Source organism: Rana temporaria, chromosome 8, assembly GCF_905171775.1.
Source record: "Rana temporaria chromosome 8, aRanTem1.1, whole genome shotgun sequence".
Taxonomy (NCBI): Eukaryota; Metazoa; Chordata; class Amphibia; order Anura; family Ranidae; genus Rana; species Rana temporaria.
The window spans coordinates 19,136,728-19,584,983 of NC_053496.1; the positions used below are offsets into that span (position 1 = coordinate 19,136,728).

The 448,256-nt window shown below is 45.1% G+C and overlaps 2 protein-coding genes across 2 annotated transcripts; one reads left to right on the forward strand and one right to left on the reverse strand.

Moving 5' to 3' along the window:
• Positions 1-11,247: 11,247 nt before the first annotated feature.
• On the reverse strand, positions 11,248-77,610 carry LRRC27 (leucine rich repeat containing 27). Its single transcript, XM_040361362.1, is given in 11 exon segments — positions 11,248-11,403; positions 16,365-16,491; positions 23,124-23,266; positions 28,041-28,134; positions 30,699-30,788; positions 39,274-39,484; positions 41,417-41,569; positions 63,274-63,332; positions 69,164-69,294; positions 69,972-70,173; positions 77,477-77,610. Coding segments are annotated over 10 exon segments (1,344 nt in total). The 5' UTR covers positions 70,161-70,173; positions 77,477-77,610; the 3' UTR covers positions 11,248-11,256.
• Positions 77,611-123,394: 45,784 nt separating this feature from the next.
• On the forward strand, positions 123,395-417,287 carry STK32C (serine/threonine kinase 32C). Its single transcript, XM_040361363.1, has 12 exons — positions 123,395-123,796; positions 273,538-273,593; positions 372,206-372,357; positions 377,870-378,043; positions 382,363-382,400; positions 383,246-383,335; positions 388,318-388,421; positions 390,699-390,815; positions 401,362-401,487; positions 403,369-403,500; positions 406,017-406,081; positions 416,103-417,287. The coding sequence occupies exons 1-12, from the start codon at positions 123,715-123,717 to the stop codon at positions 416,260-416,262; spliced, it is 1,296 nt and encodes a 431-aa protein (XP_040217297.1). The 5' UTR covers positions 123,395-123,714; the 3' UTR covers positions 416,263-417,287.
• The last annotated feature ends 30,969 nt before the right edge of the window (positions 417,288-448,256 follow it).

The window sequence follows — 448,256 nt, forward strand, 5'->3', positions numbered from 1 at the left end:
CCCATACTCTGCCATCCCTCCCTGCGCAATACTCTGCCATACCCCATACTCTGCCATCCCTCCCTGCGCACTACTCTGCCATACCCCATACTCTGCCATCCCTCCCTGCGCAATACTCTGCCATACCCCATACTCTGCCATCCCTCCCTGCGCAATACTCTGCCATACCCCATACTCTGCCATCCCTCCCTGCGCAATACTCTGCCATACCCCATACTCTGCCATCCCTCCCTGCGCAATACTCTGCCATACCCCATACTCTGCCATACCCCATACTCTGCCATACCCCGTTACTCTGCCATACCCCGTTACTCTGCCATACCCCGTTACTCTGCCATACCCCGATACTCTGCCATACCCCGATACTCTGCCATACCCCGATACTCTGCCATACCCCGATACTCTGCAATACCCCGATACTCTGCAATACCCCCGATACTCTGCAATACCCCGATACTCTGCAATACCCCGATACTCTGCAATACCCCGATACTCTGCAATACCCCGATACTCTGCAATACCCCATACTCTGCAATACCCCGATACTCTGAAATACCCCGATACTCTGCAATACCCCAATACCCTGCGCAATACTCTGCAATACCCCAATACCCTGCGCGATACTCTGCAATACCCCAATACTCTGCAATACCCCCAATACCCAAATACTCCGCAATACCCCAATACTCTGCAATACCCCCAATACCCCAATACTCTGCAATACCCAAATACTCCGCAATACCCCAATACTCCGCATATATAATGTTTTGGGGTTCTATGTAATTTTCTAGCAAATAAATTGTGATTTTTCCATGTAGGAGAGAAATGTCAGAATTGGCCTGGGTGCTCCAGAACGCCTGATGGCGCTCCCTGCATGTTGGGCCTCTGTATGTGGCCACGCTGTGTAAAAGTTGCACACATGGGGTATCGCCATACTCGGGAGGAATAGCAGAATGTGTTTTGGGGTGTCATTCGTGGTATGCATATGCTGTGTGTGAGAAATAACCTGCGAATATGACAGAAACAAGTTATTTTTTTTTTTTTTTACAGAATTTTCGGTCGTTTTTCTTTTATAGCGCAAAAAATAAAAAACCCAGAGGTGATCTAATACCACCAAAAGAAAGCTCTATTTGTGTGAAAAAAAGGACAAAAATTTCAAATGGGTACAATGTTGTATGACGGAGTAATTGTCATTCAAATTGTGAGAGCACCGAAAGCTGAAAATTGGTCTGGTCAGGAAGGGGGTTTAAGTGCCCAGTGGTCAAGAGGTTAAGGTCTGCACACCTACCGGAAGTCTTTTATCATGTGGATTGCAAAAATCCTGAAGAAAAAAAAGATTAAGGTCTGCACACCTATCGGAAGTCTTAGCGTGTGGATTGCGAAAATCCTGAAGAAAAGAAGATTAGGGTCTGCACATTTACCGGAAGACTTTAATGTGGATTGCGAAAATCCTGAAGAAAAGCAGATTAAGGTCTGCACACCTACCGGGAGACTTATCATGTGGATTGCGAAAATCCTGAAGATTAAGGTCTGCACACCTACCGGAAGTCTTTTATCATGTGGATTGCGAAAATCCTGAAGAAAAAAAAGATTAAGGTCTGCACACCTATCGGAAGTCTTATCATGTGGATTGCGAAAATCCAGAAGAAAAGCAGATTAAGGTCTGCACACCTACCAGGAGACTTATCATGTGGATTGCGAAAATCCTGAAGAAAAGCAGATTAAGGTCTGCACACCTACCGGAAGTCTTATCATGTGGATTGCGAAAATCCTGAAGAAAAGCAGATTAAGGTCTGCACACCTACCAGGAGACTTATCATGTGGATTGCGAAAATCCTGAAGAAAAGCAGATTAAGGTCTGCACACCTACCGGAAGTCTTATCATGTGGATTGCGAAAATCCTGAAGAAAAGCAGATTAAGGTCTGCACACCTACCGGAAGTCTTATCATGTGGATTGCGGAAATCCCGAAGAAAAGCAGATTAAGGTCTGCACACCTACATGAAGTCTTATCATGTGGATTGCGAAAATCCTGAAGAAAAGCAGATTAAGGTCTGCACACCTACCGGAAGTCTTATCATGTGGATTGCGAAAATCCTGACGAAAAGAAGATTAAGTGCTGCACACCTACCGGAAGTCTTATCATGTGGATTGCGAAAATCCTGAAGAAAAGCAGATTAAGGTCTGCACACCTACCGGAAGTGTTATCATGTGGATTGCGAAAATCCTGAAGAAAAGAAGATTAAGGTCTGCACACCTACCGGAAGTCTTATCATGTGGATTGCGAAAATCCTGAAGAAAAGCAGATTAAGGTCTGCACACCTACCGGAAGTGTTATCATGTGGATTGCGAAAATCCTGAAGAAAAGAAGATTAAGGTCTGCACACCTACCGGGAGACTTATCATGTGGATTGCGAAAATCCTGAAGAAAAGCAGATTAAGGTCTGCACACCTACCGGAAGTCTTATCATGTGGATTGCGGAAATCCCGAAGAAAAGCAGATTAAGGTCTGCACACCTACATGAAGTCTTATCATGTGGATTGCGAAAATCCTGAAGAAAAGCAGATTAGGGTCTGCACACCTACCGGAAGTCTTATCATGTGGATTGCGAAAATCCTGAAGAAAAAAAAGATTAGGGTCTGCACACCTACCGGGAGACTTATCATGTGGATAGCAAAAATCCAGAATTACCGGAAGATTAGGGTCTGCACACTTACCGGAAGTCTTATCATGTGGATTGCGAAAATCCTGAAGAAAAGCAGATTAAGGTCTGCACACCTACCGGGAGACTTATCATGTGGATTGCGAAAATCCTGAAGATTAAGGTCTGCACACCTACCGGAAGTCTTTTATCATGTGGATTGCGAAAATCCTGAAGAAAAAAAAAAGATTAAGGTCTGCACACCTACATGATTAAGGTCTGCACACCCCTATGATAAAATCCCGAAGAAAAGCAGATTAAGGTCTGCACACCTACCGGAAGTCTTATCATGTGGATTGCGAAAATCCTGAAGAAAAGCAGATTAAGGTCTGCACACCTACCGGAAGTCTCTTGTCATGTGGACTACGATAGTCCTGAAGAAGATTATGTACATTATATGCGCTCTTAAGGTGTTTCAGTGGAGTCTTATGGAGGAATAGACTGTCACAGTTACAGCAGAGGAATCAACTAAAGACTTGGTGTTCATACATTGTTAGACCAAGGCATAATATTTTTATATTTTTAGATATTTTTGGTATTTTTGTATTTTTTAGCCTTGACAAAGCAAAATGGGATTTTTTTCTGCAGAAGTAAATTTGGTACATAAATTAGGAAAAATATGAACTAGAGGGGGGGGGGAGAGGGGGAACTTATGTTGTGGGGGGGGAAAGAGGGGGAACTGGTGTGTGTGTGGGGGGAGGCAGATAAGCGGGGGGGGGACTGAGGGGTAACTGGTGTGTGTGTGTGTGTGTGTGGGGGGGGGGGGCAGAGGGGGAACTTATGTTGTGGGGGGGGGAGAGGGGGAACTGGTGTGTGTGTGGGGGAGGCAGATAAGCGGGGGGGGGGGGTACTGAGGGGTAACTGGTGTGTGTGTGGAGGGGGAACTGATTTGTGTGTGTGTGTGGGGGGGGGACTGGTGTGTGTGTGTGTGGGGGGGCAGACGTGCGTGGGGGGCAGAGGGGGAACTGATGTGTGTGTATGGGGGCAGATGTGCAGGGGGTACATATAGGAACTGATATGTGTGTGTGGTGGGGTTTTTCGGGAAACAAAGGTGGGGGGGGGGGTACAGAGGGGAACATTCAGGATGATACAGTGATAGGGTGATCTGAGATGTGAAGGTGGAACAATTGTGGTAATCTGAGACCTGAAAATACAGGAATTAGGGTGATCTGAGGTGTGGAGGTTCAAATCCACTTTTGGAAAATAGATAAATAAATGCAGATCTTTTTGCAGGTCAAAAAACATGCATTATTGTTTTTACTAGGAGCCTATAAAGCATTGTCAGTGTATCTGTCTGCTTGTACAGGCAGTCAGCTACACAGTTAGCCTCTCTGTATACTGCTCTAGCCTGTGGACCACAGCTGGCATGAGGAAGTGAGCCGGTGCCATCCTCTAGTTGTCTTTGGGCCAGGTCCAGGGGCACAGGTGCAGGCATATAGACCACTTCAGTATAGGTGAAGAGTCGCCACAAAAATCTCAGTGAGGGGAGGAGCGAATGTGGGGGGCGTCAAAATGAGGCTTCGCCTAGGGTGTCAAAAATCCTTGCACCAGCCCTGGCTGCCTTGCAGCGCAACATCCTGATGTACTGACAGCCTATATTCTTGAGGCCCTGAAATGCCAGGAAAATACAAATACCTCCCAAATGACCACTTTTTTGTCTGAGGTATTTAGTAAGAGGCATGGCAAGTTTTTTGTCATAACAACAAGTTATTTCTCACACACAGCATATGCATACTTCCAATTAAACCATAAAATACATTCTTTTACACAGTCTGGCCACATAGAGAGGTCCAACATGCAGGGAGCACCAACGCTGTATCTTGGCCTAGGCCAACAAGGCCCAGGCTTGGGCAGCACTTTGCAGGGGGGCAGCATGAAAAGAGTCCCCGTCGGCCTGCGCTACACTTTTAGTGTAGCGCCAGTCTTATTGGGAAGACTGGGCCGCAAGACAAATCGGTCTGGTGCCCCCATAAAACGGCCGTACTACTGCCGGTATAATGGTGCAGACACAAGGGACACTGACATGGTCACCTATACCTGGCAGGTAGGTAGTAGAACTCTCCTTCAATCCTTTGCTTGTGTCAGTTGTACACATTAAGGATTCTTAATTTTATATTTTTCTATTGATTAATGATGAACGTTTTTTTACTGACACACTGGACTGGCATGCACTGACCTACACTAACAGAGGACATCCAGATGTACATAAACTGACCGCTCCATGCTTTAGAGAGATGCACACAGACAGACAACCAAATTAGGAGAGAGTAGATCGCACACACAGATTATAGGATGAGGCCTACTACAAACATACACCCAACATTAGAAAAAGGATGACTAGCATCCAGTAGGGTAGCTTAGTGTAGTTAGTGTAGGTCCTGCCCTAGAAGAGTCTACCTTGCCGTGGTGGGCAGGCTTGGAATCTCTTGGTCAAAAGTGTATCAGCGAATGGGCGAGAGGATCACTAGATCTTCACTTCTGGCCAATTGATTTTACCAAAGGACTCTTGGTTTATTCATAGTAGAGTATATATAGTTGGAAAAGGAAAAAATGTGTATAGATCCATAATTATACTTTCATAAAACACACAATAAAAAATTGGTATATTTACATTTGAATTGCTTCCTCTTTTATTCAATCCTTTCATGACCGGGGGTCATTAGCACTTGGATGCACAGGCCACATTTGTAAGGCTGGAAGGGACTCTATGGCTACTTCTTCCACTTGTGGTGTGTGTAGGGATGTGTAATAGGTGTTTATGTATTAACATGTGTCCTAACCATGTATATATGTATGTACTGACAAGTCCCTTATGTGACAGTAGTGACAACAAGGTCCTCTCAATGGAGACATCAGGGGTCTTCTAGCTTCACCCCTCAGGGAATGTTATATACATTTTTAATAAATGTTATATTCCTACACATTCTCCTCACAAAATATATAGGGAATTCTTTCCTGTTATCCAGCCGCACGAAGGAGAAAAACTAAGCACACAGCAGGCAGCGAACACCCGGGGCCCCCGCACGGAGGGTCCCTCCCGCACATGGCAGCCCCAGGAGAGCGTACCCCGCAGCGCAACCCCCCCCGCTAGCAGATGGAGCCCCAAAGGCGGATCCCCGGTCAGACGCAGCCAGCCTAGCACCCAGAGCATAGGGAGGAGGGAAGGATGAGAGAGAGGAAAGGAAGGGTGGAAACCCCCCTATCGACCTCCCCGGGAATGCCCAGCTGTGCCATCCTGCCGGAGCAGGGGGACTGCTACTTACCCATCCTGCGTGGACTCACTGGAAGCATTTCTCTCTTGCCCACCGAACAGATTTTTTCCCTCCAGCCTTCAGCTTCCTCTGATTCGTCGGGAAGCCCTGTTGGTGCAGTTCAGGATCTACTGGTGCGCGGAGTGATCGTACATGTACCACTGCAGGAACAATTTTAGGGTTTTAACTTAAATCTGTTTGTGGTCTTGAAGAAGGACGGGGTCCGTCCAATCCTGGATCTCAATTGCTTTGTAAAAGGTACAAAAGTTCAGGATGAAATCAGTTCACTCTGCGGTCGCTGCTCTCCATCTGGGGGATTTTCTGGCATCCTTTGATATCAAGGACGCATACCTACATCTGATGCTCCAGGCATCAGAGATTTCTGCCCTTTGCGGTCGGGGAAGACCACTATCAGTTTGTGGCTTTCCCCTTCGGCCAGGCATCGGCGCCGAGGGTGTTCACCAAGGTGCTCGTCCTGATTCTGGCCTTGCTGAGACAGCGTGGAATCGCTATCATGGGCTATCTGGACGATCTTCTGAGAGCCACTTCAAGCTCAGAATTAGAGGAGGGCGTGTTTATAGCCTGTCAGACCCTCCGAGACTTTGGTTGGGTCCTGAACACTCAGAATTTGGTGTTGGTACCGACTCAACGCCTAGAATACCTGGGGTTGGTTCTGGATTCCTCAGAGGCGAGAGTTCTTCTCCCTGTGGAAAAATTGCAGACTCTGCGGGCTGCAGTGCAGCTGTTGACGTCCCAGAGATGGTCATCGCTCCGTTTTTGCATGCGAGTCCTGGGTCTTACGGTAGCCTCCTTCGAGGCGGTTCCTTATGCTCAATTCCACACTCAAGTGTTGCAGAGGAAAATTCTGTCAAGTTGGGACAAATGCCCTTTGTCCCTGGATTGTCAAATCCGGGTGAGCCACCGGGTCAAGGCCTCCCTGGTTTGGTGGCTGACAACCCAGACTCTTTGGTCCGGGAAGTTATTCCTTCCTTTCCACTGGACGGTGATCACGAAGGACGCCAGCCTTACCGGTTGGGGGGGGGGGGGGAGTCTGGGGGGTTCAGTTGGCCCAGGGTCACTGGACTCAGGAAGAATCCCGCCTGCCTATCAATGTTCTGGAACTTCGGGCGATCAGGCTGTACCTCTCTACGTAGTCTCAGAGGCTACAAGGGCGTCCAGTCAGGATCCAGTCGAACACATATGTCAAGCATCAGGGAGGGACAAGAAGCTTGGCTGCAGTGTCAGAGGTCGGCCTGAGGTGGGCAGAATGGAGCGTGCCAGCTCTATTGGCCGTATACATGCCAGGTGTAGAAAACTAGCAAGCAGACTACCTAAGTCGCCAGGCGCTGGACCAAGGAGAAGGTTTGCTACACCTGCAGGTGTTTCAACTCCTGTGCCTGAGATGGGGCACACCAGACGTGGACCTACTGGCCTCATGACTCAATCGAAAGGTATTGAGATTTGTGGCCAGGTCAAAAGACCCATGGGTGAATGCGACAGAAGCATTGGTGGCACCGTGGGGTCAGTATCGGCTAATTTATGCCTTTCCCCCTCTATAGCTTCTTCATCTGCTTCGCAGAGTGGAGGCCGAAGGGATTCCAATGATCCTAATTGCTCCAGATTGGCCTCGGCGGCCCTGCTACGCCGACCTAGTGCGTCTGGTAGCAGATGTTCCTTAGCATGTGCCGATGTGAGAGGACCTTCTGTCGCAAGGTCCCATACTTCATCCTGCTTTACAGTTACTAGCTTTAACGGCAGGGCTGTTGAAAGCCAGGTACTAAGGGACCAAGGCATGTTGGATTCTGTGATATCTACCATGCTGAGGGCACGGAAGTCATCCTTTTTAGAAGATTTACCATCGCACGTGGAAGGCCTACAGCTCTATGTGTAAGGAGATGAAGTGGCGTCTGCGTGCATATTCGGTTTCCAGGATACCGTTTCTACAGCGTGGGGTGGACCAAAAACTTGCCTTAAGTACAGTTATGGGGCAGATTTCAGCCTTGGCTGTCTTCTTTCAACAACCCTTGGCCTTGGCTGCATGAATCTGTGTAATGTTGATTGACGGGGGCAGGAGAGAGGGGGCGGCGCTCCTTTGCGCCCCTAACCCACGGACATTTAAATCCCCTTATGGTACATTTTAGGATGTATCACTCTCTCTTTGTTCTCCTTTCTTTCCCTTTTATCTCTCTATCCTAATTTCTTGGCCCCTCCCCCATCCCTCTCTCTAACCATCTTTCTTGTTCTTTCTCTTATTCGTTCTCCTCCTTTTTCTCTCCCTTCCATGCATTTTCTATTTTTATTCCTTCTCTTACTCTTCGGTGGATGCGTGGCCGTGCTAATGGGGGGGGGGGGGGTGGGTGGGGGGTGGGTTGCGTGGCAGTACTGGGGGGAGTTCTGATCAGCCAACTTGGGTTCTCCTGATCAAGGTCATCTGTTGATCTAAGAACTGTAGTGGGGTTTTTTAATGGCATCTATAAATCACAGGTAGTGTAACTCACTGCGTCTCTGACTTTGTGGTGTCTCGCAGCAGTGACACCTATGCCAAAAATCAGGAAATAGGGTCTCCTTCAGCCCCTCCCACAACACATTCCTCATCAATCAGCTAGCATCTAGTCTCTGCCCCCCCAGTCATGCCATGAATTGAATGTGCGGCTGCAAAAAGGCTGAGTGGGCGGCCGCAGGCTCCAGGAACAGCCCTGCTGGGAGGCCCAGTCCCTCCTCCTGACCTTTACGTCCCGCAATTGGACCGGTGTCCATCATAGGAGCTGCATAGAACAGGGGGAAATAGAGGTGGGACTTTGTATGAGGCAATGAGGGGTAGATTCATGTGCCTCCATCCGAATGGCATTTCCATGGTTCCTCCAGCCGTCAATATTACTATATGTATCATTATATGGTTGGGAAATGTTTTGTTCCCCCCCCCCTACTAATTATTCCCCCCTGTCCCATCCATGAAGGTATTTTGCACTTACTCTTATTATTATGTTTTATCATAGATAATTTTGCTTTTAACCGCTCCTGATGATTGGGAAAACCCATGAAACGAGTAGAGCTACTCAATTACTGTTACACGGTACAACATTGCAAAATTATGTCCGAGATTCAATTGTTTACTGTATCTATGGCAATATATGGTTATATGTATTTATTTACAATCTCTATTTATGTTGGAATATATGTGTATACATATGAACTATTAAATTGTTACCCAATGCTATTATTATTATAGTTATTACTATTATACAACTATGTACTTGAACGTGATGGACTTTTTTCAACCTGACTAACTATGTAACTATATATCAGGAATCAATAAACATAAGTGCATTTTTAATTTTAGCAGTGTGCTTCATTTAAAGTCCCACCAATCTCCCCCCTTGTCCATCATAGGAGCTGGACAAGGGACGGGACTGGGCTGGACCCGAAGACATAGGACATCCAGCTCTGTGTATCTCAGCGGCGCTAAAATTTAAAAACCCATCATGCTGCAGATGGACACTGGGCAAGGCTGCAGATGAACACTGGGCAAGGCTGCAGATGAACACTGGGCAAGGCTGCAGATGAACACTGGGCAAGGCTGCAGATGGACACTGGGCAAGGCTGCAGATGGACACTGGGCAAGGCTGCAGATGGACACTAGGCATGGACACTGGGCAAGGCTGCAGATGGACACTGGGCAAGGCTGCAGATGGACACTGGGCAAGGCTGCAGATGGACACTGGGCAAGGCTGCAGATGGACACTGGGCAAGGCTGCAGATGGAGACACTGATAAGGCTGCATTGATGGGCATTTAAAATTTAAGTTTTTTCCTTAAACTTCCCTCCTAAACTTGGGGTGCATGTTATAGGCCAATACATACGGTACTTCCTTACAGCTTTAGTTACATCACTTATCTGTAATACATTTATTTTTTTTACCTAAAAAAACAGTTTTATTTTTATTTCACCAGCACAACTAGGGCCCCGTACACACGACCGAACATGTCTGCTGAAACTGGTCCGACGGACCAGTTTCAGCAGACATGTTCGATCGTGTGTACGGCCGACCGGACAATTGTCCGGCGGATCGGACAGTTTCCAGCGGACAAATGTTTCTTAGCATGCTAAGAAAGATGTCCGCTGGAAGCCTGTCCGTCGGACATGTTCGGTCGTCTGTACAGACTCACCGGACATGTCCAATCGGCCGAAAGCCCTCGCTTGCGTCGAAGTGATTTGACGCATGCATGGAAGCATTGACCTTCCAGGGGCACGCACGTCGTCACCGCGTATCGTGTCCACGCGGATTTCTGTCTGATGGTGTGTACAACCATCAGACAGAAATCCGGCAGCGGACATGTCCGGCGGACCGTTTTCAGCGGACAGATCCGCTGGTGTGTACGAGGCCTTAGTCAACAAAGCCCCTGAATAGTTCCTCGATTTACCGTTTCATTAACAACATTTTTACTTATTTCTTTGTATCATTTACATATAAAAAAAGACAAAAACAGACAGAAAGTAAAAGACTAATTTTTCTGTAATTTTAAATTAACACAAATAAATTTCACAATGTGGTAGAGCTGCACGATTCTGGGAAAAATGAGAATCGCGATTCTTTTGCATAGAATGAAGATCACGATTCTCAAAAATTTATTTAACGTTATTTTCAATACAAAACGAAGCTTATGTGGTTAAATACAGTATATGTAAATCTGATGGACTGTTTACATGTTACATTTAAAAAGCTGCAGCAAACCTGCTGACCTTACATGCTTGCTAATGCGAAAGAACAGCTCTGATTTTCACATTTAACTAAATGCGAAAATCAGATGTGTTCTGTCACATTAGCAAGCATGTAAGGTTTGCTGCTACTTTTAAAAATTTAACATGTAAACAGTCTGTCAGATTTACATATACTGTATGCACATAAGCTCCGTTTTGTGTTGAAAATAACTGTGCAATCTAAAACTCTGTTGGGTGTCCGCTTGCCCCCTTCTCACCAACATTACTGTGCAGGAGTGTGGGGTGGAGCAAGATGGTGGCGACGGAACGTCACTTCCTGACGAGACAGCCGCCGCCGGGTGTACCAAGATGGCCGCCGCTCCGGAGCTAGGCCGAAGACGGGGACTTTCCTATGGCCGTACCCGAAGATCGCGGGTCATCCAGCCTGGAGATCGCGCGGGGGGCGGTGAATCGAGATTGCGATCTTTTCGCGATTAATCGCGCATCTCTACAATGTGGTGTGGAATTCAATAACATAATTAAAGAACTAAGCATGCAACATACATAACTTGTTGCTTAAACCCTATTAAAAAATCCTTTTTTTTTTTAATTTGTCATTGCAAAGATGTTTGGAGGTTTTCCTCTTGGAGAGGTGGTGGAGGAAATTTCCCCTGTGAAGGCAGTAAAACGGTATTCTAGAGGTGTATCTTGTTCTTTTTTTCTCTGTAATATTTCTGCTTGAAGCAAGGTGGCCTGGAAATACACAAAATAAACCGCAACACATTTTTTTTTTTTTAGCTTTTTTCCCCCGATTTAAAGCAACCAAAATAAAATGTTTTGTATATGTTAAAATGTAAAAACAGTATCCAAGGAAATCATGATACAGATGGAACCAATTAATCCCACAGGCCTGAATAATCATGGAGGTTATTTTGGTTTTAAAGAAAATGTACAGTGTTTTTTTTCATTTTATTTATATTTTATTATTTTGCAAACTTAAAAAGTAAACGTTTTGCACTTTATAAAAAATGGCCCGGATTCACAAAGCACTTACGCCGACGTATCTCGAGATACGCTGCGTAAGTGTAACTATGCGCCGTCGTATCTGTGCGCCGTGCCCACAGAACTAGATACGCCTAAAAATAGGCTTCATCCGACCGACGTAACTTTCCTATGCCGGCGTATCGTGGACGCATATTTACGCTGGCCGCCTCATTGCAAATATGCAAATGAGGAAGATACGTCGATTCACGAACGTAGTTGCGCCCGGCGCATAATATACGCGGTTTGCGTAAGGCTTACGTCCGGTGTATAGTTATTCCCCATCTATGAGGCGCAACTCATGCAAAGGTATGGACCAGGGAACTGCCGTCGTATTTTACGTTGTTTATGTAGTAGTATGTGAATAGGGCTGGGCGTAGGTTACATTCATGTCGCAGGCAGTGATCCGTCGTATCTTAGGGAGTAGTTTCGACATGATTCTGAGCATGCGCACTGGGATACGTCCATGGGACGGCGCATGCGCCGTTAGTTTTTAGTACTTCTATGACACTTGGCCCATCATTTGCATGGGGTCACGCCTCATTAGCATGGCTCACGCCCACTACCTCCTACGCTGGCTTACGCCGAGGAAACCCAGCGTATCTTTAACAGCGAGAGGGGGCGAGTGCTTTGTGAATCCAGTGCTTGCCGCTCTGCGCTATGCCGGCGCAGCCTAAAAAAGATACGCTACGCCGGCATAACTATGCGCCGATGTATGTGAATCCCAGCCATTGTATTCAAGTAAATATGTAGACTGTATGCAACAGGAGAGAGGCACCAGACATTTTCTATTGTGACCTAAACAGAAGGACATCTGATTTTATATACACAGAAGTGGGTAAATCCCTACTTTGTCTAGATTTTCTATTTAAAAAAAAAAAAACAATTAAATACAATAGATTAAAAAAATCTACACACCCCTGTTAAAATATCAGGTTTCTATGTTGTAAGAAAAATGAGAAAAAAATAAATCATTCAGAACTTTTTCCACCTTTAACCACTTCCCGACCTCCTCATGTACATATACGTCAGCAGAATGGCACGGACAGGCACATGTACGTACCTGTACGTCCTCTGCTAGACGTGGGTGGGGGGTCCGATCGGGACCCCCCCCGGTACATGCGGAGGTCGGGTCCGCTGGGGGAGCGATCCGGGACGACGGCGCGGCTATTTGTTTTTAGCCGCGCCGTCGCGATCGCTCCCCGGAGCTGAAGAACGGGGAGAGCCGCGTGTACACGCGGCTTCCGCGTGCTTCACTGTGTCGGCGCATCGATCGCGTCATTCCTTTTATAGGGAAGACACGATCGATGACATCAGACCTACAGCCACACCCCCCTACACTAGTAAACACACACAAAGTAAACCCTAACTCCTACAGCGCCCCCTGTGGTTAACTCCCAAACTGCAACTGTCATTTTCACAATAAAGAATGCAATTTAAATGCATTTTTTGCTGTGAAAATGACAATTGTCCCAAAAATGTGTCAAAATTGTCCGAAGTGTCCGCCATAATGTCGCAGTCACGAAAAAAATCGATGATCGCCGCCATTAGTAGTAAAAATAAAAATGCAAAAAAAAATGCAAAAAAACTATCCCCTATTTTGTAAACGCTATAAATTTTGCGCAAACCAACCGATAAACGATTATTGCGATTTTTTTTACCAAAAATAGGTAGAAGAATACGTATCGGCCTAAACTGAGAAAATTTTTTTTTTTTATATATGTTTTTGGGGGATATTTATTACAGCAAAAAGTAAAAAATATTGAATTTTTTTCAAAATTGTCGCTCTATTTTTGTTTATAGCGCAAAAAATAAAAACCGCAGAGGTGATCAAATACCACCAAAAGAAAGCTCTATTTGTGGGGAAAAAAGGACGCCAATTTTGTTTGGGAGCCATGTCGCACGACCGCGCAATTGTCTGTTAAAGCGACGCAGTCCCGAACTGTAAAAACCCCTTGGGTCTTTAGGCAGCAATATGGTCCGGGGCTTAAGTGGTTAATGTGATCTATAAACTGTACAACTCAATTAAAAACCAAACTGAAATCTTTTAGGTGGGGCGTGAAAGTAAAAATACAAAACTAAAATAATGTGGTTGCATAAGTGTGCACACCCTCTTATAACTGGTGGTGTCGCTGTGTTCAGAATAAAGCAATCACATTCAAACTAATGTTAAATAGGAGTCAGTACACACCCTCCATCATGTAAAGTGCCTCTGATTAACCCCAAATAAAGTTCAGCTGTTCTAGTAGGTCTTTCCTGACATTTTCTTAGTCACAACCTACAGCAAAAGCAGAGAGCTTTCAAAGCATCAGAGGGATCTCATTGTTAAAAGGCATCAGTCAGGAGAAGGGTACAAAATAATTTCCACGGCATTTGATATACCATGGAACACAGCGAAGACAGTCATCGAGTGGAGAAAATATGGCACAACAGTGACATTATCAAGAACTGGACGTCCCACCAAAATTGATGAAAAGACGAGAAGAAAGCTGGTCTGGGAGACTGCCAAGAGTCCTACAGCAACATTAAAGCGGAGTTCCACCCAAAATGGAACTTCCGCTTATTCCACTCCTCACCCCCTTACATGCCACATTTGGCATGTAATTTTTTTGGGGGGGGAGTGGGGGCTTCAGGAGGAGTGGAACTTCCTGTCCCACTTCCTCCTTCCGCCGAGGGGGTGGTAAGGCGATTAAGCTTAATCGCCTTACTGCAGCCCCTCCCCTAGGCGATCGTCTAGGACACGTGACAGGTCCTAGGCGATCGCCTGTCCAATCGGACGGCGCAGCGCCGGGCCTCGCGCGCATGCACAATGCCGCTCGCGCATGCGCAGTGGGTGCCCGGCCGTGAAGCCGAAAGCTGTCACGGCCGGGCGCCCACAGTGACAATGAAGACGCCGGCCGGGGAGGGGGGAAGAGGAGCAGAGCCCCGGCCGGTGCGTTGCTGGAACGCTGGAGCAGGTAAGTGTCTGTTTATTAAAAGCCAGCAGCTACACTTTTTGTAGCTGCTGACTTTTAATAAACATAAATATTGGCTGGAACACCCCTTTAAAGGAGCTTCAGGAATGTCTGGCAAGTACTGGCTATGTGGTACATGTGACTACAATCTCCTGTATTCTTCATATGTCTGGGCTATGAGGTAGAGTGGCAAGACTGAAGCCTTTTCTTACTAAGAAAAACATCCAAGCCCAGATACATTTTGCAAAAACACATCTGAAGTCTCCCAAAAGCATGTAGGAAAATGTGTTAGGACCCGTACATACGACCGGATCTGTCCGCTGATATTTGTCCGCGGACCAGTTTCAGCAGACAAGTTCAGTCGTGTGTACGGCCTATCGGACAGTTTTCCGGCGGACATTTGTCCAGCCGACCGTTTTCCAGCGGACAAAAATTTCTTAGCATGCTAAGAAACCTGTCCGCTGGAAACCTGTCCGTCGGACATATCCGGTCGTCTGTACAGACTCACCGGACATGTCCGATCGACCGCCATCCCTCGCATGCGTCGAAGTGATTCATCGGACAATCCGTCCGTGTGTACGAGGCCTTATGGTCTGATGAAACCAAGGTTGAACTTTTTGCCCATAATTCCAAAATATATGTGTGGTGCAAAAACAACACTGCACATCACCAAAAGAACACCATACCCACCGTGAAGCATGGTGGTGGCAGCATCATATTTTGGGGCTGTTTTTCTTCAGCTGGAACAGAGCGTTAGTCAAGGTAGAGGGAATTATAAACAGTTCCAAATACCAGTCAATATTGGCATAAAACCTTCAGGCTTCTGCTAGAAAGCTGAACATGAAGAGGGACTTCCTCTTTCAGAATGACAACGACCCAAAGCATACATCCAAATCAACAAAGGAATGGCTTCACCAGAAGATTAAAGTTTTGGAATGGCCCAGCCAGATCCCAGACCTGAATCCCATTGAAAATCTGTAGGATGATCTGAAGAGGGCTGTGCACAGAAGATGCCCCTCGCAATCTGAAAGATTTGAAGTGTTTTTGCAAAGAAGAGTGGGCAAATATTGCCAAGTCAAGATGTGCCATGCTAATAGACTCATACCCAAAAACACTGAGTGCTGTAATAAAATCAAAAGGTGCTTCAACAAAGTATTCGTTTATACTTGTGCAACCACATTATTTTTTTTATTTTTATTTTACTTGCCTCCATCTAAAAGATTTAAGTTTGTTGTTCAACTGAGTTGTACAGTTTATAGGTTACATTAAAAAGGTGGAAAAAGTTCTGAAACGATTTATCTTTGTCTCATTTCTTTACAGAAGCCTGACATTTTACCAGGGGTGTGTAGACTTTTTATATCCACTGTATAAGCAACCATTTTAACGGAATAAAACAGATGCATTCAATGTGTATCATTGCGATTAGCTATGATTGGCCATAGCTAATCACATGGTACAGATGAATCACAGCTAGCAACACAATTGTACACGATAAATGGCATGAAAGGAAGTCATGTGATCTGTTGTGATTTGTCACAGCGATCACATGGTACTGGCAGCGGGCTGATCAGTCATCAGCTGTGCCTGGTAGACGGGGTATCAAACACAGCTCAACTGCAACTAAAATTGAATGTGGATGGGCTGCCCTTTAATCTCCTTTAACCAGTAGAAGTACAGTAAATTGTGTCACCTTTTCTAGTGAAATGAAAAGTAACTTACCATCTCTAATTCCTTCCTGGCTGCCTCCATCTCTCCCTGTGCGGAACTCTTGGGGTTTCTCTTCCTCTCCTGCATTGCCTGGATATGCTCTCTGATGCGTTGTTCCAGTCGGAGGTCTCTGGACACTCTATGTATAAGAAATAAGAACGTTTTACAACACAAAGATTCTCTTGTCTCTGCTAAAAGACGTTGACCTGATTTTTAAGGGTTGGATGCCAAGGTGGCAGTTTATCAGTAAAACCTCAATTAGGATGTGGATTTGCCTATTATATATACTTGGTGCTTTTGGAACTATTGGGATCATTTTGAACGAATAAGGGAGGGGAACATTATAAACCAGGGGTCTCCAAAATATCTAAGCAAAGGGCAGGTTTACTGTCCTTCAGGGTGTAGGGGGGCCAGACTGTGGTCAGCGAAAAAATACCCCAACATCAGTGCCCGATCATTGGTTTTAATGGGAGAAATAGTGACCCATTGTTGGTATCAATGGAAGAATAGTGATGGTGTCAGTAATGTTCAAGAGGAAAAGAATGCAGCTCCAAATCAGTGCAAACCGGACGCGCTGGGTGCTAGCCACGGCTTGCCACTGAAGACAATAGGAAAAGAAGGAAAGGCTGCACACCAACGAAAACGTGATTTATTCAATCCAATATGAGTTACACATGACAGCCACCAAGACAAAGACACGGAACCCAGGAGGTGACGCATTTCACAATGTCAATAGTGCTTCTTCAGACCTCAGTAGGCATAACAGTGCCCCATCATTGGTGTCAGTTGGTGAAATAGTGCCCCAAGGACCAAATAAAAACATGCAAAGGGCCACAACTGACCCCTGGGCCGCAGTTTGGAAACCACTGTTCTAGACCAATGTACTATTACTGAAAAAAAAATCTCCATACATGCGATTTCTATGGATTATGTTCTGTTAAGCTACCCATATAAGTTACATTCTGTTTGTACAGACTCTGTGCAGTCTTCGTTAGACTTGCTAACACCAATACAGCATGAGGCCCCGTCTAAACCATCAGTTCAATCTGCATCCAATTGGGTAGGTCCTTGTGCTATACAGTCATTAGTATTACCGTATATACTCGAGCATAAGCCAAGTTTTTTAACACATTTTTTGGTGGTGAAAATGCCCTCTCGGCTTATACTCGAGTCACCTTTTTGTGCCTGATCTTTGGGGACCTGGAACCGGCCGGCCGTAGGTCCCTAAAGTTTATTGTCTGTGGGACCTACGGCCAGGGAGCACCGATTTTTCAAAGTCGGGCACCCCTTCCTTAGACTCCCATGTTAAACGTCCATTTCTCCGGTAACTTTGCAGACCCTGCACCAGCCACCCCTGGACCTGAAACATGGCACATATAGCCCCAGTTCTCCTCTACAAGTGTGCAAAGTTTTCTGTCTGGGGGACCTACGGCCGGGGAGCACCGATTTTTCAAAGTCGGGCACCCCTTCCATAGACTCCCATGTTAAATGTCCATTTCTCCGGTAACTTCGCGGACCCTGCACCGGCTGACCGTAGGTCCCCTGGATCTGAAACATAGCACACATGTAGCCCCAGTTCTCCTCTACAAGTGTGCAACGTTTTCTGTCTGGGGGACCTACGGCCGGGGAGCACCGATTTTTCAAAGCCGGGCACCCCTTCTATACACTCCCATGTTAAACATGAGGCATGGGCACAGTGAGGCAGGGACACCGTGAGGCATGGACACCGTGAGGCATGGACACAGTGAGGCATGGACACAGTGAGGCATGGACACAGTGAGGCATGGACACAGTGAGGCATGGACACAGTGAGGCATGGACACAGTGAGGCATGGACACAGTGAGGCATGGACACAGTGAGGCATGGACACAGTGAGGCATGGACACAGTGAGGCATGGACACAGTGAGGCATGGACACAGTGAGGCATGCAGATGAACACGCTATGCTTATACTCAAGTCAATACGTTTTCCCATTTTTTGGTGGTAAAATTAGGTGCTTCGGCTTATATTCGGGTTGGCTTATACTCGAGTATATACGGTATAGTGTATGCTCAGATTTAGAGTCTGACATAAAACTAGTTGATCTGTAAGATAATACATTACGATAATAAGGGGGATATAGACATATCCAGCTATACAGTTGGTCAAAGACAGGAAGGAGGAAAGGAAAACGTCTAAGGGGAAAGGTTTTAGCAAATTTACCAACATGATGGTCAATTATAGAAAATCCCTGTGTGGACAAAGAAACTGACAGGAAAACAAAAATGGCACAAACTGCCACCATTCACAATATAAGGAAAATTGCAAGAGACCCGCAGCCAGGGTCGATCCGCCCTATAGGCTCACTATGCAAGCCGCTTAGGGCCCCGCAAAGCTGCGGAGGGCCCCCAATTACTAGAGGCCCCGCCTTTTGAGAAGTAATTTTCAGCCCCTCACTCTGCTTCCCAACTCGCTGGCTGCATGAGAGAAGGTAAGAGGTCAGCACCCCCCGCTTCTCACTTTAATGTAAGATGTCATTTACGACAGCTGGACACCCCCTTCCCCCGCTTCTCAACTTTAATGTGACATGTCATTTTGCTTAGGGCCCCAGGGAGGCCAGGATCGACACTGCCCACAGCCCTGATACTTCTAGCCAGCAAACTCTACACTCCGTCACAGCTTTGATTTTAGTTCAAATTAGAGAACAAAGGGTGGGACTTTGAGCGAAGGTGATGACTAGGCCTCACTTAGGAACGTCCTGGGAGAATTTCAGCCAGGCTTCCTAAGGTATGTAAATGGCCTACACCTATAGCAAGGGTATTATTCATCTTTGGGCAGAGCTGCGTGATTTTGTTTTAATCTAACTTGATCCCCCGAGAGGCAATCAGATTTTCCCTGGATCAACATTTCCTATAAATGTCAGTACCCAGTTATATTCTGTACATTTAGGAAAGTATCCAGGCCTTTCTTAAAGCAATCTACTGAGCTGGCCAGAACCACCTCTGGAGGGAGTCTGTTCCACATTTTCAAAGCTTTTATTGTGAAGAAATCTTTCCGTATTTGGAGATGAAATCTCTTTTCCTCTAGATGTAAAGAGTGCCCCCTTTGTCCTCTGATGACTGTAAAGTGAATAACTCAACACCAAGTTCACTATATGGACCCCTTATATATTTGTACAGGTGGATCATATCCCCCCTAATTCTCCTCTTCTCCAGAGGGAAAAAATTCAGTTCCTCTAGTCTTTCCTCATAGCTGAGCTCCTCCATGCCTCTTATCAGTTTGGTTGCCCTTCTCTACACTTTCTCCAATTCCCTGATATCCTTTTTGAGAACTGCTGCCCAAAACTGAACTGCATATTCCAGATGAGGTCTTACTAATGATTTGTACAGGGGCAACATTATATCTCTGTCTCTGGAGTCCATACCTCTCTTATACAAAAAAAAAGAGATTAAACGGGAAAAAGGGAACGAAGAAATCAAAAGAAAGAGGGGAGAAGAATGGCCAGGTGGGAGGGGTGGAGGTCAAGATTATAACTGAAATGTAGGGGAAGATTATAGAATTGTTTCTGTAAAAAAGGTACCCATACATTCATTCTCTTAAAGGAGATGTACGGGGTATTTAAAAAACCAACAACATCTCACCTCTATGTGCTGCAGCAGCGCTCTGTCTCTCGTCAGCACTGAGGGATCACATGACCTTCAATTGCTCAGTTCTCAGTCTCCTCGGAGTGGACAGCAGTGACTGTCAGTCACCTCTCTCCACTTTGCCTCTCCAACGCTCGCTGGAGCACTTGGGCTGGAGAGGGGGGAAGGTGCAGGGCTTCAGCTTAGAGCTGGAGCCAGCTGTCAATCAACCAGCTGGGTGAATCCCGACAATATAGTTGGGATCCTTCCAGAGCCTGGTGTGGCTCTGTGAGGTCAGCCGACAGTGGGTTTAGCTCGCTATGAGCTGACTCTGGGTCAAAGGAGAGCGAAAATAAGTACACTCCTGTGACCCAGAAGAGAAGTATAACCATACTTCTCTGAAAGTTTCCCGTTTAACCTACACAGCCATTTATATAGCCATTTGAGGCTGGCAAGGCTGACTGTATTATTATACCTTGATATTAATCCCTTCACTGGCTTCCCCTACCCCACCGTGTAAAACTCAAAATGCTAACCATAACATACAAGACCATTTACAAAATTGCCCCCATCTACATCACCAACCTCATTTGCAGATATCGCCCAAATCGTCCCCTCCGCTCCTCTCAGGACCTCCTGCTCTCTAGCTCCCTTGTTACCTCCTCACATGCTCGCCTTCAGAACTTCTCCAGAGGCTCTCCCATCCTCTGGATCTCCCTGCCCCAGTATGTCCAATCAGCCCCTACCCTGTCCTCCTTTAGGAGATCCCTGAAAACTAATTTATTCAGGGAAGTCTATCCCACACCCACCTAACAATTGTCCCAGAGCCACCCCCATCAAATCATTCTATGCAGCCATTACCTTTCGTATCACCCCCCCCCCCCCTTTAGAATGTAAGCTCTACGAGCAGGGCCCTCCTGTACCTTTTGTATTGAACTGTACTGTAATTGTGTTGTCCCCCCCTTGTGTATTATAATAATAATATTATTTCACAGTGTGACGAACCCAGGACTATGTCTGCCATCAATGCTTCCTCTGGCCAGAACCAGCACTATCCAAGACTCTTTAGCCCCCCCCCCCCCCAGTAACCAGGCATACTTCAGGGTAGGGTAAAAACCAGCAGACTACTTTATTCGAGCACATGTTACACAGATATCTCACTTCAAAATACTTCCCCCCACCCTTGGAAAACAGGGCGGGTTAAACTGTCCAATGACCATAGACACACAGGTCAGGTGTGTTCAAACTTCTCTTCAGTAAACAGTCTTATTAGCAGTGGGCTGCTGGAGGAATCCCCCCTCCCTCTTTCCTCACAGCAAGACACTTACACATCCCATAATAGTTGAGGCAGACAACCACAATAGAACAATAGAATACGACTCGCACCCCAAACCATCACAGCAAATAGTACACAACAGCATGGGACAACACACAATATATACAAGTTTGAGTCTGACTAGGACAGATCATAGTGGTGTTCTCATTTACCCTGTGCCCCTATTAGAGACACAGGGTGATTTACACATAAGAAGGCCTGGGGAAGCTGGACAAGGAGCCTCCAGAGCTCTCCAAGGCAAGCTGAGTTGCACAAACCCTCCACCCAAAGTGACCCGTCACACACAGGTAGTCCGTAGTGCAGGGGTGCCCAATCAGTGGCCCGGGGGCCACATGTGGCCCACGGAGCCCTCTGATGTGGCCTGCGACCTCCTGCTCTGGGATGGAAAAGAATAGAATAGAATACTGTTATTAAAGGACAATTTATTAATAAAAACACAGTGTATATATGAGCATATTTGTTCTGCAGTGGTTACTGGCCTGCTTTCAAACTGATCCGCAGGTGTAGTGCACATGGTCGTTTTTTGTCTTGTAAAAAACGTTCATTTTAAAAAACGACGTTGCCTACACACCATTGTTTTTTCAAAATGCTCTAGCAAAACGCGGTTACGTACAACACGTACGACGGCACTCTGTTCCATTTAAAGAGGGGGTTCACCCTATACATGTTTTTTTTTCCTAGCATTAAATTAAGCATAGTAGCGCGAGCTACAGTATGCCTTTATTTATTTTTTTAGCCCCGTACTCACTGTGCAATCCTATGGTGAAGATTCCAACTCCCCGCGGGGAATGGGCATTCCTATCCAGAGGGAAGATGATTGACGGCCGGCTCTGGCACGTCACGCTTCTCCAGAAATAGCCGAAATAGGACTTGGCTCTTCATGGCGCCTGCGCCGTATAGCGCCGTGAAGAGCCGAGACCTACTCCGGCTATCTTCGGGGAGCGTGACGTGCCATAGCCGGCCGTCAATCATCTAGAATGTTGGTGATGAGGGTGAACCACCGCTTTAAGCTTGCGTCATAACTTGCTTCTGAGCATGCGCAGGTTTAAAAACTTTGTTTTAGCCCACACACGATCATTTTTTATGACACAAAAAACGACATTTTGAAAAACGACATAAAAAATTGAAGCATGTTCGAATTTTTTTTTTGGTCGTTTTTTAGAAGACAAAAAAACGATCATTTTAAATGACGTTTTTTAAAACATCGTTTTATTTCATCACAAAAAACGACCGTGTGTACGCGGCATCAGGGTTACCTGCACTGAGCCATAGGCCCCTTTCACACAGTCAGTCCGACCCAATTGGACCCTCCATTTACCTCTAAGGAGCAGCAGATGTAAATAGACTTGTGTCCTTTTACAAACGCCTACCTCCAATCCGATCCGCAAATAAAGAGTGGGCTTTATGGAGTAGAGTGGGCTGTCATGCACCTGCTCCACGCATTGTGGCCCGCGACAGGTTACCAAGTCGCTTAGGTGGCCCTCTCTCTTTAAAAGGTTGGGCACCCTGCCGTAGTACATAGCAAAGTATCACCCCTCCCGTTAAGAGTACAAATTATTTTGCTCAGGAACTCAAACTTTCAAAAATATTGATGTAAATTAAAATTGAAAGTTCTATATATATATATATATATATGCCCGTTTGGAGGGAAAAAAATATATATATATATACGGGTCTTTTACATAAACAAGCCATTTGCATTTAATTAATTAGCTATTTGTGACTTTGATAATGAGCCAGGCCGGGCGTGTGTTTGGGTGTACCACAGGGCATCTAATGACACAGTTTGCATTCTATCACAGTGAATATGGCCACTGTTTATAAGACAAACCTTGCTTTCTCCATTTCCTTCAATGATTTCACTGACATGATTCTTGGCATCATCTCCGGCGCTTCAACTCCAAAAGGCTTTTGCTTATCCCAGTTTTGGGAAGGCTCCAGATCTGTGGCATACGGAGGAACAGCAACGGGCACCTAGGCATGTAAAATGACACAAGGACTAGTAAAAAGAGCCACTGTGTGTGTGGAAAGGGCATACAGTACTTACAGTCACCACACTATACCAGGCCTATCAGAGGGCATATTGGATGAAAAACTAAATCCTGCCATAAATCACAAGCAATAACTTTTATATATTTGTCTTTACACCATCAAAGTGTGCCGGCAAATGGTGAGGGAAGCCAAAATGTTGCTTCAATTACTAGATATTACATGTTTATAGCATATTCCACAGCAGTCTACACTAGGGAAGGGTTTTAGAAACCTATTATGAAATCTTATGAACAGTGCATGTCTAAGGCTCCATTCACACCTAGGCGTAGGGCGTACAGGCGTTTTTACAGGCGATTTTTACCGACGTTTTTGTCGCGCGTATATGCGCGTTTGTGCGTGTATGCGCGCGTTTTCGCACAGTGGCGTTCGACGTTTTTGTACTTTGTCTTTTTCCATATTAGCCAATAAGAAAAATGATCATCCCTGACATCACTTGTTGCTCTCCTAGGAATTTTTTATTCCTCTTCCTGGGTGAATATACCTCTTCCGGATTTCAGCAACACAGGCGTCAAAACGCTTGTACAAGCACTTGTTTACGCGCAATACGCGCGTATCAGGCGTTTTACATTGACTTCAATGTAAAAAAAAACGCTCAAATACGCGCATATCGCGCGCTAGGAGCGAAAAAAAGGGTCCGGAACTTTTTTGAGCTACAGGCTACAGGCTACAGGCGTTTAGGCGTTCAGATGTGAACCATCCCCATTGCCTTTCATTACTTTTCGTCCCTCTGGCATTTGTGCGCGTCGCGCTACAGGCGTAAAAACGCCTAGGTGTGAATGGAGCCTTAAGGATAAACAGACAAGCAAAAGTGTATCAACACACAAAAAAAAATGTTCAATAGAACTTAAAGTGATTGTAAAGTCTTGTTTTTTTCTTTTAGGTAAAAGAAATAAAAATGTTATACTTACCTGCCCTGTGTAGTTGGTTTTGCACAGAGCAGCCCGGATCCTCCTCTTCTCAGGTCCCTCATTGGTGCTCCTGGCCACTCCCTCCTGTGGAGTGCCCCCACATCAAGCAGCTTGCTATGGGGGCACCTGAGTCACAGCTCCGTGTCCATTCAGACACAGGGCCCTGCCCCCTTTCCTTCCCCATTGGCTGAGTGTCTTTGATTGACAGCAGCGGGAGGCAATAGTGCCACACTGCTGTCTCAATCAATGAGGAGGAGCACTCCGGTCAGCCGAGTGTCTAGTGCAACATCGCTGGATCTAGAGGGAGCTCAGGTAAGTATTAGGGGGGCTGCTGCACACAGAAGGCTTTCTATCTTAATGCATAGAATGCATTAAGATAAAAAAAATTCGGCCTTCACAACCACTTTAAATGAGTTGTAAACCCTCGCAATTTTTCACCTTAATGCATTCTATGCATTAACCGCTTAACCACTTCCCGACCGCCGCATGTATATGTACGTCCACAGAATGGCACGTACAGGCAAATGGGCGTACATGTACGTCCTTGCCTTCTAGCTACATGCGGCGGTCGGGTTCCCTCGGGGAGCAATCCGGGACGACGGCGCGGCTATTTGTTTATAGTCGCTCCGTCGCGATCGCTCCCCGGAGCTGAAGAACGGGGAGAGCCGTATGTAAACACGGCTTCCCCGTGCTTCACTGTGGCGGCGTATCGATCGAGTGATCCCTTATATAAGGGAGACTCGATCGATGACGTCAGTCCTACAGCCACACCCCCCTACAGTTGTAAACACACACTAGGTGAAACATAACTCCTACAGCGCCCCCTGTGGTTAACTCCCAAACTGCAACTGTCATTTTCACAATAAACATTGCAATTTAAATGCATTTTTTGCTGTGAAAATGATAATGGTCCCAAAAATGTGTCAAAATTGTCCAAAGTGTCCGCCATAATGTCGCAGTCACGAAAAAAATCGCTGATCGCCGCCATTAGCAGTAAAAATATTTTTTTTATAAAAATGCAATAAAACTATCCCCTATTTTGTAAACGCTATAGATTTTGCGCAAACCAATCGATAAACGCTTATTGCAATTTTTTTTTACCAAAAATAGGTAGAAGAATACGCATCGGCCTAAACTGAGGAAAAAAAATGTTTTATATGTTTTTGGGGGATATTTACTGTATTATAGCAAAAAGTAAAAAATATTGATTTTTTTTTTCAAAATTGTCGCTCTATTTTTGTTTATAGCGCAAAAAATAAAAAACGCAGAGGTGATCAAATACCACCAAAAGAAAACTCTATTTGTGGGGAAAAAAGGATGCCAATTTTGTTTGGGAGCCACTTTGCACGACCGCGCAATTGTCAGTTAAAGCGACGCAGTGCCGAATCGCAAAAACTGGCCAGGTCCTTTAGCTGCCTAAAGGTCCGGGTCTTAAGTGGTTAAAGGAGTTGTAAACCCTCGCAATTTTTCACCTTAATGCATTCTATGCATTAAGGTGAAAAACCTCCTGTGCTGCAGCAGCGCCCCCGAGCCCCCGTTATACTTACCTGAGCCCCATAATTCCCATGACGGGACCGAGCACACCAGCTCCGGCCAGTATCTTGTATCCTGATTGGATAGATTGATAGCAGCGCAGCCATTGGCTCCCGCTGCTGTCAATCAAATCCAATGACGCGGGCGCCGGGGGGTGAGGCCGAGTCCTGCTTACTGTGTCAATAGACGCAGAAGCAGGACATCAGAGTGCGTCTGCATGGGTGATCCTACAGGAGAGCGCTTCTCTGATGGGGCACTCGAGAAGAGGAAGAGCCAGGAGCGCCGCTGAGGGACCCCAGAAGAGGAGGATCAGGGCCACTCTGTGCAAAACCAACTGCACAGAGAAAGTAAGTATGACATGTTTTTTTTTTTTTTAAAACCCTGAACCTTTACAACCACTTTAAATCAGAGCTGCCCCAATCCATTCCTTCTTGGTTCCCCTATCTTCATCAGGTGCCCTCCACGGAAAGACGTTCTCCATGGGGGCACTAATTCGCTCCCGAATCCCGATGTCTGGGTTAATGGACTCGGCCTCGCCCCCCCACTACCATGTCACAGCTTTTGATCGATGGAGCAGCCCGGAGCCTATGGCTCCTGCTGCTATCAATCTGTCCAATGAGGAGAGCAACAGTGGCTGGAGCCGCTGCGCTCGTGCACTTTGCTGGATCAAATCGGGCTCAGGTAAAAAAAAAAAAAAAGGGTCTGGGGGAGGTGGGGAGTTTGAGCTGCAGAACAGAATGTTTTTCAATTGAATGCATAGAATGCATTAATGTGAAAAACCTTAAGGCTTTAAAGTCACCCCCCCCGGCGGACACATCATTTCAAAATCGATAACTTTTTTATGGGATGCATACATGCTACAAATCAAAGCTATGTAGCAAAGTCAGGAGTCAGAATGACATCCCTGGAGCCTATAGCTTTTAAAGGGGAACCCGAGAGATTAATGGAAGCTGCCACTCAACATGGCGGCGGAGGCAGCACTGAGGGCCCATTGAAAACTTGGCTCGGGTGAAGACACCACTGGATTCGTGGACAGGTAAGTGTCCCAATATTAAAAGTCAGCAGCTACAGTATTTGTAGGTGCTGACTTTTGTTCCGCTTAGTATACAGGAGACCAACGGGTCTACAAAGTTTATTAAAGAAAATACAGATTGTAGATATGTGCGGTTTGTTTCATTCCGAAATTAAAATTCAGGCAGATTTTCAGCATTCGGATATATCAGAATACCCGAATTATAATATAAATACATTTTATATTCATGTCCGAATAACGAAACAAAATTTGTCGATGACAGCGCCACAGTGAAGAACGGGGAAGCTGTGTTTACACACAGCTGTCCCCGTTCTTCAGCTCCGGGGACCGATCGCGGGACTCCAGCGAGTCCCGCGATCCACGGAGCTTGCGCCCACGACCCACTGCTGGGCTTTACGCAATCACGTACAGGTACATGATTGTGCCCAGCGATGCCATTCTGCCGATGTATATCGGCGTTAGGCGGTCCTTAAGTGGTTAATGAAGATTTTTCTTTTGTGTATGTTCACTTTGCCACATTGGAATCGAAAAAATAAAACGTTTTCGATTCGACCGTTTCGAAATGTATCAATTCAAACGTTTAAAAAAAAAAAAAACAACAACGGTGAATTCAAAGAAAATTCAAAAAATTCTAAATACGAATCCCCAATACAAATTGAATGAATTAACCAAATCTAACAAAACAAAATAACTAATCGAAACTAAACAAAACACATTTTTTTTTTTCTCATGCACATACCTAACAGATTGTAATAATAAAAACAAAATGCAAAAAAATACATTTGAAAAAGTGATCAAAGAAGATCGAAATTTCATATTTTATCAGGGAAATTAAACAAATCAGCTGTTTACTGTTATCCAATTCCTACGTTTACTACTTTCCCCCCCCAAGCTTGTTGTTTTTTTTTTTTTATTAAATGCCCACATAGCTACTGTACATTTTAGATGGCATTAGACTGCATAGCATTTGGGTTCTTAATTTTTTTTTTTATAAGATTTGATTTAATAAATTTATATATTAATATTTACTATATGCATAAATATTTTTTTTTTTTTTTTTTTTTAAGATATGTTTTAAGATTTGGGTTCTTAAAACATATAATACAAATAAGTATTTTCTAATAATGATCTTCGACCTCCAGCAGCAATACATGTGATACCATGATGCCCTCTGCTGGGCATCCAATAGCACAGAAATTTGTAATAGGAAAGTCTTACATACCTCTTGTTGGACGTCATTTCTCTTCCTGTTTTTTGCTTTTTGACTTTGCATGATTTGTGTCTGTTTTTGCCATTCTTTCAGAATTTCTTGTTTCCTTCAAGGAATTACAAAGTAAGTTTATTACAAATCCACTGGAGAGAAGTTTTTCAACTTCAGTGGAAACATAACTAATTACCAATTGCTTCTAATGATCAATAATAGTGTGTGTGTGTGTGTGTGTGTGTGTAGGTATCCTATGTCATCACATAGCAGTAAAAAGTTTACAGGTTAATTATGAATGTATCTTTTAGAGTTAAAGCCCAACTCTGGGAATATTTCATTTATCCTATGCGGGGTGCGTTAATAGCGTTTTGTCCAGAGGAGAGATTGTACTTACCCGATCCTCCGCTATGGTGCTCCCTCACCTTTCCTTCAGTGTTATAAAGTTAGAACCCTAGACTGCTGGAGTACGGGGGGGGGGGGGAGCTGTAGAACATGGGCTAGCTGTAGGGAGGGATGGAGAAATAAATCTTCAATGTTCGCTAAGACCAAAATGCAAGGGGTAATTTTTTAGTTGGGTTTCAAACTCGCACTGGATTCGCACAAAAAAGGTGCAGGAACCTATTTTTTCCCCCGCAATGGAACCCATACAATCCGATTCCTGTCCGAGTCCAAAGTTCGCTCTGCAATCTGCAAACCGATCTGGGGGTGTCATTAACTCTGAAACCTGCCGCGGTCCGTCTTGCCATACATACCGTTATTTTCCCCCGGCTTCCGATTCCCGTGGGACTGGGCGTTCCTATCCCTGGGTTAGATGATTGACGTCTGGTGAAAAACTTCCCATGGCGCGTCACGAGTTTTCCGTAAATAGCCGACCTGCGAGTCGGCTCTATATGGCGCCTGCGCAGTCAGCTCTACATGGCGGGCCGTATATCGCCGACTCGGCTATTTACGTAAAACTGGTGACGCGCCTTATGCGCCATGGGAAGTTTTTCACCAGACGTCAATCATCTAACCCAGGGATAGGAACGCCCACTCCCACGGAAATCAGAACCCGGAAGCCGGGGGGAAAACAATATAAGGGTATGTACGGCGGAAAAAAAAAAAAATACCTGCATACTGTACATGTCGTTAGTATGCTGGATGTAATGTTAGATAATTGTTTTAGGGTGAACCTCCGCTTTAAACAGCAGTAAAGCACCGATAAAACAAATGACACTTTACCACGAACACAGTATGGGTCATCCACCCCCCCCCCCCATCTTGTGGTCGGTCATCCAGCCCCGCACTTACTCCATCTAGGTTGCGGACGGGCAGCTCCTCCTCCTTTGCATCACAGCGGCTTCCGCCATGCGTTTCCTCCCTCCTCCTAGGCGTCCAATAGTATTGCCTGTCCTTTCAGCCTTCTCAGGACCCACTTCCTGGTTGGTCGGGAGGAAGATCAGTGTGGCAATAGCAAATGCAACTGGGTGGGCACGGAGTGCAGATCTCTGTGCCCCAAGCCAGTGGCGTAGCGTGGGTTGTCAGCACCTGGGGCGAGGCAAGTATTTTGAGCCCCCCCTGACCCATGGACTTACCTATTTTCAGCTAGCTCCAGTCTGGTCACATGATCCACGGTGTAAAGCCTAGAGTGGTGACATCAGGCATATGTTCCTATGTCCCATCTGTTGTTGGCGCTCCCTCCTCTCCACACTCATGACAGCGCCCCTCAAAATGTTGCACCGGGGCGGTGGCCCCCTGGCACCCCCCACGCTACGCCACTGCCCCAAGCCCACCCATGATTTAAAAAAAAAACGTCCCCCATTGGAATCCATTGAAATCCTTGCGTCCAGCACCCTGCATGTAGATTAATGGAACAAACACATTGGATGGGGGGAGTGGAGATGACACCCGTAAAAGACGGCCACCACTGGTAGATTCTTGCCGGCGGTTGAAAATGTTGCCTACACACACCGTGTGAGAGCAGCTGCAACTATCAGATTTGTGCTTTATATAAGTCAATGACCGGCAACGCCGCTGTTTGCACGTAACCCATCCTCTGAATGGCTGCATGCAAAAATAGCCTCCTACCCTGGATGTAGCCGGTGTGCGTCCAGAGTCATCGCTTCTGTGGAGTTCTGGCCACAGCTAGCCGACAAGTTTGTACGCAGCCATAGAAGTGTTGCTGCATCCAGAGACGGCATTTAGACCCCCCTGAACTCCGCAAACTATCTGCTGCTGATCGGCCATCTGAATGTAGCCTAAAGCCTCGTACACACGATCGGATTTTCATCGGACAGCGCGTAGGACTTTTGTCCGAAGGGCGTTGACCAGGAACTTGTCTTACACACAAACGGCAAAGAATTGTCTGCCAACAAACACAAAACTACATGGTTTTTCAGCTCTTTAGCGCCACCCTTTGGGCAACTTCTGCTAATGTTGTGTTATGGTTAGCATTGCTTCTGAGCATGCGTGTTTGTACTTTGGAGTTTTGTTGACAACAATTGTCTGATGGAGCGTACAAACGGTCAGATTTTCCGACAACATCCTACCATTCCCGTTGGATAATCCGATCGTGTGTACGAGGCTTTAGAGACAAATCTAAAATGACCAACATAAAACACGACTACCAATTCATATAACGAATAGCATTGCATCAATCTGCTTAGCTACACTGCAAACAAGGAAAAAAAAACGTACTTCATTTTTTAATGAACCACGGCGAGTCGCTCCTTCTCTTCGGCATGTTTATTGGTTTTTGGTTTTCTTCTCTCTGCCAGTGCGGCTTGTCTGTGTCAAGAAAACGACGTTTAGATAAATTAAAGTGGAACTTCAGTCATTGTTTTCATCTTTCCATTAAATCTTCTGCCCTTGTTGTTGTTTTAACTTTGCATAGTAAAAAAAAAATTCTGCCAGTAAATCCCTTATACAGCCCACTTCCTGTTTCTCGTCTGGTTATTACCCTAGGCTTATGACATCATGCACAGCGCTCTCTCTTCTTCTGTTCTATAGCACTATGTTTTTAACCCAATATGTTAACCACTTCAATACCGGGCATTTTCACCCTCTTCCTGCCCAGACCAATTTTTAGTTTTCAGCGCAGTCGCACTTTGAATGACAATTGCGTGGTCGTGGGACGTGGCTCCCAAACAAAATTGATGCGCTTTTTTTTTTTTGCCACAAATAGAGCTTTCATTTGGTGGTATTTGATCACCTCTGCAGTTTTTATTTTTTGCGCTATAAACAAAAAAAGAGCGACAATTTTGAAAAAAACACAATGGCCCGGGTTCAGATAGCCATTACGTTGGCGTATCTATTGATACGCCGCGTAAGTTCTACGAAGCGCCGGCGTATCTTTTTTCTGTATTCAGAAAGCAAGATACATCAGAGTCTCTTACACCGTCGTATCTTAGGCTGCATATTTACGCTGGCCGCTAGGTGGCACTTCCGTAGATTTCCGCGTCGAATATGCAAATTAGGTAGATACGCCGATTCAGAAACGTACGTCCGCCAGGCGCATTTTTTTACGTTACGTGACTTACCCCTCATAAAGCAGGGGTAAGTCATGTTAGGTATGGACGTCTGAAACGTACGAACAGCGTTGGATTTTACGTTGTTTGCGTAAGTCGTCTAGGAATTGAGCGGGTGTAATTTAATTTGAAAATTCGACGTGATACTAAGCATGCGCGCGAATGCGCCGTTCGAAAAAAGCGTCATTTACGTGGGGTCATGATAGTTTAACATAAAATACGCCCACTACCAGCCACATTTGAATTAGGCGGGCTTACGCCGACACATTTACACTACGCCGCCGTAACTTAGGGCGCAAGTTCTTTCTGAATACGGAACTTGCGCCCTAAGTTACGGCGGTGTAGTGTATCTGAGATACGCTACGCCCGCCGATAGATACGAAAATGTATCTGAATATCTTTTACTTTTTTATTTAATAAATATCATAATTTTTTTTGAAAAACTTTAAATTTTTCCTCAGTTTAGGCCGATATGTATTCTTCTACATATTTTTTTGTAAAATAAATAAATAAATAAATAAAAAAAATCGCAATAAGCATATTTGATCAGTTTGCGCACAAGTTCTAGCATCTACAAAATAGGGAATAGAATTATGGCATTTTTTTTTTTTTTACCTGCGTTTTTTTTTATTGTGACCGTGACATTGCGGCGGACATATCGGACACTTTTGACACATTTTTGAGACCATTCACATTTATACAGCGATTAGTGCTATAAAACTGCACTGATTACTGTGTAAATGTGACTGGCAGGGAAGGGGTTAACACTAGGGCGCGCTGAAGCGGTTAAATATGTTCCCTAAGATGTGTTCTAACTGTAGGGGGGAGGGGACTCACAAGGGGAGGAGACCGATGTGTGTTCCTCTGTACTGGGAACACACATCGGTCTCCTCACCGCTGACAGGACATGGATCTGCGCGTTTACACACACAAATCCATGGTCCTGCCGTGATTGCGGGCAATCGCGGGCACGCGCACCAGGTCCCGAGCAATGCGGTCCCGGAGAAAGGGAGGGTTCCCACCGACGTCATTTTACAATGACTCGGTAGGGAAAGGGTTAAATAAATACTTTTGTTACACTTTTACATACTTCTTAATACTTCTTAGTAATGCCTTTAAAGTCCACTTAGAGGTACTGTATATTCAGTAAATAATGCTTGTTATACTCACTGTGAGGGATTAATCCTCTGCCTTGTGTAAAAAGCACTTGGAGGCACTCTGCACATGCTCAGTTTGCTAGAGATTTTTTTTCCCTTTTTGTGGGAGGGTGCATGTGATCAGCACAGGGTCAATCAGCAGTGTCCAGACAGAATGTCAGGGGTTAAGCAGCCTCATAGGAATGAAAACTTGTGCTAGTGCTTGGCCGGACACTGATAGAAGTCACAAGACTGCTATATACGGATGATGAGAAAAAGGTATTTAGCAGTTTGTTCTGTGTACTGTGGGAGACTAGATATCGTAAATGCAGGGTCCTGGGCTTAGTAACAATTTAACCACTTCAATACCACACATAGAAAAAAGAGAATAATTGCGCTAAACCAATAATGATTGATTCATATAAGAAACAAACATGTGTGGGCATCAGCCCAAATAGTGTATCATATGTGACCTTGATGACACTCAAACCAGTATTTAACAGGTGTAGTGATATCTCAGATCAATGAGGCCAAAACCACCCAAGTCTGCGTGGGTGTGGCGTCAATGAGCCCGGAGTAATACTAAATAATAAAAATAGTGATTGCTCACAACACCATATAAAATTCTCATAACAATATAAATTGTGAACATGAAAAAAGATGCAAATCTAAAGTGGTTCAGACATAAACGACCAAAGTCCATATATAAGTCTGGATAGGTATAGTAGTCCGTGAAAAATTCAGATGAAAAGAGACACCCGTGCACAATCCAAATAACTGGTCCTGATCACCATTTGTGAATCCACCACCGAATATGAATCTGCTTACCAGAAACAAAGGTCCTACAGGACCACACTCAGCATGTCGCTCCACTATGGGGGCTAGATAATGTTGTATCAACACCACTGGGACTGGAGATTGATGTATCCACGGCAAGATATAGGTTCACACAGGGCTCAACAGCGGGGTATATAAAAGAAAAAATGCTCCACATAGCATAAAACCAGAGATGATTTATTTAAGAACTAGGTAAAGCAGGTAAAACACTCACATTTGAGTAGACATAAAAAGCATTTCAGCCTGTAACGCCGGCCGGACGTTTCCAGGAAAGCCACTCGTGTTGAGAGTACAGCGATGAGGGGGATGACGTCAGCACGTCGCTCGCTCCGCCCGATGCGTTTCCTGATAGGTCACTTCGTCACGAAACGCGTCGGAGGAGCGAGCGACGTGCTGACGTCATCCCCCTCACTATTTGGGCTGATGCACACACGTTTGTTTCTTATATGAATCAATCATTATTGGTTTAGCGCAATTATTCTCTTTTTTCTATATTGTTTGTTTTTATACACCTAATTGCTGCTTATCAATCCAACCTTAGCAATTCAACTTAGCGCAGTTGTCCCCAAACCCTTTTTAATACCACACATAGACATATGACGTCCACAAAGGGGATCTCCCATCCCGGGTGGACGTCATATGACGTCCTGTACTTTGTGCTGTGATATCTGAATGATGCCTGCAGCTAGAGTCATCATTCAGATATCATTGTGTTCCGGCAGCGATCCTGCGCACCATAAGAACAGCCGTTTTTAAAACTTTTTTTTGCATTGATACATTTCCCCTGGGACAGGACCCAGGTCCCCAAGCACTTTTTAGGACAATAAATTGCATATTAGCCTTTAAAATTAGCACTTTAGATTTCTCCCATAGACTTTAACAGGGTGTTCTGCGGCTTTTCGAATTTGCCGCGAACACCCTTGTTCGTTGTTCGCCGAACAGGCGAACAGGCAATGTTCGAGTCGAACTCGTAGCTCATCCTTAGAGGTGGGTATAAAAGCCCTGAATTGAAGGGGTTAAAGGGTGTATGCACAGCTGTCAAAATTTTACTGGCATACAGTACTAAAAATGTATTGTTAAATAAGCGGAGAATTAATAAATACATTCAACGCATGTCATCATTAAATTGTGGTTTCAGTACTCTGTTGTCCAGATGACAATGACAAGATAAAAGCGACTAATAAAGTGTAACTTCGCTTGAAGCAAACATAACGAGGTCTCATTAATTGTAACTTTAATTGTAATCTTCTTTCTTATTTCTGCTATGAAAAGCCAATTTATGTCACAATCTCAAAGTATTTATGAACAGAGGGCTTCTAATTATGTTAATTTTCTGCTCTACAATCATTTTCTTTAATGATTAACATAGGCTAGTGTAATAATTAAGATAGGTTTGCCTAGCACTGTGTCAATTCACCTGAATGCAGCCAGCAATAAGATGCTATAGGATCCCCACCAAAAGTTAAAGTGGTATTGAACCCAAAAATAAAAATGTAATATATTGCAGCTTACCATTTTTTAAATGTGGTGGCTGCCTTACTTTTCTCCCTTTTTCTTTATATTCAACGGATGTGTTATATGCCTTTTACTGCCATTGCCATTAACATATGTCAAATGTCATCAGCAGCAGGGGGTTTTATCACAAGTTGACTGTCAGCTTATTGATGAAAGTGAATTGAAAGCTGCACAGGTACCAGATCGATTTCACAGACCCCAGAACCTACAACCCCCTGCCTTGCTTCCAGGGTCCACTATCCCCACCTGCAGGTCCGGGACCTTATGACAGCTGTCTCCAGGTGTAGAGGAGAGAGATCAGCGTTTTATTTATTTTACCTTTTATTTTTAATTGTAACACTGTTCTTTAAAAAAAAAATAATAATAATTGGGCCACTTTTATTCCTATTACAAGGAATGTAAACATCCCTTGTAATAGAAAAAAGCATGACAGGTCCTCTTAAATATGAGATCTGGGGTCAAAAAGACCTTGGGCCAGATCCACAGACGAAGTACGCCGGCGTATCTACTGATACGCCGGCGTACTTTCAAATTTCCCGTGTCGTATCGTTGTTTTGAATCCTCAAAACAAGATACGACGGCATCTGGGTTAGATCCGACAGGTGTACGTCTTCGTACGCCTTTGGATCTAAGATGCAATTCTTCGGCGTCCGCTGGGTGGCATTTTCCGCGTCGGGTATGCAAATTAGCAATTTACGACGATCCACGAACGTACGCGCGGCCGTCGCATTTTCTAACGTCGTCTGTAGTCGGCTTTTTCCGGCGTATAGTTAAAGCTGGTATTTTTCGGCGTATACATAGAATTGCCATGTTAAGTATGGCTGTCGTTCCCGCATCGAAATTTGAATTTTTTTTTTTTCTTGCGCAAGTCGTCCGTGAATAGGGATGGACGTAAGTCACGTCTAAGTTCAAAAAATGACGTTGTTGCGACGTAATTTAGCGCAATGCACGGCGGGAAATTTAGGAACGATGCATGCGCATTTCATTCGGCGCGGGGACGCGCTTCATTTAAATTAAACCCGCCACCAACCCGCCCAATTTGAAATCCGCCGCCAGAAATACACTACGCCGCCGTAACTTACGGCGCAAAATCGCTGAGGATTAGAAAATGCGCCAGGTAAGGTACGGCGGCGTAGTGTATCTCTGATACGCTTCGCCATTCTACATGTATGTGGATCTGGCCCCTTGGATCTCATTTAGACTAAAATGCAATACAAAAATAAAAATACATTTAATGTCATTTAAAAAAAAAAAAAAAAGTCCCTTTAGGAGCTATGGACGGAAGTGATGTTTTGACTTCGCTTCCGCCCTGCAATGATATGGAGACGGGTGGGGGCCATCTTACCCTCACTCATCTCCATGTCACACAAGGGAGCAGACACGATCGCCTCCGCCGGCTCCGGTAATCGGCGGAGGGAGGGGGCACCGGAGAGCGACAGGAGGGGGATGGGAGGGCCCATCTCCCACTTGCGGCGAATCCGATACAGATACCACTTTTATCTTAAAGCCAACTGGCTGCTTTTGAAGAGGATACCGGGGTTAAGGCAGCTAGCTGCTACCATAACGGTATTCCTCTTCAAAGTAGCGTCGTACAACGACAGCAGGCGGTTAAAGATAACCTGTCACTATAAATATGCAATCACATAAGGGGCTACTTGTACAAAAATGTTGACTGCACTACACGTTACTTATCACCGCACACGGAGTGAAAGCAACAATTATAGGGCCATCATTCACGGCCAACTCCAAACTCATGACCTGTAGGGGCTTTTTAAGAATCGCCTATGAACAATTTTAGGTACCAAAAATATTCACGGGCATGCACAATTTTATGGCGTGACATGTTGGGTATCTGATTACTCAGCTCAGCCTCACCTTTTATCTCTCATTGATAAATGGTTAATATACAGTAGTGAATTGTTATACATTAAACTTATACTTTTTTTACTGAAAATTTGTGCTTGATAAACTGTTGCCAGGGGCGGACTGACCATTGAGTCACTCGGGCACTGCCCGAGGGCCCCATGCCACTAGGGGGCCCCATCAGAAATGCCAGGCTCAGTAAAACCAGGGACAATATGTAAAAACCTATGCTTTTTATTTACATCTGTCCCTGATATGTCCGAAACCGACATGCTTTTGATGTGAAAATCCCGAGATTTTAGCTGCCCCTCCTCTGCACTGCCTCCTGGCGTGGTGGCCATCTGTAAGTCCAGGGGCCCCATAATCTTCTATTGCCTAGGGGCCCCATGAGTTGTCAGTCCACCCCTGACTGTGGCTTTAATATCATGTGACATAAACAATTAGAACTAGCAGAATCTTATTTTCTGGGATTGATGCTTTCAGAAAATTAATATGGTTTGGGGGTTTTACCCAATTCATTAGGCCTGAAATTATTATTTGTATTGGTGCAAAAACCTGGCAACAGATACCGTGTTTTCCCGAAAATAAACCCCGGGTCTTATATTAATTTTGGCAACAAAAGACATTGTAGGGCTTATTTTTGGGGTAGGGCTTGTAATGTGCTGTCTTCTCTCCCCATCTCCCTCCCTGCCTGTCAGGAATCCCCAGTGAAACCGAGTAACAGTGCTTCTAAAATCCTAAAATGCACTGTATTCAATTATTATATAATGTAAACTATGCATGCTTCTGTTATCAATGTGATAAATGCCTTCTTATAGCGACGCTTGGCACTTCCATGACCCGCCTGATCAGTCTTCCCCACATCAGGCACTGCAAGAAGGAGTGGGGGGGGGGGGGGAAGGTATTTATCACAAATAGATTACAGAAACACACACAGTTTACATTATATAGTACTTTAATACAGAGCATTCTAGGATTTTACAGCCACTTTAAACTAGGGCTTATTTTTGGGGTAGGGCTTATTTTGCAGCCCTGCTCGAAAATCACAGTAGGACTTATTTTCAGGGAAACATGGTACAAAATGAGTGTGTTAACCTATTGTATATAACTGGTGATCCTGGGTCGAGTGGTTCTTAGGTTTATCTTGTGGATTATTTTTAAGGAGCGCAGAGCCTCAACTCTCCCCCTTCCCCCCCTTCTTTCTTACCCCATTGTTTCCTTTCTTGTCATTCCCCAACGGGAATGAATCCCCTTTTTTTTCTTTTTTGTTGTTTTTGCTTTACTACCTCCTTTTTACATATCTGAAGTGTTGTTTAATAGCGTCTAATTTGCCAATTGTATGATGTGGTTTTTCATATGATATGGGAGGTTGAAACCCCAATAGGCATTGGCACTTTGTGATGTTAAACAGATTGTCAAATCGTTACTTATGGAAAGAAGTTACGATGGTATGTATTTCTTTTTGTTTGTGAAGAAAATTAATAAACACTATTGAAAGATAACCTATTGTATAATACAGTGTCATTTATTCTCATCCTGGATACTGTGGGCCAGATTCACAGAGCAGATACGACGGCGTATCTCCTGATACGCCGTCGTATCTGTTGTTCTATCTATGCGACTGATTCATAGAATCAGTTACACATAGATATCCCTAAGATCTGACAGGTGTAATTGTTTTACACTGTCGGATCTTAAGATGCAATACCGCGGCCGCCGCTGGGGGGAGTTTGCGTCTTAAACCAGCGTCGGGTATGCAAATTAGGAGTTACGGCGATTCCCGACGGTTTTTCGCGTTCGCTACGTCGCCGCTAGTCTAGTTTCCCGTCGCAAAGTTAGTCGGTTTTTTTAGTGCCTTAACTTTACACAGCAATCATATTGCTGTATAAAGTATGGCCGTCGTTCCCGCGTCGAAATTTAAAAAACAACGTCGTTTGCGTAAGCCGCCCGGGAATACGGAATTACGCTACACGCGTCGCCGTTCGAAAAAATTACGTCACAGCGCGCAAAGCACGGCGGGAGTTCGGAAACGAAGTATGCGCGGGAGGTCCGGCGCAGGAGCGCGCCTAATTTAAATGGCACACGCCCATTTAAATTGGCCAGCCTTGCGCCGGAGGCCGCCGGCGTAGGTTTTCATCGCAAGTGCTTGGTGAATCAGGCACTTGCGATGAAAAATTGCGGCGGTGTAACGTATCTACGATACGTTACGCCGCCGCTCATCTACGTGAATCTGGCCCAGTGTGTATAATTATATATATATATATATATATATATATATATATATATTAGTATTTTCCTGGATACTATATATACTATACTATATATACTGGTGGTTGACCATATAAAGAAATCCAATATGGACAGATGATACAACTGCTACAATAGCAACTTTACCTTGACTCGGTTAGAAACTTCCAGCCATTTGGGCCTTCCACTCCTTGGGGTCTCTTCTGAACATACATGGAGTCAATCTGAACCATCTCCTCCATCTCTCTTGCTTCCAATTTGCTTTTTAACAACTCAAACTTCTTCTTTTCTTTTTCATCTGAGAGGTCCATGCTAGACTTCAGTTCTTTAAGATCCAATTTCTCTACAGGAGGTAGTTCTATAAAAAAGGGAGGCATAAGGCAATAGTGTTTCTTTGTGTATCAAATGTTGCAAAAGGATAGGGGGCTTTATAACAGCAGACGCTGTACTCAGAATCTAAGCAGCTGCACAAACACACATGGATTTAAAGTGGAACTTTAATGACAAAAATAAAAATTGCCGAACAGGATTTTTTTAAAATGTAGAAGAGGCATACCATGTCATTTCTGCATTAAAGTGTTTTACCTGCCTGTCTGCCACTGTATATAGAATTAAGACCTGTCCATTAGGGGCGCCGGACCCTCTATCCACGGTCGCCACCCCCATGCTCTATCCACGGCTACTATTTTGCAGGACACCACCTCCCCCTATTCATGCGTCCGGCCTCTTTCAGGACGCCAGGCGCCTGAATTTCAGCGGCAGGGGTGTTTTTTTGAAGCACCTGATTAGATCCAGAGACTCCTATAGGCTTCAAAATAGGTTGGCCTTGTGGTGCAGAGCACTGCACCAGGAGCCCACCCAGGTGTTACAACAGCAAATTAATGTTCGCTATTAAAACACTGATCCTCAATCCGGTCAACCAGAAGCAGGTTTGAGACACGTTTTCTGATTGGCTGAAAAGAGTCCCAATTGGCCGCTGAGAAGGAGGGAGGAAATGGAAGCTGCCACGTTGCCCGTGGAGAGCAGGGGAAGGGAAAGCTGTTGCCGCTGAGGAAGGAAAGCCACCAATGAAGTCCGGGAAAAGCGCTGCCCACTATAGATGGGGTAAGTGCACCAGACACACCCAACCATCCGCCGACCGGGGGGTGGTACTGTTTGCCACCCCCCAAAAAAAATTACCACCAGCCGCCACTGCAGCTCCATATAGAATTTCGGCAATGCTGAGCTAACGGCACTCCTGTGCATGGGCAGGAGTGAAGCAAGCTCGGCGTGGCCAATTAAAACGTCTGGGTATTGATACCTGGAAACCGCAAGGCGGAAATTGTCAGGGGCCGGCGTGGAGCTCCAGGACATCGCAGCACTGGAGTATAGGCGAGTATAGTTCCACTTTAAAGGAAATATGTCATCAAAAAAACTGGAGGCCTTGCCTGGTTGTCTTTATAACCCTCTGTTATACCTGATGTAAGGTAGGCCTCTAATGCCTCGTACACACGATAGGTTAACCAGAGGACAACGTTCTGAAGGACCGTTTTCATTGGTCAAAACCGATCGTGTGGGGGCCCCATAGGTTATTTAACCATAGGTTAAAAAAAAAAACAACTTGCTCTAAAATTAACCTATGGATTGCTAACCGATAGGTCAAAACCGATCGTTAGTAGGCACAACCATCTTTTAAAAACTCGCGCATGCTCAGAATCAAATTCACGCATGCTTGGAAGCATTGAACTTTGTTTTTTTCAGCACGTCGTTGTGTTTTACGTCACCGCGTTCTGACACGATCGGTTATTTAACCTATGGTGTGTAGGCGTGTCCTTCAGACCGTTGTCCTCTGGTTAACCTATCGTGTGTACGGCTTAATGGAAGGGCAGACTCTGTTGTGGAGTGAGATATAAGGGGTCCTCTGGTGAGGGACCATGATTTAAGGGGGTTCCTGATCTAATGAAGGGATTCTGATGGGAACCCTTACAAAAAGGGTGAATCTGATAAAGATTCTGAAGCAAAAAGATGCATACAAAATCTATTTTTGTTCAATCTTTATTAGAAGCTCAAGTTTTACAGAATTTATTTGATTTGTTTTGCTGAAGTTCTCTCTCATTTGTCCTTATAATACTGGATTATAAAAGAACAAAATCTCCAATTAAAACATAATAATTCATTCAAATTATGTGCATTCATTCATAAAACGGTTATGGGGGCAGCATACATTTGTAAAATATACAGTGTGTCCTCATATTGAAAAGTTTAAAGACCCCTATTTAACATTATAATTCCAGTTACAGATATTGTATACCTGGTTCATCAGGATCAGAAGACATGAGATCTGTTTGGTTGGAGTTTCTGAGAAAAGCTAAAATAGATTCAAGTCCTTTACACACAACATCTTCTGGAGGAAATTCAAGCGGACAGTTCCGAAGATTTAAAGCCTTTAGTGTAGTCACATCACCTGCACAGAGAAAAAAATGCTAAATCAAGATTTATGCTTTACTACCACCAGAAGTACACATTTACTGTATTTATCGGCGTATACCGCGCAATTTTTGCCCTGAAAATCAGGGCAAAATCGTGGGTGCGTGATATACGCTGATACCCGCGCTGAGTTTGAACCACTGCGCCGGCATATCACTTGCCCGTGTGTACGCGGCCTTACAGAGAAAAACCTTAGTGCGTTCCGCCCCCTTGCTGTGAGTGACAAGTTATTTACATATCTCATGCACTAGCCTGGAGACAGGCATTGTTTTTTTATTCCCACCCCCACTCCTTTTCTGAAGTCATGTAGTTACTTTTCTGGATTTTGACTGGATGTTGGTGATCATAGCAGATTTTAGTGTAAGGAATACACAGGACAAAATGCATGTTGACAAGGGGAGTGTAGAGGAGGGCGGGGAGTCTACTAACATCACGACTCCACCCACCGAGCTCCAGACAACAGATCCACCCACAGAATTTGCAGTTTTTCAGGTCTGATAACAGACAGAGGGGAGACATTTGACAGGTAAGGATACATGCACTGCATTATAGATCAGCACTATGGCAGCAGTTTTAAAAGGATGAGAGTGGGTTAATAAACGCTCTATAAAATTGTGCATATTTGTTAAAAAAAAAAAACTCCTGAAGAAGCAATGTTCCCTTCTGCGAAACATATCGAGCAATTAATATACAGATGGTACATTCTCCAGTGTCCCCCACAACCATTTAGAGCCATTGCATTGTTCCAGCTCTCTCTCTTTTTTTTATTTTTTTATTCATGTACAGTAAAACCTTGGATTGCGAGCATAATTACCGTATTTATCAGGTAAAGCGCGCACAGCCGTATAGCGCGCACCCCCAACCTAGAGGGGAAATTTCAGAGAAAAAATAAAAAATACTTACAGTTTGAATGCCCCTCGTCGGTGTCTTGCCCGGCGTCCATCGGCGGCCTTGTCGCTCGTCTGCGGCCTTGGTGGTGTCCTCCCCGCTTCTCCCGCGCTGTTTCTGAGCCGATCCCCGCTTCCTGCGCTGTGTTTGAACGCCACCGCCGACATATACCGAGCGCAGTACACTCAGGCACGCTCGGCTCCTCTCGCATGAAGGCTAGGAGGCGGCACAGGGCGTGACCGCGAGTGGAGCCGAGCCTGGCCAAGTGTACCCAAGTTACTGCGCTCGGTATATGTCGGGGGCGGCGTTCAAACACAGCGCGGGAAGCAGGTATCGGCGTATATCCCGCACCCACGATTTCCCCTCATTTTAAGGGGAAAAAGTGCGCGGTATACGACGATAAATACGGTAGTTCCAGAAACATGCTTGTAATACAAAGCACTTATATCAGAGCAAATATCCCCATAAGAAATAATGGAAACTCAAATGATTTGTTCCACAACCATTTATTCATAAGTCCTTCAGTTTATAGTCCATATTAGCAATGTGGTAAGTTGTGTAACCATAAAATGTCCATCCACAAATGGAAGCCTCCACAAGGGGATTAGAAGCAAAATCCAGCAGGAGCTCCAGAGTATAAAACAGAAGAGAGGCACCTCTAAAGCCTTGTACACACGATCGGTCCATCCGATGAGAACGGTCTGAAGGACCGTTGTCATAGGTTAACCGATGAAGCTGACTGATGGTCCGTCGCGCCCACACACCATCGGTTAAATAACCGATTGTGTCAGAACGCGGTGACGTAAAACACAACGACGTGCTGAAAAAAAGGAAGTTCAATGCTTCCAAGCATGCGTCGACTTGTTTCTTTAATCATGCGTGGATTTTTAACCGATGATCGTGCCTACTAACGATCGGATTTGACTTACCGGTTAGGAATCCATCGGTTAAATTTATAATAAGTTGGCTTTTTTTTAACCGATGGTTAAATAACCTATGGGGCCCACACACGATCGGTTTTGAGCGATGAAAACGGTCCATCAGACCGTTGTCCTCTGGTTAACCTATCGTGTCTACGAGGCCTAGGTGTAACAATATGTTGCTAAATGTTGTACCTTCTCTAAGTGTAGCAATATGGTTCCATTTAATGGAGCTTCTCTTCTCTTTTATACTGAGTTGTGACATTACGCTACTCTTAGATCAAGACATCGCTTGTATAGCAAGTCAAAATGTATTAAAAAATGTTGCTTGGCTTGCAAAACGCTCTTAAACCAAGTTACTCTCAAATCAAAGTTTTACTGGCCCAGATTCAAGAAGCACTTGCGCCCGCGCAACCATAGGTTGCGCGGCGCAAGTGCTTACTTGCTCCGGTGTAACGAGTGCTCCTGATTCAGGAACCTCGTTACACCGACTGCAGCCTAGGATGTGACAGACATAAGCCTCCTTATGCCTTCATATCCCAGGCTGCATTCTTGCGTTGGCCGCTAGGGGGCGCGGCCATTGTGATCGGCGTATAGTATGCAAATTGCATACTACCACCGATTCACAAAAGTTGCGCGGGCCCTGCGCACGCAAGGTACGGAGTTTCCGTACGGCAACTTTAGCGCAAGGTTGCTCCTGCTAATAGCAGGGGCAACCAATGCTAAAGTATAGCTGCGCTTCCCGCTCGTGAAATTTAAATTTCACGTCGTTTACGTAAGTGATTCGTGAATGGCGCTGGACGCCATTCACGTTCACTTAGAAGCAAATGACGTCCTTGCGACGTCATTTGCCGCAATGCACGTCGGGAAAGTTTCCCGACGGAGCATGCGCTGTTCGTTTGGCACGGGAGCGCGCCTAATTTAAATGATTCCCGCCCCCGGCGGGATCATTTACATTAGGCGCCCTTACGCAGGGCTAATTAGCATAGCGCCCACGCAATTTACGGAGCTACTGCTCCGTGAATCGTGGGCAAATCGAAATATTTGCGTGGGCGCAGAGAAAACTCTTTGCCCACGCAAATATTGCTCCGATCTACCTGAATCTGGGCCACTGTATCTTAAATTGTGATAAAAATTATATTTTTTATACTTATATTCTGTATCCCAAGGCACCTCCCTAAAATCCTTCCCTCTTTCTTAGGGACAAGGGTACCCCTTTTTATACACGGTGACCTTGTATATAAGGGTGTCGGAATGAGTTACATCTTCAATCTGACATCCTGCAATGCCATCATTTTGATTGATATACTCAAACATGCATAAGTATGCATTATTTAAATTATATTTTGTCCTCATGAAGAAGTAATTGTTGCAGATTCTATTCAGCTAACAAAAGCTGACCGGGGAAGTGGGACTTTGAATGAAGCACATAGATACTAATAAATATTAAAATCTTTTATTAGTATCTATTAGGGTTGTCCCGATACCACTTTTTTAGGACCGAGTACAAGTACCGATACTTTTTTTTCAAGTACTCGCCGATACCGAATACCGATACTTTTTTTTAAATGTGTCCCCAAATGCAGCCATGTCCCCCACGAATGCAGCCATGTCCCCCACATATGCAGCCATGTCCCCCATATATGCAGCCATGTCCCCCACATATGCAGTCATGTCCCCCACATATGCAGCCATGTCCCCCACATATGCAGCCAAGTCCCCCCACATATGCAGCCATGTCCCCCCATATATGCAGCCATGTCCCCCACATATGCAGCCAAGTCCCCCCACATATGCAGCCATGTCCCCCCATATATGCAGCCATGTCCCCCCACATATGCAGCCATGTCCCCCCACATATGCAGCCATGTCCCCCACATATGCAGCCAAGTCCCCCCACATATGCAGCCATGTCCCCCCACATATGCAGCCATGTCCCCCCACATATGCAGCCATGTCCCCCCACATACGCAGCCATGTCCCCCCACATACGCAGCCATGTCCCCCCACATACGCAGCCATGTCCCCCCACATACGCAGCCATGTCCCCCCACATATGCAGCCATGTCTCCCCATACCTAGATGCCGCCGCCTAGTTAATCAGCGTGCGGGGAACATTACAGCTTTCATTTGAATAGCTGTGTGTTCCCCGCCGCTCCGCGTATAGACACTCCCCCTTGCTCGGGCAATCCCGAGCAAGGGGGAGTGTCTATACACGGCGCGGCGGGAACACACAGCTATTCAAATTAAAGCTGTAATGTTCCCCGCACGCTGATTAAATAGGCGGCAGGGGCGTTGCGGTATGCGGCGGCATTGCGGCGACGGTGGCGCGGGGGGGGGGGGGGGGGTTGGCTAGTATCGGATCTGGCATCGGGGGCATTTGCGGGAGTACTCCCGCAAATGCTCAGTCCCGATACCGATACTAGTATCGGTATCGGGACAACCCTAGTATCTATGTGCTTCATTCAAAGTCCCACTTCCCTGTCCCCGCTTTCTCATTAGATAGGGATGGAGGCAACGGACCTTACCAGGTCACCTCCTTATTGCTGAATGGACAGGAGCCTCTGTCTCCTGTCCATTCATCTTCAGTGCAGCTGAGGCTGCAGAAAAAAGGACTGGAGAATGTGTGTCCTCAGTCCATTTCCCGGTCTCAAAGGGGAGATGTCAGGGGTCTGTTTAGACCCCTGATATCTCACCAAAGCCCCCAAAACAAAAAAGAAAGAAAGGAAAAAAAGAAAAGAAAAAGAAAAAAGGGAAAGGGAAAGGGAAAAAATAATATATTTAACCACTTAAGCCCCAGACCATTATACAGGTAAAAGGACCTGGACCCTTTTTGTGATTCGGCACTGCGTTGCTTTAACTGAGAATTGCGCGGTCGTGTGACGTGGCTCCCAAACAAAATTGGCGTCCTTTTTTCCCCACAAACAGAGCTTTCTTTTGGTGGTATTTGGTCACCTCTTCGGTTTTTCTTTTTTGCGCTATAAACAAAAATAGAGCGCCAATTTTTTAAAAGATTCAATATTTTTTATGTTTTTCTATAATAAATATCCCACAAAAATATATAAAAAAAAAAAAATTTTCCTCAGTTTAGGCCGATACGTATTCTTCTACATATTTTTGTTAAAAAAATATAATAATCGCAATAAGCGTTTATTGATTGGTTTGCGCCAAATTTATAGCATTTACAAAATAGGGGATAGTTTTATGGCATTTTTATTAATATTTTTTTTTTTACTACTAATGGCGGCGATCAGCGATTTTTTTCGTGATTGCGACATTATGGCGGATACATCGGCCACTTGACACATTTTTGGGACCATTGTCATTTATACAGCGAAAAGTGCTATAAAAATGCATTGTTTACTGTGAAAATGACAATTGCAGTTTAGGAGTTAACCACTAGGAGGCACTGTAGGAGTTAAGTGTAACCTCATATGTGTTTCTAACTGTAGGGGGCGGGGCTGGACGTGTGACGTCATTGATCATCTTTCCCTATATCAGGGAAGGGATCACTGACACTGCCACAATGAAGAACGGGGAAGGTGTGTTTACACACACCTCTCCCCGTTCTTCAGCTCCGGTGACCGATCGCGGGACACTGGCGGTGATGGGGTCCGCGGGTCCCGTGGTCACGGAGCTTTGGACCGGGTCGCAAGCGTGGCTAGGCTTAAAGAGACACGTACAGGTACGTGATTGTGCCCAGCCGTGCCATTCTGCCAACGTATATCGGCGTGAAGGGGTCCTTAAGTGGTTAAGCAGGGGTGCCCAACCTTTTGAAGAGCAAGGGTCACTTAAGCAACATGGTAACCAGTCGAGGGCCACAATGAGCAGAGTGGGCAGATGACAGGTCACGGCTACGCTATGGCCCTCCGATCCACCCAGACGAAAGGGTACCGGCGCTGTAGAGGAAGCATCGGCTTATGGGGCTCTGCTCCACAGCCGCTTTCTTCCTCTACCACCAGCTTCATTCACAACACTGATGCTGTGGTATGGTGGGTCAGCAACCTGCGATCTGGGCTTGCCAACCCACCATTACAGAGCAGGAGGTCGCGGGCCATATCAGAGGGCTCCGCGGGCCACATGTCGCCCCCGGGCCACTGGTTGGCCACCCCTGGGTTAAAGGCTAAAAATTGTAACAATAATAAAAAAAACAAAAAAACAAACACTGACACTGTCCACCCGTCCTCAGCAAGGACTTAAAAAAAAAAAAAGTATCTGTACTTGGTCTTAAAAAACCTAGTGAACATCCCTCCCTCACATTTTCATTCCGTTTTCGTTATTTGACGAAAATATGGGGTGATTTTCGCTTATATGTCTCCGACGAAAATCATGATGAAAACACCGCCAGGCCCACTCCAAAAAACAAACAACTCTGATATTCCAGGGCTGAAAACTACACATCCTGGGCCAGATTCTCTTACTTTTGCGGCGGGCGTAGCGTAAGCCATTTACACTACGCCGCCACAACTTACTGGAGCAAGTGCCGTATTCTTCAAGCACTTTCTCCGTAGTTTGCGGCGGCGTAGTGTAAAAGGTCCGGCGTATCCCCGCGTAATTCAAAGGGGGCGGCTTGTATTTAAATTAAGCGCGCCCCCGTGCCGATCGAACTGCGCATGCGCCGGGCTTAAAATAGCCCAGTGCGCATGCTCCAGTTCTCGACGGAAAACGTCAATGACGCCGACGTGTGCGTCATTGACGTAAAGTCGTATTCAAGAACGACTTAGGAAAACTACGTACCCGACGGGAAGAGACGACGCGGACCCGACGCCATACTTAACATGGCATACGGCGGACTGGCGTAAGGTTACCCCTCATATAGCAGGGGTAATGTTACGCTTACGCAAACGACGTAAGCGACGCAAATTCGTTCGGGAAACGGCGTATCAGGCTCATTTGCATAAACAAATGAGACCTGAACGTAAACGCCACATTGTGGCCGGCGGCGAATTACATTTAAGATCCGACAGTGTAAGTCACTTACACCTGTCGGATTTTGGCCGTATCTATTTCGAAAATGATTCTAGGAATCACTCGCATAGATACGCGGGTCAAAAACAGAGATACGACGGAGTTTCCTGAGATACTCCCTCGTAACTCTGCTGGGAATCTGGCCCTCTGTCTCGTATGTTAATGCAAAGTCCAATTAGCTAAAATTGTTTTTTGTTTTTTTTGTTTCTACAGTTGTAGAAATTTGTGTTTAACACCTTTCATTTCAAGTAGTTTATTTGGATGTTAGATGCATTAACTACTTGGGACCCGCTAGCCGTCAATTGACGGCTACAGCGCGGATCCCAAAATCCAAGTGGACGTCAATTGACGTCCGCCCCTTTGGGCGGTCCCCGCGCGCGCTCCAGAGCACGCAGCAGGGAAAATCTGTGTTGGCCGTGTCCCTTGGACACAGCCAATTACAGATCGCCGCGAACGGCCAATCAGAGTGGCCGTTTGCGATGCGATCTGTGCGGCCAATGAGAGATGATCTCATATGTAAACATATGAGATCATCTCTCATTGCCATTTTACACAGAGACAGCGGTGCTGTCTCTGGAGAGGAGACCGATCTGTGTCTCTTGTACATAGAGACACAGATCGGTCACCCCCCCCAGTCACCCCCCCTCCCCCTACAGTTAGAACACTTTATAGGAAACATATTTAACCCCTTCCTCACCCCCTAGTGTTAACCCCTTCAATGCCATTCACATTTATACTGTAATTAGTGCATATTTATAGCACTGATCGCAGTATAAATGTGAATGGCGCCAAAAATGTGTCCGATGTGTATGCCATAACGTCGCAGTCCCAATAAAAATCGCAGATTGCCGCCATTTCTAGTAAAAAAATAAAATAATAAAAAATAATAATTCTGTCCCCTATTTTGTAAGCGCTATAACTTTTGCGCAAACCAGTCGCTTATTGCGATTTTTTTTTTTTTTTTACCAAAAATATGTAGAATACGCATCGGCCTAAACTGAGAAAAAAAATGTGTTTTTTTTTTTAAATTGGGATATTTATTATAGCAAGAAGTAAAAAATATTGTATTTTTTTCAGAATTGTCGCACTTTTTTGTTTATAGCGCAAAAAATAAAAACCGCACAGGCGATCAAATACCACCAAAAGAAAGCTCTACTTGTGGGGAAAAAAGGACGTCAATTTTGTTTGGGAGCCACGTCGCACGACCGCGCAATTGTTAGTTAAAGCGATGCAGTGCCGAAAGCTGAAATTTCACCTGGGCAGGAGGGGGGTATATGTGCCCAGTAAGCAAGTGGTTAAAAACAGCAAAAAAACAATATCACTTTGTCACAGTATGAAATACATTTGGGGAAGGGTCTATTTAAGCGCAGTTCTGCAGGGTAAAATACAATTCCAGAGTGCATTAGCAAACAGTCATGCTCAGCAGCACAGAAAATGGCAGCAATTAATCTTAACCGCTACAAGGTACGGAAAAGAGGGAAAAAATGCAGTCATCTGAAATCACGTCTCCACAAATGGATTTGCCAAAGCTCTATGAATAGCTTTATTGAAATTTAGATTACATTGGCAGTATCAAAACAAACCCGGTTATGTTAAACTACAGAGGTTGCACACGGCCATCTTTTGCTGCAATGGAGAGAAAGTGAAGAACTCTCCGTGAGGAGAGGGGAATAGCAAATAGGCAAGTTAGGAAATCTTTTAAAAACGACCGCAGTTTTCCCCTAATGAAGTGGTGGTGAGAGTGTCTGGAGCAGTTTTCCTCTACCGTGATTGGCAGGTGAAACACAAATGCTTGTCCAATGCAACGCTCCTGCTTAACCACTTCCCGCCCCCGCTCAATGGACAATTGACGTCCGGGAAGTGGTTGTGAAATCCTGACTGGACGTCTATTGACGTCCTGCAGGATTTCATGCCGGCGCGCGCCGATCGGTGATGCGGCGTGTCAGTCTGACACCCTGCATCTCCGATCTCGGTAAAGAGCCTCTGGCGGAGGCTCTTTACCATGTGATCAGCCGTGTCCAATCACGGCTGATCACGATGTAAACAGGAAGAGCCGTTGATGGCTCTTCCTCACTCGCGTCTGACAGACGCGAATAGATTGTTTATGAGCGCAGCCCCCCCCCCCCCCCCTCGGATGCCCACACTGGACCACCAGGAAAGCCCACACTGGACCACCAGGGAAGTGCAGTAAATAAAAAGAAAAAGAGAATAGATGCCAATCAGTGCCCATGGGGCACTGACTGGCAACATGGGACAACATGGGACTGGCACTGGGATAAACAAGTGATGCCCAGCAATGCCATCAGTGCCACCCCTCAGTGTCCATCAGTGCCACCCCTCAGTGTCCATCAGTGCCACCCCTCAGTGTCCATCAGTGCCACCCCTCAGTGCCCACCTATCAGTGCCCATCTGTGCCACCCATTAGAGCCACCCATGAGTGCCCATCAGTGTCGCCTATGAGTGCCCAGTGCTGTATATGAGTGCCCATCAGTGCCACCTATGAGTGCCCATCAGTGCCATCTATGACTGCCCATCAGTGCCGCATACCAGTGCCGCCTATCAGTGTCCAACAGTGCCGCCTCATCGGTGCCCATCAGTGCCGCCTTACCGGTTCCCATCAGTGCCACCTCATCGGTGCCCATAATCAAAGTAGAAAACATACTTATTTACCCCAAAATTTCACAGAAAATAATAATACTCAAATAATAAAAATCGCAGAGGTGATCAAATACTACCAAAAGAAAGCTCTATTTGTTGGAACAAAATGATAAAAAAATTGTTTGGGTACAGTGTAGCATGACCGCGCAATTGTCATTCAAAGTGCGGCAGCGCTGAAAGCTGAAAATTGGCTTGGGCAGGAAGGTGCGTAAGTGCCTGGTATGGAAGTGGTTAAAGGGATTCTGCCGTCACTCAAGTAATAAGCCAAAGCAGCTCCCTGCAAAAGAAGAGATAGTAACACTTACTTCCATCCTACCCAGTTTCCCCAAAAATAAGCCCTACCCTGAAAATAAGACCTAGAGTTATTTTTGGGGATTGGCTGCAATATAAGCCCCACCCCAAAAATAAGCCCAATAAAGTCCTTGTAAAAACATGCAATCCGTTTTGTAAAAAGATGATATAATGCGCAGTGTGTCTCCTTTTGTAACTTTATTGTGGAAAATACCTTATTTACAGCACCGCTGGGCACTTACGTGACCCGCCAAAGCTCTTCTCTCCTCCCAGCTGATGTCAGCAGCCCCTGCAGTGATCGGCCCGGGATAGAAGAGCTTGGGCGGGTCACATAAGCGCTCAGCGGCACTGTAAATAACGTATTTTTCAGGAGACACACTGCACATTAAATTTTTACAAAACTGATTGCAGTTATAATGCGACAGAATGGCTCTCTTGGGCGAAATCCCGAATATATATATATATATATATATACATACATACATATACATATAAATATATATGGCTTTGCCCAGGAGAGCCACCAGAGGGCACGCGAGCACCGCCGGAGGAACACGCACGCCCACTGCACAGCGGGGGACCGTTGCACGTGGCCGGCGGGCGTGATAACCTACCGGCCACGTGAGATCGCATGCACGAGAGCCAGCACGGGGATTTGTGTGTGTAAACACAAAAATCCCTGTGCTGTCAGAAGAGGAGACAGATTGTGTGTTCATACAAATTAGGAACAAAGATCTGTCATCTCTCCTAGTCAACAGTTAGAACAAAGTGAGGGAACACACATTTAACCCCTTGATCGCCCCCTAGTGTTAACCCCTTCCCTGCCAGTGACATGTATACAGTAATCAGTGCATATTTATAGCACTGATTGCTTTACAAATGTCTATGGTCTCAAAAATGTGTCAAAACTGTCCGATCTGTCCACCGCAATACCGCTAAAATTCGCAGATCACCACCATTACTAGTAAAAAAAAACAAAAAAAAAAACATAAATCTTTCCCAGTTTATAGACGCTATAACTTTTGCGCAAACCAATCAATATACGCTTATTGCGATTTTTTTACCAATGAAATATTTTTTTTAAATTGTCGCTCTATTTTTGTTTATAGCGCAAAAAATAAAAGCCGCAGAGGTGATCAAATACCACTAAAAGAAAGCTCTATTTGTGAGAAAAAAAGGGCGAAAATTTTGTTTGGGTACAGCATTGCATGACTGCGCAATTATCAGTTAAAGCGACGCAGGGCCAAAATTGTAAAAAGTGCTCTGGTCAGGAAGGGGATAAAATCTTCTGGGGCTGAAGTGGTTAGCCAGGGTTTATTTTTGGAATTACAGAATGTCATAATGCTGACTCCTGAGCTGACAAGGGGAGAGAAGATAGGGGATACAGGAACTTTTTAAAAAACATTTTATTGTTTTATTCCAGGTTTTTAGAGAGGGGTAAATGGCACAGCACAAGCACTGTGCTGTCTATCATGCTTTAAAGCAGGGGTCTCCAAACTGCGGCCCCAGGGCCAGACATGGCCCTTTGCTAGCCTTTATCCGGCCCTTGGGGCACTATTCCTTCAACTGACACCAACAATGGGGCACTATTCCTCACACTGACACCAATGATGGGATACTATTTCTTCTACTGATAGAGGACTACTCCTCCTCCTCCTATTGACCACCAATCCTGAGGCCATATTTATTCTCACTCATGTCAGACCCGGACATTTTCTTCCCCCTGCTGGCCACACTCCGGCCCTCCTAAAAGTCTGAAGGACAATAAACTGGCTCTTTGTTTGAAAACTTTGGAGACCCCTGCTTTAACCACTTAAGACCCGGACCTTTATGCAGGTAAAGGACCCGGCCAGTTTTTGCGATTCGGCACTGCGTCGCTTTAACTGACAATTGCGCGGTCGTGCGACGTGGCTCCCAAACAAAATTGGCGTCCTTTTTTCCCACAAATAGAGCTTTCTTTTGGTGGTATTTGATCACCTCTGCGGTTTTTATTTTTTGCGCTATAAACAAAAATAGAGCGACAATTTTGAAAAAAAAACAATATTTTTTACTTTTTGCTATAATAAATATCCCCCAAAAAGATATAAAAAAAAACTTTTTTTTCCTCAGTTTAGGCCGAATCGTATTCTTCTACCTATTTTTGGTAAAAAAAAAATCGCAATAAGCGTTTATCGATTGGTTTGCGCAACATTTATAGCGTTTACAAAATAGGAGATAGTTTAATTGCATTTTTATAAAAAAACATTTTTTTTACTACTAATGGCGGCGATCAGCGATTTTTTTCGTGACTGCGACATTATGGCGGACACTTCGGACAATTTTGACACATTTTTAGAACCATTGTCATTTTCACAGCAAAAAATGCATTTAAAATGCATTGTTTACTGTGAAAATTACAATGGCAGTTTAGGAGTTAACCCCTAGGGGGCGCTGTAGGGGCTATGTGTTACCTCATATTTTTTTCTAACTGTAGGGGGGTGGGGCGGGGCTGGACGTGTGACGTCATTGATCGTGTCTCCCTATATCAGGGAACACACGATCAATGAAGCTGCCACTGTGAAGAACGGGGAAGCTGTGTTTACACACAGCTCTCCCCGTTCTTCAGCTCCGGGGACCGATCACCGGACTTCGGCGGCGATCGGGTCTGCGGGTCCGGCTTTTGCGGTCACGGAGCTTCGGACCGGGTCACGTGCACGCGCCGGCGGCGGCGCGTGCAACCCCACGGCTGGGCTTAAAAGGCCACGTACAGATACGTGGATGTGCCCAGGTGTGCCATTCTGCCAACGTATATCGGCGTGAAGGGGTCCTTAAGTGGTTAAAGGATCATGATATTTAAATTTTTTTGGGTTACAACCACTTTTAGATCGTCATCATGACATGATTGTATTTGAATAAATGTAGATTATTGTACATATAGTAAATAGATAAGACATCCCCTAAAAATAAGCCCTAGTGTGTTTTTTTGTAGCCAAAATTAATATAAGACCCGGTCTTATTTTCGGAAAAACACGGCATGTCCTTTCTTCTATTCATGTCCAAGGTCAGGCTCTTCAGCATGAATACCAAGGTACGGACCTTCAGATACAAAGCTGGAGACTTGTGCTTCGTTGAGAGTTACTGTCCCTGTGATGTGGGACCCGCACATCAGTGTGGACTACAAATTTTACACGATCAGTGGTTTGTGGGTGGGGGGGCAGTGAACTTTGACCACTTTTCATGTTATAACCTAAATATGGGTTAAGAAATGCAGGAAACATGATCAAAAAATGTGGAATAATATTAACCACTTAAGGACCGCCTAACGCCGATATACGTCGGCAGAATATCACGGCTGGGCACAATCACGTACCTGTACGTGATTGTTAAATGCCCAGCCGTGGGTCGCGGGCGCGCCCCCTCCACCCGGTCCGAAGCTCCGTGGCCGCGGGACACGATCGTCGCTGGAGTCCCGTGATCGGTCCCCGGAGCTGAAGAACGGGGAGAGCTGTGTGTAAACACAGCTTCCCTGTTCTTCACTGTGGCGCCGTCATCGATCGTGTGTTCCCTAATATAGGGAACCTCAATCAATGACGTCACACCTACAGCCACACCCCCCTACAGTTGTAAACACAAATGAGGTCACACTTAACCCCTTCAGCGCCCCCTTGTGGTTAACTCCCAAACTGCAATTGTCAATTTCACAGTAAACAATGCATTTTTAATGCATTTTTTGCTGTGAAAATGACAATGGTCCCAAAAATGTGTCAAAATTGTCCGAAGTGTCCGCCATAATGTCGCAGTTATGAAAAAAATCGCTCATCGCCGCCATTAGTAGTAAAAAAATAATAATTAATAAAAATGCAATAAAACTATCCCCTATTTTGTAAACGCTATAAATTTTGCGCAAACCAATCGATAAACGCTTATTGCGATTTTTTTTACCAAAAATATGTAGAAGAATACGTATCGGCCTAAACTGAGGAAAAAAGTAGTTTTTTTTATATATTTTTGGGGGATATTTATTATAGCAACAAGTAAAAAATATTGCATTTTTTTCAACATTGTCACTTATTTTTGTTTATAGCGCAAAAACTAAAAACCGCAGAGGCGATCAAATACCACCAAATGAAAGCTCTATTTGTGGGAAAAAAAGGACGCCAATTTTGTTTGAGAGCCACGTCGCACGACCGTGCAATTGTCAGTTAAAGCGACGCAGTGCCGAATCGCAAAAAGGGGCCTGGTCCTTTACCTGCATTTTGGTCCGGGTCTTAAGTGGTTAAATGTGAACTCCAGAAGACCCCATATCATGCTCCAGCACCTCCAGTTCACAGTTGTACTTAGAGTGGAACCTTTGATTACAAGCATAATCTGTTCCAGGAGAATGCTCGTAATCCAAAGCACTCGCATATCAAAGTGAGTTTCACCATAGAAGTCAATGGAAACGAAAATAATTTGTTCTTTATTGACTTCAAATGGCATGCAATACCGCATGTGGCCAGAGGTGGGGGGTGCCGGAGAGCCTCGGAAATGTTCAAGGACAGCTCGGCTGACCTCGGAAACACCCGGGAACGGAGTATTTTTTGTGTGATTCTGAGTATTTCCAAACGGCTCCGAACCATTCCGAACAGTTGCGAGTGTCACCAGCGCCCCCGCACCTCTGGCCAAATGTGGTACTGCACACCCCATTAGCTTGAATTATGCTTGTCTTGCGAGACAAAATCAGAAGTCAGAATTTAAAAAAAGTTGCTCGTTATTCAAAATGCTCGTTAACCGCGTTACTCGTAAACCAAGGTTCCACTGTTATAAGCGTTATAGAATCTGGATGGATCTACCTTTGGTCTATTGGGGTTAATATCTAAACTGTATACTGACAAATAACACTTACGCAGGTTCCACCAGTTCTATGCCTGACCATCAAAAGAACAGGAAATCCCTACAATAAAGAAAGTACTAACTGATTCCACAAGGTTGCCAAGCAGTTGACACAACAAATCTAGGCTCTTTATTTAACAAATGCAGATAGCAATGTGTAAAATACGGTTACCCATAGCGATTAATCATAAATAATCCCGGTTATTCTGACTGCTATTGGAAAGGAAATTTGACTGATTTCTATAGGTTATTATGCACACCTGCTCCTAGTAATCAGCCCCAAATTAAAAGGGTTTTAGCTCTGAATTTTCACCCACATTATATTCCTGAAAAGGACATGCTTTGCCATGTACAAAAGAATTGTGGATGGGAGGGCCAGGCTGAGCGTAAACTGGGCTTGGGTGGTCTTCAGATGTCACTGTGCACCAACACTACCTATAATAGATGTACTGCCTATACCAGGGCTCAAAATTTCAAGTCCTGAGCCACTAGCCAGGCCTTAAGAGTTACTCGCCACCGGTTGCCACCCCCCCCAACCCCTCCCCTGTTCCACCCCTAAGTCCGCCCCTAAACACGCACTTGTAAATTATCTCATGAAATGACACTGTTAAAGGAGTTGTAAATGAAAAAAAAATCACCTTAACCCCCCTGGCGGTATTCCCGGGTCTGGCTCGGGGTGAGATTTTTATACCAAAAGCGGTATCCCCGAGCCAGACTCGGGCTCGCCACGCTGCAGCCAGAGACAAAGTTACTTACCTTGTCCCTGGATCCAGCGATGCCATCGCGCTGTGTGAGCGAGCGGGACCTCGCTCGATTCACACAGTGTCCTCCTGTGACGCCGATCTCCGTTCCCTGCGACGTTGCGACGCACAGGAGCGGAGAACGGCGCCAAATTCAAAAAGGTAAACAAACACATTACATACAGTATACTGTAATCTTATAGATTATAGTACTGTATGTAAAAAATACACACCCCCCACCCCCCCCTTGTCCCTAGTGGTCTGCCCAGTGCCCTACATGTACTTTTATATAATAAAAACCTTTCTTTCTCCCTGCAAACTGTAGATTGTCCATAGCAACCAAAAGTGTCCCTTTATGTCAAAAATGGTTTTAGAGCAGCTAGAAAACAGCGATAATAAATTATAATCACTTGCAGAATTGAGCGATAGCGATTTGTGGGGAAATTCGTCATAAAAAAAAAATAATAATGACAGCGACAATTCTGCAACTGAGCAAATTTCAGTGATTTTGAGTTGATTACATTATTGAATAATTTTTATTATAATAATATTATTATTTGTTATAATTATATTTTATATTATAATTTATAATTTTGTTTTAAAAAAAAAATTCATACCCGAGATGTCTACTAGACTCTTGTTTGGACAGATTTAAGTGAGTTATTCCTAAGAATTACAGGCCTACAATGTAAAACGCCAAATTTCCTTGCAAAATAATGGTACCGCTTTCAGCACCTTTTTTCTGAAATAATCATACCACCAGGGAGGTTAATGCAATCTATGCATTAAGGTGAAAAAACATCTGGTGTTGCCGCCCCCCCCCCCCCCCCCCCCGAGCCCCCGTTTTACTTACCTGACCCGTCGAAAGTCCCGTGCGGTCCCAATATCCTCTTCACCGCTCAGCCTGGCCGCTGATTGGCTAGAGCAGATGGATTGAGAGCAGCGCAGCCATTGGCTGGCGCTGCTGTCAATCATATCCAGTGACGCGGCACGGCCGAGGGGCGGGTCAGAGTGATACAGTGAGCGGCTATGGCCGCTCGCTGTATCACGGGAGTGCGCCCACAATTACTGACCACCATGCAAGCTTTCGCATTACTGTGGTCAGTACTTGCGGGGAGGACCAGAGACAGCCGCCGAGGGACCCCAGAAGACGTGGATCGGGGCTACTCTGTGCAAAACAAACTGCACAGTGGAGGTAAGTATAACATGTTTGTTATTTTAAAGGAAAAATCATTTTTCCTTTAGTGACCCTTTAAATGTTTTAAGCAGAATTAAGTTCCAAAAATAAATATTAACAACAACTTTAACAATATTAACAAAAATCATATCACACACATTATAAATACCCCTTTTCCTTTTTTACAAGTGATCACATTCCCTCTGTTCTCAGCTGCATAAGAGCTGGGGGAGGATAAGCAGCAGTTCAGCTTGCCAGTGAATGGCTGTGCAGCAGGGGGGTGTCAGGACAGGTCTGATCATTGAAGGCGAGTACATAGAGTTCCCAGCACAGCTAGAGAACTGGGCATGCTGTGCTCTCCTGCTTAGTGTGGTCAGTTTTTTTTAAATAGAAAAGCAGAGGGACTGGCAGGAACACTGGGGATTTCACACAAAGGAAGCAATACAAAGAGAACAGGAGACTCTCATACAAGTACATATCAGGAATATGAAGTGTTGGGGATGGAGCTTTTCCATTATTCCTGCCCTCCCTCAAACCAGTAGGATGACATTATCAGCCAATAAAGGGGGCTTTCCAAATACACCGATGAGAAGGATTGCTAGTTATAAAGGTTCTTGCGGGAACTTTTCTTGCCAGCTGTTAATTTACAACGTTTGTTATGAAATTAATAGGGGGAGTACGCTTTAAGAATTTACATCACTTCAGTAATGTCGGAAATATTCTCCAGTTCTCAATTATGCAAATTAGTAATCAAAAATTCGATACCAAAGTCTCATTAGTCTGAAACAATCAAATCCGCACCAACGTTACTTCCTAATGAAACAATGATGAGAGGTTCAACAGCGACAACATTTTGCCAACATGATTTTCTTCTAATGGTGAATTGATACAAAGAATGCCAACTCAAAATAAAACCAAACATTTCCGTATCATTTATTTTTATAATTTGACTATCCATCCAAACAGACTACTGTATGTAAATGAGGAACGTTTAACCACTTCCCCCCTCCAGCCGCCTATAAGAACGATCAAGCGGCGGAACCGCCGCTATGATCGTTCTTATGGTGCGCAGGATCGCCGGCGGCACAAAACGATATCTGAATGATGCCTCTAGGTGCAGGCATCATTCAGATATCACCGCACAAAGTACAGGACGTCATATGACGGTGTGAAGCATAAAGATGACTGGTGACCAGATGGTCACCAGTCATCTCTATGACCGTCGGAGGCCCGGGCGCGATGTGATGACGTCACGCCTGGGTACCCGTAAGTAAATAAACCGCAGTTGCGGCTAGTAAGAATGAGATCTGTGAATTTTTTCCCCCAATCTCATTCTTTCCAGCCTGGAGGAGAGATGTGGGGTCTTATTGACCCCGCATCTCTCCTTAAAGAGGACCTGTCACACACATTCCTATTACAAGGGATGGTAAAAAGATAATTTTCGCGCCAAAAAAGGATATTGTGGGTGAAAACGTAAAATAAGGTAGAAAAATAAGAGCTGCTCCCCTGGAAATGGAGTGGTAAGCTCCTATTTAATGGATGATAGGTGATAGGGGGCGCTAGTGAAACTAAAGGGGAAGTGGGGATCACTAGGCAGTGTCCGTGGTGAATACAATTAAGTATAAATAAATACAAAACACTTGGCAGTGTCCGTGATAAATACAATTACAAATATATATAAAATTTGCATCTGATGTAAGGAGGCACTCTGACGGGGATGCCTGATGTAAAGGGGCACTGTGATGGGGACACCTGATGTAAAGGGGCACTGTGATGGGGACACCTGATGTAAAGGGGCACTGTGATGGGGACACCTGATGTAAAGGGGCACTGTGATGGGGACACCTAATTTAAGGTGCGCTGTGATGGGGACACCTGATGTAAAGTGCCACTCTGATGGGCACACCTAATGTAAAGGAACACTCCTGATGTAAATGGGCACTCTGATGATGGTACAGACTGTAAGGGAACACTCTAAAGGGGACAAACTGATTGGAGACACCAGATGTAGGGGAGCTGTGTGATGAAGAAACCTGATGGAAATACCGGATATAAGGGGGTACCCTGACGGTAACAACTGATTTATGGGGGTGTTCTGATGGGGACACCCAATGTAATGAATTACTCTGGTAGGGGTACTTGATGTAAGGGGAAACACTATTGGGGACATTTACATTCACAGAGTATTACCAGAGCGTGTGGAGGAAACCGTAGGAAAAGCACCAGAGAGTGTGCGGCTTGCGCCAAAAAAGGGAAGAAAGGCGCGTACAATCGTTAATGGCATAGACTTGTGATTCGGACCTTGGCTGTAAAAAAAAAAAATTTAGTGACCGGACCTCCTTGAATTTTAATACACTACCCCTGATGTATAATCTCAACAGTACATCACTCAAACTGAAATGCACAGCATACATGTTTCATCCTGTATACGTAACAGCATATATACGGAAAAAAAAAAATCCCACACCCGCTCATCCCATAACATAGCATATAAGGAGTCAGACCTAGCTCGGGTATCCATTGATCGATTATCCGCTCACATCCTAATAATCCAATCCCAGTATCACATCCACTACATCCCATTTTTTTGGGGCAACCTCTAGCAGTGTAGGTCAGTTTGTACATTGGCACCACCTGGTTCACTAGGTCTATCCAATACCGCAGCGAAGGAGGGGCCGGGTCCAGGGGAGGGCTGGCAGCCTTAGGCCTGGAGGGGGGGCAAGTCCAGTCGAGTGGCCCATAGAGCGTGGAAAAGTGATGGATCGAGGAAAACAGTCTAAGATTTTTCATGATCACAAGAGTCCGCACAGAGGCTCCCCTTACATCAGAGTCCGCACAGAGCCCCCTTACATCAGAGTCCACACAAAGGGCCCCCTTACATCAGAGTCTGAACAGAGGCCCCCCTTACATCAGAGTCCGCACAGAGCCCCCTTACATCAGAGTCCGCACATAGGCCCCCCTTACATCAGAGTCCGCACAGAGGCCCCCCTTACATCAGAGTCCCGCACAGAGGCCCCCCTTACATCAGAGTCCGCACAGAGGCCCCCCTTACATCAGAGTCCGCACAGAGCCTCCCCTTACATCAGAGTCCGCACAGAGCCTCCCCTTACATCAGAGTCCGCACAGACCCCATATACATCAGAGTCCAAACAGACCCCATATACATCAGAGTCCAAACAGACCCCATATACATCTGAGTCCGCACAGACCCCATATACATCAGAGTCCGCACAGACCCCATATACATCAGAGTCCGCACAGACCCCATATACATCAGAGTCCGCACAGACCCCATATACATCAGAGTCCGCACAGACCCCATATACATCAGAGTCCGCACAGACCCCATATACATCAGAGTCCGCACAGACCCCATATACATCAGAGTCCGCACAGACCCCATATACATCAGAGTCCGCACTTCCTGTCCAGTGCTCACACATGCCCGGGGAGTGTGGGCAGGGCAGACTCAGAAGGAGGAGGAGCAGATGAGCTCTATCTCTGCTCGTGTCTGTGCAGAGATAGAAGGGGATGTCAGCGCTGGTGTGCGCTGAGGCTGAGCTATGTGTGAGACGAGACATAGCTCAGCTCTGCAGCCATCTACCTTGGAGCTGACACAGACATGGCTGCACAGTGGGAGGTGAGCAGCGGTCGTGACCTGTGTTAACAGAGCTCCAGCAAGCATATTCCTGCCCTGCAAAAACAGCATTTGGTAGTGGCAGCTGGAGGCTGTGCATAGTGTCACCAGCCCCGGGGGAGATTTCCACCCTGCCCCCCCTGCCAGTCCTCCCCTGGCCGGGTCCCTCCATCTGAGAGCTATTGCCTTTTTGGCATAACAGAACAGTATTCTGAGCAGCGTCTTCCTTGAATCAGACAACCCTTCTTCCTCCAGATCCCCCAACAACTTTTTGATATCTTTGATGAAGAGTGGAGACTGATTATAGCAGCCAGCACCCAAATTGTTCACATATGCTAAGAGGAGCAAGTCCATCGATATTGAATGCTTAAAAAGGAGAAGTTCACATTTAAGGGAATTTTTTTTTTAAATGAATGCACATATTTTTGCAGAATAATTGCATTAAATATTTTTTCCTTCAGCAGCCTGCAAAGCATTGCTAATGCAATCAGTCGGTTGTGGGTGCAATGTCAGGCTCCTGTAGACATCTTCTCCAGCTGTCTGCCCATACCTCCAGGTTTTCTGATTAAAAGCTGGAGGAAGTGTGAATGGACTACTAGGGCGATCATCGCAGTCCATTGAGAACTACACGTTGTCTGCCATGGTGGCAGATGGGACTTGTATTTTCTTCATTCACAATGTAATTTACAATATACTGTGAATTAATGTTGCGGCTGTGCAGGCAGGCAGATTTTCAATGTGACAGCGTGTGCAGGGGAGAGGAACCCCTGCCTGCTGTCACAAACTTTCCTTATTACCACCCACTGGTGTGAGGTCAGTGTTGATGTATGGTGTCTGGACACTAGACTGGTGGCTTCTACTTTCCAAGTCTCATTCAATATACTGCAAAAAAAAAATATTTTGGATGTCAGTTTCTCATCAAATGGAATAAAGAAACCAGTACTGCACCATGAAGTCTTCTTTCTTCCTTCTATAAATACGCCTCATAAGTAAGGGTCCCACAAAGTATACCGCAGCACTTGGAACTGTCGGTGGAGGAGAGGATCCGGAGATCGGATTAATGTGTGAATACACCGTCCCTGCCTGAGTGATCCCTCCTGTGTGTGCTTATACGATCTCCACAATTAGAGATCCAACAGATCTGGTAAGAGGCCCTCTGGTCTTTTTTTATTCCCTGGCTGTTTCTGTGGAAATGATTGGTGAATAGAGCAATCGTTCTTTCTGCTGAAGGGCTCAGCTTCTACGGATTCAAATGATAGGACACCTGTTATGGACTTTTTATTTTAATTTAAACCCATTGTGGCATGTTTGCTCCTAACACAAGCTGGTTTCACATACACATCTGTTTGTATACATTTTGTTTGCGCATTTTATTTTTTTACAAACAATACAAAAAAGCATTGCCCTTTGAAAACCTAAAGAAAACTTTTTGTTCATACCCGAGCTTCCCTTACCCAGGTATAGAAGACCATTCAGCTCTGGTCCACAAATGATGTAATCTATAGGATAAATATGTACAGTAAATATATGTACTAATTATTACACACTTACCAAGCTGTACAGGAAGGGCCTGTATTGGGTTTCCTTCTAAAAGAAGATACTTCAGTAGCCTGTAGGAGGGAATATAAAGCATTTATCTCTTGTACAACATAAAAGAGGGACACACCTAACAGAAAACATCCAGAGACATCCGTTACAGGGAGCAAAAACAAGGCTATCTGTGTAACCAAGCACCGATAACTAAAATACTGCGGCCATTGCAGGTAATGCAACGGTAATTGGTCCCAATAGCAGCTGTGTGCTCCAGGACATCCAGTATGCTGACTCTATATCAGTGGTTCTCAACTTCTGTCCTCGGGACCCACTAACAGGCCAGGTTTTCAAGATAACTGAAATACATCACAGGTTATATAATTTGCTGCTTAGACCCCTTTCACACTGGAGCGGTTTGCAGGCGCTATTGTGCTAAAATTAGCGCCTGCAAACCGACCCTAAACAGCCGCTGCTGTGTCTCCAGTGTGAAAGCCCGAGGATTTTCACACTGGAGCGGTGGAGCTAGCAGGACGGTAAAAAAAGTCCTGATAGCCGCATGTTTGGAGCGGTGTGTATACCATTCCTCCACCGCTCCTGCCCATTGAAATCAATGGGACACCGCGGCTATCCCGCCGGCAATGCGCCTCTGCAGAGGTGATTTGCGGCGGTTTTTAACCCTTTCTCGGGTAAAACCATCCCCGCTAGCGGCAGAATAGCACTGTGAAATTGGCGGTAAAGCGCCGCTAAAAATAGCGGCGCTCTGACGCCGCCCCCGCCCCAGTGTGAAAGGGGCCTTAGTGATTGCAGTATTCTAGTCTGCATCTCCCCAATGTAATACATAAATCCTGGCCTGTCAGTGGGTCCTGAGGACCGGAGTTGAGAACCAATGCTCTATATGAAGCAAGGCAAGCATGGAAAACAGCAGCATATATTACACTGCTACCTGGGTACAGGTTTCTATCTATTTCTCTTTTAATCACATTAATTATTTTGCAACCGTTTCAATAATGGAAAGGTCCTCCTTAAATTATGCATCATGCAGAGTAAATAATTCACATGTGCCCATTTTAAAACCTTCTGAGTTTCTTAGTTAGTTTTGCTCAATTGATGTATGAAAAGTCAAATTTTGATGCTCATTGTGTATGTTTGGGGATCCCAATAACACAAACAATTTGGAAATCTGATAACTGATGGGTTCTGACATTTGTTTTTTGTTTTTCTGAAAAAGTATACACCATGCAACAAACACATTACATACTAATAGGTAGATTCAGTAAGAGTTAGGCCGACTTATCAGTAGATAAGCCGACCTAACTCAGAATCTACGCCGACTTATGTTTAAGCGTATGCTCAAACAGAGATACGCTTAAACATATCTAAGATACGACGGCTTGCGCCGTCCTATCTTAGATTGCAATGTTTTGGATGGCCGCTAGGTGGCGCTTCCATTGCGGTCTGCGTAGAATATGTAAATGAGGAGATATGCCGATTCACGAACGTACGCCTGGCAGACGCAGTACTTTTACGCCGTTTACGTAAGAGATAGGCCGCGTAAAATTAGAGCTAGGCCCTATTGGAATAGTAATGTTAAGTATGGCCGCCGTTCCCGCGTCGAAATTCGAATTTTTTACGTTGTTTGCGTAAGTCGTCCACGTCAAAATCAATAGGCCCGTGCGGCGTACTTAGCCGCAATGCACACTGGGAAATGTAGGCGCCCGGCGCATGCGCAGTAAGAAGAAACGTAAAAACGTGAGGTCAAGCGCCATTAACGTAAAACACGCCCCCCTCAAACACATTTGAATTAGGCGCCCTTACGCCCACTGATTTAGGCTACGCCGACGTAACTTAGCAGGCAAGTACATTGTGAATCATGTACTTGCCTCGCTAACTTACGGTGGCGTAGCTTAAATTCCTTAAGCTACGCCGCCACAAAGTTACGCCAACGTACCTGAATCTACCTATTAGTTCAACCAACTCAATTTAATAAAAGACCTACTAGACAAAATGCTATTATAGCTGATCCACGGTTAAAAATAAAAAAATAAATAAAAGAGATGTCCGCTGTGCAAAATGAAGGACAGTAAATCAACCTCATCGAGTCTATCTCTGGATTTTTATTTAAATTTTCCTTAAGAGCCGGTTCACGATGGGGCGACTCGTCAGGCGGCTCAGCCGCCTGACGAGTCGCGCCCCATTCTATGCAATAGAACCGTTCTAATAGGAGTGACGCAAGTCGCTCCGACTTAGAAAAAGGTTCTTGTACGACTTCGGGGGCGGCTCGGGGTGACCTGGATTGACTTCTATACAGAGGTCATTTTGCAGGTCGCCTCTGAAGCCTTGCGGAGTCGCCCCCGAAGTCGTGCCGCCTAAGTGTGAACCGGCTCTTACTGTTATTGTAAAATATCATATTGGAAATGTTCATTGCTTTAGTAAAGTGCAGAAGTCTGCTAGATTTAACCAATAGAATACTTCTGAAGAACAAGGCATGCCCCCCAAAAAAACAGTTCAAATACCATGGACGTACCACCTGCTCTATTTCTTAGGATCCGACAGTGCCTTCTGTGTGAATGAAGTCTGCAAATGTATGCAGGCTTTGTTCAAATACACTAACAATATTGTTACAATAAATGTTGATATTTTTTTTTTTTGCCACAAATCAGTGCCCTAGAGCTGTACAATTAATCGTTAAAAAATTGTGATCTTGATTCAACTCCCTCACAATCTCTATTGCCTAGTTTCCCGATTCTTTTGTGTAACAAGTGTAGAGCGTTCTCTGCTCACTTTTGCAGTCTGCCAAGTTTTTAACAACATGGGGGTAGATCCACAGAGCAAGTAGATACGCCGGCGTACTTTCAAATTACCCACGTCGTATCTTTAGTTTGAATCCTCAAACCAAGATATGACGGCATCTGGGTTCGATCCGACAGGCGTACGGCTTCGTACGCCTTCGGATCTAAGGCCCCATACACACGAGAGGATTTATCCGCAGATACGGTCCAGCGGACCGTATCCGCGGATAAATCCTCTCGAGGATTTCAGAGGATTTCTATGCGATGGCGTGTACACACCATCGCATTGAAATCCGCGCTGAAATCCTCTGGCGATGACGTGTCGCGCCGTCGCCGCTATTATGACGCGGCGACGGGCGCGACGCTGTCATAAAAGGAATTCCACGCATGCGTCAAATCATTACGACGCGTGCGGGGAATCCCTTTGGACGGATGGATCCGGTAAGTCTGTACAGACGAGCGGATCCATCCGTTGGAATGGATTTCAGCAGATGGATTTGTTGTGCAGCACAGCATATATTCGATCTGCTGAAATCCATCCCAGAGGAGATTTCTCCGCGGAAACAGATCCGCTGGCGTGTACACACCATAGAATCTATCCGCAGAAACCCATTTGCTGGGATTTATCTGCGGATGGATTCTATCGTGTGTATGGGGCCTTAGATGCAATACTTCGGCGTCCGCTGGGTGGTGTTCTCGTCGTTTTCCTCGTCAGGTATGCAAATAGCTATTTCCGACGATCCACAAACGTACGCGCGGCCGACGCATTCTCTTACGTCGTCTCTAGTCGGCTTTTTCCGGCGAATAGTTAAAGCTGGTATTTTGCAGCGTATAGATAGACTTGCCATGTTAAGTATGGCCGTCGTTCCCGCGTCGATATTTTTTTTTTTGCGTAAGTCGTCCGTGAATCGGGATGGACGTAACTCACGTCTAAGTTAAAAAAATGACGTTCTCGCGGCGTAATTTAGCGCAATGCACGGCGGGAAATTTCGGGACGACGCATGCGCAGTTCATTCGGCGCGGGGACGCGCTTCATTTAAATGAAACCCGCCCCCTAATCGCCGATTTGAATTCCGCCGCCAGAAATACACTACGCCGCCGTAACTTACGGCACAAAATCATTGAGGATTCAAAATTCCGCCAGATAAGGTACGGCGGCGTAGCGTATCTCTGATACGCTACGTGGATCTAATTCTCTGTGGATCTGGCCCATTGTCTGTGCTAGTAGATAAGGAGAAACATTGCAACTCTTTGTATTTGGATCAAAAGAGAATAACTTCTGTGTGTAAATGCAGGAAGTTTAACCATTTAATCCTTTAGTTTCTTACAAAGTTAAAATCAGTATTTCTTGCTAGAAAAATTACCCTCAAACATATATATATATTTTAGCAGAGAATCTAGGGAATAAAATGGCGATTGTTGCAATATTTTATGTCACATTGTATTTGCACAGTGGTCTTTCAAATGCAATTTTTTGGGGGAAAAACACACTTCAATGAATAATAAAAAAAAAAACATTAAAGTTAGCCCAATTTGTTTGTTTAATGTGAAAGATGATTTTGCGCTACGAGAATCGTGATCTATCTTCAAGCAAAAAAAATTGATTCTCATTTTAGCCAGAATCGTGCAGCTCTACAGTGCCCTTTATTTTATCAACTGCATCAGGCTCTCAAAAAAAAAAAAAAAAAATGTACTATATAAAATTTTATAAATTAGTAGCTCTTTACTATTCTTCTTTAACTTTTTAACAATTTTCAAGTTTTTTTTTTTTTTTTTGCACGGGGTAAAAATTACACAAAATAGACACACCTCTTTTTTATATGCAAATAGCTTTGCCATGGTGGCTAGTCCCAGTAATATATTTCAGAGTCCTTATAAAGAAGAAAGAAAAAGGAATACATCTATGGTAACTTTTTGAGGAAATTGGTAATGTGATCCAGAGAGGATTTTATTGATGCATATATATTTTGCTCAATGTGTATTGTACTTTTTTTTTTTTTTTTAGAAAAAATACAAAACAAAAACACAGTACAGAGATTACTGGGGAAAAAAACTGGTCATTCTTAAAAAAAAAAAAATACAAAAAACAACATTGTTTTTTGGAATATATAGAAAAAATAAATAAAACATTATATATATATATATATATATATATATATATATATATATATATATACATACACACTTTTTTAGACAATAACCTAAAAAAAAAAGCCTTGTTTCTTTGGCACAATAGGGGGCCCATTCAGACATGTGGCTACTGGAGAAGAAACTACCTCTATGCACACCCTGGCCCAGATCCATAAAGACTTACAACGGCGTATCTCCAGATACGCCGTCGTAAGTCCGAATGGCCGTCGGCATATCTATGCGCCTGATTCATAGAATCAGTTACGCATAGATTTGGCCAAGATACGAGCGGCTCAAGTCTCCTACGCCGTCGTATCTTGGGTTCCAATAATTACGCTGGCCGCTAGGTGGCGCTTCCTTGATTTCCGCGTTGAATATGTAAATGAGCAAGATAGGCCGATTCACGAACGTACGTACGCCCGTCGCAATTAGTTACGCCGTTTACGTAAGACATACGCCGGCTTAAAGATAAAGCATGTCTCTAGGTGGCGCAGCCCATGCAAAGTATGGACGTCGGAACAAGCGTATCTTTTTACGTCGTTTGCGTAAGTCGTACGCGAATAGGGCTGTGCGAAAGTTACGTTCACGTCACAGGCATTGAGCCGACGTATCTTTGGGCGTAAATACGACGTGATACTGCGCATGCGCGCGCATGCGCCGTTCGTTCTGCCATGCATCTACATGGGGTCAAGCCTCATTTAAATACAACACGCCCCCTACCAGCCTACTTTGAATTACGCACGCTTACGCCGGCCCATTTACGCTACGCCGCCGTAACTTAGGACGCAAGTGCTTTGTGAATACAGCACTTGCCTCTCTAAGTTGAGGTGGCGTAGCGTAAATAAGATACGCTATGCCCGCGCAACGTAGAGCGGCCGTACGTGAATCTAGGCCCCCTATGTGTGAACAACTGCGTCCAGCAGTGGCATGGTCAAATTTGCACCTTTACAAATCAACCTACATTTATTTGCTTTCTAATAAACATTTACCTTTGCTTCCCAATTGTACTGGGCAGACTTGTGATGTTATTGTTGCGAAGATCCAACCAGACAAGGTTTGACAGATACAGAAAAAGACTCTCAGGAAGGGAGGTAAGGGCATTCCCTCCAAGGTGCAGATTCTGGAAACAAAATAAAAACATGACATTAAAATTGATCAGACCGCTTTTTGATCCCTCAAACCCAATACACTGTATCTAAAAGTCAAAACATTTTTCTTCAGTTTTAGTTCGGTGGCTGGAACCCATTTTTGCTGCCATCTTTGTCCCCACTGGGCCTAATAATAAAGGAAACAAAACTACATTTTGAGTTGTCACCATAACAGGAATAGAGAAGAAATCACCACCATATTCTGCAAGTGCTATTATTATTTCATGAGTTAAGAAATATGCCAAAGTTTTCGAGTCTTGGCTGCTAACCAGTCTAGTAGAAAAGTATATCCGCCATTCAGCTGAGCTATTTATTTATTTATTTTTATAAATTTTTGATTCAAGCCTCTGCGGTTTGTAGTACCACATTTGGCCAGAGGTGGGGGGGCGCCAGTGACGTTCGGAAATACTCAGAAAAACTCAAAAATACACCGTTCCCGAGTGTTTCTGAGTGCAGCCGAACGGTCTCCGAGTATTTCCGAGTCTTTCTGGAGCACCACCCACCTCTGGCCACATGCGGTATTGCATGCCATAGAAGTCAATGCCATTGGGAAACTCGCTTTGATATGCGAGTGCTTTGGATTACAAGCATTCTCCTGGAAAGGTTCCACTGTAGATATATGAAGCAGGATCACAAGTGTACAATGTACCTTAACACAAGGACTGTCCCTGTACAGATCTTCACCGAGACTACAGAGCTTTTTCTTGCTGAGGTCCAAAGTGTCAGAAGTGGAAGGTGGTTTGGGTCGGTGTTGTTGGTCCGCTGCTTCAACACAAGACTTCACAATGGCATAGTCAGCAGCATTGCTGTGACCATCTCCGGAGGATTCCTTATCCATTGGTTACCAAGATCTGTAAATACAAAAAAGAAAAAATATGCAAACAATAAATAAAATAAAATGTACTTTTAGTTACAATGTTGGCAAAAATAAAAAAAGATATATGGGTCGCAGTGCATGCACACTGAATTACAATGAGTTTTTTCTACTAAAGGCAAATATACCTTTCACTTGGCAAGGGAATGATATAAATAAAAAAAAAAGGATTTTTGCTTGCACATGATTGGATAGTATTGTAGATGTTTGCATGGCTTTGCCTTATTCACCAAGTTTGCGAGTAACGCAGTATACAAGCATTTCGCAAATTGAGCTATATATATATATATATATACTGTATTTATCGCGGTATAACGCGCTCCCGCGTATACCGTGCACCCCTAAAGTTGCCCCCAATCCTGTGGAAAAAAAGTATTTTTTGTACTTACAGTTTTGGTGTCTTGCGCGGCGTCCATCGGCGGCCTCGTCGGGTCCGGCGTTCGTCTGCGGCTTCGGGTGTCCTCTTCTCCGGGTCCGGCGTCCTCGCGTCCTCGTGTATTGTCGGCAATGCTCGGCTACCCGCGCTGACGTCCTGTACGTCCAGGACGTGAGCGCAGAAGGAGCCGAGACTGCCCGACTATACCCGAGTGTACTGCGCTCGGTATATGTCGGCGCATTATTCAAAACTCGGCGCGGGAAAGCGGGTATCGGCGTATACCGCGCACCCACGATTTTGCCCTGATTTTCAGGGCAAAAAAGTGCACGGTATACGCCGATAAATACGGTATATTTTTTTAATCTTGACTTGATTTGCGAGCGCTGTCTCACAAGACGAGCTGGACTCAAGACGCTGGGGTATGTATGTGGCCCGAGGTCCGGGAGCGCTGGAGAACTCGGAAACACTCAGAGCTGGGTGGGGCGGATGCAACGTGCGTCTGGCCACATACAGTACTGCATACACCAGTGCTCCCCCCCTCTGCACCTCTGACCACATACAGTACTGCACACACCAGTAGTGGTTGTGGAACAAATCATCTGAGTTTCCATTATTCCTTATGGGGAAACTCGCTTTGATATACAATGGCTTTGGATTACAAGCATGCTTCCAGAACGAATTATGCTCGAAATCCAAGGTATTACTGTATAGGCATTTAGAGGCAAGGTAAGATAGTTTGGAGGACCGATGTGCCTAAACGCTAAGGGCTAGATTCAGGTAGGCGGACGTAAATTTGTGCGGGCGTAGCGTTTGTTATTTACGCTACGCTGACGCAATTTAGAGAAGCAAGTGCTGTATTCACAAAGCACTTGCTCCGTAAGTTGCGGCGGCGTATCGTAAATCTGCCGGCGTAAGCGCACCAAATTCAAATTGTCAAGAGGTGGGCGTGTTTTATGTAAATAAAACATGACTCCACGTAAATGACGTTTCTCACGAACGGCGCATGCGCCGGCCGTGAACGTATCCCAGTGCGCATGCTCCTAAACACGTTGCAAATAGTCAATGCTTTCGACGTGAACGTAATTTACGCAAAGCCCCATTAGCGAACGACTTACGCAAACAACGTAACATTTTCAAAATTCGACGCGGGAACGACGTCCATACTTAACATTGGCTATGCCTCATATAGCAGGAGTAACGTTACGCCGAAAAAAGCCGAATGCAAACGACGTAAAAAATCCGCCGGGCGCACGTACGTTTCTGAATCGGCGTATCCAGCTCATTTGCATATTCTACGCTGAAATTGACAGAAGCGCCACCTAGCGGCCAGCGTAAATATGCACCCTAAGATATGACGGCGTAAGAGACTTACGCCAGTCGGATCTTAGCCTAATTACGGCGTATCTTGCTTTCTGGATACAGAAAGAAGATACGCCGGCGCAGCTTTGAATTTACACGGCGTATCTTTAGATACGCCGACGTAAATTCTTTCTGAATCTAGCCCTAAGTGTGCTTAGTGCTTGAGTGTTCCTTAGATTCCAATTGCCAGAATAAATTCTAGTTAATGGGAAGAATTAACCCCGAACACTTGATGCGTCGAAATGCACCCAAACGTGTTTCCAAAACACGTTTAGGCGCGTTTTTAAACACTTCTTTTCTCCTGCCAGGAAAAAAAAAAGGCATTTAAAAGAGCTAGGGAAGTGCCTACTGTGTATAAGTCATGGAGGTAATGTATCTCTAAATGCAAAAACAACAACGTAACATATTGCATGTACCATTTTTTCTATGTGATGGCTGCATTAGTTATCTTTTGTTCAGGTATGTTCAAATACATTTTCTGCAAGAAAAATACATGTTGATCCTGCCAAAAATCAAGTACCCGTGTAACTTCCTGTGCACTGAACTGAAATATCAAGCACCTATCACCTTTCGCCACCTAGCTTTTGTGAACTACATAATCACTCTTCCCTATGTTATAGAGAAGAGGACAGCGGGCTGTACAGCGACTGACCACTGTGGCAGCCAATCAAAAGCCGGTCCTCCCCTATTCCAATTGTTAGTACAAGCCCCGGTGCTGTCAGTGACATTTTGGTCTCCATGCTGGAAAGGTGCAGTATATGTACGCCCATCTGTGACCCCACAAAAGAAGACCCACTTCACTTGGGGCCGCATATGTGCGTATGCTCAGTGACAGGGTAAAGCCCTGTCTGTCCTGAAAACAAAAGACAATGGGGGTTATTTACGAAAGGCAAATCCACTTTGCACTACAAGTGCAAAGTGCAGTTGAAATTGCACTTGGAAGTGCAGTCTCTGTAGATCCGAGGGGGACATGCAAGGAAAATAAAATCAGCAGAGCTTCCCCTCATTTCAGATTTACAGCGACTGCACTTCCAAGTGCACTTGTAGTGCAAAGTGGATTTGCCTTTTCGTAAAAATAACCCCCAATGTATATGTTAGGGTAGATTACAAAGGTATAGGGGGAGATTCAGAAAGAGATACGACGGCGTATCTCCTGATACGACCGACGCAACTCAGAGATACGACGGCGTATCTATGCGCCTGACTTACACCGTCGGATCTTAGGCTGCAATTCCAGGCCGGCTGCTAGGTGGCGTTTTGGTTTTTGTACGCAACGAATATGCAAATGAGGAGTTATGCCGATTCAGAAACGAACGACCGCCCGGCGCTTTTTTTTTACGTCGTTTGCGTTCGGCTTTTTCCGGCGTATAGTTACCCCTGCTATATGAGGGGTAGCTAATGTTAAGTATGGCCGTCGTTCCCGCCTCGCATTTTGAATTTTTTACGTTGTTTGCGTAAGTCGTTCGCGAATACGGATGGACGTAATTTACGTTCACGTCGAAAGCAATGACGTCCTTGCGGCGGAATTTCGAGCATGCGCACTGGGATATTTTACGGACGGCGCATGCGCCGTTCAAGTAAAACGTCAAAAAAGCGGGGTCAAGGGAAATTTAAATAAAACACGCCCCCTACATCCCCATTTGAATTATGCGGCCTTACGCCGCAACACATACGCTACGCCGCTCTAACTAAGGGCGCAAGTTCTTTGTGAATAAAGAACTCGCGCCCAAAGTTAGAGCGGCGTAACGTATCGGAGATACGTTATGCGGGCCAGACAGATACGCCAATGTATTTGAATCCGGCGCATAATGTGTGGATATACCAACGCTTGAGACTCAGGACTCACGTGGGGCGGTCTGGAAGCGGTTAATGAAAGCACATCAAAAACGCATGGAAAATGCATGTACAGGCATGTTGTGTTTAACTCCTTCCCACCCCCGACTACACACAAATACAGCATCACAGAAGTGGGATTTTTTTCCCCCCATGTTCCTCACCCGTATGCTAGGTTCACATATGCCCAGATCGGGAACATGTGCATAATTACGTGTTCCTGACCCGTATAGAGACGGGCTGCTCTTTATCAGACACGCAACTTTGCCATTCATTCTTAACCGCACCACCTCCCTCCGCGGGCACCAAGACACATGATGCTGCACCAACATGCGGTTCGTTGCGGCACAATTTCGCAAAAAGGACTGGGACTTCTTTTGCGCATATTGAAACCAATGGGCTGCTCTACATGCAATGTGTGCAGTGCCCGAGAGCCCGATGAGCCAGTCCGTCCCCCCCAGTGCTATGCAATTTTGCAAAAAGGTCAGAGACTTATTTTGCGCAAATTGAAACCAATGAGCTGCCCTACATGCAATGTGTATAAACGTGTGTGTGCGTCATCGCACCCGCATGGCATAAACGGAGCCTCACATTTTTTGGCATGTTCCTCACCCGTAGACTAGGTGCCATCTGGACATATACCCAAATCAGGAAAGTGTGCATAATCACGTGTTCCTGACCTGTACAGAGACGGGCTGCTCTGTAGCAGATACGCAACTGTGCCATTAATTCTTAAAGGGGTTGTACACCTTCATGTTTTTTCACCTTAACCACTTAAAGCGGGGGTTCACCCTTAGAGGGCACTTTTTCCCCTTAGCTTCATGCTCGTTATTACTAGGGGAATCGGCTATTTATTTTAAAATATGTGCAGTACTTACCCGTTTACGAGATGCATCCTCTCCGTCGCTTCCGGGTATGGGCTTCGGGAATGGGCGTTCCTTCTTGATTGACAGGTTTCCGAGAGGCTTCCGACGGTCGCATCCATCGCGTCACGATTTTCCGAAAGAAGCCGAACGTCGGTGCGCAGGCGCAGTATAGAGCCGCACCGACGTTCGGCTTCTTTCGGCTACGAGTGACGCGATGGATGCGACCGTCGGAAGCCTCTCGGAAGAATGTCAATCAAGAAGGAACGCCCGCTCCCGAAGACCCATACCCGGAAGCGACGGAAGAAGATGCATCTCGAAAACGGGTAAGTACTGCACATATTTTAATATAAATAGCCGATTCCCCTAGACCGAACGAGCAGGAAGCTAAGGGGAGATTTTTTTTTTTTTTTAAATGGGTGAACTCCCGCTTTAAGGACCGCCTCTTGCACATATACGTTGGCAGAATGGCACGGCTGGGCACGTACAGGTACGTCCTCGTTAAATGCCCAGCCGTGGGTCGTGGGCGCACGCCCACGGCGCGTGCCCGCAACCCGGTCCGAAGCTGCGGGACCCGATGAAGTCCCGCGATCGGTCCCCGGAGCTGAAGAACAGGGAGAGCTGTGTGTAAACACAGCTTGCCCGTTCTTCACTGTGGCGCCGTCATTGATCGTGTGTTCCCTTTTGTAGGGAAACACAATCAATGACATCACACCTACAGCCACACCCCCCTACAGTTAGAAACACAAATGAGGTCACACTTAACCCCTTCAGCGCCCCCTTGTGGTTAACTCCCAAACTGCAATTGTCATTTTCACAGTAAACAATGCATTTTTAAAGGAGTTCTCTGACCTAAAACTTTTAACCCCCGCTGTGCCCGGGCTGTAAAACTATACAAAATAAACTTTCACTTACCTGCCTACGATCCCCCGTTGTTCCGATATCGCCGTCCCGTTCTCCGGTCCCGGTCTCTTCCGCTTCCTGTGTGTCGGTGACTCATAGTGCGCTCAGCCTATCAGCGGCCGCGACGGGACATTGCTGCGGCCGCTGATGGTGACTCATAGTGCGCTCAGCCTATCAGCGGCCGCAGCAATGTCCCGTCGCGGCCGCTGATAGGCTGAGCGCACTATGAGTCACCGACACACAGGAAGCGGAAGAGACCGGGACGGCGATATCGGAACAACGGGGGATCGTAGGCAGGTAAGTGAAAGTTTATTTTGTATAGTTTTACAGCCCGGGCACAGCGGGGGTTAAAAGTTTTAGGTCAGAGAACTCCTTTAATGTATTTTTTGCTGTGAAAATTACAATGGTCCCAAAAATGTGTCAAAATTGTCCGCCATAATGTCGCAGTCACGAAAAAAAATTGCTGATCGCCGCCATTAGTAGTAAAAAAAAATAGTAAAAGTAATAAAAATGCAATAAAACTATCCCCTATTTTGTAAACGCTATAAATTTTGCGCAAACCAATCGATAAACGCTTATTGCGATCTTTTTTACCAAAACATGGTAGAAGAATACATATCGGCCTAAACTGAGGAATTTTTTTTTAGATATTTTGGGGGATATTTATTACAGCAAAAAGTAAAAAATATTGAATTTTTTCAAAATTGTCGCTCTATTTTTGTTTATAGCGCAAAAAATAAAAACCGCAGAGGTGATCAAATACCACCAAAAGAAAGCTCTATTTGTGGGAAAAAAAGGATGCCAATTTTGTTTGGCAGCCACGTCGCACGACCGCGCAATTGTCAGTTAAAGCGACGCAGTGCCGAATCGCAAAAACTGGCCAGGTCCTTTAGCTGCCTAAAGGTCCGGGTCTTAAAGGAACACTAAAGGCAGAATTTTTTTTTTTTTAAATAACAAACATGTTATACTTACCTCCGCTGTGCAGTTCGTTTTGCACGGAGTGGCCCCGAATCCGGTCTTCTGGGGTCCCTCGGCGGCTGTCTCGGCTCCTCCTCACAAAAGCTTTCCACGTTCATGCGAGCTCACTCGCATGGTGGAAAGCTTTTGCGAGCGCGCTCCCGTGATACAGCGGCGGGCATAGCCACCGACTCCGCGTCATCCGCTGTGATTGACAGCAGCGCCAGCCAATAGCTGCGCTGCTATCAATTCGCCCAGCCTAGCCAATCAACGGCCAGGCTGGGAACCGAACAAGATGACAAGCACGCGCCCGGGACTTTCGAACGGTGAGGTAAGTAAAACGGGGGCTCGGGGGGGGCGGTGCTGTCAGACCTTTTACCTTTACAACCCCTTTAAGTGGTTAATGGCACCCCTTCCCTCCATGGGCACCAAGACATATGACGCTGCACCACCGTGTGGCTCACTGCGGCAGTTTTTTGCGCTTTTCCTGAGCACAGTGCAGCCTATTGAAACAAATGGACTGCCCTACAAGCGACGTGTGGGAAAGCGCGCTCCTTTACGCCTGCGTGGTGTGAACGGAGCCTTACAGAGCTAAAAGTCCGGGGACTGAAGTGGGTAAAACTCCCACAGATGGCGAGAATCCATGTGCGCGTGTCCTGATCCGTGGCGTGCAGGGGATGAGGACTGTGGGGTTTATTTACTAAAGCTAGAGAGCGCAAAATTAGTCCCACTTCTGCAGAGAAACCAATCAGCTTCTAACCTCAGATTGTTCAATGAAAGCTTTAGCAATAAAATCTGGAAGCTGATTGGTCAGAAATGTGACTGATTTGTGTAGCTTTAGTAAATAAACCCCGACCTGTATCAGAGCAGACGATCACACACGTTCAGATCTTCAGCAGTAATTCAGTACCAAGGACAGCTAGTGGGCTAGTAGTGGCTGAGCATGCTGGGAGTTGTAGTGTCACTTCCAGGAGGTGTCACCTACTTACCTGCCCGGGCACTGCTGTGTGCGGCACATGCACTCTCTCCTGCAGTGTGGAAGCGCCGGTAGGTATCTATTCCGCCAGCACGTGCACGGCGCTAGGTCACCTGACACACAACAACAACAATAACGCGTTGCCGGGGCAACCGAGGCCAGGCTACAGCCGCCTGGTGGGGCCAAAAGTGTTCAACGCGGATCTGGCGTGTTATTAGAAGTGCAGGGAGAGGTGATCACCAATAAACTCCATAATATGTTATTTATATTTATATATATTATGCTGACTTGTCTGGAGGATGAGATCTGCAGAAAAGAAGAGTCCTTATACAGAACTTGTCTAGTACTTGCACAAAGCTGCCTGTTATGTGTCACAGATGGCAGAATGTGATGAAGAGGTGACATTTCAGACCCCATTCACACACACAGAGGGGTGATTTGTAGCTTTGAAGAAAAATTCTATTCATTTCAATGTCCCCTGTTCACACCTGAGCGTTTTGTCGCCTGTAGCGAAACGCCAGACGCTCAAAAAACGTACACAAGCTTCTATTGGTCCCAGTTCACAACTTGTGTAGCAGGAACGCACGTTTTTACTTGTGATTTTTTATTTTTTTTGCACATGTTGCGCATACAGCAGTCTATTCACTTAGGCCCAGATTCTGAAAGGACTTACGACGGCGCAGCGCCATGTACGCCGTCGTAAGTCCTAATTTGAGCCGTCGTATCTATGCGCCTGATTCTTAGAATCAGTTACGCATAGATATCCATTAGATCCGACAGGCGTAAGTCTCTTATGCCGTCGGATCGTAACTGCATTTTTCCGCTGGCCGCTAGGGGCGTGTAAGCTGATTTCCTCGTCGAAATATGTAAATCAGCTAGATTTGCGAATTCCTGAACGTACGCGCAGCCGACGCAGTAAAGTTACAACGTTTACGTTAGGCTTTTCCCGGCGTATAGTTGCCCCTTCTATATGAGGCATAAGTGCGGCGTAGCAATGTTAAGTATGGCCGTCGTTCCCGCGTCGAAATTGGAAAAAGTTACGTCGTTTGCGTAAGTCGTCCGTGAATGGGGCTGGACGTCATTTATGTTCACGTCGAAACCAATGACGTCCTTGCGGCGTACTTTGGAGCAATGCACACTGGAAAATTCCACGGACGGCGCATTTGCCGTTCGGTATAAACGTCAATCACGTCGTGTCACAGTAGATTTACATAAAACACGCCCCCCTGATCCAAATTTGAATTAGGCGGCCTTACGCCGGCCGATTTACGCTGCGCCGCCGCAACTTACGGAGCAAGTGCTTTGAGAATACAGCACTTGCCCGTCTAAGTTGCAGCGGCGTAGCGTAAAACGGATACGTTACGCCGCAGCAGAGATACGCCGCTGGACGAGAATCTGGCCCTTAAAGCGGAGTTCCACCCAAAATTGGAACTTCTGCTTAAACCACTCCTCACCCCCTTACATGCCACATTTGGCATGTAATTTTTTTTGGGGGGGGGAGTGGGGGCTTCAATCGGAGTGGGACTTCCTGTCCCACTTTCTCCTTCCGCCCAGGGACCCCTTAGGCGATACGTCATATCGCCTACGGCGGCCCCTCCCAGTAGGCGATCGCCTGGGACACGTGACAGGTCCCAGGCGATCGTCTGACCACTCAAGGAGCGCAAGCGCCGTTCGCGCATGCGTAGTGAGTGCCCGGCCGTGAAGCCGAAAGCTGTCACGGCCGGGTGCCCACAGTTAGAATGGAGGCGCCGGCAGAGAGGGGGGGGAGCGGAGCTCCAGGCGGCGCGCCGCTGGACAGTGTAGCAGGTAAGTGTATGTTTAATAAAAGCCAGCAGCTATGCTTTTTGTAGCTGCTGACTTTTAATAAACATAAAAAAAGTCTGGAACTCCCATTTAACTGCTTAAAGTGGAGTTCCACTCAAAACCCGGCCATCATTCCGAGAGAAGCAGAACAACGGTCTGCCTATGTAAACAAGGCAGATCGCCATTCTAACAATAAGGAAGAAAGAGAGATTGTGTTCCTGCTAAGTAGGAACATGGATCTCTGTCTTCCTACAGATAAACCATCCCCCCACACAGAAAGAAATCACTCCCAGGGAACACATTTAATCCTTTGATCGTCCCTGATGTTAACCCGGGGGTGTCCAAACTTTTTTCAAAGAGGGCCAGATTTGATGAAGTAAACATGCGTGAGGGCCGACCAATTTTGCCTGACATTCTTTGAACCATTAAATTCGGTTCTTCGAGCGCTAATACACTGCCCAGCAAGAATTATATTGCCTTTGTGGCTGTGTGTGAGTAAATAGATGAGCTTGGGCGTATTATTTGGATATACAGGGCCAGATTCACAAAGAGTTAGGCCGGCGTATCAGTAGATACGCCGACGTAACTCCGAATCTAAGCCCGTCGTATGTTTAAGTGTATTCTCAAACTGAGATACACTTAAACATGCCTAAGATACGATGGCCTGCGCCGTCGTATCTTAGGGTGCAATATTTACGCTGGCCGCTAGGTGGCGCTTCCATTGCGGCGTAGAATATGCAAATGAGTCGTTAACGCCGATTCACGAACATACGCTTGCCCGTTGCAGTAAATTTACACCATTTCCGTAAGAGATACGCGGCATAAAGATAAACATGCCCCCTAGGTGGCGTATCCAATGTTAAGTATGGCCGTCATTCCCGCGTCGCAATTTGAAAATTTTACGTCGTTTGCGTAAGTCGTCCGTGAATGGCGCTGGACGCCATTTACGCTCACGTCGAAACCAATGATGTCCTTGCGCCGCCGCGATACGATACGTTGCACGTCGGGAAATTTTAGGGACGGCGCATGCGCAGTACGTTCGGCGCGGGAACGCGCCTAATTTAAATGATCCACGCCCCCCTACCCGGATCATTTGAATTAGGCGGGCTTGCGCCGGAGGATTTACGTTACGCCGCCGCAACTTTACAGGCAAGTGCTTTGTGAATCAAGCACTTGCCTGTAAAACTTGCGGCGGCGTAACGTAAATGCGATACGTTACGCCGCCACAGATCTACGTGAATCTGCCCCACAGTATTTATTGGCATATAGCGCTCACCTTCATTTTAAGAGGGAAGTTTCAGGATTTTTTTTAATTAAAAAAAAAAAAGGACTGTGAAGCAAAATAAGGGTCAGTGACAATCTGCAGACCCACCATTGCCATGAATGTAGCCTCACCATTGCTAGAAATGCAGCAACCACCATTGCCAGGAATGCAGCACCCACCACTGCCAGGAATGCACTCACAAGCGCCAAATATTACCTACAGTAGAATCTCCTGTTTACACGGCGGCTTCTTTGATAGAAAGTTCAGCCTCCTTTGATGGACAGAACAGTCGTCCAATGGCAGCGCCTATTACAGAGGCCTCCTGTAAACAGGAAATTCTCTTATGTGTGTACGGCCCGTCCCGGCTCCTCTCTGTCCCCTCCAAGGCATATACATTTTTGTGGCCCCAGTGCTGGGAGATCATCGGGGGCCACAAAAGATATATATGTCCAAATACCCAGGCGGGCCAATCAAAATTGAAACGCGGGCCGCAATTGACCCGCGGGCCGGACTTTGGACATGCCTGTGTTAACCCCTTCCATGCCTGTGTCATTAGTACAATGGCAGTGCTTCTTTTTTTTTTTTTAGCACTGATCACTGTATTGGTTTCACTGGTCCCCAAAAAGTGTCAGTTAGGTGTCCGATCTGCCACAATGTCGCAGTCCCACTGAAAATCACTGCTCGCTGCCATTGCTAGTAAAAAAAATAAAAAGTCCATACATACATCCCATAGTTATACATACATACATACATACATACATACATCCCATAGTTTGTAGCGCTATAACTTTTGCGCAAATGAATATGAGTTTATTGAAATTTTTTTAACAAAAAGATTAGCGGAATACATATTGGCCTAAATGGATGAAGACATTTTTTTTTTTTTACATTATTTTATTAGATATGTTTTATAGCAGAACATTGTTGTTCTTTTTTTGTTTATAGCACAAAAAAATAAAAACCGCAGAGGTGGTCAAATACCACCAAAAGAAAGCTCTATTTTTTTTTTTGGAGTACAGCGTTGTACGACCGCAAAATTGTCAGTTAAATTAACACAGTGCATTATCGCAAAAAATGAACCATCCCCAGCCATTGCGTCCTTCTAAATTCATTCTTCATAGCCAATAATTTCTCAGACAAATCAGAGTAATTGGCCACCTTATCAACATCGACATCCCAAACAGCAGGTTGACTAAATGTAATAAATATTCTGGGCATTAAAACAAATCTGTCTCTCATGCCACAGGCATATATCAGCTTTCAGGAGGATCTCATTACAGATAGTGTGCCAATGCAATGGAGGCGGAAAAAGTAAAAATAAAAAATGTAACAATATTGTTATGGAAATGCCGACACAAATTGATGACGGTGCTCTGAACCATTTGCAGGGCAGTTTTGGATTTTCTCTAGCTGGAGGTACTTAACCACTTAAGCCCCGGACCTTTAGGCAGCTTAATGCCCAGGCCAGGTTTTGCGATTCGGCACTGCGTCGCTTTAACAGACAATTGCGCGGTCGTGCGACGTGGCTCCCAAACAAAATTGGCGTCCCTTTTTCCCCACAAATAGAGCTTTCTTTTGGTGGTATTTGATCACATCTGCAGTTTTTATTTTTCGCGCTATAAACAAAAATAGAGCGACAATTTTGAAAAAAATTCAATATTTTTTACTTTTTGCTATAATAAATATCCCCCAAAAACATATATAAAAATGTTTTTTTTCCTCAGTTTAGGCCGATACGTATTCTTCTACCTATTTTTGGAAAAAAAAAAAAGCAATAGGCGTTTATCGATTGGTTTGCGCAAAATTTATAGCGTTTAATAAAAATGCAATAAAACTATCCCCTTTTTTGTAATTATTTTTTTTTTTACTACTAATGGCGGCGATCAGCGATTTTTTTCGTGACTGCGACATTATGGCGGACACTTCGGACAATTTTGACACATTTTTGGGACCATTGTCATTTTCACAGCAAAAAATGCATTTAAATTGCATTGTTTATTGTGAAAATGACAGTTGCAGGGGGCGCTGTAGGAGTTAGTGTTCACTTAGTGTGTGTTTACAACTGTAGGGGGGTGTGGCTGTAGGTCTGACGTCATCGATCGAGTCTCCATATATAAGGGATCACTCGATCGATGCAGCGCCATAGTGAAGCACGGGGAAGCCGTGTTTACATACGGCTCTCCCCGTTCTTCAGCTCCGGGGAGCGATCGCGACGGAGCGGCTATAAATGAATAGCCGCGCCGTCGTCCCGGATCGCTCCCCGCGGGAATCCGACCGCCGCATGTAGGGGGGGGGTCACGATCGGACCCCCCACCCGCTAGAAGGCAAGGGCATGTACGCCCATGTGCCTGTACGTGCCATTCTGTGGACGTACATTTACATGCGGCGGTCGGGAAGTGGTTAAAGCGGACCTTCAGTCATTTTTTCATCTTTACATCTATTAAATCTTCTACCCTTGTCATTGTTTTAACTTGATAGTAAAAAAAAAAAATCTGCCAGTAAATACCTTATACAGCCCACTTCCTGTTTCTTGTCTGGTCTTTAGTCTAGCTCTCTCTCTCACTCTATTGAGAGTTTGCCAGGAAGGGAGGAGGGATGAGTCATAGGGGGGGCCAATGAGAGCAGCAGAGCTGGAGGTGTGCCTCTGTGTGTCTGTCTAAATCTAGGAAGTGAACAGGCAGCAGCTTCAGCTGCCCACAGTTAAAATGGCTGCAGCCAGACTCAGTGGAGGGAGATTTCTGCAGCATATTTGGCAAGTACAGAATCACAGTATATATGAAATAATATGCAAAGTGGTTAGAGGGCAGCGTTGCCAACCGCCATTTTTTTACTGGCAGCCAGTAAAAAATGGGTACTTTTCTCCTGCCAGTAAAAAATATGGCTTTGACGCTTGGCTGAGACCATATGAGTGCCTGCTACAGGGGGTTCGGAGTGTTCCGGCAGTGTGTCACATGAAGCAATCAGAGAAGAGACAGATCCTACTAATCAGGAACAGCGATATGTCTCCTCCTCCAGTCTGTCCCCTCCCCCACAGTTAGAAACACACACACACACGAGAAAACATTTAACCCCTTCATCGCCCTCTAGTGTTAACCCCTTCCCTGACAGTGACATTTATACAGTAATCAAATGGCTATTTTTTAGCTCTGTTTAGCACTATATAAATGTCAATAGTCCAAAAAAGTGTCTGATCTGTCCACTGCAATGTCACAGTCCCGCTAAAAATCGCAGATCGCCGCCATTTCTAGTAAAAAAGAAATAAATAATAAAAATGTCATAAATCTATCCCTTATTTTGTAGACACTATGGGCCAGATTCACGTAGGAGAGCGTATCTTTATGCGGGCGTAGCGTATCCTATTTACGCTACGCCTCCACAACTTAGACAGGCAAGTGCAGTATTCACAAAGTACTTGCCCCGTAAGTTGCGGCGGCGTAGCGTAAATGGGCCGGCGTAAGCCCGCGTTATTCAAATTTGGAAGAGGTGGGCGTGTTGCATTCAAATGAGCCGTGACCCCATGTAAATGATGCGCCGATCGTACGGCGCATGCGCGCGCATGCTCAGTATCACGTCGAATTTACTCCCTAAGATACGCCGGCTCAATGCCTGTGACGTGAACGTAACCTATGCATATCCCTATTTACGTAGGACTTACGTAAACGACGTAAAAATATACGCTTGTTCCGACGTCCATACTTTGCATTGGCTGCGCCTCATATAGCAGGGGTAACTTTACGCTGGACGTCAGCCTAACGTAAACGGCGTAGCGGGCGCAAGTACATTTGTGAATTGGCGTATCTAACTAATTTACATATTCGACGCGTAAATCTATGAAAGCGCCCCTTGCGGCCAGCGTAAATATGCACCCAAGATACGACGGTGTAGGAGATTTACGCCGCTCGTATCTTGGCCAAATTCATGTGTAACTGATTCTAAGAATCAGGCGCATAGATACGACGGCTCGCATTCGGACTTACGACGGCGTACGTGGAGATAGTCCGTCGTAAGTCCTTTGAGAATCTGGCCCTATAACTTTTGCGCAAACCGAACAATATATATATTCCCGAACACAAAGGCACCTACCAACACTCCAACCAGCCGAAGAAGAAACCCATACGAATAATTCTCCCCCAAATACGAGAAGAAGCTCCATGTTGAAGGTCAAACAGGAATAAATATCTTTATTGAAAGACTACAGGTTTATATACAGTAAAAGAGGAGGTGCATACATATCCTGCTCATATTACTCTGAAAATACACCTGTGACCAGACCTAATTAACATGAGCTAATTAACTAATTACTTTAAGCCAGGGCTCGACAAATCCCGGGCGCCAGGTCGCCATGGCGACTAGAAATGGTGTCCTGGCGACTTGGCTTGGAAGGTGGGCAAAAAGCTGTGAGCTGGCGCCATCTGGTGGTGAGCCGTTGGTATTACAAGTTATTACCACCAGATGTGTGAGCTGGCGCCATCTGGTGGTGGCCGTTACAAGTTAAGCATTACAAGTTAAACAGCAATTCTAATGACATTTTCACTATTTTCACTGCCATCTTCTTCCCTCTAATTAGAACCCCCAAACATTATATATATTTTTTATCCTAACACCCTAGAGAATAAAATGGCGATCGTTGCAATACTTTCTGTCACGCCGTATTTGCGCAGCGGTCTTACAAGCGCACTTTTTTGGGAAAAAATTACACTTTTTTTAATTAAAAAAATAAGACAACAGTAAAGTTATCCCCATTTTTTTTAATATTATGAAAGATAATGTTACGCCGAGTAAATTCATACCCAACATGTCACGCTTCAAAATTGCGTCCGCTCGTGGAATGCCGACAAACTTTACCCTTTAAAATCTTCATAGGCGACGTTTAAAAAAATCTACAGGTTGCATGTTTTGAGTTACAGAGGAGGTCTAGAGCTAGAATTATTGCTCTCGTTCTACCAATCGCGGCGATACCTCACATGTGTGGTTTGAACACCGTTTACATATGCGGGCGCTGCTCACGTATGTGTTCGCTTCTGCGCGCAAGCTCGTCGGGACAGGGCGCGTTTTCTGGCTCCTAACTTTTTTAGCTGGCTCCTAGATTCCAAGCAAATTTGTCAAACCCTGCTTTAAGCAGCCAAGATGACTCAGAGGCATGACCTTTAGGCTAGACTTGCCGTCTTGTAGCTCAGAAGACACAATCAACATTATCACCAATCGACACAGAACTCCTTCACACAATTACAGGGTCAATTAGCACAAGACACAATGAAAGACCCTTAGACGTTTTCCTAGACTCATTTACATAACAGACAGACAGGTGGCTGGAGGTGATGACATTAGCATCTTCTTACAGTATATGTCCCAACAGTATGAATGAGTCACTCTTTCTAATATGGCATATATCCTGGGAGATATTGTGGATAAATATTACTGTCCCATTTTAAGTAATCCAAGACATATTCTTAACGCCCATTATTTTCTTGCTCACCCTGTGCCCCAGGTAGGTGGATGACACAGGTAGGTGGATTCAGAGTGAGTTACGCCGGCGTATCAGTAGATACGCCGTCGTAACTCTGAATCTACGCCGGCGTTAATTTAAGCATATTCTGGAAACCATATACGCTTAAATTAGGCTAAGATACGAGCGGCGTAAGTCTCCTACGCCGTCGTATCTTAAAGTGTAATTTTTAGGCTGGCCGCTAGGTGACGCTTCCGTTGAGTTTGGCGTAGAATATGTAAATGACTAGATAGGCCGATTCACGAATGTACGCTTGCCCGTCGCAGTAAAAATTTGCCGTTTCCGTAAGAGATACGCTGCGTAAAGATAAAGCTGCCCCTAGGAGGCGTAGTCAATGTTAAGTATGGCCGTCGTTCCCGCGTCGAAATTTGCAAATTTTAGTAAGTCGTCCGTGAATGGGGCTGGACGTAATTTACGTTTACGTCGAAACTAATACGTCCTTGCGGCGTACTTTGGAGCAATGCACACTGGGATATGTTCACGGACGGCGCATGCGCCGTTCGTAAAAAAACGTCAATCACGTCGGGTCACGAGTAATTAACATAAAACACGCCACCCCATCCTCATTTGAATTAGGCGCGCTTACACCGGCCGCATTTACGCTACGCCGCCGTAAGTTAGGAGGCAAGTACTTTGTGAATACATTACTTGCCTCTCTGACTTAAGGCGGTGTAGCGTAAATACGATACGCTACTCTGTCTAAGGCTGCATTCACATCTATGCGACAGCGGCGTACGCGGCGTATTTTGCCGCGAGTGTGTATCTTTTTTTTTTTTTTTTAGATTCTTCCCATTGCTGTCAATGGGCGAACGCCAATGTCGCCTGAAAAAAAGGGTCCGGGACTTTTTTTCAGGTGACAGGCTTTCGGCGTCTATGAGATGTGAACCATCTCCATAGACAGCAATGGGAATTCTCCCCTCTAGCGGCAGAAGCGTCCGGCGTCGGGCGTTTTGTCGCATATATGTGAATGGAGCCTTAAAGTTGCGGCGCTCTATATGAATCTAGCTAAGGGTGATTTAGAGATGCATGGGGAGCTGAAGCAAGGGTATCTCATACTTTCTAAGGGATTCTGAGTTCCACGGGCCCTCCCGTTACAGCCTAAACTGAGGAATATTTTTTTTTTTTTTTTTAAATTGGATTTTTATTATAGCAAAAAGTTAAAAATATATATTTTTTTTTTTCCCAAATTGTCGCTCTTTTTTTTGTTCATAGCACAAAAAAAAAATCGCAGAGGTCATCAAATACCACCAAAAAAAAGCTCTATTTGTGGGGAAAAAAGGATGTCAATTTTGTTCAGGTACAACGCCGCACGGCCGCGCAATTGTCAGTTAAAGCGAAGCAGTGCCGTATTGCAAAAATAATGGCCTGGTCATTAAGGGGGAAAATCCTTCCGGGGCTGAAGTGGTTAAACAGAGATACCGGAGGACAAAGACAGAATCGAATATAACAGATATATTGGCACGGTGGATGGCACAAACTGAAGCCAACCCAGATATAAAACCTATTATAACGCAGATCGGCCTGACACATTGATGGTACATTTAATAGTAGAGGCGCAGCATTTCATTACTGGGTTGAAGGCTTTACTGATGTCCACAGCCTCCTAGTTGCACAGCGCGTCTCTGTAATTTTCTAAAAGCTGTCTTTTTTATTTCCTATCAACGTGTTACTCAGATCTTTTATTTTTATTTTTGTAAGAACTACACACTGTATTCTTAACTGACATTTAAAGCAAAACAAAGGCATTGGTTACGTAACCATAAATACATTCAATAAGTGCACCTTTGTGATAAAAAAACAATAAAAACAACCTTTTATGTTGTAAGGAGTGTGATAATGAGACTTTAGTTGGCTACAGTAGAAAATAATGGTATTAATTGCAAGTAAAACTTTAGCATCAGCCCAGTCTATCCAACTTTTGAACTTCAGAATGAGGGAGGAAGTGACCAACGGCGCGCTACGTGCACTGCGCAAAAGTGGGTGTGGTGCGGAGTGACAGTAGGACACTGAGCATCATTGCAGCCTCGCTGTGTCCACCAAATGCAGCTTTACTGTGCCTGAGAATGCGGCCTCTTTGTGCCCATGAATGCGGCCTCTTTGTGCCCGTGAATGCGGCCTCTTTGTGCCCGTGAATGCAGCCTTGCTGTGCCCATGAATGCAGCCTCACTGTGCCCATGAATGAGGCCCCTACTGTGCCCATCAATGCAGCCTCACTGCCCATCACTGCGGCCTCACTGCCCATCACTGCGGCCTCACTGCCCATGAATGCAGTCTCACTGTGCCCAAAAAATGCAGCCTCACTGTGCCCATCAATGCAGCTTCACTGCCCATCAATGCAGACTCACTGCCCATCAATGCGGCTTCAGTGCCCATGAATGCAGCCTCACTGTGCCCATAAATGCAGCCTCACTGTGCCCGTGAATGCAGCCTTACTGTGCCCGTGAATGCAGCCTTACTGTGCCCGTGAATGCAGCCTTACTGTGCCTGTGAATGCGGCCTCACAGTGCCCATCAATGCAGCTTCACTGCCCATCAATGCAGACTCACTGCCCATCAATGCGGCTTCACTAGCCATGAATGCAGCCACACTGCCCATGAATGCAGCCTCACCGTGCCCGTGAATGCAGCCTCACCGTGCAGCCTTACACTGTGCCTGTGAATGCAGCCTTACTGTGCCTGTGAATGCGGCCTCACTGTGCCCATGAATGCAGCCTCACTGTGCCCATGAATGCAGCCTCACTGTACCCATGAATGCAGCCTCACTGTGCCCATGAATGCGGCTCTTACTGTGCCCATGAATGCGGCTCTTACTGTGCCCATGAATGCAGCCTCACTGCCCATCAATGCGGACTCACTGCCCATGAATGCAGCCTCACTGTGCCCATGAATGCAGCCTCACTGTGCCCGTGAATGCAGCCTCACTGTGCCCATGAATGCAGCCTCACTGTGCACGTGAATGCGGCACTTACTGTGCCCATCAATGCAGACTCACTGCCCATCAATGCAGACTCACTGCTTATCAATGCGACTTCACTGCCCATCAATGCGGCCTCACTGCCCATGAATGCAGCCTCACTGTGCCCATGAATGCAGCCTCACTGTGCCCATGAATGCGGCCTCACTGCCCATCAATTCAGACAGTGGCTTTACTGCCCATCAATGTTACAAGTTATCTCCAATTGTGGATAATGGCTCCCCCCGTAGTTCGCTGGAGTTCCAAAGCCTTAAGCCGTGTACACACAAACCGTTTTCTCGTCAGGAAAACTGTCATGTTTTCTCTTGGACGAGAAAACCGGCCGTGTGTAGGCTCTCCAGCAGTTTTCCCGACGAGAAAACCGCAGAGAATCACGACGGGAAAATTTAGAACATGTTTTAAATTTTCTCGTCGCAAATCGCATCGTTTTTTTCCATTGCAGTTTTCCCATAGGGAAACACTGCGGTGGAGCCTACACAAGGCCAGTTTTCTCGACCAAGAGAAAACATGCCAGTCCTCGGTTCTCCCGTCGGGTTTCTCGGCGATGTTTTCACCGCAGAGAAACCCGATCGTGTGTATGCGGCATTAGAAATGGCTTTGAAACCCATGTAGACCAATACATGTACATTACTTTGTTTCTAATCCATTCTTTTTTAGAGTGTGGCATGGTGTGTGGCTTTTTGTGATCTGCTAGCCTGCTTCACTTTGTCAGACAGCTTCTATTTATGTGATTTCTTGATTCAACAGGTCTGGCAGTAATCAGGCCTGGGTGTGGCAAGTGAAATTTAGCTTTCCCAAAAAAATTGTGGTTAATCACAGTTCATTCATGATTCAGCATGGGAGGGGGCAATTACTTTTTCACATCGGGCCAGGCCGGTTTGAACAGCTTTTTTCCCTTAATAAATGAAATAATAATTTAAAAACTGCATCTTGGATTTTCTCGGGTTATCTTTGTGTAATCTTAAAATTAGTTTGATGATCTGAATCATTTAAGTGTGACAAATATGCAAAAAAAAAAATCAGAAAGGGGGCAAATATTTTTTCACAGCACTGTATATCCCTATTGGGAATTTGTTTTCTCTGGCGATAAGGTGTCTTTAACCACTTAAGGACCGCCTAACGCCGATATACGTCGGCAGAATGGCATGTCTGGGCACAATCACGTACCTGTACGTCTTCTTTAAGTGCCCAGCCGTGGCTTGGGCCCGCGACCTGATCCGAAGCTCCGTGACCGCGGCCGCGGGACCCGATCGCCGCCGGAGTCCTGCGATCGGTCACAGGAGCTGAAGAACGGGGAGAGCTGTGTGTAAACACACCTTCCCCGTTCTTCACAGTGGCAGTGTCATTGATCGTCTGTTCCCTGATATAGGGAAAGACGATCAGTGACGTCACAAGTCCAGCCCCGCCCCCTACAGTTAGAAACACATATGAGGTCACACGTAACCCTACAGCACCCCCTTGTGGTTAACTCCTAAACTGCAATTGTCATTTTCACAGTAATCAATGCATTTTTATAGCACTTTTTGCTGTGAAAATGACAATGGTCCCAAAAACGTGTCAAAATTGTCCGAAGTGTCCGCCATAATGTCGCAGTCACGAAAAAAAAATCGCTGATCGCTGTCATTAGTAGTAAAAAAAAAATATTAATAAAAATGCCATAAAACTATCCCCTATTTTGTAAACGCTATAAATTTTGCGCAAATCAATCATTAAACGCTTATTGCGATTTTTTTTTTTTTTACCAAAAAATAGGTAGAAGAATACGCATCGGCCTAAACTGAGGAAAAAAAACGTTTTTTTTTGTATCTTTTTTGGTTATATTTATTATAGCAAAAAGTAAATAAATATTGAATTTTTTTCAAAAATGTCACTCTATTTTTGTTTAAAGCGCAAAAAATAAAAACCGCAGAGGTGATCAAATACCACCAAAAGAAAGCTCTATCTGTGGGGAAAAAAGGACGCCAATTTTGTTTGGGATCCACATCGCACGACCACGCAATTGTCAGTTAAAGCGACGCAGTGCCGAATCGCAAAAAGTGGCCTGGTCCTTTACCTGCACATTGGTCCGGGTCTTAAGTGGTTAAGCACTTGGCAATAATGAGGTCTGACACATGTGCAGGACAAAGACCATAATGGTCCTCTTCTGACCACAGTCTTCCTGTATAATTGCTTCTCTGATTTAGGAGCAGTATCCTGTATAACAGTGAATCCGTCTGGTTATATATTCTGTATTACAGTGAGCATGGAAATACTTTAGCAATGCCCAACAGACAGTTGAGAATTCATTATATTTATGGTCTTATTAAAATAGAATCTGGAAATAGTGTATTGTGCCTTGCAGTAATACACCGTATTTAATGGAAAATTATTTGTAATATGGAATTGCACATGCTTGTATCTTGCCATTTTAATACTGTTGATGTTTTTTTTTCCCCACACATGGAATGCTTCCCTCGGGATGTAGTTTGTTTATTAATTCTATACATTATTGATTTGGCATAATCATTAGCATTTTTAATGCAGCTCCAATGCGGCACTTGCTGAATAGGGAAAGCTAAGCTGTAAGCCTGGAAGTCCAAATGTACAGAAACCTGTAAGATTCACATATACACTATGACATAATATTTGGATAGTTTACTTATCTAGTCAATGTTGGATAAAAGTGCCTAGCACCAGTTTATATCGTAAAGGAATATGGAAAAATAGTGCTGGATCTATAAGGTTATCTTATTGGTGTTGCCAGGGCTTTTTCTTCTCAGGCCCCGTACACACGACCGAACATGTCTGCTGAAACTGGTCCGCGGACCAGTTTCAGCAGACATGTTTGGCCGTGTGTAGGCCCCAGCGGACCATTTTCGGGCGGATCGGACAGGTTTCCAGCGGACAACTGTTTCCTGGACTTGCTTTAAAACAGTCCGCTGGAAACCTGTCCGCCCGGACATGTACGGTCGTCTGTACAGACCTACCGTACATGTCCGGCCGCCCGCCATCCCTCGCATGCGTCGAATGACTTTGACGCATGCGTGGAAGCATTTAAAAGGCAGGCCCGCCCACGTCGCCGCGTCATCGCTGCGGCGACGGCGCGTACACGCCCCGCGTATTGTTTACGCGCGGACTTCTGTTCGATGCTGTGTACAGCCATCGAACAGAAGTCCCCGGGCAGACATGTCCGATAAACGGTCCGCGGACCGGTTTCATCGGACATGTCTGCTCGTGAGTACAAGGCCTCAGAGAATAGGTGCAGGAACCCACCCTCTACAGATGACTCCATGCCCCCAACCCCATCCTGTGCTACCCCCCAACACTGCCCACAACCCCACCCTGTCTCGCCCCCACTCCTGACATTTCTTGGGAAAGAGAAGTAAATTGATGCCAAATAATGGGTGTAATTAAGGCTCACCTTCTCCCCATCCGTAGCTAACCCTCTCACCCCCCCCCCATCCACAGCTCATCCCCTGAAACTCTGTGCACAGATCATCCTCTTCCCCTCATCCACAGCTCACCCTCTTCCCCCTGTCCACAGCTTACCCCATCCACAGACCCACTTCACAGCTCATTCTCTCCCTCCCATCCACAGCTTACCTTCTCCTCTCTGTCCATAGCTCACCCTCTGCCCTCCTCACATCCTCAACTCGCCCATTCCTCCCCATCCACAGCTCACCCCCATCTACAACTTACCCTCCCCCATCCACAGCTCACCCTCTCCCCCATCCAAAACGTACCCTCTCCCCCCTATATCCACAGCTCACCCCACCCGGTCCACAGCTCATCTACCCCCCATTCACAGCTCACCCTCTCCCCCTTCTCCACAACTTACCCTCTCCCCCCATATCCGCAGCTCATCCTCCCCCCATCCACAACTCACCCTCTCCCCCTGTCCACAGCTCACCCTCCCCTTATCCACAGCTCACCCTCTCCCCCCTGTCCACGGCTCACCCCCTGATTCACAGCTCACCCTCTCCCCCCTGTATACAGCTCACCCCCTGATCCACAGCTCACCCTCTTCCCTCCCATTCATAGCTCACCATCTCCCCTACCATCCACAACTTACCCTCTCCCCCCATATCCGCAGCTCATCCTCCCCCCCATCCACGGCTCACCCTCTCCCTTTGCCCACAGCTCACCGTCCCCCTTATCCACAGCTCACCCTCTCCCCCCTGTCCACAGCTCACACCCTCCCCCCTGTCCACAGCTTACCCCCCAATCCACAGCTCACCCTCTCCCCCCATTCACAGCTCACCATCTCCCCTACCATCCACAACTTACCCTCCCCCCCCATATCCACAGCTCACCCTTCCCCCATCCACAGATTACCCTCTCCCCCTGTCCACAATTCACCTACCCCACATCCACAGCTCCCCCTCTCCGCCCAATCACAGCTCACCCTCTCCTACCTGTCTACAGCTCACCTCCCCCCAAACCACAGCTCATCTTCTTCCCCCCATCCACAGCTCACCCTCCCCCCTGTTCACAGCTCACCCCCCCGATACACAGCTCACCCTCTCCCCCCTGTCCACAGCTCACCTCCCCTGTCCACAGCTTATATGCTCACATTCTCTCCCCTCCATCCGCAGCTCACCCTATCCCCCCTCTACAGGTCACCTTATTTCGCCTGTCCATAACATGCACTCCCCCATCCACAACTCACCTTTTTACCATCTGTAAATATGTAACTGCCCGGTCCCAACTACCCATCTTTCACCTCTGCACCCCCAACATCTCTCTTAACTCTGCCCGAATCCCTTCCCCACAACTCTCACTTTGAACAATCTACCCCCCCTCTAACTAAAAGGTCTGCAGAACATCCACCGCTTCTCCACAGCTGTCTTTCTGCACACCAACCCCCCTTCCCTCCCTTTTTTTCTCAGCCTACTGCACTCTCATGTCTGCAGTAGAGAAATTTCAGAGTGATTCACTCGGCTTGGTAATACAGAGATCTGATATGCAGCGGGCGGGGACCGAAGCTGCCTCCTCCATTAACAAAAAGGCGACTGGTGCAGCGTTTGGAACCAGGGCACCCATCAACAGATGTGGGGCAGGTGCCCTGCGTGCCGACGCTAGCCAGTGGAGGAAGTGAGTAGTATAGAAGATTTCCTCTACTGGCTTGTGTGTTAAGTGACAGTCTGGAGAGGAGTGGGCTGCCTGAAAAAAAAAGCCCTGGGTGTTGCTATCTTAAAGTGGTTATAAACCCTTTACAACCACTTTAACCTACAGGTAAGCCTAGATTAAGGCTTACCTGTAGGTGCTTAAATTTATCTCCCAGACCTGCACAGCGATTTCTTCTGCGCATGCGCCAAGGTTGGAAAGGGCTTGATGTGCCTTTTCCATCTCGGGTCATGCCGTTAAAGGCGACTCCCGCGCGCATGCACGGGAGTGACGTCACGCGTCATCACGGGACTGGTGCAGCGTTTGGAACCGGGGCACCCATCCACAGATGCGGGGCAGGTGCCCTGCGTGCCGACGCTAGCCAGTGGAGGAAGTGAGTAGTATTGAAGATTTCCTCTACTGGCTTGTGTGTTAAGTGACAGTCTGGAGAGGAGTGGGCTGCCTGAAAAAAAAACCCTGGGTGTTGCTATCTTAAAGTGGTTATAAACCCTTTACAACCACGTAAACCTACAGGTAAGCATGGATTAAGGCTTACCTGTAGGTGCTTAAATTTATCTCCCAGACCTGCACGGCGATTTCTTCTGCGCATGTGCCGAGGTTGGAAAGGGCTTGCTGTGCCTTTTCTATCTCGGGTTATGCCGTTAAAGGCGACTCCCGCGCGCGTGCGCGGGAGTGACGTCACGCGACGTCACGGGACTCCGGACAGTCATAGAGCTGGAGTTCGCAGCCCCAGAAGGAAGAGGGGTGAAGAATGGACGCTCGCTAGTAGCGAGGAAGACGGGGACGTCGCGGGCTTCTCCTGCAGGTAAGTGTCACATAATGGACTAGTATGCAATGCATAGTAGCCCATTATGCTTTACCGTTGCAGGGAAATAAAGAGGAAGTAACACCCATCAGGGTTTACTTCCTCTTTAACGTATTGATGTTGATGTAGATGATCTGGTTCCTGGGCAGGCAACTTCTACAACCCAGAGATCTCCTTGGCTTGTAGTGTAATGTAACAAAAATGTAAATGGAAGTGCCACACAACTGCTAAAAGGTCCAGATATTACTTTATTCATATACAGGTTAGGGAACAATCCAAAGAGTAGCCAACTTGTTTTGGGGGGTCCAAAACCACCCCATTTATTAGGGCTTGAGACTGAAAACAAAACAAATGGACTTGTCCACTAGTTGGACATGTAAAGTGATCGTAACGTTTATTTTTTATTTTTTTTTAAAGAACAAATATGTTATATTTACCTGATCTGTGCAAAACGATTACACAAAGCAGGGCTGATCCACCTATTCACTTCTTATTTCTGTGCCACCATAGGAAGCCACTTTCTATGGTGGCACACATGTGGGCTTGGTCCTGAGCCATGCTGTGTGTGTCTGTTGACTTTGTCTTGCAGGTGTTAGTTTTTAAACTTTTTTCCAAATGTGGGTTTACAACCAATTTAATTATATAAGCTGCAGTTATACACAATATCGTGGCCTGCATTTTGCAGCCCATTCATAAAATGCAGGTTGTGGTATTAGGCCAGTGATACTTCACTAGGTTATCTCTGCTTAGCATGACACTAAAGCCTCGTACACACGATAGGTAAACCAGAGGACAACGGTCTGAAGGACCGTTTTCATCGGTCAAAACCGATCGTGTGTGGGCCCCATAGGTTGTTTAACCTTAGGTTAAAAAAAAGCCAACTTGCTTTAAAATTTAACCGATGGATTGATAACCGATAAGTCAAAACCGATCGTTAGTATGCAAAACCATCGGTTAAAAACCAGCGCATGCTCAGAATCAAGTCGACGCATGCTTAGAAGCATTGAACTTCGTTTTTTTCAGCACGTCGTTGTGTTTTACGTCACCGCGTTCTGACACGATCGGTTATTTAACCTATGGTGTGTAGGCGTGACGGACCATCAGTCAGCTTCATCGGTTAACCTAAGACAATGGTCCTTCAGACCGTTGTCCTCTGGTTAACCTATCGTGTGTACGAGGCCTAACAGGCCAAGTGATTGGGCTCTGGGCTCTCCTGCTTTTTTTGGACTTCTGAAGCCAAGAGAGAATCATCTGTGGACTCATGCCGCGTACACACGACCGTTTTTCGGGTTCTAAAAAATAAAGTTTTTTTTAATGTCATTAAAAACGATCGTGTGTAGGCTCCAGAGCATTTTTCACGATCTAAAAAATGGGACCTAAAAATTTCGAACATGCTCTATTTTTTCACAACGTTTTTAAGGTTGTAAAAAATGGTCGCGTGTGGGCTTTAACGACATGAAAAAAACGTGCATGCTTAGAAGCAAGTTATGAGACAGAAGCGCTCGTTCTGATAAAACTACCGTTCGTAATGGAGTAAGCACATTCATCACGCTGTAACAGACAGAAAAGCGCGAATCGTCTTTTACTAACACAAAATCAGCTAAAGCAGCCCCAAGGGTGGCGCCATCCGCATGAAATTTCCCCTTTGTACATGTTGTACATCACCGCGCTTTGCTAGAGCATTTTTTTTTTCACGATCGTGTGTAGGCAAGGCCGTTTTAATGATCGGGTTGAAAAAAAACTATGAAGGAAATGGTAGTACTCTTGCGCTATCTGTACTGGACACCGGGGGGCACTGCTGCAATCACCTTAGAGTCTGCCTTACACAGAAAAAATTCAAATATGGAAAGTGATGGTGAAGCGCTGTGAACTAAAAATAGAAGGGGATCTCAATACCTAACAGGTAGGTAACCCTAAAGTGAAATACATAAATAAATAAATAGATACTAGGTGACTATTACAGGGAAAGAAAGGTGAATAAACAACATATAATGTGAACATAAAGTGACACGAATGTACCAAGCTGGATGAACCAGAGACACAGTGGTAAAGGTGCACGGATGTGAACCAAACAGTAGCTTACACAAACTAAAATAACTGTGTACAGAAACAATGTATAACAGAAATACGTGAAAAATGGTCTATTTAAAAAAGTGACATCCCAGAAGACAGTCCGGTGTGGCACGAATGTACCAGGCTGGATAAACTAGAGACACAGTGGTGAAGGTGCACGGATGTGAACCAAAATAACTGTGTACAAAAACAATGTATAGCAAAAATGCGGAAAAAAAAGTCTATTTAAAATAGTGACGTCCCAGAAGACAGTCCAGTGTAAAAGTAGGCAAACTTCGGTGCGCACACCTCTTGTGGTACTAGATGCTCACCTCAGAGCCATAGCACGGATGGCTCAAAGTACCAAACAATGTCTCCCTAGGGGGTGCAGTCACACGGATTGAGGTTGAGATGAAGGGGGCTCCTCATCAAATATTCATACAAACATGGAAGCAAAAATCAATGGATAATAGCATAATCCTGTGGGAAACCTTGCAAATGATATATAACGTATACATGCACTCACATTGAGGCTGTGAATAGTGGACCTATCTCCACGAACACCGCGTTCGTATCCGGAACTGGTATGCTGGAGGATCACTGACAGACAAAACAACTCTCACTTCCACCTTCTCTGTATCTTCCACCTCCTGTCCGTAGTATCAGCCAGTGCTCAGGGGGTACAAGATGGAAGAAAAGAGAGGAAGGCCCATGGTGCAGTATCTTGTGAAATTTATTAGAGTACAAGTAGCAGCAAAGTAAAAACTCACATTTAAAATTGGGGCAGAAGCAAAACACCTACGAGCGGTGAGCTCGTCTCATCGCCGTCGGTCTGTGTCGGCTCTGTAACTCCTATTCCCTTACGCGTATTCGTCACATCACATGACTTCTTCAGGGGAACTGAACTATGTTTTTTCTAGACCCTTAAAAACATAATTTTTTTAAAACACGAAAAGCGGTCGTGTGTACGCGGCATAAGAGCTCATAAAGGACTGATAAGGACTTCTAACTTCTCACCACTTTATCCAAAGTACAATGTTGGCTTTGGTTGCACGGAATTGTTGCAGCACTACCACAGCACCATTAGCAGTTTTGGAAATGTCTTTTCTTGTGTTCTGAAATTGCTCTTCTTTTCAACTGCACAAAGACGCCACAGTCAGCACCACTCATTGATCCTTTTTATAATGTACACAATATCTTGGCATGGAGCTTGTTATGGAACATCATCATCTACATTCATTTACAGTGTGGTTGCACTGCCATTTATTCACACGGAATGTAATTTAAAGGGCCAGATACTCATACATTTACGTTGCTCCTGGGCAGCGTAACGTATGTGATTTACGTTACACCGCCGCAGGTCTACAGGTTTACATCCTGATTCTCAGAACACTTACCTGTAAACTTGCGGCGGTGTATCGTTAAATCGCTCGGCGCAAGCCCACCCAATTCAAATGGGGCGGGCACCATTTAAATAAGGCGCGCTCCCACGCCGAGCGTACTGCGCATGCTCCGTCGGGTAAATTACCCGACGTGCATTGCGCTAAATGACGTCGCCCCGACGTCATTTGCTTAGACGTTTACGTAAATGGTGTCCAGCGCCATTCACGGACGTCTTACGCAAACAACGTAATTTTTTTTAAATTTGACGCGGGAACAACGGCCATACTTAACATTGGTTGCCCCTCATAATAGCAGGGGCAACCTTGCGCGTCGCGTACGCTACGGAAACGACGTAAATTCTCAGCGTCGACCGCGCGTATGTTCGGGAATCTCGCGTACTTACCTCATTTGCATAGACGACGGGGAAAACGACAATGCGACACCTAGCGGCGGGAAAAAAAATTGCTTTTAAGATCTGACAGCGTAAGAGCCTTACGCCTGTCAGATCTAATGGGTATCTATGCGTAACTGATTCTAAGAATCAGTCGCATAGATACCCGGGGCCAGATGAGGAGTTACGACGAGTTACGAGAATCTGGGCCAAAGTGTTTTTAAGGGTTAAAAACACTATATTGATCAAGTTGATTAATATGCCATGCTGCAATTAGCATAATCCTTTAAAAAAACAATCCCATTTGCTTTTATTTATTTAACAGTAACAATTCCTGGGTCGAAATCTCACAAAAGCTTTTATCCACTTGGAAACCAGAAAGTCAACAAATTGGAGGGGTTGCCATCCGGGGCCCTGGGAACCTCTGGGCCCTTTAATAAAAACAAAAAAAAATATATATATATATATATAAAAAAATTAATTAAAATTTAGTTTTTATAAAAAATAAATTAAAATTCAGGGGGGTTGCAATCCAGGGCCCTGGGGACCTCTGGGCCCTTTAATAAAAAGAAAAAAGAAACAAAACAAATATATAAAAAAATATATAAAAAAAGGGGGGTTGCCATCCGGGGTCCTGGGGACCTCCGGGCCCCTGGGGACCTCTGGGCCCTTTAATAAAAAATATATATATAGAAAAAAAGTATTTTTTTTTTATAAAAAATAAATAAAAAAAGGGGGGTTTCCATCCGGGGCCCTGGGGACCTCCGGGCCCCTTACAATAAAAAAAAAAAGGGGGTTGCCAACCCGGGCCCCTGGGGACCTCCGGGCCCCTTACAGTGTACTGCCTGTACCCCCCTGATGGTGGCCCTGTCAACAAAGTTGAAATTCTAAGTGCTCTTCAGTGTATGAAATGCTAAATTGCAGGTTAGGGGGCTTGCTTAATCCTGCAAGGGGCCCAGACAAATTACTTTAGCAATAGTACCTGTGATGCCTCGTACACACGATCGCGATTTCCAACAAGAAAACCACATTTTTTCAACAGGAAAACGTCTGAAAAATGTCTTGCATACACACGGTCACTCAAATCTTGGCTGAAATTCCCAGCGTCAAGAACACAGTGACATACAACATGTACGACAAGCCGAGATCAATGAAGTTCAATAGGCAGTTTGGTTCTTCTGCTTGATTCTGAGCATGAACGTTTTTTTTTGCGCGTCGTAATTGCATACAGACGAACGCGATTCGCGGGAATTTTTCCTGTCACGAAAATTCTTAATCTTTTCTTGGCAGGAAAACTGACAGAAAAAGTGTGATGGAGCATACACACGGTCGGTTCTCCTGCCAAAAACCTCACATTGCACTTTTCTTGTCAGCAAAACCGATCGTGTGTACGAGGCATGACAGTGTGATGCCCTGCCAATTTGAAAATGTAGGAGAAAATGTCACAGACTATTGATTCTGAGCGGAGAAAGACGTTTTTGTATTTGTCCAGATTCGGATCAGGGCCTGGAGTTTGAATTTTCAAAGTGTATTGGAAGAAGAAGAAGAAAGAAGAAAGAAGAAAGAAGAAAGAAGAAAGAAGAAAGAAGAAGAAGGAAGAAGAAGGAAGAAGAAGGAAGAAGAAGGAAGAAGAAGGAAGGAAGGAAGGAAGGAAGGAAGGAAGGAAGGAGAAGAAGAAAGAAGTAGAAGAAAGAAGAAGTAAGAAGAAAGAAGGAAGAAAGGAGAAGGAAGGAGAAGAAGAAGGAAGGAAGAAAGGAAGAAGAAAGAAGGAAGAAGGAGAAAAAAGAAGAAAGAAGGAGGAAGAAGGAAGAAGAAGGAAGAAGAAGAAAGGAGAAGGAGAAGGAAGAAGAAGAAGAAGGAAGAAGAAGGAAGGAAGGAAGGAAGGAAGGAAGGAAGGAAGGAAGGAGAAGAAAGAAGTAGAAGAAAGAAGAAGCAAGAAGCAAGAAGAAAGAAGGAAGAAAGGAGAAGGAGAAGGAAGGAGAAGAAGAAGGAAGAAGAAGGAAGGAAGGAAGAAGAAAGAAGGAAGGAAGAAGGAGAAAAAAGAAGAAAGAAGGAAGAAAGGAGAAGGAGAAGGAGAAAGAAGAAGAAGAAGAAAGAAGGAAGAAAGGAGAAGGAGAATGAAGGAGAAGAAGAAGGAAGAAGGAGAAAAAAGAAGGAAGAAGGAGAAAGAAGAAGAAAGAAGGAAGAAAGGAGAAGGAGAAAGATGAAGGAAGAAAGGAGAAGGAGAAGGAAGGAGAAGAAGAAGGAAGAAGAAGGAAGGAAGGAACGAAGGAAGGAAGGAAGGAAGAAAGAAAGAAGGAAGACGGAGAAAGAAAGAAGAAGAAGAAGAAAGAAGAAGGAAGAAGAAGAAGGAAGAAGAAGAAGGAAGAAGGAAGCAGAAGAAGCAGAAGAAGAATTTATTGATGGTTATTAGACTTGAGGGGGTAACAATAAGGCCGCGTACACACGGTCGATCCACCTGATGACAATGGTCTGATGGACCGTTTTCATCGGTTCACCGTACACACCATCAGTTCAAAACCTGATCGGGTCAGAACGCTGTGACGTAAAACACACGACGTGCTGAAAAAAACGAAGTTCAATGCTTCCAAGCATGCGTCGACTTGATTCTGAGCATGCGCGGGTTTTGAACCGATGCTTTTGTGTACTAACCATCGGTTTTCAGCCGTCCATCGGTTCGATTTTAAAGCAAGTTCTAAAACTTTGGTCTGAAGGACAAAAGTCAGATGGGCCTAACACGCGGTCGGTTTGGACCGATGAAACTGGACTTCGGTCCGTTTTCATCGGTTTGGACCGGTTGTGTGTACGCGGCCTAAGATCAAATGCCCCGAACACACGAGCGGTTTTCCCGTCCAAAAAAAAACAATGATTTTGCCAAAGAAATTCCTCTCAAGCCTGCCTTGCATACACACGGTCACACAAAAGTCTGTGAACTTTTGACTGCCAAGAACGTGGTGACGTAAAAGACTACGACGAGCAGACAAAATTAAGTTCTATGCTTCCGATCATTCGTCGAATTGTTTCCGAGCATGCATGTTTTTTTCACGTCGGAAAAGCATACAGACAAACGGTTTTCCCGCTAGGATTTTTCCTGACGGGAAAAAAGAGATCCTGCTCTCTTTTTTTTTTCTGGCAGTTTTCCCGTCCGGAAAACCGGTCGTGTGTACGAGGCATAAGAGTATTTTGGGTTGACCTAGCAGAAACTCCCTCCTAGTGTACTAGTATTTCAGGGGGGACGATTCAAGCTGGCAGCCAGTCTTGTCATTCTCCATGAAGTAGAGGGCCACAGGTCTAGATAGTCTAAGGACCAATGGGATTCTGAAGGCTACTGTTCGTTGTCATATTTACTCTGTTGGATTTTGTCATCTGCTGCAAGTATCTTATGGACTGTGTTCTGTGTTGGATTGCCTGAACGGGATCCATACGTGGGAAAGGGCCCCTAAGACCTCTTGCACACTGGGGCCCGGATTCACAGACAACGGCGCACATTTATGCCGCCGTAGCGTATCACCTTTACGCTACGCCGACGCAGCGCAGAGAGGCAAGCATGGAATTCACAAAGCACTTCCTCCCAAAACTGCGCTGGGTTTCCTAGGCGTAAGCCGGCGTAGGTGCAAGTGGGCGTGAGCCATGCAAATGAGGCGTGACCCCATGGAAATGATGGGCCGAGCGCCAGACATATACGTATAACGAACGGCGCATGCGCCGACCCGTGGACGTATCTCAGTGCGCATGCTCACAATCACGTCGGAACAACTGCCTAAGATACGCCGGATCACTGCCTACGGCGTGAACGTAACCTACGCCTAGTCATATTCACGTCCAACGTAAACTACGTAAAATACACGGGCTTGAGTTCCCTGGTGCAGACCTTTCCATGTCTGCTGCCGAGTTACCCCAGCTTTATGGGGCTTAACTTTATCCTGGACGTACAACTAAGGCCCCGTACACACGACCGAACATGTCTGCTGAAACTGGTCCGCGGACCAGTTTCAGCAGACATGTTCGGTCGTGTGTACGGCCGATCGGACAGGATTCCAGCGTACATTTGCCCGCCAGACCGTTTTCGAGCGGGCAAATGTTTCTAAACTTGCTTAGAAACATGCCCGCTGGAATCCTGCCTGTCGGACATGTTCGGTCGTCTGTACAAACATACTGTACATGTCCGAGCGGCCACCATCCCTCGCATGCGTCGAATGACTTTGACGCATGCGTGGAAGCATTGAACTTCCAGGGACGCGCATGCCGCCGCGTCATCGTCGCGGCAACGGCGCGGCCTCGTCACCGCGTATCGTGTACGCGCGGATTTCTGTATGATGGTGTGTACAGCCATCATATAGAAATCTCCGGGCGGGCATGTATGCTGAAAACGGTCCGGCGGACCGTTTTCATCGTACATGTTTGCCCGTGTGTACGAGGCATAACGTGCACCAGTCGTAGCCTGCGTCGGACGCATGTACAATCGTGAATCGGCGTATCTCCCTCATTTGCATATTTGAATAGAAAATCCATGGGAGCGCCACATGCGTCCAGCGTAAATATGCGCCCACTCTACGCCGGCGTAGGCAAGTTACGTCGGTAGAATGAAGCCTGTTTTTAGGCGTATCTTAGTATTGTGGGCCCGGCGCACAGATACGACGGCGCATATTTGCACTTATCTCGAGATACGTCGGCGCAAGTGCTTTGTGAATCCGGGCCTGGGTGTTTAGGATCTTGTGTTCAGGGACTAATCGCACATGAGGTCTTAATGATTGTCTTCTGCTTTTGTGCACCAGCATTATCCTTTAATCTATAAATGCATGCAAAACAAGTAAAGAAAAGCAGAAAGGTTGAGATATTCAAAGGCTTCATTGCTCATCTTTATTAAACGAGTGACTCACCGCTGAAATGTCAGTTATTTTGCTGTTATTATGTATTGTCTAGCACATCGAGTGTGTGGGGACGTGTATGTGTGTCACAGTCCAATATTGTATATGACACAAGCATTCAGGTGAGAAAGGTTAGAAGACTTCAAACAAATAGAGATATTAATAGCAAAGTCCATTATTGTTGAGGGAGTATACTGTATGTGCCAGAAGCCTCCACATTAAAATTTAACATAAAAGAGTATAATATAAATATTGTTTGTGCTGAACCAAGCTGTCAGGCTTTTTCAGTAATGCCTCGTTCAATGGGCTCACTTAAGCCTCATACACACGATCGGATCTTCATCAGGCAAAGCGTAGGACTTTTGTCTGAAGGGCGTGACGGTCAGGGGAGGGCTGGGCCGGGGGGCAGGGTGGCAATAGCCTCCCAGGCCACCCTAACTTATGTTCAAAATGCCCGCTACCATTTATTTTTTTTATTCTGGTCTTGGAAGTCGGGCTGACCACTAACTGTTGCATTCCAGGAGTTGTAGTCCACGCTCAAGCTCCCGGTGGGTGGAAAACAGAGCAGCGCAGAGGAAACTACAACTCCCTGGGAGTGGATTCTTGGAAGCAGGCAGAGGCAGGGCATGCCAGGGAGTCGGGACGCAGGGCTGCAGGGCTGGGCACTGACTGCAACTTGACCCCAGGACCAGGAGCATTACCCCCCCAGGAGGCCGTGGCGTGCAAGGACCTGCTGAGCTGAGATCACTGAGGTGAGAGACCCTGACACCCATAGCTGACCCCCCATCTCCCCCCCATACACCCCATGTTACCTGTCCCAGTGATCATGCTGCATTGATGGGCACTGGAGTTGGCTGCACTGATAGGCACTGGTGAAGCTGCATTGAAAAACCAGGTGGGCCATGGATGGTGAGCTGATTCGGCGGTTCAATGGGCTACTTGACTGGACTTGCCCCCCAGGCCTAAGGCTTCCAGCCCTTCTCTGGTGGCGGTTAACTTGTCTTGCATACAAATGCCAAAGAATTGTCATCCAACAAACACGAAACTATACGTTTTTTTCAGTTCTTGAGCACCACCCTTTGGGCAACTTCTGCTAATGTTGTGTTATGTTACCCCCGACGTGTCCATTTACAATCGTACGTGCCTATATGTGGGAGTGGGGGGCTTCAAAACTTTTTTTTTTGCTTTTTTTTTTTCATCATACAGTGGAACCTTGGATTACAAGCATAATCCATTCAGGAGAATGCTCATAATCCAAAGCACTCGCATGGTTTCCCCATAGAAGTCAATGGAAATAAAAATATTTTTTTTGCATTGACTTCTATGGCATGCAATACCGCATGTGACCATGGTGACAGGTTCTCTTTCTAAAAGACACTGCATGTCTCCCCTGGCCTCCATTGAATGTATTGCAATGCAGATGACATTGCAATACAATGCAATACAACATCAAACGCAGCCACTGTGCCATTAATGGTCGCCACTGTGCCATCAATTGTCGCCACTCTGCCATCAAACGCAGCCACTGTGCCATCAATTGTCACCACTGTGCCATCAAACACAGCCACTGTGCCATCAATTGCCGCCAGTTTGCCACCCTGGCTCTGATAGAACTTTTTGTCCCCTATGTGAAGCAAAAAAAAAACATTTTGGGGGGTTGTGTTATGTGGAAGTAATCAGGCCGCAGCACAGCTGACATAGGCATGAGGATAGGGTGTGCCAGGGCGCACCCTAATCACCTTGTGCAGTGCAGATTGCCCCTACGGCTCCTTCCCTTTGTGAATGAACACAGTAAGTGATCGGTACCATGTGTTTGAGCTTTGGAGTGCACATCCTAATCACATTGTGCAGTGCAGATTGCCCCTACTGGCCTGGCTCATTCCTGCCCCCCCCCCTCCCCTCAGCAGCACCAACAGCTTCCTTCCTCTTCTCTCCCAAAGGCTGCTACTGCTGGCACACACACATGGGACGCTTTAACAGGAGTGGGGGAAGGGGCTGGTAAATATATAATTTACTGGCCCCTTCCCTTTTCTGATTGAACACAGTAAGTGATCGTCACCATGTGTTTGAGCGTTGGAGGGCACACCCTAATGCAATAAGCTGTGCACACCTATGACAGCTGACCTGACAGGCTGGAGTCTGCCTGTCAGTTTTACACACAATCCCGGTGGCTGCAGCCAGTAGATTGTGTGTGAGGCCCCCCGCTGTCAGGTTCTGACACGGACCTGGTAGCGAAAGGATTAAAAAAAAAAACGATTACTGACAGGCGCCGCTTTAGGAGGGGCCAGGGCTGGACTGGGACAAAAATTTGGTCCTGGACTTCATCCAGACTGGCCCACTTTGACAGGTCTCTCCCACAGCGGCCGGACAACTCCCGCACCCCCCCGGCCTCCCAAGCCACCTCTCCCCCTTCACTAGCCACTACTTTATTAGAGTAGAACGGCTGGTACTGGTACTCTTATAGGCAGTACCAGTGGGGAAGCTAGACATTATTTCACCCGGGGCAAAGAATCAGTTCGGTGCCCCCCCCTTATGGGACAAGATTAGGCAGAAGTGAGAAACTCCCAGGCCATAGCTGTTGAGTCAGCTGTCTGTCCCCTCCCCCCATGCTCCTCTGGTCCCCCCCTGCTTCTTTGTTCCCCCCAGGTGAGCGCTGCAGGGAGGGAGAGACAGAGGAGCGGAGGGAGGCGGCGGTCCACTGTCACTGAAGCCGGCCCACTGAGCCATCGGCCCACCGGGAAACTCCCTGTAGTCCCAATGGCCAGTCCATCCATGGGAGGGGCACCTGTAGGCACGTGCCTATAGTGCCTAGTGGAAATCCGGCCCTGAGCCCATGTGAAAGGGTGCCGTACATTTTGCACCTTGGGGAGAACCCCCACCTACCTCCGGTGACACAGATGGTTCCTTTCTCACCATAACATGCTATTAAAATTGGTCAGTACTATTGAAATAATTGGTCAGATGGTAATAAGCACAAAACTTTGCACGCCTGTCCCCCTGTGTCATTATGCAGGTGCCGCCTCATCTCATTTCAAGGTTATCATTTTTTATATAATCCCCATTACCAGTGAATGTTTTTTTTTGTTTTATCACGTTAGCTTTTTATTCTCTTTGTTTGGTTGATCAAATATTACTTCACAGAACAAAAGGTCTCTTTATAGATATTGTATCAGAGACTAAAACTAACATCACTTATGTTGTATTTTTCAAAATATATGAGAAAGAGATACTAAAATTACAAAACGTATTACTGCATGCAGCTGTTTCATCTCTGTGAATTTAATTTCGGCTGATGGCTTTTTCATGGTATAATGAGATGAATGACTCTTGCATCTGTATTTTCAAAGGAACACCTGTACCCGGTAGAGTTCAGCAAATGTAATGTTTGATGGAGACATAAAAAATGTTTTAAATATGGTTTAATTTTTCTTAAAGTGAAACTGCAACATGCCGATTTGTTCTGCTTCTTCTAGTTCTCCTTCCACAACTGCATCAACAAACAAATACTTGGAACAGAAGTCTTCTCCAAGGCACCCACCATCCATTGCATCACCTAACACCATTCCGATCAGATTCAGGCTTCGTGTCTGGACTATTTCCTCTTCCCAATCACTATGACGGACTTCAGATGCTGATCTAAATGTCCCAGTGGACCATTTACTGTGTGTGACCGGATGGGGAGCAGCAATATCTCTGGAACTGGTGAGCTACTGCAGGGATTTATTCTCTGCTGCTATAGAAAGAGACTGAACCCTTTAAGAACTGTCCATACAGCCATCCAGTAGCCTTATTGCTGCTTGCAAGATTGATTGGGGCTATTCTCATAATATGCACCAACGATACAAATGGGCACCAATGCTAACCGGCTGAAGAGTCAAGATTAAAGACTGTTCCTTTACGACTGCTACACAGAGACCTTCACCTATTGCTTTATGCTAAGGGTTGCCTTTCAGGGGACATTGCACCATATTCTAGCTAATAAATACTGCATTTATCGGCGTATAACACGCACAGGCGTATAACACGCACAGGCGTATAACACGCACAGGCGTATAACACGCACCCTAATTTTAAGAGGGAAGTTTCAGGAAAAAAACATATATTTCTTTATCGTTACATCACGGGACACAGAGCGGCATTCATTACTATATGGGTTATATGGAGTACCTTCAGGTGATGGACACTGGCAATCTCAAACAGGAAATGCCCCTCCCTATATAACCCCCTCCCATAGGAGGAGTACCTCCGTTTTTACGCCAGTGTCTTAGGTGTTGGTCATGGTTTAGCTTGCCTCCGCATCCTTGGGATTAGGTGAGCTAACCGGTTCTGTCCAAAGGCTTCAGTGCTAAAGTGGTCAGTAACCGGACCCCAAACCCTTGGGGTATAGCCCATAATGCTTTTCTTTTTAGAGAGCTGGACCCTGGGCCCAGAACTTAGAAACCTTTGGGGGCCTAATGTTTCTGTTGCCAGAGTGCTATATGGGCCCAGGACAGTGGATCCTTCATAGGAACCCAGGGCCTGAAGGTCTAGACAGCCCCACGGAGATGGGGGAAGATTGGGCCTCTTGCTTGGCAAAGTCCTGCGGCATGGAGCAGGTAAGTGAGGGGAAAACTTGCGGAACTTGGTTCTTAGCAGGTTTTTTCTGGGGGGTCACAGGGGACATGCCTAAAGTTATGCGCTGCATCTGGCAAAACTAGTCACATATCTTAACGATAGGATGGCTCTATGTGTATTATTCCCCATAAGAAGTGACCTCCCTGGTAGTGTTGGAAAAGCATTGAGTGGGGCCTGTGTGTATGTGTGTGTGTGTGTTCAGAGAGCTGTGCTTACCTGCAAGCCTCCAGGCGATGCTGCATCGGTTCTTCCTCCTCAGAGCCTGCAAGGCAGGCAAACGCTGACCTCCTCGTGGAGAGGCTCCCTTCCCCCCAACCCCCCCCCCCTGTCGGCGGGCGCGCGCGCGTCCCCGTGTTATAGGCGCAATTCGCGCCGTTAAGCTGAGGGGGGAAGGGCGGGTCAGTTGCTTAAGGAAGGGGCGGCCCTTCCTTTTTCGTTCCATCAGCTCATTCTACGATTGGAACTGAGGAGGAAAAGACCAGAGCGGCAGCACGGGGCGCCGAGGACACACAGTGGCCAGAAAAGATATTACATCCATCTCAATAGTTTTTTCTTGGCAATACTACTAAGGGGGACAGAATGCTTTTTCTTTCTTGGATTTGAAAAAAAAAAAATATTAAAAATCCATCAAGGGGAGAGGAGGCATTTTTTATCCCCCAAACAGGTGTTTGGGCAATTAACTATTTATAGTTCCAAGTACCGATAAGTTAGCAGGCGTACCTCGGTATTGTACCATGGAAACATCCGGGTCAGAGGGTACAAGAGGTGGGGATTCCCCCAGAGAGTCTGAGGTCTCGGACAAGGTTATGCCGTTGCTTTCCCCAAAGGGAGCCTTGGGGCCATCGGGATCTGGGGCTGGAGCTGGCGCGGGTCAGTCCAACCCTAAGATGGTCACGGACGAGGTATTACTCACCTCTTTAAAAGAGATGGAGAAAAGAATGGGAAAAATGATAGCCACAGCTATGCGGGGCAGTAAACGGATTAGATCTCCGTCGCCCGAGCGTGGACCCTCAGAAGAGGAGGTCCTTTCCTCAGGGGAATTGGACGACCTCTTGGACAAGGACCAAGTAGGTTCGGGGATCGAGGACCCGGATACAGAGGAGTCTGGAGCAGTCTCCCAAGGGGAAAGCTGGTGGATTCAAGCCTTAACGGACTTGGTCCATAGTGCATTCAACTTGCCAGTACCAGATCTCCAAGTATCGACGGTTTCAGCTTTGGGCTCACTAAGGGCGCCTCAAAGCAATGCAGTGTTTCCGATCCATCCTCTGCTAGAGGAAGTTTTGTTCCAAGATTGGAGCAAGCCAGATAAGATCTTTTTACCACCTAAAAGATTCTCTGCCCTATATCCTATGGAAGATAAATTTTCCAAGAGATGGGCTACTCCTGCGGTGGACGCAGCCATCTCATGTGTTAACAAATCGTTAACATGCCCTGTAGAAAACATACAGGTGTTCAAGGATCCAGTTGATAAACGCTTGGAAGCACTACTCAAGAACTCCTTCACTACTGCAGGGGCAGTAGTGCAGCCAGCTGTGGCTGCGATTGGGGTTGCTCAAGCATTATCGGATCAAACTAAGCAGATGCTTAAACTTATTCCTTCCCAGCAGGCAGAAGAGTTTTCGGATGTCCCTAGGGCCATATGCTTTACGGTAGACGCGATTAGGGATTCTATCCAGCAAGCGTCACGTTTATCGTTATCCCTTATCCATATGAGAAGACTCTTATGGTTAAAGAGCTGGGAGGCCGAGCCCCCATGCAAGAAGCTCCTGGTAGGGTTTCCCTTCCATGGAGGACGACTCTTCGGAGAAGACCTGGATAAATACATTCAGACCATTTCAAACGGCAAAAGCACTCTTTTGCCAACTAAAAGGAGGTTTCAGGGGCCTGCGTTTAAACGACAGTACTCCCCTGGGCAGGGGCCCTCTAATGCCAAAGAGTATCGACGGCCTTCTGCGAAAGCAAACTTCAGCTTCAACAGCAAATCGCAGGGACAGGCTGCTAGAGGCAGAAAGCAGTGGTTTCGCAAACCAGCAAAACCAGCCCCCAAGCCGACCTTATGAAGGGGCGCCCCCACCCACGAAGGTGGGGGGAAGGCTGCGTCTCTTTTCAGAGGTTTGGGAAGCCAGCATTCCCGACAAGTGGGTACGGTCTTCCGTGGCCACGGGCTACAAATTAGATTTCCTAAGGTTTCCTCCTCCTCATTTCCAGGAGTCGAGGATTCCAAACGATCCGGAGAAGGGAGCCGCATTAATGTCGGCATTAAATCATCTACTCTCCCAGGAAGTAATAGTAGAGGTACCAATTCTGGAACAGGGGCTGGGTTTCTACTCCAACCTATTCATCATCCCAAAGTCCAATGGAGATGTCAGGCCAATTTTGGACCTAAAGATGGTAAATGCATACCTAATGCCCCATACAGACGGTCATTTTTTGTGATGAAAAAAAAATGACGTTTGAAGTGATGAAAAAAAACGACATTTTTGAAACTTCATTTTCAAAAACGATGTAGCATACACACCATCATTTTGAAAAATGATGAACAAAGTGACGGCACTCTAAAGGGGAAGTTCTATTCGCCTTGAGGCTGCTTTTAGCTGGTTACTTGTTAGTAAAAGATGATTCGTGCTTTTTTGTCTGTTACAGCGTGATGAATGTGCTTACTCCATTACGAATGGTAGTTTTACCTCCCGTCTCAAAACTTGCTTCTGGGCATGTGCGGGTTTAAAAACGTCGTTTTGCCCACACACTATCATTTTCATTGACACAAAAAATGACATTTTGAAAAACGACACAAAAAATTCGAGCATGTTCGAATTTTTTTTTTGTCATTTTTCAGAAGACATAAAATGACATTTTGCCCACACACGATCATTTTAATTGACATTTTTAAAAATGTCATTTTATTTCATCACAAAAAATGACCGTCTGTACGCGGCATAAGGGTCCGCTCATTTCGGATGGAATCCGTGCAGTCAGCAGCTGCCACACTCCAAAAGGACGACTTCATGGCGTCCATAGACATAAAGGATGCCTACCTTCATGTTCCAATTTATCAGCCACATCAAAGATATCTACGCTTTATGGTGGCTTCGCGTCATTTCCAATTCGTGGCGCTTCCCTTCGGGTTGGCTACGGCCCCCCGGGTGTTCACGAAGGTCCTAGCTCCAATCCTAGCCAAACTAAGGATCCAAGGGGTCACGATCCTAGCATACCTGGACGACCTCCTAGTCATAGATCACTCGTCTCCCGGCTTGGAGCGAGCAGTGGCCCTCACGGTCCAATACCTCGAGAGGTTCGGCTGGGTCCTAAATCGAGAAAAGTCAGCATTCCAGCCCACAAGGCAGTTGGAATATCTCGGCATGAGATTAGACACAGAACAACAAAGGGTGTTTCTACCTCTGATGAAGGTCAAAGCCATCAAGGAATTAATCCTACTGGTTCTAAGCAAGAAGGAACCGACTATTCGCCTGTGTATGAGGTTACTAGGCAAGATGGTGGCCACATTCGAGGCGGTACCGTACGCCCAGAGCCACACTCGCATCCTGCAGGCAGCCATCCTGTCAGCATGGAGTAGAAGGCCACAGGCCTTGGATATCCCGTTGCCGCTCTCATCAAGAGTCCGACAAAGTCTGTGTTGGTGGTTAGACCCTCAGAATCTACTGAAGGGGAAATCTTTCAGCCCAGTGGCCTGGAAGATAGTGACCACAGACGCCAGCCTGACGGGCTGGGGAGCAATTTTGGATGGTTGCACTCGCCAAGGTACTTGGGCAAAGCCAGAGAGGCAGTTGCCCATCAACATCTTGGAGCTCAGAGCTGCTCGACTAGCCCTCAGGGCTTGGACGTCCAAATTACAGGGGTTCCCGGTGAGAATTCAATCAGACAATGCCACGGCCGTGGCATACATAAATCACCAAGGGGGAACCAGGAGTCAAGCCGCTCAGAGAGAGGTGAGCTTGATTCTCCTATCGGCAGAGGCTCATGTGCCCTGCATATCGGCAATATTTATTCCAGGAGTAGACAACTTTCAGGCGGACTTCTTAAGCCGCCAGACTCTATTGCCGGGGGAATGGTCTCTGCATCCACAAATCTTTCAAGCACTCTGCCAAAGATGGGGAGTGCCGGACGTGGATGTCATGGCATCGAGACTCAACAAGAAGCTAGACAGGTTCATATCCCGCTCAAGGGATCCGATGGCCTGCGGAACCGATGCGCTGGTGTGCCCTTGGCATCAGTTCAAACTTCTTTATGCTTTTCCCCCGCTCCAGTTACTACCCCGCCTGCTGCGCAGGATCAGGGTGGAGCACATACCAGTTATCCTGGTAGCTCCAGCATGGCCCAGAAGGGCATGGTACTCACTAATCCTAAAGATGGTAGTGGGAGACCCTTGGACTCTTCCTCTACGGCCAGACCTGCTATCGCAAGGTCCGATCCTCCACCCTGCCTTACGGCATCTAAATTTGACGGCCTGGAGGCTGAATCCCTGATTCTCAGGGGTAGAGGTCTGTCTCAGAAGGTAATCTCTACCCTAATCAGAGCCAGGAAACCGGTCTCTAGGGTGATTTATTACAGGGTCTGGAAGGCCTATGTAGGCTGGTGTGAGTCCAAGCTATGGCTTTCTCGCAAGTTTACCATCGATAGAGTTTTAAGTTTTCTCCAGCTAGGAGTGGATAAGGGATTGGCATTAAGCACAATCAAAGGACAGATTTCAGCTCTGTCAGCGTGGTTTCAGCGGCCGCTGGCCACCCACTCGCTGGTTAAGACCTTCCTTCAAGGGGTCTTACGTATTAAACCTCCAGTTAAATCCCCGCTTTGTCCGTGGGATTTAAATCTTGTTCTGTCAAGTTTACAGAAACAACCGTTTGAGCCGTTGGCTGAAATTCCTTTGGTTTTACTGACAAGGAAGTTAGTATTTTTGGTCGCCATAGTTTCCGCAAGAAGAGTATCGGAACTGGCGGCCTTATCCTGTAAGGAACCATATCTTATTTTTCATAAGGACAAGGTCGTTCTCCGCCCTCATCCTTCCTTCCTGCCGAAGGTTATATCCAGTTTTCATCTAAACCAGGATTTGGTATTACCATCCTTCTTCCCTAAACCTACTTCCAGAAAGGAAGGGTTGCTGCATACCTTGGATATTGTCAGGGCCATGAAGGCCTATCTTAAAGCTACAGAGAAGATCCGGAAAACGGATGTGTTGTTCATTTTACCGGACGGGCCCAAGAAGGGGCAGGCAGCTGCAAAGTCCACCATCTCTAGGTGGATTAAGCAGTTAATCACTCAGGCCTACGGCTTGAAAGGGTTGCCTCCTCCAGTATCATTAAAGGCTCATTCTACTAGGGCCATGGGCGCCTCCTGGGCAGCACATCACCAGATCTCTATGGCTCAAGTTTGCAAGGCGGCAACCTGGTCTTCTGTCCACACGTTTACAAAATTCTACCAGTTGGACGTAAGAAGGAATACTGATACAGCCTTTGGGCAGGCAGTGCTGCAGGCTGCAGTTTGAGACCCTCGGATTCCGGGGGCTCCCTTTTGAGTTAAATTTAAAAATTATTTTTCTCAACTAAGTTGGATTTATTATGATTTGAGTATATCTCTAAATTAAATCCTTTTGTCTTGGAGATGTTCTCCCTCCCCTCATTGTAAGCATTGCTTTGGGACATCCCATATAGTAATGAATGCCGCTCTGTGTCCCGTGATGTAACGATAAAGAAAAAGAGATTTTTAATACAGCTTACCTGTAAAATCTTTTTCTTGGAGTACATCACGGGACACAGAGCTCCCACCCCTCTTTTGGGGACCATTTTGGGAGGCATACTGCTTGCTACAAAACTGAGTTACTCCTCCTATGGGAGGGGGTTATATAGGGAGGGGCATTTCCTGTTTGAGATTGCCAGTGTCCATCACCTGAAGGTACTCCATATAACCCATATAGTAATGAATGCCGCTCTGTGTCCCGTGATGTACTCCAAGAAAAAGATTTTACAGGTAAGCTGTATTAAAAATCTCTTTTTTAACCGCCTTAGTACCGCACGCCGTCAAATGACGGCGGGCGGTATCCCCTGTTGTTCTGACAGGACGTCATATGACGTCCTGTCATTAGAAGCTGCTAGGGGGCACGCGCGCACCCGTCGCGTTACTGGGAACACTGTGCGCGTGTCCGGCAGCCGCGATGGCCGCCGGGCACCCGCGATTGCCCGGTAACTGAGCGGGGACATGGAGCTCTGTGTGTGTAAACACAGGGCCACGTCCTGTCAGGGAGAGAGGAGACCGAGAAAAAAAAAAAAAAAAAAGATCGGTCACCTCCCCCAGTCACCCCCCTTCCCCCACAGTTAAAACACTGATCAGGCTACACATTTAACCCCTTCCCCGGCCCCTAGTGGTTAACCCCTTCCCTGCCAGTCACATTTATACAGTAATCAATGCATATTTATAGCACTGTTCACTGTATAAATGTGAATGGTCCCAAAAATGTGTCACAAAATGTCTGATGTGTCCGCTATAATGTCGCAGTCCCGAAAAAAATCGCAGATCGTCGCCATTCCTAGTACAAAATAAATAAAAAAAAAATCATAATTATGTCCCCCTATTTTGTAGGCAATATAACAAACCAGTCACTATACGGTTAATGCGATTTTTTTTTTTTTAACAAAAATATGTAGAAGAATACGTATCGGCCTAAACGGAGATAAAAAAAAAAAATGGGATATTTATTATAGCAAAAAGTAAAAAATATTGTGTTTTTTTTTTCAAAATTGTCGCTCTTTTTTTGTTTATAGCGCAAAAACTAAAAACCGCACAGGCGATCAAATACCACCAAAATAAAGCTCTATTTGTGGGAAAAAAAGGACGTCAATTTTGTTTGGGAGCCACGTCGCACGACTGCGCAATTGTCAGTTAAAGTGACGCAGTGCCGGAAGCTAAAATTTAGTCTGGGCAGGAGGGGGGTGTATGTGCACAGTTGGTTAAATAAACAACTTTGAAGAAAATTAAGGGTCAGTGCCCATGAATGTCCATCTGCAGCCTGATCAATTCTCACCTGCAGCCTGATCAATGTCCTCAATGCAGCCTGATCAATGTCCTCAATGCAGCCTGATCAATGTTCTCAATGCAGCCTAATCAATGTATCAATGCAGCCTGATTAATGCAGTTTTTGTTTACCTTATCTGCAGCCTCACCATCTGTCATCAAAGCAACCTGAAATCACTGAGCCGCACAGGGGAAAAAAGTGCGTGTTATACGCCGATAAAAACTTTATATATAAAGGTAGTTGCGCGCTGTCACTCAATAGAACTAAGCTAAAAAAGTGCTGCTGCTGCTGTCGCCTATGTGTTCCCACAAGAAAAAGGACAACACTGCATCAACGCTAAAAAACAAATTATGAACAAACTATTACAAAATAAAATATAATGAAAGTGCTCAAATGACAAAGTCCATTTGTGACATATAAATAATGGATCTTCTGCTAAAGAAGAGGTGCAAAGAGGTTAGAATTTTTTCCACGTGCTTCACTGAACTTCCACAACAACAGTGCTCCCACCACTGTGTGCAATGTTTGCTTACCTCCTTGTAAGACCATGCAGGTGGTCAAATACACCTTGCACACAGTGCAACTCTACTTTAGGCCCCTTTCACAGTGAGGAGTTTTTCAGGCGGTACAGCGCTAAAAATAGCGCCTAAATACCGCCTGAAAAAAATCTCCTGCAAGCAGCATCTTTGAAGCGGTGAGAGGAGCCGTGTGTATACCGCTCCTTCCCATTTAAAACAATGGGAAACCGCAGTAATACCACCCACAATGCGCCTCTGCAGAGGCGCATTATGGGCGGTATTAACCCTTTTCTGGCCGCTAGCGGGGGTTAATACCGCACCGCTAGCGGCCGAATCCCGCAGCAATTCCGACGGTATAGCGCCGCTATTTTTAGTGGCGCTATACCGCCACCACACCTCCACTGCCCCGTGTGAAAGGGGCCTTAAGGAATGTTCCACACTGGTCCTTGACAATTCCTATTAGGCTCTCAAGGGACACAAAACACTAAACAGCAGTTGCAGTATCTGTAAGGGCTGGGCTCAGCCCTTCCTTCTCTGAGCTGGCCACTCAGCTGTTGGCTAATTGCCAGCTCCTATCTCTCCACAGTGACTCACCTGTTTATGATATCCTGCTCGTCAGTCCTGCCTACTTAAGTCGTCCAGCTCAGATGCTCTCTGCCTTCGCCTTGGTCAACATCACAGAGACTATCTCCTGAGTTCTTGTTAAAGACTTGTTTGGGTGACATGCCTTCTGGCTCCTGATCTTGCTTGCTGTTCTACTACGTTCCCTGACTTTTGGCCTATCTGGTTCCTTAAAGCGGAGTTCCACCCAAATTTGGAACTTCCGCTTATCCCACTCCTCACCCCCTTACATGCCACATTTGGCATGTAATTTTTTGGGGGGGGGGAGTGGGGGCTTGAGGAGGAGTGGGACTTCCTGTCCCACTTCCTCCTTCCGGGTAGACGATTAAGCCTAATCGCCTAGGCGATTAAGCTTAATCACCTACAGGAAGGGGCTGCTGTAGGTGATCGCCCAGAACACGTGACAGGTCCTCGGCGATCGCCTGTCCAATCAGATGGCACCGCGCCGCTCGCGCATGCGCAGTGGGTGCCCGGCCGTGAAGCCGAAAGCTGTCACTGCCGGGTGCCCACACTGAGCATGAAGACGCCGGACGGCGAGGGGGGGCGAGGAGCGGAGCCCCGTCCGGCGCGTCACTGGAGCCGTGGAGCAGGTAAGTGTCGGTTTATTAAAAGCCAGCAGCTACACTTTTTGTAGCTGCTGACTTTTAATAAACTTAAAAAATGGGTGGAAAACCCCTTTAACTCTGGCTATGTTTTGACTATGTTTACTCTGTTTATCTTTTTATTATTATTATTAAACAAGTGTGATTTAACTGTACTTCTGTCTTGGTCTGATTCATGGTTCCTGACAGTATCCTCCCAAAATGTTGCTTTCCACATTGTTTCCCGGTAGCTCCACAGTAACATAAAAGAAACAAAAGTGCCTCCAATACTGTAGTATCCAGGGGATTAAACAGAGCCTCACCTCCACCTCTACTAGTTACGCCACCTACCTTGTGGCTTCATCTGGAGTCATTCCTCCAGATGAAGCCATGAGGTAGGTGGCGTAACTGCGTAAACACACAGCTCCCTGTCCTGTCAGGGGGAGAAATGCCTGATTGTCTGTTCATACAATGTATGAACAGCGATCAGTCATTTCCCCAAGTCAGTCCCACCCCCCCTTCAGTTAGTACACACACCCAGGGAACATACTTAACACCTTCCTTGCCCCTTAGTGTTAACCTTTTCCCTGCCAGTGGCATTTTTATAGTAATCAATGCATTTTTATAGCACTGATTTCTATAAAAATGCCAATGGTCCCAAAAATGTGTCAAAACTGTCCGAAGTGTCCGCCATAATGTCGCAGTACCGATAAAAAATCGCTGATCGCCGTCATTACTAGTAAAAAGAAAACATTAATAAAAATGCCATAAAACTATCCCCTATTTTGTAAACGCTATATCTTTTGCGCAAACCAATCAATAAACGCTTATTGCGGTTTTTTTTTAATGAAAAATAGGTAGAAGAATACGTATCGACCTAAACTGAGGAAAAAAATGTTTTTTTATATATTTTTGGGGGATATTTATTATAGCAAAAAGTAAAAAATATCTTTTTTTTTTTTAAATTGTTGCTCTATTTTTGTTTATAGCGCAAAAACTAAAAACCGCAGAGGTGATCAAATACCACCAAAAGAAAGCTCTATTTGTGGGAAAAAAAGGACGTCAATTTTGTTTGGGAGCCACGACGCACGACCGCGCAATTGTCAGTGGCCTGGTCTTTGACCAGCAATATGGTCCGGGGCTTAAGTGGTTAAACTGAAAAACAAAACATTTAATCTTTGTGACACTGAAATAGATTTCGCAATAATAATTTAGAACAGGGTGTAAGCCCTGATGTGTTTTACTTCCTCTTTATGTCCCTGCAAAGCTAAAGCATATATGCATCACATAGTAGCCCATTATATGTCACTTACCTGAAACCGAAGCCTGTGATGTCCCCGCTGGCTGGAAGCGTCCATCTTTAGCTCCCTTCCTTCTGGGGCCTGCCCGGAGTCGCGTGACATGCACGCAGGAGCCGCCAGACACGGCATGACCCACTCTAGAAACGGCAAAGTGTGCCCTTTCTAAAGTGCGCATGCGCCAAATACATTGGCGCATGCGCAGAAGACGATAGCGTTTGAGGACATTGTAGATATCTCCTAAACTGTGTAGGTTTAGGAGATATTTCCGGCACCTACAGGTAAACCTTAATATAGGCTTACCTGTAGGTGCAAGTAGTTGTTATGCACTGCTTTGTTTTTTTTATGGTGAACTTTATCCACTTGAAAGCCACGCTATAGACGAAAGACGTCCACAGCGCGGCTCTCAACTGCCCTTTTATGTGCATTCCCCGCGCACGCCGCTGGGGGCGTGCAACGGGGAAACACTGTGCTCGCCGCATCGCTGAGATGCCGATGCGCGTGTCCCTGGCGGCCGCGATGTCCGCCAGGTACCCGCGATCGGCGGTGACGGCAGGGACGTGGAGCTCTGTGTGTGTAAACACAGAGCTCCACGTCCTGTCAGGGAGAGAGGAGAGCGATCTGTGTCCCTTGTACATAGGGACACAGCATCGGTCACCTCCCCCAGTCAGTCCCCTCCCCCCACACAGAACACACCCAGGGAATACATTTAACCCCTTCCTCGCCCCTAGTGTTAACCCCTTCCCTGCCAGTCACATTTACACAGTAATTAGTGCATGTTTTTAGCATTTTCTGATTGCTGTATAAATGTGAATGGTCCCAAAATTGTGTCAGAAGTGTCCGATATGTCCGCCGCAATATCGCAGGCCTGACAAAAAAAAAATCGCAGATCACCGCCATTACTAGTAAAAAAAAAAAAAAAATCATAAATCTATCCCCTATTTTGTAGGCGCTATAAATTTTGCGCAAACCAATCAATATACGCTTATTGTGATTTTTTTTAACAAAAATATGTTGAAGAATGCGTATCGGCCTAAACCGAGGGAAAATTTTTTTTTTTTTAAATTGGGATATTATTATAACAAAAAATATTGTGTTTTTTTTTTTTGAATTTTCGATCTTTTTTGGTTTATAGCGCAAAAAATTTAAATCGCAGAGATGATCAAATACCACCAAAAGAAAGCTCTATTTGTGGGAAAAAAATGAAAAAAATATAATTTGGGTACAGTGTTGTATGACCGCGCAATTGTCATTCAAAATGTGTCAGCGCTGAAAGCTGAAAATTGATCTGGGCAGGAAGGGGGTTTAAGTGCCCAGTAATGAAGTGGTTAAACACTGAGATCTCATCCACCAGCACCAGGGTTGCCAACCGCCACAAAATTTACTGACAGTTTGTAAAAATCTGTGATTTTTTTACAACTGCCTGTAAATATCAGGGGCTGATATTTTCCGACTGTGTTGACTTTTTAAGTCTAAATCAAGCAAATTACTTTGTTATAAGTATTGTCAGTGTTTCCACATCATGTTTATACTGTTCAAATATTCACTGTGTTCGTTTTCAATAGGAGTTCTGTAATTTCTCAGGTTGGCAATAAAAAATGTGCTCCGCCAGTAAATTTTCCATGTTTTGTCCGTAAAAAATGCTGCAGGAGGTTGGCAACCCTGGTGGTTGGCAAGTAGTTAACCAGTTGCCTACCGTGTCACGCAGATATACTGCAGCACAATGGCACTGGTGGGCGAAATCCTGTACGGTTACGTCCTACCTGTTTTAGGCCACCTGAGGGCGCGCGCCCACTGCACGGCGGGGGGGGGGACAGATGCACGTGGCCGGCGGGCACGATCACCGCTGGCCACACGAGGATGTGTAAACACACAAATCCCTGTGCTGTCAGAGGAGAGGAGCCCTATCATTTCTTCCTATGAAGTAGGAAAAACGATATGGCTTCTCTCCTAGTCACCCCCATCCTCACACAGTTGGAACATGCAGAGGGAACACATATTTAACCCCTTGATCGCCCCCTGGTGTTAACCCCTTCCGTGCCTGTGACATTTACACAGTAATCGGTGCATTTTTATAGCACTGATCGTTGTAGGGCTGTAGAGAAGTGGCGCCTCCTCTCGCCAATGGTCCCAAAAAAGTGTCAAAAGTCTCCGATCTGTCCGTCTCATTGTCGCAGTACTGCTAAAAATTGCACTAGTTACTAGTAAAAAAAATAAATAATAATAAAAATGCCATAATTCTATCCCCTATTTTGAAGCCGCTATAACTTGTGCGCAAACCAATTAATATATGCTTATTGCGATTTTTTTTTTAACCAAAAATATATAGAATACATATCAGCCTAAACGGAGGAAATTTTTTTTTTTTTTTTAAACAATCAGTATATTTATTATGGCAAAAAGTAAAAGATATTGGGGGTTATTTAGGAAAGGCAAATCCACTTTGCACTACAAGTGCACTTGGAAGTGCAGTCACTGTAGATCCGAGGGAGACATGCAAGGAAAATAAAAAACAGCATTTTAGCTTGCATCTGATTGGATGATAAAATCAGCAGAGCTTCCCCTCATTTCAGATCTACACCTCAGATTTACAGCGACTGCACTTCCAAGTGCACTTGTAGTGCAACGTGGATTTGCCTTTCGTAAAAAAAAACATTGGGCCGAATTCAGATACCTGAGCGTATCTGTCCGGCCGGCGTAACGTATCCTAGATACGTTACGCCGCTGTAACTTTGGGCGCAAGTTCCGTATTCAGAAAGAACTTGCTCCCTAAGTTACGGCGGTGTAACGTATGTGGGCCGGCGTAAGCCCGCCTAATTCAAATGGAGATGTTGGGGGCGTGTTTTATTAAAATTTGGCTTGACCCCGCGTATTTTACGTTTTTTTTGAACGGCGCATGCGCCGTTCGTGAAAACATCCCAGTGCGCATGCTCGAAAATCCGCTGCAAAACGCCATTGCTTTCGATGTGAACGTAAATTACGTCCAGCCGTATTCGCGAACGACTTATGCAAACAACGTAAAAATGTCAAAACTCGGCGCGGGAACGACGGCCATACTTAACATAGGATACGCCACACATACCCCTCATATAGCAGGGGTAACTTTACGCCGGAAAAAGCTGAACGCAAACGACGTAAAAAAAAAGCGCCGGGCGGTCGTTCGTTTCTGAATTGAAGTAAATAGTAATTTGCATATTCCTCGCGTAAACAAACGGAAGCGCCACCTAGCGGCCAGCCTGATAATGCAGCCTAAGATCCGACGGTGTAAGACACTTACACCTGTCGGATCTTAGGGATATCTATGCGTAACCTGATTTCCCTGAATCAGTCGCATAGATACGACCGAGCGCACTCAGAGATACGACGGCGTATCAGGAGATACACCGTCGTATCTCTTTCTGAATCTGGCCCATTGTGTTTTTTTCAAAATTGTCGCTGTTCTTTTGTTTATAGCGCAAAAAATTAAAATCCGCAGAGGTGATCAAATACCACCAAAAGAACGCTCTATTTGTGGGGGAAAAAAGGACACAAATTTTGTTTGGGTACAACGTCGCACGACCGCGCAATTGTCAGTTAAAGTGACGCAGTGCCGAATTGTAAAAAGTGCTCTGGTCAGGAAGGGGGTAAAACCTTCCGTGGCTGATGCGGTTAAAGATCGTGCCGCCATAAAACCAACACACAACAAAATATTACAGCGCACACATGCAAAAATGACATTTAACTCCTGCAAGGCTATTTAAAAAAACCTGAACATGTTCAGTTAAATGTCATTTTTGCATGTGTGCGCCGTAACATTTTGTTATTTTCTCCATATAAAATTGCGACACCCAACATTTTATTTTTTAGGGCCTCTGCTTTAACTACTTGCCGACCAGCCGCTGTCATTTTACGGCGGCAGGTCGGCTCCCCTGCGCGAGAGCCCGTAACGTAACTATACATCGGCTCTCGCGCAGGTCACTAGGGGCGCGTGCGCGCCCCTCGCTCGCCCCCGACTCCCGTGCGAGTGCCCGGCGGGCGCGATCCCTGCCGAGCACACGCGATCGCTCGTTACAGAGCGGGGCCCGGGAGCTGTGTGTGTAAACACAGCTCCCGGTCCTGTCAGGGAGAGAAATGCTGATCTTCTGTTCATTCAATGTATGAACAGCGATCAGTCATTTCCCCTAGTGAGGCCACCCCCCCCTTACAGTTAGAACACACCCAGGGAACATACTTAACCCCTTCCCCGCCCCCTAGTGTTAACCCCTTCACTGCCAGTGTCATTTTTATAGTAATCCAATGCATTTTTATAGCACTGATCGCTATAAAGATGCCAATGGTCCCAAAAATGTGTCAAAAGTGTTCGAAGTGTCCACCATAATGTCGCAGTACCGAAAAAAAAAATCGCTGATCGCCGCCATTACTAGTAAAAAAAAAAATATTACTAAAAATGCCATAAAAACACCCCCTATTTTGTAAACGCAAATCAATCAATAAACGCTTATTGCGATTTTTTTTACGAAAAATATGTAGAAGAATACGTATCGGCCTAAACTGAGGGGAAAAAACTTTTTTTTATATATTTTTGGGGGATATTTATTATAGCAAAAAGTAAAAAATATTAATTGTTTTCAAAATTGACGCTCTATTTTTGTTTATAGCGCAAAAAATAAAAACTGCAGAGGTGATCTAATACCACCAAAAGAAATCTCTATTTGTGGGGAAAAAAGGACGTAAATTTTGTTTGGGAGCCACGTCGCACGACCGCACAATTGTCAGTTAAAGCAACGCAGTGCCGAAAGCTGAAATTTCACCTGGGCAGGAGGGGGGTTTATGTGCCCAGTAAGCAAGTGGTTTAAAAATTAATATCATTTTGGGGGTTCTAAGTAATTTTCTTTGAAAAAAAAATGCTGATTTTTACAAATATGAGGGAAATATCAGAACTGGTCTGGAAAATGTTTTACATGAAATATGAGATGTTTAAACCTTGAATTTATTCCTATATACTGATCAGGATAGCTGAAGTAAAAAATAAATAAAAGACGATCTCGGCCAAATCCTCTTTGATTTCCTGCACGTTTCAGTGCCTGTGCAATTCTCAGATCCGCCATGCGGTGGCGCCCATTCGCCTGATGTCGGATGCGATCGCTGGTAAAGCCCAGTAGCCGCGTGCAGGCGGCATGGACGAGCAGCGCTCCTCCAGGTGAAGGGAAGAAGCGGCGAGTTGTATTAGCGGAGCGGGTTGGTCAGCAGAGCAGCGCGTCCCCTCCACCTCTCACCTCTCACCTCCACCTCTCACCATGGTCCTGAAGGCGATGTGAGTGATCAGAGCACGGCCGGCAATCACTAGGAGCCCCGGGGATGGAGCGCTGGTGAGGAGTAGTGTGCTGCACGCTCGGGGTTGGGTTCCCGGCATCTTCTTCTTCTATATCCAGGAGGTAGGGAATGCTATCTCCACCTCTGCATCAATGTTTCACTGGAACAAGTGGAAGAAGAGGATGGGGGCCAACATCTCCTCCAAAAGACCCGTGTTTGATGAGAAGGAGGACGGTGAGTAGGAAATCTCTAGGGTTGTTTTTTATGATATTTCTCACTTCATGTGTCAGGAGGAAGGATCCATCCCAGAGATCCCACCTCAGTCTGGGGTACCGGAGATCCCACCGGAGTCTGGGGTACCGGAGATCCCGCCTGAGTCTGGGGTACCGGAGATCCCGCCTGAGTCTGGGGTACCGGAGATCCCGCCTGAGTCTGGGGTACCGGAGATCCCGCCTGAGTCTGGGGTACCGGAGATCCCGCCTGAGTCTGGGGTACCGGAGATCCCGCCTGAGTCTGGGGTACCGGAGATCCCGCCTGAGTCTGGGGTACCGGAGATCCCCCCCTGAGTCTGGGGTACCGGAGATCCCCCCCTGAGTCTGGGGTACCGGAGATCCCCCCCTGAGTCTGGGGTACCGGACATCCCCACCTGAGTCTGGGGTACCGGACATCCCCACCTGAGTCTGGGGTACCGGAGATCCCCACCTGAGTCTGGGGTACCGGAGATCCCCACCTGAGTCTGGGGTACCGGAGATCCCCACCTGAGTCTGGGGTACCGGAGATCCCCACCTGAGTCTGGGGTACCGGAGATCCCCACCTGAGTCTGGGGTACCGGAGATCCCCACCTGAGTCTGGGGTACCAGAGATCCCCACCTGAGTCTGGGGTACCGGAGATCCCCACCTGAGTCTGGGGTACCAGAGATCCCACCTGAGTCTGGGGTACCACAATAAGTCACCTTACCCATCATCCTCCAATGGTCACATGGGTGGCAATTCCTTCCTAAACCTTTTTCACAAAGTTGGTATTTTGTTGTAGTTGGTAGAATTTCATTCTATAGAAATGTTTCTCAACCCTTTTACACATGGAGGAACCCTTAAAATAACCTTTAGCTCTCAGGGAACCCCTGCCAGGCGTTACCCCTAGAAACCTCTGGAGGAACTCCAGCGTACCATGACTGTCTATATTATACCCGAGCCTGTCTATATATTGCCCTAGCCCACCCCTATACTACCTTAGCCCGTTATATACTACCCTAGCCTGTCTATATTTTACCCCAACATGTCTATAGGTTGCCCTAGCCCGCCCCTATAGTACCCCAGCCTGCCCATATACTACACCATCCTGTACATATACTACCCTAGCCCGCCTATACTCTACCCTAGCCTGTCTGTATATTGCCCTAGCCCACCCCTATACTACCCTAGCCTGCCCATATACTCTATACTGTCCCTATACTACCCTAGCCTGCCCATATACTCTATACTGTCCATATACTACCCTAGCCTGCCCATATACTCTATACTGTCCATATACTACCCTAGCCTGACCATATACTACCCTAGCCTGACCATATACTACCCTAGCCTGCCCCTATACTACCCTAGCCTGTCCATATACTACGCTAGCCTGTCTATATTCTATGCTAGCCTGCCTATATTCTACCCTAGCACACCCCTCTACTACTTTAGCCTGTCTGTATATTGCCCTAGCCCACCCCTATACTACCCTAGCCTGCCCATATGCTACACTATACTGTCCATATACTACCCTAGCCTGACCATATGCTACCCTAGCCTGCCTATATACTGCCCTAGCCTGCCCCTATACTACCCAAGCCTGTCCATATACTACGCTAGCCTGTCCATATACTACCCTAGCCTGCCTATATTCTACCCTAGAACACCCCCATACTACTTTAGCCTGTCTATATACTGCCCTAGCCCGCAACTATACTACCCTAACCTGTCTATATACTACCCTAGCCTATTTATATTCTACCCTAGCCTACCTAGTTACTGCCCTAGACCACCCCTATACTACCCTAGACTGTCTATATACTATCCAAGGCTCGCCATATACTACCCTAGACTGTTGATATACTAACCTAGCCTGTCTATATATTACCCTAGCCAGCCTCTATACTACTCTTGCCGTAATACTACCCTAGCCTGTTTATATTCTACCCTAGCCTGTCTATATACTGCCCTAGTCCACCCCTATACTACCCTAGCCTGTTTATATACTTCCCTAGCCTATCTATATACTACACTAGCCTGTTCATATACTACCCTAGCCCATCTATATTCTACCCTAGCCTGTCTATATACTGCCCTAGTCCACCCCTATACTACCCTAGCCTGTTTATATACTTCCCTAGCCTGTCTATATACTACACTAGCCTGTTCATATACTACCCTAGCCCATCTATATTCTACCATAGCCTGTCTATATGCTGCCCTAGCCCACCCCTATACTACCCTAACCTGTTTATATACTTCCCTAGCCGGCCCCTATACTACCCTAGCCTTTTTATATACTGCCCAAGCCAGCCCCTATACTGCCCTAGCCAGCCCCTATACTGCCCTAGCCCGCCCCTCTACAGCCCTATTCCAGTGGCATATCACTGGGGTAGGGGGAGGGGGCCACTGTGCTGACACACACCATACCCATGGTTCTTCAAGGGTGCCAAGATGGGGGAGTGGTTACATGGTGATATGTCATATAAGTTTGCATATAAACAAGGTGTTGTTGCATGTAAATCTGACTTTCTGATAAATGTAATTTTAGTTTTAATTTTTAATGAAATAAAGCAATCAATGTGGGGGCATTTTGGTGGGCGTAAGAATTTTTTGGGAGGGGGCAGCATTTTGTTCTTGGACCCAGGCAGCCCAAAGTCTTGGGCCAGCCCTGCACGGAACCCTGGTTGAGGTTAGCTGTTCTATAGTATTCCCCACCTGTATGTTATAACTGCTCTGATTTTAATACTTTTTTTTTTTTTATCTTTATTTTGTTTTCAATGTACAAGAGATACAAAAATCACAATAAAGACATAAACATTCCCGAGAAAAATAAACTGTCAAAATAGTCCACTATAGGACTTCAATAGGGTTCTGCAAACATGCTGTGAGTAAACACCATCAAACCTATAGCGGAAGACGATGCGGGAAACCCTACATTACAAGGCTAGGGTGTTATGGGGAGCGGTAAAAGTGGGCGGGGGGGGGGGGGGGGGGGGGGGGTAAGTGGGAAAAACATCAAAAGAAAATAAACATAATATGTGGCAACCAAAAATGTGGCAGGATGTTGGAGAGGAGGGGAAAACACCCCATCCAACTCCCAGATAATAAACTAGATAACGAAGACAACAAAAACAACTAGTACAACTCAAATTTTTCTGGTCAGAAAGTCTTAGATGGAAACGTAATCATCAAAACATGGCACTGCAGTACTCCATAATTATAGAATGAGTTGTTTATACCAGTCAGAGGGGCTGATTTTGATATTAAAGCAGGGCTCGACAAATCCCGGGCGCCAGGTCGCCATGGCGACTAGAAATAGGGTCCTGGCGACTTGGCTTAGAAGGGGGCTTGTGAGCTGGCGCCATCTGGTGGTGAGCCGTTGGTATTACAAGTTATTACCACCAGATGTGTAAGCTGGCGCCATCTGGTGGTGGCCGTTGGTATTACAAGTTAAACATTACAAGTTAAGCAGCAATTCTAATGTAATTTTTCACTATTTTCACTGCCATCTTCTTCCCTCTAATTAGAACCCCCAAACATTATATATATTTTTTATCCTAACACCCTAGAGAATAAAATGGCGATCGTTGCAATATTTTCTGTCACGCCGTATTTGCGCAGCGGTCTTACAAGCGCACTTTTTTGGGAAAAAATTACACTTTTTTTAATTAAAAAATAAGATAACAGTAAAGTTATCCCCATTTTTTTTATATTATGAAAGATAATGTTACGCGAAGTAAATTGATACCCAACATGTCACGCTTCAAAATTGCGTCCGCTCGTGGAATGCCGACAAACTTTTACCCTTTAAAATCTTCATAGGCGACGTTTAAAAAAATCTACAGGTTGCATGTTTTGAGTTACAGAGGAGGTCTAGGGCTAGAATTATTGCTCTCGCTCTACCAATCGCGGCGATACCTCACATGTGTGGTTTGAACACCGTTTACATATACGGGCGCTGCTCACGTATGTGTTCGCTTCTGCGCGCAAGCTCGTCGGGACGGGGTGCGTTTTCTGGCTCCTAACTTTTTTTAGCTGGCTCCTAGATTCCAAGCAAATTTGTCAAGCCCTGCTTTACATAATACATCAAAATATGTAATCATTGAACATATATGATAGTTTATTTATAAAACAAATTACTAAATCCTAAATATTTCTACATGGATCATTAGTGATTATATTTTTGTAGCTGTTTTCTATGACAAGTTTACAAATAGATACACTGTATCATGTTCCTTGTTGTATCAATTCTGTTTCTTTGCTGCTATAATACAATTCCCTGCTAAATATTAGAAGCTGTTCCTATTGTAATTAAATATAGATGTTGGATTATTGATTTCAGTTCATGTCAATGTAACCGGAGGGTTTTCTGTTCAATGCTGAGAACCGATGCGTGATAAAGCTGATGTGCCAAGTCTGAGCCGAGTCATTTTTTTTGGGAATAAACGAACAAATCTTAGCGGTCAAACTTTCCCTTTGGTTTATTCCGGCAGAGATCTGTTGATCTTCAATGTCATATGACTTAATTTATCCCTCCAGATTTTTGTAAGACACGGAAATAGGAAACTAAAGCTAGCTCTTAATTAAGACGGCAAGACTTGTAATTAGGCAAAGATCATGCTGGGAGCTTTCTGTCTAAAGGAATCAGATGCATTGCCAATGATGCCTAAAATATATTATATAAAACGCTCTTTTAACACCCGTGGGATTGGATGTGCCGCAAATGCTTAGTGAGCAGAATTCACCATAAGAAAACATAAAAGGGCATTTTTGAGCACATATATACAGTGCCTTAAAAAAGTATTCATACCCTTTGAAATTTTCCACATTTTGTCTATTTACTACCAAAAAACGTAAATGTATTTTATTTATATATGTGATAGACCAACACAAAGTGGCACATTATTGTGAAGTGGAAGGAAAATGATAAAATGCTTTTAATTTTTATTTTTTTATTTTTTACAAATAAATATGTGAAAAGTGTGGTGTACATTTGTATTCATCCTCCTTAAGGCTCCATTCACATCTATGCGACAAAACGCCCGACGCCGGATGCTTCTGCCGCTAGAGGGGAGAATTCCCATTGCTGTCTATGGAGATGGTTCACATCTCATAGACGCCGAACGCCTGTCGCCTGAAAAAAAGTCCCGGACCCTTTTTTTCAGGCGACATTGGCGTTCGCCCATTGACAGCAATGGGAAGATTCTGAAAAAAAAAAAAAGATACACACTCGCGGCAAAATACGCCGCGTACGCCGTACGCCGCTGTCGCATAGATGTGAATGCAGCCTTAGGCTAGGTTCACACTGCTACGCAGGCCGACTCTGTACTCTGATTAAAGGGGTTGTAAAGGTACAATTTTTTTCTTCCTAAATAGCTTCCTTTACCTTAGTGCAGTCCTCCTTCACTTACCTCATCCTTCCATTTTTCTTTTAACCACTTGACCACTGGACACGTAAACCCCCTTAATAACCAGACCAATTTTCAGCTTTCGGTGCTCTCACAATTTGAATGACAATTACTCAGTCATACAACACTGTACCCAAATGAAATTTCCGTCCTTTTTTTCACACAAATAGAGCTTTCTTTTGGTGGTATTTAATCACCGTTGGGTTTTTTATTTTTTGCGCTATAAGAGAAAAAAGACTGAAAATTCTGTAAAAAAAAATAATTTTTCTTTGTTTCTGTTATAAAATTTTGCAAATTTAGTATTTTTTCTTCATTCTTTTGCATAAATGTGAAAGATGAAGTTACGCCGAGTAAATAGATACCCAACATGTCACCCTTCAAAATTGCACACGCTCGTGGAATGGCGCCAAACTTCGCTACTTAAAAATCCCCATAGACGACGTTGCAGGGTATTGTGGGGTATTGCGGAGTATTGTGGGGTATTGCGGAGTATTGTGGGGTATTGCGGAGTATTGTGGGGTATTGCAGGGTATTGCGGAGTATTGCGGGGTATTGCGGGGTATTGTGGGGTATTGCGGGGTATTGCGGGGTATTGCGGGGTATTGCGGGGTATTGTGGAGTATTGCGGGGTATTGCGGGGCATTGCGGAGTATGGGGGCATTGCAGAGTATTTTGGGGCATTGCAGAGTATTTTGGGGCATTGCAGAGTATGGGGGCATTGCAGAGTATGGCAGAGTATGGGGGCATTGCAGAGTATGGGGGCATTGCAGAGTATGGGGGCATTGCGGAGTATGGGGGCATTGCGGAGTATGGGGGCATTGCGGAGTATGGGGGCATTGCGGAGTATGGGGGCATTGCGGAGTATGGGGGCATTGCGGAGTATGGGGGCATTGCGGAGTATGGGGGCATTGCGGAGTATGGGGGCATTGAGGAGTATGGGGGCATTGAGGTGTATGGGGGCATTGAGGTGTATGGGGGCATTGAGGTGTATGGGGGCATTGAGGTGTATGGGGGCATTGAGGTGTATGGGGGCATTGCAGAGTATGGGGGCATTGCAGAGTATTGCACAGGGAGGGATGGATGGCTGGATCTGTGACTGCATGTGTCACAGATCCAGCCCGCAGCAGCAGCAGCTGCTTCCGCTCTCTCCCCTCTCCTCTCTCACACTGTACCGTTCACATGACGCCGGTTTGTTTACTAGTGATCGCTCCGTCATTGGACGGAGCGATCACGTGGCTATCAGCGGCGATTTACCGTGATCCGTGATCAGCCGGGTCCGGAGGACCCGGCGGTCACGGAGACTCCCGTGTGCGCGCCCCACAGGGCGCGCGGGAGCGCTATTCTGGGAGGACGTACATTGACGCCCTCCCAGAGTTAAGCAACCGCCTTGTAGACGTATTTCGTCTATAGGGCGGTTGCTAACTGGTTAAATGTCCTTATTTCTTCTGAGAAATCCTCACTTCCTGTTCTTCTGTCTGTAACTCCACACAGTAATGCAAGGCTTTCTCCCTGGTGTGGAGTGTCGTGCTCGTCCCCTCCCTTGGACTACAGGAGAGTTGGGATGCTCTCTACGTTGCAGATAAATGTGTGTTAGTGGGTGTCCTGACTCTCCTGTAGTCCAAGGGAGGGGGCGAGCACGACACTCCACACCAGGGAGAAAGCCTTGCATTACTGTGTGGAGTTACAGACAGAAGAACAGGACGTGAGGATTTCTCAGAAGAAATAAGGACATTTAAAAGAAAAATGGAAGGATGAGGTAAGTGAAGGAGGACTGCACTAAGGTAAAGGAAGCTATTTAGGGATTTTTTTTTTACCTTTACAACCCCTTTAAGAACAATGCATCCACCTCCTTTTCACCACGGTGTTATGCCGTGGTTGGAGGGAGGTGGATGCATAGTTCCCAAACAAAGTGGAGAATCACATGCTCCTATACCTTGGGTCCTTGTAGCCGGATAGTGGCTGTCCCCCCCGTTCTCTCTCCGCCACCCTCTGATTTACCCCATTTTTCCATCTGGGTTCACCACGTCCATCCACGTTCTGTGGGAACACTGATCACCAAATCCCTAATTGATTGTATCAACGACAATCTTAATATCCATGACCCAATATGACATAAGCCTCTGGAGAAGGACTACTCGGTCCGAAACATGTCAGGCGTCATTGTCAGTATATGTACATGCTAGCCCATACCTGTTTCAGGGCAGCTTATCTCCATACCAATATTTATTTCGGGACCTCGTATTTTGATACTATTCATTTATTTTATACCTTGATATTATTTATCAATTTTATATGCATTTCTTTTGTGCTCATGCAATTTTACTGTATGTTTACAAATAAAACATATAATACTTTTTTACTATATCACCTGGTCTGCCTTTAAAATTCCAGAAGGGTTACACTGTGCCTTGAGCACTAGGGCCCGTATTCAGATACAATTGTGTATCTTTTGGCGGGCTTAACGTATCTTAGGGCGCAAGTTCCGTATTCAGAAAGAACTTGCGCCCTAAGTTAAGGCAGCGTAGCGTATGTGGTGTGGCGTAAGCCCGCGAAATCCAAATTCTCAATGCAGTGGGCGTGTTGTATGGTAATGATGGCTGACCCCACGTAAATGATGTTTTTGGCTAACGGCGCATGCGCCGTCCGTGAACGTATCCCAGTGCGCATGCTCCAAATTAACCCGCAAAAAGCCAATACTTTCGACATGAACGTAAATTGCGCGCAGCCCTATTCGCGAACGACTTACGCAAGCGATGTTATCGGCGGAAAATTTGACGCTGGCTCGACGTCCATACTTAACATAGGATACCCCTCATATAGCGGTGGTAACTTTATGCCGAAAAAAGCCTAACGTAAACGACGTAAAAAAAATGCGCCGGGCAGACGTATTTTTCTGAATCGGCGTATCGACCTAATTTGCATATTCCACGCGTAAATCTACGGAAGCGCCACCTAGCGGCCAGCGTAAATATGCAGCCTAAGATACGACGGTGTAAGAGACTTACGCCGGTCGGATCTTAGGGAAATCTATGTGTAACTGATTCTACGAATCAGGCGCATAGATACGACCCCGCACACTCAGAGTTACGGCGGCGTATCCGGAGATACGCTGTCGTAACTCCTATCTGAATCCGGGCCTAGGTCTCTTTTTGCTGTCTATTTCATTGGATTAGACAGGCCAGGTAATCATACACATCACCAATTCCTATATATTCATTTCTGTATAAATCTCTGTGCTGTTTACCAACACAGAGCTCTACGCTGTGGTTGTACACAGTCAATCAGCAGGTCCCGGCCATGAATCTTTGGCCAGGACTTGCTGACAGGCTTTGGTTGTGTACAATCACAGCTGGAGCTGGGTGGGGGGCACACATGCACACACACTAAACAGTAGTAAATAGTTACATAGTAGGCGAGGTTGAAGAAAGACACAAGTCCATCAAGTCCAACCTATGTGTGTGATTATATGTCAGTATTACATTGTATATCCCTGTATGTTGTAGTCGTTCAGGTGCTTTCCCTGTTTCCCCCGAAAATAAGACAGTGTCTTATATTAATTTTTGCTCCCAAAGATGCGCTAGGTCTTATTTTCAGGGGATGTCTTTTTTTTCCATGATTCCCCCCTCTGATCCTCCTGTGTCATTTTAAGTTATCCCCCTCCGCCAGTGGACACCTTCACCAGACATCCTCCCCATCCCTTTATCAGACGTTTCCCCCCTACCTCAGTCACCCCTGTGTGTCCACACAATGTGCCCGACTCCTGCTCCGCACTACTCACTGTCTAATTGTGAGTCGGCCAGACTCCGTCAGGGCAGAGCGAGCAGCAGGCGGCAGCTTGTCCTGGCGGCGGCGCGGGCTCTCTGATAAAAAGAGACCACGCACTTCCTGTCTGCTCCATCTGCGCTACGGCCAACAGTGAGCTGCGCAGCGGCGCCCGCCGCTACGGTCCAGGGTGCAGAGTTACGGCAGCTTCGGGGGGCCTTATTATCGGGATGCCTTATTTTCGGGGGAGGCCCTATTATCGGGGAGGTCTTATTTCGGGGGGGGGGGGGGTGCCTTATATTTCAGCGAGAGGCAAAACTGTAAGTAGGTCTTATTTTCGGGGGATGTCTTACTTTCGGGGAAACACGGTATCTAATAGTTTTTGAAATTATTGATGCTCCCAGCTGAGACCACCGCCTGTGGATGGCAATCTCACATCCTTGCCGCTCTTACAGTAAAGAGCCCTCTACGTAGTTTACGGTTAAACCTCTTTTCTTCCAATTTAGTGAATTACATTAAGGGTTAAAAGAGATTGTACAATCAGATTGTATCATTTTTGATCACCTTTACTCTTATACAGAAGTAAGGACCATTGCATTACTTATCCTATCACCATCGTGGGAACGTGTGACATCACAGCTGTAGTGATTATCTCTAAGTGATTTCATGGGTTGAATATTGTTGCAGTCCACAGATCTGTAAATGACAGGTACACTTTATTATACAAATGATGGACTTGTGTGGTTCTTTTGCACCATCCATTAGACTCTATCACCACGTGGAGCTCCCAGTGGGAGAACAAGAAATATAAAAATATAAATCTCAAGTGGATTTCTCTGGGCTTAAATGTAGCTGAAGGAAACCCTTAATGCTGTAATAAGTAATTGGATTAGTCATTTATATGCGCAGTACTAATGGATTAGGTAAAATCTTACATGTGCACTCTACATCATTAACCAGGAAATGTAGTGTGTAATATCCAGCATGCCTGGACCTCCAATCATGGCTTCTCTCATTACAGATTCCTCTTACTTCTTACAAATGTAGTAAACCCGACATTGTATTCTCAAAAAGTATATTTTATGGCAAATAGTTTTTATTTTAACGGAATGGGGAAGAGTTGGGCCCTCTGTTGGGTTCTTATTGCTGTCTGTGCCCAGGGCTGGACTGGGACAAAAATTTGGCCCTGGACTTCATCCAAACTGACTTTAATTTTGCCAACACGCACAAAAACAGTATATAAACTAGACATGGTACAGGAGATGGTCAGAGACTGCAGAGATACTACGGGAGATGGTCAGAGACTGCAGACATACTACAGGAGATGGTCAGAGACTGCAGACATACTTCGGGAGATGGTCAGAGACTGCAGACATACTACAGGAGATGGTCAGAGCCTGCAGACATACTACAGGAGATGGCCAGCGACTGCAGACATACTACAGGAGATGGTCAGAGACTGCAGACATACGGTCAGAGACTGCAGACATATTACAGGAGATGGTCAGAGACTGCAGACATACTACGGGAGATGGTCAGAGACTGCAGACATACTACGGGAGATGGTCAGAGACTGCAGACATACTTCGGGAGATGGTCAGAGACTGCAGACATACGGTCAGAGACTGCAGACATACGGTCAGAGACTGCAGACATATTACAGGAGATGGTCAGAGACTGCAGACATACTACGGGAGATGGTCAGAGACTGCAGACATACTACGGGAGATGGTCAGAGACTGCAGACATACTACAGGAGATGGTCAGAGCCTGCAGACATACTACGGGAGATGGTCAGAGACTGCAGACATACTACAGGAGATGGTCAGAGACTGCAGACATACTACAGGAGATGGTCAGAGCCTGCAGACATACTACGGGAGATGGTCAGAGACTGCAGACATACTACAGGAGATGGTCAGAGACTGCAGACATACTACAGGAGATGGTCAGAGACTGCAAACATACTACAGGAGATGTTCAGAGACTGCAGACATACTACAGGTGATGGTCAGAGACGGCAGACATACCACAGGAGATGGTCAGAGACTGCAGACATACTACAGGAGATGGTCAGAGACTTCAGACATACTACAGGAGATGGCCAGAGACTTCAGACATACTTCAGGAGATGGCCAGATACTTCGGACATACTACAGGAGATGGTCAGATACTGCAGACATACTACAGGAGATGATCAGAGACTCGGGGCTGTCACTGAAAATCAGCTCACTGAGGGATCGGCCCACCGGGAATCTCCCGGTAGTCCCGATGGCCAGTCCATCCCTGTTTGTGCCCCCCTCTGGGGTTTTTGTGAAGAAGTGAGAGCTGTGGGGGGGGGGGGTTTGTGAAGAAGTGACAGCTGTGGGGGGGGGGGGGGGGGTTGTGAAGAGGTGAGAGCTGTAGGGGGGTTTGTGAAGAAGTGAGAGATGTGTGTGGGGGGGGGGGTGTTGTGAAGAGGTGAGAGCTGTGGGGGGGGGGGGGTGTGAAGAAGTGAGAGCTGTGGGGGGGTTTGTGAAGAAGTGACAGCTGTGGGGGGGGGGGGGTTGTGAAGAGGTGAGAGCTGTAGGGGGGTTTGTGAAGAAGTGAGAGATGTGTGTGGGGGGGGGGGTGTTGTGAAGAGGTGAGAGCTGTGGGGGGGGGGGGTGTGAAGAAGTGAGAGCTGTGGGGGGGTTTGTGAAGAAGTGAGAGCTGTGGGGGGGGAGGTTGTGAAGAGGTGAGAGCTGTAGGGGGGTTTGTGAAGAAGTGAGAGACTCTTTACCTAGATCGGTGTTGCGGGGTGTCAGACTGACACTCCACAACAACGATCGCCGGAATGCGTGCCCCCGGGGGGCGCACAGCGGCTCAATATCCTGAGGAAGTAATATGACGTCCAGTCAGGGTATTGAAACCACTTCACCGACGTCTTTTTGCAATAGGGCGGGCGGCAAGTGGTTAAAGCTTTGTGAATTGATCCTAATGGCCTTTATACATTACACTAGTCCGGGAATACATGTATATTAGGAAATGTCTATAGCATTGCCCTCTGCGTTTTCCACCCACCAAAGAGACACAAGAGCGGAGGCTAGAGGAGGACTGTGACCCGCTGTGCCACGTGCTCTAATGGTCCGTGTGTAACCTCATTGATGTAGAACTAATGAGAGCTCTGGAGAGAATTGACTTCATTGTGTCAAATGTGACTTCAGCTCTCTGTGCAACATCATTATATCACCTTCTCTGCTTCAGAGAAAATGATTGGTAAATGGCGGGCTCATCTCTGAAGGAGAATGTGTTTTCTTCAAGGAGCCGTAATCTGGATGGTGCGGGTTACCGCTACGCCACTCGTAATTATAGCTCTTTACAATGTGGATGGGCTTATGCAAGAATCTGAAAAATTGGTCCTAAATAATTTTCATTTAGCTTTGCTTAGTTTATATAAGGATGGTTGTAGGAGCTGACAGGGGCGGACTGACCATTCGGGCACTGCCAGAGGGCCCCATGCCACTAGGGGGCCCCATCAGGGTTGCAAACCTTAGTAAAACCAGGGACAGTATGTAAAAATCTGTGTTTTTTTTTAATTCCCAAGATTATAGCTGCCCCGCCTCTCCAGTACCTTTTCAGTGTGTGTCTGTATGTATATTCTGTGTGTATGTATACTGTGGGCCAGATTCTCGTACGATCGCGTATCTTTGTGCGGGCGTAACGTATCTGATTTACGTAACGCCTCCGCAACTTAGACGGGCAAGTGCTGTATTCTCAAAGCACTTGCTCCGTAAGTTGCGGCGGCGTAGCGTAAATCGGCCGGCGTAAGCCCGCCTAATTCAAATTTGGATCAGGGGGGCGTGTTTTATGTAAATCTTCTGTGACCCAACGTGATTGAAGTTTTTCCAGAACGGCGCATGCGCCGTCCGTGGAATTTCCCAGTGTGCATTGCTCCAAAGTACGCCGCAAGGACGTCATTGGTTTCGACGTGAACGGAAATGACGTCCAGCCCCATTCACGGACGACTTACGCAAACGACGTAACTTTTTCAAATTTCGACGCGGGAACGATGGCCATACTTAACATTGTTACGCCGCACTTATGCCTCCATATAGCAGGGGTAACTATACGCCGGGAAAAGCCTAACATAAACGGCGTAACTTTACTGCGTCGGCCGGGCGTACGTTCGGGAATTTGCGTATCTAGCTGATTTACATATTTCGACGCGTAAATCAGCTTACACGCCCCTAGCGGCCAGCGTAAATATGCACTTAAGCTCCGACGGCGTAAGACACTTACACCGGTCGGATAGAATAGAAATCTATGCGTAACTGATTCTAAGAATCAGGCGCATAGATACAACGGCTTGGATTAGGATTTACGACGGCGTACATGGCGCTACGCCGTCGTAAGTCCTCTGAGAATCCGGGCCTGTGTGTGTATATTGTGCGTCTGTGTGTGTATACTGTGTATGTATACTGTATGTGTTTGTGTGTTACAGGGGCGGACTGACAATTAATGGGGCCCTCGGGCAATAGGAGATTATGGGACCCTGGGCAATAGATTATGGGGCCCCCGGGCAATAGGAGATTATGGGCCCCCCCAGGCAATAGATTTTGGGGCCACACAGTACACACACACACAGACAGTATACATACACAGTATACACACACAGAAAACACATACACACACTGAAAAGGTCCTGAAGAGGCGGGGCAGCTATATTCTTGTTATTTTTTTAAAAACACAGGGGTAGATTCAGGTAGGGCTGCGCACTCTTACGGAGGCGCAGCGTTCCGTTTTTACGATACGCCTCCGTAAATTACTTGCGCTACGCTTCATTCACGAAGCAGTAGCTCCGTAATTTGCAGGGGGCGTTCCGTAAAAGTGGCCGGCGTAAGCACGCGCAATTTAAATGATCCCGTAGGGGGCGTGGATCATTTAAATTAGGCGCGTTCCCGCGACGAACGTAGTGCGCATGCTGCGTCGGGAAACTTTCCCGACGTGCATTGCGGTAAATGACGTCGCAAGGACGTCATTTGCTTCAACGTGAACGTAAATGGCGTCCAGCGCCATTCACGATTCACTTACGCAAACGACGTAATTTTCAAAAATCGTGACGCGGGAACAACGGGTATACTTAGCATTGGCTGCGCCTGCTAATAGCAGGCGCAGCCTTACGCAGAAACCGACGAACGCAAACAACGTAAAATTCGAACGCCGGGCGCGCGTACGGTTGTGAATCGGCGTGAGTATGCAATTTGCATACTCTACGCTGACCACTACGGGAACGCCACCTAGCGGCCAGCGTAAGAATGCAGCCTAAGATACGACGGCATAAGAGCCTTATGCCAGTCATATCTTAGGCTGCAGTCGGCGTAACGAGCTTTCTGAATACAGAAAGTCGATACGCCGGCGCTACTTAGCAATTACGCTACGTAGCTATGGATACGCAGGCGTAATTGCTTCCTGAATCTACCCCACAGATTTTTATATACTGTCTCTGGTTTTACTGAGGCTGGCAACCCTGATGGGGCTCCCTAGTGGCATGGGACCCTCGGGCAGTGCCTAAAGATTTTGCATTTTGTCTTTAAACCCTAAACCCCCAAAATCCAGAAAATCTATAAAAACACTATACATTGCCTTTAACAGACATTCTAACACATAGGGCTGCAGAGATTACACGCCATGAGATGATAGGAATTGAAACTGACAGATATTATTATACTTGCCACTCCATTGAATTTTTTACTGTTAGATTTGGGTGAAGCTGTGCCCTAAAGTGAAGAAGATAAAATCAACGTAAAAGAAAAAAACTGCTCTAGTTCTAAGTGATGGGCTCATTTTAAAGACGTTTTTGTTTTTTTAAGCTATTAGAAAAATTGTCCTATGGAATTTGCTGCAATTAATTACTGCCTGGAGGCTTGTAATATTAGGCTGCATTCACATCTAGACGGAAGAAATCGCGGCGTTTTGTCACCGCAAATCGCGGTAAAAATAGCGGCGTTTTGTACCGCGATTTGCGGCGACAAAACGCGGGTATTGTCCGCCTAGATGTGCCCCAAGATGACCCCCTCTATGGAGATGATTGCCATCTCCTAGCCGAACGCTCGAAGACGCCTGAAAAAAAGGTCCGGGACCTTTTTTCACGCCGCAGGCGACAGGCGTCCGGCGTTCGGCGTGGAGATGTGAACCATCTCCATAGAGGGACATGTATTTCCAGCCCTCTGGCGGCAGAGGCGTAGCGCTACAGGCGTAAAAACGCCTAGATGTGAATGGGGTCTTAAACTCCGGATTCAGCCAACATGCAACAATTCTGATGTCATTTATATGTTAAAATGTCCTTGAAGGAACAAAAATGGGATACGCGTTACCTGAAATACTGCCGGCCGCTCATCTGTCTTATGGTTCCAGCTTACTGAGCCCGTTCATTCAGATACTTTTTTTTATATTGCATGTTTAAATTTTTGATGTTAACCACTTCCATACCAGGCACTTACGCACCTTCCTGCCCAAGCCAATTTTCAGCTTTCAGCGCTGTCGCAATTTGAATGACAATTGCGCGGTCATGCTACACTGTACCCAAATGAAATTTTTATTAATTTGTTCCCACAAATAGAGCTTTCTTTTGATGGTATTTGATCACCTCTGCGATTTTTATTTTTTGCGCAACAACTAAAAAAATAAGTACGTTTTCTTCTTCAGTTATGGGCACTGATATGGTGGCACTGATGGGCACCGATGGGCACCAATGAGGTGGCACTGATGAGCACAGATAGGCGGCACTGATGGAACTGATAGGCGGCACTGGTATGCTGCACTGATGGGCATTCATAGGCGGCACTGATGGGCACTCATAGGCGGCACTGTTGGGCACTCTTTGGCGGCACTGATGGGCACTCATGGGTGGTACTTATGGATGGCACAGATGGGCACTGATAGGTGGGCACTGGGCATAGATGGGCACTAAGAGGTGGCACTGATGGACACTGAGGGGTGGCACTGATGGCATTGCTGGGCATCATTTCAGTCAGTGCCCATGTTGCCAGTCAGTGCCCATTTGTGGGCACTGATTGGTATCGATTGTGTTATTTTTTATTATTGGTGTTTTGTTTTTTTGCTCTATTGAGCACCGGGGGGCACTCCCTGGTGATCCAGTGTTGGCATCCGAGGGGGGCTGCACTGATAAACAATCAGCGTGAAACCCCCCCCTGTCAGGAGAGCGGCCGATCGGCTCTCCTCTACTCGCGTCTACTCGTGTATCTGGAGATACGCCATCGTAAGTCCTTTCTGAATCCCGTCCTATAACTTTTGCACAAACCAATCAATATACGCTTATTGGGCCAGATTCACATAGAGATACGACGGTGTATCTCCTGATACACCTTCGTATCTCTGAGTTCTGCCGGTCGTATCTATGCGCCTGATTCATAGAATCAGTTACGCATAGATATGCCTAAGATCCGACAGGTGTAATTGTGTTACACCGTCGGATCTTAACTGCAATTTAAAAATGGCCGCTGGGGGCGTTCTCGCTGATTTACGCTGAGAAATATGTAAATCAGCGAGATACGCCAATTCACGAACGTACGCGGGCCTGACGCAGTGTTGTTACGACGTTTACGTAAGGGTTTACGCTCACGCCGAAACCAAAGACGTCCTAGCGACGTCATTGGGAGCAATGCACGCCGGGAAAATTCGCAGACGGCGCATGTGCATTTAAATCGGCGCGGGGAATTCCACTGGGGGATTTACGATCCGCCGCCGCAAGTTTGGAGGTAAGTGTTTTGTGAATTACCCCACTTGCCTCTCAAACTTGCGGCGGCGGATCTTAAATTACATAGGTCACGCGGATCTAAAGATCCGCTGATCTATGTAAATCTAGCCCATTGATTTTTTTTTTACCAAACATATGTAGAAGAATGCATATTGGCCTAAACTGATGAAGAAATTATTATTATTATTTTTTATATTTATTATGGCAAAAAGTTAAAACATTTTTTTTTTTTTCAAAATTGTCTGTCTTTTTTTTTTTATAGCGCAAAATTTAAACCCCAGAGGTGATCATATATCCCTAAATTTGTGGGGAAAAAAGACACACATTTTGTTTGGGAACAACGTCGCACGACCACGCAATTATCATTTAAAACAACGCAGTGCCGTATTGCAAAAAATTGACTAATCATTAACCACTTGACGACCGCCGCATGTATATGTACGTCCACAGAATGGCACGTACAGGCATATGGGCGTACAGGTACGTCCTCGCCTTTCCGCGGGTCGGGGGTCCGATCGGGACCCTCTCGCGCTACATGCGGCGGTCGGATTCCCGCGGGGAGCGATCCGGGACGACGGCGCGGCTATTCGTTAATAGCCGCCCCGTCGCGATCGCTCCCTGGAGCTGAAGAACGGGGAGAGCCGTGTGTAAACATGGCTTCCCCGTGCTTCACTGTGGCGCTGCATCGATCGAGTGATCCCTTTTATAGGGAGACTCGATCGATGACGTCAGACCTACAGCCACACCCCCCTACAGTTGTAAACACACACTAGGTGAACCCTAACTCCTACAGCGCCCCCCTGTGGTTAACTCCCAAACTGCAACTGTCATTTTCACAATAAACAATGCAATTTAAATGCATTTTGTGCTGTGAAAATGACAATGGTCCCAAAAATGTGTCAAAATTGTCCGAAGTGTCCGCCATAATGTCGCAGTCACGAAAAAAATCGCTGATCGCCGCCATTAGTAGTAAAAAAAAAAAATTTGCGCAAACCAATCGATAAACGCTTATTGAGATTTTTTTTTACCTAAAATATGTAGAAGAATACGTATCGGCCTAAACTGAGGAAAAAAAATGTATATATGTTTTTGGGGGATATTTATTATAGCAAAAAGTAAAAAATATTGAATTTTTTTCAAAATTGTCGCTCTATTTTTGTTTATAGCGCAAAAAATTAAAACCACAGAGGTGATCAAATACCACCAAAAGAAAGCTCTATTTGTGGGGAAAAAAAGGACATCAATTTTGTTTGGGAGCCACGTCGCACGACCGCGCAATTGTCTGTTAAAGCGACGCAGTGCTGAATTGTAAAAACGCCATTGGGCATTTAGCAGCATATTGGTCCGGGGCTTAAGTGGTTAAGGGGGCAAATATAATAATAAAATAAATAAAAAATTTCAGTGGGAAATGGCCATTTTGATTTACATAAAGTCTCTCCTGTTTTTCTTGGACGACTATCAAGATTGTGTTTTCTGTTGATGTGATTCAGACACTTTGCAAAGCCAGCACTCTGTCTGATTGTATCATTTCCTAAAGGACAAGCCGTGCCGAGCTTTGTATGGAAGACACTGGCGCTTTGTTTGGGTATGATGGCGCTAATGCTCTGCCTCCCATCGGTTCACTTGGGAGCTGAAATGTCAAGTTGTGAGTTCCCGCTGCCAAGCGTGAGATGGAACGCGATGACGGCTGTTTTCTCTAACACTTCACATAAAAGGACAGTTTAATGATGCCGGTCAGTGAATGCTTCTCCTGGGGGAAATTGGTGTATTTTGTGTACATGCCGTTCTAAAGGAACTGCAGTAAGAAACAAGCTCAATTTAAAGTGCACCATCACTATTTATATAGCTAGATTCAGAAAGAGTTAGGCTGGCGCCAGCCCCAAGTCTGAATCTGCGTTGACGCAAATTTAAGCGTATTCTGGTAACCAGATACGCTTAAATTAGGCTCAGATACGAGCGGCGTAAGTGTCTTACACCGTTGTATCCTAAAGTAATTTTTAGGCTGACCGCTAAGTGGCGCTTCCATTGCGGTCGGCGTAGAATATGTAAATCACTAGATACGCCTATTCACAGACGTACGCCTGGCCGGCGCAGTACAGATACGCCGTTTACGTAACGCATTATCAGGCCTAAAGTTATTCCATCAAATAGCTGGAATAGTAATGTTAAGTATGGCCGTCGTTCCCGCGTTGAAATTCGAAAATTTTACGTCGTTTGCGTAAGTCGTCTGTGAATAGGGATTTACGTCATTTACGTCCACGTCGAAACCAATAGGACCGTGCGGCGTACTTTGCCGCAATGCACACTGGGATATGTAGGCGGACGTAAAATACGTCAATCACATAAGGTCACCCCCCATTACCATAAAACATGCCCCCTTAGCTAAATTTGAATTGGGCGCCATTACGCCCGCCCGATTTACGCTACGCCGCCGTAACTTAGCAGGCAAGTACTTTGTGAATCATGTACTTGCCTCGCTAACTTACGGCGGCGTAGTGTAAATGCCATACGCTACGCCGCCGCAACTATGCGCCCGCCATCCTGAATCCAGCTAATAGTCTTCTTATTGATATAGGCCGTTTAACCCCTTTGAGATGAGAGATCATTGAAGCCTCGATGCTCAGATCAAAATTGGTAGTGTCAGTATGCATCATTTAAATTCTTATTTTTTTTTAAGCACTTTCAGCAGTTGATTATGCAGGTTATTTATTTACTAATAGAGTTGGGCGAACTGTTCAAGCCGAGCAAAAAAGTTTGGCGGCGTGCTTTCGGCCTGGAGCGCACGCGGCTCTCGGCGACAGGAAGTGACGTCACTACGAGCCCCTGTATGACGTCACTTCCTATCGCCGAGAGCCGTGTGCGCTCCAGGCCGAAAGCACGCCGCCGAACAGGTACTTACGGGATTCGCTGTTCCCGCAGTGCTCTGCCTCGCTTCTTTCCTGGACAGCAACCAACAATATCTTCACCAGAGAAGCCACCATCATTGGCTGACGATCTACAGTGACTACACTTCTCCTTTTTATGAGCGCATTTTGTACTACTTTTTAGTGAGTAGCCAGTTGGCTGTTTTAATGAATTAATAAATTCTATATTATCAGACATACTGCCAGGGCCGATCCGCCCTATAGGCTCACTATGCAAGCAGGGCCGGATTTTCTCTCCCTGCCGCCCCAAGGATAGGTTTCACAATGCACCCCCTCCCTGCCAACCGAACCCCCCCCCCCCAAATCGACGGAGAATGTGCGGCGCGGTTAGATCAAATATGTTTTGTTTGTTTTTTTACCACTTTTTTTTTTTTATTTATTTGTAGCTTGTCGCTTACTTTCTTAAATTTTTGTATAATTTTCTTATTATTTTTCTTATTCTTTACTTTTTTATTTTATTAATTTAATTATTATTTCTTATTATTAATTTTTTATCAATTTTTTTTCACTTAACTTTTTTGCTATCACACAGGAGAAAACAATTTCCTGTGTGATAGCAATTGGAGGTGACATGTTCTCTTTATTGACCCTGTCACCTCCAAAACAGGAGTCCTAGCACTGTGCTAGAACTCCTGTCACAGCTGAGATGGGAAGAGCACAGCTCACCCCCTCACTGTATACAGGGACAGGAGACAGACTCGGTGGCCGGGGGGAGGACGGAGTCCCGAAGACAAAGCCAGCAGAGAGAGGTATGTGGGGTGGGGGGGAGAGGGGAGGACTGACGGGAGCACATATTTTACAAGTGATTTCGGCGACATCGCCGCAATCACTTGTTAATTCCCCCATAACTCACCGCCCTTAACTGTATCTTCCGGGTGTCGGGGGACTCCATGCCACTGCCGCCCCTTGGAGCCCTGCCCTCCCAAGGCCTGGCCTGAGTGGCCTTGTGGGAAATCCGGGCCTGTATGCAAGGCGCTTAGGGCACCGCCAAGCTGCGAAGGGCCATGTGCCATGTCATTTTGCTTAGGGCCCCAGGGAGGTCAGGATCGGCACTGCATACTGCACTTAGTAGGGGCATTTTTATTTTTATTTTTTTTGAGTCTTGCTTCACTCTCCAAAGTGCTGCCACGGTGTATATGTCATTTTAAACTGTTTATATACGAACTTTAAATATTGGGACTTTCATTACCATCCTTTTTATTATCCAGTTACTGGTCTTTTTGTTTCCCTTCCTCCCCTTCCCTTTTTATAACAATTTATTTATCAACTTTTTGTGGTATTGTGGTTCAAATCTCCCTCTTTTGCGCCGTCATTGTGTTTGTTTTTTTATTGCAAGTTGTGACTATTGCAAATATTGGGCCAGATTCACATAGAATTGCCTAGGCGCAGCGTATCAGCGATACGCTACGCCGCCGTACCTTACCTGGCGTATTTTGAAATCCTCAAAGATTTTGCCCCGTAAGTTACGGCAGCGTAGTGTATTTCTCGCCGCGTATTTCAAATTGGGCGGGTAGGGGGCGTGATTCATTTAAATAAAGCGCGTCCGCGCACCGATTGAACTGCGCATGCTCCGTTTTGAAAATTCCCGCCGTGCTTTGCGCGAAATCACGTCACACCGACGTCATGTTTTGAACTTCGACGTGAGTTACGTCCTTTCCTATTCACGGACGACTTGCGCAAAAAAAAAATGTTTTTAAATTTGACGCGGGAACGACGGCCATACTTTAACATGGCAAGTCTATCTATACGCCACATAATAGCAGCTTTAACTATACGCCGGTAAAAGCCGACTAGCGACGACGTAAGAGAATGCGACGGCCGCGAGTATGTTCGTGGATCGCCGGAAAAAGCTAATTTGCATACCCGACACGGAAAACGATGCAAACTCCACCCAGCGGGCGCCGAAGTATTGGACCTTTGATCCGAAGGCGTACGAAGCCGTACACCTGTCGGATCGAAGCCAAAAGCCGTCGTATCTTGTTTTGAGGATTTAAACTAAAGATACGACGCAGCAAATTTGAAAGTACACCGGTGTATCAGTAGATACGCCTGCGTACTTGCACTGTGAATCTGGCCCATTATATTTATTTCCCCTAACTGTCGTCCATTTTGGATTGGATTCATTTTATTGAAATTGCGATTAATAACAGGACAAATTTCTTCATTATTGCAAAGAACCTATGTGTATTATTGTGTATGTCCTTTGAGCGCTGGATTTTAGTGTTTGAACGTTGTAAAATTGGTACTTCCGGGTACGAATTATATCCTGCTGCTCTAGACTCACATCCTCCTTTTGATTTATTTTTTTATTCTTGACAATTTTGAGTATATTCATATACATCCATCGATTTGAGCGCTGGTGATTTTGCTTTTTTTTGCTCTCTTCTGAACCAAGGGCCTCTTCCCGACAACCCTGGACGGTGGTTGTGGAGGTCTGTGGGCAGTGGGCTTATTGGAATCTGGAAGCCCCCTTTAACAAGGGCCCCAGATCCCACCCCCCCTCCATGTGAATGAGTGTGGGGTACATTGTACCCCTACCCATTCACTAAAAGAAAGTGTCAAAAATAAACTAAGACAGGAGGCAGTTTTTAGAAAAAAAGGTGGGTTGGATCCACGCTATGGAGAACAGAAGTACACAGGAAATAAAAAAAATGAACTGCTGCCCCTACTAATTTACTACCACCTAGGTGGAGTAACATAATGAAAGAAAAAAGAGGGGGGTGTAGGTTGGCGCTGTTCTGATAAGAGAGAGGTAACTGCAAGGTAGCCTTAAACTGGTTGTGTACTCGAAAATAATGAAGTGTAAATGTGAAATGTGTGCCACACAATGAATAAATAAAGAAAACTTGGAAGATTTTGGAAAAAACCTTTGAGAACAATTTTTGAGTGGACGAGTGTTACACCCTCGGCCGGGTGTTTGCTAGTATTCACATGTATATAAATGAAAATGACAGACAATAACCTTTACCAAAAGAGTGTAAAAATTAATAATAGTGGTGGATTAAAAAACTTGAAGATAAATAAATATGTGTACGTCCGTCCTTCCAAGTGTTTGACCCTCGGCCGGGTATTGGTGGAACGTGAATGTTGGTGAAAAAACACCCTGTATCACATTAGAAGACAAAAATTCCAAAATATAAAAACAAAAGAAAAAGAAAAATTATATATATGAAAAAAGTGCTGCCAGGAGGCAGTTTTTGCCAATTTCTTTATTAAAAAATCAATGTTCCCCGATGTAGAGCCATCGTCAATCATGACGCCCGCCACACACCTGGACCCTTAAAAATGAATAAACATTTATAATGAATAAAAAATGCTCTGCACGCTATGAAGGCTAACGCCGAATGCCCACTCTGCCATTTGACAGTTCTTAAATAGGTAAAGGCCAGTTTTGCTGCAGAAAGTTCTATACATGGTACAGATGTGCCACTTTACAGGGAGACTACCATGCATAGAACTTGTTATACTTTAATTCCAAACAAGATCAAGGTCCTGTTTTCAAAGATATCATCCAAAGGCAAAGCGATGTTGAACTGGAAAATGTAACTCCACGCGCCCACAAACTAGAGTTCACGAGCCGACGTACAATGACGCCGATTCACGGGGAACGAGCCAACCTGCTGCAGTACAATGACGGCGGCTGGTCAGCAAGTGGTTAAAACTAGGGTTGTCCTGATACCGATACCAGTATCGGTATCGGGACCGATACCGAGTATTTGCGGGAGTACTTGTACTCCCGCAAATACCCCCGATGCCTGAATAGAATACTTGACCCCCCCCCCGCCGCCGCCGTCGTATATCGCAAAGCCGCCGCCGCGTTAATCACCGCGCGGGGAACATTAGAGTCAGCTTTTGTTTGAATAGCTGTTTTCCCCGCCGCGCATAGACACTCCCCCTTGCTCGGGATTGGACGGATCTGTCCAATCGCGAGCAAGGGGGAGTGTCTCTATACACAGCGCGGCAGGGAAAACAGCTTATTCAAACGAAAGCTGACTGTAATGTTCCCCGCGCGGTGATTAACGCGGCCGCGGCATCATTTAGGTACGGGGGACATGGCTGCATGTGGGGGGACATGGCTGGATATGTGGGGGACATGGCTGCAATATGTTTGGGGACATGGCTGCGTATATGGGGGACATGGCTGCGTATATGGGGGACATGGCTGCAATGTGTTTGGGGACATGGCTGCAATATGTTTGGGGACATGGCTGCATATGTTTGGGGACATGGCTGCTTATGTAGGGGACATGGCTGCATATGTGGGGGACATGGCTGCATATATGGGGGACATGGCTGCAATATGTTTGGGGACATGGCTGCAATATGTTTGGGGACATGGCTGCAATATGTTTGGGGACATGGCTGCAATATGTTTGGGGACATGGCTGCAATATGTTTGGGGACATGGCTGCATATGTTTGGGGACATGGCTGCATATGTGGGGGACATGGCTGCATATGTGGGGGACATGGCTGCATATGTGGGGGGACATGGCTGCATATGTGGGGGGACATGGCTGCATTTGGGGACACATTTAAAAAAAAGTATCGGTATTCGGTATCGGCGAGTACATAATAGAAAGTATCGGTACTTGTACTCAGTCCTAAAAAAGTGGTATCGGGACAACCCTAGTTAAAACTATGGGCAAAATAATACAATGACATATATGATGCAGTCTACTACTAGAATTAACACTGCAGATGTATTTGCAGCCCCGGCTGAGTTTGTACTCTTGCTGTCCTTGCTAACCCTCCTCTGCTAATGTCTTTGTAAGCAACAAGTGCATTTAAAGTGTTTGCACTATACTAGTACGGTGTTTCTTAATGCATCATTTAGAATGTATATCTTTTCCATATTATTGCATGTGGGGGAAACGTACAAGCTTAGCAGCATGTGGTTTTCTCCGCTAAGCCTGCAGGCGAGGGACTAATGACAATTTAGTGTTTAATATAACCAGAGAAAAGCTCCCCCTCTTTGTACGCTGAAATGGAAAAAAAAAAAAACTCTTCAAACAAGAATATTGTATTATAGCGCATAATACTGAGCACAGAACAGCTGCTCACACAAAATAAGTATATTTTATTATTACTTTTTTTTTTCTGTTATTGGAAGTGGGACCTTAAGCTACTTCCTAAAGGTGCCATAGAATTTATATATCTAATCAACATATACCATGTAACTGCCGTAATTAGTTTTGTAAAAGGTATTAACTGCCTACTGGGATTTTAATAAATTTTCTATTCCGCGGCTTATTGCGTTTAATTGCTAATGAATGCGAGACGCAATAGACACAGGTTTTTATATTAATGCCGGAAATAAGTCAGCTTGTATAGTAAAAATATGACGAAGGATAATAATAACATGCAACGTTTTCAGAATCCGTCAGTAATGTTTTAAGAATTAAAATGTAAATCGTAGTTGTAACGGGAGTCACTTTTGGGCACAGATTGAGCCAGAAAATAATAGACATGCAGAATATGGGCCAGATTCAGGTAGATCAGCGGATCTTTAGATCCGCGTAATCTATCTGATTTAAGATACCCTGCCGCAAGTTTGAGAGGCAAGTGGGTAATTCACAAACCACTTACCTCCAAACTTGCGGCGGCGTCTCGCAAATCCCCCGGCGGAATTCAAATTCCGCGGCTAGGGGGAGTGTACTATTTAAATCAGGCGCGTTCCCGCGCCGATTTAAATGAGCATGCGCCGTCCGCGAAATTTCCCGGCGTGCATTGCTCCCACTGACGTCACTAGGACGTCAGTGGTTTCGACGTGAGCGTAACTTGCGATGTGCGGGTTTCTGAATCGGCGTACGCAAACGACGTCCAAAAATTCAAAATCGACGCGGGAACGACGGCTATACTTAACATTGGCTGCGCCTCATAGAAGCAGGGGTAAGTATACGCCGGGAAAACCGCTACGGAAACATCGTAAGAAACTGTGTCGGGTCCGCGTACGTTCGTGAATTCGCGTATCTCGCTGATTTACATATTATTCAGTGTAAATCAGCGGGAACGCCCCCCGCGCCATTTTCAAATTGAAAATAAGATCCGACGGTGTAACACAGTTACACCTGTCGGATCTTAGCCATATCTATGCGTAACTGATTCTATGAATCAGGCGCATAGATAAGACCAATGTAAGTCAGAGATACGACGGTGTATCAGGAGATACACCGTCGTATCTCTTTGTGAATCTGGCCCCACGTCTTGGACTGCAGCCCACCTGTCTGTCTGTTGGGATGTAAATGAATCCAGACTAACTTCTAAGGATCTTTCATTGTGGCTTGTGCTGATTGACCCTGTATTGTGTGAAGGTCTATTGATGGTAATGTTTATTGTAAGTTAGCAGACAACCTAAAGGTCAGGTGTATGAATCATCAGCTGTAGTTAATTAGCTAATGTAAATTATGTCAGGAGCCGGAGTCAGGATGTCTACTAAAGGATGTGTTTTGGGGCTCGTTAGGAACCATTGTGTGATGTTGTGGGTGGAGTTGGGTCATTGTTCATTTGTTACTGCAGTATTCTTTTTGTGTATATAAGAACCTGCCTTTTCAATAAAGATTGTCTATTCCTGTTGAACCTCAAACAGAGCTGTGTGTCTCGTTAATGGGGGAATTCATATGGGTCGTTTTCGCCGGATTGTGGGGTGTCGATAGCTGCCTTATGTTCGGGAATGGAATATCCTAAACGGCTTTAACCCCTGTCTCATTTGGGGTTCCGTTACAGTAGTTGAATCTATCATAGATCTGCTAATGCTGTTAAGGAAACAGTACAGCTGTTCTAAAGTTATATACTGGATTTATCGGCGAATAACACACACCTTAATTTTAAGAGGAAAGTTTCAGGAAAAAAAATACATTTTAAATAAAGAATTTTGATGCAAAATAAGGATCAGTGCCCATGAATGCAGCCTTATCAGTGCCCATCTGCAGCCTTGCCCATCAATGCAGCCTTGCCCTTCATTTCAGCCTGATCGGTGCCCATCTGCAGCCTTGCCCACCATTGCAGCACGATCAGTGCCCATCTGCAGCCTTGCCCATCACTGCAGCCTGATCAGTGCCCATCTGCAGCCTTGCCCTTCATTGCAGCCTGATCAGTGCCCATCTGTAGCCTTGCCCATCATTGCAGCCTGATCAGTGCCCATCTGTAGCCTTGCCCATCATTGCAGCCTGATCACTGCCCATCTGCAGCCTTGTCCATCATTGCAGCCTGATCAGTGCCCATCTGCAGCCCTGCCCATCACTGCTGCTCGATCAGTGCCCATCTGCAAGAGAGTAGTCAAGCAAGCCAGGTATTTCAGGAGCAAGTTCAATCCGATAACAGGCAGCAGGAACGCAGGTACTAGCTGAAGACAATTCAGCACTGACACTAGGCAGGTCCCACACCTAAATAGGGTGCTGTGCTCAGGGATTCGTGGAGGCGCGTGCATGCGCGCGCTCGTGCGGGTGCGCTACTGCGCATGCCCGCTCTGAGTCCCATTCGTATCAGTCTAGGAGCTTGCGCATTAGCGCTAGCGGACTGGGAAATTGCGGCTGATGCCTGGGAATGGGTGCATACTGCATGAGTTCTGACACCTTCACTGGAACTAAGGGGCCAAGCCCAACCCCTGAAAAACGACCCCACACCATAATCTCCCCTCCACCAAATGATTTGGACCAGTGTATAAAGCAAGGTCCATAAAGACATGGATGAGGGAGTTTGGGGTGGAGGAACTTGACTGGCTTACACAGAGTCCTGACCTCAACTCGACGCAACACCTTTGGAATGAATTAGAGCGGAGACTATGAGCCAGGACTTCTCGTCCAACATCAGTGCCTGACCTCACAAGTACTCTTCTGGAAGAATGGTCAAACATTCACATAGACACACTCCTAAACCTTGTGGACGGCCTTCCCAGAAGAGTTGAAGCCATTCTCTGATTCCTACTGTATTAAAGTGTATTGTATTTGTACTGTCTACCCTCAAGTTGTAAAGCGCTGCGTAAACTGTTGGCGCTATATAAATCCTGTATAATAATAATTATAGCTGCAAAGGGCGGGCCAACTCAATAATGAACCCTACAAACTAAGACTGGGATGCCTTTAAAGCTCATGTGCGCATAAAGGCAAGCGTCCCAATACTTTTGGCAACATAGTGCTGGACTGGATTACACATTTATTAAACTTTAAAGTACTTATTTGTTGGGAAGTTCCATTAGGTAGTTGATTTATGAACTCCAGAGCTCTTGCCCATAGCAGCATGCCAGAATTCATCTTTCATTTAGGCACTTTAACAGTTAAGAGATTTAGCTGCCGATGCTCCATTGTTTTATTAGTTTTCAAGAACTGGCTTTGGTTACTATAATCTGTGTGCAAATATATATTTTAAATTTTATTCCGGACAGCAGAGATGAATGCATTTGAGTTTTGAGTGTGACGGTCCTCGTATGTCACTGTCTCCAATGTGGTACTAAGTGGCAGTACCTATTAATCTGCTGGTCAATTATTTATGAGAGGTGTGAATGGCGGAGCTGAAATATCTTTCTCACTTTTTAATATTTATATCTCACTGAGTAAGGAAAGAAACGGCTTATTAAGCCACTGATAGTTTCAAGTAGGGATGTCCCGATACCGATAGTACCGATACCGAGCATTTCCTCCGGGGACTTGTACTCGAGGAAATGCTTCGATGCTTCACCCGATACCTGGGCAGTCAGGGTGATCGGTGCGGCAGGGGAGTTGCAAGCACTGATCTGCCCCCTTTTCAGCTGCTTTAGTTAAAGTTATACAGTGTGATCGGTGCTTGTAACTCCCCCCAAAGCCGCACTGATCACCGCTGACTGTCCCTGTATCCTCCTCCGTGCTGCTCTCCCCCTCCGTGCTGTGTGTCCCCCTCCGGGTCCTTGTCCCCCTCTTTGCTGCAGTCCATGCTCCGTGCTGTCCCCCTCTGTGCTCCGTTCTGTCCCCCTCCGTGCTGTCCCCCTCTGTGCTCCGTGCTGTCCCCCTCCGTGCTGTCCCCCTCTGTGCTCTGTGTTGTCCCCCTCCGTGCTCTGTGTTGTCCCCCTCTGTGCTCCGTGCTGTCCCCCTTCTTGCTGTCTCCCTCCGTGCTCCGTGCGGTCCCCCTCTGTGCTCCGTGCTGTCCCCCTCCATGCTCCGTGCTGTCCCCCTCCGTGCTCCGTGTTGTCCCCCTCCGTGCTGTCCCCCTCCGTGCTGTCCCCCTCTGTGCTCTGTGTTGTCCCCCTCCGTGCTCTGTGTTGTCCCCCCTCTGTGCTCCGTGCTGTCCCCCTTCTTGCTGTCTCCCTCCGTGCTCCGTGCGGTCCCCCTCTGTGCTCCGTGCTGTCCCCCTCCATGCTCCGTGCTGTCCCCCTCCGTGCTCCGTGTTGTCCCCCTCCATGCTGTCCTCCTCCGTGCTGTCCCCCTCTGTGCTCTGTGCTGTTCCCCTCTGTGCTCCGTGTTGTCCCCCTCTGTGTTCCGTGCTGTCCCCCTCCGTGCTGTCCCCCTCTGTGCTCCGTGTTGTCCCCCTCCGTGCTTCATGCTGTCCCCCTCCGTGCTGTCCCCCTCTGTGCTCCGTGCTGTCCCCCTCTGTGCTCCGTGCTGTCCCCCTCTGTGCTCCGTGCTGTCCCCCTCCGTGCTGTCCCCCTCTGTGCTGTCCCCCTCCGTGCTCTGTGTTGTCCCCCTCTGTGCTCCGTGCTGTCCCCCTTCTTGCTGTCTCCCTCCGTGCTCCGTGCGGTCCCCCTCTGTGCTCCGTGCTGTCCCCCTCCATGCTCCGTGCTGTCCCCCTCCGTGCTCCGTGTTGTCCCCCTCTGTGCTGTCCTCCTCCGTGCTGTCCCCCTCTGTGCTCTGTGCTGTTCCCCTCTGTGCTCCGTGTTGTCCCCCTCTGTGTTCCGTGCTGTCCCCCTCCGTGCTGTCCCCCTCTGTGCTCCGTGTTGTCCCCCTCTGTGCTCCGTGTTGTCCCCCTCCATGCTCCGTGCTGTCCCCCTCCGTGCTCCGTGCTGTCCCCCTCCGTGCTTCGCGTTGTCCCCCTCCGTGCTGTCCCCCTCTGTGCTCCGTGCTGTCCCCCTCTGTGCTCCGTGCTGTCCCCCTCTGTGCTCCGTGTTGTCCCCCTCTGTGTTCCGTGCTGTCCCCCTCCATGCTGTCCCCCTCTGTGCTCCGTGTTGTCCCCCTCCGTGCTCTGTGTTGTCCCCCTCCGTGCTGTCCCCCTTCTTGCTGTCTCCCTCCATGCTCCATGCTGTCCCCCTCCGTGGATTTTTTTCCGACTGAATTTTAGCTCAAACTTGTGTTGCATACACACGCTCACACAAAATTCCGACCTGTCAAGAATGCGGTGACACACAACACTACGACGATCCGAGAAAAATTAAGTTCACTGCTTCCGAGCATGCGTTGACTTGATTCCGAGCATGCATGTTTTTTTGCTCGTCGGAATTGCATACAGACAATCGGAATTTCGGACAAGAACTTTTCCCGTCGGAAAATTTGAGAACCAGCTATCAAATTTTTCTTGCAAGAAATTCCGAAAGAAAAATTCCGATGGAGCCTACATACGGTCAGAATTTCTGACCAAAAGCTCACATCGGACTTTTCTTGCCGGAATTTCCGATCGTGTGTACGGGGCATAAGAGTAGAGTTATGCAGCTTTATCATGTGTAGCACACATTGCTATTCTATGGCGTTGCCCAAGTAACCGAGAAGCTGCATTTTTTATTGTGTCTTTGTTGATACACGGTTAAAAAAAAGGAAGTAAAACTAATTGAAAAGAAGAAATAAAACTAATTAAAACAAAGAATAGATGTGATTCCAAACAATCCAATAAACATTTTGTAATACTTAAAGGGAATTTCAAATTGTTACAATCTACTATTACAAGGTTTATAAACAAGATATGTTAAGTGTTGGCTCGGGATTTTGATAGGTATTTAAAGCGGAGTTCCAGGCTTTTTTTTGTTTATTAAAAGTCAGCAGCTACAAAAAGTTTAGCTGCTGACTTTTAATAAACACTTACCTGCCCCACGGTCCAATGATCCGGCCGCCCGGAGCGTCGCTCCTCTCCCTCTCCTCTCCGCCGGCACCGTCATAGCCACTGTGGGCACCCGGCCGTGACAGCTTTCGGCTTCATGGCTGGGCACACACTGTGTGTTCCCAGTGGACAGGCAATCTTCTGGCACCTATCAAGTGTCCCAGAAGATTGCAGAGAGGGAGGGGCCGCCGAGGAGGAGAGGAGGAGTCGCCTAGGCCAGTGGTCATCAACCCTGTCCTGCAGGGCCCACTAACAGGCCAGGTTTGCAAGATAACTGAAATACATCACAGCTGATATCATTTGCTCCTCAGTGATTGCAGTATTCTAGACTGCATCTCCCCAAGGTAATACATAAAACCTGACCTGTTAGTGGGCCCTGCAGGACAGGGTTGATGACCACTGGCCTAGACGGCCCATGGGAGGAAGGAGGTAGTGGGACAGGAAGTCCCCTTCAAAAGTACCCACCAACTCCCCCCCCCCCCCCCCAAAAAAAATTGCATGCCAAATGTGGCATGTAAGGGGGCGAGCAGTACTTAAAGTGGAAGTTCCACTTTTGGGTGGAAATCCGCTTTAAGTCTGAGTGAGTGAAAAACGTATATAGCGCAACACATGCGAACTGAATCGCCTCTGGGCGCTGTCTATTGTTATTTTAGTTAAAAGGCTGCTCTCTAAGATCCGATGGATCTAAATAGGGCCCCTGCCCCTGGCTCCGAGCGGCTGCAACTACCTGGCTCTGATGCTTCATTATACGTCGGCATAGATCTACACCAGCTCCCCGGACTTCACTTGTGTTATACTATGTAAGTGCTGGATAATCTTTATTTTATACATTAAATACAGCTTACTCAGAGGCGCTTTTCTCCTTGTTTTCCTTCATTAATAAGAGAAGCAGCCAAGAGGCCCATGGTAACTCTGGAGGAGCTGCAGAGACCCACAGCTCAGGGGGGAGAATCTGTCCACAGGACAACTATTAGTCGTCTCTCCACAAATCTGCCCTTTATGGAAGAGTGGCAAGAAGAAAGACATTGGTGAAAGAAAGACATAAGAAGTCCCGTTTGCAGTTTGTGAGAAGCCATGTGGGGGACACAGCAAACATGTGGAAGAAGAAGGTGCTCTGGTCAGATGAGACCAAAATGTAACTTTTTGGCATAAAAGTAAAATGCTATGTGTGGCGAGGGAGTGGTGGACATTGCTTGACAGAGATGGGGCTAAGGTAAGTATTAGAGGGTGCTGGGGAGGCTTCTATACACAGAGGCCTCTGGGCTGTCCGGTTCTCTCCTCCTGATTGGCTGAGACACAGCAACAGCGCCAAAAGTCAGTTAGCCAATTAGGAGAGAGAGGGAGCAGGGCCAAATGGCAGCTCCGTTAATGGACACGGAGTTGCAGCTCGGCTCGGGTGACCCCATAGCAAGCTGCTTGCTGTGGGGGCATTTGACAGGAGGGAGGGGCCAGGAGCAGCGAAGAGGGACCAGAGAAGAGGAGGATCCAGGCTACCCTGTGCAAATCCACTGCACAAAAGAGGTAAGTATAACATGTTTGTTATTAAAAAAACAAAACAAAAAAAAAACAAGACTTTACAATAACCAAGTTGGGTGCAGTCAGAGCTGGATATTGACAAGTTGACGATGATCCTCTAAGGCCCCGTACAGACGAGCGGACAGTCTGATGAAAACGGTCCGCCGGACCGTTTAAATCGGACATGTCCGCTCGGAGATTTCTGTCTGATGGTTGTACACACCATCAAACAGAAATCTGCGCGGACAGGATATGCGGTGACGTGGCCGCGCCGTCGCCGCGACGATGACGCGGCGACGTGCGCGACCCTGGAAGGTCAATGCTTCCACGCATGCGTCAAATCACTTCGGGGAGGGCTTTCGGCCGAGCAGACATGTCCGGTGAGTCGTACAGACGACCGAACATGTCCGACGAACAGGTTTCCAGCGGACATGTTTCTTAGCATGCTAAGAATTTTTTGTCCGCTGGAAAACGGTCGGCTGGACAAATGTCTGCTGGAAAACGGTCCAATAGGCCGTACACACGACCGAACATGTCCGCTGAAACTGGTCTGCAGACCAGTTTCAGCGGACATGTTCGGTCGTGTGTACGAGGCCTAAGGGGACCTGTGCTTTGCCTAGTACAACCACAACTCCAAAAAGTTGAGATTCTGTGTAAAATCTACATAAAAACAGAATGCAATGATTTTCAAATCTCGTAAAAACCCATATTTTATTCACATAACAAAATAGAAAACATATCAATGTTTAGAGTGAGAAACATTTACCATTTTAAGAAAAAAATAAGATCATTGTGAAATTGATGGCAGCAACCTGTCTCAAAAAAGTTTTGCCTGACATTGGCTCTGACAGCTCAGTATCCCTGGAGGTAAGTACATTGGGGACATTAGGGGAAGGTGGGGAGTGTGTACAGTGTTCAAATGTTTTTTTTTTTTTTTTCTGTAAGGTTCAACTAGCACTTTAAAAAGTAAAATCTTTTTTTAAATTCATTCAGTCTGCTCATCAACTACACAGTTTTGTTTCACATGCCACACACTAACTTTAAAATTGACCTAACTTTAAATAATATTGGGTAGATTCACGTACAATTGCCTAACTTTAGGACGGCCTAGCCTAGTCTTTTTAGGCTACACCGCCGTAAATTAGTTAGGCTATTAGTGATTCTCAAACCACTTACCTTAAAATTTTCGGCGGCGTAGCCGAAAACGAGCGGGTGTAAGGGCGCCTAATTCAAATGACTGGGAGGGGGGCGTGTAGTATGGAAATGAGGCTTGACCTCACATTTTTTGATGTTTTTTTTACACTGCGCATGCGCCGGGCGACTACATTTCCCAGTGCGCATTGCGGCTAAGTAGGCCGTACGGGCCTATCGATTTTGACGCGGACGTAAACGACGTAGCTCCCGATTCGCGGACGACTTACGCAAACGACGTTAACATGTCGAAATTTGCGTCGGGAACGGCGCCCATACTTAACATTGGCTAGGCCACTGGAGCATAGCTCTAACCTTAGGCGGCCTATCCCTTATGGAAACGACGTAATTTGACGGCGTAGGCCTGGCGTACGTTTGCGTTCGGTCGTGAATCCGCGTATCCCCTCATTTAAATAATCTACGCCGGCCGCAATGGAAGCGCCATCTAGCGGCCAAAAGAAACATTGCAATCTAAGATAGAACGGCGCAAGCCGTCCCATCTTTGATATGTTTAAGTGTATCTCTGTTAGAGAATACACTTAAACATAGGTCGGCTTAGATTCAGAGTTAGGTCGGCTTATCTGTAGATAAGCCGGCCTAACTCTTTGTGAATCTACCTATGGATGTTGGAAGGTTTATACTGTAGATGCAGCAACACCAAGACTTGTTTTGTGATAGGGTGATATATCCCTGCTTCGGAATCTCAGCGCTGACTTTTTTGGAACCAGACGGAGCATAATTAACTTTGTCCATCAATTATAACCTGTGCCTAGTTCCATGCAAGGAAAGCCTCAGACAATAGGGAGCTATCTCACAGATGAAATAGGTTAGGCTGATATCCCTGCAGATGTTTAAGCCCTGGTTCACACTGGGTACGATTTGGAACGATTTGAGATGCGATTTGACATGTCAAAACGCATCTCAAATCGGCGGCAATTGTCGGCAATGGCACTGTCCTAATCAGTGCGACACCGCATCTGCGATTTCAAAAAGTAGTTCCTGTACTACTTTTTGCGATTTCGGGCCGCGATTTACATTAAATTGCGGCCGAAATCGCGGCAAAATCGCGGCCGCGAAATCGCAGCAGTGTGAACCTAGGCTAAATGTAAAAGTCGAATCCCATTGGCGATCCATGATTGCCATTTATAAAAGTCAGAACTCAGAGTATGTGCGTCTTGTTAATGCTTTTGCAGTTTGTAACCGCTTGCCAGTGACTGATTAGCAGAAGAACAAGAGGCAGCCAGCAGGAGATTGGAAAGAGAAGGGAAATAGCATTATAATGAGATTGCTTTAATAGTATTTGTGAGCAAGCATAGCAGATCATTCCTTCATAATATATCCAATATCCCCTGTTGTAGGCCGCGGAAAACATTGTCCCGGCCTAAAAGCTAAACTCCAGGGCCCGGATCCACAAAGAACTGCCTATCTTTAAGGCAGGTGTAGCATATCTCAGATACACTACGCCGCCGTAACTTACAGCGTATTTCCGTATCCACAAAGAATTTGCGCCGTAAGTTACGGCGGCGTAGTGTAAATGTGTCGGCGCGGAATTCAAATGACTGAGATGTGGGCGTGTTTTATGTTAATTCAACTTGACCCCACGTAAATTACGTTTTTTTTGAACGGCGTATGCGCCGTCCGTGGGGGTATCCCAGTGCGCATGCTCGAAATCACGTCACAAATAGTCAATGCTTTCGACGTGAACGTAATTTACGCAAAGCCCTATTCGCGAATGTTTTACGCAAATGAAGTAAACGACGGAAAATTCGACGCTGGCCCGATGTCCATACTTAACATTGCGTACGCCCCACAGAGCTGGGGGTAACGTTACGCCGAAAAAAGCCTTACGTAAACGACGTAAAAAAATGCCCCGGGGCGGACGTACGTTTGTGGATCACCGTATCTAGCTCATTTGCATACTCTACGCGGAAATCAACGGAAGCGCCACCTAGCGGCCAGCGTAAATATGCACCTAAGATCCGACGGCGTACTAAGACGTACGTCAGTCGGATCTAGCCCACATTCAGGCGTATCTTGTTTTGTGGATACAAAACAAAGATACAACGGGGCATCGTAGAAATTACGCGGCGTATCAATAGATACGCCAGCGTAATTTCTTTGTGGATCTGGGCCCAGGAATGATTTTTATTGCATACCTACGTTGGCCAAGCCTGGGCCAATGTAAATATGCATACAGCGGAGCCTTGGTTTCCGAGTAATGCGGTTAACGAGCATTTTGAATAACAAGCAACTTTTTTTTTTTTATTCTGACTCGGTTTGCGAGTGTAGTCGCGCAAAAGGAGCAGAATTCAAGCTAATAGGGTGTGTAGTACCGCATTTGGCCAGAGGTGTGGGGGGGGGGGCCTGTGACACTCAGAACGGTTTGGAGCCATTCCGAGCCGTTCGGAAATACTCGGTTCCCTAGTGTTTCCAAACCTTTCCGAGAACAGCCAAGCTGTCCCTGAGTGTTTATGAAGCCTCGTACACATGACCGAGGAACTCGACGGGCGAAACACATCGTTTTCCTCGTCAAGTTCCTTGTTAGGCTGTCGAGGAAATAGAGAACTTGCTCTCTTTTTGGCTCGTCGAGTTGCTCGAAAGTTTCCTCGACGAAAATGTACACACGACCGGTTTCCTCGGCAAAAAAATATCTCCCAGCAAGTTTCTTGCTGGTTTTAGCCAAGAAACTCAGTCGTGTGTACGAGGTCTGAGGCTCTCTGGTCCCCCCACCTCTGGCCACATGCGGTATTGCATGTCAAATCAATGTGAAACAAATTATTTTCGTTTCCATTGACTTCTATGGGGAAACGCGATTTGATATGCAAGTGCTTTGGATTACAAGCATTCTCCTGGAACGGATTATGCTCATAATCCAACATTCAACTGTATCTTATATCTGAGGGACCGCTATGGAAGCATACAATCACTGTAGTAGTTGGCACTACACAGAAGATTGCCGCTATCACTGTAGTAGTGCCAACTACTGAATATTGACCACAGGTGAGCACTGCCACCATTCACAGAAGCCTTGTATTTTTTTAAAGGCATTTTCAGATTGGCTGAGATGAAAAGGAGGGCTGGTGATAATGGTTAATTGAAATACCGTGTTTCCCCGAAAATAAGCCCAGGTCTTATATTAATTTTGGCAACAAAAGACACAGTAGGGCTTATTTTCGGGGTAGGTTTTACCATGTAATGTGCTGTCTTCTCTTCCCCTCTCCCTCCCTGCCTGTCAGGAATCCCCAGTGTGAACTGAGTTAAAATGCATGTAAAATCCTTTAATCCACTCTATTACAGTAGTATATCTGGATCAACTGTGGGTATAGAATTGGGTATATGGGATTGTATGATATTATTATTATTATTATTATTTTTTATTTATTTTTTGGTTGAACTGAATGGACTTGTGTCTTTTTTCAACCTGACTCACTATGTAACTATATAATGTACAATGTGTGTTTTTTTGTAATATAATTGTGCCAAATATGTTCGTTTTAGCGCCGCTCTGCGTTTCTGTGACCTGCCAGTGCTCTCTTCCCCGGATTTATATAACAGAAACAACCACATTGTACAATATAAACTACTGTAATCGAGTGGATTCTAGGATTTTGCAATAATTTTCAACTAGGTCTTATTTTCAGGGTAGGTCTTACTTTCGGGAAAACAGGGTAAGTACAAGATGTGAAAGCAGGGTGATAAGGTGCCTAGTCTTTCTAAGTTAGCATTATATTTGAACATTATCAACAGGTAAGCTCGAAGCTGACATTCAAAGCACAAATAAACCCACAGCCTTGGACCCTACCAATCTTAAAGCGGGAGTTCACCCATTTATTAATTTTTTTTTTTTTCTCCCCTTAGATTCCTGCTCGTTCGGTCTAGGGGAATCGGCTATTTGTATTAAAATATGAGCAGTACTTACCCGTTTTCGAGATGCATCTTCTTCCGTCGCTTCCGGGTATGGGTCTTCGGGAGCGGGCGTTCCTTCTTGATTGACAGTCTTCCGAGAGGCTTCCGACGGTCGCATCCATCGCGTCACTCGTAGCCGAAAGAAGCCGAACGTCGGTGCGGCTCTATACTGCGCCTGCGCACCGACGTTCGGCTTCTTTCGGAAAATCGTGACGCGATGGATGCGACCGTCGGAAGCCTCTCGGAAGACTGTCAATCAAGAAGGAACGCCCATTCCTGCAGCCCATACCCGGAAGCGACGGAGAGGATGCATCTCATAAACGGGTAAGTACAGCTCATATTTTAAAACAAATAGCCGATTCCCCTAGAGAAAACGAGCAGGAATCTAAGGGGGAAAAGTGCCCTCTAAGGGTGAACCCCCGCTTTAACAACCTGCACCCCATGTCCTTGCTCCCCTTTTCTTTTCCTCCAAACTCCTTGAATGCTTGGCCTACAACCGAGTGACCATCTCGTTGAGAATAACCTTCTTGATCCCCTTTGTAACGAGAGTCACATTGGGTGGGGGGCTTGTGGAACCCAGCTTACCTTGGAGAGCACTGGAAGCTCCTGGTCCAGATCCCATGGCCCCTGCTATGTGTAAGTTACCCTGTGTCCATTCGGGGCACAGGGTGACCGAGAACCCCAGTCTTATCTATACTAATCAGACTCACTGTACAACCACACTGGAATATTGTGTGTGTGTATATATATATATATATATATATATATATAATGTATACCCAGGGCTTTTTTTCAGCGGGAACACGGGGGAACGCAGTTTCCGGCACCTCCTGGACTGACTGGGCCAGATTCACAGAAGAAATACGCCGGAGTATCAGTATTTGCCGCGTCGTATCTTAATTTGTGATTCACAAACAAGATACAATGGCATTTGGCTAAAATCCGTCAGGCTTACCGCTTCGTACGCCTTCGGATCTTAGGCTGCAATATTTCGGCCGCCGCTGGGTGGAGTTTGCGTCGTTTTCCAGCGTCGGGTATGCAAACGAGCTTTTACGGCGATCCACGAAGGTTTTCGCGTTCGTTACGTCGTCGCTAGTCGTTTTTTCCCGTCGCAAAGTTACGGCTGCTTTAACATGGCTTAAATTTAGACGAGCCATGTTAAAGTATGGCCGTCGTTCCCGCGTCGAATTTCAAATTTTTTTTTTGCGTAAGACGTCCGGGAATACGAAAGTACATTACGCACGTCGCCGTTCAAAAAAATTACGTCACTTCGCGCAAAGCACGGCAGGAATTTCAAAACGGAGCATGCGCAGTACGTCCGGCGCGGGAGCGCGCCTAATTTAAGTGGTACACGCCCCATTTGAATTAGGCGGGCTTGCGCCGGACGCCTTTACGTTACACCGCTGTAAGTTTACACGCAAGTGCTTGGTGAATCAGGCACTTGCGCTGAAAACTTGCGGCGGTGTAACGTATAGACGATACGTTACGCCGCCGCAGTTATATGTGAATCTGGCCCACTGTATGTAATGGCAAGGGGTGCTGGGGTGTGCTGCAGGGTATTGATGCTCACTGCTGGGGGATTTATTCTAACTGGAGAGGATCTATTTTTTCAGTGGGGTCTATTGTTGCTGAGGAGGTCTATTGTTGCTGGTGGGGGATATACTGGTGTTGGGGGTGGGTCTTCTGTTGCTGGGGGGGATCAGTTCTTGCTGCAAGAGATCTACTGTTGGAGGAGAGGTCTATTGTTGATGGCTGCCAGAGAGTATTAATGCTGGCTGTGCGGAGATCTGTTGATGCTGCCAGGAGTCGATTGTTGCTGGGGGGGGGGGGGGGTTTGTTGTTGCTGCTCCATTGTTGTTAGAGGGATCTATTGTTGCTGGCTGCAGGGGATCTATTTTACTGATTTTCTTGATATCATTACCAAATTCCATACGAATTTCTTAGCACCACAAAATGATGCTTGGTTCTGTATTGTCTAAAAGGGGCGGTACTGGGAGGTGGGTATAGGATGGAACCAATAGACGGTGCTCGGAGGTGGGTATAGGATGGAACCAATAGACGGTGCTCGGAGGTGGGTATAGGATGGAACCAATAGACGGTGCTCGGAGGTGGGTATAGGATGGAACCAATAGACGGTGCTCGGAGGTGGGTATAGGATGGAACCAATAGACGGTGCTCGGAGGTGGGTATAGGATGGAACCAATAGACGGTGCTCGGAGGTGGGTATAGGATGGAACCAATAGACGGTGCTCGGAGGTGGGTATAGGATGGAACCAATAGACGGTGCTCGGAGGTGGGTATAGGATGGAACCAATAGACGGTGCTCGGAGGTGGGTATAGGATGGAACCAATAGACGGTGCTCGGAGGTGGGTATAGGATGGAACCAATAGACGGTGCTCGGAGGTGGGTATAGGATGGAACCAATAGACGGTGCTCGGAGGTGGGTAGGGGCAAGGAAGAGGGGTGACTCAGAAAGGGGGAGTTCCTGCACCTATTGTCTGAGAAAAAAAGCTCTGTGTATACCTATAGTACTGCTACAATCTGCGTAATGTCTTTTTTCCTTTCTAATTTTCATATTGGCACAAGGCTCAAAGTATTTTTTAATTCCATTTTCTTTTGTGCTACGTGGGCAGAATGCTCTAACACCCCTTATTATCATTTTGTTCTTGGCTATGTTTACCACCTTCAGTCTTATCTGGTTTTACCATCCAAGAAACTGTGCTAATCGGCATTGATAGGACAAAAAAAAAAAACCTACAGGAATGCCGTTTATCTCAAGGCATCTTTAACCACTTAAGACCCGGACCATTATGCAGCTTAAAGACCGGGCCACTTTTTGCGATTCGGCACTGTGTCGATTTAACTGACAATTGCGCGGTCGTGCGACGTGGCTCCCAAACAAAATTGGCGTCCTTTTTTTCCCCACAAATAGAGCTTTCTTTTGGTGGTATTTGATCACCTCTGCGGTTTTTATTTTTTGCGCTATAAACAAAAATAAAGCAACATTTTTGAAAAAAAAATCAATATTTTTTACTTTTTGCTATAATAAATCTAACCAACAAATATCTAAAAAAAATATTTTTTCCTCAGTTTAGGCCGATACGTATTCTTCTACCTATTTTTGGTAAACATTTTTTTGCAATGAGCATTTATTAATTGGTTTGCGCAAAATTTATAGCATCTACCAAATAGGGGATAGTTTTATTGCATTTTTATTAATATTTTTTTTTCTAGTAATGGTGGCGATCAGCGATTTTTTTCGTGACTGCGACATTATGGCGGACACTTCGGACACTTTTGACACTATTTTGGGACCATTGTTATTTTTACAGTGAACAGTGCTATAAAAATGCACGGATTACTGTAAAAATGACACTGGCAGTGAAGGGGTTAACTAGGGGGCGCTCTAGGTGTTAAGTGTTCCCCAATATGTGATTTTTACTGTGGGGGGCGTGGCTTGACGTGCAGCGTCACTGATCGTCGTTCCCTATGACAGGGAACAGACGATCAGTGACAGACTCACTAGGAAGCACGGGTAAAGGTTTGTTTACACTTACCTCTCCCGTTCTCCCTCTCTGTGACCCGATCGCGAGACACCGGCGGCGATCGGGTTCGCTGTTCCCGCGGGGACGGTCACGGAGAAGAGGACCGGGTCGCGAGCGCGCCGCCGGCAGCGCGCTTGTGACCCAAGGCTGGGATCCTAAAGGGGGCGCACATGTACGCCCTTGTGCCCTGCCGTGCCAGAAGGCCGCAAAGCCGCGGCCTCAATTACCGGCCGGCGAGGCCTGATGTGATCGCGCCGTGGGGGAGCACGGAGACACAGGATACCCCAGCTATGCCGTCCCAGGCGCCAGGTCGCTAATTCTAGTCGCAATTGCTACCTAGCGCCCAGGGTTTGTCGAAACCTGTCTTCTATGTTCCTTCAGTCCATGTTGGTAATTTGCAGAGACAGCGCTTAGGAAAAGTCATTGTCTTCTTCCACTTCAAAAGACTAGAAACACTTCTGAAGAGTTAAGCTGCGTGTGGATGGTGCCAAGTCAGCAGGTGACCATGCTGTTCAGACAGATTGGGTCTAAGAACGGTATGCCAATCCACAAAAGCGGCATTTAAAACAAAACATTCAGAATGTGTAAATAGTTTTCCATCCATTGTCTGACCACAGGTACACTTTAATCTAAAAATCCTCATTTGCATTCCCTGGCATTTGCTCTCATTTCTCTCACGTTGTCAGTTGGCATTTAGAGACCCGCATCTTATTAGGTGTTGGGTTCAATACACACAATTACTTTTTAATTTTAGTATCTAATTAGGCTGAGGACTGTAACATTCAACAAAGATTTACAAAGCCTTTCAAAAAGCAGTCAGCGGTTTTCTTGAAGCCCTCACAGCAATTTTTTTCACTACTTAGGAAATGCTGACTACAAATCTTAAAGGAGAAGTCCAGCCTGAGCTCGTTTGGTTGTACTTGGATTAGAGGAGTGCAGTTTGTTTTGCACTCCTGCAACCCGTTTTCAGCTGACAGCGAGCTGAAATCCGCTCCACCCGATCCACCAAATCCCTGGACTGACACACGGCTCAGCCTATTAGTGAGCCGCTGAGAGCCTGAGCCGGCTGCTCCCACCCCCTCCACAGCCCAGCGCCATGGGCGTCCGCTCCATAGGGCAGGGGGGGCAATTGCCCCCCCCTTGAATCGAGAAGGTGTTGAAGAGTGAAAACACCCCTCTGCAACTGAAGCAGTGACAGCGCAGCGGTGACAGGCAGGTTAGAACAGGGAGAGAGAGGCGAGTTGCTGGCCGTGGCGTTGCAAGGGGGGGGCGGGGTGTGGTTTGGTGCAGAGTGACCAACCATCCCCTTCTCTCGTTGCCTTGGGCTGTTTGAGCAGTCCCAGGCCGGATGTCACACAGGCACACAGAGCAGAGTGAAGCCGCCTCCCCCTCCAGTGTTTGTGTACACAGGGGGAGGGAACCTACTGTGCTGTGCTGATCTGAGGTACTGAATGGGATGGGGGAGGGGGGTCCGTCTTTGCTGAATGGTGGGTTTGTGCTGAATGGGGGTCCACCTGTGCTGAAGGGGGGGTCTGTGCTTAAAGGGGGTCTGTAACAGGAGTGACTTTTGGGCACAGATTGAGCCATTGTCCATTGTGTAAAGATGTTAATCCAGGTCTGCTCCCAGACCTCTAATTATGTATGCTAAATACTGTTTTGTGTGTGTAATGTACTTGTCAACCTGTCTATCGGAGACAGAACGTCTGCCTAACGATGTGGATTGAAGAGATCATTGTGTGATGGTGTTTTGTTTGAGTTCTGTTAATGAAGGAATGTGCAGTGATTAGATCATGATAATTATAGGCCGGCGCCGACAGGTCTAGAATGATTAGTAATTAGCTCAAAGAATGTGATTGAAGCCCCCCAAGGTGTGATGTGTGGGTGGGGAGTTGATTGTTCCTTTCATGCCTTGTACTGTATATAAGACTGGAAGTTACCATTAAAAGTTGTCTTCATTTTTGGAACCAGTACAGAGCTGTGTGTCTCGTCTTGATTCTGGGAAAATGGGATGGATCGGGTCCTGTTGGTTGGAGTGTCGATAAGCTGTCTTGGATGTGATGGAAGGTCGTAAACGGTGGTGACCTTTACAGGGTCCATCTGTGCTGAAGGGGGTCTGTGCTAAATGGAGGGCTCTGTGTGGAATGGGAGGGTCTGTGCTAAAGGGGGGGTCCATTTGTGCTGAATAGAGGGGTCTGTGCTGAAGGGGGATCCATCTGTGCTAAATGGAGGGGTCTGTGCAGAATGGGGAGGTCCATCTGTGCTGAAGGAGGGTCCACATGTGCTGAAGGGGGGTCTGTACATTCTCTTGGCTATATTTATATGGGCATGGAGTGAAGCTGAATTATCTCAAGAGCTATTTCACACTGCCAGCTGGCCGCGTTATCGGTAAAGCACCGCTAAAAATCTGAGCTTTACCATCGTTTTAGGTGCGTTATTTGGCCGCTAGCAGGGCGCCTTTAACCCCCGCTAGCATTTGAAGAAAGGGTTAAATGCGACTGTGTATAGCCACTGCCAAAGCCCCCCCCCCCCCCTGAAAAAATTTCAGCGGACGCCCATGCCCAGCGCTCCAATGAGCGAGGAGGGGGCAGAGCAGAGAGCCGGGGACTGACAGTCAGCAGCTCTCTGCTCATGGAGCTGTGAGAACCGAGTCATCAGCGGTGTTTGATTGCTCAGTTCTCAGTGTAGAGCAGGGATATGCAATTAGCGGACCTCCAGCTGTTGCAAAACTACAAGTCCCATCATGCCTCTGACTCTGGGTGTTATGCTTGTGGCTGTCAGAGTCTTGCTATGCTTAATGGGAATCGTAGTTCTGCAACAGCTGGAGGTCCGCTAATTGCATATCCCTGGTGTAGAGGCACAGGGGGACAGATGCAGCATGGAACCGATGCTTCATCCACCTAGGTAGGTATAAATAAAAACAAAAAACATACTTCTCTTTTAACCACTTAAATTCCGGACACTTTCACCCCTTTCCTGCCCATGCCAATTTTCCGTTTTCGGCGCTGTCACACTTTGAATGACAATTGCGTGGTCATGCAACGCTACACCCAAAATCATTTTTTATAATTTTCTTCCCACAAACTGAGCTTTCTTTCAGTGGTATTTGATTTCCACTGGGGTTTTTAATTTTTGCTAATCAAATAAAAAAAATGACATTTTTGAAAAAGAAAAAAAGGTTTTCTGTGTTTCTTTTATAAAGTTTTGTTTTTTCCTTCACTGACGGGTACTGATGAGGTGGCACTGATGGGCACCGATGAGGTGGCACTGATGAGGAGGCACTAATATGCAGCACTAAAAGGAGGCACTGATATGTAGCACTGACTGATGGGTGCTGATAGGCAGCACTGAGATGCAGCACTGATGGCAACTGATAGATGGCACTGATGGGCACTGATAGGCGGCAATGATAGGCACTGATAGGTGGCATTGATGGGCACTTATAGGTGGCACTGCTCGGCTACGAGCATCGTCTCTAGGGTCGTGCCTGTAGCCCTTATAGCAGCCGCCATACAGCTATGGGGATTCGCGGAGGGGAGCCAATCTGCCGCCGTATAACGACGGCGGCTGGCCAGCAACTAGTTAAATACTAGTGACCTAACCTCCTTTCCCAGTCGATGCCTAATACGGAGAAACACTTCGGGTGGAGCTGTAAGATCTGACGTCACCACGCACCAGCTGGCTGGCTTAAGCCGCGGCTGTGTCTTTTTACATTGAGAACCGTTTTAACTTGGATGTCAGTATTTTAATATCTTGGAAATAAAGCACCCTGGTTTTAGTACTGAAGTCTCCTTTCTACCTTTCATAACACACTTTACGAGTGAACTTGCCCTGGTAGGGGCTTAACGGAGCATACCGCAGCAGTGAAAAGATCAGCTGTGGAAAGAAGGACCTGGATATCGGATGAACCTGTGGACATACCGGGCCAGATTCATATAGGTTAGCGGATCTTTAGATCCGCTAACCTATCTGATTTACGATCCGCCGCCGCAAGTTTTTGAGGCGAGTGCTTAATTCACAAAGCACTTACCTCAAAACTTGCGGCGGCGTATTGTAAATCCCCTGGCGGAATTCAAATTCCGCGGCTAGGGGGAGTGTACTATTCAAATCAGGCGCGTCCCCGCGCCGATCGAACAGCGCATGCGCCGTCCAGAAATTTTCCCAGCGTGCATTGCTCCAAATGACGTCGCAAAGGACATCATTGGTTTCGACGTTTACGCAAATTATGTCCATCCGTATTCGCGAATGACTTACGCAAACGACGTAAAATTTTTTAATTTTGTCTCGGGAACGACGGCCATACTTAACATTGGCTGTGCCTCATAGACCCAGGGGTAACTATACGCCGGAAAAAGCCGAACGCAAACGACGTAAAAAAAAAAAGCGCTGGGCGGTCGTTCGTTTCTGAATCGGCGTAAATGCTCATTAGCATATTCGACGCGTAAAAGACACGGAAGCGCCACCTAGCGGCCGGCCTGGAATTGCAGCCTAAGATCCGACGGTGTAAGTCACTTACACCTGTCGGATCTTAGGCATATTTATGCGTAACTGATTCTATGAATCAGGCGCATAGATACGACCGACGGAACTCAGAGATACGACAGCGTATCCGGAGATACACCGTCGTATCTCTTTGTGAATCTGGCCCACCGTCTCAGTGATTCCTCCTGTTTGTGCCCATAAGATCTCTATAATTTGAGACCCATCTCATCTAGTAAGCGGCTTTCTGTTTATTGCCTTTTCTTGGATGTTTTTTGGTGAACATGATAATCTTATGACCATTGGAAGAGTTCCGGTTTTCATGGATTTGCACGAACTTAAGCACTTATAAGGACTTTCATTTATTTACATTGGGAAATATACTCATTTATGCACATGTTGGTTTGCATATAATTTATCACAGTTCATGTTTTTGCATATATTTTATCACAGTTTATGATTTTTTTATTTTTTTCACTTTATTAGTTTGTGTGGGTTGCACATCTATTTTTTTGTACAAATACCACCAAAAGAAAGCTCTATTTGTGTGAATTTTTTTTATAAAAATGTCTTATGTGTACAGCGTAGCATGACCGCGCAATTGTCCTCCAAAGTGTGACAGCGTTGAAAGCTGAAAATTGGCCTGGGCAGGAAGGGGGGAAAAGTGGCAGGTACTGAAGTGGTTAAAAAGACTTAGGGAAGAAGATGCTAGAGATTGAGGTTTAGGTCATTGGGGGCTCTATGTAAAATAAATATACATACAGGCAGGTACTTCTTGAAGGCCAATTTTTATCTCTGGTTTCGGCTTTTACTGTTTACTTCTAGCACAGGGTTACTTGTGGTTTGTTACTCTGAAATAATTAGACATGTGCGTTCCCATTCGTAACGAATGGATTTTCGTACGAATTTGTTAATTTTCGTACATTCGTATCAATTCGAACATACGAAAAGCTGAAAGACCCAAAATACGAAAATTACGAATAAGCAAAATAACGAACAAGTGAAAATACGAACGTATGATTGGACAATCTTACTAAAATACGAAACACCGAAACAGCAAAAGAACGAAAATGACATCTATAACGAACGATTTGCATTCCGTATTTTAAATCCTTTGTCTGTTCGTATTTTCATTCGTATGTTCGTATTTTCATTTGTGTGTTTTGTAAATCCGTTTCTTTGTCTGTTCGTAAATTTGTGTACTTGTATCGTTCTTTCGAATGGGTACTGGGCAGTGTAGTTAGTAAATGATTACTTAAAGTGGAGGTTCACCCCGAAAAGTAAATTTTTAACCTTAGATTGAGGCTCATTTTGTCTAGGGGAATCGGGTAGTTTTTTTAAAATCGAAGCAGTACTTACCGTTTTAGAGAGCGATCTTCTCCGCCGCTTCCGGGTATGGGCTGCGGGACTGGGCGTTCCTATTTGAATGACAGGCTTCCGACAGGCTTCCGACGGTCGCATACATCGCGTCACGATTTTCCGAAAGTAGCCAAACATTGGTGCGCAGGCGCAGTATAGCGCAGCACCGTCGTTCGACTTCTTTCGGCTACCTGTGACGCGATGTATGCGACCGTCGGAAGCCTGTCAATCAAATAGGAACTCCCAGTCCCGAAGACCATACCCGGAAGCGGCGGAGAAGATCGCTCTCTAAAACGGTAAGTACTGCTTCGATTTTAAAAAAACTACCCGATTCCCCTTGACAAAATGAGCATCAATCTAAGGTTAAAAAAATGTTTCGGGTGAACTCCCGCTTTAATATCTTAGCCAATCAGCTTATCTCTTTTGTGCTGAGTCACATTGTACAGTGTAAAGCCTCGTACACACCATCGGACTTCAAACAAACGTTTCCGTTGATTTTTGTCTGAAGGGAGTTGGCCGGACTTTTGAAACCCCAAAAGTTTGTCCGATAGAGCGTACACACGGTCGGATGTTTTGGAAAACGCTCATTTTGACGTTTGTTGGCAAAAAGTCTGAGCGTGTGTACGGGGCTTAAGAGAAAGTCTATCTTAATATGGATTAGCCGCGTGTTGCGATGTATTTACGAAAGTAAAAAATTACAAATCCATTAAACAAAAATTATTATCTAACAAAATTACAAATTTCGAATCAACGAAAATAAATTAGACAGAATTACGAATCATTCAGTATAAACCAAAATAAAACTGTTACGAAAATATGAAACGGGTCCGAATAGGAAAACTTGCGTCTTACGAAATACGAATCTTTACGAATCTACGGAACGAGACGAAACGGAACAAAAAAATACGACATTTTTGTTGTGCACATGTCTAGAAATAATAAAAAGCAAAACGGAATGCTATATCAATTTTCTTTTTTTTACACAAGGTAGACAAACGACACTTTCAGTCGAGTCAGTGCTAAGCAAAGCGTTTCTTCAGCTGCCAAGCCTAAATCACATATTCGGTTCAATGCAGCATACATAATTAAAGCACATTATGAAACCTTCATCGCTGCAGGTAAATAATGCATCAGGAGGGTACAAAGAGGTGAGCAAACACTCAGAAAATAGTGCTGGACGCTGTGATTTACGTAGAGTTTACCCAGTAATGGGCCATTCGTCATAATGTAATGAGTTAATGGTGCTCTTGGCCACACTCAGAGAATCTTACTGGCACATTCGTTTTTTCACTGTGTTCGCGATTTAATATTTTGCCAGCATGTGAGAGTCAGATTTGTGTGAATGACCCTTTCATGACTAAGCCTATTTCTGACATTTGGTGTTTACAAGTTAAAATCCGTATTTTTTTGCTAGAAACTTAGAACCTCCAAACATTTTATATTATATATATATTTTTTAGCAGAGAATCTAGAGAATAAAATGGCGATTGTTGCAATATTTTATGTCACACGATATTTGTGCAGTGGTGTTTTAAACGCAACTTTTTGGGGAAAAATGTACTTTCATAAATTTTTAAATAAATGAAAAGGTAGTTAGCCCAATTTCTTTGTGAAAGATGATGTTACGCCGAGTAAATAGATACCAAACATATCACGCTTTATATTTGCACGCACTCGTGGAATGGCGACAAACTACGGTACCTAAAAATCTCCATAGGCCACGCTTTAACCACTAAAGGACCCCTCTACTGACGATATACGTCGGCAGAATGGCACGGCTGGGCACAATCACGTACCTGTACGTGTCTCTTTAGGGCCCAGCTGTGCGGTCGCGAGCACGCCACCGGCGACGCGCTCGCGACTGGGTCCGAAGCGCTGTGATCGAGCCCGCGGGACCCACGGACTCGATCGCCGGCGGTGTCCCGCGAACGATCACAGGAGCTGAAGAACGGGGAGAGGTGTGTGTAAACACACCTTCCCCGTTCTTCACAGTGGCAGTGTCAGTGATCGTCTGTTCCCTGATATTGGGAAAGACGATCACTGACGTCACACGTCCAGCCCCACCCCCCTACAGTAAGAAACACATATTAGGTCACACTTAACCCCTAAAGCGCCCCTAGTGGTTAACTCCTAATCTGCAATTGTCATTTTCACAGTAATCAGTGCATTTTTTAGCACTTTTTGCTGTGAAAATTACAATGGTCCCAAAAATGTGTCAAAATTGTCCGATGTGTCCGCCATAATGTCGCAGTCATGAAAAAAAAAACACTGATCGCCGCCATTAATAGTAACAAAAAAATGCAATACAATTATCCCCTATTTTGTAAATGCTATGAATAAAAAATATTGCATTTTTTTAAAAAATTTCACTCTATTTTTGTTTATAACGCAAAAAATAAAAACCGCAGAGGTGATCAAATACCACCAAAAGAAAGCTCTATTTGTGGGGAAATAAAGGATGACAATTTTGTTTGGGAGCCACTTTGCACGACCGCGCAATTGTCAGTTAAAGCGACGCAGTGTCAAAAAGGGGCAAGGTCCTTAACCTGCATAATGGTCTGGGTCTTAAGTGGTTAAACTTTTTTTACGGTTACCAGGTTTGAGTTACAGAGAGGGCGAGAATTCTTTTAGTGTGACCGTGTGTATGCAAGACAGCTTGAGCAGAATTCCGTCGGAAAAAACGTCTGACTTTATTCCGACGGGAAAACCGGTTGTGTGTACAGGGCATAATAGAGTGGATTATAGGATTTTACAAGCATTTTAACTCAGTTCACACTGGGGATTCCTGACAGGCAGGGAGGGAGAGGGGGAGAGAAGACATCACATTACATGGTAAGACCTACCCCGAAAATAAGCCCTACTGTGTCTTTTGCTGCCAAAATGAATATAAGACCCGGCTAATTTTCGGGGAAACACGGTAGGTGGTGAAACCTCCTCCTAGAATTATGATTCTTACAATGTGATTTTTTAGGGATAGTTAGGCTGCTTTTTGTTTCATAGTTTTATAAATATTCCAGGCAAACATAATTTATGAAGGGTAAACCATTGTACCTTCACAAAGATCTGTATGGCCAATAGTAGAACAAAATAAAAATCAGTATATAAAAAAAGAGACAATAAAATATTGGGACTTCATAGGTGCTGGGACTCTTAGAATGACGAATCTTACAACATTATATTTAAAATTAAATTGTATTTCCTCTATAGACAAATGTGTATGCAGTGATTGATGACCATGGCAACCAATATTTCCCATATATGAGGAGAAGCACAAACCAACGCGTTTCGCCTTGTCGGCTTCTTCTGGGGTTTTCCTATATCAGGGAACACACGATCAATGACAGCGCCACAGTGAAGAACGGGGAAGCTGTGTTTACACACAGCTCTCCTCGTTCTTCGGCTCCGGGGACTGATCGCGGGACTCCAGCGGCGATCGAGTCCGTGGGTCCCGCGGCCGGATTATGTTTGTAATCCAAGGTTCCGATGTATTATTATTATTATTTGAATGCAGATTAAAAATAGAGAATCCTATAAGGGAAGACAATTCTTTGGAACACTGAGGCTGACTGTGAGCACATTATTATGCCAAGTTTAGAAACATTTTGTGCCCAGCATGGTGCCATCAGCACAGTTGGACCACCAACCCATTAAGACATTAGTTGGCTCACATCCACAGGCAGGTATTTTCTTGCCTGTGGAGGTGAAAGGGTTATTTTTTAATGATAGTGGGTAACCTCCAGATCCTTGTCATGCCCTATTCCCAGAGCTTGCAGCCTGACGTTGCTCTGTTCTACAACCTGCCCTTGGTTCCAGCATTGAAGATATTTTTAGCCTATTATGCCTTGAACTGCTGGGAAGATGAATGAACACTACGGTTTAGCTTCCAAGCACCATACAAAATTAAACAAAATAAAGATTGTTAACACACTTCCATCAGGCTATTTCATGTTCTGTTTGGTGGCTTTTCCTGCTTTTGACAAAGGTCGCACAGCATGTGAATTGACTACTAGGTGTTTTATTCAGCTTTTATGTTTATAGTATCAATGCCACATTTTTTTTAGCGTGCATTTAAAAAAAAAAATGGAGTTAAACCTTAACTTCAGGCACAAAAGCTCCATACAGTCCTCAATAGCCATAAAGGATATAAAGCTACCGTATTTATCGGCATATACCGCGCGCCAGCGTATATCGCGCACCCCAAGCCGAGAAGGGAAGTTTAGGGAAAAAACGTACATTTTGGATGTCTTGCCCGGCGTCCATCGGCGGCCTAGTCCGGCGTCTGTCTGCGGCCCTGCGCGGGGTCCGTCCAGCCTTCTCGGTGTCCGTCTGCTGTCTTGCCCGGTGTCCATCGGGCGGCCTTGTCCGGCTTCTGTCTGCGGCATTGTGCGGGTCCGTCGAGTGTTGTGAGTGTCCATCCGCACCTTGCCCGGGGTTGCGTTCCGTTGTGTGTTTGAATTTGGCGCGCTTTGCAGACCCGGATTTCCTGCGCTCTTGGCTCCTCTCGCGTGGCTGCGGGCGGACCTGAGCGTGGCCGAGCCTAGCCGAGTGCGCAGTACTCGGCTCGGACAATGCCGGAGACAGCGGGGATCGGCGTATATCGCGCACCCGCGATTTTCCCCTGATTTTAAGGGGAAAAAAGTGCGCGTATACGCCGATAAATACGGTAATTGTTGTGCCCAAATGGATTTGCAGACCCTATTATTACTTTTGTAGCGGATGGTTGCTACTAGTTACTATCATCCACCATATCACCCTACTGCCAGACCTCCATATTTCACTCTCAGAGACACCCCCCCCCCCCTCAAAAAATATTGAACTTTTTTAAATTGTCTCTCTATTTTTGTCTATAGCGCAAAAAATAAAAACCGCAGAGGTGATCAAATACCACCAAAAGAAAGCTCTATTTGTGGGGAAAAAAGGACGTCAATTTTGTTTGGGAGCCACGACTGCGCAATTGTCAGTTAAAGCGACGCAGTGCCGAATCGCAAAAAGTGGCCCGGTCATTTGGCTGAAAAATGGTCCGGGGCTTAAGTGGTTAAGGAGATTCACTCTCTCTATTTGTCCTGTTTACAGTTATCATTTAAGTCAAAGTAAAAGAAAATCCAACATTTTGGGCTGTCCCCAGAAAAATAATAAAGGGGGGCACTAGATCTGGTGATCTGGGGGTCCCCAAGGAATTACCTTAACCGCAACCGCTTGCTGACCAGCCGCCGTCATTTTACTGAGGCAGGCTGGTACGGCTGCCAAAATCGCCATAGCTGGGCATTTTAAGAGCTTTAGGGGGTGCAAATGCAACCCATGATCGCTCCTCAGGGAGCCAGGAAGGGGATTACTAGGTACAGCAGATCTGTCTCTCCTCCCCTGACAGAACGGGGATCTGTTTGTTTACATTGACAGATCCCCGTTCTGACTTTCTCAGGAGCGATTGCGGGTGACCAGCGTACATCGCGGCCACGTGCATCAACTCTGGCGTCGCATTGCGACCCTATAGGTCTTAAAGCGGTCGACGTAAAATGATGGCGATTAGCCCAGGAGAGCCAACTTGCCGCAGAACTGCGGCGGCTGGTCTTTAAGTGGTTAAAAGAGAAGTACAGTGACAGTTCATTTGGCTGTACTTCTGTGGATCACAGAAGTGCAGTTCTACTGTTGGCTGACATCACAGAGCCAGTCCAGGCTCAGGAAAGTTTGCGATCATGTGGGTGGGATCCGCCCACATGCCTGGACAGGCACCCGGCTTAGCCTCACAGCGAGGCGCTGAGAGGCTGAGTAAGCCGTTCCCTCCCTCTTCACAGCCCAGCGCTCCACTGAGCATATGGGAGGGGGTAGGAGCACTCAGAACCGAGCGATTGGCTATGTTTGATTGCTCGGTTCTCAGTCTTAGAGCTAGTAGATGCCTTGAAGCATCTATTATTACTCTGTACATGATATCGATTTTCTGTATTAATCCAGATGATGTTTCTTAGTATAGCATAACGATAAATGACATGCATACTACAAGGTCATGTAAATATATATCTGGTTTGAAAAACAAATGTGAAGATCAAATTTCTAACAGAACTAAGATTGCATATGAAGAAATAAGTAATCTGGATGGCCGCACTCCAACGAAAATATCTTTATTAATGACAGTCCATATAGCAAAGGAATAAAAGAGATCGCTGGCGTGTTTCACACTATAACTACTGGTGCTTAGAGTAAGCACCAGTAGTTACGGTGTGAAACGCGTCAGTTTCTGCTTTATTTCTTTGCTTTATGGACTGTCATTAATAAAGATATTTTTGTTGGAGTGCGGCCATCCAGATTACTTATTTTTTCATACGCTATTTGCCTACTGAGCCGGCACTCGTACCTGACGGGGGAGGAGATACTGTGGACTAAGATAGTATTTGTAATATAATCTGAAAGCTATCTTAACGGAAACAACAGGAAGAACCGTTTGGGGACTGAACTCATATTTATTTTCTGCAATGACATTATTCAAACTTACTATTATATTAAAGTCAGCCCTCAAAAAATCCACTCGCCTGCTCGCATTTTGTGAGTGGATTTTGAGGTCTGGCGTGGAAGGGCTGCCTGGGAGCCGGGGAGGGGGGGGGGCGAGCACCGCCGGCAGCCTGTGTGTAATGGGAGTCCTTTTCCCAGTGACCGTGGACAGTGACAGTTTTTATTTTACTTGCCGTGTTCTCATCCATTTCACGTTGTATGTCTATCTCTAGCTGGAAAGTTTCCTGCTCTCTCTCCATCTCCACAACACGCTCATTGTAAATCTGTCCACAGGCTGCATGGTGGACACGGGCTGCATTTGGTGAAAGCTGGCTGCATTGGATGGACACTGGCTGCATTTGGTGGACACGGGCTGCATTTGGTGGATGCTGGCTGCATTTGGTGAACACGGGCTGCATTTGGTGAACACTGGCTGCATTTGGTGGACACTGGCTGCATTGGATGGACACGGGCTGCATTTGGTGAAAGCTGGCTGCATTGGATGGACACTGGCTGCATTTGGTGGACACGGGCTGCATTTGGTGGATGCTGGCTGCATTTGGTGAACACGGGCTGCATTTGGTGAACACTGGCTGCATTTGGTGGACACTGGCTGCATTGGATGGACACTGGCTGCATTTGGTGGACGCTGGCTGCATTTGGTGGTCGCTGGCTGCATTTGGTGGTCGCTGGCTGCATTTGGTGTACGCTGGCTGCATTTGGTGGACGCTGGCTGCATTTGGTGGTCGCTGGCTGCATTTGGTAGACTCTGGCTGCATTTGGTGGACGCTGGCTGCATTTGGTGGACGCTGGCTGCATTTGGTGGACGCTGGCTGCATTTGGTGGACGCTGGCTGCATTTGGTGGACGCTGGCTGCATTTGGTGGACACGGGCTGCATTTGGTGGACGCTGGCTGCATTTGGTGGACGCTGGCTGCATTTGGTGAACACGGGCTGCATTTGGTGGATGCTGGCTGCATTTGGTGAACACTGGCTGCATTTGGTGGACACTGGCTGCATTGGATGGACACAGGCTGCATTTGGTGGACGCTGGCTGCATTTGGTGGTCGCTGGCTGCATTTGATGGACGCGGGCTGCATTTGGTGGTCGCTGGCTGCATTTGGTGGTCGCTGGCTGCATTTGGTGGACACGTGCTGCATTTGGTGGACACGTGCTGCATTTGGTGGACGCGGGCTGCATTTGGTGGACGCGGGCTGCATTTGGTGGACGCTGGCTGCATTTGGTGGACGCTGGCTGCATTTGGTGGACGCTGGCTGCATTTGGTGGATGCTGGCTGCATTTGGTGGACACAAGGCTGCATTGGTGGGCACGGATACAGTTGTTGTTAATATTTATTTGTATAACTTAATTCTGCATAAAACATTTAAGTGTCATTTCATGAGATTTATGAGGGCGTGTTTAGGGGCGAAATTAGAGGCGGGGCGGGCTGGGTGGGGCAACTGGTGGCGAGTAACCCTTGAGGCCTGGCTAGTAGCTCAGGACTTGAAATGTTGAGCCCTGTTAAAGCGGTTGTAAACCCAATATAAAAAAACCTGCAAGCCAAAGGCATAACATACTAGCATAGCATAGCATTTTTTTATTCGGACGAATAACGCATTAACCTTACGATTTATCGTTCGGCCGTCAAAATTTTTCCAAACTTGCCGTTCGTTTTTTTCCCCACAAAAACGTCACAAACGATTAACGATTTGTGCCCATTAACTTACCGAAAAACGAACAAAGTCTCTCCACGAGCGATTTTCGGCCGATTTTTCGTCTAGTGTACGGCCAGCATTAGTCTTTTGTTTTTGCATATTGTAGGTACTCTGGTGGTAAGAAATTTGACCTAAACAAGTCATTCGGTCCTCGAGTTCTGTGCCTGGGTGATATTTCTGCATTCTCCTGTGTTATGCAACTTTCACTGCGTTGTATTATGCAACATCCACTGTCTTTCTACAGCGTGACTCATAAGTACATTGGAACAAAGCTCACTCATTCACTTCTATAGCAACCAAGGATGCTTGATGTTCGAAAACTTCTCATCGCCTTTGAGCTCAGTGTGTACCAAATACCACATTGTAAACCTTTTGTTCCGCACTAGGCAAGGTTTTCAAGAGTTTCACAAGGTTTCCCCGAGTTTGGATTGTTTTTTGTTCAATTGAACCTTATTACTTATTTTTAAACATTGAGGGCCAGATTCACAACCAGCGGGCGCAACGTAACTTTTGGGATTTAAGTTACACCGCCGCAAATTACACAAGTTAGTGCCCGATCCACAAAGCACTTACCTGGAAATTTGCGGCGGTGTATCCTAAATCAGTCCGGCGCAAGGCGGGCCAATTCAAATGGGGCGAGTCCCATTTAAATTAGGCGCGCTCCCGCGCCGGACGTACTGCGCATGCTCCCGACGCTATTTTCCCGACGTGCTTTGCGCGAAGTTAAGTTGCGCCAGGGTTTTGTGAATCGCGACGGGTAAAAAAGAGATGCGGCGGGAAAAAAAAATGTTAAAAAAAAATTTGACAGCGACGCGGGAAAGACAGGTATACTTTTACATGGTGTACTAACTTTACACTTTGTAAAAGTAGCCCTATCTTTGCGACGGCAAACTAACACTTACGGCGACTTAACGAAGGGAAAAACCTTTGTGGATCTCCGTAAGTGCTAATTTGCATACCCGACGCGGGATTTCGACGAGAAATGCCCCCAGCAGCGGCCTCGGTACTGCATCCTAAGATCCAACAGTGTAAGTCCATTACACCTGTCGGATCTTAGGACTAGCTATGCGTAACTGATTCTATGAATCAGCCGCATAGTTAGAAACAGAGATACGACGGCGTATCAGCAGATACGCCGTCGTAACCAGTTTGTGAATCTGGCCCTAAATTCCTTTTAGTATAGTCAGGTTGGGGAATGGGTTATTTACATTTTATTACATAATACACATCCTTGGACATTCTGGGCCAGATTCACAAACTGGTTACGACGGCGTATCTGCTGATATGCCGTCTTATCCCTGTTTCTAACTATGCGGCTGATTCATAGAATCAGTTACGCATAGCTAGTCCTAAGATCCGACAGGTGTAATGGACTTACACTGTCGGATCTTAGGATGCAGTACCGCGGCCGCAGCTGGGGGCATTTCTCGTCGAAATCCCGCGTCGGGTATGCAAATTAGCACTTACGGAGATCCACAAAGGTTTTTCCCTTCGTTAAGTCGCCGTAAGTGTTAGTTTGCCGTCGCAAAGATAGGGCTACTTTTACAAAGTGTAAAGTTAGTACACCATGTAAAAGTATACCTGTCTTTCCCGCGTCACTGTCAAATTTTTTTTAAGATACATTTTTGCGCGCCGCATCTCTTTTTTACCCGTCGTGATTCACAATTTTTTTTTTCTTCAAATAACTAAATCTAGGCAGTTTCTTTGCTGTAGATGTTAAATGTTTTAGTAAATATTAAAGTTCCAAAATAATGAAAAAGTATGTTATTATTATAACTTAACCACTTCCCACCTGACCTATAGCAGAATGACGGCCGGGCGGTGGTTGCGTTATCCTGACTGGACGTCACATGACGTCCAGCAGGATAAGCCACCAATCACAGCTGTTCACAGCGTGTAACCAGGAAGTAACAGTAAATGGCTTTCCTCGGTTCGCGCTGACAGGGAGAGCTCTCCTGTCAGAAGGGGGGGTCTGTGCTGACATTTAGCACATTGATTATCAACTCAGCCCCCATCAGAGGTGCTCAACACATCTGCCAATCACTGCCCGTCAGCTGCCAGTCAGTGCCCACCCAAGTGCAAATCAGTGCCCTTTACAGATACCAATCAGTGCCCATCAGTAAAGGCTGTCATTACCATCAGTGCTGCCCATCAGTGCCATCTATTAGTGCCCATCAGTTATATCTATCAGTGCCCATCAGTAAAGGCTGTCAGTACCATCATTTTCTGACGGTTCTGACCTACCTCAGCTCAGCAGCAGGCAGTCATCCTGTCAGAGAGCCGAGGAGCCTTAAGGAGAGGAGAGGAGAGCCGCCCACAGCCCGCCCCATCGCCAAACAGGGATGTGGCACCAGCGCGGCGGGCCGTATTGTAATTCCTGCCTTCTGGAACCAGTGCAGTGCCTATGATGGATGTCACACGTCCCACGGTCGTGGCATTGGACCAGTGGGACGTCCATCATAAGGCGGTGCGCAGGCTCCAGAAGGCGGGACCTGCTATGGGACTCGGCCACACTCGGCTGCATTCGGAGGCACTTGGGATCAGATCGATCCCGGCGCTCGCCACTCGCTCAATGGCTCGGGGCTAATAATGCAGTCCTGCCACCGCGAGACTCTGGGCTTTACAGGGTCACATTCGGGGCTTCAGCCACGGCTAGCCACCCCTCCCGACGCCCCTGATGTGAACACAACCTGAGCTTAGGCAGATCATCCACGGTGCCAGGGTTGCCAACCTCCCGCAGCATTTTTTACTGGCAGAGCACATTTTTTACTGGCAATCTGAGAAATTACAGAACTCCTATTGAAAACTAACACAGTGAATATTTAAACAGTACAAACTTTTTTCAGGTACATTTGCGCGATATTAACCTATGGTTACACAGGCGCAATTGCTTCTTGAATCTGGGCCACTGACAATACTTATAACAAAGTCGTTTGCTTGATTTAGACTTAAAAGTCAACACAGCATGAAGTTATCAGCCCCTGATATTTACTGGCAGTTGTAAAAAAAACACTGAACGGTTGCAAGAAAGAAATTTGCGCGATTCCCCCATCAACACAGTCAGTGCTGGCAGGGGAATTTTTATATGGTCTCTTAATTTTTTGTTATTTTTGACTCAAGTTCTGATGTAACTCTAAAAAGCAGGTGGCAAAGTAGAAACAAACATGGGCATATGGCCACACCTCTGGCCATATGCCGTATTGCATGCCATAGAAGTCAAAGCGGAACAAATTATTTTTGTTTCCATTGACTTCTATGGGGAAGCTCGCTTTGATATGCTATGCGAGTGCTTTGGATTACGAGCATTCTCCTGGAACGGATTATGCTCGTAATCCGAGGTTCCACTGTATATCTAACTTGAAGGGCGTTTTGGAGGACCCATGGCACTAAGGCTGAGGCATTACATTGTAATGTAGTTTCATTAACCACTTCCGGACCGCCGCATGTACATTTACGTCGGCAGAATGGCACGGACAGGCACATTGGTGTACCTGTACGTCCCTGCCTAGACGTGGGTCGGGGGTCCAATCGGGACCCCCCCCCGGTACATGCGGCGGTTCCCGTGGCTTCAGGAGCGATCCGGGACGAGGGCGCAGCTATTCGTTTCTAGCCGCCCCCTCGCGATCGCTCCCCGGAGCTGAAGAACGGGGAGGGCCGTATGTAAACACGGCTTCCCCTTGCTTCACTGTGGCGGCTGCATCAATCGAGTGATCCCTTTTATAGGGAGACTCGATCGATGACGTCAGACCTACAGCCACACCCCCCTACAGTTGTAAACACACACTAGGTGAACCCTAACTCCTACAGCGCCCCCTGTGGTTAACTCCCAAACTGCAACTGTCATTTTCACAATAAAGAATGCAATTTAAATGCATTTTTTGCTGTGAAAATGACAATGGTCCCAAAAATGTGTCAAAATTGTCCGAAGTGTCCGCCATAATGTCGCAGTCACGAAAAAAATCGCTGATCTCCGCCATTAGTAGTAAAAAATAAAAAGAATAAAAACTATCCCCTATTTTGTAAACGCTATAAATTTTGCGCAAACCAATCGATAAACGCTTATTGCGATTTTTTTTTAACAAAAATAGGTAGAAGAATACGTATCGGCCTAAACTGAGGAAAAACATTTTTTTTATATGTTTTTGGGGGATATTTATTATAGCAAAAAGTAAAAAATATTGCATTTTTTTCAAAATTGTCCCTCTATTATTGTTTATAGCGCAAAAAATAAAAACCGCAGAGGTGATCAAATACCACCAAAAGAAAGCTCTATTTGTGGGGAAAAAAAGGACACCAATTTTGTTTGGGAGCCACGTCGCACGACCACGCAATTGTCTGTTAAAGCGACGCAGTGCCGAATTGTAAAAACCCCTTGGGTCATTTAGCAGCATATTGGTCCGGTCCTTAAGTGGTTAACAGAAGTTTATTTGATGGCCATCAACATTTAGGCTAGGTTCCCATTAATGCGGTGTGGGCACGTTTCCTGCACCTCATTCAAACAGCACTGTCCTTAGGCCCCATACACACGAGAGGATTTATCCGCGGATACGGTCCAGCGGACCGTATCCGCGGATAAATCCTCTCGAGGATTTCAGCAGATTTCTATGCGATGGCGTGTACACACCATCGCATTGAAATCCACGCCGAAATCCTCTGGCGATGACGTGTCGCGCCGTCGCCGCGATTATGACGCGGCGACGGGCGCGACGCTGTCATATAAGGAATTCCACGCATGCGTCAAATCATTAGGACGCGTGCGGGGAATCCCTTTGGACGGATGGATCCGGTGAGTCTGTACAGACGAGCGGATCCATCCGTGGGATCCGATTCCAGCGGATAGATATTCTGTGCATGTCGACAAATATTTATCTGCTGGAATTCGGAAATATCCGCGGATAAATATCCGCCGGAGTGTACACACCATAGAATCTATCCGCTGAAACCCATTCGATGGGATTTATCTGCGGATAGATTCTATGGTGTGTACGGGGCCTTACAGTCTGCAGCAGGTGTCAGTGCAATCCTAACACCCCAAAACGCAGGTTGCCAAGGCGGTGTGTTTGCCAGCATCGGATTGCACTTGATCGTATGGTACGAAAGTGCCATGCATTCTAGTCGCAGTGCGGTTCCAAAGTTGATGCACGCACGACATTGATGTGATGCGATGCTATTACAGCCCATTCAATGAATTACATGTGAATTGAACAGGAATGCGGTGCGGTTCCTGTGCGATTCACATGCAGTGTAGTGTGAGTGCGAGCTAAAGCCTCGTACACACGATCGGATTTCCATCGGACAAAGAGTAGGACTTTTGTCCGAAGGCCGTCGGCCATGAACTTGTATTGTATACAAACGGCAAAGAATTGTCATCCAACAAACACGCTTTTTTAAGCTCTTTAGCGCCACCCTTTGGGAAACTGCTGCTAATGTTGTGTTATGGTGAGCATTGCTTCTGAGCATGCGTGTTTGTACTTTGGTTTTTTTTTTTGTTTTTACACACGATCGGATAATGCGACATCACACATTTGTTGTCGGAAAATTTTACACATTTGTTGGCGGAAATTCTGACAATTGTCCGATGGAGCATACAAATGGTCGGATTATCCGACAACATCCTTCCATCACACAATTCCCGTTGGAAAATCCGATCTTGTGTACGAGGCTTTACAGTCACAACAATATAGATGAGCTCATCAGAATGTATTTTTTTTCTCTAAAATCTGTGCTTTTGATGGTATGGATTGACAGAAAATTTGCTATTAAAAGTACCTTTCAGAGGGAGAGATGGCAGCTATTCTCAGACTGTGTGTAAATGTGTCTCTTTATAGCTTTTTATCCTTGTATTTAAAACATGTTTTGTGTGAGTATAGTGTGACAGCATGCTGTTCCATTTATAATACAACAATTTATGTAAATCAATGAGCTAGTCCCAAGAGTTCCACTGGCTGAAGTTCTTGCTGAGCCAAGCACATCCTACCTACCAACTTTCTGAGATAGAAGAACAAGAGGCACCATTCTACACCTCATCGGATGCTTCTATCAATTGTGATACAAAAAGTGGAAAAAATACATTAATAAAAAACATGCACAATTTTTTTTAATTGAGGCTAAAGGTTTATTTTTTCCAAAATACTAAACAGAATGGGCCAGATTCACGTAGAATCGCGGCGGCGTAACGTATCGTATATACGTTACACCGCCGCAAGTTTTCCTCCTTGATTCACAAAGCACTTGAGTATAAACTTGCGGCGGAGTAACGTAAAGACGTCCGGCGCAAGCCCGCCTAATTCAAATGGGGCGTGTACCATTTAAATTAGGCGCGTTCCCGCGCCGAATGTTCTGCGCATGCTCCGTTAGGAAATTTCCCGACGTGCATTGCGTGAAATTACGGCACCCGACGTGTTTTTTGAATGGCGACGTGCATAACGTACTTTCGTATTCCCGGACGTCTTACGCCAAAAAAAATATTTGAAATTCGACCCGGGAACGACGGCCATACTTTAACATGGCTCGACTAAAGTTAAGCCATGAAAAAGCAGGCCTAACTTTGCGACGGGAAAAACCGACTAGCGACGACGTAACGAACGCGCGTACCTTCGTGGATCGCCGTAAAAGCTAATTTGCATACCCGACGCTGGAAAACGACGCGAACTCCACCCAGCGGCGACCGAAGTATTGCATCCTAAGATCCGACGGTGTAAGTCAATTACACCTGTCGGATCTTAGGCCCCGTACACACGTCCGAGAAACTCGACGGGCAAAACACATCGTTTTGCTCGTCGAGTTCCTTGTGAAGCCGCCGAGGATCTCAGCGAGCCAAGTTTCCTCATTGACTAACGAGGAAATAGAGAACATGTTCTCTATTTGGCCCGACGAGATCCTCGTCGGTTTCCTCGGCCAAAAGTGTACACATGACCGGTTTCCTCGGCAGAATACGGCTCTGATCGAGTTTCTGGCTGAATTCTGCCGAGAAACTTAGTCGTGTGTACGGGGCCTGAGGGCTATCTATGCGTAACTGATTCTATGAATCAGCCGCATAGATACGCTCAGAGATACGACGGCGTATCAGGAGATACGCCGTCGTATCTCTTTTGTGAATCTGGCCCATTATACTTACCCGTATAAGCCGACCCGAATATAAGCCGAGGCACATAGTTTTCCCACAAAAAACTGGGAAAATGTATTGACTTGAGTATAAGCCTAGGGTGTCCATCTGCATGCCTCACTGTGCCTCACTTTGCCTTACTGTGTCCATGTGCATGCCTCACTGTGTCCATGCCTCACTGTGCCCATGACTAGACTGATATTTAACATGGGAGTCTATGGAAGGGGTGCCTGGCTTTGAAAAATAGGTGCTCCCCAGCCGTAGGTCCCCCAGACACACTTGTAGAGGAGAAATTGGGCTACATGTGTGCCAAGTTCCGGGTCCAGGGGACCTACAACCGGCCGGTACCGGGTCCCCAAAGTCACAGGAGAAATTACCGTTTAACATGGGAGTCTATGGAAGGGGTGCCCGGCTTTGAAAAATCGGTGCTCCCCGGCTGTAGGTCCCCCGGACAACAAACTTTGCACACTTGTAGAGGAAGAGGGCTACATGTGTGCTATGTTTGGGGTCTAGGGGCCCTCGGCCGGCCAGTACTGGGTCCCCAAAGTACGGGAGATCAAGCGCAAAAAGGTGACTCGAGTATAAGCCGAGGGGGGCATTTTCAGCACAGAAAAATGTGCTGAAAAACTCGGCTTATACTCGAGTATATACGGTACACGCTCTGTGTAATGGTTTTGAACAGAACAGCCCGATCCTCTTTTTCTGGGGCCCCCTGCTGGCAGTCTTGGCTCCTCCTCTTTTGGTCCATTTTAGGTCCGAATTCAGCCCAAAATTCAGACTGAAATCGTATCTGAAACGGACCAAAAGACGCTCAGGGCTCCATAGAGAGCCGGTCAAAATCTCCTGCTATTGCGAATTGGATGTGGTGATTACGCATCCAATTTACAATAGTGTGAGCCCGGCCTAAACGTTGGGTGTATGTCTGCATTAAAACGATACCAACTTTCAATAGTTTAAGTAGAAGTCTACTTTTACTACATTCACATATGTCCCAACACATAGGATTTCAATTATTACCAGTTTTGAAATGTCTACCCTTTATACACTTATAGATATTAGTATTATTTTTCCTATTTTTCAAATGAGAAAGATTACATGTGATTTGTGTTTTTTCCCCTCTAAATTTACCTTTGTATAGGTGTGCCTGTTTTCCTAACCACATGATTTGGGGTTGCCTGTGTTCACAGGAGACACCAATCAGCAATTTGTTAATTGGACTTTCAATCATTGCCCCCTGGCCATGTGACCTGTGGGAAAGAGTATATATTTGATATCCATTTTTATGTGTGTTAGCTATGATTAAGCACTAAAGTTTGGTGTGAAACGTGTCAGCTTGTACCCTGTTTGCTGTGGCATGTATCCTGTGTTTTTTATTTTACAATAAAAGCAACAAGTTTTGGAGTGCGGCTGTCCAGAAACCCTTCCTTCATTTTGCTCTAACCAAACCTTGCTTTAGTCTTGGATGGAATAAGGATTAGAACATCTGTCTACAATGTATTGCTGTATATAGTGTGACAGGAAGTCAGGTAAATCTGTGGGTGTTGTCACAGATGGGAGATACATTTCTGCCTTTAGACAATACACCAATTGTTATTAGGCGTCGGCTGCAGAAGCAGCCAGAAAAGGTTTAAGGGCGTTGGAAGACTTCAGTTGTTCAGAATCAGGCAATTAAGGCCTCTATAAGTAATCCAGAGGATTACCACTGATTTGCTGCATCCTAAGGCTTTGTGAGTAAGGAGAGCAGTATCTGAAAGTCTTCTGAGGAGGTGAGGTGGTCATTGATTTTTCTGTGTGATAAAAATCAAAAAGAGACTATTGTTTTTCTGCTGTATGACCAGCAGTGTCTGCCCAGCACTAGGCTGTGCCAGACTCCCTAGATAGGTTCCTGTGTGGAAGGTAGACGCCCAAAGTGGCCAGGGTTTATTTTATGTTTGATTTTGTTTATGCTGTTTGGATGCTTGCACTTGTTTCCAGCAAGATGGAAGAATAAACCCAAATCTTTGTTTTCAACCGTCTTCGACTGCCCTTCTGTATAAATTCAGTGTGTAGTGAACCCATCCAGGGGGTCACACACCCCGCTACCGAGCTAACCCCTTACAATAGCTATGTTCAGATTTTTCTTGTTCTGGTGAGGGGTGCCGCCTCCCAGATAGCAAGCAATTGTGCTGCAGGTTTTAAAATGACTTGCTAAGCTATTGCTAGACTTGCCAGGCTTCACAAGTTTGTTGCACATTTGCAGTAGACATGTGCACAGAAACATTTTTCGTTTTTTTTTTTGTTCCGTTTCGTATCGTTCCGTAGGTTCGTTCCCGTTTGTTTTTCGTAAGACGCCCGTTTTCCTGTTCGTTCCCGTTCGTTTTTCGTACGATGCGATTTTTTCGTATTCCGATCGTTTCGTATTTTGGTTACCGTTTTATTTTCGTACATGCGGGATGGTTCGTTATTCTGTTTAATTCATGTTCGTTACTTGTTAGACAATAATTTTCGTGAATTTTCGTCATTTTGTACTTTTGTAAATATATCGCAGGATTCGCGGCGCTTTCAACACGCGGCTCATCCATATTAACTATTGTTAAGCCCCATACACTTGGTCAGACTTTTTTAACAACAAACATAAAAACGATCGTTTTACCGAACGTTCGTTCGTTTTTAAACTCCATCAGAAAACCATTTTTGGGTTCAAAAGTCTGGCCAACTGATCTCCCTTCAGACGAAAATCCACAGAAAAGTTTATTTGGCTTTACTGTACTACTGTACTCAGCACAAAAGAGAAGCTGCTTCACTAACTACACTCACTGCCCATTCAAAAAAACGAAAATTACATCTTATAACAAAAGATTTGCATTCTGTATTTTGAAACCAAATTACGAACAGAAAAAAGGAATTCAGAACACAGAATACAAATCTTTTGTTATAAGATGTCATATGAACATACAAACAGAAAAAGGAATCAAACAAAATACAGAATGAAAATCTTTTGTTAGATGTCATATGAACAATGAACATACGACTGAAAATCAAAATACGAACAGAAGAAGGATTCAAACAAAATACAGAATGCAAGTCTTTTGTTATAGATGTCATATTCGTTCTTTTGCCGTTTTTGTTTTGTCGTATTTTCGTCGGATCGTTCGTTCGTATTTGCGGTTGTTCGTTATGCGACTCATTCGTAATCCGGTCGTTTTCGTATTTTGGTGCTTAAATTTTTTCGTATGTACACATTATTCTGCGGGTACGAAAATGAACATTTTCGTACGAAAATAACAGGAATGCACATATCTAATTTGCAGCAAGTCCGCATTGCATGACTCCAGATCAACTGTCTTTGCAAACATTCTGCAAGTCTGCTGCAAGTTCTGGTTCAGTTATGTTGTGCAATAGTCATCCCACCACAGGGGGTCACTGTGGCTTAATTTTCATGCTGTAGACTCGCAGAGCTCTTGCTGTAGACTCACCACTGCAACTTTGCTCTTGCTAGGGACTTGCCACGCAAATTTGTTACAAATAGGAAAGGTGTCAACTAGAACTTGTGCTTCAGGTGCTCTGCAAGTGTACAACTTGCCAGGGAAAATGTGCAGCAAGTTAACAGACTTACAATTCAACACTGCCACATATTTGTGGCGAATTATCCTTGCTATCTGGGCTAGAGTTGAAAGTTAAAGGTTCCGCCTAGCCAAACCTTTTTTTATTTTTCGTTCTGGGTGGAATGGGGAAGAGTTGGTGCGATGTTAACCACTTCCATATTGCAGAGTAAATATGCCAATCGCGTCTAAATGGAAGGCCAAATATTGATAAACACAAATCTGGAAGTTTGACAAGGCATTGTGTCCCAGGCCATGGTGTCAGTGCCTGCCATACAAAGTAGAGTGCGCTGACTTGCAGGTTATTCACAATTACCTTGGGTTTCCATGGCAACTGCAACTGAAAAGCAAACTGGTACAGAAAGAAAATAATGGCAGCTACTAAATATGATGAAAACTGGAGGGAACAGGCAGGCAGAACATTTGCGCATTCTTTGTTTCCAGGACTTTTAATAAGTAACTGGGTAAAAACAATGCTTTGTATTATGTACTGGGAACATTTTTTTCTTCACCCTCAGATCCCCAACTATTACTAAAATATCAACATACATGGCATTAAAGATTGCACACTTTAAAACACAACAGTTACTTAAATATGTCAAGGTAAATCAAAAACATACAACCCTGCAGATACAACTCATTCCTTTTTCTGCCTCTGTCCATTAAAAGCTGCACTGGGGTCTTCAACAGTCCTGACAGTTCAAGATTTTCGTTTCTTGATAGATGTGCCAACAATAGACATGTGCAATTCGTTTTCGTTCTGATTTTTTTTTTTTTTACGAATTTCGACAAATTTGGAAATATCCGAATTAATGAAAACCCGTTTAACACATTTTTACGAAGATTCGTAAATTCGAAAATTCATAAATTCTAATATTCAGTAGTTGTTGTTTCAGTTGTAGTTGTTTCAGCTGTTGTATTCAGTTGTTGTTGTTGTTGTTTCAGTTGTAGATGTTGTTGTTTTAGTAGTTGTTTTTAGTTGTTTCAGTTATTGTTGTTTCAGTAGTTGTTGTTTCAGTTGATGTTGTTTCAGATGTAGTTTTTGTTTCAGCTGTTTTGGTATTCAGTTGTAGATATTGGCCCAGATTCACGTCCAACGACGTATCTCTGCGGCGGCGTAACGTATCCGATTTACGTTACGCCGCCGCAACTTAGACGGGCAAGTGCTGTATTCTCAAAGCACTTGCTCCGTAAGTTGCGGTGGCGTAGCGTAAATCGGCCGGTGTAAGCCCGTCTAATTCAAATTTGTATCAGGGGGGCGTGTTTTATGTAAAACTACTATGACCCGACGACGTGATTGACGTTTTTGCGGAACGGCGCATGCGCCGTCCGTGGAATTTCCCAGTGTGCATTGTTCCAAAGTATGCCGCAAGGACGTCATTGGTTTCGACGTGAACGTAAATGACGTCCAGCCCCATTCACAGACGACTTACGCAAACGGCGTAACTTTTTCAAATTTTGACGCGGGAACGACGCCCATACTTAACATTGGCTGCGCCTCATATAGCAGGGGCAACTTTACGCCGGGAAAAGCCTAATGTAAACGTTGTAACTTTACTGCGTCGGTCGCGCGTACGTTCGGGAATTCACGTATCTAGCTAATTTGCATACTCGACGGAAGCGCCACCTAGCGGTCAAAAAAAAAATGCAGTTAGGATCCGACGGCGTAAGAGACTTACGCCTGTCGGATCTAATGGATATCTATGCGTAACCGATTCTAAGAATCAGGCACATAGATACAACGGGTCGGATTCGGACTTACGACGGCGTACATGGCGCTACGCTGGCGTAAGTCCTCTGAGAATCCGGGCCATTGTTTTCAGTTGTTGTTTTCAGTTGTTGTTGTTGTTGTTTCAGTTGTTGTTGTTGTTTTCAGTTGTTGTTGTTTATGTTGTTGTTTCTGTTTCAGTAGTTGTTGTTTCTGTTGTTGTAGTTGTTTTCAGTTGTTGTTGTTTCAGTTGTTATTGTTGTTTCTGTTGTTGTTTCAGTAGTTGTTGTTTCTGTTGTTGTTTCAGTAGTTGTTTTCAGTTGAGTGGAGTGGTACAACAGCGCTACTACTCAATGCTAAACAAGAAAAAACACACAACACAAATAACCAAATGGCAAAAGCTGCATACAGAAGGTGTACAAAACCAATTACAGTGAAAGAAATGATAATAATAATGCGCCAATACCAACATTTGTTGCCGTGAGTACAATATACAATATGTGCCAAAGGATACCAAAATACATCCAAAGGATAAAAGGTATCAATCAAAGTGCAAATTGAAGAAAAACATATTGTGAGACAAAATAATAATAGTATATGGACAAGAGAGCATAAAAATGGACATTTTTATGCTCTCTTGTCCATATACTATTATTATTTTTGGCACATGTTGTATATTGTACTCACGGCAACAAATGTTGGTATTAGCGCATTATTATTATTATCCCTTCTTTTAGTTGTTTTCAGTTGTTGTTTGTTTCAGTCATAACTTAACTATTACTATTACTAACTATTAAATTATAGGTATTGAAATTTCCTTTTAAAATTTGGCTGTTAGAGAAGTTACAAATTATCCGAAATAACGAACGCTGCATCTAAACGAATGGAATGTAACAAATTAATAATACTAAATAATAATAATAAAAGCGTATTATCATTAATTTATTCCATTTAATTTGTTTCGATGCTGCATTCGTTATTTGGGATAATTCGCAACTTTGGATAAATTCGTATTTGTTACGAACTAGCAGCCAAATTGTAAAGGAAATTCCAATACCTATAAATTAATATTTAGTTGTTATTAGTTATTCAGTTATTATTTCAAATTTATTATTTATTATTTCCGGATTTATGAATTTTCAAATTTCCGAATTTACAAATTTTCGAGGATAAGGAATGACCCGAAAAACAAAAAAAACCCAAACAAATGAAACGAAAAAAAAAAAAAAAAAAATTTCAGCAGTGCACATGTCTAGCCCACAGACATGGGCAGTAGACTGAGCTCAGGTATGTATAAGAAAGCCTGCTTAGAATCACTTTTGATATACAGTATTGGGGGCAGATCCACAAAAGAATTACGCCGGCGTATCTATTGAAAGTTCCCGCGTCGTAGATACAACGGCATCTGGGATCGATCCGACAGGCGTACGTCTTAGTACGCCGTCGGATCTTAGGTGCATTTTTTCCGCCGGCCGCTAGGTGGCGTTTCTGTCGAATTCCGCGTCGAGTATGCAAATTATCTAGTTACGGCGATCCACGAACGTACGGCCGGCGCATTTTTTTACGTTGTTTGCGTTTGGCTTTTTCCGGCGTATAGTTACCCCTGCTATTATGAGGCGTACTCAATGTTAAGTATGGCCGTTGTTCCCGCGTTGAATTTTGAATTTTTTACGTTGTTTGCGTAAGTCGTTCGCGAATAGGGATTTGCGTAGAATGACGTCACCGTCGGAAGCATTGGCTTGTTCCGGTTTAATTTAGAGCATGCGCACTGGGATACCCCCACGGACGGCGCATGCGCCGTTAAAAAAAAACGTAGTTTACGTCGGGTCACAACGTATTTACATAAAACACGCCCCCATCACAGCCATTTGAATTCCGCGCCCTTACACCGCCAAAGATACAATACGCCGTCGTAACTTACGGTGCAAATTCTTTGAGGATTTGAAAAAAAAAATAAGTTACGGCGGCGTAGTGTATCTTAGATACGCTACGCCCAGCGGAGAGAAGCGCCGATCTACGTGGATCTGCCCTATGTCTTTTAACCTAGCTCACAACTGGCTGGCAGGGATTGGCAAATAAGCATGCGCATTTAACCAGTTCCCGACCACCGCATGTACATATACGTCCACAATATGGCACGTACAGGCACATGGGCGTATAGGTACGTCCCCGCCTTACCTCGGTTCGGGGGTCCGATCGGGACCCCCTCCGGTACATGCGGCGGCCGGGAACGGTGTACGGGAGGTCCGGGAGGAGGGGGCGGCTACTGGTTTCCAGCCGTCCCCTCTCGATCTCCCTCGGCGAATCGGATTGCAGCAGAGCCCTCCCTGCCTGTGTAACTGTAAACACAGGCAGGGAGGAAGTGACGTTTTCTCCCCTCTGGCGGTCTTTTCGTTTGATTCCAGAGGAGAGAAGACGTCAGTACTGTGAGTTGCACCAACAGCACACTGACACAGCACACATAGGCACATAACCCCCCCCGATCACCCCCCCAGCACCCCCAGATCACCCCCTGTCACAGTGTCACTGATTGCAGTGATCATTTATTTTCTGATCACTGCTTTTAGTGTCAGTGTGACAGAAAAAAGTGTCAGGGCAGTTAGGTTTAGGCCCCTTTAGGTCCAGGGTAGCCCCCTACCCCCCCCCCAATAAAGGTTTAACCCCTGATTGCCCCTAAAGTTAACCCTTTCACCCCTATTGCCAGTGTCACTAAGCGATCGGTTTCTGATCGCTGCATTAGTGTCACTGTTGCCGCTAGGCAGTTAGTTTTTTTTGAGGTTCGCCGCCAGGTTTATATAGCGTTAGGTACCCCCATAAATAAAGGTTTTAACCCCTGATTGCCCCTAGAGTTAACCCTTTCACCCCTATTGCCAGTGTCACTAAGCGATCGGTTTCTGATCGCTGTATTAGTGTCACTGTTGCCGCTAGGCAGTTAGTTTTTTTTTAGGTTCGCCGCCAGGTTTATATAGCGTTAGGTACCCCCATAAATAAAGGTTTTAACCCCTGATTGCCCCTAGAGTTAACCCTTTCACCCCTATTGCCAGTGTCACTAAGCGATCGGTTTCTGATCGCTGTATTAGTGTCACTGTTGCCGCTAGGCAGTTAGTTTTTTTTGAGGTTCGCCGCCAGGTTTATATAGCGTTAGGTACCCCCATAAATAAAGGTTTTAACCCCTGATTGCCCCTAGAGTTAACCCTTTCACCACTGATCACTGTATAAGTGTCACTGGTGACGTGGTTAGCCAGTTAGTTATTTAGTTATTTTAGGTTCGCCACCAGGTTTTTAGAAAGCGTTAGGTACCCCCATATATTACCGAATAAAGGTTTTAACCCCCTGATTGCCCCCTAGTTAACCCTTTCACCAGTGATCACCGTATAAGTGTTACGGTTGACGCTGGTTGGTTAGTTTGCTGTTTATAGCATCAGAGCACCCGCCGTATATAACCCAATAGGTTTAACCCCCTGATCACCCGGCGGGTGATATAAATTTAATTTTAGCGCCAGTCAGGGTCTGCGTCACCCCAGGCAGCGTTAGGTTAGAGCCAGTACCGCTTACACCCACTCGCTAAGCATACACCCCCCTTAGTGGTATAGGATCTGAACGGATCGATACCTGATCTGATCAGATCTATACTAGCGTACCCAGCAGTTTAGGGTACCCAAAAACGCATTGTTAGCGGAATCAGCCCAGATACCCGCTAGCACCTGCGTTTTCCCCCTCTGCCCAGCCCAACCCACCCAAGTGCAGTATCGATCGATCACTGTCACTTACAAAACACAAGACACATAACTGCAGCGTTCGCAGAGACAGGCCTGATCCCTGCGATCGCTTACAGTTTTTTTTGAAGCGTTTTCTACATTTGCTTTTCTATAGTCAGGTGCTTTTTTTACCTGTGAATCCTTACCATTGTACCACTAAATTTAGAGTCCAAAATGGCAAACCGAAGGTACAATGATAAGCAGGCCTTGGAGTTCATGTGCATGTCAGATAGTGAAGAGGAGGAGGTCACGCATCTGACAGATTCTGGCTCAGAATATGAACCCATTTACGACAGCGGCTCCATGTCAGATAGCTCGCACGACGAAGTTGAGGTCCCTGCTAAGGCCAGGCGTACCCGATCCCATTCTGATGTTGTTGAGCAGCAAGAACCGCAGGACCCTCGTATGGAGCAGAGATCCAGTACTAGCGCCGCTATTCCTTCTGGTGAATTGGCAAGCACCAGCGGCCTAGTACACCCTGGTCGTTTATCCAGCACTGCAGTAACACTTGGTGACGTGGCGAGTCCCATAAGTGCAGTTGAAGCTGGCGATGTGGCAAGCACAAGTAGTGTCCCGCTGCCACCAAGAAAAAGACAGAGACAGGCCCGTCGTGCCCATAGTGCCCTTCCTGTAGAATTTGCCTATCCTGATTGGGTCCCCACCACTTCTACAGCACCTGTACTTCCCCCATTCCCTGGCCAACCCGGTATTCAGGTGGATACAGCGAACTTTATGTCACTTGATTTTTATTCGCTGTATTTCACGGAAGATCTCTATAGATCTATTGTGGACCAGACCAATTTATATGCTGGTACTTACATCGCCGCTAACCCCCAGTCTCGCCTTGCCAAAGAATGGAAACCTCTCGAGGTTTCCGAATTTAAGACCTTTCTGGGCCTTACCCTCAACATGGGCATACACAAATTTCCGTCATTGCGGATGTATTGGTCCACACATCCCATTGACCATATGTACATTTTCTCTGCTCACATGGCCAGGAGACGATACGAGGCGATCCTGCGGTTCCTGCATTTCAGTGACAATGCACTTTGTCGTCCACGTGGAGACCCTGAATTTGACCGGCTCTACAAAATTCGGCCCCTCGTAAACCATTTCAACGAACGTTTTGCAGCCTTGTTTAATCCCCAGCAGGTTGTATGCGTTGATGAGTCCCTGATTAAATTTGCTGGCCGCTTGTCTTTCAAACAGTTCCTTCCCAGCAAGCGTGCCAGATACGGGGTCAAGCTCTATAAGCTCTGTGACAGGGCCACAGGCTACACATGGAGCTTTAGGGTTTACGAGGGAAAAGATAGTCAGGTAGAGCCGGAAGGATGCCCAGATTACATGGGGAGCGCTGGCAAGATTGTTTGGGACTTGGTGTCACCCTTATTCGGAAAGGGGTACCATTTGTATGTGGACAATTTTTACAGCAGCGTGCCACTTTTTAGCCACTTATTTGATCAACAGATTGGAGCATGTGGCACCGTGCGACCTAATCGCCGGGGCTTCCCCCAGCGGCTTGTAGATGCCCGTGTTAGGCCGGGGGCGAGAGCCTGCTGCAGATGTAAAAATTTGCTCGCTGTGAAGTGGCGGGACAATAGGAATGTTTTCGTTCTTACCACCCTTCACGCAGACACGACAGTCCAAATTCGTACGGCGACTGGTGTTGTGGAGAAACCCCTCTGTGTCCACGAATATAACCTTAATATGGGAGGGGTGGACCTCAACGACCAGTTGATGGCGCCGTATCATATTGCCCGTAAGACGAGACGCTGGTACAAAAAAGTGTCTCTACATTTATTTCAATTGGCTCTACTGAATGCTCATGTCGTATACAGAGCTTCAGGACGGAATGAATCCTTCCTTCAATTCCAGAGGGATATCATCACAGAACTCCTGTATCCAGGCGGTATTGTACCTCACCATCTCCTACCAAATGCAGTAAGCCGACTGCATGAGAGGCATTTTTCTTATGTCCTCCCGAGTACCCCTACCCAACGAGCCCCCCAAAGAAAATGTCGTGTCTGTACCAAGCGCGGATTTAGGCGTGACACCCGTTATTTTTGTCCCAAATGTCCTGGCAATCCTGGTCTTTGTATTGGTGAATGTTTTGAACGCTTCCACACACACGTTAATTATTAGTGTAGGGTGAAACATTTCACAGGCTAGGCACACTCACACAGGGTCTCCCAAGATGCCATCGCATTTTGAGAGACCCAAACCTGGAACCGAAAAGTTGAAGTTACAGTTCACAGTTACAAAAAAAAGTGTTAAAAAAAAAAAAAAAAAAGTAAAAAATAAAAACACACAAAAAAATATAAAATAAAAAAACCAAAAATAGTTGTCGTTTTATTGTTCTCTCCCTCTCTATTCTCTCTCTATTGTTCTGCTCTTTTTTACTGTATTCTATTCTGCAAAGTTTTATTGTTGTTATGTTTTTTCATGCTTGCTTTTCAGGTATGTAATTTATTTTACTGTTTTCAGGTACGCCATTCAGCTGTTGCGCGGACTTATTTATCTTGACAGCAACAGCGTTTGCTCCCACGATATATAAAGCCACGACTCCAGTGCTGTAGGAGGTGATTTCACCACCACAGTTAAAAAAAAGAGCATATATGCCGAAGCATGCGGGCAGCAGGGGCGGAGGAGCGATTTTGCTCCTAATGCCGCGTACATACGGTTGACATTCCTACGGAGGCTTTCCCGTGGAAAAGTCTGACCATGTGTACACGGCATAGAAAAGTCCGACCGTGTGTACGCGGCATAGAAAAGTCCGACCGTACGTGGCATAACTTTTTTGCGGGAGGATGCCCCCATGCTTTGGCATATATATATATTTTAGGCACAGGTTGCGTTAAAAAATGTTTTATTTTTTACTATGTTTTTTTATAGGTATTTGCTTTGCAGGTATGGTATGATCTTACTGTTATACTGGAATGTTACTTTGTTTTAATGTTAACCATCATTTGCTTAGCAGGTACGCCATTCAGTTGCAGTGCGGATTTATTTAGCGTGACAGCAACAGCGTTTGCTCCCACGATATATAAAGCCGCGACTCCAATGCTGTAGGAGGTGATTTCACCACTACAGTTCAAAAAAGAGCATATATGCCGGAGCATGGGGGCATTAGGGGCGGAGGAGCGATTTTGCTCCTAATGCCGCGTACATACGGTTGACATTCCTACGGAGGCTTTCCTGTGGAAAAGTCTGACCATGTGTACACGGCATAGAAAAGTCCGACCGTGTGTACGCGGCATAGAAAAGTCCGACCGTACGCGGCATAACTTTTTTGCGGGAGGATGCCCCCATGCTTCGGCATATATAAATGGTGCATGTATGCCCATCATTAGAAGTGGGTGGATGAAGGGAGGTATTCTAATGGTGGGCATACCCACCGATCAATCTTTTTTTTGTTCAGCCAACAGACTGCATGAAAAAAAAAAAGATTACAATACATGTCCAACAAGAACCATCAACGTACTGGTATGTTGCAGGACTTTGAATGGTTATACCAGAATGATGCCTGCGGGTTTAGGCATCATCTTGGTATCATTCTTTTCAGCCAGCGGTCGGCTTTCATGTAAAAGCAGTCCTAGCGGCTAATTAGCCTCTAGACTGCTTTTACATTCAGTGGGAGGGAATGTCCCCCCCCCCAGATATAAACGGCGCCATTGAGAATATGGGAAAGCATTTTATCACACCGATCTTGGTGTGGTCAGATGCTTTGAGGACAGAGGAAAGATCTAGGGTCTAATAGACCCCATTTAAAAAAAAAAAAGAGTACCTGTCACTAACTATTGCTATCATAAGGGATATTTACATTCCCTGAGATAACAATAAAAATGGTAAAAAAATAAATAAATGGAAGGAACAGTTAACAAATAAAATAAAAAAAGCGAAATAAATATATAAAAAAATAAAAAAATAAAAAAAAGCATCCCTGTCCCCCCCTGCTCTTGCGCAAAGACGAACGCAAGCGTCGGTCTGGAGTCATATGTAAACAGCAATTGCACCATGCATGTGAGGTATCACCGCGAAGGGCAGATCGAGGGCAGTCATTTTAGCAGTAGACCTACTCTGTAAATCTAATGTGGTAACCTGTAAAGGCTTTTAAAGGCTTTTAAAAATGTATGTAGTTTGTCGCCACTGCGCGTTTGTGCGCAATTTTAAAGTATGTCGTGTTTGGTATCCATGTACTCGGCCTAAGATCATAATTTTTATTTCATCAATAATTTGGGCAATATAGTGTGTTTTAGTGCTTTAAAATAAAAAAAAGTGTATTTTTTCCCCAAAAAATGCGTTTGAAAAAACGCTGCGCAAATACTGTGTGGAAATTTTTTTTGCAACACCTACCATTTTAATCTGTAGGGCCTTTGCTTTAAAAAAATATATAATGTTTGGGGGTTCAACTTTACTTTCTTGCAAAAAAATAATATGTTTTTATGTAAACAAACAGTGTCAGAAAGGGCTTTTTCTTCAAGTGGTTAGAAGAGTGGGTGATGTGTGACATAAGCTTCTAATTGTTGTGCATAAAATGCCAGGACAATTGAAAACCCCCCCAAATGACCCCATTTTGGAAAGTAGACACCCCAAGCTATTTGCTGAGAGGCATCTTAAGTCCATGGAATATTTTAGATTTTGACCCAAGTTGCGGGAAATATAAATATATATATATATATATATTTTTTTTGCGCAAAGTTGTCACTAAATGATATATTGCTCAAACATGCCATGGGCATATGTGGAATTACACCCCAAAATGCATTCTGCTGCTTCTCCTGAGTACGGGGATACCACATGTGTGAGACTTTTTGGGAGCCTAGCCGCGTACGGGACCCCAAAAACCAATCACCGCCTTCAGGCTTTCTAAGGGTGTAAATTTTTGATTTCACTCCTCACTACCTATCACAGTTTCGAAGGCCATAAAATGCCAAAATAGCACAAAAAAAACCCAAATGACCCCATTTTGGAAAGAAGACACCCCAAGGAAACTGCTGAGAGGCATGTTGAGTCCATTGATTTTTTTTTTTTTTGTCCAAAGTGATTGAATAATGAGAAAAAAAAAAAAAAAAAAGAAAAATGTGTCACTAAATGATATATTGCTCACACATGCCATGGTTATATGTGGAGTTGCACCCTAAAATACATTCTGCTGCTTCTCCTGAGTACGGGGATACCACATGTTTGGGACTTTTTGGGAGCCTAGCCGCGTACGGGACCCCGAAAACCAAGCACCGCCTTCAGCATTTCTAAGGGCGCAAATTTTTGATTTCACTCCTCACTACCTATCACAGTTTCGAAGGCCATAAAATGCCAAAATAGCACAAAAAACCCCCAAATGACCCCATTTTGGAAAGTAGACACCCCAAGCTATTTGCTGAGAGGCATGTTGAGTCCATGGAATATTTAATTTTTTTGCCCCAAGTGATTGAATCATGACCAAAAAAAATTAAAATAAAAAAATGTACAAAACATTGTCACTAAATGATATATTTCTCACACATGCCATGGTTATATGTGGAATTGCACCCCAAAATACATTCTGCTACTTCTCCTGAGTACGGGGATACCACATGTGTGGGACTTTTTGGGAGCCTAGCCGCGTATGAGACCCCGAAAACCAAGCACCGCCTTCAAGATTTCTAAGGACATAAATTTTTGATTTCACTCACACAAATCTTGAAGGCAGTGCTTGGTTTTCGGGGCCCCGTACGCGGCTAGGCTCCCAAAAAGTCCCACACATGTGGTATCCCCGTACTCAGGAGAAGCAGCAGAATGTATTTTGGGGTGCAATTCCACATATAACCGTGGCATGTGTGAGAAATATATCATTTAGTGACAACGTTTTGTATTTTTTTTTTTTTGGTCATTATTCAGTGACTTGGGGCAAAAAAATTAAATATTCCATGGACTCAACATGCCTCTCAGCAAATAGCTTGGGGTGTCTACTTTCCAAAATGGGGTCATTTGGGGGGGTTTTGTGCTGTTTTGGCATTTTATTGCCTTCGAAACTGTGATAGGTAGTGAGGAGTGAAATCAAAAATTTATGCCCTTAGAAATCCTGAAGGCGGTGATTGGTTTTCGGGGTCCCGTACGCGGCTAGGCTCCCAAAAAGTCCCACACATGTGGTATCCCCGTACTCAGGAGAAGCAGCAGAATGTATTTTGGGGTGCAATTCCACATATAACTATGGCATGTGTGAGCAATATATCATTTAGTGACAACTTTGTGCAAAAAAAAATCAGTTTGTCATATTCCCGCAACTTGTGTCAAAATATAAAATATTCCATGGACTCGACATGCCTCTCAGCAAATAGCTTAGGGTGTCTACTTTCCAAAATGGGGTCATTTGGTTTTTTTTTTTGCTATTTTGGCATTTTATGGCCTTCGAAACCTTGATAGGTAGTGAGGAGTGAAATCAAAAATTTGTGCCCTTAGAAATGCTGAAGGCGGTGCTTGGGTTTTGGGGCCCCGTATGCGGCTAGGCTCCCAAAAAGTCCCACACATGTGGTATCCCCGTACTCAGGAGAAGCAGCAGAATGTATTTTGGGGTGCAATTCCACATATAACCATGGCATGTGTGAGAAATATATCATTTAGTGACAACTTTTTGTAAACATTTTTTTTTTTTTCGTCATTATTCAATCACTTGGGACAAAAAAATTAAATATTCAATGGACTCAACATGCCTCTCAGCAGTTTCCTTGGGGTGTCTACTTTCCAAAATGGGGTCATTTGGGGGGGTTTTGTACTGCCTTGCCATTTTAGCACCTCAAGAAATGAGATAGGCAGTCATAAAATAAAAGCTGTGTAAATTCCAGAAAATGTACCCTAGTTTGTAGACGCTATAACTTTTGCGAAAACCAATAAATATACGCTTATTGCGATTTTTTTTACTAAAGACATGTGGCTGAATACATTTTGGCCTAAATGTTTGACTAAAATTTAGTTTATTCGATTTTTTTTACTTTTTGTTATAAGAAAAATCATTTTTTTTCAAAATTTACGGTCTTTTTGCGTTTATATCGCAAAAAATAAAAATCGCAGAGGCGATCAAATACCATCAAAATAAAGCTCTATTTGTGGGAAGAAAAGGACGCAAGTTTCGTTTCGGTACAACATTGCATGACCGCGCAATTACCAGTTAAAGCAGCGCATTGCCAAATTGTAAAAACACCTCTGGTCTTTAGACAGCGTATTGGTCCGGAGCTTAAGTGGTTAAAGTGATGCTGGAGTTGGCTTGGAGAAGACCACAAATGAGGTTGGCTGAATAATGTTGGAGACAATAGTAGAAAAAAGTTTTTAAAACGTAAATGAAATTCCAACTGTATACAGGGGGTCCCCGACTTACGAACGCCCGACTTACGAACAACTCCTACTTACGAATGGGACGTATCTGCTGTTCTGCGTATGCGCGTCCATTTTCGGCCAATTTTAACGGCAGGCACATTAGATGGAACATCGGAAAACAACGTATCTCCTGTTCTGCGCATGCGCGGCCATACGATGGAACATCAGAAAACATCGGAAAATTACGTAATTGCCGCTCTGCGCATGCGGTTTCCGACTTACGAACATTTTTGACTTAAGAACAAACCTAAAGTCCCTAACTTGTTCGCAAGTCGGGGACCCCCTGTATAGGCACACTTGATACTTATCTCAGACGGTTCTGTATGTGGTCAGTCGGAATCAAATCATCCACCGGCCACATATACTTTGGGTTCTCGCGTAGTCTGCACCTTAGTTCCCAGGTCTTCCTATCTGCTGTGAACATGTTGAAAGCAGTGGCGGCTGGTGGGTTTTTCTTTTGGGGGGCAGCAAACCACTACCACCCCCTGGGTGGCTGGCGTCGAGGCACTACCAACCTCCCCAGGCAGCCGACGGGGGGTCTGGGAGGTCGCCCAGATGACTGACGTCTATTCCCCCCAGGCGGTTAAGGCCCCGCCCCCCGTATTGCATAGGCGCGCACGAGTTGCGGGCTTTCGGAAAGAAGCCGATCATGCAGAGATGTGAGTCGGCTCTATACAGCGCCTGCGCTCTCCATGTTCGGCTTCTTTCGGAAACCCGGTAACTCGTGCGTGCCTGCGCAATATGGGGGGGCGGGGCCTTAACCGCCGGGGGGAACAGACGATTTCCCAGATGACAATCCCCCTAGGCATAGAAATGCCTACTCCCGCGGGGAGAAGTAGATTGAAAAGGTGGATTACAAGGTACGTAAGGCATAAAAAATTGTGGACTATACTTGTTACAAATGTAAGGAAGTTGGTCAGATATACATGTTATTAGGGTGAACCTCCGCTTTAACTGAGCCTTATTTCGATCCAACAATGTGCAGAAGAGCAGTGGCTCTCCTGGGTCCCGCCCTGACAGAGCGGTGGCTTGGGTGCCCTCATAGCAAGCTGCTTACTATGGGGGCAGGAGGGAGGGACCAGGAGCACAGAAGAGGGACCCGAGAAGAGGAGGATGAGGGCTGCTCTGTGCAAAACCATTACACAGAACAGGTAATTACAACATGCTTGTTATTAAAAAAAAAAAAGCCTTTAATATCATTTAAAAAAAACTAACACCTTTTTACAAGTACATGTTTCCTTTAGAAAATATCATCATGTATAAAGCCTTTGTTCTAGAAGGTCTTGCTCCTGTTTTTAGACTCTGCCTTAGTTTAAAGGGTCACTAAAGGAAACATTTTTTTTTGCTGAAATGACTGTTTACAGGGTATAGAGACATAAAAGTTAACTGATTCCTTTTAAAAATGATTACAAATAGATAAAAAATCAATCATATAATGTGCCTGTAGGTTAGTTTCACTTTTAAACTGGTTTCATGTTCCTGTGAACTAGACACACAGAACAAAAACAAACAAATCCAGGGCAGTGTTTTGTTTTTAAAATGAATCTGATTGGTTCTGTTAAGTTTTAGACACACAGTAATGACAGCTTAGACCACCGTGAAAATCTCCCAGTACTGTGGTTATAAGGAAACAGACGAGCAGGAAGTGTGGAGATCACAGCAGAATTACAGCAACTTCAAAGCAAAAACGAACAATGAGGACATGAAACCAGTACTGCAGTAAGGTAAAGGAAGCTATTTAGCTAAAAAAAAAAATTCCTTTAGTGATCCTTTAATTTAGATATTTTTTTCTCCATAGCCAGGTATTCATGAATTTTTTTTTTTTTAGGAAGCTATAAATTCGAAAAGCCTGTGCATAGTTGACAAAATATGCTGAGCTTAGATTAATATTTAACTAACAGTCTTTGAAGTGTAACGGATCTATTTAAAACAGAATGTTAGACCCTATTTGTTTATTGCACCTAAAGCTACACCTTGATCTTGTTAAATGCATTTTTAATGAACCTCGAGATTTTTCTCTCCGTGTTTAGATTCAAATAAAAGCTAAAGATTTAAAATGAATCTAACTGTGAAGTTTCCCAGGCATTAAAGCGGAGCCAGCAGCTACTAATACTGCAGGTGCTGACTTTTAATATTAGGACACTTACCTGTCCTGGGAACCAGGGAACAGACGATCAGTGACATTGCCACTGTGAAGAACATGGAAGGTGTGTTTACACTAGGGTTGCCACCTTTTCTTCAAGCCAAACCCGAACACTTTAGCTGTCTGGGACACCTTTGGGTTCCCCAAGGAGAGTAGTAATGAGGTGCGCATAGCGTGCCGCAGCGAATGGTGGGTGTGGCCAGATTACTCTTCCCGACATCATCATCCTGCCCTCCAGTGATGCCAAACCTGCCACCAGACGGCCGCTGAAGCTCTCGGACAGCAACATATTTGTGTGTGACTATCTTAGTTACTTGGGGAGCCACAGCCTGGTCTGAATTCAATAATGTGTCCGGGTTTCAGTCCGCCCGAAACCTGGACACATGATTCAAAACCCGAACTGTCCGGGTGAATCCCGTAAAGGTGGCAACCCTAGTTTACACACACCTCTCCCCGTTCTTCAGCTCCTGTGACCGATCGCAGAACAGTGGTGCATAGAAGTGAATTGCTGTACGTGTCCATGCTCAGAAATTCTGGTATCTGGGGAATATGCCATACACACATGCACCAGGTTTATGCCAATGCACTAAAGTCATCACCAACTGCCAACATACCCATCCTTTCTCTCACCATTTTTTCCTCACCAGTCTACCACCCCTCCTGCTCCCAATGCTCTGCCACCTCCCTCTCACATCAAGCCACCCAGGGGCTCTTTCTTGACAATACGCCCACTGTCCCTATCACCACCAGACCTTGTCCCCTTTGTTCACCACTGCAAACCCATCGCTCTTACCACCCTGCCTCGTTTCCTCAGCACTCTGCATCCACCCCTTTCTCTCTGCACTTTGTTGTCACCCCTCTTGCCTCGCTGTCACCACACTTCTCTGCCCCACTCACAACTCTTTAGCCCCAACAGTCTCACCATTCTGAAGACCCCACACACTCACCATTCTACTAGCATCTATCTTCCCCCCCACCCCCAACGCTGTATCCTGGCCTAGGCCTAGGGCAGCACTTTGCAGGGGGGCAGCACGGAAAGAGTCCCCACCGGCTTGCGCTACACTGTCACTGTCTTATGGGGCGGATTGGGCTGAGAGGCAAATTAGTCTAGCGCCACCATAAAGCAGCCGCACTGCTTCCGGCATTCCGCAACTGTGGTGGAGGGGGGGGGGGGGGGGGGGGGGGGGGCGGCTGTTTTGACTTTCCTATCATCCTGGACCACAAACCTTCCTCACTGTGCTATATGTTTTCTGCTGCACCATTGGCATGGTTATATCTTCTTAGTCCTCTCTAAAAAATTATCAGAAATTTGTGCTTAACCACTTCCCGACCGCCGCATGTAAATGTACGTCCACAGAATGGCACGTACAGGCAAATGGGCGTACATGTAGGTCCTTGCCTTTGCGCGGGTCGGGGGTCCGATCGGGACCCCCCCCCACTACATGGCGCTGCATCGATCGTGTCATCCCCTTTATAGGGAGACACAATCGATGACGTCAGTCCTACAGCCACACCCCCCTACAGTTGTAAACACACACTAGGTGAACCCTAACTCCTACAGCGCCACCTGTGGTTAACTCCCAAACTGCAACTGTCATTTTCACAATAAACAATGCAATTTAAATGCATTTTTTGCTGTGAAAATGACAATGGTCCCAAAAATGTGTCAAAATTGTCCGAAGTGTCCGCCATAATGTCGCAGTCACGAAAAAAAAATCGCTGATCGCCGCCATTAGTAGTAAAAAAAAAAATAATTAATAAAAATGCAATAAAACTATCCCCTATTTTGTAAACGCTATAAATTTTGCGCAAACTAATCGATAAACGCTTATTGCGATTTTTTTTTTACCAAAAATAGGTAGAAGAATACGTATCGGCCTAAACTGAGGAAAAAAAAATATATGTTTTTGGGGGATATTTATTATAGCAAAAAGTAAAAAATGTTGAATTTTTTTCAAAATTGTCGCTCTATTTTTGTTTATAGCACAACAAATAAAAACCGCAGAGGTGATCAAATACCACCAAAAGAAAGCTCTATTTGTGGGGAAAAAAGGACGCCAATTTTGTTTGGGAGCCACGTCGCACGACCGCGCAATTGTCTGTTAAAGCGACGCAGTGCCGAATCGCAAAACCTGGCCTGGGCATTTGGCTGCCTAAAGGTCCGGGGCTTAAGTGGTTAAAGTAGAACTGTAGGCAACACTTTTTTTTTTCATTTTGGATAGAGTATGGGAGGGTTATAGCCTCTGTCAGTTTATTTTTTACCGTCCCTGTCCCATTGCAGAAATTTTCCTTCACTTCCTGCCCCATAGCCAAACAGGAAGTGAGAGGAAATCTATGCAAATTAAGGGAATCCATTGCCCCCCCAGGCCCTCAGAACTAGTGTCCCCACTCGAAAATTTCAAGGCGGGTCTTAAACAGACAGGGGTGTGGCCTTGACCGAAAGGGGTGTGTCATATTTAAATTTGGGGGTGCATGAGTTTAGTCAGGCCTAGGGCAGCACAAAACCGAAAAACACTAATGCCCCCCCCCCCATACCTAGCTTCCCTCTCTACCACAGATGCCCCAATTCCAAACCTTGCCTGCTTTGGAATGGGCACACTTTTTTGCCAGTTTCTGTATAAAATAATTATTTATGATACATGAGTCCCAATGAGGTGTATGGGAATTTCCCTTTAAGGCGCTTGTGTTTCTTCAGCTGCGTATTGCACATTGGCTGAAACCGCGAGCTTTCTTCTTGGTGTCTAAAAGCAGATAATGGCGTTCGTGATTTGAGTATTTACCGGGAGCTAATTCTATAAATAACTAGCAGCTTAATGAAATGATCAATATCAAGAGTTTCTTGTCTAGTCTGTTAATAAACAAGTCTGTAATCGGTGCAAGTCATCTAAGCCTTGTCTTGAATATAAAAGGAATAGATTTTCGATGAGTCTACGCACATATCTTGTACAGCTAGCGGTCTACCGTATTTGGATTTACAAATGATTTGGCTTTCTGAGGTTTTATGCTACAGACATCTAGGACACCAATAGATACCCAAAGGTGATTGGATGTGAAAACACGATCCATTTGGCACTCGGTACCAAGGCAGGTTCTCGGACAGGGATGGATTATCCTTTTTGAAGACTTCAGTGCTGTTGCAGCTCATTATAAGAGTGAGAAGAAGGTTCAATCAATATGACCTTTTGTATGCCAACTGCTGATTTTTTATCTGAGTATGAGTTCTTCAAAGGTGAATAACACATTAAATTAATGGCAAAACTTTTTTTTAACCACTTCAGCCCCGGGAAGAATTTACACCCTTCCTGACCAGAGCACTTTTTACAATTTTGCTCTGCGTCGCTTTAACTGACAATTGCGCGGTCGTGCAACGTTATACCCAAACAAAATTGATGTATTTTTTCCCCACAAATAGAGCTTTCTTTTGGTGGCATTTGATCACCTCTGCGGTTTTTATTTTTTGCGCTACAAACAAAAAAAGCGAAATTTCGGGAAAAAAAGCAATATTTTTTACTTTTTGTTATAATAAATATCCCCCAAAAATATAAAAAATAAAAAAATTCTCAGTTTAGGCCTACAGTATATGTGTTCTTCTACATATTTTTGGTAAAACAAAAAAAAAAAATCGCAATAAGCGTATATTGATTGGTTTGCGCAAAAGTTAGAGGCCCGGATTCACAAAGCACTTGCGCCGACGTATCTTCAGATACGCCGCGTAAGTGCAAATATGCGCCGTCGTATCTGTGCGCCGGGCACCAAAACTAAGATACGCCTAAAAACAGGCTTCATCCGACCAACGTAACTTGCCGGCGTAGAGTGGGCACATATTTAAGCTGGATGCATTTGGCGCTCCCATTGATTTTTTATTCACATATGCAAATGAGGGAGATACGGCGATTCACAAACGTACGTGCGTCCGACGCAGTGCGCGTAAAGTCATACGTCCGGCGTAAAGTTAAAGGAGGTGTAACTCAGCAGCATCCATGCAAAGGGCTGCACCAGGAAACACAAGTTTACGTAGGACGTGAATATGACTAGGCGTAAGTTACGATCCGGCGTATCTTAGGGAGTAGTTCCGACGTGATTCTGAGCATGCGCACTGGGATGCGTCCACGGGACGGCGCATGCGCCGTTCATTATTCGTATCTGTCTGGCGCTCAGGCCATCATTCGCATGGCGTCACGCCTCATTAGCATGGCTCACGCCCACTTCCACCTACGCCGGATTACGCAGAGGAAACCAGTGCAGTTTGGGAGGCAAGTGCTTTGTGAATTCTGTGCTTGCCTCTCTGCGCTGCGTCGGCGTAGCGTATATTAGATACGCTACGGCGGCATAAATATGCGCCAATGTATGTGAATCCGGGCCATAGAATCTAAAATAGGCAAGGAAGCGGGGGAGATGCGCGTCCACGTGAGGACGTGATGACGCGAGGCGTTCACAGGCGGGGGAGCGAAGAACGATGGGACCGCTAGGAGGAAGGACGGACCGGACCTGAGTGAGAGAGGGAGATAGCAGCTCCCTTACGCTGCCGCTGCACACGCTGCTCATCGGCTACATTGATCCATCAGACCCGCTCGGTGCTGGCGGTGTGGAGGGCTGCGAGCGGCGATGTATTGGGGCCGCGTAGTGGCACTGGGAAACGGATACAGGATGCGGGGTAAGTAGCGGGAGGACGGGACCCGCCAACCGCAGGGGCTCTAGCCGGGACCTTAGCCCACACTGAGGTGAGTGTCTCGAGACAGCGTGCACGCTGAACCTAGAGGGATACCATCCGCACTCCCCCTCTCAGCTGATCCAGACCCAGAGGTACATTCGCTGCTAAATAAACAATTTCTGCAAAACAATGTTTAAAAACAGCAACTTAATGCAGATCTATGGAGAAGAGAGAGGTATTTTTCTATTGTGAGAAGTTTTATTAGAACCTGCATCAGAACTGCATTACATGGTTATGACATAGAACATTTTAATACATCTTGATCACATGTGAATAAAAGATCAACAAGGGAATAAGAGAAGCTAACGGGAACCCAGAGACAACCAGCTGTATAAATTATGTGAACTTGTATAAAGAGGTGGATATGATGTGGCTCTATAAATGATTGATCGCTGTAGCACTTTTCCTATACTACTTGATTTGAGGAGACTATTTAAGCTGGATATGAAAAGCCTAAAATAGGTAAAAGCTGGCATATACATTCGGTATCTAAAAACTATATCTGCATGCTTTGCTTGGAGCCCGGCCACTTGTATTTTTATTAATTATTTATTTATTTGGCTTGGTTTTCTTTCCTTTGAGGGGGGAACCTATATGCTCCCTTGCCCTTGGGGAACCCCTAGGCGCCCCTGGTTTTGGACCCTTGGTCCTTTTGGGTATCTTTTAATAAAGGGGACCCGGGGCTAAAACCTACCCACAAAGGTATGATATGATCTGTGCAATCCAAAGCGGGGACACTGGAATCAATATTGAATTTATCTCTCTGAATTGAGGAGACCATATACTTAGGAAGTCCTCTGGTACCCCCTTGGCTCCGAAAAGGGGTTATAGCCTACGCGCACCCCGAGAGCATTTTTTTTATCCAGGGCTTTAAATACCTAGACACTCAGACGATCAGAAGAACCGACTGTCTATATGACTCCCCTGGACTGAAAAGAGAGGGAAATAGAGGATTAAGAGGAGATAGAACTCGGGGTAAATCGGAAGCTCAGATCTTGTTTTTCCCTGACGCCTCCTTAGATAGGGGAGCATAGGGAGACCCTCTTATCCTCTCTTATCCTCTCTACTTTATTCCTGCCCTTTGTGCACGCAAATACTGGATATACTGGTATACCTATAAGCGTTTAAATTATCAGAACAGTCGAAATAATATTAGTCGGGTAGGAGCCAAAAAGGGAGTAGAGGGGGAGAAAATAAAACAAAAATAGTAAATCCCTTTAAAAAAAAAAAAAAAACCCCTGGCCCAACCCAGTTTAGTACTTGTTATCGGCTGATCCCTTAATATATTGACTTCTTTATCAACTGGGGAAACAAGAGGTCAAGCTGGGGAAGAGAATCAGAAAGAGGGAGACTAACATGAGTAGAATGACGAGTAGATCAACAAAAAGGGGACCCCCAACTACTCCAAGTAACACAACAGCAACAAGCTCAATAAGACCATTTGTAACTAGAGGGGAAAGTCCGCGTGTTTCTGGAGCCCAGGGAGCAACAAAGCAACAACAAGGGAATAAAGCAAAAAAGGTTGAAAATAAGAAACCCCAAAGTGATAATTCCAGAGAAACATCTATAGAACTAAGAGAGGAGGGGCCTACTGGAAACGTATTAGAAAGCAGCAGTATGGATGAACGAAGCTCGGACACTCGGTCCCCCTCAAAGGGAGAAATGGCGGAGATGCTCTTGAGATTGGAAAATGTGATAAAAAGTGAAATACAGAACCTAAGGACCGACCTCGGCCATATGCTCTCCAGATTAGAAACAGTAGAGGAACAAGTAGAGAAACAAGAGAAGGAATCAAATACACTAAAAACCCAGATGGATCAGATTCAACTGCAACAGAGACATATTCTCTACAAATTAGAGGATCAGGAAAACAGAAGCCGGAGACAAAACTTAAGGATAAGGTCCATACCGGAGAAGAGGGGCGAGGACCTCAGGACAATAACACAGATGATATTTAATCCACTACTGGAAAGAACAATAGACAACCCAATTAGGATTGAAAGGGTACATCGAGTGGGAAATTCGAAAAGAGTGACCACCGAGCGAACAAGAGATGTCATAATAAGGTTCGGATTCTACGAAGACAAAGAAGCAATTTGGAAGAAGCTGAGGGGACAACCCCCGATAGAGTTCGAAGGGTCGGAGCTGCAGATATTCACCGACGTGGCCCCAGAAACCCTGGCAAGGAGATGGTTGTTAAAACCACTCTTAAAACAGATGATAGACCTGAATATTAAGTATAACTGGGGTTTTCCTGCCTGCCTAATTGGAACAAAAGAGGGGAGATCTGCGACACTAAGATTCCCCGAAGACCTAAATGAATTCTGTAGGAAATTGGACATTCAGGTCCCAGACCTACCAGGCTGGGGGTAGGAGGGAGGGTGGAGGTGGGAGGAGGAGGAGGGGAGAAAATGGAAACTCCCCCCCCCATCCTCACATCCTCAGCCCTCTCTCTCTCTGGTTTCACCTCTTCTTTTTTCCTTCTTTTTTCTCTTTTTGTGTTTTTCCCCTCGGGCTAGGTTTGAGATTCTCTTTTGTGTCTCTCCTCTAAATTCGGGCTTGGTTCCCTCCTCCCCCCCCCCCCGGCTGAAAAACCGGTGGGGGGGAGGTGGTCCCAGACCCCACCTGGAATGATCTGAACCATGATATGGAAGATGGTTCAGAGGTCTTTAATAGACCAGATAGGGGGGGAAGGAGGGGGGAGGGAGGGAAGGGGGGAGGATTGGGTGGGTTGGGGGGAGGGGACGGGAAGGAGGGGGGAGAGTTGGGGGGGTTGGGGGGAGGGCCCCGTCTCACCCAGACAATCAGAAGAAAGTGTAACTAGTAGAAAAGAAAATTGTAGACTCAGTTCTTGGGACATTGGAAGGAGATATTATAACCCACGAAGATGCCAGTAATAAAATGCCTCTCATACAATGTTAAAGGTCTAAATAACCCGTCCAAGAGACATAAAGTGTTAAAGGAGTTAAAATACTATAGGACAGATATTGCTTTCCTACAAGAAACCCATCTTACTTTGGGATCTAATGTAAGAATATACTCACCTGACTTCCCCATCTGGTTTTATGGAGATACCATATCCAAGAGGGCTAGAGGAGTAGCAATCGGGCTGGCTAAAGGAACTAGATTCGTACCAACAGATAGACTAACAGATCCGGATGGGAGATTCCTCTTCTTGAGGGGGAAGTTGGAGGAGGAAGAGTATACCCTCGCAAACGTTTATGCGCCTAACACTTCCCCGCTGAAATACTTTTTGGGAATATTGGAGAAATTAAAAGATTTCAGTAGGGGAAAGATAATATTAGGAGGAGACCTAAATTTCGGCATGGATCCGAAAGTCGATAAGTCACATATAACATTAGAAACGCAGGGTACACAATTAAGAAAAGTTAAAGAAAGCCTACATAGAAGTCAGTTAGTAGACACATGGAGGATCTTCAATCCAAGCCAGCGAGACTACACCTTTTTTTCCCAGGTACATGGCAGCTACTCCCGAATCGACCACATCTTGGTTGAACACAGAATGCTAGAGGATGTGGTCGAGACGAGAATAGAACCCTTGACGATCTCTGACCACGCGCCTATTAGTATATCAATAAACATAGCATGCAATCATAGGTCCTACCAAAACTGGAGATTAAATGAAGATCTGCTGATGGAAGAGAAAAGTATAACTAGGGTTAAAAAAGAACTTGAAGAATATTTTAAGATAAATGAGACAGAAGAAATCTCGGCAGCAACCCTATGGGATGCCCACAAGGCAGTGATCAGAGGGATTTTGATTTCGGAAGGAGCAAGGAGAAAAAAGGAAGCGATTAGTAAAAAAATAAAACTAATAGACGAGATCTTTAACTTAGAGCAGAAACATAAGAAAGATGGAAAGCAACAAGACCTATACCTACGCCTGGTCAATAAACGAAACGAACTTAAAGATCTCATAGATCAAGAAACAAGAAAGGAATTCAATTTAATAGCAAGGGAGAGATACAGATGGGGAAATAAAACGAGCAAACATCTGGCTCGGATGGTAAAAAAAAAAAAATCAAGGAACTATATTGACAAAATTAAAAATAATAAAGGGGAGGTACTATATACAACAAAAGATATTGCCGAAACATTTAGACTATATTACGAAAAACTATACTCAGTAAAACAAAAGAACTGGCAGAAAGGAGAGAAAGAAAAAAAGATTGAAACTTTTTTAAAAGAGGCAAAACTTCCAAAAATTAGTCAATTAGAGGCCGAGGAGATAGATAGACCAATCACAGAAAACGAAATTAAAAGAGCATTGACAAGCTCAGCCTCAGGCAAAAGCCCAGGCCCAGATGGCTTTACAATAATGTATTACAAAAAATGTAAGGAGATATTATTACCAAGGATATGCCAGTACTTTAATGGCCTAGGGAAAAAATACAAACTAAGTAAGGAGGCCTCTGAGGCAACTATCACTGTGATTCCAAAAGAAGGCAAGGACATTGAGAGCTGCTCGGGCTACCGACCGATATCCTTGCTTAATACGGACATAAAATTGTTCGCAAGGGTATTGGCCGGGAGAGTCAGGGAGGTAACGACTAAACTGGTACACCCAGATCAGACGGGTTTTGTTCAAGGGCGAGAGGGGAGAGACAACGGAGTAAGAACACTTTTGATAATCCGGAGACTGAGAGAAATGAGATCCCCAGGTCTACTCCTGTCGATAGACGCAGAGAAAGCGTTCGACAGGGTAGACTGGGGATTTATGCTAGCTACCCTAAAGGACATGGGGTTTGGCCAGGAGATGAGAAATTGGGTGGATACCCTATATCAGTCCCCTAGGGCCAAAATAAAAATAAACGGTAGCCTTTCGCAAGCATTCCAAATGAGAAATGGAACGAGGCAGGGTTGTCCCTTGTCACCACTACTGTTCGTGATTTCAATGGAACCATTTCTAGCTAAGGTCCGAAATTGCCAAAAAATAAAAGGGACTAAAATAGGAGCGGAGGAACATAAGCTCGCAGCCTTCGCGGACGATGTCCTCTTCTATCTAACTGAACCCAAAACATCAATCCCTAACCTATTAAATCTATGCAATGAATACGGGGAACTCTCTAATTTTAAATTAAATATCACTAAAACAGAGATCATGAGTATAAACATAAGTAAGACAGAAGAAAAACTCTTGAAAGAGAACTATCGCTTTGCTTGGGTAAGGAAACTGAAGTATCTAGGGATTCTACTAGCTAAATCAATTAAAAAAACCTATGCGATAAACTTTATCCCATTGTTAAATGAAGTTAAGAAAGAAACAAAAAGGGTGGAAAACAGAGCAATATCGTGGATAGGACGAATTAATTACTGTAAAATGGTTATCATGCCCAAGATCTTATACAAATTTCAGATGATCCCTATAGCCCTACCAAGAACGCTGCTGTCAGCCCTCAACAAATTAATTATGAATTATATATGGAAAAATAGGAAACATAGGATATCACTTCAGACATTAAGACAACCAAAAAAAAAGGGAGGGCTTGCTGTTCCGGATGTTAGGAGATACTACGAGGCGGTTATGTTAACAAGAGTGGTGGAGTGGGCCAGAGTCAACACAGAAAAGAGGTGGGTAAGCTTAGAAAACGAAATAACACAGGTAAGGTTGGATAAGATTATATGGAACCCTCCCCAATTTAGGACACTAGATATTAATGCACATGAGATAACAAAAAATGCACTCAAAATATGGGATATAGTTTATAAAAAAACGGCGAAGGAATATAATTCACCCCTTTTAGCACTGAAAGATAACGATTACTTCGCACCGCGTAAGACACAAATAGGGGGGCACTGGATCAAAAAAGACACGGCACAATTAAGGGATATAATGAATGGGGATCACATTAAAACACTGCAGGAGTTAAAATTCAATAAAAATTTAATGGAAATTAATGAATGGAGGTATCAGCAGCTAAACCATTTCATTCAGGATCTCCCACATCCTTTGAGATCAGAGGATCAGTTGTCGGAATTGGAAAAAATTTGCACGATAGAAAGAACCAAAGGAACCATTTCTACACTATACAAGATCCTACTGAAAATAGGAGAGCGGAGTATACCCCCTTTCATTGAAAAGTGGGAAAGGGAATTAGGCTCACAGAGAGATAAGGCCACAATAGAGAGAATGTTGACCCTGACACACTCCTCCGCGGTAGATAGCCGTACAGCTGAAATGAGCTTTAAATGTATCGCCGGGTGGTACATGACACCAGACAAATTAAAAAAATTTGACGAAGAGCAGACAGGGGAATGCTGGAGGGGGTGTGGATCACCAGGAAATATGGCTCACCTTTGGTGGGAATGCCCAAAGATAAAAAAGTACTGGGAAAACATACTGGGTTGTGTGGAAGAGATTACAATGAAAAAGATTAAGATAGACCCATGGGTGGTCCTATTCCATGGGGGAGATGAAGGCATAAAAAGGTATAGGGAAACACTTACACCGCATCTCTTAAACGCCGCCAAGAGATTAATCCCAAGGAGATGGCAAGATACAGAGTGCCCCCAAACCTGGGAATGGATCGATGCGGTCGAAGAAACATACAAAATGGAAGAACTGAAAGAAAGCTTAGAGGGAAATAACATACTAAAAAGTATAAAATGGGATAACTGGAGGACCTTTAAGAGATCATGGAGTTACGCAGAAAAGTTAAGGGAAGAAGCCTAAAAGATTTTCTAGAAGAAATCAGAAAGAATTAGAGGTTTTCGAGTACGTCTGGGGTGAGACGGGGGGGGAGGGGGGGGGGGAGGGGAAGGGGGGGGTAAAAACTGAGAAGGATATACTTTGCGAGGTCTTCCTTAGTCTGTTATGCGTAAGCAGATAGTGGAAACATACCCGTATATATTTACACTTATATATATATATAAAAAAAAAAAAAAAAAAAAAAAAAAAAAAACACATGTAGAAAAGTGACACTGATGATGCAAAACCAAATTAGAGATGCAATGGGCTGGCACGCAGATCATGAGCATTAAAAAAGCACTCTATGAGGTAGAGTCTGAAGTGGAAAGAAAAAAAAAAAAAAAGAATCTAAAATAGGGGAGAGTTTTATGGCATTTTTATTGTACATTTATTTTTTTACTAATAATGGCAGCGGTCTGCGATTTTTATCATGACTGCGACATTATGGCAGACACATCGGACACTTTTAATTTTGGGACCATCATCATTTATATAGCGATCAGTGCTATAAAAATGCGCCGATTACTGTGTAAATGACACTAGCAGGGAAGGGGTTAACCACTAGGGGGGTAGGAAGGGGTTAAGTGTGTCCTAGGGAGTGATTCTAACTGTGGGGGGCCTGGGCTACAAGTGACATGACACTGATCACTGCGTCCAATGACAGGGAGCAGTAGATCAGTGTTCTTTCACTAGGAAGAACAGGGAAATGCCTTGTTTACATCGGCATCTCCCCGTTCTGCAGCTCCGTGACACGATCGCGGGACACTGGCGGACATCGAGTCCGCAAGTCCCACAGGCACGGTCATGGAGTTCGCGGCGGCATACGCCCACACGGCAGGATTTTCAAAGCAACATACAGGTACGTTGCTTTGCCCACAGGAGCCATTCTGCCGACGTATATGTTCGTTAGGCGGTCGGCAAGTGGTTAATTATTTTATAGTAAGGGAAGGTTACAATGTTATAACCTTTGTGAGGTTTTTTTTTGTGTCCCATAGGGAAAAGTTACCTTTACTTTTGTCCCATGGCCAAAACAGGTCACCAAAACTAGTGCCATGAAAAACAAAGGTGCCAATTCGCTGGATCAGTAAAAAGTGTCAGACTTTATTGTACAATATCCAAACATTTCGGCAAAACGGGGGGCAGCACCGAGGTGGAGGGTGGAAATCCATAGCACAGCAACACAGACCAAGAGAGGGATCGTGAGCTGGATGATGGTGAGCCAGGACCCCCAGAATCGACCCACAAACAGCATCTGCACCGGCCTCCCTCTAAAACTCAAAACAGCAACCAATATCAACCCAGATAGCAAGCAATTGAGCTGCAAGTTTGAAAATGACTTGCTAAGCTATTTCTAGACTTGCCGGGCTTCACAAGTTTGTTGCACATTTGCAGCAAGTCCGCATTGCATGACTCCAGATCAACTTTTGTTGCAAACATTCTGCACGTCTACTGCAATGTCTGGTTCAGTTATGTTGTGCAATAGTCATCCCACCACAGGGGGTCACTGTGGCTGAATTTTCATGCTGTAGACTTGCAAAGCTCTTGCTGTAGTCTCACCACTGCAACTTTGCTCTTGCTAGAGACTTGCCACGCAAATTTGCTACAAATTGAAAAAGTTTCAACTAGAACTTGTGCTTCAAGTGCTCTGCAAGTGTACAACTTGTCAGTGAAAATGTGCAGCAAGTTAAAAGACTTACAATTCAACACTGCCACAAATGTGTGGAAAGTTATCCTCGCTATCTGGGAGAGAGGAAGTGGTCTGGCTTACGCGTTTTGGGTTTTCGGCCCTTTTTCAAAGACAGCCCAGTGTATGCCATTTCGGTTTTCGGCCAAGTTACATATTAGTCGGGTTGAAAAAAGACACAAGTCCATCCAGTTCAACTACAAAAAAATAAACAAACAAAAAAAAAAACATATTACAACTCCATACCCACAGTTGATCCAGAGGAAGGCAAAAAAAAACAGCAGAGCATGATCCAATTTGCTACAGCAGGGGAAAAAATTCCTTCCTGATCCCCCGAGAGGCAACCGGATTTTCCCCGGATTAACTTTACCTACAAATCTTAGTACTCAGTTATATTCTGTACATTTAGGAAAGTATCCAGGCCTTTCTTAAAGCAATCTACTGAGCTGGCCAGAACCACCTCTGGAGGGAGTCTGTTCCACATTCTCACAGCTCTTACTGTGAAAAAACCTTTCCGTATTTGGAGGTGAAATCTCTTTTCCTCTAGACGTAAAGAGTGCCCCCTTGTCCTCAGTGTTGACCGTAAAGTGAATAACTCAACACCAAGTTTACTATATGGACCCCTTATATATTTGTACATGTTGATCACATCCCCCCGTATTCTCCTCTTCTCCAGAGGGAAAAAATTCAGTTCCTCTAATCTTTCCTCATAGCTGAGCTCCTCCATTCCTCTTATCAGTTTGGTTGCCCTTCTCTGCACTTTCTCTAGTTCCCTGATATCCTTTTTTGAGAACTGGGGCCCAAAACTGAACTGCATATTCCAGATGATGTTTTACTAATGATTTGTACAGGGGGGGGGGCAAAATTATCTCTCTCTCTCTCTGAGGCCATACCTCTCTTAACCACTTGCTTACCGGGCACATATACCCCCCTCCTGCCCAGGTGAAATTTCAGCTTCCGGCACTGCGTCTCTTTAACTGACAATTGCGCGGTCAGGCGACGTGGCTCCCAAACAAAATTGACGCCCTTTTTTTCCCCACAAATAGAGCTTTCTTTTGGTGGTATTTGATCACCTCTGCGGTTTTTATTTTTTGCGCTATAAACAAAAAAAAGCAAACATTTAAAAATTCAATATTTTTTATTTGTTGCTATAATAAATAGCCCCATTTTTTTCCCCATAATAAAACATATTTTTTTCTCCGTTTAGGTCGATACGTATTCTTCTACATATTTTTGGTAAAAAAAAAAAAAAAAAAAATCGCTTACAAAATATGGGGCAGAATTATTATTATTATTATATATATATTTTTTTTACTAGTAATGGCGGCGATCTGCGATTTTTTTTTTATTGGGACTGCGACATTATGGCGGACACATCGGACACTTTTGACACATTTTTGGCGCCATTCACATTTATACAGCGATCAGTGCTATAAATATGCACTAATTACTGTATAAATGTGACTGGCATTGAAGGGGTTAACACTAGGGGGAGAGGAAGGGGTTAAATGTATACCTGTATTGTGTTCTAACTGTGGGGGGAGGGGGGGTGACTGGGGGAGGTGACCGATGCTGTGTCCCTATGTACAAGAGACACAGATCCGTCTCCTCTCTCCCCTGACAGGACGTGGAGCTCTGTGTTTACACACAGAGCTCCACGTCCCTGCTCTGTCATTACCGATCGCGGGTACCTGGCGGATATCGCGACCGCCAGGCACGCGCATCGGCATCTCGGGGACGCGCCGAGCGCGCGCCGCCGTCGGCGCGCTCGCGCGCCCCCCAGTGGCCGGAGGAATCCAGGACGTCAATAGACGTCCTGTTGGATTTTCAGAGCCACCGTGAAGCCGTCATTTTACAATGACCCGGGGCTCAAGTGGTTAATACAAGAAAGGACTTTGCTCGCTTTGGAAACCACAGCTTGGCATTGCATGTTATTATTGAGCTTATGATCAACTAAAACCCCCAGATCCTTCTCCACTATGGATCCCCCCAGTTGTACTCCCCCTAGTATGTATGATGCATGCAAGTGCATCCTGAATTTTTGGTTTTAGTCCAGAAATGTAATTCCTGTGCACCACTATAAAAAAAAAGGAGTCCAGTGTCAAGAAGGTGAGATCTTCAGGATGATGTGTGTGGTTGTGCAGATTCGCATTGTGGAAAAGTGTTGTGATATGTGGGGGAACTCATACTGTAATGCAGCCCACCATAGGTGTGTGCAGCCTATTGCATTAGGGTGTGCACCCCAAAGCTCAAACATATTTTGTATATACAGTATACTGATGGTGTTATATACAGTATACTGATGGTGTTTTTAGGAGCCCCATTAGGGAGCTTTGGTGAAATATTGGGGGTATATTTCTGTGCATTACTGCATGTTTAACGCACTAAATTTCAGTGTGTTACTGCACGTTTAATGCAGCATATTTCTGTGCATTAGTGCATGTTTAAAGTAGTATATTTTGGTGTGTTATGTGCCGTTTAATGCTGTATTTTTCTGTGCGTTAGTGCCAGTTTAATGTAGTATTTTTCGGTACAATGTGCACCACACAGGGTGATTAGGGTGTGCCCAGGCACACCTGGCACACCCTATGCGCACGCCTATGCAGCCCACCAAAAACTGAAATATGGGAGCTGGATTGAGTGTTCATTTGAAATAATGTTCAGAAAATTAAATCTTTTGCACCATTTAGCAAAGTTTTTTTTTTAATTACACTATTTTAGTTCTAATTACAGTGGTTCCCCAGAGTACTGTGATTTGAAAAAAAAAAAAACTGACGTTTCCATTTTTCCAGATAAGATTGCACACAATAAAGCCCAAATATCAAACTGCTTACCGTTCTTATCGCTTGTGCCGAGAAACATTGCATTGAGCTGATTTTTGTTCCTTCTCTTTATCTTTTTGTAGCAGTTTGTCGGAGCAAAATTCATAATTATTCGGGGTTAATCCCTTTGTGTAAATACAAAACAGACTGTTTACTAACCTGATTTTGAATATTTCAAGTTGAAATAAATAGGTCAACAAAATAATAAGAGTAGAAATAGAAGTTAAATTGCACTACTGTTTATTGGAAATTCAGCTACAAATTTCTTCCACCAATCCCGTACCAATTTATTAACCACTTAAGCCCCGGACCATATTGCTGCCTAAAGACCCAAGGGGTTTTTACAGTTCGGGACTGCGTCGCTTTAACAGACAATTGCGCGGTCGTGCGACGTGGCTCCCAAACAAAATTGGCGTCCTTTTTTCCCCACAAATAGAGCTTTCTTTTGGTGGTATTTGATCACCTCTGCGGTTTTTATTTTTTGCGCTATAAACAAAAATAGAGCGACAATTTTGAAAAAAATGCAATATTTTTTACTTTTTGCTGTAATAAATATCCCCCAAAAACATATATAAAAATTTTTTTTTTCCTCAGTTTAGGCCGATACGTATTCTTCTACCTATTTTTGGTAAAAAAAATCGCAATAATCGTTTATCGGTTGGTTTGCGCAAAATTTATAGCGTTTACAAAATAGGGGATAGTTTTTTTGCATTTTTATTTTTTTTTTTTTTTTTACTACTAATGGCGGCGATCAGCGATTTTTTTCGTGACTGCGACATTATGGCGGACACTTCGGACAATTTTGACACATTTTTGGGACAATTGTCATTTTCACAGCAAAAAATGCATTTAAATTGCATTGTTTATTGTGAAAATGACAGTTGCAGTTTGGGAGTTAACCACAGGGGGCGCTGTAGGAGTTAGGGTTTACTTTGTGTGTGTTTACTAGTGTAGGGGGGTGTGGCTGTAGGAATGACGTCATCGATCGTGTCTTCCCTATAAAGGGAATGACGCGATCGATGCGCCGACACAGTGAAGCACGGGGAAGCCGTGTTTACACACGGCTTTCCCCGTTCTTCAGCTCCGGGGAGCGATCGCGACGGAGCGGCTATAAACAAATAGCCGCGCCGTGGTCCCGGATCGCTCCCCGAGCGGACCCGACCTCCGCATGTACCGGGGGGGGGGTCCCGATCGGACCCCCCACCCACGTCTAGCAGAGGACGTACAGGTACGTACATGTGCCTGTCCGTGCCATTCTGCTGACGTATATGTACATGAGGAGGTCGGGAAGTGGTTAAAGAGGACCTGCATTGTTGAAGCTGCATCCGAAAAACGCAAGCAGAAATCTAATCACCAGTATAGTCTACATCTAGCTAATCTTTTCATTATTACTCTTCAAATAAGACAAAATCTGGGCTTTCGTCTACCAAACCAAGCAGCACCACTTAACCACTTCAGCCCCGGACCATTTTGCTGGTCAATGACATGGCCACTTTTTGTGATTCGGCACTGCGTCGATTTAACTGACGATTGCACGGTCGTGCGACGTGGCTCCCAAACAAAATTGGCGTACTTTTCCCCCCACAAATAGAGCTTTCTTTTGGTGGTATTTGATCACCTCTGCGGTTTTTATTTTTTGCGCTATAAACCAAAATAGAGCGACAATTTTGAAAAAAAATGAATATTTTTTAATTTTTGCTATAATAAATAACCCCCAAAAACATATACAGTGCCTTGCGAAAGTATTCGGCCCCCTTGAACTTTGCGACCTTTTGCCACATTTCAGGCTTCAAACATAAAGAAACATGAAGAATCAACAAGTGGGACACAATCATGAAGTGGAACGGAATTTATTGGATATTTCAAACTTTTTTAACAAATAAAAAAATTGCAAAATTATTCAGCCCCTTTACTTTCAGTGCAGCAAACTGTCTCCAGAAGTTCAGTGAGGATCTCTGAATGATCCAATGTTGACCTAAATGACTAATGATGATAAGTAGAATCCACCTGTGTGTAATCAAGTCTCCGTATAAATGCACCTGCACTGTGATAGTCTCAGAGGTCTGTTTAAAGCGCAGAGAGCATCATGAAGGACAAGGAACACACTAGGTTTTCTGTGGGGACGGGGAGTGTTGTGCTGTGCAGGAGTCCTAGGGTTGCCACCTCATCCCTTTAAAAAGGAACACATATTAATTACACAGGTTCTGTGGCTAATTAAGGAGGTAATTAGACTCATTTGGTGCCTTTCCTGCATTAAATTAACCTCAGAACCTGTGTAATTCATATGTGTTCCTTTTTAAAGGGATGAGGTGGCAACTCTATGCAGGACAGGACAGGGGTTTACTATTGAGAGGATTGTGATGGGGGGGGGGGGGTCTGTCTGCGATGGGGGGTCTGTAATTGTAGGGAGGGGGTTGTTCAATCTGTGATGGGGGGGTCTGTGAATTTGGGGGGTCCGTCTGATTGGTGGGTCAGTCTGTGATAGGGGGTCTGATTTGGGGGGGGTCAGTCTGTGATAGGGAGATCTGTGATTGTGGGGGGTTCAGTCTAAGATGGGGTGTTCTGTGATTGTGGGTGGGGGGGTTCAGTTTGTAATGGGGGGGGGAGTTAAGTCTGATTTGGGGGGTCAGTCTGTGATAGGAGGTCTGTGATTTGGGGGGTCAGTCTGTGATTGGTGGGTCAGTCTGTGATAGGGGGGGATCTGTGATTGTGGGGGGGTTCAGTCTGTGATGGGGGGTCTGTAATTGTAGGGAGGGGGTTGTTCAGTCTGTGATGGGGGGGTCTGTGAATTTGGGGAGTCCGTCTGATTGGTGGGTCAGTCTGTGATAGGGGGTCTGATTTGGGGGGGTCAGTCTGTGATAGGGAGATCTGTGATTGTGGGGGGTTCAGTCTAAGATGGGGTGTTCTGTGATTGTGGGTGGGGGGGTTCAGTTTGTAATTGGGGGGGGGGGGGAGTTAAGTCTGATTTGGGGGGTCAGTCTGTGATAGGTCTGTGATTTGGGGGGTCAGTCTGTGATTGGTGGATCAGTCTGTGATAGGGGGGGATCTGTGATTGTGGGGGGGTTCAGTCTGTGATGGGGTGGTCTGTAATTGGGGAGGTCTGTGATTGTGGGGGGGGTTCAGTCTGTGATTGTGGGGGATCAGTCTGATAGTGGGGTCTGTGATTGGGGGGGTTCAGTCTGTGATTGGGGGGGGGGTCAGTCTGTGATGGGGTGGTCTGTGAATTTGGGGGGTCAGTCTGTTATAGGGGGTTTGATTTGGGGGGTCAGTCTGTGATGGGGGGATCTGTGTTTGTGGGGGGTTCAGTCTGTGATGGGGTGTTCTGTGATTGTGGGGGGTTCAGTTTGTAATTGGGGGGGGATCAGTCTGATGTGGGGTCTGATTTGGGGGGGGTTGTGATTGTGGGGGGTTCAGTCTGTGATGGGGTGGTCTGTGATTGTGGGGGGTCCATCTGTGATTGGGGGGGTCCATCTGTGATTGGGGGATCAGTCTGTGATAGGGGGTCTGTGATTTGGGGGATCTGATTTGGGGGGTCAGCCTGTGATAGGGGGATCTGTGATTGTGGGGGTTCAGTCTGTGATTGGGGGGTCCATCTGTGATTGTGGGGAATCAGTCTGTGCTGGGGGTGTCCATCTGTGATTGGGGGGGATTGGTATGTGATGGGGGTCTGTGATTTGGGGGGTCAGTCTGGGATGGGGGATGTGTGATTTGGGGGGGTCAGTCTGTAATGGGGGGTTTGTGATGAGGCAGGGGGATGTGATGTAAGGGGGGGGGGGGGGGGGAGGACACTGATGTAAAAGGGTTCTATGATTTCTGCACTGGCAAAACACAGGTCTCTATTTTCTATGTGTCCTGTTCACATTGAAACAGCGCCCCTGCGTGCTGAGCAGTGTGGTACAAAATGCATTCTGTTTCTATGCACCGCAACTGATCCGTGCTGCCTAAAAATGAAAGAAATGTATTTTGAGATTTTTATGTCGATTTCGATGGTGTGTGGGTCTTAAAGGTGTGTGCATGTGTGTGGTGGGGGGGGCGCTGTGAAGTGGAGGATATCATGTGGCGTCAAAGCACCAATATGACATTCGGACCTCCGCTGGAAGAATTTTTTTCCGACCGGACCCCCGTGAATTTTAATTCACTACCCCTGCTCTAAACTTTCAGCTCATACAAGGAGAAGACTGATCAGAGATGCAGACAAGAGGCCCATGATCACTCTGGATGAACTGCAGAGATCTACAGCTGAGGTGGGAGACTCTGTCCATAGGACAACAATCAGTCCCTGTATACTGCACAAATCTGGCCTTTATGGAAGAGTGGCAAGAAGAAAGCCATTTCTTAAAGATATCCATAAAAAGTGTTGTTTAAAGTTTCCCACAAGCCACCTGGGAGACACACCAAACATGTGGAAGAAGGTGCTCTGGTCAGATGAAACCAAAATTGAACTTTTTGGCAACAATGCAAAACGTTATGTTTGGCGTAAAAGCAACACAGCTCATCACCCTGAACACACCATCCCCACTGTGAAACATGGTGGTGGCAGCTTTATGGTTTGGGCCTGCTTTTCTTCAGCAGGGACAGGGAAGATGGTTAAAATTGATGGGAAGATGGATGGAGCCAAATACAGGACCATTCTGGAAGAAAACCTGATGGAGTTTGCAAAAGACCTGAGACTGGGACGGAGATTTGTCTTCCAACATGACAATGATCCAAAACAAAGCAAAATCTACAATGGAATGGTTCACAAATAAACATATCCAGGTATTAGAATGGCCAAGTCAAAGTCCAGACCTGAATCCAATCGAGAATCTGTGGAAAGAACTGAAAACTGCTGTTCACAAACGCTCTCCATCCAACCTCACTGAGCTCGAGCGGTTTTGCAAGGAGGAATGGGCAAAAATTTCAGTCTCTCGATGTGCAAAACTGATAGACATACCCCAAGCGACTTACAGCTGTAATCGCAGCAAAAGGTGGCGCTACAAAGTATTAACTTAAGGGGGCTGAACAATTTTGCACACCCAATTTTTCATTTTTTTATTTGTTAAAGTTTGAAATATCCAATAAATTTTGTTCCACTTCATGATTGTGTCCCACTTGTTGATTCTTAAAAAAAAAATTACAGTTTTATATCTTTATGTTTGAAGCCTGAAATGTGGCAAAAGGTCGCAAAGTTCAAGGGGGCCGAATACTTTCGCAGGGCACTGTATGTGTGTATATATATATATATATATATATATATATATATATATATATATATATATATATATATATATATATATATATATATTATATAAAAATCCTCAGTTTAGGCCAATACGTATTCTTCTACATATTTTTAGTAAATAGTGGATAGTTTTATGGCATTTTTATTAATTTTTTTTTTTACTAGTAATGGCAATGATCTGCAATTTTTATCGGTACTGCGACATTATGGCGGACACTTCGGACACTTTTGACACATTTTTGGGACCATTGGCATTTTTATAGCGATCAGTGCTATAAAAATGGCCCTGATTACTGTAAAAATTTCAGTGGCAGGGAAGGGGTTAACACTAGGGGGCTATCAAGGGGTTAATTATGTTCCGTCATTGTGTTCTAACTGAAGGGGGGGTGGGACTGACTAGGGGAAATGACAGATCGATGTTCATACATTGTATGATCAGTCATTTCTCATACATTGTATGATCAGTCATTTCTCCTCCTGAAAGAACCGGGAGCTATGCGTTTCCACACACAGCTCCCGGTTCTTGCTCTGTAATGAGCGATCGCGGGTGCCCGGCTTTGATCGCGCCCGCAGGGCACTCGCATCGGTACCAGGGGCGTGCGCCTCTAGTGGCCGCAATGCAAAATCATGTTATATTCCGTGATTTTGCGCAGCCGAGCCGACCTGCCGCCGTAAAACTACGGTGGTTAGTGGGCCAAGCTGTTAAAGCGGTGTTCTGGCCGAAATTATACTTTTTAAATAAAAATACCCATAGAATGCACAAGCTTAATATATTAAGTAAAGTTAGTCTGTAAACTAAGGTCCGTTTTGTTAGTTTATAGCAGTAGTTTGTTATTTTATAAACTTACAGCAGGCCGTGGCCATCTTAAGTGTGGGCATCTGAAGCCAGACTGTATTTCTTCCTGGATCTCATCCTTGAAGATCTCGCACATGCTCATTGAGCACAAGCAGTGTAATAGGTTTCAGGTCAGGTCTCCATAGCAACGGCAGTGTCAGAGGAAGTTGTCGCCCCTTTCCAGAATGCATTGCAAACAGGAAATAATGCGATGGGCCACGGCCAGGGAGGAGGAAGTGAAAAATGAATACAGCAGATATACAGTAGATGCTGAGAATTTTTTTTTTTAAATATCCAATTTGTTTACAGTGCACATTTTAGTGAGGGATGCTGAAGAGTTGAAAAAGTGGGTGGAACTCCACTTTAACCACTTAAGCCCCGGACCTTTAGGCAGCTTAATGCCCAGGCCAGGTTTTGCGATTCGGCACTGCGTCGCTTTAACAGACAATTGCGCGGTCGTGCGACGTGGCTCCCAAACAAAATTGGCGTCCTTTTTTCCCCACAAATAGAGCTTTCTTTTGGTGGTATTTGATCACCTCTGCGGTTTTTATTTTTTGCGCTATAAACAAAAATAGAGCGACAATTTTGAAAAAAATGCAATATTTTTTACTTTTTGTTATAATAAATATCCCCCAAAAACATATATAACATTTTTTTCCCCTCAGTTTAGGCCGATACGTATTCTTCTACCTATTTTTAGTAAAAAAAAATGCAATAAGCGTTTATCGATTGGTTTGCGCAAAATTTATAGCGTTTACAAAATAGGGGATAGTTTTATTGCATTTTTATTAATTATTTTTTTTTACTACTAATGGCGGCGATCAGCGATTTTTTTTCATGACTGCGACATTATGGTGGACACTTCGGACAATTTTGCCACATTTTTGGGACCATTGTCCTTTTCGAATTGACCGATTCGATTTTTTTCGTGACTGGGACATTATGGCGGACACTTCGGACAATTTTGACACATTTTTGGGACCATTGTCATTTTCACAGCAAAAAATGCATTTAAATTGCATTGTTTACTGTGAAAATGACAGTTGCAGTTTGGGAGTTAACCACAGGGGGCGCTGTAGGAGTTAGGGTACACCTAGTGTGTGTTTACAACTGTAGGGGGGTGTGGCTGTAGGACTGACGTCATCGATCGAGTCTCCCTTTATATAAGGAATCACTCGATCGATATGCCGCCACAGTGAAGCACGGGGAAGCCGTGTTTACACATGGCTCTCCCCGTTCTTCAGCTCTGGGGAGCGATCGCGACGGAGCGGCTATAAACAAATAGCCGCGCCGTCGTCCCGGATCGCTCCCCGAGGGAACCCGACCGCCGCATGTAGCGGGGGGGGGTCCCGATCGGACCCCCGACCCGCGGAAAGGCAAGGACGTACATGTACGCCCATTTGCCTGTACGTGCCATTCTGTGGACGTACATATACATGCGGCCGTTGGGAAGTGGTTAACAGCATCATTTTTTTATTTCTAATGAGCGATGTTCAGAACAATTCATAAGAGTTCTATGGATTCATCCAAGTGGGGGAAAAAAAATCTTTCAACCTTCCTCCTGAGATATCTTGGAATTCCATCACACTGAAGCCTCGTACACACGACTGAGTTTCTCGGCAAAAACCAGCAAGAACCTTGCTGGGAGATATTTTTTTGCCGAGGAAACCGGTCGTGTGTACATTTTCGTCGAGGAAACTGTCGAGAAACTCGACGAGCCAAAAAGAGAGCATGTTCTCTATTTCCTCGACGGGAGTCTCAAATTGGCTCGTTGAGTTCCTGGTCGGGCTGGTTTCAGACGAGAAACTCGAGCGTGTGTATGCTAAGAAACCCACGCTCCATCAGAGCGTTCTCATCGAATGGACCGATCGTTTGTACGCGGCATTAAACTCAATGGACTAATCCACGAAACCAAACTGACATTCTAGTATTACAGCAAAGCGATAGATAATGAAAATACAGTACTTACATGTATAGAAAATCCTAACTTTGTAAAATGACAAACGGAAAAATCCTGAAAGACAGATGTTAGCCATATGAATTATTAATAGGATTAAACTCCAATTTATGTGTTAACAAACTGTCAAGAATTCTCATGCACTGATAATGTCACAAATGGAAGAGGAACATTCGGTACTTTCTGTATGGTATGCATATTCTGTATTATAAATCTGTATTATAGGAGCTCAGTGCAGATAATAGTGAAATAAATTAAATCTGCAGCTCCTTTGTGGTTTTGGATGTGTTGCTGGATCCAGGGTGAAGGCACCACTAACACCCAAAGGCAGGGTTGGACTGGGACAAAAATTTGGCCCTGGACTTCATCCAGACCGGCCCACTTTAATTCAATAAAATGCTGTCCCCACCCCCCCCGAAAAATCACGCCCACTAAAAGGCCCCTACATCCATTATTGTATATCATGAGAGGGTGAGAGAGAGGGGAAGGAGAGAGAGATGGAGGGTTGAGGGAAAGGGGGTGAGAGGGGGTGGGTGAGAGAGGGGGGTGAGTGTAAGAAAAAGAGAGTGAGTGTAAAAGAGAGGGGGTGAGTGTAGGACCCCTTTTTACACTGAGACGTTTTTTAGGCGCTTTTGGGCTAAAAATAGCGCCTGTAAAGCGACTGAAAAACGCTTCCGCTGCAGTCCCAGTGTGAAAGCCTGAGGGCTTTCACACTGGGGCGCTGCCAGGGCGTTAGAAAAAGTCATCCAAGCAGCATCTCTGTTTTAAAAAACGGCCCACTGAGCCATCGGCCCACCGGGAAGGGAAACTCCCTGTAGTCCCTATGGCCAGTCCATCCCTGATGGGCCAATTTTTCGGCAACTGTTTGACCGGACATCTAATTAAAATTTTGTACAGCAAGGCCAATTCTTGCTTTCATTGAGAGTACCTCTATAGTGTTATTGTGTGAAGGCACCATCAACACCCAAAGCCCACATTTTCCGCACCTGTTACTTCTATCCAAAGTCTGCAAAAGAGACACCAGACTTTATCTAAAAAAAATGTTAATCTTGGCCTGAGTGTACTATAAGGCCCCGTACACATGACCGAACATGTCTGCTGAAACTGGTCCAACTGGTCGTGTGTATGGCCGACCGGACAATTGTCCGGCGGATCGGACAGTTTCCAGCGGACAAATGTTTCTTAGCATGCGTCCGCTGGAAGCCTGTCCATCGGACATGTTCGGTCGTCTCACCGACTCACCGGACATGTCCACTCGGCCCAAAGCCCTCGCATGCGTCAAAGTGATTTGACGCATGCGTGGAAGCATTGACCTTCCAGGGACGCGCACATTGCCGCGTCGACGGCGCGGCACGTCACCGCGTATCCTGTCCGAGGGGATTTCTGTTTGATGGTGTGTACAACCATCAGACAGAAATCTCCGAGCGGACATGTCCGCTGAAAACGGTCCGGCGGACCGTTTTCAGCGGATTGTCTGCTCGTCTGTACAGGGCCTAACTTTGCTTCTTCACAGAAGGCTTGCTCACTGTGGTGCACAGCTTTGGTATTTCCATCCAAAGCCTGCCAAAGAGACACCAGAATTTATCTCAAAAATCTCTAATCTTGGTCCGAGTGCACTAAAATTGTGGCCTCATCATACAGACTGGCTCCCCCAGCTTAAAAGCTTACAAGGAAAATCCATTTAATGTAATTTTCATTACTTTATGAATATTGGCTTTGCTGCAGCAGGTACAGATGCGCCACTTTACCGGCAGACTAAGGGGACCCCACAGGCGCTATATTTAAAGGATTTTCTTTTTGAATGTTTCACTGTAAGCATCATTAAACTCACTGCTCCTTTAAAAATGATCTTTAAAAAAAAAACGATTTTTGCATTGGTGCATGTTTTATAGCAGAAAGTAAAAAAAAATAAAAATTCAAAACTGTCGGTCATTTTTTTTAGACTCCTTTAGCGGCGGTAAAGCGCAGCCAAAGCCCTGGTGTCCTCTTCATCAGCCGGCGGTCCGGCTTTCGATAATAGTGGTCTCTGCGGTGCATTCGCCGCAGGATCACATTTTTATCGGCTTACTGGAGCCACCGGCAGCAGTGGAGGCGATCGGGTCTTCTTGTTGGTTGGATATGGAGACGAGTGAGGGGGAAGATGGCCCCCACCCATCTCCATACTATAGCACGACGGAAGCGGCGTCAAAACGTCACTTCCGCCCATTGCTCTTAAAGGAGCATTTAAAAATAAATACATTTCAAATGAAAAATGAGATCTGAGGTCTTTTTGACTCCAGATCTCATATTTAAGAGGACCTGTCATGCTTTTTTTCTATTACAAGGGATGTTTACATTCCTTATAATAGGAATAAAAGTGACACATTTTCTTTTTTTAGAAGAACAGTGTAAAAAGTAAAAATAAAAAGGTAAAATATATAAGAAAAAAAATTTAAACGCGCCCCGTCCCGCCGATCTCGCATGCAGAAGCGAACGTTTCTGCATTTTATATGCGAGTAGCGCCCACATATGAAAACGGTGTTCAAACCACACATGTGAGGTATCGCCGTGATCAGTAGAGCGAGAGCAATAATTCTAGCTCTAGACCTCCTCTGTAACTTAAAACATGCAAACTGTAGCATTTTTTAAACGTCGGCTATGGAGATTTTTCAAGGTAAAAGTTTGTCGCCATTCCACGAGCGGGCGCAATTTTGAAGCGTGACATGTTGGGTATCAATTTACTCGGTGTAACATCAGCTTTCACAATATATAAAAATAAAATTGGGCTAACTTTGTTGTCTTATTTTTTTATTCAAAAAAAGTAATTTCTTTCTAAAAAAAAAAAAAAAAGTGCACTTTTAAGACTGCTGCTCAAATACGGTTGGACATAAATAGGTAGATTCAGAGAGAAGTGCCTACAGTTACGGCGGCGTAGCTTAGTGTGTTTAGGCTACGCCGCCGTAAGTTAGCTAGGCAAGTACATGATTCACAATGTACTTACCTGCTAAGTTACAGCGGCGTAGCCTAAATCGGCGGGCGTAAGGGCGCCTAATTCAAATGTGTTTGAGGGGGGCGTGTTTTATGTTAATGGGGCTTGACCTTACGTTTTTCACGTCTATTTCAACTGCGCATGCGCCGGGCGCCTACATTTCCCAGTGTGCATTGCGGCTAAGTACGCCGTACGGGCCTATTGATTTTGACGTGGACGTAAACTACGTAAATCCCGATTCACGGACGACTTACGCAAACAACGTAAAAATTTTGAATTTCGACGCGGGAACGGCGGCCATACTTGACATTACTATTCCAACTAGTGCCTAGCTCTAACTTTACGCGGCCTATCTCTTATGTAAACGGCGTAAAAGTACTGCGTCGGCGGGGCGTACGTTCGTGAATCGGCGTATCTCCTCATTTACATATTCTACGCCGACCGCAATGGAAGCGCCACCTAGCGGCCATCCAAAATATTGCAATCTAAGATAGGACGGCACAAGCCGTCGTATCTTAGATATGTTTAAGCGTATCTCTGTTTGAGCATACACTTAAACATAAGTCGGCGTAGATTCTGAGTTAGGTCGGCTTATCTACTGATAAGCCGGCCTAACTCTTTCTAAATCTACCTAAAAGTATTGCAACAACCGCCATTTTATTTTCTAGGGCAGGGATATGCAATTAGCGGACCTCCAGCTGTTGCAGAACTACAAGTCCCATGAGGCATAGCAAGACTCATGGCACCCAGAGGCAGAGGCATGATGGGACTTGTAGTTTTACAACAGCTGGAGGTCCGCTAATCGCATATCCCTGCTCTAGGGTGTTAGAAAAAAAAATGTATAATATTTGGGGGTTCTAAGTAATTTTTTAGTAAAAAAAATGTTTTTAACTTGTAAACGATAAGTGTCAGAAAGAGGCTCGGTCCTTAAGTGGTTAATGATTCTGAACCAGATATACAAGTGTCTGTGATTAGATTTTTAGTGTCAGGTCTGATAACTTTTCTGTTATTTTTGTATGTGTTTGTTTTATGTGAGTATTTGAACATGTACAGTTATTCTATATATTTACTTGTTTGTTTTGTAAGGAAAGCAATGTACTAATTTGCTGCCAGTTTTCATGATTTCATTTCAGTTGAGTCATTTCTTGAATATATAAAATCTTTTCCCCCGGCTTCATTTTTCAAGTCTTATCTGATCAATATTGCATTAAGCAGAGAGACGAGCCGGGTCACTTGTGGAAAATGATGACGTAGGCTGAGGGTGAAGTATTGGCCCCTATAATCCTGCCACCCTCTCCTCCCATTATATACCACATGTGTAATAATAACCCTTTACATACCACGATTGTACTTTATTTTCATGTTTTATTAAATTATGTATCTCTGACGTTCCGCTGTGATATACAGAACATTTAGGGAACTTACGCACTATGGGCCAGATTCACGTAGAAGTGCGGCGGCGTAACGTATCGTAGATACGTTACACCGCCGCAAGTTTTCATCGCAAGTGCCTGATTCACAAAGCACTTGCAATGAAAACCTACGCCGGCGGCCTCCGGCGTAAGCCCGCGTAATTCAAAGGGGCGTGAGCCATTTAAATAAGGCGCGCTCCCGCGCCGGACCTATTGCACATGCTCCGTTTCGAAAATTCCCGCCGTGCTTTGCGCGAAGTGACGTCATTTTTCCGAATGGCGACGTGCGTAGCGTACTTCCGTATTCCCGGACGTCTTACGCAAGAAAAAACATTTTTGAATTTCGACGCGGGAACGACGGCCATTCTTTAACATGGGCTGTGTAAAGTTAGGGCAGCTAAAACGACGACTAACTTTGCGACTGGAAACTAGACTACCAGCGACGTAGCGAACACGAAAAACCGTCGTGGATCGCCGTAACTCCTAATTTGCATACCCGACGCTGGTTTACGACGCAAACTCCCCCCAGCAGCGGCCGCGGTACTGCATCCTAAGATCCGACAGTGTAAAACAATTACACCTGTCGGATCTTAGGGCTATCTATGCGTAACTGATTCTATAAATCAGTCGCATAGATACTCTGAGAGATACGACGGCGTATCTCCTTTGTGAATCTGGCCCCCAGGCACTATTAGCTAGATTCAGAGACGTTTACGCCGGCGTATCAGTAGATACGCCGTCGTAAGTCTGAATCTACGCCGTCATAAATTTAAGCGTATTCTGGAAACCAGATACACTTAAATTAGGCTAAGATACAAGCGGCGTAAGTCTCTTTGGTGTAGAATATGCAAATGAGCTAGATACGCCGATTCAGAAACGTACGTACGCACGGCGCATTTTTTTACATCGTTTACGTAAGGCTTTTTCCGGCGTAAAGTTAGTCGAACAAAAAGCTGGCCTAGCCAATGTTAAGTATGGACGTCGTTCCCGCGTGGAATTTTGACATTTTTACTGCGTTCGCGTAAGTCGTCCGTGAATGGGGCTGGACGTAATTTACGTTCACGTCGAAACCAATACGTCCTTGCGGCGTACTTTGGAGCAATGCACACTGGGATATTCCACGGACGGCGCATGCGCCGTTCGTTAATGTCAATCACGTCGGGTCACTAGTCATTAACATAAAACAGGCCCCCCTGTTCATCATTTGAATTAGGCGCGCTTACGCTGGCCCATTTACGCTACGCCGCCATAACTTAGGAGGCAAGTGCTTTGTGAATACAGCACTTGCCTCTCTGACTTACGGCGGAGTAGCGTATATGCGATACGCTACGCCGCCTCAAAATTAAGCCAGTCTATCTGAATCTGGCTATATGTTACACACTGTTATCACGCATGAACGTCAAACATTTCTGGCAGAAAAAAAAATGTGTATTTCACTTCCATGTATTTGTGCATACATGTACACACGCTTAACCACTTCAGCCCCTGGAGGGTTTTACCCCCTTAATGACCAGAACATTTTTTGCGATTCGCCACTGCATCGTTTTATCGTTTTGTGCGGTCGTGCGACGTTGTACCCAAACAAAAGTGACGTCCTTTTTTTCCCACAAATAGATCTTTCTTTTGGTGGTATTTGATCACCTCTGCGGTTTTTATTTTTTGCGCTATAAAAAAAAAAAGCGTAAATTTTGAAAAAAAAAAACAATTTTTTTTTTGCGCAAAACCAATCAATATCCGCTAACTTGTGATTTTTTTTTTTTACCAAAAATATGTTCAAGAATATACATCGGCTTAAACTGATTTTTTTTTTATTTATTTTTTTTTAAAAATAAATGTGGAATATTTACTATAGCGATAGTAAATATCCCACATTTATTTTTTGAAAACAAATTTTGAAAAAACAGTTTAAGCCGATGTATATTCTTGAACATATTTTTGTTAAAAAAAAAAATCGCAATAAGCGGATATTGATTGGTTTGCGGAAAAAAATATAGGCCCCGGATTCACAGACAGCGGCGCACATTTATGCCGCCGTAGCGTATCTCCTTTACGCTACGCCGACGCAGAGCAGAGAGGCAAGCATGGAAATTCACAAAGCACTTCCTCCCAAAACTGCGCTGGGTTTCCTAGGCGTAAGCCGGCATAGGTGGAAGTGGGCGTGAGCCATGCAATTGAGGCGTGACCCCATGCAAATGATGGGCCGAGCGCCAGACAGATACGTATAACGAACGGCGCATGCGCCGTCCCGTGGACGCATCTCAGTGCGCATGCTCACAATCACGTCGGAACAACTGCCTAAGATACGCCGGATCACTGCCTACGGCGTGAACGTAACCTACGCCTAGTCATATTCACGTACAACGTAAACTACGTAAAATACGTCGGCTTGTGTTCCCTGGTGCAGCCCTTTGCATGGATGCTGCTGAGTTACACCTCCTTTATGGGGCACAACTTTACGTACAACTTACGCGCACCAGCCGTAGCCTGCGTCGGGCGCATGTACGATCGTGAATCGGCGTATCTCCCTCATTTGCATATTTGAATAGAAAATCAATGGGAGCGTCACATGCGTCCAGCGTAAATATGCGCCCACTCTACGCCGGCGTAGGCAAGTTACGTCGGTGGAATGAAGCCTGTTTTTAGGCGTATCTTAGTTTTGTGGGCTCGGCGCACAGATACGACGGCGCATATTTGCACTTATGCGGCGTATCTCGAGATACGTCGGCCCAAGTGCTTTGTGAATCCGGGCCATAGAGTCTACAAAATAGGGAATACATGTATGGCATTTTTATTATTTTTTTTTTTTTTTACTAGTGATCTGCGATTTTGGGACTGCTTTGGACAGATTTGACACTTTTGGGACCATTGACATTTATACAGCGAACAGGTAGCCACTGATTACCGTATAAATGTCATTGGCAGGGAATAGCTTAACACTAGGGGGCGAGCAAGGGGACTGAGGAAATTCCTTGTTTACATAGGCATTTACCTGTTCTGCCTGTGTACAAGTGAATAGCGGGCCGCCGAAAGACATCAAATCCTCCCACCCCGTGGGCACGATTCCGCCCGCAACTGAGCCTGCGCTAGTCGCCGTACAGCAACAACGTTTTGCGCAGGAGAGCCAAACTATGGTGGTTGGTCTTAAAGCGGTTAAAGGGTAACTTCACTTTCGTAGGGAAAAAAAAAATAGCAAATAAAGAACAAATAATATAGCACATATAATAGCGACACTAATCATATTGTAATTAAATGTTCTTAAAAATTACCTTTTCTTTCTAAACTGCATGCGCCGTTCGTGAAAAACGTCAATCACGTCGGGTCACATAGCATTAACATAAAACACGCCCCCCCTGTCCCACATTTGAATTAGGCGGGCTTACGCAGGCGGATTTACGCCTTTTACTAACACAAAATCAGCTAAAGCAGCCCAAAGGGTGGCGCCATCCGCATGGAACTTCCCCTTTATAGTGCCGTTGTACGTGTTGTACGTCACCGCGCTCTGCTAGAGCATTTTTTTTCACGATCGTTTTAATGATCGGGTTGAAAAAAACTTTGGGCCAGATTCACAAAGAGATACGACGGTCGGATCTATGCGACTGATTCATAAGAATCAGTTACGCATAGATCTCCCTTAGATCCGACAGGTGTAAGTAACTTACACCATCGGATCTTAGGCTGCAATCTTCCGCTGTCCGCTAGGTGGCGTTTTGTGTTTTACTCGCGACGAATATGCAAATGAGGAGATACGCCGATTCAGAAACGAACACCCGCCCGTCGCTTTTTTTTTACGTTGTTTGCGTTCGGCTTTTTCCGGCGGATAGTTACCCCTGCTATATGAGGGGTAGCTAATGTTAAGTATGGCCGTCGTTCCCACGCAGAGTTTCGAATTTTTACGTCGTTTGCGTAAGTCGATCGCGAATACGGATGGCCGTAATTGACGTTAACGCCGAAAACAATGACGTCCTAGCGATGTCATTTGGAGCATGCGCACTGGGAAACTTCGCCGGCGGCGCATGCGCAGTAAATTGTACACTCCCCCTAGCCACGGACTTTGAATTCCCCCGGGGGAGTTACGATCCGCCGGCTCAAGTTTGGAGGTAAGTGCTTTGTGAATACTGCACTAGCCTCGCAAAATTGCGCCGGCGGATCGTAAATCACATAGATTATGCGGATCTAAGGATCCGCTAATCTATGTGAATCTAGCCCTTTGTTTTTTCTAGACCCTTAAAAACTTTGTTTTTTACAACCCAAAAAATGATGGTGTGTACGCGGCATAAGGTCAATTGAAAGCTCAGAGTTGCAGATTCCTGGAGGTGCCCTTTAATGAATGGTCATATAAACTATTAGAGGTTACTCCAGAATATAAATTATACATTGTTCCGTTATCTGATGTTTGGATCAAAGAGGTTTGATTTTTACAGGTCTCTAGATTTTCCTTCCTTGCCCTTTGCCTATTGATTTTTTTTTTTTTTTTTTTTTTTTACATCAAATGCATTTACGGTTTTCAAAACTAAAATACAACCACTTTTCAAAGAAAAGATTTTGGACACATACCCGGCGTTTAGATTCATACAGTCATATTCAATTCTTAGCGATTTAATGGGCCAGCTCTCTGGTCACCTTGTCTGATATGTTTGAAAGCCTTTTCCACAGAATTATCTTGGAGAACTTTTTTATTATGTTGGTTGTCAGGTCTCTCTGACAAGTATGATCACACTAATTAGAGCATATGCGCAGAGTTCAGAGGTCAGGAGTAATTAATGCACGGAGAGTAGAATTTAGGGGTAAGTAACATACAAAGTGCAGGGAATCAGGAGGGCCTAACAGTGGTGGCCTGTCCTTTAGGGGCACCCGAGCGCTGCCCCCTCTACCTACAGCTGCCACCCCCTTCACCTTCTAGAGATGTACATATATATATATATATATATATATATATATATATATATATATATATATATATATATATATATATATATATATATATATATATATATATATACAGGGTGGGCCATTTATATGGATACACCAAAAACAAAAGTTGGATTCAAAATGGCCGACTTCAAAATGGCCGCCATGGTCACCACCCATCTTGAAAAGTTTCCCCCCTTACATATACTAATGTGCCACAAACAGGAAGTTAATATCACCAACCATTCCTATTTTATTAAGGTGTATCCATATAAATGGCCCACCCTATATATATATATATATATATATATATATATATATATATATATATATACACACACGGCTTTTTTTCTCAAACAATAGGTGCTGGAACTTAACCACGACCCCACAAAACCCCTCCCCCTACACACACCCTCCAAATCACATTGAATAGTGGGTGTGGTCAGTCAAATTGCAGAGTTCAGTGGGGGGGGGGGGGGGGTTTCACACAGAGTGCAGAGCTGTCATTTGTAAACACAGAAACCGGACTTACACCGTTTACAAGTGATTTTGGTGAGCAGGCACCAAAGGGTCTGAACCAGAGGTGGCGGAACTGAAAAAAAAAGCCCTGTGTATATACAGTGTGTGTATATATATAAATATATTATATATATATATATATATATATATATATATATATATATATATATATATATATATATATATATATATATATATATAAACAACTTTCATAAGACAAATTTAAGTGGATGTAAAGTCAGAAGGTTTTTTATATTAATGCATTCTGTGCATTAGGATAAAAAAACCTTCTGTGTGAAGCAGACCCCCTCAGCCCCCCAATACTTACCTGAGCCGCATCTCTGTCCATGAGTGTCTCGGCCATCTGAGACTCTCCCTTCTGATTGGCTAAGACACAGCAGCGGTTGCCATTGGCTCCCGCTGCTATCAAAGTCAGTTAGCCAACCAGGAGAGAGAGGGTGGTGAGGTTGGGGATGCGGCTCCGTGTCTGAATGGATACAGGGGGCTGTGACTCGGCTTGGGTGCCCCCATAGCAAGTTCAACAGGAGGCAGGGGCCAGGATCACAGAAGAGGGACCCGAGAAGAGGAGGATCCAGGCTGCTCTGTGCAAATCCACTGCAACAGAAGAGGTACCGTATTTATCGCGGTATAACGCGCTCCCATGTATACCGCGCACCCCTAAAGTGGCCCCCAATCCTGTGGGAAAAAAAGTTTTTCCGTTTTTTTGTACTTACAGTTTTGGTGTCTTGCGCGGCGGCCTCGTCGGGTCCGGCGTCCTTCTGCGGCTTCGGGTGTCCTCTTCAATGGGTCAGGCGTCCGTCTTCGGCGGGTCGGGGGTCCTCTTCGGCGGGTCGGGGGTCCTCTTCGGCGGGTCCGGCGTCCTTCTGCGGCGTCCTCCCCGCTCGTTTCCCGCCACGAGTTTGAATACTGCACCGGCATATACCGAACGCAGTACACTCGTGAATCTTCGGGCAGGCTCGGCAACTGTCGCGCTGACGTCCTGTACGCTCAGGACGTCAGTGCGAGAGGCGCCGAGACTGCCCGAAGATTCACGAGTGTACTGCGCTCGGTATATGCCGGTGCAGTATTCAAACTCGTGGCGGGAAAGCGGGTATCGGCGTATATCGCGCACCCACGATTTTGCCCTGATTTTCAGGGCAAAATAGTGCGCGGTATACGCCGATAAATACGGTAAGTATAACATGTTTATTATTTTTATAGAAAAAAAACAAGACTTTACAATCACTTTGAGCAGTGTGTTCTTTCAATGTGATTTTAATAAAACCGTTAGATCATAAAGAGATATTGATTACCGTACATTGAAAATGTCTTGTTTTTTTTTTGTATAAAAATAATAAACATGTTATACTTTTTTTTTTAAAGATATTTTTATTAGGTTAAAGACAAACCAACAAACAGAAAAACATACAAAAAAAAACCCACCAGACAACCTGGTCATAAACGTTAGTCAATACACTCAAACATAGAAAAATAAACTGACATCAGTGCAAAATATAAAGTAGGCACAGTGGTAAAAGGCTCAGGTATAATACCGGGATATAGCAAAAGCCAAGGTCCAGACATTAGAGGTCCGTGAGGCACGGCCCATCAATGGTCAAGCAAGAGTAGTACAATCAGTGCTGGGAGAGGGTTAGCGGACTAGCCAACCATCTACCCCAAATTTTGTGGAAGGTTTTGTTCCGTTTCCGGAGTTCCAAAGTAAGTTTATACAGTGGGATAGCGTCATTAATAAGTTTTAACCAGAGGGATTTCAGAGAGGTCTGTGCGCCCTTCCCGGACAGTAAAATAGCTTTTTTAACATCGAAGAAGTGTATACGGAGCAGTCTCTTGGCATGTGATGATAGGTGTAATTCGCCAAAAATGCCTAAACATGTTATACTTACCTCCTCTGTGCAGTGGTTTTGCATGGAGCAAACCGGATCCTCCTCTTCTCAGGTCCCTCTTCTGTGATCCTGGTCCATTCCTCCTGTTGAGTGCCCCCACAGCAAGAAGCTTGCTATGGGGCACCTGAGCAGAGTCACAGCTCCGTGTGTCCATTCAGACAGGGCGCCCTGACCCGGCCCCATCCCCTTTCTCTTCAGAATGGTTAAATGACTTTGATTGACTGCTCTGTGTCAGCCAATCAGAAGGGAGATTCTCGGACGGCTAAGATACTCATGGGCAGACATAAGATGGGGCTCAGGTGATTGCTAGAGGGACTGTGGTGGCTTCATTTGTTTTATTTTTTTTAATGCTGCGGAGAGTAGAAGTCAGGAGTAAATAACATACAGAGTGCAGGGGTAAGAAGTAGTGTAGAGTGCAGGGGTCAGGAGTGATGTAAGGTCAAGATTGTGCTATGCATAGAATGCAGGGCTCAGGTGTAAGGCCGCATACACACGGACGGTCCATCCGAACGCGGTGGCGTAAAACACAACGACGTGCTGAAAAAAACGAAGTTCAATGCTTCCAAGCATGCGTCGACTTGATTCTGAGCATGCGTGGATTTTTAACCGATGCTTTTGCATACTAACCGTGGGTTTTGACCTATCGGTTAGGCGTCCATCGGTTCAATTTTAAAGCAAGTTCTTCATTTTTTGCTGGAAGGATAACTGACCGATGGGGCCCACACATGATCGGTTTGGTCCGATGAAAAGGTCCTTCAGTCCGTTTTCATCGGTTTTGACCGACCGTGTGTACGCGGCCTCAGTAATGAACATAATGCAGGGATCAGGAGTGTGTAACACGGCACACACGGCTCATGTGTAAGGTAAGGTCTACAGGATTGGATATATCAGTTTGTAAATGGATAGAAAACTGGCTGAAAGACGGAATTCAGAGAGTCGTGGTTAATGATTCTTACTCTGAATGGTCCAATGTTATCAGTGGTGTACCCCAAGGTTCAGTGCTGGGACCCTTACTTTTCAATATATTTATAAATGATATAGGGTCTGAGATCAAAAGTAACATTTCTGTCTTTGCAGATGACACCAAGCTATGCAGTGGAATAACGTCCTCACAGGATGTCTCCAATTTACAAGCCGACCTCAATGCTCTGTCTGATTGGGCGACTAAGTGGCAGATGAGGTTTAATGTTGATAAATGTAAAGTTATGCACTTGGGGGCTAAGAATATGCATCATACATACTAGGGGGAGTACAACTGGGGGGATCTGTAGTGGAGAAGGATCTGGGGGTTTTAGTTGATCATAAGCTCAATAATGGCATGCAATGCCAAGCTGCGGTTTCCAAAGTGAGCAAAGTCCTTTCTTGTATTAGGAGAGGTATGGACTCCAGAGACAGAGATATAATTTTTCCCCTGTACAAATCATTGGTAAGACCTCATCTGGAATATGCAGTTCAGTTTTGGGCTCCAGTTCTCAAAAAGGATATCAGGGAACTGGAGAAAGTGCAGAGAAGAGCAACCAAACTGATAAGAGGCATGGAGGAGCTCAGCTATGAGGAAAGATTAGAAGAACTAAATCTATTCACTCTTGAGAAGAGGAGAATAAGGGGGGATATGATCAACATGTACAAATATATAAGAGGTCCATACAGTGAACTTGGTGTTGAGTTATTCACTTTACGGTCAACACTGAGGACAAGGGGGCACTCTTTACGTCTAGAGGAAAAGAGATTTCACCTCCAAATACGGAAAGGTTTTTTCACAGTAAGAGCTGTGAGAATGTGGAACAGACTCCCTCCAGAGGTGGTTCTGGCCAGCTCAGTAGATTGCTTTAAGAAAGGCCTGGATACTTTCCTAAATGTACAGAATATAACTGAGTACTAAGATTTGTAGGTAAAGTTGATCCGGGGTAAATCCGATTGCCTCTCGCGGGATCAGGAAGGAATTTTTTCCCCTGCTGTAGCAAATTGGATCATGCTCTGCTGGGGTTTTTTGCCTTCCTCTGGATCAACTGTGGGTATGGAGTTGGGTGTATAGGATTTTACTGTGTTTTTTATTTTGTTTTTTTGTTTTTTGTGGTTGAACTGGATGGACTTGTGTCTTTTTTCAACCTGACTAACTATGTAACTATGTAACTATGTAACATGCTGAGTGCAAAGCTCAAACATAAGTAATGCACAGAGTTCAAAGGTCAGGAGTGTGTAACGGACAGAGGTCAGGAGTGTGTAACGGACAGAGGTCAGGAGTGTGTAACGGACAGAGGTCAGGAGTGTGTAACGGACAGAGGTCAGGAGTGTGTAACGGACAGAGGTCAGGAGTGTGTAACGGACAGAGGTCAGGAGTGTGTAACGGACAGAGGTCAGGAGTGTGTAACGGACAGAGGTCAGGAGTGTGTAACGGACAGAGGTCAGGAGTGTGTAACGGACAGAGGTCAGGAGTGTGTAACGGACAGAGGTCAGGAACAAAAGTCAGAGGTAAATAATGCATAAAGCGCCTCAGCACAGTACTAATATCAGTTCCTCTGCAGCTTCCCTACATGAAGACTTTATGTTATGATTATATTAAAAGTCTTTAACTATAAGATATGATATTAATATAACTGCATGCCCTTGGGCAAACTGAGCTGTTATGTCTGTCCAGCCTGGGGGGCATCTGGGTCATTCACCTATGTCTAACTGCACTTGGAGACGTCTAGATGGCTTCGGACAGCAAGAACAGAATTGACTAAGGCCCCTTTCACATTGAGGCGTTTTTCCTGCGGTACAGCGCTAAAAATAGCGCTGCTATACCGCATGAAAAATCATGCCCTGTAGTGTTCAATGTGAAAGCTTGAAGGCTTTCACACTGAAGCGGTGCGCTAGCAGGAGCGCTCCAAAAGTCCTGCTAGCCGCATCTTTACTGCGGTATAGGAGGGTGTGTTCACCGCTCCTATACCGCGCCTTCCCATTGAAATCAATGGGAAACAACGCGGGTGGTATTAACCCTTTTTCGGCCGCTAGCGGGGGTTAAAACCTCACCGCTAGCGCCCGAATATCGCTGTAAATACGACGGTATAGCGGCGCTACAAATAGCGCGGCTATACCGTCACCGCGGCTCCACGCCTCAATGTGAAAGAGGTCTTAAAGTGGATGTAAAGCCACTCTCATCCTTTCTAAACTACTGCCATAGTGATTATCTTTTTTGTAAAAAAGTGATTAAATACATAGTTACATAGAAGGTGAGGTTGAAAAAAGACACAAGTCCATCAAGTCCAACCTATGTGTGTGATTATATGTCAGTAATACATTCTATATCCCTGTATGTTGTGGTCGTTCAGGTGGTTATCTAATAGTTTCTTGAAACAATCGATACCCCCTGCTGAGACCACCGCCTGTGGAAGGGATTTCCACATCCTTGCCGCTCTTACAGTAAAGAACCCTCTACGTGGTTTAAGGTTAAAGCTCTTTTCTTCAAATTTTTAATGAGTGGCCACGTGTCTTATTAAACTTGTTTTGACTTCAATGGAAACATTTGCTTTGATATGTGAGTACTTTGGATTACGAGCATACTCCTGGAATGGATTATGCTTGTAATCCGAGGTTCAACTGTATTCCCCATTTATCACCACCTAAAGAAATATCTGTTTGTGTGAAGAAAATGATTAACAATTAATTTGGGTACAGCGTTGCATGACCGTACAATTGTCATTAAAAACGTGACAGCGCTGAAAGCTGAAAAATGGCCTGGGCAGGAAAGGGGTGAAAGTGCCCTGTACTGAGGTGGTTAACCACTTAAGGACCGCCTAACGCCGATATACGTCGGCAGAATGGCACGGCTGGGCACAATCACGTACCTGTACGTGATTGTTAAATGCCCAGCCGTGGCACGCTCCCGCGACCCGGTCCAAAGCTCCGTGACCGCGGCCGCGGGACTCGCGGACCCGATCGCCGCTGGAGTCCCGCCATCGGTCCCCAGAGCTGAAGAACGGGGAGAGGTGTGTGTAAACACAGCTTCCCCGTTCTTCACTGTGGCGCCGTCATCGATCGTGTGTTCCCTAATATAGGGAATCACAATCAATGATGTCAGACCTACAGCCACACCCCCCTACATTCAGAAACACACACGAGGTCACACTTAACCCCTTCAGTGCCCCCTTGTGGTTAACTCCCAAACTGCAATTGTAATTTTCACAGTAAACAATGCATTTTTTTATGCATTTTTTGCTGTGAAAATGACAATGGTTCCAAAAATTTGTCAAAATTGTCCGATGTGTCCGCCATAATGTCACAGTCACGAAAAAAATCGCTGATCGCCGCCATTATTAATAAAAATGCAATAAAACTATCCCCTATTTTGTAAACGCTATAAATGTTGCGCAAACCAATTGATAAACGCTTATTGCGATTTTACCAAAAAAGCTAGAAGAATACGTATCGGCCTAAACTGAGGAAATTTTTTTTTTTTTTGATATTTTTGGGGGATATTTATTATAGCAAAAAGGAAAAAATATTGCATTTTTTTTCAAAATTGTCGCTCTATTTTTGTTTATGGTGCAAAAAATAAAAACTGCAGAGGTGATCAAATACCACCAAAAGAAAGCTCTATTTGTGGGAAAAAAAGGACGCCAATTTTGTTTGGGAGCCACGTCGCACGACCGCGCAATTGTCAGTTAAAGCGACGCAGTGCCGAATTGCAAAAACTGTCCGGGTCCTTTACCTGCATTTTGGTCCGGGGCTTAAAGGGGTGGTTCCCCCTTAAAACAAATTTCTAACAATACATTTGGAAGACTGCTTACACTGCGGGTAGGCTGGCTTTTTTTTTTTTTCGTACATACCTCGATATCGCCGTTTCATCCCTCGGCTTCCGGGTATGATTCTTGTGGGGCTGGGCGTTCCTAGTTGATTGACGTTCCTCCGATCGACGCATACTTGACGTCACGACTTTCCGAAAGAAGCCGAACGTCGCTTCGCAGGCGCCGTATAGAGCCGACTCTATACGGCGCCTGCGCAATGACGTTCTGCTTCTGTCGGAAAGTCGTGACGCGCAGTATGCGCCGGTCGGAGGAACGTCAATCAACTAAGTCCAGCAAGACTCATACCCGGAAGCCGAGGGATGAAACGGCGATATGCGATATGATCGAGGTATGTACGAAAAAAAAAAAAAAGCCAGCCTACCCGCAGTGTAAGCAGTCTTCCGAATGTATTGTTAGAAATTTGTTTTAGGGGGAACCTCCACTTTAAGTGGTTAACTGGTAAACCAGAGCAAGTGCATACTCATCGGCATAGGACTTACAGTACAGGCGCAATATAATGTATACTGCATTCATGCAAATATGTGGTTGTGAAACCATCACAATTGTTCCTGCACTGTCTGCCTATGCTAAATGTCTATATGGGAAATATAAAACATTCCCAATGCATGTTTTAAAATGATTGGCTCATTTTTTCTCTCTCTCTCGTTGTTTTCCAGTCTTGTATTAGTTTGGCAATGGAAACGAGAGTTCTCTTGCTAATTAGGGCCCTGATTGCACATTAGAAGCATTAGATACCAGAATCATGAATCAGGCGACAATAAATGTAATTGCCTTGGTTGATTGCTGTGATCTGCATCTGGATTACACATTTACCAGTGTACTTTCTCTTCAGGGCAGGAACAAACTGTGTTATGGTAAATTAGTTGAGGTCATGACGCGGCTTTGTTAAAGGAACGGGTACAGCGTCGCAAACTTCGTTTTCAAGCAAAGAAATGTCCAGACTGTAAACAAAACCAATTTGAAAGCCGCCGTGATAAAGGTTTTCGCGCATTGACGTGTCAGGGTAAATATGTACGCGGGTCCTGTGTGCCTCCATCCTGCTTGTATGTTACCATGGAAACACTGAAATAAGATGCTATAGATCTAAATTGGAACACCAGCCAAAGCGCTAAATACCCATTTCAATGCCCATACATGCCCATCGTCTTAGGCCTCGTACACACGATAGGTTAACCAGGTTAACGGTCTGATGGACCGTTTTCATCGGTCAAAACCGATCGTGTGTGGGCCCCATAGGTTATTTAACCATCGGTTAAAAAAAAAGCCCACTTGCTTTAAATTTAATCGATGGATTCCTAACCGATAGGTCAAAACCGATCATTAGTAGGCACGACCATCGGTTAAAAATCCAGGCATGCTCAGAATCAAGTCGACGCATGCTTGGAAGCATTGAACTTCGTTTTTTTCAGCACGTCGTTGTGTTTTACGTCACCGCGTTCTGACACGATCGGTTATTTAACCGATGGTGTGTGGGCGCGACGGACCATCAGTCAGCTTCATCGGTTAACCAATGACAACGGTCCTTCAGACCGTTCTCATCGGATGGACTGATCGTGTGTACGAGGCTTTAGGGCTTGTTTACAAACCTCTTGTTGACCTCTGAAAAGTGATTAAGGGGGTGCTTTTGGACTTCCAAAATGTGTTGGCCCTTGATTTTATTTTAGAAAAGAAAAAGTTGTATCTAGACCCCTTAGCGCTGGTGTGGCACTGCTATTTCCACTTTTGTTACATTACAATACAAAAAAAATACAAAAAGGTACGGCGCTAAATATAAATGATCACCAAAAAGAATTGAATAATTAGTAAAAAATTAGGACAAAAAAAAACCAATAAAGGTCCATAAGAGGACTTAAAGATTCAGTATGAGTCCATATAAATGAGTAAACAGTGATATTTGAGAGTAGAAATCCTCCACCGTAGAAGACACCCGATAAAAATAAAGTTGTAGTCTCCTTACCAGATGGTAAGACCGATATTGCAGCGGTCTTAATTGGGCCCAGGGATATTTAAAAGTCCTCCGAAAAAAGACTGACTTGAATGCTGGAATAACTCTCATGTGCTGGGTGCATACCACCAAATGTAGTCCCTTCAGGCTCCCATGTAATATGAAGCAATAAAGAGCCACATAGTGTGAATCCGTATGACAAAGGGTTTAATAAGGTAAAAGGTGTGCACTTACAGTTAGAAGAGCATCAACCAGCATATAAAAAGGGTGTGTTTGTATGGAGTGGCGTCTCCTCTGTGTTTTTCCTCCGTCTCGCTCAGCACTCCGTCGCCGTGTGTCTCCGGGTGGTGCGTGATGACGTCACAAGCTAGGCCACGCCTACGCGTTTCGTCTCATACAGGACGTCGTCGGGGATTGGCTGCTCAATTAAATATCCCTGGGCCCAATTAAGACCGCTGCAATATCGGTCTTACCATCTGGTAAGGAGACTACAACTTTATTTTTATCGGGTGTCTTCTACGGTGGAGGATTTCTACTCTCAAATATCACTGTTTACTCATTTATATGGACTCATACTGAATCTTTAAGTCCTCTTATGGACCTTTATTGGGTTTTTTTTGTCCTAATTTTTTACTAATTATTCAATTCTTTTTGGTGATCATTTATATTTAGCGCCGTACCTTTTTGTATTTTTTTATGTTCTTTTACTTTGGTTATAGGTAATAGGTACTGGCTGCTTCCTACACTCACGTGTTTTTTCACTTTTTATTATTTGTCAGCGCAGTGTTTTTTTTTTCTACCATTAGTGGTTTGAAAATATATATTTTTTTACATTACAATACAAGCCAAGGAGACTGTGGAGGTCCTCTGGGGTGGAGAAGCTGCCTGCCTGGGAACCAGATCACTTACACCAGGCGTGTCCAAAGTTCGGCCCGCGGGCCAATTGCAGCAAGGACGTATTGGTTTTGACGTGAACGTAAATTACGTCCAGCCCCATTCACGGACGAGTTACGCAAACGACGTAAAATTTTCACATTTTACGTCGGGAACGACGGCCATACTTAACATTGGTACGCCGCACTTACCCCACCATATAGCAGGGGTAACTTTATGCCGGGAAAAGCCTAATGTAAACGACGCAACTGTACTGCGTTGGCCGGGCGTACGTTCGTGAATTCGCGTATCTAGCTGATTTACATATTTAGACGCGTAAATCAGCGTACACGCCCCTAGCAGCCAGCGTAAATATGCAGTTATGATCCGACGGCGTAAGAGACTTACGCCTGTCGGATTTAAGGGAAATCTATGCGTAACTGATTCTAAGAATCAGGCGCATAGATACGACGGCGCAACTCAGAGATACGACGGCGTATCTGGAGATACAACGGCGTATCTGGAGATACGCCGTCGTATCTCTTTTGAAAATCTGGCCCGTATATCTTTTGTGGGCCCCCAACCAATACCAATGCCTATAATTTAAACCTCCCTCCACCAAGTCTGGCTGCAACCATTTTAACTGTGGGCAGCTGAAGCTGCTGCCTGTTCACTTCCTGAACTTCCTGTGCCTTTTCGACAGACTGCAAGGCACAACAGTCCTCCTCTTATCTCTGCAGCGATCAGGGCTTTCCTCCTAGAGTGTGACTCTCATAACCCAGCCCCCCCTTTTTTTTATAATACAGAACAGATAGGCTGGGCCCAAAAAGCCCGGGAACAGAGGACATAACATTAACCCCTTCCCCAGCCTGGGTCTAATTAATAAACTGTAGACAACCGACCTACAAGCAGTTTCACTACTACTGCAGAGCCCAAGTAATCATAAAGTACATTTAGAAGCCTCCTCTTCTTCTTTTTTATTAATTTATAGCTAGATTCAGGTAGATTGCCTTAACTTTAAGGCAGTGTAGCGTAGCGTATTTACGCTACACCGCCTTAAGTCAGAGAGGCAAGTACTGTATTCTCAAAGTACTTGCCTCCTAACTTACGGCGGCGTAGCGTAAATGCGGCGGGCGCAAGCGTGCCTAATTCAAATTCGGCTGAGGGGGTGTGTTTTATGTTAATATGCTTTGACCTGACGTGATTGACGTTTTTTTTTTAACTGCGCATGCGCCGTGCGCCTACATTTCCCAGTGTGCATTGCGGCTAAGTCCGCCGCACGGGCCTATTGATTTCGACGTGGACGTAAACGACGTAAATCCCTATTCACGGACGACTTACGCAAACGACGTAAAATTTTCGAATTTCGAAGCGGGAACGGTGGCCATACTTTAACATTACTATTCCATCTATAAGATGGAATAACTTTAGGCCTGATAAAGCGCTACGTAAACGGCGTATCTGTACTGCGTCGGCCGGGAGTACGTTCGTGAATAGGCGTATCTAGTGATTTACATATTCTACGCCGACCGCAATGGAAGCGCCACCCAGCGGCCAGCCAAAATATTGCAACCTAAGATAGGACGACGCAAGCCGTTGTATCTTAGATATGTTTAAGTGTATCTCTGAGAATACACTTAAACCTAGATCGGCGCAGATTCTGAGTTAGGTCGGCGTATCTACTGATACACCGACCTAACTCTTACTGAATCTAGCTATTAGTTTTTTTTTTTATTTAACTGCATATGATACTGACCTTTTTTTTGGTGTAATTCCTAAGCTAATCATCAATAGATGGTCAGAAGAACTTTCGTTGATCGTTTTGCAGAGTAGTTCTTATAATAAACTTACATGATTGTTTCAGCCCAGTGTGCATATTCATGTGTGAGCAGGCGGCCAGACTTAAACAGATGGGTGGGGGTGCAGAGAACAGTCAAGGCTGATAAAAAGGGAGAAGGATAGTGGGTTTGGCAACAGAAGACAATTAGGTTGTCATGAGCAGACGACAGAAAGAATAAATCTTGCCTTGGCAGGATGACAGGGGTTTCTGAATCACGGGACTCACTGAGCAGACTTACAAGTTTTGTCAGGTAAAACAGTTTACCAATACGGGTTTTAAATCTGTACTTAGTTGTTTGCCGAGAATATGGCTCTGAAGTGAACCTGGAGTCTGGTTTTGGACATTCAAGTATTTATATATTCTTAACAAGCAGTAAATGAGCTTCGAAACCAAACCCCTACTGACCTCGTTAACTGCAGGTAGTGCGGAGAACTTCATCCTCAAATTCATAACAAAGGCACACTGGCTGTTTGGACGCTTAGAATCCATTTTCCACTGTTCTTTCTTTGAGTTGTCATCCAGCGGATGCTATGTGCTCACATTAGAAGGCTTCCAAGCATTGACATCCGTAGGTAGGGGCAAGAGGGGGCAAGTGCCCCCCCCTGGCATCAGGGATCGGATCGGGGTTCCCCACTCGGTCCTTATCCTAGCACTGGCCCTGCTCGCACCTATACACAGTTTAGCAGGGACAGCTGGTGCGAGGAGGGGGACAGCAAAGTCCTCAAGGGGTGTGCAGGATGACATCACCCGGTCTAGGAGACAGAGGCCACGGGAAAGGAGAGCAGCAAGATGCCAGGAACAGCAGGCACACCGTCCCTGGTGCCTCCCAGAGCCTGGAACCCCTTGACTCCTTAAACCTCCTCACTGCTCCCATGCCTGAAGGACAGACTGACCGGGTTTCACTGAACAAGGACGGGCAGGAAATGCAAACAGCCAGGGACCGCTCCATGTCACATCATAGATTCGATGGAAGGAACAGAGCACCTTCTGTCCTCATCCAGAATGAATATGGGTCTTGCCAGCTGTCGCTCTCTCTCTCTGACCCCCTCTCTCTCTAATTCCCATCACCCCTCTCTGTCACCCCCTCTTTCTCTCTCTGTCACCCCTTCTCTCTCTGTATGTGGGGGTGACACTTACAGTCACTTACAGTCTCTTGAGTCATGTATGCAGTCCCTGACCGTCTCCTGTACCATGTCCGCAGTCTCTGACCATCTCCTGTACTACGTCTGCAGTCTCTGACCGTGATAAGGTTTTAACGACATTGTTGAAAAGCATCAGATCATGGGTGACCTTAAAATGATGCCCCCCCCCCCCCCTGAAAAAAGTTCTGCGGGCGCCATTGCTATGAGAGAGAGCGCTTAGATAAAGCTGCTGGGAAAGTGACTGCAACCAACCAGATTGCCTTTGCTATACATTTTAATTTGGGGATGAATTGCTTCAGAGTATCTGAAGCTACAGAGGTCATTGTGAGTTTGTTTTGAAATGAATTTCTTCTTAAGACTATGTAAATATTTGAATGCCCATAGCCTGATCAAGGTTAACTTTAGGTTCGGTAGTTGTTACACTCAAAGTTTTCAGCAGAAAACACTTTCATTTTTATCTCTGTGGCTATTTTTTCTTTCCTGCTCCTAGCAGTGACTTAGCAGCCTTTTTTACCATGGAGGAACCCTTGAAATAAGTTTCAGGTCTCCGGAACACCTGCTAAAACAAATTCATAGGAAGTGGTCAAATGCCACCCCCACAGATAGCTAAAACAATTATTGATGTCATGCTTAGGGATTTTTGATGAAATTGGTGGGATAATATCAAGCACATTGCTTGATAAAAAAAATGTGGTGTGCTTGGTGTGCCATGGCAAGGAGTGGGCATGGTTTTCATTGCACCAGGGCATGTTTCTAGGATTGTAAAAAAAGAGGCACCTTAAGTAGAGTAATAATCTGGCACGCTACATGTGCAGCACCAAATGGTGGGTGGGGCCACATTGTGTTAAAAATGGAAAGGGCTTAAAGGGGCGTGGCTAAATAAAACAAAAGCCTTCTTGTTTCCATAAAATATGCTAAGATTACTGTGCCATAAGTAACAGTCTCACAGACATGTAAAAAGCTCAGCACAATAATTCTTTTAAAAATGAAACGCTGCCATTACATATGATTGTGTGCACTGAAACAGACAGAGAGAGCTAACATGATCAGACATTACCTTAAAGAAGAACTTGATTAAAACAGTCAAGAACTGCTTAGCAACCAGCAACTGTTGACACAATAAACAAAGTGTGTAATATAGTGTACATAGTGCAGGAGTGTGTAATGGACAATATATGCAGGAGTGTGTAATGGACAATATATGCAGGAGTGTGTAATGGACAATATATGCAGGAGTGTGTAATGGACAATATAGTGTATATAGTGCAGGAGTGTGTAATGGACAATATAGTGTATGTATTGCAGGAGTGTGTAATGGACAATATAGTGTATGTATTGCAGGAGTGTGTAATGGGCAATATATGTAGGAGTGTGTAATGGACAATATAGTGTAAGAGTGTGTAATGGGAAATATATGCAGGAGTGTGTAATGGAAAATATATGCAGGAGTGTGTAATAGACAATGTAGTGTATATAGTGCAGGAGTGTGTAATGGAAAATATACGAAGGAGTGTGTAATGGACAATCTAGTGTTTATAGTGCAGGAGTGTGTAATGGAAAATATATGCAGGAGTGTGTAATGGACAATCTAGTGTATATAGTGCATGAGTGTGTAATGGACAATATAGTGTGTATAGTACAGGAGTGTGTAATGGACAATATATGCAGGAGTGTGTAATGGACAATAAAGTGTATATAGTGCATGAGTGTGTAATGGACAATATACAGTATGCAGGAGTGTGTAATAGACAATATAGTGTATATAGTACAGGAGTGTGTATTAGACTATATAGTGTATATAGTGTACGCTACGCCCGCACAAATTTACGCCGGGCTTTTTGAATCCGGCCCATAGTGTATATAGTTCAGGGGGTAGATTCAGGTAGGGAGCGCGTATTTGTGTGCGGGCGTAACGTATCCTATTTACGCTACGCCTCCGTAACTTTGACAGGCAAGTGCATTATTCACAAAGCACTTGCTCCGTAAGCTGCGGCGGCGTAGCGTAAATTGGCCGGCGTAAGCCTGCCTAATTCAAATCTGTAAGATGTGGGCGTGTTTTATGCAAAATCATCGTGACCCCACGTATATGACGCTTTTTACGAATGGCGCATGCGCCGTCCGTGAAAGTATCCCAGTGCGCATGCTCCAAATTAACCCGCAAAAATTCAATGCTTTCGACGTGAACGTAAATTACGGCCAGCCCTATTCGCGAACGACTTACGCAAACGACGTAATCGTCGGAAAATTCGACGCGGTCCCGACGTTCATACTTAACATTGGCTGAGCCTCATATAGCAGGGGTAACTTTATGCCGGAAAAAGCCTTACGTAAACGGCGTATCTGTACTGCGACATATGAGGTCACCAGGGCCGATCCGCCCTATAGGCTCACTATGCAAGCCGCTTAGGGCCCCGCAAAGCTGCGGAGGGCCCCCAAAATTACTAGAGGCCCCGCCTGGTGAGAAGTCATTTTCGGCCCCTCACCCCGCTTCTCAACTCGCTGGCTGCATGGGAGAAGAGGTAAGAAGTCAGCACCCCGCGCTTCTCACTTTAATGTTAGATGTCATTTCCGACAGCAGGAAGAACACCCCCCCCCCCCCGCTTCTCAACTTTAATGTAACATGTAATTTTGCTTAGGGCCCCAGGGAAGTCAGGATCGGCACTGGAGGTCACACTTAACCCCTATAGTGCCCCCTAGTGGTTAACTCCTAAACTGCAATTGTCATTTTCTCTGTAAACGGTGCATTTTTATAGCACTTTTTGCTGTAAAAATTACAATGGTCCCAAAAATGTGTCAAAATTGTCCAATGTGTCCGCCATAATGTCGCAGTCACCAAAAAAACGCTGATCGCCGCCATTAGTAGTAAAAAGTCAATTATTAATGAAAATGCAATAAAACTTTCCCCCATTTTGTAAACGCTTTAAATTTTGCGCAAACCAATCAATAAACACTTAGGGCCAGATTCACAGTGAGAGTACACCGGCCTATCTACTGATACGCTGGCGTACTTTCAAATTTGCCACGTCGTATCTTTATTTTGAATTCTCAAACAAAGATACGACGCCATTTGGCTAAGATCCGACAGGCGTACGCCTTCGGATCTTAGGATGCAATACTTCGGCGCCCGCTGGGTGGAGTTTGCGTTGTTTTCCGCGTCGGGTATGCTAATTAGCTGTTTACGGCGATCCACGAAGCTACGCGCGCTCGTCGCATTCTCTTACATCGTCGCTAGTCGGCTTTTCCCGTCGTAAAGTTACGCATGCTATTTCAATGGCTTATATTTAGACTAGCCATGTTAAAGTATGGCTGTCGTTACCGCGTCGAATTTAAAAAAAAAAAATTTGCGTAAGTCGTACGGGAATAGGAAAGGACGTAACGCACGTCGCCGTTCAAAAAATTACGTCGATGCGACGTCATTTCGTGCAAAGCACGGCGGGAAATTACAAAACGGAGCATGCGCAGTACGCTCGGTGCGGGAACGCGCCTAATTTAAATGATACACGCCCAATTTTAATTAGGCGGGCTTGCGCCGGACGGATTTACGTTACGCCGCCGCAAGTTTACAGGCAAGTGCTTTGTGAATCAAGCACTTGCGCTGAAAACTTGCGGCGGTGTAACGTAAATGGGATACGTTACGCCGCCGGAATTCTACGTGAATCTGGCCCTTATTGTATTTTTTTTACCAAAAATATGTAGAAGAATACACTTGTTTTTTTTTTGTCAGCCAACCCCCCCCCCCGGTTCTCTGCTCCGGGGGGGGGGGGGGGCTGCCTAAAGCTGTGCAAGGGACCCCAAAATTTGTGATGGCTGGTACTATACAAATATAGATATTGTTTTTTTGTTTTTCCTAAATAAACACAGAAGAAGATTTAATGATTTACATTCAAAGTTATCTATTAAATAATAATGTTTCAATGGCAGGTGAATAGTGCAATTATAACTAGCTGTGGGTGTAGGAGACGCCATCCATAGTGGAAATGTCACTTTACAGCTTGCAGTGAGGATCTCCATTCCTTAGGTCCTGTAGAAGCTGTCATACATCTTCCTGTTCCTGCCACTAATGAGCACAGACGTGACGTTTATCAAACTTACAGCATCTCTGTGACAGCGCCGTATAGCGTCAAGCTGTTCAGAAATGGAAATCCCAAATGATGAGACAACAAAGAATCCCTAAGCTGACAACACACGTGGTAATTTGGAGTATTTAGCGCTTCCCATCATTAGGCATTGCAGACCTTCCTAGATCTGATTCCAAATTCATATTGTGGTGGAAATCCTTGGGCTTCAGTGACAGCTTTGGAGAACTTATGTCTAATCTTGGAAATATTGCATTAGACAATCCCTGTCCTATTTTTTTTTTTGGATTCTTTTTTTTTACAATTATAACTACCGTATTTGCCGGAGTATAAGAAGACTGGGCGTATAAGACGACCCCCTATTTTTCCCGGAAAAATTTTGGTTTTGGGATATACCGTATTTATCGCGGTATAACGCACTCCCGCGTATACCGCGCACCCCTAAAGTGCCCCTGAAATTCCTGTAAAAAAAAAATGTTATATGATTTCATTACTTACAGTTTTGGTGTCTTCCCAGCGTCCATCGTCCGGTCCAGCGTCCGTCTGCGGCCTCGATGGTGTCCTCCCGGCTTCTCCATCGCGCGCCTCAAGTCGAGTCCCCGCTTCCCGCGCTCAGTTCGAACGCAGTACACTCGGGTACATTCGGCAAGACTCGGCGTTGCTCGCGCTCACGCTCTGTGACGTTTATATGCGTGAGCACGAGCGAAACCGAGCCTGGCCGAATGTACCCGAGTGTATTGCACTCGGTATATGTCGGCGCAGGATTTCAAACTGAGCGCGGGAAGCGGCTATCGGCGTATATCGCGCACCCACGATTTTCCCCTTATTTTAAGGGGAAAATAGTGCGCGATATGCGCCGATAAATACGGTACTCGCCGTATAAGACTACCCCCTTCCTACTAGTCTGTCTGGAAGCTGAGGGGTAGCCAGAACAACCGCTGACAGGAACAACCGCTGACAGAAACAGGCATTTTTCAAATCTCACTGTGCCATTCCATTACATGCCCCACTGTGCCATTCCATTACATGCCCCACTGTGCCATTCCATTACATGCCCCACTGTGCCATTCCATTACATGCTCCACTGTGCCATTCCATTACATGCCCCACTGTGCCATGTCATTCCATACCCCCACTGTGCCATTCCATGCCTCCACTGTGCCATTCCATGCCTCCACTGTGCCATTCCATGCCTCCACTGTGCCATTCCATGTCTCCACTGTGCCATTCCATGCCTCCACTGTGCCATTCCATGCCTCCACTGTGCCATTCCATGCCTCCACTGTGCCGGCCAAGACGATCTCCCTACCTTATTTTTTTGCTGCGGACATCCATGTTTCAGGCTGCGGGCATCCATGATTCAAAAGCCGCGCCTCCTCCTCAGACTGTTCCATGATAGGCGGAACACTAATTTTCCCAGCGGGGCCTCTGTTCAGTGTTCCGCCTATCACGGACGTCCTCTCGTCCGAGGATGAGAAGGCATCCATGATAGGCGGAACACTGAACAGAGGCCCAGCTTGGAAAATGAGTGTTCCGCCTATCACGGACGTCCTCTCGTCCGAGGATGAGAAGGCATCCGTGATAGGCGGAACACTGAACAGAGGCCCCGCTGGGAAAATGAGTGTTCCGCCTATCACGGAACAGTCTGAGGAGGAGGTTCGGCTTTTAAATCATGGATGCCCGCAGCCTGACGGAGACAGATCCGGTGTATAAGACGACCCCCGACTTTGGATGCATTCTTTTGCATCCAAAAGGTCGTCTTATACGCCGGGAAATACGGTAGATTGTGTTTTAGGGTCGTTCATTATTACTGCATGATCAAGAAAGCCAAAGTCGTATGTAGTGGTTTCATGTTCCAGCTTTCAAGTTCACGTACGTTAGTTGGCCTTCTTAGGATCTTGGTTAATTGAGGCAGTAGGGCAACATACTGATCCCATTCACTGCACATAGAACAGCTATTCAGCATTCCGTAATCATACTTATAGAGCGGAACTCTATAAAATCTTTTTGTGAAATAAGAAGGAAGAGATTTTTAGAGGCAGAAATTAAAGTGGAGCTCCACCCTCCACATCCACTCTCGCTCATCGGAACCCTCACCCCCTCCGGTGTCACATTTGACACCTTTCAGGGGGGAGGGGGGTGCAGATACCTGTCTAAAGACAGGTATTTGCACCCACTTCCGGCCACACAGTCTGCGGGTAGACTGCGGGCTGGATGTCAGATCCCGCCCCCCGTTGTGTTCTGGGAAACACTCGGCTTCCAGAACACAGCGGGAACCAGTCAGCACGGCGCAGCACGACTCGCGCATTCGCTGTAGGGAACCGGGCAGTAAAGCTGGAGCGCTTCACTTCCTGGTTCCCTCACAGAGGATGGCGGTGGGGGCAGCAGAGAGACGAGCGATCGCTTGTCCTCTGCTGCGGACGGCGCTGGACTCCAGGACAGGTAAGTGTCCATATATTAAAAGTCAGCAGCTGCAGTATTTGTAGCTGCTGGCTTTTAATATTTTTTTTTTTTCAGGGGACATCCGCTTTAAAGGAGTTATAAAATCTCGAGGTTTTTCACCAATCTATGCATTAAAGGGGTTGTAAAGGTGCAATTTTTTTTCCCTAAATATCTTCCTTTACCTTAGTGCAGTCCTCCTTCACTTACCTCATCCTTCCATTTTGCTTTTAAATGTCCTTATTTCTTCTGAGAAATCCTCACGTCCTGTTCTGCTGTCTGTAACTCCACACAGTAATGCAAGGCTTTCTTCCTGGTGTGGAGTGTCGTGCTCGCCCCCTCCCTTGGACTACAGGAGAGTCAGTCAGGCAATGTATGAACAGCGATCAGTCATTTCCCCTAGTGAGTCCCACTCCCTACAGTTAGAACACACCCAGGGAACATACTTAACCCCTTCCCCGCCCCCTAGTGTTAACCCCTTCCCTGCCAGTGACATTTTTATAGTAATCAATGCATTTTTATAGCACTGATCGCTATAAAAATGCCAATGGTCCCAAAAATGTGTCAAAAGTGTCCGAAGTGTTCGCCATAATGTAGCAGTACCGGAAAAAAATCGCCGATCGCCGCCATTACTAGTAAAGAAAAATATATTAATAAAAATGCCATAAAAATACCCCCTATTTTGTAAACGCTATAACTTTTGCACAAACCAATCAATAAACGCTTATTGCGATTTTTTTTTTTTACGAAAGATATGTAGAAGAATACGTATCGGCCTAAACTGAGGAAAAAAATATTTTTTTTATATATTTTTGGGGGATATTTATTATAGTAAAAAGTAAAAAATATAAATTTTTTTCAAAATTGTCGCTCTATTTTTGTTTATAGCGCAAAAACTAAAAACCGCAGAGGTGATCAAATACCACCAAAAGAAAGCTCTATTTGTGGGCAAAAAAGGACGCCAATTTTGTTTGGGAGCCACGTCGCACGACCGCACAATTGTCAGTTAAAGCGACGCAGTGCCGAATCGCAAAAAGGGGCCTGGTCCTTTACCTGCATTTTGGTCCGGGGCTTAAGTGGTTAAATCCACTATGATGCCAAAAGTGAAACACTTATTTGTAATTGTGTCTGGTCTATACAGCAAGGACTATGTTTTGTAGTAGAATTACCCAAACTATTTTCAGCCTCATAACGTCATCACGGACCTTCCGATGTTTACGTTTTGAATGTAATCCGACTGTTCAGCATATGGCCAAGGTCTCTGTGGGCAGTTTGTGCCTCCCGCCTACACTGTGCTAAATGGTTTATCTGTTACTGCAAATGCTGAGTCTCTGCGGTCTTTTCAGCTTGCTTCTCAAGGGTGCAAATTTCCTTCCTTATCACACCTAGCAAGCCTGTGCGAAATCTCTCCAAAGTTCACACTAAGGCCCCATACACACGAGAGAATTTATCCGCGGATATGGTCCAGCGGACCGTTTCCACGGATAAATCCTCTCAAAGATTTCCGCAGATTTCTATGCGATGGAGTGTACTCACCATCGCATTGAAATCCGCGCGGAAATCCTCTGGCGATGACGTGTCGCGCTGTCGCCGCGATTATGACGCGGTGACGGGCGCGACGCTGTCATATAAGGAATTCCACGCATGCGTCAAATCATTACGACGCGTGCGGGGAATCCCTTTGGACGGATGGATCCGGTGAGTCTATACAGACCAGCGGATCCATCAGTTGGGATGGATTCCAGCAGATAGATTTGTTTGGCATGTCAGCAAATATTCATCTGCTGGAAATCCATCCCAGGGGAGAAATATCCGCGGAAACAGATCCGCTGGAGTGTACACACCATAGGATCTATCCGCTGAAACCCATTTGCTGGGATTTATCTGCGGATGGATTCTATGGTGTGTATGGGGCCTAAGGCCCCGTACACACCATAGAATCCATCCGCTGAAAAAACCCAGCGAATGGGTTTCAGCGGATAGATCCTATGGTGTGTACACTCCAGCGGATCTGTTTCCGCGGATATTTCTCCCCTGGGATGGATTTCCAGCAGATGAATATTTGCTGACATGCCAAACAAATCTATCTGCTGGAATCCATCCCAACGGATGGATCCGCTGGTCTGTATAGACTCACCGGATCCATCCGTCCGAAGGGATCCCCCGCATGCATCGTAATGATTCGACGCATGCGTGGAATTCCTTATATGACAGCATCGCGCACGTCGCGGCGTCATAATCGCGGCGACGGCGCGACACGTCATCGCCAGAGGATTTCGGCGCGGATTTCAATGCGATGGTGAGTACACTCCATCGCATTAAAATCTTCTGAAATCCTCGAGAGGATTTATCCGCGGAAACGGTCCGCTGGACCGTATCCGCGGATAAATCCTCCCGTGTGTATGGGGCCTAAGGCCTAGTACACACGAGAGGATTTATCCGCGGATTTGGATCCGATGGAGTGTACTCACCATAGGATCGAAATCCGCGCCGAAATCCCATCGCGATGACGTGTCGCGCCGTCGCCGCGATGATGACGCGGCAACGTGCGCGACGCTGTCATATAATGAATTCCACGCATGCGTCGAATCATTACGACGCATGCAGGGGATCCATTCGGACAGATTGATCCGGTGAGTCTGTACAGACCAGCGGATCAATCCGTTGGGATGGATTCAAGCGGATAGATTTTAAAGCATGTCTTCAAATTTTTATCCGCTTGAAATCCATCCCAGGGGATAAAAATCAGCGGAAACAGATTTGCTGGATTGTACACACCAGGGGATCTATCCGCTGGAGCCGGTCCGCGGATCAATTCCAGCGGATGGATCCTCTCGTGTGTACGGGGCCTAACACACAGATACTGTATGTCTGTTCCACAATTTGTCTCTTTATCCTCTTCAGTGATCAACAGATTCATTTATTTAAAGTGGTGGTAAACCCTTACGTAACCCTTTTTTTGTTGGAGGTCCGATGGACCTTACATAGAGAACCTCTATCTTTCCGGCGGACATCCGACAGACTCACGGCGGACTTTTGCATGGTCAAAAGTCTGACCGTGTGTACAAGGCATAAGGTTCCACAAAACCCTGGTTGAGAATCCCCGATCCCACACTTGGCAGGACACCCTGGAAATTGTGGCCCTTTGGCAGTCAGAGAACATAAAAAATTCCCATACCTACTGAAATAAGTTGAATGTTTCAGAAAGCATTTTCAGGTCAAGTTTTATTTAATTTTATGAATTTTTTTTTTTCAACACTTGATTGTACAATTTTTCATTTGCAGGCTTAAAACGCCAAATGAGACAAGATAAAACTGTTCACCAGTAATGAAGCTGATTTAGTATCATTAGAAGAGGAACACAAAAGGTTTAATTAATGACTATAAATAGGGAGCGTGTGCATTAATATTTTCATGTATCAATAAAGAAAGTGCTTATTACAGCAGAATAGTTTGGGGATTGCTGTGTATGAGAGATGTCTTTTATCTCGCAAGTAATATAGGAGCACAGTGTATCGGTGTATCCATATGGCATCTGGCAGAGTGCTACGATGATAAATAAAGGAAGAAAGGAAAAATAAGCTGCGCTAATCAAATAAAATACATATATATGTGACAAATAAGTAACTGCCAAATAAGTAAATAAACAAAAATGAATGAATATAACATATAATAGGTAGGATGAAGTATCAAACACTCTCAATAATTGAACGGATGGTGCAAAATCAATAAAACGTGATGAACCAATCAAAGTCCATAAGAGTAGAACAACAAAGATAAATGCATCCCATGTAGTCCAAAGAGATAATGGAAGCTCCAAACTCAAAGTGATGGGGAAAATGACGGTAACCCGAAATGTGATGAGAGGGAAAACACCTCCACCTTAAGGATATACTGCCTCTTACCAAATGGTATTGATCTCTTATCACAGGAGATCAAAAATCGCGTGTGAGCTGGTAGGATGTCCTACAAGAACAGCATCAGTGGGATACAGCCTCAAACAATGTGTGTTACAGGATGCGCCATGAAAGAGAAAGGGAGCTCGCATAGCATAAAATCCAACGTAAATTTATTCAAATGAGTAGAAATGCACACTTACAATGTATCAAATGCAATGTGCATGTAAAAGATCGAGCCGACCGGCTCCTCGATCCGCCTGCCCGTGTCTTCCGGGTACAGCTGAGCGCGGTGACGTCAGAACGTCGCTTACCCACTGATTGAGGCTGTATCCCACTGATGCTGTTCTTGTTGGACATCCTACCAGCTCACACGCGATTTTTGATCTCCTGTGATAAGAGATCAATACCATTTGGTAAGAGGCAGTATATCCTTAAGGTGGAGGTGTTTTTCCTATCATCACATTTTGGGTTACGGTCATTTTCCCCATCCCCATGATCATGTGTACGCGGCATAATTCAAAATTTCTCTTTTTTTTTTTTAACCCTTTTGACAAAGGGTGTTATAGTTCTCTGCAAATGTATGAAGACATAATATGTGCTTGCAGTGAAGAATTGATGTTCTTTTTCCTATCTGAAATGATAAAGGATAAAATGTTGCCACAAAGGGGTCCCTCTTAAAAGCCGGACTCTATGATTTAGCCTAACCTATATTTATCTGCTTAAAAGCAGTCTGCCCACTTGTACATGAGTAGAGATCCCCTATAGAATGTAATAGAAGTATTATAGTTTAAAAGCCCCTTGAGAGCTTCAGAGAAACAACATCTGCAGAGTGAGTCACTGCACCTACTGGCACTAAACCCGATGCCAAGCGTGATCCGAGAAGTGGTGGGCAAGTGATGAGCTCCAATTCTCGCCTCTTTTCTTTTTCTTTGAATACATTCCTGTTAGTTTCATTCTCACAGTAGAAGATTGATGATCTAATTCTTTAAATCCCCTCTTCATTTGTTCCTGTGCAAAAATCAAGGCTGTTTGCCGTTACAACTTAAGCTTTATGCAGTGTCATGGAGAACACAATGGTTGGCTTGAACATGACTCATGGAGTATAACTATGATACATGAGATGACTTTGATTCAATCAATTAAAAGCCAGTCATACATGAAATGATGTGATTGCAGCCTAAAAAGTAATTTCCTGTGCAAATTAAACAAGGTTTTCCTCCAAAAGTGATGGAGCCACCAAACAGCCATGGCACATTATTGAAAACTAAAATAAAGATCCCTCAAGGTGAAAATCCATGCTATAAACACACGTGTAAATGTACCCCTATACACAGGGCCGTCTTTAATGTTGATTGGACCCTGGGCAAAAAATTTCCCCCCCCCATGCAATTTTTTTTTAAAGTGTATTTTGTGCGTGTACTCAAGAGAGGAGCCGGACTGCAGGAGTTGGGAGTAGGCAGGCCTCCCCCAGAGGCAATCTGCCACCTTTCTCCATGCCCCGGGTGGCAATGGTGGGTGTGTGAGGGGGTCCTCCCACACAGCCCGCCCTACCTGCTCCGCTTTGAAGCCCAACGGGGCAGAGGGACTCCCTATAAGGGAGTGAGAGGATCTAGCCCACTCAACCAGCCCCGTTAGTCCTTCGCCTCTCTTTTTAGAGACCCCGTGGTCAAAGTGCGTGCATGTTAACCCAATTTCGAGTGCGTGTAAGTGTGGTGGTTTTTGTGGGAGGGGGGTGGGCGTACTAAGCGCAGGCTTACCTCGCATAGCACACCCACCGGGAGCCGGGCTGAGACCACCAAACTCAATTCACATGTAGCTGAGACCGGGATCCGAACCCCTAGCTGCAAAAGTGAATGGCTTGTCAGTGCAGTGCCAATCGCGTTGAGCCACTGCAGCTCCCTCCCCCATGCAATTTTGCTTTCCACCTGAGACATAAAATAAATATCAGCTAGACTTAAAATCAGTTTACTGTAGATCAGTCAGTGATTGTGATTGGTTGCCAGAGGTTACAGCATATCATTACCACTTACTGACTGGTTGCTAGATTTTACAGCACACATTACGGCTCACTGATCAGTTGCTAGAGGTTAGAGCACATGATTTCTTCTTGCTGATTGGTTGCTGGAGATTACTGTACAGTAATACTGCTCACTGCTAGAGGCTACAGCACATCATCTCTTCACTGCAGAGGAGAATAATATACATATGAATGCCGCCTTTATTTACATATGAATGCCGCTGGCCTCGGCTATTTACATATGAGTCCCGCCGCTATTTACATATGAATGACGGTTATTTACATGTAGACACAGTGGGCCAGATTCACAAAGAGTTACGCCGGCGTATCAGTAGATACGCCGACGTAACTCGGAATCTAAGCCCGTCGTAAGTTTAAGTGTATTCTCAAACTGAGATACACTTAACCACTTCCCGACCGCCTCATGTAGATATACGTCGGCAGAATGGCACGGACAGGCACATCAACGTACCTGTACGTGCCTGCCTAGACGTGGGTCGGGGGTCCGATCGGGACCCCCCCCGCTACACGCGGCGGTCGGGTTACCTCGAGGAGCGATCCTGGACGACGGCGCGGCTATTTGTTTCTAGCCGCTCCGTCGTGATCGCTCCCCGGAGCTGAAGAACGGGGAGAGCCGTATGTAAACACGGCTTTCACCGTGCTTCACTATGGCGCTGCATCGATCGAGTGATCCCCTTTATAGGGGAGACTCGATCGATGACGTCATTCCTACAGTCACACCCCCCTACAGTTGTAAACACACACTAAGTGTACACTTAATCCTACAGCGCCCCCTGTGGTTAACTCCCAAACTGCAACTGTCATTTTCACAATAAAGAATGCAATTTAAATGCATTTTTTGCTGTGAAAATGACAATGGTCCCAAAAATGTGTCAAAATTGTCCGAAGTGTCCGCCATAATGTCGCAGTCACGAAAAAAATCGCTGATCGCCGCCATTAGTAGTAAAAAAATAAAAAATAATAAAAATGCAATAAAACTATCCCCTATTTTGTAAACGCTATAAATTTTGCGCAAACCAATCGATAAAGGCTTATTGCGATTTTTTTTTACCAAAAATAGGTAGAAGAATACGTATCGGCCAAAACTGAGGAAAATTTTTTTTTTTATATATATGTTTTTGGGGGATATTTATTATAGCAAAAAGTAAAAAATATTGAATTGTTTTCAAAATTGTCGCTCTATTTTTGTTTATAGCGCAAAAAATAAAAACCGCAGAGGTGATCAAATACCACCAAAAGAAAGCTCTATTTGTGGGGAAAAAAGGACGCCAATTTTGTTTGGGAGCCACGTCGCACGACCGCGCAATTGTCTGTTAAAGCGACGCAGTCCCGAACTGCAAAAACACCTTGGGTCTTTAGGCTGCAAATTGGTCCGGGGCTTAAGTGGTTAAACCTACCTAAGATACGACGGCCTGTGCCGTCATATCTTAGGGTGCAATATTTCCGATGGCCGCTAGGTGGCGCTTCCATTAAGTTCGGCGTAGAATATGCAAATGAGTAGATACGCCGATTCACAAACACTTTAATCTTCTTTATTATAAAAGTTGCTCTGAGATGGTGTTCTGTATAGAGCACACATTTTGCAGTAAAAACCTAAAGATTACAGATGAGTGAGAAATATCTGTTGTGTAGAGACCCTCGCTGTGATGTATTCCTAATAAGATTGTCATATTTTGGCACCACACGTGTTGTATTTTTCTAGAGAAATGCGATACTTTCCCTGTGAAAACAGCATGTAAAACATTTCTCCATCTGTTGGGTTTGGAAGACTTCTTCTTAAATGTATTTAATAACGCTCTGTAATTTTTAATGATTCCCATGCTGTACATATAACAAAGGCAGGCAAGATTGGTGCGATTAAAGCAGACGGCAGAGAAAACAATATATGAGGTTTGTAGGGCAGCTGAGGTCTTACAAACAAATATACCTGAATAGATCCAACGGGGAATTGTGCTGGAGGTTGTAACACATGGAAAATTGCTGAGAACAGACACAATTATACTGTTCTTGCTAGATATCAATTAATTATAGGCATTGTACACCTTCAAGTGTTTTTTTTATTTTTTTTAACTATGTATTAGTATAGTCCCTGTGTTGTTTACCTTACATTGCAATGATGGGCTCGCATGTTGAGGTTAGAGTTTGTAGTGTCATAGATAATTAATGCCCATGTATTCATTCACCTAGCTTGTCCCTATTCGCTAAAGGGACAGGGCAACTTCTCGCTCTGGGTTACACAACAACCAATCTTCACTTTTGCCTACCTATGCCGTTTCCTCTGTGTTGCTTCACAAATGTTGTAAGCTCTCTGTTAATTGCTCTGCTTGTTTTGTTTGTGTCAGATCTAATTACTATTTAACTCTCACCTGCACCAGAGCTAAACCAAGGGATTGTGGGATACGACCAGGGCCGTTTGAAGGAATTTGGGGGCCCCAAGCATAGAAAAAAAATGTGTGACATTTTCAAGTTGAGAAGCGGGTGGGGGGGCTTACTGAATTTTATTAAGTTAAGGCCTGGGAGGGGGAGGGGATTGCTGCTGAAAACATTACTTCATTTGTTAGGATATCTTACAATCTTTAGCCTGCATACACGTGTATGGGCAGCACTCCTCTCCCCACCATCCAGGATACCGCTATACCCCCGCACAAGACACTCTACCTCTATTAGGGTTGCCACCTCATCCCTTTAAAACAGAACACATATGAATTACACAGGTTCTGAGGCTAATTTAATGCAGGTAAGGCACCAAATGAGTCTAATTACCACCTTAATCAGCCACAGAACCTGTGTAATTCATATGTGTTCTGTTTTAAAGGGATGAGGTGGCAACCCTAACCTCTATCCTCCACAGAGCCTCACAAGACTGAATTCCACACGCCGGCATATGTTGGCGTCCGCGCGGCAGGAGATTCAGTTTGCTGTTCCCGGGCCGGACTGAAAGGAAGTGAACACTCAGTGTGTGCACTTCCTGTCAGTCCGGCTGGGAACAGGAAACTGAATCTCCTGTACCGCGCGGTTATGGTACCCGGCCGACCGGACTACAGGAGGAAGCAACGGTGTGGCAAGGGCCCGCCCTGCTGGGGCCCCAGGCCAGCTCGGGGGCCCCAAGCAGTTGTTTGGTTTGCCTGTCGTGTTCCGACGGGCCTGGATATGACTGTCTGGATTTAGCAGCAGGATTGGCCAAATCTATACAGCGGTACCTTCGATTACAAGCATAATTCTTTCCAGAAGAATGCTTGTAATCCAAAGCACTCGTATGTCAAATGGAGTTTCCTCATTGGAGTCAATGGAAACTCAGATAATTCATTCCACAGTGATTGCTATTGTATGCAGTAACGCATGTGGCCAGAGGTGGGGGGGGTGCCGGAGACACTCTGAAACACTCAGAGCCACTCAGATGCATTTGGAGACACTTGGAGAGGCTCAGAAATACTCGGGAATGGGTCTACAAGCGGATCTAAGTGCATCCGAGCGGCTCCGAGTGTCACCTGCGCCACATGCAGTACTGCATACAATAGCAGTCACTGTGGAACTAATTATCTGAGTTTCCATTGACTCCTATGGGGAAACCAGCTTTGATATACGAGTGCTTTGGATTACAAGCATTCTACTGCACTCCCCATTGGCTTGAATCCTGCTCGTCTTGCGAGACAACGTTCGCAAACCGAGTCAGTATTTTTTTTAAATAATAGCTCGTATTGCGAAACGCTCGTAAACCGCGTTACTCGCAATCCGATGTATTACCGTATATGCTTTATAAGAGAAATTAAAGATTTCTTTTTTTTTAAGAATTTATACTTACCTAGGTGGACGATGCTGCATCTCTCCCCCGCTGGCTCTAAGACTGAGAACCGAGCGATCAAAGACCGTTGATTGCTTGGTTCTTCTCTGGGCTGTGGAGGGGGCAGGAGCCGCTGGCTCAGGCTTGCTGAGAGGCTGAGTCAGGTGCTGGCCCAAGCATCTGGGTGAATCCTGATCATATGGTCGCGATCTTTCCCCTGCCTGGACCGACTCTGTGATAACAGCTGTCAGCTGAAAACAAACTTTCTCCTTTATATGGCGGCAGGTTGGCTCCCCTGCATGAATCGCCGTAGCTGTACGGCGGCCGCTTTAAGGGCTATAGGGGGCGCATGTGTTCGCTCCTCAGAGAGCCAGAATGGGGATCTGTCAATGTAAACAGACAGATCTCCGTTCTGTCAGGGAAGAAGTAGAGAGAGATCTGCTGTTCCTAGGACAGATCAGGATTACTGGCAGCAGGAAAATCAGGCTATCAGGCAAGCCAAAGCAAAACACTGACGTGCAGTGCAATAGGAGAACCTATATACCCTCCCAGCAACCAACATCAAGTGGAGACTGATTACTGGAGACTGCTGGCTGCTGTGAGACACCCGCTGGTGGACACTGGAACTGCAACCTCCTGCTCTGGGAAGCACAGTGCCACTAGCAGGTGAACCGGGTCCTGACCAGAGATGTATTATGGCCTAGGCCGACAAGACCCAGGCCTAGGGCGGCACTTTGCGGGGGGCGGCGAAAAAGCCCTCATCCCACCCTGTCCCCCTGTCCTCATCCCACCCTGTCCCCCTGTCCTCATCCCACCCTGTCCCCCTGTCCTCATCCCACCCTGTCCCCCTGTCCTCATCCCACTGCGTCCCTCTGTTCTCATTCCATGAAAATGACAGGACAGGTCTTAAAAAGTAAGGGGTGCGTCATATATAAAGTAGGGGGTGCGCGAGTTTCACCAGGCCTAGGGCAGCACAAAACCTAAATACACCCCTGGTCCTGACAATGTGGTTTCTTTACAGGAAGTTTCAGTTCTTAGACTATAGACACGCATTAACCAGTGCAGTGGCATGCCTCATGTTTGAACAGAAACGTCTGACATAGGAATGTGGAGATTTGCTCTATTATAGGCTGTACGTACAGGGAAGCAAATGATACCATGAAACTACAAGATCAATGCACATCTTATGGAGGTGAAAAACACATGGTGCAGGTTGGAAGATTTGTATTGCCTTTAACCACTTTATGCTCACCATATAGCAAAATGACGGTTAGTGAGTGGTTTCATTATCCTGACTGGGCGTCATATGACATCCAGCAAGATAAGCCGTGATTGCACGCCCACGGGGGATCGTGTGTACAGGGCTTAACAGTAGCACTCAGACTGGGAAACGGATGGGTCAAGGACAACCTTTTGCAGCACGATTTCTCCAGTGCTACTGGATCTTCTAATAAAAATAAAATAAAGGGTTAACCCACCAGCTTTTATGAATAGTGTCTGCTTAATATCATGACTAAATCTGGCTCTGGTACAGGCATTGAACTGTAAAGGGGTCCCTAGAGTTTTGAGAACAAAGATGTCAGATCCTTTCTCTCTATACAATGGTTTCTGCTGTAGGAAATGTTGGAAGAAGCCATAGAATGGATGAATGGATGATGGTATAGTACAGTGTTCTGTGTTTGCAGAGATGAAGACTTGCAATTCCTTTTTCATAGCTTCCCCATGGAATATATGGTCATCTGGCATTCCTGATTACAGCAGAAAATGAGCGTTTTAGTAACCTAGAAATATTTCTGAACCAGCTTGGTTTGAGAGCGATTTGCAAGACAAGCAACATTTTTTAATACCTTTTGACTTGATATACAAGCAACGTCTTAATATAAGAGTAGTGTCATGCCACAACTGAGTATAAAACAGAAGAGAGGCGCCTCCAAGTGTAGCAATATGGTTACATTTAATGAATTTTATCTATTTTAGATACATTCCATCTGCATCCACCCCTGATGAACGAGCAATGATCTTGCGAAACGTGCGTCGGGTTCTCTGATGCGTGCATTTGTATATACTGCATTGTATAACGTTTGTATCAATTTTAATTACCTTTTATTATGTGCAAATCCATTGGCTGAGCTACCATGCTGTATTATTCATGTATGTACATCTATTTTAATAAAAAATCTATACTGTTACTATTTTTGTTACTCAGTGGCAAACTGTGACCACCTCATTTAAAGTCCCAAGGGCGACTCTTTTTCTGCATATGCATACAGGGATGGAGGTGTATCACCGGTGACTGCAGACCTTTTATCTTTATTACATTTAATGAAGGTACAACATTTAGCAAAACATTGCTACACTTAGAGGCTCCTCTCTTCTCTTTTATACTCTGGAGCTCCTGCTGGATTTTGCTTCTAATCCCCTTGCGGAGGCTTCCATTTGTGGATGGACATTTTATGGTTACACAACCAATCACATTGCTGTAATCTTTTTATATGGACTATAAACTGAAGGACTTATGAATAAATGGTTGTGGAACGAATCATCTGAGTTTCCATTATTTCTTATGGGGAAATTCGCTTTGATATACAAGTGCTTTGGATTACAAACATGTTTCTGGAACGAATTACGCTCGCAATCCAAAGTTTTACTGTATTTTCTATGACAACATTCCAAAACAAGTGAGGTGTTTTCTAGGCCTTAGAATTTCCAAGATAATACAGAACAACATTTTAATTTTTTATTGTATAATACTTTTTTTTTATATTTACTTTGTGTAATGGGGATATTTTCAAAAGCTCATTGGCAGATTGGGAATTCTTTTTTTTTTTCCCTTTAATATTTAATATAAAGCTTTTATTTATTGAAAATCACAATAGGTGTGTTGATGGTATGGGGGTAATAGAATTGACTACCATCCATAGTAACACACAGTACATTACAGTGGGGATGGAAAGTTTGGACACCCCAGGTAAAAAATTTGTATTAAAGTGGTTGTAAAGACAAAAATATTTTCCTCTTAAATTAAAGTCTGACAGTAGCTGATAAAGTAAAAAGTAATGTTTTGCATTATAACTAGTTTGATACCTGTTTTATTCACCTCCAGCACTCCTGAATTGGTATTCTCACTGACTTCCTGGTTTGCGGTGCGCATTCATTCTTGCTACATCACGGCCTAATGGGAACTACAGCTTCCATTAGGCTTAGCCTCCATGCCTGTGAGGGATAAGAGAGCATCTTCACGCAGGGCTGTAGTCATAGGGAGGGGGTGAGCACATTCTGCTTTCCACCATGCAAACTGGCTCAGATGCTGGTGGAAAGCAAGAAGAGGAGAGACAGGAAATGGCATTTTCAAACCTGGATTACTGTATTTTGGAGGTCTAAAGGAAAAACGAGGTAAGTGATATTTGAAATTCTCCAGCTTACAGCAATCAATTGATCTAATAAAAAACGAACCTTTAGTGTTCCTTTAATGTGCATAACAAAGCCAAGGAAAGATGAAAAAATCTCCAAAAGGCATCAAATTACAGATTCGACATTCTTATAATATGTAAAAAAAAAAAGTTAGATTATATTTCCATCATTTACACTTTCAAAATTACAGAAAGCAAAAAAATGGCGTCTGCAAAAGTTTGGGCACCCTGCAGAATTTATAGCATGCACTGCCCCCTTTGCAAAGCTGAGACCTGCCAGTGTCATGAATTGTTCTCAATCATCGTCTGGGAAGACTAGGTGATGTCAATCTCAAAGGTGTTAAATGCCCAGACTCATCTGACCTTGCCCCAACAATCAGCACCATGGGTTCTTCTAGGCAGTTGTCTAGAAAACTGAAAGTGAAAATAGTTGACGCTCACAAAGCTGGAGAAGGCTATAAGAAGATAGCAAAGCGTTTTCAGATGTCAATATCCTCTGTTTGGAATGTAATTAAGAAATGGCAGTCATCAGGAACAGTGGAAGTTAAAGCAAGATCTGGAAGACCAAGAAAAATATCAGACAGAACAGCTTGCAGGATTGTGAGAAAAGCAATTCAAAACCCACGTTTGACGGCACGATCCCTCCAGAAAGATCTGGCAGACACTGGAGTTGTGGTACACTATTCCACTATAAAGAGATACTTGTACAAATATGGTCTTCATGGAAGAGTCATCAGAAGAAAACCTCTTCTACGTCCTCACCACAAAAATCAGCGTTTGAACTTTGCAAATGAACATATAGACACGCCTGATGCATTTTGGAAACAAGTTCTGTGGACCGATGAGGATAAAATAGAACTTTTTGTCCGGAATGAGCAAAGGTACGTTTGGAGAAGAAAGGGCACAGAATTTAATGAAAAGAACCTCTGTCCAACTGTGAAGCATGGGGGTGGATCAATCATGCTTTGGGGTTGTATTGCAGCCAGTGGCACAGGGAACATTTCACGAGTAGAAGGAAAAATAGATTCAATAAAATTTCAGCAAATTTTGGATGGTAACTTGATGCCATCTGTGAAAAAGCTGAAGTTAAGAGAGGATGGCTTCTACAAATGGATAATGATCCTAAACACACCTCAAAATCCACGGGGGATTACATCAAGAGGCGTAAACTGAAGGTTTAGCCATGGCCTTCACAATCTCCTGACCTCAACATAATTGACAATCTATGGATAGACCTTAAAAGAGCAGTGCGTGACAGACAGCCCAGAAATCTCAAAGAACTGGAAGACTTTTGTAAGGAAGAATGGGCAAAGATACCTCAAACAAGAATTGAAAGACTCTTGGCTGGCTACAAAAAGCGTTTACAAGCTTTGATACTTGCCAAAGGGGGCAGTACAAGATATTAACTCTGCAGGGTGCCCAAACTTTTGCAGACGTCATTTTTTTGTTTTCTGTAATTTTGAAAGTGTAAATGATGTAAAAAAAAATATCTAACTTTTTTTGACATATTATAAGAATGTCTAATCTGTAATTTGATGCCTTTTGGAGATTTTTCCACCTTTACTTGACTTCGTTATGCACATTAACCGGTTGCCGACCGCCGCATGTACATGTACGTCCACAGAATGGCACGTACAGGCATATGGGCGTACATGTACGTCCCCGCCTTTCCGTGGGTCGGCGTCCGATCGGGACCCCCCCCCCCGGTACATGCGGCGGTCGGAAACCCGCGGGGAGCGATCCGGGACGAGGGCGCGGCTATTAGTTTCTAGCCGCCCCCTCGCGATCGCTCCCCGGAGCTAAAGAACGGGGAGAGCCGTATGTAAACACGGCTTCCCCGTGCTTCACTGTGGCGGCGCATCGATCGTGTCATCCCCTTTATAGGGGAGACACAATCGATGACATCAGACCTACAGCCACACCCCCCTACAGTTGTAAACACACACTAGGTGAAGCCTAACAACTTCAGCGCCCCCCGTGGTTAACTCCCAAACTGCAACTGTCATTTTCACAATAAAGAATGCATTTTAAATGCATTTTTTGCTGTGAAAATGACAATGATCCCAAAAATGTGTCAAAATTGTCCGAAGTGTCCGTCATAATGTCGCAGTCACTAAAAAAAATCGCTGATCGCCGCCATTAGTAGTAAAAAAATATTTTTTTATAAAAATGCAATAAAAATATCCCCTATTTTATAAACGCTATAAATTTTGCGCAAACCAATCGATAAACACTTATTGCGATTTTTTTTACCAAAAATAGGTAGAAGAATACGTATCGGCCTAAACTGAGGGAAAAAAAAAATTATATATGTTTTTGGGGGATAATTATTACAGCAAAAAGTAAAGAATATTGAATTTTTTTCAAAATTGTCGCTCTATTTTTGTTTATAGCGCAAAAAATAAAAACCGCAGAGGTGATCAAATACCACCAAAAGAAAGCTCTATTTGTGGGGGAAAAAGGACGCCAATTTTGATTGGGAGCTACATCGCACGACCGCGCAATTGTCTGTTAAAGCAACGCAGTGCCGAATCGCAAAACTTGGCCTGGGCATTTAGCTGCCTAAAGGTCCGGGGCTTAACCGGTTAATACAATTTTTTACCTGGGGTGCCCAAACATTCGATCCCCACTGTACAATTATTCAGTAGAGTAATGCCGCGTACACACGACCATTATTCATGTCATGGAAAAAAACAAAGTTTTTCTCGACGTGATTCCTCTCAAGACTACAGGGGAGTCAGGACGCTCTCTACGTTGCAGATAGAGAAAGGAGCTGTGTGTTAGTGGGCGTCCTGACACTCCTGCTCGCCCCCTCCCCCCTCAGGAGGCTTTCTCCACACCAGGGAGAAAGCCTTGCATTACTGTGTGGAGTTACAGACAGAAGAACAGGAAGTGAGGATTTCTCAGAAGAAATAAGGACATTTAAAAGCAAAAATGGAAGGATGAGGTAAGTGAAGGAGGACTGCACTAAGGTAAAGGAAGCTATTTAGGAAAAACAAATTGTACCTTTACTACCCCTTTAAAACAACAACAAGGGCAGAAGATTTAATAGATGGAAAGATGAAAAAATGACTGAAGTTCGTCTTTAAGACGCTGTAAACTATTAATGCTTGTAACAAAACAAAATGCTGTGGCATGAAATCCATTCCAGAAGAGTTTACAGTTTATTAATACAGATTTTCTTCTCCTTGCAGTGAACTTGGATCATTTTCAGATTCTTCGGGCAATTGGCAAGGGAAGCTTTGGCAAGGTAACAGCGCGTTCTGCTTTTCTACAAACATCGAAGCCGGGACATAAGGGTGACATTGTGACTTCAGAAATGTGTATAAATGGCAGCATGCAGAATTCATCCTGATGTACTACATACAGTATATTTCTGGTCAGAACCAAGAAGACGTGATTAGGAAACTAAAAAAAAAAAAATGTGTGACCATTAATGCCACACAACTGTGCGTAATCTAGTGTATTTTTTGTGATTTGTTTTTTTTTTCATAAACCAAATTCACAAACAGGGTCATCTTTAGACCCTTTTCATAGCGTCGGCGTTAAAACTCTATTTTTACCTAAAAATGTAGAGTGGTACTACAGCGCTACTACTAAAAATTGAGCAGGAAAAAAGCACAACAAAAATAACCAAATGGTAAAGCTGCATACAAGAACCAATTGTAATTAAAGTTGTCCAATTTTATCTAAATCAGTGTATACATTGGGTATGTACAGCCTTTTGATATTTGCCGGCAATGATGTGATAGGAATCCCCTCCGCTATTCCTTCCGTCAGCTCAGATAAAAGCTCAGCTGCTGTAGTCACCTGGCAACCCATGACTAAGTCACGTGTCGAGTGACGCAACGCGTGGGGGAGGAGCCTAGTGACGCGATCGACGGACATCTTGTTGTATGAGGAGATCGCCCCGCACTGAGCGGCATGAAAGGCTACATCGAAAAAGCTGTTTTTTGATCTGGGGATCCGTGAGTGTAATTGCAAACACCGCATTTATGTTCTCCCTTTGACCCACAATATTGCACCATATCTTTTTTCCTTTTGTTTCTTTCCATGAGCTGTGTCACCCTGAACTACCAGAGCGTCAGCCTGAGCTAAACAAACATTGTGAAAACTCCCAGCACACCATAGGATTGTTCCTTCTCATTCCAAGTTAATTGTACTGGTCTGTGTGAAGAAGGGGGGGGTGTTTCTTGTGTTTTTTGCCTGCAATACGCCCTCAATGTGAAAGGGGTCTAAGGCTGCTTTCACACTGAAGCGCTGGGTGCTCTGGTGGTAAAACGCCGCTATTTTAAGTGGCGTTTTACCGATTAGTTTGCCGCGATTTTTGGCCGATAGCGTCGCAGTTTTAACCCACGCTAGCGTCCGGAAAAGGGTTAAAACCCACCCGCAAAAACGCCTCTTTGAGTTTTGTGGGCTGGTGGGAAACGCTACCCCAGTGTTTTCAATGGGAAGGGGCGCAATAGGAGCGGTATTTTTTCCGCTCCTACCCCGCCTCAAAGATGCGGCTGGCAGGACTTTTTTTTAGCGTCCCGCCAGCGCTACGCTCCAGTGTGAAACCCCTTAGGCTTTCACACTGGATAGAAAGGAGCGGCTGCCGGGCGCATTGCAATAGCGCCTGCAAAGCGCCTCAGTGTGAAAGCAGGCTGCTTTCACACTGAGGCGCTTTGCAGGCGCTATTGCGCTAAAAATAGAGGTGATCAAATAACACCAAAAGAAAGCTCTATTTGTGGGGGAAAAAAGGACGTCAATTTTGTTTGGGAGCCACGTCGCACGACCGCGCAATTGTCAGTTAAAGCGACGCAGTGCCGAATCGCAAATACTGGCCGGGTCCTTTACCTGCATTTTGGCCCGGGTCTTAAGTGGTTAATGAAACTAGAATACGGGATGAACTTCCTCCTGTGACTGAGTTACAAAGTAACAAAATATGTATCAGAATTGAACTTGACTGAGTTCCCAGACGGTTGCTATAGATACAATAACCAGGCAGTGCAGAATCTAAAGTCATTATGCATCTATATATAACTTCCCTGGAAAGCTAGCAATCTAAGTGCTACTCATTAGAGTGAGCATATTATGAAACGTCCATACACAAGCTGATAGTTGTATACAGTGTTGTGACTCATAATATTCAAGAAGGAGACTGTCGGGACCTAAAGGAATCCGGAAGAATAACAAGAACTTGTGAACACCAGAAGATTGTTATTCCATACAAGGCTTATAGACATATACCTGAAAGAGTGCGAATAGAGCATACTCCTCTGGGGCCTAGGGGGCGCCACCTTTTATTCAAGTCAAACCCAAACGCTTTAGCTGCGCATGACATTTTATTTTTTACCACTTCAGCCCCCGGAGGATTTGGCTGCCACTTTTTGCGATTCGGCACTGCGTCGCTTTAACTGACAATTGCGCGGTCGTGCGACGTGGCTCCCAAACAAAACTGACGTCCTTTTTTCCCCACAAATAGAGCTTTCTTTTGGTGGTATTTGATCACCTCTGCGGCTTTTATTTTTTTGCGCTATAAACAAAAATAGAGCAACAATTTTGAAAAAAATTCTATGGGCCGGATACACGTAGCGCGGCGCTTCTTTACGTCCGGCGTAGTGTATCTCAGATACACTACGCCGCCGTAACTTACAGCGTATTTCCCATATCCACAAAGAATTTGCGCCGTAAGTTACGGCAGCGTACTGTAGTGTATCTGTGTCGGCGTAAGGGCGCGCAATTCAAATGGATGAGATGAGGGCGTGTTTTATGTTAATACGTCTTGACCCGACGTAAATGACGTTTTTTTTAACAGCGCATGCCCCGTCCGTGGGGGTATCCCAGTGCGCATGCTCCAAATTAACCTGCAACAAGCCAATGCTTTCGACGTGAACGTAATTCTACGCAAAGCCCTATTCGCGAACGACTTACGCAAACAACGTAAAATTTTCAAAATTCGACGTGGGAACGACGTCCCTACTTAACATTGAGTACGCCTCATATAGCAGGGGTAACTATACGCCGGAAAAAACCTTACGGAAACGACGTAAAAAAATGCGCTGGCCGGACGTACGTTTGTGGATTCGCGTATTTAGCTAATTTGCATACTCAACGTGGAAATCGACGGAAGCGCCACCTAGCGGCCAGCGTAAATATGCACCTTAGATCCGACGGCGTACTAAGATGTACGCCAGTTGGATCTAGCCCAGCTTCAGGCGTATCTTGTTTTGTGGATACAAAACAAAGATACGCCGGAGCAACCTAGCAGTTACGCGGCGTATCAATAGATACGCCAGCGTAACTGCTTCGTGGATCTGGCCCTATATTTTTTACTTTTTGCTATAGTAAATATCCCCAAAAATATATATAACAACATTTTTTCCTCAGTTTAGGGCGATACGTATTCTTCTACGCATCAGCATCCCTGTCTGATGATCCCCATCAACACCACACTAAACACACTACATGGCAATCAAACCCTACACTACTTAGTGATCCAATTCTTCAAAAAAAAAACTATTAAAACAGCCATTACAAGTTATTTCCAAAAACAAAATCCAAAAACACCTACATTTTGAGTATTTAAGAAGTACATGAATGCACATTAATAGGCATTATAGGCTTATATCACTAGGCACCAAACTCAAAAAAGACAAACTAAAGAGAGACTTGACCTACTTTCTTGAATCTCACAACTAGAAGCTACACACAAACAATCACAAGACCAAGCCTCGGAAACTAAAATTAACTGGGGCCTGCACTGAACTAAAACAAATGTTGGATTCAGATACGCATCGTATCGTCTTTCTGAGTTCTGAAGTTCTATTATAAATATGGGGATAAAAGCGTAAAATTCTTAGACAAATCCTTAACAGTCACGTCAGCAACAAATTCTGTCTGTAATATAAAAGACCCACTAAATGGTTGACTCTACAACCTGAAACCTAAGTATACCCAACAGACACTAAAAAAGACACTAAAGGAAATTGAGAAAATTCTATCCCCATGTTGGAAGGCAACATGAGTCAATATAATATGTCTGGAGTTTCTACATATCTGTTTCCTATTCCCAAGAAGACGACCCAGGGCTCATGGAGATGATATTGGCAATACTGCCCCCAGAGGCCAATTACGGCAGGATGGTCAGTAATATAATCGGTTGAGGAGGAATGTCCTAGGAACACTGATTCCTCCAAAACTGAGTTGGGTCGGCAATGGGAGCAGTGTTGCCAACTGTCCGTATTTTTACGGACAGTTCGTAAAAACGGGCACTTTTTTCCCCCGTTCGTAAATGTCCGTGGTTGCGGGAATGTGCCAGTAAAAATAGCCGAGATCGGTTTGGCTTGGAATTGCACATGGAGATTGGAGGCAGGGGGTGATGGTGGCAGGGGGTGATGGTGGCACTGCAGAGGGGGATGTTGGCACCGCAGAGGGTGGGGGATGGAGACAGTGGTTGTTGGTGGCACCAAAGAGGGGGATAGAGGCAGGGGACGATGGAGGCAGGGGGCCTGTGGGAGATTGGAGGCAGGGGGAGATTGGAGGCAGGGGGAGATTGGAGGCAGGGGGAGATTGGAGGCAGGGGGAGATTGTGGCACCGCAGGGGGGGGATGAAGGCAGGGGGTGTTGGTGGCAGAGGGGGATAAGGCAGGGTGTGATGTGACTAAATAATTTGCCCTTATTATATCGAAAACAAAAATATGTTTTTTTACCTTAATATCTACCTTAAATAACATTGCTATTTGCCTAGCGTACTTGTTTGTAGCCTTAATACTGAAATTTGCACCTAAAAATGTAATTTAGGAACTTTTGTGAAATGCCAGTACATTTCAGGTGTCGTGCCAGTAAATTTCAATCTGGTAGGTTGGAAACACTAATTGGGAGGGGGTTTGGGTGAGGTGTGACTGAAGTTTGTAAAAAGGGCTGTTTCAAACAGAGAGCTCTTTTTTCTATGCTGGCCTTTGCAGAGCCACAAGGCTCTCTCTTTCGCTGCAGACCTTTGACTGAGACCTTGCTCTGGAAGCTGGATTGGGCCTAGGCCATGCGGCCCAGAGCTGTCTCTTTTAACATCTGGAGACCAGCCAACGAGTCTATTCTAGTCTATTCTAGAGGATGTGATAATTATCTTTGATTGTTTTTGTATATAGATATCTGCTGTTTAGTATATTCCTATTTTCTTGGGAAATAAATGTAACATTGTTTACTAAGCAGATGTGTTTGTTATATCATTGTGCTTATCTGACTCCTATAGACTAGCTAATTTATAGGGATAGGCAAGTTAATACATGTATGCAATAGTTATATTTTATATTAGATTGTAATATTATTGCAATTTACTTCACCCCACTTTTCTAGAAAATAGTAAGAGACTAAAATACTGTAATAGCAAAAGATGGCAAAGACCAACAACTCAAATTACAGACCAATATGCTTACTAAATGTTGATCTGAAACTACCTGCTAAAATGCTTGCACATCCCATATCTTCAGAGTCTTATAGCTGTCACGTACCTGGTAGGAGTCTGGTATGACGAGGTCAGCCCCTCTTGTATCTCCAGCCCAAACCCCTCTGAGGTTGAGACAGATGGCGGTTAGGGCTAGGAGGAACACGAGTGCCTGTAGTGTTGATAGGCTCGTGGCCGGAAGCAGGTGAAGACTTGCAGGTGCGGAAGGCCCAGTAGTAACAGGACACCGGTGAGGTTGAGGGAACCAGTTGGTGTAGAGGAACTCCAACTCTCTAACAGGAACGGAACAGGAAACTAGCAGGAACTGCTGGGTTGCAGCGGTCGGATGACTAGTCGGGTCAGAGGGAAGCCGGGTTCGGCAACAGACGGGCGGCGAGGCAATCAGGGAAACAGCAGAGGCGAAGTCCAATGGGAAGCCGGGGTCAGAAACCATACAATCAGGTAAGTATCAGGGTCCAAAGTATTAACAGGTGTCAGCAAACAGGGCACTTGCTGAAGACCAGTCAGCACCGCCAGGCTGTCAGAGCCCCCTTTAAATAGCCAACGGGAGGAGTCAGGAACGCCGTTTGCGCGTGCACGCCGTCCGTTGCGCCCGCGCATGCGCAGAAGCGCGCTGAAGTGGCTGGTGTATCCTTTGCACGCGCGCATGCGCGCCGGAATTCCGAGACGCTTGTTGCATTCTAACAGTGCGCGCATGCGCACGTGCGTGCACCAACGGTCTTCTCTTACATTGCCCCCCCCTTAAGGGCAGCCTCCGGATGCCCTTCAGGTCTCTCTTTTCTGGGTGACGTAGAAAAAAGGCTTGCACCAGTCTTGGGGCATGTATGTTTGAAGCTGGTTCCCAAGAGTTTTCCTCAGGGCCGTAACCTTTCCACTTGACAAGAAATTGTGTTTGGTTGTTTCTACGTCTACAGTCCAATACAGCCTCCACTTCAAACTCCTCATTCCCCTCGATCAACACAGGGGGAGGAACTTCGGAGACCCGGTTAGGAAAGGGATTCGGTGTGATTGGTTTTAGTACAGAAACGTGGAATACTGGGTGTATCCTCAAGGTCTCGGGTAGCGCCAATTCGAAGGCAACTGCATTGATCTTTCGTTTTACAGGAAAAGGCCCCAAAAATTTTGGACCCAGCTTTTTAGAAGGACAACTCAACTTAAGATTAGCTGTGGACAGCAAGACCTTATCCCCCGGTTCCAGGTTCAGGTTGCCCCTTCTCTTCCTGTCAAAGAACTTCTTGTTACTGACCTGGGATTTAGAAATTGCATCTTGAAGTACCTGATTATTGGTGTTAAAGTTAAGCCGGTCTTGTACAGCAGGTACAGAAGATTCCGCAGGAAGTTCAGGTAAAAAAGAGGGATGGTAGCCAAAATTAGCGAAAAATGGAGATTGCTTCGTTGCTGAGTGCATGGTGTTATTGTAAGAGAACTCCGCAAGTGGAAGGAGGGAAAACCAATCGTCTTGTGCGAAGGAGGAGAAACACCGTAAGTATTGCTCGAGGGTTTGATTCGTCCTCTCGGTCTGGCCGTTGGTTTGAGGGTGGTAAGCAGAGGAGAGACGAAGTTCAATCTTTAGTGCTTCACATAAGGCCCTCCAGAACCTAGAGGTGAATTGCACCCCTCGGTCTGAAACAATACTGTCGGGAATACCGTGAAGTCTGACAATCTCCTTGATAAAGGCTGTGGCAGTTTCAGTAGCAGACGGAGTGCCTTGCAAGGGTACAAAATGAGCCATCTTGGTGAGGCGATCTACCACGACAAAGATGGTATTAAAGTCCTCAGATGGGGGAAGTTCTACAATAAAATCCATGGAGATCATACTCCATGGTTTATTGGGTACAGGGAGAGGCTCCAGAAGACCCCAAGTCTTGGCTCTATCTGTCTTGTTTTGCAGACAAGTGATACAGGAATTTACATACTTCTTGCAGTCCTGTACCAACTCTGGCCACCAGAAAGAGCGGGCAACTAAATCAGCAGTTTTGCGAATTCCATAGTGTCCGGCTAGAGGGTGATCGTGGCAACGTCCAAAAATGGCAATCCTGAATTGTTCCGGAACAAAGATCTGTTCTCCATGGAGAAAAAGACCATTCTTTAACTGAAGGCCCAATGTCCTGCGGAGGTGGTTGGTTCAGCACACTCGTCTTCATCTGAGAAATTAAGTCTGTTTGCAGAATTAAAAAGCTCTTCGCCGGGAGGATGGTATCAGGTTCTGCAGAACTCACCGGATCGTTAAACATACGGGACAAGGCATCTGGCTTACCGTTCTTAGAGCCCGGGCGGAAGGTGATATGAAACATGAATCGAGAGAAAAATAGTGCCCATCTAGCTTGCCGAGGTCTTAATCGTTTAGCTGTTCTCAAATATTCCAGGTTTTTGTGATCCGTGAAGATGAGGATTGGATGCGAGGCCCCTTCCAGGAGGTAGCGCCATTCTTCGAGCGCCACCTTAATAGCAAGCAGTTCCCGGTCCCCAACATCATAATTCCTTTCAGACGGATTTAATTTTTTATAGAAAAACAGTAGACGTGAATGAATATAAAGACTAAAAGTCCAGACAATTCGATGTGAACTGTAGCAGCGCTCAATCAAAACGTGACTTCTGATTAGATACTATGAAGCCATAGGTGTGCAATAATGGTGCAAATGAACAAAAGCTGTGAAAGGTGTCTTCAATATCATGTGTTCCTTATCACCAAGGGAGTTGAATTTTCACCGCGTGGGGGGATACTATCCCCTAATGGGAATGCACTCACCAAACCGAGGATAAAAAACCGCATTGGATACACAATCAGCCTTTGACATTGGTCCCGCACACTCCACCACTCTGCTGGTTAAGATCTTGCCCGTGTACATATAAAGGAATAAACTCTGATAGTATAGTACTGTTTTCAAAAAGTTTATTTAAGCAAATGAGCCCCCCTTATAAAATGTGCGTACCACAATGAAAGATAAAACATGCATGTAAATGTACTGTGCCTGTCTCCTTCGGATGGATTAGAAATGGTGCTCCGGCTCTGTTTCTCAGTTCCTGATCTCTGGAGGGTACAGTGTTTGGATCGTCTGATGCTGGCCACGCCCTGACGCGTTTCGTCATTGGTTGACTTCGTCTGAGGGCGTGGCTAACAGCATTCGGCGACCCATTATATAGCCAGAGGTATCCCTACTCATTGATTGCGTCATTGCGTCATTTCCGCGCATGCGCGATGATGTGCATGAGGCATCAGCCCATAGTAGGGCGGAAGTGGGAAGGCGGTGCTATCGCAGCCATAATATGCTAGTGAAAGTAGAATGGAGCACCGCCCTCTGGTTCAGCGTGCTGGCTTAGTTCCCGCGCATGCTCAGCTGCATACGGGAAACATCTGCCAGGTCTTGGGCGGAAGTAAGATGTGATCCTAGCCGCACAGCTACATACACAATTAATGTCCACAGAAACGTAGGACATCCAATCAGTGATGTTGGGCGTCAGAGGTGCGCGCGCATCTCTAAACAGAGAACTGCAGGCCCGCCCACCCCTGTCTGATTGGACCAAATGGTCCATCAAGCCTCCAGCTGCCAGAGCTCATATGTGAATGGACTATAATAACCCGCAGAAAGCGTAACCACTGCGGGCATTGATAGCTTCCATAATGATGGCATGAATGAAAATGACAGTGCTCTATGTTCAAAAAGATATGGAGATGCAAATCAATCATATATCTCTGAGAATAGCACAGATCAGTTAACAATAAGCATAGAGCAACGCTAAATGATTATATGGTAATAAAAACGGCAAAGATGGTTAATATAGGTCTAAAACACTAAAACACTAAAACCAAAAACCTGTGTATAGTGTGTACAACCAACATATAAAACCATTCTTAGAATCGATGTATAAAAGAGATAAAAACAAAGTGCCATTTAAAACCACAAAGTAACATTATAAAATAAATAAATAAAACCACAAAAAAGAACTTAATGTGGAAATATAAATAAATAAATAAATGAACCATAAAGTGAGAGGAACTTAATATAAAAACCATTAGCATATATATTGAATGAACTTAAAACCAATACCGACAGAAAATGGGCGACTTTTTTGGAGACCAAAAACTCCAAATCATATGGATATGAACCCTCTTCTATGAAAAAGTATGTGGTTATGCATCGCTTATAAAGCAGTTAATGTCCAATTCAATGTTCATGCCTTTTGGGGCAAGCGATTCGGTCAGAAAAATCCATCTTGTTTCACTCTTTGATAGTTCTCTGACTCTGTGGCCTCCTCTCCAGTTTTGCATTATATGTTGGATTCCCCAAAATTGCAGCCCAGATGGATCCTGGTTATGCTTTAGTTTAAAATGTAATGAGACGTTGTGATCTTCATACCCTAACTTGATGTTATTGATGTGTTCCATCACACGTATTCTCATTTTTCTTTTTGTTCTTCCAATATAAATTAAATTGCATGGGCATTTTAATGCATATACAACATGGTCAGTGTTGCAAGTGATGAATTGGTCAATATCAAATTCTATATTATTAACCGGGCATGTGAACTTTTCAATACCTCTCATGATGTTTGTAACTTCTCGGCATGGTTTGCATTTCCTGCATGCAAAAAAGCCATTTTGATCCCAAAAGGTCTTGGGTTTGGCGGGCGGATCTAATACCTTCTTGACAATCCGATCCCCATAGTTCGAGGCCTTTTTATAGATAAATTCAGGCTTGGGTGGGAGTGCGGGTCCCAATTTTTTATCCATCATTAATATGTGCCAATGTTTATTGAAAATTTCTTCCACTTCTTTATACTGGGCATGGAACTGGGATAAAAAGGCCCACTCTTTTGTGTTAATGGCAGGATCACCGTCGGATTTTTTATTCTGTAAACATGTTTCCCTGGGTATCTGTTTTATTTCTTCCACCAATCTTCTCATTTTATCCGGATGGTAGCCTCTGGCTTCAAATCTGTCGGTTAAAATTTTAGATTGTGTGATAAAATTCTCCGTCTCAGTGCAGTTTCGTTTCACCCTCATAATTTGCCCTTTAGGTATGTTTCTAATCCATAGTGGATGATGTCCACTAGTGGTGGGGAGGTAGCTGTTCCTGTCGGTGGGTTTAAAAAATACCCTTGTGGCTAATCCATGTTCATGACGGTATATTGTTACATCCAAAAAATTGATTTCAGAACTGCTGTGTTCAGAGGTTAGCTTAATGTTTTTATTATTATTGTTTAAAATACTTAAAAAATCATTAAGAGAGTCAGTGGAACCAGCCCAAATAAAAAACAGATCGTCAATGTATCGTTTATAAAAAATTAGTTCACTCCGTCTGTCTTTAAAAATCACCTTATCTTCCCATTCGGACATGAACAGATTTGCTATACTTGGTGCAAATTTCGCGCCCATGGCAACTCCTCTTTTTTGAGAATAATATTTGCTGTCGTACCAGAAGAAATTATGGGATAGACAGAAATCCAGAGCATTACCAATAAAAACCTTTTGATTGTGTGGCAGATCGTCTCTTTGGCATAGAGCCCAATTCAGGGCCAGCAATGCGTCATCGTGTTGTATGATGGAGTAGAGAGACGATACATCTGCGGTTACAAGTAATATTGGTAAGTCAGCTTTTAGTGTGATTTCTTGGAGGCTTAGTAAGAGATCCTTAGTATCCTTCAAATAGGATTTCGTTGTTCTTACACTCTTTTGCAGGAAGGTGTCTAAATATTGTCCCATTCTGGAGGAAACGGAGTCAATGCTGTTGACGATAGGCCTTGCAGTAGGGTTAAGGGGGTCTTTGTGTATTTTTGGGAGAGTATAAATAGTTGGGACTTTGTTACTAGCTGGTGTCAGGTAGTTTTGTTCCTTCACTGTTAATACCCCTAATTTAGAGCCTTTTTTGACAAGTACCTGTAGCTGCTGTCTATAAGCATGAGACGGATCCTGTTCCAATAGGCTGTATGTGGATTTGTCTGCCAACATATCAGAGATTTGACCATGATAGAAGGCTTTGTTTAAAATCACTACTCCCCCTCCTTTGTCTGCCGGTCTTATAATTATGTCTTTACGTTTCTCTAACATATCAATTCCTTCTTGTATGTGTTTAACACTGACGTTCTTTTTGGGTTTCAAATGGTCTAGATCTCTTAGTACCAGACCCTTGAACACCTCCACCTGATGGTTTGGGTTATTCAGGGGATTAAATAGTGACTTATTTTTTAGTCCACTGTTGACTACGGTCTCTGAACTTGTTATATTGTTGCTCATACGCGGTGTACATCCAATAAAATATTTTTTCATATTCAGTTTGCGAATGTATTTGTGAATGTCTATGTAAACATTGAATTTATTGACCGGCTTCTTCATGCCACATTTTAGGCCTAGGTTCAAAATATTCAGTTCGATTCACCACAACGTTTCTCAACCCCTGTTGCGAGAGGAAGGGGGAGAAGTAGAGGTGGTGGCACTAGAGAAAACCAATATCAGAACTCACAAAGTAGGGAATACCAAATCCCCACGCAGAATAAATTTGCACCATTAAGAACTTCTCAAGACAACTACTATAATGCTCCTCCGCCACGTCCTTTTTTAGGGCGAGTAAGAGGGGGGCCCCAGAAGAGGGGTCGGGGTCAGCCACCCCGCAGGGGAAAACCCCAAGATTACCCCACCTCGCACCATCCACCTGCATATTATCCCCCACCCCAGTATCCGCCTCCGGTATATCCATCGGGACAATACCAAGAACAAGAATGGAGAGGAACTCAAGCTACGAACCAATGGGAGAAGGATCATTACCCACACCAGAAAAAGGACGAACCAGAGGGTGTAGGGCAGGATGGAGGACGCAGAAAAAGAAGAAGGCATCAAGAATAGGAGGTATCTTTAACTTGACTTCAGTGGAACTCACGCACAAAGAACTGAATATTTTGAACCTAGGCCTAAAATGTGGCATGAAGAAGCCGGTCAATAAATTCAATGTTTACATAGACATTCACAAATACATTCGCAAACTGAATATGAAAAAATATTTTATTGGATGTACACCGCGTATGAGCAACAATATAACAAGTTCAGAGACCGTAGTCAACAGTGGACTAAAAAATAAGTCACTATTTAATCCCCTGAATAACCCAAACCATCAGGTGGAGGTGTTCAAGGGTCTGGTACTAAGAGATCTAGACCATTTGAAACCCAAAAAGAACGTCAGTGTTAAACACATACAAGAAGGAATTGATATGTTAGAGAAACGTAAAGACATAATTATAAGACCGGCAGACAAAGGAGGGGGAGTAGTGATTTTAAACAAAGCCTTCTATCATGGTCAAATCTCTGATATGTTGGCAGACAAATCCACATACAGCCTATTGGAACAGGATCCGTCTCATGCTTATAGACAGCAGCTACAGGTACTTGTCAAAAAAGGCTCTAAATTAGGGGTATTAACAGTGAAGGAACAAAACTACCTGACACCAGCTAGTAACAAAGTCCCAACTATTTATACTCTCCCAAAAATACACAAAGACCCCCTTAACCCTCCTGCAAGGCCTATCGTCAACAGCATTGACTCCGTTTCCTCCAGAATGGGACAATATTTAGACACCTTCCTGCAAAAGAGTGTAAGAACAACGAAATCCTATTTGAAGGATACTAAGGATCTCTTACTAAGCCTCCAAGAAATCACACTAAAAGCTGACTTACCAATATTACTTGTAACCGCAGATGTATCGTCTCTCTACTCCATCATACAACACGATGACGCATTGCTGGCCCTGAATTGGGCTCTATGCCAAAGAGACGATCTGCCACACAATCAAAAGGTTTTTATTGGTAATGCTCTGGATTTCTGTCTATCCCATAATTTCTTCTGGTACGACAGCAAATATTATTCTCAAAAAAGAGGAGTTGCCATGGGCGCGAAATTTGCACCAAGTATAGCAAATCTGTTCATGTCCGAATGGGAAGATAAGGTGATTTTTAAAGACAGACGGAGTGAACTAATTTTTTATAAACGATACATTGACGATCTGTTTTTTATTTGGGCTGGTTCCACTGACTCTCTTAATGATTTTTTAAGTATTTTAAACAATAATAATAAAAACATTAAGCTAACCTCTGAACACAGCAGTTCTGAAATCAATTTTTTGGATGTAACAATATACCGTCATGAACATGGATTAGCCACAAGGGTATTTTTTAAACCCACCGACAGGAACAGCTACCTCCCCACCACTAGTGGACATCATCCACTATGGATTAGAAACATACCTAAAGGGCAAATTATGAGGGTGAAACGAAACTGCACTGAGACGGAGAATTTTATCACACAATCTAAAATTTTAACCGACAGATTTGAAGCCAGAGGCTACCATCCGGATAAAATGAGAAGATTGGTGGAAGAAATAAAACAGATACCCAGGGAAACATGTTTACAGAATAAAAAATCCGACGGTGATCCTGCCATTAACACAAAAGAGTGGGCCTTTTTATCCCAGTTCCATGCCCAGTATAAAGAAGTGGAAGAAATTTTCAATAAACATTGGCACATATTAATGATGGATAAAAAATTGGGACCCGCACTCCCACCCAAGCCTGAATTTATCTATAAAAAGGCCTCGAACTATGGGGATCGGATTGTCAAGAAGGTATTAGATCCGCCCGCCAAACCCAAGACCTTTTGGGATCAAAATGGCTTTTTTGCATGCAGGAAATGCAAACCATGCCGAGAAGTTACAAACATCATGAGAGGTATTGAAAAGTTCACATGCCCGGTTAATAATATAGAATTTGATATTGACCAATTCATCACTTGCAACACTGACCATGTTGTATATGCATTAAAATGCCCATGCAATTTAATTTATATTGGAAGAACAAAAAGAAAAATGAGAATACGTGTGATGGAACACATCAATAACATCAAGTTAGGGTATGAAGATCACAACGTCTCATTACATTTTAAACTAAAGCATAACCAGGATCCATCTGGGCTGCAATTTTGGGGAATCCAACATATAATGCAAAACTGGAGAGGAGGCCACAGAGTCAGAGAACTATCAAAGAGTGAAACAAGATGGATTTTTCTGACCGAATCGCTTGCCCCAAAAGGCATGAACATTGAATTGGACATTAACTGCTTTATAAGCGATGCATAACCACATACTTTTTCATAGAAGAGGGTTCATATCCATATGATTTGGAGTTTTTGGTCTCCAAAAAAGTCGCCCATTTTCTGTCGGTATTGGTTTTAAGTTCATTCAATATATATGCTAATGGTTTTTATATTAAGTTCCTCTCACTTTATGGTTCATTTATTTATTTATTTATATTTCCACATTAAGTTCTTTTTTGTGGTTTTATTTATTTATTTTATAATGTTACTTTGTGGTTTTAAATGGCACTTTGTTTTTATCTCTTTTATACATCGATTCTAAGAATGGTTTTATATGTTGGTTGTACACACTATACACAGGTTTTTGGTTTTAGTGTTTTAGTGTTTTAGACCTATATTAACCATCTTTGCCGTTTTTATTACCATATAATCATTTAGCGTTGCTCTATGCTTATTGTTAACTGATCTGTGCTATTCTCAGAGATATATGATTGATTTGCATCTCCATATCTTTTTGAACATAGAGCACTGTCATTTTCATTCATGCCATCATTATGGAAGCTATCAATGCCCGCAGTGGTTTCGCTTTCTGCGGGTTATTATAGTCCATTCACATATGAGCTCTGGCAGCTGGAGGCTTGATGGACCATTTGGTCCAATCAGACAGGGGTGGGCGGGCCTGCAGTTCTCTGTTTAGAGATGCGCGCGCACCTCTGACGCCCAACATCACTGATTGGATGTCCTACGTTTCTGTGGACATTAATTGTGTATGTAGCTGTGCGGCTAGGATCACATCTTACTTCCGCCCAAGACCTGGCAGATGTTTCCCGTATGCAGCTGAGCATGCGCGGGAACTAAGCCAGCACGCTGAACCAGAGGGCGGTGCTCCATTCTACTTTCACTAGCATATTATGGCTGCGATAGCACCGCCTTCCCACTTCCGCCCTACTATGGGCTGATGCCTCATGCACATCATCGCGCATGCGCGGAAATGACGCAATGACGCGATCAATGAGTAGGGATACCTCTGGCTATATAATGGGTCGCCGAATGCTGTTAGCCACGCCCTCAGACGAAGTCAACCAATGACGAAACGCGTCAGGGCGTGGCCAGCATCAGACGATCCAAACGCTGTACCCTCCAGAGATCAGGAACTGAGAAACAGAGCCGGAGCGCCATTTCTAATCCATCCGAAGGAGACAGGCACAGTACATTTACATGCATGTTTTATCTTTCATTGTGGTACGCACATTTTATAAGGGGGGCTCATTTGCTTAAATAAACTTTTTGAAAACAGTACTATACTATCAGAGTTTATTCCTTTATATGTACACGGGCAAGATCTTAACCAGCAGAGTGGTGGAGTGTGCGGGACCAATGTCAAAGGCTGATTGTGTATCCAATGCGGTTTTTTATCCTCGGTTTGGTGAGTGCATTCCCATTAGGGGATAGTATCCCCCCACGCGGTGAAAATTCAACTCCCTTGGTGATAAGGAACACATGATATTGAAGACACCTTTCACAGCTTTTGTTCATTTGCACCATTATTGCACACCTATGGCTTCATAGTATCTAATCAGAAGTCACGTTTTGATTGAGCGCTGCTACAGTTCACATCGAATTGTCTGGACCTTTAGTCTTTATATTCATTCACGTCTACTGTTTTTCTATATATTTTAGCATTTTAAGCGGCTGCTTGTATTGTGTATATATATATATTATTGTTATTTTTTCCTGTTCATCAATATCTTGATTGCTAATTCCTGTGCGCTGAGTAGTGTTTATTTGAAGGAAGGGCGCACATCACAAACACTCCATATACGGATTTAATTTTTTGGAGAAGAAAGCCACAGGGTGCAGCAAGGACTTGGGGCCCTGACGTTGAGACAATATAGCCCCGACTGCATTTTCAGAAGCGTCAACCTCTAGTACAAAGGCCAGGGAAGGATCAGGGTGCTTCAGAATGGGAGCTGAAGTAAACAGAATCTTTAGCTGCTCAAAGGCTTCTTGTGCCTCAGGTGTCCACTGGAAGGGTATGTGCTGTCTAGTTAGTTGTGTGATGGAGGAAATGATACCAGAAAAATTCTTAATAAATTTCCTATAGAAATTGGCAAATCCTACGAACCGCTGAACGGCTTTCCTGTCCGTGGGGGCCGGCCATTCCAGAACAGATGTAACTTTCTGTGGGTCCATGGAAATACCATCGGCAGAGATGACCAGACCGAGGAAGTGTATAGTTTGTCTTTCAAAGTCACATTTTTCAGCCTTTGCATAAAGGCAGTGTTTTCTTAGGCGGTCCAAAACTTTCTTTACATGGGTCTGATGAGATTCAAGGTTTTCAGAGAATATTAGAATGTCGTCTAAATAAACTATGACGAATAAGTCCAGATAGTCCCGAAAAACATCGTTCACTAGATGTTGAAAAGTGGCTGGGGCGTTGCAGAGCCCAAATGGCATGACTAAATATTCGAAATGGCCAAATCTTGTGCGAAAGGCCGTCTTCCATTCGTCTCCTTCCCTTATTCTGACCAAGTTATATGCTCCTCTCAAGTCTAATTTGGAGAATACTCGTGCCCCCCGTAGTCTCTGGAACAGTTCAGGAATCAGCGGAAGAGGATATCTGTTTTTAACAGTAATTTTGTTAAGGTCCCGGTAGTCGATGCATGGTCTTAAAGAGTGATCTTTTTTCTCAACAAAGAAAATACCGGCACCGGCTGGTGACGTGGAGAGCCGGATAAACTTTTTTTCTAAACTTTCGTTGATATAGGCACGTAGGGCTTCCAGTTCAGGTTCGGAGAGGGGATAGATACGGCCAAATGGAATCTCGGCCCCGGGCAATAGTTCGATGGGACAATCATATGTCCTGTGGGGCGGAAGAGTGTCAGCACCTTTTTTATTAAACACGTCCAGATATTCATGGTAAGCTCGAGGAACCAGATTCATGGTCTCTGGGTCAGGCTGAAGACTCAGAAGAGGAGCGGGGCTAACAGTCCTTTCTGGAAAACAGTGTGCCAGACAATAATTAGAGGAAAAGGTGACGACTCCAGTAGGCCAGTCAATGTGTGGATTATGAGCTCTTAACCATGGAACGCCAAGGATGATGGGAAACAGAGGTGAAGTTATGACATCCAGGCGGAGAAATTCATGGTGACCGGACGGAGTTTGGCAGAAGATAGGTGCAGTCTCTTGTGTGACCGGACCCGATTTAATACTGGAGCCATCAGCCAAGTGAACCTGAAACCCCTGTCTCTTAGCACACACGGGAAGCTGATGCTGGGAAACAAATGAGGAGTAAACAAAACAACTGCAGGCCCCAGAGTCTATAATTGCTGCCACTGTGAGCGTCTTCCCGGCAAACTGAAGGATGACTGGGAGGGAAAGCTGTGACCGGCCCTCTCCAAAAGGGTGTTCCACATGGGGCTGTCGAAGACGAGTTCTGGTGGTCCTCACCGGACAAGTCTGTACAACGTGACCTGCCTCCCCACAATAGAGGCACAGATTGGCACGTTTACGCCTGAGGCGCTCAGCTGAGGAAAGGGGTGCCCTTGGAAAACTTCTGTGAACCCCTTTATGCGGTGTCTTCTGGCTGGAAGGGGTAGGAGACAGATTCAGGCTTGAGGTCACAGAGAGAATTTCTTGGGTTCTCTCCGCCTGCCTTTCACGTAGTCGGCGGTCAATCAGAGTGACCAGATTAATTAGTTCTTCAAAAGACGCTGGAATTCCAGTTCTGGCTAGTTCATCCTTTAAGGTATCTGAGAGGCCGAGACGAAACCAGTGGCAAAGGGCAGAATTGTTCCATTGGGTATCAGCGCTCAGGATCCGAAAGTCCGTGATATAGTCCTCAACAAGCCTGGTCCCTTGTAGCAATCTACTAAGCCTGGACTCCGCAGACTGCTGACAGAAAGGATCGGCATAGAGCTGAGCCATAGCAGAGAAGAAGGAGTCGATGGTAGTCAGGACTGGGTCACGCTGCTCTCTAAGGTGAAGAGCCCAGGAAAGTGGTTCATGGGATAGAAGTGTGATTGCGAATCCCACCTTGATGTCCTCTGAGACAAATGTCCGGGGTAGCAAAGAAAAGTAGAGCTCACAGGAGTTCCGGAAGGTTCTGAATGTCTCTCGTTTTCCGGAGAAGCGTTCGGGAATAGGCACCCTGGGTTCCGGGGGAGGAGCTGGTGGCACACTCCCTTCATAAGGGACTTGCTCATTAATGCGATTAAGGTCCTTCTGCAGGTTCAGCACAGTATGGGTAAGTGCAGAAATTGTTTCATAAATGTCCCTTGGAAGAGGGGCCTCCCTTCCAGACTCCATCCTTGGCTGACTGGTACTGTCACGTACCTGGTAGGAGTCTGGTATGACGAGGTCAGCCCCTCTTGCATCTCCAGCCCAAACCCCTCTGAGGTTGAGACAGATGGCGGTTAGGGCTAGGAGGAACACGAGTGCCTGTAGTGTTGATAGGCTCGTGGCCGGAAGCAGGTGAAGACTTGCAGGTGCGGAAGGCCCAGTAGTAACAGGACACCGGTGAGGTTGAGGGAACCAGTTGGTGTAGAGGAACTCCAACTCTCTAACAGGAACGGAACAGGAAACTAGCAGGAACTGCTGGGTTGCAGCGGTCGGATGACTAGTCGGGTCAGAGGGAAGCTGGGTTCGGCAACAGACGGGCGGCGAGGCAATCAGGGAAACAGCAGAGGCGAAGTCCAATGGGAAGCCGGGGTCAGAAACCATACAATCAGGTAAGTATCAGGGTCCAAAGTATTAACAGGTGTCAGGAAACAGGGCACTTGCTGAAGACCAGTCAGCACCGCCAGGCTGTCAGAGCCCCCTTTAAATAGCCAACGGGAGGAGTCAGGAACGCCGTTTGCGCGTGCACGCCGTCCGTTGCGCCCGCGCATGCGCAGAAGCGCGCTGAAGTGGCTGGTGTATCCTTTGCACGCGCGCATGCGCGCCGGAATTACGAGACGCTTGTTGCATTCTAACAGTGCGCGCATGCGCACGTGCGTGCGCCAACGGTCTTCTCTTACAATAGCCTTGGACCAGGCAGGTTTCATGCCTGGCTGTAAATCCTAAGGTATCCTAAGGTATCACCATCTACATTTCATTCCAATTATCATCATACACTTGATGAAATAAAGGAAGCTTGAGTAAGGTGACCAGATTTTTTAAATGAAATTCGGGGACATATTTTTTTTTTTTACTAGTAATGGCGGCAATCAGCAACTCTCTGCCTGTCGCTGCCCGCCTCACAGCCTGTCAAGTCTCACTCTCCGGGCCCCTGGCTACTACTGGATGGGGAGCGGAGGAAGATCACTTTCGCCAGGGAAGGTAAGAAGATAGGCAGGTGGCTGGCTGGGACTTGAGCCAAGGAAGAAGAACATGCCAGCGGAGCTGATTGGGCACCTGAAACTGAAGAAATATTCCCTCCACTCCGACCAGCACATGATCATCAGAAAGGGGCACAGATAATGGAAAAAAATACACCCCCCTAAGCTAGTAGGAGCGGTGGAGGGGGGGGTGTAATTCAGAATAGTTTTTTTCAATTCTGCACTGACTGTCTTTGAACTTGCTCCAGCCCCTGTTCAAATCCAATCCGGGGACAAAACTGGGGACAAACTTGGTCCGGGGACAGTATCCTCAATCCGGGGACTGTCCCCTGAAACCGGGGATGTCTGGTCACCCTGAGCTTGAGGGCCTTTTCCTATACACAGACTTGGAGAAGGCCTTTGATAGAGGCTACATACGGGCCACCTAAAAACATATAGGTTTACAGTCCAGCATGATATCTTGGATCTCCTCCCTATGTGCCTCCCCTACTGGGAAAATGCATGGTAAGGGTACCTTATTTCTCTTATGTGCCATACAAAATGGCATGGGACAAGGATGCCTCTTATCTCTGCTTATTTTTATTTTAACCCCAGAACCATTATTCTTCACCACAGTATTCGATTAGGCAAGAGAAAATACCAAGTCGCTGCCTTTGCAGACAACTTGTTATTCCTATCCCGCAGCACATAAACTTCCCAAATCTGATAAAAGCTTTCAACCTATTTAGCTATATGTCCAATAATAAAAAAAAAATGATATGAAATTCAGCACATTTAAAGGATCTTTTGGAGCATGTTAAACCTATATTTAGGGTTTATGGTGTAACGTGCTCTAGAACATGTCCTCTTCACTCTTCTGATCCCCCCCATGTGACAGCAGGCAGGGGATCCTCTCCCCACATCCGTCACATTTTAAAAACAGCGTTTCTGTGCGGGGCTTCACCAACACAGCCGCATTATTCATTCACAGGAATCTGTGAATGAGAGAACTACAGTCAATAGCAGTCAGTGTGCCAACTGTCTCAGGTGTTCTATCTCTACTAAATATAAGGAAACTTACAAGCTATTGACCCACTGCAGTGGTGGCCCGTCCATTGGGTATTTTCCTCCCGGCCAATTAGAAAGCAGTTCCTGAGACCTGCTTGGCCAGGGAATCTTAGGACTCCCGGCCAATCGAGTCTCAGTCAGGACCCACTTCCTGTTTGGCCTGGAGGAGAAGCGATGGCCCGGAGCTAGTAACTACCGCCCCGGACCTCTGATCGTTGCCTCATTCCCGTCTGTCTCCCGCACGGGGGTAGATCACTGCATTCCCGTCCGTCTCCAGTGGGGGTGGATCCCGCATTCCCGTCCTACTCCAGTGGGGGTGGATCCCGCATTCCCGTCCGTCTCCAGTGGGGGGTGGATCGCCGCATTCCCGTCCATCTTCAGTGGGGGGTGGATCGCCGCATTCCCAACTGTCTCCAGAGGGGGAGGGTTGCCTCATTCCCGGCCGTCTCCAGTGGAGGGGGTTGACGCATTCCCGGCCGTCTCCAGTGGGGGGGGTTGCCGCATTCCCATTCGTCTCTAGTGGGAGGGGGGGTTTTGCTGCATTTCCGTTCATCTCCAGTGGGGTGGGTTGTTGCATTCCCGTCCGTCTCCAGTTACGGGGGGTTGCCGCATACTCGTCCGTTTTCAAACAAGTCTTTACAATCACTTTCATTTATTGTTTTTTGGGTAGCGTCTATGGCCAGCTTTCGAATGCAGTGCTGTAACCTTTCTCTTCTCTCCTTCATGCTTATGTATAATATATCATCATAACCCGCCAGGGGTGTCCCCTGTCGCTATTGCTATACATACTCACAATAGAACATCCTGCCACGGCCATTAGACACAACTCCAATATTCAGGGTCTTTCTATTGGCCATCGTCAATATAAACTATCCCTATATGCGGATGACCTCTCATTATATGTTACTAAGCCCCACACATCTATACCAGCCATTATTGAGGCATTCACTGAGTTTGGATTGGCTAGTAACTTTAAAGTATATTACGATAAAACTGAGGCCCTTAACCACTTCCATACCAGGTACTTACGCACCTTCCCGCCCAAGCCAATTTTCAGCTTTCAGCACTGTCGCACTTTGAATGGCAATTGCGCGGTCGTGCGACGTGGCTCCCAAACAAAATTGGCATCCTTTTTTCCCCACAAATACAGCTTTCTTTTGGTGGTATTTGATCACCTCTGCGTTTTTTTTTTTTTTTGCGCAACAACTAAAAAAAGACTGAAAATTTTGAAAAAAAAATACGTTTTTATTTTTTTCTGTTAATTTTTTTGTAAATAAGTAAGTTTTCTCTTTCAATTACGGGCACTGATATGGCGGCACTGATGGGCACCGATGAGATGGCACTGATGGACATCGATGAGGTAGTACTGACGGGCACAGATGAGGTGGCACTGATTAGCGGCGCTGGTATGCGGCACTGATGGGCACACATAGGCGGCACTGATGGGCACACATAGGCGGCACTGATGGGCACACATGGGCGGCACTGATGGGCACTCATGGGCGGCACTGGGCACTCATAGGCGGCACAGATGGGCACTCATGGGTGGCACTGATGGATACTTATGGGTGGCACAGATGGGCACTGGGCATGGATGGGCACTGTGGGGTGGCACTGATGGACATTGTGGGGTGGCACTGATGGACACTTGGGATGGCACTGATGGACATTTTTTTTTTTAAGACTTGTTTTTTTTTTTTCAATGCTTTTTTTGGCCCACCCTGGTGGTCCAGGGTGGGCTTCCCTGGTGGTCCAGTGTGGCGATCTGAGGGGGGGCTGCGCTGATAAACAATCAGCGCGAACCCCCCCTGTCAGGAGAGCCGCCAATCAGCTCTCCTATACTCGCGTCTGTCAGACGCGAGTGAGGAAGAGCCATCAACGGCTCTTCCTGTTTACATCGTGATCAGCCGTGATTGGACACGGCTGATCACGTTGTAAAGAGTCTCCGCCGGAGGCTCTTTACCGAGATCGGAGATGCAGGGTGTCAGACTGACACCCCGCATCACCGATCGACGCGCTGCGCGCCCCCACTGGCGCGCGCGGCATGAAATCCTGCAGGACGTCCATGGACGTCCTGTCAGGATTTCAGAACCACTTCCCGGACGTAAATCGGCCATAGGCCGGGCGGGAAGTGGTTAAGATCTCCCTATCCAAACCTACAGTAACCCGGGTTCAATCCTCATTTAAATTTAAAAGGCAACAAAAAGCTGTCAAGTATCTTGGAATCCAAATCCCTACCTATTTACCCACCCTGACAGATCGAAACTATACGCCCCTAATAAGAACATTGCAAACATGCCTCGAATCTTATGATAACCCAAACATTTGGCCAAATAAACGCAGTCAAAATGGACATTCTGCCTAAATTTTTATACATTTTTCAGGCGCCTCCTACCCCCCCTTCTCGTGGTTTCTTCCAATCGATCAAACAGGCTATTAGGGACTTCATATGGCGACATAGGAAGTCCTGGATTGGCTTTAATATTTTAGCTTTACCTAAAAATAGAGAGGGCGTTGCTCTCCCTGACGTATGGCTATAGTTTTACGCTGCATCGTTGATCAGAATAGTCGATTGGTACCACGGTTCCTCCACTAAACTGTGAACATCATTCGAAAATGACCAAATATCTCCCAACCTCACATCCCTTCCATGGACAATCCCGACACACAGACCCCCCACAGACCTAATGCCCCTTATGACTTCCGCTACGAAATTGGGACACCACTGTTCATAGTGATCTACTGGTTAATTGATTTACAAGTACTTGGTTTATCTCACTTATTTCTACATTCCTTAACCACTTCCATACCGAGCAGGGCCGGATTCCAGACAAGGCCAACAAGGCCAGGCCTCGGGGCGGCAGTGGGTGCAGGGGCGGCACTGCGGCTGAGAGGAGAGGACACTTTTACTTTCAAATCGGGAGTTACCCCCTTTCGTGCGGATGGTGAGAGGAGAAAAAACAGAGGGAAGAGGAGGTGAGATAGTTCTTGGCAGCAGCAACCACCCTCCCGGTTCTCAATGTCATTTTGTCATTTTCGGCAGCCGCACCCCCCAATGCTCAATGTCATTTTTGTCAGCAACAACCCCCCCGCTTCTCAGTGTCCTGCCGAAAAAGTCCCCCGCCGGATAATGTCCCCCCTGTACTGCGCAGGCGGGGGCGGCATTGAAGGACCTGGCCTTGGGGCGGCAAAGGGAGTAAATCCGGGCCTGATACCGGGCACTTACGCACCTTCCTGCCCAAGCCAATTTTCAGCTTTCAGCGCTGTCATGCTACATTGTACCCAAACATATTTTTTTATCATTTTGTTCCCACAAATAGAGCTTTCTTTTGGTGGTATTTTATCACCTCTGCCATTTTTTTTGTGCAACAAATAAAAAAAGACCGAAAATGTTTAAAAAAATTAAGTTTTTCTTTTTTCTGCAAATTTTTTTGTAAATAAGTACGTTTTCTTTTTCAATTACGGGCACTGATATGGCTGCACCAATGAGGTGGCACTGATGATGGTCACTGATAGGCGGCACTGATGGGTGCTGATAGGCGGCACTGATGGCCACTGATAGGCGGTGCTGGTATGCAGCACTGATGGGCACTCATAGGCAGCACTGATGGGAACTTATAGTGGGCACTGATAGGTGGGCACTGATGGGCATGGATGGACACTGAGGGGTGTCACTGATGATACTGATGGTGGCATTGCTGGGCATCACTTGTTTTATATTGTTGAAAGTTAGTGCCCATGTTGCCAGTCAGTGCCCATTTGTGGGCACTGATTGGCATCTATTGTGAATATTTTTTGATATGTGGATGGCCATGGGGTACATACCTGGCCATCCATATGTTACCCCCTTCCCTGGTGGTCCAGTGTGGGCATCCACGGGGCTGATAAACAATCAGTGTATACTCTTCTGTCAGGAGAGCCGCCGATCGGCTCTCCTCTACTCGTGTCTGTCAGACACGAATGAGGAAGAGCCGGTCAACGGCTCTTCCTGTTTACATCGTGATCAACCGTGATTGGACACGGCTGATCACATGGTAAAGAGCCTCCGTCGGATCGGTGTATCGGTGTGTCAGACTGACAGGCCGCACCACCGATCGCCGCGATGAGCGCCCCCACAGGCGTGCGGCGGCTGTTATCCTGCTGGACGTCAATAGATGTCCAGTCAGGATAACAGAACCACTTCCCGGGCGTCAATCTGCTATTGACCGGGCGGGATGTGGTTAATGATATCTACCTGACGATGCTTATGTGATACATGTTCTATTAGTGTCCTTCCGATCCTAATGTATACTTGTACACTCAATGGAAATATGTTATTTGCTGCCTATGTTTATTTGATATGTTTTAAAATAATACATCATCACATACGGCAAACCCATGCAAGCCCAGATGATTGACAGGTGTGGACTATTCGGAAAACAATCCTAAAACTAATTATTTTTCTGACTACAATATTTACCCTTATCAATCATCTGTGAATATGTTTATTTTGCTTAAAGAACCAATTAAATCCAATGCTGCGCATAGAGTTTTTTCTACTTGTATTAAACATATATACTTATGAACAACGTGGGTGGTGGACCCCTGCCCCTGTAGAATGACTACTTATGCATAATTATTCAAACCCATCTAGCAAGAAATCCGCTGTTATTGCAAACTAATAACCAACTTAATTTTAGAAGAACGCATTTTTATCCTAAACACAAACCGCGCACCCAACAGGTTGAAATGATGCAGCCAATAAATAACGGTAAATTAGACCCCAATGGCAGGAATAACAAGAGACCACATGATTAGTGCAATTATAATGCACACCACAAGGCTTTATTCCTAGAAGTAGCTCTCGGCAGGCTAGCAGTGAGTCAGTATTGAATATAATTGAGTGTGCTGCGATTATTGAATGCCTGCTACCAGGTGCTGCTATCTATAATACATTTAGCAAATTCAATTACACATTATAATGTTCAAGTGAAATTACGCTCTTATGAATCACTATGTGTTTATGTTACTTTCCGTTCTGAAATAAAAAAAATGTTTTCTGATGGCGACGTACCATCGCTACCCAAGTGCCGAGCTTCACACCTTCACTGGAAAAAGTACAATATTATGATTGTTACTTACACATTCTTGTCATTTAAAAAAAAAAAAATCATATACAGTGGTACCTTGGATTACAAGCATAATTATTCCAGAAGAATGCTTGTAATCCAAATCGCTCGTATATCAAAGCGAGTTTCCCCAAAGGAGTCAATGGAAACTCGGATAATTTGTTCCACAGTGACTGCTATTGTATGCAGTACCGCATGTGGCCACGGGGGGCGACAGAGACACTGAGCGCCCCTGCACCTCTGGCCAAATGTGGTACTGCACATCCCAGAGGCTTGAATCATGCTCGTCTTGCAAGACAACGCTCGCAAACCGAGTCAAGATTTAAAAACAAAGGCCCAGATTCTCAAAGGAGATACGACGGCGTATCTCCAGATACGCCGTCGTATCTCTGAGTCCGAGCCGTCATATCTATGCGCCTGATTCTTAGAATCAGTTACGCATAGATTTGTATTAGATCCGGCCGGTAAGTCTTACGCCGTCGTATCTTAGCTGCATATTTACACTGGCCGCTAGGGGCGTGTACGCTGATTTACGCCTAGAAATATGTAAATCAGCTAGATGTGCCAATTCACGAACGTACGCCCGGCCGACGCAGTACGTTAGGCTTTTTCCGGCGTAAAGTTACGCCTGCTCTATGAGGCGTACATGCGGCGTACCAATGTTAAGTATGGACGTCGTTCCCGCGTCGAATTTTGAAAATTTTACATCGTTTGCGTAAGTCGTCCGTGAATGGGGCTGGACGTAATTTACGTTCACGTCGAAACCAATACGTCCTTGCGGCGTACTTTGGAGCAATGCACACTGGGATATGGCTACGGACAGCGCATGCGCCGTTCGTAAAAAGCGTCATTTACGTGGGGTCACATAACATTTACATAACACACGCCCACATCTTCCACATTTGAATTATGCAGGCTTACGCCGGCCCATTTACGCTACGCCGCCGCAACTTACGGAGCAAGTGCTTTGAGAATACAGCACTTGCCCGTCTAAGTTGCGGAGGTGTAACGTAAATAGAATGCGTTACGCCCGCTAAAAGATACCCCGATGTACGTGAATCCGGGCCAAATAGCTCTTATTGCAAAATACTTGTAAACTGCATTACTCACAATCCAAGTTATTACTATACAAACCTTGGTTTCAGAGTAACTTGGTTTAAGAGAGTTTTGCAAGACAAGCTTAAAGGGTCACTAAAGGAAAAAATTTTTTTTGCTGAAATGACTGTTTACAGGGTATAGAGACATAAAAGTTAACTGATTCCTTTTAAAAATGATTACAAATAGATAAAAATCAATCATATAATGTGCCTGCAGGTTAGTTTCACTTTTAAACTGGTTTCATGTTCCTGTGAACTAGAGAGACTCACATAACAAAAACAAACAAATTCAGGGCAGTGTTTTGTTTTTAAAATGAATCTGATTGGTTCTGTTAAGTTTTAGACACACAGTAATGACAGCTTAGACCACCGTGAAAAGCTCCCAGTACTGTGGTTATAAGGAGCCAGACAACCAGGAAGTGTGGAGATCACAGCAGAATTACAGCAACTTCAAAGCAAAAACGAACAATAAGGACATGAAACCTTGTCCTCAGTGTTGACTGTAAAGTGAATAACTCAACACCAAATTCACTATATGGACCCCTTATATATTTGTACATGTGGATCATATCCCCCCTTATTCTCCTCTTCTCAAGAGAGAATACATCAAGTTCCTCTAATCTTTCCTCATAGCTGAGCTCCTCCATGCCTCTTATCAGTTTGGTTGCCCTTCTCTGCACTTTCTCCAGTTCCCCGATATCCTTTGAGAACTGGTGCCCAAAACTGATCTGCATATTCCAGATGAGGTCTTACTAATGATTTGTACAGGGGGGGGGGGGCAAAATTATATCTCTCTCTCTGGAGTCCATACCTCTCTTATATAAGAAAGGACTTTGCTCGCTTTGGAAACCGCAGCTTGGCATTGCATGTTATTATTGAGCTTATGATCTACCAAAACCCCCCAGATCCTTCTCCACTACGGATCCCCCCCAGATCCTTCTCCACTACGGATCCCCCCAGTTGTACTCCCCCTAGTATGTATGGTGCATATTCTTAGCCCCCAAGTGCATAACTTTACATTTATCAACATTAAACCTCATCTGACACTTAGTCGCCCAATTAGACACGTTATTGTTTGATGGCACAGTAGTGCCCCCCCCCCGCTGCATGCGGCGGTCGGAAACCCGCGGGGAGCGATGCAGGACGAGGGCGCGGCTACTATTCGTTTCTAGCCGCCCCCTCGCGATCGCTCCCCGGAGCTGAAGAACGGGGAGAGCCGTATGTAAACACAGCTTCCCCGTGCTTCACTGTGGCGGCTGCATTGATCGTGTCATCCCTTTTATAGGGAGACTAGATCGATGACATCAGACCTAGAGCCACACCCCCCTACAGTTGTAAACACACACTAGGTGAACCCTAACTCCTACAGCGCCCCCTGTGGTTAACTCCCAAACTGCAACTGTCATTTTCACAATAAACAATGCAATTTAAATGCATTTTTTGCTGTGAAAATGACAATGGTCCCAAAAATGTGTCAAAATTGTCCGCCATAATGTCGCAGTCACAAAAAAAAATTGCTGATCTCCGCCATTAGTAGTAAAAACAAAAATAATAATAAAACTATCCCCTATTTTGTAAATGCTATAAATTTTGCGCAAACCAACCGATAAACGCTTATTGCGATTTTTTTTACCAAAAATAGGTAGAAGAATACGTATCGGCCTAAACTGAGGAAAAAAAAATGTTATATATGTTTTTGGGGGATATTTATTACAGCAAAAAGTAAAAAATATTGCATTTTTTCAAAATTGTCGCTCTATTTTTGTTTATAGCGCAAAAAATAAAAACCGCAGAGGTGATCAAATACCACCAAAAGAAAGCTCTATTTGTAGGGAAAAAAGGACGCCAATTTTGTTTGGGAGCCACGTCGTACGACCGCGCAATTGTCTGTTAAAGCGACGCAGTGCCGAATTGTAAAAACGCCTTTGGGCATTTAGCAGCATATTGGTACGGGGCATAAGTGGTTAAAGTGCAGTTTTCCTTTGTTAGCATTCATCTTTCTGTATGTTTGCACACGAAGCCCCAATAATAGAGATGCCAGTCGCTCGGGTAAGGAAGCGTTGATTCATTTGATCCAACCCCAAATCCTTTTGAAATTGGAATGTAATAAACAATCGCAGACACAGCCAAGGTTATGGCTTCGCTTTTACAAACAGCGGCTCTCCCTGCCAGGGACTCACAACCAACCAAATCATTTATTGTGGAGTCAATTTAGCATTAATGTTCTGCTCTGAGCACAACTGATTCCGGCTTTATTGGTTGACTTGAAAGACACCAAGTCTAGACAGTGGCTTGTGCTATTTTTTACCCTCCAGCGCGCCGTGGGGAACGATGATTATTATTATTATTATTATTATAATGTACTGTAACTGTTTATCCTCATAGAAGATGCAAGGGGCTTTGTAACAGCTGGCTGCGTTCTTTACAATTCTCTTTACAAACGCCGTGACGCCGCGTGCTTTAAGGCTCGATTCGCACAAACGCATTTTTTGATGCTTTTTGCTTTTTTTTTTGCAGAAACGCATAACATTTTTTTTTAACCTGGGTTCCTATGAAACACATTCACATCAATGCATTTTTGTGCCTCTGCGTTTTTGGAAAGGGTCTAGAACTTTTTTTCCCGCAAAATGCATGTATTAGACTTCAATAGATCCGTATTCTAAAAGCAAGTACAGTGGAACCTCAGATTGCGCGGTTAACGAGCGTTTTGCAATACGAGCGATTATTATTTTTTAAATCCTGACTCGGTTTGCGAGTGTTGTCTCGCAAAACGCGAGGAGGATTCAAACCTCTGTGGTGTGGAGTTTCGCATTTGGCCAGAGGTGCGGGGGCGCCGGGCCGATCGGAGCCGTTCATATATACTTGAGAAACACTCAGATAGGGATGCACCGATATATCGGTGGCCGATACATATCGGCCGAAAACAGCTGTTTTGGCGACATGCCGAAACAGCTTTAAAATTGCCGATATGGGCATCGGGTGCCCGTAAAAAAAATTGGTCGCTGGGGTGTCACGGCTCTGTCCTCTGCACGAGCCAACGAGTGTCACTGCCTCCTGAGTCCTCCTGACTCGATCGGCTATTCAAAAATGGCGCCGGGTGGCGCCATTACGTATCTGCTTATGCGTCGCCCGGCCTAGCGGATACAAGCTTTCCCGAGCCCAGCCGGCTTCAGGCTTGGGAAAACTTGTATCTGCTCGGCCGGGCGGCGCATAAGCATATACGTAATGGCGCCACCCGGCGCCATTTTTGAATAGCCGATCGAGTCAGGAGGACTCAGGAGGGACACTTTGGCAGTGACACTCGTTGGCTCGTGCAGTGCACTCGCCATAGGCAGAGGACGGAGCAGTGAAAGTCCAGTCCAGTCCAGCAGAGCCCAGCACAGAGCCCAGCACAGCACAGAGCCCAGCAGCACAGAGCCCAGCCATGTCCAGCACAGCCCAGCCATGTCCAGCACAGCCCAGCCATGTCCAGCACAGCACAGCCATGTCCAGCACAGCACAGCCATGTCCAGCACAGCACAGCCATGTCCAGCACAGCCATGTCCAGCACAGCACAGCCATGTCCAGCACAGCCCAACTTTAAGGTAATAAAGAAGCTGGTGGTGGAAGTAGTATAAAAATATCCGACGTACGTATCCACATTTTTTACTCACCAGGTACGTTATTCGGCGTCAGGTGGTTTTTGCCATCATGGGCACCCTTCACTACAAGAAAAATCTCCGAGAGGGCACATACACACACACCTTCTTCCCCTGTAGGGCTGCACTGCGCCGCGTAACTTCTAGGTTGCTCCGGCGTATCTTTTTTCTGTATTCAGAAAACAAGATACGCCGGAATATGGATAAGATCCGACTGGCGTAAGTTTTTTACGTCGTTTACGTTAGGCTTTTTCCGGCGTAAAGTTACCCCTGCTATATGAGGCGTATCCTATGTTAAGTATGGACGTCGGGCCAGCGTCGAATTTTCCGTCGATTACGTCGTTTGCGAATAGGGCTGTGCGTAATTTACGTTCACGTCAAAAGCATTGGCTTTTTGCGGATTAATTTGGAGCATGCGCACTGGGTTACGTTCACGGTTAGTCAAAAACGTCATTTACGTGGGGTCATGTTTTATTTACATAAAACACGTCCACCTCTTCACAATTTGAATTAGGCGCGCTTACGCCGGCAGATTTACGCTACCCCGCCGTAACTTGGGGCGCAGGTTCTTGGTGAATACAGAACCTGCCTCACTAAGTTACGGCAGCGTAGAGATACGCTACGCCCGCAGAAATTTACGCCAATCTACCTGAATCTACCCCACAGTGTATAAATATATGTACAACACCTGGGATGTATATATATCCTCTACACACTGTAACATTAACTGACTAGCCCTCCTGCCTGCTCTATCTACCTGCAAAAAATGACACTCTCTCTCTGTCTCTCTCTGTCCTCTCTCAACCACCGCAACACACTACACAAGGCCGACCTGCAGGCGGCCTTTTATAGCGTGGGGCGTGTACTAAACCCCCTGAGCCATAATTGGCCAAAGCCACCCTGGCTTTGGCCAATTATGGCTCTCCTTTTTTTTTGCAAGCTGTGATTGGCCAAGCATGCGGGTCATAGTGCATGCTTGGCCAATCATCAGCCAGCGATGCCGCAGTGAATTATGGTCTGTGAAACGTAACTCGAATTTGGCGCAAACGGCCCGTTTTGTTCGTATTTCGACGAACGATCGAACACACAATGTTCGACTCGAATACGAAGCTCATCCCTAGTAATCACACCAAATGTTGATTTGATTGATTTGCATTTTGTAAATTGATAAAAAAAAAAATAAACAGTTACAATATATATTTTCGAAAGCATTCTTGCTTAAAACTTTTTCCCAGTATAGTGATATATATATATATATATTCAGAATTTGAATGAAAATTGATCGTGTCACGAAGGTAGCTCTTATTTTAAAGTCGTTTTACTCGTCTCTCCTCCTACACAGTCGTTCAGAGCGTTGTCTTCCACAGTTAAACATGCACAAGGAAAACACTGCAGCCTTCACTTTTTATACTCCGCACAGGTTTATTTCTATACATGTGTGGGCTGATATATAAAATAAAATTATGCTTTTTATGCTGACATCGTAAAATATCTGTAAATTAGCAAGGTTAACTTTTTGTTATGGTTCTGGCTTCTGATGATTCCTGTTCTTTGATTGGCTCCCGGATTCATACTTTCCATCCATGTAGGTATTTTTTTTAACATAAATAGAGATTACTTTTGGTGGAATTTGATCACCTTTTTTTTATATATATACATATATATATATATATATATATATATATATATATATATATATATATATATATATATATATATATATATATATATATATATATATATATATATATATAAAAAAGAAAAAAGATCAATTAAAAAAAAAAAAAAAAAAAAAACTTTTCTACTTTCTGATATAAAATATATCTAATAATAAAAAAAAAATACAATTTCATCATAACTTTAGGCCAAACTGTATTCTGCTACATGTCTTTGGTAAAAAAATAAATAAAAAATCCCAATAAGTGTATATTGATTGGTTTGCATGAAAGTCTATATACTATGGGCCAGATCCACGTACCTCCGCGCATTTTTCCGTCCGGCGTAGCGTATCTCAGATACACTACGCCGCCGTAACTTTCAGCGTATTTTCCGTTTCCTGAAAGAATTTGCGCCGTAAGTTACGGCGGTGTAGTGTAACTGTGTCGGCGTAAGGGCGCGCAATTTAAATAGATAAGATGTGGGCGTGTTTTATGGTAATTTCTATTGACCCCACGTAATTGACTTTTTTTTTGAACGGCGCATGCGCCGTCCGTGGGGGTATCCCAGTGCGCATGCTCCAAATTAACCCGCAGCATGCCAATGCTTTAGACGTGAACGTAATTCTACGCAAAGCCCTATTCGCAAACGTTTTACGCAAACGACTTAAACGGCGGAAAATTTGACGCTGGCCCGACGTCCATACTTAACATTGGCTAAGCCTCATATAGCAGGGGTAACTTTACGCCGGAAAAAGCCTTACGGAAACGACGTAAAAAAATGCGCCGGCCGGACATACGTTTGTGGATTGGCGTATCTAGCTAATTTGCATACTTGACGCGGAAATCAACGGAAGCGCCACCTAGCGGCCAGCGTAAATATGCACCTTAGATCCGATGGCGTACTAAGACGTACGCCAGTCGGATCTAGCACAGCTTCAGGCGTTTCTTGTTTTGTGGATACAAAACAAAGATACGCCGGAGCAACCTAGAAGTTACGCGGCGTATCAATAGATACGCCAGCGTAACTGCTTCGTGGATCTGGCCCTATATATATATCATAGACACGTGCAATTCGTTTTGTTCTGAATTCTTTTTTTAACAAATTTAGACAAATTCATTAATTTAAAAATATCCAAATGAATGAAAACCTGTTTAACAAATTTTTCTGAATATTCGGAAATTGGAATATTCGAAAAATTTGTAAAATCAAAAATTTGTGAATTCGAAAATCCAAAAATCCCAAAATTTGAAAATCTGAAATAATAACTAACAGTAACTTAACTATTACTAATTATTAAAGCGTAACTTTTGTTGAGAAAAAACTCCCCTCTGGGTGATCTATCTATATTGCAAGAATTATAACAAACTTCATTGCAGATTCCTACCTTTTGTTATTCTGAAGAAATCCCTGTGTGTTTGTCTGTGCCACTGTACTGAATAGGTGGGAGTAGTTTCATAATTAACTGTCAGGTGTGAAGCTACAGGGCACTAATGAGGAAATCGTATTATTATTTATTATTGGTTATTAATTTGTTCCGTTCCATTCATTTAGATGCAGCATTTGTTATTTCGGATAATTTGTAACTTCGGATGAATTCATATTCGTAAAGCCCCATACACACGGTCGGACTTTTGGACAACAAATTTCTAAATTCCCAGGTTTTCCAAAAAATCCGACCGTGTGTTCGCTCCATCGGACAAACTTTTTCGATTTTCATCGGACAAATGTTCACTCTGCAAACGGACAAACTTTTCGGCAACAAAAGTCCTACGGTGCAATGTCCTATCGTGTGTACAGAAGTCCATCGGACTTTTGTCCAAAGTACAAACACACAGGCCCAGATTCTCAAAGGAGATACGACGGCGTATCTCCAGATACGCCATCGTATCTCTGAGTCTGAGTTCTTAGAATCAGTTACGCATAGATTTCTATTAGATCCGACCGGCGTAAGTCTGTTACGCCGTCGGATCTTAACTGCATATTTACGCTGGCCGCTAGGGGCGTGTATGCTGATTTACGCCTAGAAATATGTAAATCAGCTAGATACGTGAATTCACGAACGTACGCCCGGCCGACGCAGTACAGATACGCTGTTTACGTTAGGCTTTTCCCGGCTTTTCCCGGCGTAAAGTTACCCCTGCTATATGAGGTGTACATGCGGCGTACCAATGTTAAGTATGGACGTCGTTCCCGCATGTAATTTTAAAAATTTTACGTTGTTTGCGTAAGTTATCCGTGAATGGGGCTGGGCGTAATTTACGTTCACGTCAAAACCAATACGTCCTTGCGGCGTACTTGGAGCAATGCACACTGGGATATGTCCATGGACGGCGCATGCGCCGTTCGTTAAAAACGTCAATCACGTCGGGTCATGGTTAATTTACATAACACACGCCCACCTCTTCAAAATTTGAATAAGGCGGGCTTACGCCGACCTATTTACGCTAGTCCGCCGCAACTTACGGAGCAAGTGCTTTGAGAATACTGCACTTGCCCGTCTAAGTTGAGGAGGCGTAACGTAAATCAGATACGTTACGCCCGCTCAAAGATACGCCGCTGTATGTGAATCTGGGCCACATTCTCAAAACCAATGTTAAAATCAACCAACAATAGCAGTAGTTGACCAAAGGGTGGCAGTAAAGAGCAGAAAAGCGCTTAAAGCGGAGGTTCACCCTAATAACAATTATACCTGACCAACTTCCTTATACTTGTAACAAGTACAGTCCGCTTTTTTTTTTTTTTAGGCCGTACGTACCTTGTAATCTAGCTTTGCAACCCGGCTTCCGGGTAGTTCTCCCCGCGGGAGTAGGCGTTTCTCTGCCGAGGAGGAATGTCACCTGGGAGGTCGCCCAGATGATTGATGTCCGTTCCCCCCGGTGGATAAGGCCCCGCCCCCATATTGCGTAGGCGCGCACGAGTCACGGCGTTTCCGAAAACAAGCCAAACGTGCAGAGCTGTGAGTCGGCTCTATACGGCGCCGTATAGAGCCGACTCACAGCTCTGCACGTTCGGCTTATTTCGGACACGACCGCGCAATTGTCAGTTAAAGCGACGCAGTGCCGAATCGCAAAAAGGGGCAAGGTCCTTAACCGGTTGCCGACCGCCGCATGTATATGTACGTCCACAGAATGGCACGTACAGGCATATGGGCGTACATGTACATCCCTGCCTTTCCGCGGGTCCGATCGGGACCCCCCCGTAACATGCGGCGGTCGGTAACCCGCGGGTAGCGATCCGGGACGAGGGCGCAGCTATTCGTTTCTAGCCGCCCCCTCCCGATCGCTCCCCAGAGCTGAAGAACGGGGAGAGCCGTATGTAAACACGGCTTCCCCGTGCTTCACTGTGGCGGCTGCATCGATCGAGTCATCCCTTTTATAGGGAGACTCGATCGATGAGGTCAGACCTACAGCCACACCCCCCTACAGTTGTCAACACACACTAGGTGAAGCCTAACTCCTACAGCGCCCACTGTGGTTAACTCCCAAACTGCAACTGTCATTTTCACAATAAAGAATGCAATTTAAATGCATTTTTTTGCTGTGAAAATGACAATGGTCTCAAAAATGTGTCAAAATTGTCCGAAGTGTCCGCCATAATGTCGCAGTCACGAAAAAAATCGCTGATCGCCGCCATTAGTAGTAAAAAAAAAAAAAATAATAAAAATGCAATAAAAATATCCCCTATTTTGTAAACGCTATAAATTTTGCGCAAACCAATCGATAAGCGCTTATTGCAATTTTTTTTACCAAAAATAGGTAGAAGAATACGTATCGGCCTAAACTGAGGGGAAAAAAAATGTTATATGTTTTTGGGGGATATTTATTATAGCAAAAAGTAAAAAATATTGAATTTTTTTCAAAATTGTTGCTCTATTTTTGTTTATAGCGCAAAAAATAAAAACCGCAGAGGTGATCAAATGCCACCAAAAGAAAGCTCTATTTGTGGGGAAAAAAGGACGCCAATTTTGTTTGGGAGCCACGTCGCACGACCGCGCAATTGTCTGTTAAAGCGACGCAGTGCCGAATCGCAAAACCTGGCTTGGGCATTTAGCTGCCTAAAGTTCCGGGGCTTAACCGGTTAACCTGCATAATGGTCCGGGTCTTAAGTGGTTAATGCTTTTGTAATACATTTTGTAATTTTATATACTGGCTCTTTAATTTTATACTGTTACATTTCAATGAGACCACATAACCGCCGACTTTATGTGAACATATGCTTGTCAGAGTTAATGTGAGGTCGGGTATTTTGCACTTTTATTGTGTTCCATATGTATCATATCGGGCTGTGTGATTTGCTAATAGGAGGTGTGAGACATAAGTTACAAAACAGAGAGAAAAAAAGATAATTTTTCCAATTGTTTTGTAACGTTCCATGCATTAGTCTTGCCAAGCTTTGGAAGATTTGTGCTTCTGAATAGCAGCTAATTACATTGTGAGTTTTGAAGCTCACAGTTATTTTCTGAGTTAATTATTTGGATTTCTTATATTTTTATAAATAGAGCTGGAATCCTTTGGTTTTTCCAGCTGCTGTGGAACTCTAAGTCCCAGTATGCCACGGCAGCTTATTACCAATACTTTTATTCAAATAACGCCCCCCCACCAGAAATTGTAATAAGCCAAGTGCTAAGGGACTACCTAGGCTTTATGTACACGGGGGCTCTTCTAAACATTGGGGTGGATTCAGCAAGCAATTACGCCTGCGTATCCATAGATACGCAGCGTAATTGCTAAGTAGCGCCGGCGTATCGACTTTCTGTATACAGAAAGCTCGATACGCCGACTGTAGCCTAAGATATGACTGGCATAAGGCTCTTATGCCGTCGTATCTTAGGCTGCATTCTTACGCTGGCCGCTAGGTGGCGTTCCCGTAGTGGTCAGCGTAGAGTATGCAAATTGCATGCTCACGCCGATTCACAAACGTACGCGCGCCCGGCGTTCGAGTTTTACGTCGTTTGCGTTCGTCGCTTTCTGCGTAAGGCTGCTCCCGCTATTAGGACACGCAGCCAATGGTAAGTATAAACGTCGTTCCCGCGTCGCGATTTTCGAAATTTACGTTGTTTGCCTAAGTGAATCGTGAATGGCGCTGGACGCCATTTACGTTCACGTCGAAGCAAATGACGTCCTTGCGACGTCATTTACCGCAATGCACGTCGGGAAATTTTCCCGACGGAGCATGCGCATTACGTTCGGGAACGCGCCTAATTTAAATGATCAACGCCCCCTACGGGATCATTTAAATTACGCGCGCTTACGCCGGCCACTTTTACGAAACGCCCCCGCAAATTACGGAGCAAATGCTTCGTGAATGAAGCGTAGCTCAAGTAATTTACGGAGGCGTAGCGTAAAAACGGTACGCTGCGCCTCCGTAGCAGTGCGCGCCCCTACCCGAATCTACCCCATTATGAAAATCAGCTACGAAAACCAGTGGTTGGGCGTCCATAAGAGGCGCACAGGCGCCGCCCACTCTTTTCTGCCACACCCTCTATCACCATAGATAGATTCATGTATTGCATGAATCTATCTATGGTCACCGCTGACACCCCCTATTCAGGTGTCCGGCCCCTTTTTCGGGCGACGGGCACCTGAATTACAGCGGAGGGGGTATTTTTTGGAAGCACCTGATTAGAGCTGTAAAACCGCGTCCGCCATGCTGAGAGCTCACAGTTCACTCAGCATTGTGTTAGGAAAGCGATTTGCTTTCCTAACACTGAACCGCCTCTCAGCCAATCAGGTGCTCGGGTCTGTTACCTGTCACCTGATTGGCTGAAACGACAGGTGCTGTGATTGGATGTCTATCACGCGTCCAATCATAGCAGAGGACGGGAAGAGAGGACAGGAGAAGACATCGAGGCGAGTGGAGGACACCGCCGCCGTGACCCGCTGCCGCTGCAATTGATGGGCACACTGGCAGCAATTGATGGGCACAGTAGCGGCAATTGATGAGCACACTGGAAGCAATTGATGGGCACAGTGGCAGAAATTGATGGGTACAGTGGCTGCGTTTGATGGCACAGTGGCGGCAATTTATGGGTACAGTGGCTGTGTTTGATGGCACAGTGGCTGCATTTCATGGGCACAGTGGCTGCGTTTGATGGCACAGTGGCGGCAATTGAGGTACTCATTATGGTGGTTTCGGGGGTCTAAAAGACCCCAAATCCCTCCTTTGCCCTTCAAAGTATTAAGATCGCCAAAAACAGTGATTCTGAATACTGTAAAAAAAAAAATGTGCCATTGGCAGCCTAATAAACCGGAAGTGACGTTGTGCCGTCGCATCCGGGTTTACACTAAACAGACTGGAATGCAGGGCTGTCTTAATGCATGGGCAACCCTGGGCACTACCCAGGTGCATGGGGGCCCCATGATAATCTCTAATTTCATCATACTTGCCAACTGTCCCGGATTGGCCAGGACAGTCATGCTTTTTACTAAGCTGTCACAGAATGTGTTCCGGGCAGCATCACGGAAGCTGTATTGTGCCTTCTTGCCCCCCCCCCCCCCCCTGGATTGTGCCATTCCTCTTTCCCCCCTCTTTGTGTTGATTAGTCTTTGATTTATGTCATGTTTAAAAAACGATTTTATCGAAATTACTAATGAATATATAACTCCATTAACGTTTAATACTTAAAGTGGATGTAAAGCCACTCTCATCCTTTCTAAACTACTGCCATAGTGCTGATCTATAAGGATATGGATGTCTCCTGCATGTATCCTTACCTGCCAAATGTCTCTCCTCTGTCTGTTATAAGAACTGAAAAACTGCAGATTCTGTGGGTGGGTCTGTTGTCTGGAGCGTGGTGGGTGGAGTCGTGATGTCAGTAGACTCTGTGTGGCAAGACTGGGCACAGAAGATAGGAAATCTTTTACTCTACATTGTGACAGCAAACAAATAAAAAATTTGGGTTTACATCCACTTTAAATTCTTGAGAGCAGGAGCATAAATTGGGTCAGGCTGGTAGGGGCTCCAGTGCCATTACTTTGCTCAGGGGCCCATGATGGCATTAAGGCCTCGTACACACGATAGGTTAACCAGAGGACAACGGTCTGATGGACCGCTTTCATCGGTCAAAACCGATCGTGTGTGGGCCCCATAGGTTATTTATCCATCGGTTAAAAAAAAGCCAACTTGCTTTAAATTTAACCGATGGATTCCTAACCGATAGTTCAAAACCGATCGTTAGTAGGCACGACCATCGGTTAAAAATCCACGCATGCTCAGAATCAAGTCGACGCATGCTTGGAAGCATTGAACTTCATTTTTTTTCAGCACGTCGTTGTGTTTTACGTCACTGCGTTCTGATACGATCGGTTATTTAACCGATGGTGTGTGGGCGTGACGGACCATCAGTCAGCTTCATCGGTTTACCGATGACAACGGTCCTTCAGACCGTTCTCATCGGATGGACCGATCGTGTGTACGAGGCTTTAGACGGCCCTGCTGGAAAGAAGTCGACTCTGGCTTCCTTCCAGTCTTACTCTAGCCGGTGGAAGTGCCGGATCACGGCTCGTGTCTCCCGGTGGGACAGGAGGCCCCGGGAAAAGAGGCGGAAGGCGGCGGGAGGGGGGTTGTCCCCTCCCGCTCCTTTGGGATAACGGCCGAGTGGCTTTTAGCTGCATCAGTTGTTATCCCTGAAGAGCCGACTGCCCGCTCTAAAAAAAAAACGTACCGGAGGCATCATCCCGGTATAACCCCTTAAAGTGGAGTTTCCATCCCAAATTTTTTTTTTCATTATTGTGCTCATTAGACCTAAAAAAGTAAAAAAAATTAAAACATTTTTTTTTTACTCATCTGGAAATGCCTGTTGCTATGCGGTCCCACAAAATCTGCATTTGAAAGCACCTAGGATTCTGACATCATCTCCCTCTAGACAATAGGAAACAGAAAAAGCCGCGCCAAAATTTAAAACATTAACACATTAAAATAACCAACTCTTGGAGTATGGTAAAAATATTAGACTGTAATAAACCAGGAAGTCCACATAAACCATAAAATAGCACTAGGTGGTAGGCAAAGCTGGAATAAAAAGTTCTTTAAACAGCAAGGTATAGCTCCATAGAAGTTGGTAAACTGAAATGACAATTCTCCAAATCACCAGGTGACATATATGCATTCAGTGTGAACCCTCCACCATAATAGTAAACCGCTTACCAGATGGCAAGCAATGCAAGCGGTTGGCTATAGCCCAGCCACGGCCTTTGGCTCCCCGGGGATGGTGGATGGAGCAATGGCGTCCCAAATAACCGATAAGGCAACTCCAAGGATCAGATGGCGAGCATTGCAAGCGGTTGGCTATAGCTCCCAGGGATGGTGGATGGAGCAATAGCGTCCCAAATAACCGATAAGGCCACTCCAAGTATCATATAGGTATAATTGAAAAGAAAGACCCAATAGCGTAATTCCGCAGGATAACAATTTAATTTAAAAAGAAATGTACTTACAAACAATGTAGTTAAAACAGCGTGTTGTATAAAAACTGCAAATGCCAGCCGGCATGAAGGAGCCCTCCTCCTTAGCGTGGTGACGTCACTGACGTAGCTTCCCAGCCGCGTTTCGTCACTAGTAGGACGTTCTCAATGGGGGTGCTAATGCTCCTGGGAAATGTGTGTCATCATTTCCCAGGATGCAGTGCGCTGTCCAATTATCACTCCCCATCCAAGACTTCCATGAAGTAAATGCTTGTAGGCTTCACAATGCCCACAAGCAAAATGACAACGGTGTGGACATAGTTTTATAAACTATCTTTTTTGAGTATCTATGCGGATCGGCGGCGGATTGTAAAATAGTAAGTGACCGGATTTATATTATAAAAATGCAGGATGAAAGGACATACATTTAAAAAATGCTAATTGTGGTTGGAACTCCGCTTTAAAGCCGAGGCCGCATATGTGCGTACGGTCAGCGCTCAGGGGTTATAGGTTAATGTTTAGCTAGTGTCTGCCATAACCTGTACAATGGACATGCTGCTTCCCCATCAGATCCCTCCAAACACTGACAATGCTGTTTGAAAATTCCCTTTATTCCTGGAATATTTCTATTCACCTGAACCAAGCAAATGCTAATATGTAACTTGTTTAATGTGCTGCACAGTTCAATGTTTGATGGCCCCGGGCTTAATCAAAACTCGGGCATAGAGCTAGCGCTTTGAAGTGTCTGTCACTACATGGCTTTTCAATGTCTCCTGCAGTTTCTCTTTAGCATTGGAAAGGTTCTCCCTTTTCACCTTCTCTTTCATCCTCTGACCTTCTCTCTCCCTCGGAACTTCAAAGAGACGAAATCCGTTTTTTCATATAATCGCTATAGAAGTGGAATGGTGAGCTGCTCCCGCACCTTTAGAAAACCTTTCATTGTGTGATGGATCACTTCTCAATATATTCTCATTTTTCCAACGCGATATCATTTGTATTTGTGAGAATACAAAGCCTGTTATTGTGTGCGTTCATGGCGACATTCTTCTCACAAGATCATAAAAACATTTGGAATGTCAATCAGCGGCATCACCCACTTGGTTTCGGTAGGGGGTTGCAGGGAAGTAGGTGGGACCATGTAGGATCAAAACACAAAAGATTATTGATTAGATTCCCAAGTGTTCATTTTCCAATCGACTTTTGAAAATTACAAATTCAATATTTTTGAGGTTGAATGAAAGGTGTAGTGCAGTATACCATTCCTGGTACTTAAAGCGGAGGTTCACCCTAATAACAATTATATCTGACCAACTTCCTTATACTTGTAACAAGTACAGTTCACAATTTTTATTTTTTTTAGGCTGTACGTACCGTATTTATCGGGGTATAGCGCGCTCCCGCGTATAGCGCACACCTCTAAAGTTGCCCCGAATTCCTGTGGAAAAAAGTTTTTTGTACTTACAGTTTTGGTGTCTTGCGCGGCGTCCATCGTCGGGTCCGGCATCCGTCTGCGGCTTCGGGTGTCCTCTTCGTCGGGTCCGGCGTCCTTCTGCGGCGCCCTCCCCGCTCATTTCCCGCGCCGAGTTTGAATACTGCGCCGACATATACCGAGCGCAGTACACTCGTGTATCGTCGGGCAGGCTCGGCTACTCTCGCGCTGAAGTCCTGTACGTCCAGGACGTCAGCACGAGAGGCGCCAAGACTGCCCGAAGATACACAAGTGTACTGCGCTCGGTATATGCTGGCGCAGTATTCAAACTCAGCGTGGGAAAGTGGGTATCGGCGTATACCGCGCACCCACGATTTTGCCCTGATTTTCAGGGCAAAATAGTGTGCGGTATACGCCAATAAATACGGTACCTTGTAATCTAAAAGTGATTTATTCGCTTCCCTAACACAACATTGAGTAAACAGCGAACGCACAGCATTGCGCCCGCTGTTTCCAATTTGGAAGCATATTAGAGCCCATGGCTCTAAACAGGCGCTTCCAAAAAAAAAAAAAACTCAGCTGGAATTCAGATGCCCAGCACCCGACAAGGGGCCGGACACCTGAATAGAGGGCAGCTATTGGTGATAGAATAATGTGACCAGATTTTTAAAATGAAATCCGGGACATTTTTTCTTTTTATTGGCAAATGGTAATCTATTTTATATGCATATTTTCCTCAAATTATATATGCAGTCAGTGGTGCAGTGTGGGTTGTCAGCGCCTGGGCAAGAAATTTGCCCCCTCCCCTCCAGACATTTAGCACTCCTTTCCACTAGTACAGTACTGACCAACGCGATTCCTACACTGACATACCTGACCACTGCACTAACCTACCTGATTCCTACACTGATCACTACACTGAATGACTGACCTACCTGATTTCTATACTGACCTACTAGACCACTACACTGACCTACCTTATCACTACACTGACCACTACACTAACCTACCTGATTCCTACACTGATCTACATGATTCCTATGCTGACCACTACACTGACCACTACACTAACCTACCTGATTCCTATACTGACCACTACACTGACCTACCTTATTCCTATACTGACCACAACACTGACCTACCTGATTCCTGCACTACTCACACCCCCCCATATGAACAGTGTAGATCGGTTGATTTTTTCTGGCCTCCATGATAATCCACCGGAGAAGGGCTCCCCAGCACCATGTACTGTTCCTGAACACCAAGCTGCTCCTCAGTATCCCCTGCCAGGACCTTCTCCAATAGCTGCCGTACGCTCTGCACCGCCCCTCCCCTCCGCTGTTCTCACACACACTGGCCACCCGCACCAGAGAGATCATGGGGGACAGGCTGGACCACAGAAGTCACTGGGCGAGGGGGGGGGGCAACACAGCACACTTGGGGGGGGGGGGCACAATAATAATGTTGCACCCCCCCCCCCAAATGTTGCACCCAGGCGAGAGTACCAGATGCCCTTCCCATGCCACTGGGGACTAGGGATGAGCTTCGAGTTCGAGTCGAACTCATGTTCGACCTGAACATTGCCTGTTCGCCTGTTCGGCGAACAACGAACAATTAGGGGTGTTCGAGGCAAATTCGAAAAGCCGCGGAACACCCTGTTAAAGTCTAAGGGAGAAATCTAAAGTGCTAATTTTAAAGGCTAATATGCAATTTATTGTCCTAAAATGTGTTTGGGGACCTGGGTCCTGTCCCAGGAAACATGTATCAAAGCAAAAAAAAGTTTTTAAAACGGCCGTTTTTTCAGGAGCAGTGAATTTAATAATGCTAAAAGTGAAACAATAAAAGTGTAATATTACTTTAAATTTCGTACCTAGGGGGGGTGTAAAGTCAGCATGTGAAAAAGCGCATGTTTCCCGTACATAGAACTGTCCCTGCACAAAGTGTCATTTGTGCAGGGACGCTGATCTCTCCAGCGACGGGTGATCAGCGGTCCGGTCCAGCGATGAGAAGATCCATCCGTCCAGAGCGCAGCAGGCGAGCTCCTCTCTCCGCTGGACACAGCCCAGCGGAATGACGCGCTGAAGCTGTGACATTTCTTATATAGGGGAAGCGCCCACCCGTCACGTGACCCCGCCCCCTCTGACGCACCCTTGTACGTCACTGGGAATTTTATTTTTTATTAATAAAGGATTTTTTTCTACGGTGTCTGTTTTTTTTTTTAACTATTTACACTTCCTTCGTGAAATGGTAGAGGTACAGTGTACCCCATTACCAATTCACATAGGGGGGGGGCAGGATCTGGGGGTCTCCTTTGTTAAAGGGGTCTTCCAGATTCTGATAAGCCCCCCGCCCGCAGACCCCCACAACCACCGGGCAAAGGTTGTTGGGATGAGGCCCTTGTCCCCATCAATCATCCTCCCCATGTTGAGGGCATGTGGCCTGGTGCGGTTCAGGAGAGGGGGGGGTCGCACTCTGCCCCCCCCCCTCTTTTCTGCGGCCGGCCAGGTTAACGTGCTCGGATAAGGGGTCTGGTGTGGATTTTTGGGGGAACTCCACACCATTTTTTTTTATTTGGGGTGGAGTTCCCCTTAAAATCCACACCAGACCTGAAGGGTCTGTTATGGATATTTGGGGGGAACCCCACGTCATTTTTTTTTAATTGACGATGGGGTTCCCCTTAATATCCATATCAGACCTGAAGGGCCTGTTAATGGAATTTGGGGGGACCCCCAGCCGGTTTTAAATGCCATTTTTCCTTTCAGAAATGACACTTTGTGCAGGAACAGTTCTATGTACGGGAAACGTGCGCTTTTTCACATGCTGACTTTACACCCCCCCTAGGTACGAAATTTAAAGTAATATTACACTTTTATTGTTTCACTTTTAGCATTATTAAATTCACTACTCCTGAAAAAACGGCTGTTTTTAAAACTTTTTTTTGCATTGATACATGTTTCCTGGGACAGGACCCAGGTCCCCAAACACTTTTTAGGACAATAACGTGCATATTAGCCTTTATAATTAACACTTTAGATTTCAAATGTTCGAGTCCCATAGACTTAAACAGGATTCTAATGTTCACACGAACATTTGGTGTGTTCGCAAGTTCTGATGCGAACCGAACAGGGGGGTGTTCGGCTCATCCTTACTGGGGACTGTCCCTGGAAACCGGGGATGTCTGGTCACCTTATAATAGAGGGGGTGACAGGAGAGAGGGGGCGGCACTCCTGCGCCCTTTATGGATGCACCGCCACTATTACAGACTCAAATCTCTATTGATCATTCTTTTTCTTACAAATTACAAACAGAAAAGTAAAAAGTAGCTACATATAATTGACTTTTCATGTGCTTATTATTGAAGATTATCCTTTTCCTGGGGTTGTCCTTTACTATATGGTTTAACTTATGACTGTAATTCACCCACCATAGGACAGGGTGTCCAAATTTCTGCACAGTTTATGCAGTCCTCCAAATGTTTTTTTAGTCAGGAGGAAACATGGAACCTTTTTTGTAAGTGACTTGTATTGCCTTTCTAATATGACTTTTTAATTAAGTGCTTGCAAGTTCATGAGCACACTATAATCAAGAGCACAGAGGCAGAGAGCTGTAATTTCTTCACTGTTATTATGGGGGTGGGCGCTGATGTTTCAATACATTACTTGACGCCTTGACCCCTCAGTAACAAACTATTGTGTCTATCTGCGAGACAAATCCTTTATTCCAGGCAGATAGATAGCAATTAACAGGGGCTTGTTAGCGCCACTGCTAGGACTAAATTCTAAATTTGGAGATTTCTGGTAACAAAATTCGGATTACTCACGTAGCTGTTAAAAGCATTACTTTTTTTTTTCTTTGTTTTCTGTTAAAAAGTAACATGGCAACTGCATGAAAGAGTAATTAAAAGTTAGAGCCGTTTGTTATACAGGTTACTTATTTTGATACATGAATATAAATGAGTGTTGTAAATAGTAACTTTTATTTAAGCAATTTTACTTTAGGGCAGAGAGACGCGTACTGTGTGCAAAGCATTTGTCAAGACTGAATTTTAAAGGTACACTTCATTCAAGGAGTTTGTCCCAATTAGAGTGCCCCCTTACATCATGTGTCCCCATCAGTTCCCCTTACATCAGGTGTCCCCATAAGAGTGCCCCTTACATAATGTGTCCCCATCAGTGCCTCATCAGAGTGTCCGCTTACATCAGGTGTCCCCATTGAGGACTCGAGACAGGTACCTTATATAAGGTGTTCCCATCAGGGCCAACTTGCATAAGGTGTCCCCATCAGAGTGCCCTCCTTACATTAGTTGTCCCCATTAGAGAGCCCTCTTACTTCAAGTGTCCCCAGCAGAGTGCCTCTCTTACATCAGGTGTCCCCATCAGTTACCCTTACATAATGTGTCCCCATCAGAGTGCCCTCTTACATAAGGTGCTCCCATCAGTACCAACTTGCATAAGGTGTCCCCATCAGAGCAGTGGCATATCTAGGGTGTGGCAGCCATGGCAAGTACCATTCGACAGAAACCAAAAAGATTTGACGTTCCGGCGAATATTCTTTTGACCATTCGACAGAAACCAAGTATTATTGGATTTTCGCACGAAAGCTATTCCCCAACGAAATTTAAATTTATTTTCCAAACGAAAACGAAAAAACGAAACAAAATATTCCAGTCTGCACATGTCTATAAATTACTCCTATAATGACATGGAAAAATGTAATGTACCCCTCTGAGTGTCTACTCTAAGGCCCCTTTCACACGGGGGCGGGAGTTGGGGTGGCGGGAAAGTCACATTATTTTTAGTAATTCTGAATTGCGGTGGTATTCGGTATCTTACCCCCCGCTAGCGGCCAAAAAAGGGTTAATACCGCCGGCAATGGACCTCTGCAATGGCGCATTGCCGGCGGTATAGCCGCGGTTTCCCATTGCTTTCAATGGGAAGAAGTGGTGGAGGAGCGGTAAACACACCGCTCCTTCACCGGTTCAAAGATGCGGCTAGCAGGACTTTTGGAGCGGTCCTGCTAGCGCACCGCTCCAGTGTACTGGAGAAACAGCAGCCGCTTTTTCAGGTCAGTTTGCAGGCGCTATTTTTAGCACAATAGCACCTGCAAACTGCCCCAGTGTGAAAAGGGTCTAAAACAATTTATGAAAAATAAAAAATAAAACAGTTTATATGTAGGTTTCCAAAGCTGTCACCGCTGTGTAAAATCGTATTTAAATGGATCCAATGTTCAGTGCACACCACCACCTGCTAAAATAAATGCTCACCTCAAGGATGAGTATAAAACTCATAGACCGATCACTCCATGTGTCCACCACGATCAATCCACCTTACCAATGGTAGTAATTCCTACAGTCTCCAGACTGCACCTCTGTGTGGGTAATCAACGTTTGAATTGTCTCCAAACACCACCTTCCTCCATTCGCTTTTCAATAATCAATTCCACCTATATATCCAGGGGTTAAGGACATGAAACAAAAAACACAAGTACCATAGTGTTCTCTGCTTTTAACTTTATTAAAAAATCCCCCCTAAAAAGTTACACTTACAAGAGATAACAATAAAAACAGCATGTATCATATCACCAGCTCATTCATCGCAGATCTAGTCTCACGGTGCTTCGTCTGACATCAAAGATTCGACTCCTCCCCTCTAAACGCGTGTCGGCCTCTCATTGGCCTTCATCAGTAGAAGCGAGTGGAGGAAGGTGGTGTTTTTTGGAGACAATTCAAACGTTGATTACCCACACATAGGGGCAGTCTGGGGACTATAGGAATTACTACCATTGGTAAGGTGGATTGATCGTGGTGGACACGAGGAGTGATCGGACTATGAGTTTTATACTCATCCTTAGCGGTAATCCCGAGTCTGGCTCGGGGTGAATTTTTTATACCAAAAGCGGTATCCCAGAGCCAGATTTGGGATTGCATTGCAGGATACAGGGGGAAGTTACTTACCTTGTCCCTGGATCTTGCGATGCGTCCCCGCTGTGTGTCCGGGCTCCTCCGCTGTGTCTCCTCGCTCGATTCACAGTGCTGCCGAGCTCTGTTCCCTGCGACATTACGACGCACAGGGACAGAGATCGGCGCCAAATTCAAAAAGTGAAAAACACAATACACATACAGTATACTGTAATCTTACAGGAATTGTGTCCCAAGGGCCGAATTAAGGCTAGCAATGGGCCACATCTGGCCCTTGGGCCGCAGTTTGGAGACCCCTGTTCTATGCCATGATTAAGAAGACCTCCTGTTTGTCTATTTATAATAGAGGGTTGGTCCTGGGAACTAGGGGCCAGATTCACAAAGCACTTGCGCCGACTTATCTCGAGATGCGTGGCATAATTGAAAAATGCGCCGCGCGTATCTTTGCGCCGTATCCTCAAAACGAGATACGCCTGAAATCCAGTTTTTTCCGTCCTACCTAAAAAAATTTCACCGGCGCTTCTTCGAGCGCAAAATACGCTAGACACACCGCTGTTTTGATAGGCAAAGATGCAAATGAGGGAGATAAGGCGATCCACAAAATTAAGTGTGTGCGGCGTAGATTACGCCCTGTGCGCATCTGCTAGTTTCATGGTGTAAAATTACACTTTATAAAAGGTGCCCTAACTTTACACTAGCCGTGTACATGTCAGCTAAAGCAACACCATTAAGGAAGAGCTGAGCACACACACTTGCCGGACTACAATCTGTATGCCACCATGCCAGGGGCATCCATGCTCATAGCTATACTAGTGACTTTAGTAACCAAGGGTACCCCCTCTTCTGAGGGAACAGCAGTCAGGAGACGCCTCGCAGAATGCATCTTTGCACAGTAAACACACACATTAATCATGTCACAATGAGAATGCATACATGCACACCCACTGTGGTCCCTAGCACAGACACATCACATGCACATCTAATTGGATTAGATCCAAGTACCCCCAATGGTACTTGGGAGCAGTAACGCCACGCCACGGCTCCAATTATGTCACTGTGCATTCATACACCATTCACATGGACCTGGGATCACTTCTCCCTGGTCCTGGGGATCCCTACTCCACCAAAAATGAGGGTGACACCCTTATTTAATCAGGAATGCCACCCCCACATTCATACATCATTCACACACATAAATCAAATCATAATCACAGTATAATAAAAAAAAAAAGTACCCCAAAAGTTAACGGCGGCGGCGAGAGCTACGCCTGGGGCGGCCACGGCCAACCAGGGGAGACTCCTGGGGGGGGGGGGTTGAAGCAGGGGAAGGAGGAGCCTCCCCTGGTGACTGTCCTCCTGCTGGCCTGCCCTCCAAGGCCACTGCAATTCTGTTCAGACTGATTGTAGGGCTGCCGTATTGGCCTGGACAGCCCGGGTGTTGTCCTGGACAGCCTGGGTCAGGGCACTCACCTCCTGGGCCACGCCTGTTGTGGCGGTCTGTAGGTCACAACTGCATGTGATGACCGCCAAGGAGTTTGTGGCCACATCAGTGAGTGACTCCTTAATTGAGCCCAGGCTGTCCTCCATCTGGGTCAGAGTCTGGTTGATCTGACCCAGATGGCGGGTCTGCCGGGCATTGTCCCTCTGCAGATTGGCCGGCAGACACTCGGCCACCCCCCTGGTCCTCTGGGTCGCCATCCTGCCTGCAGCTGAATCTTGTGGCCTGGGAGGAGGGGAGAGAGAGACCCTTGTGGGGGAGGCCTGGTGGGGGAGGAGTGAGAGGGGCTACCCCTGATGGAGGCCTGACTGCTGCGCCAGCCTCAGGGGTAGCCTCAGGGGGAACCACATCCGAAGCCAAAAAGATTTCCCTGGCAATGTCCATATCTTCATCCTCATCCCCCCCCCTCAACCTCCTCATGAGGGGAGGTGTGGCCACTCCCCTCCCCTGGGGACTCCTGCCCTTCTTGGGGCTCTTCTGCAGCCTGTTGTCCTGGGGATGGTGCAGCCTGGCCTGATGGCCCAACAATCTCCTGGCCTGATGGCCCAGCAACCTCCTGGCCTGATGGCCCAGCAATCTCCTGGCCATCTGTTGAGGACACAAAACATTCACAGGTTGGAGGATCCACACACTTGGCACATCTTCCCTTCCCCCACCCACACATGCTAATCACCAGATAGAAAAAAACAAAAATTACCTGTCCTCACAGGAGAATCAGATTGAAAGCCAGACAGGCCCACCACCTGCTGGCTATGGAAGCACCGGGCCACTGCCCATTCCTCCTCAGACAGCCTGACGGAGCAGGGTGGGCCTCCTCCAGTGCCCGTGGCATGGGCATTTATTTTGGCCATCTTGTCCCGGACCAGGCTCCTATGATCGTTGATCTTCTTTTGAATCCCATCGGGGGTCCTTGTCTCCCCCCGCTGCATTGATCTGATCAGTAATTTTTTTAATGATCTCCTTCCTCCTGGCCGGGGTGGTGTCCCGGCTCTCAGGGCCATGCAAATAACACCCGAAACGGGTGATGGCCCTAGCAAGTATCTGCTTTTCTGTGTTGGAAAAATTAAGCTTCCTGCGCTTCAGTGCCATAACACCCAACACTCAGCACCAACAAAAAACAAACACAACAAACAAACACAAATACTCACACAACAAACAAACACAAATACTCACACAAAAAACACACACAAAAATCAAACCACACAAGCAGACAGCTAATACAAATTCAAAAACAAACACGGAAAAAACAAACAGTAAATACACTCAGAAAAAAAACACAGCTACTACTCCTCCAAATCTTTTATCTAACACTAAACTCACCAACACACACCAACAGACGACAGAGCAAAAGCAACTTGCTCTAGGAAAGGGGAACACAGGGATGTACTTTTGCAAGGGAAGTGTGTTTGTCTGGGGCTATTTATACACAGGGCGATTCTCAAACTAAGTATGCTTGGCCTTTTACCTATCTCACTGATTGCGCCGAGCCGAGTTCTGCACATGCCCAGTGAGGTGCAGATTCGTGCGCGCATGCGCAGTACGGCCGGCCCTTCATTTGCACGGGATCACGGCTCATTACAATGGAGCACTCCCACTTCCTTCCCACTTGCAATAACCCCGTCTTACGCGATTTAAGTTACGCTTGCGCAATTTTGGGCGCAAATGCGCTGTGGATACGGCACTTATGACACAAAATTAAGGCGCCGTAACTTAAATGACATACGTTTGGAGTAACTTAATTTGCGCCGAGCTACGTGAATCTGGCCCTAGGTGCGAAATCCACTAATCACTTTAAAACTATGTCCATGTTTTCGAGTCTGCAGATGTTTCTCTGTGGATTCATTGCTCCTCCTCCGTACATATCTATGGTGATTTGGTTAGCATGGAGAAATTAACTGCTGGTCTTCATGTTTCTGATGAAGATCCAGATCACAGTTTGCATTTGTTCTAGAAACATATTTGAATCTCTTGGTTTTAGCAGTGGCGGTGATTATGCTTCCGCCTGTGGATTAACACATTGTTTTGAACGTCACCAGTGTTTACAGCTGGGGCTTTAATAAATATTTCATACAAAACCTTGTAAGTATTAATTAGCATGCATTCTGTGATAAAGTATGTAGTACTACAATGTCATTGATTTTTTTTTTCCCTAATACAGGATATATGTATACATAGAGCAATAATAATTAATGCTTAGCGGCTTCCAACAGTCCTTTTTTTCCCACAAATAGAGCTTTCTTTTTGTGGTATTTGATCACCTCTGCGTTTTTTAGTTTTTGCGCTATAAACAAAAATAGAGTGACAATTTTGAAAAAAAATCATATTTTTTACTTTTTACCATAATAAATATCCCCCAAAAATATATTTAAAAACAATATTTTTTTCCTCAGTTTAGGCCGATACGTATTCTTCTACAAATTTTTCGTAATTGGTTTGCGCAAAAGTTGTAGCGTTTACAAAATAGGGGGTAGTTTTATGGCATTTTTAATAATATATATTTTTTTTACTAGTAATGGCAGTTGCAGCATTTGGGGGGGTGTAGCATAGAGGGGGGAGGAAATGCAAGTGGGAAAATGATATTAAGAGGGTCTCCTCATAGATCGGTAATAGAGACCTTGGAGGCCAACTCTTTCTCTGTAAAAAGTCAAACAGTAAAGATGATGGTAAGAATATGGAAAGCGGGAAAACTAGCCTTGGGCTATAAAGGATTAACAGAATACTCCCCACTATGGGAAAATAATAACTTAAAAGAAATTTTGGCCATGGGAAAATTAAAAGAATGGGATAAACGTGCGATAACCAGAGTGGCACAACTCTACACAGACTGCACATTAAAACCCTTCTCAGAGCTAAGTCGGGAATATGGCATCCCAAATTCTATGTTTTTTGCCTATTTGCAGGTTAGACACGCACTACAAGCCCAATTTAAATTACAGCCGGTAAGATGGCAAAAGCTCACGCATCTCCAAAGACTAATCAAGACGGGGGTCTTGAAAGGTCTTATCTCAGAATTGTACGAACGGATCAGCGATCAGTTAATAGGAAAAGAGAAGCTGAGCAAGAATAAACAGAGGTGGGAGGAGGATATTGGACTCATAACAAATGACCAATGGGACAGGATACTGGAACAAGGGACAGTGGTTTCACTAGCCCCCTCACAACGGGTTTCTCATTTGTTTCTCCTCCACAGGGTCTACTATACCCCCAAGAAATTATATGGATTTGGATGGAAGTCAGATGACAAATGTCCCAGATGTCAAAATACAGGGGACCTCATCCACATGATGTGGAAATGCCCAAAATTGCATAGATATTGGGCTAAGATTCTGGACATTATAAACGCAACCTTTGGAACCACTCTGGAACTTGAAGCCAGGGTTTGTCTATTAGGATGCATTGAGGAGAGAATGGGGCAGAGGGATATATTAGTAGCAGCTATAAGATGCCTGTTTCAGGCGAGGAAATTGATCGCACTAAAATGGCAAGCACAAAATGCACCCACAGTAGAGGAATGGTTTAACGTAATGAACAGCACAATTGGGAAGGAAAGGGGAACATGGATTAGACGTGGTAACATCAAAAAATGTAATGCAATATGGGAGCACTGGTTATGTAAAATAGGCCGCTCACTTTAATTAGGGAAAGATAGGTAAAGAATAATTTAAGGAAAAGAACAGAACCAAAAAACGTGTATGCACTTTAAAAGTAAGATAGGAGGGAGGGAGGGAGGGTTGGGAATGGGATTGAAGGAAATTTTTAACCTATGCAATTAATTTTTTGTATGCACATATAATGCACTGAGTATAAAATATGGATTTGTATTTTTTTTTCTGCTATATCTGTATGGAAACAATAAAAAAAAAGTATTGAATTAAAAAAAAAAGTAATGGCGGCGATCAGCCTTTTTTTCGGTACTGCGACATTACGGCGGACACTTTGGACACTTTTGACACATTTTTGGGACCATTGGCATTTTTATAGCGATCAGTGCTATAAAAATGCATTGGATTACTATAAAAATGCCACTGGCAGGGAAGGGGTTAACACTAGGGGACGGAGAAGGGGTTAAGTATGTTCCCTGGGTGTGTTCTAACTGTAGGGGGGTGGACTCACTAGGGGAAATGACTGATCGCTGTTCATACATTGTATGAACAGACGGTCAGGCATTTCTCCCCTGACAGGACCGGGAGCTGTGTGTTTACGAGCGATCGCGGGTGCCCGGCTGTGATCGCGACCGCCAGGCACGTGCGCGGAGTCAGGAGCGAGCGGGGGGCCCCTAGTGGCCCCTTCGAGAGCCGACGTAGAGCTACAGGCTCTCGCGCAGGAGAGCCGACCTACCGCCGTAGAACTGCGGCGGCTGGTCGGCATCTAGTTAAGCTTCGTACACACGCTCGGTTTTCTCGGCAAAAACCAGCAAGAAAACTGCTGGCCGAGCTTTCTTGCTGAGTACACCGAGCGTGTGTACGAGGCTTTCAGGTTTTTCGTCAAGAAAACTGCCCAGAATCTCGACAAGAAAAATAGAGAACCTGCTCTCTATTTTCTCGTCGTGATTCTCGGCAGTGCCGAGAAACCCGAGCGTCTGTATACTTACCTGTCGCCGTGGAAACCCGCGCATGCTCGAAATGACTTTGACGCATGCGTGGTAGCTTCCAAAGGGCACGCTCGTCGTAGGCGATGCCGTCACCGCGTTCTTGGCATTCAAAATAACGGCGGTTCTTTTGAATGGAGTTTCTGTACACTCGGGCGAAGAATCTCGTCAGGAAAAACAAAGTTTTCTTCCTGACGAGATTCTGGCCCGTGTGTACAGGGCTTTAGACTCCGGAGATTTGAAATGAGATGACCCTTTGGATAAGGTGACCAGATTTTTAAAATGAAATCCAGAGACATATTTTTTCTTTACTAGTAATGACAACAATCAGCGACTCTCTGCCCGCCGCCGCCTGCCTCACAGCCTCTCAAGTCTTACTCTTCGGGCCCCGGCTACTACTGGATGGGGAGCGGAGGAAGATCACTCCGCCAGGGAAGGCAAGGAGATAGGCAGGATTTAAGCCAAGGCAGAAGAACATGCGAGCGGAGCTGAATGGGCATGCTCCCGAAACTGAAGAAATATTCCCTCCGCTCCGACCAGCACATGATCATTAGAAAGGGGCACATATAATGGGAAAAAATACAACCCCCCTATGCTAGTAGGCACGGCGGAGCGGGGGTGTGTAATTCAAATTTTTTAATTTCAATTCTGCACTGACTGTCTTTGAAATTGCCCCTGCCCCCTATTAAATCCAATCTGGGGACAAAACCGGGGACAGACTTGGTCCGGAGACAGTGTCCTCAATCAGGGGACTGTTCCCTGAAACTGGGGATGTCTGGTCACCCTACTTTTGGAGGTTCTGACTCAAGGAAGCAAAGCCCTGGCTCTACCAAGATGGCCACCTCCACACAGAGTGCAGAATAAGGCATGATAGGTCAGTTATGGGGAAAAGATCAGTAGGGCAACTACAGGCTGGTGACTAGTCATTTGTCCACCTTGGGCGCTGTTTCCAGAGTTAAAACACTCAACCTTCCTATTCCAACACCTAACTCTTGATAACAAACACTAACCCAAGACCAAGAAGGACCCTTATTTTGCTACATACTCATCTTGTACTGAATGCAGGCTAGCATGCATGCACCCGGGAAAATCGCTGTCGGCTCCGAGCCGTTAACCCCTATGCGGCCTCGGCTTTAGGGGGTTATACTGGGATGATGCCCGCAGCTGCTTTAGAGTAGGCGGTCAGCTTTCCAGTAATTATGGCTTTCCAGGGATAACAACCGATGCGGCTAAAAGCTGCTCGGTTGTTATCCCGGAGGAGTGGTAGAGAACACCCCCCCCCTCTCACCGCCTTCCGCCGCTCTTACTGGGCCTCCCGTCCCACAGGGAGACCCGATTCATAAGCCGCCACTTCCGGCGGCTAGAGACAGACTGGCACGAAGTGTTGGGTTCATTACAGTCTATATATAAACACGTAAGCAACGTCACAACATCACTTCCGGTTTACTCGGCTGCCAATGGTGTAAATTTGTGTACTTGTATCGTTCTTTCGAATGGGCACTGGGCAGTGTAGTTAGTGAGTGATTACTTAATATCTTAGCCAATCATCTTATCTCTTTTGTGCTGAGTCACATTGTACAGTGTAAAGCCTCGTACACACGATCGGACTTCAAACAAACGTTTCCGTGGATTTTTGTCTGAAGGGAGTTGGCCGGACTTTTGAAAACGAAAAAGTTTGTCCGATAGAGCGTACAGTAGGTGTTTGTGATATTGTGCTTTTAGCACGACAGCGTCGCGCTGATACTCGGCGACAGGGTGCCGAGATCTCGCCGACATCTCACACTCACTGGAATAGTGACAGCACATCCCAGCAAGCGCGTCATAGAAGCGACGGGAGATCCGACTTGGATTCCCGCCAATTCTACACGTGTGCGGCGTTTGTTATGAATCCTGAGGGGGAAGTCCCCGCCGGATTTTAAATAAAAATCCGGCACGGGTCCCCCCCTCAGGAGCATACCGGGCCCTTAGGTCTGTTATGGGTTGTAAGGAGAGCCCCCCTACGCCGAAAAAAACGGCGTAGGGGGTCCCCCTACAATCCATACCAGACCCGTATCCAAAGCACGCTACCCGGCCAGCCAGGAAGGGAGTGGGGACGAGCGAGCGCCCCCCCCCTCCTGAGCCGTACCAGGCTGCATGCCCTCAACATGGGGGGGTTGGGTGCTCTGGGGCAGGGGGGCGCACTGCGGCCCCCCCACCTCAGAGCACCCTGTCCCCATGTTGATGAGGACAGGGCCCCTTCCCGACAACCCTGGCCGTTGGTTGTTGGGGTATGCGGGCGGGAGGCTTATCGGAATCTGGGAGCCCCCTTTAATAAGGGGGCCCCCAGATACCGGCCCCCCCACCCTAAGTGAATGAGTATGGGGTACATCGTACCCCTACCCATTCACCTGCAAGAAAAGTGGTAAAAACACAAATAAACCACACAGTGTATTAAAATATTTTATTTTTCTGCTCCGGAGGCCGCCCCCTGTCTTCTTTATTAGCTCTTTTACCAGGGGGGGCTTCTTCTTTGACGTCTTCGGGTGGGTGGGGGCCGCCGTCTGGTTCTCTTCCACCGCCGGGGGGGGGGTGGCTTTTAAAAAAGCCCCCACCCCCCCGGCGGCTTTCCTCCGGCGTCTTCGGCGGGGCTCTTCTTCTTCCGCTATCCCGACGGGTCTTCTCAACTCTCCGGGGTTCTCCTTCTGTCTTCGCCGCTCTCCGTTGTTGACTCGGCGCACCCCGGTTCTTCGTCTCGCTGTCCGGTGTCTTCTTCCGTGCTGTACGTCTTCTCCTTCCGTGCTGTGATGAGTTCTTCTTCCGTGCTGTGACGTCATGTTCTTCACTTCTCTCCTTCTCCCGATGTTGACTCGCCGGTCCTCCTCGCTGAAATGACGGATGCGCGCCTTGCATCGGACCTATATAGGCCTCACAGTCCCATCATGCTCTGTACCTACCCATGTGATACCTACCCACGTGGTAGGTATCACATGGGTAGGTACAGAGCATGATGGGACTGTGAGGCCTATATAGGTCCGATGCAAGGCGCGCATCCGTCATTTCAGCGAGGAGGACCGGCGAGTCAACATCGGGAGAAGAAGAGAAGTGAAGAACATGACGTCACAGCGCGGAAGAAGACGTACAGCACGGAAGAAGGGACCGGACTGCGAGACGAAGAACCGGGGTGCGACGAGTCAACAGCGGAGAGCGGCGAGACCCCCCGGATAGCGGAGAAGACCCGTCGGGATAGCGGAAGAAGAAGAGCCCCGCCGAAGACGCCGGAGGAAACCCGCCGGGGGGGGTGGGGGCTTTTTTAAAAGCCACCCCCCCCCGGCGGTGGAAGAGAACCAGACGGCGGCCCCCACCCACCCGAAGACGTCAAAGAAGAAGCCCCCCCCTGGTAAAAGAGCTAATAAAGAAGACAGGGGGCGGCCTCCGGAGCAGACTAATAAAATATTTTAATACACTGTGTGGTTTATTTGTGTTTTTACCACTTTTCTTGCAGGTGAATGGGTAGGGGTACGATGTACCCCATACTCATTCACTTAGGGTGGGGGGCCGGTATCTGGGGGCCCCCTTATTAAAGGGGGCTCCCAGATTCCGATAAGCCTCCCGCCCGCATACCCCGACAACCAACGGCCAGGGTTGTCGGGAAGGGGCCCTGTCCTCATCAACATGGGGACAGGGTGCTCTGAGGTGGGGGGGCCGCAGTGCGCCCCCCTGCCCCAGAGCACCCAACCCCCCCATGTTGAGGGCATGCAGCCTGGTACGCCTCAGGAGGGGGGGGGGCGCTCGCTCGTCCCCACTCCCTTCCTGGCTGGCCGGGTAGCGTGCTTTGGATACGGGTCTGGTATGGATTGTAGGGGGACCCCCTACGCCGTTTTTTTCGGCGTAGGGGGGCTCTCCTTACAACCCATTACAGACCTAAGGGCCCGGTATGCTCCTGAGGGGGGACCCATGCCGGATTTTTATTTAACCACTTAAGCCCCGGACCAATATGCAGCCTAAAGACCCAAGGTGTTTTTACAGTTCGGGACTGCGTCGCTTTAACAGACAATTGCGCGGTCGTGCGACGTGGCTCCCAAACAAAATTGGCGTCCTTTTTTCCCCACAAATAGAGCTTTCTTTTGGTGGTATTTGATCACATCTGCGGTTTTTAGTTTTTGCGCTATAAACAAAAATAGAGCGACAATTTTGAAAAAAAAGCAATATTTTTTACTTTTTGCTGTAATAAATATCCCCCAAAAACATATATAAAAACATTTTTTTTCCTCAGTTTAGGCCGATACGTATTCTTCTACCTATTTTTAGTAAAAAAAATCGCAATAAGCGTTTATCGATTGGTTTGCGCAAAATTTATAGTGTTTACAAAATAGGGGATAGTTTTATTGCATTTTTATTTTTTTTTATTTTTTTACTACTAATGGCGGCGATCAGCAATTTTTTTCGTGACTGCGACATTATGGCGGACACTTCGGACAATTTTGACACATTTTTGGGACCATTGTCATTTTCACAGCAAAAAATGCATTTAAATTGCATTCTTTATTGTGAAAATGACAGTTGCAGTTTGGGAGTTAACCACAGGTGGCGCTGTAGGAGTTAGGGTGCACCTAGTATGTGTTTACAACTGTTTGGGGGTGTGGCTGTAGGAATGACGTCATCGATCGTGTCTTCCCTATAAAGGGAATGACGCGATCGATGCGCCGCCATAGTGAAGGACGGGGAAGCCGTGTTTACACACGGCTCACCCCGTTCTTCAGCTCCGGGGAGCGATCGCGACGGAGCGGCTATAAACAAATAGCCGCGCCGTGGTCCCGGATCGCTCCCCGAGCGGACCCGACCACCGCATGTAGCGGGGGGGGTCCCGATCGGACCCCCCACCCGCTAATAGGCGAGGACGTACCTATACGCCCATGTGCCTGTACGTGCCATATTGTGGACGTATATGTACATGCGGTGGTCCTTAAGTGGTTAAAATCCGGCGGGGACTTCCCCTTCAGGATTCATAACAAACGCCGCACACGTGTAGAATTGGCGGGAATCCAAGTCGGATCTCCCGTCGCTTCTATGACGGCTCTGTCTCCATCGCGGCAAGCCAGCTCGGCGCTGGCTCCCGCGATGGGGCTCGTAGGTGCTCAATCTCGCTGAGAAAGAGAGCGAGATTGACACAAAATCGGGTTCACCTACTGTACACACGGTCAGATTTTTTGGAAAAACGCTCATTTTGACGTTTGTTGGCAAAAGTTCCGACCGTGTGTACGGGGCTTAAGAGAAAGTATATCTTAATATGGATTAGCCGCGTGTTGCTATGTATTTACCAAAGTACAAAATTACTAATCCATTAAACGAAAATTATTATCTAACAAAATTACGAATTTCGAATCAACGAAAATAAATTAGACAGAATTACGAATCATTCAGTATAAACCAAAATAAAACTGTTACGAAAATACGAACCGGTCCGAATAGGAAAACTTGCGTCTTACGAAATACGAACGGGTCCGAATAGGAAAACTTGCGTCTTACGAAATAGGAACGGGTCCGAATAGGAAAGCTTGCGTCTTACGAAATTCCGAATCTATGGAATGGGACGAAACGGAACAAAACAATACGACATTTTTTGTTGTGCACATGTCTAATGAGCTGCATTTTTTTTTCTTAGTAAAATTATTCCGGCTGTTATAGTTCATCATTTATAAATGCTACAGAACACAAGACCCGAGGAATGATGTCAGTTAGAGGAAATGTAGCCTGTGGAACACTTCTGAGCTGTAGAGGTTTCTCTCCATTATACTGCTGTAAAATCATATATCTCTGTAATGTGCTTTAATCTATAAACCTTGAATTATTTATTAGAAAGGAGTAGTATAGAGGTTATACAGAAGTCACAGTGGTAGGGTATAGATATACAGATCAATGGAAAGCCGCTATATGTGAAAGCACGGGAGTAGTGAGGACATTTTCTCTTTATGCTCCACGAAATGTTACAATGGGGAAGAATTAGAAAGATTAGAAAGGAAATTGGGCTTTTTTTGCTACAGCAACCAGTCAGAACTCATCATAGCGATGGGCCAGTATGAATGTGGACTGCTAAGAGTGACAGGGCAAGCTCTGACACTATCTGGAAGTATAGGAGCTCTGCACATACAGTGGGGATCGAAAGTTTGGGCACCCCAGGTAAAAATTTGTATTAATGTGCATAACGAAGCCAAGGAAAGATGGAAAAAATCTCCAAAAGGCATCAAATTACAGATTAGACATTCTTATAATATGTCAAAAAAAGTTAGATTTTATTTCCATCATTTAAACTTTCAAAATGACAGAAAACAAAAAAATGGCGTCTGCAAAAGTTTGGGCACCCTGCAGAATTTATAGCATGCACTGCCCCCTTTGCTGAGACCTGCCAGTGTCATGGATTGTTCTCAATCATCGTCTGGGAAGACCATTTTTTTTGTTTTCTGTAATTTTGAAAGTGAAAATGATGGAAATAAAATCTAACTTTTTTTGACATATTATAAGAATGTCTAATCTGTAATTTGATTCCTTTTGGAGATTTTTCCATCTTTCCTTGGGGTGCCCAAACTTTCGAACCCCACTGTACATTATCTCACAAAAGTGAGTACACCCCTCAAATTTTTGTAAATATTTTATTATATCTTTTCATGTGACAACACTGAAGAAATTACACTTTTCTACAATGTAAAGTAGTGAGTGTACAGCTTGTATAACAGTGTACATGTGCTGTCCCCTCAAAATAACTCAACACACAGCCATTAATGTCCCTATGTGAAAATATCCAAATTGGGCCCAAAGTGTCCAAATTTGGTGTGGCCACCATTATTTTCCAGCACTGCCTTAACCCTCTTGGGCATGGAGTTCACTAGAGCTTCACAGGCTTCCACTGGAGTCCTCTTCCCCTCCTCCATGATGACATTACAGAGCTGGTGGATGTTAGAGACCTTGTGCTGCTCCACTTTCCGTTTGAGGATTCCCGACAGATGCTCAATAGGGTTTAGGTCTGGAGACATGCTTGGCCAGTCCATCACCTTTACCCTCAGCTTCTTTAGCAAGGCAGTGTGGGAGTGAGGTGTGTTTGGGGTCATTATCATGTTGGAATACTGCCCTGCGGCCCAGTCCCTGAAGGGAGGGGATCTGCTCTGTTTCAGTATGTCACAGTACATGTTGGCATTCATGGTTCCCTCAATGATCTGTAGCTCCCCAGTGCCGGCAGCACTCATGCAGCCCCAGACCATAACACTACCACCACCATGATTGACTGTAGGCAAGACACACTTGGCTACAACCCCAGCAAGAAGGAAGAAGAATATGGCTCCAGAAGAAAGAAATATGAAGCATCGGAAGCCTCGGAAGGGGGGGTCATCTTATATGGTGAGTACAGGCAAAAAATAAAAAAAAAACTGTAAAATTAGAGGGTCGTCTTATACGCCCGGTCGCCTTATACACCGGCAAATACGGTATACTTCTCTTTTAACAGTTGACATACTGTAAATAGTATTTTGAAAGATCAAAAAGCTAGGGATTTTTCTGTTATAAGCCAAGTTTTTCAGCCTTTTTTTTACGGCTGAAAATACTCCCTTGGCTTATACTCGAGTCAGTGTGCCTGAAATTATTGACAGGCTTCGGGCGTCCATTGTTTAAAAGTCGCGGTCTCCTTCTGGTCCCTTCCGTGATGGGCGTTTCCCAGCAGACACTATGTTCAGTGTTCCGCCAATCACGGACGTCCTCTTGTCCGAGGATGAAAGGACGTCCCTGATTGGCAAAACACTGAACACAGTGTCTGCTGGGAAACTGAGTCAGAGGATGAGAGAATGTCCGTGATAGGCAGAACTGTGTCTGCTAAGAAAAAGGCCTATCACAGACGTTCTCTCATCCTCGGACTCAGTTTCCCAGCAGACACTGTGTTCAGTGTTCTGCTAATCACGGACGTCCTTTCATCCTCGGACAAGAGGACGTCCGTGATTGACAGAACACTGAACATAGTGTCTGCTGGGAAACTGAGTCCGAGGATGAGAGAACGTCCGTGATAGGCAGAACTGTGCTGAGAAACGCCTATCACGGAAGGGACCAGGAGGAGACTTTTAAACAATGAATGGACGCCCACAGCCTGTCAATAATTTCAGGTACACTGACTTGGGCACAGTGAGGCTGCAATGGGCACAGTGAGGATAGGAACAGTGAGGTTGGCACAATGAATTTAATTTATTTTTAATTTTATTTTTCTTATTTCTTCATTCCTTGTTTAGTTTTGCGATTTCTGCATTTAACTTTTTCAATTTGACCTCTGAGACTGTCTGGAACTTATATTTTTGTTCGCAGATAATTTCCATGGTTTATTGCTCCTGATGAGCGGTCATGAAACCGCGAAACGCGTCAAGCTGTCTACTGTCATTTTTTCAAGTTGTTGGGCCAGATTCACAAAGACATACTCCGGTGTATCTCGAGATACGCGGCGTAAGTGTAGATGTGCGCCGTCGTATCGATGCGCGGTACCCACAGAAGCACATACACGTGAACTTAGGCTTCACCCGTCCAACGCAACTGTCCTCCGCCGGCGAAACTTAGGCGCATATTTAGGCTAGGCGTATTCTTCGTTCCCATTGATTAGCTATTCAATTATGCAAATGAGGGAGAAATGCCGATTCACATGCGTACGATTGTCCGTCGTAGGCTACGCGCGGTGCGCGTAAGCTGCTAGCCCGATCTAAAGTTACCCTTCATAAAAGCAGGGGTAACTTTGCAACGGACTTGCACAGGTCAGCTGGAGAGCAGCAACAGCAGCAGCGTGACAGAGGAGCTGAGCAACAACACTTGCAGGACAACACATCTGTGTGCCAACATGTCAGGGGCAGCCGTGGTCATACTACTACGGCGTCTACGCGCACGCAGGAGGAGGAGGAGGGCACAGGAGAGGGTACCCCGAGATCGCATGGACCTCTTTGGCATGGTGGAATCGGAGGTGTTTCGCTTGTTGAGATTTGACACTGAAGCCATCATGGAAATAGTACGATCCCTGCAGGATGACCTCACCAGCCCAACACATCGATCACAAGCAGTGCCGCCACTGCTCAAGGTCATGGCAACCCTGCATTTTTTAGCCAGTGGATCATTTCAAAGAACCAGTGGAAATTTGGCTGGGATGTCCCAATCCACAATGAGTAGGTGCGTGCACCAAGTTGTACCCGCTATCCTGAGACGGATGTCCCACCACATTGTGAGACCCACCCAGGAGGTCCAGCAGGCAAAGGCAAGAACCGATTTCTATAAAATAGCCAGATTTCCACGCACTGTGGGGGCCATTGATTGTTCTCATGTGGCACTCCAGCCCCCCCGTGACGCTGAACATATGTACCGTAACAGGAAGAATTGGCATTCCAATAATGTACAAGTAATAACCGATGCTCAAGGCCTCATATGGCACGTATGTGCTAAACACCCTGGGGCCACCCATGACAGCTTTATCTACCGGCAAAGCGACATCCCAAGACAATTTGAAGAGAACGTGTATGGGGACAGCTGGCTGGTTGGTGAGTGACATGGGTGTCAGGTATGACTGTCCCCCCCCCCATGATGCAGACATCACGAGGGGCACATGCATGACTAACATCCTCCTGTCTTTTCCCTTCCAGGTGACTCTGGATATGCCCTGGGACCCCACCTGATGACCCCATTCCGGAACCCACAAACACCAGGAGAAAGAAGCTACAACGAGGCTCATATACGTACCCGGGGAGTGGTGGAGCGCACGTTTGGCCTCCTGAAGTCACGGTTCCGATGCCTAGATAGGTCTGGGGGTACACTGTTGTATGCCCCAGACTTTGTGTGCCAGATTATCGGTGCATGTTGCATTTTGCACAATTTCGCCATGAGAAGGGGCCTGCAGGTTGAAGTCCGTCATGACCTGACCCCCGAACCAAACATTCCCCCCCCAACCGAGGTTCCCCCGTCTGCAGAGGGAAGAGCAGTCAGGAGATGCCTCGTGGAAGGCTTATTTTCACGTGCAACACGCACATGAAACATGTCACAATGCTAATGCACGCATGCACCCCACTGTGGTCCCTAACACACCCCCCCCAAACACCAATAAATTGGATTAGACCGAAGTACACCGTGCGGTACTTGGGAGCAGCAACGCCACGTCAAGGCTCCAATTATGTTGCTGTATGTTTCTCTGAAAATAATTGTCAATATATATATCCAAAATAATAATAAAATAAATACAACTCCAATCGAGTATCATAATAACAAAATATCACTCATATCATGAGTATCAATTAATAACCAAAAATCAAATTGAATATAAAAATAAAATAATCAAAATGGCACTCATCTGGCCCGACGTGGACTACGCCTAGTGCCAAGGCTCCGTGCCCTCTGTTGCCTGGGGGCAGCCGCGGATGGGGGGTGTGGATCATTGGGAGGAGGAACATCCCCCGGTCTCTCCCTGGCTGCCTGGATACCCTCTAAAGCCAGGGCTATGCGGGTAAGGACCGCAGTGGTCTGATTCCCCACCGCCTCAATGGCTGCTGTATTGGCCTGTATGGCCACTCCCAGGCTCCTCACCTCTGCCACAAGGCCAGAATTAGTGTCATCCAGGTCCCTAACGCAGGTCACCAACGCAGTGCTGTTGGCACTGACCTCCTGCACATTTTCACTAATGGTGGCAGTGAAAGCAGCCTGGGTCTGCTGCATGGAGGCCAGGCTGGCTGCCACCCGGCGCATATCACATGCAACAGAACCCACATGTTGGGTCTGCCTGGCCAGGTCCATAGCCAAAGTGGCTTCTAAGGCATCAGGATCACCCCTCGTCTTCCTAATTGCCTTCCTGGGTGCAGGTGAGGCTTGGGGACGAATGTATGGGGAGGACCCTGAGGGAACTTCCCTTAGGGAGGATGGGCTTCCCAAAAGGTCGGAGGCCCTTAGGGGGCTTCCCAAAAGGGTGGAGGCCCTTGGGGGGAATCCCACATTTGAGGGCCTTGGGGGGGTTCCCATGAAGTTTGAGTCCCTTGGGGGGGTATCCCCTATGGAGGTGGAGGTATGGGAGGGTCCAGCGACGGTGGTCTCATCCCCCAGATATATGCCATCATCCAGGTGCCCGTGCTCCTCCTCCACTTCCTCTAATGGAGAGGTGTGGACACTGGTATCCTGGGATGGGCTTGGTTGGCCAGCAGCCGAGGATGGGCCCGCTTCATCCTGCATATCTGTGGATGACACAAAACAGTAACATGTTGGTGGACCCACACACTTGTCACATATTCACTCCCCCCCCACACACATGCTATACACCAGATAAAAGAAAAAACACACTCACCTGTCCTCAAGGGCTGATCAACTGACTCGAAGCCCTCCAGGCCCTCCACCTGCTCCTTCTCCAGGCACCTGGCAATGACCTCCTCATCAGGTGTCAGTCTTAGTTTCAGGGCTGGTCCACCTCCGGTGCCCCTACTGTGTTTTTTTATCTTGGCCACCTTCTCCTTCACAAGACGCCGCAGGTCGTTGATCTTCTTGGCGATCTTGTCTGGGGTCCGGTTGGCATAGCCAAGGGCACTCACCTCCGCTGCAATCTGTGCCAAGATTTGATCCTTACGGACCTTGTTGGTCGAGCCACTTTCCTTGCCGTGGAGGAACTTGTTATATTTTCTCATGGCATCAATAATCACCGCCTTCTCCTCAATAATAAAGTTTTTTTCCCTCCTATCTTTCGAGCCAGCCTCAGACATCTTTTTTGATCTGAACAAAGCAAAAGTAGCCACACCAAACGACCAAAACCAGCAGGTGTACTTTTGCACTTGACTGGCGCATGTCCGTGCGGATTTATGGCCTGGGCGGAAACGGTGGGCTGGGTTATCGTGGGGGGGAATACGAGAGGCGAATTGGGGCGCATGCGCAGTGGGACGCGGGGGATGCGATCACGTGTCGGCGCATGCGCCGTTCGTTCGGACCTTAATTTGCATGGGGTCACACTTCATTTAAATGGATCACGCCCACCTCCTTCCCACTTTGAATTACGTCGGGTTACGCCATCAAAATTACATTACGATGGCGCATCGCAGCGCGCATTTGCTTGCTGAATAGGCTGCTTGCCTCTCTAAGTTTCGACGGTCTAGTGTATCTGCGTTGCGATACGCCCGCCTATTGATGCGCTGAGCTTCGTGAATCTGGGCCGTTAACTTTAATTCACCATGGATCAACCATACCAACCTTCATATGGTCTAAATCATGTCCCTATTCAATTCTCAATATCCTTTGCATTGTTCCCCTTTTGCCCCCCCCCCCCCCTTGTACCTTGAGATTAATTTAGATTGATTACCCAGGCCATTCTGGCCAATTTCCTCTTGGCTATAATATGACTGCTATTATGATTTGTTTTACTTACTGTATACAGTTGTATTCAAAATTATTCAACCCCCACTGAAATTGATTGTTTTGCCCAGTTTGACATTGATTTTGATCATTCAGTCATCCTGCTTACAATTAAATCAAAGAGGCACGTGTAGGTCAGACAAATATAACATAACATTTATAATGAAATAACCACAAATGTCTTTTCTGTGCTCACATCATTATCAGTTTTATTCAACCACCAAGTGACATTCAATCTTAGTACTTACAGTAGGTGTTTGTGATATTGTGTTTTTAGCACGACAGCATCGCGCTGATTCTCGGCGACATGGTGCCGAGATCTCGCCGACATCTCGCACTCACTGGAATAGTGACAGCACATCCCAGCAAGCGCGTCATAGAAGCGACGGGAGATCCGACTTGGATTCCTGCCAATTCTACACGTGTGCGGCGTTTGTTATGAATCCTGAGGGGGAAGTCCCCGCCGGATTTTAAATAAAAATCCGGCATGGGTTCCCCCTCAGGAGCATACCGGGCCCTTGGGTCTGTTATGGGTTGTAAGGAGAGCCCCCTACGACGAAAAAAACGGCGTAGGAGGCCCCCCTACAATCCATACCAGACCCGTATCCAAAGCACGCTACCCGGCCGGCCAGGAAGGGAGTGGGGACGAGCGAGCGCCCCCCCCTCCTGAGCTGTACCAGGCTGCATGCCCTCAACATGGGGGGGTTGGGTGCTCTGGGGCAGGGGGGCGCACTGCGGCCCCCCCACCTCAGAGCACCCTGTCCCCATGTTGATGAGGACAGGGCCCCTTCCCGACAACCCTGGCCGTTGGTTGTCGGGGTATGCGGGCGGGAGGCTTATCGGAATCTGGGAGCCCCCTTTAATAATATCTACGGGTATCTTCGCACATTCGTCATGGGCAAAAGCCTCCAGTTCAGTCACATTCTTAGGCTTGCGCACTGCAGCTGCTTTCTTTAAGTCCCACCAGAGGTTTTCAATCGGATTTAAGTCTGGTGACTGCGATGGCCACTCCAAAATGTTCCAGCCTTTAATCTGCAACCATGCTCTAGTGGACTTGGAGGTATGCTTGGGATCATTGTCCTGTTGAAAGGTCCAACGTCTCCCAAGCCTCAGGTTTGTGACGGACTGCATCACATTGTCATCCAATATCTCCTGGTACTGAAGAGAATTCATGGTACCTTGCACACGCTGAAGCTTCCCTGTACCTGCAGAAGCAAAACAGCCCCAAAGCATGATTGACCCCCCGCCATGCTTCACAGTATGCAAGGTGTTCTTTTCATCATAGACATTGTTCTTCCTCCTCCAAACATAGCGTTGATCCATGGGCCCAAACAGTTTCATCAGTCCACAGAACACAATCCCAAAACTTCTGTGGTTTGTCCACATGACTTTTGGCATACTGCAGTCGAATCTTCTTATTCTTTGGAGACAGCAAGGGGGTGCGCCTGGGAGTTCTGGCATGAAGGCCTTCATTACGCAGTGTGCGCCGTATTGTCTGAGCAGAAACTTCAGTACCCACATCTGACAAATATTTTCTCAGTTCCTCAGCAGTCACACAGGGACTTTTCTCCACTCTACGCTTCAGGTAGCGCTCAGCAGTCGAAGTCAGCATCTTCTTTCTGCCACGACCAGGTAGCGTTTCAACAGTGCCCTTTGCCTTGAATTTTGCATTTACTACTGTATTACAAAACCAATTGATGTCATTTTAGTTGCATATGGTTCTTTAAGAAGTCATTGTAGGATTTCATTCTGAATACAATTACAAATGTACACTAAATTCCCTAAAACCCTTTACAGCATTGGGGGGTTCAATAATTTTGAACAAAACTGTATATTCGTTCAACTGTTGATCATTATGTAACTGTTGTTGAAAAAGTTTTTTTAGAGGCCATGTGCCCGCAATATTTTGGAGGTTATATGCCCATAAATATTTTTTATTAAACACTATGGGGCAGATCCACAGAGATTTGCACCCGCGCAGCGTATCAGAGATACGCTACGCCGCCGTACCTTACCTGGCTTTAGTTCGAATCCTTAAAGATTTTGCGCCGTAAGTTACGGCGGCGTAGTCTATCTCTGGCGGCGTAATTCAAATCGGCGATTAGGGGGCGTGTTTCATTTAAATGAAGCGCGTCCCCGCGCCGAACGAACTGCGCATGCGCCGTCCATAAATTTCCCGCCGTGCATTGCGCTAAATGACGTCGCAAGGACGTCATTTTTTTATTAACATAGACGTGAATTACGTCCATCCCGATTCACGGACGACTTACGCAAAATAAAAAAAAATAATTCAAAATAAACGCGGGAACGACGGCCATACTTAACATGGCAAGTCTAACTATACGCCGCAAAACACCAGCTTTAACTATACGCCGGAAAAAGCCGACTAGAGACGACGTAAGAGAATGCGACGGCCGCGCGTACGTTCGTGGATCGTCGGAAATAGCTAATTTGCATACTCAACACGAAAAACGACGAGAACTCCACCCAGCGGATGCCAAAGTATTGCATCTAAGATCCGAAGGCGTACGAAGCCGTACGCCTGTCGGATCTAACCCAGATGTCGTCGTATCTTGGTTGAGGATTCAAACCAAAGATACGACGCGGGAAATTTGAAAGTACGCCGGCGTATCAGTAGATACGCCGGCGTACTCGCTCTGTGGATCTGCCCCATAATCTTGGTCACTTGACGTCTCCTTTGCTGCCGTGTGCTTCATTTAAAGGGGTGGTTCACCCTAAAAACTACTTTTTCTTATTACACTTGCCCCCCACATTACAATACGATTAAGGCTATTATTATTTTTTTGATGCTGTACATACCTTTGTACAGCATATTCACCCGTGGCATCCGGTTTGCGAGTCCCGCGGGAGTGGGCGTTCCTAACATGTCTGTGATTGACATTTTGACCAAAAACGAGCTCCCCCCCGTCGCGTAAGCCGCGTCACGATTGGCGAAAGGAGCCGAACGGCGATACGCATGCGCAGTATAGCGCCGACTCGCCGTTCGGCTCCTTTCGCCAACCGTGACGCGGCTTACGCGACGGGGGGAGCTCGTTTTTGGTCAAAATGTCAATCACAGACATGTTAGGAACGCCCACTCCCGCGGGACTCGCAAGCCGGATGCCACGGGTGAATATGCTGTACAAAGGTATGTACAGCATCAAAAAAAATAATAATAGCCTTAATCGTATTGTAATGTGGGGGGCAAGTGTAATAAGAAAACATAGTTTTTAGGGTGAACCACCCCTTTAAAGTCCCACTATGTGCTCCTTCCTTGTTAGTTGGCACAGTGAGGTTGGAATGGGCACAGTGAGGTTGGGCACCGTGAGGTTGGCACAGTGAGGTTGCAATGGGCACAGTGGGGTTGGGCACAATGAGGTTGGGCACAGTGAAGTTGGGCACAGTGAGGTTGCGATGTGCACAGTGAGCTTGGGCACAGTAAGGGTTGGGCACAGTGAGGTTGCAATGGGCACAGTGATGTTGCAATGGGCACAGTGAGGTGTGCAAATGGACATTGTTGACCCTTTTTTCCACTTACAGTAGCTGCTGCATTCTCACTTTAGGCTTATACTCGAGTCAATACGTTTTTTCCCATTTTTTGTCGTACAATTAGGCACCTCGGTTTATATTCGGGTCAGCTTATACTCGAGTATATACGGTATTTACCAATTAATGTTTTAAAGCGGGGGTTCACCCTATAAATTTTTTTTTCCTCTAGCATAAAATTAGGCATAGTAGCGCGAGCTACAGTATGCCTGTATTTATTTTTTTAGCCCAGTACTCACTGTGCAATCGTATATTGAAGATTCCGACTCCCCGCGGGAAATGGGCGTTCCTATCCAGAGGGAAGGTGATTGACGGCCGGCTATGGCACGTCACGCTTCTCCGGAAATAGCCGAAATAGGACTTGGCTCTTCACGGCGCCTGCGCATAGTCTGTGCGCAGGCGCCGTATTGCGCCGTGAAGAGCCGAGACCTACTCCGGCTGTCTTCGGGGAGCGTGACGTGCCAGAGCCGGCTGTCAATCACCTTCCCTCTGGATAGGAACGCCCATTTCCCGCGGGGAGTCGGAATCTTATCTATACGATTACACTGTGAGTACGGGGGTAAAAAAATAAATACAGGCATACTGTAGCTCGCGCTACTATGCCTCATTTTATGCTAAAATGTTGTTATGGAGGGTGAACCACCTCTTTAACAACAGTTTTATATTGACGATCGTGACTTATATCTACTGCCAGTTTTTTAGTTAAACAGTCCCATGAGTCATTTTTAATGAGAGCGATCTGAGTTGGGCATGGGTGGTGTTTCAAACTCTCCTTTCTAATATTCACAAGTGCGATAGAAAACCAATTTTTTTTTCATTTATATAGAGTTTATTTTGCACCTTCGTAAACCAAATCTGCGTATTCAATGAGGACATTCAGTTTTTGTCTTTAGCACAGATTACATTACCAGCGAGTCCTCTGTGTTCTTTCTTCCCCTTGTGTCTTGAGACTTTGTTCAGGAACAATTGTCTTGTCAGCAAGGAAGGTTCTGAGCTGTGCAGATATTGTAGCATTCAGATAATAGTTTAGGAATACTCTATAATTTATGCTTCACTTCCAGCCACTCGGGTCAATGAAACACGAGAAGTGAAAAATGTTCTGGTGCTGCATATCTCATGCAGCATAAACCTTTCAAGTGCAGATATTCCACCATTTGCATATTAGTCTTCGACACTTACAAGTAATCTGCCAAACTGATGAAATTCAATGAGGTGCATCTTTTTCAGCACAAACTCATTTTACTTTACAATTTCTACCAAAACCCCAGAGTGCTAAAATGTCGAGCCGTGCCTATAAATACACCTTTCATTTCCCGTAAAAGGGTAAATATATAAATAATCCCCCTCGCTTCTATAGATCCATCGGGAAATGTTAGGTGCTGGCTCGCTTAGCGATGACTTTTGGATCCATTTTGTCTGGATTGATTTTGTACATCCATTTAAATCTGAACTGTTTGTTTTCTTTAAAAAAAAAAAAAATACACCCTGCAAGACAAAGGCGTAATGAGCTTGTATGCATAGCAAACTAGCTCATTATGAATTACTCACCTGAGATTGAAGCCCCGCAGCGGTCCTTGTTCCCCTCCTCCATCGCCGCCTTCTCTGAATGAATGAATGAAAACTTATATAGCGCAGCACATGCGAACTTAATCGCCTCTGGGCGCTTCTCTCCCAGAGTAACTTCCGGGCATCGCGTTTATATGTTTATATTGCTAGTGTCATTATTGTATGAGACTGTATTATTTCTTGTTGAATTGTATTGTTATTGATCATTTGTTAATCAAATTACAGATATTTTCCCTGATGAAGCGGCATTAGACCGCAAAACTAGTTGAAACGCTATCCGTAAACAACTATCCCACTGTGATCTTCCCCTTCCGGAGACAGTTATTTTGGTGATATGCATGGATTGTTACCATGCTTTTCAGGGCTGTTTGAAGACATTTGGGGGCCCCAGGCAAAAAAAATAGTGTCATTTCAGTTTTTAAGTTGAGAAGCGGGGGGGGTTGGCGACTTACCTCTATCCTCGCACCACGCACACGCCGGCAGATGTTGGTGTCCCCGCACAGGGGCCCCAGCAGGGAGGGCCCTTGCTGCATCGCTGCGTCCTCCTGCAGTCTGGTCGGCCGTGTAACATTACCGCGCGGAACAGGAGATTCAGTTTGCTGTTCCCGGGGCCGGACTGAAAGAGAGTGAACACTCAGTGTGTGCACTTCCTGTCAGTCCGGTCGGGAACAGGAACCTGATTCTCCTGTGAATGAATGAAAAACTTATATAGCGCGGCACGGGCGCTTGATGTTTCATGTCTCATGACATCAAAAGAGCAGAGTTTTAATCTGTCTTCTGAAAGTCAGGTGGTTTTCCTCCAACCGAATGCTGGTTGGTAAAGCGTTCCATAGTCTCGGACCCTGAAAAGCAAACCTTCTTTCTCCTTTGGACTTGTATTTGGTTTTTGGTCAGTGGATCGCAGAACGCGATTGGAATTGTGAGGTTCTATCTTGTCGCAAAGATATTGTGGCGCCTTCCCATGGATGCACTTATGTGTCAGGCAGAGTGCTTTAAATACAATTCTGTCTTTTACTGGCAGCCAGTGAAGGGTTCTCAGCGAAGGTGAGATTGATTCCCATGGTTTTTTCCCAGTCACCAGTCTGGCGGCTGTATTCTGAACGACTTGCAGACGGGAGATTTGGTACTTTGGGAGTCCGAGGTACAGGGCATTTGCATAGTCCAGTCTGGAATTCACGATTGTTCCCACCACGACTGCTACGTCTTCTTTGGGGATAAATGGAATAAGTCTGCGTAGTAGGCGCAACAAATGGTGCGATCCGCTGACTACTGACCCTATTTGTGCGTCCATTGTCATGAAGGTGTCAAAAATGACTCCTAGACTTTTGACTTTGGAGCTAGGGGTGATGCTTTGTCCCAGAATGGGCGGGGGTGTCCAGGTTGTTGCAAGTTGACTCTTTCGGCTGGCGTGAAACATAAGAAGTTCTGTTTTGGAACTGTTGAGTTTAAGATAACTCTTAGTCATCCAGTTTTCTATCGAAGAGAGACATTTCTCTAAACTGAGATGATGATCCTTTTTGTTGCAGATGCGAAAATACAATTGCGTATCGTCTGCATAAGAGTGATAAAGTAGTTCTTGGCTACTGATAATATCAAAGAGAGGGCGAAGATAGATGTTGAACAGTACCGGTGACAGGGGGGATCCTTGGGGGACTCCACATGGCACCGTGCGTTTTTCCGACGTGAAAGATCCCAGTTTCACTGTTTGTGATCGGTTTTCAAGAAAGGAGGAAAACCAGGGTAAATCACCTTCTGCGACTTTGGCTACCTCGGCCAGTCGCATCAGTAACATTTTGTGGTCTACTGTGTCAAAGGCTGCGCTTAGGTCCAGCAGAACCAGGAGACAGGATTCTCCCTTGTCTGCGGCCTCGAGGGCATCGTCCCATATTTTGAGTAAGGCCGTTTCTGTCCCGTGTCCGGGACGGAAGCCTGATTGTAATGGATCCAGTAGATTGTGGGTATCCAGATGCTGTTGCAGCTGTTGTACCACTACTTTCTCCATTATCTTGGAGAGAATATTTAGGCCTGTTATGGGGCGGCGGTGAGTTGGGTCCTTGGGATCCAAGTTAGGTTTTTTCAAGATGGGCTGGATTGTGCCCTCTTTCAGCAGGGATGGCACTATGCCTTCCTTAAATGATTGGTTTATAAGCTGTGTGATGGGAGGCGCCAGGATGTCGGCACATTCCTTCAGCAGCTTGGTGGGAATGATGTCATTGGGTGCTGTGCTGTTCCGCAACGCACCAATGATATTTTTGGTGGTATCGATGGAGATGGGTTCCAGAGTGAACTTAGTTGATTGTAGAAGGTTTCTGTTGGTGTTTTGTGGTTGATTGAAGAGGGGGCTGAAGGGGGTATTATTTTGCAGAATACTTACCCGGATTCTTTCGATTTTTTTCGATGAAGAAATCCGATAGTTCATTACAGAACTCTTGGGTGTCTGAATTGGGGACTTCAAGACATCCCGGATTCATGGTCTGGGTGACCATCTTGAAGAGTTCTTGGGGGCGGTTCATGGCACTGTTAATCGTCATAGAAAAATTATGTTTCTTGGCTTTGAAGATTTCTTTATGATATTGTGTTGTTATTGCCTTGTAGATGATGAGGTGATCTTCTGAAGGGCTTCTTTTCCAGGCGGCTTCCGCCCTTCTGCGCTCTTGCTTCAGTAGGGACAGCTGGTTGTTGAACCAGCCGGACTTTTTTTTCCGGATGCGGACTTTGCGTTTCGGTGCTACCAAGTCGGCTGATTGTAGCAGAGCTGCATTTATGGCATCCAGTGTATCTGAGGCTGTTAACTGAGGATGAATAGTTTCGATTCGGTTTCCCAAGGTAGATTTGAAGAGTTCCGAATGGAGCTTCTTCTGAGATCTAGCCCAGTGTATTGTCACCGGCTTGGGTGCTTTTATAACTGGTGGAATTTTGAAAATTATGAAACTAATTACATGGTGGTCTGTCCATGGCAAAGGTTCATTTCCCAAAATGTTTATTTTCAGATTTTGTCTGAAAATTAGGTCGAGTGTGTGTCCTGAAGCATGCGTGGGACCGCATATAAGTTGCTGTAGTCCTAATCCTTCCAGGTGATCGATGCAGGCGTCCGCAATGGGATCCTGTGAGGAGTTGGCCCACAGATTGAAGTCCCCGAGCAGCAAAAGATGTTTGCTGTTAAGGGTATAAGTGGATATAAACTCCGTTAATGATGGCAAAAACTGCGATTTTGGCCCAGGTGGCCTATAGCAGAGGAGAATGTGAACAGTCTCCTGGGGGTTAGTTTGAAGTTGAAGAGTAAGGGTTTCCATAAATGGAAGAGGATTTTGAAGGACCGGCTTAGTGATTGCAATATGAAACTTATGGATCACCGCCAGGCCTCCTCCTCTTTGCCCTATTCTGTTTTCCGTTATAATTCGATAATTTTCTGGCACCAATTCTCCAAGAATGGTGTTGCAGTCGTCTGAAAGCCAGCTTTCTGTGATAAAGAGGCAGTCTAGATCGTTTTGTAGTAAGAAACCGTGGATTTCTGATCGGTGTTTTACTGCCGATCTTGTGTTGATCAAAGCACATGATATGTGCTTAAGCTGGGTTAAATGGTTGAAATTTTTGATGGTCGATCGTTGATCGAATCTCAAAAGTTGGTCTATTTTTAAGGCCTTTTTGGTGACGGCTGGTAATACTGTTGTGAATTGTCTCAGACCCCAAATCGTTTCTGCAGAGTATCGCAGTTTAACCATTGTTGCCAGTCACCGGGGGGGGGGGGGGGATTAATTGCAATAGAGGGAAGATTCGCTGAATCCTCTCGCTTGGCCTTGGTCCAGAGGAAGGCAAAAAAAACCCTGGCAGTGCTAAGCCAATTCGCTGCCGCAGGGAAAAAAAATCCTTCCTGATCCCTGAAAGGCGATCGGACGAATCGTGCGGTTATGGTACACGGCCGACCGGACTGCAGGAGGACGCAGCGGTGCGGCAAGGGCCTCCCCTGCTGGGGCCCCTGGCCAGCTCGGGGGCCCCCTGGCCAGCTCAGGGCCCGAGGCATATGCTTGCTTTGCCTGTCGGGTTCCGACGGGCCTGATGCTTTTAATCTGTTTTTGATGATATGTTTTTTATTGGTTCTATATTAATAAAACTTTATTTTTATTTTTTCATATAATTGTTTACATATTTAGAATTTACTTTAATTTAACCCGTACTGAGATAGTCCAATTGCCCCCACTCTCAGGGTGGCTTGGTTGGGGACCAAGCCCCTGCTCTCTATATCTCAACAATTCGGGATGATGGTACATTTCTTCCCATTCTCTACATTGTTGTTTTGGTCATAGAGGCCAAATATTTTATTTCATCTCCAGCTGTGTCTGTTTGCCCCATCTTAGTACTATATGTCGACACTCTCAAGAGTACGCTATTTTAGCAAATGGCAGGTTGTCAGTCTGCAAGATAAAGTAGAGACTGGGCAGGGAGGGATCACTTTGATACCTTTCAGTAAACCAAAATTTCTGTATTAAAAATCCTTTTTTTATTCGTCTTATGTAATATTCAAATTTTCTGAGATACTGAATTTTGGGTTTTCACTAGCTGTAAGCCATAATCATCACAATTAACTACTTATGGACCGCCCGCCGCAGGAAGGCTGTTTGAAGAGGAATACCGTTGTTATGGCAGCAGCTAACTACCATAACCCCGGTATCCTCTTCTTCAGCGGGTGGTCCGCTACAAGATAAAATTGGTCTCTGCGGTGGATATGCTGCAAGATCACTTTTATCAGAGGCAGGAGAGGGGCCCCCGTAGCTCTCCGCCGCTGCTGCCGGCTCCGGTAAGCGATCCGGTCCTGTCCCTGCATGTGTATGGAGACGAGTGAGGGCAAGATGGCCTCCACCCGCCTCCATATCACTGCAGAGCAGAAGCGATGTCACTTCCGCCCATAGCTCTTAGGCCCCATACACACGAGAGGATTTATCCGTGGATACGGTCCACCGGACCGTTTCCGCGGATAAATCCTCTCGAGGATTTTGATCCGATGGAGTGTACTCGCCATCGGATCGAAATCCGCGCCGAAATCCCATCGCGATGACGTGTCGCGCCGTCGCCGCGATGATGACGCGGCGACGTGCGCGACGCTGTCATATAAGGAATTCCACGCATGCGTCGAATCATTACGACGCATGCGGGGGATTGATTCGGACGGATTGATCCGGTGAGTCTGTACAGACCAGCGGATCAATCCGTTGGGATGGATTCAAGCGGATAGATTTGAAAGCATGTCTTCAAATTTTTATCCGCTGGAAATCCACCCCAGGGGATAAAAATCCGCGGAAACAGATCCGCTGGATCGCACACACCAGGGGATCTATCCGCTGGAGCCAGTCCGCGGATCAATTCCAGCGGATGGATCCTCTCGTGTTTATGGGGCCTTAAAGGGACGTTTTTTTTTTTTTTTTTTAGTCTAAATATGAGATCTGAGGTATTTTGCTTTTTTCTATTACAAAGGATGTTTACATTCCTTGTAATAGGAATAATACTGATCCAATTTTTTTTTTTATTTTTAAAAACTGTCAAAGCTCACGTGCAGAAGCGAACGCATACATGAGCAGCGCCCGCATATGAAAACGGTGTTCAAACCACACATGTGAGGTATCGTTAGAGCGAGAGCAATAATTCTAGCCCTCTGTAACACAAAACATGCAACCCGTAGAATTTTTTAAACGTTGCCTATAGGGATTTTAAGGGTAAAAGTTTGTCGCCATTCCATGAGCAGCCGCAATTTTGAAGCGTGACATGTTGGGTATCAATTTACTCGGCGTAACATTATCTTTCACAATTAAAAAAATAAATTGGGCTAACTTTACTGTTGTCTTATTTTTTTATTTAAAAAAGTGATTTTTCTCAAAAAAAAAAGTGTGCTTTTAAAGGGGTTGTAAAGGTAATTTTTTTCACCTTAATGCATTCTATGCATTAAGGTGAAAAAACTTCTGACAGTACGGCCCCCCGGCCCCCCGTTATATTTACCTGACCCCTTGAAAGTCCCGCGCTCGGCCCCGACATCCTCTGCTGTTGCTTGGCTAGAGCGGATGGATTGAAAGCAGCGCAGCCATTGGTAAGTATAACATGTTTGTTATTTAAAAAAAATATATTTTTTTTTTTCTTTACAACCCCTTTAAGACCGCTGCGCAAATACGGTGTGACAGAAAGTATTGCAATGACCGCCATTTTATTCTCTAGGGTGTTGTAAAAAATATATATAATGTTTGGGGGTTCTAAGTAATTAAATTTTCTAGCAAAAAAAAAAATCTGTTTTTAACGTGTAAACACCAAGGGGTAGATTCAGATAGATCAGCGGATCTTTAGATCCGCGTGATCTATCTTATTTACGATCCGCCAGCGCAATTTTTTGAGGAAAGTGCTGTATTCAGAAAGCACTTACCTCAAAAGTTGCACCGGCGGATCGTAAATCCCCCGGCGGAATTCAAATTCCGCGGCTAGGGGGAGTGTATTATTTAAATCAGGCGCGTCCCCGCGCCGATCGTACTGCGCATGCGCCGGCCGTGATTTTTCCCAGTGCGCATGCTCCAAATGACGTCGCTAGGACATCATTGGTTTCGACTTTAACGTAAATTACGTCCGGCCGTATTCGCGAACGACTTACGCAATCGACGTAAAAAATTCAAAACTCGGCGCGGGAACGACGACCATACTTAACATGGGATACGCAGCACGTACCCCTGCTATAGCAGGGGTAACTTTCCGCCGGAAAAAGCCGAACGCAAACGACGTAAAAAAAAAGCGACGGGCGGACGTTCGTTTCTGAATTGGCGGAAATCGGAATTTGCATATTCGTTGCGTAAAAAACCGAAGCGCCATCTAGCGGCCGGCGGGAGATTGCAGCCTAAGATCCGACGGTGTAAGTCACTTACACCTGTCGGATCTAAGGGAGATCTATGCGTAACCTGATTCTATGAATCAGTCGCATAGATCCAACCGTCGGGTCTCAGAGATACGACGGCGTATCAGGAGATACGCCGTCGTATCTCTCTCTGAATCTACTCCAAATCTCAGAAAGAGGCTCTGTCCTTAAGTGGTTAAAAGAAAGAAATGCTTGAAATGTATCACTCTGTGTGTAAGAAATCGATATAATATACGAGTTTCACTCTTTGAATTGAATTACTGAAATAAATGAACTTTTTGATGATATTCTAATTTTTAGTGATTTCTGAAATGAAGTGGGTGTTGGGAATTCTTTAATTGATAATGTTATATAAATGCTTTAGGATGTTGAGGTTTTATCATTAACTCATCTTGAAGCTTTGAAGACTGCAGCTTTATTGAGAACCATATTGTTGTAATAACATTATGAATCTTAGAGCTCATGCACACAAACACCTGCGTCTTTACATGTGTGCTTTGACAGGCAGCACAAATATTGCTCAGATATGCATTTTCATATTAGCCCAATCCACTCTTGTGATGAAGGCAGACTGCAGCACATACCGGCTGGCACAGTGTGGGCAAAGGGGTAATCACACAGATGCTGCGTTTGATGGGCACAGATGCTGCGTTTGATGGGCACAGTGGCTGCATTTGATGGGCACAGTGGCTGCATTTGATGGCAGAGTGGCTTCTATTGATGGGCACAGCGGCTGCGTTTGATGGGCACAGTGGCGGCAATTGATGGGCACAGTGGCTACGTTTAATGGCACAGTGGCTGTGTTTTATGGGCATAGTGGAAGCATTTGATGGCACAGTGGCAGCGTTTGATGGGCACAGTGGCGGCATTTAATGGGCAGTGGCGGCATTTGATGGGCACAGTGGTGGCATTTAATGGGCAGTGGCGGCATTTGATGGGCAGAGTGGCTGTGTTTGATGGCAGAGTGGCTGTGTTTGATGGCACGGTGGCTGCTATTGATGGCACGGTGGCTGCTATTGATGGGCAGAGTGGCTTCTATTGATGGGCACAGTGGCTGCTATTGATGGCACAGTGGCTGCTATTGATGGCACAGTGGCTGCTATTGATGGCACAGTGGCTGTGTTTGATGGGCACAGTGGCTGCGTTTGATGGGCACAGTGGTGGCGTTTGATGGGTACAGTGGCTGAGTTTGATGGGCACAGCGGCTGAGTTTGATGGGCACAGTGACTGCAATTACTGGGCAAAGTGGCGGCAATTGATGGGCACAGTGGCTACGTTTAATGGCACAGTGGCTGTGTTTTATGGGCATAGTGGAATCATTTAATGGGCACAGTGGCAGCATTTGATGGACACAGTGGCGGTCTGGCGGAATTTAATGGGCAGTGGCGGCATTTGATGGGAAGAGTGGCTTTGTTTGATGGCAGAGTGGCTGTGTTTGATGGCAGAGTGGCTGCTATTGATGGCACAGTGGCTGTGTTTTATGGGCACAGTGGCTGCGTTTGATGGGCACAATGGCTGCATTTGATGGGCACAGTGGCTGTGTTTGGTGGCACAGTGGCTGCGTTTGATGTTTTTCCCCAAAATTTTGGGGGGGGGGGGGGCGCAAGGTGGTCCAATGGAACTACATACAAATACGTCATACCCAAACTTCAGTTTTAAGCCTTTCCTGAACATAGTGAACAAGAAGCAAAGCCTGCGAGCCAAGACACGTCTTTTGTTACACATAAATACATTTAAAAGCTTATTTTATTTATTGTCGGGCTGAGAAGTTTCCCTTCCAGACGTTTCTTTGTATCTAGAAGAAAGCAATTTATTTCCGGAAAGTTTCCCTGTGGGTCCAGATGAGCAGAATTTGTTCTGGATGAAGCTGGAGACGGTACAAATCCATCGTGCTTTCCTCCTAATCTCTCATTTGTAGCGGTCCCTTGCGGAGGCTTTTCTCTCTCCGAAAACCAGCTGACGGCTTAGTTCATTTAATGCCTTTCATTTCAAAATTGGCTGCCAGTGTTCCAAAGTCGGTGATTCTTCTCCAGCATTCATCATCGGTATGATAATAAACAACACAGAAATATAACCCAATGGGGTCTTTTCTACAAGCGTCGCAGCCCCTTGTGACAGCGCTCGCCGCCTGATCTGCGCTCCGGGGATAGAAATGCTGCTTGCAGAGTAGACTTGCTGACATAGCCCACGTTTTCCACTATATCCAACCCTCGCTGGCTTCAGCTTCATGTGGGCTCTTTATCACGCGGTAACCAACTGATCGGCTCCTTCTGTTCCTCCTCCGACTTGCCAGATTTCCTCAAGAAGAATGCAATTAACATATTTCCTTTGCTGTTAGCTGCACAGTTGTCTTATAATAGTGACTTATTTAAAGGAGAAGGATGCTGTGGCATCGGCGTGATGCTGCAGCTGCCCCATGTCGGCTCAAAGCCCAAGAAGTGAGCGATCACATGGCCGCTGATCACTCAGTTCTCGGTCTGACCGGAGCAGAGAGCAGTGACTGTCAGTCACCGCTCTTCACTCTGGTCCTCCAGCGCTCACTGGAGCTTTGGGCAGGGAAGGGGGTGGGTGCAGCTGCACACAGAGTCATAGCCAGCTGTCAATTAGGCAGCTGGGTGGATCCCAGGGATGGACTGGCCATTGGGACTACAGGGAGTTTCCCGGTGGCTCAGTGGGCCGGCTTCAGTGACAGCGGACCGCTGCCCCCCTCTGTTCCTCTGTCTCTCCCTTCCCGCAGTGCTCACCTCCTCTCCCTCCCCGCAGCACTCACCTGGGAGGAACAAAGAGGCAGGGGAGGATTAGAGGAGCAGGGGGGACAACAGAGGAGCATGGGGGAGGGGACAGACAGCTGACTCAACAGCTATGGCCTGGGAGTTTCTCACTTCTGCCTAATCTTGTACCATAAGGGGGGCACCAAACTGATTATTTGCCTGGGGTAAAATAATATCTAGCTTCCCCATTGGTACTGCCTATAAGAGTACCAGTACCATCCGTTCTACTCTAATAAAGTAGAACGCTAGTGAAGGGGGAGAGGGGGCATGGGTGGCCGGGGAGGGGGGGTGCAGTAGTTGTCCGGCCCCCATGGGAGAGACCTGTCAAAGTGGGCCAGTCTGGATGAAGTCCAGGGCCAAATTTCTGTCCCAGTCCAGCCTTGGTGGATATCAACAATATTGTCGGGATCCTTTCAGACCCTTGAGTGGCTCTGCCTTGTCAGCTGATAGCAGACAAAAGCCCTGTATTGGCTGGGTCAAAGGAGAGCAAAAGTAAGTGCACTGGACTGTTGTGACCCATAAGAGATATATGGCCAAAGAAGCTTAAATTACAACATTAACCACTTCAGCCCCGGAAGATTTTACCCCCTTAAAGCGGAGGTCAGCCCACCGCTGCAAAAATGAATTTAAAAGCTTGATGGCACAGTGCAGCGGTATGTGCAGCTGCTGACTTTTATTAATCAGACACTTAGGCTGCATTCACACCTGAACGTTTTGCCGCCTGAAGCGCGATGCTCCAAAACGTTAGAGGGGAAAAAATACAATATTCTCAATGGAGATGGTTCACATCTCCACTCCAAAACGCCTGATGCCGAACGCCTGAAGCTCAAACAAGTTCCGGACCCTTTTTTGTCGCGCGAATTGGGCGGTTTGGGCGTTTTTGAGCGTTTGTATTTCCCATAGAAAGTAATGGAAACGCTCGATTCAAGCGACTAGCGCGACAACGAGCGTTTGCTATGGCATTTTGTTGCTTTAATCAATAGAACATTTCACCCAGGCAGAAGATGAATAAAATCTACCAACATAGCAACAAGTGATGAAAAGATGATCATTTATCCTATTGGGTAAAATAAAAAACGTCGAAGTACAAAAACGTCGGACGACGCTGTATGCAAAAGCGCAAATACGCATGAAAACGCCCGAAAAAATTACCAAACAAGCTATACTCAGGTGTGAATGCAGCCTTACCTGTCCTGGAGTCCAGCGATGTCGGCACCGCAGCTGATGTTTCCATTGTGAGTAAGGGAACCCGGCGGTAAAGCCTTACAGCTTCACACCGGGAACCCTACTGCGCATGCGCGAGGCTCAGCTCCTCTCTCCTACTGGTCCGACGGCCAGGGAAGGAGGAGGGAGGAGGAAGGAGCGGATGGAACGCCGCTTTAATGACCAGGCCATTTTTTGCGATATGGCGCTGCATTACATTAACTGAAAATTGCGCGGGTGTGTGACGTTGTACTAGAGCTGCACAATTAATTGTTAAAAAATCGTGATCTCGATTCAACCCCCCTGATGATCTCCAATGCAGAGTTTGCAGATTCTTTCATATAACAAGTGGAGAGAATTTATCTGCTCACTCAGCTGTCATAGGAAAATACCTGGGCAGTCTGCCAAGTTTAGATCAAAGGGATAAACTTCTGTGTGTGTAAAGAAAAAATCCTGGCAGTCTGCCAAGTTTGTAACAACATGAAACATTGTAACTAACTTCCTTCTTAGAGCAAATGTCTGTGTATAAATGCAGGAAGTTTAACCACTTGAAGTCCAAATATTTTTCTGACACTTGTTTCTTAAGTTCAAATCAATATTTTTTGCTGGAAAATTACTTGGAACTCCCAAACATTATATATATTAGCAGAGACTCTAGGGAATAAAATGGCAAATGCTGCAATATTTTATGTCACACTGTATTTGCCCAGTGGTCTTTCAAATGCATTTTTTTGGGGGGAAAAAACACTTCAATGAATTAAAAATAAAAAAACAGTAAAGTTAGCCCAATTTTTTTTGTTTTAATGTAAAAGATGATGTTAGGCCGCGAGAATCATGAAAGAATCGCGATCCATCTTCTAAGCAAAAAAATCGTGATTCTCATTTTAGCCAGAATCGTGGAGCTCTACGTTGTACCCAAACAAAATTTATGTCATTTTTAACCACAAACAGAGCTTTCTTTTGGTGGTATTTGAGCACCTCTGTGGGTTGTTTTTTTTTTTTGCGCTATAAACAAAACAATACCGTAAATTTTGAAAAAAAAATATATATTTTTTTAACTTTCTGCTATAATACATATCCAAAAAAAGTTAAAAATTCTTCATCAATTTAGCCCAATATATATTCTTCTATGTATTTTCGGTAAAAAAAAATCCCAATACGCGTATATTGATTGGTTTGGGCAAAGGTTATAGCGTCTACAAACTATGGAATAGATTTATGGACTTTTAATTGTTTTTTTTTTTTACTGGTAATGGCGGCGATCAGTGATTTTTTAGCAGGACTGCGACATTGCGGAGGACAAATCTGAAACGAAGTGACACTCTATTGGGAATCAGTGACACCAATACAGTGATCAGTGCTAAAAAAAATGCACTGTCACTGTATAAATGACACTGGCAGGGAAGGGGTTAACCTCAGGGGCGATCAAGAGGTTAAGTGTGTTCCCTGCAAGTGTTTTCTAACTGTTGGGGGATGGACTGACAGGAAGAACACAGAGATAACTGTTCCTGATTACTAGGAACAGAAGATCTCTGTGTACTTCCCTGTCAAGCCCTGTACACACGGCCCAGATTCTCGTTAGGAAAAAAACTTTGTTTTTCCTGACGAGATTCCTGGCAAGATTTTCTTGCCGCCCGAGTGTACACACACCATTCAAAAGAACCGCCATTCTTTTGAATAGCACGAACGCGGTGACGTCATCAACTACGACGAGCATGCGCTCGTCACATTCGATGCAGTCGGCGCCATCTTGCTGCACCCTACCTATGCCTTGGAAGCTACCGCGCATGCGTCAAAGTCATTTTGAGCATGCGCGGGTTTCCATGGAGACAGGTAGGTATACACACGCTCGGGTTTCTCGGGGCAGGAAAACACTGCCGAGAATCTCACGACGAGAAAATAGAGAGCAGGTTCTTTATTTTTCTCGTCGAGATTCTGGGCAGTTTTGACGAGAAACCTTTAAAGCCTTGTACACACGCACAGCAACTGTGCATGTGTACGAGGCTTCAGAACAGGGATCTGCCTTGTTTACGAACACATATCCCCGTTTTGGCTCTCTGTGGATCAATTACGGCTGCATATATATTGTGGCAGGACGGCTCTATTGCACGAAACAACGTACCTATACGTTGTTTTCATGCACTAGATACTGTGGATACGGCGGATTGGCTCCCCCTCTGTGCAGCGGGCACGCGCACACCCACAGTATCTTTAAATAGTACAGGTATGTTGTTTCGTGCAATAGAGCAGTATATATGTGGTGGGTGGTCTTGAAGTGGTTACAGTGGACCTAACTCTAAAAGGTCCACTGGTAAGGATTTGCTATGCCATAGGGAACATCTAGAAATGTTAATTGTGCCTAAGCAGTACTGATTTTCCTTGAGGTCTTCAAGGACCTCCAACAAGCAATGTTTTGTTAATTCCCCTTAGATAAAACAGTTGTCATGAATATAATACCATTGGCCCGGATTCAGGTAGAATTGCCCCTTATTTGCGGAGGCGCAGGGCAGCGTTTTTGCCCTGCGCCCCGCAAATTTACTGCGCTACCCGCGATTCACGGAGCAGTAGCTCCGTAAATTGCGTGTGCGCTGTGTAAACTTGCCCTGCGTAAGGGCGCCTAATGTAAATGATCCCGTAGGGGGGCGGGAATCATTTAAATTAGGCGCGCTCCCGCGCCGAGCTTAGAGCGCAATGCTCCGTCGGGAAACTTTCCCGACGTGCATTGCGGCAAATGACGTCGCAAGGACGTCATTTGCTTCAAAGTGAACGTGAATGGCGTCCAGCGCCATTCACGAATCACTTACGCAAATTACTTAAAAATCGAACGTCGCAACGCGGGAACGTCGGGTATACTTTAGCATTGGCTGCCCCTGCTATTAGAAGGGGCAGCCTTACGCTAAACACGCTGTACGGAAACAACGTAAATTGCGTACGCAGGGCTCGCGCAACATTGTGAATCGGTGTTAGTATGCAATTTGCATACTATACACTGAGCACAATGGGAGCGCCCCCTAGCGGCCATCGCAAGAATGCAGCCTAAGATATGCGTGGCATAAGAGCCTTATGCCACACAGATTTTAGGCTGCAGTCGGCGTTACGATGTTCCTGAATCAGGAGCATTCGTAATGCCGGGGCAAGTAAGCAATTGCGCTGTGTAACCTATGGTTACACAGGCGCAATTGCTTCTTGAATCCGGGCCATTGTCATTAATTGAAAACACATGTGCAGGGTGAAGGAAATCCTGAACACATGACCTGTTGGGGGTCCTTGAGGACTGAGGTTGGGAACCACTGATCTAATGCACTGTGCCACTGACTGATAGTTTTGTGAGATTTGGAGATGTCACTACTGTGTTGCTCACTGTTCTCCTTGCTGCAGAGGAAGCTGTACCTGAAGTCCTGCATTGCAAGGATCTCCTTGCTTTTTCTTCATAAATGCTGTGTATCAGTGCTTTCTAAACTTCTGCTACTGCTGCTTGATTATTTATCCATCATCCATCAGATCATCAGTCGCCAGGGGGTAGATCTGACATGAGGAAGCAAAGTCTTCTCCTCTAGCAAGATGGCAGCCCGCACACAGAGACACAATGGGGGTTATTTTTACAAAAGGCAAATCCACTTTGCACTACAAGTGAAAAGTGCACTTGGAAGTGCAGTCGCTGTAGATCCGAGGGGGACATGCAAGGGAGATAAAAAACAGCATTTTAGCTTGCACATGATTGGATGATAAAAATCAACAGAACTTCCCCTCATTTCAGATCTACCCCTCAGATTTACAGCGACTGCACTTCCAAGTGCAATTTCAGTGCAATTTTAAGTGCACTTTGCACTTGTAGTTTGCACTTAACCCCCAGTGTGAGACAAGGAATGGTAGGTCAGTAATATGTAAATATCGGCTGTGGGAAGAGTATTGGCAATCAGTGGTGACTGGTAGTTTTTTGTTTGGGGGGGTGAAAAACAATACCCCCCCCCCGCTGTCCTCGTCTCCTACTTACTTCTGCTGTGCGTCTCCTCCTCTCCTCCTAGGCGTCCAATGGGATCACCTGTCCTTTCAGCCAATCGGTATATGGGTATCAGACCCACTTCCTGATTGGCCAGATCAGTGTTTCAACAGCGAATATTCATTCATCTGGCTCTAATCAGGTGCTTAAAAAGAAAAAAACCTGGTTACTGTAATTCATGTGCCCTGAAAGGGGCCGGACACATGAAAAGGGGGTGGCCACGGCCATGCTATGCATGAATCTATCCATTGCATATAGGGGTGGCCTGGAGAGAAGGGGCGGCGCCCGGGCTCCCCTAATGGATCGGTCATGCCCCTGTTGGCAATACTGGTGACTAGTACTTGTCTTTTTAGTGCAAGTTTCCACAGTACATACCCATAACTGCCAACTGTACCTGATTTCGAGGGACTGTCCCTGATTTGGAGCAATGTCCCTCTGTCCCTCCTTCCTCCTCATTTGTCCCTCATTGTGGTCTGATTTATGGTGTTGTATATAAAATGCACTTTGTATCTATCAAAAAGTGTTTTCCAGCACTAAACCTTTAACCTGATTTCTAAATTGCTGCATTTGTTAATTCCAAAAGCCAATATAAAGGAACAGTAGTGGTAAAAAAAAAGGCACCTATGTGATTTAACCAACCTTTTTTTGTACAATTCTCCTTTAAGGGGCGTGGCAAGGGGTGTGTCCTATACCTGCATACTTTTGCTGATAGGTGTCCCTCATTCCCATCTCAAAAAGTTGGGAGGTGTGTGTAACGGTCACCACCGTTTACGATATTCCATTCCATCAACCACGACAGCTTATCCGACACTCCACAATCCAGCAGACAGGACCCCTTGGATTTTCCCCAAAAATAACGAGATAGAGCTCTGTTACTGGTTCCAAAATGAATAAAAACTTTTAATGGTACAGTTATATACAATTATATACAGTTTTAGAAACCAAGTGAACAATGAATCAACTCCACCACAAGGCACTTCAATACACACTCTCTTAGACAATGACATTCAGTTGAGTTAATTATTAGTCATCACCCAGACGTCCCGACTCCGCAATAATTTATTCACTGCTACATAATGCACATTCCTTTGTAGACGTAATCGACATGCTAATCCATTACACCTGAAAAGAGACATCTGACCTTTACAGACTTAATTAGTACAATAGACACAAAACAGTATTAGCATTGAAGGAGACACTCTTTTTGACCGGTTGGGGGTCAGAATGAAATCACCTGTAATATGTCCAGATCTCCTGCAATACATGAATTATCATTTCTCAGCCATCCTATGCCCAAAAGGGGCATAGGATGACCCTAGACCCAAGAGTCATTAGTGACGCTAGCACAGGAGTACCCCACATCCTTCAAAGGTCTCTGGGTGTCACGGGCTATTCCGTTACAGTGTGCATACCCTCTTCCATCTTGTTTCTTTTTCCTCCTAAACTACTTTTTGTGAAATTTGATCATTTGCAAAGCTTCTGTTTTTTTTTCTGATATAGGAACTAATTCAGAGGAATCAGCCAAGTTATGTTTTTTTGCTAAAAAAAACATTCAAATATTGCTATCTTGTAACCTCGCCAATGCTGGAAGCATTCTGGACACAGTGGGTTTCCCCCACAGCGTGACATGCATACGGCAAGCAGTATGGTGGAGAACAAAACGGAGATAGCTGTGTGGGAGTGCGTGTACTGGGGCCATTTCTAAGGATTACCGCACTAGAGAGTTTACTTTATAAAGCAGGTTCATATCTGACATTTTTTTGAAACAGTGTAGAATGTAATGTTTTTTGTTTTTTTTTCAGTTACATTGGTCAATATTATTAAAGATGCGAGTATTGTGCTGGCGGTGCGTCCATAGAGGGCGCAGGAGCGCTGCCCCCTCTCTCTTCCGCACCACCACTGAATACAATACATAGATTAATGCATTGCATGAATCTATGTATTGTTGCTGCCGCCCACTATTCAGATGGCCGGCCCCCTGGTGAGCGTCGGCCATCTGAATAACGGCAGCTGGTTGGCTTTGGAAGTGCCTATCAGAGCCAGCGGCTCTGATAGGCTTTCCGATTTACAGCCCTCACGGTGGGTGCGTTCCCTGGCTAACACTGACAGGCATCTCAGCCAATCAGGTTCACCGGTTCTGGTTACCGGTAACCTGATTGACTGAAGCGTCATGGAGGGCGGGAGAAGACATTGAGGGGCCATGGAAGGAGGATGGCTGACCCCAGAAAGGTAAGTCCCGGGCAGGGGGGGGGGTCAATCTGACTGGCAGCATTTTGCAGGGCACAGTGGGGACAATTGATGTGGGCACAGTGGGGACAATTGATGTGGGCACAGTGGCTACAATTGATGTGGGCACAGTGGGGACAATTGATGTGGGCACAGTGGCGACAATTGATGTGGGCACAGTGGCTACAATTGATGTGGGCACAGTGGGGACAATTGATGTGGGCACAGTGGGGACAATTGATGTGGGCACAGTGGGGACAATTGATGTGGGCACAGTGGGGACAATTGATGTGGGCACAGTGGGGACAATTGATGTGGGCACAGCGGCGACAATTGATGTGGGCACAGCGGCGACAATTGATATTGGCACAGTGGTAACAATTGATGGCATGGCACAGTGGCTGCATTTTATGGCACAGTGGCTGCATTTGGCATGGCACAGTGGTGACAATTGATGGGCACAGTGGTGACAATTAATGGCACAGTGGCGACAATTGATGGCACATTGGTGACAATTGATGGCACAGTGGCTGCATTTGATGGCATGGCACAGTGGCTGCGTTTGATGCCACAGTGGCTGCGTTTGATGCCACAGTGGCTGCGTTTAGCATGGCACAGTGGCGACAATTGATGGCACAGTGGTGACAATTGATGGCATGGCACAGTGGCTGCATTTGATGGGCACAGTGGCTGCATTTGATGGGCACAGTGGCTGCATTTGATGGGCACAGTGTCTGCTTTTGACTGGCACAATGGCTGCTTTTGATGGGCACAGTGGCTGCCTTTGATGGACACAGTGAGGCTGCAATTGTCTTTTTTTTTTTTCGTTTGTTTGCGCCCCCAAAAAAAATTGAGCACCAGCCGCCACTGGCGCTACTAAATAAACCAGTTGAAAATGTCCCAAGACACACATAGACCTTAACATATTTCATGTTCCTGGCGGCCAGAATTGCCATTACGACCTCCTGGAAAAGCCCAGTTATACAGAGCCTTGCAAAAGTATTCACCCCCCTTGGAATTTTTTGTGTTTTGTTGCCTCACAACCTGGAATTAACATGGACTGTTTGAGGATTTGCATCATTTAATTTACAGAACATGCCCACAACTTTGACGATTTTTTTTTATTGTGAAGCAAACAACAAATAGGACAAAATAACAGAAAAAGTCAATGTGCATAACTATTCACCCCCCTGAAGTCAATACTTTGTAGAGTCACCTTTTGCGGCAATCACAGCTCCAACTTGCTTTGGATAAGTCTCTATGAGCTTGCCACATCTTACCACTGGGATTTTTGCCCATTCCTCCTTGCAAAACTGATACAGCTCCTTCAAGTTGGACAGCAATCTTTAAAGGGGTTGTAAAGGTTTCTTTTTTTATTTTCTAAATAGGTTCCTTTAAGCCAGTACATTGTTGGTTCACTTACCTTTTCCTTCCATTTCCCTTCTAAATGTTTTTTTTTCTTTGTCTGAATTACTCACTATTCCCCCTTAGCAAACTTGCCCCCATCATCCAAGCGGTGGTTAGTCAGCCAGAACACCTTACTGAGGAGGAACAGAAAGTGAGAAATTCAGACAAAGAAAACAAAGAAAAAAAACATTTAGAAGGGAAATCAAAGGAAAAGGTAAGTGAACCAACAATGCACTAGCTTTAAGGAACCTATTTAGAAAATTAAAAATGAACCTTTACAACCCCTTTAAGTCTGACCACAGATTTTCTATTGGATTGAGGTCTGGGCTTTGACTAGGCCATTCCAACACATTTACATGTTTCCCTTTAAACCACCCAAGTGTTGCTTTAGCAGTGTGTTTGGGGTCATTGTCCTGCTGGAACGTGAAATTCTGTCCTAGCCTCAAATCACACACAGAGTGGAACAGGTTTTACTCAAGAATATCCCTGTATTTAGCACCATCCATCTTTCCCTCAACTCTGACCAGTTTCCCAGTCCTGACTGCTGAAGAACATCCCCACAGCATGATGCTGCCGCCACCATGTTTCACGGTGGGGATGGTGTTCTTTGGGTGATGTGATGTGTTGGGTTTGCACCAGACATAATTGTACTTTTTGGCCATCAAAGAAAACGCTTTCGTCTCATCAGACCAGAGCACCTTCCTCCATACATTTTTGTAAACTCCCACATGCCTTTTCACAAACTCAAAACGTGCCATTTTGTTTTTTGCTGAAAGTAATGGCTTTCTTCTGGCCACTCTGCCATAAAGCCCAACTCTATGGAGCGTATGGCTTATTGTCGTTCTATGTACAGATACTCCAGTCTCTGCTGTGGAACTCTGCAGCTCCTCCAGGGTTACTTAGGTCTCTGTGCTGCCTCTCTGATTAATGCCCTTCTTGCCCGCTCCGTGAGTTTTGGTGTGCGGCCGTCTCTTGGCAGGTTTGCTGTTGTGCCATGTTCTTTCCATTTGGTTATGATAGATTTGATGGCGCTCTTAGGGATCATCAAAGATTTAGATATTTTTGTATAACCTAACCCTGACTTGTACTTTTCAACAACATTGTCGCTTATTTGTTTGGAGAGTTCCTTGGTCTTCATGGCAGTGTTTGGTTAGTGGTGCCTCTTGCTTAGGTGTTGCAGCCTCTGGGGCCTTTCAAAAAGGTGAGTCTATGTAATGACAGATCATGTGACACTTATTCCTTGTTTCCACTGAACGGAACGGTTCGGGTCAATCAATTTGGAACGGTTTAGAATGGACCGGTCTATTCTCGTGAGTGTTCCACTGCAAACCGGACCGTCAGGGACCATACAGGATTTAGAAAAAATGCCTAGCGCATCCACCAATCAGTGGAATGTATTGCATCTCCTCCCCTAATGGAACCGTTCCATTTTCTATGGCCCCACATCTGAAGCAGGACCCAGAATGGTCCGGTACGGTTCGGTTTTATGGCACGCTTTCATAATGGAAACACCCAAAATAGCGTACCGAACTGTACCGAACCGAACCGATCCGCTCAGTGGAAACGAGGCATTAGATTGCACACAGGTAGACATCATTTCACGAATTATGTGACTTCTGAAGGTAATTGGTTGCACCAGAGCTTTTTATGGGCTCCATAACAAAGGAGGTGAATACATACGCACATGCCTATTATTTTTTTATTTGTAAAAAAATTATTTTATGTATATAGGGGGTAATCCACAAAGATCCGGCGTAACTTAATTTTTACCATTTAAGTTACACTGCCTTAAAATTTCTACCTAAGTGCCCGATCCACAAAGCACTTACCTAGAAATTTTTGGCTGTGTAACTTAAATTCCGCCGTCGCAAGGCGTTCCTCTTTTCATGGGGGCGATTCCCATTTAAATTAGGCGCGCTCCCGCGCCGGCCGTACTGCGCATGCTTGTGACATCATTTTCCCGACGTGCATAGCGCGAAATTACGTTACGCCGAGCTTTGTGGATTGCGACGGGTCAATAAAGTTGCGTCGGGAAAAAAAAAAGATACGGCGCGAAAAAAAAAATTCAAAACAAAAAAAAATCGTGTCGCTGGACAGAAGGGTCTGTTTTTACAAGGTGTAAACAGTTTACACCTTGTAAAAGCAGCCCTAATTTTGCGTTTGCAAACTAAAACTTACGGAGAAAAAACGAAGCTGAAAAGCTTTGTGGATCTCCGTAAGTGCTAATTTGCATACCAGAAGCGGCATTTCGACACGAAATGCCCCCAGCGACGGATGCAGGACTGCATCCTAAGATCCGGCAGTGTAAGTCCCTTACACATGTCAGATCTTCTGCCTAACTATGGAAAACTGATTCTGTGGATCAGTTCCATAGTTAGAAACAGCGATACGACGGCGTAACAGCAGTTACGCCGGCGTATCCCTTTTGAGGATCTGGCCCATAATCTTCTAATTTTACTTCACCAACTTAGACTATTGTGTTCGAATCCATCACATATAATTCAGATTAAAAAAACAAGGAATTATAGGCTGTAATGTAACAAAATAGGTAAAAAGCCAAGGGGGGATGAATACTTTTGCAATGCAGATATCCAAAATTTTAAGTCCCGAAACTGGAATGTTCCTGGTCTTTGATCTCACTATGGAGAATGATGCCACAGCAATTGAATATTGCCTAGGAACTGTATTAAAAGGAAAATGAGTTTAATTTCTGTTTTGGGGGATAAGGCTAAACGCTCATTGAACAAGCCCCTAGGCTTACACTCATGTAGTATTTTCCATTTAATTTCAGTTAAGTGGCGCATTCAATCAATCCGAGGACTGGAAGAAAAATCCATTACAAAAAAATTAACATCATTCCGCAGTCAGTAATGAAATATAAGAAATATTGGCTTTTAAAATGCTTCATTTTTAAATTAACAATTTTTCCCCCCTTGTATGACCCTATATTCTGGTATATGCTTTCTATGGGATGTCAGTTCTCCAGAGATAGAGGCCATGCTGGACCAGTTTTGCCTAAGTACATGCTGTGGGGGGAGGGCTAAACGTAATCTTAGAATTATCAGATTTATATAGTTTAAACCTTAAAAATATATACAGTACAGACCAAAAGTTTGGACACACCTTCTCATTCAAAGAGTTTTCTTTATTTTCATGACTATGAAAATTGTAGATTCACACTGAAGGCATCAAAACTATGAAGTAACACATGTGGAATTATACATAACAAAAAAGTGTGAAACAACTGAAAATATATTTCATATTCTAGGTTCTTCAAAGTAGCCACCTTTTGCTTTGATTACTGCTTGGCACACTCTTGGCATTCTCTTGATGAGCTTCAAGAGGTTGTCACCTGGCGCAGCACCCCATCACTCTCCTTCTTGGTCAAATAGCCCTTACACAGCCTGGAGGTGTGTTTGGGGTCATTGTCCTGTTGAAAAATAAATGATGGTCCAACTAAACGCAAACCGGATGGAATAGCATGCCGCTGCAAGATGCTGTGGTAGCCATGCTGGTTCAGTATGCTTTCAGTTTTTATTAAATCCCCAACAGTGTCACCAGCAAAGCACCCCCACACCATCACACCTCCTCCTCCATGCTTCACGGTGGGAACCAGGCATGTAGAGTCCATCCGTTCACCTTTTCTGCGTCGCACAAAGACACAGGGGTTGGAACCAAAGATCTCAAGTTTGGACTCATCAGACCAAAGCACAGATTTCCACTGGTCTAATGTCCATCCCTTGTGTTCTTTACCCCAAACAAGTCTCTACTGCTTGTTGCCTTTCTTTAGCAGTGGTTTCCTAGCAGATATTCTACCATGAAGGCCTGATTCACACAGTCTCCTCTTACCAGTTCTAGAGATGTGTCTGCTGCAAAAGGTGGAAGAACCTAGAATATTAAATATATTTTCAGTTGTTTCACACTTTTTTGTTATGTATAATTCCACATGTGTTAACCACTTAAGCCCCGGACCTTTAAGCAGCTAAATGCCCAGGCCAGGTTTTGCGATTCAGCACTGCGTCGCTTTAACAGACAATTGCGCGGTCGTGCGCCGTGGCTCCCAAACAAAATTGGCGTCCTTTTTTCCCCACAAATAGAGCTTTATTTTGGTGGTATTTGATCACCTCTGCGGTTTTTATTTTTTTCGCTATAAACAAAAATAAAGCGACAATTTTGAAAAAAATGCAATATTTTTTACTTTTTGTTATAAGAAATATCCCCCAAAAACATATATATATAAAAAAAAAAATTCCCTCAGTTTAGGCCGATACATATTCTTCGACCTATTTTTAGTAAAAAAATCGCAATAAGCGTTTATCGATTGGTTTGCGCAAAATTTATAGCGTTTACAAAATAGGGGATAGTTTTATTGCATTTTTATTAATAATTTTTTTTTTACTACTAATGGCGGCGATCAGCGATTTTTTTCGTGACTGCGACATTATGGCGGACACTTCGGACAATTTTGACACATTTTTGGGACCATTGTCATTTTCACAGCAAAAAATGCATTTAAATTGCATTGTTTATTGTGAAAATGACAGTTGCAGTTTGGGAGTTAACCACAGGGGGGCGCTGAAGGAGTTAGTGTTCACCTAGTGTGTGTTTACAACTGTAGGGTGGTGTGGCTGTAGGACTGACGTCATCGATCGAGTCTCCCTTATATAAGGGATCACTCGATCGATACGCCGCCACAGTGAAGCACGGGGAAGCCGTGTTTACATACGGCTCTCCCCGTTCTTCAGCTCCGGGGAGCGATCGCGACGGAGCGGCTATAAACAAATAGCCGCGTCGTCCCGGATCGCTCCCCGAGGGAACCCGACCGCCGCATGTAGCGGGGGGGGGGTCCCGATCGGACCCCCGACCCGCGGAAAGGCAAGGACGTACATGTACGCCCATTTGCCTGTACGTGCCATTCTGTGGACGTACATATACATGCGGCCGTCGGGAAGTGGTTAATTCATAGTTTTGATGCCTTCAGTGTGAATCTACAATTTTCATAGTCATGAAAATAAAAGAAAACTCTTTGAATGAGAAGGTGTGTCCAAACTTCTGGTCTGTACTGTATATTTTTAACCACTTACAGACCAAAAGATTTTCCTCTTAAAGATTTTACCCAGGCCATTATTTGCGATACGGCACTGCGTCGCTTTAACAGACAATTGAGTGATCCTGCGTCGTTGAACCCAAACAAAATTGATGTCCTTTTTTCCCCACAAATAGAGCTTTCTTTTGGTGGTATTTGATCACCTCTATGGTTTTTATTTTTTGCGCTATAAACAAAAAAAAAGTGACTATTTTGAAAAAAAAAAAACAATATTTGGAACTTTTTGCTATAATAAATATCTAAAATTAAACAAAAACAAATTCTTCATCAGTTTAGACCAATATGTATTCTTCTACATATTTTTGGTAAAAAAAAAATCACAATAAGCGTACCGTATATATTCGAGTATAAGCCGACCTGAATATAAGCCGAGGCACCTAATTTTACCACAAAAAAATGGGAAAACATATTGACTCGAGTATAAGCCTAGGGTGTCTATGTGCATGCCTCACTTTGCCTCACTGTGTCCATGTGCATGTCTCACCGTGCCCATGCCTCACCGTGCCCATGCCTCACTGTGCCCATGCCTCACTGTGCCCATGCCTCACTGTGCTCATGCCTTACCATGCCCATGCTTCACCGTGCCCATGCCTCACCGTGCCCATGCCTCACCGTGCCCATGCCTCACTGTGCCCATGCCTCACTGTGCTCATGCCTCACCGTGCCCATGCCTTACCATGCCCATGCTTCACCGTGCCCATGCTTCACCGTGCCCATGCCTCACCGTGCCCATGCCTCACCGTGCCCATGTCTCACTGTGCCCATGTCTCACTGTGCCCATGACTAGACTTACGTTTAACATGGGAGTATATAGAAGGGATGCCCGGCTTCGAAAAATCTGTGTTTCCCGGCCGTAGGTCCCCCCGACAGCAAACTTTGCACACTTGTAGAGGAGAACTGGTGCTACATGTGTTCTGGTACCGGGTCCCCAAAGTTACTAGAGTAATGACCGTTTAACATGGGAGTCTATGGAAGGGGTGCCCGCCATTTATAAAATCGGTGCTCCCCGGCCGTAGGACCCCCGGACAACAAACTTTGCACATTTGTAGAGGAAGAGTGGGGCTACATGTGTGCCAAGTTTGGTACCGGATCCCCAAATTCCAGGAGATTAGGCACAAAAAGGTGACTCGAGTATAAGCCGAGGGGGGCATTTTCAGCACAAAAAAAAATGTGCTGAAAAACTTGACTTATACTCGAGTATATACAGTAGATTGATCACTAGAAACAGACGATCTCTCTCTACTCCTGTGACAGAACAGGGATCTGTTTACATTGATAGATCCCTGTTCTGGCTCTCTGTGTATAAACAAAAAAAGAGCAACAATTTTGAAAAAAACAAACAAACAAACAATTTTTTACTTACTATTTCCTATAAAAAAAATATCCCCTCCCCCAAAAAAAACAAAACGATCAGGTCCGCGGGTCCCGCGGTCACGGAGCTTCGGAACGGGTCGTTTATGTGCAGGAGGCAGTCCTTAAGTGGTTAAATGAAACAAAATAAATGAAAACGTATTTCCGCAGTAACTAAATAAATGTATTTATCGAACGAAACTGAATTTCCAAAACAAAATATTTCAGTGTGCACATTTCTAGTAGGCATATATCCCCTATGATAATCAGCGCCATCTAGTGGCCATAGTGCAGTATCTTCCTGATTTACTCTGTTCTGTGAGAATGAACCTGGACATGGAAATAAAATAGGCTAATAACATTTGTTTTTGTCCCCATTCACATAGAACAAATTCACATGCAGTTTCACAAGAGTAGTTTTGCATTTTTTTTTTTTAATAAATACACCAATATGCCTGCTTGTGCTTCCATTCTTATTGTTCACATGTTTGGTAACTGAATGTATAATGATGTTTTCTACGTAATTATAGCTCATCATCATAAGTCACTCAGGTTACTCAATACCAACAGCTTCAGGCTAAAGATCCCCGTTCTCACCTCCTGAGCGCATCTGCAGGTGCAGAGGAAGCCGGTGCACCTTGTACCTTTGCTCTTTTCTAATTATTTCACTGACAGGATGGTTTATCGCTGGCTTGCATGGTAAAGCTCATATTAAGTATCTGTCAGCGTGTAATAATGGATGTTTTCTTCTATGCAGCAACTAACCTTCTCCGTATTTTTGCGCACAGCAGTCTGGAGGAATGATATTTCTGGAAGTACATTCTTCATGAGCGCCTCCAGTGATGGATGAGGGAGGGCCCCTTCCTGAGTGCTAGTCATTCATATTCAGTTACTGCTGTTTAGACGACAACAGAAAATGCATCTCTTCTTTATTGCAGATTATGACAAAATACATTGGCCCGGATTCAGAAAGATCTGCCTATCTTTAGGCGGGCGTAACGTATCTCATTTACGCTACGCCGCCGTAACTTTAAGAGGCAAGTCCTGTATTCAGAAAGAACTTGCGGACGAAGTTACGGCGGCATAGCGTATATGGGCCGGCGTAAGCCCACCTAATTCAAAATAGGCTGGTAGGGGGCGTGTTGTATGCTAAATAGTCGTGACCCCACGTAATTGACGTTACTAACGAACGGCGCATGCGCCGTCCGTGAAAGTATCCCAGTGCGCATGCTCCAAATTACGCCGCAAATAGTCATTGCTTTAGACGTGAACGTAACTTACGCACAGCCCTATTCGCGTAGGACTTACGCAAACGACGTAAACGACGCAAAATTCGACGCTGGCCCGACGTCCATACTTAACATTGGCTACGCCTCATATAGCAGGGGTAACTTTACGCCGGAAAAAGCCTTACGTAAACGACGTATATCAAAGCGTCGGGCGGACGTACGTTTCTGAATCGCCGTATCTATCTCATTTGCACATTCTACGCGGAAATCTACGGAAGCGCCCCTAGCGGTCAGCGTAAATATGCACCCTAAGATACGACGGCGTAAGAGACTTACGCCGCTCGTATCTAGGCAACATTGAGGCGTATCTGATTCAATGAATCGGGCGCCGAGATGCGACGGCCCGCATTCGGAGTTACGACGGCGTATCTGGAGATACGCCGACGTAACTCCTTTCTGAATCCGGGCCATTATGTTTACTGCTTAGATTTAGAGTGATTCTAAAGTTTGTCTTATACTAACCTACTCTGTGCAATGGTTTTGCACAGAGCACCCCCAATAGTCTTCTTTTTGGGTCCCCTGCCGAGTACCCCATTGAGGCTTGCTCACTTGCTAATGCATAGACTACATTAAAGGGGTTATAAAGTAGGGTGACCAAACATCCCCGGTACGACCATGGGGGCACTTGAGAAGAGGAGGAGCCATAAATCCAAGGGACCCCAGAAGAGGAGGATGAGGCCACTCTGTGCAAAACCCTTGCACAGAGGAGGTAAGTATGACATGTTTGCTTATAAGAAAAAAACAAACAAACAGCTACCTGCTCTTTCCTCCCATTACCTATTATTAGAAGACATTTCTATCCATGTCTATTTATCTGGGAGATTCCGATGTACAACACTTCATAATATGTTGCCACTTGTCTTTTGAATGTAAGAATTACTATTTGTTAGCTTAGTAATCCATTTCCCTTTCTTTGTTATATCATCGTAGGTTTGCATTGTTCAGAAGAAAGACACAGAGACAATGTATGCCATGAAGTACATGAATAAACAGCAGTGCATTGAGCGGGACGAAGTGCGCAACGTTTTCCGGGAGCTGGAGATCATGCAGGAAATTGAACATATCTTTTTAGTTAATCTTTGGTAAGTCATTTTTCTTTTTAACTTGCGACTTCATTCTGTCAAAGCAGAATTATGAACAGCGGCATTCTGGCACAGCGTCGCATCTTGCATCTTTTACTAGGTAACTAGGAGAAAGGCTGGGATGTTTGTTCTCGCAGTTTTGTATTTTTAGACTCAAGCCGAGTGTACACACGGGCCGGAATCTCGTCAGGGAAAAAACGTTGTTTGTCCTGATGAGATTCTTGGCAGGAATCTCATGCCCGCCGAGTGTACACACTCCTTTCGAAAGAACCGTGGTTCTTTTGGAAAGGTAAGAACGCGGTGGCGTCATTGCGTACGACGAGCATGCGCTCGTCACATTCGATGCCGTTGCCGCCATCTTGCCAAGATTTATAAAAAAAATGTTGCTTGTCTTACAAAACGCTCTCAAACCAAGTTACTCTCAAACCATGGTTTTACTGTAAAAGAAAATGAGTCCTGCCCTAATTAATGGCATGTCGTTGATCGATAGCTCGTTTTCAATCTTTATGTTCCGACATTAAATTTAATTGCATATTTTATGACACTGCTGTGAAGGTTTGTGAGTCTCAAAACCCACACAAAAAAATAACCTTGAAAGTGACGACAGATGTGCCCATTTATGTGTGTAAATACAAGCGGTTTTATTGCTGCCTGGAGCGGGGATGGGTGCTGTGTGTGCCGCCTTTGGTACTTTTATTAAGTGATTAAAGAACAACTCAAGGAAAAAAATAAAATAAATCTGCAATCATCTAAGGCCATCCACGAAAAGTCAGAGAATGTGCTAAATTTACCTTGAGTTCTATGTTATCCATTGTAGCCAATAGGCCTTTTGCATTGAACCTGTGGCCTCTTGGCAGCGCAGTTTGAAGGAATTTAGGGGCCCCAAGCAAAATGGACACGGAGGACCCCCCAACCCCCCCCCCCCGCACGCAAATCCCCCCATGTTATATTTACTCTCCCTGGCCCCCTCCCTCCCTATGTTCTTTTTACGCCCCCCCTCCCTACTGGGTCCGTACTGCACGGCAGGAGATTCAGTTTCCTGTTCATGGCCGGACTGAAAGGAAGTGAGCACTCAGTGTGCACTTCCTGTCAGTCCGGCTGGGAACAGGAAACTGAATCTCCTGTACCGCACAGTACCCGGCTGGAGTCCGGACTGACAGGAGGAAGGAAGAGGAGCTCAGCCATGCTACAGAGAAGGGAAAGTGACGACTTGAGGCAACAGTGCTGCACCACTGTTATAGGAAGGGCGGCAAGGGCCCTGCTTGGGGCCCCAGGCCAACTCGGGGCCCCAAGCAATTGCTTGGTTTGCCTGTCTTGTAGCGACGGGCCTGCCTCTTGGCACGAGAGCTTTCTGTGTAATTTCTGCACCCTCTCTCTCAAAGGGTGGTGCTTGGAACCATGGATCCCTTGTCTTTTTTTTCCCTGGGCTTATATTCAGTTACATTCAATAATAGAATATAGAGAGCCTGCAGCATATAGGAAGGGCGGCAAGGGCCCTGCTTGGGGCCCCAGGCCAGCTCGGGGCCCCAAGCAATTGCTTGGTTTGCCTGTCTTGTAGCGACGGGCCTGCCTCTTGGCACGAGAGCCTTCTGTGTAATTTCTGCACCCTCTCTCTCTCAAAGGGTGGTGCTTGGAACCATGGATCCCTTGTCTTTTATTTCCCTGGGCTTATATTCAGTTACATTCAATAATAAGTGTACATTGGCAACCCCAAGGTACAGACAGCAACGGGACTCGAGTGACTGGATGGAAGTTAGAGGACCACGTTTCCTGGATGACCTTAAATGTAAACCTTTGATGGCAGTGTGCCTTCCAAGAATTATAGTAAGTAGATATACAATACTGTGCAAAAGTTTTAGGCAAGTGTTAAGAAATGCAGTAAATTAACCACTTCGCGTCCACGCTATAGCCGAATGACGGCTACAGCGCGGACCTGCTTTGCCGGGAGGCCGTCAATAGATGTCCATTCCTTCGCACGCTCCCCGCACGCCCCCTGCAGGACATGTGGCACACGCTGTGATCACTGAGACTCGGGTGATCACAGATCCGAGTAACGGGCCGGTCCCTTACCACGTGATCAGCTGTCAGCCAATGAGAGCTGATCATGTGATGTAAACAAAAGCCGATCACCGGTTCTTGTGCAAGGGACATCGGTCCCAAAGAGGAACAGACACAGGCACCTCATCTGTGCCTACCAGTACCGTCCTGCCAGTGCACACAGTGCCAACCAGTGCAAAAAAGTGCCACTTGTTATTAATGCCCACGAGTGCCACAGATCAATGCCCACTAAGTGTGGTGCCAATCAGTGTCACCTACCAGTGCCGATCAGTGCCCAGTATTGCCACCCATCACTGCCACCTATCAGTGCCCATCACTGCCACTTATGAGTGTCACTTATCGGTGCCCACCAGTGCCACCTATCATTGCCGTTCAGTGCCACCTCTCAGTGCCCACCAGTGACGCCTATCAATGCCCATCAGTGCAGCCCATCGGTGCCCATTAGTGTAGCCCATCAGTGCCAATCAATGCAGCCTCATCAGCGTACACCAATGAAGGCCAAAAATTACATGTTTGCAAACTTTTATAACAAAATATAAACGAGTTTTGTATTTTTTTAATTCAGTCTTTTTTTATTTTTTTAACCAAAAAAAAACTGCAGAGGTGATCAAATACTACCAAAATAGTAAGTAAACCCCGCGTTTAGGAGGTAAAAGTGAGGCTGCAGCCCCCCAAAGGAGATTCTAAAGAATATAAGGGTAAAATGGGGGTAGTGGCGCTGCCTAATCCTGAAGGGTACCTACAGGCCCCTAAAGGGGATAAGAGTGAAGAAACTCTGATCATAGCAACTTGCTGGGATCAGAGTCTCTTCACTCTTATCCCCTTTAGGGGCCCGTTGGTAACCCTTCATGATTAGGCAGCGCCACTACCCCCATTTTACCCTTATAAATACCACCAAAAGAAGCTCTATTTGTGGGATTTAAAAAAAAAAATCATTTGGGTACAGTGTAGTATGACCGCGCAATTGTCATTCAAAGAGTGAGAGCGTGGAAAGCTGAAAATTGGTCTGGGCAGGAGGGGGGGGGGGGGGGGGTTTAAGTGCCCAGTAAGCAAGTGGTTAAGAATGTTTTCAGAAATAGAAGTGTTAGTTTATATTTATCAATTAACAAAATGGAAAGTAAATGAAAAGAAGAGAAATCTAAATCAAATCAATATTTGGTGTGACCACCCTTTGCCTTCAAAACAGCATCAATTCTTCTAGGGTACTGTAGGCTTGCACACAGTTTTTGAAGGAACTCAGCTGGGAGGTCGTTCCATACATCTTGGAGAACTAACCACAGATCTTCTATAGATGTAGGCTGCCTCAAATCCTTCTGTCTCTTCATGTCATCCCAGACAGACTGCATGTTGTTGAGATCAGGGCTCTGTGGAGGCCAAACCATACCTTCCAGGACTCCTTGTTCTTTACTCTGAAGTTAGTTCTTAATGACACATGTTTGGGTTCGTTGTCCTGTTGCAATATAATCTTGGGACCAATAACCATTGATCATGACCAAATATCCCGTCTCAAGTGTCTCTTTATTTTAGGTATTAGTGGCGGTTGTAGGGGGGGCAGCGCAAAGAAGGTAAAAAAATCTTCAGCCTTTACAGCCACTTTAAAAAAAAAAAAAACACTGAAAAACTTTTTTTCTTTTGGCAAAGTTCCTGTACTGCATAGGTGACAAATGCCTAATTTCCACTGAGCGGACCGGTTCGGTACGGTACGCTATTTGGGTGTTTCCATTATGAAAGCGGCCCATACAACCGAACCATACCGCACCAATCTGGGTCCTGCTTCAGATGTGGGGCCATAGAAAATGGTACGGTTCAGTTAGGGCGGAGCTACTGGCTTCACACAATACATTCCACTGATTGGTGGACACGCTAGGCATTTTTTCGAAACCCTGTATGGCCCCTGATGGTCCGACTTGCAGTGGAAATGCTCAACAGAACAGACCGGACCATTCTAACCGTTCCTAACAGTACCGACCCGAACTGATCCGCTCAGTGGAAACGAGGCAAAAATCAATGAAAGGGCAGCAAAGGAAGGAGGATAGTTGCCAAAAAAATTTATTTTCATAGGTGTGGGCAGTCTTGCATTAGGGTGTGCACCCCAAAGCTCCAACACATATGCATTTGAAATATTTGCCGGCCTCTTCACCACTCTCCATCCTGAAACAATGGGATGAAGGGCGAGTAAGGGAGCACATGGGGGACCTGGGCAATAGAAGGAAGAGTAACAGGGAAAGGAGGGGTGGCATAGATTAGTACCTGTAACGGTCACCACCGTTTACGACCTTCCATCCCATCCAAGACAGCTTATCGACACTCCAACCAACAGGACCCGATCCATCCCATTTCCCCAGAATCAAGACGAGACACACAGCTCTGTACTTGTTCCAAAATGAAGACAACTTTAATGGTTCACTCTCAGCTTTTATACAGTTTTCAAGGCACATGAACAATCAAACTATCCACCCACACCCTGGGGGGGGCTTCAATACATCTTCCGATGTCTAATTGCTAAACATTCTAGACATCTCGGCGCCGGGCTATAATTATCATGACCTAATCACTGCACATTCCTTCATTAACAGAACTCAAACAAAACACCATCACACAATGATCTCTTCTCAATCCACATCCCTAGACAGACGTTCTGTCTCCGCATACAGCTTGGCAAGTTCCATTACACATCTTATATCAATAGAATTCACACAAAGCAGCATCACACAATGAGAGGTCTTTCAGAAGCAGACTCAATTAGCATGTCACTAGCCAGGGCTAATCATAGAAATGAGTCACTATTGACTGGTTGGGTCACAATTAACCAACAACTTGCAATATCTCAAGATCCTGCAATATGAACTATCAGTGATGTCCCCTGTCCTGTAATTTAGGATATAATTTCTCAGTGACCCTATGGCCCTATCGGACATAAGGTGACCCTAGACATAAGACTCCTTGGTGACACCGGTACAGGAGTACCCCTCATCCTCACAAAGTCTCTGTTTGTCCCGGGTCATTCTGTTACAGTACCGATCCCCTATATTTTCCTCCTGTAGCAGCTGAATGTTGACAAAAGTGAGGAGGAGGAGAAGCCTAGTTTCAGCTGCTGCAGGAGGAAAATACAGATCGGTTCCACCAAATTCCACCCCCCGCCACCTCTCCTGTCCAGTTTCTAAGGGTCGGCAAGGAAGGATTTTGGTTTACCTGTCACCTGCCCACCATTGACAGGTTACCAATCCCAGGATTAGGGTGTGCCCAGGCACACCTGGCACACCCCTTGCGCATGCCTGTGGTTATTTTATTTTCTGGAATGTTCTTTTAATTGTGCCTAGAGAGTGTTTCCAGTGCTTCTATTGTTATAATAACACTTTGTGCAATTTATTGCATTTTTCTTTTAACACAAGCAGTCAATCAGGTCTTCTAATAGCAACAAAAAGTCACCCTCACTATGTGTATTGTTTTGCAGGTATTCCTTCCAGGATGAAGAGGACATGTTTATGGTTGTAGACTTACTCTTGGGCGGAGATCTTCGATATCATCTACAGCAAAATGTCCAGTTTACGGAGGAGACTGTTAAGCTGTATATATGTGAAATGGCTCTAGCTTTAGACTACTTGAGAAGTCAACATATAATCCATCGGTAATGTCAGATGAGTTTTCCAAGTTTCAACCATATAATGCCAAGAGCAATTCTTGGCGGTAATCAAGGTCACCTTATCAGAAATCAGCTTTCAGCAGCCCAGGATTGTCGGTTTAGGACTGGTTCACACCTATGCATTTTTTATAGTGCATTTTCAGTTTTGCAGAAACACACTACTGTCCATTTAACCACTTAAGACCCGGACCTTTAGGCAGCTAAAGGACCTGGCCAGTTTTTGCGATTCGGCACTTCGTCGATTTAACAGACAATTGCGCGGTCGTGCGACGTGGCTGCCAAACAAAATTGGCGTCCTTTTTTTCCCACAAATAGAGCCTTCTTCTGGTGGTATTTGATCACCCCTGCGTTTTTTTTTTTTTTGCGCTATAAACAAAAATAAAGCGACAATTTTGAAAAAAATTCAATATTTACTTTTTGCTATAATAAATATCCCCCAAAAATATATAAAAAAAAATTGTTTTCCCTCAGTTTAGGCCGATACGTATTCTACCTATTTTTGGTAAAAAAATCGCAATAAGCGTTTATCGATTGGTTTGCGCAAAATTTATAGCATTTACAAAATAGGGGATAGTTTTATTGCATTTTTATTATTTATTTATTTTTTGCTAATGGCGGCAATCAGCGATTTTTTTCGTGACTGCGACATTATGGCGGACACTTCGGACAATATTGACACATTTTTGGGACCAGTGTAATTTTCACCCAAAAAATGCATTAAAAATGCATTATTTACTGTGAAAATGGCAATTGCAGTTTGGGAGTTAACCACAAGGGGGCGCTGAAGGGGTTAAGTGTGACCTCATATGTGTTTATAACTGTAGGGGGGTGTGGCTGTAGGTGTGACGTCATTGATTGTGTTTCCCTATAAAAGGGAACACACGATCAATGACAGCACCACAGTGAAGAACGGAGAAGCTGTGTTTACACACAGCTCTCCCCGTTCTTCAGCTCCGGGGACCGATCGCGGGACTCCAGCGGCGATCGGTCCGCCGGTCACGGAGCTTCGGACCGGGTCGCGGGCGCGTGCTCGCGACCCACGACTTGAAACGTGAAATCTTTTTTTTTTATTCTATGCATTAAGATGAAAAAACATCTGATGTTTTCCAGCCCCCCCCCGGTTTACTTACCTGAGCCCTCGAAAGTCCCGTGTCATGAACTAGCAGGCTTCTCGACTGGGCTTTTTGGCTCTTCTCGGCTCATTCATTGGATGATTGATAGCAGCGCAGCCATTGGCTCCCGCTGCTGTCAATCAAACAATGACGCGGTGCGCTGGGGGGGCGGGGCCGAGTGATACAGTAAATAATTATTTAAAACTTTTTGCTATAATAAATATCCAAAAACAATATGTAAAAAAAAAAAAAAATCTTCATCAGTTTAGGCCGATATGTATCCTCCTAAAATAGGGAATAGATTTAAGGCATTTTTATAATTTATTTATTTTTTACTAGTAATGGCGGCGATCTGCGTTTTTTAGTGGGGCTGCGACATCGCGGCAGACAGATCGGACACTTTTGACACATTTTTGGGACAATTGACGATTACATTTTGTTTGGGTACAACGCCACAACGACCGTGCAATTTTCAGGTAAAGCGACGCAGTGCCATATCGCAAAAAATGGCCTGGTCATTAAGGGGGCAAATCCTTCCGGGGCTGAAGTGGTTTATCGGGATGCGTGACGCATGCCAACCCTTCGAAAGAAAACAACACCACTCTCCAACACACATCAGGACCTGACACTTCCCTTGCCTTATGACAGGTCATATTTAATGTTTAGGCGTCTTTTTCTCCCGAGTGGTTACCTGTAATCATTTCACATAACTGAGATCCTCCAACCCTCTTATTTTTAGACCATTTGTTGACCTATTTTTATTCCAACCCATCAGCATTAATAAACAAGTTACAGAACATTTTCCCCAAAGCAGAGAACTGGGACCACTATTTACAACCTTGCTCTTTTTCGAGAAAGCCCATTTAGGGGGCTGATTATTTGGTACTGGATTTACCTTACCAAATTTGGTATGTGTTAAAACCTGGGGAAAAAAAAAACTCTTAAACCTGCCATACACGGTTCGAATTTTGAAAGAATTTTCTTTCGAAAATCGTATCAATTAATTTTCATACGAATTTCGCACCATTAATGGGCTGCAGCAATAGCCGATTTTCACGCAGCAATCAAATTTGAGGAATCGGACACGTTGGAAATTTTTTGAAAAACTAACGATTTTCTAATCAATGATGGGAGAATCGTGCGAGAAATGTAATATAAAAAAAAATGCGCATGTGCAAGAAATGAAAATTCCCAGAGAGAAAAGAATATTCACGGCCATGAAAATTATTTTCTGTAGCAATATGAATGCTTTTTTTTTTCTTAATTCTCTTTATTATTTTCTATGGAAGAGCCCTGGGGCCATCATAAAAAAAAATAAAAAAAATCTGAGTTTCAAAGTCAGAATTCTGAGATTAAAAGACAGAATTCTGTGTTTCAAAGTCAGAATTCTGAGTTTCAAAGTCAGAATTCTGAGTTTCAAAGTCAGAATTCTGAGTTTCAAAGTCAGAATTCTGAGTTTTAAAGTCAGAATTCTGAGATTTAAAGTCATAATTCTGAGATTAAATCTCAGAATTCTGAGTTTGTAACTAAAATAGATTTACAGATTTATATCTAGAGCACAATACTTGTATATCTGCAGAATGATGGTCTATGGGTGTTACTACATTATTGCTAATTGCTCCTAAAATCCTCCTAATATAGACTACTATATTTAGAAACTCAGAATTCTGAGATTTAATCTCAGAATTTTGACTTTAAATCTCAGAATTCTGACTTTGAAACACAGAATTCTGACTTTTAATCTCAGAATTCTGACTTTGAAACTCAGAATTCTGACTTTTAATCTCAGAATTCTGACTTTGAAACTCAGATTTTTTTTATTTTTTTTTATGATGGCCCCAGGGCTCTTCCATAGCAGAATGATAGCAGTAAATCCTCCTAATATAGACTACTATATTTAGAAACTCAGAATTCTGAGATTTAATCTCAGAATTCTGAGATTTAATCTCAGAATTCTGACTTTGAAACACAGAATTCTGTTTTTTAATCTCAGAATTCTAACTTTGAAACTCAGAATTTTTTTTTTTTTTTATGATGGCCCCAGGGCTCTTCCATAATTTTTCTGATGATTGTCAAGACAAGTATTCTTACAAAAGATAAAAAATAAGCATTCCAGATATTAAATACAATCAGTGAATTTGTGTACATACAGTGCATTAACTTGCCCCAACCAAATCTCCCTTAACAACCCCCCCTCTACCCAGACCACCCCATATGCAGTTATACTTCTATTTGTGTTGCCCCGAGTAGGGGAAAATACCTTAGTCTGGGCACCTATTAGTGCATTAGGTAAGGGAGAAAGAGATAAAAATAGGGACGGAGAGAGGCGGAAACCAGCGTTTCCATACCTGGCATTGGGAAATCAAGCCCACGAAAACCGCAGAGGAAAAAAAGAAAATGAAAAAAGGCAAAGAAATCCAAGGGGGTTAGATGTAGGAGCTCCAATGCCTTTAATATTGTAATTTGCTAGATATAAAGGGGATTTTCCAGTTCCTGGGAGGGTGGGGGTCCAGGCCCGGGGCAACATGAAGGCTTGGTCGGCCGAATTTCGAAAATCAATGGTGGCATCATCGGATCACAAAAAAAAACGAACTTTCTGATTTTGAAAAGAAAATTACCGTATTTATCGGCGTATACCGCGCACTTTTTTGCCCTGAAAACCAGGGCAAAATCGTGGGTGCGCAATATACGCCCATACCCGCTTTCCCACGCCGTACAGGACGTCCAGGACGTAAGCGCGAGAGTAGCCAAGCCTGCCTGACTATACACGAGTGTACTGCGCTCGGTATATGCCGGCGCAGTGTTCAAACTCGGCGCGGGAAAGCAGGGGGTCGAGCGGGGAGCACACCGCAGAAGGACGCCAGACCCGACGAAAAGGACACCCGAAGCCGCAGACGGACACCGGACCCGACAAGGCCGTCGATGGACGCCGCGCAAGACACTAAAACTGTAAGTACTAAAATGTTTTTTTTACAGGAATGCGGGACCACTTTAGGGGTGCACGCTATACGCCGGAGCGCGCAATACCCCGATAAATACGGTAGTTCAAAATTTGACCGTGTATGGCCTGCTTTAGGCAGCTGACAGTGATCTTGATTTACATACCTTACAATGAACTTGAGATGTGAATAATAGGGACACAGGGAAATCTTGATATCTCAAAAATTAAACCCAACTTTTATTGTGTTGCAGAGATGTAAAGCCAGACAACATTCTCCTTGATGAACAAGGTGAGCAAACAAAGCCACGTGCCTCGATTACACGCTCTCTAGTGACACTTGAAGGTGTCTTGTTATTGTGTGAAGTAGCGGTGTATGTGTTAATGATGTGGTTTTTATGTGCCTCACTAATAGATTTATATGATGCGCAGATAATGAAGCAAATCTCTCAATAGTTCCACATTGAATAAAAGGTCACTTAAGAGCACAGCCCAGATGTATTCTGACCGTATAGCTCATTGAGATATTGAAAGCAAGAATGTGGGCATATATAGTCAAGGCCTAGAACTAAAACAACTTAAAGGGGTTGTAAAGGTTCGTTTTTTATTTTCTAAATAGTTTCCTTTAAGCTAGTGCATTGTTGGTTCACTTACCTTTTCCTTTGATTTCCCTTCTAAATGTCTGAATTTCTCACTTCCTGTTCCTCCTCAGTAAGCTGTTCTGGCTGACTAACCCCCAGCCAGAATGGCTCGGATGATGGGGGCAAGCTTACTGAGGAGAAACAATGTTTCATGCAAGCTCAGTTGTGCACTGCAGCACAACTGATTGGCTCCTAGAACTGTCCCTCCCTCTCCCAGTCTGAGTGTTGTGGTCCATGGTATTAATGAGGCCAATACCAAGTCCACTTGACGCAGTTACATTATCAACTTTTGTAAATGCATTAAATATTTTTCAGCTGAATAATTCCGTACGTGAAATTCATTCACAGTCTGTTTCTTTAGTTTGTACTTTGTCATCACCGGTCAACATTTTACATCCATTGCCTTCTGAGAGGTTGTGAATAGATAAAAGGATGGTTATATGATGAACGTGAACCTCGTTTCTTGTCTGAGAACTTGTTCTCTCCTGTTCCCCAGGCCATGCTCATCTGACGGACTTCAATGTGGCGACTATAATCAAAGACGGCGAAAGAGCTACCGCATTAGCTGGAACCAAACCATACATGGGTAAGGAAGGGCAGACTATGTACTATGTATGGATAGATATGTCCAGCTCTTGTGTGGAAAAGTTTCCTGTTGGGGTTCTGCTCTGACGCACTGCTGGGCGTTGGGTGGGAAATCACATACTGAAGATCTGCTTTAGGAATTGTGCATACGGCACACACACACACAGTACATGTTTCCATTGGCATTGATTTATGTTGTGATGATATATTTTATATTGATTTTAAAAAAAAAGTACATTAAGTACATGCCAGTCAAGACATGTTTGCATAAAAGTGTCTGTAACGAAACTTCCCACACTCTGCTTAAAGTGGAGTTCCACCCATTTTTTTATGTTTGTCTGTGCTGCATGCCCTAATCTCATAGTGTTCAGAATGGACAATTTTTATTTATTTTGTTGCTTGTAAATACCTTTATTTTGTAGTCCTTCATTACTTCCTCCTCCTTATTAGCCTAGGCTATTAAGTCACAAAGCTATTCGCAAGGGTTTCTGGGATAGGCATCATGTATCCCAGTAGTCCTTGCAAATAAACCTGACTGAAACCTATTACATCGCTTGTGCAGCACTGAGCATGTGCGAGATCTGCAAGGCTGAAATCCAGGAAGTCATACAGTCTGGCTTCATGATGCCCACACTTAAGATGGCCACGGTCTATTTCTAGATTATAAACTAACTAAATGCTCTAACAACCTAACAAAACGGACCTTAGTTTACAGACTAACTTTACTAGACTACATTAAGCTTGTGTATTACAGGGGTATTTATATTTAAAAAGTGAAATTGTGGGTGGAACTCCCCTTTAAGTGCTTTCGTCATATACCGCTTCCTTCCAGTCTGAATATAAATATCAGATATTCCAAACGTTGACAACCAATAACTAGACGGTACTCGTTTTGGCTGATGAACATGAAGGCCCAGATTCTCGTACGAGTTACGCCGGCGTATCTCCAGATACGCCGTCGTAACTCTGAGCCCGAGCCGTCGTATCTATGCGCCTGATTCTTAGAATCAGTTACGCATAGATTTGTATTAGATCCGACCGGCGTAAGTCTTATATGCCGTCGTATCTTAACTGCATATTTACGCTGGCCGCTAGGGGCGTGTACGCTGATTTCCGCCTAGAAATATGTAAATCAGATAGATACGCCAATTCACGAACGTACACCCGGCCGACGCAGTACAGGTACGCAGTTTACGTTAGGCTTTTCCCGGCGTAAAGTTACCCCTGCTATATGAGGCGTAGATGAAGCGTACCAATGTTAAGTATGGACGTCGTTCCCGCGTCGAATTTTGAAAATTTTACGTCGTTTGCGTAAGTCGTTCGCGACTAGGGCTGGGCGTCATTTACGTTCACGTCGAAAGCATTGGCTTCTTGCGGGTTAATTTGGAGCATGCGCACTGGGATACTTTCACGGACGGCGCATGCGCCGTTCGTAAAAAGCGTCATTTACGTGGGGTCACATTAAATTTACATAACACACGCCCACATCTACCACATTTGAATTAGGCGGGCTTACGCCGGCCTATTTACGCTACGCCACTTTGGTTTGAGAATACGGCACTTGCCTGTCAAAGTTGCGGAGGCGTAACGTAAATAGGATATGTTACGCCCGCACAAAGATACGCGCTTCTACGTGAATCCGGGCCGAACTGTTTATTGAAACACAGGTATACAGAGGTAACACTCGGGACAATCCCGCCCCCCGCCCCCCTTTGCATTCAGGGCAGGGTAGCCTGTCCAATCAGCAGGGAGAGCTGTTGGAGGAATTCCCCCCCCCCCCCACATCTAATCTTCATACACATCCCATAATACCCAAGGCAGAAAGACACAATAGAACAATGGAATAAAGCCACACCCCAAACGACCCAGCAAAGAGTCCCCAACAGTATCAGACAATATACACTATATACATATATACAACATTCCAGTGTGCTTGTACAGTGAGTCTGATTAGTACAGATCAGACTGGGGTTCTCGGTCACCCTGTGCCCCTCTTAGGCCGCATACACACGGTCGAACATGTCCGCTGAAACTGGTCCGCGGACCAGTTTCCGCGGACATGTCCGACCGTGTGTACGGCCTAGCGGACAGGTTTCCAGCGGACAAAAGTTTCTTAGCAAGCTAAGAAACTTGTCCGCTGTAAACATGTCCGTCGGACATGTCCGATGGTTAGTACACCTAATCGGACATGTCTGCTGGTTATGACGTGTAACCAGCGTCCCGAAATCCTGCGCATGCGTCAAATTGATTCGACACATGCGTGGAAGCATTGCACTTCCGTGTTTGAGAACGTCGGTGTCTTCTACGTCACCGTGTTCTCTGTCCGCAGGGATTTTGGTCTGGTGGTGTGTACACACATCAGACCAAAAGCTCCCAGGAGACATGTCCGATGAAAACGGTCCGCGGACCGTTTTCATCGGACATGTCTCCTCGTGTGTACGGGGCCTTAGGGACACAGGGTAACTTAGACATAGGAGGTACATGGGGAGCTGAAACAAGGGTTTGCCAACCTCTCCAAGGGATTCTGGGTTCCACGTAGGGTGACCACATTTCCAAACTACCATTCAGGGACACCTTCCCTTCCCAAAAATCAGCTTGTGCTGTAACTAATCACAGCACAGTGATTGGGCACAAGAGGCGGGATTTATGATTTCTTCAATCGCAAGCAGAGGGCAGGATTGTGCTCCTCCAGGCATTCCCGGGCAATCCGGGACACGTGGTCACCCTAGTTCCACGGCCCCCCCCCCCCCCGCCCAAAGTGACTCCAGTCACAATGTCAAACCTGCATTATAGCTTATTCACACTTCAACATTCTCTTAACCACTTAAGGACCGGACCAATATGCTGCTACATGACCCAAGGGGTTTTTACAATTCGGCACTGCGTTGCTTTAACAGACAATTGCGCGGTCGTGCGACGTGGCTCCCAAACAAAATTGGCGTCCTTTTTTCCCCACAAATAGAGCTTTCTTTTGGTGGTATTTGATCACCTCTGCGGTTTTTATTTTTTGCGCTATAAACAAAAATAGAGCGACAATTTTGAAAAAAATGCAATATTTTTTACTTTTTGCTATAATAAATATCCCCCAAAAACATATATAAATATATATTTTTTTCTCAGTTTAGGCCGATACGTATTCTCCTACATATTTTTGGTAAAAAAAATCGCAATAAGCGTTTATCGATTGGTTTGCGCAAAATTTATAGCGTTTACAAAATAGGCAGGGGATAGTTTTTTTGCATTTTTATTTTTTTTATTTTTTTTACTAGTAATGGCGGCGATCAGCGATTTTTTTTTCGTGACTGCGACATTATGGCGGACACTTCGGACAATTTTGACACATTTTTGGGACCATTGTCATTTTCACAGCAAAAAATGCATTTAAATTGCATTCTTTATTGTGAAAATGACAGTTGCAGTTTGGGAGTTAACCACAGGGGGCGCTGTAACATTTAGGGATCACTGTGTATGTGTTTACTAGTGTAGGGGGGTGTGGCTGTAGGATTGACATCATCGATCGAGTCTCCCCTATAAAAGGGATCACTCGATCGATGCGCCGCCACAGTGAAGCACGGGGAAGCCGTGTTTACATACGGCTCTCCCCGTTCTTCAGCTCCGGGGAGCGATCGCGACGGAGCGGCTAAAAACAAATAGCCGCGCCGTCGTCCCGGATCGCTCCCCGAGCGGACCCGACCTCCGCATGTACCGGGGGGGTCCCGATCGGACCCCCCACCCACGTCTAGGCAGGCATGTACAGGTACGTTGATGTGTGTGTCCGTGCCATTCTGCCGACGTAAATGTACATGAGGAGGTCGGGAAGTGGTTAAGGTAGGGTGACCAGACATCCCCGGTATCCGGGGACAGTCGCCTGATTGAGGACATTGTCCCCGGACCAAGTCTGTCCCCGGTTTTGTCCCCGGATTGGATTTGAACAGGGGCTGGGGCAATTTCAAGACAGTGCAGAATTAAAAAAAATAATTCTGAGTTACACACCCCCACTCCGCCACTCCTACTAGCTTAGGGGGGTGTATTTTTTCCCATTATCTGCGCCCCTTTCTGATGGTCATGTGCTCCTATACTATAATACAGCTGCAAGGGGCATGTAATTCTTCTGTGTACCGGGCGCTCCGTCACTCACAGCCACGCCTCCTGGCCCCGCATTGGGCAACTGTATCATATGAGCAGGTTCAGGAGGCGTGGCTGTGAGTGACGGAGCGTCCAGTACACAGAAGATCGCGGCTCTGTAATTCAGCGGCACGGAGCGCCCGGTACATAGAAGAACGCGGCTCTGTAGCTCAGCGGCATGGAGCGCCCGGTACATAGAAGAACGCGGCTCTGTAGGTCAGCGGCATGGAGCACCCGGTACACAGGAGATCGTGGCTCTGTAGCTCAGCGGCATGGAGCGCCCGGTACATAGAAGAACGCGGCTCTGTAGGTCAGCGGCATGGAGCGCCCGGTACACAGAAGATCGTGGCTCACAGACACAGATATTTTGCAAAGAAGGATGGAAAAAATATCCCTCTCTAGATGTGCAAAGCTGGTAGAGACATCCCCAAAAAGACTTGCAGCTGTAATTGCAGTGAAAGGCGGTTCTACAAAGTATTGACTCCGGGGGGCGCCATACAAATGTACCCCCCACACTTTTCACATTTATTTGTAAAAAAATGTTGAAAACCATTTATCATTTTCCTTCCACTTCACAATTATGTGCCACTTTGTGTTGGTCTATCACATAAAATCCCTAAAGAAAAACATTTAATTTTTGGTTGTAACATGACAAAATGTGGAAAATGTGGGTATGAATACTTTTTCAAGGCACTGTATTATTTCTGTCCAGATAATTAAAAGTGTACAGCGGCAGTGCCAGTAAAGACTTCTGTTACAGTATATAAATATCATCACTATCTTGTGTAAATGCAGCATTGCCTTTTTTAAATTGTATGTTCTATGTACACACTCTAACCTTTTGTATTTTACCCGCAGCTCCAGAAATTTTTCAGTCTTTTGTTAATGGGGGAACTGGCTACTCGTTTGAGGTGGACTGGTGGTCATTAGGAATAATGACATTTGAGCTACTCCGAAGCTGGGTAAGATTTCATTTTACAGTTCATTAGAAATTGAAGTATCCTAAAGCTGGCCACACATGGGTCTCCGTTTGGCGCCGTTTGGAAATGCTCGGAAAAAACGTGGAAATACTCAGTTCCCGAGCCTTTCCGAGGTTTGCCAAGTTCAGCCGAGCTGTCCTCAAGCCTTTCCGTGTGTTTTCGAGGCTCTCCGGTGCCCCTCCCCCACCACTGGCCGCATGCGGTATTGCATGTCATTGAGGTCAATGCGGAACAAATTATGTTTGTTTCCATTGACTTCTATGGGGAAACTCGCTTTGATATGCGAGTACTTTGGATTACGAGCATTCTCCTGGAACGGATTATGCTCCTAATCCAAGGTTCCACTGTAGAAGTCAATTGGTAGATCAACCTCTGTTCAACCACAGATTGAAATTTGACTGCTCCCTGCTGAACCAGCCAAATTCCGATCCATGTATGGCCATCTTTCTATACCAGTTAGATGTTATAAGTCATCATTACTAGGTAATGGTCTGATAGTTGGATGGCAGTAGTACATGGACATTAGATTATCATTGTAGACAACTGGAGGTGGTCTGAGTGGCTCTAGAACATCATGCACCTCATCCCGATTATTGGAAATATTGAAAGAGGATTAATAAAGAAATCATTTTATATAACTTTTATGTACCAATTATTTCAAGCACCACTATAATCCCAATCCTCCTCTTTCAGTATTAGATTATCATTGTTTAGCCTAAATTTTCAATATTCAACATCCAATATGTGTGTTGTTTAGGATACAATATAAAGATAAGAATATGATGTGCAGTGCTGTCCTTATCTAAGTAATCAGAAGAGAGAACTGTCCAAATTTATTTTAATAGTAAGATTTTCAGATGATATATGCTTAGTCCTGGTCTTACTTTCTGACCCACTTAAATACAAAAGGGACCAACTGACGCTCAGACTACCTCTACCTTCCAGGACACATCACATTCATTTTTGACTACACATAGGCTTTTGGAAGATAAACTGCCTGTACTAGCAGGCCCGTCGCTACAAAACAGGCAAAACAAACAATTGCTTGGGGCCCCGAGCTGGCCTGGGGACCCCAACTTCCCCCTCCCAGGCTGTAGCATGGCCGAGCTCCTCTTCCTGCCTCCTGGAGTCCTGTCAGTCCGGCCAGGTACCGCGCGCGGTACAGGAGATTCAGTTTCATGTTTCCGGCCGGACTGGCAGGAAGTGCACACTGAGTGCTCACTTTCTTTCAGTCTGGCCGGGAACAGGAAACTGAATCTCCTGTACCGCACGGTACCCGGCACGGGCACCATCTGATAGGGGACTGCGGACCCATAATGATAGAACACTGGACTGACAGGAGGAAGAGAAGCTCGGCCACGCTACAGCGGCAGCCTACAGGGAAGAAGGGGAGGTGAGAATAGAAAAACATAGGGACTGGGGGGGGAGTAAGAACATGGGTGTAAAAAAAAAAAAAAAAATTTGTGAAGCGCCAACGTAGGCTTTGCGTGCGGGGGGGGGGGGGTTGCTTGGGGGCCCCCATTTTGCTTGAGGCCCCCAAATTCCTTCAAACGGCCCTGTGTACTAGATGATACAATCATGGACTTTTGCAGAGACTCCTTCCTATTATCTTCCACCTTCTTCCTTTATCTTTATACCCTATTCTATACACCTGGGAAACCCTAACCCCTAAACCCCTAAACCCCTAAACCCTAACCCTAGGCCCTAACCCTAACCCTATTTTCTTTCTTCCTCAACACTTTCGGCTCTGGTTTCTTTTAACCCTTCCCCCCTCTCTCTACTGATATAGAAATGGGAAGCACTTTGTCTTAGCTGCATACAATTTGCAGCATCTTTTTCCTCTCAATTCAATGGTGATGGCCTTTTTCCTTTGTGTAAGATGGTCACCACTTATATTGTTGCCAGTGTTACTATGTTTATGACCTCAAAAGTTATGCTATCAATGCCAAAGATTAAACTTTTATGTGCTCCCAAAAAAAAGAAAGTAAATTTGAAAGAACTATTTTGGCTTAAAGGGGTTGTAAAGGTAAAAAAAAAAAAAAAAATCCTAAATAGCTTCCTTTACCTTAGTGCAGTCCTCCTTCACTTACCTCATCCTTCCATTTTGCTTTTAAATGTCCTTATTTCTTCTGAGAAATCCTCACTTCCTGTTCTTCTGTCTGTAACTCCACACAGTAATGCAAGGCTTTCTCCCTGGTGTGGAGTGTCATCTACCTTATTAAAAAATACATTCATTATATTCTCTTTTTTTTTTTATAGCGACCGTATGATATCCATTCAAACAGTTCAGTGGAATCTCTGGTCCAGCTATTTAGCACAGTCACTGTCCAGTACTCCTCAGTCTGGTCGAAGGACATGATTGCACTCTTACGGAAGGTACTTTTTCTGCTTTTTCAGTTTGTAAATAAACATTTTCCATATACAGTAGTTTGTATTTAGGAATTGGTACCAATTTTCCTAACCACTGTGAAAATCAAATCAGCAGCTATAATGATTGGTTGGGGTTTAGGCAAAAAGTGAGCCTAGAGTCAAAACATAGACTTAGGCCTCGTACACACGACCGTTTTCCACGGTCGTGTGTATGTTTTTCGTTGAGAAAACTGTTGTGGATCTCGACGAGAAAAAAAGAGAACATGCTCTATTTTTTCTCGTTGGGAGTCTCAATTTACTCGTCGTGTTTCTCGTTGGGGTGATTTACAACGAGAAACACGTTCGTGTTCATGCTTAGAAATCCGCGCATGCTCAGAATAAAGTATGAGATGGGAGCGCGCCTTCGGTAAAAGTAGCGTTCATAATGGAGATAGCACATTCGGTACACTGTAACAGACTGAAAAGCACGAAGCGTCTCTCACCAAACTTTTACTTAACACGCAGTAACATGAGATTAGCAAAAACAGCCCCAAGGGTGGCGCCAGTGGAATTGAACTTCCCTTTTATAGTGCCGTCGTACGTGTTGTACGTCACCGCGTTTGAGAGTGACAAGATTTTGTCTTGACAGTGTGTATGCAAGGAAAGCTTGACAAGAACCTCGTTGAGGAAAACAACGTTTCTTTTACGACGAGATTCTCGGTCATGTGTACGAGGCCTTAGAGTCCAAGGACTCCTTTACACTAGCTTTGCTCTCTGAAGAGAGATCCATGCTCAGATTGTTCGTAAGAGAGCATTGACAGGTGGTGAGGAGGCATTCTATCAACTCCTCATCGCCTGCTTTTACCCCTTGAATTTCTCCCTAGCTCACCGCAACCTTGTGCATTGCACCCGGTTGCAGAGTAACCACATTCACCTGAATGCAGTAGCACCTGCCAAAAGCCAAAGCATCGCAGCTTGTGTACACCCTGGCCATAGGGTGACCACATTTTCAAACTACCATTCAGGGACACCCCCCTTCCCAAAAATCAGCCTGTGGTGTAACGCATCACAGCACAGTGATTGGACACAAGAGGCGGGATTTATGATTTCTCCAATCACAAGCAGGGGGCGGGACTGTGCCAGGACAAGTACTGTCAGTGAGTAAAGCAGTGATGTGGTGGCCTTTTTTGGGGGCATTAGGTTGGCTTGGGGGGTGGCTGTGTCAGTTTTATTCCGGGACACTGTATTGTCCTGGAATTAAGGTGCCCGGGACAGACCTGCAAAATGCGGGACTGTCCCGGGCAATTCGGGACACGTGGTCACCCTACCTGGCCACTGCCTATCCAGCTAAAGTGGAGAAATTAGGGGGTGGACAAAATTCTCGGCCTTGGGGTTTTAACATCCCCAATCTCTAGTGTGAACGAGCCCATAGTGTATTTATTTAACCAAAAACATCCATAAGTATAGGTCAACGTGTTTTGGGGGTTCTCAATCAGGGGTCTCCAGACTTTCTAAGCAAGGAACCGGTTTACTGTCCTTCAGGCTTTAGGGGGGCTGGACTGTGGCCCCCAATTTCTCACTGCTGATTGCTAAGAGCCGTCTCTGTATGGTAACATAACAAGAAAAAATATTATAGATCCTTCCTTGGTTCAGATAGATTGGTGCAGGAACTTTTGACAAGGGGTCTTCATGCACCATAGGGATTTGAAAACCAAATGATGAAGAATGAAGACAAAAATGGTTAGAACATAACTATTAAAAGAAAAGCTCTTCTGGCCAAACTTCTCCTCTGGGTCACAGGTTGCACTTATTTCTGCAATCTTGTGACCCAGATTCACCCGGCAGTGAGCTAAAGTCTGCTGTTGGCTGGATAATGTTGGGATCCACCCAATTGCCTGGTCAGCAGCTGCCTCAGCCTATCGGCACACTGCTGAGCTGCCAGATTCTCCCAGCCTCGCCACAGCCCGACGCTCCCGTGAGTGTTGGAGCGGCAGAGCAGAGAGCCCATGACTGACCATCGCCACTCTCTGCTCAGTAAAGACCAAGAACTGTGTGATCAGTGGTCATGTGATCGCTTAGTTCTCGGTCTCTGAGCCGGCAGGGGATAGTTGCAGCATTGGAACGTTGCTGCAGCCATATAGATGAGTATATATGTTTGTTGTTATTAATATTGTGCACTTCTCCTATAATATAATCTATGTAATCATTAGACTGGCCTTTCTCAACCTTTCTACTCCAGAGGAACCTTTAGAGCCCTTTCACACTGGGGTGCTAGTTTTAGCGGCGCTTTACCGTCGTATTAGTGGCGCTTTTCGGCTGCTAGCAGGACGCTTTTAACCACCCGGTAGCGGCCGGAGAAAAAGGTTAAAACTGCCCGTGTTGCGCCGCTTCCGAAGTGCTTTACAGGGGCTACGGAAGTGCTCCCCATTCAATCCAATAGGCAAGGGCGGTATAGGAGCGCTCCTACACCACCATGAAGATGCTGCTTGCAGGACTTTTTTTCCCGTCCCGCAAGCGCACAGCCCCAGTGTGAAAGCACTCAGGCTTTCACACTGGGGAAGCATAAGAGGCAGTTTTCAGGTGCTTTACAGGCACTATTTGTAGACTTGAAAAGAAAATGCAGCATCGGTCTTTGAGTCACGTGTCCTTTTTTCATAGATGCATTGGAAACACAGCAAAAACATGGAAAAAAAACCGCATATGTGTTCTTACCGCATTTTTGCAATGGAGCAGTGTGAAAGCAGCCTAAAAAAAATGGCTCTTGCAATGGCCATTCCTATAGACAAGAATGCCGTTCCTATAGACAAATAAAAGTCTCTGCCAAGTGGTGTTGACCCTAGAACTATGCAGGCAGATGGGGCGGGGGGGGGGGGGGGGTTCAATCAGCATACCTCCCAACTCTTTGAGATGGGAATGAGGGACACCTACTAGCAAACTTATGTAGGCACAGAGAACGCCCCTCCGCCACACCCCCTTAAAGGAAAATAAACCAAAAAAATATATTTTAATTAAGGGCCAGATTTACATAGAACAGCGGCGGCGTAACGTATCGTAGATACGTTACACCGCCGCAAGTTTTCATCGCAAGTGCCTGATTCACAGAGCACTTGTGATGAAAACTACGCCGGCGGCCTCCGGCGCAAGGCGGGCCAATTCGAATGGGCGTGTGCCATTTAAATTAGGCACGCTTCCGCGCCGGACCTACTGCGCATGCTCCGTTTCGTAATTCCCGTCATTTTTTCGAACGGCGACGCACTTAGCGTAATTCCGTATTCCCGGACGGCTTACGCAAACGACGTTAATTTTTAAATTTCGATGCAGGAACGACGGCCATACTTTAGACAGTAATACGTTTGCTGACTAAAGTTAGGGCAGCTAAAACGACGACTAACTTTGTGACGGGAAACTAGACTAGCGGCGACGTAGCGAACACGAAAATCCGTCGTGGATCGCCGTAACTCCTAATTTGCATACCCGACGCTGGTTTACGACGCAAACTCCCCCCAGCGGCGGCCGCGGTACTGCATCCTAAGATCCGACAGTGTAAAACAATTACACCTGTCGGATCTTAGGGATATCTATGCGTAACTGATTCTATGAATCAGTCGCATAGATACTCTGAGAGATACGACGGAGTATCTGAGATACTCCGTCGTATCTCAGCTGTGAATCTGGCCCTAAATCCACAAGGGCTTTTTTTTTACCACTACTATTCCATTATATTGGCTTTTAAAATGTACAAATGCAGCAATTTAGAAATTGGATGAAAGGTTTAGCACTGGGAAACACTTTTTGATAGATAAAAAGTGCATTTTATATATAACTATATAGATCAGACCAAAATGAGGGACAAATGAGGGACAGAGGGACAGAGGGACATTGCTCCAAATCAGGGACAGTTGGGAGCTATTTCATCTTCATGAAACAGGATTCTTCGCTTTTTGAAACTGCAATCAAAGTGGAGACTATAACGGTACCACGATTCCATGTTTTGATTGCACATGAACAAAAGAAACGTCTCATTATTTGTAGCTAGCTTGTGTTTGCAATTTTATGGAAGTAGAATCCTAAATTTTCTTTGATTGCTCTATTCTTAGCAACCCATCCGTAAGTGAAACTAAAGTAAAAGCATTTAAGATCTTTTGAAGTCATACTGGTTCTTAAAAGGACTAGTAATGATGATGATTTGAACTGTATGGCAAATTAGTTATGGGGCAATATTGGGCGATCAGTTAGGGGGTGTATAATTGTAAAATGGTTTATGTCATGGACCTTGGAGTGCTGGAGTGTTTCTACTTGAAATCCTAATTCATGTATTTCAGAAGATGGGACATTACTGACAGTTCATTGCAGGAGATATTGGACACATTACAAGTGGTTTAGTTTGTCATGACTAGATCAATAGGACAATGACCCTTCAATGCTTAGCTCAGGCTATTGAAATGCTAAGTGGAGCCGGCTTGTGAAATACCTTGTTATTGTGTTCTGCAGGTTAATAGCTGTTGTCAGAGACGGGACGTCTCTGGGAGATAATTACCTCCACTAAATTACTTTTAGAATGTGATTGAAGTTCATTGTATGTGTATTGTATCCTAGGTTACTGAGTGGACAACCAAAAAAAGGGAATGTTCCCGCCAGGGGGGGTTTTAGCGACATAGCATATTGGTCAATGTAGATAAAGATATAATAAAATATAATCTTTGTTCGTACAATGAATGAAATACAAACTATTGTGTCACGTACCTTACCAGAGACCGAAGTGCTGGGAGGGCTTCCCTTGCGACTAAGTGCAGAGCGCCCACTGAAGGTGGCACAGGGAGTGCTATACCCAAAGAGGCAGGAATTGCCAGCTGCGACAAGCTGAGGTGATGCTGGAGATCAGCTGGTGAGCAGGGTAGACTGTCAGGCAGGGGTTCCCCTGGAAGTACCAGATGAGGCTGTGCAGCAGGGAGAACCTGAGGCGGAGTCAGAAGCCAAGCCGGAAGTCATACATAGGTTAGCAAGCAGAGGTAAAGTCACTGGAACAGGTCAAAGGACAAGCCGAGGATCAAGCCGGGGTCATACACTGGATCAGCAGACAGGAACAGAATACAGGAACAAGCCGAGGATCAAGCCGGGGTCATACACTGAATCAGCAGACAGGAACAGGATACAGGAACAAGCCAAGGATCAAGTCGGGGTCATACACTGGATCAGCAGACTGGAACAGAATACAGGAACAAGCCGAGGATCAAGCCGGGGTCATACACTGAATCAGCAGACACTGAAGGTCTGCTGTGATAGGTAGGAGGAGAACCAGGAGAGAGCAGAGTCTTGAAATCCAAGAGAGTGGAGTTTTTTGAGGAGGAGGGGATGGTCAACAGTATCAAAGGCCGCAGAGAGTCAAGTAGCAAGTTGCGTTTGTTGCGTGTAAAGCAGCCCATTAAAATGGATGGACTGTTCCATGTGTGACACACTACAGGCCTGTGAGTCGGGGGTAAGACGGTGAGTACATTCGAACTCTATGGGGTTGATTTACTAAGACTGGAGAGTGCAAATTGGCTCACCCGGAAGTGGGAGCGGGTACCTGTCAAAACCAGGTACCCGTTCCCCCATCCCCCCTAAAAGGTGACACATGTGGCACCAGAGGAGAAGGGGAGGAGGCAGATGAGCAGAGCTTCCCCTTCTGGGTGGAGCTCTAGTTTAAATATTCATATGGGGAGAGAGATTGGTCAAGAAAGAAAGTGATTATTTATCGAAGTGTAATAGCCGGTTCACACTTGTGCAATGCCAGACATCGCATGTGATTCGCAGCGAACTGCTGTTCACATTACATGCAATGTCTGTGCGATGCGGTTTCAGCCGTACACATACTATGACTGATATCGCACCGCATTCGGTCCAAACACACACAGGACCCCTTTTTCTGTTCATACCAGGAACGGATCGCATGGGTGTTCTCACCATGCAATCCGATTCCTGTAGTGCGATACGCGAGCTGAAATGGGGGTGTCGTTAACATATAATGACAATTCCCAGTGCGAGTTGGGTGCGATGCGGGAGGAAGGGGGGGGAGCAGGGGGAATCTATGCTGCACAGAGTGATTAGGGTGTGCCTGGATACACCTGGCACACCCTGTGCTCACGCCTATGCTACTGTGTGTCTGTAATGCGTGCAAAAAAATGGCGACAGGCACAGAGACATGTTGCCCTATAGCAGATGGGTGGCATTGCCAATAATTGGCAACCGTGCATGTCTGCTAATGTACGGTTCAGTGTGGCACATTTTTGTAAAAAAGGTCAGAGATTTCTTTTGCACATATTTCTCTTTCAAATATTTTATAATTATCAACAAAATTCCATTAACAGAACATGTACAATAGTATAGTAGAAAAAGGCGTAATCATTCAGGAAAGTAGCTCTTATAAATGTAAATAGATAACCTAGTGGGTTGTAGGATAAGATTATGTAACATGAAATGTCATAATCATAGCTTCATGGCAGCTATTTGATGACAAATTATTGAGAAATTAAGTTGAATGAAATAATGGGCCAGATTCAGAGACATTTAAGTTGCTCCCCCGCGGCGTAACGTATCTGATTTACGTTACACCGCCGCAGGTTTACAGCGTAAGTGCCTGATTCACAAAGCTCTTACCTGTAAACTTGCGGCGGTGTAACGTAAATCCACTTGGCGCAAGCCCGCCTAATTCAAATGGGGCGGGCACCATTTAAATTGGGTGCGTTCCCGCGCCGAACGTTCTGCGCATGCTCCGTGTTAAAATTTCCCAACGTGCTTTGCGCGAAATTACGGCGCCCCAACGTTTTTTTTGAACGGCGACGTGCGTTACGGCGTTTCGTATTCCTGGACGTCTTACGCAAAAAAAAAAAAATCGAAATTCGACGCGGGAACGACAGCCACACTTTAACATGGCTGTTCTAAAGATAAGCCATGTTAAAGCAGGTGTAACTTTGCGACGGTAAAAAACGACTAGCAACGACGTACGACATTGCGACGAACGCGTGGATCTTCGTGGATCGCCGTAACTAGTCATTTGCATATTCTACGCCGACCGCAATGGAATCGCCACCTAGCGGCCGGCCTAGAATTGCATCCTAAGATCAGACGGTGTAATTCAATTACACCTGTCGGATCTTAGGGCTAACTATGCGTAACTGATTCTATGAATCAGACGCATAGTTAGGACGGGCGGATCACAGAGATACGACGGCGTATCAGGAGATACGCCGTCGTATCTCTTCTGTGAATCTGGCCCTATATCTTTTGCACATTTTTCACGCATAGGGCAGTCCACTAAAATGAAGGGCCTGTTATATATGCGACATGTGGGATGGCGCGCAGTCGTTCGCACCTGTATGGGGGGGTGAACCGAGCCTTCAATGTTACAGTACATAATTGCCTATTGTTGTCTATTTGTAGTAAAATTAGGAAATAATCTGCTTTTTAGAATACAATACCTGTGACCCTGTAAAAATAACCAATTTAGTTAACACAATTTTTTTTTTTTTTTAAGCCATCGTTTCTTTTTTATAAAGCTTTGTACTTTTCTAACATAGAAATCATATCCATGAATGAATTTTTCTCACAGTGTTCAAAATATTTGTATGAATATGGACATTTGCATTGAGCTCCGTCTATGGAATTTTCAAGCCACGCTTCCATTAATAAAGTACGCACTTTAGACTCCTGTGAAATTGGCCTTTCTAAAAGCTGAAAATTACTAGTTCGGCAAATACGTGATTGAAGCATGAAATATAGTATTTGTGTAGCCTGCTGTGAAGCTCAGCAATATAGTCTGACTGTAAAAGAAACAAAGATATTTTTTTTTATTTTTATTTTGCAAATAAAAAAAAAAAAAAAATACATGGTTGGTTCAAAATGATATAGGCAGTACAGAATCGTGAACAGTCACTACACTGAATACATTTAAAGTCTGGAAAGATCTCATAAATCTTGTACATAAATAAATATTGGAAATGTGTCCTGTATTGTAAAAATGGACATAAATTGAGCAGTATTTGGAAAACGTGGTAAATCATCAGTGACATCTACTGGTTAAAACTAGGTAGTGCAGAAGAGACCGGCTTGTCAGTTATAGATTCACCAATTGTGGGCTTGTCCACACCATGTCCCTCCCGCGTCCACACCCGCGTGTTTCTGCATTGGATAAATGTAAGTCATTTCAAGGGCACATAGAAAACGATCGTTTTTCATAGATTTCAATCGTTTAAATTAGGGTTGTCCCGATACCACTTTTTTAAGACTAAGTACAAATGCCAATACTTTTTTTCAAGTACTCGCCGATACCGATTGCCAATACTTTTTATTATGTAATGAGACAGTGGACTGTGTCAGTAATTTTTTTATTTTTTTATTTTTACAATATTTTTTATTTACAACTTTTTTTTTAAAAAAAATACAATTAATTTTTGTGTTATTTTTTTTTTTTGGATGGTGTCAGTATTTTTTTTTTTTTTTTTACAATTCTTTATTTTACAATACTTTTTTTTAATTATGTTTTACAATTTTTATATATATATATTTTACAATGCTTTCTTTTTTTGATGGTTGGGGAAAGTGGATGGTATCAGTGTTTTATTTATTTATTTATTTATTTTTTACAATTCTTTATTTTACAATTTATTTTTTTAATTAAGTTTTACAATTTTATATATATATAAAATATCTCTCTCGCTATATATATATATATATATATATATATATATATATATATAAAATATCTCTCTCGCTATATATATATATATATATATATATATATATATATATATACATATATATATATTTTACAATGCTTTCTTTTTTTGGTGGTTGGGGAAAGTGGATGGTATCAGTGTTATTTTTTTTAGAATTTTTCCTTTTAACCACTTCAATCGAGAGCATTTTTCACCCCCTTCCTGCCCAGGCCAATTTTCAGCTTTCAGCGATGTAACATTTTGAATGACAATTGCGCGGTCATGCTTTTTTTTTTGTGGTATTTGATCACCTCTGCCGTCTTTATTTTTTGCGCTATAAACAAAAAAAGAGCGCCAATATTGAAAAAAGCACAATATTTTTAAATTCTTGCTATAATAAATATCCAAATTTTCCCCAGTTTAGGCCGATACGTATTCTTCTACATATTTTCGCTAAAAAAAAAATCGCAATAAGCCTATATTAATTGGTTTGCACAAAAGTTATAGCGCCTACAAAATTGGGAATAGATTTGTGGCATTTTTTTTTTTAACTAGTAATGGCGGCGATCTGAGATTTTTATCGAGACTGTGACATTATGACGGACACATCGGACACTTTTGACACATTTTTGGGACGATTTATACAGCGATCAGTGCTATAAAAATGCAATGATTACTGTGTAAATGTCACTGGCAAGGAAGGGGTTAACACTAGGTGGGCCGATCAATGGGTCAATTGTGTTCCCTATGTGTGTTTCTAACTGTAGGGGGATGGGACTGACCTAGAGGAAATGACAGATCGTGGTTCGTAGCTATTAGGAACTCACGATCTGTCTTTCCTCACAAAACAGGAATTTGTGTGTTTACACACACACGTCCATGTTCTGCCTCTCGTGCCCGCGAGCACTCGCGGGCCGGCGATCATCGCGACCACCGGTCACGAGCAGGGCAGCCATCACAAATTATGGGGCCCCTTACACAGCTTTAGGCAGGGCCCCCCTGGAGCAGAGAACCGGGGGGGGGGGGGTTGTGGTAACGAAAGTGTCATCTCTTCTCTTCTCTCTCTTGCCGCGAGATAAGTGGGGGGGGGGGGTTGGTTCTGGCAAACAAAACAAAGTCAAGTCAAGAGTCAAGTCTTCTCTTCTCTCTCCTACCGCGTCTAAAGTCAGACAAAAATAAATAAGTAAATGTAAAAAAAAAAAACGGTGGGGGGGTCCATCGGACCCCTTACAGTTGTAATGCGCGTGCGCCTGCTATCCTGCTTAAAGGAACGACGTACACCTACGGCGGTTCGCGGGATCGTGCCGCCCTGCCAACCTATAGCGACCGTGGCTGGTCAGCAAGTGGTTAACACGTAAAATTTTGTTTACAAGTTTACAGTTTGTTTCATAACATCAGTACATCATGTATGCATTTTAACACATACATGATGTACCGATGTTATTATGAAACAAACTGGTCTTTGTTCAGTTCTCCGGTCAGCTGGCAGAAGCGCCGACTGGTCAATCAGGACTCCCAGTGGGACAGAAGATCCCAGTAAAGCAACGGAAGACGGCTTGTAAAAGCAATCCAACAGTATTGTAAGCAGTCCAGTGGCTAGTTAGTCGCTAGGATTGCTTTTACAAGAAAGCCGACCATCCCTGGTAAAAAACGGTACCGAGACCATCCTGGTATAACCACTTGAAGTTTGGCCACGTATGGGTACATCGCTGGTGGGTAATGAAGATTATTTCAGGGGTTCTCTGAGACCTGAACATTTTTTCAAGGGTTCCTTCAGGGTTCAAAGGTTGTGAAAGAAGGGTATGAGGATTTTAGCCGTTTCCCAGGGTAAATGTTTAGCTCTGGCTAAAATTAATATATATATTTTTTTATCCTTGCAGCTATTGGCGGTAAACCCGGAAAATCGCTGCTCTTGCCTACTTGATATTCAAACATCAGCATATTTAGCAAATGTCGTCTGGGAAGATATTCTGGAGAAGAAAGTGGGACCAGGTTTTGTTCCAAATGCAAGTAATTTCTTTCTATGAATACTCTTTACTATACCAGTTATATGAATTATATATGTGAGCGAGGTGAGTAGATAGCGTCTAAAGATGAACAGCAGGCAGATATAAAAGACAGAAGTTGATGCAGCATTGTATTTATTAATACACAATGGATGGAGAAGAGACGGGACTTGTGAGTGTTAGGCTGGGTTCACAGTGGTGTGCATCATGAGCCGCAGGCATCACAACAGGCGTTACGGGCGGCGGGCATCATGAGCGGCTTCTCCTTCTCCTGCTCAGATGCTTTTGTCTCCTCCCTCCCCCTCGGCGGCCAATTGGAACGCTTCTTTTAATCCAAAAAAACTGTCTTAGACCCGTTTCCTGATTGGCGGAGAATCAGTGTGAGAATAGCGAATATTCATTTGCTATTCTCACAGAAGTGGGTGGGCTCAATTCGCATTCTCGGCACCCCAAGCCCACCCTATTTTGAAGCCTATTAGAGACTCTTGCCTTGTACACACATACGGGATTTCGAACGAAAAAAGTTCCCGTCAGAAATCCCGAGGGGAAAGCCGAGACTCTACTTGATTCAGTCTTTCCCCTACACACGGCCGGTTTTCCCGACAGGAAAACTGCAATGGCGCTTTGGCCGGGAATCCGGCCGTGTGTATGCTCCATCGCAGTTTTTCCCTTAGGAATATTGCCAAAAAACCCTGGGCAAAAGTCAGCCGGATTTCCCGGCGGGAAAAAAGAGAACTGGTTCTCTTTTCTTGTCCGGGATTTTTGGGCAGTTTTCCCGTCGAAAAAACTGTGAGGACCCTACACACGGCCAGGATTCCCGGCCAAAAGCTCTCCTCACAGTTTTCCTGTCGGGAAAACTGATCGTGTGTGAGAGGCTTTAGGCTCTAATCAGGAGCTTCAACAACCCTCCCCCCAATTGAAATTCATGAATGGGGCCGGATGCATGGATAGGGGGCGTGGTGCCCATGCGCCCTTAATGGAATAGTTAACATTGAAGTCTATGGCCCTCAAGTTGCATGAAAGTCGGACCAAAGTAGTCCATGAACTTTAAGTTGCGCAAATTAATGGGTATCATTGGAAAACATGGGGAACGACTTGTAATGCGACTTTAATGTCCAAATTTGCATGACAAATCACACAAGTGTGATTGAAACCTAAATCATTTCCACGGCTCCATTCACACTTGCAAGACTCCAAAGTTGCGCCGACTTTTGGTGCAACTTTAATGCAACTTTGGATGGGTCCATCTTGCATACAACTTTGGTTTTGACCAGTGATAATGGACAACTGTTGCATTGTATAACATTCAGGTGCAACTTTCGTCCAACTTTTATGGGTTAACATTAACGTTTCTGGCCCTCATATTGCATGGAAGTCGGACCAAAGTAGTGAATGAGCTACTTTGAAGTTGCTGCCGATTTAAGATGCACATACATGATTGGTTATCATTGGAAAACATGGGGAAAGACTTTAATAATGTAGAAAGTGCAGCACTGCTATCAATTTGGTAGCGCAGGAGTATCCACACAAGTTTTTCGTTGGGAAAAATTTGTCAACCTAGCCTAAGGTTTCAGTCACACTTACACGACTTGTCATGCAACTTTGGACATCACAGTTGCATGACAAGTTGCATAAGTGTGACTGAAGCCTTAGGCTAGGTTTACGCGTTTTGCATGGGTGCACCAGCCCCGAAGGGGAAGTAAAGACCCTTTTAGGGGAATCAAACTCCACTCTGGAGATATCTTTTTTACGCTTTAAATACTTCCATCTGATTGGCTTATCTGATGGTTATTCTATTACTGATATAACAAAACAGACATAAAAAATTGTAGTTTTCAGATCATCTTCAGCCCTCTTCTATGAGTTTCTTTATCTCTGTAGAAAGGTCGTCTGCACTGTGATCCCACATTTGAATTGGAAGAGATGATCTTAGAATCAAGACCGCTACATAAAAAGAAGAAAAGGCTGGCCAAGAACAAGTCCAGGGATAACAGTAAAGACGGTTCACAGTCTGTAAGTCTTGCATGTTTCTTATTCATATGGTTTGCTCATAGTCCACTGTAACCGGGATCCGAACTACAGCTATGTGCCGTTCGGAATCCATTAGAACAAACACCAGGCAGGCTGTATATGTAAGTTCAAACAGGAAGACTTTTATTGGAAGCACACAAGACACTTTTATACAGAATTTGGAACATCCCGCCCCCAACAACCGCCTTCCTATTGGTCAATTGTAAAGTACATGTAGTTCTCCTTCAGGTCCTCTTAGCCATGCAAATGAGGACTTGAAAATGGGTTCAGCAGGGATTGGTCCGATAGCTTGAATAGAGGGACTGTTATGTGTAATGAGACAGAAACCCCAGGGGGGCAATCAATGTACACAATAGCCAGACACAGAACAATGGAGCCGTCTGGAGCCTTAAGACAGAGCAAAAGACCCCCCACTGTGTAACAGATTTCAAGGAGGAACACTTCCGCATTCCAAGGTCCATGACAATACTTCCCCTGGGAAACAGTCCAACAGCCACAGTGGGACCCCGAACGAGTCTTAAGTTTCCAGGTCTGTCTGCCGGAGTAACCCCTCCCGTCTCAGTGCCAGCATGTCCCGGGTCCCCAGTATCTTTTCTGGCCCATAGTCTGTCGGTAGGAGGCCCGCCCCCAGCCTCTTCCAAAACACACAGTGACAGTGTCACATCCACAATAACAATAGAATGCATGGGCTTTGAATTATGAAGTAAGGACAGTGGCTATGGACAATAATGATGATTATTACTGAGCAGAGAACAAAGGTAATACTTGGAGTCTTTCACATGGATGTCATCAGTTCAGTCATGTTTTTTGCCCCGTTTCCAGTTTGCGAGAAGCCATGTGGGGGACACGGCAAACGTGGAAGAAGGTGCTCTGGTCAGACGAGACCAAAATATACATTTTTGGCCTAAAAACAAAACGCTATGTGTGGCGGAAAACTAACACTGCACATCACCCTGAACACACCATCCCCACTGTGAAACATGGTGGTGGCGGCATCATTTTGTGGGGATGCTTTTCTTCAGCAGGGACAGGGAAGCTGGTCAGGCCTCGTACACACGACCGAGTTTCTCGGCAAAAACCAGCAAGTTGTTGCTGTTTTGTTTTTTTTTGCACTTTTCGACGAGGAAACTGTTGAGGATCTCATCGAGCCAAAAAGAGAGCATGTTCTCTATTTCCTCAACGGGAATGGAGAAAATTGGCTCGTCGAGATCCTCGACAGCCTAACAAGGAACTCGACGAGCAAAACGATGTGTTTCGTCCATCGAGTTCCTCGGTCGCGTGTGCGACGCTTCAGAGTTGATGGGAAGATGGATGGAGCCAAATACAGGGCAATCCTAGAAGAAAACCTGTTATGCCCCGTACACACAAGCGGAAATTCCATCGGAAAAAAGTTGGATGGTTTTTCAGACAGATTTCCACTCAAGCTTGGCTTGCATTCACACTCGGTCACACAAAAGTTCTCTGAACTTTCGAGCGTTAAGAATGCGTGGACTTACAACACTACGATGAGCCGAGAAAATGAAGTTCAATGCTTCGGAGCATGCGTCCAATTGTTTCCAAAGATGCATGTTTTTTCCCGTCAGATTTTCTGTCGGAAAAATTGAGAACCAGCTCTCAAACTTTTGCTAGTGGAAATTCCGCCAGCAAAAGTCCGATTGGAGCCTACACACTACGACAAGCCGAGAAAATGAGGTTCAATGCTTCTGAGTATGCATCGGATTGTTTCCGAGCATTTTTATCGGAATTGCTACAGACGATCGGATTTTCCGATAGGATTTTTTTCCATCAGAAAATTTGAGAACCAGCTCTCAGTCTTTTGTTGGCGGAAATTCTGACAGCAAAAGTCCGATGGAGCGTACACACGGACGGAATTTCCAATTAAAAAGCTCACATCGGACTTTTGCTGTTGGAAAATCCGATCGTGTGTACGGGGCATTAGTGTTCTTTCAGACTTGCGGTTTCAGATCGCTTTTCAGAGGGCATTTGACAGGCAATGAGGATGTGATATATCGTCTAATACCCGCTAATTTAACCCTGTAATGCCACACTACCGCACAGCAATTGCATACATTGCATGAGGTTGCTGTGTGGCCTCATTGAACTCCATAGACGGTGCCGCTTGTCAAACTCTGCACTCCAAGTTAAAAATGCCACGGCCTTGAAGCAATAACTAAGCTCCGGGGGGGGCGGAGTGAAACGCGTTGGGGCGTGGCCTGGTTGAAGTCCAGGATGAGGTTGCCACTCTATCTATCTCTGTAGGACAACATAGATGTGCGACTTCCAGGGGTTTCCCCTCTTTCCTTCGACTCTTGAAGCAAAGCAGCGTGGCTGTGGCACGTGTGCAGCCCATTTCCGGTGGTCGGCAGTAAAACCGTGAGCCGTGCCCGTCTGAAAGAGCCCTTATAAATAAAGACCATGGTTTCATATATACCTGTTGAATGTAAATAAAAAATGTAATTCAAAAACATTGTACTTTCTTTTTTTTTTTTTTTTAACAGGATGACTACCTGCAGGAATGTCTAGAGGCCATTCAACAAGAATTTGTCATTTTCAATCGTGAAAGGTAAGTGAACTACTTTGCAATATTTTTACCTTCAAAGCGACTTCCAAATGTTTTTATTAGCCTTCTAAATTAGGTGTATTTGGCATTAAACTGATTAGTAACTTCTTATACCTTTCAGTGTAGCCACTTTTTAGGCTAATAACTCCATCACAATGGGAGTTATGGAATATGGACTAAAATATGGACTAAAATTGAAGCTAGGAGTGCAGATTTCGGTCAAAATACACTATATTGCCAAAAGTATTGGGACACCTGCCTTTACATACACATGACCTTTAATGGCATCCCAGTCTTCGTTTGTAGGGTTCAATATTGAATTGGCCCATCCTTTGCAGCGATAACAACTTCAACTCTTCTGGGAAGGCTGTCCACAAGGTTTAGGAGTGTTTAGGAGTGAAGAGCATTTGTGAGGTAGAAGAGAAAGCCTGGCTGGCAGCCTCTGTTCTAATTCATCCCAAAGGTGTTCTATCGGGTTGGGGTCAGGACTCTGTGTAGGCCAGTCAAGTTCCTCCATCCCAAACTCGCTCATGCATGTCTTTATGGATCTTGATTTGTGCACTGGTCCAAATCATTTGGTGGAGGGGGGATTATGGTGTGGGGATGTTTTTTAGGGGTTGGGCATGGCCCCTTAGTTCCAGTGAAGGGAATGCCTAAGGCGTCAGTATACCAAGACATTTTGGACAATTTCATGCTCCCAACTTTGTGGGAACAGTTTGGGGACGGCCCCTTCCTGGTCCAACATGACTGCGCACCAGTGCACAAAGCAAGGTCTATAAAGACATGGATAAGCGAGTCTGGGGTGGAGGAGCTTGACTGGCCTGTACAGAGTCCTGACCTCAACCCAATAGAACACCTTTGGGAGAGCAGAGACTGCGAGCCAGGCCTTCTCGTCCGACTACAGTGCCTGACCTCACAAATGCACTTCTCGAAGAATGGTCAAACATTCCTATAGACACACTCCTAAACCTTGTGGACAGCCTTTGAAGCTGTTATAGCTGCAAAGGGTGGGCCAACTCAATATTGAACCCTACGGACTAAGACTGGGATGCCATTAAAGTTCATGGCCCAGATTCTCCAGACACACTGTCGTATCTCAGCGTTGTGCCGTCGTATCTATGCGACTGATTCTTAGAATCAGTTACGCATAGATATCCATTAGATCCGACAGGCGTTTTTTTTTACCACTAGGTGGCGCTTCCGTCGATTTCCCCGTTGAGTATGCAAATTAGCTAGATACGCAAATTCCCGAAAGTATGCGTGGCCGACGCAGTAAAGTTACGACGTTTACGTTAGGCTTTTCCCGGCGTAAAGTTGCCCCATGGTCAATGTTAAGTATGGCCATCGTTCCCGTGTCGATTTTTGAAAAGTTACGTCGTTTGCGTAAGTCGTCCGTGAATGAGGCTGGACGCCATTTACGTTCACGTCGAAACCAATGACGTCCTTGCGACGTCATTTAGAGCAATGCACGCCAGGATATTTTAGGGACGGCGCATTGCGCAGTTCGTTCGGCGCGGGGACGCGCTTCATTTAAATGAAACACGCCCCCTACCCGCCGAATTTGAATTCCGCCGGGTGATTTACGTTACGCCGCCGCAACTTTACACGCAAGTGCTTTGTGAATAAAGCACTTGCCTGAAAAACTTGCGGCGGCCTAACGTAAATCAGATACGTTACGCCCGCCCAAATTTACGCCCATCTACGTGAATCTGCCCCCATGTGTGTGTAAAGGCAGGTGTCCCAATACTTTTGGCAATATAGGGTAGGTCACTAACCAAGTATAACCAAGTGAAAATAAAGGACAAAGGCCTTTAAAACGAATCTCGCCACCACATCTAAGGCCTGAAAAGCTCCTATATATAAATGTTTTGCAATATTTATATATATTTTGATATATAGAATACGGTTTTAACTTGAATTAAAAAATAATTAATAACTAATTTTCAGACTTTTTTCTCGATTCATATTTTTACAAAAATGAAATGCTTATTCAGCGAAACAAAGAGCAAAGTGCTATGATCCATCACAGCCAAGCAGCGTTAAAGTGGAAATCCCATAAGGCCTGGTTCACCCCTATGCATTTTTTTTTGTGCGTTTTCAGTTTTGCAGAAACACACTACAGTCTATTGAAAATGGTTTCCTATGGCTGTAGATCAGATCATTTTATGGAAAGGGCTATGGATTTTGTTCTGTTTTTTTGTTACGTAGACTTCAATGGATCAAAAATGTGTATTGAAAAATGCATAGGTGTGAATCAGGCCTAAACCCATAGGAAGTTGACTGATTGCAGATCACTAAGCTATTAAAGTGGAAGTCTGGTCTAAACATAAAAATGCTCCCACCCCCATTCTAAGTCCTATACTAACTACCCTGTAGGGGACATATACTTACCTATTCTAAGGGCGCTCCAGTCCGGTCACTAGAGCGGCTCCCAACATTGGCTTCAGGGGAGAGGAGGGACATCCAACAAGGGATGAGCCATAATAAGCCCATGGTTGATGTCGCCACTAAGGCAGTTGTCAGCGATCTCTCCTCTCACTTGAACCCGATGCTGGGAGCCGATCACGTGACTGGACCACAGTGCCTTTAGATTAGCTAAGTATACACATCTTTCTTCTGCAGCAGTGGTCTCCAAACTTTGTTTCCTTTTATTCGGCCCATGGGGCACTTTTCCTCCCACTGATGCAAGACACTATTCCTCCCACTGACACCAACAATGGGGCATAATTCCTGTTACTGATATCAACAACGGGACACTAATTCCTCCCATTGACACCAACGGTGGAGCACTATTCCTCCCATTGACACCAACGGTGGAGCACTATTCCTCCCATTGACACCAACGGTGGAGCACTATTCCTCCCATTGACACCAACGGTGGAGCACTATTCCTCCCATTGACACCAACGGTGGAGCACTATTCCTCCCATTGACACCAACGGTGGAGCACTACTCCTCCCATTGACACCAACGGTGGAGCACTACTCCTCCCATTGACACCAACGGTGGAGCACTACTCCTCCCATTGACACCAACGGTGGAGCACTACTCCTCCCATTGACACCAACGGTGGAGCACTACTCCTCCCACTGACACCAATAATGGGGCACTATTCCTCCCCTAATGCCAAAGTTTCACTGTTCATTTCCACCGATGCTAGAACAATTTTTACTCCCAATGGCCACAGTCCGGTCCCCCTAAAATCAGAAGGACAGTAAACTGGCCCTCTGTTTAGAAAGTTTGGAGACCCATGCTCTACAGGCTAGTTGGTATAGGACTTAGAATGGGGGTGGGGGCAGGTTTCCGATTAAATAGGCTTGTACCAGACGTCCTCTTTAATATCTTGGTGATCTGCAACCAGTCTACTTTCTATGGGTAATGCCCTTTGCACAATGCCCTTCCACTTATTGGAAAAGCCAGAGCATTCCTTCTTGTAGAACACACAGTTCACTCCTGTATGTTGTGCTAGAAAGGGATCAGTATCCATCTCTGTCTGGCACTTTCTTCCCCTAATAGCCTGGTAATAGAATAAGGCTTTGTGGTAATAAAATCATGTTTCCAGGTAATTTAATCTTGTTTCCCGGTACTGGCAACCATCACATGTTAATAATATCATCAGGACAGACTAAAGCTTGCTTTAGAGCTCTGAGTCAGCATTGTAGTAATTAGGTTGTGATAATGAAAATGTGCACACATCAAGCTATGGCAGGCTCTGGATATAGAAGAGGCAATAACCCCGGAGGTAGAGATTTCCAGAAAATTATTCTTAAATAGTTACAAAATGATTCTGTTGGCCATTGAGTTTAACCAAAAGAGAAACTAATTTAAAACCTTGATTCCTCAGAACCATAAGCCTGCAGTTTATCCAGACGAAGGCCAAAATAAAACATTTTAAAGCTATCCAATGAATCTAATTTGCTGTACCATGAAAAAAATCCTTTCTGATCACCTAAGGCAGGGGTGCCCAATCAGTGGCCCGGGGGCCACATGTGGCCCGCGGAGCCCTCTGATGTGGCCCGCGACCTCCTGCTCTGGGATGGATAGCAATAGAATACTGTTATTGAGCCCAGGTTCACACTGGGTACGATTTGGTACGATTTGAGATGCGATTTCACATGTCAAATCGCATCTCAAATCGGCGGCATTTGCTGAACTCGCACGTCTTCACTCCCGCAGCCCAGTGTATATATATGCATATCTTTTCTGCAGTGGTTACTGGGCTGCTTTCAAACTGATCCGCAGAGCAGTGCACCTGTGGGTTACCTGCACTGAGCCATAGACGTATGCAAGTTTGGTGAGGGTAAACTGCAGCGCATGTGTGTGAAAGCAGCCTTGGGTCCCTTTCACACGGTCAGTCTGATCCAATTGGACCCTTCATTCATCTCTAAGGAGTGGCAGATGTAAATCGACTTGTTTCCTACCTCCAATCCAATCCAATCTGCAAAAAAAGTGTAGTGGGCTGTGTCCGTGTCTGCTCTGCATATACAGAGCAGACTTGGACGTGCCATCTGCCTGCTCCTCTCATTGTGGCCCATGACCGATTACCAAGACGCTTAAGCGGCCCTCTCTCTTCAAAAGGTTGGGCACCCCTGACCTAAGGCTATCGGCTACTCCTATAACAATATTCTACAGTGTTATTTTTTTATACATATTAACAGCCATTTATAGTTTATGCATTTAGAAACACAACAGACCTTGCTTGGAACAATCCTCCGAGTTCTGCACTCCTGTGATCCGTTTTCAGCAGCCTGCCGTCGACTGACGTCAACAGAGCCGGTCCAGGGTGAGGAAAGATCAGGACAACATGGTTGGGTTCCGCCCACAACCCTGGACCGGCACACAGCTCAGCCTCTCAGCGAGCCCCTAAGAGCCTGAGCCGGACGCTCCTGCCCTCTCCACAGCCCAGCGCTCCACTGAGTATGGGGGGTGGCAGAGCAGACAGGGGTGACTGACAGTCACCAGCTCTCTGTTCACAGAGGTCTGAGAACCGAGCGGTCAGCTGTGTTTGATTGTTTGGTTCTCACCCTTAGACCCGACGAGGAACAGATGCAAACTTCTCTCAGTAAAACATATTAATATTTTTAATCCTCACGCTGCAAGCATTGGTAAATAGTTTAAATTTAGATAGAAAATGATATCATATTTACTTGTATTAAACGTATGTTTTACATTTCTTTACTTCCTGTTTTCCAGGCCTAGACAAATGATGTCACATATCCCAGGAGCCTTCAGGAAAGCAATGGGAGAAAAGCAAGGTGTGCCAAAAACTAAGTGCAGCAGAAGATGCAACGAATGGTGTAGTTAATTAAAATCAGCCAAATGGCTACTCACACTTATATAAAGATCAATGGGCATATAACAGTATAATACTGTGGCCACTCAGCGGGCCCTGGGTGAATGGTGGTGTAGATGTTATCATGAAAGGAGAGGAAGAACCGATTGGACGTCAAGCTCGTCATCTCAGAACCAGCCATTTAGATGCTTTGAAACATTATCTCCATATTCTGATGCGACTCCGAGTGCGTTCCAGGCTGGTTCCGAGAAGAATGTCCGGCCGGGTGTTCCTCTCCTTTCGTGATAACATCTACACACCACCATCCACCAGCTGAACCCGCTGAGTGACCACAGTATTATACTGTTATATACCTATTGATCTTTATATAAGTGTGAGTAGACATTTGGCCGATTTTAATTAAATATACCATTCGTTGCATCTTCTGCACAGTTTTTTGCGCACCTTGCTTTTCTCCAATTGTTCTTCCAGAGACTCAATACTGAGTCAATACTTTGTAGAACCGCCTTTCACTGCAATTACAGCTGCAAGTCTTTTTAGGGATGTCTCTACCAGCTTTGCACATCTAGAGAGGGACATTTTTGCCATTCTTCTTTTAAAAATAGCTCAAACTCTGTCAGATTGGATGGAGAGTGTCTTGTTTTCAAGTCTTGCCACATATTCTCAATGGGATTTAGGTCTGGACTTTGACTGGGCCATTCTAACACATGAATATGCTTTGATCTAAACCATTCCGTTATAGCTCTGGGGCCAGATTCAGAAAGGAGATGCGGCGGCATATCTCCAGATGCGCCGCCGTAATTTCAAATGTGCGCCGTCGCATCTTTACGCTGATTCAGAAAGCTAGATATGCCTGAAAACATGGCTTCAGTTGTCCGACGTAACTTGCCTACCCTGGCGTATCGTGGGCGCATAGTTACGCTGGACGCATTCGGCGTTCCCATTAAAAAATATGCGAATGACTAAGATACGCCGATTCACGAACGTAGTTGCGCCCGGCGTATCAATATACGTCGTTTACGTAAGGCGTCTGACCGACGTAAAGTTACCCCTGCTATATGAGGCGCAGCCAATATTAAGTATGGAGGTCGGAACAGCGTCAAATTTTACACGTTTTACGTCGTTTGCGTAAGTCGTCCGTGAATGGGGCTGGGCGTAGGTTACGTTCACGTCGACTAAGCATGACGTGATACTGAGCATGCGCGCGCATGCGCTGTTCGTAAAGCGCGTCATTTACGTGGGGTCACGAATCATTTACATACAACATGCCCACTACCAGCCTAGTTTGAATTAGGAGGGCTTACGCCGGCCCATTTACACTACGCCGCCGTAACTTAGAGCGCAAGTTCTTTCTGAATACGGGACCTGCCGCTCTAAGTTACGGCGGCGTAGTGTATCTGAGATACGCTACGCCCGCCTAAAGATAGGCGATTCTTTCTGAATCTGGCCCCTGGTGTGTATGTTTAGGGTCGTTGTCCTGCTGGAAGGTGAACCTCCTTCCCAGTCTCAAGTATTTTGCTTTGATGCCAAAAAGTTCAATTTCTGTCTCATCTGACCAGATCACCTTCTTCTACATGTTTGCTGTGTCCCCCACGTGGCTTCTCGCAAACTGCAAACAGGACTTCTTATGGCTTTCTTTCAACAATGGCTTTCTTCTTGCCACTCTTCCATAAAGGGCAGATTTGTGGAGAGCACGACTAATAGTTGTCCTGTGGACAGATTCTACCACCTGAGTCGTGGATCTCTGCAGTTCCTCCAGAGTTACCATGGGCCTCTTGGCTGCTTCTCTGATTAATGCTCTCCTTGCCCGGCCTGGTCAGTTTAGGTGGACGGCCATGTCTTGGTAGGTTTGCAGTTGTGCCATACTCTTTCCATTTTTGGATGATGGATTGAACAGAGCTCTGTGAGATGTTCAAAGCTTGGGATATTTTCACTAAGAAGGAGATTAAAAAAGACCCATGGGTAGTCTTATTCCATGGAGGTGAAGAGAAAGTAAAACTTTACAAAGAATCACTGATCCCTCATTTATTAAATGCAGCCAAAAGGATGATCCCAAAAAATTTCAAGAAGCCGAAAGTCCACTAAGATGGGAATGGATAGACTCGGTGGAAGAAACTTACAGGATGGAGGAGTTGAAATACAGTACAGGAGAGGAAAAATTAGGATTTAAAAAAAAATGGATAAAATGGAAAGAATTTAAAAAAACATGGAGCTACGTGGAAAAATTTAGAGTACTGGTATAAGAGTAAAAACTAGGGCGAAAGGGAGAACTACCATAAAAGGAGAGGAGGAAAAATGAGGTCGGGGGGGAGAAGGACGGGGAGGGTTTTGGTAGATAATATGTTGAAATGGGTGTTTATATGGACAGCTATCCGGTTGGCCTCTATTGGAAATATGAAGGCCAATACCTTTTATGGTCTTTTTATAAAAATAAAAAAAAACTTCATAAATAAACGAGTAAAAAGATAAACACAGATGATGCGAAACCAGGGATGGACTGGCCATTGGGACTACAGGGAGTTTCCCGGTGGGCCGATGGCTCAGTGGGCCGGCTTCAGTGACAGCGGACCGCCACCCTCCTCCGCTCCTCTGTCTCTCCCTTCCCTCAGCGCTCACCTCCTCTCCCTCCCCGCAGCGCTCACCTTGGGGGAACAGAGAAGCAGGGGGAGGACCAGGGGGGATGACAGAGGAACATGGGGGAGGGGACAGACAGCCGTCTCAACAGCTATGGCCTGGGAGTTTCTCACTTCTGCCTAATCTTGTCCCATAACTGATTCTTTGCCCCGGGTGAAATAATGTGTAGCTTCCCCACTGGTACTGCCTATAAAAGTACCAGTACCAAGCCGTTCTACTCTAATAAAGTAGAACGGCTAGTGGCTAGTGAAGGGGGAGAGGGGGCTTGGGTGGCCGGGGGGGGCGGGAGTTGTCCGGCCGCCATGGGAGAGACCTGTCAAAGTGGGCCAGTCTGGATGAAGTCCAGGGCCAAATTTTTGTCCCAGTCCAGCCCTGTGCGAAACCGAGCAGAGACAACATGAGCTAAGAAACCATGAGCAGGTCTCTTGTCAATGGTGGAGTCTGAAGTGGATAAAAAAAAAAAGCTTGGGATATTTTTTTATTACCTAACCCTGCTTTATACTTCTCCACAACTTTATCCCTGACCTGTCTGGTGTGTTCCTTGGCCTTCATAATGCTTTTTGTTCACTAAGGTTATGTAACAAACCTCTGAGGGCTTCACAGAGCAGCTGTATGTATGTATACATACAGAGATTAAATTACACACAGATGGACTCTATTTACTAATTAGGTGTCTTCTGAAGGCAATTGGTTCCACTAGATTGTAATTAGGGGTATCAGAGTAAAGGGGGCTCAATACAAATGCACGCCACACTTTTCAAATATTTATTTTCCTTCCACTTCACATTATCTGCCACTTTGTGTTGGTCTATCACATAAAATCCCATCAAAATACATTTTATGTTTTTGGTTGTAACATGACAAAATGTGGAAAATTTCATAGGGATCGAGTACTTTTTCGAGGCACTGTATATTCAAACCCATATATTAGTATGGGGGGGTCTTTACTAAAACTGGAGAGTGCAAAATCTGGTGAAACCGATCAGCTTCCGGGTTTTATTGAGTGAGTGAGTGAATTACTTATATAGCGCTACAAATGCGAACTGAATCGCCTCAAGGCGCTTGGCATCCATTTTCCTTCAGTTTGACCCTCAGAATAGGTGGGTCTTTCGTTTTTTTCTGAAGGCCAGGTGATCAATTTCCATTCGGATATTAGTTGGTAAAGCGTTACATAGTCGAGGTCCTGAAAAACGACGTTCTCCAAAGCTTAATTGAACAAGCTGAATTTAGAAACTGATGCACAGCTGCACCAGATTCTGAGTGCTCCAGTTTTAGTAAATCTCCCCCTATGTCTCTCCTGTCATTGACTACACTTGGGGCTAGATTCAGAGAGGAGATACGCCGGCGTATCTCCAGATACGCCGTTGTATCTCTGAGTCCGTCCGGTCGTATCTATGCGCCTGATTCATAGAATCAGTTACGCATAGATTTCCCTAAGATACGACCGGCGTAAGTGTTTTACACCGTCGTATCTTAGGCTGCATATTTACGCTGGCCGCTAGGTGGCGCTTCCGTATAGTTAAGCGAGGAATATGCAAATGAGCTAGATACGCCGATTCAGAAACGTACGTCCGTCCGGCGCATTTTTTTACGTCGTTTACGTTAGGCTTTTTTCGGCGTATAAGTACCCCTGCTATATGAGGCGTATCCTATGTTAAGTATGGCCGTCGTTCCCGCGTCGAGTTTTGAAAATGTTACGTCGTTTGCATAAGTCGTTCGCGAATAGGGATGTACGTAATTTACGTTCACGTCGAAAGCAATGACATTTCAGGTACGCGGGGTCAAAGTTAATATACATAAAACACGCCCACATCATCCACATTTGAATTAAGCGGGCTTACGCCGACACAGATACATTACGCCGCCGTAACTAAGGGCGCAAGTTCTTTCTGAATACAGAACTTGCGCCCTAAATTACGGCAGCGTACGCCGGGCATAAAGATAGACGATTCTATCTGAATCTAGCCCTTGGTTGATGCTAGAGCAGACATCTCCTGAGCATTGTGTGCATGCCTTGTTTGCTAAATGTGAGTGGATGGGGCAAGTAGACACATAATCCTTGATTCACATGAATTCTATGATTATCTTTTTGGCTAGGCTGAAGAAGGCTGCAGAAATGGGATCTCGATCAGGCCTGGATTCTACAGATGAGGCAGAAGCAGAAGGTGAAGCTGAGGCAGACATTGAAAATGAAGCTGAAAGTTCCACGCTCAACATGTGCCGCTCAGTTTGCTCCTCAACGGGCAGCATCCAGTAGTGAAGTGCTGAGAAGATTACCCTAAAGATTGGGGGGTCGTGAATGTCAGTCTCAGGTTGCTGATGTGAACTTTGATACAGAAACAAACAGTGCAGCCAAACAGAGCTGAAGTACTGGATCAGTCGATAAGGTGCACTTAACTAGTGCTGATTCCTATATAGTGCAGCTCTTGGTTGCTTGTTTCACTCAGAACTTTTATATTCATAGCTTCATTTAGAAGGGTGACCATGGCTATGTTATAACTTGGAGATTTTAAGAAATTGCTTCTTTACAACTAAAGTTGCCTTTTTAATAGATCACTCTTGCAAGATATTTGGATGATTTTAAGTAACTACATTGAGGTATCATCGAGGAAAGATTAAGAATTACGCAGCGAGCCGTGTAGAGATACAAACCACCTTATTCTAAAATGGGATTTTCCATGGAAAGATTAAAAACGTTTATCTTGGTGGTGATATTCGACATTCTAATGGTTGTTGCTTATGGTCCTGGCCTGGTGCAACAAGAGCAATTCGTTACCATCTCCCATAAGGAGGGGCACCTGACCCTCAACCACCCACCTTGTAGATAAAACGCTTTGTCTTGCCTTCACCCCTGTTTAGAGTTTTATGGACACAATGCCAAGGCCTAGTCTTTGAAAGCTAAGGCCATGAAAGTCTCTTAGGCAAAAATGTGTGGAGAATACTTTTTTAAGACAGTTTAGGTTCTTTAGGACTGTTCTCTGGAGATCAAAAGATGAAGTGTAAGACCAATACGTACCGAGTAAGCAGTTGCAGTTTTATAGATATTATACATTTTTATGGCATGTATGCCTTGTTTAGTTACATGGCTTGTGGTTTATTCTATGTCCCTAGAGGAAAGAGCTGTAGATAATACCCAAGAAACAAAGTTTTGGGTTTTCCTGAATGATTGCTGAGCTGACTGCACTTGGGGATGTGCCAGTCCAGGAGCACCTCACAGTAGACATGTGCACATTGAAATATTTTGTTTCGGAATTTCGTTTTCGTTCAAAAAATAAATTAATTTAGTTAATCACGAAATTCATTTTTATTTATTTTGTTTCGGTAAAAAATGCATTCGTTCGAAAATCCGAATTAATTAAGGTCGACTCTGTCAACTGAAGGCTTATGGTGTCCGTTGAAAGTTCTAAGAAGATTCGACAAAGCAGCTAAACTGTACGACGCCGCAATCGTACATTTCCGGTCAAATGCTCCGCCCATGGGCTATAGAAGAATTCTAATGTTGTATGACTAGTAATAATTATATTTATTAATTATTATTACTAGTCAACCAACATTATAATTCTTCTACAGCCTATGGGTGGAGCATTTGACCAAAAAAGTCCGCTCACAGCGATCGTATGTTTTTAGCTGCTTCGTCGAATCTTCGTGTCTCTATAATGTCGAATCTTTTCTCTCTATGTCGAATAATCTCAGACTAATAGAGTTAAGGTTAGGCACATTCAATAGACACAGATTGTTATTGTCACCATCATGTCGAATCTTCTATCTATATCGAACTGATGTCGCAACAAAATGAAAATAAAGCATTTTTTATGTTGGCTCTTTCGGATTTTGCGCGTTCGTTTGTTAAAACGAACACAAACATCCCCAAAATTCGGACGAAAATGCATTCGGACGAAAACTAATGCACATGTCTACCTCACAGTACAGCTGTCTACTCCTTTAAATTAAAAGTTGACATACAGTATTTGTTTGGGCATCATATAATGAATGCCCCTGTTAGGCTCCTGCCAGGCAAAAAGGGTGCATTGGGTGAGATTGCTTCTCCTAGATGGCCTGTGAACACCTTGAAATTCTACAGCGGCAGATGGAGCTTTGTAAATGGAAGTTTAGACAGTTTCAGCCAAATTGGAAAAATTGAATCTTGAGAAACTGGGAGCATAGTCTAACTGCTCAATACTTCAGTGCCCCAGTGATCTTGTGATACTTGAGCATACATACCTGTGCCCATGCTGGCACACACACTGCAGTGTTCGTGATCCATCTCACGTTCAGAAAGTCAGATGGAAAAAAAAAAATCCAGTACTGAAATATTTCTAAAGCCTGAGGCCCCATACACACGACCGAGTTTCTCGGCAGAATTCAGCCAGAAACTCGATCGGAGCCGTATTCTGCCGAGAAACCCGGTCATGTGTACACTTTCGGCCGAGGAAACCGACGAGGATCTCGTCGTGCCAAATAGAGAACATGTTCTCTATTTCCTCGTTAGTCAACGGGGAAACTTGGCTCGCCGAGATCCTCGGCGGCTTCACAAGGAACTCGACGAGCAAAACGATGTGTTTTGCTCGTCGAGTTTCTCGGCCGTCTGTACGGGGCCTCATACACACGATCGGACTTCCATCAGACTTTTTCGTGGATTTTGCTCCGAAGGGCGTTGTCCGTGAACTTGGTATGCACACACACGGCAGGACTTTTTCAGCCAACAAACACAAACATAGTGACGTAATAGACGTACTACGTGTTTTTTCTGCTCTTTATTGCCACCCTTTGGACACCTTCTGCTATTGTCTGATCTTTAGCATTGGTTCTGAGCATGCATGTTTGTACTTTGAACTTTAGTCCGATGTACTTGTGTACACACAATCGGATTTGCTCCATAGGACATTTGTTGCCGGAAAGTTTGTCTGTTCTCACAGCGAACATTTGCCCGATTAAAAAGCGGAAAAAAGTTTGTCCGATGGAGCGTACACACATCCGGATTGTCTGCAAAAACAGGTCCGTCGGAGGTTCGTTGTCAAAAAGTCCGATCGTGTGTACAGGACTTTACAGCCACTAATTAGGTTCGGGTCTGCCATAATGTTTGAATGTGATTGTTGATGCAGAAAAAGGAAAAAAGAAAAAGGTACACAGAGCAGAACAGAATTTGGAAAGTATACTCCTACTGACCCTTTATGGAGCAGTGTGTGCTTGTGAGTGAAACAAATTAAAGAAACTCAAATTAAGGTAAATTGAGTGAACTTGTGATAGGACTATACTAGCAGTTTTTGCTAAATGGCATCATTATGGTTCATGTAATGGATTTCACGCGTTACCTGGAATTACTCTTTAAAGGTTTTTTTTTAAATGTAATTCCAAAATTGGTATAACACTTTGTAATTGCTACACAAGTCACTTTGTAATTTCATTTTAAGCACTACTGCCAATCTGCAAATTGCCAAAACAATTACTTTGCTTTCCTTTGTAACAGTATTTAGACTGAAGTTGAGATTTCTCAGAATTCTCACCTCTATGCCCTTTTACTGTAAATAGCTCACTGCTTTTTGCAAAAGTCTGCCAAGAACATCAAGCCAGGTAATCTCAGAAAAAAAATAAAAAATTCTATTTTTTATGCAGCTAAAAAAAAAATGCATTTATTATTTTGTTAGGAGTCCATGATCTGCAGATCGCGGGTGTAATGCCAGGGTCCTGCAGGCTGTCTTTGTAGCTGTCGGCCTGTACTTCCAATATGGGCAGGCAGTTACTGAATGTCAGGAAGACTCAATGAACTACTAGCGCGCTCAACAGCACCATGGTAGTTCATTGAAAACTATAACCCAACAATGGGTGAGAGGTGCGGAGGAGGCTGGTACATCTGTAACATGTTACATCCTGAATATGGGTGTAATATGTGACATAGTACAAAAAGTGAACTTATCCTTTAAGGCCTTGTACACATAAGTAAATAATGGAGTGCCAAAAGTGATATACTGAAAAAAGAGGGGTACCTTCATCCTATCTAGATATAGAAGCAATTGGGTTTGAGGCTAAAGTGGACTTTAATGGTACCATAATACTTGGGATACACACATGTAGATAAAACAAGATACATTTTTATTGCATTTTACAACATATTAAAACATAACATTTTAAAAACTCTGTCAATTCAAAACCTAAAGGGTACAACTGAGAGAAGTAGTGATACTGGTTCACCCTGTAGCAATCATATTGACATCCTCAACATGTTTCGTGGATATTACCCCACTTCTTCAGGAGCTTTATTTGCATATATATTGGCCCGGATTCACAAAGCACTTACGCCAACGTATCTCGAGATACGCCGCATAAGTGTAACTATGCGCCGTCGTATTTATGCGCCCTGCCCACAAAACTAGATACGCCTGAAAATAGGCTTCCTACGACCGACGTAACTTGCCTACGCCGTCGTATCATGGGCGCATATTTACGCCGGCGCATTTGCCGCTCCCATAGATTTTCTATGCACATATGCAAATGAGGGAGATACACCGATTCACAAACGTAGTTGCGCCCAGCGCATAATGTACGTGGTTTGCGTAAGTCGTACGTCCGGCGTAAAGTTATTCCCCATATAGGAGGCGCAACTCATGCAAAGGTATGGACCAGGGAACACAAGCCGTCGTATATTTTGTCGTTTACGTTGTACGTGAATATGACTAGGCGTAGGTTACGTTCACGTCGTTGGCAGTGATTCGACATATCTTAGGCAGTTGTTTCGACGTGATTCTGAGCATGCGCACTGGGACGCGGCCACGGGACAGTGCATGCGCCGTTCATTTTAAGTACTTCTATGGCGCTTGGCCCATCATTTGCATGGGGTTACGCCTCATTAGCATGGCTCACGCCCACTTCCACCTACACTGGCTTACGCCGAGGAAACCCAGCGTATCTTTAAGAGCGAGTGCTTTGTGAATCCAGTGCTTGCCTCTGTGCGCTGCGCCGGCGTAGCGTAAAAGAGATACGCTACGGCGGCATAAATATGCGCTGATGTATGTGAATCCGGGCCATTATGTTTATAGGACAGAGGTCATATATAATACAACAAGGTAGAAAAAGGAAAAACAACAAATTAATCATCATAAAAGCAAGAAAACACATTTAAGGCCCTTAAGATGACCAAATATTTGTAGACATGTGCACACTGAAATATTTTGTTTCAGAATTTCGTTTTCATCTGAAAAATACATTTATTTAGTTACTCCCGAAATTCGTTTTTATTTATTTTGTTAAAAAATGCATTCGTCTGAAAATCTGAATTAATTAAAGTCGAATCTGTCATTGAAGGCTTATGGTGTCTGTTGAATGTTCTAAGAAGATTCGACGGAGCAGCTAAACTGTACGAAACCGCAATTGTACGTTTCTGGTCAAACGTTCCGCCTACAAGCTATAGAAGAATTCTAATGTTGTATGACTAGTAATAATTATATTTATAAATTATTATTACTAGTCAACTAACATTCAAATTCTTCTATAGCCAATGGGCCGAGCATTTGACCGGAAATGTATGATTGCAGCGTCATATAGTTTAGATGCTTGTCGAATCTTCTTAGAACTTTCAACAGACACCATAAGTCTTCAATGACAGATTCAACGTTTGTATGTTTTTTGCTGCTTCGTCGAATCTTCGTCGTTCATGTCGAATGGTCTACCCCAACACTGTCTCTATAATGTCGAATCTTTCCTCTCTATGTAGAATAATCTTGGACTAATAGAGTTAGGTTAGGCACATTCGACCGTAGGTTCGACAGACACAGATTGCTATTGTCAGCGTCATGTTGAAACTCCTATCTATATTGAACTGTTGTAACGAAAACGAAAATAAAGCATTTTTTATGTCGGATCTTTCGGATTGTGCGTGTTCGTTTTCGTTTGTTAAAACGATAACAAAAATACCCGAAATTCGGACGAAAATGTATTTGGACGAAAACGAATGCACATGTCTAAATATTTGTATTTATCTTGTTTTATCTACATAGGTGTATCCCAAGTATTTTGGTACCATTGAAGTCCACTTTTGCCTAGAACATAATTGCTTCTTGTACACATAGGTGTTGATTTACTATAGGCAAATAGCCTGTTCATTTTGCAAGGGAAGTTGCACTTTGCATGTGAACTTTCGCCAGAGCTTAGTTAATGTGACATTTCACTTTTTCAAAGAATACCCAATCATGTGCAAGAGGGTAAAAAAAAAAAACATGCTTAAACATAATTGGAACTTTAAATTGTAGATAAAGACCGAGTGGCAGTGTTCACATGCAGTGGTAACTGAGCAGTAAAGGCTTACAATCAATGAGAATTGTGTGTGCTGCTGGCTGCTGCTTTTAGTGAAATCCAAAGTTCTCTGCCCCATTCCCTCCACCCCGGTATCATGGCACATAATACGAGCCAAGAGTGAGTGAGTGAAAAACGTATATAGCGCAACACATGCAAACTAAATCGCCTCTGGGCGCTGTAACCCTTTCGTGGGTGAAACCCTTTGACCTCAGAAAAGATGGGTTTTAATCTTTCTCCTGAAGGCCAAGTGTTCCCCCTCCAAACGGATGGTGGTTGGTAGAGCGTTCCTGGACGGCAAACCTTCGATCTCCTTTGGACTTGTATCTGGCTTTGGGAATCTGTACAAGGTTTTGATTGGTGGATCGCAGAATACGATAGGGGTTATGAGCTTTTATTTTTTCGCATTGATATTAGGGGGCGTTTCCTTGAATACACTTATGCATTAGGCACAGTGCCTTGAAGGAGATTCTGTCTTTTACCGGCAACCAATGAAGGGATCTCAGTGAAGGTGAGATTGATTCCCATGTTTTTTTGCCGGTCACTAATCGTGCGGCGGCATTTTGAACGACTTGCAGACGAGTGATTTGGAATTTGGGACAAGAGGCCTGTCATATGTATTTGTCAAGAGTGATGATCAAACCCACCCTTTCCGCCCCCTCCTCTATTCATATAAGCCATACTTTAGCTTCCATCAATGAAACACAATCTATGAATTAAAAAAAAGGTGCAGCTCTCGTGAAAAATGTCCATAAAACATTAGCCCATGGAAATTGTTGAAGACAGCACCCTTGCTAAGGTGCAAACTATGTGTGGACAGGAAAGGAAAACCACCACCGGCACCTGATCACAGTGCCGCTCACCTTCCTCTTTGGACCTTCATAACAGAGGTCAAATAGACATTGGATGTAATAGATAAATTCCACGATCCCAACACACCACGACCAAACCGGCAAAGGTTGATGGATACAGGCACCCTGTTTTCCAGTGCCGGCCCAAGACATTGTGCTGCCTGGTACCAAGAATGAAATGCTGCCCCCCAAAAAAAATTACGCCCACCAAAATGCTACCACATCCATTATTTTATATCATGATAACCGAAGTGGACCTATCATGGCTCTATACGTGTATATAGGAGTATAGGACCTGTTATGGCTCTATTCATATAATTAGCCCCACAGTGGAGTGGAGAGCGGAGCTGGCGGAATGGGACGGCGGTCGGGCGGCAATTTGCCGCCCCCCTGAAAGTGCCGCCTGGTACAATGGTACCATCGGGTCCCATGGTAGGGCCGGCCCTGCTGTTTTCTACACTCCAATTATGATGCTCCAACCGTTAGCTCCACACAAGTATTATTCCTGCCAAATAACAGGAAGTTCTCTTCTCATTTGCATCGCAACTTTCAGATTTCCCGCCCCCCCCCCCCCATCCACTGCTCAGGCCCGGTACAATCTATGAATGGAGGAGGTGGACCTTTTATTCATCCACCCTTCCTCTATTCATAGAGCACATTTCCTTGATGGAAGTATAGTACAGCTTCTATGAATGGAGGAGGGGGGGACGGTAAGGGCGGGCATGGTCAGCACTTTTGACAATTGCATTAGCCCCTGTAGCACCAGAAAATTAAGTCTATGGTGATGGAGAATCAGAGGATTTCAACTAAAACCACAACCAGCAATTTTTACAAAAGAATTTTGGGTGGTTTTCTCTTTAATAATGCTTGATATTAAAGATAAGATGGCGGGACTGGCCTTTCAGATGCCACAAAAAGATGGCACTGGCGTTTGAACTGTTGTAGTAAAGACCACTGTTGTTGTTGTTTTTTATTACTTTATTATCATTTATATTTCTAAGATATCTGTTTTGCAAAAAAAACGCAGTGCTGTTTTATTTAAGCTGCTGCAGGAAAATAATAATTGTATGATGTTTGTCCTGCTCTTTCATATTCCCGGTAAATAATAATCATGTGTGACATCAAATTTTATTTGTGAAAAGTTGACTAAATACTGTGGAGCAGATCATAAGAAAACAAGTAATTCATTTTAGTTTTTATGGAAAATTAAATTAAAGTGTTTTTTATGTAGGAAAATGTATCAAGATCTGAATTACACTATAAAATGATGCATTATTTATGATTCTCTGATTAAATTAACCAAAAATAACCTACACGCTAGGCAACATACAAAACAAATCTCTGTAGATTATTACACAGTTGCTTTCCATGATTAAACTCATACGGACAGGCCCGGACTCGCCATAGGGCATACCGGGCATATGCCCGGTGGGGCGCGGGCTGCATGTCACGTCTCCCCCCAGTGTAACTTGCAGGGGGTCCAGAACTGTTAGGGGGGTGTCTGTGTAACAAACTGTGGGGGGCTGTGTAATGTAAAGGGGTCCAGGGGTGCGGTGCTATGTAATGTAAAGGGGTCCAGAAGTGCAAGGTGCTGTGTAATGTAAAGGGGTCCAGAGGTGCAGGGTGCTGTGTAATATAAAGGGGTCCAGAGGTGCAGGGTGCTGTGTAATGTAAAGGGGTCCAGAGGTACAAGGTGCTGGAACCCCACATCCCATCATTAACCTCCGCCGCGCCCCCCCCGACCTGTAATAAAAAAGTTATTCCCTCTTCTGCATTACTGCAATACGAAAAGAGACCTGGGGCCATTCTAAAAGGAATTTATGAAACAAAATTCTGACAGTTGGGGGGGGGGGGGGGGGCTCTCCCCTTAGCTGCAGAGGCAGATGCACACAGAAATTATAACCCCTGTTGGTTTTGGGTTTTGCTACCGCCTACCAAATGTCACCAATTCAAGTGAATTGGGCTGCTCTGCAACCGCCCCGAAACTGTGTAAATTGCATGCAGTTATGGTGTGCTAGTGCTGGGTCCAAGCAGTTAAAGTTGAGGACAACGCCTCCTCACTGCCTGCCAAATGCTCTCTGATGAGCAATCCGAACACGGACCACTCTTCATCGAGCAAAGCACGTGTGAACGAGCCCTTAAAGTCAGAATTCTGTGTTTAAAAGTCAGAAATTGCACTGAAATATTTTTCTGACCTAATGAAAATTCATAATTTTGCATTTAAAAGTCATAATTTTATGATTATAAAACAAAAAGATTAAAACTTAGATTTTTGTGAGTAAAGTCAGATTTGTTTTAGATTTTATTTTTTTTAAAAGTCCGAATTCTGGGATTAAATATCAGAATTCGAATGCCACGTACACACGGTTGGAATTTCCAAAGGAAAAAGTCAGACGGATATTCCAACCGTGTGTATGCCCCATCTGACTTTTTCTGTCGGGAAATTCCAACTGACTCTTTTTTTCTGACGGAATCGAAAATTCTGTTCGTCTGTATGGAATTCCGACGGAGAAAAAAACATGCATGCTCGGAAACAATTTGACGCATTTGCTCAGAAGCATTGAACTTATTTTTTCTCGGCTCGTCGTAGTGTTGTACGTCACCGCGTTTTTGACGGTCGGAATTTGGCGAGTCTGTGTGTATGCAAGACCGCTTGAGCGGAATTCCTTTGGAAAAACCCGTCTGAGTTTTTTCCGAAGGAAAAAACCCGTCATGTGTATGCGGCATAGGTTTTGAAGTTAGAATTCTAGGATTGAAAGCCAGATTTCTGAGTCTCTTCTGGCACACGAATTGGAAACATATGGACAATATCAACAAATTTGTCTCTCTTGGAAATTATACAGGGAATAGTCAGAAATGCGAAAACTCATAAGGGGACAACGGTAGGATCCGAATATTCCCAAAGTTGCCTATGTGGAGCAGCATCTGGCTGTCATACTCCTTTACCACCCCCCTCCTTTTTTTGTTATGTTTATCTCCCTCTCCCTTTTTTTTGTTATGTTTGTCTCCCTCTCCCTTTTTTTGTTATGTTTGTCTCCCTCTCCCTTTTTCTATATCTTCTATATCTTGTTATTTACATCCCCTTAGTTTTTATAAATATATGTTAAGGACTAAGATACTATAAATCTTCTTTGTACTAAAAAGTTGGGATGTGTCCAGTTCTTGTTTAAAACTTTTTTTTTTTAGAAAAAAGATATACTCGGTATTGCTTATCCCACTCTATAAGTATTAGAATTAACTTCCATTATATAGATGTAATGGTTCCTACGGGGTTCTTTTTTTGTCAAATATCACCGTAAAATTGTGTTTATTAGAGATTTGAGAATTATTGTTTTTTCGGAGATGTATACCATGTTTCCTTGAAAATAAGACCCACCCCAAAAATAAGACCTAGCGTTATTTGCCAGGCGAGCTGCAATATAAGCCCTACCCAAAAATAAGTTTAAAATGTTTGTAAAATCTTATAATTCACTCTATTTCTGGAGCATGCAATGTGTGTGTTTCTGTACAATAATTGTGCCAAATATCTTCAGTATGCCCCACCCCCCCCCTGCAGTGCTTGGAGCGGGAAAGAGAGCTCCGGCTGGTCACAGAAGTACCAAGCGGCTTTATAACAAAGGTATTTGGCACATATATATTACAAAAACACATTAAATAGTACTGTAATAGAGCGGATTATAGGATTTTACAAGCATTTTAAATCGGTTCACACTGGCGATTCCTGACAGGCAGGAAGGGAGAGGGGAGAGAAGACAGCACATTACTTGGTAAGACCTACACCGAAAATAAGCCCTACTGTGTCTTTTGTTGCCAAAATAAATATAAAACCCGGGCTTATTTTCGGGGGAAACACTGTATATATATATATATATAAATGTTACTCAATAAGAATAGATAGAAACATAAAAGCCAGATTTCTGACATGAAAATCAGAACTTATTTTTTATAAACTTGTTTTAGGATGGCCCCAGAGCTCTTTTGTAAAAAAAAATAAAACCCAGTGCTTTGTGCAAACTAAATGTCATCATCCAGTTAAGCCCTGTACACACGATCGGATATCTGATGGAATCTAATCCGATGGATTTTTTCATCAGATATCCGATGAAGCTGACTTTCATCAGTCTTGCCTACACACCATCTGTTAAAAATCGAATCATGTCCAACGCGGTGACGTAAAACACAATGACGTGCAGAGAACATGCGTGGATTTTTGACCGATGGATTTCCCCACAGACGATCATTTTTTTCTATTGTTTTTTTAACCATAAGAAAAATTTAAAACAGGTTCTATTTTTTTCCACTGATGGATAAAAAACCGATGGGGCCCACACACGATTGGTTCGTCCGATGAAAACGGTCCATTGGTCCGTTTTCATCAGACGAACCGATCGTGTGTACAGGGCTTTAGAGGCTGAATCTTTAGTATGTCTTGTTTCCATGGTTACTGCAATTTTGACATCATCAATAATCTTTCCAATGAATACGCTCTTTTACTGTAATTCTTTCGAATATTGGCAATGGCTGTGTATATTGCAATGTAAATAAATGCATGATGTGATTTTTATTTTTATACATTTTAATGACACTATTAATTGATTAAAATACTACTTTATCTACTCCTACTACTTAAAATGTACTACTTTATGAGGAAGTAACTCCATTTTATGGAGTTTGTTGCATTATTGAGGGGCTCCTCAACTAGCCATCAAAATAATTATAACCCAAATCCCAAGACCAGGGATTTGCCCTCTGAAAAATTAGCAGAGAATCTAAATAGTCAATGTTAGTGAAGTCCCCAGTTCATCCAGAGTGTCTGATAGTTTAAATTTCATTCTTAGGTCAAAGCCAGTTCACACATTACTTTTAATGGACCAAAATAATAATAAATAATTTTCTGCGCTGCACAAATCTTTTCACAAAACTTCCCCCACCTAGCACAAATCCTCTGCCCCTCAAATTTCCCCTTTGAGCACAAATCCTCTTCCTCCACTCCAAATCCCCCCCTCTTAGCCCAAATACACCCCAATCATCCCTACTAGTATAAATCCCCAAATCCTCCTTCTACCATATTGCATTTTCTAGAACAAATCCCCCCATCTAGAACAAATCCCCCTTCACCCATCTCCCCAAATCACCGCTCTTAACACACCTCCCCAAATTACCTCTTCTGGAACAATTCATACCCCCTGCCCCCCCCCCCCAATCTCCTTGTGGTGCCCCCTACCTCATATGAGGTAGGGGGCACCTGCCCACCCCTTGTCCCGGCCCTGCTTATATATGTCCTTATGTAATATTGCAAGCCCAGGTATTATCTTGTCTAATTATTATGTAATATTTATCTAAATGTAATGGTGACATCATCACTGTGCTGTACATAGCCTGTGCATATAGCAGAGCTGTGGGAGGGGCCCACAGGCCCTACCCAGTACAAGCTGCCTGCAGAAAACTACAGGAGGGGGCGGATATAAGACAGACCACTTTGCACAAGGATGGAGAACAGCAGTGACCGGTCTTTATTACAAGAAAGTTCCTGCACAAAAGGCCGGTTCACCCCACAAAAACGCACTGCAGATCCATTCCAGATGCATTTCTGCATGCGTGTTTTTAACACATTTTTGGCATTTTTGATACGTTTTCGATGCATTTCAGGTGCTTTTTTTCTTTCTTTTTCCTGTTTTTTTTTTTCTTTTCACTGTACTGGGGTTCGGTGCATTTTTGATGCATTCCAGTGCATTTTTGATGCGTTTTACTGTGTTCCAGTGCAGTCCAGTGCAGGAAAAATGCAGCATGTTCTACTTTTTTTTCTGGAACGGCAAAGCCCCGAAACTGACTGCACTGGTGTAAACGATGCCATTGGAAACCATATAACCTATTTTCCATGCGTTTTGATGTAAAAAAAAAAAAAAATGCACTGGACTGCATGTGGTGTGAACCGACCCAAAGGCAAAAGGGCTGGATTATTGCTCAGCTCTGGAAGAAATGCACATGATTCAAGTAAGAATACACACGACTCTTGCATTTAGAAAATATTTGCTGATTTCAGATGTCACCTTTAATTATTTTTTTTTGAAAATAATAATAGTTGAGAATAAGCAAGGGTTGGAACCTCCAGGGCCGATCCTAGAAGGGTGCACCGGGTACACTGCACCCAGGCGCCGCAGAGGTGGGGGCGCCAAAGTGCTAGCCTCCGTCCTCCTCTCCTTGTGTGTGGGCAGGCCCGTTAGTGTGGGCACATCTGCCCAGGGGCGAACTGACCTCCAGCACCGCGCCCTGGTCAGAAAACATTGTCTTCAGCCCCTACTGAAGCCTGCCCAATCTACCATCCCAGCGTCTGTGTCACAGCTCCTCCCCCATGGTTGCCTAGCAGCGGGACGCTGTAGACAGCGGAGTGGTGGGTGAAGGTACCATGGTGCCCAAGTAGGAGGGAATAAACAGCATGGGTGGGGAAGGTGGCAGATGAGAGGACCAGAGGGGAGCCTGTCACAGAGCCACTGGTAGGCTGCATTGGATGGGCACTGATGAGGCTGCAATTGATGCATAGATCTCCTGTATCATTTCAGCAGTCTCTGACCATCTTCTGTATCATGTCTGCAGCCTCTGACCATCTTCTGTATTATGTCTGCAGTCTCTGACCATCTTCTGTATCATGTCTGCAGCCTCTGACCATCTTCTGTATTATGTCTGCAGTCTCTGACCATCTTCTGAATCATGTCTGCAGTCTCTGACCATCTTCTGTATTATGTCTGCAGTCTCTGACCATCTTCTGTATCATGTCTGCAGTCTCTGACTGTCTCCTGCAGTATGTCTGAAGGCTCTCTCTAACAGACTCTGTAACAGAAGCCCTCTCTAGAGCACTTATTGTTAAGAGATCATGGGAGGATCCCAGGGTAATGAAGACTCCTTAGGGGAGCATCTCTGAGTTGGGTCGTTGCCATAGAAACATCCGTAAAAGGGAGGAGTTATTAAGATGACCACTCCTAAGCGGGGGCGCCAGAAATATTTCTGCACCCAGGCGTCTGTGATCCTAGGATCGGCCCTGGGAACCTCTATTAGACTTCTGTGGCAGGAAGTAAGATTAAATTTATCAAGCAATGAAAATATCACAGAGGTTCTAACCCCTCTTCAAACAGATTTTTGGCTGGAGTGCAGCTTTACATTTTCTTGCAATATTGTATGTTAATTCCTCTAATGTCACCAATTACTTATTCCAATACATGCTCAAAATATATGTATACGTTGTCATTTTTATCATACAATTTTAAGAAACGTAAAAATAAATTTTTTAGCCAAATTTTTTTTTTTCTTCATTATCTTCAACTTCTGATATTTTTGGTGTTTGTATTTATGCTGCTAATCGATCAGATAATAAACTAAATTTTATATTTTGCTTGCGGAACTTAAGATAAGGCATTTGCTATGAAAAAATAAACAATATAATCTAAAATGCGTGTCATGACAAATTCCATCTGTAAATGTAACAATTTTTTATATGAATGTATTTTTTAAGGCATGAGCATTACAAATCTGTTGTAATGCATATTATCTATGTGCATTTATGGGTGTTTTTTTCCTTTTGCAATTTATGTACAGTAGCAGAGATTAAAAAAAAAAAAAACTGTACAAAAAAAATCGGATTTTTTTTTAAATGAATAAAACTTTGTAAAGACTACACGTTTTATGTTTTTTTTTGTCTGCTAAAAAAAAGAGTGATGAGTGCATTATTGTTGTTTTACAGATACCTCACCATCAGCCTCGTGTGCAGTCCCACTTTGTATATGAATGCAGCCCCACTTTGTATATGAATGCAGCCCCACTTTGTATATGAATGCAGCCCCACTTTTGTATATTAATGCAGCCCCACTTTTGTATATTAATGCAGTCCCACTTTTGTTTATGAATGCAGTCCCACTTTTGTCTATGAATGCAGCCCCATTTTGTATATGAATGCAGCCCTATTTTGTATATGAATGCAGCCCCACTTTGTATATGAATGCAGCCCCATTTTGTATATGAATGCAGCCCCACTTTGTATATGAATGCAGCCCCACTTTGTATATTAATGCAGCCCCACTTTTGTATATGAATGAAGCCCCACTGTGCATGGCACTCACCATGGCATTGCCTCGATCACACACAGCAGGTATCTCCTCTCCCGACGTGTGTCATGGAACAAACAGGAGCTGTAGGTCTGTGTTCGGCAGGGCAGTGTGCTCTAGCAAGGTCCCCCCCTAGACGGGCTTGTGTGATAGACAAAACACTGATTCAATCAGTGTTCCGTCTCCATCTACTATCACACAAGCAGGTCTAGCACAGGCAGCACAGCCGAACACAGACCCAGCTCTCACACACAGCGAGAGATGCCCGGTGTCATACACGCAGGAGAGAGGGGGAGTGCTGCAGTCAGCTACAGCTCAAAGCAGCTTTAGGACAGGCAGCCTACTGGCCCTGGTGATGAGAGAGAGAGAGTGAGAGACTCGGCAGCGGCAGCTGCAGGCACCGCAAAGCAGTTTACATTTTTTTTTTTTTAAAAGCCAATGTGACATGATTGTCTCGGGGGGGGGGGGCAATTTCCCTGTTGCCCCCCCCCCCCCGGATCCGCTGTTGCCTCGACCGGGTTTCTCTGCAAAAAAACAGCAAGAAAACTGCTTTTTGCCGAGATTCCCGTTCGTGTGTACAAGGCGTTCAGGTTTCTCTTCTGGAAATCTGGCCAGAATCTCAACGAGAAAAAAATGAGAACCTGCTCTCTTTTTTTCTTGTCGAGATTCTCATTTGCCTGTTTCCAGACGAGAAACCCGAGAGTGTGTATACTTACCTGTCGCCGTGGAAACTCGCGCATGCTCAAAATGACTTTGACGCATGCGCGGTAGCTTCCACGGCATAGGTAGGGTGAAGCAAGATGGCGTCACCGCGTTCTTTCCTTTCAAGAGAGCAGCGGTTCTTTTGAAATGAAAGTCAGTACACTCCGGCGGCAAGAGTTTCTTGCCAAGAATCTAGTCAGGGAAAACAACAGGTTTTTCCTGACGAGGTTCTCGGACGTGTGTACGAGGCCTAAGACGGCCTCACTTACTAGGTCAAATTTCGCTCCGCCTTATATGCACGGTGGGCTCCTCTGACGTCCTCCTCCTCCTCCTCCTCGTTTGTTCCACTGTATATCCAGATACATTTTCTTTAGTGGGGAGTCCTTATGGTGTAGTAATTTCAAAATAGGTATTTATTAAACAATAGTGACTTACAATTAAAGTGGATGTAAACCCCCCCATACACCCAGTGAAGTGAATAGCCTCAGATGATACACAGAGATTAAAGTGGATGTAAAGCCACTCTCATCCTTTCTAAACTCCTGCCTTAGGGCCATATTCTCAGAAGAGTTGCGACGGAGTATCTCCGGATACTCCGTCGTATCTCTCTTTTTTGACCCGCGTATCTATGCGAGTGATTCCTAGAATCATTTTCGCATAGATACGCTGAAGATCCGACAGGTGTAAGTCACTTACACTGTCGGATCTTAAATGTAATTCGCCGCCGGCCGCTAGGTGGCGTTTACGTTCAGGTCTCATTTGTTTATGCAAATGAGCCTGATACGCCGATTCCCGAACGAATTCGCGTCGCGTAGCCGTCGCTTACGTCGTTTGCGTAAGCGTAAACTTACCCCTGCTATATGAGGGGTAGGTTTACGCAAGTCCGCCGTATCCATGTTAAGTATGGCGTCGGGTCCGTGTCGTCTTTTCCCGTCGGGTACGTCGTTTTCCTAAGTCGTTCTTCAATACGACTTTACGTCAATGACGCACACGTCGGCGTCATTGACGTTTTCCGCAGAGAACTGGAGCATGCGCACTGGGCTATTTTTAGCCCGGCGCATGCGCAGTTCGATCGAAACAGGGGCGCGCTTAATTTAAATATAAGCCGCCCCCTTTGAAATATGCAGGTATACGCCGGGCCTTTTACACTACGCCTCCGCAAACTACGGAGCAAGTGCTTGAGGAATACGGCACTTGCTCCAGTAAGTTGCGGCGGCGTAGTGTAAATGGCTTACGCTATGGCCGCCGCAAATGTAGGAGAATATGGCCCATAGTGCTAATCTATAAGGATGTAGATGCCTCCTGCATGTGTCCTTACCTGTCAAATGTCTCCCCTCTGTCTGTTATAAGACCTGAAAAACTGCAGATTCTGTGGGTTGGTCTGTTGTCTGGAGCTCGGTGGGTGGAGTCGTGATGTTAGTAGACTCCCCTGCCCTCCTCTACACTCCCCTTGTCAACATGCATTTTTTCCTGTGTATTCCTTACACTAAATTCTGCTATGATCACGAACATCCAGTCAAAATCCAGAAAAGTAACCACATGATTTCAGAAAAGGAGTGGGGGTGGGAATTAAAAAATAATGCCTGTCTACAGGCTAGTGCATGAGATATGTAAAATAACCTGTCACTCACAGCAAGGGGGCGGAACGGACTAAGGTTTTTCTCTGTAAGTCCGTTTTATTTCACTGAACAATAAAAGAGGATTGCTCAGAGCTGGATTAACTCTGTGTGGCAAGACTGGGCACAGATGATAGGAAATCGTATATTGTACATTGTGACAGCAAAAAATAAATGAAAAAATTGGGTTTACATCCACTTTAACCAAATCTCCCTACATAGGTTTTATATGTATATCTGCTGTGTTCACATTTATAGACTGTTTAGAAAGTTGAGATCGTGTTAGGAGATTTTCTCTTCCTGATTAACACAGAGTGTGATGTCTGGGCATACAGCCAAGATAGTTAACATTGCTGATTGGAGGAAAGGCACACACGCCCTCTAACCATAGGCAGAGACTCTCAGAGCTGTTTTGTAATAGGAGCTGCTCTCTGCTACTCTATTTTAGCAGCATCCTTTGACAAAAGATTCAGGCTGCTTTTGTCTAAAAAGTCAAAAAATATATCAGAAGTTCTCAGGCTGATAACAGAGGAACCGTTCAGAAGAGAGCTATAAGACTTGGCTCACTGAAAAGAGATAACAAAATACTGCAGATATATATGCCCAGCTCAAATTTCATGAATCGGGTTTACATCCACTTTAAGTTTAAAACAAACCGCTCCTGTGGTCAGCTGGATACAAAGGTTCCCACTTCACTTCCTGTGTGCATCACCTGACTCACTATTGCCTGCTAGATTTTAGAAGGTGTGTTGCTGTGCGCATGCATTTTCTGCTTCTTTAACCGCTTAAGGACCGCCTCCTGCACATTTACGTCGGCAAAATGGCACGGCTGGGCACATGCACGTACAGGTACGTCCTCTGCTAGTGCCCAGCCGTGGGTCGCAGGCGCGCGCCCGCGACCCGGTCCGAAGCTCCGTGACTGGGACCGCGGGCCCCGGAGCTGAAGAACGGGGAGAGCTGTGTGTGTAAACACAGCTTCCCCGTTCTTCACTGTGGCGCCGTTATCGATCGTGGGATACACAATCGATGACGTCACACCTACAGCCACCCCCCTACAGTTAGAAACACATATTAGGTCATACATAACTCCTTCAGCGCCCCCTTGTGGCCGTTGCGTCCTTAACAGCCGATGAGTCATCAGTTGTTAGCGGGTTTCCCGCTGAATGTTAGAAAAAAAACAGCGTGGGTCCCCCCCCCCCCCGGTCCATATCCAGCCCTTGGGTCTAGTATGGATTCGGAGGGGACCCCCATGCCAAAATAAAAAATAAATAAATGGCGTGGGCCCCCCCCCCCCCAAAATCCGAGCATGCAACCCGGCAGGTCAGGAAAGGGAGAGGAAGAGGGAGCGCCCCCCTCCTGAACCATACCAGGCCACATGCCCCCAACATGGGGGGATGGGTGCTTTGGGGCAGCTCTGTGAATGCCCACCAGAATATAGTAGATATAAGAATATGAGGCTTGTGATTTAAATATGTAAATAGGTCAGGTTTCCAGTCCTATAACTGCATATATGGAAAAAATTGTTTGAACAAGAGAGTCAAACCAAAAGAAAGGACTATAAGGAAAAACACCTGACTAAATAATTATTCAAAAAGTAGAAAATTTTTAATTTTAAATATTAATAGTACATATATTGGAAGAACTTGGTTGGATAAGGGACAATATTATTAAAAGATTGGCTGCGGTGCGGTTCACCAGCTAAAGGGTATATTGAAACCAGCAAGGCAGCCTCCACATACTAACAATAAAGAAAAAATATATACAAAACATATAAACATAAAGGCCATCCGGATATCAGATAGGGTGGAGGGATATATATTACAGGGAAATCCCTGAATGAAGTAACCAATAAACAAATTTATTGAAAAAATAAAGAAAATATATTATCCCTCCAATCTCATCTGAAGCTCGAGCTGTTAAAGGAAATTAGGTAAGAAAGCAGAGGAAGCAGAGATAAAGAAAAGAAGAAACAATGTAGCAATTTAATAACAATCCAGGAGGGAGCAGGAATTCCTGTGTATATCCTCATGTAATTAATGTTGAATGTATTGCGCTACATATAGATTCAGATCCGAAATATTGTATCTCTGCTATTTGATATAAGGCAACTGTAGCTGATGGATATTCACATATCTTGAGAGAAAATAAGGGACAGGAAATTACCTGTATACGTCCTTACAGAATGAAAGTGCAAAAAATTGCAGCAATGCCTGGAAATGATTTGATTCCTGAGGCAGAAAGACACACATATATTTCAGAGGGATCCCTGAAAATCCAGCATATGATTTCAGTATTTTCCAGTAAATGTGTTCTCATATATTATATAAGAGAAAAGCATTGATTCACAATGGGTACTTTACCAGTCCTGGAACAGTCAGGTGTTTGCTTCTGCCGTTCTTAGTTGTAATCCACAGGTGGAAAGATCGCAGCGTCTGTGTATCCAGCCAAGCAGGTTGAGACAGATTCTCCAGCCGTTTGCAATCTTGTAGGGGATCTGTTCAAGTGTAGATAACACACAGGTCAGCTGATGTCCTCATACTCTGAAGATGTTACTTCATGTGGGTCATTCACCGTTGCAGTGATTAGCTTTATAGCTGGTTTTACTGTTATCCCCAGAGGCTCACATCCGTGGATTTAAAACAGGGGTCAAGTCATATTCTTTGTCCAGCAAATAGTTGCCTGAAGATATAGCTCTGCTTTCCGTTGTGTTGTATTGGTTATGCAGTCTCAAACAGCTGTTTAAGCCTCATCGTGTGAGAATCACACAGACATACAAGTCTGTAAGATGGCCGGATGGTCAAAATAAAAAGATCCTCGCCGACTAGTTTCGCATGGTCAATGCATAGCTTCGTCTGGGCGTATCGATGCACATCAGGGTTTCCTCTTTATAGTGTCCTTCCCTGATTGCAATCGTTAATTAGTTGATTAAGAAAAGAGGAAAGAAAAAGAAAAAAACAAGGACAATAGTAATTGTATAGACATGTGTTTCTGATCAGCACTCGATGCCCATGCAGCAAAATCTTTGCTAACATATTCATCTGTCCATGGAGCTATAGTGCACGAAGAAAGAAAGATATATATCATGCAGTATATTAGCATAGACAATCTTCCTGTCTAATGTGTGTCATTGAGTTTTTGACAGGAATCAACTGACTCATAAGTGTCAGATGAATCTGTATGAAAAAGATGTGAATGATTCACAATAGATGTACCCAAATTAGATAACAGTAGCTGTCATCATGTGACATATGTTGTAGATGGGTCAGTGGTAAAGATACCGCCCATCCAATTCATTCTAACATATGTCCAGCTTTATATACGGGTGTTGTCTGACAGGGAAGATTGTCTGTAGTAGCAAAACAGTTTAGAAATTTTAATTCATTATTTAATTCCCGCCGTACGTAGAGATCAAAGAATGATGTAGACGGGTAGACGGGAAAACTGTCCCATTCACTTCTACATGCGTCCCATTTTGTATACAGCCACTGTCTAGCAGGGGGAATTTAAAGATCTATGATGGTAAAAACGGTTGAAAGTTTAATTCGTTGTTTAACCCCTGCGGTACAAGAGAGTTGAGACGGAATATCCACATCTTTTCCTTCTGTAGTAAAATCTGATCAAAGTCTCCTCTTCTTGGTGAGAGATTAAGAGAGAAGATTCCCTTTACTTTCATCCCACTCAGTTTGCCTTCATGGAATTGGGCAAAATGTTTAGCGAGTGGTTTCTCTGGGTTCTTCTCCTTGATCTCTCGCATATGCTCTCCCAGTCTCACCCTCATTTGGCGTTTCGTTTTGCCAATGTATATTTTGTTACAGGGGCACGTTAGCATATATATAACACATGTGGAGGCACAATTGATCAGATCTTTTATGACGTAATTTTGTTTATGACTACTATCACTGAAGGTATCTGTTCTTTCTATGAAGGGGCAGAGTTGACAGTGTCCACAAGGGAACATACCCTTACTTCTGGGGTAGTTGGACAGCCAGTTAGTCTCTTGAGATCGCGTGAATTCAGAGTGTATAAGTATATCACCCAGATTTTTTGCCCTTTTGGCCGTCATTAGGGGTGTGGGACCAACTATTTTAGCTAGACCTGGGGTATTGGTTAGTACTGACCAGTGTTTTTCAAGTGTTCTTTTGACCACTTCCCATTGTGCCCCATATTGAGTGACCAGCCTCACTGGTCCCGATGCAGTAGATTCCGGAGTTGTTTTTTTTGGGCAAATTAAGTCATTCCGTATTCGTTTCCCGGCTCTACTTTTTGCTTGCCTCAGCTGTCGATGGGAATATCCCCTTTCCCTAAAACGAAGGTACAGATCCCTGCTTTCCTTCTGATATTCTTTAGGGTTAGAACAGTTTCTCTTAATTCTAAGGAATTGTCCCACTGGGATCCCATCTTTTAGTTTTTGAGGGTGGTAACTCTCTGCTCTCAAAAGCGTATTGGCGGCCGTTTCCTTTCTAAAGGTGCAGGTTGTCAGAATATTACCTTCTATACTGATGTTGAGGTCGAGGAAGGAAATCGTTTTCCTATCATGGATAAAAGTTAATTTGATGTTGCGATTATTTTTATTGAGGGCTGTCAAGAAGACCTCCAGAGAGGCACAGTCCCCTCTCCATACCAGCAGGACGTCATCAATGTACCTGAGCCAGGTGTGTACCTGGCCCAGGTACATTGGATGACGGTACACCAGATCCTCCTCCCACATGCCCAGATGTAGACACGCATATGCTGGTGCCCAGGGTGCTCCCATAGAGGTGCCCCTGGTTTGTTGGTAATATTTGTTGTCAAACTGGAAGAAGTTGTTTTCCAACGCAAAAAGAAGGAGTTCCAGGATGAATTCATTCTGTGGTCCACATTGTGGATAATGTTTCTCCAAAAAATATTGCACGGCCTTCAGTCCCCATTCATGAGGTATTGAAGTATAAAGGGATTCCACGTCTATCCCCACTAGCAATACATCTTCTTCCAGTTTGATCTTAGCAATCGATGCCAGTACATCACGCGTGTCCTGGACATATGATTGGAGGTCGGTGACCATATCTTTCATCATGTTGTCTAGGTATTTCCCTATGCGTTCTAGGGGCCCTCTTATGGCTGAGACTATTGGTCTTCCTGGTGGTTTCTGTAGGGATTTGTGCACTTTGGGGATAATATAAAAAGTGGGTATATTGAAATCACTGACACTCAAGTATTCTTGCTCTTTTTTGCCCAGGAGGCCCTCCTCCGTGGCTAATCTTAATTTCTGATTAAGGGAGGACACGAGGGCAGGGAGAGGGTTACCAGACAGTTTTTTATACGTTTTTTCATCACTCAGAAGTCGATTGACTTCCTTAACATATATGTCCTCATCAAGGAGGACCACATTTCCTCCCTTGTCACTCCGTTTGATGATGAGTTTTTTGGCCGAGGTTAATTCACGTATGGCACATCTCTCGTCTGAATATAGATTATCTTTATCTTTTTTAGCCCAATCGATTTTACTTAGATCGGTGCGTATCAGGTCGAGGAAAACACCAAGCCATTTATTTTTATATAAAGGTGGCATCTTAGTTGATCTTATCCTGAGATTGGCTGATCTTTTAAATAGTGTTGCAGAGTCATCCTCATCATATTGCTCATTTTCCTCCAACAAGGAGTTGAGCATTTGTAGTATTTCCTCATCATTATCAATCACATTGATGTCAGGGTTCTCACGGTCATGGTTGTATGTGTGTAGCTGTCTAAGGAATACTTTTCGAATGAAAAGTACTATGTCCTTATAGACCACAAACTCATCCATTGTACTCATCGGAGAGAAGGACATACCTTTTTGTAGAAGGTTAATGTGCCTTGATTCCAATGGAAAGGAGGAAAGATTAATAATTTTCATGTCTACCCTGTCACCCTGTTCTCTCAGTGTCCCCTTTGGCTCTTCTGGCTTCTGGTATTTGGTCCCGTTTTCCCCGAAGTTCGTCCCCTGTCTGTCTGTTGTTGTCCTCTCGGTTGTTTGTAATTGTTTATGTCGTCTGGGTTCTGTCTGCCCCTTAGATCTGTTGCTCCCCCCGCACCCTTTTCTAAAAAAGTGACCTGTTTGGGGACATTGTCATCTTCATAGGTGTCTTGGGATGACCTGTTCCCTCTAGAGTTCTGTCGTCCCCTACGTGACCTACTCCTATTCCTACGTATTGTAAGGTCAAAGATTTCCCCCTTGTCCCAATCTTTGAGGTCACGGTGAAATTTAGACTGTTTAGTCACTTTTAGGTTATGTTGGATTCTCTCTACCTCCTTTTTGACGAGATCGTTTTGTTTTTTGAACTCTTCCGTTTCTTTAAAGGGGTCAAGATCTTGGGAGCTGTTGGTAATGGAGGTTGTGAGTTCTTCTAGCTGGAGTTTTTCCTCTTCAACTATCAGTTTCATAACGGAGATACCGTGCTCAATGCAAAGTGTTTTCCATTTTTCCAGGAATCTCTCGTTATGAAGATGTTCAGCTGGTACTACTTTGTCTCTTAATCCCCTGGGTACTATTTTTTGTTCAATATATGTCTGTAAAAAGGACACGTCCCATTTCCTGTTCAGATGTTTAATCAGTAGTTTTTTATGTTTTTTATGTTCCTTAAATTTTATTTTTACCTCCTCCTCCTGACTCACATCAATCGTTGAGTCAGGATGGAAGGCTTGTTGAATCTCCAGATCTATGTCATCTCCCAATACAAACGCCATCGAGCGTTTACAAACTATTCCAATATATATATATATAAGGGGAGAAGGGCAAGGCAGGGGGATTCCCTTAAAAAGCCTGGTATATAGTGAATGCCCACCAGAACCTGCCACACCCATCCGAGTGAACGCCATATGCTACTATCCACCATCTAGGCACTAGAATGTGGTTATATACCGAGCATACTTGAGTAGGTCAGTCTACATGAAAAAAGCCACGTGTCTAGTGACGCAACGCATAGGGGAGGAGCCTAGTGACGAGACACAGGAAGCTGAGGAGCACAGTACCGTATCTTATCGGATTATGTGCTATTACCCGGCTGGGTGCATGTGAGTGGAGCATATACTGTATTGCTTTAGATTATCAGTACTAGCATACTGCGCTATGTTCTATTGTTTCTGTTTCCTCTGAGAGCCGTGAGATCTGAGGCATTGTTGGAACTTTTGATATACAGCACCTGCACCTTTCCATTTACGAGCGTGTGTGGAGCAGTGTTTACTGCACGTCAGGAACCATCTGCAGTGATTGCTTCATGATTCAAATTAGCTTGTTCACACCATATTGTGGACGGTTTTTATTCTCTTTAATTATTATATGCACCTTATGGTTGTTTATATTGCACTAGCACGTATTTCTATGATCACTGGTGTGATTGATATTCAATAGGTTGATATTAGCGCAACTATACCTTTTCTACTATTTCAGTCTACTATTGCTGTGGCTCTGAAGAAGAGGGTACTCCCTTGTAACGCGTAAGCCGTTTGCGATGCCCTCTGGTTCCTCCTAACACCCAATTGCTGGAGTACTGATAAGCCTTTTTATAACATTTGTTTGTGAGTATCACTCTTGTTACACTTTTTAATAAATGTTATCTTTGGTTACACACAAGGTCGGTGCGCCCTCCTTTTCTTTCTATGTGTTCAAGAAATAGAACCAGCCAAGAAGTGTAGAGGCACGGCGGCAGCACCCAGACCCCCCCCCCCCCCCACCCCGGCAGGTACATTCAACTTTTTTTTTAAACATATTACATTTATTTTAAAAAAAATTGTGTTTAGTGTCAGGAAGTTACATAGTATAATGTTATCAGGTTAAAGTGGATGTAAACCCACTGTCATCCTTTCTAAACTCCTGCCATAGTGCTGATCTATAAGGATGTAGATGCCTCCTGCATGTATCCTTACCTGTCAAATGTCTCCCCTCTGTCTGTTATAAGAACTGGAATTCTGCAGATTCTGTGGGTGGATCTGTTGTCTGGATCTCTGTGGGTGGAGCCGTGATGTCAGTAGACTCCCCGCCCTCCTCTACACTCCCCTTGTCAACATGCATTTTTTCCTGTGTATTCCTTACACTAAATTCTGATATGATCACTAACATCCAGTCGAAATCCAGAAAAGTAACCACATGACTTCATAAAAAGAGGTGGGGGTGGGATTTAAAAAATAACGCCTGTCTCCAAACTAGTGCATGAGATATGTAAAGAACCTGTCACTCACAGCAAGGGGGCGGAACGGACTAAGGTTTTTCTCTGTAAGTCCGTTTTATTTCACTGAACAATAAAAGAGGATTGCTCAGAGCTGTATTAACTCTGTGTGGCAAGACTTGGCACAGATGAGAGGAAATCTTATACTGTACATTGCGACATCAAAAAAAATAATAATTCGGGTTTACATCCACTTTAATGCTATTTGGGGTTTTTACTTACATACATTAGCCAGTTAAAGGCGGGTGAAGTCATTGTACTATCAAAGTTTTTAAAAGTTCTTTAGAACTTTTTAATTCCTTAAAGCCGTTCACCCATCCACATATGCCAATCAGAATGGAGACCGCTTTCAACAAACTTTATTCATAACAAATAAGAAAAAAAATGTGTCATATAGAAACATGCATAGCTTGACAATAATATAAACAATATTCATATAAACAATAATCATGACGGACGGTACCTAACTGCTAACAGTGCTCGATATCCAGTGGAATGCGCTCTGTTGGAACTAAATGTTTGAAATTGTGAGGTCAAAAAGAACTGCATTGCCCTTGTAAAAATTTAAATGAGACTAAGAAAATAATCAAGAATGTTATCTATAACTCTGCTGCTCTGTAGGAAAATTACAAATGTATGGCCACAAGTAAAATCTAGACCATAAACTCTATAGGACGATGGTCATTTACAATGATCTGTTTGAGATGGAATTGTGGATTTGTTTAAATCAGTGGTAAGCCTCGAAGGGATCTCCAAAAACCAATGAACAGCATGAAATCCAGATTTAATACGGGCTGTTATAGTAACCCTTCATCCCTCACGGGGCCGTTTGAAGGAATTTGCGCCCCCCGCACACACGCATGCAAAGCCCCCCTTCCCCCTTTGTTTTTACTCCCCCTCCCTATGTTTTTTTTACTCCCCCCATGTTCTTTTTACTCCCCCAGACCCCACCTCCCTCCCTATATTCTTTTTACTCCCCCCCCGGGCCCCCCCCTCCCTACCCCAGGTCTGTACCGCGCGGCAGGAGATTCAGTTTCCTGTTGCCGGCCGGACTGACAGGAAGTGAGCACTCAGTGTGCACTTCCTGTCAGTCCGGCCGGGAACAGGAAATTGAATCTCCTGTACCGCGCGGTACCCAGCTGGTGTCCGGACTGACAGGAAGAAGGAAGAGGAGCTTTGCCAACTACAGAGAAGGGGAAGTGACGACTCGAGGCAGCAGTGCTGCAGGCTCTCTATAGAGCTAGTCGCGGCAATGGCACTGCTTGGGGCCCCAAGCAATTGCTTGGTATGCCTGCCTTGTAGCGACATGCCTGACCCCCTCAGCTGTTGAGGTCCTACAAGATCTAGAATACGACGATATTAGCAGCCATCTGCAATATGTTCTCCACAAACATACTTGGTACCTCTCAGCCAGGGGCGGACTGACAACTCATGGGGCCCTCGGGCAAAAGGATATTATGGGGCCCCCGGGCAATAGGAGATTATGGGGCCCCCCAGGCAACAGATAATGGGGCCACACATTACTGTAAACACACACACATAGAGTATAAGTACACAGTATACACAGACACACAGTACATACATACACACACTGAGAAGGTACTGGTCAGCTATAATCTTGGGATTTTTAGACCAAAAGGATGTCGGTAAGGAACATTTCAGGGACAGATGTAAAAAAAAAAAACACATACTGTCCCTGGTTTTACTAAGGCTGGCAACCCTGATGGGGCCCCCTAGTGTCATGGGGCCCTCGGGCAGTGCCCGAATGGTCAGTCCGCCCCTGCTCTCGGCCATACATAGACCAATGGTTTGTGGCTCCTATTTGGGCTAACAACACAATGCCTTCTCTACACTGAATTCCATCAGCCCTGCCTGGCTGCACTACAGAACTCAGCCTCTACCCACCCCTCTCTGTTCCTCTCAACGTGCATTTATGGATTACTTTCCCAGCAAAATTACGCTGCTGACATGCCCACACTCTGTGTTTTAGACAAATAGCTCTTGGGATTTGTAGATATATGGGCCTGCCTACATCAATATGAACTGAGCTCCCAGCAGCTGCTCCTGCAAAATTATTTCAAGTCTGGTGATACCAGTACAGGAAGTACGAGGAGCAAGGCAAAAAGAAAGAAAACAACGATAGGACATTTTCTAGAGCAGCCTTTCTCAACCTCTTTAACATGACATACCCTTTTCTTGATCAGGGTGTTGGGCAGCCTTCAGACTTCTCCCATCAGCTAAGTGTTAATGAGTCTTCTCTAACTCCAAGCTGATTCCATCAGTTTCGGGGGAACGGGTCTGGCCACACGCCCCCAAGCTGGATTGGTTTCTGGCTCCCCTTTGTTTCCCTGGCTGACCATTGCTATTATCTTGCATTCCCTTGTTTGCCAACTTTTGCCTTGTACCCGGATTACTCGTTAGATTGCTGCCTGAACTTGACCTTGGATTGCTAACTGGACTGCGCATGCTTGCTACCAGCCTTGACTTTGGAACTATTTTTGGACTACGCTTGCTTTCTTGTCTAAGTCCCACTGCCATTTGGCCAGTAACTATAGCATCGTGTTCTAAGACCTGGGCGCAACCAAACACTGGTAAGCCTCCTTGCCATAAGGGAATAGGGGTTGCTTTAGGCAGAAGAAACACAAGCCAGCAATATTTCCTGACCTAGGCATCAGGCTGTGCGTTACATAGGGAACCCCTACCAATAAATATCTACAACTGATGGTATATTATCATGAAGGTTAGTGGGAAGAATGCTCCTTAAATTGGTGGTCAGTGGGAAGAATACCACCCTACGCCTTACAGATAGCTTTAAAACATTGGTGCTCAACCTGTGGACCTCCAGCTGTTTCGAAACTACGAGTCTCATGAGGCATTGCAAGGCTAACCGTTACAAACATGACTCCCAAAGACAGAGGCAGGATGGGACTTGTAGTTCTGCAACAGCTGGAGGGACACAGGTTGGGCACCCATGGCTTAAAAGATCATAGGTGTCAGTGCTTACTAATCTTAGAGGTAGAATTTGCTTATTGCTCAATGAACCCATAACAACCTCTGGAGGAGCTTTAGGTATTTCGAAGATGCCTGTTCTGGAGGGCAAGATGGAGATCTGAGGTAAGTTTGGGTAATGCATAGACATAGACTTTAACCAACCACAAATTGTAGAGCCTGGGACAGTTAAGGCTGTATGACACATGGTTATGGGCTACATATTGTCTCTGGACCCCTTGTTGCCCACCACTTGTTCCAATCCCACAGATATATACAGCTATGATTTTCTTAGAAAAAAAAAATATCTGTATCTGTTAAGCAATAAAAAAAAAAAAAAAAAAAAAGAAGAATTTTAGCAAATATTTAACATAGCTATCGCTATCCAAAAAAAAAACGAGAAAAATACACCCATGATATTAGGTTCTGATTTCCATTTTCAGCTAAAATATTAAAGCACCAGTATAGTTCTCATAATCCATATCACAGCTCATCCTTACAGTTCTAGAATATGTAAATGACTTAGCTTTTTGAATGTTAAGGTTATTACATGCTGATAATGATAACCCATCCACACTTATTGTACAAGATTGCCAAATGTTAAAAAAGTTATGTAGATAAACCATATTGACCAAAAAAAATTGTTTACATTATTTAGGCTGATTTATTTTCTCTACATAGCGCTTCACAGCATGACAACTGTACTGATTAAACAAAAATCGTACTGTAAGGCTAGAGTTCCCCCATAATATCAATGCATTGTAAGGCTTGCTAGAGTTCCCCCATAGTAATCAATGCTTGTATAGAGATGTATCCTTTAACCCAGAGCTTCTAGGATTAATTACACAGGGCCAGATTCTCAAAGGCGTTACGACGGCGCAACACCATTAGCGCCGTCGTAACTCCTCATCTGGCCCCGGGTATCTATGCGACTGATTCTTAGAATCATTTGCGCATAGATACCCATTAGATCTGACATGCGTAAGGCTGTTACGCTGTCAGATCTTAAAAGTAATTTTTTTTCCCACCGCTAGGTGTCGCATCGTCGTTTTCCCCGTCGTCTATGCAAATGAGGTAAGTACGCGAGATTCCCGAACCTACGCGTGTCCGACGCTGAGAATTTACGTCGTTTCCATAGCGTACGCGACGCGTAAGGTTGCCCCTGCTATTAGCAGGGGCAACCAATGTTAACTATGGCCGTCGTTCCCGCGTCTAAGCAAATGACGTCGGGGCGACGTCATTTAGCGCAATGCACGTCGGGTAATTTACCCGACGGAGCATGCGCAGTACGCTTGGCGCGGGAGCGCGCCTAATTTAAATGGTGCCCGCCCCATTTGAATTGGGCGGGCTTGCGCCAAGCAAATTAACGATACACCGCCTTAAGTTTACAGGTAAGTGTTCTGAGAATCAGGATGTAAACCTGTAAACCTGCGGCGGTGTAGCGTACAGCACATACGTTACGCTGCCCAGGAGCAACGTTAATGTATGAGAATCTGGCCCACAGAAGCTAAGAACAACCTTGCCAAATGTTATTATGTACTGAGCAGAGAACAATAACATAGATAAGGCGCGGTAGAAACAAGGATTAGTTGGTCACACAGAAAATAGACTGCTATGTTTTACGCATGTTGGATTGGAATAAATACTTATAGAGCGCCGAATGCGATGTGGGGAAACTCGCGTCTATAATCGTGACGTACTGTATTACTTGTATAACCTAATTACTTAAATACGATTGGCTGAGCCAAGGGCGTTCCTTTTCTTGTATGTTTTGATTAGGTGTAGTGCGCACGAAAAATAAAGTCTAGTTTTGGATTCACCATATTGCTGTGTGTGTCCTGACTCGCCGATGCATCAGAGAGCTCCATACATCCAGAAGTCCTAAACGCCCGGGTTCAGTTGAACCCACCAACCTTACACGTACGATCTGGCATCATACGAGAAAAAATTTCATGCATGTCCAATAAAATAATATCTGATGTACTGTCGTGATCTGCTCTCGAAAGCTCTGTACCAACGATCCGATTATTGTACGATCGCGTCGAAAGCAGTATTTTTCGTCCGATTTTCGGATCGTGTCTACGAGCCATTACATGGTGAATACATGACTTTGTTAATAAACAAGGCCATTCATCATCAGTGTGATCAATATTTCATTACCCTACAATAAAGTGCAGTGTCTCTTTTGGAAGTAATTCTTGTGTCTGTTGAGAATTAGACATTAAATCCTTGTACACACGGTACGATTGTTGGCCAACCGAGCATCTGATTTTTGTCAAAAGGGCGTGTGCCTGGATCTTGTCTTGCATACTAACGTTACACAATTTTCGTACCACAAACATGAACGTAGTGATGTAATTTCAGCTCGTGAGCGTCACCCTTTGGGTCCCTGTTTGTACGTTCGACTTTTGTGTAACGGATTTGTGTACTGACCATACGAAAATCTGACGTCAAACCGTTGTCCACCAAAAATTTACTAGCCTGTCATCCAACATTTGTTGGTGGAAAATTGGACAACAATTGTAAAAAGGAGCGTACTAACGGTAAGAATTTTGGACAACAGTCTGTCAACAGACAATCCCCTGCCAACAATCGAACCGTGTGTACGAGGCTTAAGGCTCCATTCACACATGTTGCGTCGACTTTGGAGTGCAACTTTGATGCCACTTTGACCCGACTTTGGATGGGTACAACTTGGATACGATTTTGGCTTTGACCAGTGATAATGAACAACTGTTGCACAACTGACCGGACTTCTGTGTTTACAAGTGATTGTGGTGAGCAAGCTCCAAAGGGTCTGAGCCAGAGGTGGTGGAACCGAGTCCCACCAGAAAAAAAGCCCTGGTTATAGGTACCCAAAAATCTGCACAATACCACGTAGCAATACACCCCCAGTATAAATAATCGCAGCCTGTACTTTTATCAATAACATTTTCACATTGGGCAATCTTGTACCTGGCTAATTTTTAAGCAACACTTGCCAATCCTCATATACTGTATGGTTACTTAAAGGGGTTGTAAAGGTAAATGTTTTTTCACCTTAATGCAGGGGTCTCCAAACTTTCTAAGCAAAGGGCCAGTTTACTGTCCTTCAGGGTTTACGAGGGCCAGACAGTGGTCAGTGGGAGTCGAAAAGGTCCTGACATCAGTGGGAAAACTTAACGCCCCATTGTTTGTTTCAGTGGGAGTAATTGTGCCCCGTCATTGTGAGGAATTGTCCCCTATAATTGGTGTCATTGTAAGGAATTGTGCCCCATCCTTGGTGTCACTGTGAGGAATTGTGTCCCATCGTTGGTTTCATTGGGAAGAATTGTGACCCATCGTTGATTTTATTGGGCCCCTTTTTTGGTGTCATTAGGCCCCCTTGTTGGTGTTAGTAGAAGAAACTTTGCCCCATTGTTGGTATCAGTGGATGAAATATTGCCCCAAGGGCCGGATAAAAGCAAGCAAAGAGCTGTATCTGGCCCCCGGGCTGCAGTTTGGAGACCACTGCCTTATTGCATCCTATGCATTAAGGTGAAAAAACATCCGA

Excerpts from the sequence above, each read along its gene's own strand:
- STK32C (XM_040361363.1), top strand. The coding sequence starts at position 123,715 with ATGTTTCACTGGAACAAGTGGAAGAAGAGGATGGGGGCCAACATCTCC. Across the intron at positions 388,422-390,698 it reads TTGAGCTACTCCGAAGCTGG|CGACCGTATGATATCCATTC; the intron begins GTAAGATTTCAT and ends TTTTTTTTATAG. Across the intron at positions 403,501-406,016 it reads GTAAAGACGGTTCACAGTCT|GATGACTACCTGCAGGAATG; the intron begins GTAAGTCTTGCA and ends TTTTTTTAACAG.